This window comes from Dendrobates tinctorius, unplaced genomic scaffold, assembly GCF_039654945.1.
Source record: "Dendrobates tinctorius isolate UK_male_01 unplaced genomic scaffold, ASM3965494v1 ptg000162l, whole genome shotgun sequence".
In the NCBI taxonomy this organism is placed as follows: domain Eukaryota; kingdom Metazoa; phylum Chordata; class Amphibia; order Anura; family Dendrobatidae; genus Dendrobates; species Dendrobates tinctorius.
This window is the reverse complement of record NW_027361829.1, coordinates 73,630,211-74,206,926: the sequence shown is the minus strand read 5'-3', so window position 1 is coordinate 74,206,926 and position 576,716 is coordinate 73,630,211. Positions and strand designations below refer to the sequence as shown.

At 43.9% G+C, this 576,716-nt stretch overlaps 1 protein-coding gene across 1 annotated transcript; it reads right to left on the bottom strand.

The window, feature by feature from the left end:
* Positions 1–133,259: 133,259 nt before the first annotated feature.
* On the bottom strand, positions 133,260–495,349 carry LOC141052558 (transmembrane channel-like protein 2). Its single transcript, XM_073549810.1, has 20 exons — positions 495,304–495,349; positions 493,345–493,392; positions 455,560–455,890; positions 385,513–385,665; positions 363,526–363,616; positions 335,219–335,300; positions 333,210–333,316; positions 331,437–331,535; positions 326,336–326,478; positions 297,068–297,215; positions 288,895–289,083; positions 258,100–258,279; positions 238,653–238,808; positions 236,921–237,049; positions 223,371–223,438; positions 183,578–183,817; positions 180,276–180,401; positions 158,389–158,467; positions 133,516–133,633; positions 133,260–133,303 (listed from the first exon to the last, which is right to left on the bottom strand). Exons 1-20 carry the CDS (start codon positions 495,347–495,349, stop codon positions 133,260–133,262), a joined length of 2,577 nt encoding a protein of 858 aa, XP_073405911.1.
* Between the last annotated feature and the right edge of the window lie 81,367 nt (positions 495,350–576,716).

Sequence of the window (576,716 nt, the reverse complement as noted above, 5' to 3'; positions counted from 1 at the left end):
TTTTACTTTTCTGTCGACATAGACATACAGGTGCTTCTCACAAAATTTGAATATCATCAAAAAGTTAATTTATTTTAGTTCTTCAGTACAAAAAGTGAAACTCATATTATATAGAGTCATTACAAACAGAGTCATCTATTTCAAGTGTTTATTTCTGTTAATCTTGATGATTATGGCTTGCAGCAAATGAAAACCCAAAAGTCATTATCTCCATAAATTAGAATACTTTATAACACCAACTTGAAAAATGATTTTAAAATCCGAAATGATGGCCTTCTGAAATGTATGCTCAGCAAATGCGCTCAATACTTGGTCGCGGCTCCTTTTGCATCAAACTGCATCAATGGTGCGTGGCATAGAGGTGATCAGCCTGTGGCACTGCTGAGGTGTTATGGAAGCCCAGGTTGCTTCGATAGCAGCCTTCAGCTCGTCTGTATTGTTGGGTCTGGTGTCTCTCATCTTCCTCTTGACAATACCCCATAGATTTTCTATGGGGTTAAGGTCAGGCGAGTTTGCTGGCCAATGAAGCACAGTAATTCTGTTATTTGTAAACCAGGTAATTTGGCAGTGTGGACAGGTGCCAAGTCCTGCTGGAGAATGAAATTTCTATCTCCAATAAGCTTGTAGGGAAGCATGAAGTGCTCTTAAATTTCCTGGTAGACAGCTGCACTGACTTTGGTCTTGATAAAATACAGTGGACCTACACCAGCAGATGACATGGCTCCCCAAACCATCACTGATTGTGGATACTTCACACTAGACCTCAAACAGCTTGGATTGTGTGCCTCTCCACTCTTCCTCCAGACTCTGGGACCTTGATTTCCAAATGAAATGCAAAATTTACTTTCTTCTGAAAGCATCACCTTGGACCATTGAGCAACAGTCCAGTTTTTTTTCTCCTTGGCCCAGGTATGACACTTCTGGCATTGTCTATTAGGCTGGTTTCACATTAGCGTTTTTTAGAGCAGCACATTGTGCACGTCCATGCTCATGCACCATGCGCCCCTATGTTTAACATGGCGGGTGCATGGTCTAGCGTTTGCACGCGATTGCATGCGTTTTGTGCTCATGCGTTTCTCTGTAGTGTGCGCCTAGGCGCGCCCGACGCAACTTGTTGCATTTTTGGGTCCGTCCAACAGCATTAAAAAAAACACATGCGCACGCTTGCGCACGGCATGCGCCAAAATAGCACATTACAGTCTATGGGAACGCAGGCGTGGGCATGGACATGCGCACGCCTGCGTTTGAAATCGCATGCATTTTAAGAGTTAACATGGCTAGAAACTGGTTAAAACGCATGCGCCTAAAAAACGCAAATGTATGCAAAACGCATGATGCATTTTTTGCATGCGTTTTTATTGCGAACGAAGCGCAGCGCTAAAAAACGCTTACGTGAAAGTAGCCTTAGCTTGACACAAGGAATATGTCACTTGTAGCCCATGTCCTGGATACGTCTGTGTGTGGTGGCTCTTGAAGCAATGACTCCAGCAGCAGTCCACTCCTTGTGAATCTCTCCAAAATTTTTGAATGACCTTTTCTTAACAATCATTTCAAGGCTGCGGTTATCCCGGTTGCTTGTGCACCTTTTTCTACCACACTTTTTCCTTCCACTCAACTTTCCATTAGTATGCTTGGATACAGCACTCGGCTTCTTTAGCAATGACCTTTTGTGGCTTACCCTCCTTGTGGAGTGTGTCAATGAATGCCATCTGGACATCTGCCAAGTCAGCAGTCTTCCCCATGATGATTGTGGAGCCTACTGAAACAAACTAAGGGACCTTTTTAAATACTTGGGAAGCCTTTGCAGGTGTTTTTTGTTAATTATTCTAACTTACGGAGATAATGACTTTTGGGTTTTCACTGGCTGTAAGACATAATCATCAACATTAGCAGAAATAAACACTTGAAATAGATCACTCTGTTTGTAATGACTATATAATATGAGTTTCACTTTTTGTATTGAAGAACTGAAATAAATTAACTTTTTGGTGATATTATAATTTTGTGAGAAGCACCTGTATGAGGGCTTGAGTTTTTGAATAAGCTGTATTTTTGAATGATATCATTGAATTTGCTATACAATGTATTGAAACATGGAAACAAAATGCAGGTGTGATGAAATTGTGAAAAAAAAGCAATTCAGCCACTGTTTTTTGTTTTTTTTTCACTGGTTTCATAAGCGCAAAAGCTTTCATGATTACATTGGTAACAATTGACTTCCTACACGTGATACCTGCAGCCAATCATTGGTCTCAGTGATTTTGTGTGGACTGTGCTACCATCACTGCGGAGGTCAAGGTCAATAATCATCTGCAGTGTTCATGTCCAGGTATTTGGAACATCATTACCGCAGGAAAGTTAATAAAGATTAACAGGACCACCATTTTTTGGGGAAGCTGGGGTTTGTTTTAAGATATGTTATTTTATCATAGGCCCTGCTTTTTAGACATTCACATCAATCCCAAATAATTCTAAAATGATGTTAGGTGAAATCTTAATTAATTAAAAATTCCTCTTTTGACCACTTGATGGAGCTGTTGGAAAAAGAAAAAAACATAGTCCTGCAGTCTGTTATTGTAGGCTTGCAGTTTGGAAATATACAGTGGGTACGGAAAGTATTCAGACCCCTTTACATTTTTCACTCTTTGTTTCATTGCAGCCATTTGGTAAATTCGAAAAAGTTCATTTTTTTCTCATTAATGTACACTCTGCACCCCATCTTGACAAAAAACAGAAATGTAGAAATTTTTGCAAATTTATTAAAAAAGAAAAACTGAAATATCACATGGTCATAAGTATTCAGACCCTTTGCTCAGACACTCATATTTAAGTCACATGCTGTAAATTTCCTTGTGATCCTCCTTGAGATGGTTCTACTCTTTCATTGTAGTTCAGCTGTGTTTAACCCCTTTCTGCCATATTACATACTATCCCGTCCATATGACCTGGGACTTAATTCCCAAGGACGGGATAGTACATCAGAGCCGATCAGCGGCGCTCAAGGTGGGGAGCGCCGCTGATCGTGGCCAGGTGTCAGCTGATTATCACAGGTGACACCCGGCACTATGTGCCAGGGGCGGTCACAGACTGCCCCCAGCACATTAACCCCTGACACACTGCGATCAAACATGATCGCAATGTATCGGGGGCATAGGGAAGAATTGCGCAGGGAGCTCCCTCCCTGCGCGCTTCCCTAAGACCCTAGGAGCAGCGCGATGTGCTCGCGCTGTACCGAGGGTCTCCTCCATGCAGGCCTCCAGATCCAATATGGCCGCGGGGGCCTTCAGGGTCCTGCAGGGAGGCGGCTTTCTCAGTGCCTGCTGAGAACAGGCGCTGAGAAAGCCTGCTGCAGTGCCTGTCAGATCAGTTTTCTGACACTTTATAGTAATGTTTCACATTGAGACAATATAATAAAGTGTAAAAAAAATCATGTATAAAAATAATTTATAACAAATTCCTAAATAAATAAAAAAAATTCCCTAATAAATTTTTTTTGTAAATAAAAAAAACAATAAAAGTACACATATTTAGTATCACCGCATCCGTAATGACCTGCCCTATAAAACTGTCCCACTAGTTAACCCCTTTAGTGAGCCACTTAAAAAAAAACCAAGGCAAAAAACAATACTTTATCATCATACCGCCAAAGAAAAAGTGCAATAACATGCGATCCAAAAGACATATATAAACAAACATGGTACCGCTGAAAACGTCATCTTGTCCCGCAAAAAACGAGCCACCATACAGCATCATCAGCAAAAAAATTAAGTTATAGCTCACAGAATAAAGCGATGCAAAAATAATTATTTTTTATATAAAATTGTTTTTATTGTATAAAAGCGCCAAAACATAATAAAAGATATAAATGAGGTATCGCTGTAATTGTACTGACCTGAAGAATAAAACCACTTTAACAATTTTGCACCCCCCAAGAGAAATTCATGAAATGCTGGTTTTTGTTCATTCTGCGTCCCAAAAATTGGAATAAAAAGCGATCACAAAATGTCACGTGCCCGAATATGGTACCAATAAAAATGTCAACTCGTCCCGCAAAAAATAAGACCTCACATGACTCTGTGGGTCAAAATATGGAAAAATTATAGCTCTCAAAATGTGGTGATCCAAAAACTGTTTTTACAATAAAAAGTGTCTTTTAGCATGACAGCTGCCAAACATAAAAACTCGCTATAAATAGGAAATCAAACCACCCCTTTATCACCCCCTTAGTTAGGGAAAAATAATAAAATTAAGAAGAAAGGATTTATTTCCATTTTCCCATTAGGGCTAGGGTTAGGGCTAGGGTTAGGGTTAGAGCTAGAGTTAGGGTTAGTGCTAGGGTTAGGGCTGAGATTAGGGCTAGGGGTGTGTTGGGGTTAGGGGTTGGAGTTTGAATTGTGGGTTTCTATTGTTTAAGCACATCAGGGGCTCTCCAAATGCAGCATGGCGTCTGATCTCAATTCCAGCCAATTCTGTGTTTAAAAAGTCAAACTGCTCCTTCCTTTCCAAGCTCTGCCATGCGCCCAAACAGTGGTTTACCCCCACATATGGGGTATCAGCCTAATCAGGACAAATTACACAACTTTTGGGGTCCAATTTCTCATGTTACCATTAGGAAAATAAAAAATTGGGGGCAAAAATATCATTTTTGTGGAATAAAAATATGATTTTTTTTATTTTTATGGCTCTACGTTATAAACTTCTGTGAAGCCCTTGGGGGTTTAAAGTGCTCACCACACATCTAGATAAGTTCCTTTGGGGGTCTAGTTCCAAAATGGGGTCACTTGTGGGGGGTTTCCACAGTTTAGGCACATCAGGGGCTCTCGAAAGGCAACATGACACCTGCAGACCATTCCATCAAAGTTTGCATTCCAAAGCATCACTACTTCCCTTCCGAGCCCCAACGTGTGCCCATACAGTAGTTTTCTCCCACATATGGGATATCAGCGTACTCAGGACAAATTGGATAACAACTTTTGGGGTCCAATTTCTCCTGTTACCCTTGGGAAAATAAAAAAATTGGGGACTAAAAGATCTTTTTTGTGGAAAAAATACGATTTTTTCATTTTCACGCGCATGCATTATAAACTTCTGTGAAGCAATTGGGAGTTCAAAGTGCTCACCACTTAGCTAGATAAGTTTCTTGGGGGTCTAGTTTCCAAAATGGTGTCATTTCTTTGGGGTTTCCACTGTTTAGGCACATCAGGGGCTCTCCAAATGCGACATGGCATCCGATCTCTATTCCAGCCAAAAAAATCAAATGGCGCTGCTTCCCTTCCAAGCTCTGCCATGCACCCAAATAGTGGTTTACCCCCACATATGTGGTATCAGCGTACTCAGGACAAATTGCACAATAACTTTTGCATCCTGTTACCCTTGGGAAAATAAAAATTGGGGGTGAAAAGATCATATTTGTGGAAAAAATATGATTTTTTTATTTTACGGCTGTACGTTATAAAGTTATGTGAAGCTCATGGGGGTTGTAAGTTCTCACCACACATCTAGATAAGTACCTTGGGGGTCTAGTTTCCAAAATGGTGTCATTTGTGGGGGGCTTCCACTGTTTAGGCACATCAGGGACTTTCCAAACGCGACATAGTGTCCGATCTGAATTCCAGCTAAAAACGTCAAATGGCGCTGCTTCCCTTCCGAGCTCTGCCATGCACCCAAATAGTCGTTTACCCCCACATAAGGGGTATCAGCATACTCAGGTGTTATGAATGAGTCACCGTAGGAGGCAAAAACAGAAATACTAGCTAAGTCCAGAAAACCAGAGAAGTTGGCAGCTATCGGATTGCAGACCCCTGAACCTATCAACAACAACTAGCAGTAGCCGTGGGGGGTTCCTACGGTGCCCTACACCCCTCGATCACAGCCGGAGAACTACATAGCCTAAAGACAGAAAGGGAAATCTAAACTGCCCCAGAGCAGACCCCAAAGCAGTAGGCAGCCCCCAACATATAATGACGGTGAAGCAAGATGAAAAAACACTCACACAGATAGAAAGATAGGCTGAGCAAATGATGGGGCCCAAGCTAACTAAATAGGACAGGATAGGAAAGCTGCTGTCTGCAATCCCCCAAAACCCTATCAAAACAAGGGCCAACAGGCTGATAGGGAAAAAGGCCCTGAAGACGCTAGGCTTCAAAAAGACTATATCAGCACTCAGGTATTTTCTGAAGACAGAGCAAAAAGGAATTCAACTCACCCCAGCAGGGAATGGCAGAAATTCAGAAAAACAAGGCAAAACAAAACACAAATGCAAAAAGCAGTGCAGAAAACTTAGCTTTTGAGGAGCAGGAATCAGACTGGTCTCCTAGAATCCCTCAGAGAGATCACCAGCAAGGCAGAAGGGCATCGGCTGCCTTATATCCAGTCAGCAATTCCCGTCACCCAGTCATCATCATCATACCCAGGTGCTTGGTAATCAGCCTCACTAACTTCCTTCACCAGAAGAGGGAGTTCATCAGACCTCAATGGTGAAGGGGAAAATGAACTCACAACACTCAGGAAAAATTGCACAATAACTTTTGGGGTCCTGTTACCCTTGGGAAAATAAAAATTGGGGGAGAAAAGATCATTTTTGTGGAAAAATATGATTTTTTAAATGTACGGCTGTACATTATAAACGTCTGTGAAGCCCTTGGGGGTTCAAAGCTCTCACCACATCTAGATAAGTTCCTTGGGGGGTCTAGTTTCCAAAATGGGGTCACTTGTTGGGGTTTCCACTGTTTAGGCACATCAGGGGTTCTCCAAACGTGACATGGCGTCCAATCTCAATTCCAGCCAATTTTGCATTGAAAAAGTCAAACGGCGCTCCTTCCCTTCTGAGCTCTGCCATGCGCCGAAACAGTGGTTCCCCCACATATCAGGTATCAGCGTACTCAGGGCAAATTGCACAATAACTTTTACAGTCCTATTTCTCCTGTTACCCTTGGTAAAATAAGAAAATTGGACCTGAAGTAATTTTTTTGTGAAAAAAAGTTAAATGTTCATTTTTTTTAAACATTCAAAAAATTCATGTGAAGCACCTGAAGGGTTAATAAACTTCTTGAATGTGGTTTTGAGCACCTTGAGGGGTGCAGTTTTTAGAATGGTGTCACTTTTGGGTATTTTCTATCCATAGACCCCTCAAAGTGACTTCAAATGTGATGTGGTCCCTAAAAAAAAATGGTGTTTTAAAAATGAGAAACCGCTGTTCAAATTTTAACCCTTATAACTTCCTAAAAAAAACTTTTTGTTCCAAAATTGTGCTGATGTAAAGTAAACATGTGGGAAATGTTACTTATTAAGTTTTTTGTGTGCCATATCTCTGTGATTTAAGGGCATAAAAATTCAAAGTTGGAAAATTGCGAAATTTTCAAACTTTTTGCCAAATTTCCTTTGTTTCTCAAATAAACACAAGTTATAGGAATGAAATTTTACCCCTATCATGAAGTACAATATGTCACGAGAAAAACAATGTCAGAATCACCAGGATACATGAAAGCATTGCAGAGTTATTACCTCATAAGGGTACGTGCACACGCTGCGGATTCTGCTGCGGATTGATCCGCACGGATTTTGCAAAATCCGCAGGTCAAAAGACCTACGGATTAGCCTGCGGTTTATCACCTCTACAATGGAGGAGATGGTAAACTGCAGCGGAATCCGCAGAAAGAATTGACATGTCAATTCTTTCTGCAGATTAGAAACTGCAGCAAATCCGCGCGGAAAAATCCGCACCATCTGCACAGGGGATTCCATTTCCCATAGGATATAATGGTTCTGTACACCGCAGCAGAAAATGCTGCTGATCTGCAGGACCAAAACCGCTCCGGGTCCGCAGCAGAATCCGCAGCGTGTGCACACACCCTTAAGGGACAGTGGTCAGAATTGTAAAAATTGGCCCGGTCATTAACGTGCAAACCCCCCTTGGGTGTAAAGGGGGTCTTGTTTTTTGCAGGACGAGTTGACATTTTTATTGGTACCATTTTCGGGCACATTACATTTTTTGATCGCTTTTTATTGTTATTTTTGGGAGTCAAAATGAACAAAACCCAGCAATTCATGAATTTCTTCGGGGGGTGGGCGTTTATACCATTCCACGTGTGGTAAAATTGATTAACAAGTTTTATTCTTCTGGTCAGTACGATGACAATGATACCTCATTTATATCATTTTTATGTTTTGGCGCTTTTATACAATAAAAACTATTTTATATAAAAAATAATTATTTTTGTATCCCTTTATTCTAAGAGGTGTAACTTTTTTATTTTTCCGGTGATGGAGCTATATGGTGGCTTGTTTTTTGCGGGACAAGATGACGTTTTCAATAGTACCACATTTATTTATAGCCGTATTTTTGATCGCGTGTTATTCCACTTTTTGTTCGGCGGTATGGTGATAAAGCATTGTTTTGTTTTTTTAATGGTGTTCACTAAAGGGGTTAACTAGTGGGACAGTTTTATAGGTCGGGTCATTACGGATGTGGCGATACTAAATATGCGTACTTTTATTGTTTAGATTTTTTTTAATTTAACCCCTTAACGACCGCCGATACGCCTTTTAACGGCGGTAATTAAGGGTACTAAAACCACAGCGCCGTGAATTCACGGCGCTGTGATTTAAGTGAATAGCGCCACCCAGTGTCGGATTTTCTCCGGGGTCTCGGCTGCCAGGGGTAGCCGAGACCCCAGAGAACATGAATCGGTCGGTTTTTACCGACCCCCGCTTTTGCGATCGCTGTTATTAACCCTATAACGGCGACCGCAAAAAAAAAAAGCCGCGATTTTACATTTAATTTCTCTCTCCTCTGATGTGATCGCATATCAGAGGAGAGAGAAATAGGGTCCCCGATCCCCCCCGGTACCTCTCCGTGGCCCTCCGTCCCCTCCCGGTGGTCCCACGTCCCGCCAGCATCCTCCGATGGGCGCCGCCATCTTGAAAATGGCGGGCGCATGCGCAGTGTGCCCGCCGGGAATCTGCCGGCTCCGACTGGCAGATTCCATTCATTATTTTGATCACTATGATAAACGATCATAGTGATCAAAATAAAAAAAATAGTACATAACCCCCCCGTTTATCACTCCCTTATATAGGCCAATATAATGAAATAAAGAAAATATTTTTTTTTTCAGTTTTCCGGTAGGGTTAGGGCTAGGGTTAGGGTTAGGGTAGGGTTAGGGCTAAGGCTAGGGTTAGGGCTAGGGTTAGGGTTGGGCTAGGGTTAGGGTTGGGCTAGGGTTAGGGTTAGGCTAGGGTTAGGGTTAGGGTTGTGCTAGGGCTGGGCTAGGGTTAGGGCTCGGGTCACGACTAGGGTTAGAATTAGGGTTAGGGCGAACTAGAATTAGGGTTAGAATTAGGATTAGGGATTAGGGTTGGGATTAGGGTTAGGGTTGGGATTAGGGTTAGGGGTGTGCTGGGGTTAGGGTTGGAGCAAGAATTGAGGGGTTTCCACTATTTGCCAACTTTGGGGGTCTAAAAATTGGGGTCTAAAAAATTACTTTTGTGGAAATAAAAAAAGACTTTTTATTTTCACGGCTCTGCGTTTATAAACTTTTGTGAAGCGCTTGGGGGTTCAAAGTGCTCACCACACATCTAGATAAGTTCCTTAGGGGGTCTAATTTCCAAAATGGGGTCACTTGTGGGGGGTTTCCACTGTTTAGGCCCATCAGGGGCTCTGCAAGCGCAACATGATGCCCGCAGACCATTCCATCAAAGTCTGCATTCCAAAATGGCACTCCTTCCCTTCCGAGCTCTCCCATGCGCCCAAACAGTGGTTCCCCCCCACATATGGGGTATCGGCGTACTCAGGACAAATCGCATAACAACTGTGCGGGTATGATTTCTCCCTGTTACCCTTGTAAAAATAAAAATTTGGGGGCAAAAAGATCATTTTTGTGGAAAAAAAAATGGATTTTTTATTTTCACGGCTCTGCGTTATAAACTTCTGTGAAGCACTTGAAGGTTCAAAGTGCTCACCACACATCTAGATAAGTTCCTTAATGGGTCTAGTTTCCAAAATGGGGTCACTTGTGGGGGGTTTCCACTGTTTAGGCCCATCAGGGGCTCTGCAAACGCAACATTATGCCCGCAGACCATTCCATCAAAGTCTGCATTCCAAAATGGCACTCCTTCCCTTCCGAGCTCTCCCATGCGCCCAAACAGTGGTTCCCCCCCACATATGGGGTATCGGCCTACTCAGGACAAATCGCATAACAACTGTGCAGGTATGATTTCCCCTGTTACCCTTGTAAAAAATAAAAATTTGGGGGCGAAAAGATCATTTTTGTGGAAAAAATAGATTTCTTATTTTCACGGCTCTACGTTATAAACTTCTGTGAAGCCCTTGGGGGTTCAAACTGCTCACCACACATCTAGATAAGTTCCTTAATGGGTCTAGTTTCCAAAATGGGGTCACTTGTTGGAGGTTTCAACTGTTTAGGCACATTAAGGGCTCTCCAAACGCAACATGGCATCCGATCTCAATTCCAGCCAATTCTGCGTTGAAAAAGTCAAACGGCGCTCCATCCCTTGCGAGCGCTGCCGTGTGCTGAAAAAGTGGTTTACCCCCACATATAGGGTATCAGCGTATTCAGGAGAAATTGTACAACAAATTTTGTGGTTGATTTTCTCTTTTAACACTTGTGAAAATAAAAAAAATTGGTTCTGAAGTAAATTTTTTGCAAAAAAAAGTTAAATGTTAATTTTTTCCTTCCACATTGCTTTAGTTCCTGTGAAGCACTTAAAGGGTTAATAAACTTCTTGAATGTGGTTTTGAGCACCTTGAGGGGTCTAGTGTTTAGAATGGTGCCACTTTTGGGTATTTTCTGTCATGTACACCCTTCAAAATGACTTTAAATATGATGTGGTCCCTAAAAAAAATGGTTTTGTAAATTTTGTTATAAAAATGAGAAATCGCTGGTCAACTTTTAACCCTTATAACTTCCTAACAAAAAAAAATTTTACTTCCAAAATTGTGCTGATGTAAAGTAGACATGTGGGAAATGTTATTTATTAAGAAATTTGTGTGACACATCTCTCTGATTTGAGGGCATAAAAATTTAAAGTTTTAAAATTGCAACATTTTCAAAATTTTCGCCATATTTCTGTTTTTTTCATAAATAAACACAAGACTTATCGAAGAAATTTTACCACTAACATGAAGTACAATATGTCACGAAAAAACAATCTTAGAATCAGCGGGATCCATTAAAGCGTTCCAGAGTTATAACCTCATAAAGGACAGTGGTCAGAATTGTAAAAATTGGCCTGGTCATTAAGCTGCAAACTGGCTCTGTCGCTAAGGGGTTAAATATTTATTGATGGAATAAATATTGATTTTTTATTATTATTTTTTAAATATTTTTACAGTTATTTAAACTTTTTTTTATTTAATTCTTGCTTTTACACTGTGTCCCACTATGGGACACTCATTTTGTGCAGTCTGATTGCTTCTATAGCATGCAGTTCTGCATACTATAGATGCTGTCAACGCTGCAGCTTCTATAACACGAACCTGAGACTTCCTGACATGCACTGCGCATGACAGGAAGTCTCTCAGCTCTGGAGACTCGGATGTCATGACAACATCGGGTCTCCCTGGCAGCGATTGGGACTCCGCGTCATGACGCGGAGCTGACAGCCCCTCTAACTGCTCCTGGAACAATGTGATCATGTTTGATTGCAGCGTTCCAGGGGTTAAAGTGCCGGGAGCGGTCAGCTGACACCCGGCCGCGATCATCCGCGCTCCCCACCGTGAGCGCGCCTGATCACACATGACGTACTATACTGTCCATGGGCATTAAGGTTCAGGGCACTTGGATGGTATAGTACGTCAAATGTCATGAAGGGGTTAATTAAACTGATGAGACTTGATTTATAAAGGCACACACCTGTCCATATAAGACCTCACAGCTCACAGTACATGTCAGACCAAATGAGAACCATGAGGTCAAAGGAACTGGCCAAGGGGCTCAGAGATAGAATTGTGGCAAGGCACAGATCTGACCAAGGTTACAAAAGAATTTCTGCAGTAACCAAGAGCACAGTGGCCTCCATAATCCTTAAATCGATGAAGTTTGGGACCACCAGAAGTCTTCCTAGACCTGGTCGTCCAGCTAAATTGAGTAATTGTGGAAGAAGAGCCTTAGTGAAAGAGGTAAAGAAGAACCCCATGATCACTGTGGCTGAGCTCCACAGATGCAGTAGGGAGATGGGATAAAGTTTTACAAAGTCAACTTTCACTGCAGCCCTCCACCAGTCGGGCCTTTATGGCAGAGTGGCCCAACAGAAGCCTCTCCTAAGTGCCAGACATATGAAAGCCCGCATAGAGATTGCTAAAAAACACATGAAGAACTCCCAGACTATGAGAAATAAAATTCTCTGGTCTGATGAGGTGAAGGTAGAACTTTTTGGTGATAATTCTATGCGGTATGTGTGGAGAAAACCAGGCACTGCTCATCACCTGCCCAATACAATCACAACAGTGAAACATGATGGTGGCAGCATCATGCTATGGGGGTGTTTTTCAGCTGCAAGGACAGGACAACTGGTTGCCATTGAAGGAAACATGAATGCAGCCAAGTACAGAGATATCCTGGATGAAAACCTCTTCCAGAGTGCTCTGGACCTCAGACTTGGCTGAGGGTTCACCTTCCAACAAGACAATGACCCTAAGCACACAGCTAAAATAACAAAGGAGTGGCTTCAGAACAACTTTGTGACCATTTTTGACTGGCCCAGCCAGAGCCCTGACCTAAACCCAATTGAGCATCTCTGGAGAGACCTAAAAATGGCTGTCCACCAACGTTCACCATCCAACCTGACAGAACTGGAGAGGATCTGCAACTAAGAATGGCAGAGGATCCCCAAATCCAGGTGTGAAAAACTTGTTGCATCATTCCCAAGAAGATTCATGGCTGTACTAGCTCAAAAGGGTGCTGCTACTCAATACTGAGCAAAGAGTCTGAATACTTATGACCATGTGATTTTTCAGTTTTTCTTTTTTAATAAATTTGTAAAAATTTCTACATTTCTGGGTTTTTTTTCAGTCAAGATGGGGTGCAGAGAGTACATTAATGAGAAAAAATTAACTTTTTTGAATTTACCAAATGGCTGCAATGAAACAAAGAGTGAAAATTTAAAGAGGTCTGAATACTTTCCATACCCACTGTATATATCTAATCTTTCATGTTATACCTTGAATGTAGATTAGCATAATGCAACTAATTAAAAGCAGTTACACAAAATGTAGCATAATCCTAATGAATTAATATGGTTCATTATTATATGGAAGGGAAACCACTTGGTGAAACTATCATATGTGCCTATTTTTCTGTATATACTGTATTTACAAACACTTTCTGCTAATAAATTGGTGGTTTTTCTCCCAGCAGGAAAATTGAACAGCATGTGCAATAATAGGGCCTTGAAGTACTGTTCATAACCATAATTGGGTGCTGGGTACAAATAGAGAGCAATTTAGAAAAAAGTAAGAGGAAGCAATTATAGATATGTATAGATCAGGAAAATGTAATGTTTCCTCCATATGAGTGTCTGCCAAATGGTGACAGCTAGAACAATCCCACAGGATAATTACTATCAGTGGAGGAAAATATAATGTGGCGACAATAAGACATATAATACACATTCTGAAATATAATACAGGTACCTATAGTGTATCAAAACCGAAGATAAAGATAAGATAAAAAACAAAATGAGCATATACAATGTAGTAAGTAAATAGTAATAGTACATGTAAATAACATGGGGTACTTACTTAGCACTATTTTGATCAAAAAGGTGTAAAAGCAGTCCCACCGCAACAAGGAGCATCCAATTGGGATAGTCCTATTAAAACCTCACCTTGTGTCAACCAAACTCAATATAGAATAATCCATAAAGAAGAAAAAAGGAGTGCAATACATATAAAAAAGTGCACGACAATGTGATGAAGTGAAAATAATATTTATTAATTATAAATAAATGCGTACAAAGTTTTTTTTATTAAAATTGAGTATATCATTCAACCCTAATTAGTATATGTACCCATTGCAAACCAGAGCAAAGAAACTCTTTAGTGGAATATAATAAAATTATTATACACAAAAGTGTTAGAATGACCATAGAAAAGTGGTACTGTTACATATATACAGGTAAAAAGCTTGAATGGCCCATAATAAATTCATTTTACACCAAATGTTATAATAACCATAAAAACCAATAACGCTACATGTATATAAGAGCCAACCCACAGAAAACTGGCAATAAAAATCCAAAAAAGAGCCAAATAAAGTCACAGCTTTTTAGCGCTTACCCATATAGTATGGTGCCTGGTTGCTCTGGAGCCACGTGTCACCCTTGACGCGTGTTTCGCCCTTAGCTTTATCAAAAGGGATACGCCATTTTCACATTTATCCGGTCTTTTATAGTGAACAAGATGGGGTGGAACATCCCTATTGCGCATGCGTCCTGACGTCATCGCCAGAGGACACCCACCATCACCCAGCATTCACCGAGAGTGCACGTCATGGGGAAATCTCCTTTTGACGTCATGTGGACATGCGCGCTAAGTATAATGAAGCCGGGGGTGGTGTTTCCCTGAAGAGCTCAGGGCGCATGCGTCGGAGAACCACTACACCGCACAGACAGGAGAATATAAGTCATGTGGCATTTCTAGAGTACATCACAGAGAGATTCATAATTAAAGAAAACTCCATATAATAATCAATAGATATCACATGGCCACATATCAAGAGTAGATTTATATATATAAAAAAACATATATCTCAGCGACTCATTACCCCCAATTATTTATATCTCATAAAGAACTATTTTGGTGAAGATAAATATATAATATACTAATATCAATATAGTGTACGACAAAAATAATGTGAAAAAAAATTAAGTGAAAAATAATAACGTGCCATATGACACTATAACACTACAATTAAATATGCAAAGTGCAAAAATATATAATATATATAAAACTCAATATAGATAAGGGCAGAGCAGGACCCAGACTCAACTTTTCAGACACCTGCCCATGTGAAGCTACAGTATAGAGATGAAATGCTTGACTCACAAATGTTCCTGTTTGTACAAATTACAAGAAATTACAGCAAAACCAAAGAAATTACCTAGAAAAAAAGTTTGTTTCAGTGCAATGTGTAGGAGTACGTTCACACTGTGGCCATTTCAAAGACAGAACCCAAGAAAAAAAACAAATTGGGCATATACCCTAAAGCAGTGTCCCCCACCTCCAGTCCTCAAGAGCCACCAACAGGTCAGGTTTTTAGGATTTCCTTAGTATCGTCCAGGTGGTGGAATTATTGCCTGTGCAGGTGAGCAGATCTCATCTGTGCAATTTTAAGAGAAATCTTGAAAACATGACCTGTTGGTGGCTCTTAAGGACTGGAGTTGGGGAGCACTGCCTTATAGTAAGTAATTAGTACCTGTAAATAACAGAGTATTTAGTTAACACTAATTTGTTCAAAAGGGGTAAAAGCCATCCCACCATGACAAGGTGTACCCAATTGGGATGATCCTACCTCTAGCGTTAAAACCCTACCTTGTATCTGCTGACCTCAATATAGATAAGGGCAGAACAGGACCTATAGTGTATCAGCCTGAATCAAGCATTGCAGGCAACACAGAAGACATATCCATCAACTGTATTGTTGAGCTGGCCCAGTAAACTAACAGGGAATGTTTAATAATTTTTTGTTTACAATGTCTGGACTTTGCAGACATTGACCCTTCATTGAAAGTAATGTGAGCACCAGCAGTTTAAGGCAGTGGTCATCCTGTGTAATGTGATTAACTTAATTTAAGTAAATAAATAAATAATACATATTTAGTATAGGAAAATGTTAATCTTTTTTGATGCTGACATTTATATATGTTATTTTGGTATGGTGGCTATTCAGGCTGATTTGGGGGCACAGGGGATATGGTTATAATAGTTTCGCAGAGTCCAGAAAAATGTAAATCTCAAATTTTGTGCACACCAAACATATGGAAAAATATTTCAAGCTATATTTTGTATTTTACATAAACTACACAAATAACCTCATAATAGATGATAAAAACATTAAAAATATTATTAAATAACCATTAACAGTCACATATAGACAGTGTGAAACAAACCTATTGGCCTAAGTGATCCCTGACAATAAAGGGTAACCCACCACTAAGTATACAACACAAAATATAGTTACAAACAGAAGGAAGGTCTGCTGACATAAGCCCTGCTGCCAACCAGCACCCACTGCTGCACTCTTACTTCCCTTGGACCAACTAACCAACTTCTCTGTTTCCATAGTTCCACCTTCTGTTGTCAGAGCCTGGATGCTATTGCTGTCTCAGCCATAAAAGACTGACATGGGAATAACCCTTTAAGCAATTGACTATACCATTCTGCCTGTCTTAAAACCCAGAGAGACAGAGATTAGCTATTGTCTTAAAGCTATGTGCCTTTGTGGTCTAAATGTGAGGAGCTGTGCCTTGTGATGACAAGCTCTACTGTGGCCTTAAGGGTATGTGCACACGCTGCGGATTGGGGTGCGGATTTGGCTGCGCGGATTTTGTAAAATCCGCAGGTCAAAAGACCTGTGGTTTTACCTGCGGATTGGCCTGCGGTTTTTCATCTCCACAATGGAGGAGATGGCAAACCGCAGCGGAATCCGGAGAAAGAATTGACATGTCAATTCTTTCTGCGGTTTTGAAACCACAGCAAAATCCGCGCGGAAAAATCTGCACCGTCTGCATTGCGTTTTTTTTCCATAGGTTATAAAGCTACTGTACACCGCAGCAAAAACTGTTGTGGATCCGCAGCGGCCAAATCCGCTGTGGAACCGCAGCAGAATCCTGATTAAAATGATACCTTGGTCGATGAAATCCGTCTTGTGGTTGTTATTTAATCTTTATTTTCAGTTTTGAGTTAATAATATGCTCGTGCTCTGGGGAGACCTGTGGGGGGACTTCATATGGTGCTCTGATTACGTATTCACCAGTATAGCTTCTGACAGGTCACTGATCCCTCAGTGACATGCCCCCCTATTTTACATAATGAATATTATATATATTTAAAAAAATTAAAAATCACTTTCTGCAGGCAGGTGGCAGTGGCACTGCAGCATGATCGCATCTATAATGTGTATTTAATAATTGTTTTTGATGGTATACATAAATTAAAAAATATATATACAGTGGGGAAAAAAAGTATTTAGTCAGTCAGCAATAGTGCAAGTTCCACCACTTAAAAAGATGAGAGGCGTCTGTAATTTACATCATAGGTAGACCTCAACTATGGGAGACAAACTGAGAAAAAAAAATCCAGAAAATCACATTGTCTGTTTTTTTTTTCATTTTATTTGCATATTATGGTGGAAAATAAGTATTTGGTCAGAAACAAAATTTCATCTCAATACTTTGTGATATATCCTTTGTTGGCAATGACAGAGGTCAAACGTTTTCTGTAAGTCTTCACAAGGTTGCCACACACTGTTGCTGGTATGTTGGCCCATTCCTCCATGCAGATCTCCTCTAGAGCAGTGATGTTTTTGGCTTTTCGCTTGGCAACACGGACTTTCAACTCCCTCCAAAGGTTTTCTATAGGGTTGAGATCTGGAGACTGGCTAGGCCACTCCAGGACCTTGAAATGCTTCTTACGAAGCCACTCCTTCGTTGCCCTGGCGGTGTGCTTTGGATCATTGTCATGTTGAAAGACCCAGCCACGTTTCATCTTCAATGCCCTTGCTGATGGAAGGAGGTTTGCACTCAAAATCTCACGATACATGGCCCCATTCATTCTTTCATGTACCCGGATCAGTCGTCCTGGCCCCTTTGCAGAGAAACGGCCCCAAAGCATGATGTTTCCACCACCATGCTTTACAGTAGGTATGGTGTTTGATGGATGCAACTCAGTATTCTTTTTCCTCCAAACACGACAAGTTGTGTTTCTACCAAACAGTTCCAGTTTGGTTTCATCAGACCATAGGACATTCTCCCAAAACTCCTCTGGATCATCCAAATGCTCTCTAGCAAACTTCAGACGGGCCCGGACATGTACAGGCTTAAGCAGTGGGACACGTCTGGCACTGCAGGATCTGAGTCCATGGTGGCGTAGTGTGTTACTTATGGTAGGCCTTGTTACATTGGTCCCAGCTCTCTGCAGTTCATTCACTAGGTCCCCCCGCGTGGTTCTGGGATTTTTGCTCACCGTTCTTGTGATCATTCTGACCCCACGGGGTGGGATTTTGCGTGGAGCACCAGATCGAGGGAGATTATCAGTGGTCTTGTATGTCTTCCATTTTCTAATTATTGCTCCCACATTTGATGTCTTCACTCCTAGCTGGTTGGTTATTGCAGATTCAGTCTTCCCAGCCCGGTGCAGGGCTACAATTTTGTTTCTGGTGTCCTTTGACAGCTCTTTGGTCTTCACCATAGTGGAGTTTGGAGTCAGACTGTTTGAGGGTGTGCACAGGTGTCTTTTTATACTGATAACAAGTTTAAACAGGTGCCATTACTACAGGTAATGAGTGGAGGAAAGAGGAGACTCTTAAAGAAGAAGTTACAGGTCTGTGAGAGCCAGAAATCTTGATTGCTTGTTTCTGACCAAATATTTATTTTCCACCATAATATGCAAATAAAATGAAAAAAAACCAGACAATGTGATTTTCTGGATTTTTTTTTCTCAGTTTGTCTCCCATAGTTGAGGTCTACCTATGATGTAAATTACAGACGCCTCTCATCTTTTTAAGTGGTGGAACTTGCACTATTGCTGACTGACTAAATACTTTTTTTCCCCACTGTATCTGTCTGAAAATGGTGCAGGCCACCGCTGCGCAGTAGCAGCTATTGGTGATCCGATAGCTGCTACTGCGCAGGTGCCGACAGCGCCATCTTGCTAGAGAAGAAAAAAATTGCCCCCACCAAGATGGTGGCACCTGTGCAGTAGCACCTATCGGATTGTCCATAGCTGCTACTGCGCAGGCGCCGTTGGCATCATCTTGCTAGAGAAAAAAAATTGTCTCCACTAAGATGGTGCCGGCTGCGCCTGCGCAGTAGCATCTATCGGCGATCCGATAGATGCTAAAATGCAAGCTCCGGTGGCGCCATCTTGGAGGAGGCAATTTTTTTTCTCTAGCAAGATGATGCCAGTAGCAGATATCAGATCACCAATTGTTTGTGTAAGGTTTCAAGAAAAATTCAGTGGTCTGTTCAAGCATTTAGATATTCTATTAGAGGAGTCTAAAAATTTTGTTGGATTTGCTGGATTCAACTATGATGAGCAATTCCATCAAATATTATCAGTTCATAAGAATGTAAAGTGGGGAATGAAGGATGCTGGCCTTTGGTTGAATCCTATGCCTCCTCAAAGGCCTTAAATGTGAACAGTATATGAAAAGGAGAGTGATTTGCATTTAGCGATTCAAGCAGGTAGAAGCACGAGTGTTCTTTTTGTTATGTAACCAATCGGTATTTCATTGTTTTAAAAGGGTTAACAGTACCAATCAACTGCAGCCAGGTACCAAGGAATTTGTTCTTAAAAGTGCAGATGTTGGTGAAGTGGGAAATAATTTTATATTTATTAGCAGCATTCTCAGACAGGGAGAAGTCAGAAATAGTGTTTAAAAGGTTGCATTACAAGGCTCTTTTCATAAAGAAATGTTAGCAGCAACGATCATATTGATCCCTAAACCAAATGGGGAACCCGACAAAGTCAACAATTATAGACCTATCTCCCTAATTAATTTGGATATAAACATTTATTCTAAGATCCTGGCCAACAGAATGAAAAACATCCTGCCTTATCTAATGAATAACGATCAGATTGGTTTTGTAGTAGAGCGACAATCCACAGATGGCACGAGAAGACTTATCAACATTGTCAAGATAATCAACTCTTTGAAACTCCCCTCAATTTTTCTTACTATAGATGTTGAAAAAGCATTTGATAGATTGAATTGGAAATACCTACAAATGACAAACCAGAGCTCACTGGCGCTCGACACTAAAATTGGATCTCAGCCACCTTATTTGGTTGACAACTACCACCTGCTTTCAAAAAGATAAATATATAAATACTATAAAATATAAACCAAACGGCACTTAGAACCAATAAATTATGAGTACACTTGTCCCAGTAGAACTGATGTAGATAAACATACACTACATGCCTCTACCTTGTGCCAGTCATTACACTGGATACCCATCCACTCCAGAATTCAGTATAAACTTATTACCCTCGCCCACAAAGCCCTCCATGGCTCAGCACCACCCTACATCTCCTCCCTTGTTTCAGTATACCACCCTACCCGCGCCCTCCGCTCTGCTGATGACCTGAGGTCAGCATCCTCAATAATCAGAACCTCCCACTCCCGTCTCATAGACTTTACACGTGCTGTGCCAATTCTTTGGAATGCACTTCCCAGGTCAATACGATTAGTCCCCAATCCCCACAATTTTAAGCGTACCCTGAAAACGCATTTATTCAGACTGGCCTATCGCCTCAACACATTAAACTAATATATCCCTGTGTGGCACAGCCAAAAGTTTTACCATGACCAGGTTCCCCGCATCATGTTCCCACATGCTTTATGCATCCATTAGCCCTCTGTGTCTGTACTGTTACACACTTACATTATGGCTGGCCCATACAATCAGGGCAACTGTTACCACCCACCTTTCGTGTCTACCTCTTTCCTCATAGACTGTAAGCTTGCGAGCAGGGCCCTCATTCCTCTTGGTATTTGTTATAATCTATGTGATTATTGTTATGCTGTAATGTCTATTGTCTGTACAAATCCCCTCTGAAATGTAAAGTGCTGCGGAATATGTCGGCGCTATAGAAATAAAATGTATTATTATTATTATTATTATACACTAATCCTGATGTATGTAAAATCCTTTCCTGGGATAGTTGGAATAGCCGTTGATGCACGCGGTATAGGTAGATATGTCCAAGTTGTAAGCATGCTTGTGCAAGCTGTTATGGAGCAGCAGACACGGAGAGACAGGGAGAGGTGGACAGTGAATCCTGCTGGAGCCTCGCGCTGGAGGTAGAAGGCAGTTGCGATCTGTGTATAGGGTGTCAGGATGGCTGCAGGGATGCCAAGGTAAGTAAATCCTGGGTGGTAAAGCCCACTAGCCCACAGATGTGTGGAGAGGTAACAAAGTTCAAAATTCAAAGATGGACTGTTTAGGGCAGTGATTCTAATTTGCAAACACTGTCCCTGCTGGTGGTAAGTGTATTGGGAATCAATGGCGGTTGACCCGAGCGGTGAACACTGCTTTCAAATCAGGGTTAGTGACGTCAGTCCTGTACTTATGGTCGAGTGGGTAAAGGGTAGCAGTATAGGGTCTTAATCCAATGCTTTACCACCCAGGATTTACTTACCACGGTATCCCTGCAGCCATCCTGACACGCTATACACAGATTGCAACTGCCTTCTACCTTCCGCGCGAGGACACACCTACCTATAACGCATGCATCAACAGCTATTCCAACTGTCCCAGGAATGGAGTCACAGCAATTCACACATCCCTCCCACAGGGCCGATCGCTACAGCCAGAGGTGTACCTAGGGTTTTGGTTCAGGGAGGGCGAAGCTTCTGAGTGGGCCCCTAACCAGGTAACCTTGACTACAACTGGGTGATGCACCCTAATAGTGGAGGATAACCTCAGCAGATGACCACGCTGTTGCTGAAAATAATCTCTATACAAAGACCAACATTGATATTACTGCCACATGGTCAGTCGTAAATACCAGTCCTACAGAACATATAAGTGATTACAGCACAGTTACAGATGGTGACTTACAGCTGACGTTCTTTCTGATGGAGTTGTTCACTTTTCCGGTCTTTTCCATCTGGCCCAGACCAACACATCTTCTTCCACCCAGGACTTGGCTGCAGAGAATACAACAAAGACACATTTCACGTCTCATATTTTCACCACCATCCCCATCTATTCCCAACCTGCACAAACTCCTCATCCTCCTGGTACTCCAATACAGAGCCACTGCTGCCGTATGTGTCCTTATTACTGCACCTACTGTGAAGTTCCTTGTGCCCTCTAAATTCTAAAGCAACTCTCTAGAATATAGTAATGCCAGGCACAAGTGCCCTAGTAAACAATGCCCACATTTTGCCCCTAGAAAGTAATAGTGCCTGTAACGAATGGAAGCGGAGGCAGAGATGGTGAAGTTCACATTCATTTTTATTTTTTAAGTGGAACCTCGGGACCATGGTCCGGGGGGCTCCGAAGGGGGCGTGACTAGTAAGCCCCGGGTACCCGTAGTAAAGCCCCTCAGGCAGGGCCAGAATGGAATACCCGGAGGACACAGGTGCTACCTCCAGTTAGACCCCGAACATGTGGCAGCTGTCCCAGCGGGGCCAAAAGGGATATCAAAAGTTACAGCAGAGTCCGTAATGCGCTGGGTCCTGGATCCGGTTAGTTGGTAAGGAGTCAGTTCCAGTGACCTTCACACAGTCCTTGGACTCGGATGGCTGTAGGCGGAACGGGATGGCTTGGGCCCAGATGGTTGCTGATATAACCAGGTAACACAGGATACTGATATGCTGTGGAAACAGAGAGCATTAGACAATGCACAGAGACTGCAGATGCAGTGCAGACAGGTTAGCATGAGAACCGGATGTAGCAATGATAGATACTCGTTGCTCCGGCGCTCTCCCTATGGAGGAGAGGCCAGAAATAGCAGCTAGTAAGCTGCCATTGGTTGATTGCATTTTTGAATAATGCACGCAGCCCCTTTAAGAAGGCAAGAGAGTGGGCGTGCGTGCCCTATTAGCCTTAGCTACAGATCTCCTCATAGGGTGCCAGGAGGAGGAGGCAGGAGGGAGGACAGAACGCTGAGCAGCAGCATGAGATACTCGAGGTGAGTGCCCAGAACGGAGAGCAGCGGCAGGCATGGATGCAGCACCAGGACGGGGGCCAGGTGTAACAGTGGCAGACCTGGGCGCAGCACCAGGACGGGGACTGGGTGTAACAGTATCCCCTCTTTACACCCCCTCTTCTTCAAGCCTGCGTAGAACCGTTTAAGGAGAAGAGGAGCCTGGATGTTCTCCCTAGACTCCCAAGATCTCTCCTCAGGACCAAAACCCTTCCAGTCCACCAGGTAGTAGGTCTTACCCCTTACTTTTTTTATGGCCAGGATATGTTTTACCTCAAAAACATCATTCTCCGAGACAGGGTCAGGAGTGGTACCCGGATCCTTAAAGAAGGAACTCAAAACTACTGATTTGAGGAGAGAAACATGAAAGGAGTTAGGCACACGTAGGGAAGTGGGCAACTTCAGCTTGTACGAGACTGGATTGATCTGTCTCAAGATCTCAAATGGTCCGATCAACCGGGGACCCAATTTCTAGGATGGCATCTTTAATCGGATGTACTTAGAAGAGAGCCATACCTTGTCTCCGGTGTGAAAGATAGGTGCATCCAAACGTCTCTTGTCCGCATGCCTTTTCATACGCTGGGAGGCTTTCTCCAGAGCAGTTTTGGTATCCCTCCAGACCTTAGAAAAATCTTCGGAGAAAGTATCGGCAGCTGGAACGCCAGATGATCCGGAGATGGGAAGAGGTATTCCGGGTTGCAATCCGAAGACAATCTGAAAGGGAGACTTTCCAGAAGAATCACTTACTTGATTGTTGTAAGAAAATTCGGCCCAAGACAGTAAGTCTACCCAGTCGTCATGATGGGCGTTGACAAAGTGACGCAGGAATCCAGCCAGGATTTGATTTGTCCTCTCCACTTGTCCATTGGACTGGGGATGGTACGCTGAGGAAAAATCCAGTTCAATTCTTACCAGTTTACAAACTGCTCTCCAGAATCTTGAGGTGAACTGGACTGCTCTGTCGGACACGATGTGGAGAGGGAAACCATGGAGACGGAAGATGTGCCAGATGAACAGGTCCGACAACTCAGGAGCGGGTAGAGGAACGAAGTGAGCCATTTTAGAGAAGCGATCCACTACTACCCACACCACAGAACAGCCAGATGAGATCGGGAGATCTATGATGAATTCCATCGTGATATGTTGCCAGGGAGCAGACAGAATTGGAAGAGGCTGAAGCCTACCTGTGGGTAGATGCTTGGCCGTCTTGTTACGAGCACAGGAAGGACAGGCTGTGACATACTCCAGAATGTCCTTAGCCATGGCAGGCCACCAGTAGTACCGGGAGATGAGTTGCAGAGTCTTTCTCTGGCCGGCGTGACCAGCCAACTTGGACGAGTGACCCCACCGAAGGACACGAGTACACTCAGAAGCTGACACAAAAGTCTTCCCGGGAAGCAGCCGGGCAAGATCAGTAGAATTGACCGCGACTACCCTTGATCGTTCAATGATGTGCTGCGGTTCTTCTTCTTGATCAGGAGGTAGAAAGGCTCTGGAAAGTGCGTCTGCTTTGACATTTTTGTCAGCTGGGTGAAAATGAAGAACAAAGTTAAAACGAGCAAAAAACAAAGCCCAGCAGGCTTGACGAGGATTCAGCCTTTGTGCAGTTTGTAGGTAGGCAAGGTTTTTGTGATCGGTGTATATGACTAACTGATGAAGAGCTCCTTCTAGAAGATGCCTCCACTCCTGCAGAGCCAATTTGATAGCCAACAATTCCAGATCTCCAACAGAATAATTCCTCTCTGCGGAAGAAAAAACCTTGGAGAAAAAACCACAGGAATGCTTTCGCTCGGAGGACGATTTCTGGGTTAGTACAGCTCCCGCACCTACTGAAGAGGCATCGACCTCAAGAAAAAATTGTTCGGTGGAGTTAGGACGATGAAGAACAGGTGCGACAGCAAAGGCCTTTTTGAGAGAAACAACAGCCTCCTCAGCCTCAGGAGGCCAATCCTTCGGATTTGTACCTTTCCGGGTTAGAGCTGAGATGGGCGCCACTCGGGTGGACAAGTTAGGAATGAATTGCCTGTAGTAGTTGGCGAAGCCCAGGAATCGCTGTATGGTCTTCAACCCAGACGGACGAGGCCACTTGAGTACAGCCGATAACTTCTCTGGATCCATTTTTAATCCTGTGGAGGAAACAATGTAACCGAGGAAAGGCAAAGAGGATTGTTCAAAGAGGCACTTTTCAAACTTGGCGTACAGTCTGTTCTCCCTGAGCCTCTGTAAGACCAGGAGCACTTGTCTGCGATGCGAGACCAAGTCAGTAGAAAAAATCAGAATGTCGTCTAGGTAGACAACAAAACAGGTGTAAAGCAGATCCCTGAAAATGTCATTGACGAACTCTTGGAAAACAGCGGGAGCATTGCTTAGACCAAACGGCATTACCAGGTACTCGTAGTGGCCATCATGGGTGTTGAAGGCTGTTTTCCATTCGTCTCCATCTCTGATTCGGATCAAATTGTAAGCCCCTCTGCGATCCAGCTTGGTGAAGATCCTGGCTCCTCAGAGACTGTCAAACAGTTCTGAAACTAGAGGCAAAGGGTACCTGTTTTTTACCGTGATCTGGTTCAGTCCTCGGTAGTCGATACAGGGCGGCAGGGATCTGTCCTTTTTCCTCACGAAGAAGAAGCCTGCTCCTGCTGGTGACGATGATTTTTGAATAAACCCTCTGGCTAAGTTCTCCTGGATGTAGTCCGACATAGCCTGAGTCTCTGCCTGGGAAAGAGGGTAAACTCTCCCACGGGGAGGAGATGTTCCAGGAAGAAGGTGTATTGGACAGTCATACGACTTGTGGGGAGGCAGTTTTTCAGCCTCCTTTTTCCCGAAGACATACGAGAAGGACCAGTAAGCGGATGGTAATCCAGGCAGGGTAGCAGGTTGGACCGGGGGTGAAGCTGGTTCAAACAGGGTTAAACAACGGTCCGAGCAGGAATCTCCCCAACGTAGAATTTCGCCTGTTCTCCAATTAAGGACTGGTTCATGTTTCTGAAATCAAGGCAAACCTAGAAGCAAGGGGTGAGACAAACCAGGGTATACATAAAAACGGATTCTTTAAGAATGCATAAAACCTACCCAGAGTTCCACTGGCTCAGTCTGGAACTGGACGGGTTCGGTCAGAGGCTGGCCATCGACAGTGGTTACCCACAACGGGTTGGGAAGAGCCTGAACTGGTAAGTGGTAGCGATTCACAAGCATCTGCTGGATAAAACTTCCGGCGGCTCCGGAGTCCAACAGACAGTCCAGAAAATTTTATTGCTCTGCAGGTCACGGAGACTGAGATCTGCAACGAAGTTCTCTACCTAGGGTGGCCTCTCCTACCGAGCCTAGGCACAGGAGTTTTCCAACTTCTTTGGACAGGAGCAGATCAGGTGTTCGGAACTACCACAGTACAGACAGCTTCCATTTTTGCGACACGCCTCCTGGCGGCGGCTGGCCAGACTTACTCGATCTACCTCCATAGCTTCGGCAGAAGAGGATGAGGTAGACGTCCTGGAAGAATTAGAGTCCAAGTGGTAGGACCTCCTGTCACGCTTAATCTCCATGGAACGCTCCTGAAAACGCAGGTCAATCCGGGTCGCCAAGGAAATCAGGTCATCCAAGATGGTAGGCTTGTCCTGTCCCACCAGCTCATCCTTAATTTTTCCAGATAGGCCCTCCCAGAAGGTAGCCAGCAAGGCCTCATTGTTCCAGGATAACTCAGACGAGAGGGTGTGGAACTGAACAGCATGCTGAGCCACCGTGAGGGTTCCTTGGCGTAAGCGAAGCAGGACAGAAGCGGTCGTCGTGACCTGGCCAGGTTCAGTAAAGGTCCTGCGAAAAGTTTCTAGGAAAGATTGAAGATCATTAACCAGGGGGTCTCTTCTCTCCCATAACGGATTCAGCCAGGCGAGAGCCTCTCCTGCTAGATGTGACTTAATGAAGCCCACTTTGGCACAGTCAGAAGCAAGCATATGCCCCAAGATTTCGAAATATAGGGTACACTCATTGAGAAAACCCTGACACTGAGTGGGATCACCATGGAAGCAGGTAGGAGCCGCCAGGCGGGGGCCCTTGCTTGTCATGACAGCAGGTACCTGGGTGTTGCTAGGTGAATCAGGAGCAGCCGGGTTCTGCAGAGAATCCATGCGGGTGGACAGGTTACGTAGATACGTCATGATCTTATCCTGTTGATCTCTTAAACGGGTCACCTCTTGGCACAACTCCAACGTCGGAGGCCTTTGGGGTTCAGCAGATTCCATGGCCGGAGCAATCTGTCACGAATGGAAGCGGAGGCAGAGATGGTGAAGTTCACATTCGTTTTTATTTTTTAAGTGGAACCTCTGAACCACAGTCCGGGGGGCTCCGAAGGGGACATGACTAGTGAGCCCCGGGTACCCGTAGTAAAACCCCTCAGGCAGAGCCAGAATGGAATGCCCGGAGGACACAGGTGCTACCTCCAGTTAGACCCCGAACACGTGGCAGCTGTCCCAGCGGGGCCAAAAGGGATAACAAAAGTTACAGCAGAGTCCGTAATGCGCTGGGTCCTGGATCCGGTTAGTTGGTAAGGAGTCGGTTCCAGTGACCTTCACACAGTCCTTGGACTCGGATGGCTGTAGGCGGAACGGGATGGCTTAGGCCCAGATGGTTGCTGATATTACCAGGTAACACAGGATACTGTTATGCTGTGGAAACAGAGAGCATTAGACAATGCACAGAGACTGCAGATGCAGTGCAGACAGGTTAGCATGAGAACCGGATGTAGCAATGATAGATACCCGTTGCTCCGGCGCTCTCCCTATGGAGGAGAGGCCAGAAATAGCAGCCAGTGCGCTGCCATTGGTTGATTGCATTTTTGAATAATGCACGCCGCCCCTTTAAGAAGGCAAGAGAGTGGGCGGGCGGGCCCTAGTAGCCTTAGCTACAGATCTCCTCATAGGGTGTTGGGAGGAGGAGGCAGGAGGGAGGACAGAACGCTGAGCAGCAGCATGAGAGACTCGAGGTGAGTGCCCAGAACGGAGAGCAGCGGCAGGCCTGGACGCAGCGCCAGGACGGGGGCCAGGTGTAACAGCGGCAGACCTGGGGGCAGCGTCAGGACGGGGTTCGGGTGTAACAGTGCCCTGTGTGCCCCTTTGATTGTCACAGTAAACTGAGCTCCCCTATAGCAATAATTGCCTGTATTGTATAATGCATCCCCATAGGCAGCCTGTATGGTATAATGCACCCAGATAAAAAAAATTAATCCAATACTCACCTCTCTTCCTCCTTGTTGTTCCCACAGTGCTCTGAGTGCCCGCACATCTCCGGACCGTGGGCACCGAGTACTGATGTCAGATGCTGAGAGGGGGATGATGGGAGAGGGAGCATTACGCTCCCTCTCTCATCAATACGATCAGCTGTATCGGCATCTAGCCAATACATTTGACCCAGCGATGACGAGCAGGGGACCCACTGCTGGCACAGGGCCCCCCTCCGCTTCCTCAGGTGCTCCATAGCGGCTGGGTGGCAGAGCAGGGAGATTAATTCTCCCTGCTCTGCCGCAGAATGTAACTGTATCCGTACAATGTGCTCGCTTAAACAGTTACATAGCGTCGCTCTGGGTGGGCCCTCTCAGAGCACGGGGCCCGGTATCCACCAGGCATCCACCAATCATGCAGCAATACAGGTATTACCTCTGTATAATTCTACCTGCGGCATAGTTTGTTATTGTAACACTAACTCGTACCCTAACTGCCCCTTCTTACAGCAAAGTGTTGCATGATTAACACTATCAGTGCACGTTTCCCTACACCAGTTATACGGGGACAAGTGTATCCATAATTTATTGGCTTTGAGGTTTATATTTTACAGTATTTATCTTCCATAATTGCGTTATACTATAACGTACTATAATGTTCACCTTCTGTTTTTAATTGGTATGTCTGCTGAACCAGCTTCTTAATCCAAAATACTCACTGAACCCCTGAACTCTCATGCATTGTTCACCCTGTTTTTAATTGGTATGTCTGCTGAACCCACTTCTTAATCCAGAATACTCACTGAACCCCTGAACCCTCATGCATTGTTCACCCTCTGTTTTTAATTGGTATGTCTGCTGAACCCGCTTCTTAATCCAGAATACTCACTGAACCCCTGAACCCTCATGCATTGTTCACCCTCTGTTTTAATTGGTATGTCTGTACTCTGTTTTCCCCCTGACTTTAATTCCATGTATCATACTTCAAATTGACTGTATGCATATTGATATACCCATGCTCTTCACACCTTCCATCCTTCCATCTTATCCCACCTCTTTCTTCAACTTTGATGCTAGTCAAATGTCCCATTAACTGCAATCTGTTAATTGCCCCCTGCTGTGAACAGTCCTCCAGCCCCCTCTCCTCCTTCCTCACTCACTCACCTGGCTTCATTTCATGGACATTTGAATGGTATAAGTTGAACAGAGCAGGTCAGATATGACATCATTTGAAGTGACATATTTAAAGTGATACGTGAGAAATATGCCAGAAATAGTCCAGAAATCGGTCAGACAGTAAGACTAACCACTGGTTTCTAAACTTTACTTGCTTTTTATTCTCTGCTCTTTAACCATGCTCACATTTGCCATCACCGTTTTTGCTCCACTAATCTTCACTCTCCTTCGCTATCCCCAAATCCCTGCACCCTCGAACCAAATAACTATCTCCCCCTCTCTCTTACCCCCCTTCCTCGCTTTATCTGCAGACATACTCCTTAACCTCAGACCTCTCCTACTAAAATACAATACAAGATGATCACTCTCCTTCTCCCACCTGCTTTCCCTTTCTCTGCTTCTTCTCACTGCTGGTGACATATCCCCCAATCCTGCCCCCCCGCCTCATACATTCCACCCCTATCTTTCTCACACTAAGAGAAACTACCGCAATCCCTCACACTTAAAACCTGTGCAACTGTGCAACTGTCCCTCTCCCTCCCGCACCCTCTTTCTGGAGCACTCTGGAATGCTCGCTCCATCTGCAACAAGCTCCACGTGATCCACGACCTCTTTACCTCCCGCAACCTTTCCTTCCTGGCCCTCACTGAGACCTGACTGACACCCCCTGACACGGCCTCCCCGGCCGCACTGAGTTATGGCGGCCTCCACTTTGCCCACACTCCTCGCCCTGGCAACAGACAAGGTGGAGGAGTGGGTTTCCTCCTTTCTAAAAACTGCTCCTTCAACCATATCCAACCCCCACCCTCCCTTATCCTCCCTTCTTTCGAGGTTCACTCTGTCCGTATTTACTCTCCCTCTAATCTCCAAATGGCTGTCATATACCGACCACCGGGCTCAGCCACTGCCTTCATCGACCAATTCTCCACTTGGCTCCTCCACTTTCTCTCTTCTGACATCCCCACTATCATCATAGGGGACTTCAACATCCCCATTGACACCCACCAGCCAGCAGCCTCCAAACTCCTGTCACTTACCTCATCCTTTGGACTTACTCAGTGGTTCTCCAGAGCCACCCACACAGATGGACATACATTAGACCTCATCTTCACCCGCCTCTGTTCCCTATCTAATCTCAAAACCTCTCCATTCCCCCTATCTGACTACCATCTACTCACCTTCTCATCCTTGTCCTTCTCACCTGACCCCCATGTCCAGCCACTAGCACATCCTCGCAGAAATCTTGCACACCTAGACATCCACAGACTCTCAGATTCTCTTCTACCTCTGTCCTCCATATCTTCACTCCACAACATGGACAGTGCCACCGCTTTCTACAACGCCAACCTCACGTCAGCCATAGACTCAGTCGCTCCTCTCATGCATTGCAAAGTGCGACAAACCAATAGGCAACCCTTTCACAACAACCTCACCAAAAAATTTCGACAACCATCCAGGGTCGCAGAGCGGCGTTGGAAGAAAACACGCCTTCCAGACGTCTTCACTGCTTTCAAACAAGCTACACTTGCCTTTAAATCAGCCCTCACCTCTGCTAAACAGACCTATTTCACAAACCTTGTATCTTCATTATCACACAACCCAAAACAACTGTTCAGCACATTCAACTCTCTCCTCCGCCCAACACTGCCACCTCCAACTCCCCTCATCTCTGCTGAGGACTTTACCACCTACTTCAAAAACAAGATTGACCAAACAAGGCAAACCTTTACAGTTCCACCACCCCAACCAATCCACATACCAGACCTCTGCCCTTCCCTAATAACCTCCCTCTCCAACATCACTGAAGGAGAGCTTACTCATCTCCTTTCCAAATCACGCCTCACCACCTGTGCTCTTGACTCCATCCCTTCCCACCTGCTCCCCAACCTCACTAACATGATCATTCCAGCCCTAACCCATCTCTTCAACCTATCCCTAACTTCTGGCACCTTCCCCTCTGCCTTCAAACATGCCACCATAACACCCATCCTCAAAAAATCAAACTTTGACCCAACTGCTATGCCCAGCTATCGCCCCATATCACTGCTCCCATTTGCTTCCAAATTCCTTGAACAGCATGTCCATGCTCAACTTTCCTCCCATCTCTCATCTAACTCTCTCCTTGGCATCTGGCTTCTGCCCCCACCACTCCACTGAAACTGCCCTGACCAAAATTACTAATGTCTTACTCACAGCCAAAGCTAACAGACAGTTCTCCATCCTCCTCCTTCTTGACCTGTCCTCTGCCTTTGACACAGTTGTCCACTGCCTACTGCTACAGATTCGTTCTTCCCTTGGCATCAAAGACCTTGCCCTGTCCTGGATTTCCTCATACCTTTCTGACCGCACATTCAGCGTTTCCCACTCCCACACTACCTCCTCATCCCGCCCTCTCTCTGTTGGAGTCCACCAAGGCTCTGTCCTGGGGCCCCTACTTTTTTCCATCTATACTCTTGGCCTAGGACAACTCATAATGTCCCATGGCTTCCAGTACCACCTGTATGCAGATGACACTCAGATCTACCTCTCTGGCCCAGATGTCACCTCTCTGCTGTCCAGAATCCCGGAGTGTCTATCAGCCATATCCTCCTTTTTCACCTCTCACTTCCTAAAACTCAACATAGACAAAACTGAACTCATTATCTTTCCTCCATCTCACGTATCTTCCCTACCCGATCTATCTATTATGGTAAATGGCATCACGCTCTCTCCAGCACGTGAAATCCGCTGCCTCGGAGTAACTCTCGACTCTGCCCTGTCCTTCAAACCACACGTCCATTCTCTTGCCACCTCCTGTCGCCTCCAATTCAAAAATATTTCCAGAATCCGTCCCCTCCTCAGTCCTCAATCTGCTAAAACTCTTGTACATGCCCTCATCATCTCCCACCTTGACTACTGCAACACTCTCCTCTGTGGTCTCCCTGCTAACTCTCTTGCACCACTCCAGTCTGTCCTCAATTCTGCTGCCCCACTAATCCACCTCTCTCCTCGCTACTCCCCTGTCTCCCCCTCTGCAAATCACTCCATTGGCTCCCAATTCCTCAACGAATCCAGTTCAAACTACTAACAGTGACCTACAAAGCCATCCACAACCTTTTCCCTCCCTATATCTCTGAACTAATCTCCCAATATCTTCCCTCGCCTAATCTTTGATCCTCGTAAGACCTCCTACTCTCCTCCACACTTATTCGTTCCTCACACAACCGCCTCCAAGATTTCTCCCGAATATCCCCTATCCTCTGGAATGCCGTGCTTCAACATGTCCGATTATCCACCACCATCGGATCCTTCAAACGGAACCTGAAAACCCATCTTTTCAGGAAAGCTTACAGCCTGCAATGACCATTCTGCCGCCTCACCACCGCCTGAGCTGCTGCCTCATCACCACCAGAGCTGCTGCACCCCGACCTTCTGTCTCTTCCCCACTATCCCGTAGAATGTAAGTCCGCAAGGACAGGGTCCCCTCCCCTCTGTACCAGTCTGTCATTGTAAATTTGTTTACTGTTAACGATATCTATAACTTTGTATGTAACCCCCTTCTCATGTACAGCACCATGGAATTAATGGTGCTATATAAATAAATAATACTATTAATAACCCCAGTACTAAAATGTATGTTAACAATCATCCATCAAAACCTATCCTAATCTCAAACAGATCTAGACAGGGATGTCTTTTATCCTCCATTTTTTGTTTTGGCTATGGAACCTTTCGTCTAAAAAATCAGAGATAACACTATGACTATAAAAGGATTCCAGACTATGTCACTGCATTTTAAGATTAGTTTATTGGCTGATGATTTATTAATGACATTGTCTGATCCCCTCAATTCTATCAGAGAACTTTCAAAGATATTGGAATCTTTCTCTAAGATTTCATACTTTAAAATTAACAATGATAAAGGCATTGCATTTCAATTTGGAAGATTCTCTGATAGAATAAAAGAAATAACTTCTTTTAGCTGAGAAGAAAAAGAATTACCCTACCTAGGCATTGCTATTACAAAAATTAACATTAAATCTATGATTTCTGTTTACTTAGAAATTATGATAAACACCAACACTGGTTTCGACAACTCAGACCTCTCATGGATTGGAAACATTTTGATAACAAACGCATGACAACATCAAACTATGTAGGATATTAAAATCTGACCTTTACATTACAATATTGCAAAATGATCTGGATAAGATGACTGAATGGGCAAACACTTGGCAAATGAGGTTTAATGTAGATAAATGTAGAGTAATACACCTAGGACTGAGTAATCCTATTTGTCACGGTCCTGTTAAGGTCGGCGTGCAGCCACCGCTGAGCAAGGACTCACCCACACTGCAGCGGGGCCCGGGGTCAGACACGGCCAGATAGTTCAAGAAAACAGGACCTGGAGAAGCTAAAGTCAGTGAGCAGTGAAGGACCTATGGTCATGTGACCACAGGGGGCGGGGCTCAGCATCCTGCTGTCAGAGATAGGCAGAACAATAATACAGGAATTCTCAAAGTCAGACAAACCGGGTCATACACAGAGATAACAGTAAAGTACCAGGGATGAGACAGAACGGAGAGTAGGGGCCAAGCAGAGGTCAAAACCAAACAGACATAGAAGGTACCAAGCAGAATCCAACAAGCAATATCCAGAGAACAGACCGAGTCGTACACAGAGTATCAGATAAACAAGAACACAGCACAAACACACTCAGGGGTCACCAAACTATGCCAAGGGCGAAAGTATAACTGACAGGGATAGGAGCGTCCTGAGGCTATAAGAAGCCTCTCCCAGAACCAGGGAGAGGCCACAATCATAAGCCCCAGGTGTGCAGATAAGCCTGCACTGGGATCACAACCTTTAACCCCAGAAATGCCAGTCATCAGCACTGGTTCCAGACATTAACCCTACGTGTGCGAGTCAAACCGCACTGAGATCATGACACTATTGCTGCACATACATTAAATGGGAGTGCACTCGGGCCTACAGAACAGGAGAAGGACTTGTGTATTTTGGTTACAAGAAAGATGAGCAGCAGTACTCAATGTCAGGCAGCAGCCGCAAAAGCAAACAAGATTTTAGGATGTATAAAAAGAGAGAAAATCCCGCGATCCCAACGTATTATTACCCCTTTATAAATCACTGCTGAGGCCAAATCTAGAATATGGGATCCAGTTTTGGGCTCCACATTTTAAAAAGGATATTAAGAAGTTAGATTCAGTTCAAAGACCATCAACTAGATTATTACAAAGGATGGAAGGCCTCACATATGATGAGAGGTTGCAAAAGTTGGGCTTGTTTAGTTTAGAAAAAAGACACCTCAGAGGAAATCCCATTTACATGTATAAATATATGTGTGGCCAGTACAAAACACTGGCGCATGACTTATTCCTTCCAAAGACCATACTGAAGACTAGGCGGCACTCATTACGGGTGGAAGAAAGGTGATTCCGGCAGCTAAATAGGAAAGGGCTCTTTACAGTTAGAGCAGTCAGATTGTGGAATGACCTACCACAAGAAATAGTAATGGCAGACACTATAACAGCTTTTAAAAAAGGACTGGATGATTTCCTTGATACACATAACATTGCTGGTTATAGTTAAATTAGTTAAATTAGTGAAGAAATGTACAATTGGTTAAGAAAGGTTGAACTTCATGAACCTAGGTCTTTTTTCAACCTATGTAACTATGTAACAAATAACACAGTAACCCACGGCCAAGTGGTTTGTGCAGTCCTTCATATATGTACAGATGACATTTCTCTGCAATAGCCAGGTTTAGAGATAATCCATTCCCTGCATTTATGCCATAGGCTGGTTTCACATTAGCGCTTTTTAAGCGCACGCACGGCCGGGGGTAGCTCCGCCCCTGAGCCGGCTCTCTGCCCGGCTTGCCCGCCCCTTGCTTGTAGCGCCGCCTCCTAGCGCACAGCGGCGCCTGCGATCGGCGCACCCTATCTTTAGCATAGGGTGCGCAGATCGTGCGCAGGCCGTGCGCTAGTTGCGCTTTGACCTGCGCTGCGCACTTTTGACGGTGCGCCGTGCGCGCCAAAATCCGAAAAGTTTGATTTTGGCGCGCACGGCGCACCGTCAAAAGTGCGCAGCGCAGGTCAAAGCGCAACTAGCGCACGGCCTGCGCACGATCTGCGCACCCTATGCTAAAGATAGGGTGCGCCGATTTCAGGCGCCGCTGTGCGCTAGGAGGCGGCGCTACAAGCAAGGGGTGGGCACGCCGGGCAGAGAGCTGGCTCGGGGGCAGAGCTACCCCCGGCCGTGCGTGCGCTTAAAAAGCGCTAATGTGAAACCAGCCATAAATGCCACAGTCAATAGTAATCATAATAGAAGTGTTGCATTTTGTTATATGAGCAATTAAACACACACATGGTTGAGATTAAAATTTGTAAAAAAAGTTTAAAAAGTTTAATTAAAAATAAGAAAAACAACAGACATTTTCCTAAGTAATCATCTTTTATTATGAAAATATCTAAAGAAAAAAGTAAGCATGCATACGACAAACAACAAAGACAACAAATCACTTTTCTGGATAGTTATTAGCTACTATGTTCAAGTCCTGAGTTTACACATCACAATTGCAATTTAAAGATCAATCGATTTTTCATGTGAATGAACTAATCCATAGGTCATCGTAACTCAATACGAACATGAATACATAGATATAGGCAGGGCCGGTTTTAGACAAAGTGGGGCCCTGGGCAAAATTTTAAAGTGGGGCCCCAAATGCCCACATATTGCACCATCACATAGAAACATTTTGGTTGTATTTACATGCTCTGTGTTCAGGCTGTTAAACTAGCGTGATTGACAATATTGAAGTCGCTTGACGCTTGTTCCTGAGTTTCTTTACACCGGCTGAGGAAGAATGATGGGGACAGATAGTCCTCAATACAGTATTATGCAGGTTCCATAGAGTACATATAGTATAAAGCACTCCCCATGGTCCTTGATAGAGTATAATGCAGCTCCCCTCAGAGTATACTGCAGCGCCCTTATAGAGTGTATGCAGCCCCCTCAAATAGTTCAATGCAGCCCCCCACAGTTTAATGCAGCCCCCACACATAGTATAATGCAGAGACACACACACGCACACACATTATAACGCAACCCACACACAGTATAATGCAGCCCACACAATACACACAAGGAATTGCGAATAGATGACTAACCTTCAGAGGAGAGGAAAGAATGCAGTGCTGATCTTCCAGGCGGCTGCACTGTGATGATCAAAAATATACGTATGCAAATTGCATGCAAAGAGAATCAATATATAAAGAGTTACTTATAAAAATAAAAAGGATACAAAACAAATTGTAATACAGCCCTGAGTGCCATTCTCAGGTCCAGGATGGTCACCTCCAGTGACCACCAATGACCAGTGACCCATAAACCATCAGTGAGTTACTGAGGATCCCTGCAATCAGCATTGTTTATGGCATGTAAAACAGTGATAATCTCAAATTTATCAGGGCTATCCCTATTTTTTGGACACAATGATGGTAAATTTGGATCTTTTGGCCAGTTTGGAAGCATTTGTGAGCGAGACTGGTGGTCAAACGTAACCATTGCGACACTCACAGGAAAATAGTGTCAAGAACTAGGGTAACACAGCAAAAACAGTTGAATGGAAACCTCAAATGCAACAATTTGTAGCCCACAGATAGATGAGGTGTGTGACGGAGATACCACACTGTAAAACATGAGGCCTGTATCTTTATTTTTTTACAGGAAATAGTGTCAAGACCTAGGGAAGCACACAGCAAAAACAGTTGAATGGTGGCCTCAAATGCCACAATTTGTAGCCCACAGATAGATTAGGTGTGTGACAGAGATACCACACTGTAAAATATGTGGCCTGTATTTTTATTTTTTTTTTACAGGAAAATAGTATCAAGAGCTAGGGTAACACACAGAAAAAACAGTTGAATGGTGGCCTCAAATGCCACAATTTTTAGCCCACAGATAGATGTGGTGTGTGATGGAGATACCACGCTGTAAAATATGTGGCCTGTATTTTTTTTTACAGCTAAACAGTGTTAATTGGAGTAGCACACAGAAAAAACAGTTGAATGGAGGCCTCAAATGCGACAATTTGTAGCCCATAGATAGATGAGGAGTGTGACAGAAATACTACACTGTAAAATGTGGCCTGTATTTTTATTTTTTTACAGGAAAATAGTGTCAAGTACTAGAGTAACACACAGCAAAAACAGTTGAATGGTGGCCTCAAATGCCACAATTTTTAGCCCACAGATAGATGAGGTGTGTGACGGAGATACCACACTGTAAAATATGTGGCCTGTATTTTTTTTTTTACAGGAAAACAGTGTTAATTGGAGTAGCACACAGCAAAAACAGTTGAATGGAAACCTCAAATGCAACAATTTGTAGCCCACAGATAGATGAGGTGTGTGACGGAGATACCACACTGTAAAATATGTGGCCTGTATTTTTATTTTTTTTACAGGAAATAGTGTCAAGACCTAGGGAAGCACACAGCAAAAACAGTTGAACGGAGTCCTCAAATGCCACAATTTTTAGCCCACAGATAGATAAGGCGTGTGATGGAGATACCACACTGTAAAATATGTGGCCTGTATTTTTTATTTACAGGAAAACAGTGTTAATAATTGGAGTAACACACAGCAAAAACAGTTGAATGGAGGCCTCAAATGCCACAATTTGTAGCCCGCAGATAGATGAAGTGTGTGATGGAGATACCACACTGTAAAATGTGGCCTGTATTTTTATTTTTTTTTTACAGGAAAATAGTGTCAAGAACTAGGGTAACACACAGCAAAACAGTTGAATGGTGGCCTCAAATGCCACAATTATTAGCCCACAGATAGATGAGGTGTGTGATGGAGATACCACACTGTAAAATATGTGGCCTGTATTTTTTTTTACAGCTAAACAGTGTTAATTGGAGTAGCACACAGCAAAAACAGTTGAATGGAAGCCTCAAATGCCACAATTTGTAGCCCATAGATAGATGAGGCGTGTGACAGAAATACTACACTGTAAAATGTGGCCTGTGTTTTTATTTTTTTTACTGGAAAATAGTGTCAAGTACTAGTGTAACACACAGCAAAAACAGTTGATTGGAGGACTCAAATGCCACAATTTTTAGACCACAGATAGATGAGGGGTTTGATGAAGATATCACACATTCAAATATCTGGCTTGTATTTTTTTTTTTTGGCCAGTAAAATTGTGTCAACAAGTAGGCTAAGACACAAAAAAGAAACTCTATGGAGGCCTAAAATGGCGCAATTTTGACAGCAATGATATGCGATCTGTGTGGTGGACAAAACCCCTTGGAAAATATCTGCCCTGTAGCTAAATATTTTTTTGGCTACTAAATGTTTTTTGTCGGCAAAATGGTGTCAAGAAATTGTATGTGACACTACAAAATTTTTTTTACATCAAAACAAAAACGGCAGCATTTTCTGCGCACTCAGATGTGATCACTGGGATGGGCAAACGCGTTTATGTGGTGCCCCCAGGAGTATGATCGCCACAGTGGCATTACCTTCCTCCTAAGGAGTGTGATGTCTTGCTTGGAAGCAATAAAGGGTCTCTCTGGCAGGTAAATCAGCACACAGCACAGTTCCCACTCCAGGCCAGCAGAGGGAGCTCTGAACCAAAACAGGGGGAGGAGCTGCTCTCTTGGGGCCAGGAAGGGGAAATTAGTTCAGTTCGTGTGAAGAGTTAAGCGTGTGTGGACATGAGGAGAGGAGCTGGAATATTGAGCAGAGTTCAGGCTCACTTCTAGCTGTAGCGCATGGTCTGGAGTCCGGTCTCCAAGGTTGTACGGATACTGATGTTCCTGCAGCAGAAACCGGAGGAATAGGAAGCTGTAAATGCTCTGTTCCCATATAAGACTCGGAGGCACAACAGCAACATGTGAGCCAGAAGAAGAAGGCTACAGCTGTCTGCCATACGAGTGAGTTCTAAAAGAGAACAAGCAAGTGGAACTTCAGTGTAACACAGTACTGCAAGTACCTCAGATAAGCGCTAGAAAGGAGACTACACAACCCATCTGCATAGAAATATTCCTAAGTTGCTTCCAAGCCAGCCAGCCTCTGTTCCATCTGTAATCTGGACCCTGGACTGCATTTACAAAGCACAGTAAAGGTAATAGAAACTGCACCCTGTTGTGTCATTGCATTCTTCCTGCAAACCCTCCAGCACTGCTACATCTCTGTGCCAGAAACTACATGCTCTTTCTCAACACCTATTACCACTGCCCTGGGATCACAGCTCCACCTGTGGGGAGCTATTACATCTTGCTGCCTTATACCATCTGTTCCAGAGGTCTGCAGGGTCGGCTTAACCCCTTCATTGCCGATCACCACAGGTGGCGTCACGTATTATCCACTTATAAACTTTAATCAGCCACTCTCGACCCATTTTACATGGACGCCCAGGGCCACTGACCGGGTCACCGCTGCTGTGACACTTCAATCTGAGATACCGGCCCGGTACCGAGTACCCCACGGCCCTGGTGGGCGATCCATTTTGGCATCACAAACAGGATTTACGGAGCCCGGTGCCCCCGGGTCCTGTGTGCCAGAGACTGTGTTGTGTGCCATAGACTATCTGTGCAATTGCCGCCATTACCCCGCCGCTTGGCGTGCACGGGAAGCCAAAGGGGTGGGCAGTCGTGGGCGGAGTCAGCCGAAGAGCGCGAGAAAGTGAAGTGCTGTGTGGGAAGAAGCTAGCGCGCGGGAAGTGAGGAGCAGAGGCCTGCAGCCCCGGCGCCCCCCGATCATCCAGCCTGCAGAGCAGCAACCGGTAAGCCAGCACAACCCAGGGCCTGGCCAACGTTAACTAGGGGGGAGGAGAATGTCCGAGGCAAGAGCAGATGCAGCGGTGGACGCCACCGCACCCTCCATAGTGCCGCAAGATACAGGGGCCAGCACAGCTGTGAATCCAGCAGCCAGCGCTGCCTCCAGAGTACCGCAAGAATCAGCACCCACTGCAGCAGTCCCCATAATGCCGCTGTCCATGCCCTATATACCGGGAGCGGCCTGGTTACCGCAGTACTCAGGGGAGTCACATACCCTGAGTGAATTTAAAGAGAGCCTGTGCAGTTTGTTTGAAGTGTATCCTCTGTCTGAAAACCAAAAAGTGAACATCCTTATTGGGCAGCTAACTGGAAGGGAAGTAAAAGCATGGCAGGACACTGATAAAGAGACTGTTAAAAAGATTCTGGCTAAGCTAAGAAGCACCTTTGACACCCGCACTGCAGCTGAAATAAAAATGAGATTCTTTAGGTGTAAGCAGAGAGTGCAGGACAGTATACAGGACTATGCTCTTAACCTGCAGGAGGCGCTGCGAGCCATAAAGCAGATTGACCCAGACAGTGTGAAAGATGGAGATAGACTGTTAAAGGAGCAATTTGTTGAGGGACTCCTATCCAGTACCCACAGAGCACAGCTGCGCATCATAGCCCTACAAAACCCTGGCCTAGACTTTGCAGACTTCAAAGACAGGGCTATTCGGGTACTGCATGAACTAAATGTCAGCCATCCAGCGCCCCCTAGGCGCCCAGCGATCACATACCACCAAGAAGCAACAGCTTTCCCTCCCAGCCCTGTGGGGGCTCATGCACAGACTCTGGATAATGATCCATCTACAGAACTGCGCCTTCCGGTCCAAGACCTGGCCAAAAGTATGGCTGCACTTGCCAAAACTGTGCAGTCCATGCAGGTATCATCAAAGGAGAAGATCCAGCTGGCCTCCAGTCCAGAGGATATCCCATGGCTATGGAAGAAGAGGATCCCGCCACGCCGAGGGAGAGACAACGATAGCTATGACCAGGACGGACGTCCCATCTGTCGTCACTGCCGCAAGGCAGGCCACATCGCAAGATTCTGTTATTTAAACTAGCAACTCCTGGGGCAGAGGGCCAACCCCAAGGAGTAGGACCACAAGGCCCAACGAACTGGCAAGCCAAGTATGTTGGAGGGCGACCGGTCCTCCCAGTGGTGATTGACGGCATCCCCATGAACGCTTTGCTGGACACTGGCTCTCAGGTCACAACTATGCCATATATCCTTTACAAGCTATATCGGGCTGACTCTGAACTTACTCGTGGCCCAAGTGATGAACTGACAGTAGTTGCCAGCAATGGTCAGTCTTTGCCGCAAGTAGGATGTAAAGAGATTACCATTAAAGTGGGGCGAGTAGAGTTAAAATCTCAAGGTCTGATAGTTGTAGACATTGATCGACGAGAATGTAACCCAATGATGACCTTAGGTACTAATGTGATTGAAAACTGTCTTGCCGAGGTTATTGTTTTGTTGCAACAGGTAGCCGAGACAGCTGGTTCCAGTGAACGAGTCCTGCAGAAGGAGATCAAGGCCCCAATGCAAAGACTGCAGGTAGAACTGTCTGGCGGAGAAATTGGCAGCGTCAGAGTGAGTGATTCTTTCCCCATTGCCATATCCCCCAGATGTGAAATGTTAATTTGGTGTCGGGCAGCCAAAAGATTACCAAGCATTGGTAGAGCCAGTGTACTCTGATAGCCGGCCCACTGTCCTGACAGCCAGAGGGGAAGTTGATGTTCGCAAAGGGAGAGTACCTGTACACCTTTTGAATTGTGGGGAAGTGGAGGCCACAATACCTCGGTATGCCACAGTTGCTAAGCTACTTACTATCAGTAACAACGCAATACAGGCAGCAGAGCCTTGGTCTCATCCGACCAGGTGGGGGACAATGGCTCTGTAAAGCAGCTGGAGGAGTGGTGTCAGCAACTGCAGGTGGGGACTGACTTCAGCCCTTCGAACCAAAAGAGTGGGGTTTACCGAGTGACTCAGGAGTATGAGCGGGTATTCAGTAACCACCCCCTAGACTTTGGGAAGGCAAAAGGGGTTCAACACCATATCCACACTGGAGATCATCCCCCTATTAAAGAAAGGTACCGGCTTATACCCCCAACACAATACCAATGTGCCAAAAGTATGTTGTGGGAAATGAAGGAGGCTGGGGTGATCAGAGACAGTTGTAGCCCCTGGGCAGCTCCAATAGTCTTTGTGAAAAAGAAAGATGGTACCATGAGAATGTGTGTTGATTACAGAAAAATTAACAGCATTACACATAAGGATGCCTACCCATTACCCAGAATTGAAGAGTCATTAGCTGCACTTAAAACTGCTAACTATTTTTCCACCTTGGATCTCACTAGTGGGTATTGGCAGGTTCCCGTAGCAGAGACTGACAAGGAGAAAACAGCGTTTATCACCCCAATGGGTCTCTGCGAGTTCAACTACATGCCGTTCAGGCTCTGCACCGCCCCAGGGCCATTTCAACGGCTAATGGAGTGCTGTCTTGGACACAAGAACTTCGAGATAGTCCTGTTGTACCTTGATGATGACATTGTTTTCTCCAAGACTTATGAAGACCATCTGAAGCACCTGGCTGAGGTGTTTGAAGCCTTGTCCAACTTTGGCCTGAAAGTGAAGTGGTCGCCCTCCCAGGGCTGTGGGGTACTCGGTACCGGGCCGGTGTCGGCGGGATGTGTCACAGCAGCGGTGACCCGGTCCGTGGCCCTGGGCGCCCAATTAATGGGGGAAATTGAATGGTAGAATGTAGTGAATGGAATAGTTGTGACGCCACCTGTGGTGTTCGGCAAGTGAGATGTTAGGCCGACGCTGCATGCAGATCCTCTGGGGCTAGTGGTGTGTTGCAGCCAAGATGGTGAAGCTCCCCACAGATGGAGCTGTAGCCCCAGGGCAGTGTAGATGTAGAGGAAGAGGAGAGGCACAAGTGGTGTAGAAGCTCGTACCCAGATGTAGCGGTGCTGGGTGCATTGGCGCAAGAATGAATGGAGGACACCAGGGCTTGTAGTTCCAAAGCTTTACTCACAGTATGTAGTACACACAGGTGCCTGCCTCCATGCCGTGTCCTCCGGGTCAGGGACTCAGTCAACCTCCAGGCAAGATGGAATGCTCCCTTTCAATGCTCCGCCAACATGTACCTTTCTGAACGTCTCCTCTTATAGCGCCTTTAAGTGTGAAGATCTCCTAGTACTGAGTTACACTGGAGATCCTGACAGATGTTCCCAAGAACTCTACTTGTACGGCAGACAGCTGTAGCCTGCTTCGGGGACTCCTCACTCCTGAGTCCCGGCTCACTATCCAAGTTGCTGTTGTGCCCCAAGTCTTAGATGGGAGTAGTGCATTTACAGCCCACTACTCCACTGGTGTCTGCTGCAGGACCATTAGCATCCATACAACCTCGGGGACCGGGCCCCGGCCTTGCGCTTAGAACTTCTACGCAGGGTTCTCTCCTAACCCACATCCTCTGTTCCCTTTTCTCCTTCGTTCCGTACTAATCTCTCTCTCTTATGGAAGATCAGGTTTCAGTTCAATGTCTTTCTCCTTCTTTCCTTTCCTGTGCCAGCAGACCCAGGTCACTGATGTCTGCTGCAGCACCTCCTTCCTCCATCCCTCTCTCAAGGATCTTCTTTCCTCACTCCTCTCTGAGTGGCTTCCTCTCCCAGACTGACCTGTAATCCTAAACATTCCTGCTCTTTTATGTATTCTCAACTCCACCCGCCTCCCAGCATGTTTAGTGTTCCAAGCAGGGAACCACGAAAGGTGCTCTGCTACTCTCTAAGCAAGGAGCCGCAATGTGGTTTTGCTGAACTACTCTGTTGTGTGGGGTGCGATTGTTGGAGCGTGGTCAGGAGCCTCCAACTTACCTGGATGGTGGGGCACCCCACCTCAGGAGGAGGTGCAGTACCTCTGTGGCGACTGAGCCTCAGGGGTGCCACATAAGCCATCCAAATGCCACCTCCTGAAGCCCAAGGTACAGTACCTCGGTCATGTAATGAGTGCAGAAAGTGTGGCACCGGATCCTGACAAAGTCACTGTCATCCGGGACTGGCAGAAGCCCAGCAACCTCCATGAGGTACGTCAATTCCTCGGGTTGGTAGGCTACTACCGAAGGTTCATCAAAGGCTTCACTGAGATAGCCACGCCTATGCAAAATCTTCTGGTGGGCCAGCCCAAGAAAGCCAGGAAGAAGAGTCCTACTTCTACATTTGAATGGAATGAGGAACTGGAGAGGTCCTTCACTCGACTGAAGATGGCTCTCACAGGAGATGAAGTTCTGGCTTACCCAGATTATGACCAACCATTTGTTTTGTATACTGATGCCAGCAATGTGGGACTGGGAGCAGTACTGTCACAGGTACAGAATGGCAAAGAAAGAGTGATCTCCTACGCCAGCAGGAAACTTTGTCCCACTGAAAGGAACCCTGACAACTACAGTTCCTTCAAACTGGAGTTCCTCGCCATAGTCTGGGCTGTGACTGAACGATTCAAGCATTAACTAGCTTCAGCCAAGTTTACCATCTTCACGGACAACAACCCGTTGACTCACTTGCAAACTGCCAAACTAGGTGCACTGGAGCAGCGATGGATGGCCCGGCTGTCTAACTATGAATTCACCATCAAGTACTGAGTGGGGCACAAGAATGCCAATGCTGATGCACTGTCCACAATGCCTAATCTGCCAGATGCAGGAGAAGACCCTGAGGCCCTCGAAGAAATAGAGTTACCTGCCTTCCACCTGCCAATTGCGGCCCAACATACCCAAGGAGTGAGAAACAGACGGTCTATCGTGAAAGAGGCCACCCTAAATTCATTGCCTCATCATGACTGGGCAGAAACGCAGGATAATGACCCCGCAGTCCGCCTGGTAAAGGTGCTACTGTCACAAGCTGACTCACGCCCAGGTCCAGATGCTCCTGAAGAAACCCAGCAGTTGTGGAAGGAAAGAGGCAGGCTGTTCCTCTATGAGGGAAAGCTGTGCATGAGTTGGTCTGGCAAGTGGTAGTCCCAAAGAGGAAGGCATCAATGGTCTGGGAAGCATACCACAATGGAGCTGGACACTTCAAATGGAAGAAGTTGGAGGCCTTGCTCCGGGAGAGATTCTACTGGGCTGGTATGAGGAAGGCCATTGAAAATTGGTGCCGGGAGTGTGGACAATGTAACCTGCGCAGGAAGGACCGTAACAGCCAGCGAGCTACTTTGCAGCCAATAATAACCAAACAGCCACTTGAGATGGTTGCCCTGGACCATGTGAAGCTGGTCCCAAGTCGTTCAGGCTACGTTTATGCTCTTACCATCGTGGACCACTACTCGAGATTCCTGGTAGTCATGCCTGTCAAGGATCAAACAGCCAGGACAGCAGCCAGAGCATTCCAACAGCACTTTTGTCGACCACATGGATATCCCGAGCGAGTGCTTACAGATCAAGGCCCAGCCTTTGAGGCAGAAGTGTTCCAGGAATTCTGTAACTTGTACGGTTGCAAGAAAATCAGGACAACACCGTACCATCCACAGACCAATGGCATGTGTGAAAAGATGAATCAAGTGGTGATTGACCTACTGAAGACCTTGCCTTTGGAAGAGAGGAATCTGTGGCTAGAGAAGTTGCCAGATCTGGTAGACCTCTACAATCACATTCCTGTGAATTCCACCAACTGCACTCCAGCCTACCTAATGAGAGCGAGGCCTGGCAAGCTGCCTATTGATTTGGATATGGGAGTCCTGACACCTGAGGTAACATCACCAGATGCTGACTGGGATACAAAACGGCAGCAACAGTACCGTAGAGTACAAGAGTGTGTAGAAAAGAGTCTAGCTCAGGCGAGACAAAAACAGGAGAAGAACTACAATCAACATGCACCTGCAGTTCCCTTGTCACCAGGAGAACAAGTCCTAAAGAGGAAAAGGAGGATGCATAAATTGGATGACCAATGGGAAGCTGAACCATCAAACTTCGACAACACCAAAGTGTGCCTTATCAGTAAGGATGGAAGAGAAACCTCATCAGCAGTATCGAGGGATCAACTGAAACTGTGCCCTGACCAGCTAAAGGAAAGAATGGGAGAACAAAACAATCTTCAACCCACAGAAGAGGAAGAAAAGGTCAACACTGTACTCAGAGAAATTCCTGCAAACTGGACAAGAATGGATCAAGCCATCGTAGTTCCTGCCCTAATCTTTCCCAGCCTACTGCAACTGAAATAGCAGAGACTCAAGACAACTCTGAAAATCAGGAAGTTCAGGCAGCAGATGCCACACCAGCAGTGGAGCCAGAGAATCCTTGCCCTGCCAGTGGTGAATCTGTTATGCCCACAGTGAGTCTAAGAGTTCGTAGACGGCTACTACCCAGTTTACCAACAGCAGTAACAGGTCCACTAAACCTAAATAGGCCATTAGAAGTGCCCATGCTACGCAGATCTACCCGTAGTACAAAAGGTGAGATCCCAGTTAGATATAGAGATTGAAGTGCAAATAGAAAATGTAAACTGTACATGTAAACATGCAACTTTTCAAGTTAATGTGCCTACAGAGACTCTGTAAGAACTTTTGAACAATCTCAGTTTGTTTTTGATGGACAACTGGACAACAGGACTATGTGTGGTCAAAACTCTACTTTTACATAGTTACCAACTGCTCAGGAAATGGACCATGGACATTGACGCATGGACTAATCATCTTCAGGACTATTTTTGAGCTTTGGTTTTTGTAATTTTTCATTTTTAAAATCTTGTTACATTTACAATTGTTCATTTGTTAATATGTTCTGCATGTTTTCTTCAGTCCGGGAGTACTGAATTGCACTAGGGGGAATGTGGCGCCCCCTGGAGTATGGTCGCCACAGTGGAATTACCTTCCTCCTAAGGAGTGTGATGTCATGCTTGGAAGCAATAAAGGGTCTCTCTGGCAGGTAAATCAACACACAGCACAGTTCCCACTCCAGACCAGCAGAGGAAGCTCTGAACCAAAACTGGGGGAGGAGCTGCTCTCTGGGGGCCAGGAAGGGGAAATTAGTTCCGTTCATGTGAAGAGGGGAACGTGTGTGGACGTGAGGAGAGGAGCTGGAAGACTGAGCAGAGTTCAGGCTCACTTCTAGCTGTAGTGCATGGTCTGGAGTCCGGTCTCCAAGGTTGTACGGATACTGATGTTACTGCAGCAGAAACCAGAGGAATAGGAAGCTGTAAATGCTCTGTTCCCATATAAGACTCGGAGGCACAACAGCAACGTGTGAGCCAGAAGAAGAAGGCTACAGCTGTCTGCCATACGAGGGAGTTCTAAAAGAGAAAAAGCAAGTGGAACTTCAGTGTAACACAGTACTGCAAGTACCTCAGATAAGCCCTAGAAAGGAGACTACACAACCCAACTGCATAGAGAGATTCCTAAGTTGCTTCCAAGCCGGCCAGCCTCTGTTCCATCTGTAATCTGGACCCTGGACTGCATTTACAAAGCACAGTAAAGGTAACGGAAACTGCACCCTGTTGTATCATTGCATTCTTCCTGCAAACCCTCCAGCACTGCTACATCTCTGTGCCAGACACTACACCCTCTTCCTCAACACCTATTACCACTGCCCTGGGACCACAGCTCCACCTGTGGGGAGCTATTACATCTTGCTGCCTTATGCCATCTGTCCCAGAGGTCTGCAGCGTCGGCTTAACCCCTTCATTGCCGATCACCACAGGTGGCGTCACGTATTATCCACTTATAAACGTTAATCAGCCACTCTCGACCCCTTTTACATGGACGCCCAGGGCCACGGACCGGGTCACCGCTACTGTGACACTTCCCTCTGAGATAACGGCCCGGTACCGAGTACCCCACGGCCCTGGCGGGTGATACATTTAAAATAGCTGGATTTTTACGCTGTACTATGAAAAGAATCTGGCTATATTCTGCATTGTCAACAAGCAAATGGAGAAGAAAATGTGTGCTCTGGATTGCTTTTGAATAAAATAATCAGGATTAAGATGCCCAAAAATTATTCCTGGCCACTGATACCTGGGGCTATATATATGGTCAAAATATGTAATATAACTGTCCACAAATTGAGAAAATAGATATCCGGCACCGTTGTGTGGAAAAATACCCTGGATGTCTGCACATATATTTTTCACATTAATAAAAAAACACCTTAATCCCACTTGGAACAGGTGCTCAATCCCATGTTGAAAAAACAGAACATTTCATTTTGAAGAGAAAGAAAAAATAGGATGGCACTCACCGTTCATGTGAATCAAATCACTTTATTTCACATACACAAGGCATCGGCATAGGCACGGGAGCAATGTGCTGGAAGACGGACTTCCAGCACATTGCTCCCGTGCCTATGCCGATGCCTTGTGTATGTGAAATAAAGTGATTTGATTCACATGAACGGTGAGTGCCATCCTATTTTTTCTTTCTCTTCACAACAAAATATGTAATAGGTAGCAGCAGCAGACAGTAATGGAATGGACCCTCTTGATGTATGCAATGAGGTATGCCACATACAATGCCTGCCTGACTAGCACTGATATCTATATACCCACATACAGTGCCTGCATATCTTGCACTGATATGTATATACCCACATACACTCCCTGCCTACCTAGCACTGCAATCTATATACCCCATAATTAGTCCTTAGCAGGACTGTTGATTTAGCTGGATATGTGGATTCAATTATGGTATACCCACAGTAACTGTATACCCAACCTATTCTGTCCCTATCGCTGCAGCAACTCTCCCTACACTGGTGATTCCGGAACTGACTGTGCCAAGCAGGGTGGTGCCAGGTCTGATATAGACCTGATGACGCTGTGCGGCCAGCCAATCACTGTAATGCCACAACCAACAAGGCCACGGCATTACAGTGCGTGGAAGACAATCCCTGCATGTTGACTGATAATCTAAAGAGCGTCAAACATGCAAGGCGGGGACACAAACTGCCGCTGAATAATCCCGGAAATGCTCGGCGATCGCCAAACATTGCGAGTACAGTGATGCTCGGGTGAGTACCGAGCATTACCGAGTATGCTCGCTCATCACTATTCTCCAGCCAATCATCTGGTAACGGATGAGGCGTTTTTTCCTGAGTATACAGTATTTCCATGTACCTTCTCTTATGAGCAGCATCTTCACCTTGAATTTCCAGGACTGATAGTTCTTTTTAGTAAGGCTTGGCACTGAGAACTTGACAGGATTGCTGCTAGTGGACATCTTCTCTGTTGCTCTGGGCTTCTGTTGCTGTGTTTCTCTGGGGTTCTGTGTCACTCTGGGCCCATAACCTGTTGGCAACGGATTATTCAGGATTCTCTCTAAGTGTGTGACAACAAAGCTTCTTTATTCAGGAACAATCAGGAACAATATATGATAAGCTTAATAAATCAGAAATAAATCATTTGTGTGTCTCTATCTGTGCAGCATCTACAGCAGGCTGCTTCTCACAGACACAGGAAAAACAGGAATTATAGTCACATGCTCTCCCTGTGTGAGCCTCTGCGAGTTTTTTTTGTTCTAACTTTATGAACAGCATACAAATCTAGCAACTAAACACTCATACACAAGAATGGAGTTGTTGCACCAAACATATTCCAACAGCATCCTTATAGGTGATGTAGGTACAGATAGAACTGCATTAGTGATGAGCGAGCATACTCATTGCTCGGGTTTCCCCGAACATACTTGGGTGGCCTTTGAGTATTTTGGTGTGCTCAGAGATTTAGTTTCTGTCAATGCAGCTGCATGATTTGTGGCTGCTGGACAGGCTGAATACATGTGAGGAATGCCTGCTTGTTAGGGAATTCCCACGTGTATTCAGGCTGTCCAGCAGCCATAAATCATGCAGCTGAGGCGACAGAAACTAAATCTCCGAGCACGCCAAAATACTCGGAGGCCACCCGGGCATGCTCAGGGAAACCCAAGCAACAAGTACAGTATACTCGCTCATCACTAAACTGCATCTTTAAATATAATAGACACAAACAGCACTGCCTCTCTTTTTCCTTGTAAAGGACGTAAACACAGATAGTAGAACCTACCTGAATGTCCCTGTAAGTTATATAGACATTGATACTACTGCCTCCCTATTTCTTTCTCTAAATTATGATAGATTTGCTTTCCTGCATATTAGCTTGTGTGGCGCCCTTGAGGGTCCAGTCGCCACAGAGGTACTGAACCTCATCCAGAGGTGTGGTATCCCACCTTCAAGTAAGGAGGGAGCACCACCCAAGACTCCTACCACTCGCACCCAACACACACCAGGTTAGTCAGGGCATTTGGGTGTACACTTGGGGAGGATGGCCTCATCCCCGTCTGGCTAGGAAAAGGTGTTGGGGAATTAGTGGGGAAAGGTAGGTAGAGAAGGGGTGGAGCTTAGGAGGTGGTGTGAGAGAGGGTATCCAATCAGTGACAGTTGGTGGGAGGAGTTAGTGTGAGGTAAAAGGATTTTTCTTGAAAGCGTCAGTTGGTGACGGGACAGTGGAGGAGCAGGACTGACGTGGGGAGAGTAAGGGTCGGAGAGACACATCTAGAAGGAAGGAAGCTCCTAGGAGAATAGAAGGGGTCTTTGGGGCATGGGTAGTGTGGAAAGCCACCCGTGGGGCCCGTATCCAGATGTGGAAGGACCAGGCCACAGTGGGGGAGCCGGCCCCTAAGTCTAGTGGAGAATAACAAACGAGGCTCAGCTAGCAAGCTTGAGGCTGAGGTAACTTCAAGTTCCTCAGATGCAACCACAATTATTCCCCAAAAAGGCAGCCCAATAGGAGCAAGGGGACTGTGAGAACGTTACCCGACAGGGTCCGCGGCTGCTGGCTCGGGGACATTGCTTGTGAAGGCGCAGGGCAGAAAAGAACGTGATCAGCGCAGAGAGGTGGCCTAGAAAGGTGAACATAAAGAGGAGTCCTGAAAAGGTGTCCCCAATCTACCTGGGAGTTGGCTGGACCCCTCACCCGGAGGACACAGTACCAAGTGGGTCACTGTATACATGGGAATTGTGAGTAAAAACCCTGAAACTGCACCCAACTGTGCTCCTCGTGTCATTTAGCGTCTCGCCTGCCCTGCACCGCACGCACCATCACAGTCACCGGCTCAACTGATAACACCTTAACTGCCCTGGGACATAGCTCTGCCCGTGGAGAGCTTCACCATCTCTGCTGCTCTAACACCGTCCCGGAGGATCTGCATTGCAGCGTCGGCTATCATTGCCGAATACCACGGGTGGCGTCACGACAAACTCCCCATCTCCCTACCATCTCTCCATCATTTTCCCTATTATCATCCTTCATAAAACTTCCATCTTTTCTGGACGCCTAGGGCCACAGACCGGGTCACTGCCGCCGTGACACATCTCCTTTAAAGAACCTGACCGGCCCGGTGCCGAGTAACCTAAGGCCTTGCGGGCGCTCCACTTGTAGTAACTAAAGCTTTTCCTTCAAATAACTTTGTAAGATCTTTATTTTCATTGGATGCCCGATAATAAAAAAATCTGGGAATGTGAATGAAGGCAAAAGTCTGAGAATCTGCAAATTAAATAGGTAAGTGAATGCATCACCATAATAAATGTCATCAAATAAGCTAAATACTATATTAATATAATTACTGTTGCAGTTTGATTAGTTATACTCTGTATCGGTCCTGTGCCTTTTCTGTATTATGGATGTGATGGTGACATGTGTCTGACTGATACAGCTGTGATAAATAATAATCACCAGAATATATTACTCAGTGTAATGGAGTAAAGCTGGATAGGAATTAATATTCTTTACTTGCTATCAGTATATATTAAATTTGTAATCATAATGCGGTTAGTCATATAAATCAGTCTTAGGCTAGTTTCACACTAGCGTTTATTCGACGCAGCGCACGGCACCGCTAAGCCCCGCCCCCTGCCGGCTCCCTGCCCGCCCCATCCAGTCATCACCGCCTACTATCGCACATGGACGCTTGCTATCTTTAGCATTGGGTGCGCAGATCGTGCGCTGGCCGTGCGCTAGTAGGATTTTGGCATGTGCTGCGCACTTTTGAAGGTGCACCCGTGCGCGCCGAACGCAGCATGTCGCATTTCGGCGCGCCGGGCGCACATTCAAAAGTGCGCAGCGCACGCCAAAATCCTACTAGCGCACGGCCAGCGCACGATCTGCGCACCCTATGCTAAAGATAGGGTGCGCAGATCGCAAGCGTCCATGTGCGATAGTAGGCGGCGATGACCGGATGGGGCGGGAAGGGAGCCGGCAGGGGGCGGGGCTTAGCGGTGCCGTGCACTGCGTCGAATAAACGCTAGTGTGAAACTAGCCTTAGGGTTGCTCCTGGGCCTGCAGAGTAGACATACCGTAGGTCTTGATTTATTTTACTAAGTTTTCCTGTAGGCAAAAAGTTTATATTTCACTCCACCAGTTCTGAAACGTGCCGACAAATGCAACCTAATATTGCATAAAATTCAGATTTATTTATTTAGCCTCCAACACTGCAAAGGGGAAAATCAAAGCTTTATCATTTAATTTGGTATAGATAAATAGTATGCAATGATCCTATCTTGTAAATATGATGAATTCAGTATTAAAATTCAATTTATTGATATCCTTTCATTTCAACAAATTTACATTAGGGATGAGCGAGTACTGAAGTATTCGGACTCACTATACTCATTCCGAGTATACCGTAAGACTCGGGTATTCGGTACGAATAGCGAGTCCAATGATAGTCAATGGAAAATGTGAGTAATTGTCTGCTGGACCCTACAAAGCAGTCTGGGGGCTAAGGAAAAGGCAAAAAAATGTTAAAAAAGTATGCTGTAAACAAATGTATATAACATGGGGGCACCTGGTCAGGCGCTGCACGAGAGGTTTTACACCACTGCTTCACCAGAATGTACAAACACTATTTGAAGTCCTGTGTTTTTTTGCCGGAAGAACAGGACACGTACCCCACTTACGCAGTGCCAGTGTTATATCAGGAGTGTCGTAAGAGCGAGTGATGATGAAGGCGATCTTCTGACAGCTACTGTAGGTGTGTAAGTGGTGTATGATGGTTAACGCAGGAAGAAGCCACCCATCATCATCATCACAAGGGATTCACAATTCTAACGCTTGGACTACTGTCCTTGTTGTTCCACTGCCCAATGTGTAGGCATAGACTTAGTGTCTTCAAAACATTAGCCCTAGGGGCTCTCTCGTGGTTGACGCAGGAAGGAGGCCTCAAGAGCCAGACAATTCTGAAAGTAGACTACTAGCATGGTAGTTCCAGTGCCCAATGTGCAGGCATAGACATAGTGTCGTCAAAACAATAGTCCTAGGGGCTGTCTCATGGATGATGAAGAAAGCAGGGCAGGTCTGAAGGACCAAACAATTACGATGAAGCTAGGACTACTAGCACAGTAGTTGCAGTGCCCAGTGTCCAGGCATAGCTATAGTGTCTCCAAAAATTAGCCCAAGGGGCTGTATCATGGTTGATGAAGGAAGCAAGACAGGTCTGAAGGGCCAAAAAATTATGACGTAGCTAGGACAACTAGCATAGAGGTTGCAGTGCCCAGTGTCCAGGCATAGCTATAGTGTCTCCAAAAATTAGCCCAAGGGGCTGTCTCATAGTTGATGAAGGAAGCAAGACAGGTCTGAAGAGCCAAGCAATGATGATGAAGCTAGGGCTACTAGCATAGAAATGGCTGTGCCCAGTGTCCAGGCATAGCCATAGTGTCTCCAAAAATTAGCCGAAGGGGCATGATACCATGGTTGATGAAGGAAGAAGGGTCTCACTCTCATCACAAGTGCCTCCGATGGGAAAAATTAATTAACGTATCATTGTTTTTTAGCTTATTGACCACGAGGTACATGAGTCAGAAGCAGGTTTTGAAAACGTGTAAGAAGAAGAAAATGGGCTTGTATGGGAAGGGATTGACGTTATCAACAATTTAAAAAAAAATAAAGTTTTGGGTGACTTTAGGCTGGGATACTGTCATCTGGAGGGCTTAAATACTGTGGCGAAATCCTGTCCTTGTTAAATTTTATCAGAGTCAGCCTGTCTGCATTCTCTGTAGTCAACCGTGTGCGTGTGTCGTGTAGACTTGTCATGTGTGACGCGACCCGCAGGTCGGTAACTAAAACGACAAGACAAACAAGGGAACACCGGGGACACAGTTACAACGGTGGGCCCTGCAATAGGGAACAGGGACATGGAGACCTCCTGCACTCCCCTGAGGCAGTGTCCCTGAACACTCCTAACGTTCCCTATACAGGCTCTTCACCTGTCGCCAACCAGGATACCTGAATCCCTCACTAGCCCTACACCTGTCCCTTACTAGGGAACTGGCTAATGCGGACACTGGTCCCACCACTTTACTAATACAAGGGGAAACAACAAACAGGGAAAACACACAACTTAGCTTTCTCTGTTTCCCATGCTCCTGAGGCAACAGAGTACGGCAGCCGGATACAGCTTCCACCTGAACAGCTGATACACCAAAGCTCTGGATGAGCTGCAAAGCACTGCTCCCAAGAGCTCCTCTCTCCTTCAAGGTTGGCTGGGGAATGAACAATATCACCAACAGTGATTCAGAGCACCTGACACCTTTTTATAGGAAGGAGGGGAGGGTTAACACCTGCTGGCTAATTTACACATGTAGTAACCCCAGCGGCCACTAGGGGCAAAACTAATATTAAGCCACACGCTTGAAGAAAAAAAGGTTATATGTGAGCCAGATCTGCCACAATCCAAACATGGATTGTGACAGTACCCCCCCTCGATGAGGGGCCTCTGGACCCTCAAGACCGCACCTCACCGGAAAACCACCTACAGTGAGGACGCCCAGATCCAGAGTTCACCTCAGCAACTACCCGACTTTCAGGGTTATGGCAAACGTGGGCAGATCGACAAGACGGTAAACTCTTTATGGAACTGACAACAGAGGCGTCCCCCTTGTGTCACCACACTCACACCCCCGCAATTCACAGAGGGAACCATCACCCTCTGACCCCTCCTACTACGAGGCCTGCGCCTCTCAGGGTTGGCTAATGGCGAGGGTTGAGACTTGCCCCTACTTCCTGGCAGCACCTCTGCTGCACCCACTGGAGAGGAAGGGGACGGTTGTAGAGAGACAGCAGAGACAGTAGTCCCCAAGCAGCAGCCCTCACACGACTGATCCCAGCTGACTATTTCCCTAAACCGCCAATCTATTACCAGGTTGTGCTTTTTCAACCAAGGGAGGCCTAAATGACAGGTACTGGCATTCCCTCCAAGATGTATCATGACAGGGACTCTTCATGATGTCCTATACGCAGAGGTGTTGTGAGTTCATTTTCCCCTTCACCGTCGATGTCTGATGAACTCCCTCTTCTGGTGAAGGAAGATAGTGAGGCTGATTACCAAACACCTGATCTGGTAGATGATGACTGGGTAGCAGGAACTTCTGACTGGATATAAGGCAGCCGACGCCCTTCTGAGTCGCTGGTGATTTCTCTGCTGGATTCTTGGAAACCAGTCTGATTCCTGCTTCCCAAAGATAAGTTTTTGCTTTGCTATTGAACTTATTAGTTTTGTTTTGTTTACCTTGTTTTTTGGAGTTCTGCCATCCCCGGTCGGGGGTGTGCTGAGTTCCATTTTTGTCTCTGATCAGTTTGTCTCTTTGCTCTGTCTTCAGAATTTACCTGAGTGCTGATATAGTCATTTTGAAGTCCTAGCGACTTCAGGGCCTGTTTTTCCTATCAGACGGTTGGGACATTTTTTGGTAGGGTTTTTTAAGGATTGCAGACAGCAGCTTTTCTATCCTGTCCTTTTTAGTTAGCTTGGGCCCCATCGTTTGCTCAACCTATCTTTCTATCTGTGTTAGTGTTTTCATCTTGCTTCACCGTCATTATATGTTGGGGGCTGCCTATTGCTTTGGGGTCTGCTCTGGGGCAGTTTAGATTTCCCCTTTCTTTCTTTAGGCCTATTTAGTTCTCCAGCTGTGATTGAGGGGTCTAGGGCATCGTAGGAACCCCCCATGGCTACTGTTAGTTGTTGTGGATAGGATCAGGGGTCTGCAATCCGATAGCTACCAACCTCTCCGGTTTTCTGGACTTAGCTTGTATTTTTGTTTTTTCATCCTTCGGTGACTCATTCATAACACAGAGGTATGTTATTCACGACTTGGGTCAACCTCCCCTGGCTCAGTGGGACAGAGTCAATGGCCTGGATACTTAGGGAATTGACTAGCGTCCTACACCTCAGGCCATGAGTCTGGACAAAGCGAGCATCCACCAGGCTGACTTCTGCTCCACTGTCCACAAGCACCGGTATGCCCTCAGGTACCCCGCCAACCACCACTTCTGCTGACATAGTACCCTTAGAGGGCAATATGGAGGAAAAATACACTCCCTGGTCGTCTCCTGCTACACAACCAGGGAAACGCGGCTTCATGGCTGGAATAGATAATTTGGCAGGCGTTGGGCATGCCTTTAGGACATGATCAGTCTGCCCACAGTAAAAACATGCCCCCACCACTCCACAAACCGTAGGCAACACTGTATGAAAACTAACTCCTCCTACTTGTATGGGTTCATCTGGAGGTTTGGCACGCACTGGGCAGGCTCCTATGAAATGGCCAGGCTTCCCACAGGTAAAACATACGCCCACCCCACGGCGAACCGCAGGCAACCCCTTTTTAGCACCAACTACTCCAAGCTGCATGGGTTCCTCAGTCGCACTGGTGTGTCCTCCTCCCTAGCGAGGACTATAGGGGGTACATTTGGTGTATGTCTCTCCCTGAGGCGTCTATCCACCTGGATGGCAAGGAACATGGCAGCCTCCAGCGACCTGGGGGCGGCATACTGCACCAGAGTATCCTGCAACTTTGGAGACAGACCCTGCACAAAATGACTCCTAAGTGCAGAATCATTCCACTGCGTGTCAGTGGCCCACCTCCTAAACTCTGAGCAGTACTCCTCAGCAAGCCGGGCTTCCTGCTTGATCCTACGGAGTCGGGTTTCCGCCAGGGAGACGCCATCAGGATCCCCATACAATAGCGCCAATGCCGCAAAGAACTCGTCCACAGATCGTAAGGATGGTGAATCGACCAGCAGGGAGAAGGCCCAGGATTGGGGATCCCCCTTAAGAAGGGACATAATGATTCCCACCCGTTGTTCCTCACTCCCTGATGAATGAGGACGAAGCTTGAAGTATAACTTGCAGGCCTCCTGGAAAACCAAGAATTTATCTCTCCCTCCAGATAACCTGTCAGGGAGGGATATCTTGGGTTCTGGCCGAGCCTGCTCCTGAACCAAGCCCCCAAAGCCCACAAACATCTGCAGTTGCTGCACCACCTCACCACGCAGCTCCCTAAGCTCATCAGTGAGGGGCTGAAGCAGTTGGGCAAAGGCCTGTATTTGGATCATGGCTCACCAGGAAAAATTGGTAAGGGTTGGTGATATTGTCGTGTAGACTTGTCCTGTGTGACGCGACCCGCAGGGTCGGTAACTAAAACGACAAGACAAACAAGGGAACACTGGGGACACTGTTACAACGGTGGGCCCTGCAATAGGGGATGGGGACATGGAGACCTCCTGAACTCCCCTGAGGCAGTGTCCCTGAACACTCCTAACGTTCCCCATACAGGCTCTTCACTGGTCGCCAACAAGGATACCTGAATCCATCACTAGCCCTACACCTGTCCCTTACTAGCTAGTACGAACACTGGTCCCACCGCTGTACTAATATAACATTAGGGAAAACAACAAACAGGGACAACACACAACTTAGCTTTCTCTGTTGCCCATGCTCCTGAGGCAACAGAGTACGGCACGCAGATACAGCTTCCACCTGAACATCTGATACACCAAAGCGCTGGATGAGCTGCAAAGCACTGCTCCCAATAGCTCCTCTCTCCTTCAAGGTTGGTTGGGAAATGAACAATATCACCAACAGTGATTCAGAGCACCTGACACCTTTTTATAGGAAGGAGGGGAGGGTTAACACCTGCTGGCTAATTTACACATGTAGTAACCCCAGCAGCCACCGGGGGCAAAACTAACATTAAGCCAGGGGCTTAAAGAAAAAAAAGGTTATATGTGAGCCAGATCTGCCACAATCCAAACATGGATTGTGACAGCGTGTATCTGTGATGATTGCCCCAGTGGCACTGAAAACACGCTCTGACATCACACTAGCAGCAGGGCAGGCCAGCACGTCCAAGTAGAGTTGAGCGACTTTGGTCGGATCGGGTTTCGTGAAACCCGAATGAAACAAAATAAGTTTCAGATGAAACTCGTCCGACTAGAGCAAAACAAAGTCGGAGTTTCGTCCGACTTTTATTTCCCATTGACTTGCATTGGGGTCGGGTTTCGGACGAAACTCCGACTTTGTTTTGCTCTAGTCGGACGAGTTTCATCTGAAACTTATTTTGTTTCATTCGGGTTTCACGAAACCCGATCCGACCAAAGTCGCTCAACTCTACGTCCAAGGCATAGAAGGAGAGGTCGGGCCAACTATGCAGCTTGGATTCCCAGTAATTTAGCGGTACAGAAACATCAACAAGGACGCAGGTATGGTCACTTAGATAGTCGTTCTCCCTCCTTGACATTGCTACTGTTTCAGCTAGTCCTTGGTGATGAGCCGGTTTATTGAAAATGGCTCAGTTTGTGGACATTTTACCACCACCTCTTTTGGACCTGCTTGGCGTATCTCTCCCCATTAATGCATACTGTTGCACAGAGCTGATATCTCTGCTAGCAGTGGTGTCTGAGGGTGCTGACAAATGATCGCCAACGGCCTTCTTAAAGGATTCCAATGTGAAACCCCTTGGTGACTGCAACAGTAGCAAAGGAAATTTGTCCTTGTACCGTGGGTCTAGAAAGGTGGCCAACCAGTGTAGGTTGCTATTGAAAATGTGGATTGCGCGAGGGTCTTGGCACAGACAGTCAGATATTAAGTGTGCCATGTGTGCCAATCTGCAAAGAGGCAAATTTTCTGTGACCCCTGAAGGAGGAACAATACCCATCCTCTCCTCACACTGACTCTCCTCCTCCACCTCCTCCTCTTCAGCCCACCCATGCTGGACAGACATGAAGCTGGGGTTGGGATTCCCCTCTGTAGCCTGAGGTGTCCCTTCGGTACCACTGAAAAAGAAGTCCTCTCCCTCCTCATTTTCTTCATCATCTTCATCCCCCAATGTTACCTGATGATATTGGCTGGGCAGGGTAGGATCACCCATTGTGAAATCTTGCTCCGTACCCAGCTGCTGGGCACACAAAGATTCCATTTTTTGATTCTGCAGCGATTTTTTTCAGCAGACATAGCATAGGGATGGTTACGCTGATAATAGTCTGATCACCGCTCACAAGCTTGGTGCAGTACTCAAAGTTATCAAGCACCTCACAAACATCAGCGATCCACACCCACTCGACAGTTGTTATGTGTCTTGGCTGAGTCTCAGTGTGACGGGCATGTTTAAGTTGGTATTCAGAAAGTGCCCTCTGATGCTCACTTACCCTTGCCAACATGATATGTTGAGTTCCACCGTGTTGGCAGGACGCAAATGAGTCTGTGGTTTGGAAAATTAAATTGCTTTTGAAGCGCTGCAAGACAGGCAACAGCGGTTGAGGAGTGGCGGAAATGGGCGCAAATACGGAGCACCTTCTCAAGCAGGTACAGCAAGTCAGGGTATATTTTTATAAATTTCTGCACCACTAGGTTCAGCACGTGAGCCATGCATGGCACGTGTACCAGCTTCCCGAGCTTTAAAGCTGCCACCAGGTTACGCCCATTGTCGCAGACAACCGGACCAGGTTGGAGTTGCAGTGGGGAGACCCACTAATCGGTCTGTTTTATTCCTTGCCACAGCTCTGCTGCAGTGTGTGGTGTTTCACCTAAGCAGATCAGCTTCATCAGAGCATTTTGCCGCTTTGCCGATGTGCTGCTGCACAGCTCCCAACTTGGGAGTGATGTGGAGGGTAAATCAGCATAGGATGACGAGGCGAAGGAGGAGGAAGCAGGGAGACAGGACATATATGGTGAGATGGAAACCCTGATTGAGGTTAGGCCCGCTATTCGTGGCGTGGGTAATATATGTGTTGGATGGTCCAGTTTGAGACTTTGTCCCACCCTCCACCAGGTTGAGCCAGTGTGCCGTGACAGAGATGTATCGTCCCTGGCCACAAGTACTTGTCCTCGTGTCTGTTGTAAGATGGACCTTCCCGGTTACGGCATTGGTGAGAGCATGCTTTAGATTGTTTAAGACGTGCTGGTGTAACGCGGGGACGGCACAACGTGAAAAATAGTGCCGGCTGGGAACCGAGTATCATGGGGCAGCCACAGCCAAAAGATCATGGAAAGACTGAGTCCCCACAAGCCTAAATGGCAGCATCTCCATGACTAGCAACTTGGCAATGTGCGCGTTCAGTATTTGTGCTTGTGGGTGCGTGGCTTAGTATTTATTCGTCCTTTCATACATCTAGGGCATGGACAATTGGACGCTTTCCTTGGACAAACGAGTGGATGAGCTTGTTGTGGCCTGTGTCTGTGCAACCGCAGCTTGTGAGCAATAGGTATGATGATCACCTGCTTCCTGCCCAGCAGATTGGAAAGGTCATATCACAGGTGACATGGCAGTGGTTTGACCCACAGTCGCAGACACTGATTTGGTACCCTATTGTTCAGCCCACCGACTAGGGTGCTTGGCTGCCATGTATTTCCTCATACTGGTGGTGCTTTGGTTGCTACAGATGACAACATTTGGTTCAGAAGGACTATCAGAAAAAAATTTCCAGACAGTGGCTGAACGCACCCTTGCCTTGACTTGGGGCACAGAGGGATTGCTTTTGGCAACAGTTGACACACTTAGCACTCTGATCAAACCAGTAGTCCTTGGTGCCTTTGTTGGTGCTACGTATCCACCTTCATCCTCTGTGCTGCTGTGCTGGCTATGTGTGCCAAAGGTCCAGGTCGGATCGGTGGTCTCATCATCGACCACCTCGTCGTCCATGTCATCCTCCTTCTGTGTTGATATTGGCGACTGGCCAGATGGCAACTGTGTGTCATCACCATCAGCCTCCACCTCTTCACCCGGTATATCACATGAATGAAAGTGGCTTTCTTCTGGCTGTGGGGTTTCAAATATTTGGCCATCATCAAAAGATGATACCCCCTCGTGTTCCTCTTCAATGTCGTGCGGTGAGAGGCCAGAGGCAATGCAAGGAAATGGATCAAACAGATCCTCGGAGTGACCAAGGTTGGGGTCAAATGTTTCCTGTGACTCCTGACCGGGTGATGAACTAGGAAGAGGTTGAGAATAGGATGACCCAGCGTTATCTGTATGGACAGTAGACTGTTTTGTCAAGGACGATTGGGTGCTGCTAGAACATTTCGTTGAGGCCTTATCAGTCATCCAAGAGAGTATCTGCTCTTGTTCTTCTGGCTTCCGGGCCTGTTTATGTTCCAGACAGGGAAATTTTGCCAGGAAACTAGATGCATCAACCTTCTTCGATCTCCAAGACTCTGTGCCTTGTTGGGCACCAACGACCCCACGTCCACGTCCACGTTCCTGTCCCTTCACAACAGCCTTTTTAGGAATTTTGGATTTTTCTGCCATAGTTGCAGATGTTCAGATGCAGATATTGGGGAACAAGGAGCAGTTAGTGCTTTGTGGAAGGTAGCACTACAGCCTAGTACTGCTTTGTGTTTTACAAACAGCACCGCAGCAGCAGAAATTACCCTGAGGTTTAAGGCAAGAATACGCACCCCAGACATCACACAAGACAGCGGTGCTGGCTGCGTGTCAGTTGTGCAGTAGCGTGCGTACTATTTGCTGTCAACAGAGCACCGCAACAGCACAAAAACACTGCCTTGAGTTTAAAGCAAGAATAGGCAACCCAGACACCACACAAGACAGCGGTGCTGGCTGCATGTCAGTAGTGCAGTGGCGTGCGTGCATACTATTCACTGTGAACACAGCACCGCAACAGCACTAAAAAACTGCCCTGAGGTTTAAGGCAAGAATACGCACCCCAGACACCACACAAGACAGCGGTGCTGGCTGCGTGTCAGTTGTGCAGTAGCGTGCGTGCATACTATTCGCTGTGAACAGAGCACCGCAACAGCACAAAAAAAACTGCCCTGAGGTTTATGGCAAGAATGCGCACCCCAGACACCACACAAGACAGCGGTGCTAACTGCGTGTCAGTTGTGCAGTACCGTGCGTGCGTACTATTTGCTGTGAACACAGCACCGCAACAGCACAAAAAAACTGCCCTGAGGTTTAAGGCAAGAATACGCACCCCAGACACCACACTAGACAGCGGTGCTGGCTGCGTGTCAGTTGTGCAGTAGTGTGCGTGCGTACTATTTGCTGTGAACATAGCACCGCAACAGCACAAAAAAACTGCCTTGAGGTTTAATGCAAGAATACGCACCCCAGACACCACACAAGACAGCGGTGCTGGCTGCTTGTCATTTGTGCAGTGAACACAGTACCGCAATAGCACAAAAAAACTGCCCTGCAGGGCTAAATACGACCCCGAAAAATTCTGGGAAAACGGTCACTACTCAATCCCTGAGGACCCTGACCTTATACTTCAGCTCTGAAAAGAGCTTTTGGGTTTCACAGAGGATTTCTGGATGATTTGCACCAACAACAAACACAACTCTCCCTAGCAGCTGCTCACACTCTCCCTACACTAGCTGTGTTCTGCATGCAATGTGCAGAAAATGGCGGTGCCAGGGCTTAGATAGAGCCAGGCTATGATGACTCATAGCCTATGATGCTGCACGGCCAGCCAATCAGAGTAATGCCGCCCACAACCAAGAAGGGTGCGGAATTAATGTGATTGGCAACTGCTGGGCGAGAGAACCGAATAGTGCGAGGCGAGTAGTGAAATACTCGCTATGTACCGAGTACCTCGAGTACCATATTACTGGCCGAGTACCGAATACCCACGAATAGAGTCCGAAACCCAACCTCAATACAAGTCAATGGGAAATAAAAGTCGGCATTGAGCGGATGACATTCATCCACTCAATGCCGACTTTTATTCCCCATTGAATTGCATAGGGGTCAGGTTTCGGACGAAACTCCAACTTTTTTTTGCCCTAGTCGGACCAGTTTCATCCGACTCAAATTTTGTTTCATGAAACCCGATCCGACCAAAGTCGCTCAACTCTACCCACAAATATGCTCTCTCATCCCTAATTTACATATATTCATCACACCCTAGAATATCTGCGTATAGATATAGTAGTGCAGAATGTTTCATTTGACATTGTGTGTACGATATGAGAACGTGTACTGCAGACCTAAATTTATCATTAGTCAGTTTTTTTATGAGCATCTTAAAGGGGTCGAAAAGCCCTGTGTGTGCAAGAGTGAAATCTCCATTTAGTTTTGTCTCTTGTTTTTTCCTACCCTCTTACAGGAGCTTTTTTGTAGGACAAGATCTAATTTCGAACAAAACCATTTGCAACTGGTGAAAAAAAAAATTCAAATTTTTTGGGGGGGTTTCATTTTTATGACTTTAACTGGGTAAGTTGATTCTGTAAGTCTGTAAGTACGGTGTTTCTTAAATAAGTTACTTTTCATGTTTAACAAAAATTTTGAGATAACGTTCTTAGCTTTCCTTCGATTGGCATGGGTGAGCAATAGTTTTTTATGTAGTGTGTTGGGGATTTTATTGGTATTATTTTGGGGACCATACAAATTTTTTGCTGATTTCTAGTCAATTTTTTGGGAAAGCAAAATGGCAATTCTGGTGTACCACATCCTCATACGGACCCATACTTTACCTTTTTGTGCCTTGAAGAGGAATTACAGCATAATATGTTATGTCAGTATTTTACCATAAGGCCGGGGTCACACTAACCGACGGCTACGTCGATGGTGCCGTCAGCAACGATTTGCATTTCTGGATCACGGAGTGAACTACTTATACGATGGACTACTTGCTACAGATGGGGTGCACCTTACGAAGACTGGAAAGCAGGTATTTGGAAGTCGCCTTGCTACACTTGTAAGGAGAGCTTTAAACTAGAACAACATGGGAAGGGAAGCAAAAGACCAGAAAAAGCCATACACCTGACAAATGCTACTGAGAACTCTGCTATTAGAAGTGGAAAGGAAGAACAAAGACGAAAGAATCTAATTAAAAAAAATATTGGAGAAGGAGAAACCAATCACAAACTAAAATGTTTCTATACTAATGCACAAAGCATGGGCAACAAACAAGGAGAATTGGAACTACTAACACAGGAAAAGAAATATGATGTCATTGGAATCACTGAAACTTGGTGGGACAATACACATGATTGGAATACAAGACTAGAAGGATACAACTTATTTGCAAGAAACAGACTTGATAAACGAGGAGGGGGTGTCGCATTGTATGTTAGAAATGCGTATATCTGCACAGAGATTGAAGCTTCAGAGACTGGGAGTTCTGTGGAAACTGTTTGGGTAAGAATACAAGGACAGAACAATGGAAAGGACACCATTGTAGGCATTTACTACAGGCCGCCTGTGCAAGCTGAAGATATGGATGAACTCTTTATGCATCAAATGGCCAAGTTCTCCAAAAAATATGACATAGTTGTCATGGGAGATTTCAACTATCCAGACATTTGTTGGGAATCTCTCTCAGGCAAAACTAACAGGTCAAGGAAATTCTTATCCTCTCTTGCTGACAACTTTATCTTCCAAAAGGTAAAGGAGAAAACAAGGGGAACTGCTACCTTGGATCTAATCCTTATAAACAGGGAGGAAATGGTTGAGGAGGTAAAAGTGGCTGGGACCCTAGGAGGTAGCGACCATGCTATTTTAGAATTTTGGATAACTAGAGGCGGAAGACCTGTGAAGACTCAGACGTCAAGGTTAGATTTCAGAAAGGCAGATTTTAAGGGATTCAGAAAGAGAATTCGAGGGATCCAATGGCTGGATATCCTTAAAGACAAAAATGTCCAGGAAGGATGGGAAATCTTGAAAAATGAAATTCTCAAAGCACAGTTGTTAACAATTCCGAAAAGAGGGAAGAATAGGAAGCATTTAAGGAAACCAGGATGGATGAACACAGAACTTAAGCACATGCTAAAAAGGAAGCAAAAAATGTTTATAAAATGGAAAGAAGGAGGCATATCTAAAGAAGAATATAATGCTGTCTGCAGAACCTGCAAGGCACAAATCAGATTATCTAAAGCTGAAAATGAATTGAGGCTTGCAAGAGATGTCAAAAGCAATAATAAAGGATTTTGGGGATATGTCAAAAGTAAAAGAAAAGTCAAAGATGCTATAGGATTTTTACAGGATGAAAATGATGAAATGGTAAGACAGGATGTTGAGAAGGCTGAACTTTTAAATTCCTATTTTGCATCTGTTTTCTCTCAGAAAGGAAATGTAACATCAACTGTTATTCACTGTCCTATTAAGGGAATAGAAGAATCCAGGATATCTATAAACAGAAAGATAGTGAGGAAACACTTAGCTAACCTAAATGTATTCAAGTCTCCAGGTCCAGATGAATTACACCCCAGAGTACTGAAGGAGATAGCAGAAGAAATTTTTGAACCCCTCTCCATAATCTTTGAAAATTCTTGGAGAACAGGAGAAGTGCCAGAAGACTGGAGAAGAGCAAATGTTGTTCCTATCTTCAAAAAGGGGAAGAAGGTGGACCCAGGCAACTATAGGCCGGTGAGTCTGACTTCTATACCAGGAAAGATCTTTGAACAAATTATTAAACAACATGTATGTCAATACCTGGATAAGAATGAAGTGATTAAACAGAGTCAGCATGGGTTTGTAACTAATAAGTCATGTCAGACTAATTTAATTTCCTTCTATGATGGTATTACTGATTGGGTGGATCAAGGAAATGCTGTAGATATAGTATATCTTGACTTCAGCAAAGCATTTGACAAAGTCTCTCATACAATCCTTATTGAAAAAATGACTAAGTATGGAATGGACAAGGCAACTGTTAGGTGGATTCATAACTGGCTTAGTGATCGGACCCAAAGAGTGGTCGTAAATGGCTGCACATCCAGTTGGAAGAATGTCTCAAGTGGGGTACCACAGGGCTCTGTCCTGGGCCCTGTATTGTTCAACATCTTTATCAACGATTTAGATGAAGGAATTGAGGGTAAACTGATTAAATTTGCTGATGACACAAAGCTAGGAGGGATAGCTAATACTAGAGAAGAGAGAGAGAGGATTCAAAAAGATTTAAATAAACTGGAGAAGTGGGCAGCAACTAACAGAATGGTTTTTAACAGGGAGAAATGCAAAGTACTACATCTGGGCAATAAAAATGAAAAAAGCATATATAGAATGGGAGGAATAGGGCTAAGTGACAGCACATGTGAAAAAGACTTGGGTATACTAATAGATCACAGACTGAATATGAGTCAACAGTGTGATGCAGCAGCAAAAAAGGCAAATGCAATTCTAGGATGTATTAACAGAAGCATACAGTCTAGATCACGTGAAGTAATTATTTCCCTCTACTCCTCTTTGGTCAGACCTCATCTGGAATATTGTGTCCAATTTTGGGCACCACATTTTAAAAAAGACATCAACAAACTGGAGCAAGTTCAGAAAAGAGCGACCAGAATGGTGACCGGTCTGCAAACCCTGTCTTATGAGGAAAGGTTGCAGGATTTGGGAATGTTTAGTTTGCAAAAGAGAAGACTGAGAGGAGACTTAATAGCTGTCTACAAATATCTAAAGGGCTGTCACATTGTAGAAGGATCAACTTTATTCTCATTTGCACAAGGAAAGACTAGAAGCAATGGGATGAAGCTGAATGGGAGGAGACACAGATTAGATATTAGAAAAAACTTTTTGACAGTTAGAGTGATCAATGAGTGGAACAGGCTGCCACGAGAAGTGGTGAGTTCTCCTTCAATGGAAGTCTTCAAACAGAGGCTGGACAGACATCTAACTGGGATGATTTAGCGAATCCTGCTTTGAGCAGGGGGTTGGACCAGATGGCCCAGGAGGTCCCTTCCAACTCTACGATTCTATGATTCTATGATTCTATGAAAATACGGTCCGTAGTTTACAGGCATAATACGGATGAATGACCCCTAAATAGTGCTCCGTATGTCATCCGTAAGCAAGGTGTGGTCGCGTATTTTGCGCATGTAAGCATCCGTATGTAATCCGTATGGCATCCGTATGCAATCCGTATGGCGAGATTTTCTCGCCGCCTTGCAAAATGGACATATAATGGAGCCCTATGACAGGGTTTCTAACAGAAACGAAATAATAGATATAGACACATAGAATGCATATATATATATACAGTGGGGCAAAAAAGTATTTAGTCAGTCAGCAATAGTGCAAGTTCCACCACTTAAAAAGATGAGAGGCGTCTGTAATTTACATCATAGGTAGACCTCAACTATGGGAGACAAACTGAGAAAAAAAAATCCAGAAAATCACATTGTCTGTTTTTTTTTCATTTTATTTGCATATTATGGTGGAAAATAAGTATTTGGTCAGAAGCAAGCAATCAAGATTTCTGGCTCTCACAGACCTGTAACTTCTTCTTTAAGAGTCTTCTCTTTCCTCCACTCATTACCTGTAGTAATGGTACCTGTTTAAACTTGTTATCAGTATAAAAAGACACCTGTGCACACCCTCAAACAGTCTGACTCCAAACTCCACTATGGTGAAGACCAAAGAGGTGTCAAAGGACACCAGAAACAAAATTGTAGCCCTGCACCAGGCTGGGAAGACTGAATCTGCAATAGCCAACCAGCTTGGAGTGAAGAAATCAACTGTGGGAGCAATAATTAGAAAATGGAAGACATACAAGACCACTGATAATCTCCCTCGATCTGGTGCTCCACGCAAAATCCCACCCCGTGGGGTCAGAATGATCACAAGAACGGTGAGCAAAAATCCCAGAACCACGCGGGGGGACCTAGTGAATGAACTGCAGAGAGCTGGGACCAATGTAACAAGGCCTACCATAAGTAACACACTACGCCACCATGGACTCAGATCCTGCAGTGCCAGACGTGTCCCACTGCTTAAGCCTGTACATGTCCGGGCCCGTCTGAAGTTTGCTAGAGAGCATTTGGATGATCCAGAGGAGTTTTGGGAGAATGTCCTATGGTCTGATGAAACCAAACTGGAACTGTTTGGTAGAAACACAACTTGTCGTGTTTGGAGGAAAAAGAATACTGAGTTGCATCCATCAAACACCATACCTACTGTAAAGCATGGTGGTGGAAACATCATGCTTTGGGGCAGTTTCTCTGCAAAGGGGCCAGGATGACTGATCCGGGTACATGAAAGAATGAATGGGGCCATGTATCGTGAGATTTTGAGTGCAAACCTCCTTCCATCAGCAAGGGCATTGAAGATGAAACGTGGCTGGGTCTTTCAACATGACAATGATCCAAAGCACACTGCCAGGGCAACGAAGGAGTGGCTTCGTAAGAAGCATTTCAAGGTCCTGGAGTGGCCTAGCCAGTCTCCAGATCTCAACCCTATAGAAAACCTTTGGAGGGAGTTGAAAGTCCGTGTTGCCAAGCGAAAAGCCAAAAACATCACTGCTCTAGAGGAGATCTGCATGGAGGAATTGGCCAACATACCAACAACAGTGTGTGGCAACCTTGTGAAGACTTACAGAAAACGTTTGACCTCTGTCATTGTCAACAAAGGATATATCACAAAGTATTGAGATGAAATTTTGTTTCTGACCAAATACTTATTTTCCACCATAATATGCAAATAAAATGAAAAAAAAAACAGACAATGTGATTTTCTGGATTTTTTTTTCTCAGTTTGTCTCCCATAGTTGAGGTCTACCTATGATGTAAATTACAGACGCCTCTCATCTTTTTAAGTGGTGGAACTTGCACTATTGCTGACTGACTAAATACTTTTTTGCCCCACTGTATATATATATATATATATATATATATATATACACACACAAGTCATTGAGACAAACATATATATATATATATATATATATATATATTTATATTTCACAGAGTTCTTCATAGCAGAATAGCCGCTAATTAAATTGCCGGCTTCTATCAAATCCTTCCCCAACCCGACATGAGATGACACATGGTTTACATTCAGTAAAGCATTTAATTTCATGTTTTTTTTATATGTCCATGACTAATAGCGTTGGCGAATGGGTTAATCTAACAAAGGCTTAATGTCACCTTACAATCGAATGGTGATATTAACCCTTTGTTAGGTTAACCCACTCGCCACCACTATAGGGCAATGGGAAGCCCACGCATTTTTTAACAATGAATTAACCCCTTAAAATAACAACTACAACTCCCAAATTTTGCACACAAACCCTCATCTAATTATTAGTCAGGGATACATTAAAAAATATGAAATGAAATGCTTTACTGAATGTAAACCATGTGTCATTTCATGTCAGGTTGGGGAAGGATTTGATAGAAGCCGGCAATTTAATTAGCGTCTATTCTGCTATGAAGAACTCTGTGAAATATACATATATATATATATATGTTTGTCACAATGACATGTACTGTATGTATATATATATATGTATTCTATGTGTATATATCTATTCTTTCTTTCTTTATTAAACCTGTCAGTGTGAGTTTACTGTATAGCGCACTGAATTGCCGGCTTTTCTAAAAGACATCGGGTGCGTATTTTTCGCAAGTCACATGTGTGGTCCGTGTGTAATCCGTATTTTTTGCGCACCCATAGACTTGCATTGGAGTATTACGGGCGTAGTACGCTGACAATTGCAGCATGCTGCGATTGGCACGGACCGTAGAATACGCCCGAGAAATATACGGCTATTGGGAGCAAACCCATAGAGAAAAATTTGTCCGTGTGTAATGGGTGCTTTTAACGCCTCTCACTGTCCGTATTCCTCGCCAGTGTGACCCCGGCCTAAAAGCGCTCCTTAAAATGCAATATAAAGTTTCAAACTAGTGGAAACAAATGAACAGCTAGGAAGAGAGTTGACTCCAAACTAAATAAATTAGGAATAATGGCTCCCTGAGTTACCTATCAGGCCATTAAAACTGGATCATTATAATATTTGCAAAATATATTGGTTAAGATCAGTTGTGTGCCTGTTAGAGTTGAGCGATACCGTCCGATACTTCAAAGTATCGTATCGGATGGTATCGGCCGATCTTTAAAAAAAGTATCGGTATCGCCGATTCCGATACCGGAAGTCCCATTCAAGTCTATGGGACTTCCGGTATCGGAATAAGAAAAACCCTTTCCTGCCCTTGTACAGCCTCTCTGGGGTCTGTACGGGCCTTTCGGGGGGCTGTGCCGGCCTGCCAGGGGGTCTGTGCAGGCTCCGGTGGTCTGTGCCGGCCTGCCGGTGGTCTGTGCAGGCTCCGGGGGGCTGTGCCGGCCTGCCGGGGGGCTGTGCCGGCCTGCCGGGGGGCTGTGCAGGCTCCGGGGGGCTGTGCCGGCCTGCCGGGGGGCTGTGCCGGCCTGCCGGGGGGCTGTGCAGGCTCCGGGGGGCTGTGCCGGCCTGCCGGGGGGCTGTGCCGGCCTGCCGGTGGTCTGTGCAGGCTCCGGGGGTCTGTGCAGGCATCGTCCGATGGGACTACAAGTCCCATCGGGCGATGCCTGCTACCATGACAGTGATTGACACATTAGCCAATGATGGGACAGTAGTAGTCCCATCATCCGGCTAATGTGTTAAATGTAAAAAAAAAATAAAAAAAAAAATTACATGCTACATACATACAACATGCATACTACATACATGCTACATTCATACTACATACTACATACATGCTACATTCATACTACATAAATACTACATGCAACATACATACTACATATATACTACATGCATGCTACATACATACTGCATGCTACATACATACCACATATATACTACATACATACTACATGCATGCTACATGCTACATACATAACACATATATACTACATGCATGCTACATACATACTACATGCTACATACTACATATATACTACATGCATGCTACATACTACATGCTACATACATACTACATGCATGCTACATACATACTACATACATACTACATATATACTACATGCATGCTACATACATACTACATGCTACATACTACATGCATGCTACATACATACTACATGCTACATACTACATATATACTACATGCATGCTACATACATACTACATACATACTACATATATACTACATGCATGCTACATACTACATGCTACATACATACTACATATATACTACATTCATACTACATACTACATATATACTACATACATACTACATACATACTACATACATACTACATGCATGCTACATACATACTACATGCATGCTACATACATACCACATACATACTACATGCTACATACATACCACATATATACTACATACATACAATACATTCATACAATACATACATAGACATACAGTACATATAACATAGAGTAACATACTTACCAATACTTGTCACATTGTTCCCCGAAGCCATTGTCTATTCCGGGATAAATATTAACATAACAAACCACAAAAATACTCACCCACGATCCGAAGCAGTCCACGAGTGTGTCCCACGACGATCTTGGGTAGAGAACTGCAGCATCAGATGATGCTGCCGTTCTCTACGGGCTGCAGGAATCCAATGACGGAAGGTAGGTATCCTTCCGCACTGTATTCCTCCGCCACTTAAAAAAAAAAAAGTCCCTAGTCTCACTTTATGCCATTGCTGTGTGGGAAATTCCCACACAGCAATGGCATAAAGTGAGACTAGGGACTTTTTTTTTTAAGTGGCGGAGGAATACAGTGCGGAAGGATACCTACCTTCCGTCATTGGATTCCTACAGCCCGTAGAGAACGGCAGCATCATCTGATGCTGCAGTTCTCTACCCAAGATCGTCGTGGGACACACTCGTGGACTGCTTCGGATCGTGGGTGAGTATTTTTGTGGTTTGTTATGTTAATATTTATCCCGGAATAGACAATGGCTTCGGGGAACAATGTGACAAGTATTGGTAAGTATGTTACTCTATGTTATATGTACTGTATGTCTATGTATGTATTGTATGAATGTATTGTATGTATGTAGTATATATGTGGTATGTATGTAGCATGTAGTATGTATGTGGTATGTATGTAGCATGCATGTAGTATGTATGTAGCATGCATGTAGCATGCATGTAGCATGCATGTAGTATGTATGTAGTATGTATGTAGTATGTATGTAGCATGTATGTAGCATGCAGTATGTATGTAGTATATATGTAGTATGTATGTAGTATATATGTAGTATGTAGTATGTATGTAGCATGCATGTAGTATATATGTAGTATGTATGTAGCATGCATGTAGTATGTATGTAGCATGTAGTATATATGTAGCATGCAGCATGTATGTAGTATGTATGTAGTATATATGTAGTATGCATGTAGTATGTATGTAGTATGTATGTAGCATGCAGTATGTATGTAGCATGTATGTAGTATGTATGTAGTATATATGTAGTATGTATGTAGCATGCATGTAGTATGTATGTAGTATGTATGTAGCATGCAGTATGTAGCATGTATGTAGTATGTATGTAGTATGTATGTATGTAGTATGTATGTAGCATGCAGTATGTATGTAGCATGTATGTAGTATGTATGTAGTATGTATGTATGTAGTATGTATGTAGCATGCAGTATGTATGTAGCATGTATGTAGTATGTATGTAGTATATATGTAGTATGTATGTAGTATGTATGTAGTATGTATGTAGCATGCAGTATGTATGTAGCATGTATGTAGTATGTATGTAGTATATATGTAGCATGCATGTAGTATGTATGTAGCATGCATGTAGTATTTTTTTTTTTTTTTTTTTTTTTTAACATTTAACACATTAGCCGGATGATGGGACTACTACTGTCCCATCATTGGCTAATGTGTCAATCACTGTCATGGTAGCAGGCATCGCCCGATGGGACTTGTAGTCCCATCGGACGATGCTTGCACAGACCCCCGGACATCAGCACAGCCCCCCGGCAGGCCGGCACAGCCCCCCGGCAGGCCGGTACAGACCCCCACAGGGTGCACAGACCACCGGCAGGCCGGCACAGCCCCCCGGCAGGCCGGTACAGACCCCGGGCAGTCCACACAGCCCCCCGGCAGGCCGGCACAGCCCCCCGGCAGGCCGGCAGAGACCCCCGGAAGGCCCGAAATGACGGCGCATCATGATGCGCACACACCGCGCATCATGATGACGTCAGGCCGTCAATCAACTGAACTTCCGATTCCGATGCCGAATTCCGATATTGAAAAAATATCGGAAGTCGGTATCGGAATTCCGATACAGCAAGTATCGGCCGATACCCGATACTTGCGGTATCGGAATGCTCAACACTAGTGCCTGTATATACTGTCTGTATGTCAAATTATTTAAATAATATGAACTGGAGCAAATGGATCTCAGATTGCATAAACCAGCTAGTATATTGAAATACCAAGAATAGACCCAGAGAGACTGATTAAGCAAATATTTTAAATTGGTGTAAAAGTTTTGAAAAGTGGCTCAATTTTGTGGAGCTGAGCAAAACTGTTGTGGCATTTGGCATTTTCATAGCACTTTGGATCGCTGAAATATGCTGAGCTGGCAAGGAACCATGTCTGGATGGAGTCATAGCAACGTCCCCAATCAAATTAATTAAATATTCTGGAGTTCTCTAAGCCAGAAATGCTACTCCAAAGGTGCACACCACTTAGAGGTGACAAATTCATAAAGTGGCGTGTGTCTCTTAATGAATTTGGCACTGTACACTCTATTAAGATTAGCACGAGCATGTTGACAGAAACAAATAGTCTGTAATAGCCAAATCACGCAACATTTTTAATGAAACACAATTGCAAAAATGATTTTTAGCCCAGATGCATGCATTCAAGTTAGCCCCTTTTCGACAACGTGGGTACATTTACGCTGAAGTCAGACTCACTACCTTTGAAGTGGGCTCCGGCTGTGAACCCACATCTCTCCCGGGACATGTTAGCTGTTTTGAACAGCTGACATGTGCCCGTAATAGCCACGAGTGGAATCGCGATCCACCCGCGGCTATTAACCAGTTAAATGCCTTTGTCAAACACTGACAGCGGCATTTAAATGACGCTTCCGGCAATCGCGCCTGAAATATGCACACCGGTGACCCCCGTCACGTGATCGCAGGTCATCCATGTGTTGGCATGACAATCAGAGGTCTCCTGGAGACCTCTATCGTTGTCAGTGCCTGCTTGCTGTGAGCGCCACCCAGTGGTCAGCGCTCATAGCAAGTGAGTAAACCTGCTACATAGAGGCGAACTGATCATCGCCTCTATGTAGCAGTGCCGATGGGGTTGTGGCAGCTTCTAGTCTCCCATGGAGACTATTGAAGCATGCCAAAAGTAAATGTTTTTAAAAATATGAAAAGAATAAAAAAAACATAATGGTTCAAATCACCCTCCTTTCGTCTCATTCAAAATAAAACAATAAAAATAAAATCAAATATACACATATTTGGTATCGCCGTGTTCAGAATCGCCCGATCTATCAATAAAAAAAGGATTAACCCAATCACTAAATGGCGTAACGAGAAAAAATAAAGACGCCAGAATTACGTTTTTTTGGTCACCGCGACATTGCATTAAAATGCAATAACGGGCGATGAAAAGATCGAATCTGCACCAAAATGGTATCATTAAAAATGTCAGCTCGGCACACAAAAAATAAGCCCCCACCCAACATAAGATCACGAAAAATGGAGACGCTACGGGTATCGGAAAATGGTGCAATTTTTTTAACTATATTTGCAATTTTTTTCACCACTTAGATAAAAAAGAACCTAAACTTGTTTGGTGTCTATGAACTCAGAATGACCTGGAGAATCATAATGACAGGTCAGTTTTAGCATTTAGTGAACCTAACAAAAAAGTGGGATTTCAATTTTTTTGCTATTTCACCGCACTTGGAATTTTTTTTTTTGTTTTCTATTACACAGCATGGTAAAACCAATGGTGTCTTTCAAGAGTACAACTTGTTCCACAAAAAACAAGCCCTCACGTTGCCATATTGACAGAAAAATAAAAAAGTTATGGCTCTGGGAATAAGGGGAGCGAAAAATGAAAACGCAAAACCGAAAAAAGCTCCGGGAGTTAAGGGGTTAAAAAAATGTTTAAAAAGATGGCCAACCACTTTCATTGAAAAAAATAAGTATATATAATAGGGGCGTACATAGATTGATGAAGCCCCATCGCAAAAACTTTAATTGGGGCCCTCCAGAAAAAAAATAAAATTAAAATATTCAGCAGAGTAGGCAGGGTCATATCACTCAACTTTTTTAAACAGGAAGAGAGACTTGTATTGCAGCACATACAAAGTAACGTCTCACCCATGAAATCCACTTTCATGGCTGTTATAGCGTATGATGCTCCCAAAAATGTCCCCTCTCACACATACAGTATAATATGCTTACACCTGTCAGTATGATGCCCCCCACAACCATTACTCAGTATGATGGCCCCCACTCATTATGATTCCCTGATTCCCCCACAGCCATCACTATTTTTGGTGCCCATGTAAGGGAGCACTGTGGCTTAGTGTTGCTTTAGTGGCCCTAACCACCATTTCAAGGGTTACCTGGACAGGTCTGTGTATATAATCCTTTCTAATGAACACAATTACTGACCACATGCTGCTGAATAACATGTCAGGCCAGGACCCAATGACTTCAAGATGAATGAGAGAGGTAGGAATAAGAAAATAAACTTTGCTTTACTAAATAAACTCGTAACACTTATATACAGCTGGTAGCAGGAAAGACACTTTGGTAAGATAGTTTCTGTACAATACAAAGGTACAATCTTGACATTATAAGTGGTGACATCTAACTTGATGTACATGTTATACTGAAAGAGTAAACTTCAATGGGTGACTCCACCTTCCCTTGTGAGGGCTACAGTGATCGATTTGTGTTGCTGCAGTTCCTATCTTGCAATTCATAAAAGCCACATGGGTCAAGGTGTGCTGCTACTCTTTATCAGATACCTGCCACTGAATGGCCAGTTTAGTCTTCATTCACCTCTGGGGAATACTTGACCTTGTAATACAAATAACACTTTCTATAGACATCCCACCTGCCTACTATACGTAGGAACTAGGGATGAGTGAGTAGTGAAATACTCGGACTCGCTGTACTCGTTACGAGTAGAGTTGAGCGATACCGTCCGATACTTCAAAGTATCGGATCGGAATGGATCGGCCGATCTTAAAAAAAAGTATCGGTATCGCCGATTCCGATACCGGAAGTCCCATTCAAGTCTATGGGACTTCCGGTATCGGAATAAGAAAAATCCTGTTTTTCCCTTGTACAGCCTCTCTGGGGTCTGTACGGGCCTTTCGGGGGGCTGTGCCGGCCTGCCAGGGGGTCTGTGCAGGCTCCGGTGGTCTGTGCCGGCCTGCCGGGGGGCTGTGCCGGCCTGCCAGGGGGGCTGTGCAGGCTCCGGTGGGCTGTGCCGGCCTGCCGGGGGGCTGTGCAGGCTCCGGGGGGCTGTGCCGGCCTGCCGGGGGGCTGTGCAGGCTTCGGGGGTCTGTGCAGGCATCGTCCGATGGGACTACAAGTCCCATCGGGCGATGCCTGCTACCATGACAGTGATTGACACATTAGCCAATGATGGGACAGTAGTAGTCCCATCATCCGGCTAATGTGTTGAATGTAAAAAAAAAAAAAAAAAAAAAAATTACATGCTACATACATACAACATGCATACTACATACATGCTACATTCATACTACATACTACATACATGCTACATTCATACTACATATATACTACATGCAACATACATACTACATACATACTACATGCAACATACATACTACATATATACTACATGCATGCAACATGCATACTACATATATACTACATGCTACATACATACTACATATATGCTACATACATACTACATATATACTACATGCATGCTACATACATACTACATACATACTACATATATGCTACATACATACTACATGCTACATACATACTACATATATACTACATGCATGCTACATACATACTACATGCTACATACATACTACATATATACTACATGCATGCTACATACATACTACATGCTACATACATACTACATATATACTACATACATACTACATACATACTACATGCTACATACATACTACATATATACTACATGCATGCTACATACATACTACATGCTACATACATACTACATATATACTACATGCATGCTACATACATACTGCATGCTACATGCATGCTACATACATACTACATACATACTACATGCTACATACATACCACATATATACTACATACATACTACATACAATACATTCATACAATACATACATAGACATACAGTACATATAACATAGAGTAACATACTTACCAATACTTGTCACATTGTTCCCCGAAGCCATTGTCTTTTACGGAATAAATATTAACATAACAAACCACAAAAATACTCACCCACGATCCGAAGCAGTCCACGAGTGTGTCCCACGATGATCTTGGGTAGAGAACTGCAGCATCAGCTGTTGCTGCCGTTCTCTACGGGCTGCAGGAATCCAATGACGGAAGGTAGGTATCCTTCCGCACTGTATTCCTCCGCCACTTAAAAAAAAAAAGTCCCTAGTCTCACTTTATGCCATTGCTGTGTGGGAAATTCCCACGCAGCAATGGCATAAAGTGAGACTAGGGACTTTTTTTTTTTTAAGTGGCGGAGGAATACAGTGCGGAAGGATACCTACCTTCCGTCATTGGATTCCTGCAGCCCGTAGAGAATGGCAGCAACAGCTGATGCTGCAGTTCTCTACCCAAGATCGTCGTGGGACACACTCGTGGACTGCTTCGGATCGTGGGTGAGTATTTTTGTGGTTTGTTATGTTAATATTTATTCCGTAAAAGACAATGGCTTCGGGGAACAATGTGACAAGTATTGGTAAGTATGTTACTCTATGTTATATGTACTGTATGTCTATGTATGTATTGTATGAATGTATTGTATGTAGTATGTATGTAGTATATATGTGGTATGTATGTAGCATGTAGTATGTATGTAGTATGTATGTAGCATGCATGTAGCATGCAGTATGTATGTAGCATGCATGTAGTATATATGTAGTATGTATGTAGCATGTAGTATGTATGTAGCATGCATGTAGTATATATGTAGTATGTATGTAGTATGTATGTAGTATGTATGTAGTATATATGTAGTATGTATGTAGCATGTAGTATGTATGTAGCATGCATGTAGTGTATATGTAGTATGTATGTAGCATGTAGTATGTATGTAGCATGCATGTAGTATGTATGTAGTATGTATGTAGTATATATGTAGTATGTATGTAGCATGTAGTATGTATGTAGCATGCATGTAGTATATATGTAGTATGTATGTAGCATGTAGTATGTATGTAGCATGCATGTAGTATGTATGTAGTATATATGTAGTATGTATGTAGCATGTAGTATGTATGTAGCATGCATGTAGTATATATGTAGTATGTATGTAGCATGTAGTATGTATGTAGCATGTAGTATGTATGTAGCATGCATGTAGTATGTATGTAGTATGTATGTAGTATATATGTAGTATGTATGTAGCATGTAGTATGTATGTAGCATGCATGTAGTATATATGTAGTATGTATGTAGCATGTAGTATGTATGTAGCATGCATGTAGTATGTATGTAGTATGTATGTAGCATGTAGTATGTATGTAGCATGCATGTAGTATATATGTAGTATGTATGTAGTATGTATGTAGTATGTATGTAGTATATATGTGTTATGTATGTAGTATGTATGTAGTATATATGTGGTATGTATGTAGTATGTATGTAGTATGTATGTAGTATGTATGTAGCATGTAGTATGTATGTAGCATGCATGTAGTATGTATGTAGTATTTTTTTTTTTTTTTTTTAACATTTAACACATTAGCCGGATGATGGGACTACTACTGTCCCATCATTGGCTAATGTGTCAATCACTGTCATGGTAGCAGGCATCGCCAGATGGGACTTGTAGTCCCATCGTACGATGCTTGCACAGACCCCCGGACATCAGCACAGCCCCCCGGCAGGCCGGCACAGCCCCCCGGCAGGCCGGTACAGATCCCCACAGGGTGCACAGACCACCGGCAGGCCGGCACAGCCCCCCGGCAGGCCGGTACAGACCCCCACAGGGTGCACAGACCACCGGCAGGCCGGCACAGCCCCCCGGCAGGCCGGTACAGACCCCGGGCAGTCCACACAGCCCCCCGGCAGGCCGGCACAGCCCCCCGGCAGGCCGGCAGAGACCCCCGGAAGGCCCGAAATGACGGCGCATCATGATGAGCACACACCGCGCATCATGATGACGTCAGGCTGTCAATCAACTTTGAACTTCCGATTCCGATGCCGATTTCCGATATTGAAAAAATATCGGAAGTCGGTATCGGAATTCCGATACAGCAAGTATCGGCCGATACCCGATACTTGCGGTATCGGAATGCTCAACACTAGTTACGAGTACCTCCTAATATTCGGGTACTCGTAACAGGTAGCGAGTCCAATGTAAGTCTATGGGAAATTCGAGTAATGGGCTGTGAGGGACTGTGCTGGGCTGTGCGGGACTGTGCTGGGCTATGCGGGACTGTGCTGGACTGTACAGGAATGTGCTGAGCTGTGTGGGGACTGTGCGGGGGCTGTGCCAGGCTGTGCGGACTGTGCCAGTCTGTACGGGACTGTGCCAGGCTGTGCGGGACTGTGCGGGACTGTCCTGGGCTGTGTGGGGACTGTGCAGGGACTGTGCCAGGCTGTGCGGGACTGTGCTGGGCTGTGCGGGACTGTGCTGGGCTGTGTGGGGACTGTGCGGGGACCGTGCCAGGCTGGGCTGGACTGTGCCAGGCTGGGCTGGACTGTGCCAGGCTGTGTGGGACTGTGCTGGGCTGTGCAGGACTGTGCTGGGCTGTGTGGGGACTGTGCAGGAACTGTGCTGGGCTGTGCTGGGCTGTGCGGGGACTGTGCTGGGCTGTGCGGGACTGTGCGGGGACTGTGCGGGGACTGTGCTGGGCTCTGCGGGGACTGTGCGGGCTGTGCCGAATATTGTAAGGCGAGTAGTGAAATACTCGCCAGGACTCGAGTACCGCGAGTACCGCATTACTGCCAAGTACCTAATCCTAACGAGTATACTCGCTCATCCCTAGTAGGAACTACTACCAATCTTAGGTTGGTTACTTTCAGCACTTGCTACCTGAGTACTCCAGAATGCTCTTTCTCGTCCACACACACAACCCAGAACTGTGCTGGTCTTTAAATTGGGGTTCCTTACCCTTCAGAACTTTTTTACTAACTGCTTAGAAAAAGGATCTCTGTTCCTTATGTAGTAATCGCAGGTACGTGGGATGCAGTGACGAAACGGGAGACGGGATGAACTTAGGATGTAGCTTTTATATATAGGTGCCTATGGGGGCTATCTCAAGCAACCAAACAAGCTAACAATAGTTATGCTCGCAGAGATCAAACAAGAATACACTGGTAACACGAACACGACTAACCCGGCAAAGACCGGTCACTATAGGGCTGCGGTATGGCCGACTACGGGTCCTGAGCATTAACTACATGTCACTTATCCTCTCTGACATTCGGCAGAGTGGTGGTCGGTGATGCTTCGGCGCTTCAGCTGCTGGGCCCAGCCAACGAGGATCCGGCGGAGACTTCGGGCGTTCCTACGCCCAGGTGAAGTGGGGGCACAGCAGGCCCCTGAAGAGTTCCTCTGCGTTGCGCCTCCCGGTGGAGGCGGTACGACGCTGCCCGGAGACTGGGAGGTATAGGCCGCAGCCACAAGCTGGGGACGGGCAGCGGTGGTGGCAGGTGGTGGCAAACAGGCCACAGCCGCGGTCCGGAGCCAAGCCGCGGGGTCCGCGGGCGGCAGCAGACAGGCCGCAGCCACGGGCTGGGGTGAGGCAGCGATGGCAGCGGGCAGGCCGCGACCGCAGGCTGAAGTGGAGCGGCGGCGGCTGTGGACGGCAGCGGACAGGCCGTGGCCGCGGGCTGGATTTGGTCAGTGGCAGCCGCGGGCGGCAGCGGACAGGCCGCTACTGAGGGCTGGAGTGGAGCGGGGGCCGCTAGGAGCGCGTACGGACGGACAGTGTCTCTCTCCTTGACGGCTCGGTGCCGTCTCCCTACTGTCTGCAGTGAGTTGACCTTCAGTCTCTCCAGTCGCTGCTCTCCTTTCTTTGCTCTGGCTCTGGCTCTCTGGCGCTCTCTGGCGCCTTCTAGCTTCCTTGCTCCTTCTCTCCTGCTCTGTCGACTGACTCCTGCTGGCGTCCTCAGCCCCTTTTATACTGGCTCCACCCCCAACCTTTCTAGAACTCTCTGTGTTCCGTCCCCTAATTATGTCCCCCGGACAGGGCACACAGCAGGGATTCCTCCTCCTACACTTATGCCCACTTAACTCCTTCCAAAACATAGGCTGACCAAACTGTTAGCCCGGTCAGCACCAGGCTAAAACTAAAGCCACATAGGAGGTAAAACACATAGATACACAGGTCAATGCATTAAGCTAATCCAAAGTCTTCAGAAGCTTTCCATTCCTTTACATAGTGTCATTGCTTCTATAGTCCCCTATACAGTATGATGGCTCCCTCAGCATGATGTTCTCACAAACCTGACTTAGTATGATGGTCCCCACTCAGTATGAAGCCCCCCACACAGTATCATTGCCCATACAGCTACCAACACAGCATTATGGTCCCTCAGTACAATCCTCCCACAGCCCTTCAGTCTGATGTTCCCACAATTCTACTCTGTGTTATGGCCCCACTCAGTATGATCATTCCCCTCAGTATGATACCCCACACGCTACACAGTATCATAGTTCTCATAGCTCCTTACACAGTCTAATGGCCCATCTTTATGATGCTCACACAGCCCCCGACTCAGTATGATGGTCCCAAATGCTAGCTCCCCCACTCAGTATGGTGGGGCCCAATTCCAACCCCCCTCAGTATGATGGCCCTCAATGCCATTCTCGCCAATCAGTTTGATGGTGTCCAATGTCAGCTCCCCAATCAGTATCATATCCTCTAATTACAGCCACAAATCAGGATGAGGGTTCCCCACACCCTCCACTAAGTATGATGAGTTCCCTTAGCCCCCAATCAGTATAAGGATCTCCACATCTCACACTGATTATGAGGGTCCTCACATCCCGCTTTTAGTATAATGGGACCGAAATTAGTGCTACTCCAGTCTGTGCAGCATGAGTACTGATGCTCTGAAACGCAAGTGCAGTGTAGTGAGGTCATCAGGCCTGCAGTGCACGGAATCTCAGATTCAGAGACGCAGGCTGAATGATGGATCAGGTATCTGCATGCTGAGGATGCGGATAATTCTGATGACGGGCTGAGGGAGAGGTCCAGGGCTGAAAGGACCATGGTGGTCTGCTACTATGGGTGGTATGTTCCTGTGTATAGGTACAAAAGTTTCATTAATCACTACTTTTCTGCCAATGCTGTAGAAAAAGACATGGACCGCACATACAAAAATCTTCCTCTGGTCAATGTCATAGACAAAAATTTTAAAGACTAAACATGAGGTTCTTAGTTTAACATTCTGATCAGACTGTATGAAACCCACTGCCACATTACGGCGAACCTTTCAGTGGGTCCCTAACTTTTCTAGCCTTAAAGTTGTGGCGCTGTGTGGCAACGACCGCTGCAGTGATAGTGCACAAGCAAGGTGGGCGACCTGGTGCCTCACCGCACCATGCTTCAAGGCTGAGCCCCCATGGCTTCAAGCCACACCTTCCCACCGACACAACACCTCAACAACAGTGGCCGTCACACAGCACCAACACCAAATGAGAGGAGTAGAAAACTCACCTTCTACATGCTCTCAGACTTTGAACTGAGAGCAAAATTAGGCAGAACCCCTCTTGCAGTCTTTTGCTAATTAAAAGTTAATTTGCCAAATGGGAAGAGTATTAGTCCAAATAAAAAAAAGAGTGCACAGACAATTCAATATACAAATCCTGTAAAGAAGACATTGAAAGCCAAAAATCATGCGTTGATCTAATGCTGCTTAGCAAAAATTAAAAAAAAAATGAACATGAGGTTCTTAGCTCTTCAGTCTACTTTTCTACTTTTTATTACTTACGGTACTTTTTTGAATATGTTTTAACCCCTTCCTGACATCCGACGTACTATCCCGTCCATGGGACCCGGGCCCCTATGCCCATGGACGGGATAGTACGTCTATCGTGATCAGCGGCGCCCACGTGGTGAGCGCCGCTGATCGCGGCCGGGTGTCAGCTGATTATCACAGCTGACACCCGGCACAATGTGTCAGGGGCGGTCACGGACCGCCCCCGACACGTTAACCCCTTGCACACCGCGATCAAACATGATCGCGATGTACCGGGGGTTAAAGGGAAGCATCGGCAGGGAGGGGGCTCCCTCCGTGCTTCCCTGAGCCCCACACGGCAGCGCAATGTGCAGCGCTGCTGCGGGGGGGCTCCTTTCCTGCAGGCCCCCAAATCCAAGATGGCGACGGGGACCTTCGGGGGCCTGCAGGAAGCTGGCTTCCTCAGTGCCTGCAAAGCGCAGGCATGAGGAAGCCTTCTGCACTGCCTGTGACAGATCGCTGATCTGTCACAGTGATCTGTGATGTGACAGATCAGCGATCGGTCACAGGACAGTGATGTTCCACCTGGGACTATTTAATAAAGTGAAAAAAATAAAAAAAAGTGTTAAAATAATTTAAAAAAAATCGCCAAATAAATTAGAAAAAAAAAAAAAAATTCCCCCAATAAATCCATTTTTTGGAAATAAAAATAAAAAAACAATAAAAGTACACATATTAGGTATTGCCGCGTCCGTAACGACCCGCCCTATAAAACTGTCCCATTAGTTAACCCCTTTAGTGAACCCCTTAAAAAATAAAAATAAAAAACGAAGCAAAAAATAATGATTTATTATCATACCGCCAAACAAAAAGTGTAATAACGCGTGATCAAAAAGACACATATAAATATCCATGGTACCGCTGAAAACATCATCTTGTCCCGCAAAAAACGAGCCACCATACAGCATCATCAGCGAAAAAATTAAAAAGTTATAGCTCGCAGAATAAAGCGATGCAAAAATAATTATTTTTTATATAAAATAGTTTTCATTGCATAAAACCGATAAAACATAAAAAAATGACCTAAATGAGGTATCGCTGTAACCGTACTGACCCGAAGAATAAAACCGCTTTATCAATTTTACCGCACGCGGAACGGTGTAAACGCACCCCCCCAAAAGAAATTCATGAAACGCTGGTTTTTGTTCATTCTGCGTCCCAAAAATCGGAATAAAAAGCGATCAAAAAATGTCACGTGCCCGAAAATGGTACCAATAAAAACGTCAACTCGTCCTGCAAAAAATAAGACCTCACATGACTCAGTGGGTCAAAATACGGAAAAATTATAGCTCTCAATATGTGGTGATGCAAAAACTATTTTTACAATAAAAAGCGTCTTTTAGCGTGCGACAGCTGCCAAATATAAAAACCGCCATAAATAGTAAATCAAACCCCCCATTATCACCCCCCTGGTTAGGGAAAAATAATAAAATAAAAAAAATGTATTTATTTCCATTTTTCCATTAGGGCTAGGGTTAGGGCTAGGGTTAGGGTTAGGGTAGGGTTAGGGCTAGGGTTAGGATTAGGGCTAGGGTTAGGGCTAGGGTTAGGGCTAGGGTTAGGGTTAGGGTTAGGGCTGAGATTAGGGTTAGGGGTGTGTTGGGGTTCGGGTTGGAGTTAGAATTGGGGGTTTCCACTGTTTGGGCACATCAGGGGCTCTCCAAATGCAACATGGCGTCTGATCTCAATTCCAGCCAATTCTGAGTTGAAAAAGTCAAATGGTGCTCCTTCCCTTCCAAGCTCTGCTATGCGCCCAAACAGTGTTTTACCCCCACATGTAGGGTATCAGCCTACTCAGGACAAATTGCAAAACAATTTTTGGGGTCCAATTTCTCCTGTTACCCTTAGGAAAATAAAAAATTGGGTGCAAAAATATCATTTTTGTGGAAAAAAATGATTTTTTTATTTTCACGTCCGAGCGTTATAAACTTCTGTGAAGCACTTGGGGGTTCAAAGTGCTCACCACACATCTAGATAAGTTCCGTGGGGGGGTCTAGTGTCCAAAATGGGGTCACTTGTGGGGAGTTTCAATAGTTTAGGTACATCAGGGGCTCTCCAAACGCACATGACACCCGCAGACCATTCCATCAAAGTCTGCATTCCAAAACGTCACTACTTCCCTTCCGAGCCCCGACGTGTGTCCATACAGTAGTTTTCTCCCACATATAGGGTGTCAGCGTACTCAGGACAAATTGGACAACAACTTTTGGGGTCCAATTTCAACTGTTACCCTTGGGAAAATGAAAAAATTGGGGACTAATTGATCATGTTCGTGGAAAAAATACGATTTTTTTATTTTCATGCCCGGGCATTATAAACTTCTGTGAAGCCCTTGGGGGTTCAAAGTGCTCAGCACACATCTATATAAGTTCCTTAGGGGGTCTCGTTTCCAAAATGGGGTCATTTGTGGGGGTTTCCACTGTTTAGGTACATTAGGGGCTCTCCAAAGGCAACATGACACCCGCAGACCATTCCATCAAAGTCTGCATTCCAAAACGTCACTACTTCCCTTCCGAGCCCTGACGTGTGTCCATACAGTAGTTTTATCCCACATATGGGGTGTCAGCGTACTCAGGACAAATTGGACAACAACTTTTGGGGTTCAATTTCTCCTGTTACCCTTGGGAAAATAAAAAAATTGGGGACTAATTGATCATGTTTGTGGAAAAAATACGATTTTTTTATTTTTTATGCCCTGGCATTATAAACTTCTGTGAAGCCCTTGGGGGTTCAAAGTGCTCACTGTTATGATTGAGTCACCGTAGGAGGCAGACACAAAAATAGAAGCTACGTCCAGAAAACCAGAGAAGTTGGCAACTATCAGATTGCAGACCCCTGAACCTATCAACACAACTAGCAGTAGCTGTGGGGGGTTCCTACGGTGCCCTAGACCCCTCGATCACAGCCGGAGAGCTAAATAGCCTAAAGACAGAAAAGGAAATCTAAACTGCCCCAGAGCAGACCCCAAAGTAAAAGACAGCCCCCAACATATAATGACGGTGAAGCAAGATGAAAAAACACTCACACAGATAGAAAGATAGGCTGAGCAAACGATGGGGCCCAAGCTAACTAAACAGAACAGGAAGGGAAGGTTGCTGTCTGCAATCTGCCAAAACCCTATCAAAAACATAAGCCAACAAGCTGATATGGAAAAAGACCCTGAAGCAGCTAGGCTTCAAAAACTAAATCAGCACTCAGGTATTTTCAGAAGACAGAGCTAAAGGAATTCAGCTCACCCCAGCAGGGAATGGCAGAAATCCAGAAAAACAAAGCAAAACAAAGTCAAAGCACAAATGCAAAAAGCCGAGCAGAAAACTTAGCTTTAGAAGAGCAGGAATTCAGACTGGTCTCCAAGGATCCCACAGAGAAATCACCCGCAGGGCAGAAGGGTGTCGGCGGCCTTATATCCAGTCAGTAACTCCACTCAGCCAGTCATCATCATTAGGCTCAGGTGTTTGATAATCAGGCTCACTACCTTACTTTACCAGAAGAGGGAGTTCATCGGGCCTCAGTAGTGAAGGGGAAAATGAACTCACAACAGTACCTCCCCCTTGAGGAGGGGTCACCGAACCCTCATCCATGCCACCAGGGCGATCCGGGTGAGCCCGATGAAAGGCACGCACCAATCTTTTGGCATGAATATCAGAGGCAGAGACCCAGGAATTATCCTCCTGACCATAACCCTTCCACTTAACCAAATACTGGAGTCTCCGTCTAGCCAGACGGGAATCCAGTACTTTCTCTACCTCATATTCCATGTTACCTTCAACCAATACAGGGTCTGGAGGTGCCACCCCCGGAACAACAGGTTCAACAAACCTCTTCAACAAAGATTTATGGAACACATTATGGATTTTAAATGTGACAGGAAGAGCCAAACGAAAAGAGACCGGATTAATAATCTCCAAAATCTTGTTAGGTCCAATAAATCTAGGCTTAAACTTAGGAGAAGCCACCTTCATAGCAATATTTTTTGATGATAACCACACCATATCACCAACCTTAAACTGGGGACCAATGGTCCTATGTCGGTTGGAAAACCGCTGGGCCTTTTCCTGGGAGAGAGATAACTTATCCACCACTTGGTCCCAGATCTGGTGCATTCTCTCCACCACAGTGTCAACACCTGGGCAGGCAGAGGGCTCCACCTGCCCTGAAGAAAATCGAGGATGAAACCCAAAGTTACAAAAAAAAGGTGACATCAAAGTGGCAGAACTAGCTCTATTATTTAAAGCAAATTTGGCTAAGGGCAAAAATGAAACCCAATCATCCTGATCAGCAGAAATAAAACATCTCAAATATGACTCCAAAGTCTGGTTTGTTCTCTCTGTCTGCCCATTGGTCTGAGGGTGAAAAGCAGAGGAGAAGGACAACTGAATTCCCAGCTTGGAACAGAAAGTTCTCCAAAATCTAGACACAAACTGAACTCCTCTGTCAGATACAATGTTCTCAGGAATCCCGTGCAAGCGAACCACCTGTTGCAAAAACAGGGGCACCAACTCAGAGGAAGACGGCAACTTAGGGAGTGGTACAAGATGAACTATCTTAGAGAACCTATCACAATTCACCCAAATAACAGTCATCCTTTGAGAGACAGGCATATCAGAGATGAAATCCATTGAAATATGGGTCCATGGCCTCTTGGGGACAGGCAAAGGCATCAACAACCCACTAGAGCGAGAACACGATTTAGACCGGGAGCACGTCCCACAGGACTGCACAAAATTCCTGACATCACGAGACAAGGAGGGCCAACAAAAAGACCGACTCACCAGATCTCTAGTACCAAAAATACCTGGATGACCAGTCAAAGCAGAGCAATGAACTTCAGACGTCACTCTCTTCTTCCACTGGTCAGGAACATACAACTTTCCACTGGGACAACGCTCAGGTTTGTCCTCCTGGAACTCTTCCAGAGCACGTCTCAAATCGGGCGAGATGGCAGAAGAACTACCCCTTCGCCTAAGATGGTAGCAGGCTTGGTCACCACAGGAGAATCAGCAAAGAAGCTCCTAGAGAGGGCGTCTGCCTTGTCATTCTTAGTTCCAGGAAGAAAAGAAACCACAAAATCAAAACGTGTAAAAAACAAGGCCCACCTAGCCTGTCTAGGGTTCAAGCGCTTAGCCGACTCTAGGTAAATCAAATTCTTGTGGTCAGTGAGGACCACGACTTGATGCTTAGCTCCCTCCAACCAATGTCTCCACTCCTCAAATGCCCATTTCATGGCTAACAGTTCCCGATTCCCCACATCATAGTTACGTTCAGATGGAGAGAACTTTCGGGAAAAGAAAGCACAGGGATTCATTTTAGATGTTACAGGATCCTTTTGGGACAAAACAGCTCCTGCACCAATCTCAGAAGCATCCACCTCTACTGGAACGGAAGTGAGACATCAGGTTGCCGCAAAACCGGGACAGAGGTGAATCTTTGCTTCAGCTCCTGAAAGGAAGAAACAGCCTCCGGAGACCAATTTAACACATCAGCACCCTTCTTAGTCAAATCAGTCAATGGCTTGGCAATACTAGAAAATTTTGCTATAAATTTCCGATAAAAATTAGCAAAACCCAAAAACTTCTGGAGGGTCTTCAAAGAAGTGGGCTGAACCCAATCGTAAATGGCCTGTACCTTGGCCGGGTCCATTTCAATAGTTGACGGGGACAAAATAAATCCCAAAAATGAAATCCTCTGTACTCCAAAAAGGCATTTAGATCCTTTGACATACAGGGAATTCTCCCTCAAGATCCGGAACACAGTCCGAATATGTTCCACATGAGAATCCCAATCCTTGGAGAAGATCCAAATATCATCCAGATAGATAATCAAAAATTTATCGACAAAATCTCGGAAAATATCGTTCATTAAGCACTGGAAGACAGAAGGGGCATTAGTGAGCCCAAAAGGCATCACCAGGTACTCAAAATGTCCCTCCGGAGTATTAAACGCCGTCTTCCATTCATCCCCATGCTTAATGCGAATATGATTATACGCCCCCCTGAGGTCAAGCTTGGTAAACTAGCAAGCACCTTTAACTCTGTAGAATAGATCAGAAATCGGGGTAACGGATACTGATATTTAACAGTAATTTTGTTGAGGGCACGATAATCAATACAAGGTCTTAATGATCCATCCTTTTTGGCTACAAAAAAAAAAACAGCACCTAAGGGTGACGAGGATGGTCTAATATGACCCTTCTCCAATGCCTCCTTAATATAGGATCGCATAGCCTCGTGCTCGGGTACAGATAAATTGAAGAGCCGACCCTTGGGAAATTTACACCCCGGGCTCAGTTCAATTGCACAGTCATAACTCCTATGAGGAGGCAGAGACGCAGACTCATTCTCACTAAATACATCATAAAAGTCCGCCAAATAATCAGGAACATCATGCGACTGAGAAGAGGTGGAAAACACCGGAGCCTCACTAAAGGCACACCGACAACCCCAACTCACCACAGACACAGATTTCCAATCCAAAACTGGATTATGAATTTGTAACCAGGGAAACCCCAGGACAATAGTATCATGCAGATTATGCAACACCAAAAATCTGCAATTTTCTTGATGGTCTGGGGCGACCCACATTACCACCTGGGTCCAAAACTGAGGTTTATTTTTAGCCAAAGGAGTAGCATCAATCCCCCTCAAAGGGATAGGCATCTGCAGAGGTGTCATCGGAAATCCACAACGTTTAGCAAAATCCAAGTCCATTAGGTTTAGGGCTGCTCCCAAATCCACAAAAGCCTTGGCGGAAAATGTGGACAGGGAGCAGATCAGAGTAATAGCCAGAAGAAACTTAGGTTGAACACTACCAACAGAAAACGTGTGTGCAAAGCGTTTCTCTCGTTTAGGACAGACAGAAATAATATGCGAGGCATCTCCACAGAGAAAACACAACTTATTACGCCTTCTGAACTCCTGACGCTGCTCTCTGGAAAAAACTCTATCACATTGCATAGGTTCAGACATTTGTTCAACAGGTGGCAACACCTCTCGTGCAGTTTTGCGTTCGCGCAAACGCCGATCAACCTGAATAGCTAATGACATAGAATCGTCAAGACCAGAGGGAACAGGAAATCCCACCATAGTATCTTTTACGGCTTCTGACAACCCCTTCCGAAAGAGAGCAGCCAAGGCATTATCATTCCAGGTAGTAAGTACTGGCCATTTTCGGAATTTTTGACAGTACAATTCTGCAGAATCTCGACCCTGGTTCAATGCCAGCAGGGTCTTTTCAGCCTGATCAATGGCATTAGGTTCGTCATACAACAACCCCAAGGCTTGAAAAAATGCGTTCACATTAGTCAGAATAGGATCATCTGGTTTCAAAGAAAACGCCCAATCCTGGGGATCGCCACGCAGCAAAGAGATTACAATTTTAACCTGCTGCGCGGAGCTCCCTGACGAGTTGGGCTTCAAGGCAAAAAATAATTTACAATTATTTTTGAAATTCAAAAATTTAGACCGATCAACCAAAAAATACATCAGGTGTAGGAATCTTTGGTTCAGCAGCATGTGAATGAGCAAGGTAGGCGGAAATTCCCCGCACTTCTGCAGCGAGCTGCTCCACACGATCAGAGAATTGCTTTATCTCCATTGAGAGAAAAAAAAATTCCCCCTACGAACTCAGAGATATAGAGGAAAAAATATACACACACTTTTTTTGTTTTTTTGTTTTACAATTCTTTCCTGCTATTGAGTACCCTAGGATCTGCGGTATGGTGGGTGATTCTGTTATGATTGAGTCACCGTAGGAGGCAGACACAAAAATAGAAGCTACGTCCAGAAAACCAGAGAAGTTGGCAACTATCAGATTGCAGACCCCTGAACCTATCAACACAACTAGCAGTAGCCGTGGGGGGTTCCTACGGTGCCCTAGACCCCTCGATCACAGACGGAGAGCTAAATAGCCTAAAGACAGAAAAGGAAATCTAAACTGCCCCAGAGCAGACCCCAAAGTAAAAGACAGCCCCCAACATATAATGACGGTGAAGCAAGATGAAAAAACACTCACACAGATAGAAAGATAGGCTGAGCAAACGTTGGGGCCCAAGCTAACTAAACAGAACAGGAAAGGAAGGTTGCTGTCTGCAATCTGCCAAAACCCTATCAAAAACATAAGCCAACAAGCTGATATGGAAAAACACCCTGAAGCAGCTAGACTTCAAAAACTAAATCAGCACTCAGGTATTTTCAGAAGACAGAGCTAAAGGAATTCAGCTCACCCCAGCAGGGAATGGCAGAAATCCAGAAAAACAAAGCAAAACAAAGTCAAAGCACAAATGCAAAAAGCCGAGCAGAAAACTTAGCTTTAGAAGAGCAGGAATTCAGACTGGTCTCCAAGGATCCCACAGAGAAATCACCCGCAGGGCAGAAGGGCGTCGGCGGCCTTATATCCAGTCAGTAACTCCACTCAGCCAGTCATCATCATTAGGCTCAGGTGTTTGATAATCAGGCTCACTACCTTTCTTTACCAGAAGAGGGAGTTCATCGGGCCTCAGTAGTGAAGGGGAAAATGAACTCACAACAGCTCACCTCACATCTAGATAAGTTCCTTGGGGGGTCTAGTTTTCAAAATGGGGTCATTTGTGGGGGGTTTCCACTGTTTAGGTACATTAGGGGCTCTCCAAAGGCAACATGACACCCGCAGACCATTCCATCAAAGTCTGCATTCCAAAACGTCACTACTTCCCTTCCGAGCCCTGACGTGTGCCCATACAGTAGTTTTCTCCCACATATGGAATATCAGCATACTCAGGACAAATTGGACAACTTTGTGGAAAAAATACGATTTTTTTATTTTCACACCCGGGCGTTATAATCTTCTGTGAAGCACTGGGGGGGGTTCAAAGTGCTCACCACACATCTAGATAAGCTCCTTGGGGGGTCTAGTTTACAAAATGGTGTCATTTGTGGGGGGTTCCACTGTTTAGGTACATCAGGGGTTTTCCAATCGCGACATGGTGTCCGATCTCAATTCCAGCCAAAAACGTCAAATGGCGCTACTTCCCTTCCGAGCTCTGCCATGCGCCCAAATAGTGGTTTACCCCCACATGTGGGGTATCAGCGTACTCAGGACAAATTGCACAATAACTTTTAGGGTCCTGTTACCCTTGGGAAAATAAAAATTGGGGTGAAAAGATCATTTTTGTGAAAAAAATATGATTTTTTAATTGTACCGCTGTACGTTATAAACTTCTGTAAAGCCCTTGTGGGTTCAAAGTTCTCAACACATATCTAGATAAGTTCCTTGGGGGGTGTAGTTTCCAAAATGGGGTCACTTGTAGGGGGTTTCCACTGTTTAGGTACATCAGGGACTCTCCAAACGTGACATGGTGTCCAATCTGAATTCCAGCCAATTTTGCATTGAAAAAGTCAAACGGCGCTCCTTCCATTCTGAGCTCTGCCATGCGCCGAAACAGTCGTTCCCCCCACATATCAGGTATCAGCGTACTCAGGACAAATTGCACAATAACTTTTGCTGTCCAATTTCTCCTGTTACCCTTGGTAAAATAAAAAAAATTGAACCTGAAATATTTTTTTTATGAAAAAAAGTTAGATGTTCATTTTTTTTTAAATATTCAAAAAAATTCCTGTGACGCACCTAAAGGGTTAATAAACTTCTTGAATGTGGTTTTGAGCACCTTAAGGGGTGCAGTTTTTAGAATGGTGTCACTTTTGGGTATTTTCTATCATATAGATCCCTCAAAGTGGCTTCAAATGTGATGTGGTCCTAAAAATAAAATGGTGTTGTAAAAATGAGAAATCGCTGGTCAACTTTTAACCCTTATAACTTCCTAACAAAAAAAATTTTGGTTCCAAAATTGTGCTGATGTAAAGTAAACATGTGGGAAATGTTAGTTATCAAGTTTATTGTGTGCCGTATCTCTGTGATTTAAGGGCATAAAAATTCAAAGTTGGAAAATTGCGAAATTTTCAAAATTTTTGCCAAATTTCCATTTTTCTCACAAATAAACGCAAGTTATTTGAATGAAATTTTACCACTACCATGAAGTACAATATGTCACGAGAAAACAATGTCAGAATCACCGGGATCCATGGAAGCGTTCCAGAGTTATGACCTCATAAAGGTACAGTGGTCAGAATTGTAAAAATTGGCCCGGTCATGAACGTGCAAACCACCTTTGGGGGTGAAGGGGTTAATATGTGTAAATAAATGCTGCTTTTTGTGGCCTGATAAAGAAAGGTTCGGTCACCAGTGAGGCCATTGTCTCTTTCAGTGTCAGATTGGGGTGCCAAGGGCCATCAAGTAACAATGACTTTGGGGGACCAATTTTCACTTGCATACTAATATTACACTACCCTCGTTCACAAATTTACCTATATATCTATATAATAATAAATTGGGTAGTTTGGTTAATGAATGATGAGATGCTGCTTTTTTCTTTATAGAGTAAATCATGTGAATTATGCCAAGTACTGCCCATACAGTGGGGTTGAGGGCCCATGTCTGCACAGGGGCCCTCCGGGGGATTCCCCTTTTCTCTTATGGGCCAGTCCGAGAATGGTCCCTTTTATTAATGTAAGTTTAAGACACTATATTGTGTCTAATGGAGGGACCATAGACAGGGCACATAAAGTGCATAATGGCCTGAAACACAGTCTTTCAGTTGTACAATATTAAGGTACTGTCACACTTAGCGATGCACCAGTGATCCAGACAACAATATGACCCAGTCAGGATCGCTGGTGCATCGCTAAATGGTCGCTAGTGAGCTGCCAAACAGGCAGATCTCACCAGGGACATAGCAGAGGTCGGAGGTCGCTCTTACCTTTCAGACGCGGCGATGAAGACGTCCTGCCGCCCGCGTCCACGTGTCGCTTGTCACCACAGCAGGAAGCCCAGCAGGAAGCTGACGACGAGAAGCGGCCCAGGACGTTCTCGTGTGATCAGCGATAACCAGCGGGGGAGCGGTCGGAGGTAAGTATCACACCTAGCGATATCGCTAGCAATATCGCTGCTGCGTCACAAAACCAGTGACGTTATAGCGATATTGCTAGCGATATTGCTTAGTGTGACGGGGCCTTTAGGCATGCAGTCTGAAAATCACTGTCAACTAGCTAATTAAATTACCTGCAATTAGACTGCGAGGTTAATTGTGGCATGTTGCACCATTAACTTTAATAGATTTGTCTGTAGACAGCCATTAAGCAAATAGTCAATTTAAATGTAGGACCTTCAGCCAACTGATATGAGCAGAATATTGATTATTGCGGGTCAGCTGATTTTCAAATGGGTCTTCAGCTTATCTTATGTATGAATATCAGGTGTCTACTACATCTGAGCACAGTGGCTCACATTTCATCAAAATAGTGTAAAGCCTCCAAATACATTAGACTTATGTCATCCCCACCCTGCTGATATCTATGGGCTCGGTCACCACTCTAGTGTGTATGATGGTGCAGGCCACTGATTATCTGGGAAGATGTCGATCGATCATTTACATTTTTTAAATTTTTATATTGTTTAAAGGAAAATCAAACAGTAATCTATTCAGATGTGTTTTTAAATATTAGCACCTTATTTATTCCATGGGCTGTATGTTGAGTACAAACAGTTAAAGGGCAACCTTCATTTTAATTTTAATTCTATAAATCAATAGTACACATGAAAATAAGCAACGTTATAATATTTTTCTGATTATAAGATGCTCCAGATTATAAGACGCACCCCAAATTTTGAGAAAAATAGGAATTTTTTTTTAATAAAATGGTGGTGCTTCTTATAATCCATGCGTCTTATTGCTTACCGGGGGATGGTGGCTGTGGCGAAGCGGGGTCCCAGGGTCACTGCTGGAGGAGGCAGGAGTGGGGTGATGCTGCAGGCTGCAGGCTGTGATGAGGGGGGTCCGATATGCAGTCCGCCGCTACTGGTGTCCGGAGCTGCGGGTGCCTGGCGGTGCTGCTGGGGTGTCCGGCGGTGCTGCTGGGATGTCCGGCGGTGCTGCTGGGGTCCCTGATGCTGCTACGGGGGTCTCCAGTGCTGCGGGGGGCTCTGCCAACAATTTGTGAAAGGCAAGAGCCCCCTGCAGTTCCGTGGTTTCCTGTTCATGGTTTGCAGCCCTGAAATCTCATCTCCTAAGATCTTGATGCCGAGATCTACATCTGTGCATGCGCTGCCCCCCGGAGGCTATTTTCCCGGAGTCCACCGCACAGGAAACCACGGAACTGCAGGGGGTTCTGGGCTTTCACAAAATGTCGACAGAGACCCTCGCAGCACCGGAAACCCCAAAGCAGCACTGGAGACCCTAGCAGCACCGTTGGACTCCCCAGCAGAACTGCCGGGCACCCCCTCATCCCAGCCTACAGCAGCAGTACCGGTAAGATATATATGCATTATAAGATGCACCGCCATTTCCCCCATAAATTTTGGGGAAAAAAATGCATCTTGTAATACACAAAATACGGTATATCTTATTAGAGTCATTATTAAAATTCTCAATTCTGATGTAAAATCTGTATTCAGTGAAGACTTTCCCATTACTGACATGGGAGGGAGCAGTTGCTATGGATACAATTCTATGTAGACAGGAGGGGGAGGAGTTACAGACAGCGCTCCACCCTCCTCCTCCCCTTTCTATCTACATAGAATCTTATGTAGATAGAAAGGGGAGGAGGAAGCTGGAGTTCTGCCTCTAGCTCCTCCCTCCTCCCATCTATGTAGAACTTTATCCATACCAATTTCCCCCTCCTATCTCAGTAATGGGACAGTCTGTCTTCACTGAATACAGATTTTAGCTCAAAATTGAGAATTTTGATTAAGACTGATCAATTTTGTCAGAGAAAGAGCAGATTTCAATGATAAGATCTATATATATATAAAGCTGAGTGTATGTGTGTGTATGTTTCAAGCCACACCCACTCCACATAGCCCCACCCACTCTGCATAGCCACACTAACTCCACACGCAAAGCCCCATCCACACGGCCCACGTTGTTAGTGCACACGGGCGGAGACACATTCACCTCAAAAGCCACCCTGCAAAACTCACTGGCTGCGATGTCCCAGCCACTGTGAGCTATAGTCAGGGTGGCCACCTTCAGAGTATGAGTGAGCGACAGGTACAGGCCACATCTAGCTCCGTCGTGTCTAGAATGGAGTTGCTCCTATGAGGCATGATGTCAAGAGAAAGGGAGGCGCCTCATGGATTACAACCTGTGCTCATAACAGGAAGTTGCTCAGCATGTGTGAAGGGAAGAGAGGAGTGAGATGAAAATGAGAGGAGTGATGGGAAAATGAGAGGAGTGAGGAGAAAATGAGAGGAGTGAGGGGAAAATAGTGGATTGAGGGGAAAATGAGAGGTGTGAGGTGAAAATGAGAGGAGTGAGGGTAAAATAGTGGATTGAGGGGAAAATGAGAGGTGTGAGGTGAAAATGAAGAGGTGTGAGTGGAAAATGAGAGGAGTGAGGGGAAAATAGTGGAGTGATCAGAAAATTACAGGTGTGAGGTCAAAATGACAGGTGTGAGGGGGAAAAATGAGAGGAGTGTGGGGGAAAATGAGAGGTGTGAGGGGAAAATGAGAGGTGTGAGGGGAAAATGAGAGGAGTGAGGGGAAAATGAGAAATATGAGGGGAAAATGAGAGGCATGATGAGAAAATGAGAGAAGTGAAGTGCTGTTGCAGTATGAGGCTGTGTATAGAGAAGAGTGAGGTGCTGCAGGTGGAGGCTATGTATAAGGCCACATTCACATGTTCAGTATTTGGTCACTATTTTACCTCAGTATTTATAAGCCAAAACCACAAGTGGGAGAAAAATACAGAAGTGGTGACGTGTTTCTAATATACTTTTCCTGTGATTGTTTTCCTTCAAGTTTTAGCTTATAAATACTGAGGTAAAAATACTGACCAAATAACTTTTGAGTGACATGTAAAGGAGAAAAGTGGTGCTGCACAAGAAGTAGGCTGTGTATACGATACACTTTATTGCAATTAGTGCAATTTCTCTCGGGATCAAGTGTTTCCAAACGTATATGGAAAAGGAGTGTGAGGTGCTGCCGGAGGAGGCGACTATAAAGGAGAAAAGCTGTGCTGCAGAAAAATGCTGTGTATAAAGGAGTAAGGTGAGGTGCAGGAGGAGGCTGTGTAAAAAGAATGAGCATGAGGTGCAGGAGGAATAAGGCCTCTTAACTGCCGCCATTAAAAGTCATATCAACAGTCGTTAAGGGGTTAATATTGTGTTAAATTATGTCAAATTAGTTAATTTGTGTTGCAAATCTGTAGTGTTGAATATATGATGTGAAATGTTTTTATGTGCAATATAATCATTATATTTGGTTACAACTAACCACAGTTAGTTACTATGCCCAGGCAACGCCGGGCTCTTCAGCTAGTATATTATAAAGTTGCTTATTTTCATGTGTACTATTGATTTATGAAATAAAAATGAAGGTTACTCTTTAAACAGAACACAGGACTCGCTCACACATTTTAATTTTGCTCACTGTGTTTATCAGAATACTAATTGCACAGACCACAAGAACAGAGGCTGCAATTTTTATGTCTAGCTACAAGCAACCTAGATTATGGATCCATATAGGGTTTTCTCTATTGTTGAAGTTTAATAATATTATTCCCAGAAAAAATACATATGCATAAATAAATAAATATACCAGCCCATGTATACCTATAAATATTTAGTCTATGTGCAGTGATCAGTGTATTTTTGGTGTTAGTTATACTTTTGTACGCCTGCCACATTCTGCACAGAAGTTAATGGTATTTAAATTTTGACAGTGCGGAAAACAAAATAATTCACATTAAAAAATAAATTTTCCTTCCTATGTAGCATGAGTAGACTCTAACACATTAGCTGAATGCAACCCCAGGCAACTAAGGATGAAAGTCTGTGCTATTGATTGTAGTGGAAAAAGCAACAATGGAGCTTGGAGGGTAAAGCAAAGTGTTTTCTTAGAAATATGGATGCTGAAGTAATAAAGGTCATTGAACCAGAACAGTTTGTTATTGGCCTATAATTACGCAACTGCTACAATATGTGAGGTTTTTAGTATAGTAAAAGGTAATTTTGTTATATTCCTATTATTTAATTAAAATATATTTAATAGGAACCATAATGAATGTCTTCCGTTCAGGAGGTACGGTCCTTTTAAATTTTTTCATCTTTCTTTACCAAGGTTGCGTTTCTCACAAGGTAATAATGCAGAGTAGCCCACATATCTTTGGTAAAAACCATAAAACATGGCACTAAACCAAAAGGTCTATATCTCTAGAATCATATGTCAATTTTTTATTTTTTTGAATGACTCGCAGGACTAAAATAAAAGCAAAGTAAGACACTTTATTCCCAGCAACAAGTCTTCTGTAAATTAGAGCATCAGTGTGATATTCAGAGTTAAGGCTCATGCAGACACTTGATTTTCATGTATAAGTTCCTTGTTTTTCAGCAATAGAATTTGTACCCATTACAGTGTATGGGGATATTCACATTTCCCTGCTGTTCGCAAACCAAGTCTTGTGCACATGGAGACATGTCCGATTTTGTTTCAAATCCACAATCAAACTCACCAGTGCAAGTCTATGAGGCAGATACATTAAAGTGTTTTACTGCTTTATGCCAGAAAACTGGCATAAAGCAGTTTGAAAAGTTGCAATTTTTTATGAAATGCAGAGTTTTCACAACAATTTCAAGTAGAGCTGTCAAATTGGACACAACTTAAGAAGAGCCATGACAGAATGGGTATTGGCTACACCTGCCCAGGAAATTCATGGGAAAGGGCAGCATTTCTTACACCAGATGCATTAGTCCAGTCACTGACTGGAGTAACATTTCTGGCAAAATGCACAGAGACTCATGCCACTGATGAGATCCACAGCATTTATCAAGTGATGTATGTTTTTAATAAATTAGGCACATTTTACTTCTACACTAAGACTGATATTCAAAATGCTAGCCTTAAAGAGTCAGGACTAGAATGTCTGTAAGAAATTGGTCTCTATACAAAGACCAACACTGGTATTACTGCCATCTAGTAATCTTACAGTGTTAGATACCAGTGCTGCAGAACATGTAGGAGATTACAGAATAGTTACAGACATTAACTTACAGTAAGCTGACGTTCTTACTGGTGGATATAGCTTATAAAACAAAGCTTTAAAATAACCTGTCACCGGATTTTTTGCTACCCCATCTGAGAACAATACAATGTAGAGCCATAGACCCTGTTATGAGCGGTGGAACGCACTAAATAAAATTAAAATAAAGTGCGTTCACCGCTCGGGGTCCACCGTGCGGTAGATGACAAAACCGCTGCTGAAAGAGGCAGGGCACTCAGGCGGTGATGTGCAGAGGACTTTAGCTGCAGTCAGTGCACCAAAGCAGACTCTGTTATATGCACAGAGCTGCTAACAAAACATAAATACCGCTGAATCTGTTTAGGGTCACAGACTTCAGCGATGTGGACACGGTATTAAAGGTCACATAAATAGCCTTAAACACCAGGACTATCCCCTCTAGACCTACCGTAAAACTTAAGGTACGAGGTGTCGCAACTGCGAACACCCGGGAGGCTGCAACCGCAGCGCGGCGTGAACAGAGCCGCAAGCAAGGCGCTGCAAGGATGCTGGCGCAATGCAGGATGCTTAGCTGCTGCAAAAGGTATGGCTGGAGCGCGCTGGCGCTAGCGCTGCTACTGGCGGCTGCCCAATCACTCACACAATCGTAATATCAGAGGGAAGGGGTTTCATAATAAGTCATCCACCAGTCCAAGCATCCATCACCATACACACAGCAGCAGTATGAAAAATACTAGCGCATGGCGGAACCGCCATGCGGACTTTTTATAGCGTACGGGACCTGCCGGAAATCTCCAGAGCCCTGAGCATAACCAATGGAATCAGGAGCAGGACCTGAGCACCTGACTCCTGAAGTCCAATGGGAGCTCATCCCATGAGCATGCACAGAAGAAGGGACGAAGGACTTAGCCTCTGGAGACAAATGTGAGGATCTGTGTTCCTGCATAGGTATTGTAGACACCAGATTCCTAACAGACCCTGTATCACTTCCAGAGCTGCTTGCTGCAGTTTAGATAAAACCATTGTTTCATCTGTTCGAGTTTTACCAGTTCTCTGAACGCTGAGCTCTGTATAACTCCGCCCACATCACTGATTGGCAGCCTTCTGTGTACATTGTGCAGAAAACTCACCACCATTGACCATCATTAGATGGGATCTTGCACTGTGACACCATAATCTTTATTATTTGCAATACAAGCCTTGTACACCTAGCTTAGGGTTTTTCACACTGGTAATGATATAATTACATTTAGAGAAAATTTAACACTATACTCTACTAGACTTTTCAGGTAAATATAAATTCATTAGGAATAATGTGATTTTTGTACTGTACTTGTATGTCATTGTGCTTTAAAATTAGTAGTCTAAACCTCCTAATATCCCCAACTTGACATAACACGTTGGCAATGCATTAATGGTCATAATTTCTGGAGAAACTGCATATTCCTTCGGTTTGACCATGCAGTTAAAACTACAGAAGTGTAAAATGATTCTCAGTATTTCAAGTTCGTATGAAAAAGGAACTTGAAGGAAGGTAATTTATGGTCTCCAGCTTCTATGGGGAATTAAAGTATATCAACCATGACTATAGTTATTGATTAAAATATGGTCACAACAGAATTTAGGCTTAAAATATTGATTTACAAAATAGGTTCATATTGTAGGCAATAAATAACTGATGAAATACAGCATGGTAAGAGCTGGATTAAAGGGTGAGCAAATGAGGCAATTGCAACTGAATGTTGTATTATTAATATAAACAGTTTATCCCCTTTAGCCCCAAGGGTGGGTTGCACGTTAGTGACAGGGCCAATTTTTACAATTCTGACCAATTTTTACAATTCTGACCACTGTCCCTTTATGAGGTAATAATTCTGGAACGCTTCCATGGATCCTGGTGATTCTGACCCTGTTTTCTCATGACATATTGTACTTCATGATAGTGGTACAATTTCTTTGATATGACTTGTGTTTATTTGTGAAAAAAAATGGAAATTTGGTGAAAATTTTGAAAATGTCGCAATTTTCCAACTTTGAATTTTCATGCCCTTAAATCACAGAGATATGGCACACAAAATACTTCATAAGTAACATTTCCCACATGAGGGTCTATATGATAGAAAATACCCAAAAGTAACACCATTCTAAAAACTACACCCCTTAAGGTGCACAAAACCACATTACATTCAAAAAGTTTATAACCCTTCAGGTGCTTCACAGGAAATTTTGAATGATTAAAAAAAATGAACATTTAACTTTTTTCCCCAAAAAATTACTTCAGGTCCATTATTTTTTATTTTCCCAAGGGTAACAGGAGAAAGTGGACACCAAAAGTTATTGTGCAATTTGTCCTGAGTACGCTGATACCCCATATGTGGGGGTAAACCACTGTTTGAGTGCATGGCAGAGCTCTGAAGAGAAGTAGCCCCTTTTGACTTTTTCAACTCAAAATTGGCTGGAATTGAGATAGGACGCCATGTCGCATTTGGAGAGCCCCATGATGTGCCTAAACAGTGGAAACCCCCCAAATGTGACCCTATTTTGGAAAATAGACCCCCCAAGGAACTTATCTAGATGTACGGTGAGAACTTTGAACCCCCAAGGGCTTCATAGAAGTTTATAACGTACAGCCGTAAAATTAAAAAGTCATATTTTTTCCACAAAAATGATCTTTTCACCCACAATTTTTATTTTCCCAAGGGTAACAAGATGCAAAAAGTTATTGTGCAATTTGTCCTGAGTATGCTGATACTCCATATGTTGGGGTAAACCACTGTTTGGGTGCATAGCAGAGTTGGAAGGGAAGGAGCACCGTTTCACTTTCTCAATGCAGAATTGGCTGGAATTGAGAGCAGATGCCATGTTGTGTTTGGAAAGCCCCTGTTGTGCCTAAACAGTGGAAACCCCCAAATTCTAACTCCAACGCTAACCCCAACACAGCCCTAACCATAACCCTAACCACAAACCTATCCCTAACACACCCCTATCCCTAATCCCAACCCTAACCCTAATCCTAACTTTAGCCTCAGCCCTAACCCTAACTTTAGCCCCAACCCTAACCCTAACTTTAGCCCCAAGCATAACCCTAGCCCCAACCCTAACCCTAACTTCAGCCCCAACCCTAACCCTAACTTTAGCCCGAACTCTAACCCTAACTTTAGCCCCAGCCCTAAATGTAGCCCCAACCCTAGCTGTTATGAATAAGTCACCGAAGGAGGAAAAAACAAAAATACAAGCTAAGTCCAGAAAACCGGAGAGGTTGGTAGCTATCAGATTGCAGACCCCTGATCCTATTCACCACAACTAACAGTAGCCGTGGGGGGTTCCTACGGTGCCCTAGACCCCTCGTTCACAGCCGGAGAACTAAATAAGCCTAAAGAAAGAAAGGGGAAATCTAAACTGCCCCAGAGCAGACCCCAAAGCAATAGACAGCCCCCAACATGTATTGTCGGTGAAAAGCAGATGAAAACACAAACACAGACAGAAAGACAGTTTGAGCAAATGATGGGGCCCAACTAACTAAATAGGAAAGGACAGAAAAGATGCTGGCTGCAATGCGCACAAAACCCTACCAAAAATGTCCCGACCGTCTGATAGGAAAAAAGGCCCTGAAGTTGCTAGACTTCAAAATCACTATATCAGCACTCAGGTATATTCTGAAAACAGAGCAAAGAGATAAACTGATCAGGGACAAAAATGGAGCTCAGCCCGTCCCAACAAAGGCAGGCTGAACACAAAACACTAAGCAAACAGACAAAATCTCTTGGAAAAATAAGAGAGCAAAAACTTAGCTTTCAGTAGACAGGACTAACTGGTTGCAAGAGCTCAGAGCAGAAAGGATCACCAGCACCCCTGTAGGGCGTCGGCTGCCTTATATCCACTCAGTGATTCCGGGTGTCCAATCAGGCTCCACCTGTTCAGATGACAGGTTCTTCTCAACCCAATCAATTTCACTACCTCTCTTCACCAGCAGAGGGAGTTCATCAGACATCAATGGTGAAGGGGAAAATGAACTCACAACAGTACCTCCCCCTTGAGGAGGGGTCACCGAACCCTCATCCACGCCACCAGGGCGATCGGGATGGGCCCGATAAAAAGCACGAACCAATCTTTCAGCATGAATATCGGATGCAGGGACCCAAGAATTATCCTCCTGGCCATAACCCTTCCATTTAACCAAATACTGGAGTCTCCGTCTAGCCAGGCGAGAATCCAGTGTCTTCTCAACCTCATATTCCACATTACCTTCCACCAATACAGGGTCAGGAGTTGCCACCAAAGGAACTACTGGCTCAACAAACCAGAGACTTATGAAACACGTTATGGATCTTAAATGTAACAGGAAGAGCCAATCGAAAAGAGACAGGATTAAGAATCTCCAAAATCTTGTAAAGTCCAATAAATCTAGGTTTAAACTTTGGAGAAGCCACCTTCATAGAGATATTCTTTGATGACAACCAAACCATATCACCCACCTTAAACTAGGGACCAATGGTCCTATGACGGTTGAAAAACCGCTGGGCCTTTTCCTGGGAGAGAGACAACCTATCCACCACTTGGTCCCAGATCTGGTGCATTCTCTTCACCACAGTGTCAACACCTGGGCAGGCAGAAGACTCCACCTGCCCTGAAGAGAATTGAGGATGAAACCCAAAGTTACAAAAAAAAGGTGAGATCAAAGTGGCAGAACTAGCTCTATTATTTAAAGCAAATTTGGCCAAGGGCAAAAATGAAACCCAATCATCCTGATCAGCAGAAATAAAACATCTCAAATACGACTCCAAAGTCTGGTTTGTTCTCTCCGTCTGCCCATTGGTCTGAGGGTGAAACGCAGAGGAGAAGGACAACTGAATTCCCAGCTTGGAACAGAAAGTCCTCCAAAATTTAGAAATAAACTGAACTCCTCTGTCAGATACAATGTTCTCAGGAATCCCGTGCAAGCGAACCACCTGTTGCAAAAACAAGGGCACCAACTCTGAGGAAGATGGCAACTTAGGGAGCGGTACAAGATGGACCATCTTAGAGAATCTATCACAAATCACCCAAATAACAGTCATTCTCTGAGATACAGGCATATCAGAGATAAAATCCATTGAAATATGGGTCCATGGCCTCCTGGGCACCGGCAAAGGCATCAACAACCCACTAGAGCGAGAACAAGGTTTAGACCGGGAGCAAGTTCCACAGGACTGCACAAAACTCCTGACATCACGAGACAAGGCGGGCCACCAAAAAGACCAACTCACCAAATCTCTAGTATCAAAAATACCTGGATGACCAGCCAATGCAGAGCAAAGAACTTCAGACATCACTCTCTTCCTCCACTGGTCAGGAACATACAATTTTCCAATGGGACAATGCTCAGGCTTGTCCTCCTGAAACTCTTCCAGAGCACGGCTCAAATCGGGCGAGATGGCAGAAAGAACTACCCCCTCACCTAAGATGGTAGCAGGCTTGGTCACAACAGGAGAATCAGCAAAGAAACTCCTAGAGAGGGCGTCTGCCTTGACATTCTTTGTGCCTGGAAGAAAAGAGACCACAAAATCAAAACGTGGGAAAAACAAGGCCCACCTAGCCTGTCTAGGATTCAAGTGTTTGGCCGACTCCTGGTAAATCAAATTATTGTTGTCAGTAAGGACCACGACTTGATGTCTAGCTCCCTCCAACCAATGTCTCCACTCCTCAAATGCCCATTTAATGGCTAACAGTTCCCGATTCCCCACATCATAGTTACGTTCAGATGGGGAGAACTTTCGGGAAAACAAAGCACAGGGATTCATTTTAGATGTTACCGGATCTTTTTGGGACAAAACAGCTCCTGCACCAATCTCAGAAGCGTCCACCTCCACCTGAAACGGGAGTGAGACATCAGGTTGCCGCAAAACCGGAGCAGAAGTGAACCTTCGCTTCAGCTCCTGAAAGGAAGAAACAGCCTCCGGAGACCAATTCAGCACATCAGCACCTTTCTTAGTCAAATTAGTCAATGGTTTGGCAATACCAGAAAAATTAGCTATAAATTTACGATAAAAATTAGCAAAACCCAAAAACTTCTGGAGGGCCTTCAAAGAAGTGGGCTGAACCCAATGATAAATGGCCTGTACCTTGGCTGGGTCCATTTCAATAGTTGATGGAGACAAAATAAATCCCAAAAATGAAATCCTCTGTACCCCAAAAAGGCATTTAGATCCCTTGACATACAGGGAATTCTCCCTCAAAATCCGGAACACAGTCCGAACATGTTCCACATGAGAGTCCCAATCCTTGGAAAAGATCAAAATATCATCCAGATAGATGATCACAAATTTATCCACAAAGTCTCGGAAAATATCATTCATGAGGCACTGGAAAACAGAAGGGGCATTAGTGAGCCCAAAAGGCATCACCAGGTACTCGAAATGTCCCTCTGGAGTATTAAACGCCGTCTTCCATTCATCCCCATGCTTAATGCGAATAAGATTATACGCCCCCCTGAGGTCAAGCTTGGTAAACCAGCAAGCACCTTTAACTCTGGAGAATAGATCAGAAATCAGGGGTAATGGATACTGATATTTAACAGTAATTTTGTTGAGGGAACAATAGTCAATACAAGGCCTTAATGAACCATCTTTCTTGGCCACGAAAAAAAACCCAGCACCTAAGGGTGAAGAGGATGGTCTAATATGACCCTTCTCCAATGACTCCTTAATATAGGATCGCATAGCCTCGTGCTCGGGTACAGATAAATTGATAAGTCAACCCTTGGGAAATTTACACCCAGGGCTCAGCTCAATTGCACAGTCATAACTCCTATGATGAGGCAAAGACGCGGACTCATTCTCACTAAATACATCATAAAAATCAGCCAAATAGTCAGGAACATCATGCGACTGGGGAGAGGTGGAGAAAACAGGAGTGTGACTAAGGGCACACCGACAACCCCAACTCACCACAGACACAGATTTCCAATCCAAAACTGGATTATGGATTTGCAACCAGGGAAACCCCAGAACAATGGTATCATGCAGATTATGCAACACCAAAAATCTGCAATTTTCTTGATGGTCTGGGGCGACCCACATTACCACCTGGGTCCAAAACTGAGGTTTATTCTTCGCCAAAGGAGTAGCATCAATACCCCTCAAAGGGATAGGCGTCCGCAGAGGTGTCATAGGAAATCCACAATGTTTAGCAAAATCCAAGTCCATCAGGTTCAGAGCTGCTCCCAAATCCACAAAAGCCTTAGCGGAAAATGTGGACAGGGAGCAGATCAGAGTAATTGCCAGAAGAAACTTAGGTTGAACACCACCTACAGCAAATGTGTGTGCAAAACGTTTCTCTCGTTTAGGGCAGACAGAAATAATATGCGAGGCATCTCCACAGAAAAAACACAGCTTATTACGCCTTCTGAACTCCTGACGTTGCGCCCTAGACCAAACTCTATCACATTGCATAGGTTCAGACATTTGTTCAACAGGTGGCAACATTTCTCGTGTAATTTTGATCAACCTGAATGGCTAATGACATAAAATCGTCAAGACCAGAGGGAACAGGAAATCCCACCATAGTATCTTTTACGGTTTCTGACAAACCCTTCCGAAAGAGAGCTGCAAAGGCACCATCATTCCAGGTAGTAAGGACCGCCCACTTTTGGAATTTTTGACAGTACAACTCTACAGAATCCTGACCCTGGCTCAATGCCAACAGGGCCTTTTCAGCCTGATCAATAGCATTAGGTTCATCGTACAACAGCCCCAAGGCTTGAAAAAATGTGTTCACATTAGTTAGAATAGGATCATCAGGTTTCAAAGAAAACGCCCAATCCTGAGGATCGCCGCGCAGCAAGGAGATGACAATTTTAGCCTGCTGTGTGGAGCTCCATGATGAGTTAGCCTTCAAGGCAAAAAATAATTTACAATTATTCTTAAAATTCAAAAATGTAGACTGATCCCCAAAAAACACATCAGGAGTAGGGATCTTTGGCTCAGTAACATGTGAATGAGCAAGATAGGCGGAAATTCCCTGCACTTCAGCAGCGAGCTGCTCCACATGATCAGACAATTGCTTCTTCTCCATTGAGAAGAACAAATTCCCCCTACGGCCTCAAAGACAGAGGAAAAAATATACACACAAAAAAGAAAAAAAAAATTTCTGACACTTTTTTTTTTCTTTCCCCCTTTTTTTTTCTTTTTTTTTTTTTTTTTACAATTCTTTCCTGCTATTGAGTACCCTAGAATCTGCGGTATGGCGGGTGATTCTGTTATGAATGAGTCACCGAAGGAGGAAAAAACAAAGATACAAGCTAAGTCCAGAAAACCGGAGAGGTTGGTAGCTAGCGGATTGCAGATCCCTGATCCTATTCTCCACAACTAACAGTAGCCGTGGGGGGTTCCTACGGTGCCCTAGACCCCTCGTTCACAGCCGGAGAACTAAATAAGCCTAAAGAAAGAAAGGGGAAATCTAAACTGCCCCAAAGCAGACCCCAAAGCAATAGACAGCCCCAAACATGTATTGTCGGTGAAAAGCAGATGAAAACACAAACACAGACAGAAAGACAGGTTGAGCAAACGATGGGGCCCAGCTAACTAAATAGGAAAGGACAGAAAAGATGCTGGCTGCACTCCGCAAAAAACCCTACCAAAAATGTCCCAACCGTCTGATAGGGAAAAAGGCCCTGAAGTTGCTAGACTTCAAAATCACTATATCAGCACTCAGGTATATTCTGAAAACAGAGCAAAGAGATAAACTGATCAGAGACAAAAATGGAGCTCAGCCCGTCCCAAAAAAGGCAGGCTGAGCACAAAACACTAAGCAAACAAACAAAATCTCATGGAAAAATAAGAGAGCAAAAACTTAGCTTTCAGTAGACAGGACTAACTGGTTGCAAGAGCTCAGAGCAGAAAGGATCACCAGCACCCCTGTAGGGCGTCGGCTGCCTTATATCCACTCAGTGATTCCGGGTGTCCAATCAGGCTCCACCTGTTCAGATGACAGGTTCTTCTCAACCCAATCAATTTCACTACCTCTCTTCACCATCAGAGGGAGTTCATCAGACATCAACGGTGAAGGGGAAAATGAACTCACAACACCTAACCCTAACTTTAGCCCTAATCCTAACTTTAGCCCTAACCCTAATGGGAAAATGGAAATAAATACAATTTTACTTTATTATTTTCCCCTAACTAAGGGGGTGATAAAGGGGGTATGATTTATATTTCTAACGGGTTTTTATGTTTGGCAGCTGTCACACGCTAAAAGATGCTTTTTGTTGCAAAGAATAGTTTTCGCACCACCACATTTTGAGAGCTATAATTTTTCCATATTTTGTCCCACAGAGTCATGTGAGGTCTTATTTTTTGCTGGACGAGTTGTTGTTTTTATTGATAGCATTTTCGGGCACATGACATTTTTTGATTGCTTTTTATTATGATTTTTGTGAGGCAGAATGAACAAAAACCAGCATCTCATGAATTTATTTGAGGGGGGGCGTTTATACCATTTCGCGTGAGGTAAAATTGTTAAAGCAGTTTTATTCTTTGGGTTAGTATAATTACAGTGATACCTCATTTATATCTTTTTTATGTTTTGGCGCTTTTGTACAATAAAAACAATTTTATATAAAAATATTTATTTTTGCATCGCTTTATTATGCGAGCTATAACTTTTTTAATTTTTCGCTGATGACGCTGTATGGCAGCTCATTTTTTGCGGGACAAGATGACGTTTTCAGCGGTACCATATTTATTTATATCTGTCTTTTGATCTCGTGTTATTGCACTTTTTGTTCGGCGGTATGATGAGAAAGCATTGTTTTGTTGCCTTGTTTTATTTTTTAAAGGGGTTCAGTAAAGGGGTTAACTAGTGAGACAGTTTTATAGGGCGGGTCGTTACGGACTCGGCGATACTAAATATGTGTACTTTTATTGTTTTTTTATTTACATAAAGAAATGTATTTTTTGGAACAATATTTATTTATTTTTTTATTTATTTAGGAATTTTTTACAAATTATTTTTACACATGTTAATTTTTTTTTTCCTTTTTTCCTTTGTCCCAGGGTGGGACATCACTATATAGTGTCAGATCGCTGATCTGACACTTTGCACAGCACTGTGTCAGATCAGCGATCTGACAGGTAGTGCAGGAGGCTTGCCGGTGCCTGCTCTCAGGCACTGACAAGCCACCTCCCTACAGGACCTCGAAGGACCCCACAGCCATTTAGGATCCAGGAGCCTTCAGGGCCGAGGCTCTCAGAACAACACGATCACATTGCGTTGTTCTGAGGGTCTCAGGGAAGCATGCAGTGAGCCCCCTCCCTGGCGATGCTTCTCTATGCCACCGGAATGCTGCGATCATGTTTGATCGCAGTGTGCCGGGGGTTAAAGTGCCGGGAGCTGTCCAAGCTGACACTTGGCCGCGAGCAGCCGCGCTCCCCCATGAGCGCGGCTGATCACATATGACGTACTATTCCATCCATGGGAATTAAGTACGAGGTCACATGGACGGAATAGTATGTCATATTGGCAGAAAGGGGTTAATAACTTTGACTATTAAGCTGCCTAAAATGATGTCTCGGTTACGTTTTGTCTTTCCTCCAAAAGCCAAATGCTGCCACCTGTTCTATCCAGTATGCTCTATAAGAAAAACCCTTCTTCACGGCTGCAAAAACAAACTGAGCTTTACTTTTCATCCCCAGGTCCAGCGATGAGTCTTCTCTGCTGCTCTAGGTGTGGGTTATTGTCTGCGGCACTGACATTTCATCCACAGAGCTGCGCGGCTGAGCTAAGTTTTTGGCAGCAGTACAGTCGATTTGTATTGTCATCGCCGCAGATAATAACAGACACCGAGACTCAGCATTGGACTTGGAGAGCTTGAGTAAAGCACAGTTGTTATTTTTTAAAAAACAAACTGCGGCTGGGGAACAATGGTTTTCTAAAACATGGAAAGCCCTTTAAGATATAATAAAACAAGAAAATGCAAAGGATCTCTATGATAAAAATGGCCAACAGGTCACAGTGTTTACAGCAGATTGTGGGCAGACCAATATAGCAGTTGCAACAGCAGACTAAGCAAACTGATGTGTTTGGCGCATGATCAGAAGGGCAGATAACATGCTTATTAGGACTACTAGTCTGGGGACACTAACGCCCTCTCGACTAGTCAAAGCTCTCATTTACATATCAGGAATGAAGTTTAGAAATACTTTTGTTTATGTATGTAATATAATACAGGCATTGGTAGGCAGTGTGTCAATATATGCAGACGCAAATGCTGGTGGTTCTGGGCACTCGGTGGACATGACGGATTTCCTTTAATGTGCATAGCAATAATGAAGTTCATGCATTCATTAGTCACAGTGTGCTAATGCATTATATACAGTGGGTATGGAAAGTATTCAGACCCCTTTGTCATGCCCGCCATGTCTGATTTGCGCATGACCCCTGGAGCGATGTGCACGCGCACCTCATGTCTGCTATGCTGCAAGATCTCTAGAGCAGTGTGCACACTCACCTCGTGACTGTTGTGCTGCAAGATGCCTGGAGCAGTGTGCACACGCACCTCATCTCATGGCTGTTCGTCATTGCCTGTGTGCATGTGTGCTTTACCTCATGGCTGCACGCCGTTGCTAGGTAACCATCCATCTCTGCTCTGCCCCCTGTGATCATCTCTGTATTCCTGGAGCCCCTGATCATGTGACCTTTCCTATGTTCCAGGACTGTCTTACCCAGCTAACCTCTCAGTGTTTCTGGAGCCCCTGATCATGTGACCTTCTCTATAGTCCAGCCCAGTCTGATCTAGCAATGCTCTCTATGATCCTGGAGGATCTGAACCGGAAGTCCTTCCCTGGTCCTGACCCGGAAGTGCAGGTGATAATGCCCTATATCAGACCGCCCCTTTCTATGGTTGGGGCCTGAGTATCGTGTTGCTTCCCTGCATGGCTGCTTGGTCTGCTCGGTCACTGCCTGTTTCTGTGCCCCTGCTCTTTGCCCTGTCGTGCATCTCTGCCTCTTGTCCTGTGCCATGTCTTGTGTTGTCCTTTGTGCCATGTTTTGTCTCTGTCATGCTTGGACTTGTAGTCCTTCCTGCGTTCTCTGCCTTTGCCTGCTTTACCATGTTTTGTCTATGCTATGCTTTCCTTGTACTGCTTCCGCTTCCCTGTTTCTGCCTTGTCTTCCTTGTTCTGACCTAGGGTGCTCTGTTGTGCCTCCTGGCACACGCACCATTCCTCCTCTCTTACCTATGGTGCTCTGTTGTGCCTCCTGGCACATGCACCATTCCTCTGCTCTCTGACCCATGGTGCTCTGTTGTGCCTCCTGGCACACGCACCATTCCTGCTCCCTGACCTATGGTGCTCTGTTGTGCCTCCTGGCACACGCACCATTCCTCCTCTCTGACCTATGGTGCTCTCTTGCACATTTCCATGGCTAGTCTCAAGGTTCTCCCTTGACCCGACTCTGGGCTTCGGCCTACCCTCCGCTGCTAGTCCTTTTCTCTCTCTGACCCAGCTCTGTGCTTCTGCCTACGTTCCGCTCCTTGTTCCGTACCTTGTCCAGCTTTGCCTTGTTTCTTCATGTGCCCTTTGCATGTGTCTGGCCTTCCTAGCCTCCTGTCTGTGCCTCAGCCATGCCCGCCCTAGCCGTGCCCGCCTGCTTGTGCCTCAGCCGTGCTTGTCAACCAGTGACAGCTGTGTTGCCTGTTATGCCTCAGCCGGGTTCGCTGAAGTCTTGCCCGTCTGTCTGTGTCACAGCCCGACCAGCTAGCCAGTGCCCCAGCCGTGCTCTATGTGCTTCCTTGCACCCACGCTGTCTCTGCACTGTGCTTTGTGTGTTTCTCTAATAGCATGCACAGGTCCTAACCTGCTCCTTGGCATACCTCCCCCGTGCTTCTGTAAAAGTACACGCAGGTCTTGCCATGTAACCTGTCGTGCCCTCTAGCACACACAGGCCCTAACCTATACCCTGTCGTGCCCTCTTGCATGCACAGGCCCTAGCTTGAACCCTAGCGTGTCTCTTAGCATGCACCCTGACTTGACCCTGACCCTGGCGTGTCCCTCGGCACACGCAGGACCTTGCCTTGAACCTGACCCTGGCGTGCCCCTCTGCACGCGCAGGACTCTGCCTTGAACCCTGTCCCTGGCGTGTCCCTCGGCACGCGCAGGACCTTGCCTTGGACCCTGGCGTGTCCCTACACACACACCTTGTCTTGTATCTTGGACCTTGAACCTGGCGTGTCCCCTACACGTGCACCATGTCTTGTACTTTGCACTTTGAACCTGGCGTGTCCCCTACACACGCACCTTGCCTTGCAACTTGCCCTGGACCCTGGTGTGCCCCTAGCACACACCCTGCCTGGAATCTTGCCTTGGACCTCGGCGTGTTCCCTAACACGCACCATGTCTGGAGATCTGTCGTTCCTCCTTGCCTGAACCCTGGTTTGCCTTCCGGATGCCTGGAACCTGCTATCACTGCCAAGAGATCGTAAGCATGAAGACTTCGGCCTGATGTCCGGAGCTGGTGTCCGCAGCCTAATGCCCTGATCCTTGCCAGCTGTCCGGAGTCCGATGCCATCTGTCACGCTTACCGCTGCTCCTGCTGGTCCCGCACCCACCGCCTCCTCCACGCTCACGGCTCCTGCCACTGCTTCCATTCTCGGGTCTGCGCTGCCCACAACCTCCGGGCGCGTCCGCCGCTCCCGGCGCGCTCCTGCAGCTGGCGCGCGCCCGCCGTCTCTCCTGCTTCTGGCTCCGCGGTCAGCCTCTGTGCACAGATCTCTGCACTGACTGCTCCTTCCATCTCTCTTCCCCCGTGACCCTGGAGGCCTGACCTGGAAATCCTGCTCCTATAAAAGGGAGCTGCACCTCCTGTTCTGTGCCTGGTTATCTATTGCGTCCCACGACAGACTCTCGGACCCACCGTCTTTTACGTTTCTTCCGCTTAGCGCCCTGCCGCGTGCCTGTAACCCGCCTTGTCTCTTCAACTGATATCTCACCTCCTGTGTGTTTCCTTCCAGAGCCCGCCATTCCAGCCTGTTCCTGCCTTCACCCGTGTGTGCCTTCCTGATCTGTTCCTGCCTGCTCTGGTCCTTCCTGCCCTTCTCTCCATCCAGTCCTGCAGTCGTCCCTCCTGTGTTCGCCAGCCTGCCCTGTCTGCCTTCCAGCCCGGTGTCCACCTATTTACTCCTCCAGTTGTCCCCCAGGTATCAGCTTCCGCGGCGATAGTCTCCTCCGGGCCTGCCCCTAACACTCCCTGTATAGGGGGTGGTATACCTGGCCCGCTCGCCCGGGGGCAGGTTCGTCGTCGCGGACCTGTGGGTTCACCCTTGGAATCTTCCCAGCCTCACACCATCATGTCCTTGCTGGTAACTGGGCTTACCTTCTGGCACGTACCATGCCATGGACCTTGGCGTGCCACGCACGCACCTTGCTGTGTTTGCCTGTTATCACTTTTTGCACTTAATGTTATCCTGAATTTGCCTTAATGAAGGTACCTTGAATTCACGTATTGTCTTGTCTTGTTCCCTGCACGTCCTTTGCAGTCAGACACTCGTACTTAGTGTCTGCTTCAGCCGGCCGTCTGGTTCTAGCAGTCGTGGTGGCTCACCCCCTTGGTCTTGTCCCTGACACTCCCTGTATAGGGGGTGGTTCCTCACAAGGTCAGCTCACCCTAGGTGGGTGGGTGCCACGACCCAGAGGGTCCACTCTAAAGAAATCGACTCAGCGTAAGCTGACTCCATCACACCCTTTAAATTTTTCACTCTTTGTTTTATTGCAGCCATTTGGTAAGTTCAAAAAAGCTCATTTTTTTCTCATTAGTGTACACTCTGCACACCCCTTCACTGAAAAAAACAGAAATGTAGAAATTTTTGCAAATTTATTAACAAAGAAAAACTGAAATATCACATGGTCATAAGTATTCAGATCCTTTGTTAAGTATGGAGTAGAAGTACCCTTTTGAGCTAGTACAGCCATGAGTCTTCTTGGGAATGATGCAACAAGTTTTTCACAACTGAACTTGGGGATCCTCTGCCATTCTTCCTGTCTGAATACTTTCCGTACCCACTGTATGTATACCTCTCTATATATTGGCCACATAACATATTTGTGCACTACTGTACATTAATTTAATACTAACTTCTTGATTGTGTATATATAAAATTTATGTATTGCAGAGTATTATCAATTTGCCTTACAATTTACATTTGTAAATTTTACAATTATCTATGAAGCTCTCATAGGAGCACAATGGTGGCAGACATTTCGGTAGGCTTCCAGTTGTCTTTGTGAACCATTTAGATGCTGCGGTTGCCAGAGACCACAGCATTTACTGTGTTAAACTGAAGTATGGTAGTCAGAGCTCATTTGAATTGCTGAACTTACAGGCAGGTGGAATCACTATAATACATTGACAGGTACACTCTATACAACCCCCAGTGTCATTTTCGTAGATTTTTCCTTGGTGATGCATTTATGCTAAAGACACTGAAGACAAAGAAGAAAAATTCCAAGACAATAGTGCTTATCCTAATTGAATATATTACTTATAGTAAACCAATTTATGCACACCGAATGGACAAATATAGGATAATTCGGAAAACTAAACTAAACAAACTGCGAGAAACCGAACTGATATCCAAAAATATTTTATTATTAAAACATGTAATGTATATATGTACACATGTATATATAAAAGAAAGGGTGGTAATCCCAATACCCAAATGGAGGAATACCGGGAAACAATATGACATTAATTATAATAATAAAGTGTCCCCAAATAAAGTAATGTACTATAATTTAACTAAAATGTGTACAACATAGCATAATTAAATCGAATGGTGTAACCACCAATAATGTGTAACAGGTAACAGTACCCACAAATATGGGCATGTATTATATTGCAAGCTAGTGCTAACATGAAAAATGTATTTAAATATATGAACAAACAGTTACATGCTACACATTTATATATTATAAACAACTCGATAAGCACCAATGTGCTACAGGCTAGATAGCCCTGCCATATTGCGCACACCTGAGTAAAATGTAAATTAAATGGAAAACACTGGCGTATACAATGCCACAATGCACTTAAATATATTTAAAACTAGTGCCACTTTAATGTACCAATACCCCACAAGTAAGATAGCCGTGCCATAATGCCTACAATTATGATAGACACATGTCCAACAAAGGGCTATAGATACCTTGTAACTGTTAATGCCAAGTTCCCAGTATATGTCCGACCCCGACGCGCGTTTCGGCATCTGCCTTCATCAGGGGGTGGCGTCAAACACATAAGGGTAGGTTTTTATGTGATATAGAGCCAATGAGAGAGGGAGCGGGGGGGTGTGACGCGCATAGGCATCAGACGTCACCAGGAAATCCCGCCCCTCCGCCCCACGTGATCCCCGCGGCTGCGAATGAAACTCGCAGACACAGGGGATGTGGACGCGGTAGGCTGGGATACCCGGGACGCCGACGTCAATGCGCGTTCTGTCCGGCCCTCTGTCATTGGTAAACGGGAGTCATGTGACTGGAAGGTCCTTTGACCTACAGAGAACGAAGAAAGGGAAGAACATGCCAAAACTATACACTACAATCATGTATGCAATATGGATAAAAAGCAATTCCCTATATTAAATTATATTAGTATCATTAGTGTAAAAAATAGTGAAAAATGACAAAGAATTGCCCTCTTTCATAAATGATAAGAGAGTCATGTGACCAAAAGGTCCTAAAAAATAAGACCAAAAAATAAAATAAAATAAATACCGAATACACCGTGATATATGCCATAATTTGGTACACACCACAATGATATCTAATAATCAGGCATATATTACAGTGATTAAAATAACACTAATAAACCACACATCAACAGATGTTATAGTGGTAGTGACCGTGATAAATGCTGAAAATATGCAATGCATATAACATCACTATGAAAAATGTATACAGTGCAAAAACAGAAAAGAAATAAAAATAAGTGTAAATAAGATGTGAATATAGTGCCCATGGCACACAAATAGATATGCATACCATAAATATTACATATATGATAGTGTTATTTATTGAACATGACAAATTAACAAATTATCAAATTCCTCCTCTTCACTCTTCTCCCCTCTTGCATGTAGATATATGAGGATGAAGGACCCAAGACAAAAGAACTCCGCCGAAAGTTGAAGGTATGATCATACACACAAAAAAGATTTCACCCAACCAAGATAGAATAACTAAAAAATGAATAAAACACACAAATAATTAAAAACCTTATATCAAATATATAAGCACAAAAAACCTACAAAATTATGAATAAAAACAATAAAATCAGGTATTCAAATATACATAACACCAAATGACAAGGGTGGTCATAGAAACGGAACAAAGCTCATGTTTTCATTTAAACCAAGGGGATGGATAGTGTTTAACGTCCAGATCCATCTGGTTTCTATCTGGGCCAATCTCTGACTAATATTACCTCCTCGTATATTAGATGGAATTTTATCAATGCCTCTAATCCTCAAAAGTGAGGGATCACAATTGTGATACTGCTTGAAATGCTTAGGGATTGTTTTTAGGAACATCGGTTCCTCCTCATTCTTTGTGGCCAGAATACCATTAACATGTTCCCGTGTCCTGATTTTCAATTGACGGGTTGTTAACCCTATATAAATTTTTGGACATGGGCATACTGCATAATAAATCACTGCCTTTGTCTCGCAATTAATATGATGGTTTATTGAAAATGTTTTCTGGCCTGTGGAATCTACAAATTTGTTGGTCCTATCAATATTAGATCAGGCCACACAGTGACCACATTGGAAAGATCCCTTTCTCTGTTCAAAATTAGATAGGAAGGTCTTAGGTCCATTTTCATAGTGGATCCTGACGAGTTGGTCACGTATATTTTTTGGTCGACGATAAGTGATACTAGGTTCATCTGCAAGGTATTTGGATAATGTATTATCCACCATGAGGATTGGCCACGCCTTGGCCAGAGCATTACGCATTCTCTGATCTTCAGAATGATAGGTAGAAATGAATCGAACTTTCGATGTTTTCTCGGGTTTAGGGGATGAATATAGTAGGTCATTCCTAAGAGAATGTTTTGCCCTATTATATGCCCTTTTGATACTGCGTCGACTGTATCCCCTCTCAATAAACCTCAATTTCATTTCTTCAGCTCTCGTTTCAAAGTCCCTATCAGTAGAACAAAGGCGTCTTAATCTCAAAAATTGGCTCACCGGAATGGATCTTATCAATGATGCAGGATGAGCCGATGAAGCATGTAATATTGAATTCGTGGACGTACTTTTTCTAAAAATGTCAGTTTGTAAAATATTATTGCTGTCACGTTTAATCAAAACATCCAAAAATTCAATTGAATTTCTGTCATAACGACAGGTCAATTGAATATTTAATTCGTTCAGATTCAATTCAGTGATGAATAAATCAAGAGCCTCAGCTGAGCCCTGCCAAATGAAAAATATATCATCAATGTACCGTGTCCAGAAGAGGACACGGCACATTGACGACAATTGATCAGAATGAAAAAGGTCCCTCTCCCACAGCCCCAGGAACAGATTGGCATACGCAGGTGCGTAAGAAGCGCCCATTGCTGTACCCTGGAGCTGTAGGTAGAAGGACCCTTTGAAAGTAAAGAAGTTGTGAGTTAAACTAAATCCCAAGATCTCAATGACAAATTCCCTCATACTGGGACACAAATTTGACATAGACAAAAAATATTTAACTGCTTTGATCCCATCCACATGTCTAATGTTTGAATATAGAGACTCGACATCACATGTAACAAGTAGTGTGTCGGTCTCAATATGGAGGCCATCAATTTTCTTCAAAAATTCCATCGTATCCTTTGTGAAGGAGGGAAGACATTCGACCATAGGTTGTAATTTATGATCAATAAATTTACCCACATTCTCCAAAAAATTTCCATTGCCAGATACAATTGGTCTACCTGGTGGTAAATCGATACTCTTATGTATCTTTGGCAAAAGGTAGAATGTGGGTATACAAGGTTCCTTCACAGTCAATGCTTGTTGAAGTTCCTTCGAAATGACCCCTTCAACAGTAGCCCTATTGAAGATATCATGTAGTTTGGAACAGAAAGATATTAGGGGATTATAAGTAAGTTTTTGATAACATACTTTATTCCTAAGTTGTTTGAAAGCTTCTGTCTCATACATCTTGGATGGCCAAAAAACGATGTTGCCCCCTTTATCTGATGGTTTAATAACCACATCTGTCAGATCCCAATACCCAATACCATTTGGGTATTGGGATTACCACCCTTTCTTTTATATATACATGTGTACATATATACATTACATGTTTTAATAATAAAATATTTTTGGATATCAGTTCGGTTTCTCGCAGTTTGTTTAAAGACACTGAAGGTCTGATAAGCATTTGTGTGTACGTGCACACATTTTTTACTGTTTCAACAGAATTAAGTAGATTCATTGCAAATATTCATATAATATATATTGGTTACTTTCTTTTTGTTTCCAAAAAGATTTACAATATTGTGCTTAAAAGAAAAACAGGAGAATATTATGAATACTCTAAGTTTTCTGAAAATTATACTATTAATTTGTAACACCTCAAAATAGTAGGCTAAAATTTATGATGCATACATTAAAGCCGTACAAGTATCCTTTGGAGTCAGCTAAATATACAGTATAAATAATAAACTTTAAAGCAAGTCTCCAAGACTTCAAGCTACATAACAATCAACTAATTTTGACCTGGAAAACTGTTTCTATTACTATGTTGTTCGTATAATTTAATAGTTTCTGAAAACATGTACATATGTATAATCCTGAGATTTTGAAACAGAATACTGCTTTTAAAAATACAGTAAATGTGCAGCTACAGTGGCATGTAAAAGTTTGGGCTCTCTTGGTCAAAATTACTGTTATTGTGAACAGTTAAGCAAGTTGAAGATGAAATAATCTCTAAAAGGTCTAAAGTTAAAGATGAGAAATTTCCTTTGTATTTTATTTCCCCCCAAAATTTATTTTTTTTATTATAAAAATTGCAAAAAGGGAAATGGGCTGATGCAAGAGTTTGGCCTTGGAGATTTGTGTGCTCAGATAACTTTAACCAATGTTTCAGATATTAATTAGCCTGTTAGGGTTATGGCTTATCCACTATCATCGTTAGGAAAGCCCAAGTGATGCAAATTTTCCAGCTTTATAAAAACTCAGCCTCCACTAACCTTGTGCCAAAAAACAACAGCCATGTGTTCTTCTAAGCAGCTGCCTAGCACTCTGAAAATGAAAATGGTGGAGGCCCACAAAGCAGGAGAAGGCTAAAAGAAGATAGCAAAGCTGCCCTTTCCTCAGTTCAAAATGTAATTAAGAAATGGCAGTGAACAGGAACAATGGAGGTCAAGATAAGGTCTGGAAGAGCTTCAGTGAGAGCTGATTGTAGGCTTGCTAGAGAGGCAAATCAGAACCCCCGCTTATTTGCAAAACAACTTCAGAGAGATTTAGCAGACTCTGGATTTGTGGTACATTTTCTACTGTTCAGAGACACCTGCACAAATTTGGCCTTCATGGAAGAGTCATCAGAAGAAAACCTCTGCTGCGTCCTCACCATAAAATTCAGTGTCAGAAGTATGCAAAAGAACATCTAAACAAGCCTGATGCATTTTGGAAACAAGTTCTGTGGATTGATGAGGTTAAAATAGAACTCTTTGGCCACAATGATTAAAAGTATATGTGGAGAAAATGAGCACAGAATTTCAGGAAGAGAACATCTTGCCAACCATTAAGCATGAAGGTGGATCAATCATGCTTTGTTGTTGTGTTGCAGTCAATGGCACAGGGGAACATTTCCCGGGTAGGGGGAAGAATGGATTCAATAACATTTCAGCAAATTCTTGATGCAAACAATATCATCTGTAAAAAAGCTGAAGTTGAAAAGAGGATGGCTTCTAAAAATTGATAATGATCCTAAACACACATCAAAATCGAAAATAGACTACCCCAAAAGGTACAAGCTGAAAGTTTTACAATGGCCCTCACAGTCCCCTGATCTGAACATCATTGAAAATCTGTGGATAGACCTCAAAATAGCAGTGCATGCAAGACAACCCAGGAATCTCACAGGACTGGAAGAATTATCCAAGGAAGAATGAATGAAAATCCCTCAAACGAGAATTGAATGACTTTTGGCTGCCTAGAAAAAGCGTTTATAAGCTGTGATACTTTCAAAACGGCATGCTACTAGGTACTAACCATGCTGGGTGCTCAAACGTTTCCAACGGTCTATTTTCCTTTTTATAACTTATAAAATTTAAAAGATGAAAATCTATATACAGCTCTGGCAAAAAACAAGAGACCACTGCAAAATTTTCAGTTTGTCTGATTTTTCTCTTTCTAGGTATATTTTTGAGTAAAATGTAAATTGCTCTTTTATTCTATAAACTACTGACAACATGTATTTGAATTTCCAAGCACTAAATTTTGTATTTATTTTCAGAAAATGAGAAATGGTCAAAAGAACAAAAAAATGCAGTGCTTGCAGACCTCAAATAATGCTAAGAAAACAAATTCATAGTCATTTAGAAACAACAATACTAATGTTTTAACTCAAGAAGAGTTCAGAAATCAATATTTTGTGGAATAACCATGATTTTTAATCACAGCTTTCATGTGTCTTGGCATGATTTCCACCAGTATTTCACACTGCTTCTGGGTGACCTTATGCCACTCCTGGTACAAAAATGTAAGCAGTTCTTCTTTGTTTGATGGCTTATGACTATCCACCTTCCTCCTGATTACATTCCAGTGGTTTTCAGTGGGGTTCAGGTCTGGAGATTTGGCCGTCCATGACATGGATTTGATGTGGTGGTCCTTCATCCACACATTGATTGACTTAGTTGTGTGACATGGAACATTGTCCTGCTGGAAAAACTAGTCATCAGAGTTGGGGAACATTGCCTGAGCAGAAGGAATCAACTGTTTTTCCAGGATAACCTTGTATGCATCTTGATTTATACGTCTTTCGCAAAGATTAACCTGCCCAATTTCAGCCTTTCTTTAGCATCCCCAGATCATCACCAATCCTCCACCAAATTTCACAGTGGGTGCAAGACACTGTGGTTTGTACGCCTTTCTAGATCTCCGTCTAACCATTAGATGACCAGATGTTGGGCAAAGCTGAAAATTAGATTAATCAGAGATTACCTTACTCCAGTCCTCTATAGTCCAATTCGTATGGTCTTTGGCAGATTTCAGCCTGGCTCTCCTTTGCTACTCATTGATAAAAAGCTTTTTTTCTAGCTTTACATGACTTGAGCCCTGCCTCTAGGAGCCTGTTATGAACTGTTCTTGCCGTGCACCTCACCCCAGCTTCCATTGCTTTTGTAGGTCACTTGATGTCATCCTGCGGTTGCTGACTGACATTCGAATAAGATGATGGTCATCCCGGTCAGTGGAGAGTCGTTTCGCCCTCTGACGGTCTGTAGCTTTGTTGGCCCCAATGTCTGCTGCTTGACCTTATTGTAATGGACTGCCGTCTTAGAAATTTTAAGGATGGAGACAACATGACGCTCACTGTATCCCTCTGCTAGTAAAGCCAGAATTGAGCCCTTCTTTTCCTCACTCAAGACTTTTCTTTTCAACTCCTTTGGCATGGTTAAAAGTTATTTTTTCATTCCTATTACTTTTGGGATATTACTAGCACTTGTTTTGCCATCCAGCTTGTCCAGGATAGGACTAGATACACGGCTCAGCAGACTGTATCACACAGGATAGGATACGATACACGATTCAGCAGTCAGTATCACAAAGGATAGGATTAGATACACAGGTTAGCAGTCAGTATCCCACAGGATGGGATTAGATACACAGCTCAGCAGTTAGTATCACACACGATAGGATTAGATACATGGTCAGCACACAGTATCACACAGGATAGGATTAGATTCATGGCTCAGCAGACAGTATGACACAGGATAGGATTAGATACACAATTCAGCAGTCAGTATCACACAGGATAGGATTAGATACACAGCTCAGCAGACAGTAACACACAGGATAGGATTAGATACACAGCTCAGCAGACAGTGTCACAGGATAGGATTAGATACACAGCTCAGCAGACTGTATCACACAGAATAGGATTAGATACACGGCTCAGCAGACTGTATCACACAGGATAGGATTAGATACATGGCTCAGCAGACAGTAACACACAGGATAGGATTAGATACACGGCTCAGCAGACAGAATCGCATAGGAAAGGATTAGATACATGGCTCAGCAGACTGTATCACACATGATAGGATTAGATACACGGCTCAGCAGGCAGTAACACACAGGACAGGATTAGATACATGGCTCAGCAGACAGTATCACCCAGGATAGGATTAGATACACAGCTCAGCAGTCAGTATCACGCAGGATAGGATTAGATACACAGCTCAGCAGACAGTGTCACACAGGATAGGATTAGATACACAGCTCAGGAGACAGTATCCCACAGGACAGGATCAGATACACACAGTGCCGGCGTTATGGGCAGGCAGACCAGGCAGCTGCCTAGGGCCCCCGCTCCTCCAGGGGCCCTCAGCCAGCGGCACATCACACAGCAGCTATGGGGCCCCTGAGAGGCAGGGGGACCGCCTGCCCCCAGTGCCGACTCCCGCCGCCACACTAAAGGAGGCAGTGATGGAGGAGAGAGTATCAGCTGACGCTCCCTCTTACATCATTCACCGCTCTGCCTCTGACACAGCGGGGGTGCGATGATGTCATCGCGCTCTCACTGTGTGCTAGACAGAGCAGGAGGAGACAGGAGCAGCCAGCAGCGTGGGCACGAGGGGAAGGTGAGGAGTGTTTTTTTTTTTTTTTTTAAATCAGTGTGAGTACTGGACTGTGGGGCCACTCTGGGGGGCTATATACCATGCTGGACTGTATCATACCATAATGGGGGGGCTATATACCATGCTGGGCCATATTATACCATTCTGGGGGGGCTATATACCATGCTGGGCTGTATTACACCCTTCTGGGGGGCTATATACCATGCTGGGCTGTATTATACCATGCTGGGTTGTATTATACCATTCTGGGGGGCTATATACCATGCTGGGCTGTATTATACCGTGCTGTGCTGTATTATACCATTCTGGGGGGGCTATATACCATGCTGGGCTGTATGATACTGTGCTGAGCTGTATTATACCATTCTGGGAGGCTATATACCAGGCAGGGCTGTATTATACCATGCTGGGCTGTATTATGCCATGCTGGGATGTATTATACCATTCTAGGGGGGCTATATACCATGCTGGGCTGTATTATACCATGCTGGGCTGTATTATATCATTCTGGGGGGCTATATACCATGCTGGGCTGTATTACACCCTTCTGGGGGGCTATATACCATGCTGGGCTGTATTATACCATGCTGGGTTGTATTATACCATTCTGGGGGGCTATATACCATGCTGGGCTGTATTATACCGTGCTGTGCTGTATTATACCATTCTGGGGGGGCTATATACCATGCTGGGCTGTATGATACTGTGCTGAGCTGTATTATACCATTCTTGGAGGCTATATACCAGGTAGGGCTGTATTATACCATGCTGGGCTGTATTATGCCATGCTGGGATGTATTATAGCATTCTAGGGGGGCTATATACCATGCTGGGCTGTATTATACCATGCTGGGCTGTATTATACCATTCTAGGGGGGCTATATACCATGCTGGGCTGTACTATACCGTGCTGGGCTGTATTATACCATTTTTGGGGGCTATATACCATGCTGGGCTGTATTATACTATTCTGGGGGGGCTATATACCATGCTGGGCTGTATTATACCGTGCTGTGCTGTATTATACCATTCTGGGGGGGCTATATACCATGCTGGGCTGTATGATACTGTGCTGAGCTGTATTATACCATTCTTGGAGGCTATATACCAGGTAGGGCTGTATTATACCATGCTGGGCTGTATTATGCCATGCTGGGATGTATTATAGCATTCTAGGGGGGCTATATACCATGCTGGGCTGTATTATACCATGCTGGGCTGTATTATACCATTCTAGGGGGGCTATATACCATGCTGGGCTGTACTATACCGTGCTGGGCTGTATTATACCATTTTTGGGGGCTATATACCATGCTGGGCTGTATTATACTATTCTGGGGGGGCTATATACCATGCTGGGCTGTATTATACCATGCTGGACTGTATTATACCATGCTGGGGGGGCTATATACCATACTGGGCTGTATTATACCATTCTGGGGTGCTATATACCATCCTGGGCTGTATTATACCATTCTGGGGCGGCTAGATACCATGTTGGGCTGTATTATACCATACTGGGCTGTATTATTCCATTCTGGGGGGCTATATACCATACTGGGCTGTATTATACCATGCTGGGCTGTATTATACCATTCTGGGGGGGCTATATACCATGCTGGGCAGTATTATACCATTCTGGGGGGGCTATATACCATGCTAGGCTGTATTATACCATGGTGGGCCGTATACCATGGTGGGCTGTATTATACCATGGTGGGTTATATACCATGCTGTGCTGTATACCATGGTGGGCTGTGCTGTATACCATGGTGGACTGTGCTGTATACCATGGTGGGCTGGGCTGTATACCATGTGGTGCTGGGCTATATACCATGTGGTACTGGGTTATATACTATGCCGCTGGGTTATTTACCATGGGGGTACATTTTGCATTATATTCTATAAGGGGAGGCTGTGTTATATAATATGGGGGGCTACATTATATTCTATGGGGGGCTGTATTATATTTATTATATTCGATAGGGGCTGCATTAGACTATATGAGGATGGCTACATTGTATTCTATGGAGGGGCTACATTACACTATATAAGGGGCTGCATTATATCCTATGAGGGGGTTGCCATATATTCTATGGAGGGGCTGCATTATACTATATGGGGGGTGGGGCTGCATTATATTCTATGGGGGTTACATTATATTGTGTGGAGTGTCTGCATTATTCTCTGGGGTAGCTGCATTATATTATATATATAGTCATTATTATGACTGCATTATACTATAAGAGGGGGGCTGCATTATATTCTATGGGGGTACATTATATTGTATGGCGGGGCTGCATTATACTCTGTGGGGTGGCTGCATTATGCTCTATTGGGTGGCTGCATTATACTATATGTCGGCTGCATTATACTGTATCGAGGACTATGGGGAATACATTATATGAAGAACTATGGGGTGCATTATGCTATGGGAAGTGAATTGTACTACATGGGTGACTATGGCGGTGCATTATACTATATGGAGAACTATGAGGAGTGTATTATACTATATGGAGGACTGCGCAGTGTATTTTAATATATGGAGGGCTATGAGGAGTGTATTATACTATATGGAGAACTGAGGAGTGTATTATACTATATGGAGGACTATGGGGCAGATTATATTATATGGAGGACTATGGGGTGTAAACTGTAGATGTGCTGCTGATGACATGATACTGTATGGTGATCTGTTAGGGTGTGTGCACACGTTGCGGATTAGTCTGTGGCTTTTTCTGCAGAGAATCCATATCTCTTGGCAGAAACCGAAGGGTAAAACACATGCATTTTTCTTGCGGATTCCTAGCATGTGTACAACGGATTTGATGCAGGTTCTAGTGAGGTTTGGCAGTGCGGATGAGAGAGAGATTGATTGATTTGTATGTCCCGGAACGTACACTGCAGCTGCAGTTCCGCAAAAAAGAAGTAACATGCTACGGAAAATAAACAGCAGCAAATCTGCGCAGAATTTTCCGCAGCATGTGCACGGCAGATTTGGTTCTCCATAGGATTACATGGTACTATAAGCCGCATGGAAACTGCTGTGGATCCACCGGACCAAATCCGCTGCGGATCCGCAGCAAAAACCGCATCGTGTGCACACACTCTTAGTGATCCATTAGTGATCGTTCTGTCCCCATCATTCTTTCTCAGACGGTGGAAAGAGGTTGGGAAACAAGTATTGAATGACTTCTTCAATTTTGTCGATCATTTAGCGGCCTGAACTCAGCGCATGTAAATACAATCGAAATGCTTCTGTGTGATATGCATTATGTTAGCATTTGGGGCCCCATTTTAAACTTTGCCTAGGGCCCCAATTTGCCTAAAACCGGCTCTGGATACACAGCTCAGCAGATGGTATCACACAGGATAGGATTAGATACACAGCTCAGCAACAGGATGTGCCAAAGGAGAGGACATTTTCATTCCAAGAATTCCAATCATGCCATCTGATTTGCCTTTTGATTTTAAACGCCTCCAGTTTCCACTTCAACTGGCATTTTCAATGTTCATTAACAATGCTCAGGGACAGTCCTTGAAAGTAGTAGGGATCGATTTGCAATCTCCATGCTTTTCTCATGGTCAACTTTACGTGATTTGTTCAAGAGTTGAAACTGCCAAAAATCTGTTCATCTTTGCACCGAAAGGAAAAACCAAAAATGTTGTTTATCAAAAGGCTCTTGAATGAGTTGAAAATAAAATACTATCAATACTTGGGTAATCGTTTAGTTAATCTGTAGTATTGAATATATGATGTGAAATGTTTTTATGTGCATTATAATCATTATAATTTGTTAGAACTAACCACAGTTAGTTACTATGCCCAGGCAACACTGGGTTCTTCAGCTAGTATATAATTATATAATATTTTTTTCCGTAAAATACAAACGAGATGTGTGATCTTAATCTTTATTCCTTTTAGAGATCACTTCATCTTTAACTTGCTTAATTATTTGCAATCACAGTAATTTTGACCAGGGGTGCCCAAACGTTTACATGCCACTATATAATTTAATTGATTTTTGTTTGGAAAAGTATCTAAAATCTCTAAGGAAGGCAAAATAAGTACATTTATTTTTTAATTGAAAAACCCAGTGACTATAAGTGTAATTTAAAAACAATCTTATTAACATTTTTATTTGACAATTACAATTTAAAGATTCTTCAAGAATATAATAAAATGTCCTCCATCACATAATTCAAATGGCAGCCTTGTCATGGGTTGCAGTCTGAATAAACACATCTTCCAAGACCTACTTAGCTAAAAGAGAGGAACTGTATCGCACTGTATCATAAGAAAACATACCAGAGAGCTAACAGAGAAGGGGTGAGACAGGAGAAGAAATAAATCTTCTCCTTAGCTTATTGTGCATGGAAGACTGAGCCTGGATAAAAAACATGCTTTGCATTCAGTCAGCCAAGGAAAAGATTTATTTGTTATCCTGTCCCAGCCCTTCGACATGGCTCACTGAGGTACAGTATGTGTGCTTATAATACAGCTGTGTTTCTTCATATTGCAGTACATACTGATACTTGACTTTCTGGCCTCCCCTCTAGCGCTCTGGCTCCGCTCCAGTCCATCCTACACTCTGCTGCCTGACTAATCCACCTGTCTCTCCCCGCTATTCCCCAGCCTCCCCCCTATGCCAGGCCCTTCACTGGCTTCCTATTGCCCAGATTCTCCAATTCAAAACCCTAACCATGACATACAAAGCCATCCACAACCTGTCTCCTTCATACATCTGTGACATGGTCTCTAGGTACCTACCCGCACGCAACCTTCGATCATCTCAAGATCTCCTTCTCTACTCCCCCTTTATCTCTTCTTCCCACAACCGCATACAAGACTTCTTCCGTGCTTCCCCCATACTCTGGAACTCCGCAGCACATGAGACTCTCACCATCAACGGAAACCTTCAAGAAGAACCTGAAGACCCACCTGTTCCGACAAGCCTACAGCCTGCAATGATCCTCGGTCTACTGAACCACCGCACGACCTGCTCTACCCTCTCCTACTGTATCCTCACCCATCCCTGTAGACTGTGAGCCCTCGCGGGCAGGGTCCCCTCTCCTTATGTACTTGTGTGTCCCTTGTCTTACACATGTTTAATGTACCTGTCTATATTTCCCCTTTTCACATGTAAAGCGCCATGGAATAAATGGCGCTATATAAATGCATAATAATAATTATAATAATGGGCTATCTTTTGCATTATGTAATGGGGCAATTTTACTACATTCTTCAAGAGTCCCTTTAAGTCATTCTGTGACTTTTGAACACCAAATATGCCTTGTGTGTGATGTTTATGTGGCTAATTTAATATTTTTTTTCTATGATGAAAAAATGTGATAAACTTAAAATGGATAAAGAGGAGTTTTCAATAGCAATATTTCAAGGATGTCTCCTAAACAAAAACTTTAGCTGCTGTTTGTGGCAAAACTGCATTTATTGCCCATCAATTAGCCATGTTTTTCAAGTTTCTTCGTTGCAGTTGTGGTGCTGCAATAAAGTGTAAATCTTTAATATCTTGGATGTAGGCCTTGTGGGTGAGGGAAACGTGGCGATCCTCCCATATGTGGTCCCATAGGTCTTGGCACAGGTGGACTTGTGACAGCAATATGTGGTGTTGGCATCATCAAACCATCTCTTCTTGGGGCTGCGTTGCTTTGTGAGGCTCCATTAACAGGATGCAAGGTTGTATGTTGTACATTAGGTTGACTCTCTTAGAAGAAAGAAAAAAATATTTTGTTGACATAGAGCACCTATAAAACATATGTTTGATATTTTAGTATTGTCTTATGCGGCAATCATGCTCTTTTGTCCCATTATTATTGCTAACCTGATAATTTGCAATATACAGTATGATTGCTATGGAGCATAATGACCAAAAATACATATCAGCGCATGTCCTAGGACTCTTTACATTTTGTGGTATCATATTTTTCAGTTTAAAGTTTAATGACATATATATAGTAGATGACTGCTAAAAGTCAACCAATTTTGTAATTTCCAGCAATTTACTTTATATGATAGATCAACATCAATGATTTAACTGTATTGCTTCAAATGTATTGTTAAATTAACTTATATTCTGAATTGTATGAACACCATGATAATATTTAGATTGTCTAAAAAAGGTTTTCTTGCAGTTTCATAATGACCTATACTTAAGCTTGCCAGATACATCAGATAGCTGTCATATTCTGAATGTTGACTGGTGATGACATAAAGGGGGGATGTGCGGGATTTTTTCATTAAAAAAGTACATTTTACTCAATAGATCTTTTAATAATAATAAGTTCCACAATTATATATGCAATAAAATAATTGTGTGAGTGTTCCTGCTCATCTCCAGATCTCTGATGTCATGTTAAACCAAGTCAGTGATATAGGACATCTCATAATGATGACCTCTTTAAATGTTTATTGTCAACTCCTTTAAATCGCTTTCAGATTGTCAGAAACCTCTTCAGTGCTATCAAAAGACTAATATGCCCTGTGTGCAATTCTTGGGATATGTCTTAAGATTTGATGCAGCTCATTCTCTTTTCATTTGAGACTCTCCTTGAATCTAACTAGAAGTTTCTTAATTTAATTTGCTGTTACCACCACAAAACAGGTGGGGGCATTGAAATCATGGTCATGTAGAGAACCATTCCTCAAGTTTTGTGCTGATTGCCTTATTTTAAGAACCGTCAAAAGTTTGTATTGTCTATTAATATCAGTCATGAGGTCGTTTTGCATAATCGGACAGATGATTTGGAATATGGCATTCAACAATATTACTGCTTTAAAGGGGTTATCCAGGACTATGTACTTTTTTTTACTACAGGCCTAAGAACTAACAGGCAGTTAGTCACTAACTACCTGCGTGTAGTGCCCGGTGGTGATTTCTGCCAGCATAGAATGGTCAAAGACCACTCCTGCCAGCAATTCAGGGGTTTCTGAAGCACGGTGGCTCAGTGGTTAGCACTGCAGCCTTGCAGTGCTGGAGTCCTGGGTTCAAATCCCACCAAGGACAACATCTGCAAGGAGTTTGCATGTTCTCCCCGTGTTTGCATGGGTTTCCTCTAGGTACTTTGGTTTCCTCCCACACTCCAGAGACATACTGATAGGGAATTTAGATTGTGAGCCCCATCAGGGACAGCAATGATAATGTGTGCAAACTGTAAAGCGCTGCGGAATATGTTAGCGCTATATAAAAATAAAGATTATTAGTATTATTATTATTCTCTTCCACTCTGCTCTGTTGGTGGGGCGTTACTCCTGATATCATGCATAACTTTGGGAAGTTGGCTGTCAATCAGCATGTCAACAGTCACACTCCATCAACAGAGTAGTCCGGAATAAAAAGAGCAGCTCTGTTGACTTAGAGAAGCTGAATATCGGGCAGGAGCGGTCAGTGACTGTTCTGAACCGGCACATGGTAACATAGTAACATAGTTATTAAGGTTGAAGGAAGACTTTAAGTCCATCTAGTTCAACCCATATCCTATCCTAACTTGCCCTAACATGTTGATCCAGAGGAAGGCAAAAAAAACCCATGTGGCAAACAGTAAGCTTCACATTGAGGAAAAAAATTCCTTCCCAACTTCACATACGGCAATCAGACTAGCTCCCTAGATCAATGCAACATTAAGGAAACTAGTGTATATACCCTGTAATGTTATACTTTTCAAGAAAGGCATCCAGTCCTGATATGAGCTCATTTTCTGCTCCACCAGCTGGGAGTTCTCCTTCCGTTCTCCCTCTGGTAGTGACAGGAGGTAGTGAGGTTAGTTTAATTGGTAATGGTCTGCCACCTGACGAGGAGGATAGTGATTGGATCTCTGGAGTATCAGACTGGATATAAGACAGCCAATGCCCTATCCTGTTGCTTGTGATTCAGTCTGTTTCTCAGGTCTTGGACTTCAGCTCTGCTCCAGTCATCTCAAGTTAAGTTTGTTTTTTGCTAATGTTCACACTTGCTCTTGTTGGTTAACTCAGTTTTTGTGTGGTCAGCCAGCCCGGCTGGGCTGTGCTGAATTTCCACTCTTATTTATCTGTATTTGCCAATTTGCCTTTTTGTCCTTTATTAGATTGGCCTCTTTTTGCTCTGTCTCAGAATATTCCAGAGTGCTGATATAGTGGGAGAAGTCTAGTGACTTCAGGGTTAATTTTGTTATCAGAAGCGTTGGACATTATTTTTGGTAGGTTTTTTGGCAGATTGCAGACAGTATCTTTCCTTTCCTGTCCTTTCAAGTTAGTTTGGCCCCATCGTTTGCTCAGCCTATTTTTCTGCCTTTGTTTGTGTTTTCATCTTGCTTCACCGTCAATACATGTGGGGGTTGTCTTTCCTTTGGGGTCTGCTCTGGGGAGTTAGTTTTCCTCTTTTCTTACTTTAGGCTTATTTAGCTCTCCGGTTGTGACGAGGCATCCAGGACCACCGTATGCATGCTCCACGACTGCATCTAGCTGTGTGTTAAGATCAGGGCTCTGCAGTCTGCATAGTTACCAACCTCTCTGGTTTTCTGAGACTTAGCGTGTGTTGCTTTTTTCCTCCTCGGTGACCCATTCATAACACAGTCCCTTCTTAAATTTTAGTAGTGAATCACTCACTACAACATCATATGGCAGAGAGTTCCATAGTCTCACTGCTCTTACAGGCAAAGCAGGCGAGTAATTGCCACTGTTAGGAACTGCCTACCTGTTTGATTTAACATGCAAAACACAAGCCGGGGAGACTCCATCACATGTTTCTCAACGCAAGCAATGACTAGCCAGGTCTTTCCCCGGGAAGGAACAACCACGGGAAGGGCAGTCTCCAATGAAGGAAACCACCTATGCCAAAACATGGTATCCATCCACAGACAGCTGTTTTGGGTTATTGCCCCTCATCAGTGTGGAGTAGGAAACTGGCCAGTAGGAGCAATGCCTAGTAAAAGACTGTGAAAAATGAGGATGAATGAACTCATGGAGATCAACATCCAACACTGCGGAGACACCATCACATGTTTGTCAACACAGTGATTCTAGAGCAATGCCCCCATCCCTTATGGGAAATATGTAAAAACATGCAAAACACAAGCCACGGAGACACCATCACATGTTTCTCAATGCAAGCAATGACTAGCCAGGTCTTTCCCCGGGAAGGAGCAACCACGGGAAGGGCAGTCTCCAATGAAGGAAGCCACATATGCCAAAACATGGTATCCATCCACAGACAGCTGTTTCGGGGTATTGCCCCTCATCAGTGTGGAGTAGGAAACTGGCCAGTAGGAGCAATGCCTAGTAAAAGACTGTGAAAAATGAGGATGAATGAACTCATGGAGATCAACATCCAACACTGCGGAGACACCATCATACGTTTCTCAACGCAGTGATTCCAGAGCAATGCCCCCATCCCTTACGGGAAATATGTAAGAACATGCAAAACACAAGCCGCGGAGACACCATGACATGTTTCTCAATGCAAGCAATGACTAGCCAGGTCTTTCCCCGGGAAGGAACAACCACGGGAAGGGCAGTCTCCAATGAAGGAAACCACCTATGCCAAAACATGGTATCCATATACAGACAGCTGTTTCGGGGTATTGCCCCTTATCAGTGTGGAGTAGGAAACTGGCCAGTAGGAGCAATGCCTAGTAAAAGACTGTGAAAAACGAGGATGAATGAACTCATGGAGATCAACATTCAGCACTGCGGAGACACCATCACATGTTTCACAATGCAGTGATTCTAGAACAAAACACAAGCCGCAGAGACACCATCACATGTTTCTCAACGCAAGCAATGACTAGCTAGGTCTTTCCCTGGGAAGGAACAACCACGGGCAGGGCAGTCTCCAATGAAGGAAACCACCTATGCCAAAACATGGTATCCATCCACAGACAGCCATGTTTTTACATATTTCCCATAAGGGATGGGGGCATTGCTCTAGAATCACTGCGTTGAGAAACGTATGATGGTGTCTCCGCAGTGTTGGATGTTGATCTCCATGAGTTCATTCATCCTCATTTTTCACTGCCTGTTTGTTTTAGGCCCTTAGTAAAAGATAATAGTCCAGGACAACCACTTTAATATCAGGAGAGCAAATCAAATATATGCTGAAAGTTATCAACAATTTAGAAATGCATACGTTTCATTCATATAGTTTCAGGGCTCACGCAAAGGGAAGAATGCTTGAAATTCAACTATAACTAATTGGAATAGAGACACTATTACTTTTTGTGATAAGAATGATCTCTTTATACCTCAGGAATTAAAAGCTCACTCAACTAAAGTGATTCCCTTATTTTAGGAAAAAAGAAATTACATGCTACATTTAACTCAGAAGATGTATCAAGTCTATAATACTTCACGAATATAGGACCATGTGGTTGTTTGATCTTCTCTGATCTTTTTTTCATACCTGCATTTTGTAGCCTGAGGGCATTTCTTGCACTTGGAGGAAGTAATTCTTCTAGATCTCTCATAACAGAATTAGCTTGTGTATTATTATTTCGCTTATTTTTTTCTTCTTCCCTTTGCTGGGGAAATAAATCACGGTTAGTTCTCCATGCAATCAGATGATAACAGGATTACAGATCAGCCCAATGACAAGCAGAAGTTATGATCTTTTCTTATTAACGCTATGTGAAAATCTAATACATCTAAATTGAGCACATGCTAAATATTTAAGCTCAATTGACTTTGGCAGACCTTGTGTAATGTATAGTAAAATAACAAGTACTTCACTAATTACTCAATTGGAGGGAAAAAATATCCAGATTTTTTATCCTTCCAAATTGTCTTGATTTAGTTTGTTAAAATTAGCAAAATCTCCCATTGGTGGTATTTGTCATAAAATAAAATAATATCAATGCTCTGCTAACTAACAAAACTAGACAAGCTTTAAAATGGACCCAAGCCACTTTTTATAGACAAGCCAGTAAGGATGGTTTCACATTAGCATTTTTTAGCGCAGCGCATCGTGCTCATGGTCTAGCGTTTGCACGCGTTCGTGTTCGTTTTCGTGCGCATGCAGTTTTTTGTAGTGTGCGTCTAGGCGCGCCAGACGCAACCTGTTGCATTTTTGGGTCCGTCCAACGGCGTAAAAAAAATGCATGCGCACGGAATGCACAAAAATAACATATTACAGTCTATGGGAGCGCAGGCGTTTGAAATTGCATGCGTTTTAAGAGTTCACATGGCTAGAAACTGGTTAAAATGCATGCGCCTAAAAAACGCAAATGCATGCAAAACGCATGATGCATTTTTTGCATGCGTTTCTATTGCGCTCGAAGCGCAGCGCTAAAAAACGCTAATTTGAAACTAGCCTAAGCCTAACAGAATGCACGCCAGAAAACTCAGACAACAGAGGTCTTTAATTTAACTTCTCACCTGGATAAAATTTATAGCACCTTCCATACATACTACCAAAAATTATATTCATAATCACAAAACCCCCCTCAAATTTGATACAGGCCTTTTTTCAGGACCTTCATCCAAACAAAATATCTGATCCAGAGGCTCAATGACTCCAATCTCCCATAACTACCGAGGCGTTAACCCATACAGTTAACCATCACAAAAGCGAAAAAGCCCAGGGTCCCAATGGTCTATCTGCAATATGCTATAAAAAGCACATTGTACCTAGAAGGAATATAGAGGTCACATAGGGTCTTATCTGAGATAAAAGGAATATTTGTGAGGGATAATCCAATTCACTCACCTATTAGGCTGTGTGCCCACGTTAGTGTTTTTTTCATGTTTTTTAAGTGTTTTTTGCTTAAAAATCACTCAAAAGAAGCATCCCATTCATTTTAATGAATTTTGCACTTTTTTTTTCAGTGAAAAAACGCTTCGCGGTAAAAAACGCAGCATGCTCATTTTTGTGGAAAAGTCCACGTTTTTGGCTATTTTCTATGTATCTGGGGACGCGCGGAAAAAAAACGCATCAAAAACGCGCGTTTTTTGCTCAATATAATAATGCAGTGATCACTTATAACACTTTAATATCAAAAGCTGATAGACAGAATATTCTGAACAAATCAGAGAAAAATTTCCTGAGAGTTGTAAATCCCCCAATTGCCTTTTTCTATCACCTCCCCAAAATCCACAAGGATGCTAAAAGACCCCCTTATGGAACTAATTTTTGGACTTCCATGCGCTGCTTGGTAAAATACAGGATTCCAATTATAGTTGAAGATTAATCATTTATTCCCAACGCGTTTCAAAGTAAGAACTACTTCTTCCTCAGGGGATGACACATATCATGTTATTTGTCATCCCCTTAGGAAGAAGTAGTTCTTACTTCGAAACGCGTTGGGAATAAATGATTAATCTTCAACTATAATTGGAATCCTGTATTTTGTCAAGCAGCGCATGGAAGTCCAAAAATTAGTTCCATAAGAATTGATATATTAGCGGTCACTTGTCTGGCCACTGGACGTGCAGCAGCTGAATACGAATTGTATATGCCTGATCTCTCCTATAATAGGTGAGTAGATTTCTTTTATAATTTTAACATTAACCCAGATAAGACCCTATTGCGCTTTTTCCTGTTCCTATAGTGTACTATAAAAAAGACCCCTTGGGAGACCCATAATTTCAGGGATAGGGTCCCTGACATCGAACCTTGCAAATTATGTGGATGTAGTGATGCACAGACTCGTAGACCAACTACACAGTTATTTGAGGGACTCCAGTCATCTAATCTGACTTACGAAGGACATCTCATGGAAGAACACTTGTTTTCATCTCCATAGATGTATCCGCCCTCTATTCCAGCATCCCGCATGATTTGGGACTGGTGTGTTTTAAAACATTCATAGACATTGATCCACGGTTGACACCCACACAAAAAGAATTTTTGTATGAAAGCATGCAGTTCATACTCCATAATAATTTTTTTACCATTCAAGATACCCTATACCATCAGATACTTGGTACTGCGATGGGCTTGAAGGTGGCACCTACTTATGCAAATTTGTTCATGGCCATCTTCGAGTCCATCTTCATATACAGCAGTTCACATGCCCCCAATATCATCATTTACAAACGTTACATAGATAACTTATTCTTCATTTATGATAATTTTAAGGATGATGTGGGCTCCTTCCTCAGGAACATTGAAGATAATACCTGGGGTTTGAGTTTCACCCCTGTTGTAAACCCTGACACAGTCCACTTCCTTGACCTAACTTTCTTTCATGTTAATACAAAAATCCACACAAGAACCTACTTCAAACCTGTGGATGCGAACAGTTATGTCCATTATCAAAGTGGGCACTACACCAAATTGCTGAGGAATATCCCACTTAACCAATACAAAAGAATCAAGAGGAACTGTAGTATGGACATAGATTTCATTAACCAATCAAAAGTCTTATCACATAGATTTCTTGAAAGAAGTTACCCCAAAAAACTGATCCATAGAGCCTTCTCTGAAAGCAAAACAATAGAACAGACAGACTTAATCTTCAATAAAACAAAAAAAATTAGCATCTGATACTAAATTTAATTTCAATTTTATTACCACTTTTTCAGCTCAGAACAGAAAAATTCGTCTGGTTCTGAAAAAACATTGGGGTATACTTCTTAATGACCCCATATTGGGGAAGCTTCTTCCCAACAATCCCCTGATAACCTTCCGAAGGGCCCCGACATTAAAAAACATGTTGGCTCCAAGATGGCTAAAGAAAAAAGAGGACTTCAATTACTCTGCAAAAAATGCTCGAACAAGGCTCCTATAGATGTGGCATCCTGAGATGCCTATGCTCCTCTAGCATCATTCATGATGCAAAAACTTTTTCATCAGACAGTGGAAATTCAGATGCGTTTCAAATCAAATACCATTTGACCTGCCAATCCAGTTTCGTCATCTACGTCATCATATGCGAATGTAAGAAATTATATGTGGGCAGGACAACGCCACAGCTACGTAATAAAAGAATAAACTCACATAGGCATAAAATAAAAGAAGGATTTCTACAGCATGGCCTTTCCAGGCATTATGTGGGTCGCCCTCCCAGGGCTGTGGGGTACTCGATACCAGGCCGGTGTCAGGGGAATGTGTCACAGCAGCGGTGACCCAATCCGTGGCCCTGGGCACCCAATATCTATGGCAGTGGTGTTAAAGGTGTTAGAGTTTATTGGTATAGTTCGTGACGCCACCCGTGGTATTTGGCAAGTGAGGTGTTAGCCAACGCTGCATACAGATCCTCTGGGACTGATGGTGTGGTGCAGCAGAGATGGTATAGCTCCCCAAAGGTGGAGCTGTAGTCCCAGGGCAGTGTAGGTGCAATGGATGAGGAGAGGCACAGGATGTTGTAGATGTTGTTACCCAGGTATAGCGATGCGGGAATAACTGGAGGACACCAGAGTATGAGGTTCCAAAGCTTTACTCACTGTTTGCAGTTCACACCACTGCCTGCCTCTGTACTGTGTTCTCCAGGTCAGGGCTCCAGCCAACCTCCAGGAAGGACAGGACTCTCCCTTCCACACTCCGCCAATATGTACCTTCACTGAACGACTCCTCAAATGCGCCTTTAGGTGCGAAGCACTCCAGTACTTAGTTACCCTGGAATGCCTCTCTCTAGATGTTCCTAGTCTTTACTTGTATGACAGACAGCTGTAGCCTGCTTCGGGGACTCCTCTCCTGAGTCCCGGCTCTCTATCTGTCTCGCTGTTGTGTCCCAAGTCTATGGTGGGAGTAAGGCGTTAGCGGCTCACTACTCCTCCGGTGTCTGTTGCCGGATATAAAGATCCAATCAACCTCGGGGACCGGGCCCCGGCCTTTGCACTGAGAACCTATAGGCAGGGTTCCTATCCAACCCACTGCTCCTCTCTGTTCTCCTTCTCCTTCATTCCGATCTGTTCTATCTCTCTCTTATGGAATCTGTAGTCTTTGGTCTACGTCTCTTTCTCCTTCTCTTCCTTCCCTGAGAAGCTCGTTCCATTAAGACCAGTCCTCAGCCTCTCCTGTCTGACTGCCTTCCTCCGCCTTGAGCTCTTCTCAGGCTGACCTGCTGTCAGCCTGCTCTCTTCTTTGGGTCTCTCCCCTGACTGACCCCTTCTGGGTCTCTCCCAGACTGACCCCTTCTGGGTCTCTCCCAGACTGACTCCTTCTGGGTCCCTCCCAGACTGACCTCAAATCCTACACTTTCCCTCTCTTTTATATCATCTAACTCCACCCGCCTCTCAGCACATCTCGTGTTACGAAGCAGGGTTCCACGAGGGGTGCTCTGCTAACCCCCAGCCTGTAGCTGTTAGGTGGCCCCACTGAACTATCCTGTGTGTGGAATGCAGGTGTGGAGCGTGGTCAGGAGTTCCCACCTTACCTGGATGGTGGGGCACTACACCTTAGGAGAAGATGCAGTACATCTGTGGTGACTGAAGCCTCAGGGGTGCCACATACCCCCCGTTAAACACAGCACGTCCGCGGGCTGCAAGACAACAAAAGGTACAATACAGGAACACACAAAAAATTTTAAATGCTGTTTAACAATACTTATCTAATCTTCCTAGTATAGGAGGCGCATTTCTTAAACGTTACAAACAGGCTAACTTCCTATCTTAGTATCAAAGTTTACTTAAGTGCAATTCTCAACTCAAAGTGCTATACTCAACACATTCTCTTTATTACATTTTCTATCAATTATTCTCTTTTTCTTTTTCTCTACTACTACTGCTATTGCTGGATGCAAGACACTGACCATCTACTCTTTGCCTGTCACCTGTCACTTGCAATTCTTCAATCTTTATTCAATTCTCACATTCTATCTCAAAATTTTACTAATTCTCTGTAACAAAATATTCTATAAAAGACATTTACTTTTCATGAGACACAATATTATCAAATATGTTATCAATAAAACATTCAAAATTCTTGTAAGGTGCTGAACACTGCTCCCAGCCGGGATTTCTTGCAGTGTCCCTTGAGGTCGACATCATTCTTCGAAAAGTGTCCATGCAAAAACCTTTATCTTCGCAAAGAGTCTTTGTATGTAAAACCAAGAAAGGGCACCTAAAGAGGTGCAACTATTTACAATAAAAGTTTTTGGATCATACAGCGTTCATGATCTTCACAGTTCCATTTCAAAACAAGGCTGCCAATCAAAAACTGGGAAACATGATGAGCAAAATAGGCAAAGGCACAACTGGTGCAAACAAAACCCTCCTGGGTACGAGATTTAGAAAGTAATTGTATTTAATTGTGGTCCCCTCCTGGGGTTCTGGTAGCTGAACTGGAACCATCACCTAATGTAACACTTTGGGTATCTTCATCTTGGGGTAGAGGTGACATACTGGTTGGGGTTGGCTGTTCTGCCACCATGAAGTTGAGTTCTTCCTGATCCCGCTGAATTCTTGCCAAGCGCATGTACTCAACTTCCCATAGAGAGGGATAGGGATTGGTGGGGCCCAGGGAAAGGGCCATTGAAATTTCTACTGTTTGCGGGGATATGGGTCCTTTCAGTTCCATAGGAAGTTCAGGGGATGGTGCTGCAGCCCGAGGCTGCCAGCCAGGAACAACTTTATCATCTCCCCGCATAGGCACTACAGCCGGGGATCGTCGGCAAAGGTCAATGGGCCCGTTCCTATCTGCGGGTTCCGCTCCCAAAACCAGGGTCAGACCAGGGGTAGCGATCATACCTGGCGCTTCCAGCCGCGGTTCCGGCTCCGGTTCCTGGTGGTAAATGGCAGCAGCCGCAACTCCCGGAGTGACCGGTGGAGTAGGCCGTAGTTGGATCCGTGCCGGGACCAGGCCGGTCTCAGCTGAGGTTGACGGCGGAGGCCGGTGCCACCGTGCCCGGTCCAGGCAGAGACATGGTCCCGGTCCTCCATTCTGTTCCAGAGCCCTCATGTATCTCTTATAGACGGGGCTCACCCAATGACAATATCTGTTGTGAGGCGGTGGCGGACGCAGCTGAGGATGAATCAGCGGTCTCAGCCTCCGTGTAGGCGGCCTAGGGACGGGTGACTTCTCCCCCCTTGTTCTTCTGTCTTCTCATCTGTTTTCATCATGGCGTTCTGGTGTTCGTCTTCTTGCTCCGCCCTTCTGCTCACCACTGGCTTTCTCTGCCCCTCCTTCCGGGGGCGACGTCTTCTTCCCACGCCTCCATACCAAGCCAGTATATGAACACCTCGGGGGGTGGGCCATGCATCTGTCACATAGTAATTCAGGCAGGGACTGCCCAAGACTCTTCGCGGTCTTTTCTTAGGACCTCCCATCTCTTCACGCCCTTCTTCTCCGCGCCAGCGGCCATTTCTAAAGTCCATTTTACAGTCTATTAAATTTGGTCTTCTGCACATTTTCAAAAATTGTAAATCCAAGGCACATAGAACCCGATGGCATCGGGCTTCGTCATCCTGTTCGTGACGCCAAGTTGGGTTGCCCTCCCAGGGCTGTGGGGTACTCGGTACCGGGCCGGTGTCAGGGGAATGTGTCACAGCAGCGGTGACCCGGTCCATGGCACTGGGCGCCCAATATCAATGGCGGTGGTGTTAAAGGTGTTAGAGTTTATTGGTATAGTTCGTGACGCCACCCGTGGTATTTGGCAAGTGAGGTGTTAGCCAACGCTGCATACAGATCCTCTGGGACTGATGGTGTGGTGCAGCAGAGATGATATAGCTCCCCACAGGTGGAGCTGTAGTCCCAGGGCAGTGTAGGTGCAATGGATGAGGAGAGGCACAGGATGGTGTAGATGTTGTTACCCAGGTATAGCGATGCGGGAATAACTGGAGAACACCAGAGTATGCGGTTCCAAAGCTTTACTCACTGTTTGCAGTTCACACCACTGCCTGCCTCTGTACTGTGTTCTCCAGGTCAGGGCTCCAGCCAACCTCCAGGCAGGACAGGACTCTCCCTTCCACACTCCGCCAATATGTACCTTCACTGAACGACTCCTCAAATGCGCCTTTAGGTGTGAAGCACTCCAGTACTTAGTTACCCTGGAATGCCTCTCTCTAGATGTTCCTAGTCTTTACTTGTATGACAGACAGCTGTAGCCTGCTTCGGGGACTCCTCTCCTGAGTCCCGGCTCTCTATCCGTCTCGCTGTTGTGTCCCAAGTCTATGGTGGGAGTAAGGCGTTAGCGGCTCACTACTCCTCCGGTGTCTGTAAAGATCCAATCAACCTTGGGGACCGGGCCCCGGCCTTTGCGCTGAGAACCTATAGGCAGGGTTCCTATCCAACCCACTCTTCCTCTCTGTTCTCCTTCTCCTTCGTTCCGATCTGTTCTATCTCTCTCTTATGGAATCTGTAGTCTTTGGTCTACGTCTCTTTCTCCTTCTCTTCCTTCCCTGAGAAGCTCATTCCACTAAGACCAGTCCTTAGCCTCTCCTGTCTGACTGCCTTCCTCCACCTTGAGCTCCTCTCAGGCTGACCTGCTGTCAGCCTGCTCTCTTCTCTGGGTCTCTCCCCCTTCTGACCCCTTCTTGGTCTCTCCCAGACTGACCCCTTCTGGGTCTCTCCCAGACTGACTCCTTCTGGGTCTCTCCCAGACTGACTCCTTCTGGGTCCCTCCCAGACTGACCTCAAATCCTACACTTTCCCTCTCTTTTATATCATCTAACTCCACCCGCCTCCCAGCACATCTCGTGTTACGAAGCAGGGTTCCACGAGGAGTGCTCTGCTAACCCCAGCCTGTAGCTGTTAGGTGGCACCACTGAACTATCCTGCGTGTGGAATGCAGGTGTGGAGCGTGGTCAGGAGTTCCCACCTTACCTGGATGGTGGGGCACTACACCTTAGGAGAAGGTGCAGTACCTCTGTGGCGACTGAAGCCTCAGGGACGCCACATATGCGTTATATCATAACAAAAGGATCTCCTTCAGAGTGATCCCCATTGATCATGTTCCCCTTGATAACCCCAACCGAGTCCAGACTCTTAACAGGAAAGAGATCTTCTGGATTCACAAGCTGAACACTATAAATCCCCACAGACTCAATGAAACAACTGATTTGTTCAACTGATTTATTTATGGAGTGTGCACTGTTCCCCTGTACAACCCACCTCAATTTTCCTCTGTATTTTGTGATACAGATCTGACAAACATCTGATCCTTGTTATGAAGGGGTTCATCCCTTCATGGTTTTTTTTAATTAAATTATTTTTTATTTTCATTTTATTTTTTTATTTATTTTGTTGTTTTTTTACTTTTTATTTTTTACTCTTTATTTTTATTATATAATTTTTTTTCTCAAATTTTTTTTTGTTTTTCTTCTTCCAGAGTTTTTTTTTTAATGCACTGTCATCTATTTGATTTCAACTACCACCAAATAAAGAGATCCAGTCAAATCCTTCTGTGGCTCAATGGTTTAAAACACAGTTAGCAGGGTCCTGTTAAAGAATATATGGGTTAATACCATAGGTTCAAGCACTCCCCCAGCTTGCAAAGTTTCATTTATTTATTGAATTGCTTTTTTATTGTGGTTTATTGTGTTTCTCTATATGTAGATTTTTAAATGTATGAACAATGGTTTTAAGTGCTATACTCCATTATATTTTATGATTGTTTGTTGTGTTTATGATGCTTAAGTCTGATTCCCCGCCCATTGGGTGTGGCCTTTTTTTTTTTAAAGGAAGCGTCTCCATCTGCCTCTTTTGCTATAAGTAGCAGACCCTGTATGTGTATGTGTATAGACTGTCCTGAGGAAGTGGTGTGATCACCACGAAACGCATAGAAATAAAGTCTATTTTCTATTACATCCACTTGGACTCCTCTGGTACATCATCCTGACAGGCGAGCAGCGCAGTCTGATGCCCCATTCTCTTCACCTAGCGAAGGACAAAAAATACATTGAAATTCTCCTCCCATATATTAGCAAATTTTGCAACTCTTTACTGCAGGGTAATCAGATGCCACCTGAATTCTATACCGCTCAAATAACGGTCATACCGAAGCATAAAAAGTATCTACACTTAAGTAAAAATTATAGACCAATCTCTCTGCTAAATTTAGATTTAAATTTTTTTACATCCATAATAACACAAAGAATTAATGCATGCTTATCCTCCCTCATTCATCTGGGCCAATTAAGATTCATTCCTCATAGGCAAGCCCAAGACAACACAAGGCGTAATTTAGATATTATTCACTCAGCAAACCAAAACAAAACACCTCTAATACACCTAGCCCTTTTCATAGAGAAAGCTTTTGATTCCGTCTCATGTCCCTTCTTATTTGAAACTCTTTCGGTTTCTGGTTTTCCACCTGACCTGTTTAAATCTTTACAACTATTATATGCCTCCTACTTAAAACTACCCACCACAAAAACCTCAAGCCATTATTCTACAGAGGGGAACGAGACAGGGATGTCCCTTATCTCCTGCCTTTTTCACACTAGTGATGGAGCCCCTGGCCAAAGCTATTAGCACACACCCTGATATTAAGGGATATGGATTAGCTAATGATAAACTCACTATAAGGTGAGATTGTATGCAGACTATCTTTTGCTGACTATCTCACAACCCATCATATCTTTACCTAATCTCTTCAAGGTTCTCTGTTCCTTTGAAAAGATTTCTGGTCTTAAGGCCCCGATACACATAAAGATGTACCAGCGATCCCACCAACGATCCGACATGGATGGGATCGCTGGGACATAGTTAGGCTGATCACTGGTGAGCTCACATAGACAGACCCACCAGCGATCAGGACCAGCGAGCAAGCTGGTATCCAACATAAACATCGGGTTTCTAAGAGCCGCGCGGCTCTTAGAAACCCGCTGTTTACGTTGGATACCAGCGTGACACTGGTTTCCAAGGTAAAGAGCAGGTTTCTATGAGCCGCGCAGCTCTTAGAAACCCGATGTTTACGTTGGATACCAGCATGCAGCGTCGCTGATCGCTGGCTCCCGCTGCCACACGCAGCGATGCGTGCTGGCCAGTGGGAGACCAGCGATGAAAAAACGGCTCAGGACGATCCAGCACGATCAGCAATACCCAGCAGGGGGGCCGGTCACTGCTGGATGTCACACACAGCGATATCGCTGGAGAGATCGCTGATGTGTCACAAAATCAGCGATCTCGTCAGCGATATCGCTCTATGTAACGGGGCCTTAAGAATGAATGTGGAAGTCAGAAGCAATGTTCATTAACACACCTACATTGGTACAAGACCACATTATTTCCTAATTTAACTTTATCAAAAAAGAACATTGTCTAACTTACTTAGGCATCAACCTCACTGTTAATAGATCATCCTGGTATAAGTGGAATTATACCCTGATGATTCAAAAGCTTCATACGGATCTCTCTAAATGGTCCAAGCTATCGCTGTCATGGCTGTTACTTATTCACTCTATAAAAATGGTAACACAACCGCAATTTTTCTACCTAGTCAGATCATTACCAATACCGATATCTAGCACAGTATTTGCAAAAACTCAATCATTGATTTCCATATTCATTTGCAAAGGAAAATGCTCTAGAATACCTATGTGTACCATGTTATTATTATATATTATGCTTTTGGTTATATAGCACTATCTAATTCCACAGTGCTTTAAAAACATTATGATAACTGTCCCCAATGAGGCTCACAATCTAAATTCCCTATCAGTATGTCTTTGGAGTGTGGGAGGAAACTGGAGTACCGGAAGAAACCCGCGCAAACACAGGAAGAACATACAAACTCCTTGCAGATGTTGTCTTTGGTGGGATTTAAACGCAGGACCCCAGCACCGCAAAGCTACAGTGCTAACCACTGAGCCACTATGCTATTTAAACTACAGTAGAAATCTGAGAACAATGGGAGAGTTCTAAAGAGTAAGTTTCACTCTATAACAAAAGCATTCATAGAACCATGGGAGACTTCTAGATAGTCATTTAAATAACAAAAACATTCCGAGAACAGTGGGATAGTTCTACATATTAATCTAAATAATAGTAACAGTGCAAGAACAATGGGAGAGTTCTACAGGATATTTAAACTACAGTAGAATTTCAAGAACAATAGGAGAGTTCTAAAGAGTAATTTAAATAACAATAACATTCTGAGAACAATGGGAGCGTTCTCCAAAGTATTTATTTCTTAATTATTATGCTTTGCTGATATAGCTCCATCTTAGTCCACAACACTTTACATACTTTATCATCACTGTCCCCAATGGGGCTCACAATCTAAATTCCCAATCAATATGTTTATTCATAGAATACTTGAGGGCCTATCCCTTCCCAATTTCTCCCTATGTTATAAAGTAGCCAAATTAGCTCAACTAACAACAGTCTCCACTGTCTCTAACTTGCCAAGATGGGTAAACTTAGAATCTTCCCTAATAGCACCATTTTCTATTACAGGGCTCATGTGGTCAGCAAACCCGACATATTCTAACATGTCGACGGTAGCCCCATATACCCACCATTCCTTATCTTTATGGAAAAAATGAGGTTTCGATTGCAGTGACAATCAAAAGCCTCTCCACTATTGTCTCTATTCTACAATCCTATGTTTATTGCTGGTTGAGAAGCTAATTCCTTCAAATGGTGGTTATGCAACAAGATTATTATCTTGAAACATCTCTGGCCACAAACTAATACTGTTATAACTAGGTCAGAATTTATTCAGAAATGCAACTAACACTTAACAAAAGAGATGCACATGTACAAAGTTTTACATTTCGCTAGATAAAACTCGGGTACCTCGAATTCGCATATCCCTACAACCTTTTAACATAAATGCCTCTATGACCCGTTTTGGGTGTGGGACTATTTCCTTACTTTATTCTATATGTCACACCACCTAGGAATAAAAAAAAATAGAATGGAATATATGACGCAATAGGAAGAAGATTTGAGTTTTGTGTTACGTAATGAAGCTTGGTCACGCTACTGTGAAAACTTGTTGAGAGGCAGTGATCAAACTTCTTTAACCAACACATCTCTCAAATTGTTACATAGTATGTTCTATGTCCCCACGCAACTGCATAAGATATACCCTAACACGTTGGATAGGTGCTTTAGGGGTTGTGATATACCAGGTGATATAGAGCATATTTTGTGGTCCTGTCCACTTGTGAAACCATTTTGGCAGAATATCATTACCCTAGTTAATAATACATTCAATGAATCACTGCAACTTCATCCTGCAGTCTTACTTTTTGGGAATACTCCAAAGGGCACCAATAGTAAAGCTAATAGGCTAATTAACTGTATAACTATGGAATCACAGGTACATATTTCTTCTAATTGGAAGACTTCAATCATATCCTTTCCTAAGGTTATAAGTAGAATAAATGCATTGATGTTGTATGAATGCATAGAAGCTACAAGAAACAATATTTTTGAACAAGTCTTTAACATATGGTACCCTTGGATAGACCGCCAGTGTAACCCCTCAGTCTGTGTGGCACTAAATATTTCACCTTGATTGAATTAGAAACTTTGTTATAGTATCACTAGATGTTTGCTGGGAGGGTATAAATGATAACAAGGGATTGCTATTGTAAACATATTGTCATGTCTGCCATGTCTGTCATGTCTGTTTTGTCTCAAGAACTCCTGGAGCGATGTGCATGAGCATATCTTGTCTGCTATCCTGCTTGCTCCCTAGAGCAGTGTGCACACTCACCTCATGTTTGCTGAGCTGCAAGATGCCTGCGTTTCTGCTTTGCTCTCTGTGATCTTCTCGTCATGTCTAGAATCCCTGATCATGTGTCTTTCCTAGGATCCTGCACTGTCTGGTTCTGCAATCATCTTGTCATGTCTAGAAACCTTGATCATGTGATGTTTCCTAAGATCCTGCACTGTCTGGTTTTGCAATCATCTCGTCATGTCTGAAACTCTGATCATGTGACCTTTCCTAGGATCCTGCACTGTCTGGTTCTGCAATCATCTCGTCATGTCTGAAACCTTGATCATGTGACGTTTCCTAAGATCCTGCACTGTTTGGTTCTGCAATCATCTCGTCATGTCTAGAATCCCCGATCATGTGTCCTTCCTAGGATCCTGCACTGTCTGGTTCTGTGATCATCTCATCATGTCTGAAACCCTGATCATGTGACTGCACTCTGTGATCCTGGAGCGTCTGAACTAGGAAGTTCTTCCCTGGTCCTGACCCGGAAGAGGAGGTGCTATGCCCTATATTAGACCGCCCCTTCCTATGCTCAGGGCCTGAGTATTGTGTGGTGTCCCTGCATGGCTGCTTGGTCTGTGGGGCGCTCCCTCTATTCTGTGACCTTGCACTCTGCTCTGTCGTGCGTCTCTGCACACGCTCCGTGCTCATACTCCGTCTCTTGTCCCGTGCCTTGTCTTATGTTTGTCCGTTGTGCCATGTTCGTCCTTGTCCTGCTTGGACTTGTAGTCCTTCTGTTATTCTCTGCCTTGCCTGTTTTCGCTATGCCTTGTTTCGTACCTTGCCTTGCTCTGCCTTGTTCCTCCCTAAGGTCTCAGTCTTTGCTTGCTCTGCCTCGCTCTCTCCTATGGTGCTCTGTAGTGCTCCCTGGCACACGCACCATCCCTCCTTTCTTTCAGTTTGTGCTCTTTTCCATGTCTAGTTCCAAGGCTCTGCCTTGGCCCGGCTCTGGGCTTCGGCCGACGCGCCGCTGCTAGACTCTTTCCTATTATGCTCTCTTGCATGTTTCTAGGCTAGTCCCAAGGTTCTCCCTTGGCCCGGCTCTGGGCTTCGGCCTACGCTCCGCTGCTAGCTCTGTTCTTGCTCTGACCTGATTCCGTGTTTCTGCCTATGCTTCCGTCCCTGGTTCCGTACACTGCCTAAGCCCTGCCTGGTTTCTTGTCTTGTCTTCCCTTGCTGCTTCGTATGCTCTTTGCATGCGCCTGGCCTTCCTAGCCTCCTGTTTGTGCCTCAGCCGTGCCCGCCCTAGCCGTGCCCTCCTGCTTGTGCCTCAGCCGTGCTCGTCGGTCAGTGACAGCTGTGTCGCCTGCCATGCCTCAGCCGGGTTCGCTGGAGTCTTGCCCATCTGTGAGTGCCGCAGCCCAATCAGCTAGCCAGTGCCCCAGCCGTGGCCTCTGTGCTCCCTTGCACTTCACGCTGTTTCTGCACTGTGCTCTGCGTGCTCTCTTAAGCACGCGCAGGCCCTCGCCTGCCCATGGCATACCTCCCCGTGCTTCTGTAAAAGTACGCGCAGGCTTTGCCATGTCCGCTGTCGTGCCCTCTTGCACGCACAGGCCCTAACCCTCTCCTGGAACCCTGACCCTGACGTGCCTCTCTGCACGCACAGGACTCTGCCTCCCCTGACCCTGGCGTGCCCCTTTGCACGCGCAGGACTCTGTCTAGTATCTTGTGCCTTGGCGTGTCTCTACACACGCACTCTGTCTTACCTTGTGCTTTGGCGTGTCTCCAAGCACGCACCCTGTCTTGAACCCTGGCGTGGCTCCAAGCACGCACCCTGCCTTGAACCCTGGCATGCCCCTTGGCATGCGCAGGCCTCCATCCTGGGAACCTGATCCTGGCGTGTCTCCAAGCATGCACCCTGCCTTGAACTCTGGCGTGTCTCCAAGCACGCACCCTGCCTTGAACCCTGGTGTGTCTCCAAGCACGCACCCTGCCTTGAACCCTGGCGTGTCTCCAAGCACGCACCCTGCCTTGAACCCTGGCGTGTCTCCAAGCACGCACCCTGCCTTGAACCCTGGCGTGGCTCCAAGCACGCACCCTGCCTTGAACCCTGGCGTGGCTCCAAGCACGCACCCTGCCTTGAACCCTGGCGTGGCTCCAAGCACGCACCCTGCCTTGAACCCTGGCGTGGCTCCAAGCACGCACCCTGCCTTGAACCTTGGCTTGCCTGCCGGATTCCCGAAACCTGCCGACCGTTGCCAGAGGTCCGGAACCAGATGACTGCGGCCTGATGTCTGGAGCTGATGTCTGCAGCCTGATGCCTGGACCCTGTCTGTCATTGCCAGTAGTCCGGAGTCCGATGCCATCGCACCCCGTCTTGGATCCTGGCGTGTCCTAGCAAGCATCCCTTCTAGGAACTCTTGTGTGATCCCTATCAAGTATCCTGTCCTGGACCCTGGTATGTTTTCATGCACGTACTATGCCTGGAACATTTGGCGTGCCCTTGCACGCATCCTGCCGTGTTTCACTGTTTGTGCCCTGCACCTGATTCCCTATTATGCCTTGCACCTGAATAAAGTGTGAATCCACGTTTGAGGAAGAAACTGTGTGACTTCGCTTTATGTTTGGTATCCTGTCCGTCCTGTTGTCAGACACTTAATAGTGTCTCCTTGAGCCGGCCGTCTGGTCCAACTGCTGTGGTGGCTCACCCCCTTGGTCTTGCCCCTGACACTCCCTGTACAGGGGGTGGGTTCTCACTAGGTCAGCTCGCCCTAGGTGGGTGGGTGCCATAGCCCAGAGGGTCCACTCTAAAAAGGAAAATTACTCAGTGTAAGCTGACGTTCGTCACAGAATACTCAGGCCATGGACTCCGCTGGTACCTCGGACACCCGTCTGATGAAGGATCTACTCTGTCTCCTGAACTCGCTTGAAAATGGCAGTACCCCGGCCACTCTTCTGATGTATATCAGACCCGGCCCTTGACCTCTGAACTTGTTTGGAAATGATGGCAGCCAGAGTAAGAAGACTTGCTTGTCTACCCGCAGTCCTCCCCACTTAATCCCCGTGTCTCATCCACGGCCCCTGTGTCTTGACCGGTGCAGGTGTCTGTTTCAGATGTCGGATCACCGTTGTTGGTGTGGTTTGTACTAAACTCTGGTTTCTGGCGAAGAATTTTTTTTTTTTTCTTCTTTCCAGCCCTGGTAAGAGAGGGCTTAAGGAGGGGGATACTGTCATGTCCGCCATGTCTGTCTTGTCTGTTTTGTCTCAAGAACTCCTGGAGCGATGTGCATGCGCATATCTTGTCTGCTATCCTGCTTGTTCCCTAGAGCAGTGTGCACACTCACCTCATGTTTGCTGAGCTGCAAGATGCCTGCGTTTCTGCTTTGCCTTCTGTGATCTTCTCGTCATATCTAGAATCCCTGATCATGTGTCTTTCCTAGGATCCTGCACTGTCTGATTCTGCAATCATCTTGTCATGTCTGAAACCTTGATTATGTGACGCTTCCTAAGATCCTGCACTGTCTGGTTCTGCAATCATCTCGCCATGTCTAGAATCCACAATCATGTGTCCTTCCTAGGATCCTCCACTGTCTGGTTCTGTGATCATCTCGTCATGTCTGAAACCCTGATCATGTGACTGCACTCTGTGATCCTGGAGCATCTGAACTAGGAATAGGAAGTTCTCCCCTGGTCCTGACCAGGAAGAGGAGGTGCTATGCCCTATATTAGACCGCCCTTTCCTATGCTCAGGGCCTGAGTATTGTGTGGTGTCTCTGCATGGCTGATTGGTCTGTGGGGCGCTCCCTCTATTCTGTGCCCTTGCACTCTGCTCTGTCGTGCGTCTCTGCACACGCTCCGTGCTCGTACTCCGTCTCTTGTCCCGTGCCTTGTCTTATGTTTGTCCGTTGTGCCATGTTCGTCCTTGTCCTGCTTGGACTTGTAGTCCTTCTGTTATTCTCTGCCTTGCCTGTTTTCGCTATGCCTTGTTTCGTACCTTGCCTTGCTCTGCCTTGTTCCTCCCTATGGTCTCAGTCTTTGTTTGCTCTGCCTCGCTCTCTCCTATGGTGCTCTGTAGTGCTCCCTGGCACACGCACCATCCCTCCTTTCTTTTAGTTTGTGCTCTTTTCCATGTCTAGTCCCAAGGCTCTGCCTTGGCCCGGCTCTGGGCTTCGGCCGACGCTCCGCTGCTAGACTCTTTCCTATTATGCTCTCTTGCATGTTTCTAGGCTAGTCCCAAGGTTCTCCCTTGGCCCGGCTCTGGGCTTCGGCCTACGCTCCGCTGCTAGCTCTGTTCTTGCTCTGACCTGATTCCGTGTTTCTGCCTATGCTTCCGTCCCTGGTTCCGTACACTGCCTAAGCCCTGCCTGGTTTCTTGTCTTGTCTTCCCTTGCTGCTTCGTCCTAGCCGTGCCCTCCTGCTTGTGCCACAGCCATGCTCGTCGGTCAGTGACAGCTGTGTCGCCTGCCATGCCTCAGCCGGGTTCGCTGGAGTCTTGCCCGTCTGTCAGTGCCGCAGCCCAATCAGCTAGCCAGTGCCCCAGCCGTGCCCTCTGTGCTCCCTTGCACTTCACGCTGTTTCTGCACTGTGCTCTGCGTGCTCTCTTAAGCACGCGCAGGCCCTCGCCTGCCCATGGCATACCTCCCCGTGCTTCTGTAAAAGTACGCGCAGGCTTTGCCATGTCCCCTGTCATGCCCTCTTGCATGCACAGGCCCTAACCCTCTCCTGGAACCCTGACCCTGACATGCCTCTCTGCACGCACAGGACTCTGCCTCGCCTGACCCTGGCGTGCCCCTTTGCACGCGCAGGACTCTGTCTAGTATCTTGTGCCTTGGCGTGTCTCTACACACGCACTCTGTCTTACCTTGTGCTTTATCGTGTCTCCCAGCATGCACCCTGCTTTGAACCCTGGCGTGGCTCCAAGCACGCACCCTGCCTTGAACCCTGGCATGCCCCTTGGCATGCGCAGGCTTCCGTCCTGGGAACCTAATCCTGGCGTGTCTCCAAGCACGCACCCTGCCTTGAACCCTGGCGTGGCTCCAAGCACGCACCCTGCCTTGAACCCGGGCGTGGCTCCAAGCACGCACCCTGCCTTGAACCTTGGCTTGCCTGCCGGATTCCCGAAACCTGCCGACCGTTGCCAGAGGTCCGGAACCAGATGACTGCGGCCTGATGTCTGGAGCTGATGTCCGCAACCTGATGCCTGGACCCTGTCGGTCGTTGCCAGTAGTCCGGAGTCTGATGCCATCGCACCCCGTCTTGGATCCTGGCATGTCCTAGCATGCATCCCTTCTAGGAACTCTTGTGTGATCCCTATCACGTATCCTGTCCTGGACCCTGGTATGTTTTCGTGCACGTACTATGCCTGTTTGTGCCCTGCACCTGATTCCCTGTTATGCCTTGCACCTGAATAAAGTGTGAATCCACGTTTGAGGAAGAAACTGTGACTTCGCTTTATGTTTGGTATCCTGTCCATCCTGTTGTCAGACACTTAATAGTGTCTCCTTGAGCCGACCGTCTGGTCCAGCTGCCGTGGTGGCTCACCCCCTTGGTCTTGCCCCTGACACTCCCTGTACTGGGGGTGGGTTCTCACTAGGTCAGCTCGCCCTAGGTGGGTGGGTGCCACGGCCCAGAGGGTCCACTCTAAAAAGGAAAACGACTCAGCGTAAGCTGACTTTCATCACACATATAACCCTTAAAATATATGTTTATTAGAAAATACATTTATAAAATAACACTTATAGAAAACCTTAGTGCACAAGTTAAGTGATGGACTAACATAATTAAACAATATACTTCATTAATGACTGTTTCGATAAACCATTTCTTTGTGACAGTCAAATGTATTCCAATAGAGAGCCACTATAATGTCTACACCAAACCATAATTGTAAGGGTTAAAAGGTAGCAGGAGGGAGAAATGGGCTAGATGAGTTCTAATGGAAATATCCTAAGTAGAACCACACATGGCCTAGGAAGCCCTACGTGTCCTCTTAACATCCCCACCAGCCAGCAGAGGTTGGCACCGTAAAATACAATATTTGGCTCCCCCACTCCACGGTGGCTGACCCTCACTTACCCTGCAGGCCCTGTGCTGATATATATACAGGGAACCTAGACTAGACAGTAAAGAACTAGGCTAAAAGTGGAGCTCATCTAACCTATTTGTCCCTCCTGCCTACGCTTCAACCCTTCTACTTATGGTTTGGTGTAAGTAGGAGGAGACATTATAGTGGCTCTCTATTGGAATACATTTAACTGTCTCAACGAAATGGTTTATCGAAGTAGTCATTAATGAAGTATGAAATAGTAAAGAAGAAAGGATCTGCAGCACTCACCCAATACTTTTTCAACTTGTGGTTTTAATCCATTATAAAAACAGCCTAGTTACATGCGGAGGTGCAGGTGTCAGGGGAGTCTTTCATAAGAACAGAAGACCTGACAGACTACGGCCGCTTAACACCTTTCTGGCGCTTCTACGGGTCTTCTTTATTATTTCATACCATGCACTGTATTCTTTTCCACCACCCAGAAGAGATCCTATGAGGAAAATTACGAGGAGTAGCTTGTGTGTGCTCAGGTGCCTGAAATAACCCTCTATTTTTGTGAAACATTTTTATTAATGAAGTACATTGGTTAATTATCTGTTAGTTCATCACTTAATCTGTGCACTAAGGTTTTCTTCAGGTGTCAATTTATAAATTATGTGGTGTAGTTACCACTATGTCAGCTAGGGGGCGCTGCGTGGGTGTCCCAGGACGGGTGTACAGGCACATTCAGTGTGGTAACAGGAGCAGGGTCCTAAATGACCATTATGGGTCTCAAGGTGGGTGGCCTTGGGATGCAGGCTCCAGGGTGTACTGATCAGCAGAGGTACTGCTGATCTTTCTGTTACACTGTGTCAGGGAAGCCTGTGTGTGTCTATACAACCTTTAGTGATGTCATAGTCATGTGATCACCTTTGGGTGTGGTTACAGGGCTATGTAATTGAGGTGTTTGGCACATGTGAGAGTGTGAGGGAGTCTGTCTGAGTGTGGACAGACTTCCATGTGTCCAGGTGGGACACTACAGAGAGTGTATATGGGGAGGACTACAGCTCCCAGCATGTGCTGAGACTCTCAGTCCGAGTCTGAAGCCACGGACATTTCTGTTCCTTTGCCTGAAGTGAAGGTTACATTTCAGTGTTATGCTGTCTATGGTTTATGGAGTAATAAACCTGGTGAAATTTTAAAGGAACGTGCCTCATGTTTGTCTCCCGCTACACCTAAGCGAGTCGAATCCCTACAATTGGTGACAGACTGCGGGCAGCGATTCCCAGAAGCACGTGTGGCAGCGCTGGCGATTCTGAGCCAGGAGAGCAGACGGTCTGACAACCGTGAGTAATACTGACCGAGGTCAGAGAAAGTGACTGTATTAATATTTGTGGGATACCTCTGAGGAGAAGAGGCGTCCAGGAACCTGTGTGGCCGACACAGGTAACAGACAGGAGTCTGTGTTGCACTGACCTGGGTCAGTGAGAGACTGTGTTCCTGGAGGGTTCAGTGAGCAAGGTCCTGGAGGGGTCAGTGTTGGGAGGTTCTGGGAGAGGAATCGGATCCCTGGAACACGTGATATGACCTTGGACCTGGTGAGGCGTAAGTGTTGGGCAGTCTCAGGCGGAGACGGATGTCCTGAAGAGCACCCGCTGAGCCCCTGGACCTGGTGAGGCTGGTGTGTTGGGAGACCCTGGGAGGAGGGTCGGCTCCCTGAATAGCACCCGGTGTGCCCTGTGTGTTGGACGGTCTCAGGTGGAGACGGTACGTCCTGAGTGGCACACGAACAGGACATGTGAGAGACTGTGCATGTGTTTTTTTTCTTTTTTTTTTTCTTTTCCTCTGCAAAACCTGAAGGTGCTTGCTGTGGCTCAGTGGGGTCACGAAGGTCTCGCAGCACAGGGACCTGGTGTTTTCTTTAAGGGATCTGCCCTGGGAGCATTGGTAGCAGACGCTGTCTGTCTACGCCATCCTGCTGCAGCTTTATGGCATGTGCCTAAGCGGATACAGTAGTTGTGGCTTTACACAACTATTAAGGGTGAGTACCCTGTATTATTGCTGCATAACCCATTATACCTGCCCTGGTAAGGCCCTATGGGCGCACTTTTGTGGCTTTTTTATCTTTGAGGGTGACAAGCGGCTTCCAGTAACCCGGCGGGGTTACGAAGGTGACAAGCGGCTTCCGGTGGATCGGCGCGTCCACGAAGACGGAGCAGCAGGGACTGCAGTGACACCAGCCGCTGTGTGTGTGTGAACAGCAGCCGGAGGTGCTGGTGGTTTGTGACAGCAGAAGCTGTGGTGGTGCCAGCAAGGACTTGTCTGGTATCGTGAGAGAAAAACTGTACTGTGTGAACTGTGGCATAAGAAGTTCTGCAGAACGGACATGGGGAAATCCCAAAAGGGGGCGGTGACCCAAAAGGGAGTGGTAACCAAAAAAGGGGTGGAGTCCCAAAAGGGGGCGGTGACCCAAATTAGAGTGGTAACCCCAAAAGGGGTGGAGTCACAAAAGGGGGATGTGACCCAAATTGGAGTGGTAACCCAAAAGGGGGTGGAGTCCCAAAAGGGGGCGGTGACCCAAATTGGAGTGGCAACCCAAAGCGGGGTGGTGGTCCAGAAAGGGGCCAAGTTTGAAGAAGTGACAGCACTAGGTGACTCAGTAGGTACGTCTGGAGTACCGCAGTGTATGTGCAGGTCTTTTTCAGAATGTGGAATATCATTTCCAGGTAGTAATGACGGGCCACAGATGTGTACAGTGATGCTGCACCGGGAAGGAGCCTTTGGTCGGCTGGACTCAGAGAGTCAGGTGACTCTGACAGGAACGCCTCTCGTTTTCTCTCTGACCGAGAAAAACGTCAGGGTTCGCTGTAAACACGGGGTCACGGTGAACTACGCAGTAGACACAGTAGTGTTTGAGGGGACCAAAGGTGGTGAGTGCCAAGGTAGAGGAATACCACGGGACTTAGTCTATGCCTGGGAGAGGGGCCGGGACTTTCTTTTGTTTGATGACGTTTGGTCTGACGATGGAGATGCTTCGACTGTGGGACAAGCAGACACTGAGACAGTGACGGCTCCTGACATGGACAGGTCAGAGGTAGAACTGACCAGAGCAAGAAGTACATCTGCCCAACTGACGGACCTGACGTCTCGTGATAAGACAGATGGTGGGCTGGGAGATGAGACTACTGGACTAGACACATTGGTGCTGGACGGTAACTGGAGGGTTCACTCGACTGGGGTGACTGACCCAGTGGTACCCTTTAACGATATAATTAAAGAGGTAGTGGTGCGACACGTGATGGACAAAAGAGAACAAGATCGTGAGATACAGCTGATAAAGGAGACTGTAACAGAACATGTCGAACGGGAAAGAGTCCTAAGGCAAGCAGCTGAGCACAGAGTGGATGAGCTGGAGAAGGAAGTCTCTGAGCTCAGAGGTCACCTGTCAGCATGTAAAACCATGAACAAGACCCTGTTGGAAGATATGGAGGTGCTCAGAGAGGCCCAAGAGAAGCATCAACAGGAGATTCTCAGGAGAGAGGATCAGCGTCGCTACCTGGCAGAGGAGCGAGATAAAGTTCTGCAAGAACTCAGTGGAGTAGTAAAAGGTCTTCTGCAGAAGAAGTGGATGGGTGAAGACGTACAGCGGCCGTGCCCGACTGATAGCAAGGCAGAACTGCCAAAGCCCATCTTGGAAAAGGGTCCTGAAGACTGTAAATCTCAGGAAGATTGTGAACCAAGAGCTGCACAAGACAGTCACCCGGTCTTGGCAGATACCTTGAGGGAAGTGTCCGTGGGGAACCCAGAGCCATCTGTCCAGGATGAGAGCAAGTCCATGACCTTCAAGTGCGTGATGGAGGTACCCAAAGACGTGCGAGAAGCGTGTGCCAGCGAAAGTGTGCATGAGACCTTTAAAAAGGCAGTAAAGGCCTATAGTGTGAGCTGGGCACCAGAAACAGACCAGTTGGTGATACTGGCAGAAACGGAAGACACAGAGAGAAGGGTGGCTGTCCTGAAGGAGATGCACGAAACAGATGCTCGTGGAGCGTAATAGGAAAGCCGCTCAACGTCTGGAGCTTGCAAGGGAAGCACAAAGTCGGCTGGGCTTTGTGGAAGACATAATTCCGGTACCCAGAAATCTGGTGGGGAAAGTCATTGGCAGACTTGGAAAGGTGATGCAGGAGATGGTGAATCGATCCTGTGTGAAGAGAGTGAGGATCCCACCTGCTGGTGAAATCCAAGTCGTTATTGAAGATGACATGGTTCCTGTCATTGTGGTTGGTTCGGTGGAAAGCATTGGGAAGCTTCGCATGCTCCTGGAATATCGGGTAGCGTACCTGAAGGAGATTGAGCAGCTAAGACAGGATCGACTGCAGATGAATGAGCAGATAGAGAACGTCAGGTGGCGTCCACCTCCAACCCAAGGTGTAAGGACCCGAAGGGATCCTCCAAGGAATGAAAGGACAGGTAGTCGAAGGCAAGAATGTCGAGAGTCCGCAAGTGGCAGTTCTAATCTTAGTAGCATAGGCACGAGACCCGGTGGTGGACGTAGCGACAGAGGGTCAGACTCAGACCAGCCAGTTAGCCCAACTGGACGTGGGACTCATGACCATATGAACCGGGAGAGTCAGCTAGTGAGAGAAAAGTCGGGTGACGGAATGCACTGCAGACAGGTGGAGACTAAAGAGTGTCTGGTCACACTGATGGACATTCACGGGAAGGCCAAAGCCCAAGGCCGAGATACTGACCACTGGGGGCAGGGGAGGCCTAATGTAAATATGCAGTATGACTACCGAAACAGACGGAGATGGTCCTCCCGACTGGTAGGGCAAGGTGACATGGGTGCCAGGTCTCAAGATCCCTGGGTGATGTCATGTGTTCAACCCCACAAGTTTGAACAGAGGGGGGAGGTATGTGGTGTAGTTACCACTATGTCAGCTAGGGGGCGCTGCGTGGGTGTCCCAGGACGGGTGTACAGGCACATTCAGTGTGGTAACAGGAGCAGGGTCCTAAATGACCATTATGGGTCTCAAGGTGGGTGGCCTTGGGATGCAGGCTCCAGGGTGTATTGATCAGCAGAGGTACTGCTGATCTTTCTGTTACACTGTGTCAGGGAAGCCTGTGTGTGTCTATACAACCTTTAGTGATGTCATAGTCATGTGATTACCTTTGGGTGTGGTTACAGGGCTATGTAATTGAGGTGTTTGGCACATGTGAGAGTGTGAGGGAGTCTGTCTGAGTGTGGACAGACTTCCATGTGTCCAGGTGGGACACTACAGAGAGTGTATATGGGGAGGACTACAGCTCCCAGCATGTGCTGAGACTCTCAGTCCGAGTCTGAAGCCACGGACATTTCTGTTCCTTTGCCTGAAGTGAAGGTTACATTTCAGTGTTATGCTGTCTATGGTTTATGGAGTAATAAACCTGGTGAAATTTTAAAGGAACGTGCCTCATGTTTGTCTCCCGCTGCACCTAAGCGAGTCGAATCCCTACAATATATTTTCTAATAAACATATATTTTAAGGGTTATATGGTCACTAGATGTTTGTATAGACTATCTCTTTTCTTCTTAAATGTAATGATTTGTTGAAAGTGTTTACATTGTGGAATATTATGCATGGAAGTATTGATGCCATTCCCCTTTTCCTCCCATGTACCCCACCCCCTATCCCCTTTTTATTTCTCTACTCCTGAACCTTTTAAACTGTTTAAATAAAAACTTAATACAAATCTTTGAAACAAAAATAAAACAATATCTTACCATCTGCATTTTCTTCTTCAAATCTATGTTTGCTTGCTGATAGGCTTTTGATACAGCATTCAGGTAATAAATTGCTAATCTGAAAGACATATTTGTGAAAAGCAGTGATTAGTGACATTATTTAAATAATTAAATTTAAAAAATGTGGACCCGTGGAAGTGCACGCAGCTCGAAATAGCTGTAGTCCAGTTTTGTCTCTGTACATTTCTCCCCCCGCCATAATTTTGAATAAAGGACTGCCTCAGGAATGGTGAGTGCTACTCATTCTTTCCCTCTGGACATTTTGTTGCACCATTTTTCTTGGTAAGCACCCAAGTTCCTTTTTCCTCCGGAGTTTCATGGAGCTGATTAGAAAGGCACACCTGTACTTTCCTCGGCTTAGTTATTATTACATTCAGTATACAATGGCTACAGAACTGTAAGACTATCCTTGAGGCTTCTATACAGTTGAAACCAGAAGTTTAAATACACTATATAGAACGACACATATGCATGTTTTTCTCAATATCTGAAATGAAATCAGAATAAACCTTTCCCGTTTTAGGTCAGTTAGGATTACCATAATTATTAATAATTGCCAAATGCCAGAATAATGAGAGAGAATGCTTTAAGGTATTTTTATTACTTACTGCAAAGTCAAAAGTTTACATACATTTCATTAGTATTTGGTACCATTGCCCTTAACCTGAATGACTTGGGTCAAACATTTGAGATATCCTTCCACAAGCTTCTCACAATAGTTGATCGGAATTTGGGCCCATTCCTCCTGACAAATCTGATGTGACTGATCCAGGTTTGTAGGTTGCCTTGCTCGCACCTGTTTTTTCAGCTTTGCACATACATTTTAAATAGGATTGAGATCAGGGCTTTGTGCCACTCCAAAACATTGATGTTGTTATCCTTAAGTCACTATGTTACCATTTTGGCAGTATGTCCATTTGGAAGGCCAATTTCCACCCAAGCTTTAACTTCCTGGCTGTTGTCTTGAGATGTTGCTTCAGTATTGCCACATTATCTACTTTTCTCATGATGCCATCTATTTTATGAAGTGCACCAGTTGCCCTGAAGCAATGCTGCCACCCCCATGTTTCACAGTTGGGATGGTGTTCTTAGGCTTCTAAGCTTCTCCCTTTTTCCTCCAAATGTAGCGATGGCCATTATGCCCAAAAAGTTGACTTTTAGTTTCATTTGCATTTGCAAACAGTAATCTGGCTTTTTTATGTTTCTTTTGGAGTAATGACTTCTTCCTGGCAGAGAGGCTTTTTAGCCCATTTTGATACAGTTCTCATTTCACTGTAAATATTGACACCATCTTACCAGCTTTTGCCATCATCTTCACAAGGTCTTTTGCTTTTGTCCTTGGGTTAATATGCACATGGAGGACAAAAGCATGTTGATCTCTGGGACACAGAACCCGTCTCTTTCCTGAGTGGTATGATGGCTGAACATCGCCATCTTGTTTGCAATTGCGTATAATTGTTTGTACAGATGAACAAGGCAACTTCAGGTATCTTGAAATTGTACCCAAGAATGAGCCAGACTTGTGCATGTTCACAATTCTCTTTGTGGTGTCTTGGATGATTTATTTAGACTTTCCCATGATGCTACAAAAAGAATCAGTGTGTTTCAGGTGTGCATTAAAATACATCCACAGGTGTGTCTCTAATTAACTCCTTCTGTTGTGAACACTCTTGATCTGACTTCTGAGTTTGGGCTCCCTCTGGTGGTTGCTGCACGTACTGGAGCTGGTCGGGTTGACAGAAGTCCATCACCTGAAGACGAGTGGAAGTCAGGTGTTATAGACTGGGAAGATTTAAGTGAACAAGCTTCCCTCAGTTGCTGCTGGTGATTTGGTTTTCTTCCTGTGCATCTTGAAGTCCGCTTGTCCCCTGCTTGGTCCTGCATCATTCAGATAAGTTATTTGTTTGCTGGAATCTTTTGCATTTGATCCAGTTTTGCCTTTCTCTGCTTTCTGCTTTGCTGTGTGGGTTCAGCATTTTTCCCTGCTGGGACAGGTGCTGGACCCCGTTCCATATGCCACAGCCTATGTCAGTCTGTTCAGTATTGCTAATCCCCTGTTATAGCAGTATCTTTGGTTTTGCTTCCAGTTTACACCAGAATGCTGATCTAGTGGGGGAGGTGGTGTGGCCTCAGTATTTTTGCATATCAGACATGTTGGATTTTTTAGGGTTTTTGCATAATTGCAGACAGTATCTTTCCTATTCTGTGCTATCTAAACAGTTTGGGGCCCCATCATTTGTTTACTCTATTTTCTGCCTGTTTGTGCCTCATCTTATCTCACCCGCATTATATGATTGGGGGCTAGCTATACCTTTGGGGTTCTGCTCCGGGGCAGTTTATCTTTCCTCTTTCTTGCTTTAGGCTTAGTTAACTCTTTGGCTGTGCCGAAGCATCTAGGGCATCGCACGTACGTCCCATGGCTAATTCTAGTTGTGTTGTTAGGTTTAGGGGTTTGTAATTCGCTACTTTACCAACCTTTCTGGTGTTCTGGTTGCCTAGTTTATTTCCAGGCTATCCTCCTCGGTGACCTAATCATAACAGAATCACCAGCCTAAACTGTAGATTCTAGGGTACTCTAAAGAAGGAAAAAATTGTAAAAAAAAAAAATAAAGTGTCAGAATTTTTTATATATTTTTTCCTCTTTTTCACTGGGGGCCATAGGAGGATTTTTTCTTTAATGGAGACTAAGAAATTGTCCGATCGTGTTGAACAGCTCGCTGCTGAAGTTCGGGGAATTTCTGCCTATCTCGCTCAATCGTCAGCTGTAGAACCAAAAATACCTATTCTAGAAGTATTTTCTGGGGATCAGTCTAAATTTTTGAACTTTAAGAATAATTGTAAACTGTTTTTTGCCTTGAAACCTAATTCCTCGGGGAACTCGGTGCAGCAGGTTAAAATTGTCATCTCCCTGTTGCGTGGCGACCCCCAGGACTGGGCTTTTTCTCCGAACATAACTATGATATGGGGAATCGGGAATTGTTGGCTATGAAGTGGGCATTTGAAGAGTGGAGACATTGGTTGGAGGGAGGTAGACATCAAGTTGTGGTCCTCACCGACCACAACTACTTGATCTATCTCGAATCAGCCAAGCGATTGAATTCTAGACAGGCTAGGTGGGCCTTGTTTTTCACACGTTTTCATTTTGTGGTCTCCTTTCTTCCAGGCACCAAGAATGTTAAGGCGGATGCCCTCTCTAGGAGTTTCTTTGCGGATTCTCTTGATGTGACCGAGCCTACTACCATTATAAATGAGGGTGTGGTTCTTTCCACCATTTCTCCCGATTTGAGACTAGCCCTGGAGGAATTTCAGGAAGACAAACCTGAAAGATGTCCTATGGGGAAATTGTATGTCCCTGACTAGTGGAGGAGAAGAGTACTGTCTGAAATTCATTGCTCCGTGTTAGCAGGTCATTCTGGTATTTTTGGTACCAGAGATTTGGTGAGTCTGTCTTTTTGGTGGCCTGCCTTATCTCATGATGTCAGGAATGTTGTGGAGTCCTGTGGGACTTGTTTTCAGTTCAAACACTGTTCTCGTTCTAGTGGTTTGTTAATGCCACTGCTGGTGCCCAGGATGCCATGGACCCATATCTCAATGGATTTTATTTCTGATCTCCCTGTCTCTCAGAGAATGACAGTTATCTGGGTGATCTGTGATAGATTTTCTAAGATGGTCCATCTTGTACCACTCTCAAAGTTGCCATCTTCTTCTGAGTTGTTGCCCTTGTTTTTACAACAGGTGGTTCGCTTAGACGGTATTCCTGAGAAAATTGTGTCTGACAGAGGAGTCCAGTTTGTTTCCAGGTTTTGGAGAGCTTTTTGTTCTAAACTGGGAATTCAGTTGTCTTTCTCCTCTGCATTTCACCCTCAGACCAATGGGCAAACTGAGAGAACAAACCAGACTTTGGAAACCTATTTGAGATGTTTTATATCTGCTGATCAGGATGACTGGGTCTCAATTTTGCCCTTGGCCGAATTTGCTCTAAATAATAGGGCTAGTTCTGCCACTTTGATGTCTCCTTTTTTCTGCAACTTTGGGTTTCAGCCTCGATTTTCTTTAGGGCTGGTGGAGGCTTCGGCCTGCCCAGGTGTGGATTCTGTGGTAGAGAGAATGCAGCAGATTTGGGATCAAGTAGTGGATAAGTTGTCTCACTCTCAGGAGAAGGCCAACGGTTTGCCAACCGGTATAGGACCATTGGTCCCCGGTTTAAAGTGGGTGACATGGTTTGGTTGTCCTCAAAAAATATTCCTATGAAAGTTGCGTCTCCAAAATTCAAGCCAAGGTTCATTGAACCTTATAAGATTTTGGAAATCCTTAATCCCGTTTCTTTCCGTTTGGCTCTTCCAGGAACGTTTAAGATTCACAACGTTTTTCATAAATCTTTGTTGAAAAGGTTTGTGGAGCAAGTAGTTTCCATGGCTGCGTCCCCTGATCCTGTATTGGTTAAGGGTAATCTGGAGTATGAGGTAGAGAAGGTATTGGATTCTCGTCTGGCTAGACAGAGACTCCAATACTTGGTCAAGTGGGAAGGCTATGGTCAGGGGGATAATTCTTGGGTGTCTGCTTCTGACATTCATGCCAAGAGATTGGTTTGCGCCTTTCACTGGGCACATCCTGATTGGCCTGGTGGCTTGGAAGAGGGTTTGGTGACCCCTACTCAAGGGGAGGTACTGTTGTGAACACTCTTGATCTGACTTCTGAGTTTGGGCTCCCTCTGGTGGTTGCTGCACATAGTGGAGCTGGTCAGGTTGACAGAAGTCCATCACCTGAAGACGATGAGTGGAAGTCAGGTGTTACAGACTGGGAAGATTGAAGTGAACAAGCTTCCCTCAGTTGCTGCTGGTGATTTGGTTTTCTTCCTGTGCATCTTGAAGTCCGCTTGTCCCCTGCTTGGTCCTGCATCGTTCAGATAAGTTATTTGTTTACTGGAATTTTTTGCATTTGATCCAGTTTTGCCTTTCTCTGCTTTCTGCTTTGCTGTGTTGGTTCAGCATTTTTCCCTGCTGGGACAGGTGCTGGACCCCGTTCCATATGCCACAGCCTATGTCAGTCTGTTCAGTATTGCTAATCCCGTTATAGCAGTATCTTAGGTTTTGCTTCCAGTTCATACCAGAATGCTGATCTAGTGGGGAAGAGGTCGTGTGGCCTCAGTATTTTCAGTATTTTTGCATATCAGACATGTTGGATTTTTTTAGGGTTTTTGCGTGATTGCAGACAGTATCTATCCTATCCTGTGCTATCTAGACAGTTTGGGCTCCATCATTTGCTTACTCTATTTTCTGCCTGAGTTTGTGCCTCATCTTATCTCATCAGCAATATATGTTTGGGGGCTATCTATTCCTTTGGGGTTCTTCTCCGGGGCAGTTTATCTTTCCTCTTTCTTGCTTTAGGCTTAGTTAACTCTTTGGCTGTGCTGAGGTGTCTAGGGCATCGTAGGTACATCCCACGGCTAATTCTAGTTGTGTTGTTAGGTTTAGGGGTCTGCAATCTGCTAAGTTACCAACCTTTCTGGTGTTCTGGTTGCCTAGCTTATTTCCCGGCTATCCTCCTCGGTGACGTAATCATAGCACCCTTCCTTACCGATGACGGAATAGTACGTCATCAGTAAGTATCCCCCACTTTATGGTGGGCTCTGGCGGTGAGCCACGACATGTTAGCTGTTATAAACAGCTGACATGTGCCCGCAATAGGCGCGAGTAGAATCGTGATCCGCTCGCTCCTATTAACTAGTTAAATCCCTCTGTCAAAGCTGACAGCGGGCATTTAACTAGCGCTTCCGGCCACCGGGCCGGAAGTGAGCGCATCGCTGACCCCTGTCACGTGATCGGGGGTCGGCGACGCATTGCTTAGACAACCAGAGGTCTCTCGCATCAACACCCGTCACTGATGTCGGCACTCAGGACCGGAGCTGCGGCTGCTTGTATTTCTATTGGTGCGAGAGACTCGTGTGAGTTTCACGCATCACACATGGTAGTGTGATCCCAGCCTATGTTTAAATATAGGGCAGCCTAGCTTACATTAATGGGAACATGTCAGGTGATTCATGCTGATCAAAACGCAGACAGCATGACTTGTAGACTGGCTGATCAATTGCAGCCAAGTATATTTTTCTCTGAAATGCTCTGGTACTCCTCAGAAAGTATAGTTAGGAGTGTGAAGCTGAGTCACAAATGTGATGCTGAGGCACTACTCACAGACAAGTTATGAGACAGGGTAGTCAAGAGGTCCAGGGTCATATACCAAGAGAGTTTGTCATAAACAGAGGGGTAAGACAAAGGCATATTCACATCACAGTCTAAGATCAGACTTCCAGAAAGGTAGCAATTGAAGACAAAGGTGCTAGGCAAACGGATGGTAAAAGGCAAGGCCCAAGGTTGGGTAGCAAAAGATCATAAACAAGGCTACACATCACTGAGCTAAGGCTATGATTGACAATACTCAGTTACTAATAGCAAGGTAAAGAGCCAGGTAATCACAAAGAATGAGAGACACCTGGAAGAATCTCAGCACACCCCTGCCCTGATTGGTGATTGGACTGACTCCCAATACTGACAGCTGAGTAAGCTCCTGGCTCAGATTGGATGGCTGAGTCAACACTCACAATACTGACAGCTCAGCACACCCCTGCCCCACAGTGGATGGCTGAGCTGTCACTCAAAATACTGTACTGACAGCTCAGCACAACCCTGGGGACTCTAACTGAAGAAGAGACTAGTGCGGCTCCACCCCGTCTGGTTTTTCCCATCTCTATTTAAGGATATTGACAGGTCTCTCCCTCATGTGTGCAATGGGGGCACTGTTTGTGGTCACCTGGCAGCTCTAAAGATGGCTAACACGAACAGGCTTTGCGACAGTTACTCCATTTTCCATATCTTAGGAGTTGCTGTAGCCTTCGCCCTTTAGCTCCTGTAACAGGTATCTGGACTCACATAGAGCCCCCTAGGGATTTTCATTGTAAAGAAGAAAGACGTCAGGTAACACCCCTGCCTAGATTTCCGCAACCACAATCAGATTACGGTCTGGGATCCGTATCAGCTCCCTCTTATCCTTATCCCTCTTTAATCAGATCATAGGACCAAATTCGTTTTCTAAACTGGATATCAGGGTGGTATATAATTTTATTCAAATTAAATTGGGGAATGAGTGAAAAACAGCCTTCAATACACACGCCGTCTTTCTGCACTTTGTAAATGGCATCTTTATTCACCTGGTATGTAGATTAATTGTGGATTTATCTTGATGACATATTAATTTACTCACCTGACCTTAAGTCACATCAGATACATGTCAGGCAGGTCTTACAGATACTCAGAGACAATAAATATTGCGAGGCGAGTAGTGAAATACTCGCCAGGATTCGAGTACCGAGAGTACCGCATTACTCGCCGAGTACCGAATCCTAACGAGTATACTTGCTCATCCCTAGTCATGGATGTTTCAGAGGGTGCTGAGCGTTGTACTGCATCTGTCTGCAGAAGGTCTCAGTTGTTTGCTTTGAAGACTAGCGGCCACCTCCCCTGGTGCTAATGGCCACACATGGACGTGGGTGTTTGTAACTCCCAACTTCCTGTTGGGAGTAGCAGGTGTTATTTCCTATTTGCACTTCTCTGTTGAGGCTTGGAGCTGCAGCAGTCTGCTAGTGTCCTTTGGAGTTTGGAGAGCGTCAACGGTTTCTCTCTGAGTCAACTCAAGCTAAGTGTTCCCTTGTCCATTTTTGTTGCTCTTAGTCTGTCCTACACTGCACGTAACATTATCACCCACCGTTCACATTTGTAAAAGCAAAAAAAAACATGGTTTTCTTTTGGTGTGTTTTTTCTGTGTGGTATTTTTTCCTTTTGCTGGGTCCATGGATCCAGTTGCTGTGCTGATAAAGCAGCTGCAGAGGTTGTCACTGGAGGTTACTGACATTTATTCTGAGGTTCAGCAGCAACGACAGTGGCTGCAGGCTCCTATTGTGGGGGATGTTGCAGGTAGGCGGGTCCAGCTTGAACCCAATATTGCTCTCCAGGACAGGTTTGCTGGGGGTAGGGACAAGTTATTTGTGTTTAAAGAGGCATGCAAATTGTACTTTAAACTGCGTCCTTACTCCTCTAGGCATGAGGAGCAATGAGTAGGAATTGTTATTTCACTGTGGCAGGGGGAATCTCAGTCCTGGGCGTTTTCTCTAGCACTGGATTCTATGTGTCTGCGGTCTATGGAAGAGTTTTTCAGGGACTTTGCCTTGATCTATGATGATCCTGACTGTATTTCCTTGGCTGAAACCAGGCTGCATCACATTCAGCAAGGAAATCGTCCCGTAGAGTCATATAGCTCTGAATTCCATAGGTGGTCAACTGGCACCAAATGGAATTACCTGGCTCTCAGAAGCCAATTCCTTCAGGGATTCACTGAAAGGGTAAAGGACGCATTAGCAGTGTATGAAACTCTTGTGTCACTGGAGGCTGCCATGTCCTTCGCTATTCGGATGGACATCGCCTGAGGGACAGGTGGGTAAGACCACTTGTTTCTGAACCCTCTTTCTGGGACAAGATGCCGATGTTGGTGGAAAGGTCCTGGGGTGAACCTGTACTTGCGGAGTTGGGAGGCACATACAAGTCGCATGTTTTCCCCGATATTTGCAAGAAAAAGGGTATGAGTTTTTTTTGGGAGGAAGGTACATTTTATTGGGGCATGTCCTGCAATCCCAAAGCAAAAAGAGACTAAATTAATCCTTGGGAGCCTTGAGTTTGATAATCAACGGTGTGTTTATCTTCAATCTGCAATTCTCATTTTGTCCTGATGGCAGAGGTGGTACTAGAGAGCATGTCTTAAAAAATGTCTGTGTTTGTAGACAGTGGAGCTGGAGTTTGCTAGAACTCATGGTTTTGTCTGCTCTAACTTTGCTAAACCTCTACCTATTTACTCCATCGACTCAGCACCACTTACACAGAGAACACTGACATAAATTGTTCATAACATAAGACTAAAGGTCGGGTCTTCGCATTATGAAATAATCCCTTGCTATGTCCTGAAGGGTCTCCACACTCCAATGGTTGTGGGTTTTCCCTGGTTGGTGAAGCATAATCCAACTGTGGATTGGCAATCCAGAGAGATTGTAAAGTGGGGAGATTACTATCATGGTAATTGCCTAAACGTTTCCCCTTCTGCTGTATCTACAGGGTCCTTATCGGCATTTTTGTCTGACTTGGAGGACCCTGACCCAGTTTTGTGGAAGGGGGTAGGCATCTTGGCCTTGTACACTGATCTGTAGGGTAAAGTGTTGGATGCTCAGGGGGATGGGGGATGTTATTTGTGCCATCTAAATTGCGCCACAAAGTAATTAGAGCATTTCATAACTCTGCACTTGCTGGTGACCCAGGTGGTAAGGCAACTGTGGACCTCCTTTCTTGTCGTTTTTGGTGGCCGGGGTTGAATCGGGATGTGGTTGAACAAGTGTCTGGCTGCAATGTTTGCACATATTCTAAAGTACCGCATACCCGTCTATGTGGTCCTGTTTCACCACTACCTGTTCAAAACAGCATTAGGAGAGACAGGTATAAACGTATGACTGTCAGTAAATGCGTGCCAGATCCGGACCTGAATGTGGATGACTTTGTGTGGTTGTATACCATGAATTTCAGGTTGAGGGTTCCTTCCTGGAAGTTGGGACATAGATTCATTGGTACAGCAGAGTTTCGTCTTGAGCTACTTTAGGCTCTTAAGGTCTACAACATATTTCACAGGTCTTAGCTCCAGAGATATGTGGAACCTCTTGAGCTCTCACCCCTACCGCCTCCCCCAATTATGGTTGATGGAAACCTAGAGTTTCAAATTTTAAGGATTGTAGATTCTTGCCTCTGACATCATTCCCTACAATATTTGGTGAATTGGTGGGGTTATGGCCCAGAGGAAAGGATGTGGATTTCTGCATCAGAGGTGAATGCCCCCAGGCTGGTTCATTTGTTCCACACCTCTTATCCTGAGAAACCTGGTCTTGAGTGTCTGGAGGCCATTCGTAGAAGGGGGGTTCTGTCACGGATATGTCAGAGGGTGCAGACCATTGTACTGCATCTGTCTGCAGAAGGTCTTAGTTGTTTGTTTTGCAGACTAGTGGCCACCTCCCCCGGTGCTAATGGCCTCACCTAGACCTGGGTGTTTATAACTCCCAATTTCCTGTTGGGAGTTGCAGGTGATATTTCCTATTTGCACTTGGAGCTATAGCAGTCTGCTATCATTCTCTTGGAGTTTGGAGGGCGTGGGCATTTCTCTCTGAGTCTACTCAAGCTAAAGCCCCCGTTACACACTCGATATCGCTAGCAATATCGCTGTAAAGTCACCGATTTTGTGATGTTGCAGCGATATTGCTAGCGATATCGCTGCATATGATACTTACCTCCGACCGGCTCCCCCGCTGGTTATTGCTGATCGCGCGAGAAGCTGCTGGATCATTTCTCGTCGGTCACTTCCTGCTGGGCTTCCTGTGGCGCCGACAAGCGATGCGTGGAGCCGGGCGGGAGGACGCAGGATCGCCGCGTCTGACAGGTAAGTAGCGATCCCCGTCCCCAGCGATGTCGCTAGTGAGATCTGCCTGTGTGGCAGCTCACTAGCGACCACCTAGCGATGCACTAGCGATCCTAACCGCGTCATATCGCTGGTCGGGATCGCTGGTGCATCGCTAGGTGTAACGGTGCCCTAAGTGTCCCCCTTGTTTCAGTTATCCTTGCTGTCTTTAGTGTTAATGGGATTAACTAGCGCTCATCCTGACCTTCCAGGAGCAGGGCTTATTGCCAGGGACACTCAGGGATTAGATATCCTGCTCAGCGAGAGGTGCGGGACCTACATAGGGACAGTAGGACAGACATCAAACCTTTGATGACGCTGCGATAATGTTGTGGTCTCATGAGGAATAGGGACTGCTACATTATCGTGAGACCGCGACGTCAAAGGTCTCGCAAGGCATTACTGGGAATGGAAGCATCGCTGAGGCCCGGGAAGGCTGCGCGGGACGCTGGAAGGTGAATATAACACCATTTTTTATTTTTTATTCTATTTTTTACAGGGATATGGTACACACAGCCTGGAGGACAGTCTCCTCTCCTCCTGACCGTGGGTACCATCCGCAAATGTTCTGCTTACTTTTCGTATGGTGGGCACAGCCACATGCGGGAAGTAAGCGGAACAATGCAATCCTATCGCCGCGATAATGAGCATGCTGCGTATTTTTCCACAATGCGATTCCACCGCAGGAAAATCCGCAGCATTAGCACAGCATTGCAGAATCCCATAGGATTGCATGGGATGCTGTTTTTTTGTGTTTTTGTGGCAAAATCACGCGTTAAAAAACGCTGCGAAAATGCAAAAAACGCGACGTGTGAACGCAGCCTAATGGGCAAACTGAATGTGTTAGCCAGAATATTGAGACTTATCTTAGGCTACTTTCACATTAGCGTTTGGAGGCGCAGTGGACACTTGCTGTGAAGCTCTGCCCCCTGCTGCACCTCCTCCGGTCAGCTCCGCCCATGGGTGCATGCCGCTGCATGCGGCCTGCATACCCTACCTTTAGCATTGGGTACGCAGGATGTGCACAGTTATGCTTTTTGCCGCCGCATGCGTCCTTTTGACGGTGCGGCGAGTGCTCCAAAATGCAACATGTTGCATTTGACACAGCGGCATGCGCCCATAGGCGAAGCTGACTGAAGGAGGCGCGGCAGGGGGCGGAGCTTCACGGTGAGTGTTCGCTGCACCTCCAAACGCTAATGTGAAAGTAGCCTTAGGTCCCCGTCACACATAGCGACTCACCAGTGATCCCGACAACGATATCAATGTGTCAGGATCGCTGGTGAGTCGCTACATGATCGCTGGTGAGCTGTCAAACAGACAGCTTCACCAGCGATGCCGAGCGTGCAGCGTCGCTGTGTACTTTAGTTACCAGCGCGCTGATGCAGGGAGCTGGTAACTAAGGTACACATCGGGTTTCTAAGGGGCGTGCATTACTTAGAAACCCGATGTGTACCTTGGTTACCAGCTCCCTGCAACAGCGCGCTACTTACTAAGGTACACATCAGGTTTCTAGGCACAGCGCGCCCCCTTAGAAACGCGATGTATACCTTAGTTACCAGCTCCTGCTCGCCGGTCGCTGGTCTCCCGCCTGTCACACGCGATGCGTGCTGACCAGCGGGAGACAAGTGACCCCAAAAATGTCCAGGGCTTCCCATCAACGATCAGCGATACAGGCAGGGGGGCCGATCGCTGTCACACACAGCGATCTCGCTGGTGAGATCGCTGTTGCGTCACAAAACTAGTGACTCAGCAGTGATCTCGCTAGTGAGAACACTATGTGTGACGGGGCCCTTAGATTTTTTTTATCTGCAAATCAGGATGATTAGATTGCCTACTTTCTTCAAGGTGAATTTTCGGTAAATAATAGTTGAGTCTACTGGTAAGTCCCTGTTCTTCAAGGCATACGGGTTTCATCTTCAATTCAGCTCATTTAATAGGAATCATTCTTCAGGAATACCTGAAGAATGTTTTTCATCATCAAATATGTCTGTGTGCTAAGGGGTTCTTGATAATTTTAGGAAGATGGGGTCCAAATATAAGAGTGTGGTTGATCGAAGATGTTTGGTGGGTCAGGACCTGTGTGTTGGTGACTTGGTGTGGTTGTCCTCATGGAACATTAAGTTGAAGGTTCCCTCTTGGAAACTGGGTCCCAGGATTATCGGTCCTTATTATATTGTGACTGTCGTCAATCCCATAGCATTCCACCTTGCCTTGCCGCCTACCTTTAGGATTCATAATGTGTTTCATTGACCTCTACTCAAGAAATATGTTGCACCCTCTGTACTATCATCACTACCACCATCTCCGGTCATTGTGGATGGAAATTTGGAATTTCAAATAGCTAAGATTGTTGATTCTCACTTAGTTCATTTGTTGCTTCAGTATCTAGTACTCTGGAAGGTATACGATCCTGAAGAGAGGATGCAGGGACCAGCATCCAACATCAATGTGGCCTGGTTAATCCAGTCTTTTTATGTGGCACACCCTGATAAATCCGGATCTGAGGTTCTGGAAGTCTCTCGTAGAAGGGGGATACTGTCAGGGGCGTAGCATGACAGAGAGGAGCAAGAACACCACAGCATCTGATTTCTCCTACTCCTGCACTGTTTAGAAGCACTTCACCTTAAAATTAAATGGAGCAGATTTCTTTTAGCAGTGCCATCATTAATCTGCTCAGTTGAGAGCTCTTGGAATCTTTCCTGCATTAAGGTTCTCTGCTGTTCACTGTTAGCCACTCCCCTCTCCTGTATATTCTGGGCCCTGGCAAACACTCATTGCCAGAGCTGGCTTCATGCTTCATGGTTAAGAGATGATGGTTTGTTGTTGTTTGAGAAGGTGTTTGGTGCTTTCACCTGAGTCTGTTGCTAGGCTTTGGTTGTGTGCCAATTCCCTTCCTTCTCCTACTTTGGTATTACCCCATCCTCCATTCCCTGGTGTTTACCTTTGCTGTTTGTTTGAGTATATTTGTATGATTGGGATTTTCCTTTATCCCCGTTTGTATTACTTTGTTAGTCTGATTGGTGCATTACGGTACACTACTACTCCCCTCTTCCCTGGGTGAGGGAAGGGTACAGACTGAGGGCAGATTCAGGAGCTAAGTAAAGGCACATGGCCCCGGCTTGTTCACCATCAGAAGTAATCCGGGGAACAGGGCAAGCTAGGGCGCCCCTAGCGTTAGGGACAGGGAAGGAGCCCCTGGTCCCGAGACACCCGACAAGAGAATCATGGCAAATATTTTCTCTGAAATGCTGGGGTGTTTCAAAGAATAATATATCAATCATTCAGCCAGACGTCGATTACTGTCATCTAGACTTGGGCAATGGATTGACAGGTTCAGTTTAACTCCTGTATTTCCAGCCAATTAGATCAGTACACAAGGGACACATTTTAACAGTCTACATAACTAGAGTCACCTTTTTATCCACAATGGAAAGAAAAAATTCTGTAGCACTCTCACCACAATCTTTTTATGCCTTTATTATATCCAATTTAGAATGCAGGTACAACATTTTTAGCCTAGTAATAATAAATATTGATCCCATTAGCAGGGTCGGACTGGCCCACTGGGATACCGGTGAAATGCCCGGTAGGCCTCTGGGCCCCAGAGAGGAGGAAGACGAAAAAAAAATTTAAGGACGCGGGCCCTTTAAAACGGAAAGAGGCAGAGGCGCGCGCGGGTGCATGGACGCTGTTCCGACCCATCGCTAGGACCAGGGCCGGCGGCACCACCACCCGATGAACCCAGGTAGGCGCTGGGGGCCCTTGGCGAACGGGGAGTGGGACAGACAGCATGGGGTTCATCTGTGAGTCGGGGGAGCCCGGTGCCAGCTCTGGCATCAGGGCCCCCCTCTAATACTCACCTCTCCTCGTTCAGGCAGCTGCAGTGTCTTCAGTGCCCTCTGACTCTGTGACGTCTCACTGCAGAGGGAGCTATGATGTCATCATTGCGCACTCAGCCTCTCTGTCCTGAGCGCTGCAGAGTCGGGAGAGACACTGAGTGTACAGGACCTGCGGTGGCAACGGGAGAGGTGAGTACTTGATTTTTTTTTTCTTCATGTATGCAGCATTACATGGGCCCCATAATGAGCTGCAGGGAGGAGCAGGGGGGAACATAGTATGCTGCATGGGGGGGCCATAGTATGCTGCAGGGGTGAAGGCCATAGTATGCTGCATGGTGGAGCAGGGGGGCTGAGGGCCCATAATGTGCTGCATGGAGGAGCAGGGGGGGCCCATAGTATGATGCAGGGGGGCATATAGTAGGCTGCAGGGTGGCCCATAGTATGCTGCAGGGGGGCAAAGTATGCTGCATGGAGGAGCAGGGGGGGCCATAGTATGCTGCAGGGGGGCCCATAGTATGCTGCAGGGGGTAAGGCCATAGTATGCTGCATGGAGGAACAGGGAGGGCTGGGGGCCCATAATGTGCTGCAGGGGGGCCCATAGTATGCTGCAGGGGGGCCCCATAGTATGCTGCAGGGGGGCCCCATAGTATGCTGCAGGGGGGCCCATAGTATGCTGCAGGGGGGCCCATAGTATGCTGCAGGGGGCCCATACTATGCTGCAGGGGGGCCCATACTATGCTGCAGGGGGGCCCATACTATGCTGCAGGGGGGCCCATACTATGCTACAGGGGGCCCATACTATGCTGCATGGTGGAGCAGGGGGGGCCATAGCATGCTGCAGGGGGGCCATAGCATGCTGCAGGGGGGCCATAGTATGCTCAATGGAGGAGCAGGGGGGCCCGGGGGCCCATAATGTGCTGCATAGAGATGAAGGGGGGCCATAGTATGCTGCATGGAGGAGCAGGGGGGCCAGGGGGCCCATAATGTGCTACATGGAGGAGCAGGGGGGGCCGGGGGCCCATAATGTGCTGCATGGTGGAGCAGGGGGGCCATAGTATGCTGTATGGAAGAGTAGGGGAGGCCATAATGTGCTGCATGGAGGAGCAGGGGAGGCCATAGTATGCTGCATGGAGGAGCAGGGGGGGCCGGGGGCCCACAATGTGCTGCATGGAAGAGCAGGGGAGGTGATAGTATGCTGCATGGAGGAGCATGGGAGGCCATAATGTGCTGCATGGAGGAGCAGGGGAGGCCATAATGTGCAGCATGGAGGAGCAGGGGGGCCATAATGTGCTGCATGGAGGAGCAGGGGAGGCCATAATTTGCTGCATGGAGGAGCAGGGGAGGCCATAATGTGCTGCATGGAGGAGCAGAGGAGGCCATAATGTGCTGCATGGAGGAGCAGGGGGGCCATAATGTGCTGCATGGAGGAGCAGGGGAGGCTATAGTATGCTGCATGGAGGAGCAGGGGGGGCCGGGGGCCCACAATGTGCTGCATGGAAGAGCAGGGGAGGTGATAGTATGCTGCATGGAGGAGCAGGGGAGGCCATAATGTGCTGCATGGAGGAGCAGGGGGGCCATAATGTGCTGCATGGAGGAGCAGGGGAGGCCATAATGTGCTGCATGGAGGAGCAGGGGGGCCATAATGTGCTGCATGAAGGAGCAGGGGAGGCCATAATGTGCTGCATGGAGGAGCAGGGGAGGCCATAATGTGCTGCATGGAGGAGCAGTGAAGGCCATAATGTGCTGCATGGAGGAACAGGGGAGGCCATAATGTGCTGCATGGAGGAGCAGAAGGCCCATAATACTGTATGAAGGAGCAGGTGCCCCATAATACTGTATAGAGGAGCATTATATGGGGCCCATAATACTCTATGGTGGACTATGAGATGCCCTTAACACTGTATGGTGGACTATGTGGTTGCCCATAATACTGTATGGCGGACAATGTGGTTGCCCATAATACTGTATGGTGGACTATGAGGTGCCCATAATACTGTATGGCGGACTATGAGGTGCCCATAATACTGTATGGCGGACTATGTGGGTGCTCATAATACTGTATGGTGGACAATATGGTTGCCCATAATACTGTATGGCGGACTATGTGGTGCCCATAATATTGTATGGTGGACTATGTGGTTGCCCATAATACTGTATGGCAGACTATATAGTTGCTTATAATACTGTATGGAAGACGATGTGCCCATATATTGTATTACATCTGTATTTTTTTATCTGTGCATCAGGAATCGTGGCATGTGTTAAAGGACCCCATTGACACGCTGTCGCCCAAAGCCCACGAAAACCTGCAGCTGACCCTGGTGACAACGCACATCAAGATGAATGCCGACTGCAGCTGTGACAGGGCGCTCTGCTCTGTGACAGGCCATTCGTCGATGTCACATAGCAGTTTTGTTAAATGACTCCTGCAACTTTTGATATGCCGGCAGCCTTTCAATGTTACTGGTATGTGACATCAGCACGCGGCCTGTCACAGAGTAGAGCGCCCTGTCACAGCTCCATTCGGCAGTCATTTTAAACAACCACGGTGAATATGAAGCCAAAAGAGGATGCCAGGAAGCGCAAGAAGGTGAGAAGAATCCCCCCCTCTGTGATTGGGCTAGGTAGTGGCCATAAAGGCGGACATAGGGGCCTAGGAATGGGACGTTATTAAAGTGGACACGGGCCCAGGATGAGGACATTATTACTGGATAGGGACCTTATTAAAGTGGACAATGGGGTCCAGGATGGGGACATTAAATAAAGGTGTGACATAATTACTGTATAGAGGTCAGGATGAGGAATATACATAATTGGTTTATGGTGGCAAGTGGGGACATAATTACTGTAGGGGCCAATCAGGGGACATTATTACTGCTGTACTTTACTTTTCAGGTTACTGTCATGGGGAGAACAAAAGGGGGTCCTGCTACTTTGCCAGGCGGCACTATGTCTTTTTTTTCTTCATCTGACATAGTGTAGAAGTCGGAGAAAATAGTGGGGAATGTGCTCTGGAAGCGATCATCTATAGATAACTATTATTTTCTGCAGAGACGAGTTCTTGCTGGAATAAGTAATGGCAGTCTGCACTGGATGAAGATGAAAGACTTCAACTACAAACGTCACCGGTGAGTCAGTGTGTTACTCGTACACTTACACTATATACTGTACACTGTGTACAGAGTTCCTGTGTATAATGTCACTGCTGGTAATTACAGTGTTGTTAGTATTGTGGTTTGTATTCATAATCAGAATTGTAGTATTCGGTCACTATGTGGTGGTAATTTGTGGTCTGGTCACGGTGTGGCAGTATTTCTCCTTGTATGTGGTATTATTTGGTCCCTATATGCTGGTACTATGTTATATTATTCGGTTACTGTGGTGGTAATATGGTAATATGTGGTCTGGTCATTGTGTAGTGGTATTTGTCTCTTGTATGTGGTATTATTCAGTCACTATGTGATCTGTTCATGGTATGGTGGTATTTGTCCCTGTGATGTATTATTACTTGGTCACTATGTGGTCTTGTAATGGTGTGGCGAAATTGTCCCTTGTATGTAGTATTATTCGGTCACTATGTGGTCTGGTCATGGTGTGGTGGTATTTCTTCCCTGTATGTGGTAGTATTGGTCTTGGTATAGGGGACTGTGTTGTGTATGGTGGTCATTTGTTCTCTCTGATATTATGAGAAGATTCTTTATTTCCATTAGAGATTAAATACTTTGTACACAGCAGCAGAGATGCACTTACAGGGGGCTTCCTGTGGAATAAAGAATAATCACCTATCCACAGGACAAGTGATAACATATTTATTGGTGAGGGTTTAACTACTTGGACCCAATTGGCAGAATGTGGAGCTTTTATCCCCATTAGACTGGAGTGGCATGTCTGACTTGATCACTGATCCATTCATTCCCTCAGTGGCTGCACTTATTTTTTTTATAGAAGCCCCAAAGAGAATGAATGGAGCTTTGGTCAGATATCACACCTGCCACTCCATTTTAAAATGGGGATAAGTGTCCTATCAGGGATAAAACTTCCTCATTCTTCCAATCAGTGCAGTTTCTAATGGTCGGATCTAAGTGATCACCTATCCTGTGGAGCCCATGGACCAGTGATAACTTGTTTTAACCAAAGAACCCCATTAATGTAAGTTACTGTAATTATACATCCCGGTTATGGGGGCGCACAGTAGATGTGCAGGAGCCGCCTGTGTTTTACAGCCGATGCTCCACTATAATGGGGATAACGACTGAGAGATATTTGCATATAACTGTAGGGTGGGCCCCTAGAGTCCATTCCCCTGGTGGGCCCCAGACACCCCAGTCCGATCCTGCCCATTAGAATAATGTAATTTAACTGAAATAGTTCATCCCAGGGGCATTTATCATATTTATCATATATTCTTTGCACAGGATATGTGACAAATTGTGATCAGAGGTAGTCCAACCTTTGAGACCCTACCAATGCTGAGAATGGGGGTTTAAAATTCATAAATAAATAGATCAGTAACGCATGTGACTGATTCCTTCTATTCATTTCCTTGGGTAAAAGGAAGCTGTAGAGCACATCCATGATATCTACTCCCAAAGACAGTATATGAAATTGTGGGCATGGTTGCTTACTGCAGCTGCAATTACACAGGATCCACAAGACTGCTGACATCCTTGTGTTCCGCAGGGCTGTGATCAGTTGACCCCCACAGATTGTACTTTTTTTCTCTATCATGTTGATAAGTAATAAATGTTGGTTGAATAACCCCTTTAACCCCTTTACCCCGAGGGTGGTTTGCACGTTAAAGACCGGTACAAATTTTACAATTCTGACCACTGTCCCTTTATGAGGTAATAACACTGGAACGCTTCCATGGATCTCGGTGATTCTGAGATTGTTTTATTCGTGACATATTGTACTTCATGATAGTAGTACAATTTATTGGAAATTTGGCGAAAATTTAGCATTTTTCCAACTTTGAATTTTCATGCCCTAAAATCACAGAGATATGTCACATAAAATGCTTAATCAATAACATTTCCAACATTTACATCAGCACAATTTTGGAACCAAACTTTTTTTTGTTAGGACGTTATAAGGGTTAAAAGTTAAACAGTTTTAAACAGTTTATCATTTTTACAACATAATTTTTTTAGGGACCACATCACATTTGAAGTTACTTTGAGGGATCTATATGGTAGAAAATACCCAAAAGTGACACCATTCTAAAAACTGCACTCCTCAAGGTGCTCAAAGTCACATTCAAGACATTTATTAACCCTTCAGGTGCTTCGCAGGAATTTTTGGAATGTTTTAAAAAAATGAAGTTACCTTTTTTTTTACAAAAAAACTACTTCAAATCCAATTTTTTTTATTTTACCAAGGGTAACAGGAGAAATTAGACCCCAAAAGTTTTTATGCAATTTGTCCTGAGTACGCTGATACCCCATATATGGGGGTAAACCACTGTTTGAGTGCACGGCAGAGCTCGGAAGGGAAGGAGTGCCGTTTGACTTTTTCAAAGCAAAATTGGCTGGAATTAAGATCGGATGCAATGTTGCGTTTGGAGAGCCCCTGATGTGCTTAAACAGTGGAAACCCCCCACAAGTGACACCATTTTGAAAACTAGACCCCCTAAGGAACTTATCTAGATGTGTGGTGAGCTCTTTGAACCCCCAAGTTCTTCACAGAAGTTTCTATAGGGCCATACAAATACAAAATCATATTTTTCCCACAAAAATGATATAATGACGTAGTCTCGCGTGACTCTAGCGGTCTCGCGAGATCGCTATAGCAACGCGAGACTACGTCATCACAGGTCTTGCAAGGCATTACTGGGAACGCTGTGGCCCGGGATGGCAGCGCGGGACGCCGGAAGGTAAATATACCCCAATTTTTTTATTTTTTTTTAGCATTTTAACATCCTATCTTTTACTATTGACGCCGCATAGGCGGCGTCCATAGTAAAAACCTGGTCACACTTGTCAAACACTATGTTTGACGAGTGTGACCAATCTGTCAATCACTTTCCAAGCGATGCTTCAAATCGCTTGGAAAGTGCTTGAATATCGCACTCAAAAATCGCGGCAAAATCGCGATCATAATCGCGGTAAAATCGCGCGGAAAAAAACGCGCGATTTCTGGGAAGGAGTCCGGTTTTTAGTGAGCGTTTTAAAACGCTACGTGGGCACATAGCCTAAAAGACGCTTTTTATTGCAAAAACAGTTTTTGCATCACCGTATTTTGAGAGTTATAATTTTCCCATATTTTGGACCACAGAGTCATGTGAGGTCTTGATTTTTGTAGGACGAGTTGACTTTTCATTGGTACCATTTTTGGGCACATTTCAGTACTACCTAATGAAGATAGTATAGAACTATTGAAATGTGTTGTGGAGATTGAAAGGTAATAAAGGTTTGTTAACCAGATTGCTGTCTCTACATTTGTCCCTTATCTCAGCACTCCACAGAACGCTACAATTTTTTTTCCTTCACCATTCCATATCCCTCCTCCTGAGGGTTTGTGGCAGGAGCAGCTACGAGCCTAGTCAATTCCATTGAGAAGCTTAAGGACCTGAGGTGTCCGGGCAATGCTGGATCCACACTTCCCAGGGGTGCACAACCCTATTAGATGAGCGGCCACTTGGTCCCTGATTGATAATACATTTAATCACCAGGTTTCACACATTTTGTGCTCCTTGCTTTTGTTCTCATTACACTTAGCTTGAGTAGACTCAGAGAGAAACGTCGACGCCCTTCAAACTCCAAGAGGACACTAGCAGACTCAACCAAGCCTCAGAGAAGTGCAAATAGGAGTTGCAGGTGATGTTTCCTAACAGGAAGTTGGAAGTTATGAATACCCAGGTCCAGGTGTGGCCATTAGCACCAGGGGAGGTGGCCACTAGTCTGCAAAGCAAACAACTGAGACCTTCTGCAGACAGATGCAGTACAACGGTCTGCACCATCTGACATCCGTGACACAGGGTTTGCGTCCGAACCTCAGTAAAATGGGTGTCAGGCATATTTACTGTAATGATGTCGACAGAGTCAATGTGAGCTCTGACGTGCATCATTCTTGGGTGAATGCGCCTATTGCATGCAGACTCTCAGATGTGGTCTCCGATGTCTGGGTGTCCACCTCCAGTAGGTGTATACACCCAAAAATGATGCACAACGGAGCAAACGTTTACTCTGTCGGCATCGTTATAGTCAATGGCCCTGTCGCTGCATAGGCTCGAAACCCTCTTTGCTGGGCATTGGGGACCAGGCCCTGATGGGATCACTGAACGTAAGCAAGAAAGTAATGTGAAAGGGGCCTAAGGGGTTCTGCTCTGTATTTCAGATTGTTACGGGCGAATAATCAAATCTCTTTAAACATAATTTTACTAACAGTGCCCTTGAATCTTTGTTACTTACAAGCCACGGGCTTAATATTAATTAAAGCTGATATAATTTAGAATCCTGTCATTAACATATAAGGTTTTCACACAGTACTCACATCATAAGGAGAATGGCTGGTATGATTAATCCAGGATTTGCAATGGAACTAAGAATTTTGGCAACAAAAGGTGGGAAGTCCATTTCCATAGTTTCTTGGATTACATCAAACATTTTCTTCTTCCCACTGGGAGTAAAAAAGTGTTACTTTTCTTATACAGAGAAACATTATAATATATAACCTATACGTAATATGCTGATAATATCATTTATTGTAATAACTTGAGCAGGTTAACAAATGTGGTCAGGATTAATAATTCCTAGACAAAGGATCAAATCAAATTGCTCAGAATTAAGAAAAAACAGATAAAATGATTGTTTCCATTTGGCACCTCGGCCTACATGTCATTTATCAAGGCATATGTAATGTTAACCAGTCAGTTTACTTGCATGTGTTTGACAACAAGTACTGAAAATTAGCAACTTGATACTGTACTGTATATTAGAATTAGTCTTAAATATTACTATATATTATGTACCATTTGTTTAATATTTGATTGTCTATTTTATTTAATGCAAAGTCTGACATGACAAAAATTGCAACATACATGGTTACCTATATACAGTACTTAAAGTGGCTGCCTGTTTTAGAAAATGAATTTTCAAATACCCATATTAGAGAATTCAGAGTCAAAGTCCCTGTTGATGACCCTAAATGGAGACTGACTATGTTGCGCATCACTCACTTTGGAGAATCTGACATGTCTGAGCCTTACATAGAGAAATTGAGAAATGTGTGTTGCTTCAGTCACTCTGTGGTGCCACTGCTGCAATATGAAACACGTGGCGCTGGAATGCTAAAACACAAAGATATTTTTGCACCTCCAATAAAAAAAAATTGAGTCACTGACCAATAAAATATTATTTTCTTTATTTCAAGAGCGTAAGCGGGACAAATAACATCAACAAACAGCAGGCAGCCTGTGGCCATTTCACGAAGTGTCTGACGCTTCCTCAGGGCCTCATATTTTTGAAAGCCACCAAAACTTTTTTTTTTGTAAATATTAAAAGTAACTGCCTATTTTCTGGCTGTAACTTATAAACTTTTGAGACTGAACATTGCAGTTTTAACCCCTTCACTCCTCATTCCTGTTTTCACCTTCCTGAACAGGCCAATTTTTTCAATTTTAACCACTGTCACTTTATGAGGTAATGACTCTGGAACGCTTCATTAATTCCCACTGATTATGGGAATGTTTTTTTGTGACATATTGTACTTCATGATAGTGGTAAAATTTCTTTGATATGACTTACATTTATTTGTGAAAAAATTGGAAATTTGGTGAAATATTGATTATTTTGCAATTTTTAAACTTTTAGTTTTTATGCCCTTAAATCAGAGAGTCATGTCACACAAAATAGTTAATAAATAACATATCACACATGTCTAATTTACATCAGCACATTTTTTGAAACATAAGGCTTTTTTAATGAAGTTATAAGGGTTAAAACTTCATCTTTAATTTCTTATTTTTACAGCAAAATTTCCAAAACCACCTTTTTAGCCACCACATCACATTTGAAGTGAATTTGAGGGGCCTATATGACAGAAAATACCCAAAAGTGACACCATTCTAAAAACTGCAAGTCTCAAGGTGCTCAAAACCACATTCATGGAGTTTATTAATTCTTCAGGTGCTTAATAGGAATTAATGAAATGTGTAAGGAAAAATAAATCATTTCACTTTTTTTAACAGAAAATTTCCGTTACACCAATTTTTTTTTACTTTCACAAGGGTAGCAGGAGAAAATGTAGGATACAATCTGTTGTGCAATTTCTGCTGAGCACACTGATACCTCATATGTGTGGGAAAACCACTGTTTGGGTGCACAGCAGGGCTCAGAAGAGAAGCCATTTGACTTTTTGAATATAAAATTTGCTAGCATAATTAGCAAACACCATGTTGTGTTTTGAGAGCCACTGATGTGTCCAAACAGTGGAAACCCCCAACAAGTGACACCATTTTGGAAACTAGCCCCTTCAGGGAAGTTATCTAGATGTGTGGTGAGGACTTGAAACCTCAGGTGTTTCACTGAAGTTTATAATGTTATGCCGTGAAAATAAATAAAATCACATTTTTCCCACAAAAATGTTTTTTAGACAAAAATTTAGCATTTTCTTAAGGGTAACAGGAGAAATTGCACCATACAATTTGTTGTACAATTTCTCCTGAGTCCGCCGATACCCAATATGTGGAGGAAAAGTACTGTTTGTGTGCACCACAGGTCTTGGAAGGGAAGGAGCGCCATTTGACTTTTTGAATGCAAAATTTGCCTGAGCAATTAGCAGACGCCATGTGCATTTGGAAAGCCCCTGAAGTTTATAACGTTGAGCCATGAAAATAAAAAAAATAAAATTTTTCCCAATTTTACATTTTCACAAGGGTAACAGGAGAAAATAAACCCCAACATTTATTGTGCAATTTCTCCTGAGTACATCGATACCCCATATATGGTCAAAAACTTCTTTTGAGGCACATGCAAGGCTCAGAAGGGAAGGAGTGCCATATTACAGTGCAGAATTTGCTGCACTGGATTGTGTGTGCCATATTACATTAGCAGAGCCCCTGAGGTGCCAGAACAGCAGAAACCCCCATAAGTGACCCCATTTTACAAACTACCCCTCCCAATGAATTCATCTAAGAGTTCAGTGATCATATTAACACAACCGGTGGGTCACAGATTTTTATACCATTGGGCAGTGAAGAAAAAATCTTTTACAGTGCTAGCACTGATCACGGGCGTTGCTGCAGGGTGTCTGCTCTCACATAATTGCGGCGGCACTCAGAGTGAGGAGCAGTGTACATATATGGCAGTTTTTGGGAACACAGCTCCCGCGGAGCTGTATATATGCGGCGCAGGTCAGGAAGGGCTTAAACTTAATACTAATAAAATAACTAAATAAATATTGTGTCTTATAACTGCAGCATAATTGACAGTAGCAGGTCAGAGATGCAGCCAGCAATTCCCTCCAGAAATCGCATATCCATGTTTCAGCAGAAAGCAGAGATCATAAGCGGAGGGTACCAGAGAGGTGAATATTACTTTTTTTAACTTATTTTTTTACATACTATGAGTATTTTGTAAAAACATTTTTACTCATCAGACAACCATTTTAAGTTCAGCTGAATATGCATGTGTGCTCAATAGTGAAAGCAGATTACACAGCGGCCATACAAAGTAATTGAAAAGGAAACAATATACAGATAATTCTAGTTGGTCAAAAAACACGAACAGTTCACTGCAGCTTGAATTACAGCACATACTTAACAAAAGCAATAAAACATCTGATTTTTATTGTACCTGAAAGGCCCACAGTCAAATGAGGGCGGAAGAGACATGATTGTGTAGGCTACTGGCAGTAGACTCAAGAAAAGGATGAGCAGAAGAAGTCCCATATAAAAGTTGTTTGATTTAGATGCTTTAAATACACGTTCATGGGGGACGTTACTACTCATAACAGCCCAACATTGGAAGTACATAGAGGTCAGTAACCTAAGGACATTGATTCCTATCAATCCAGGAGCATAAAAAGAGCCCATCCTGCAATGAACAAAGATAAAACATAGGTACTCAGTTAATACCAGCAAACATTTAGATGATTGCACAAATTATGAACTAGTCACTTATTTGATTGTAAGCCAAAGTGGAGGATGAATAAACATGAAAGAATTGTGAATGTACAGCAACATTAGGAACTGGTGATTTGCTTTCGTTTGAGGATATCATGTATGCTAATGTGGCGCCCCTGATGCTCAGTCGCCACAGAAGTACTGCACCTTCTCCTAATGTGTAGGGCCCCACCGCCTAGGTAAGCTGGGAACGCCTTTCCACACTCCAACACCTGCATCCCATACACAGGATAGTTCAGCACTGATCACATTGCGGCTCATGCTTAGAGGGTAGCAGAGCACCTCTGGTGATTCCTTGCTTCGTAACACGAGATGTGCTGGGAGGTGGGTGGAGTTAGATATAAAAGAGTGGGAAGGTTTAGAATTGGAGTTCAGTTCAGTCTGAGAGCAGGCTGACATGAGGTCAGCCTGAGGGGAGCTCAAGGCGGAGGAAGGCAGTCAGTCAGGAGAGGCTGAGGACTGGTCTTAGTGGAACGAGCTCCCTAGGAGAGGAAGAGAGGAATGAGTGCTGCAGCTGTCTCTGTGATCTGAGTCAGCTGGCACGGGAAAGAGTACAGAAGGAGAAAGACGAAGAACTGCAACCTAAGCTTTCATAAGAGAGAGAAGGAACAGCGCGGAACGAAGGAGTAGGAGAACAGAGAGGAGTTGTGGGTTGGAAGAGGAACCCTGCCTATAGGTTCTCAGCGCAAGGCCAGGGCCCGGTCCCCGAGGTTGTATGGACACTTATGGTTCTGCAGCAGACACCGGTGGAGTAGGAGGCTGTAAATGCACTACTCCCATCTAAGACTTGGGACACAACAGCAACACGGATAGAGAGCTGGGATCCAGGAGGTCCCTGATCAGGCTACAGCTGTCTGTCATACAAGTAGCGTTGTTAGGAACATCTGACAGGAGGAACTTCAGAGTAACCATGGTACTGGAGCTCTTCACACTAAAAGGCGCACTAGAGGAGTCGTTCAGGAAAGGTACATGTTGGCGGAGTGTTGGAGAAGAGAAGCCTAACTTGCCCAGGAGGTTGATTGAGTCTCTGCCCCGGAGGACACGGCATGGAAGCGGGCACCAGTGGTTACCAAGAACTGTGAGTAAAGCGTTGAAACTGTAAGCCCTGGTGTCTTCCAGTCATTGTGCGCCAACACCGTCAGCACCGCTACATCTGGGTACCATCCTTTACACTACCTGCGCCTACACACTGCCCTGGGGCTACAGCTTCACCTGTGGGGAGCTATACCATCTATGCTGCAACACACCATCAGCCCCAGAGGATCTGCACGCAGCGTTGGCTTAACATCTTGCTTGCCAAACACCACAGGTGGTATCACGAACTATTCAATTCCATTAACTACAAACCACCATAGTGGCACTATGTGTTTCATGTCATGGACTATGAGGTCCTTTTCTATGTTGTGGACTATGAATGTGCTCTTCCATGTTGTGGACTGTGAGTGTGCTCTTCCATGTTTCAGATGAATGCAAAAGCTGCCTGCTATTACATGCATTAGTCTGGTCCAAAAAAATGGACCAGGCTAATGTTAGCTGCGACTTTTTTCTCTGCAAGATCAGATGGTGATCATTTTAAATTATGCAAGTTACCATTTAGCACTGAGCATTGTATATTTTAGTTTTATAAACAACAGAAATTACATTTGATTTTAAGGCTTTTGTATAATTTTGGTTACATTTAGATTTTCTACTTTTTTCTGATGCTAAATAATAAATTGATGTTAAGGAATGTAAAACATATATATACAGCTCTGGCAAAAATTAAGAGACCACTGCACAGTTTTATAAAAATATACTTCTCTACATGTCTGACAGCCATTCTACTCCAGTGTCAGTTGAATTCCAACCAGAGTACACCTTATTCTACTTATTGTGCTTCTGATTAGGTGATCACCTGATCCAAATCTTATTTAATGAAGGAAAGTATTAAAAACTCTGCTGTGGTGTTCACAATCCTCTTGCAATAGGACAAGATGAATAGCAAAACAATGCTAGTAACATCCCACAAGTATTAGGAATGAGAAAATAACTTTTAACCATGCCAAAGAAGTTGAAAAGAAAAGTCTTGAGTGAGGAAAAGAAGGGCTCAATTCTGGCTTTACTAGCAGAGGGATACAGTGAGCGTCATGTTGCCTCCATCCTTAAAATTTCTACGATGGCAGTCCAATACAACAAGGCCAAGCAGCAGACATTGGGGACAACAAAGCTACAGACTGGCAGAGGGCAAAAACAACTCTCCACTGACCAGGAAGACCGTCATCTTAATTGAATGCCACTCAGCAACCGCAGGATGACATCAAGTGACCTACTAAAGGAATGGCAAATGGCAGCTGGGGTGAAGTGTATGGCAGTAACATTTTGTAACAGGCTCCTAGAGACAGGGCTCAAGTCATGTAAAGGTAGAAAAAAAGCCTTTCATCAATGAGAAGCAAAGGAGAGCCAGGCTGAAGTTTGCCAAAGACCATAAGGATTGGACCATAGAGGACTGGAGTAAGGTAATCTTCTCTGATGATATATGCAAAAGAAAAGGAGTACACATCTATTATATAAAGCTCAAGTGTGTGTATGTCCAGGATAGGCATCCGCACCGTCGCTGCTACAGCCACAAAATTTGGCACAGTCACACGTCTGGACCCCGAGAGTGTCATAAGCTATGTTGTGAGGCGAAATTTTAACCCTGCGTGTTCCAATTCACCAAACAATTTTACCCTATCTACATACTGGGGAAAAAGTGTGCGCGTATCAAGCCCCGCCCCTCATTATGTCACAATGGTTGCCATGGCGACGCTGATGTCATCATAGGTTGCAAGCCCCACCGCTCATTATGATGTCATAATGGTTGACTGTGGGATAGAGGATGTGTGATGGGTATATGGGCACTGGACTATGGGATGGAGGATATGTATGACAGGTATATGGGCACAGGACTATGGGATGGAGGATGTGTGATGGGTATATGGGCACTGGACTATGGGATGGAGGATATGTATGATGGGTATATGGGCATGGGACTATGAGATGAAGGATGTGTGATGGATATATTGGCACTTGACTATGGGATGGCGAATATGTATGATGGGTATATGGGCATGGGACTATGGGATGGAGAATATGTATGATGGGTATATGGGCATGCGACTATGGGATGGAGGATGTGTGATGGGCATATGGGCACTCGACTATGGGATGGAGGATATGTGTGATGGGTATATGGGCATGGGCCTATGGGATGGCGGATATGTGTGATGGGTATATAGGCACGGGACTATGGGATGGAGGATAATTATAATTTGTTGTAACTAACCACAGTTAGTTACTATGCCCAGGCAACGCCGGGCTCTTCAGCTAGTTACCCATAAAATTGTAACCAATTTATTAATTTATCACAATGGACAAATCATCAAAATAGAAGATTGGTAAAATTACATTGAGAAATTTAACAATGTGAAGGACACATGGCAATAGGTCTGACACATTTACATAATTATGGGACTGGGATTCAGAGATCATAGAAATTATATCATGATGATAAAATATCCCATATCTATATCTATTATAACACTATCTAAATGCCAGAAAGTCACCAAAAAGATAGCTATGGGTATAACAGACTCAAATAAGACTCACCATAAATATGGCCCCATAGAAATCCTATAAATACAAAAGCCACATCCAGCATTAAAATGGAATCTCACCCAGATCGGTCCCAGTAAATGGTCAGATCGTGCAGCCCAACGCACGTTTTGAGTGGGCTTCCTCAGGGGGCTGCACGATCTGACCATTTACTGGGACAGATCTGGGTGAGATTCCATTTTAATGCTGGATGTGGCTTTTGCATTTATAGGATTTCTATGAGGCCATATTTATGGTGAGATAGTCTTATTTGAGTCTGTTATACTAATAGCTATCTTGTTGGTGACTTTCTGGCATTTTGATACTGTTATAATAGATATAGATATGGGATATTTTATCATCATGATATAATTTCTATGATCTCTGAATCCCAGTCCCATAATTATGTAAATGTGTCAGACCTATTGTCATGTGTCCTTCACTTTGTTAAATGTCTCAATGTAATAATTTTAACAATCTTCTATTTTGATGATATGTCTATTGTGATAAATTAATAAATTGGTTATAATTTTATGGATAATGTGTACGCCTTTTCTTTTGCATATGTAGTCCTATTTGGAGTATACCCTTTTAGTTGTTAATTTTTCTGATTTAACCCCTTCTTTCTGGATTTTATTTATAATCTTCTCTGATGAGTCTAATTTTCAGCTTTGCCCAATACCTGGTCATCTAATGGTTAGACAGAGACCTGGAGAGGCATACAAGCCACAGTGTCTTGCACCCACTGTAAAATGTGGTGGAGGATTGGTGATGATCTGAGGATGCTTTGTCAAGGCTGGAATTGGGCAGGTTAATCTTTGCGAAAAAGAAGAAAGAAGCCAGCGCTGCTTGTGGTTAGAACGCATAACATGAGGTGCATATGCACATATTAACATCTAACTGTATTCAAAATGAGACATTTGGTAAAATATTGATCAATAAATTGAGCCACCCCGCCGCGCCAAGGCAATCTCATGTGGGGGGTCCTACTCTACATTATTATTATTCACTGTGCCATTACGGCCTCCTAAATATTTTAAAAGCAAGACCATATCAAATGCAATCTGTACCTGAAGCATATCTGCATCACTCCCGTGCAGCCAGATGAAGCAAGTGCAGATAAAGGCCAACCAGGTCTGAACATAGACATCTCAGGTTTGACCTCCACACATTGCCTGACCAGCAAACACAGATGAAGGGCGATGCAGGCTCAGACACAGGTGCACAAATTAAATAAAGCCTGGGGCAGGGCGGGGCTGCTGTGTGTGTACACAGCAGCCAAGATCCATCACAATGAACACAGCAAAAATGGCAAACATAACCCAGCGCGCACGCAACAGTGGTGGTCAACCACAAACCAATATGCAAAAAAGAAGAAAGAAGCCAGCGCTGCTTGTGGTTAGAACGCATAACATGAGGTGCATATGCACATATTAACATCTAACTGTATTCAAATGAGACATTTGGCAAAATATTGATCAATAAATTGAGCCACCCTGCCGCGCCAAGGCAATCTCATGTGGGGGGTCCTACTCTACATTATTATTATTCACTGTGCCATTACGGCCTCCTAAATATTTTAAAATTTTAATCTTTGCGAAGGACGTATTAATCAAGCCACATTCAAGGTTATCCTGGAAAAACAGTTGATTCCTTCTGCTCAGGCAATGTTTCCCAACTCTGAGGACTGTTTTTTCCAGCAGGGCAATACGCCATACCACACAGCTAGGTCAATCAATGTGTGGATGAAGGACCACCACATCAAATCCCTGTCATGGCCAACCCAATTTCCAGACCTGAACCCCATTGAAAACCTCTGGAATGTAATCAAGAGGAATATGGATAGTCACAAGCCATCAAACAAAGAAGAACTGCTTAAATTTTTGTACCAGGAGTGGCATAAAGTCACCCAAAAGCAGTGTGAAAGACTGGTGGAAAGCATGCCAAGACGCATGAAAGCTGTCATTAAAAATCATGGCTGTTCCACAAAGTACAGTCATGGCCAAAAGTTTTGAGAATGACAAAAATATTATATTTTCACATGATCTGCTGGCCTCTGGTTTTTATGTGTGTTTGTCAGATGTTTTTATCACATACAGAAATATAATTGCAATCATATTATGAGTAGCAAAAGGTTATATTGACAGTTAGAATGAGTTAATGCAGCAAGTCAATATTTGCAGTGTTGACCCTTCTTCTTCAGGACCTCAGCAATTCTCCCTGGCATGCTCTCAATCAACTTCTGGATCAAATCCTGACTGATAGCAGTCCATTCTTGCAAAATCAATGCTTTTATTTTGTCTGAATTTGAAGGTTTTTGTTTGTCCACCCATCTCATGATGATTGACCACAAGTTCTCAATGGGATTAAGATCTGGGGAGTTTCCAGGCCATGGTCCCAAAATCTCTATATTTTGTTCCCTGAGCCATTTAGTTATCACCTTTGCTTTATGGCAAGGTGCTCCATCATGTTGAAAAAGGCATTGTTGATCACCAAACTGCTCTTGGACGGTTGGGAGAAGTTGTTCTTGGAGGACATTCTGGTACCATTCTTTATTCATGGCTGTGTTTTTAGGCAAGACTGAGAGAGAGCCCATTCCCTTGGCTGAGAAGCAACCCACACATGAATGGTTTCAGGATGCTTGACAGTTGGCATGAGACAAGATTGGTGGTAGCGCTCACCTGGTCTTCTCCGAATAAGCTGTTTTCCAGATGTCCCTAACAATCGAAAAGGGGATTCATCAGAGAAAATGACTTTACCCCAGTCCTCAGCAGTCCACTCCCTGTACCTCTTGCAGAATATCAGTCTGTCCATGATGTTTTTTCTGGAGAGAAATGGCTTCTTTGCTGCCCTCCTTGAGACAAGGCCTTGCTCCAAGAGTCTCCGCCTCACAGTGCGTGCAGATGCACTCACACCTGCCTGCTGCCATTCCTGAGCAAGCTCTGCACTGCTGGTAGCCCGATCCCGCAGCTGAAACACTTTTAAGAGATGGTCCTGGCGCTTGCTGGTCTTTCTTGGGCGCCCTGGAGCCTTTTTGGCAACAAGGCAACCTCTCTCCTTGAAGTTCTTAATGATGCGATAGATTGTTGACTGAGGTGCAATCTTTCTAGCTGCGATACTCTTCCCTGTAAGGCCATTTTTGTGCAGTGCAATGATGACTGCACGTGTTTCTTTAGAGATAACCATGGTTAACAGAAGAGAAACAATGATGCCAAGCACCAGCCTCCTTTTAAAGTGTCCAGTGGTGTCATTCTTACTTAATCATGACAGATTGATCTCCAGCCCTGTCCTCATCAACACCCACACCTGTGTTAATGGAGCAATCACTGAAACGATGTTAGCTGGTCCTTTTAAGGCAGGGCTGCAATGATGTTGAAATGTGTTTTGGGGGATAAAGTTCATTTTCTAGGCAAATATTGACTTTGCAAGTAATTGCTGTTAAGCTGATCACTCTTTATAACATTCTGGAGTATATGCAAATTGCCATTAGAAAAAATGAAGCAGTAGACTTTGTAAAAATTAATATTTGTGTCATTCTCAAAACTTTTGGCCATGACTGTACTGATTTCTGAACGCTTTCTGAATTAAAACATTAGTATTGTTGTTTCTAAATGATTATGAACTTGTTTTCTTAGCATTATTTGAGGTCTGCAAGCACTGCACTTTTTTGTTATTTTGACCATTTCTCATTTTCTGAAAATAAATACAAAGTTTAGTGCTTGGAAATTCGAAGACATGTTGTCAGTAGTTTATAGAATAAAAGAGCAATTTACATTTTACTAAAAAATATACCTATAAAGAGAAAAATCAGACAAAATAAAAAAAATTTGCAGTGGTCTCTTAATTTTTTTCCAGAGCTGTATATAGTATAAAACACGTGCACTCAGCGTTGTTGCATGGGGGGTGACGGCTGAACTGGAGAATCCAAAGAGTCAGTATAGATGATCAGCCGCACTCACAAATACAGTTGGGGAAAAAGTATTTAGTCAGCCACCAATTGTGCAAGTTCTCCCACTTAAAAAGATGAGAGAGGCCTTTAATTGACATCATAGGTAGACCACAACTATGAGAGTGAAAATGAGAAAACAAATCCAGAAAATCACCTTGTCTGATGTGGCAAGATTTATTTTTCAAATAATGGTGGAAAATAAGTATTTGGTCATTAACAAAAGTTCATCTCAATATTTTGTTATATATCCTTTGTTGGCAATGACAGAGGTCAAACATTTTCTGTAAGTCTTCACAAGGTTGGCACACACTGTTGGTAGTATGTGGGCCCATTCTTCCATGCAGGTCTCCTCTAGAGCAGTGATGTTTTGGGTCTGCCACTGGGCAACATGGACTTTCAAATCATCCAAACGTTTTCTATGGGTTTGAGATCTGAAAACTGGCTAGGGCACTCCAAGACCTTCATATGCTTCTTATGAAGCCACTACTTCCTTGCCCTAGCGGTGTGCTTGGGATCATTATCATGCTGAAAGACCCATCCATGTTTCATCTTTAATGCCCTTGCTGATGGAGGAAGTTTGCACTCAAAATCTCACGATACATGGCCCCATTCATTCTTTCATGTACATGGATCAGTCGTTCTGGTTCCTTTGCAGAGAAACAGCCCCAAAGCATGATGTTGTCACCCCCATGCTTCACAGTAGGTAGGGTGTTCTTAGGATGCACCTCAGCATTCTGTCTCATTCAAACACGATGAGTTTTGTTTCTATCAAACAGTTCTACTTTGGTTTCATCGGACCATATAACATTCTCCCAATACTCTCCTGGATAATGCAAATGTTCTCCAGAAAACTTCAGATGGGCCTGGACATGTACTGACTTAAGCAGGGGGACACGTCTGGCACTGCAGGATCTGAGTCCCTGGTGGCGTAGTGTGATACTGATGGTAGCCTTTGTTACCTTGGTCCAAGCTCTATGTAGGTCATTCACTAGGTCCCACCGTGTGGTTCTGGGATTTTTGCGCACCGTTCTTGTTATCATTTTGACCCTATAGGGTGACATCTTGCGTGGAGCCCCAGATCGAGGGAGATTATCAGTAGTCTTATATGTCTTCCATTTTCTTATTATTATTACTCCCACAGTTGATTTCATCACACCAAGCTGCTTTTCTACTGCAGCTTCAATCTTCCAGCCTGATTCAGGGCTACAATTTTGTTTCTGGTGTCCTTCGACAGCTTTTTGGTCTTCACCATAGTGGACTTTGGAGTGAGACTGTTTGAGGTTGTGGACAGGTGTCTTTTATATTGATAACAAGTTCAAACAGGTGCCATTTTTACAGGTAATGAGTGGAGGACAGAGGAGCCTCTTAAAGATGAAGTTACAGGTCTGTGAGAGCCAGAAATCTTACATGTTTTTATGATGTCAATTACAGGCCTCTCTCATCTTTTTAAGTGGGAGAACTTGCACGATTGGTGGCTGACTAAATACTTTTTTCCCCACTGTATGTTTCAAATTATGCATTTTTTTTACAAAATTATTTGTTAAGCCACTTGCACATTTGTACTGGACATTTATTTATGTACATCTTTATTTTAGCGATGTTTGAAAAAGACCTGGGCTGGTTCAAAATGTAACCTACCGTTATACCTATCCCTATTTTTCAACACCACAGTGAATTAATTTTGTAATAAAAATAAGCATAAATTGAAACATATTTGGGAGTTTTGCCAATAATTTATACTATATACATATATATATACAGTTGTGGCCAAAAGTATTGACACCCCTGCAATTCTGTCAGATAATACTCAGTTTCTTCCTGAAAATGATTGCAAACACAAATTCTTTGGTATTATTATCTTCATTTAATTTGTCTTAAATGAAAAAACACAAAAAGAATTGTCCTAAAGCCAAATTGGATATAATTCCACACCAAACATAAAAAAGAGGGTGGACAAAAGTATTGGCACTGTTCGAAAAATCATGTGATGCTTCTCTAATTTGTGTAATTAACAGCACCTGTAACTTACCTGTGGCACCTAACAGGTGTTGGCAATAGCTAAATCACTTTTGCAGCCAGTGGACATGGATTAAAGTTGCCTCAACCTCTGTTCTGTGTCCTTGTGTGTACCACATTGAGCATGGAGAAAAGAAAGAAGACCAAAGAACTGTCTGAGGACTTGAGAAACCAAATTGTGAGGAAGCATGAGCAATCTCAAGGCTACAAGTCCATCTCCAAAGACCTGAATGTTCCTGTGTCTACCATGCGCAGTGTCATCAAGAAGTTTAAAGCCCATGGCACTGTGGCTAACCTCCCTAGATGTGGACGGAAAAGAAAAATTGACAAGAGATTTCAACGCAAGATTGTGCGGATGTTGGATAAAGAACCTCGACTAACATCCAAACAAGTTCAAGCTGCCCTGCAGTCCGAGGGTACAACAGTGTCAACCCGTACTATCCGTCGGCGTCTGAATGAAAAGGGACTGTATGGTAGGAGACCCAGGAAGACCCCACTTCCGAGACATAAAAAAGACAGGCTGGAGTTTGCCAAAACTTACCTGAAAAAGCCTAAAACGTTTTGGAAGAATGTTCTCTGGTCAGATGAGACAAAAGTAGAGCTTTTTGGGCAAAGGCATCAACATAGAGCTTATAGGAGAAAAAAGAGGCATTCAAAGAAAAAAACATGGTCCCTACAGTCAAACATGGCAGAGGTTCGCTGATGTTTTGGGGTTGCTTTGCTGCCTCTGGCACTGGACTGCTTGATCGTGTGCATGGCATTATGAAGTCTGAAGACTACCAACAAATTTTGCAGCATAATGTAGGGCCCAGTGTGAGAAAGCTGGGTCTCCCTCAGAGGTCATGGGTCTTCCAGCAGGACAATGACCCAAAACACACTTAAAACGCACTAGAAAATGGTTTGAGAGAAAGCACTGGAGACTTCTAAGGTGGCCAGCAATGAGTCCAGACCTGAATCCCATAGAACACCTGTGGAGAGATCTAAAAATGGCAGTTTGGAGAAGACACCCTTCAAATATCAGGGACCTGGAGCACTTTGCCAAAGAAGAATGGTCTAAAATTCCAGCAGAGCATTGTAAGAAACTCATTGATGGTTACCGGAAGCGATTGGTAACAGTTATTTTGGCTAAAGGTTGTGCAACCAAGTATTAGGCTGAGGGTGCCAATACTTTTGTCTGGCCCATTTTTGGAGTTTTGTGTGAAATGATCAATGTTTTGCTTTTTGCTTCATTCTCTTTTGTGTTATTTCACTTAAGACAAATTAAATGAAGATAATAATGCCAAAGAATTTGTGTTTGCAATCATTTTCAGGAAGAAACTGATAATTATCTGACAGAATTGCAGGGGTGTAATACTTTTGGCCACAACTGTATATATATATACTAGCTGAAGAGCCCGGCGCTGTGGTTAGTTACAACAAATTATAATTATCCTCCATCCCATAGCCCCGTGCCCAAATACCCAGCATACAGATCCACCATCCCATAGGCCCGTGCCCATATACCCATCATACATATCCTCCATCTCATAGTCGAGTGCCCATATACCCATCACACAAACTCCATCCAGTAGTCCCATGCCCATATACCCATCATACATATTCTCCATCCCATAGTCCCATGCCCATATACCCATCATACATATTTGCCATCCCATAGTCGAGTGCCAATATACCCATCACACATCCTTCATCTCATAGTCCCATGCCCATATACACATCATACATATCCTCCATCCCATAGTCCAGTGCCCATATACCCATCACACATCCTCCATCCCATAGTCCCGTGCCCATATACCCGTCATACATATCCTCCATCCCATAGTCCAGTGCCCATATACCCATCACACATCCTCCATCCCATAGTCAACCATTATGACATCATAATGAGCGGTGGGGCTTGCAACCTATGATGACATCAGCTTCGCCATGGCAACCATTGTGACATCATAATGAGGGGCGGGGCTTGATACGTACACACTTTTTTCCCAGTATGTAGATAGGGGCAAAATTGTTTGGTGAATTGGAACGCGCGGGGTTAAAATTTCACCTCACAACATAGCTTATGACACTCTCGGGGTCCAGACGTGTGACTGTGCCAAATTTTGTGGCTGTAGCTGCGACGGTGCGGATGCTTATCCTGGACATACACACATACACACACTTGAGCTTTATATAATAGATATACTGCTCAAAAAAATAAAGAGAACCCTATTCCATTTGCAACAGGCTGTTTGTGTTCCCTTTTTATTTTGATAAGTATATATATACACACACATACACAATCATGGCCGAAAGTGTTGGCACCCTTGAAATTGTTCCAGAAAATTAGGTATTTCTCCCAGAAAATTATTGCTATTGCATATGTTTTGTTGCACAAGTTTATTTACTTTGTCTTTAATGGAACAATGCAAAAAAAAATTAAAAGAAAATTGGATATAATTTCAAACAAAACCCCAAAAATGTGCAGGACAAAATTGTTTGCACTTTCAACTTAAAATTTGGTTGCACACCCTTTGAAATAAATAACTGCAATCAAATCTCTTCCTGTACCATTAACAAGCTTCTTACACCTGTCAACTGGAATTTTGGACCACTCTCTTTTGCAAACTGCTCCAGGTCTCTCATATTTGAAGATGTGTGTGTTTTCACAACAGCAATTTTAAGATCTATTCACAGGTATTCAATGGGATATAGATCAGGAATCATTGCAGGCCTCTTCACAACTCTCCAGAGCTTTGTTTGCATCCATTTTTGGGTGCTTCTTGAAGCATTTTTTGGGTCATTGTCCTGCTCGAAGACCCATGACCTAGAACATAAAACCAGCTTTCTGACACTGGGAACTACACTGCAACCCAAAATCCTTTGGTAATCTACAGATTTTGTGATGCTGTGCACACAGTCAAGGCACCCAGTTCCAGAGGCAGCAAAACAACCCTAAGACATCTTTGAATCTCCACCATATTTAACTGTAGGTACTGTATTCTTTTCTTTGTAGGCCTCATTCCTTTTCGGTAAACAGTAGAATGATGTGCTTTACCAATAAGCTCTATCTTCGTCTCATTTGTCCACCAGATGCTTTCTCAGAAGAAGATTTTGGCTTACTCATGTACATTTTGGTAAACTGCAGTCTCTTTTATGTCTCTGTGTCAGCAGGGGGTCCTCATGGGTCTCCTGCCTTAGAGTTTCATTTCATTCAAATGTTGACAGATAGTTTGCACTGACACAGATGCACCTTGAGACTGCAGGACAACTTGAATTTCTTTGTAACTTGATTGGGACTGCTTATTCACCATCCGGACTATACTGCGTTGCAACCTGTCGTTATTTTTTCCCTGCCACCAGGGAAGTTTACAACCCATGGAGATTATCTACAGTGCCATGGGTTGTAAACTTCTTGATTATGTTGAGCAATATCCACAAAGGAACATCAAGATCTCTGGAGATGGACCTGAAACAGTTCTCTTCTTTTTCTGTTCTCCATGCTTAGTGTGGCACTCACAGACACAATGAAAAGAATGAGTCAACTTCTACCAATTTTATCTGGTCTCAGGTGTGATTTTCATATTGCGCACAATTATTACTTGCCACAGCTGAATTTAAAAGAGCATCACATGCTTGATACAAGGTTGTGTACCTACATTTTTGGAAAGGTGGCAATAATTTTATTTTTGTGTGTTTTGGACGAAATTATGTTCAAATATCTTTTTTTTTCTCTTTTTTTCTGCTGTTTCAATACATGCAAAGGAAATAAACATGTATAATCAAACATGTGTAATTACAATAATTTTCTGGAATAATTTCAATTTCGGCTATGACTAATATACAGTTGAAACCAGAAGTTTACATACACTATATAAAAAGACACATATGCATGTTTTTCTCAATATCTAACATAAAATCAGAATAAACCTTTCCCGTTTTAGGTCAATTAGGATTACCATAATTGTTATTTGCCAAATGCCAGAATAATGAAAGAGAGAATATTTTAAGGCATTTTTATTACATACTACATACACTAAGAATACTATACCTTTTAACAATTCTGGACTGGCCATATGTTGATGTCATGTGTTTGGAAGCTTCTGTTTTTTGACAACATCTGAGTTTATTAGAAACACACCTGTGGATGTATACTAGTGCACACCTGAAATACACTGCTTCTTTGTATAGCATCATGGGAAAGTCTCAAGGTATCAGGAAGATGTTAGAGTGGATGGTCTGGAGCCGGAAACTCCAGGAGTGGACCCTCTGGACCGTGGCACCGAGGGGCCCCGGGTGAGCTGCCAGGTGGAACCGACCCCTATACAGGGACCGTTAGGAGCAGGCCCAGGGGTTCGAGTACCACGGTAGCCGGTACCGAGAGGGACGGCTCACAGGAGACACGGGTGGGTATGACTGAGGGATGGTACTGGATACTAGGAACACCAGGTGTGTACACGGAAGTGCGCTAACTGCAGGATAGTGCGAGACAGGTACACGTGAGCACGTATGGCGTGTGGCGAGTAATACGTCCAGAGGTAAACCAAGCAAGACGCATGCAAGGAGCACGACAGAGTACAGAATGGAGCAGCAGTCATACCAGGAGGAGTATTAGAGCATAGGGACAGAGAGAGTGCCCGGAGGCACAGCGGAGCAAGAGACAGAGCACAAGATCCGAGTGGATGCCAGAGGGCATGACTGAGCAAAGACAGAGCGGAATGGAAGTTCAGAAAGGGTGCCCTGGAGCACTAATAACACAAGGCGGAACAGAGGACCTGAGTACAGCGAACAGCCTGGCAGAGACACAGATGTCCCAGCCAGGAAGCACAACAATAATCAGGCACCTCCCATAGGGGAAGGTAGCCTGATATAGCACATGACCATGACAGGTTCTGGGTCAGATCCTAGCCAGAAAGCACATGACCACTACAGCTTCCGGGTCAGGTCCTCCGTTACCATAGAGAGGACCGACCCGGAGACAGCACTGACAGGAGCGCGCAAGCGCAAACATGACATGGAGGCGGAGCTCCGGGGACGAAAGCTGCGCGTGCACACCCGACGGGAGCCCCCGAGGGACCGCCGTACCGGAGGGAGTGACGTCGGGACTGAAGCCCCGCCTCCTGGTGAGCGCGCCATAACAGAAGAGAATTGTGGACTTGCACAAGTCTGGCTCATCCTTGGGTACAATTTCAAGATACGTGAAGCTGCCTCGCTCATCTGTACAAACAATTATATGCAAGTACAATCAAGATGAGAATGTCCAGCCATCATAACGCTCAGGAAGGAGATGGGCTCTGTGTCCCAGAGATTAACGTGGATTGATTCGACACGTGCATATCAACCCAAGGACAAAAGCAAAAGACCTTGTAAAGATGATGGCGGAAGCTGGTGAGATTGTGTCAATATCCACAGTGAAACGAGTACTGTATCAACATGTGCTGAAAAGCCACTCTGCCAGGAAGAAGCCATTACTCCAAAATAAACATTAAAAAGCCAGACTAATGTTTGCAAATGCACACAGGAACACAGACCTTGATTTTTGGAGACATGTACTGTGGTCTGATGACACAAAAATTCAACTTTTTGGGCATAATGACCATCATTACATTTGGAGGAAAAATGAAAAAGCTTGGAGGCCTAAGAACACCATCCCAATTATGAAACACGGGGGTGGCAGCATCATGTTGTGGAGTTGTTTTGCTTCAGCAGAGACTGGTCCACTTTATAAAATAGATGTCGTCATCAGAAAAGAAGATTATGTGGCAATACTGAAGCAACATCTCAAGACATCAGCCAGAAAAAAATGTCTTAAAACATTCTCTCTCTCTCATTATTGCATTTGGCAAATCTTAATAATTATGGTAATCCTAATTGATTTCCTGTCAGATATTGAGAAAAACATGTATGTGTCTTTTTATATAGTGTATGTAAATGTCTGGTTTCAACTGTATATATAAAATAACTGATGCATTACTCTTAAAAGAAAAACAAGGAAACTGTTATCATGGTAAAAAAAATAATTAAAATTAACGTCACTTGGCACTTTTTTAATATCTAAATGCAATACACCAAAATACTGGAATTCTCTGACCCAGTAGTCAAGTGTGGGTAGATAGTGTCTGGACTCAGAGCAAGGCAAGCATTTTGATCTTTTTAACCTGTGGACTGCACTGCAGTAGAGATCTTAATCTTTAGGGGTATAGAATGGGGGTAAAATTTTGCACCCCCCGTAGAATTTGGTGCCGTTAATTTGATTGAGTAAGTGAAAAAAAAACCTTAATGCTGAACACATAAATACTGTTTTGAAATACAGTTTTCGATTAAAAAAATCATAGTTTTTTTTCTTTGAGGCATTAATTCTTTATGGTAATTTTTGGAGTTAATAATGTGGCAGTGTAAGTGGAAAAACATCACTTCAATTATAATTAGAAATGAAAAAAAGAGCTAAATAAAATCTTTAGAAATTATATGATGGAAATGATATAGATAGATAGAATGCAAGTTATCAGTATTAATTCTGTCCTTTGAAATAACCTAGAATAAAAATATGACAAGCAGGAAATTTTTCAGACAGTAGTTTTGCCCTTTAAAATCGTTTGGCTTTTGTCTTCTAAGGTTACCACTTGATATTGAGTATGAGAGATAGAAAGCATGGCAATTATTATAATGAGAATACTATGTGTTTCTGTTGTTTGTGAGTTCAGCTGAAAGTGATAAATTGCTGTTTTTTATACTGCAGATAATAAGTATATAACAAGAAATGCTTTATAATAAGTATTTATAAATAGAGACTTCAGAGTACTTTATAACAGTATATACATGTGTGCTGTGCACTTGTTATTGTATCCTCAGGATTATAGCTGGTTGTGTTTTTTTAAAGTCTTTTATATTTTTATTGAAAAAAATGTTTTATAAATGAAAGAGAAAAATACCATTTTATTAATTTCTTTTTTTCCCATTAGATGTAAAACATTCAAAGTAGCTCATATCTTTTTCATCTCGTTACTGGGGTCTCACAAACTGGAATATGATCCTACATGGTTTTCCTGGTAGTTAGACCCCCCTACAAATCTACAAGTAGATGCTGATCTGTTTAGAAACAAGTGATGCAACTAAAACCAAAATGAATGAAAGTATAGCAAGCATGGTAACAGTACAGCAGTTAGCCAATATGCTGCTTTTAGAAAAAAAACAACCATGAAAACATGATACAATTCTATATCAATTTTCTAAAATTACAAGAAGAAAGTTAACCCCTTAATGTCCAATGATGGACAGAGTCCATCATTGGACACCTCCCGCTGTTTGGTGCAGGCTCAGACGATGAGCCTGCACCTTTTCTGGCACAGGACAGCTGATCTGATCAGCTGACATGTGCCCAGAACAGCCGCAGGTGGAATCAGGATTCATCCGTGGCTGTTAACATGTTAAATGCCAAACTCTGACAGTGGCATTTAACATGTACGCACAGGAAGACCGTCATTACCTCCTCCCATCAGCGCCCATATCACATGACCGCAGGTCGCTGATGGTTTGGCATGACAACCCATCATCACCAGGAGACCCCTGTGGTTGTCATAGCCGGATAGCCTTGAGTGCCCCCAGCAGTCAGCTCTCATAGCAAGTGAGCATATCTGCTACATAGAGCAAGGCTGCAACCCTGCTCTATGTAGCACAAGCGATCGGATGATCGCTGCTTCTAGTCTCCCATGGAGACTATTGAAGCAAGTAAAAAGTAAAAAAAAATGTTTTAAAAAAAATAAAAATATATAAAAGTTCAAACCAACCCCCTTTTGCCTCATTCAAAATAAAACAATTAAAGAAAATCAAATATACACATATTTGGTATCGCCGCATTCGGAATCACCCGATCTATAAAAATGTAAAAAGAATAAATCCAATTGGTGAATGGTGTAGGGGGAAAAAATAGAAACATCAGAATGATGTTTTTTTTAGTCATTGCAACATTGCAATAAAATGCAATAACGGGCAATCAAAAGATCGTATACACACCAAAATGGTATCAATAAAAATGTCAGATCAGTGCGCAAAAATAAGCTCTAACTCAGCCCCAGATCCTGAAAAATGGAGATGCTATGGATCTCGGAAAATGGCATTTTTTTTTCTTTTTTTACAAACTTTGGAATTTGTTTTCACCACTTAAATAAAATGTTTGGTGTCTGTGATCTAGTAATGACTGGAGAATCAAAATATCAGGTCAGTTTTAGCATTTAGTGAACATTGAAAAAAAAAATCCAAGACACAATTGTGGAATTGCACTTATTTTGCAGTTTCACCGCATTTGGATTTTTTTTTCCCCATTTTCAAGTACATGATATGGTAAAATAAATGGTGGTACATCTCATCCTTCAAAAAACAAGCCCTCACATGACCATATTGACAGATAAATAAAAAAGTTATGGCCGTGGGAAGAAAGGTAGCAAAAAATGGGAACGCAAAAAGGAAATACCCCTGGTCCTTAACCCCTTTACCCTCAAGGGTGGTTTGCATATTAACCCCTTTCTGACAGCTGATGTACTATCCCATCCATGAGGCCTGGCACAATTAGGCCATGGATGGGATAGTATGTCATGGCGATCGGCCACGCTCACGGGGGGAAGTGCGGCCGATCGCAGGCGGGTGTCAGCTGATTCTCACAGCTGACACCTGGCACTAAGTGCCAACTGCTCCCAGAACTTTAACCCCTGGAACACTGCGATCAATCAAGATCACAGCGTTCCGGTGCCGGCAGGGGGGCTCACATCCCCTCTGCCTTTGGATAGGAGAACCAGCGGCATGACGTGGGGTCCCAATCACTCCCATGGTAACCCGATGTTGTCATGATGACATCCAGGTCACAAAAGCTGAGAAACTTCCTGTCAGAAAGTCACTCAGATCAGTGTGCACAGAGTGTAGCGCTGGCAGCTTCTGTAGCATGCAGATGCTGCTTCATCTGCATGCTTTAGAAGCAATCAGCATGCACAAAATGAACGTCCCATAGTGGGACTAAGTGTAAAAGCTAGAATTAAGCAACAATTTTTTTTAAATAATTGTAAAAATATAAAAAATAATAGAATAAATATTTTTTATTATTATTATCATTAAATCAATATTTGAATTAAAAAAAATCTGAACAATAAAGGTACACATATTTGGCATCAACGTGTCCGTAACGACCCGACCTATAAACCTGTCCCACTAGTTAACCCCCTTAGGGAACACCATAAAAACAGGGCAAAAAACCATGCTTTATTATCATACCACTGAACAAAACGAGGAATAACACATGATTAAAAAGACAGATATAAATAAACATGGTACCACTGGAAACGTCATCTTGTCCCGCAAAAAACAAGCCACCATACAGCTCTATCACTGGAAAAATAAAAAAAAATCATAGCTCTCAGAATAAAGGGATGCAAAAATAATTATTTTTTTCTATGAAATAGAATTTATTGTATAAAAGCGGCAAAACATAAAAATATATAAATGAGGTATCTCTGTAATCATATTGACCCAAAGAATAAAACTGCCTTATCAATTTTACCACACACGGAACGGCATAACGCCCCCCCTCCAAAAAAAGAAACTAATGAATTGCTGGTTTTTGCTCATTCTGCCTCCCAAAAATCATGGTACCGCTGAAAACGTCATCTTGTCCCGCAAAAAAATGAGCCAGACTTAGCATCATCAGCTAAAAAATAAAAAAGTTATAGCTGTCAGAATAAAGTGATGCAAAAATAATTATTTTTTCTACAAAATAGTTTTTATTACACTGTATAAAAGCACCAAAACAAAAAAAAAGAAATAAATGAGGTATCACTGTCATCATACTGACCCGAAGAATAAACCTGCCTTATCAATTTTACCACACTTGAAACTGTGTGTACGCCCACCCCCAAAGAAATTCATGAATTGCATTCTGTCTCCCAAAAATTAGAATAGGAAGTGTTCAAAAAATGTCATGTGCCCGAAAATGGTACCAATAAAAATGGCAGCTCGTCCAACAAAAAACAAGACCTCACATGACTCTGTAGGCCAAAATATGGGGAGGGAGAGTGTTGAGAGTTACTTTTAACGTCCATGTAGCAAGTAGAAAAAGAGTGGCACTCACTGTCCTTAAAATTTCACTTTATTTTGGCAATTTTTAAAACATCCAGTTCAGGAGAGTTGTTGGAGGACCTGTTGAATCGCGCTAGGGCGAAACGATCATCGTCCCAGCTTTCTGTTCCACCAAAAACTCTCCTGACCTGGATGTTTTAAAAATTGCCGAAATAAAGTGAAATTTTAAGGACGGTGAGTGCCACTCTTTTTCTACTTGCTTCATGGACTGCATTGTTGTCTTTTTCATGAGTGGGCTCCCAGGAGTCTGATTTGCGCAGCCAATATAGTGGATTGGATTTTTCACAATTAATCTAGCATATGTGCTGCAGTGGTGTGGATCATTTTGTCTTGCTTGGCATTTCAAGAGTTATATTTAACCCCTTAATGACAGCCGATAAGCCTTTTAATGGCAGAAGTAAAAGGGTACTTAAACCACAGTGCCGCTTTTTAACGGCGCTGAGGTTTAAGGTTATAGCGCCCCCCGAGTCGTAATTTTCTCTGGGTCTCAGTTGCCGGGGGTAGCCGAGACCCCAGAGAACATGATTTGGGCCATTTTTTACCGACCCCGATGTTATGATCACCGTTATTAAAGGTATAACGGCGACCACAAAAAAAGTCCAATTTTCCATTGGATTTCTCTCTCCTCTGAGGTGATCACACATCAGAGGATAGAGAAATAGGGTTCCCCAGTCACTCGATCACCCCCCGCACCTCCATTGATCCTGCAGGTCCCTTGGGCCGCCGGTTTCTTCCGGGAGAAAATGTCGGGTGCATGCGCAGCGCGCCCGCTAAGATCTGCTGGCCGGCACACAGCAACAATAGGACATTTTTTCCTATTGGTTCATTTTCACCACTGTGATAGACCCTACCACATTGATCAAAATAGAAAAAAATAGTAAATCAAACCCCCCTTTATCATCCCCTTAGTTAGGGAAAAATAAGGAAAAATAATAAAATAAAAAAATGTATTTATTTCAATTTTCCCATTAGGGTTAGAGTTGGTCTAAAATTAGGGTTAGGGTTGGGGCTAAAGTTATAAAGTTAGGGTTGGGGCTAAAGTTAGGGTTGGGGATAAAGTTAGGGTTAGGGTTAGATTTGGGGTTAAAGTTAGGGTTAGAGTTGGGGCTAAAGTTACTGTTAGGGTCAGGGTTGGGGCTAGAATTGGGGCTTGGGTTTGGAATAGGGTTAGGGATGGGATTGGGTTGAGGGTGTATTAGGGTTAGATTTGTGGTTACGGTTATGGTTAGGGCTGGGATTAGGGTTAGGGGTGTGTAGGGGTTAGGGTTGGAATTAGAATTGGGGGGTTTCCACTGTTTAGGCACATCAGGGGCCCTCCAAACGTGACCTGGTATCCGAACTCAATTCCAGCCAAAACTGCGTTGAAAAAGTCAAACGGTGCTCCTTCCCTTCCGAGCTCTGCTGTGCGCTCAAATAGTGATTTACCCCCACATATAAGGTATCGGCGAACTCAGGACAAATTGGACAGCAACTTTTGGGGTCTAATTTCTCCTGTTACTTTTGTGAATATAAAAAGTTGGGGGCAAAAATATCACTTTTTATTTTTACGGCTCTAAGTTATAAACTTCTGTGAAGCATTAGGGGGTTCAAAGTGCTCACCACTCATCTAGATAAGTTCCTTAGAGGGTCTAGTTTCCAAAATGGTGTCACTTGTGGGGGTTTCCACTCTTTCGCTTCCGAGCTCTGCCGTGTGCCCAAATAGTGGTTCCCCCCCACATATGGGGTATTAGCGTACTCAGGACAAATTGGACAACTTTTGAGGTCCAATTTCTCCTGTTACCCTTGGTAAAATAAAAAAATTGGATCTGAAGTAAATTTGTGAAAAAAGTTAAATGTTCATTTTTTTTAAACATTACACTAATTGCTGTGAAGCACCTGAAGGGTTAATAAACTTCTTGAATGTGGTTTTGAGCATATTCAGGGGTGCAGTTTTTAGAATCTGTCACTTTTGGGTATTTTCTATCATATAGACCCCTCAAAGTGACTTGAAATACGATATGGTCCCCAAAAAAATGGTGTTGTAAAAATGAGAAACTTTTAACCCTTATAACTTCCTAACAAAAAAAATTTGGTTCCAAAATTGTGGTGATGTAAAGTAAACATGTGGGAAATGTTAATTATTAAGTATTTTGTGTGACATATCTCTGTGATTTAAGGGCATGAAAATTCAAAGTTGGAAAATTGCAAAATTTTCAAAATTTTCACTTTTTTTAACAAATAAATGCAAGTCATATCAAAGAAATTTTACCATTATCATGAAGTACAATATGTCACGAGAAAACAATGTCAAAATCACTGGGATCCATGGAAATATTCCAGAGTTATTACCTCATAAAGGGACAGTGGTCAGAATTGTAAAAATTGTCCCGGTCATTAACATGCAAACCACCCTTGGGGGTAAAGAAGTTAATGACAGGGCCAATTTTTACAATTCTGATCATTTTTTTATGTGACTTGATATGACTTTTTGATGAGTTGCAATTTTCCAACTTTGAATTTTCATGCCCTTAAATCACAGAGATACAGTATGTTACACAAAATACTTAATAAGTAACATTTCCCACATGTCTACTTTACATAAGCACAATTTTGGAACCAAATTTTATTTTTGTTAGGAAGTTATAAGGGTTAAAAATTAAACAGTGATTTCTCATTTTTACACCATTTTTTTAGGGACCACATCACATATGAAGTCACTTTGAGGGATCTATATGAAGAAAATACCCAAAAGTGATACCATTCTAAAAACTGCACCCCTCAAGGTGCTCAAAACCACATTCGAGACGTTTATTAACCCTTCAGGTGCTTCACAGGAATTTTTGGAATGTTTTAAAAAAATGAACATTTAACTTTTTCACAAAAAATTTACTTCAGATACAATTTTTTTATTTTACCAAGGGTAACAGGAGAAATTGGACCCCAAATCTTGTGCAATTTGTCCTGAGTATGCTGATACCCCATGTGTGGGAGTAAACCACTGTTTGGGTGCATGGCAGAGCTCGGAAGGGAAGGAGCGCCGTTAGACTTTTTCAATACAAAGTTGGTTGGAATTGAGATCGGACGCCATGTCGCGTTTGGAGAGCCCCTGATGTGCCTAAACAGTGGAAACCCCCCACAAGTGACACCATTTTGGAAACTAGACCCCCAAGGAACTTATCTAGATGTGTGGTGAGCACTTTTAACCCCCAAGTGCTTCACAGAAGTTTATAACCTAGAGCCGCAAAAATAAAAAATAATTTTTTCCACAAAAATAATCTTTTCACCCCCAATTTTTTATTTTACCAAGGGTAACAGGAGAAATTGAACCCAAAAGCTGTTGTGCAATTTCTCTTGAGTACACCGATACCCCATATGTAGGGGAATACTACTTTTGAGGCACAGTACAAAGCTCAGAAGGGAAGAGGCAGCATATTGGAGTTCAGAATTTGCTGGAATGGTTTGAGGGTGCCATATCACAATGGCAGAGCCCCTGAGGTCCCAGAACAACAAAAGTGAACTCATTTTACAAACTACACTCCCAAATGAATTCATATAGGGGTACAGTGATCATATTAACACCACATGTGCCTCACAGAATTTTATACCATTGAGAGATGAAGAAAGAATAAATTACATTATCTCCTTCGCCTCATTGGGGGACACAGATACTGTGGGTGTATGCTTCTGCCGCTAGGAGGTTGACACTAAGTGAAAAAAAGAGGTTAGCTCCTCCGTCGTATACACCCTCGCCCCTATTGCGGGCGGAAATTAGTTTTTTGCTTAGGGACCTTTGGAGGCACACGTGTCTGGATGTCTCCAGACTATTTTTTTCCCTTCTTTTCTTCCCATGAAGATGAGACAGGGCCGACGGATCCTATTGAAAGGGTCCGATCTCCCCAAACCATCAACGGGGGAGCACGGGTTGAGTATCGTCTCCGCGTATCCTTTCCCGCACCGTGGGACGTATCTGGGTCTTTTTCCCCAGACTTCTATTTTTCTTTTTTATTTTATGAAGATAAGACAGGAGCAACGCATCCTATTGAAAGGATCAGATTTCCCCAAACCATCAACGGGCGAGCACGTGCGAGTATCCCTCCACTTATCCTCTCCCGCGACGTGGGACATAATACCGGACTTAGCCCTGTCCACCCCTAGGTATTGAAACCATGGGCTTGCACAGAGGCTCAAGACTAGTCTGTGCAGCCCCCACTGCTCCACCAACGCTAGACGGTGGTGCTGCATGGCGGCGGACGGTCCCTCTCCTCACCCCCTGAAGGGGTTAGATGGAGCTAGGGTGCCTGCACTGTCCTATTTTTATCGAGGCCCCCCTCACATACCTGCGCTCAGGCTGAAGAGGATCATCGGTGAGGAAAGGGTCTGGGAGGGCTCCTGCAAAGATCCGAGGGCTGGAGCCCCCAGCCGGTGGAAGCCACCGGTCATGCAAGGCGGGAGTGGCAGGATCTGTCAGGCGGCGCCACGACGGTTAGTAGCGCATGTTTTGTCAGCGTCTTGGAACCGCGCCCCCCCAGTCGGGTAGGGGAAAAAATGAGGCCGCGGCTTTAGCCGGAGCTAGGCCGCGGCCGGAAGTCCCGCCTCCGGGCCACGCATCACTTCCGGTGGCCCGCCCCGCACTGGGCGGCGGCTAAGAAATTTGGGCCCCAGTTTCAGAGTGTGGCTAGGCTGCAGAATGGAAGTACCGCCCCTAGAGCGATTTTTACATGCTGGTGGCCCAGGAGGTCCCTTCCAACTCTCCGATTCTATGATTCTATGAGGCTGAACAGACATCTGACTGGGATGATTTAGCGAATCCTGCTTTGAGCAGGGGGTTGGACCAGATGGCCCAGGAGGTCCCTTCCAACTCTACGATTCTATGATTCTATGATTCTATGACTCATTCCCACAGCTGGTGGTGCGCGATTTCAATGTGGAAGCATCCAGGACGGGGGGGGCGCAGGACTGGGGTAAGTGCTGCCTGAGAGGCCATGCTATAGGGAGACTGAGGTGCTACCTCCTCCCCCCTCCCCAGCGGCGGATAGATACAGCATGTCTGAAAAAGCAAAGACGCAAGGCATCTCTTGTTGGGCTGCGTTTCCGCAGGCGCAGAGCAAGCGATTATGCGAAGCCTGCGAATCTGAACGCGCTCAGGAGCCCTCCCCTGCGACCGTGACCAATGTGTCGAATCCCCCGGAGTGGGCCCTATCTCTGTCACAGTCCATGGTGTCGCTTACAAGAGCAATAGAGTCCCTTCAAGCCCCAGATAGGGGCAGGGACCATGGCTCGCTGGCCTTAGAGGGAACCTCCACCTCACAGGAGCCTCCGGCCTGCAGGGGCCACTTGCACTCCAGGCAGACCCGGAGGACGCAAATCCACACGGTGTCGCCCAGTCCATCCGGTGCCTTGGCATCTGTAACTTCTGCTTCTCGCTCCCAGTCACCAGTGGTTGATGGTGAGCAGACCTCAGATTGCAACCCAGATGAGCCCCGTGACCTGGATACTCCAGAGTCATGTGAAAAAGTGGACAGCCTCATTGAAGCCGTCAAGCAGACCCTGGGGATTGAGGATCCCCCAGCGGCAATGTGGCATAAAGTGGCATTTAAGCGAGTGAAGCGCCCGCACAGAATTTTTTCCTCTCACCCGGAGTTTGAGGACATAGTGCAGTGGCACAGAGAACATCCAGTCAGGCGTTTCTTGGGTCAAAAGGCACTCGAAACAAGGTATCCGTTTGCTCCGGACCTCCGTAAAAAATGGATAGAATCCCCGATGGTGGATCCTCCGGTTTCGCGCCTAGCCACTAAGACCCTGCTATCTGTCCCTAGTGTTTCCTTAATTAAGGATACCATGGATTGCCTTATAGAGAGCTTAGCTCACTCAGTAAATGAGGCATCAGGGTCAGCGTTCACTCCCTCATTCGCAGCAACTAGGCTAGTCAAGGCTTTGTTATCATTGTCAGAAATATTAAACAGGGTCGCGCAGGAGCAGGATCTACCTGCAGAGATTTCGGAGGTCGCAGGTCAGATGGCGATGGCTGGAGACTATGTAATCAATGCGTCTTTGGATGTGGACAATTGCTTGGCACTTGCTGTCGCTAATGCAGTTTCAGAAGAGCCCTATGGTTAAGGACATGGCGAGCCGATTCTACTTCTAAGAAGTCCTTGACTTCCCTGCCTTATCAGTGCAGCCACCTATTTGGGGAGAAGTTGGATCAACTTATCTCCGACTCCACAGGAGGAAAGAGTGGGTTTCTCCCTCAACAAAAGGACAAAACGCTTTTTTGTCACCCGTTTTCAGGCACATTTTCGGGCCTTTTGCAACCCCGGGTTGACTACAGCGGCCAATCCCACCGCCTCAAGCCGCCCCAACCAGGATAGGGAGTGGCAGTTCTCATATAGAGCCAAACCATTGGGGAGAATACGTATTCAGCAGCCCAGATTGGGGGGATCCAGATCCCAAAGATCGTCGGCCAAATGACTCGAGGCCTTTACCAGACGACACCGGCAAGGTGGGTGGCCGCCTACTCTGGTTTCACCACGTCAGGGTCAATGTCGCTCACGACGCATGGGTAAAGGAATGGGTGGCCCCAGGTTACAAAATAGAATTTGTCAGATACCCTCCAAGACGGTTTTTTCTTTCCCGGCTTCCCAGGGTGTATACCCAGGCAAGGGCTCTATTGGGAGACATCAAATTGCTCCAGCACAACGGAGTCATTGTTCCAGTGCCGGAACACGAAAAAGGGTAAGGGGTTTTATTCCAACCTTTTTTACGGTTCCCAAAAAGGACTGGTCTGTCAGGCCTGTTTTGGACCTGAAACTTCTAAACAAATTCATCAGGATCAGACATTTCCGGATGGAGTCTCTCCGTTCAGTCATATCGGCCATGGAGCAGTGAGAATACTTGGCCTCAATAGACATCCAGGACGCATATCTGCATATTTCCATTTTTCCTCCTCATCAAAGGTTTCTACGCTTCGCCATCTGTGATCAACATTTTCAGTTTCGTAGCGCTACCCTTCGGGCTAGCCACGGCTCCCGGAGTGTTCACAAAGGTTATGGAAGTTGTCATGGCCATGCTGCATTCTCAAGGCATAGTCGTCTTGCCTTATCTGGATGACCTCTTGGTCGAGGGCCTGTCAATATGGGCATGCGAGGAAAATGTCAACATCACGCTAGATACTCTTGCCCGCTTAGGATGGTTGGTCAATGCAAAGAAGTCATCCCTTGTGCCAGCTCAGAGGATCTCCTACCTAGGAATGATCTTCGACACTTGCCGAGGGTTGGTAATTCTCCCTCAGGAAAGGGCACTAGCTCTCCGGCAGGGAGTCCGGACACTTCGCAAACCAGTCCCTCAAACCATCCCATCCGGGATGAGCATTCTAGGTAAAATGGTGGCAGCAATGGAAGCGATACCTTTCGCCTAGTTCCATCTTCGCCCCCTGCAGCACTCCCTCTTGTCAGCCTGGGACAAGAATCCTGTCAAGCTCGACCGGCGGTGCCGACTGTCCTCTCAAGTCAGGCAGTCTCTCGGATGGTGGATAACCAGTTCCTCTCTGGCCCAGGGGAAACCTTTCCCCCAGGTCGTTGGCTGGTAATGACAACCGACGCCAGTCTCCTCGGTTGGGGAGTGGTGTTTTTTGCCACTACACAACCCAGGAACGGTGGTCGCCACAGGAGGCACGCCTCCCAATCAGCTTATTGGAGATACGAGCAATTTGTCTGGTTCTGCAGAAGTTTCATCACTTTCTAGCAGGCCGCCCTGTTCGGATTCAATTGGACAACACCACGGTGGTGGCTTACATAAATCATCAAGGGGGCACCCGCAGCAGAGCAACCATGCGCGAGGTGGGGCAAGTTCTTCAGTGGGCCGAAGCAAACCACTCGGTGATTTCGGCTGTCCACATCCCGGGTGTGAAAAATTGGGCAGCAGACTTTCTCAGCCGGCAGGGTCTTGCATCCAGAGAGTGGTCTCTACATCCCGAAGTTTTTCAGCAGATTTGTCAACTGTGGGGAGCTCCAGATGTGGACCTGATGGCTTCCATAGTGAATGCCAAGGTGCCCACATATGTCGCTCGGGCCAGGGACCCGCAGGCATTCGCGGTGAACGCGTTGGTTCTGCCATGGAACCAGTTTCACCTCCCATATCTATTTCCCCCACTACCACTAGTTCCAATAGTCAGCAAAAAGATCAAGATGGAAGGGGTGCCGGCGATTCTGCTGGCCCCGTCCAGCGTGGTACGCAGATCTAATGCAGCTGCTCGCCGACGTTCCTTGGCGCTTGCCAGAGCACCCAGATCTAATGTCTCAAGGGCCAATTTGCCACCCGAACTCAGGGACCCTGTGTTTGACGGCACGGCTGTTGAATCTTGGATTCTAACCAAGGCAGGGTTCGGGAGCGAGGTGGTCGCTACAATGATTAGCGCCCGGAAGTCTGCTTCAGCACGAATTTACCACCACACCTGAATGGTGTTCTTTGCTTGGTGTCGAGGCCACTGTGTTTCTCCGCTGAGATTCTCAATCCCCAAAATCTTGGCTTTTCTCCAGTCGGGCTTAGAGAGCCCAGATAGCTCAGTCGGTAAAGCATTAGACTCGGGCTTTGCCCCAAGTTCCCTCAGGAGACAAATATTGGCCTTATCCATCTTGTTCCAGCGCAGAATTGCTACTAATTGGCAGGTGAAGACTTTTCATTCAGGGAGTCTCCCACGTGGTACCTCCCTATAAGGCGCCTATGGATGCCTGGGTCCTTAACATGGTCCTAAGTGTTCTGCAGGTATCTCCATTTGAACCACTTCAGGATATCTCTTTGAGGTACCTTTCTCTTGGAAAGTGGTGTTCCTAGTGGCCATCACTTCCATCAGGCGAGTTTCAGAGCTGGCGGTTCTATCCTGCCGAGCTCCGTTCCTCACTTTCCATAAGGATAAGGTGGTCCTCAGACCAGCCCCTCCTTTTCTGCTGAAAGTCTTGTCCTCTTTTTACATTAATGAAGATGTTGTTTTGCCTTCATTTTTGTCCAGCACCGGTGCACCGTGTGGAAAAGGCTCTTCACACTTTAGACCTTGTAAGAGCCCTCCGGAGGTACGTGTCGCGGACGGCATCCTTTCGTCAGACGGACACACGGTTCTTGCTCCTCGAAGGGCGCAGGAAGGGACTCGCTGCCTCAGTCGACCATAGCCAGATGGATTAGTTTGACTATTCAGGAGTCCTACCGCATTAGAGGCACGCTGATTCCTGCAGGGATCAGAGTGCACTCTACCCGGGCAGTGGGCGCCTCTTGGACGCTTCGGCGCCAAGCTTCGATGGAACAGGTTTGCAAGGCAGCAACCTGGTCCAGCCTGCAAACATTTGCCAAACATTATAATATCCATGCTCAGGCCTCGGCGGATGCGAGCCTGGGTAGAAGGAATCTCCAAGCAGCGGTGGTGCACCTTTAAACAAGAGGTGCATGTAGCTTGGATCGGTGAGTCAATCTTCCACCCAGGGACTGCTTTAGGACATCCCACAGTATCTGTGCCCCCCAATGAGGCGAAGGAGAAACATGGATTTTTGTGATAACTCATCGTAAAATCCTTTTCTCCGATATGCTCATTGGGGGACACAGCACCCACCCTGTTGTGAGTTCATTCTCACCAGTTGTGATTTCCCCTTCTGGACTCCCTCTGGTGGTGATGGGAGGTTGTGCAGCTGGTTTGATCGGTGGAGATCTGCCACCTGAGAATGAGGATGATGATTGGATCTCAGGATTCTCAGATTGGATTTAAGACAGCCGACGCCCTATTCAGTTGCTGGTGATTTCTTCTGGCTTGTCAGCTCTTGGTTTTCAGCTCTGTTCCAGTCGTCTAAAGGTAAGTTTTTCTGCTAATGTTCACACTTGATTTTGTTGGTCTATTCAGCCCCGGCTGGGGGCTGAGCTTAATTTCCACTCTTATTTATCAGTATTTTGCCTATTGGCTTTTTGTCCCTTACTAGTTCGGTCTCTTTTTGCTCTGTCTCAGAATATTCCAGTGCTGATATAGTGGGAGAAGTCTAGTGACTTCAGGGTTAATTTTGCTATCAGAAGTGTTGGACATTATTTTTGCTTTTGCAGGTTGCAGACAGTGACTTGCCTTTCCTTTCCTGTCTAGTTAGTTTGAGCCCCATCATTTGCTCAGCCTATTTTCCTGGCTGTGTTTGTGCCTTAATCTTGTTTCACCGTCAATACATGTGTGGGGGCTATCTATTCCTTTGGGGTCTGCTCTGGGGCAGTTAGTTTTCCCTTTTCTTGCTTTAGGCTTATGTAGTCCTCCGGCCGTGACGAGGCGTCTAGGAACATCAGCTACTGCTAGTTGTGTGGTAAGATCAGGGATATGCAATCTGCATAGTTACCAACTTCTCTGGTTTTCTGTGGCTTAACTTGTTTTGTTTTTTCTCTCCTCTGTGACCCATTCATAACACCACACTATTAGCCAGTTGGGTCTTGTTTGTCGAAATGTATATGCATTTACTAATTTGATATAAGAGTGGTGTTTTTGGACATGTTGTAACTGTATTAAGGCTGATTTTGTTGTCCTCCTACTGCTTTGGCACCAAACTGATTTCCGCCCGCAATAGGGGCGAGGGTGTATACGGTGGAGGAGGAGCTAACCTCTTTTTTTCACTTAGTGTCAGCCTCCTAGCAGCAGAAGCATACACCCACAGTATCTGTGTCCCCCAATGAGCGTCTCGGAGAAAAGGATTTTACGGTGAGTTATCACAAAAATCCATGTTTTACCACTAAAAAGTTGTTTTAGCCCCAAGTTTTTAATTTTTGTAAGAACTAATAGGACATTTTTTACAACAAACTGAGGTCCATTTTTTCCTGAGTGTGCCAATACCCTACATGCAATCAAAAAATATTTTTCAGGCACAATGCAGAGCTCAGAAAACAAGGAGTGCCAGATTTTACTGTTACGGTTTGCAAGTGCCATGACCCACTGACAGAGTCCATGAGGTGCCAGAACAGCAGAACGCCCCCATAGGTCACCCTATTTTATGAACTACACCTTTCAATTAATTCATCTATGGGTGCTGTGATCATATTGCACCATGGGTGTGTCACAGAATTTTATACCATTTGGCAATGAAGACAAAATAACTACATTTTTACCACCAAAATTTGTTTTAGCCAAAGATTTTATATTTTTACAGAAGAAGTGGGTAAAAATGGCACCAAAATTTGTCCCACAATTTCTACTGAATATGGCAATACCCCATATGTGGCTGTATGGCACTTAGCCATGCGGAGAGACTCAGGAGGAATGGAGAGCTGTTTGCCTATTCAAGTGAATAGGTCTGTGCACGTCAATGTGTTTTCACAGATGTGGGCAAAACACGCTGACATGTCCGTTTTTTAATGTCAGCACAGGCGACAAAACGTCCCGCACAAGTGCATAGGCATAGCACACATGGATGTCATCCATGTGACATGCATCAACGCCAGGGAAGAAACATTGCAGTAAGTGCTGTTCCCAGGCATGGGTGCTGAACACGACTCTCATCATTCGCCCCTGCTCTGCCGGCGATCGGCGCAAGAAGGGGATAATGATGAGAGTTATACTTAAGTATTAAAAGAGACAGCAGGCGGTGGCTGATGGGACTATTACACGGCTCACGGTGCTAGTGGGGATCTCTCTGCAACTCAGCCCGGCTGGGAACAGAGCCCAGTGACCGGAGGTAACTTCTATGATGTCACCCCGGTCACTGACGCTGTGTTCCCAGCATCTCATTCACCAATGGTTCTCAGCCTGGACAATCTGTTAGGAACGTCGGAACGCACTAAATAAAAATAAATAATAAAGTGCGTTCGCCACTCGGGGTCCACCATGCAGTAGGTGTTACACCGCTGCTAGGTAATGGCAAACGCATAATATGGCGGTATATCGCGCACGGGTTGAACGTCACCCAAGTGCGGTAAGCAATCTCTGTTTGCTCACAGAGATATCAGCAGAGGTAAACACAAAAGGCTGAGCCTATTAGTGTCACAGGACTCAGGTAAATGTACACACGGTATCAGGTCACAGGAGCAGGACCCAAGACAGAGGAGCTGCGTCCATCTAAACCTACCGTGCGTGCGGCGTCGCTACTGCGGATGCCAAAGAGGACTGCAACTGCAGCGCGGCGTAGAACACTGCCGCTAGTCGACAAAGCAAGGAAGCAGGTGCAATGTCAGACGCTAGCACTGTGGATGATGATGTAGTGGCTTGAGGCTTGCCACACGCTGGCGCTGACTCTAATCTAAGTCCCTGTACACATTCGTAATATCAAAGGAAGGGGATCTTAATGAGTCATTCGCAGGTTCATACATCCATCATCATTCACACAGTAGCAACTAGAGACTATACTAGCACATGGCTGAACGATCATGCACGCTTTTTATAGCCGGGACCTTCCGGAAGCTTCCAGATCTCCGAGATGGACCAATGAGATCTGGAGCAGGACCTGGGCACATGACTCCTGATCTCCAATGGGAGATCGTCTCGTGAGCATGCCCAGTAGGAGAACAGAGGGACTTAGTCTCTGGAGCGATCTGCTGCAAAGCAATCTCCTCTGCGGTAGATAGACAGCAGGAGACCACAGAATGTGATGCTCTGGATTCCTGTAGAGCAGATGCAGAAACCTGATGCCGAACACAGTCATATCTTGCACCATCCATGTTGAAAACTAATTATCCCCCAGACATGGATTACGGCGTGTGACACAACGACAGACAGGTATGGTATATTGTTGTTTATTTACTTTAGTTTTATTACAGGAGATCAAGGGCTTCAGTGGAATTAGGCAAGGTCGTAAGTATGGTTTAATTGAGATTATTAATGGAGTCTGTGTCATTTTTTCAATTAAAGGACTTTATTCTGGCTATGTCTTTATTTACCATATAACTATAGGATTAGAAATGGAGAGGTGTCTAATAGACATACACCTCTCCATTACTAAGTCGTGGGCTTGATGTCACCTGACAATACAAAGGTGACATCAACCCCACAAATATGAACCCCATTTGCCACCGCTACAGGACAAGTGGGAAGAGTCAGGCAAAGCGCCAGAATTGGCGCATCTAATACATGTGCCTTTTCTGGGCAGCTGCGGGCTGCTATTTTTAGGCAGCCTGAGAATACCAGCCCCCAGCTGTGAGCTTTAGCAAGGTTGGTTGTCAAAAATGGGGGGAACCCTATGTCATTTTTTAAAATTATTTATTTAAATAATTTAAAAAAACAGCGTGGAGACCCGTCTATTCTTGATAAGTAGCATTGCTGACAGCTGAGGGTTGCAGCCCCCAGCTGTGAGTTTTGCCTGGCTGGTTACAGAAAATACAGGGGAACCCACAACATTTTTCTTCATTTATTTATTTATTTATAGCGCAGGTGGCGGCTGATGAACACCCCAATCAGCTGCTCCTGCTGTTACTGTTATTAGCAGCAGCAGGGGTAGACTGATGGGAGTAATAGTCCCATCAGCCACCACCTGCTGTCTCTTTTATTACTTAAATAGAATTCTAATAACTCTCCCCTGCTTGCACTGATCACCGGCAGAGCAAGGGAGAATGATGTGAGCCGTGTTCGGCACCCGGCGCCGGGGAACAGCGCTTACTGTAATGCTTCTTCCCTGGCACCTGTCCGTGTGGTACTGATGTCGCACACATGTTCCACACGTATAACAAACATGGACACTGACATCTCCTGTAACGGAAATATCAGGACATGTGAAAGAGGCCTTATAGCAGATTTTTATGTTTGGCTGCTGTCACACACTAAAAGAAGCTTTTTATTGCAAAAAATAGTTTTTGCATCACCACATTTTGAGAGCTATAGTTTTTCCATATTTAGGCCCACAGAGTCATGTGAGGTCTTGTTTTTTGCGAGACGAGCTGACAATTTTATTGGTTCCATTTACGAGCGCATGACCTTTTTTGATTGGTTTCTATTCTGATTTTTGGGAGGCAGAATGAACAAAAACCAGCAATTCATGAATTTCTTTTTCTTTGGGGGGGGCTTATGCCGCTCCGTGTGGGTAAAATTGATAATGCAGTTTTATTCTTTGGATCAGTATGATTACAGAGATACCTCATTTATATATTTTTTATGTTTTGCGGCTTTTATATAATAAAATCTATTTCATAGAAAAAGTGATTATTTTTGCATTCCTTTATTTGAGAGCTATAACTTTTTTATTTTTCCAGAGATAGAGCTGTATGGTGTCTTTTTTTTTGGGAGGGCAAGATGATGTTTTCAGCGTTACTATGCTTATTTATATTCGTCTTTTTGATCGCGTGTTATTCCATTTTTTGTTCAGCACTATGATGATAAAGCATTATTTTTTGTCTTTCTTTATTTATTTTTTATGCTGTTCCCTAAAGGGGTTAACTAGTGGGACAGTTTAATAGGTTGGGTCGTTGTGGGTGCGGCGATGCCAAATATGGGTACTTTTATTGTTTATAGTTTTTTATTATTCAAATATTTATCTAGAGATATAATACATTGATTTTTTAAAAAATATTTTTGAAATTTTATTTTTTTTTAATCTTTTTTCTAACTTTTTTACTTAGTCCCAATACGGTACAATCATTTTTTGCAGGTTGATCGCTTCTATAGCATGCAGATGAAGCAGCATCTGCTTGCCATAGAAGCTGTCAATGCTGCACTGACAGAGAGACTTGCTGATCATGCACTGCGCATGATCAACAAGTTTCCTAGCTCTTGTGACCCGGATGTCGCCATGACGACATCTGCTCACCATGGCAATGATCGGGACCCCACTGCATGCCACGGGGTTTCCTATCCGAAGGCAGATGGCCTGTCAGCCCTGTGCTGCCTTCCAGAATGCTGCTACCGTGTTCAAACACATTGTTTCGCGGGTTAAAGTGTCGGGAGCGGTCTGTGACTGCTCCTGGCACCTAGTGCCAGGTGTCAGCTGTCAGAATTAGCTGACACCCGGCGGTGAACGTCCACGCACCCCCCGTGGACGATTGTGATGACATAATGATCCATCCATGGTCAAATTGGCCCCGGTCACATGGACAGATCATTACATCCGATGTCAGAAAGGAGTTAAGGGGTTAAAGCAGAACCATATACACACGCATAAAAATGTTACATCAAACATTGCAATAAACTGTTAAAATAAAATAAAATTGAGATTTTAAATCTTAATATTGGTGTTACCTTTTGGAAGTTTGTGTATCTCTAAAGTACAAAGCCACTGGGCTTCCCTATAAAGCAATTTACAATGATAATTGCTGCCATATAAATAAGTATTGACTCTTTTGATGTTATATTCTCATTTATTCAGTCCCCCAAATGCATTTCTATGTCTGTTGGGCTGATATTGTCATTACATTGATGACCCCTAGCTTAATTTAAACATTTTAAGATTGTATTTGCAGTTCACAAAATGGGAAACTTGCCTGGTACCATTTCCCACGCTGATGAAGAATCAGATATCGGGTAAATGCAATTTTGTATTGCCACGTGGGCCTCCCCATAAAGCCAAGCAGCAAGAAATCAAACTGATTAGCATACATTGCACAATGGTGGTCAGTACCTGAGTAATCACAATGGAGCATAGTTTGTACGGCAGAGTCATTTTCCACTTCCAGAGTCACTGGGTAAGTCTCTCTCCTATAACATGCAAGCTCTTATGGTCAGTGGGGTACACTATCTCCTATAGTGTGTAAGCTCTCATAATCAACGAGGTCCTATCATTCTCTTTCTCCTGCAGTGTGTAAGCTCTTATGGTTAGTGGGGTCCGCTCTCTCTCTCTTTTGTAGGCTGTAAGCTATTATGATCAGCTGGTTCCTCTCGCCCCTATAGTGTGTAAGCTCTTATATTCAGTGGTGTCCTCTCAGACCCTCACTTGTAGAGTGTAAGCTGTCATGGTCAGCGGGGTCTCTCTCTCTCTCTCTTGTAGTGTATAAGGTCTCATGATTAATGAGGTCCTCTCTCTCCTGTAGTGTGTAAGCTCTTATGATCAGCAGGGTTCTTTCTCTCTTCTGTAATGTGTAAACTCTTAAAGTTAGAGGGGGTCCTTTCTCTATCTCATGTAGTGTATAAGCTCTTATGGTCAGTGGGGTCCTTTCTCTCTTGCAGGGTGTAAGCTCTTATGGTCAGCAGGGTTCTCTCACTCTTCTCTAGTATGAAAGCTCCTATGGTCAGTGGGGCAACTTTCTCTCCTCTCTCTCTTTCTACTGAAGTGTGCAAATTTTTATGATCAAGAAGGTCCACCTTTTCTCTCTCTCTTCTCTAGTGTGCAAGCTCTTATGGACAGCAGGGTTTTCTCTCTTTTGCAGGGTGTAAGCTCTTACAGTAAATGGGGTCCTCTTTCTTTTGTAGGGTTTAAACTGTCATGATCAACAGGGTCCTCTTTCTCTCTTATAGAGTGTAAACTCTTATGATCAGCATGGTCCTCTCTCTTATAAAGTGTAAGATTTTATGAATGGCAGGGTTAGCTCTCTATTCTGTAGCATGTAAGCTCCTATAGTTGGCGGAGTAATTTATCTCTTTCTTCTGTATTGTGTAAGCTCTTATGATCAACAAGGTCCTCTCTCTCTCCTGTAGTGTAAGCTTTTGTGGTCAGCTGGTTCCTCTCCTATAGCGTTAAGCTCTTATGATCAGTGGTGTTTTTCTCTCTCTATTGTAGAGTGTGAGCTATTATGGTCAGGGAGGTCCTGTCATGCTGGGTGAGGGAGAAGTAAGGTGCACAACAATGGGCAAAGGGTGGGGGAAGCCCAAAAACTGTGGAAGGGGGGAGTGGAGATCCGTAAGCATATCTAACAACACTCTGACTGCCCTAAACATCCCTGAATAGGTTCTGCACCTATCGCAGAGCCGGAACCTAATCCCTGCCTGACCCTAGCGATAGGCACTGGATAGGGAGGGGACGGGGTAAGCACTAGTCAACCTCCACTACAACTAACGCCAGCACCAGTTGTATTTAAACTTTCAGCAAAGGTGAGTTGATTAGCAGCAGAAGGTGGAGGTAATTGTTGGGTCCTAGAGGGGGAAGGATATCACTCCATAACAGATGCAAAAATCAAGCAGGTCCTTGTAGCGTTAATCAAAAAGACCTTCTACAGCTGGATCCAGAATGACTGTCTGTCACACCTGACACACTCGTGACAGGTCCTCTCTGTCTTATATAATGTAATCACTTTTTATCAACAGGGTCCTCTCTTTTATATAGTGTAAGCTCTAATGGTCAGAGAGGTCCTCTCTCTCCTCTCCTCCATGAATATTTCAGAAGCAATTACATGCTTTCCAATGTTAAATTTCGCTCTACCTTATTCACTACAAATGGAACTTTTTGGGAAAACTCAGCAAAGTAGGTGAATTCCAATTTCAAAAGATCTGCTCATTTATATTTACAACTTAAAGGAGATAACAATAAGGGAAAATTGGAAACAAATGTGCATAGCCACAAGGTGACTGTGCAAAATACAATATTTTATACCACTTATTGTGGCATAACTTGAAGCGCATTGGCCTCAAAGAAAAATCTCCAACAGGACCCCTGAATAAGAATAGGTCTAAAGTAAGGTTGTTTTTCTAATATGGGCCAAAGGAACCTTTTGGGTCCTGTAGGTGAGACTGCAAACCCCACATCTATTACAGTTGAGCCCCTGCTTGTCACTCCATTTAAAAAGTATCCCAGTGGAGAAAGTATTGTGAGCAAAACACAACTTTTCATCACAGGAACAATATGAACATGAAACTAAAATACATAGGGTTTAAACTCCCTGTAGCAAGCATTGAAAATTGTAGAAAAGAAAAACAAAATGGCCAATATAATATGAAAAGCAAGCACAAACATAACCAACCCCTTTGTTTTCCACAAAATTTTCTGCAAATTACATGGCCATGTAGCATTGTAAAAAAATTATTCCAGTATAATACCAGAATTCTGCACTACAACATGTCCTTGATTGAGACATTAGGTGTGCTTCATCTAAACTACAAGCACTTGAACAACATCTGTCTATTGTTTTACAGCTTGAACACAAATGGACACACAAAATGAGGCACTTAAAATGTAAGTGTTACAATGTTATACAAACTTTAAAACAATTCAAATCCCTGTCTAATGCCTCATACTACAGGGTGGACCATTTAGGCTATGTACCCACGTATGCAGAAAATTCCTGACTAAAAATCGGACTCCTTCCCAGGAAACGCGTGTTGTTTCAGCGCGTTTTTTATACATTTTTTTTCCAGAGCATTCCCAGTCTCATAAAATATAGTTAGAAATGCGTATTTTTCTGCAAAATTAATGAGCATGCTGCGTTTTTTACCACAATGCATTTTTGTTGCAGAAAAAAATGCATCAATATGCACAAAAAGTGCAGAATTCATTAAAATGAATGGGACGCTTCTTGTAAGCATTTTTTAAGCGCTTTTGCTGGTAAAAACGCTTAAAAAACACAAAAAAACGCTTTTGTGTGCACACACCGTTATAATGGATAGACCTGGGTCGGCCATTTATAAAGTTGGATCCAAAATGGCCACCATGGTCACACCCATCTTGAAAAGTTTTGCCCCTCCCATATACTAATTTTGCCACACACAGGAAGTTGATATCACCAACCATTCCCATTGTATTTAGGTGTATCCATATACATGGCCCACCCAGGTGTATCCATATAAATGGCCCATCCTGTACAGTAATCATCAGTACATTATCTGCCTCAAACTTCTCATCTAATCTATTTAATAACCTGAAACCTTTAGTCTCTATTATGTTGGCTGCTTAATGTAACATCTAAAAGTTTGGATCCAGCGACATCTTTCAGATGTCTCCAATACCAATGCCAATAATATTTTATCCATGTCAAGTCAGCACTGGGGTCCTGGGTTCAAATCCTACCAAGGACAACATCTGCAAGGAGTTTGTATGTTCTCCCGGTGTTTGGGTGGGTTTCCTCCGGGTTCTCCGGCTTCCTCCCACATTTTAAAGACATACTGATAGAGATTCTAGATTGTGAGCCCCATCGAAGACAGTGCCAATAATGTCTGTAAAGCACTGTGGCATTAATGGCGCTATATTAATGAGTAAAATAAATATATAAGTCATCCATCTTGGGACAGTTGTGACACTACAAGGCATCAAAAGAGTCAATCATCCTTTAACTGGTGTGGATTCTTGCCATGAACTAATATGGAAGCCAATTGGATCTTTACCCCAGATACATGTAGCCCAAATGGATAAACCCATATCAAGATTTCATGCTTCATTATTGATGTGACATTTTTCAATGGTAAGCAACAGCTAATAATTGTCTATGTAACTTTTTCTTGTAGATTAGATCCTATGTTATCGCTATTGTTACAAAATTGTTCCAGATTTGTATCATGTGCTTTAATGGTCTTTTTTTTTTAAAAGGAGGCTTATTATCTAGCTACAGCATTTTCCACCACATAGGTGAAATTCTCCTGTGTATTATGACTAAGGCCAATAATATGGCCTAAAATACGTAAGACATTGATCGTTTGTCTGAATTTTAAAAGTGGATCTACTGTGAATCAAAACTTGAAATCTTTATGGTATACTGGACAGATTTCTTTTTTTTCTCTACAAGTTGCCAGAGTAGTCTCACTTATCCAAGGAACCTGACTGTGAATCGAGGTTAGCTGAGTTTCTATTCTAAACTATTTATGTTCTGCCATGTAACAATCAGTTACTGACCAGTTATTGATTCTTCAAATGGAAAATAAATGCGGGATGGCAGTAAAGTTGTCACTCAAGTCTTTTTGCATGATGTAAGAACTGTGGCACACAGAAAAAAACATTTTAGTATATTCTAATAAAATTACCAAATCATTCCTTGATTGAAGACCAGACCCAACACATTACCGCTGATATCAAATTCTGCATAGGAAGGCTGTAGGAGAAATGAAGATATTAGAGATTAACACCCAGGGATAACAGTCATTTCAAATTCTATGCTTTCTAGAGCCAGCTGGCTATGAATATCCAGTTCTGATGGCAAACATATGTATGTAGTTGGAAGCTGAGATGAAAGATGCTAGGCTGGAATTAAACAGGGTATCTCTATCGCATACTGCTGAAAGCCAAAGTGGTGAGTCTTGGCACAACAGTACTGTATACAAAAGCTGATTACAATATGAGATTGTCTAGATCTGTTTTCAAGGCGCAATCATTAACTTCAATGCCTTCCTGTGAAAATGAATGCTATATGTACAGTGGGATCTCAACGAACATGCGCTCCAGCTAAAATTCATCTTGATGTTTATCTCTGCATTAATATTGCCGAACATATGCTATAGACAGATTTGTTCAGAATAACCATGTTCATTTCTAGAAAAGACATTGGGTTTTGTTCAATCACACATTTTGGCACACCATTTTCAAGTTGGCATGTGCCATTTTAAATAATGGAATTTAATTTTTATTTTTTTAAACATTTTCAATCTCCCATTAAAATGAGTTAAAGGGAGTTTCTGAACATCGGAACCCCATGGACTACTAAAATATGGCTGGCAAGTCCCCACTTCCTGCACATTGCATTATTAGCATCTTGAATGGAACGGAGGTCAAGCATGCTCCCCTCATTTTAATTCAATGATTCAATGAGGCACAGAGAAAAGGACGAGTACTGTTGTGGTACTAGCAGGTACGCAGGATGCAGTGACGAGTCACGAGACGTTTTGGTGTTTTTATAATAACGTTTATGGGCCTAGAGGTGACTTTCCTCAGGCTCGGCCTGACCGGCAAAAAGGGGGAACACGGGTTGCCCTCGCAAGGGCTCAATACAAATAAACACAAACGGTAGAACACGACTACTTCCGGCAAGAGCCGGTTACTATAAGGCCGCGGTATGGCCGACTATGGGTCCTTAATCATAAAGTCAACTTAGCTGTTCAGATGTCCCTCGCCGTTCGGGTTGGTGGTCTTTTGGTGTAGTAGTTGCTAGGCCCAGTTGCTGAGACGATGGCGAAGTCTTCACACGCTCCGGCGCACTGATGACACTGGAGCCCCACAGGCTCCGGCGGGGTCCTTGGACGATTGGGCTGCAGCCCCCGGCTTGGGGCAAGTGGCAGCGATGGGTGGTGGCGGGTGACAGGCCACCTGCGCAGCTAACGGCTGCGATGGGGAGTCCGCGGTCAGCAGAGGCCCGGCCCTTGCCGGGGACCGGAGCTGGACAGTGATGGCCGCCGGCGGTGCTGTACTTGCCGCGGCCACTCGTGAGGACAGGACGGCAGCCGGCGGCGGGGAACAGACCGCCGACGCGGGCTCAGGCGGGTGACTGCGAGCAGGCCGCAGCCGCGGGCTGAGGGGAAGCGGCAGCGGCCGTGGGTTGGACTGGGGCCACAGTGGCCGGGGGCTGGACTGGGGCAGCAAGTCCCAGATAGTCGCCTCGGTACCGTCCCTCTGGAGTCCTCGGTGAGCGTCCTCCCTGGCACTGGTGAGTCGCTCTCCCTTGCAGCAGCTTCCACTGTCTCCTGCTCTCTCTGTGTCGGTCTGCTGACTCATCGCCCCGGGAATTCCCCACCTTCTTTATATTGGTCCCTCCACAGCCCATCTGTCTGTCACAGTGGTCCGTCCCTGAATCCTGTCCCCTGGGGACAGTTTCCCCCAGAACCCAGATGACGGCTCCCATGGTTCCGTCCGGGCACTCGATGGGGCCCGTTCCTCCCACACTCCCCCGCCCTGTATGCTCGCCAGTCCTCGGGCGAGGGTTTTTGTAGACTCGGGCTAGTCTTTTGGGATGCCAATCCTTGTCGCCATATGAACTGGTCCTGTTCGTAACGTTTAGGGGGTTTGCCAGCTGTTGACCGCCTGGAGCGTCGAAGCTTGGGTATCGTGGAGTCTTCTGGGGTGGTGGAGGGTGGTCGCATAGTGGATTCTGGTGGGATGTCCGGGTCTACTGGAGTGCCACTACTGGGGCGACCCGCAGATGTGACGGGGGAGTCCTCTTCGTCATCCAGGTCCCAGACTGTGGGTAGGGGGTCGGGGACCTGGAGGGTCGGTTCGAGCTGCGGGGGATCGGTAGACGTACAAGGTCGTAACATATTGCGGTGCACAACTCGAGTGAGAGGCACGTTGTCTCCTTCTGATTGTATTTTGTACACAGGCCCATCGGGGCTTATTCGGCGCAAAACTCGGTACGGATTCACCTCCCACCATGGCTCTAACTTGTTTTGGGGACGTTGATCAAGTACGAGGATCCGATCCCCAGTCTGAAATTCAATGGGTGGGGGCAGTGCTCCCCCCTGGTGTTCTAGATCCTGAACTTTCGTGTGGACGATACGGTGAAGGGTCTGTAGGCGGTGCCGGTGGTTTCGGACCCACGAGGAGACCCCGGTCCAGGGTAGGGGTTCCTCCGGGTTCAACGCCACCTCCGTAATTCCTTTGCCTTCCCGTCTGAACAACAATGAGTAGGGGGTGTAACCAGTCATTCGATGCACCCGATTGTTGTATACCCACACCAGCTCGGGGACATATTGAGGCCAGCTGGCCTTGCGGTCGCTCTCTAGAGTACGCAGCATTTGGATTAGTGTGCGATTGAATCGTTCGCAGGCTCCGTTTCCCTGCGGGTGGTATGGCGTAGTCTGCGACTTATCGATGCCGTAAAGATGGTGTAGCTCTTCCATGACTTTTCCTAGGAAGCATGCTCCTTGGTCCGAATGTATCCATTGTGGACAGCAGTACACTTGAATAAAGTTCTTACAAATCGCATAGGCGGCCGACTCCGCTGTTTGGTCTCGAGTGGGGGTGACCACAGCGAATTTGGTGAAATGGTCCACCATAACGAGACAATGTTCCTACCCTTGATAGGCCGGACCTATAGTCAGATAGTCCACTGTAAGAAGCTCCAGAGGGGCTGATGTTATGATAGTTTGCACCGGGGCTCGTTGCGCGGGGGGTTTAGCGAGCTCACACGGGCGGCAGGTTCGACAAACTTCTTCTACAGCAGCGTGCAAGCGTGGGTGGTATGCTATCTGCTGCAACCATTGTAAAGTCTTTTGAACCCCAAAATGAGCTCCCTTCTCGTGGGCTTCCTGGGCCAGTTGGTTGAAATGGGCTCCCGGCACGATCACCTGCCATATCGTAGCCGACGTGGTTCGTGACACGGCTTTTCGATACAAAAGTCCCTTTTTGATGATTAGTCTTTCCCACTGGTGCAACATTAGCAACATATCTTGGGTTAAAGCCTGTCTCTGTGAGCCCGTGGGCAATTTACCGGTGGCCACCCATCGGCGCAGGAGTCCAACTTCTGTATCTTCCTGTTGCTGCTGAATCCATTTGTCATGGGGCTGTTCCACCATCCCTCCTAGGAGCCCTGGATGAGGCACTTCCTGCATGTTGACTGTAGGCACAGCAGGGGTGAGGGTGAACGGCGTCTCGTCTGTTTCTAATTCGTCGTCTCAACTTCGCCCTGGGGTGGTGTGTCGGATTCTAGAGAGCGCGTCGGCTTGTACGTTTTCAGCATTTGTAGATGATCTTATACTTGAATTTGGCCATCTGAGCCACCCACCGCTGCTCCAGGGCCCCCAGTTTGGCATTCTCCAAATGGGCTAACGGGTTGTTATCGGTCCGCACTACTACTTTGGAGCCCGCCAGGTACTCTGCGAATCGCTCCGTCATTGCCCACACTACTGCAAGGAGCTCGAGCTTAAAGGAGCTGTAATTGTCCAGGTTACATTCTGAGTCCTGCAGTGACCAGCTACCATAGGCGATCACTTTCTCCCGGCTGTCCTGCACCTGTGACAACACAGCTCCTAGTCCCTGAAGGCTCCTGTCGGTATGTAGGATGAACGGTTGCGAGAAATCCACATATGCCAATACTGGGGCGTCCGAGATACTGCCCAAGGATTTTCGGGCTGCACCTTCAACTGGACCACGGGGTCCGGCAGCATCTCCTCCAATGGTCGTACTAGTTTGGTCATTTCGGCCCGGGGCTTCAGAGCGATATCCTGATCTTCCAGGTTGACACAACATACCAAAACAGTCCCCTCCCACACTGTGGCCAGGGAACGGGCCACCAGGATGCCAGGGTGCAGGCGCTCCGCGTAACATGGTTCCACCTGCACCTCCATGCCCTCCAGTGGTATCGGAGCGCGGATCGGAAGAGCTACCACCGTCTGCCCCGGAGGAAGCATGAGCGGGGGGCTCACCGGCGCGATGACCTTGCCCAGCGCCTCACCCTCCTGACACTCCTGGAGCACTCGCGCCTCCTGTACCAACCGCTGGAAGACCTGCCCCTGGGCCGTGTGAGAACCCCAGTGGCTCAGAGTCTCTTGTGTGGGTTCATTGAGGAGGAGGTGGCCGAACTCTCGTAGTACGTTCATACCCAGAATAACCGGATGTTTGCTGTTTGTGTCTTCCTGGGTCAGGACCACTCCCCGGCGGCCGAGTGATTTGCCGCTTATTGAAATCTGCATCCAGGCTACTCCGATGACAGGAACTGGTAGCTGGTTGGTGGCTACCAACTTTATCACTGTCCCCCACTGAGGTCTCACTGCTTCAGGAAAATGTTGCCGGAAATAAGTCTCTGGCATGGTCGTAACTTGCGATCCCGTATCTTCTAGGCATCGCACGGCACGGCCTTCGATCTCTGCCCATACCACTGGGCACCGTGCGACCAGGTCTTTGTGACTTCCTCCACCCCGTGTGATGAGCTCCAGCTCCGGGCGGCATCCCCCCGGCTCGGGCTCCTCTGCTCCTCTTGGCCCCCTGGAACGTGGGTACTCTCAGGCAGAGCGTCCCAATTTTCCACTATCGCAACAGGCAAATGGTCATGGGGACTGACTTGGGTGGGGGCTACGATGGTTCATGCCTCCTTCACCCGGCCCTGGCCGACTCCATGTGGCCGCTCTTTTGGCTTCGGCCAATTCACCCTTAATATATTGCATCTCTAGCTTCAGCTCTCGTACCCAGTGGGGTTCGCTCAGGGCGTTTACGGATGCTTCGATCCTCTGAGCCATCCCCACGGGAACCGTCACCTCTTGCTCCTGCTCCCGAACTCGTGCCTCCTTCCCTATCTCTGAAAATGTCAGATGTGGGTCCACTCGCACCCGCTCTCGCAAAGCCTGTCTTGTCAGGGTGTCTCGTAACCCAGTCACTAACAGGTCACGTAATGTTATGTCCACGTTCCCCACGCCGACTCCGTCCTTGCTTTAATTGGCTAAAAACAGTTCCTACAAAACATTCATATACTGGGTCACTGTTTCCCCGTCTTTCTGCATGCGTCTAAACATCTGGGTTCTCAGTTCCCCCACATCGGTCGGGTCCCCATAGGCCTCTGCTAAGATCAGTAACACCCGGATGAAGGTGTTGAGCTGCCCTCGGGGCCTCAACATTACGGTATCCCGGGCTTCCCCGTCCAACGCCATCAGGGCCTCTTCTGCCTCTAGGTCAGGGGTAAGCTGATGCATCCTAAATAACCCACACATTCGCTCCGTCCAGTTCCACAGCATAGTATTGCTGCCGGAGAACCTGGGTAGATTGCTTAGCATGGCCCCCAAAGAAATGCTGGGCCAGGGGCCCTCGTCGTCCGCGCTCGGAGACTGCATACTGCCGACTGCGCCAAAAGTGGTACTAGCAGGTAAGCAGGATGCAGTGACGAATCACGAGACGGTTTGGTGTTTTTATAATGTTTATGGGCCTAGAGGTGACTTTCCTCAGGCTCGGCCTGACCGGCAAAAAGGGGGAACACGGGTTGCCCTTGCAGGGGCTCAATGCAAATAAACACAAACGATAGAACATGACTACTTCCGGCAACAGCCGGTCACTATAGGGCCGCGGTATGGCTGATTACGGGTCCTTAATCATAAAGTCAACTTAGCCGTTCAGATGTCCCTCGCTGTTCGGGTTGGTGGTCTTTCGGCGTAGTAGTTGCTGGGTCCAGTTGCTGAGACGATGGCGAAGTCTTTGCGCGCTCTGGCGCACTGATGACACTGGAGCCCCACAGGCTCCGGCGGGGTCCTTGGACGATTGGGCCGCAGCCCCCGGCTTGGGGCAAGCGGCAGCGATGGGTGGTGGCGGATGACAGGCCACATGCGCAGCTAATGGCTGCGACGGGGAGTCCGCAGTCAGTAGAGGCCCGGCCCTTGCCGCGGACCAGAGCTGGACAGTAATGGCCGCCAGCGGTGCTGTACTTGCCGCGGCCACTCGTGAGGACAGGGTGGCTGCTGGCAGTGGGGAACAGGCCGCCGACGCGGGCTCAGGTGGGACGGCAGCGGCCGCGGGTGATCGCGAGCAGGCCGCAGCCGCGGGCTGAGGGGAAGCGGCAGCGGCCGCGGGTTGAACTGGGGCCGCAGTGGCCGCGGGCTGGAGCGGGGCAGCAAGTCTTAAATAGTCACCTCGGTACCATCCCTCTGGAGTCCTCGGTGAGCGTCCTCCCTGGCACTAGTGAGTCGCTCTCCCTTGCAGCAGCTTCCACTGTCTCCGGCTCTCTCTGTGCCGGTCTGCTGACTCATCGCCCCTGGAATTCCCCACCTTCTTTATATTGGTCCCTCCACAGCCCATCTGTCTGTCACAGTGGTCCGTCCCTGAATCCTGTCCCCCGGGGACAGTTTCCCCCGGAACCCAGATGACGGCTCCCATGGTTCCGGCCCGGGCACTCGACGGGGGCCGTTCCTCCCACACTGTACTATACTGCCTCTATTGATTGTGAATAGAGGGGCACCACATATGCTCTGCTGGAATTTTATTTAACGCACAACTCACTGTGGTGTAGTGATTAGAAACAGGGAGCTTCATATGTCTGTTCTAGTGATCGGTTGGAAGTCCCAGCAGTGTTGCCCCCGGTGTTGTTAGGTGATAAATGTCTAATCTGAGCTTACTACAGACATAATTTTATATTGGCATATTTTAGCTGAAAAAAATATTGAATTTCTAACATTTTAAACTGTGCTTTTTTTCTAAGAATTTTAGAAAAGTTTTTTTATTTATGAAAATCAAACTTGGAGCTTTTACTATTCTGTGTAAAAGTCCTATAGCAAAAAAAAAAAAAAGACGAAAATAAACCAAACTTCACATGTGCAACCCACAACTAATGCTAGATTCAGACATCTGCTTTCATTTTTTACAATTAAAATGGCCCCTTTTTCTTTTACGTGCCATCCGCTTTACCACTATTTTGCATCAATGTTGCATCTATTTGTTTTCTCATTAATTTTTAAAAACTGAAAAAAGTTGACTTTTTTTATCCATTGATGCTTAGCAATCAATGGACAAATTTTTATTTTTTTATTTTTTTTAACTACAAGACATACTTTTTAGCAAGATAAAATCTTGCTAAAAATATGTATGCATTATATTTTGAAGGCATGATATGATAGAGAATGCTGACACAGCATCCTTCTCAATCACTGAGAGAACTGCTCTCTCTCCTCATGCCAGACTTTGCTCTACATGATCAGTTAAGGGCAGGAGAGGAAGTTCCAAGGACCTGTACATTACTAAATGTGTGCATTGATGTAGCTGAATTGTATGTTGATGTAGCTGAGCTGTGTGTATTCACCTGAAGCAGAGCTGTGTGTGTTGCAGAACTGTGTGTATGTAAGAGAACCTAGACAAAGACTGTATAGCTGCCTGCAAATAGTGGTAATGAACATAATTTTATTAGTATATCAAATTAAATATAAAAAAATTTAAAAACATGTGAGAGACAAGGGAGGGCTCAGACTTGGCAGGAGGAGATGAGATGGATTATGAATAAATATATGCTATCTAAATGAAGTGTTAAAAATGATAAAGGTCATAGTGATATTTGGTATGAACATCACATAACAGGAAACTAGTGGCATTGCATGATAATACAAATAACAGTGTAGAGTCAGAATATTAAAAGCTGAAAAAATAGCTTAAAGGAGAAAATAGTAGATGTAGATAGTACCCATATAGATCACTTTCTGCTAGAAAGGCACCATTCTATTTTTAGCTTTTAATTTTCTGACTCTAGAGCCATCATTTACTAACTGTTCATATTGTGATGCCATTATACTTGATCTTTACAATGATATACAACGATACATTTAGAACAACTCTGGCTGAAATTTTGTGTAGAAATTGTGTGCGTATGCAGCAGAACTCTGCGTGCATGTTCATGTAGCAGAGCTGTGTGTATGTACCAGAACTGTGTATGTGCATACACAGCAGAGCTAAGTGTGCATGTTTTGTTCAATGTTGTGTAAATTTGTGTCTTTCAGAAAGTGTACATAATGTACATCCTGTAAGGCTATATGTGTATAAAGGTACTGTCACACTCAGCGATGCACCAGCGATCCCGATGACGATATGGATCGCTGGTGCATCGCTAAGTGATCGCTAGTGAGCTGCCACACAGGCAGATCTCACCAGCGACATAGCAGGGGTCGGAGGTAAGTATTACACATAGCGATATGGCTAGCAATATCGCTGCTACGTCACAAAACAGTGACGTTACAGCGATATTGCTAGCGATATTGCTTAGTGTGGCGGGGCCTTAATACACATGCTGCAGAGAAACACTAACAGTAGATCTATTACCCCCTTATTCCATCCTAGTTTATTAAAATTAGTGATATTGACCCCTCCACATCTTTACACTAACATGGATGTTTTATTTAGTTGGTGACATAATTTTCCTAATTACTGCTGTCTAACCTGGGGTGCATATAATAATAAGGTGTGCCCTATAATCTGAAAAATTATGTATATGCTTTATCTCTATATCCCTGTCTAGCACTCTGCAATGAAAAATGACGTGAACCAAATTAAATATATAATAATTATTGGTAGCACATCACTTTGTGCAAATGGGCAAGGTGCTGCTCATAACATTTTGGCAGAGAATGATTGTATTAATAATAATGCACAAAAGCTCAAATCAGGGCTTCATCATTCCCTATTGTCTGCCTGCCAAAATCTGGCCATTTTATATTTGATGAAAAAACACCAGGAAAAAAACAAAGCAAAAATATGGTGTTTCTACTTCAAATGCTCCCTGTGAAATAACCCGTCGCATTTCATGGATAGGTAGTACATGTTTTATTTCTGATACTAAACTTTTCTATTCAAGATATTATGCTTTTGGTAACAGTATTGAGTGTGCCATTACAGGGACATGTGCCTATTGTTAATTGTCTTAATTCATTAATGTATCATATATAGATCTGATGATTACAGTGTGTTGTTCTTTACGGCCATCTACTGGCCATTGTTATTATATGCTTTCATGTTCTGAAGCTGTAATTTCCACAATGCCTCTCTCTATATAACTCCTCCTATCTTTTTCCCCACATCCTTTCTTGCTGGTCAGAGCCATCTTGGCAGAAATGTACATCAGGCCTGAAGAGAGAATTCTCCTGTTACCTCTTATCATGCACCATTCTAGCTCATCTTCATTCCTTCATATTCCCTGACATCTCACCTAGTATCACTGAGGTACTGTGAATAAAATATGTTTCAGTTCACCACTGCATAGTCCTTCCCGGATTTACCATATGTAGCTGTTTGAGCATAGGAGGAAAGGGTAGCGAGTAACATTGTCTGCCACTGCTTGTACAGAGATCCATGCTCACAGCTCGCGGAGACATCTCACATATGTGCATTGGTACTGTATTCAAAGGGAATTCGTAGTTAAAATTCCGCGCTGCCGCTGGGATGAATTCCAGGAGAATGTTGTAGATTCACAGTGGTTTTACTAACGCGTTTCAGGGGTCTCATGCCCCCTTCATCAGGAAATACTACACAGTATATACAGGCATTCCAGCAGCAGCGCAGAATTTTAACTACGAATTCCCTTTGAATACAGTACTTCTTCTGGTCGTTGAAGACCTGTGGATCTGCAGCAGCCGCTATATATATGCTCTTATCTCATCCTAACCAGGTGAGCAAATTTTGTGGTATATTCTATCCTTTGTAATGTGGATAAGACCCTATTGCGCTTTTTGTCTCCCCATTCTTTTGCAATATATGTGCATTGGTGGCAGATGATGAGTGCTTTACTATATTTCTTTCTGATCGTACATTCATAGATTTTCTACCTGTGTTCTATACAAAGTACAATAATTGAGTTGCATAGTGAAAAGACTGTTCTGTTACATTAGCTTGTGGATGCACTATGACAAATGAGAACATTGGTAATGTTCTGGCCTACAACCGCTATACTGATGATATTTTAATCATCTGGACGGCGTCTGAGCAACACCTAAAGACGTTCCACGAACAGTTTAATCAATTTCATTCCACCATCAACTTAGCACTCAACTACTCCAGCACTGAGATTAACTTTTTAGACACCATCATTAAGCTAAAGAACAATGAAATAGAGACATCCCTTTCTCCGAAGCCAATCGACCGTCCAACATACCTTAAATGGGACAGTTTCCATCCAAAACACATAAAAAAACTCTATTGTTTACAGCCAAGCCACCAGATGCAATCGTATATGTTCCAACCCCATGGACAGAGACAAACACCTTGGTAGCCTCAGAAAGACCTTTTTGAATCAGGGCTACCATCCAAGAACAGTTGAAAACCAAATTACAAGAGCTACCAGAATATCAAGAAATCACCTGCTACATTACAAAGTTAAAGAAGAAAATAACCGGGTGCCTCTAGTGGTCACCTACAATCCAAATCTGGAAGTGCTACGGGGAGCTGCACGGAAATTGCAACTTTTACTACAAAAGATGCCCGATTACAATCCATATTTCCAGACCCCCACTGCTGTGCTTTAGGCAGCCCCCAAATTTAAGAAGCATCATTGTCAGAAGCTCCCTGTCCTCCTCAACAGCTGCAGGAACCTTTACTTGCAACCAGAAAAAATGTAAAACCTGTCCATTAATGACCACGGACAAGATAAAGATCCCCAATTCACATCAGGACTACAAGATCCCAGGTACTTTCAGCAGCATCACATCTAATGTGGTGTACTTAATTATTTGTACTAAAGGTCCAACTGGGGGGGTCTGTATGTGGGGGAGACAGGGAAAAAACTGAGAACATGGATGAATTCTCATCGTCACACTAAGAGAAAAAAGAATGAATCAACCTGTGGCAAAACATTTTTGTATCCCAGGTCATAGCATGATGGACATTAAATTACTTGTATTAAAAGGTAACTTCAAGTCTCAGAGAGACAGATGAGTCTCGGAGTACAAATTTATGAAAACTTTTCACACACTCAGTGCAGGAATGAATGTGTCGCATGGATTTATGTCCTTTTACATCAATTAAGCAATTTGCTCTTCAGACCTTCTGGGGTCATCACAACACAGAACCAGACCCCAATCAGAGGACAATAAAACTTTCACGCTCCTTATCTATGAACTGTTCCAATATTTATGTTTATCCCTCTCCCATAATGACAATTCTGCTTCACCTCACTTGCCTTATCTATTGCGTTATTTCTGTGCTGTGTTGTGTATAAATATGTGATTCTTCAGATTTTGTATTAGTCTATGCCTGATGAAGAGACCTGAGTAATCTCGAAAGCTTGCAATGTGTTACCATCTTTTCAGTTAACCATTAAAAGGTATCAACCACTGAGGACTCTCAATTCTAAGTATTTATTATATCTACTGGCTAACACGGTACAAAGATATACAGTGGGGCAAAAAAGTATTTAGTCAGTCAGCAATAGTGCAAGTTCCACCACTTAAAAAGATGAGAGGCGTCTGTAATTTACATCATAGGTAGACCTCAACTATGGGAGACAAACTGAGAAAAAAAAATCCAGAAAATCACATTGTCTGTTTTTTTTTCCTTTTATTTGCATATTATGGTGGAAAATAAGTATTTGGTCAGAAACAAGCAATCAAGATTTCTGGCTCTCACAGACCTGTAACTTCTTCTTTAAGAGTCTCCTCTTTCCTCCACTCATTACCTGTAGTAATGGCACCTGTTTAAACTTGTTATCAGTATAAAAAGACACCTGTGCACACCCTCAAACAGTCTGACTCCAAACTCCACTATGGTGAAGACCAAAGAGCTGTCAAAGGACACCAGAAACAAAATTGTAGCCCTGCACCAGGCTGGGAAGACTGAATCTGCAATAGCCAACCAGCTTGGAGTGAAGAAATCAACTGTGGGAGCAATAATTAGAAAATGGAAGACATACAAGACCACTGATAATCTCCCTCGATCTGGTGCTCCACGCAAAATCCCACCCCGTGGGGTCAGAATGATCACAAGAACGGTGACCAAAAATCCCAGAACCACGTGGGGGGACCTAGTGAATGAACTGCAGAGAGCTGGGACCAATGTAACAAGGCCTACCATAAGTAACACACTACGCCACCATGGACGCAGATCCTGCAGTGCCAGACGTGTCCCACTGCTTAAGCCTGTACATGTCCGGGCTCGTCTGAAGTTTGCTAGAGAGCATTTGGATGATCCAGAGGAGTTTTGGGAGAATGTCCTATGGTCTGATGAAACCAAACTGGAACTGTTTGGTAGAAACACAACTTGTCGTGTTTGGAGGAAAAAGAATACTGAGTTGCATCCATCAAACACCATACCTACTGTAAAGCATGGTGGTGGAAACATCATGCTTTGTGGCTGTTTCTCTGCAAAGGGGCCAGGACGACTGATCCGGGTACATGAAAGAATGAATGGGGCCATGTATCGTGAGATTTTGAGTGCAAACCTCCTTCCATCAGCAAGGGCATTGAAGATGAAACGTGGCTGGGTCTTTCAACATGACAATGATCCAAAGCACACCGCCAGGGCAACGAAGGAGTGGCTTCATAAGAAGCATTTCAAGGTCCTGGAGTGGCCTAGCCAGTCTCCAGATCTCAACCCTATAGAAAACCTTTGGAGGGAGTTGAAAGTCCGTGTTGCCAAGCGAAAAGCCAAAAACATCACTGCTCTAGAGGAGATCTGCATGGAGGAATGGGCCAACATACCAACAACAGTGTGTGGCAACCTTGTGAAGACTTACAGAAAACGTTTGACCTCTGTCATTGCCAACAAAGGATATATCACAAAGTATTGAGATGAAATTTTGTTTCTGACCAAATACTTATTTTCCACCATAATATGCAAATAAAATGAAAAAAAAACAGACAATGTGATTTTCTGGATTTTTTTTTCTCAGTTTGTCTCCCATAGTTGAGGTCTACCTATGATGTAAATTACAGACGCCTCTCATCTTTTTAAGTGGTGGAACTTGCACTATTGCTGACTGACTAAATACTTTTTTGCCCCACTGTATCTCTTTCCTGTATCAACATTGGTAATGAACACATACAGTACCTAGTTAATGGCATGCTTGTGGGTTTTCTGCAAAAAATTAATTAAGCAATATACAATGAGCAAGAAAGAAATCGGAAGCACACAAGTCAAATGCATAAAATCCTAACATGCAATACGAATATATATGAATATTGTGAAGTGTAAAATTACTTACAAATCCAGCTTCCAAGTCCCAGCACCAACAGTAGTTCATGAATCTCACAAAGCAGGCACGAAGGAAATCTCCAACTAGGATAGTGACATATGTCACTAGAATGTCAGATACTGTCAGTCTAACAAATTCCTAATTGGGATACAAGCAGTAAAAAACAAAGTAGAATATGGGACATTGGCTGATATGGATAAAATTGTATTGAGCAGCTAAAATAATATATAGACAGTAACAATTTTACCTTTTGTTACAAATTTAATGAATTTTCTCATAAAAGAGAATGTAACATTACAGACAAACTTTTTCTTACAATAGCAAAAACTTTCACCTCCAGAACCACATTTTTCCCTCAAAATTTTAAACCTGAAAACATGTAAATGTAGAGATACTGACTATATTTTTATAAAGTGTCTTTATGTGCAGTTTTAAGCCTACTATGCTAAGCATAATACTATTTTAAACATAGACATACTGTAAGCTATGATTAAGAGCTTATTACTTGAAATGCGTTAGTTCACTTATCTGTTATTACCTGATTATTGCAGACAGTGTTTGGAGTATCAAGATTCTAATCATAGGCACAATCCTGGTTTAGGGTACCGTTACATGTAGCGACGCATCAACGATTCCGACAATGATACGATCTGGCTAAGATCGTTTGAGCATCGCTAGTAAGCAGTCATACAGGCCGATCTTCATAACGACGCATCAGCGATCAGCGATGTCACTAACCACCACGGCGATCGTTGGTACCGTGTCACACACTGTCTATAATAGCGATTCAGACTTTGAATAGGCGTCCTTCAGCGCTATCTATATGAGTTCGGAGTCGCCAAAGAGGTCGTTCGTCGTTGATAAGGGGCGTCAAACACAGCGATGCATGCTGGTCAGCGTGACGCCAGCAATCAAAAAATGATCCTGAATGTTCGCGCACGATCAGCGACATCACAGCAGGGAGCCGGTCGTTTCCGCGTGTCACACTTAGCGAGATCGCTAGCGATGTCGCTGTTGCGTCACAAAATCGTTGTCGCTTCAGCGATATCGCTAGCGATCTCGCCGTGTGTAACGGGGGCTTAAGAGCTTGCTACAAACGCATAACCTGTCTACGATAAAGAAATATGGATTTCTTCTATTTTAGTTTGAGCTCTACTTTGTCGTTGTGCTATGCTCTCCTGATCAGTAACATCAGAAACACCGTTTCCTAATTAAAAGTTCTGTTTTTTTTTACTGTATATTCTCATTCTTTAGTAACGGTGTGAGAATCCTGTAGGCCCAGTTTGTACTTTTATTTATTGCTCTATACAGCCCTGAATACACGTTAGACTATCGTTGGCCAAACCTACCAATATGTATGGGGGCCATTGGTAGATGATTGTCGAGGGGAATTAAGGGTTTGGCTCATTCAATTTTAGGCAGCCTATCCTTTTGTTCTCCCTAAAATAAGCCGCCAAAAGAGATGTCTGGCAATGGCGCACTTGTGGACATCACAGGAGCACTCAGCAGAGTGAGTGCTCATATGTTTGGGAGAGATGACCAAAACAGCTGCCAGCACAGCGAAAACATTATTTGTCCTATGGCCATCAACAGTATATGGAGGGCTAAAATGCAGTCCCACTTCAAAATTTTAGATTTGCGTTCGGCCATTATTCAGTTTAAACCAGAAATGATAACTGATTTGCTCCCACATAAACAGAATATAGTTTTATATATTAGATAATGTAGTAACTGTTCTTACAACTCCAACATTGGTTTCCCAGCATGGACCCCTGGGGACATCAGCAGGATGTAGTGGTGGCGGTGTGGTGTCAGTTCCATTCATGAAGGTGCTTGAATTGTAGTAATTGTATAAGGTCCAGTAAGTGATATTCTTTATCGAGTCTTCTTGAGCTAGCTGTTACAAATGAAAAATATAATTTTACACACCGATGTATACATAAATGCATCTTACCATTGTTTGAAACTGCTGTTGTACTGTATCAGTATGCATCTTTTTCTGTGAATTTAAGAAAATTTGCTGTACTTTTCTGTGCTTTATTTTCAATGTTAGCGTAGGAACTTGCAAATTTTTATAATTTGGCAAAATATTACCCAATACTGTATCATTTTACAAGATGCAGTTTGGCAGTGTGATGCTGCATGGAAGAGGGTTGTCAGTATTTTGTGTTGGATTAACATGGTGCCCACATGATATAATTGTATGAGCATAAGTGACTTTGTGACTGGCTGGCAATGCTTCCAGACTTGTATGTGTGAAAAACAGCATAAGATAGGCAAAGAAAAAACATTTCTAATAGCCAGTGATTTTTGAAAGGTTATATGCTATTTTACAGGTTATCAATCTAAAAATTACAGTAACATATCAAAGAGCATATTGTCATTCACCACATAGTATGATAAAACAGCTGTTTATTTTGTTTTCATGCTTGAGAGATATACAAATACATTTGATGACAATATACAGCAGATCAATAGTCATAGTATGTGGTGAATGCCAATCTAGATTTTAGGATTTCTGCTTCCAACAGGTGGCGCTATAGAGTTTATGTACTCTTCCTCTCAGAAAAGGCAATTTGCATATTAAATTTCCCAGAGGAGCATTGCACTGCAAATAAGCCTCCTCACCTTGGAATGCTAAACCCATTACGTCACTCTCCACAAGGAGAAACGTTACCCCTTAACCCTCAATCTAGTTTTTGATATGTTACATTTGAACAAAATAAACTGTAGTTTTTGAGATGACATATGAAGCAGGCTTTGGTCCATAATTTTAGTCTAAGATTATTTTTAATTAATGTAATTCCATCTAATGTCAAACCTGGCAGTACTCCCAATGATAGGAGATCTCTGTTATAGCAAGCATCTAGGCCAAAAGAAACTAAGTCTAAGGCTGGTTTCACACTTGCGTTTTTTTGCGCTGTTTTTTTAGCGCAAAAAAACGCATGCGTTTTTTCCCTATACTTTAATATGGGTGTGCATAGGTGTGCATACATATGCGTTTGTACGCGTTTGTATGCACATACGTTTTTTGCAGTGTGCGCTCGGGCGCACAAAATGCATTCTGTTGCATTTTTTGTGCGTCTGACTTGCCCCCCAAAAAACGCATGCGCACGCAATGCGTTTTTTTACAGCAAACCACCCATTATAGTCTATGGGTGCGCATACGTGTGCATTGTAATGCGCAAAAAAATGCACCAAAACCAGCAAAAAACCACACACAAACGCATGATGTGTTTTTTTCATGCATTTGTGTGCGCAAAAAATGCGCAGCAAAAAAACGCAAGTGTGAAAGTAGCCTCAAGCTGCGAACTGCTTAGCCACAGTCTTATTCCATATTTCAGCCAGTGTGTAATACTTACACAATACATTCCTGAACTTCTTCACCATGTCAAGGGGATGAAGGAAATATTAAGGTAAAAGGAACGCACACGATGGCAAACTGCCATCACCCCCAATGTCACTGTAGTGATAACTCACATAAAAAAACATACAATATTTTTCCGTGCATTGATTGTAATTATCTGAAACAGATTACATTGCTGTTCTCTGTTTGTACTGAATACAATGAGATTAGGTACTTCACGTGTTTTCTTTTTTTATGATTTGATGCAATTTCCAAATATTTTGTGAGTAAACAAGACCTGACCAAAAATGTTCTTTGTATTCCAATTAGGAATTCCATTATCTCAAAGATTTGCGCTTTCTTTCATACCCGGCGTCATATTCAGAATTAGGGATGAGCGAGTATACTCGTTAGGATTCGGTACTCGGCGAGTAATGCGGTACTCGAATCCTGGCGAGTGTTTCTCTACTCGCCTCGCAATATTCAGCACAGCCCACACAGCCCAGCACAGCCCTGCACAGTCCCCGCACAGCCCAGCACAGTCGCGCACAGCCCGGCACAGTACCTGCACAGCCCAGCACAGTACCTGCACAGCCACAGCCCAGCACAGTCCCCGCACAGCCCAGCACAGTCCCCGCACAGCCCAGCACAGTCCCGCACAGCCCAGCAGTCCCGCACAGCCCGTCACAGTCCCCACACAGTACCTGTACAGCCCGGCACAGTCCCCACACAGTATCTGCACAGCCCAGCACAGGGCCAGCACAGTCCCCACACAGCCCACCACAGTCTCGCACAGCCCACCACAGTCCCCACACAGTACCTGCACAACCCAGCACAGTCTCGCACAGGCCAGCACAGCCCAGCACAGTCCTGCACAGCCCAGCAGTCCCGCCCAGCCCGGCACAGTCCCCACACAGTACCTGCACAGCCCAGCACAGTCCCGCACAGGCCAGCACAGTCCCGCACAGGCCGGCACAGTCTTCGCATAGTCCCCGCCCAGCCCAGCACACACACACAACCCATTACTCGCATTTCCCATAGACTTACTTTGGACTTGCTACTGGTTATGAGTACCTGAGTATTAGGAGGTACTCGTAACGAGTACAGCGAGTCCGAGTATTTCGCTACTCGCTCATCCCTATTCAGAATGTTACTCAAAAAATGTTATATATATATATATATATATATATATATATATATATATATATATATATTACATACAGCCCTGGCAAAAATTAAGAGACCAATTTCAAATGTTCAGTTTGTCTGATTTTTCTCTTTATAGGTATATTTTTGAGTAAAATGTAAATTGTTCTTTTAGTCTATAAACTTCTGACATGTTTCCGAATTTCCAAGCAATACATTTTGTAATTTTTTTTTTACAAAGAAATTTGGTCAAAATTAAAAAAACAAACAGTGCTTTCAGACCTCAAATAATGCAAGGAAAACAAGTTCATAATCATTAAGAAATAACAATGCTAATGTTTTAACTCAGGATGAGTTGTGAAATCAATGATTTGTGGAAGAACCATGATTTTTAATCACAGCTTTCATGCGTCTTGGCAAGCTTGCCCCCAGTCTTTCACACTGCTTCTGGTGCAACAATTTAAGCAGTTCTTTGTTTGATGACTTGTGACTATCCATCATCCTCTTGATTACATTCCAGAGGTTTTCAATGGGGTTCAGGTCTGGAGAATGGGCTGCCCATGACAGAGCTTTGATGTGGTGGTCTCTTAAATTAAGAGACCACTGCAAAATTTTCAGTTTGTCTGATTTTTCTCTTTATAGGTATATTTTTTAAGTCAAATGTAAATAGCTCTTTTATTCTATAAACTACTGACAATATGTTTTTGAGTTTCCAAGCACTAAATTTTGTATTTATTTTCAGAAAATGGGAAATGGTCAAAATAACAAGAAAATGCAGTGCTTGAAGACCTCAAATAATGCTAAGAAAACAAGTTCATAATTATTTAAAACAACAATACTAATGTTTTAACTCAGGAAGAGTTCAGAAATCAATATTTTGTGGAATAACCATGATTTTTAATCACAGCTTTCATGCATCTTGGCATGCTTTCCACCAGTCTTTCCTATGGCCTTTGGGTGACATTATGCTACTCCTGGTACAAAAATGTAAGCAGTTCTTCTTTGATTGATGGCTTGTGACTATCCATCTTCCTCTTGATTACATTCCAGAGGTTTTCAATGGGGTTGAGGTCTGGAGATTGGGCTGGCCATGACAGGGATTTTGTCAGAGACACCGCACTGCACTTGCTCATAGAGTCAGTGCGCGTGTCCTGAGTACAGAAGCAGTGCTCAAAGATACCTGTGGAGAAGGGCAGCAGAGGTGACCATGCGTGCTTCAGGCTAATAGTGTCAGGGTCCAGTCAGCGCTGGAAGGTAAAGAGGCATAGGACCTGCGGACACTGAAACTGAATAATCTGTCACGGGACCTATGGTCATGTGACTGCAAGGGGGCGGGGCTTAGCATCCTGTTTTCAGATAAGACAGGACACCATACAACAACTCAGAGTCAGGCAAAACAGAGGTCACAGCAGTACGGGCAAACGAGGTACAGGAGGGACAAACAGACGGGTAGTCAGACAAAGCCAAAGGTCATACACAAGAGGGTGACATGGTACCAAGGGGACAAGCAGAGAGAAGTCGGGTCACAAGCAGAGAGTCATACACAAGAGGTAGCACAGTACAAGAGGGTCAGGCAGAACTCGTAACAGGGACAGAACCAGATCACAACTGAACAAGCAAGCAAGATATCAGGCACAAGGCACACGTATACAAGAGGTCACTTAACTCAGCCGAGGGCAGGAGTATAACTGACACCGGACCCAGGTCCAGTGAGCACTAAATAGCCTCCTTCTGCCAGAGAGAGGCAGCATGATTAACCCATAGTCTAACCAGGACGGGTCAAAGCGAAATCCTGTCCTGGATCATGACAGTACCCTCCTCTCAATGGGGGGGCCACCGGACCCCCAGGTCTCTCAGGGTACTTGGCGTGAAAGGCTCGGATCAACCGATCTGCATGAACTGATCGAGCAGGAACCCACGAGCGTTCCTCAGGACCGTAGCCCTTCCAATGTATCAGATACTGAAGGGCGCGACGGACCAACCTGGAGTCGACAATTCATTCCACCTCGTACTCAGCCTGCCCATCTACCAAAACCGGTGTCGGGGAAGATGATGATCCCTCCCCACCGGACCTCACAGGTTTCAAAAGGGCCTTATGGAAAACATTAGGGATCCTTAGAGATGGCGGAAGACTCAACCGAAAAGCCACCGGGTTAACTGCTTCGATAATTACATAGGGACCTATAAACTTGGGTCCAAGCTTCGCAGAGGGGACCTTGAGCCTTATATTTTTGGTGGATAACCATACCTTATCTCCGACCTGAAACACTGGACCCACAGATTGTTTTTTGTCCGCAAAAAATTTAAATTTGTCCTGGGCCTTCGTAATGTTATTCTGGACCTCCCACCATAACTCCCCCAACCGCTGGATCATCTCATCCGCCCCAGGACACCCAGAATTCAAGAGGGAAAATTCTCCAAAATGAGGATGAAACCCATAATTGCAAAAAAATGGAGATGTACCCGTAGACTGGTTAGTGCGGTTGTTAAATGCAAACTCAGCCAATGGTAACACAGAACACCAATCATCCTGTCGGGCTGAGGTCAAACAACGCAGAATTTGCTCCAGAGACTGATTGGTCCGCTCAGTCTGCCCATTAGTCTCTGGATGGTAGGCGGATGAAAAGGACAGACCAATACCCAACCTCCTACAAAAAGCTCTCCAAAATCTGGACACAAATTGCACTCCCCTATCAGACACCACATTCAGGGGTACCCCATGCAACCGCACCACATGCTCCACAAACAATCTGGACAATGTTTCCGCATTAGGTAGAGCTGCCAAAGGTACAAAATGTGCCTGCTTACTAAACCTGTCCACTACGACCCAGACCACGGTATTACCCTTGGAAGGGGGAAGGTTGTTGATGAAATCCATGGACAGATGAGTCCATGGTCTCTCAGGAATTGGCAGTGGTACCAATTCCCCGGCCGGCCGGTTATGGGGAGTTTTCGCACGGGCACAAACCTCACACGTAGACACATACTCCCCAACATCAGAGGCTAAAGAAGACCACCAGAATATTCTAGAAATGGCCTTCCGGGTTGCTGAGATCCCTGGATGTCCACCCAGAACTGAGTCATGGAACTCCTGGAGGACCTTGAGATGAAACTGAGCTGGCACAAAAAGTTTATCCACCGGCTTAGCTGGAGGTGCAAGAGCCTGGGCTTCTCGAATCTCCTGTTCCAACACATTAGAAACCTCTGCCACCACCACCCCAGGCTGAAGAATGGAGGATGGAGGTTCCGGGGGGGACACCGGATCTAGACTGCGTGACAACGCATACGCTCTGATATTCTTGGATCCTGGTCGAAAAGTGATCGAGAAGTTGAATCGGGAAAAAAAAAGTGACCATCTAGCCTGTCTGGGAGTCAACCTTTTAGCTGACTCAATGTAAGCTAGGTTTTTGTGGTCCGTGATTACCGTTATAGGATGAACAGCCCCCTCCAAAAAATGCCTCCATTCTGCAAATCCAATTTTACGGCCAGAAGTTCCCGATTCCCCACATCATAGTTTCTCTCCGCAGGGGAGAACTTCTTTGAGAAAAAGGCGCAAGGTCTTAAATTGGTCAAAGTGGCGGGTCCCTGGGACAATACCGCCCCCACCCCCACCTCTGAGGCGTCTACCTCAACAATAAATGGTTCAGAGGGGTCCGGTTGAATAAGAACCGGGGCCGACATGAAACATTTTTTCAAAAACTGAAATGCCGCTACCGCTGTGGTTGACCAATTCTTGATATTGGCCCCCTTTTGAGTCATGTCTGTGAGGGGTTTGACCACCTGTGAGAACCCCCTTATAAATTTCCGATAATAATTAGCGAACCCTAGGAAACGTTGCAGACCCTTCAAATCACACGGTTAAACCCACTCGAGAATGGCCTGCACCTTATTAGGATCCATGCGATACCCTTCTGCAGACACGATGAACCCCAGAAAGGACAGTTCCTGAACAAAAAATAAACATTTTTCAAGTTTAGCAAAAAGACCTGAGCCTTTGGAGAACTACCCGAACATGACCAATGTGAGCCTGTTTATCAGGCGAGTAGATTAAAATGTCATCCAAATACACCACCATAAAACGTCCAATCAAATCGGAGAACACATGATTTATGAAATTTTGGAAGACCGCTGGAGCGTTGGTCAGGCCAAAGGGCATGACCAAATTTTCAAACAACCCTTCAGTAGTGAGAAAAGCGGTCTTCCACTCATCTCCGTCCCGGACTCGGATAAGGTTATACTCTCCCCGTAGATCTAATTTCGAAAACCACTTAGCTCCGGACAACTGATTGTATAAATCAGGAATAAGTGGAAGGGGATAAGTATTCCTCACAGTTATTTTATTTAACTCACGAAAATCGAGGCATGGGCGCAAACCACCGTCTTTTTTTTTTTACAAAAAAGAACCCTGCCGCCACAGGAGAAACAGAAGGACGAATATGTCCCTTACGGAGGCTCTCGGAAATATATTCCTTCATCGCAGCCCGTTCATGACCCTAGAGGTTATACAGGTGGGCTTTGGGCAATTTAGCAACTGGAACCAGGTCAATGGCACAATCAAATGGGCGGTGTGGTGGTAAAACCTCAGCCTCTTTTTCGGAGAAAACGTCTGTATAATCTATCAGGCACTCCGGAATGCCTTCTAGACCCACGGACAACACAGACACAGAAACAAGACATTTCTCAGAGCAATAGGGACCCCATTTAACAATATCCCGAGATTCACAATTAATCACAGGATTATGCAGACGTAACCAGGGGAACCCCAACACCAGACCCGCAGGCAGGTTGTTCATTACAAAACATGAAATACGTTCCTGGTGTAAGGAACAAACTTTAAGGAGAAACTCTTCAGTACAAAACACAATGTCATTCTTAACCAGTGGTGTTTTGTCAATAGCAACAAGGTGAATCGGAGTCTCCAACCTAACTGTTCCTAACTTACACCTGGCCACCAAGTCAGAGTCAATAAAGTTCAATGATGAACCGCAATCCACGAAGGCAGAAGTGGATGTGGAGACACTCCCACAACAAAGTTCCACTTGAAATGACATTTTAGAAAATGCAGAAAAGGGTACCTGAGAGCCTGGGTGACCTCCACGATAATCACCCGGGCTCAGTCACTTGTTGGTTAGTGGCCGGGAGGGGCAATCCTTTTTCCAATGTCCAGACTCGCCACTGTGAACACAGCATTTTCTCACGTGCTGTTGTCTCCTTTCTTCCTCCTTAAGGTTGATGGGTCCCATCTCTGGGATTTTCAATGAAGAACTGGCTCCCCTTCCTTGGGAGAATAATGATGTCTCGGTTTGTATCACTCCCCTTGCCCGTAACCTGCGATCCATTCGGACGGCCTGTGTCATAGCTTCCTCCAGGGCATCAGGTGGGGGGTGGAGAGCCAAGGCGTCTTTCAGATGCTCAGACAGGCCTCTACGGAACAACCCCTGGAGGGCGGCGTTGTTCCAGCAGACCTCAGCAGCCCAGCGTCTGAACTCTGAGCAAAACCACTCGGCTGAGTGCTTCCCCTGGCAAACATTCATCAGCCTGTCTTCAGCCATACGCACCCGATCAGGCTCATCATAAATATGCCCCAGGGCCTCAAAAAATGCATCCACAGTCATACGCTCAGGGGCCGTGGTAGGAAGGGAGAAAGCCCAAGCTTGGGGGGCTCCCCTTAACAGAGACATAATGACCCCAACTCTCTGACTTTCATCCCCAGAAGAGTGTGGTCTTAAGGAAAAAAAAAAAGCTTACAGCCCTCCTTGAAAACTCGGAAGTCATTTTTATCTCCAGAAAAGGTATCTGGTAACTTCACTGGAGACTCAGGGGAAATTAATGTAACATCCCGAGCCCCCAATGAAAGAACCCCCTGCACAGTGTCGGCGATCAGCTGCTGAGACTGAGCCAGGACTCTTTGTTCTCCAAAGAGTTTCTGAGACATCTGCGTCAGATGCTTAACCTGCAGGGGTGGCATTTATGCACATGTAATCGAAGTACATGTATCAAAGTACTTCTGGCAGTTATAACATGGATGAATGTGACACGCATCTCTATTCTCTTCATACAGGTAACCAGCTTTTCCAATCTCTGCTCTGAATCCACTCCTGTGTCTCCATTCAATGTCAGCAAGCAGTTAATCCTGAATGCTATCTATGTGTTTTCAACTCTGCAAACTTATATCTGGTAACCAGCTTTTCCAATCTCTGCTCTGAATCCACTCCTGTGTCTCCATTCAATGTCAGCAAGCAGTTAATCCTGAATGCTATCTATGTGTTTTCAACTCTGCAAACTTATATCTGGTATATAGTTTTTTTCAACTTACTCTGCTTGTCCCCTTATGTTGTGAGGTCAAGAAACTTTTCAAAGTGCTTTATGATCCATGTAGTGCTGGACATGTGTTTATTTGACCACAACATTTTATTGGGTCCTGGTGTCTCAATTTAGTGTGATTGATTAACGAGAAGAGAGAGAGGCCAAAAAAAAAAAACTTAGCCTTAACCTCCTATATATTCAGACATAGCTAGGGGGAGCATTTATGCAGGGGTGGCATTTATGCACATGTAATCGAAGTACATGTATCAAAGTACTTCTGGCAGTTATAACATGGCAGTTAGACAGGGCAGGAGACAGGTAAGACATTTATATACATCTACTCCCTGTACATTTGGAGTACAACAAATATATACCATATGCATTTGTGTAATGTATATCCTTGCCGCTGCATTCACACACATCCACCGCCCTGGCATTAACTCTCCACACTCCATCCATATTGGCCCCTCACTTCTTTCCTCTCCTATGTATAGCACTCACGCTCTTTTCACATTGTTAAATTGCACAGATCCAGGCAGTCCCACCATTCAACACCAGAGACGCTCTCACAAATCACTTAACCATCTGCTCACTCTTTCTATCCTCCTTCTCCTAGTCGCAGGAGACATTGCTCCCAACCCTGGTCCCCCATGTTATAGAAAGTCAAACCCCCCCACTGCTACACTCAGAAACCCCTCTAATCTTATTAATATTCCCTGCATGCCATCTGTCTCTCTTAATTGTGCACTTTGGAATTCTCGCTCAGTGTGTAACAAACTCTCCTTCATTCATGACTTCTTCCTTTCTAATTCTCTTAACCTCCTGGCTCTTACTGAAACCTGGATCCAGCAGTCAGATACTACCGCTGCTGCTGCTCTTTCATACGGGGGGCTACACTTCTCTCATACCCCAAGATCAGACAATAGAGCTGGTGGAGGCGTTGGTCTGCTCCTATCACCAAAATGTACCTTTCAGGTTATCCCTCAAGTACCCTCACTTGTCTTCCCTTCTTTTGAGGTCCATGCCGTCAGACTCTACACCCCTTTCTCCATGCGAGTGGCGGTGGTGTATCGTCCTCCCGGCCCCTCCCATCAGTTCCTGGATCATTTTGCCACTTGGCTTCCACATTTTCTCTCCTGTGACATCCCTACCCTCATCATGGGAGATTTCAACATCCCCATTGCTCTTCCCCTCTCCCCATCTGCTACTCACCTTTTATCTCTAACATCCTCATTTGGCCTTTCGCAGCTTACTAATTCTCCAACGCATGAAGACGGAAACTCCCTCGACTTGGTCTTCTCTCGGCTTTGTGCAGTGGATGATTTTGCAAACTCCCCTCTCCCGCTCTCTGACCACAATCTTCTTTCATTCTCTATAAAGAACTGCCAGGCTGCTCAGGTCACCCCCCCTGTCCAGACTTATAGAAACATACAGGCCATTAACACCCAGAAACTTCTGAAGAACTTGCAGTCTTCATTGGCCCCTATCTCCCTCTCATGTCCTGATTCTGCATTGAAGCATTACAATGAAACACTTCAAAGTGCCCTGGATGAATTTGCACCCCCTATAAATAGAACACCACAACACAGACGGCGACAACCCTGGCACACGGTGCAAACACGTTTCCTGCAGCGGTGCTCCAGGTGCGCCGAACGTCTGTGGAGAAAATCCAATCTACACAAAGATTTCATCCATTTTAAGTTTATGCTTAGAACATACAACACTGCCCTTCACCTCTCAAAACAAACCTATTTCAACACCCTCATCACCTCACTGTCCAACAACCCGAAACATCTCTTTGACACTTTTCATTCTCTACTCAATCCAAGAGTACAGGCCCCAACCACGGAGCTCCGAGCTGACAATCTGGCCAATTACTTCAAAGAAAAAATTGACCAGCTCCGACAGGAAATTATCTCCAAATCCCCTCATACCATGCACTGTCCTCCCTCCCCACTGCATCTAACTCACTCTCTGATTTTGAACCAGTCACAGAAGAAGAAGTAAGCAGGCTCCTTGCATCTTCTCGCCCAACTACTTGCACCAGTGACCCATTTCCGTCACATCTCCTCCAGTCCCTTTCCCCTGCTGTCACCCCTCACCTAACTAAAATATTTAACCTCTCTCTCTCTTCTGGTATTTTTCCCTCCTCATTTAAGCATGCCATCATACATCCACTACTTAAAATACCATCCCTCGACCAAAACTGTGCCGCTAACTATAGACCTGTCTCTAATCTTCCCTTCATCTCTAAACTCCTGGAACGCCTGGTCCACTCCCGTCTTATCCGCTATCTCTCAGAAAACTCTGTTCTTGACCCTCTCCAATCCGGTTTCCGCTCTTTACACTCCACCGAAACTGACCTCACTAAAGTCTCTAATGATCTGCTAACAGCTAAATCAAATGGTCATTACTCCATGCTATTTCTCTTGGATCTCTCTGCAGCATTCGACACTGTGGATCATCAGCTCCTCCTCACTATGCTCCGTTCCATTGGCCTCAAGGACACCGTTCTCTCCTGGTTCTCCTCCTATCTCTCCGACCGCTCCTTTACTGTTTCTTTTGCCGGTTCCTCCTCCTCTCACCTTCCCCTTACTGTTGGGGTTCCTCAAGGATCGGTTCTAGGCCCCCTCCTCTTCTCCTTGTACACTGCCCCTATTGGTCAAACAATCAGTAGATTTGGTTTCCAGTACCATCTCTATGCTGATGACACCCAATTATACGCTTCTTCTCCTGACATCACGCCAGCCTTTCTAGAAAACACTGGCGATTGTCTAAACGCTGTGTCTAATATCATGTCCTCACTATATCTGAAACTGAACCTGTCAAAGACTGAACTCCTGGTGTTTCCTCCCGCTACTAATGTACCTATACCCGACATTGCTATTTCTGTGTGTGGTTCCACTATTACTCCCCAGCAACATGCCCGCTGTCTTGGGGTCATACTTGATTCCGAGCTTTCCTTTGCCCCCCACATTCGATCACTGGCTCGCTCTTGTCATCTGCACCTCAAAAACATTTCTAGAATTCGACCTTTTCTTACTTTTGACTCTGCAAAAACTCTTACTGTTTCTCTAATTCATTCTCGTCTCGACTATTGCAACTCTCTTCTAATCGGTCTCCCTCTTACCAAACTCTCCCCTCTCCAATCTGTCTTGAATGCTGCAGCCAGGATCATATTCCTCACCAATCGTTACACCGATGCCTCTACCTTGTGCCAGTCATTACACTGGCTACCCATCCACTCCAGAATTCAGTATAAACTTATTACCCTCACCCACAAAGCCCTCCATGGCTCAGCACCACCCTACATCTCCTCCCTTGTTTCAGTATACCACCCAACCCGCGCCCTCCGTTCTGCTGATGACCTGAGGTTAGTATCCTCAATAGTCAGAACCTCACACTCCCGTCTCCAAGACTTTACACGTGCCGCGCCAATTCTTTGGAATGCACTTCCCAGGTCAATACGATTAATCCCCAATCCCCACAATTTTAAGCGTGTCCTGAAAACGCATTTATTCAGACTGGCCTATCGCCTCAACACATTAACCTAACCTATCCCTGTGTGGCAGAGCCAAAAGTTTTACCATAACCAGGTTCCCAGCATCATGTTCCCACATGCTTTATGCATCCATTAGCCCTCTGTGTCTGTACTGTTACACACTTAACATTATGGCTGGTCCATACAATCAGAGCAACTGTTACCACCCACCTTTCGTGTCTACCTCTTTCCTCATAGACTGTAAGCTTGCGAGCAGGGCCCTCACTCCTCTTGTTATTTGTTATAATCTACTGTATGTGATTATTGTTATGCTGTAATGTCTATTGTCTGTACAAATCCCCTCTGAAATGTAAAGTGCTGCGGAATATGTCGGCGCTATAAAAATAAAATTTATTATAAAATTTATTATTAACCTGTTCAGAAAGAGTGTGCATAGGATCCATCACACACACACAGGTGAATGGGAGCAGAGAAAAAAAAATGGTATGGGTCAGTTATAATGTCAGAGACACCGCACTGCACTTGCTCATAGAGCCAGTGCGCATGTCCTGAATACAGAAGCAGTGCTCAAAGATACCTGTGGAGAAGGGCAGCAGAGGTGACCATGCGTGCTTCAGGCTAATAGTGTCAGGGTCCAGTCAGAGCTGGAAGGTAAAGAGGCATAGGACCTGCGGACACTGAAACTGAATAATCTGGCATGGGACCTATGGTCATGTGACTGCAAGGGGGCGGGGCTTAGCGTCCTGTTTTCAGATAGGACAGGACACCATACAACAACTCAGAGTCAGGCAAAACAGAGGTCACAGCAGTACGGGCAAACGAGGTACAGGAGGGACAAACAGACGGGTAGTCAGACAAAGCCAAAGGTCATACACAAGAGAGCGATGTGGTACCAAGGGGACAAGCAGAGAGAAGTCGGGTCACAAGCAGAGAGTCATACACGAGAGGTAGCGCAGTACAAGAGGGTCAGGCAGAACTCGTAACAGGGACAGAACCAGATCACAACCGAACAAGCAAGCAAGATATCAGGCACACGTATACAATCAATCAATCAATCAATCAAATTTATTATCGCCAAGTACATATTACATATATACAAGGAATTCTTTGTGGCAAAGAGGCAACATAATATATAACAACAGATACAACAAGTAACATCTAACAAGACAGATACAGTATACAAGAGGTCACTTAACTCAGCCGAGGGCAGGAGTATAACTGACACCGGACCCAGGTCCAGTGAGCACTAAATAGCCTCCTTCTGCCAGAGAGAGGCAGCACAATTAACCCATAGTCTAACCAGGACGGGTCAAAGTGAAATCCCATCCTGGATCATGACAGATTTGATGTGGTGGTCCTTCATCCACACATTGATTGACCTAGTTGTGTGGCATGGCACATTGTCCTGCTGGAAAAAAACAGTCCTTAGAGTTGGGGAACATTGCCTGAGCAGAAGGAATCAACTGTTTTTTCCTGGATAACCTTGTATGCGGCGTGATTCATACGTCCGTCGTAAAGAATATCCTGCTCAATTCCAGCCTTGCTGAAGCATCCCCAAATTATCACCGATCCTCCAACAAATTTCACAGTGGGTGCAAGACACTGTGGCTTGTACGCCTCTCCAGGTCTCCATCTAACCATTAGATGACCAGGTGTTGGGCAAACTTGAAAATTAGACTCATCAGAGAAGATTACCTTACTCCAGTCCTCTATTGTCCAATCCTTATGGTCTTTGGCAAACTTCATCCTGGCTCTCCTTTGCATCTCATTGATTAAAGGCTTTTTTCTAGCTTTACATGACTTGAGCCCTGCCTCTAGGGGCCTGTTATGAAGTGTTCTTGACATGCACTTCATCCCAGCTGCCGTTTGCTATTGCTTTTGTAGGTCACTTGATGTCATCCTGCGGTTGCTGAGTGACAATCGAATAAGATGATGGTCATCCCAGTCAGTGGAGAGTCGTTTTCGCCCTCTGCTTTGTAGCTTTGCTGTCCCCAATGTCTGCGGCTTGACCTTGTTGTAATGGACTGCTGTCTTAGAAATTTTAAGGATGGAGGCAACATGATGCTCACTGTATCCCTCTGCTAGTAAAGCCAGAATTGAGCCCTTCTTTTCATCACTCAAGACTTTTCTTTTCAACTTCTTTGGCATGGTTAAAAGTTGTTTTTTTTTTTATTCCTATTACTTTTGGGATATTACTAGCGCTTGTTTTGCCATCCAGCTTGTCCTATTATAAGAGGATTGTGAACACCACAGCAGAGTTTTTTTATGTTTTCATTCGTTAAATAAGATTTGGTTCAGGTGATCACCTAATAATAAGCAAATTAAGGCCTCTTTCACACATCAGGTTTTCGCCGTCAGGCGTGATCCGGCGCTTTTGACAGAAACCGGATCCGGCGAAATGCAATGCCGGATCCGGTTTCCCCCCATTGACTTGCATTTGCGCCGGATCGCGCCGGATGGCCATGCGTTTCATCCGGTTTTCGCCGGATCCGGCAATGTGTCGCGATCCGGCGTCTGGAAAAAACGGCTACTGTAACGTTTTTTGTCTCCGGCGAAAAAGCCGGACCCGCCGGATCCGGCGCGTCCGGCTTTTTCACACAATGAAAGCCTATGAGCGCCGCATTGCGCCTGATCCGGCGAAAGCCGGATCCGGTGGCCGGATCCGTTTTTTTTGGTCTGAGCATGCTCAGTAGCTCTGCCCACAAGACATATATAAAAGCAAGACAGTGGGACCCACAGCCACACCCAACATGCCACCCAAGAAAGCAACCAAGCGCAGCAGGAGAAGGCAGGAGACCACTGCAGCACCATCAGCACCACCACCACCCCAAATGGAGCAGCAAATGGAACATGCTGAGGAGGGGAGTCCAGCAGCAGATGAGAGACGGTAATTATCAAATCCCCCATTCCTCCAAACTAGGGCCATGGAATATCAAGATATTCATTGGCCCTTTGTTTCTCTTTATTCAACAGCCGCCCAAGAGATGCAGCAGCAGCAGCAGAAATGGCATCACTGGCAGCAGCAACAGCAGCAGCAATACCCACAGCCATGGAGTCTGGCCATCAACAGGACAGCACATCTTCTTCTGGGAGCCCTCCCTCGCATCGTCAGCGTTTGACGGTAAGTTTTTATTTCCAAAATCCATCATCTCTGTAATATATGTCTATTCATTGCCTTTTATTTCAAAACAGGAATCACAAGATGAAGAGGAGCTCCCAGAAGAAGAAGGAAGGGGTGGACAGACACCTGGAGTGGGCTCACAATTGGTAAGTTTTTTGCATCAAACGCAGAAACACAACATCACACTACACACAACACATAGAAAACAATGTTCTGCAGACCACACACAGCAAACAAATGCCTACATCCAAAGACATAACATTTTTTGTTTTCTTCTCTAGTCTTCCCAATCTGGTGCTCGGCCAAGAGGTCCTCGCAGTGCCTCCCAGGGTCGTCGGCGACAGCAACGCGGCGGTCACCAGCGTGTAAGTATAAATATTTTTGCTTTGTTTTTTTGCACTTTTTATTTCATTTCTTTTGTGGAGGCTAATTATGTTATTTTTGTCTTTTTCTTTAACAGCCTTCACAGCGTGCTCCCGACTCTGACGGTGAGGATGGAGGACTCGATGTGGACCACCTCATCGATCTCGTCAGAGAAAGGGAGCCACTCTGGAATATGGCTGACCGCCGCCACGCTGACCTTATCGTTACCCGACGACTCTGGGAGGAAATCTGTTCGCTCCTTGTGGGCCGCTGGGAAGACCTCGATGTTCGGGCCCAGATTAAAGAGCGTAAGTATATACAGTACCGGTTGCTTGATGTAAACCAGTGTTTCCCGAACTCCAGTCCTCGTGGTCCCCACGGATCATGTGTTCAGGATTTCTATTTACTATGGAAATCCTGAAAACATGACCCCTGGGGACCATGAGGACTGGAGTTTGTGAAACACTGATGTTGTATACTAACCACTCCTTTCTCGTTTCAGGGAACAGAATTGTGAATCGGTGGCGGTCTGTGAGGGATCGTTTCAAGAAGGAGTTCAATAAAGAGATGCGGGCCCCGAGTGGATCTGGAGGACGCAGGAGCAAGTACAAGTACGCACAAGCCCTGTCGTTCCTCCGGGAAACAATGGTCACTAGAAGGTAAATATTACACACCACATGTGAAAAAAAATGTTAGATGTAACTTTTTTTTTTCAGCCAGGGCCATACCATGTCAGTATTTTAATTGTTTTTTTTTCTCTTTATTCCACAGCACGGTGAGCAGCACTCGGGAGCCTGCCCGATTGGACCCTTCTGAGGCGATCCCTGAGGAGACCGGCACCGAGGGACACTTCGACCGCCCCGGTACATCTGCACCTTCCCAGCCTTCCCACACATTCGACCCATCTGTCCCATCCACCAGCACAGGAGCATCGTGGCCGCCTACATTACATGAAGCTGCTGGTGAGGAGATCACTTTCCCTTTACCCCACCCTTCTGCCCCTGCCACCTCTAGTACACCTGCGGGTACTGGGCGACAGCGGCAGAGGGGTCAGGAAAAGAGTTATGCGCAAGAGTTCTTGCATCTGAATGCATCTTTCCAGAACTGTCTAAAAGTCTTGTCAGAGCAAATCTCCGCAGGCTTTCAGCAGATCAACTCCAGCATTCTGGAGGTGAAGACACTTCTGCAAACCATGCATTCAGAAGCAAGATCTTCGCCAAACCACACCTTTTTCAGGTCTGTTGTGGAGCGCATGGCAACACTATCTCCTGCCCAGCAGATGCATATAATGCATTCGTGCCACGGTGCTCTACAGCAGGTTACCTCCCAACCTCCACCTCCCACCACTGTAGTTCCTCCACCTGCACCCCCTCCAGCCACTTTCCATCCTCCCCCTCCTATTACATCTGCACCCCCTCCAGCCACTTTCCATCCTCCCCCTCCTATTACATCTGCACCCCCTCCAGCCACTTTCCATCCTCCCCCTCCTATTACATACCAGCAACCTCACCAGTACCAGCAACCTCCCCAGTACCAGACATCTCCCCACTTCCAGCAACCTGCCCCGTACCAAACTCCTTCCCCGTACCAAACTCCTTCCCCGTACCAAACTCCTTCCCCATACAACTTTCCATCAACATCATCTGCTCCTACAGTCCCTGCCCAACCCTCCACTCCACCGCCCACCACCTCTTCTGCCTCCCACATGTCCACCCATTCTGTAGCTTTTTCCACACCTTCACCTCTAACTGTTCCTTCCCCACCACGATCCCAGTCCTCTCTCCACACACCCAGTGTCGAAGTGTCCCGCAGCCCCTCCAGCAGTATTTCCACCCCACACTACACAGATTTGTAATGTGTGTTTTTTAATAAAAATGCCCATTGGGTTTAAAACCTTTATTAAAAAAGTTTTTTGCACTTTAAAAACAGTTTACAAAAAAAAAAAATTTTTAAATAAAAGTTAAATTATCGTTTCACAATGGTTGTCTGTCATTTCTTTCTGCGGCGAACTATGTTTAAAAAAAAGGTTAAATACAGGGTATTTCAAAGGTAAAAAGGTATTCAAAACCAGGTATATAACTGTGGGTAAATTTTAGCTTTTTGCCACAGTTGTGTTCCTGGTTGTGTTTGAAGCAAAGTATTTCACCTAAAAAGTTGTGTTTATTGTTGGTGATTTCCTAACAATGTACACAACTTTTGTTAAAAGGTGAAATACTTTGCATAAAACACAACCAGGTACACACCTGTGGCCTAAAGCTAAAAATAGTAAGACCATGACAAGATAGCCAACTTTGGTTGGCAAAGGTATATACTGTTGGTCCAGAAGGTACACAAGTTTGGTTAGGGCACAAATCTTTCACACTCTGTCATCCTGCCAGTGTACTCTGCCTTGAGGTGACATAAAGTATAGTGCAAAATTGTCCCTCATTACTGAAACCGTCACAGAACTTCTAGTGGTAATATTTCCAATGACAACATCCATCTTCACCAGTAACTTGCTCTTCTCTCCAACCTGCACTTTCTTCTCTACAACCTGTCAAAGAAGGGCTGTAGGAACATGCTATATATAGTTTTCCAGTAGCCAATCCCGTTCGGAAGGCCACAAGGGTCAATTTTAAAAACCGGATCCGGCGTAATCCGTCGAAAAACGGATAGAAAAACGGATGAACCGGATGAGACGGATCCGGTTTTGTCTGTCAAGAACAAGACGGATCCGGCAGAAAACCGGATCCGGCACATCAGGTTTTACAAAACATTTGCCGGATCCGGCATTCCGGCACGACGCCGGATCGCGCCTGACGCCGAAAACCTGATGTGTGAAAGTAGCCTAAGAAGAATGAGGTGTACTCTCTGGTTGGAATTCAACTGACACAGGAACGGAATGGCTGTCAGACATGTAGAGAAGCTGATTGTTATAAAACTGCACAGTGGTCTCTTAATTTTTGCCAGACCTGTTTGTGTGTGTGTGTGTGTGTGTGTGTGTGTGTATATATATATATATATATATATATATATATACAGTATATATAATTAGCATTAACATTGACTAGAGATGAGCATATAGGGCAAAGTTTGAATATGCCTGTTCAAGCTGATTTCCTCAGGAAATTTGATTTGCAGAGAAGTTATTCTCCTTGAAATGAATGTTAAAATCAAGCAAATTTTCTAATCTCTAATGTTGATTTTAGTTAGCAGCCACCCCTTCATGGATGATAGATGTGTGTGTGCTTGTTCATTGGTATTTTGCATTTCTACAATCTTCCCCTTAAAACCTTGTGACTTTTCTGTATGCTGCCAAGAGGCATTTTAGTCTGCTATTGTATCAGTAAGCATGATTTTTAACTGTGATTTTAAATAATTGCATATTAACCATAGCTTAAGCAATGGGTTTATTCAGGTCTTACTTTCTCATTCACATCATCCATCAAAGCCAGTAAGAAGGTGTAAAGATTGCCAAGGAACAAAGCAAAGATTCTTCCCAGCTGCCACTTTAATGCCACTCGAGGATGGTAATCTTCTAAGTTTGCAATTGTTTCGAAAAGTGGAGGACAAAACATTCCAAGTAATGACATCACTATCTCAACCTGCAAAATTATCATATGACAGAATTACATTGAAAAAAATCAATATACAAAATTTCACAGAAGACTTATCAGTAATTAATCTGTAAAAGAAACTCTTTCGGACCTGATTCATCAAGCAGTTCCTCAGTTTTCTGACATAAAAATGCTTTAAAAGACGCAAAATTGCCCAAGCCTCTTTAAAAATATGATGCATCTTACTCTATTCCCCTATCCATCAAGACTCGTGTACAAAATGATAGTCTTGATGAATCGGGTCCTTAGTTTTCCAGTAAATATTATACAATTCAAACATATATAATATCCTTGTAACTAACTAAAAGAAAGCTTCAGAAAAAATACTCAGAAATGCAGAAATTAAAGAGACAATACTTGAATTATAATAATAATAATAATAATAATGATAATTTTATTTCTATAGCGCCGACATATTCCGCAGCATTTTAGAGGGACATGTACAGACAATAGACATTACAGCATAACAATCACATAGATCAAAACAGATATAAAAGAGGAATGAGGGTGCTGGGAATTATGGGAATTAAGCCTTGTCAAGCCCAGTACCAAGTATGACTCAGTATATACATTTTACTCAGTGTTGCGATAACACAATTGAATATATAGATATTTAGAAGGTAATATAGCCCCTGTCCACTCTGTGCCATAATAATCTGTCATGGAAAGCGTCTCATGTGCACCAGAGAGAGTGTACAAAAGTCAATCATATTTTACTGATTATAAGACGCACAAATTTTTCCTATCCACAAATTTTGGATAGGAAAAACATTTTTTTAATAAAATTGTGGTGCGTCTTATAATCATGGCCACTGCACTCTGTAAACCTACTCTTATGATTTCAAGGGACGATTTATTATTCTGGAATCATCCGCAATTTCTCATGGACTCCCCTTCTTGGAGCATGATTGCTAATTCAACAATTGAGTACATAAAATCCATTACTTCTGTGAAACCTGTGGAGGTGTACTGCAAGAGAGGTAGGAGAGGAGGCGTCCTGGCATGCCTTCGGAGGAGAGGGTTCAGAACAGCTCTTCCTTCACTCCACTTGGCTAATGTCCGCTCCTTATCTAACAAAATGGAGGATCTGAGCTTACTTTGTAACATGAGATCTGATATGGCCAATTCAGCTGCTCTTTGTTTTACTGAGACCTGGTTGAATGAGACCATCCCTGATTGTAGTCTGGATCTACCTGGTTTTGTTATCTACAGAGCTGACCGTGATTGTGTAGCTTCAGGTAAACAAAGGGGGGGTGGGGTATGTCTCTACATCAACACTAGCTGGTGCTGTGATGTTAACATACTGGGAAAAGGTTGCTCTCCAGATCTAGAGTACCTTGCACTCAATTGTAGACCATTTTACTCTCCAAGAGAGTTTTCATCTATGGTTCTGGTTGCAGTATATATTCCCCCTCAAGCATCTGTTAAAGCTGCTATTGGTGAATTAGCTTGCAAAATATCAGAATGGGAGAAAGGATCTCCAGAAGCATTTGTGATCGTAATGGGGGACTTTAACAAAGGAAAACTCAACCTGGATCTCCCAAATTTACTCAACATATAAACTGCTTCACGAGAGAGAACAATACGCTTGATCACTGCTATACAGTCATAAAAGGGGCCTACAGGGCAGTGAGGAGAGCAGCAGTGGGCTTTTCAGATCATTGTCTAATTCATTTAATTCCAGCCTACAGGCAAAGGTTGAAAACATCCAAACCTACAGTTTATACAAAGAAGACATGGTCTGAGGAGGCAAAATTGCAACTACAAGCATGCTTTGAATGCACGGACTGGGAGGTATTTCAGGAAACATGCTCGGGTCTGGATGAATGGGTTGATGCAGTGTCCTCATATATCCGTTTTTGTGAAGACACGTTTATTCCATCCAAATCTGTCCACTTTCGGGGAAACAACAAGCCGTGGTTTTCAAATAAAGTCAGGTTGATCCGTAAGAGAAAAGAGGAGGCTTATAAAGCAGGCGATATTACTGAATTCAAGAAACTTAGGAACTCGCTATCTAAAGAGATCAAGTTAGCCAAACACGAGTATGCAAAGATTCTGGAGGAAAGGTTCTCATCAAAAGATACTAGATCTGTATGCAGAGGATTAAGAGAGGTCACCAATTATAAAAGCCACCCCACTATAGTGAACCCCAGCAGAAGTCTGGCAGCAGAGTTAAATGAATTCTACTGCAGATTTGAGGCAAGCTCTACACACAGTGGCTATTCATCTCTAAGCTCCACAGTCTGTTCATATAAAGATCATTCATTGTGCAACACCCAAGTAGTGATCTCCGAGGCAGAGGTGATACGCATCCTAAAGGGACTTAAGGTCAAAAAGGCACCTGGCCCTGATGGTGTATCTCCAATGTGTCTGAAAGTATGTGCTACCCAGCTTGCCCCTATACTGACAAATATATACAATGTGTCACTGAAAGAGTGTGTTGTACATCAGTGTTGGAAAAATTCCACAATTATCCCTGTCCCCAAGAAAGTGGGTCCTCTGAGTTGAACGACTATAGACCAGTAGCACTCACATCTGTAGCTATGTAAGTCTTCGAAAGAATTATGATGTCCCACCTGATAAAATTCACGCAGAAGCTATGGGATCGGCTTCAGTTTGCCTATAAGGAGAATTGTTTGGCAAACGACACTGTCAATCTAGCACTGAAGTACATTTTGGATCATACAGATGAACTGCACTCATATGTCCGGATTCTTTTCATGGACTTTAGCTCAGCGTTCAATACCATTGATCCGAATTTACTTCATAAGAAAATGGTAGCTCTTGGAGTCCCTCTCAACTTATGCTTGTGGATTTATAACTTCCTGACAGCCAGGATACAGAGTGTAAAAGTTGGACCATTCACTTCGGATACCTTGGTCACAAACATCGGGGCACCTCAGGGGTGTGTTTTGTCCCCGTTACTGTTTTCTCTCTATAAGAATGATTGCATCTCTTCAGCAGACTCAGTAAAAATCTTGAAATTTGCCGATGATATGACACTGATTGGTCTCATCAGGGGAAATGCTGAAGACTTGTATCGGAGTGAGGTGGGAAGAATATGTGACTGGTGTAAAGCCAATAATCTTGTACTCAACACTAAAAAAACTGCTGAGATGGTTGTGGATTTTAGGAAAGATCAACATGAGATACTTCCAATCTACATCCATGACGAAGTGGTTCTTAGGGTCACAGAGACCAAATTCCTTGGTGTTATCATCTCTCATGATCTTAAATGGGGGAAAAACGTGGATGCTGTTATAAGAAAAGCACAACAGAGGATGTTCTTCCTGCGTCAGCTGAAAAGATATGGTTTGTCTAAGAATCTGCTGATCTTATTCTTTAATGCTGTCATCAGATCTGTGATTTGTTCCTCTCTGATAGTCTGCTATGGGGGGAGCCACTGCGCATGACAAACTCCGCTTACAAAGGACTTTCAGAACAGCAGAGAGAATTATAGGTTCCCCCTGCCTAAAATCCAGGACCTTTATGATAAGTGTATTCGATCCCATGCATTGAAAATTTCATCCGATCCCTCTCACCCGGGACACTCCTCATTCCAACTACTCCCTTCAGGACGTCGCTTCAGAGTCCCCAAATGCAGCACCAACCGCCATATGAACAGCTTCTATCCACTCTCTGTTCAACAATTAAATCGTCATGTGTAGACTATATACTGTATCTGTCTTGTTAGATGTTACTTGTATCTGTTGTTATATATTATGTTGCCTCTTTGCCACAAAGAATTCCTTGTATATATGTAATATGTACTTGGCGATAATAAATTTGATGATTGATGATTGGTTGATGATGATGATTGATATGAAAGCTTAGTGATTAATCGCCTCACAACAAGTTGCCATAGAAACAGCTCAGGGCTTACACACTTCCTGAGGTAGCTTCCAGTTCTGGGTGATTCAGGCTGCCTGAGGGAGCAAACACTACTGTTCCCAGCATAGTTTTCCATGCGGGTCCACGCTGAGGGGGCATCTTTCTCTACATAATCTCCTCCACAAAGGAGTGAAGCCTCATCCTGTCAAGAGAGATAAAGCTGCACATGTGTTCTCCTGCATGCTGGTTATCCTGTGTGCTTCTAGCCAGGACAAGATCCACGTGGCTGCCATGCCACTGACTTTGCTTATCCTACCCACTGCGAAAGGGAACCGTAGGCTCAAAACTGTGAGTACTTCCACACTTTAATGTGTTTCCATCGAGAGCCAGTCTGTGAAGGTCCCCCCATCAGTGTAATATTTCTTGGACTGTGCATAGCACTTTCTCTAATAGCAAGTGAAGAGAACTCTGCTACAGCTGCCCTGAGAGACCATAACCTTGCTTGTCTCATGAGAAGTGAATCATTACTTTCATATGCACAATATACTGTGAACTTTGCCTTTAAGTGAGAGACTGTAGCCCATTACAACTTTCAGTAAAATTGTTATGTTTACAAGTTCACCTGTGAGTCTGGCTGCTTGAGATTGCCCAAACACCATGGGTGCTCCTAAACCTGTGCCCAGACACCACCGCTACAGGAATGCCTCCTGGGGGGTCCTACAGTATATCACCCACAAGTGCCACCTCTTGCTATTGGCAATTGTTGTGGGCACAAGGGAAGTGTTGAGGGGTCCAGTGACCCACTTCAGCTACCGTGACATCATTATCTGCTGCCAGTGGGAGTACATGCCTCAGCTGGCCCTTCTGCAACATCTGGCGCCTTCCCAGTGGCCTGCCACATCCATCCTGACCTACCGCTTCATTAATCCACCAGGTAAGTCTAACCAAACACTCAGGTTATAGATTCCGAAGGTGCAGAGGAAACTAAACTATTGCTGTTGGAATAGAAGATTTACCTGGAAAAGTTTTGCAACTTCATGTGAGCTGATAGGAACTTGTTCAGGCTGTGCAAGACATTGATTTCAGCCCACATGGGTGCACAGTTTTGTACTTCTGTGGTTTCACCACTGGCTGCTCAACACCAGACAAAGCCTAATTATCTGGGTGATATTCTGCTTGGAGAAAATCTACACAGTTACTCTAGTTTATCTACTGGCCACCAGAATTTTGCAGATGTCCTCTCATAGAAAAAGGCATAGACACTACCTTTTTCCAGGTACTGAACCACTCAGAGAAATAGTTGATATCCTATCTCAACCAAAGACTTATGTCATAGCAGGTAAGAAATGCAGCTGGCTGATGCCCTAATCAGATCCTTTTGACAATGCAATGCCTCTGAAGATGTACCTTCACACGCAATTGAACATGAACATATCCTTACTATCATCTCTGCTCCTTCCAATTCACCACCTAAAGTTGTTTTTTTGGTCTGAAAAGCGTTCCACTAGAAAATCTTATCTTTGGCCTATTTTTTGTTTGTTTTCTCTGGTTATCTAGGACTTCATCACACTACTGAACTGTTTTCTCATTGCTATTGGCTGACGAAATGGAGGTAATTGATCAAAGAATTTGCTGCATCTTACTATAAGGTTTTGTAATTTAAACCCTCAAGTCAAGCACCTCTCAGTCTTCTCAGTCTCTTTCTATACCAAAGACCCCTGGGCCAAGATTTCCATGGATTTTGTTACAGATCTTCCTGAGGTTCACTACTATGTAGGTTAAAGAGGACCCTTTCTCCAAGTTGTCTTGTTTGGTTCTAAAATTATCAGGACTTCCATCTGATCCACAATTAGCTCTAGTATTTTGAGGAATAAACAATTTCTAGGTCCACGGTCTCCCAGCTCTTATAGTCTCTGACTGTGGTGTGCAATTTGTTCCCAGATTCTGGATGTCACACCAGAAGACTTTGAAAATCTTTTAGGACACAGAGCAATATTTACAAATATTCTTTAAATCAAATCAAGATAATTGTTCAGTTTTATTTCCTTGTGCTGAATACACACACAAAAATTCAATTTCAGATTCTTGTTGGAAATCTCCATTTCAGTGTATGGTCGAGAACATTTTATTTCTTTGTCCATTGCACCTTAAAGTCTACTTCCATCTGTGGACAACATCTCTAAGGATACTCATAACATCTGAACTGTGGTGCAATCCAATTTTTTGCATCTACAGTTAAAGCAAAAAACGTTTGCTGTCCCCAACATCACGTCTGGAGAAAAGGTTTGGCTGTCCGCCAAAAACATTTGTTTAAAGACTCATTCCAAAAAGTTTTAAATTCTTCAGCCCATTACAAATTATTCAGCAAATTAATAGTATAATTTTCTGTCTAACACAACCTCCTATGCTAAAAATCACTAATACCTTTCACATCTCTACCATACTCTCTGGTCCTAAACAAATTCTCTCCTAACGTCATCACATTTCCTGATTCTGCCTCTGATCTAGACACAGAGTATGAAATCAACAAATATCTGGATTGCAAGAAGGTTCCTGGAAATCTCTTCTACTCTAAAGATAAAAGAAGTGCACTGGGCATCTCATCTGGGCTGGCCTCTGCTCCCTTACCCAATACTGTGCTCTACATCAGGTTTTATAGTTTGTACAGCATGTCTCAGTGATCTCATCTCCCTAGGCTTCTTAATGCCAGTGTCTGTGTTTAGGCAGCACTGCTTTCAGTTTAATTCCATTGAGACTCTGACTCAGCTTCTTCTGTTACTACTAACTCTTCATACTTCTGGGATTCAGCAACTGTCACCTGCAGCTCTACAAGACCATCTTGTTAACCCTATGTTTGCAATAAGCACTACGAACTAACATTAGAGACTGTTCTCACTGCATTATAATCAGCTATGAATTCCATTACTTGCATCTGCTGTTCATTTACCCATTGAGTGCTGCTAACATCAGATACTGTTCTTGGCATCAATTCACATTGCAGTGATACATGTGGAGCGCCCGCCAGGGCAGTGGGGTACTTCGGTACCGGGCCGCTCCTTGAAGAGGAAGTGTCACAGTGGCGGTGACCCGGTCCGTGGCCCTGGGCATCCAATAAAAGGGGAATATTTACAGGGGAGAAATAAAGAGTTTGCAATGAAGTGTTTGTGAAGCCACCTGTGGTGTCTGGTCAGAGGTGACCAGCGCTGCAGTGCAGATCCTCTGGGACTGATAGTGTGATGCAGCAGATTTGGAATAGCTCTCCACAGGCAGAGCTGTTGTCCCAGGGCAGTGGTTGGAATACAGATGTAGTAGGTGATGATGATGTTAGATGTAGCAGTGCTGAGTGAGCGTTGCAGGAAGAATTCAGAGGACACAGCTGGGTGCAGTTCCAAAGCTTTACTCACAGTTCTGGTGCACACAGATGCCTGCTTGGTGCTGCATCCTCCAGGTGAGGGGTTCAGCAACCTTCCAGGCAGATGGAGAACACCCTTCCAGCACTCCCTTCAGTATGTGCCTTTCCTGGATGTCTCTCTGTGTTGCTTTCTCACCTCTTCCTACACAACACCTCACAATCAGTGTCCCAGGCCAGCAGCCGCGGACCCTGTCAGGTAACGTCCTCTCTGAGTTCCCTTACTCCATTATGGCTGCCTTTCCAGAGAAGATAACTGTGGCTAATGGCTGAGGTACCTAAAGGTGAAACAACTGTCGGCTTTCCAGCTGAGTCTGTTGCCCACTTCACTGGGCTAGGTGCCGATACCCTTCTGCGACCTGATCCCTACACAAGATGTCCGTCAGCATGGAACAAGCCCTGCGGGCAGGATGTCCACTGCTCTGTGCCTATAGGATCCCTTCCCTCTTACAGGGAGCTTCCTTCAGTCTTTTGTATCCTTTCCAGCAACTCCTCCCAACCAGGAGCTGCTCCACATGTCTTAACACCCCTTCTCCTATGGGAAGACTGTCTGTGCACGTCCTTCCACTTCTTCCCCTACAGGAAGATTCTTCTAACTTCCTTCTATTCTCCTGCTCTAAACCCTCAAGCTCCACCCACCTCCCAACACCCTTTCCTACCCAGAAGGGATGAGATCATCCTCCTGTAGGGTCCATCTAGGGTGTCCCACTGCTATAGTGTGTGTTGGGTGGAGGTGTTAGAGTGCTGTTAGGTGCCCCCACCTTACCTGGGAAGTGGGATACCAAACCTCTGGTTGAGGTGCAGTACCTCTGTGGCAACTGAACCCTCAGGGGTGCCACACATGCATTGGACTTGCTACCTACATCTCTGTGCACTTCAGACCAGGCATTTTCTTTTGCATAGGCCCTCCTGTCTTAATGGCTTCAGGCATGTAATGCTTCACCTGTTTGTCTGCTGTGCAGCATAGTCTGTTACACATGTCCTCGCTGTCCCATGTGCCTTCAGCCTGCTGCACCATCTCCCTGGGTCCATGTATCCACCCTGAACTGCAACATTTTGAATCCATCTCACCAGGTGAGGTTAGCACAAGTGCAGGATACAATTGGAATTTTTTCCCTCTGGCATGCATACTGGTGGGAGGAAGTAGAGGGCTCAGTCGTAGCAGGATGATGTTATCTATGACAGTAACACAGTCAGCTTAGTCTGTGTGCTACAAAAAATGGTCTGCTCCATCATAAATGACTAAGATGGATAATTTTAGTACCGTTTTATAGCAACAAAAAAGTCTGTAGGTGCGCAGTGTTGAAAAGGGTTAGATATTACACAGAGCAATTGGAAACTGCAATATTTCAATTTGCGGCAAATAGATTAACTACTAATCAATTTTATTTAAATGTAATAAAATCTGGTGAATTTGGATTACAGAAGCGTCAATGAGTTCTATTGGCTTCCCAGTTTTAGAATTTACTAACATTTGTATATATTTATATAAACATTGACTATTATCTGAGCTGCAGTGATGTAAAATATTTCAGCACTAATTCTCTTCCTTCAACTTAAAGTTTATTGCACTACAATAAATTCAGAATAATAGATACTGTGCACAGCAATGCTTTTTTGGTGTTTCTTGAATTTCTACATAAGGCGCCATTAAAGCAAATTTAAAACAGACAGCTTTGCATGATGCACGAGAACATGGGCAAAATAGTACTTTATACACTATTTTCAATCAACAACATATTTTTAACAAGTCTATTATAGATTTCCAAAGAGTACACTCATTATGCATAGTGCATAAAACGTGCCAACATTCTTCTTCTCAATAACTGCAGGGATCCAAACTCATCTTACAGTGACATCAGTACAAACGGTATATAACCAGGCACAATGAGACCAGTTGGATAGAGTGGTGTAAAGTACACAACCACTGGATACTCTAACATTGGAAACATGTTAAGTAAAATGACCAATCAAGCTTCTGTATCTGACAATCTGATGAATGAGTCTGGGTTTGGCAAATACCTGGATAATTTTACTCACCTGACTGCATTGTACCAACTGTAAAGTTTGATGAAGGAGGAATAATGTTGTTGGGATGTTTTTAAAGGGTTGCGTGGGCCATTTAGTTCTAGGAAAGGGAAATCTTAATGCTTGTGCACGCCAAGATGTTTTAGACAATTCTATAATTCCAAGTTTGCAGAAACCATTTTGGAGAGGCCCTTTTCTGTTCAAGCATAATAAGGCCCCTGTTCATAAAGCATTGCACATAAAGGCATGGTTGGGTGAGATAGATGCGAAAAACTTGAGTGGCCCCCACAGCACTAACATCAACGTCAATGGAGATTGTGAGTCAGTCCTCTCATCCTACATCGGTATTTGACCTCAAAAAGAGTCTCCTGAATAAATGGGCAACAAAAATATCATAGACAAGTTTCAAACTATTGTAGAAAGCCTTCACTGAAGCGGTTTTAGCTGGAAAGGGGACCAACTCTACATAAATGCCTAATGATTTAGAAAAGCTCATCATATAAGCTTCTGGTTTATATCTAGGTGTCTAAATACTTTTCTCTGTACATTGTATGTATCTATAAGTCAAAGTACAAACACAAATGATTCATGCACTAGAAAACAACAATCAAGTAAACAGCATTTTTCCTCCACTAACTCGAAGGAGGACAGCTACAGGTAATTTGATTTCCATGCTCTGCCATATTAGTGTAATCACTCCTTCTTCTAAAGTGTGTTATCGCCTAGTAGATGTGTATTAAGAAAATACCATTAAAATGTATACTCTTCCATCATTCACAATCATTAGGAAAGCAATTAAAAGCAAAATGCTCAAGACAGCATAAAGACAAAAGTATCGAACAAATATAGTTTTAATGAAAGAGTTATTAGGTTTCCAGACTGCATCTGAATGATATCCTTTAGACCTAAGAGACCAAGGTGTAGATTTTTAATCATAATGTAGAGCGCCATGCTATGTGAAAACCAAATCCACACCTCACACAATTGTCAAGCATAGTGATAAGGGGGTGAAGATTAAGATTTCTTTTGAAGCCTCAAGATCTTGCAAACTTGCTGTCATTGGTACAACGATCAACAGTACAGTATTGGGGGATTTATCAAGGCTTTTTCACCAGATTTATGAAGAAAAAAATAGTATTTTTTTTGCGCAATGGGAGGTTATGCTAAACATTTCAATTTGTTGCATTTTCATGACATTATAGGCTCAGCTCTGACAAAGTGGACTGAGCTAGGGCCAGGGGTGCCTGATGGGGCATGGCGACTCCTGCTTATCAAAGTCATTACAAAGACAGGTGTTTGCTGTGCCACAAAGCAGAGGCTGGCATAAGATTTTTGGCGAGACAAACATAGCGTTGCGTGCCACTATGCATGTCACCTTATTCATTAAGAAGCTCGCTGGTCTTGATGAATCGCCCCCAAAGTCTATATTGAGATGACTTGGTATCTTTAAGTCTAACCATCATTTTCATTTTTTTCATCATAAATTAATAGTACATTTGAAAATTAGCAAATTGTAATATATGTTATTAGAGAAATATGCTTCTTTCTCATCCTGGACTTATCATTCATTCTCAAAATTCTCAACTAATGAGTAAATTCTGTGTTCAACGAATACAGATTTTCACATTACTGAGACAGGAGATGACAGCTGATGCTCATAAAATTTTGTAGATAGCCAAAATGTGTTGTTTCAGTACTTGCAACAGAATGCCTGTGTTTGCCTTTAGATCATCGCTCTTCATTCCCACTCCTCTATCCATATTGTTATGCTTTACTTATATAGCATAACCATATTCCATAGCACTTTACATATACTATAATTGCTCTTCCCATTTGGGGCTTACAATGTAAATTCCCTATCAATATGTCTTTGGAGTGTGGGAGGAAACTGAAGTACCTGAAGGGAACCCATGTAGATACGGGGAGAACATATGAACTCCTTGCAGATGTTGTACTTGGTAGGATTTGAACCCAGCGCTGCAAAGCAACAGCACTAACTACTAAGCCATCCTGCTGCTCATATAAGCAACAACTTTCATCATCATCGAATGCAGATTGTACCTGTAAATTGAAAGTAAAAGCTCAATCCATAAGGAGAAAGAAGCAGATTTCCCTAAGATATATTACAAAGTTACTTATTTTCATGTGCACTATTTTTTTTTTTTTTTACAAAATTCAAATTAAAATGACAGTTACTCTTTTATGACTGTAATAGCACCTGTGCTGTGCTGTCTGGAGGACTACAAATTCCAGTGAGTCTAAGAGACACTGTTGAGTAGAACGGAGGTAGCCTTAAAGTGCAGTGGTGGAAGAGAAGTACATAGTTAAACGTAATATTATAGTTTAACACGAGCATAGTTTGGTGTTTCTCTTGCTAGGTTTCCATCTACTTATACAGTGGGGAAATTAAGTATTTGATACACTGACGATTTTGCAAGTTTTCCCACCTACAAAAAGCAGATATCTGTAATTTTTATCATAGGTACACTTCAACTGTGAGAAACAGAATCTAAAAATAAAAATCAGAAAGCCACATTGTATGATTTTTAAGTAATTAAATTGAGTTTCATTGCATGAAATAAGTATTTGATTGCCTATCAACAAGCAAGAGTCCTGGCTCTCACAGTCCTGTTAGTTTTTCTTTAGGAAGCCCTAATACTCTGCACCCATTACCTGGAATATTTGCACGTGTAACCTGTATAAAAGACACCTGTCCACACACTCAATCAATCACACTCCAACCTCTCCACCATAGCCAAGACCAAAGATCTGTCTAAAGGCCCCTTTACATTTAGCGATGCACCAGCGATCCCGACAACGATACGACCCGGTCAGGATCGCTGGTGCATCGCTAAATGGTCGCTAGTGAGCTGCCACACAGGCAGATCTCACAGCGACGTAGCGAAGCAGCGGTCGTTACTTACCTTTCAGACGCAGCGATCCTGACGTCCTCCCGCCCGCGTCCACGCGTCGCTCGTGGGCGCCAGCAGGAAGCCCAGCAAGAAGCGCCCAATGAGAAATGGAGCTGCACAATCTCGCGCGATCAGCGACAGACAGCGGGGGAGCCGGTCGGAGGTAAGTATCACACATAGCGATATTGCTAGCGATATCGCTGCTGCGTCACAAAATCGGTGACGCTTTAGCGATGTCACTAGTGATATTGCTTTGTGTAAAAGCCCCTTAAGGATACCAGGGACAAAATTGTAGACCTGCACAAGGCTGGGATGGGCTACAGGACAATAGGTGAGCAGTTTGGTGAGATGCCTTTTCACTGTTGACACAATTGTTAGAAAATGGAGGAAACACAAGGTGACTGTCAATCTTCCTAAGTTTAGGGCTCCATGCAATATCTCACCTTGTGGAGTAAGAGTGATTCTAAGAAAGGTCAGGTATCAGCCTAGAACTACACGAGAGGACCTGGTCAATGACCTGAAGAGAGCTAGGACCACGGTCTCAGACATTACTGTTAGTAACACACTACGCCGTCCTGAATTAAAATCCTGCAGGGTACACAGGGTTCCCCTTCTCACATCAGCACATGTTTAGGCCCATTTGAAGTTCACCAATGACCATCTGAATGATACAGAGGAGGCATGGGAGAAGGTCATGTCTTCAGATGAGACCAAAATTGAACTTTTTGGTATGAACTCCACTTGCCGTGTCTGGAGGAAGAAGGATCAGTACAAACCCCAGAACACCATCCCAACTGTGAAGCATAGCGGGGGAAACATCATACTTTGGGGGTTCTTTTCAGAAAAGGGACAACTGCACCGTATTGAAGGGAGGATGGATGAGTTCATATATCATGAGATTTTGGCCAACAACCTCCTCCCCTCAGTAAGAGCATTGTAGATGGGTCATGGCTGTGCATGCCATTCATCCAAAACACACTGCCAGGGCAACTAAGGAGTGGCCCCATAAGAAGCATTTCAAGGTCCTGGAGTAGCCTCATCTGCCTCCAAATCAGGACCCAATAGAAAATCTTTGGAGGGAACTGAAACTCAATGTTTCCCAGCGGTAGTCCCGAAACCTGAAAAAACTGTATGGAGCAGTGGGCCAAAATACCTTCTGCAGTGTGTGCAAAGTTGATCAAGAACTTCATGAAATGTCTGACCTCTGTAACTGCAAATAAAGGTTTTTGCACCAAATGTTAAGTTTTGTTTTTTCTATTGTATCAAATACTTATTTCATGCAATAAAATGCAAACTAAGTTTGTAAAAATCATACAATGTGATTTTCTGGACTTTTTTAAAAGATTTTGTCTCTCACAGTTGAAGTACATCTAGGATATAAATAACAGACCTCTCAATTCTTTGTAGGTGAGAAAACTTGCAAAATCAGTAGTCTGTGAATTACTTATTTTCCCCACTGTATGTGTATTGCTTATGTCCATTTAATATGTGCTCCATGGACAATACTACCAAGTGTGCATCTTGTGAGATATATGCATGCCTTGAACAGCCATTTGACGGTGAATATATTTGCGCTTCATGTCAGGTAGTTACATGTTTGGAAGACCAGATAATGGATCTAAATATGAAGCTTGCAACACTCGGGAGCATTGCAAACCTGAAGAGGCGTTTAGAGCTCACTGAGCATGAGCTGGCTGGGGCAAGAGATATAGATGAGTTTGGAGGTGGGGAAGATGAGGACACAGAAGTGTGTAACTGGGTGAGAGTTACAAGAAGGAGTAGGGAGAAAAGTGCCAGGGAGCTCAGTCCTGATCTGGCAGAACCTAGTAAATATGCCTGTTTGGCTGATATTAAGAATACAGGCTCAGGATTGCGATCTCACCTTGCTTCTGTAAGGTTTGGCCAGGACTGTAGTCATAGCTGAGGACACCTGACCTTTAGTGTCCTGGCCTCCCCTCACAGAGAAGGTCCGGCTCCTTCAGGATCTTCCCTACACCGCGGGGGACCCTCTCCAGGCAGATTTCCATTAATTGAGACACAGTCCAAATCAACTTCAACAATAACATCTTTACTGGTTCCGTTAAACAGCACTTCCAAAGCCTTCACATTCTTTACAACAGGCTTTACAAAGAAATGTTCCTTTTCTTTCTCTGCATTACCCTTGTGATAACAAAGCGCGGGCCTGGGTCGGACCGTCCTTGATGGGTCCTCAGTGTTTTCTCTGCACAGCTCTACCACAGGTATGCTTCCCTTGGTCTGTTTCACCCCAGACTCAAGATCATTAATCTCCGGAGTATAAAGCCACTGAAAGAGAGTACTGCCCTTCTGTTCTGCCTTCTGCTCTTGTACCACGCTGTTACTATACATTCTCACTGCTTCCGTGGGGTCCCTTGACCGTTTAGCCCCAGTTTTAATTGTTTTTGCCCAGACAATGAGTTGCCACATTCTGGCCTCTCCAAACTGTACTAGCCTGCTGCTTTCTTGTAACATAACTGTGGATAGCTGAGGTTCCCTCGTCTTCTAGTTGCGTGGCTGCTGTGACGTCCTGGGCCTATAGCCCGTGTGGACGGTTTGGGGGTCCCTAGCCCTCTGACTCTTCCTTTCACTACGCACTACCTTACCACACAGCAGCCCCTCCTACAATTAACCATATACTTACATTATGCCTTACCTAAGAACTTTGGGCACTAAAATGTCCCCCATCTAGTGGTCAATCCTAAAAACTACACTTTCCCTGACTTTCTACATAACAGCACAGGGATATATATTACACTTTTATCTCTTAACGTAATACACAAAATAGTGTAGCAGTACCTACGTGACACACAAAAATAGTAATACACATGAACGTGTAGCAGTACCAGTACTAAACGAGAAAGAAGAAACAATAACATTTTCCATTCCCTTACACTTCTTACTGCCAGGAAAATGACTGATGTAAGAAGGAGGGAAATAGGAGTGTAGCAAAGGCCAAACAGATGTTAGTGATAGGAGACTCTATAATTAGGTGCACAGACAGGGTCATCTGCTGTCACGACCTTAAATCCTTAAAGGTACTGTCACACTTAGCGATGCACCAGCGATCCCGACAACGATATGGATCGCTGGTGCATCGCTAAGTGGTCGCTAGTGAGCTGCCACACAGGCAGATCTCACCAGCGACATAGCAGCGGTCGGGGGTCGCTACTTATCTGTTAGACGAGGCGATCCTGATGTCCTCCCGCCCGCGTCCACGCGTCGCTTGTCTGCGCCACAGGAAGCCCAGCAGGAAGCTGATGACGAGAAACGGCCCAGGACGTTCTCGCGCGATCAGCGATAACCAGCGGGGGAGCCGGTCGAAGGTAAATATCACACATAGCGATATCGCTAGCGATATCGCTGCTGCATCACAAAACCAGTGACATTACAGCGATATTGCTAGCGATATCGCTTAGTGTGATGGGGCCTTAATAGTGTGTTGTCTGTCGGGTTTCACATATTGCAGTTCGGATAGACAGAATACTGGGTGGGGCTGGGATAAACCCAGCAGTCATGGTACACATCAGTACCAATAGCAACGTTAGAGGGAGTTGGAAGGTCCTTAATAGTGATTACAGAGAAATAGGAAAGAAGCTGAAGGCTAGGACCTCCATGCTGATGTCTTCAAAAAAACTGCTGTTGCCACGAGCATCACTAGAAAGACAGCGGGAGCTTAGGGAGATAAATAAGTGGCTTAGAAATTGGTGCAGGAAGGAAGGGTTTTGTCTAATGGAGAACTGGGCTGACTTCTTTGTCGGCTACAGGCTGTACGGTAGATTCAGACTGCACCTCAATGGGGAGGGTTCAGCTGTGCTTGGGGAAAAAATGATCAGACGGATGGAGGAGCTTTTAAACTAGGATCTGGGGGAGGGAGGGTAGTTGTGCTATTAAGTGGATGGATAGAGTAGACAAAGCGAATGAGACAGTAGGGGCTAATGAGAATTTATGGGGCTGGGAGATGCAAGGAAAGTGAAGGGAGCCGAGTAGGAGTAGCAAATGTGCTAACAGTATTAAATGTCTGCTAGCAAATGCACTGAGACTCCCAAACCAAATAAATGAACTGGAGACTCTTATGTTGGACACAGAATGTTGGTAGGCATCATGTAAACATGGCTGGATAAAAGCTATGACTGGATACCAAACTTAGATGGTTACACTACAGTTAGAAAGGACAAGAAAGACAAAAACTGTTGAGTGGTCTGTATTTTCATAAATATCCAACTTAAAACCTGTGCTCAATGACGACATTGGGGAGAGCTACGACAATGTAGAGTCAGTATGGGGATATGTACATGGGGATGGCAATAATAGAAAGCTGCTAATTGTACTCTGCTACAAGCATCTTATTAGAGTTCAACAGGTAAAGGATGAAATGCTGCAACAAATTAAAATTAATAATAATAAGGTCCTTATTATGGGGGATTTTAACTATCCAGACATTCAATGGAACATAGAATCTTCTAGTTGTGCTAAAAGCTGCACATTCTTATCCACAGTGCAGGACGTTTATATCTCTCAGCTGGTGGATGAAGCAACTAGGGGAGGTAATCTGCTGGATCTGGTTCTGTCAAATAAACCAGATACAATTAAGATCTACAGGTCAGGGAGCATTTGGGAAGCATTTACGATAATATGGTAAGTTTCAATGTAATTTTCAATCAAACATTCAAAAGGGTAAATGCAGAAATCTGGAACTTTGGGAAAGCTGATTTCAACAAATTAAGGGAAGAGCTTAATCGAGTAGACTGGGACCATGTCATGGTAACTGGGGATACTGAACATAAATGAGGCATGTTTAAAGGGAATCTGTCACCCTCTTTTTGACCTATTAGCTGCCGGCATAGACATCGGGGGCTGTAACCTGAAAGATAAGAAAAAAGAGTTATATTATACTCACCGAGGTGGGCGGTCCAGTCCGATCGGTGTTGCGGTCCGGTCCGGCGCCTCCCTTCCTCATGCGCTGACGTCCTCTTCTCCCGTCCTGAAATGGCTCCGGCTCAGGCGCATTGCTCTGCCCTGTTGAGGGCAGAGCAGAATTCTGCAGTGCGCAGGTGCCAGACCTCTTCCAACACTGCGCACTGCAGGACTCTGCTCTGCCCTCAACAGGGCAGAGCAGTGCACTTGCGCCGGAGCCATTACAGGACGGGAGAAGAGGACGTCATCACATGATGAAGGGAGGCGCCGGACGGGACGGTGACACCCATCGGACCGGACCGCCCAGCTCCGTGAGTATAATGTAACGTATTTTTCTTCTCTTTCAGGTTACATCGGAGGCTTATCTACAGCATTACAGAATGCTGTAGATAAGAAATGTAGAAAGCCTATACCCTCTTGTAATAAAATGTCAAGGAATAAAAAGAAACCATTGTGGATAAAAAAAGACAGTACAAAGTTTAATAAGACAAAAACAAAGGGCATTCAAAAACCTGAAGGCCGACAACACAGAAATAGCATTTCAGGAGTATAAAGATATAAATAAGAAAGGTAAAAAAGAAATCAAGCTAGCCAAGTTGTCTACAGAGAAACAAATCGCCAGCGACATCAATAAAACAGATGGCAATGGCCCTTTAACCCCTTAGTGACAGAGCCAATTTGACCTTAACCCCTTACCTACAATTGACGTAATATTCCGTCCATGTGACCATGGACCTAATTACCATGGACGGAATATTACGTCATCGCGATCAGCGGCGCCCACGTGGTGAGCGCCGCTGATCGCGGCCGAGTGTCAGCTAATTATCATAGCTGACACCCGGCACAATGTGTCAGGGGCGGTCACGGACCGCCCCCGACACGTTAACCCCTTGCACACCGCGATCAAACGCGATCGCGGTGTACCGGGGGTTAAATGGAAGCATCGGCAGGGAGGGGGCTCCCTCCGTGCTTCCCTGAGCCCCCCACGGCAGCGCAATGTGCAGCGCTGCTGCGGGGGGCTCTTTCCCTACAGGCCCCCGGATCCAAGATGGCGACGGGGGCCTGCAGGGAACTGACTTCCTCACTGCCTGCAAAGCGCAGGCATGAGGAAGTCTGCAGCAGTGCCTGTGACAGATCACTGATCTGTCACAGTGATCTGTGATGTGACAGATCAGCGATCTGTCACAGGACAGTGATGTCCCACCTGGGACAAGGTAATAAAGTAAAAAAAAAAAAAAAAAAGTGTTAAAAATAATAAAAAAAAAATCGCTAAATAAATTAGTAAAAAAAAAAAAAATATTCCCCAATAAATCCATTTTTTCAAAATAAAAAAAAACAAAAACAATAAAAGTACACATATTTGGTATCGCCGCGTCCGTAATGACCTGCCCTATAAAACTGTCCCATTAATTAACCCCTTTAGCGAACCCCTTAAAAAATAAAAATAAAAAACAAAGCAAAAAATAATGATTTATTATCATACCACCGAACAAAAAGTGTAATAACGCGCAATCAAAAAGACGCATATAAATATCCATGGTACCGCTGAAAACGTCATCTTGTCCCGCAAAAAACGAGCTGCCATACAGCATCATCTGCAAAAAAATAAAAAAGTTATAGCTCGCAGAATAAAGCGATACAAAAATAATTATTTTTTATATAAAATTGTTTTCATTGCAAAAAACCGACAAAACATAAAAAAACGACCTAAATGAGGTATCGCTGTAACCGTACTGACCCGAAGAATAAAAACGCGTTATCAATTTTACCGCACGCGGAACGGTGTAAACGCACCCCCCAAAAGAAATTCATGAAACGCTGGTTTTTGTTCATTCTGCGTCCCAAAAATCGGAATAAAAAGCGATCAAAAAATGTCACGTGCCCGAAAATGGTACCAATAAAAACGTCAACTCGTCCCACAAAAAATAAGACCTCACATGACTCGGTGGGTCAAAATACGGAAAAATTATCGCTCACAATATGTGGTGATGCAAAAACTATTTTTACAATAAAAAGCGTCTTTTAGCGTGCGACAGCCGGCAAACATAAAAACCGCCATAAATCGTAAATCAAACCCCCCGTTATCACCCCCTTAGTTAGGGAAAAATAATAAAACTAAAAGAAATGTATTTATTTCCATTTTCCCGCTAGGGTTAGGGTAGGGCTAGGGTTAGGGCTAGGGTTAGGGCTAGGGTTAGGGCTAGGGCTCAGATTAGGGTTAGGGGTGTGTTGAGGTTAGGGTTGGAGTTATAATTGGGGGTTTCCACTGTTTGGGCACATCAGGTGCTCTCCAAAGGCAACATGGCGTCTGATCTCAATTCCAGCCAATTCTGCGTTGAAAAAGTCAAATGGTGCTCCTTCCCTTCCAAGCTCTGCCATGCGCCCAAACAGTGTTTTACCCCCACATGTAGGGTATCAGCCTACTCAGGACAAATTATAAAACAACTTTTGGGGTCCAATTTCTCCTGTTACCCTTAGGAAAATAAAAAATTGGGGGCAAAAATATAATTTTGCGGAAAAAAATGTTTTTTTTATTTTCACGCTCAGGCGTTATAAACTTCTGTGAAGCACTTGGGGGTTCAAAGTGCTCTCCACACATCTAGATAAGCTCCGTGGGGGGGTCTAGTTTCCAAAATGGGGTCACTTGTGGGGAGTTTCAATAGTTTAGGTACATCAGGGGCTCTCCAAACGCACATGACACCCGCATACCAATCCATCAAAGTCTGCATTCCAAAACGTCACTACTTCCCTTCCGAGCCCCGACGTGTGCCCATACAGTAGTTTTCTCCCACATATGAGGTATCAGCGTACTCAGGACAAATTGGACAACAACTTTTGGGGTCCAATTTCTCCTGTTACCCTTGGGAAAATAAAAAAAATGGGGACTAAAAGATGATGTTTGTTGAAAAAATACGATATTTTTATTTTCACGCCCGGTCGTTATAAACTTCTGTGAAGCACTGGGGGGTTCAAAGTTCTCACCACATATCTAGATAAGTTCCTTGGGGGGTCTAGTTTCCAAAATGGGGTCACTTGGGGGGTTTCCACTGTTTAGGTACATCAGGGGCTCTCCAAACGCGACATGGCGTCCGATCTGAATTCCAGCCAATTTTGCATTGAAAAAGTCAAACGGCGCTCCTTCCCTACTGAGGTCTGCCATGCGCCGAAACAGTGGTTCCCCCCCACATATCAGGTATCAGCGTACTCAGGACAAATTGCACAATAACTTTTGCAGTCCAATTTCTCCTGTTACCCTTGGTAAAATAAAGAAAATTGAACCTGAAGTATTTTTTTTGTGAAAAAAAGTTAAATGTTCATTTTTTTTTTAATATTCAAAAAATTCCTGTGACGCACCTAAAGGGTTAATAAACTTCTTGAATGTGGTTTTAAGCACCTTAAGGGGTGCAGTTTTTAGAATGGTGTCACTTTTGGGTATTTTCTATCATATAGACCCCTCAAAGTGGCTTCAAATGTGAAGTGGTCCCTAAAAATAAAATGGTGTTGCAAAAATGAGAAATCGCTGGTCAATTTTTAACCCTTATAACTTCCTAACAAAAAAAAATTTTGGTTCCAAAATTGTGCTGATGTAAAGTAAACATGTGGGAAATGTTATGTATTAAGTTTTTTGTGTGCCGTATCGCTGTGATTTAAGGGCATAAAAATTCAAAGTTGGAAAATTGCGAAATTTTCACAATTTTCGCCAAATTTCCGTTTTTTTCACAAATAAACGCAAGTTATTTGAATGCAATTTTACCACTAACATGAAGTACAATATGTCACGAGAAAACAATGTCAGAATCACCGGGATCCATGAAAGCGTTCCAGAGTTATGACCTCATAAAGGTACAGTGGTCAGAATTGTAAAAATTGGCCCGGGAGTTAACGTGCAAACCACCCTTGGTAGTGAAGGGGTTAATGACCAAGCCAAATTTTACAATTCTGACCAGTGTCACTTTATGTGGTTACAATAACTCTGTAACACTTCAACGTATCCCATTGATCTTGAGATTGTTTTTTCGTGACATATTGTACTTCATGAAAGTGATAAAATTTCTTTGATATGACTTGCGTCTACTTATGCAAAAAATGAAATTTGGCAAAAATTTGCAATTTTCTAACTTTAAAATTTTTGTGCCCTTAATGAGAGAGTTATGTCACACAAAATCTATATATATATATATATATATATATATATATATAAACGCCTTATCGTGTCTGTCTGTAACCAAAATCGCGGGCCGCTGACTGGTCGCGGCCGCCAGGCCCCCGCCAGGCCGCAACCAATCAGCGACAGGCGCAGCTGTTTGTAACCGTAAGCTGCGCCTGCCGCTGACTGGTCGCGGCTTCCAGGCCACGACCAATCAGCGGCAGGCGCAGGCCTTAATCTGTAAAAAAGAGAATTAAAATAAAAAAAGTTATTCTCACCTTCCGACGGCCTCCTGTCTTCTTTCCATGCGGCCGGCCTCGCGTTCTCAGTAATGCTTTGCGGCTTAGACCGCTGATGACGTCACTCTCGCGAGAGCGAGAAAGAAGACTGACGTCACTCTCGCGAGAGCAAGAAAGAAGACCGACGTCATCAGCGGTCTAAGCCGCAAAGCATTACTGGGAACGCAAGGTCAGGCGTGTGGAAAGAAGGCAGGAGGCTGTCGGAAGGTGAGAATAACTTTTTTTATTTTGTAATATTATTTTTGTACAGGGCCGCGTTGCTGATTGGTCGCGGACAGACGGCCGTGACGATGATTGGTCGCAGCTACACGGAAAGGGGGGTGAGGGGACCATGCATACCAGGAAAGGAGGGTGAGTGGACCATATATTCCAGGAAAGGGGGTGAGGGAACCATGCATACCAGGATTGGGGGGTGAGGGGACCATGCATACCAGGATTGGGGGGTGAGGGGACCATGCATACCAGGATTGGGGGGTGAGGGGACCATGCATACCACGAAAGGGGGGTGAGGGGACCATGCATACCAAGAAAGGGGGGTGAGGGGACCATGCATACCGGGAAAGGGGGGTGAGGGGACCATGAATATCAGAATTGGGGGTGAGGGGACCATGCATACCAGGATTGGGGGGTGAGGGGGCCATGCATACCAGGACTGGGGGGTGAGGGGACCATGCATACCCCAAATGGGGGGTGAGAGGACCATGCATACCAGGATTGGGGGGTGAGGGGACCATGCATATCAGGAAAGGGGGGTGAGGGGACCATGCATACCAGGAAAGAGGGGTGAGGGGACCATGCATACCAGGATTGGGGGGTGAGGGGACCATGCATACCAAGGAAAGGTGGGTGACGGTGAGCATACATACCAGGATTGGGGTGTGAGAGGACCATGAATACCAAGAAAGGGGGTGAGGGGACCATGCATACCAGGATAGGGGGGTGAGGAGACCATGCATACCAGGATTGGGGGTGAGGGGACCATGCATTCCCCAAAAGGAGGGTAAGAGGACCATGCATACCAGGATTGGGGGGGTGAGGGGACCATGCATATCAGGAAAGGGGGGTGAGGGGACCATGCATACCTCAAAAGGAGGGTAAGAGGACCATGCATACCAGGATTGGGGGGTGAGGGGACCATGCATATCAGGAAAAGGGGGTGAGGGGACCATGCATATCAGGAAAGGGGGTGAGGGGACCATGCATACCAGGAAAGGGAGGTGTGGATACCATGCATACCAGGATTGGGGGTGAGGGGACCATACATACCAGAAAAGGAGGGTGACAGTGAGCATACATACCAGGATTGGGGTGTGAGAGGACCATGCATACCAGCAAAGGGCGGTGAGGGGACCATGCATACCAAGAAAGGGGGGTGAGGGGACCATGCATACCAGGATAGGGGGTGAGGGGACCATGCATACCAGGATAGGGGGTGAGGGGACCATGCATACCAGGATTGGGGGGTGAGGGGACCATGCATACCAAGAAAGGGGGGTGAGGGGACCATGCATACCAGGAAAGGGGGTGAGGGGACCATGAATATCAGGAATGGGGGTGAGGGGACCATGCATACCAGGATTGGGGGGTGAGTGGACCATGCATACCAGGACTGGGGGGTGAGGGGACCATGCATACCCCAAAAGGGGGGTGAGAGGACCATGCATACCAGGATTGGGGGGTGAGGGGACCATGCATATTAGGAAAGGGGGGTGAGGGGACCATACATACCAGGAAAGAGGGGTGAGGATATCATGCATACCAGGATTGGGGGGTGAGGGGACCATACATACCAAGGAAAGGGGGGTGACGGTGAGCATACATACCAGGATTGGGGTGTGAGAGGGCCATGCATACCAAGAAAGGGGGGTAAGAGGACCATGCATACCAGGACTGGGGGGTGAGGGGACCATGCATACCCTAAAAGGAGGGTAAGAGGACCATGCATACCAGGATTGGGGGTGAGAGGACCATGCATACCAGGACTGGGGGGTGAGGGGACCATGCATACCCTAAAAGGAGGGTAAGAGGACCATGCATACCAGGATTGGGGGGGTGAGGGGACCATGCATATCAGGAAAGGGGGGTGAGGGGACCATGCATATCAGGAAAGGGGGGGAGGGGACCATGCATACCAGGAAAGGGGGGTGAGGATACCATGCATACCAGGATTGGGGGGTGAGGGGACCATACATACCAGAAAAGGGGGGTGACGGTGAGCATTCATACCAGGATTGGGGTGTGAGAGGACCATGCAAACCAGCAAAGGGGGGTGAGGGGACCATGCATACCAGGATAGGGGGGTGAGGGGACCATGCATACCAGGATTGGGGGGTGAGAGGACCATGCATACCAGGATTGGGGGGTGAGGGGACCATGCATACCCCGAAAGGGGGGTAAGAGGACCATGCATACCAGGAAAGAGAGGTGAGAGGACCATGCATACCAGGATTGGGGGGTGAAAGGACCATGCATACCAGGATTGGGGGGTCAGAGGACCATGCATACCAGGATAAGGGGTTGAGGGGTAGCATGCATATCAGGATTGGGGGTGAGAGAACCATACATATCAGGATTGGGGTGAGAGAACCATACATATCAGGATTGGGGGGGTGCAGTATTGCATTATTATTAAATCTTCAAAAATAAACCGCATATATATTCTAGAATTCCCGATGCGTTAGAATCGGGCCACCATCTAGTAGTTCATAATTAACATTTCTCACATGTCTACATTACATCAGCACAATTTTGGAAACCCTTTTTTTGTTAGGACATTATAAGGGTTAAAAGTTGACCAGCGATTTCTAATTTCTCCAACACAATTTAGAAAACCATTTTTCTAGGGACCACATTACATTTGAAGTGACTTTGAGGGGCCTATATGACAGAAAATACCCAAAAGTGACACTGTTCTAAAAACTACACCCCTCAGGGTACTCAATACCACATTTAAGAAGTGTATTAACCCTTCAGTTGCTTCACAAGAACTAAAGAAATGTTGAAGGAAAAAATACAAATTTTAATTTTTTTCACAAAAAATGACTTCAGACCCAAACTTTTTTATTTTCACAACAGCAACAAGAGAAAATGGACACATAATTTGTTGTGAAATTTCTTCTGAGTATGCCGATACCCCATATGTGGGGAAAATTCACTGTTTGGGCACATGGCAGGGCTCGGAAGGAAAGGAGCACCATTTGACTATTTGAACGCAAAATTGGCTAGAATCGAGAGCAGATGCCATGTTGCTTTTGGAGAGACCGTCATGTGCCTAAACAGCAGAACCCCCCCCACAAGTGACCCCATTTTGGAAACCACACCCCTCATTGATTTTATCCATGGGTATAGTGAGCATTTTGAACCCACAGGTACGACACAGAATTTGATAACATTAGGTCAACATATTGAATACTTTGTCATTTGTGTTGAGTGAAAGTGCTCACTACTTCAGTTTGCATTAGGTGCTCGGGTATTCACCAAGTATAACGGGTGCTCGAGTGTCATGCTCGCGTCCCTGTCCTGCACGTTCGCAACTGTCAGACACCCAAAAAAACATTAGAGTACCAAACAAAAGGGAGGCAATGGAAATATAATAAAAATAATATATATAACTATACAAATTATATAACCGTATAAAATGTTAAAAATAAAATAAATACTCCATACATGCCAAAGAGATAGAGTGAAAAAAAAATGTCAAAAATTAATTAAACCTAAACCTTGGATAGGATCAAAGAAATAGAAACAAATATAAGCATTGTAAAATAAAAAATCAATAAAAGGGACAGTAATATTAAAAGTTAAGCCCTTATTAAAGATATTGGGCAACAAAATGGCACTATAAGCAAAGGTGCCCGCACACATAAAATAGAATAAAACAAAACAAAATACACAAATAAGGATCTATGAAAAATGCAAAAAATAGGACCACCCACAAATTCATGTGTGTATGGGGACTGAATGGTATAAAATAATAAAGATCAATTATATAGAAAAAAAATCAATTTAGTCCCACATAAATATATAGTTGAAAGCCACACTAAAATCAATAATATATAAGAGAATAAAAAGTACTAGGAGTATAAAAATATAAATAAATATGTATCACCCAATGGGACTGAAAATATAGCACATATATATCACCACATATACCAGATAGCACAATAAGTAATATAAATAAATCAGGAGAGAAAAAAAAGATCCAACACAAAGTGTTGCATACTGATTGTGTGATATATTAGCAGTGTATGAAGGGTATACATCCTACACCGCAATAGCTCTCAGCATTGTACTAAACAAAGGGTGAAATAATAAGGAAACATCCAACATAAGAGTGATACATATGGAGTTACCGCATAAAAATTGTGACGGTGGTCCTGGTGAGGTGCGGAGCATGCCCCGATGTGCATTTCAGAAGATTCTTCATCAGAGTTGATTGAATATCTTTGGGTAGGTGCTTATCCGAATAGCTATAGTCCTTCCTGAATAGCTGCCTCGGGAACCCGGATACCTGGATCGCAGCTGCATGTGTCATGGCTGTATGACAGTCATAACACCTGTATGGATAGCGTGTTTGCTGAGACTGTCACACAGCCATGACACATGCAGCTGCAGCACTGAACAGCTGATTATCGGGAGCGCTATTATTATTATTTATTTATATAGCACCATTGATTCCATGGTGGTGTACATAAGAAGGGGTTACATATAAATTACAGATATCACTTACAGTAAACAAACTAACAATGACAGACTGATACAGAGGAGAGAGAGGACTCTGCCCTTTCGGGCTTACATGCTACAGGATGGTGGGGAAGGAGACAGTAAGTTGATGGGTTGCAGCAGTTTCGGTGTTGGTTGAGGTGATAACTCCGGTAGTGGTGAGGAGGCAGCGGGTCATTGGCTGTAGGCTCTCTTGAAGAGGTGGGTTTTCAGGTTCCTTCTGAAGGATCCGAATGTAGTTGATAGTCGGACATGTTGGGGCAAAGAATTCCAGAGAATGGGGGCTATTCGGGAGAAGTGTTGGAGGCGGTTGGGTGAGGAACGAATAAGTGTGGAGGAGAGAAGGAAGTCTTGGGATGACCGGAGATTATATGAGGGAAGGTATTGGGAGATTAGTTCAGAGACATATGGGGGAGACAGGTTATAGATGGCCTTGTAGGTCAGTATAAGTAATTTGAACTGGATACGCTGAGGGAATGGGAGCCAGTGAAGAGATTTGCAGAGGGGAGAAGCGGAGGAGTAGCGAGGAGGGAGATGAATTAGTCAGGCAGCAGAGTTAAGGATGGACTGGAGAGGTGCGAGGGTGTTAGCAGGGAGACCACAGAAAAAGATGTTGCAGTAGTTGAGGCGGGAGATGATGAGGACGTTTTAGTAGATTGAGGGTTGAGGAAAGGACAGATGAGCGAATAGCTATCAAAAGCTATTCGCTCATCCCTAATTACAATATTACAAAATGATTTGGATAAGATGTCTGAATGATCAAACACATAGCAAATGAGGTTTAATGTTCATAAGTTTAAAGTAATGTGCCTAGTAATTGCTGCATATACATTAACTCTGACTGATTTTGAACTTTAATATTTTTTAAAATATTCAAGATGCGGTTCTGAAACTTGTGGTTGATTGACTTTTCCTCATTTGAGGGGTTCTTACTATGGGTACTATTTTTTTTGTTTGTTTACTTTTTGCTCCACAATTTTTTATACGCTTGTACTGTTTGGTAAAAAATGACCGATAGCTTTTTATAGTGATCTCCAGCCATTTTATGAGTAAAATAAAGGAGCTATAATCTCATTTTGGACTATATATTACATCTACTACTATTTATCAATTTATTTAGGTCCTTTTGATCCATGCAGATTTACACATACATAGATTTTCTCATTACAATACTGCTGATGGATTACCTTCCAGTATAGTTATGTGCCAAATATTTTTACCCTGCTGTTCATGTAAAATAGTTCAATTCAGTTCTCACCATTTCATATTGTAAATGAACATATTCTCTTTTTTTATTTGTGCTCCCTGATCTAATTTCTGTGAAATGCTGACCTGAAAGAGTACTAATAAATTCTGTCTGAAAAGTGTGTTTGCTTTACTCTGAGCTCTTATCCTAAAGGGTCGGGGGTGTTTTATTTTATCCTATCAGTAGACAATTGCCATAGTAGTCTATCCAGTTTCATTTTCAGTCCAGCTGGAGAGAGCAGAGAGGACATATGCAGACAACAGAGTTCTGAAGGATCTTCGTTACAGGTATGTAGCAGATAAACTATGTTTTTATTGTCAAAGTATTCAATTCTTTTTGATTCTTTTGATGGTATAGTGTAAAGCAGCAATTGATAGAATGAATGCATGCTTATATGGATGGTCTTGTTTGCAACGCTCCAACATCACAATCGCAGTGGATTTCTCAATATGTGATGGGGCCCTGATTGTGCTTATTGTTGTAAAACTGGTAATAGCGTGTTCTCTCATTGTATTATTATTGTTTATGTATATATTTTATTTTTTTCATTCCAGAGTGTTGTCTCTTTGCATAACGTATATTGACTGAAGCAGAGTTGGAGGACCTTGCAAACGCAACTAATTCTGATGATGATGCACCATCACACATTTTTGTTTTTTTTTGTTGGAAAATAATATAATTACATTTAGTTTATTGTTATTAGTTATAGTTTACAGTTGGATAAATAATTATTTTTGTATGTGCAAATATGCATAAATATTACAATAAAGCCATGTTAAATGTTTTGACACAAAAAAATAAAAAGTAAGTTTCTCTTTCCATTCTTCATTTGTTTATAAACAACCAGGTTCACATACAATATAATACTGCAAAAATTATTCAATTAAAACAATTAAATTAGCTTAAAAGCAAGACTTTATTAGGTCCGGTCAAAAATGACCGGAACATAACAAGTTTATAGTGGTAACGAACAGAATAGCAGGGTTAAATGAGAGTATGCTCAGGACTACAGAAAAGAAGGACTTGGGTATTCTGGTTACAAGTAAGTTGAGCAGCAGTACTCAATGTCAAGCAGCAGCCGCAAAATCAAACAAGATTTTAGGGTGTATGAAAAGAGATTTAAAATCGCGCAAGATTTTAGGATGTATGAAAAGAGAGATAAAATCTCACAATCCCAACGTATTGTTACCCCTTTATAAATCACTGATCAAGCCACATCTAGAATATGGGATCCAGTTTTGAACTCCACATTTTAAAAAGGATATACAGAAGTTAGAGTCAGTTGAAATGCGTGCATTTAGAGCATTACAAGAGATGGAAGGCCTCTCATTTGATGAAAGGTAGGAAAAGTTGGGCTTGTTTAGCTTTTAAAAAAGACACTTCAGAGGAGATCTCATTTACATGTATAAATACATGTGTGGTCAGTACAAAAGGACTTGCACATGACTTATTCCTTCCAAAGACCATACTGATGATTAGGGGGCACTCATTACAGGTAGAAGAAAGGCGATTACAGCAGCTAAATAGGAAAGGGTTCTTCACAGTTAGAGCAGTCAGACTGTGGAATGCCCTATCACAAGAGGTAGTAATGGTAAACACTATAACAGCTTCTAAAAAAGGGCTGGATGATTTCCTTGATACACAAAACGTTGTGATTTATAGTTAAATTAGTGACAAAATGTACAATTGATGGAGAAAGGTCGAACTTAATGGAACTAGGTCTTTTTTCAACCTATGTAGTCATGTAACTATGAAACTTTATTGCCAGACCATAACTTTTTAACATTTTTTCCAACATTAGCTGGGCGAAAGCTTGTTTGTTTGCCTGATAAGTTGCATTTGTTTATGATACTACTCAGTTTAGATAAATCTTCTGACTCTAAGATGACATTCAAAATTCTGTTTATAAGGCTGGAGTCACACACAACGATTAAAAAAATCGGTCCAATTTTTACGGTACGAAATCGCACAAAGGTTTCTTGTCCAGAGATCCGTCTGTCATCCCATTTTCCGGCGATGAACCGATTTTATTCGCATCTAAGCATCAAATTGACATCCAATGCCAATGCCTGATGCTCTTTCCTGTTGACCAGGAGAAGTCTTGCGATTTAATCGCAAGTCACACGTGTGGTGCGTTTTCAATGCGATTTTTTATCGCATCCATAGACTTGCATTGGCGAATCCGATCCGAAAATCGGTGACAATCGCAGCATGCTGCGATTGTCTCGGTCCGAGGAACGGATCCGATTAAAAAACGCATGATGAGAGCAGCACCATAGAATAACATTGGGACGAATGCAATGCGATTTTTTATCGCATTGCATTCGTCCGATTTAATCGCTAGTGTGACTCCGGCCTAAGGGACAAAATCTGGATACGTTAATTGCACAGTGTAATTTTGGGTGCACAGAATCACCACTGAGGAGGGAAGTAATTTCATATACAGTTGTGGCCAAAAGTATTGACACCCCTGCAATTTTGTCAGATAATACTCAGTTTCTTCCTGAAAATGATTGCAAACACAAATTCTTTGCTATTATTATCTTCATTTAATTTGTCTTAAATGAAAAAACACAAAAGAGAATGAAGCAAGAAGCAAAAAGCAAAACATTGATCATTTCACACAAAACTACAAAAATGGGCCAGACAAAAGTATTGGCACCCTCAGCCTAACACTTGGTTGCACAACCTTTAGCCAAAATAACTGCGACCAACCGCTTCCGGTAACCATCAATGAGTTTCTTACAATGCTCTGCTGGAATTTTAGACCATTTTTCTTTGGCAAACTGCTCCATGTCCCTGATATTTGAAGGGTGTCTTCTCCAAACTGCCATTTTTAGATCTCTCCACAGGTGTTCTAAATTTACACAGCTGGTATCGAACTTCATAGTAGCTGTATAATTTTATACGCCGTGAACTCCTCCAAAAAGTGTCTGAAGGTAGTAGTTTGCCTCACTGTGTACCATGTTTCTCTTGTAGCAATTCTCTCTCTCTAAGAATCAGCATTAAACAGAAGTAATGGAGACTTTATATGATAATCATTCAAGCTTTTTGTACAAATCCTCATCTCATTTTACCTCATTTCTTTCATACCAGCCGACATTCTGCATCTTGGAAAATGTCTGTGAGCGCTTAACAACAAAGTAGATAAGATAACCACTCCCGCACAAGCAGCATATTATCATTACATTGGCCAAGACCCGGAGGAATCTAGTAAGATGAATGTTTTCATCCTTATGGCTTTCCTCTTCATCTACAATAGATTCCTAAAGGAAAGAACACAAAGTACAGAATGTCATTAGCTCTTGCAGAGAAAATGAACAAACATACACCATGTCAACAAAGCTCAAGAAAAATATCCCTATAAAAGGATTCCGCACAATGCTTGGATAAAATCAGCATCTTAGTTGAATAGTATAATATCTTAAGGGCCTGCCACACTAAGTGATATCGCTAGCAATATCGCTATAACGTCACTGGTTTTTGTGATGTTAAAGCAATATTGCTAGCGATATCGCTATGTCTGATACTTACCTCCGACCGGCTCCCCCGCTGGTTATCGCTGATCGCGCGAGAACGTCTTGGATCATTTCTCGTCGTCAGCTTCCTGCTGGGCTTCCTGCGGCGCCGACGAGCGACACGTGGACACGGGCGGGAGGCCGTCAGGATTGCCTCGTCTGACAGGTAAGTAGCGACCCCCGACCCCTGCTATGTCGCTGGTGAGATCTGCCTGTGTGGCAGCTCACTAGCGACCACTTTGCAATGTACCAGCGATCCTGACCGTGTCATATCGCTGGTCGGGATCGCTGGTGCATCGCTAAGTGTGACAGTACCTTTACTCTGCCTAAAAATGAATATATCGCAAAGTAGCAAGACTTCTAAATTATGCAATCAAAATAAATAGGTTATTTGTTGTGAGTTCATTTTCCCCTTCACTACTGAGGCCCGAGGAACTCCCTCTTTTGGTGAAGAAAGGTAGTGAGCCTGATTGTCAAACACCTGGGGCTGATGATGATGACTGGCTGAGTGGAGTTAATGACTGGATATAAGGCTGCCGATGCCCTTCTGGCCTGCGGGTGATTTCTCTGTGGACTTCTAGGAAACCAGTCTGATTCCTGCTCATCTAAAGCTAAGATTTCTGCTTTGCCTTTTTGCATTAGTTTTTTGTTTTCCTTGCTTTTCTGGATTCTGCCATTCCCTGCTGGGGTGAGCTGAATCTCCTTTTGCCTGTTGCTCTGTCTTCAGAATATTCCTGAGTACTGACATAGCTTTTTTGAAGCCTAGCGTCTTCAGGGCCTTTTTACTGTCAGTTTGTTGGCTCTTATTTTCATAGGGTTTTTCACGGATTGCAGACAGCAGCCTTCCTGTCCTTTCCTATCTAAGCTAGCGTGGGCCCCATCTTTGCTCAGTCTATCTTTCTGTCTGTGTTTTGTTCTTTCTTCTTGCTTCACCGTCATTATATGTGGGGGGCTGCCTTTTGCTTTGGGGTCTGCTCTGGGGCAGTTTAGATTTCCCTTTCTGTCTTTAGGCTATGTAGTCCTCCGGCTGTGATCGAGGGGCCTACGGCATCGTAGGAGCCCCCCACGGCTACTGCTAGTTGTGTTGATAGGTTCATGGGTCTGCAATCCGATAGCTGCCAACTTCTCTGGTTTTCTGGACTTAGCTAGCATTTCTATTTTTGCCTCCTACGGTGACTCAATCATAACAGTTATTGAAAAGTGAGTTTAACAGGTCAAAGAAAAGAAAAGTGACATTAACAGACCGTGAATCAAAGCCTTAGCGCTCTACAAAATATTGCAATTTTTGCAATGAAGCAGGTTGTATTGTTTTTTTTATCAGTTTGTATAGACTCAGGCAGAAAAAAAACTGTAGGGAAGTTTATTAAAGGGGTTGCAAGATATAGATGTATAAAAATTTTTTAGGCATGTATGCCCCTAAAATAACAAATGATAGCATATTCACCTCCCGGCACTACTATGGATCCAGTGAAGGATACGGCAGAGAAATGTACCAGATCCAAAAGCGATGTCTACTGCAATCGGAAGTCAAGGTAGTCGCCTGAGATTATTAGAAAGGTACGTCATCAGAGAAATATCTGCTGGTGTGCTGTTGTACTGCAGCCAATCACAGTCTGTAGTGGTCTTTTGACTTCTGAATGAAGCAAGCATCGCTTTGGAGCTGACGTAGCCCTCTGGAGCAAACTGGTCTAGATCTGCAGGGGTGCTGAAAAGTGAGTATGAATTTTTTTGTATATTAAGCACATAGAAACTTGAAAAAAAAACAGTATATCGAGCAACTCCGATAAGACTGTGATATGTTACGTTGGTCTTAATAAAAAAGCAGGTCTAAGATGATCCTGATTTATTAAGAGATGGAGTCATTATACACACTCATGTATCTTAATAAATTAGGCACATTGCATGCTGTGCATGAGCCAGAGATATAAAATATGATTTGAACTATAGTTTCTGCAATTTTTTAAAATAAATTAGAGTAAAGTCCTGATGCCTTTTGCTTAGCTCCGTTCACTTTTTAGAAAAATTGTGTGAGTGGCAAAGAAAGTTATAAATGATGGCAGACTTATTGCATGAGCCATAATTTCTGAGTTTTTTTTTACACTAGTTTCTATCTTAGGTGCAATGTCCCTTCTGTCTCTATATTAAATGGGAGTTATAAAGAGATACAATAAGGCCTCATGTATAAACAGAGTCATAATTCAGTATTTAAATAATGACTAGAGATGAATGGATAATTTGACATTTTAATCCGTCGGCTTCGCTGAATTTTTCCAAAACATTGCAATTCATGGTAAATAAATTTGCAGTTAATCTAAATACTGAAAAGCCTTTTAGTGCCCGGAAAAAAATATGTAAAGCACTCTGCTGTCTCCTAGTAATGTATAGAATTCCTTTTAAACTTTTTAACGCAAATACAGAATTATTAATGTCCAAGTGAACTAAATCTTTCTGACTAGTGGAAACCAAATTGTAAACCACACACAGCAGTATCAGACTTTTTAGGCTATTTATATTGTAAAATTTGCCCAAAAATAATCCCTTTATGGGAGCAAATGACTATTATACTGGTGGCTTGTATGGGTCTAGTATTCCAGTATTTCAACAAGGAAGTCTGCAAACCCCCCTCCACCCACAATATTTAATTGTTTACAACTAGAGTTGAGCGATACCGTCCGATACTTCAAAGTATCGGATCGGAATGGATCGGCCGATCTTAAAAAAAAGTATCGGTATCGCCGATTCCGATACCGGAAGTCCCATTCAAGTCTATGGGACTTCCGGTATCGGAATAAGAAAAACCCTGTTTTTGCCTTGTACAGCCTCTCTGGGGTCTGTACGGGCCTTTCGGGGGGCTGTGCTGGCCTGCCAGGGGGTCTGTGCAGGCTCCGGTGGTCTGTGCCGGCCTGCCGGGGGGCTGTGCCGGCCTGCCGGTGGTCTGTGCAGGCTCCGGTGTGCTGTGCCGGCCTGCCGGGGGGCTGTGCCGGCCTGCCGGTGGTCTGTGCAGGCTCCGGTGGGCTGTGCCGGCCCGCCGGGGGGCTGTGCCGGCCTGCCGGTGGTCTGTGCAGGCTCCGGTGGGCTGTGCCGGCCTGCCGGGGGGCTGTGCCGGCCTGCCGGTGGTCTGTGCAGGCTTCGGGGGTCTGTGCAGGCATCGTCCGATGGGACTACAAGTCCCATCGGGCGATGCCTGCTACCATGACAGTGATTGACACATTAGCCAATGATGGGACAGTAGTAGTCCCATCATCCGGCTAATGTGTTGAATGTAAAAAAAAAAAAAAAAAAAAAAAAATTACATGCTACATACATGCTACATACATACAACATGCATACTACATACATGCTACATTCATACTACATACTACATACATGCTACATTCATACTACATATATACTACATGCAACATACATACTACATATATACTACATGCAACATACATACTACATATATACTACATGCATGCAACATGCATACTACATATATACTACATGCAACATACATACTACATATATACTACATGCATGCAACATGCATACTACATATATACTACATGCTACATACATACTACATATATGCTACATACATACTACATATATACTACATGCATGCTACATACATACTGCATGCTACATACATACTACATGCTACATACATACTACATATATGCTACATACATACTACATATATACTACATGCATGCTACATACATACTGCATGCTACATACATACTACATGCTACATACATACCACATATATACTACATACATACTACATGCATGCTACATGCTACATACATACCACATACATACTACATACATACTACATACATACTACATGCATGCTACATGCATGCTACATGCTACATACATAACACATATATACTACATGCATGCTACATACATACTACATGCTACATACATACCACATACATACTACATGCATGCTACATACATACTACATGCTACATACATACTACATATATACTACATGCATGCTACATACATACTACATGCTACATACATACTACATACATACTACATGCATGCTACATGCTACATGCATGCTACATACATACTACATGCTACATACATACTACATATATACTACATACATACTACATGCATGCTACATACATACTGCATGCTACATACATACTACATGCTACATACATACTACATATATGCTACATACATACTACATATATACTACATGCATGCTACATACATACTGCATGCTACATACATACTACATGCTACATACATACCACATATATACTACATACATACTACATGCATGCTACATGCTACATACATACCACATACATACTACATACATACTACATACATACTACATGCATGCTACATGCATGCTACATGCTACATACATAACACATATATACTACATGCATGCTACATACATACTACATGCTACATACATACCACATACATACTACATGCATGCTACATACATACTACATGCTACATACATACTACATATATACTACATGCATGCTACATACATACTACATGCTACATACATACTACATACATACTACATGCATGCTACATGCTACATGCATGCTACATACATACTATATGCTACATACATACTACATATATACTACATACATACTACATACATACTACATGCATGCTACATACATACTATATGCTACATACATACCACATACATACTACATATATACTACATGCATGCTACATACATACTGCATGCTACATGCATGCTACATACATACTACATACATACTACATGCTACATACATACCACATATATACTACATACATACTACATACAATACATTCATACAATACATACATAGACATACAGTACATATAACAGAGTAACATACTTACCAATACTTGTCACATTGTTCCCCGAAGCCATTGTCTTTTACGGAATAAATATTAACATAACAAACCACAAAAATACTCACCCACGATCCGAAGCAGTCCACGAGTGTGTCCCATGACGATCTTGGGTAGAGAACGGCAGCATCAGCTGATGCTGCCGTTCTCTACGGGCTGCAGGAATCCAATGACGGAAGGTAGGTATCCTTCCGCACTGTATTCCTCCGCCACTTAAAAAAAAAAAGTCCCTAGTCTCACTTTATGCCATTGCTGTGTGGGAATTTCCCACGCAGCAATGGCATAAAGTGAGACTAGGGACTTTTTTTTTTTTTAAGTGGCGGAGGAATACAGTGCGGAAGGATACCTACCTTCCGTCATTGGATTCCTGCAGCCCGTAGAGAACGGCAGCATCAGCTGATGCTGCCGTTCTCTACCCAAGATCGTCATGGGACACACTCGTGGACTGCTTCGGATCGTGGGTGAGTATTTTTGTGGTTTGTTATGTTAATATTTATTCCGTACAAGACAATGGCTTCGGGGAACAATGTGACAAGTATTGGTAAGTATGTTACTCTATGTTATATGTACTGTATGTCTATGTATGTATTGTATGAATGTATTGTATGTAGTATGTATGTAGTATATATGTGGTATGTATGTAGCATGTAGTATGTATGTAGTATGTATGTAGCATGCATGTAGCATGCAGTATGCATGTAGCATGCATGTAGTATGTATGTAGTATGTATGTAGTATATATGTAGTATGTAGCATGTAGTATGTATGTAGCATGCATGTAGTATATATGTAGTATGTATGTAGCATGCATGTAGTATGTATGTAGTATGTATGTGGTATGTATGTAGCATGTAGTATGTATGTAACATGCATGTAGTATATATGTGTTATGTATGTAGCATGCATGTAGTATGTATGTAGTATGTATGTAGTATGTATGTGGTATGTATGTAGCATGCATGTAGTATGTATGTAGTATATATGTGGTGTGTATGTAGTATGTATGTAGTATGTATGTAGCATGCAGTATGTATGTAGCATGTATGTAGTATGCATGTAGTATGTATGTAGTATATATGTAGTATGTATGTAGCATGTAGCATGCATGTAGTATATATGTAGTATGTATGTAGCATGTAGTATGTATGTAGCATGCATGTAGTATGTATGTAGTATGTATGTAGTATATATGTAGTATGTATGTAGCATGTAGTATGTATGTAGCATGCATGTAGTATATATGTAGTATGTATGTAGCATGTAGTATGTATGTAGCATGCATGTAGTATGTATGTAGTATGTATGTAGTATATATGTAGTATGTATGTAGCATGTAGTATGTATGTAGCATGCATGTAGTATATATGTGTTATGTATGTAGCATGCATGTAGTATGTATGTAGTATGTATGTAGCATGCATGTAGTGTATGTAGTATATATGTGGTATGTATGTAGTATGTATGTGGTATGTATGTAGCATGCATGTAGTATGTATGTAGTATATATGTGGTATGTATGTAGTATGTATGTAGTATGTATGTAGCATGCAGTATGTATGTAGCATGCATGTAGTATATATGTAGTATGTATGTAGCATGTAGTATGTATGTAGCATGCATGTAGTATATATGTAGTATGTATGTAGCATGTAGTATGTATGTAGCATGCATGTAGTATGTATGTAGTATTTTTTTTTTTTTTTTTTTTAACATTTAACACATTAGCCGGATGATGGGACTACTACTGTCCCATCATTGGCTAATGTGTCAATCACTGTCATGGTAGCAGGCATCGCCAGATGGGACTTATAGTCCCATCGGACGATGCTTGCACAGACCCCCGGACATCAGCACAGCCACCCGGCAGGCCGGCACAGCCCCCCGGCAGGCCGGTACAGACCCCCACAGGGTGCACAGACCACCGGCAGGCCGGCACAGCCCCCCGGCAGGCCAGTACAGACCCCCACAGGGTGCACAGACCACCGGCAGGCCGGCACAGCCCCCCAGCAGGCCGGTACAGACCCCGGGCAGTCCACACAGCCCCTCGGCAGGCCGGCAGAGACCCCCGGAAGGCCCGAAATGACGGCGCATCATGATGCGCACACACCGCGCATCATGATGACGTCATTTGGGCTGTCAATCAACTTTGAACTTCCGATTCCGATGCCGACTTCCGATATTGAAAAAATATCGGAAGTCGGTATCGGAATTCTGATACAGCAAGTATCGGCCGATACCCGATACTTGCGGTATCGGAATGCTCAACACTATTTACAACACATACACTTTGTGAGATAGAGATTTAACTTAAAATTTCTGGAATGTGGAGATTTTTCTTTTGTCTTTAAAAAGTAAAAAAAACAAAAAGGGAAAAGAAATATATAAAATATAGCTTATGGCTTATCCAGCTCACAAGCCAGGAAGCACAGTTTCTCTGACATACAGGATTTTTCTTCAGTAGTAAAAATAGGACAGAAAAATACTAATATGAAGGTTCTGTACTACAGTATATTAAGGATGAATCATTTCATTGTTGCTTTGACTATGCAGGTCCAGCACCTCCCTATTTCTTTAATATTTGTTTTATTATTATTAGCAGACCAAAATTTCTACTTTATAATGATCTTTATAATGATTTTAGACCTGAGACGGGGACAAGGGGGCATCCTCTACGTCTGGAGGAAAGAAGGTTTAATCATAATCAAAGACGTGGATTCTTTACTGTAAGAGCAGTGAGATTATGGAACTCTGCCATATTTACATTAATGAAGAAAAGTGAATTATGCTCTGTATTGATGTCAAGTAATCCTGCCACTAGGCATCAATAGTAATGGGATTCTGATTTTACCTTAAAGCTGGTAGTTATGGATGCAAATTTATTATCTGCTGTCTCTGGATTTCCTATTAAGTAATCCCAACTTGTGAACATTTTAAAGCTGAAATTATAATTTCCATCATCTCCATCACCAGTACTTTCATTGGCATTACTTGCCATCCTGGAAGACAAAACATCAAATAAGAGATGTAAGAATAATAAATGTATTATAAGATTGTGCATTGTGAAAATCAAAGATCTGGTCCCTGAAATGCCACTGCATCTATCTGCCACCAGTCCACCACTAGTTTCATCTGTCCAGTTGGTTCCTAAAATACTTCATCTGTCTCACTAGTGGACAGAAAAGGATCCCTGTGGAAGAACAAGATATGAGGCCTTTGAAGTCCAATAATTCATCATAATGTACAATTTATCTTCCAATGGAGATGGAAGTAGCCTCCTTACTTCTTGGGCTCATGTGTGGTTGACCAGGTGGCATCAATGGTGTGACCACCCCTGATCTGTCTGCCACTGTAAGGAGGAAGACCAGGCTGCAGGTGCCTGCATCATGCTGGGTCCGGAACTGCTGAGGCTGCTTCCCATCTTGCCAGGGGGAAAGAATAGGGGACAGGACAGGCCACATGACCCAGGAAGAGGGGGTGTGGCTAAGCCAGGCATTGAGGAGAAAGTGTGCGAAGAAAGAGTCAGTTCTATGCCGGCAGATAATGCGGAGGCAGGTGTGCGGTGCGCTCTGCAGCAAGAGAGGCAATGCAGAGCCTTGCTCCAGCAGAACTTCAGCGGGCACTCTGGTGAGACAGTATGTGTGCAGAGCGCCGTGTGCCCAGCTGTGCAGAGTGCAGTGCTCGTGCGGAGGAGCGGGGGCCAGGTGCAGGATCCTGAGGTGTGTGTCCCCAACACTGCTAGACATGCAGCAGCACCTGTATTGGTCAGAGTAATCCGAGCGAAAGTTGGTTGGGAAAAGCTCCCGGCTGCAGAGCACAGATCTGGGACAGCTGTGTGAGAGACTTGCTGCATTAGAGATTTACTGGTATCGGTGGATGCGCAGAGCAGTGCAAACCTGGTGGAGCTGTGCGGAGCAGCGATTCAGGTGACGGCTGCTGCTCAGAAAGGGACCCATGTGCTCTGTGACTGTGAATACAGTGCACGTGCCACATAGAGAAAGTCGAGTACTGGACAGACATTTGCAGCCTACCTTGCCAGTTGACACTTGCCTGTCAACATTCATCTCCCTGCGAGGAGTTAACCCCCTGTTAAATTAAAACTGTTAAATTTGTTAACCCTTGCTCTGCCTTCTGTCTGTCACTGCATCCCGCAATCTGCTTTCACTTGGCGTAGTCGGCAGGATGCAGTCCACAGGCGCAGAGGTAGCAGACCAAGCGGTCATGGGTGCCCCAAGGGCCAGCTTGCTGTTGGGGGCAATGCTTAGTTATCTCCCAAAGTTCACGGGGAGCAACATGATTTTGTGGGACTGGACTGAAAGAGTTAGGAGCATGCTGTGGATGTACCCCATGGCCCCTGCACTGCAAGCAGAGATAGTGTTAATGTCCCTAGACATTAATGCCCTAGAGGCCCGGTATTCTGTATGTTCCACCCCCTCATGAGTGCGACACGTTGACCAAGGTATTCCAGATCCTTGAGGAAATGCATAGAGATCCCACTGATGTTGGGGAATTGTGGATGCGCTTGTTCAGCCATGTCCAAAGGGAGGGGGAGTCCATGACCCAATTTATGAACACTTTGCAAGAGATCCATGTGGCGATTGCTAAGCAGGATGATGTGGGTGTGGGGCCTCCTGATGTAATTTTGAGAGACTAGCTTGTAGCAGGCTTTAGAGATGTGCTGCTAAATCTGGCCTTGTGTGAGCGCCTGCGGGTCAATCCACGCATGTCTTTCCTGGAAATCGGGGATGGAAGCACGTGCGCATGAGCAGGAGCAGGGGACCACAGCCTTGGCAGGGATGGTCCGGAGCCTTGAAGTACCTACCCCGAATGCGGCAGAGCTGGAGTGGTTCTGCAGATTATGGCAGGAAATGTGGAAAATGAGGGCAGAAATAGGGAGCCTAAAGGAAGCCCTTGCTGCTACCTTGGAGTCCAATCCCATGCCCTGGGGTCTTACGGAAATAGATAAGAGAATTTAGAGGAGAGATATGGAGTGTAGGAGAAACTCCAGCAGCAGCCCCATAATTTAATCCCATATCCTGGGATGAAGAGCGATTACAGAGAGGGTATGCCTCTCTTGGAGGATGGAGATCCAGACGAAAGCGCCCACCAGACAGGTGCAGAAGTGAGTGTTGTACTTGTGGAAAAATGGGACAGCTGTCAAGGAGTTGCCCTACATGAGACAGCCGACGGCAGAGATTCGCTCACCCCCAAAGGTCCTGCTCACTGGAGAGAATGCTGCACCTGAAGGAGATGGTCCTTGGACAGAGAAACTCACCCCCTGAGGAACAGAGTGGAAAGAAATATTCCACCCGTTGCAAAGTGACCATGGAGAACGGATGCCTGGAACAAATAGTATGGTAAGTGGAGGGGAGTCTCACCCAGAGCAAGACAGAGCCTCGACGTTGGATGCCGAGAAATGAGGGAGAAGGCGTCATCTGCCTACAGCGAGATGTCTGTATTACTTAGGAGCATGGAGATGAATCAGGTGGAGGCGAAGTGCGTGAAGAAAGTCGAAGATGACAACAACCCCAGTGAAGAGGTGGAGGTAGGGCTCACACCAGTTGGATGACTTAGTGGAGGAGGACATTGAATGCCATGGAGAAGAAATCGAATCGACGCTCTGCATGAGATACCTAAAGTTCTGAGTACAACAGATGCGAAAATTCAAGAGGTGCCTCAAAGTACTCAGTGTGGCCACGCTGGTGTTCCACCCATGCAATATACGCAGAACCATTCTCTTTGGCAAAAAGAAGGGCAAGAGAGGCAGAAATGGGTGCGAAAACTGTGGGCATCTGACCCAACTCCAAAAAACTTAAAGGGGCAAAAAGAGTCCTCGACCGTGGAATGGCAAGCTAAAGGAGAAGGGGAGTGTAAGGAGAAAGACCAGGCTGCAGGTGCTTGCATCATTCCGGGTCCGGAACTGCTGAGGCTGCATCCCATGTTGCCGGGGGGAAAGAATAGTGGACATGACAGGCCCCATGACCCAGGAAGAGGGGGTGTGGCTAAGCCAGGCAGTGAGGAGAAAGCGAGCGAAGAGTCAGTTCCCCGCCGGCAGTGAGAACGGAGGCAGGAGTGCGGCGCACTCCGCTGCGAGAGAGGCAGTGCGGAGCCATGCTCCAGCAGAACCTCAGTGGCTGCTCTGGTGAGACAGTGTGTGTGCAGAGCGCCATATGCCTGGCTGTGCAGAGTGCGGTGCTCACGCGGAGGAACGGCAGGCAGGTGCAGGATCCTGAGATGTGTTCCCCAAGACTGATGGTTGCGCAGCAGCACCTGTGTTGGTCAGAGTACTCCAAGCTATCGTTGGTTGGGAAAAGTTCCACAGATCTGGGACAGCTGTGTGAGAGACTTACTGCATGAGAGATTTACTGGTACTGGTATCGGTGGACACGCAGAGCAGTGCAAACCGGGCGGAGCCGGCTGCTCAGAGAGAGACACGTGCGCTCCTTGACTTTGAGTACAGCTCTCATGCCGCATAGAGAAAGACAAGTATTGGACAGACATTTGTGGCCTACCTTGCCAGTTGGCACTTGCCAGTCCACGTTGGACTCTGTCAGTGCTGCGACCCTGTTTTCTTTGGCCGCACCAACTTATGGACTAACGGCTCAGTGGAAGGTGCTGGAGACCGACCGCTGCCCCCAGAAGACAGACCGACCGTTGTTGGCGCCACTGCCTTCAAAGCTTCAGTTGTGGACTGGGAAGGCACTGACACGATAAGTGATTTAAAGAACTGCCATTATCTTGTTTATTGCTCATTAATTTTGCCTATTGCTTGCCATTGAACTGTTTAACCCTCATTTAACCATTTATCTCCCTGCGAGGAGTTAACGCCCCTGTTAAATTAAAACTGTTAAATTTGTTAACCCTTGCTTTGCTTTTTGTCTGTCACTGCATCCCGCCACCTGCTTTCTCCATCACCACTAAATCCCTAAAATGCTTCATCTGTCTTTTACCGCAACTATCAATAAGATCCCCATGCAGCACTCTTTAGAAAGCACTTCTCACTGGCAACAGGAAGCTAGAAAATCATACTGTAGTTTACATTTCTTATGTATTTTTCCCATAAAAACTTATGTTTTGTGCCTCGTGTTATTCTATTAAAATATAATTATATCTAATAAATAATTATATCCAATAATTAATCAATTGTATTTTATTGAATTAAGTTGCACATTAAGTTGCACAAAACACATATAGCTTCTTGTTTATAGGCATAGAGTTTGAACATTGCTGGAGACCTATATATTATGCTTTCTGTCTGCATGCAGATATCTACAATTGCTGCAATTAGACTGCCATGGATTCACCGCATACTATTATCTGTAAACAAATAATTCACATCTTGCAGCAGACACTTTACTCTCCGATTCTATTAAAATATTCATAGACAAACTCAACAATTGGAGAAAATGACAAACAAAATATATTTGCTACACTTGAAGATATTGCTAAACAGGTTTTCTTCTTCTTAGGAATGAGCAAACCAGTTAATAAAAGCTGCAGGAAAAAAAATGTTCTCTGGTATGCTACAATAAGACAACAGGTTAATGAGAACTCCGAAACTAAGCCGAATGTTTAGAAAAATTCACAAGAGGCACACAACTTTAAAAGTCACTTGCATTGATTTCCCTGTCTAGTTTCCACCCACACTCCAAAATATATACTCAGTCATTTGGTAATTTGGGTGCCTGTGATAAGTAATTTACATTCTTAGTTTAGTTTCTGCAAAATATTTTGGAGTTGGAGGTATAAAAATATGAAATTACTTACCGGTAATAATTTTTTACAGAGCCCATGAATGACACCACTACCTGAGAGAGGATCATCCCCTCAAGGACAGGAAACCTACTGAAACAAAAAGGCAGTACCTCTCCCCCGAATCAGTTGGGTTACAGAGCATAAGAGGACCTCTGAGACAATTACATGTACATACCATCACCAGACTTAAACTATGTACTTAATTCCATAGTGTACACCAAACCGAGTGACAGGGGGAAATGTAAGGGTGTTGTCATGGGCTCTGGAAAACACGATTACCAGTAAGTAATTTAGTATTTTCCTTTCACCCATAACAGCACCACCTGTGAGATTTATAGAGAAACCAATCCACCTTAGGAAGGGAGCACCACTTGTAGAACCCTTCTACTAAAGTACAGGTCATAAGAGGAGGATAGATCCAATCTATAATGTTTAGAAAAGGTGGAAGGTGAGGACCAAGTAGCGGTTTTACATATTTGGTCAATGGAAACGACTTCTCTGTCCAAGAGGTTGTGCCAGCTCTAGGGGAATGAGCTCTTATACCCTGTGGAACTGGAATATCAATAGCGGGACAACCTAGTCTAATGGCATCTCTAATCCATCTTGCTAGAGTACACTTTGATACCTTCAACCCTTTCCTAGAGCCCTGGAAGGTGACAAATAATGACTGGCTCTTCCTCCACTGACTTGTTGCTGATATATATTCTTCTAGGGTGCTCCTGACATCTAGCTTGTGGAACTTTTCTCCTTTTGGGTTTTCTTAGGATTATTTACAGAGATGAGCAAGCACTAAAATGCTCGAATGCTCGTTACTCAAACTGAGGAATTTCAGGAGTCAATAGGATATCACAGCATTTTTTTTCTCCAGACTCTACAAAGAGTCATTCCCTGATGAAGCAATGTGTGAAACACACGTTGGAGCATGGGGCAGCAGTGGCAGCGCATGCAGGATGGATCCTGGTTAGTATACTTACCGTATATACTTGTGTATAAGCCGAGATTTTCAGCCCATTTTTTGGGCTGAAAGTCCCCTTTTCGGCTTATACGTGAGTCATATACCAGGGGGGTGGGCGGGGGAGGGGGAGCGGGGGTGTCAGAGACCATACTCACCTCTCCTGGCACTTCTCTGCAGCCCTTGCATCTCCCTCTGCCATCTGTTTCCTGCATTCAGCGGTCACGTGGTACCGCTCATTATACTGAATATGTGCATATTTAATTAGTGGTACCACGTGACCATCTAAATGCAGGAAGCAGACGACAGAGGGAGACGCAGGGGCTCCCGCTGCAGAGAAGACCTTGTGCTAGGAGGGGTGAGTATGATGGGGCAGAGTGATATTCACCTGTCCCCGTTCCAAGCCGTGCACCGCTGTGTCTCCGGGTCTTCCTGGTGTGATGGCAGAGGGCGCGATGATGTAGTCGGTGCACTCCCTCTGCTGTCAATGCAGAGATCCGTGGGACACAGTGGTACATGGCTTGGAACGGGGACAGGTGAATATCGCCACTGCCAGGGGCTCAGGACACCGGCACCTGGCCACCAGCGACGGAGAGGTGAGTATGTCATTTTTTTTAATTGCAGCAGTAGCAGCAAATAAGGGCTATTTATGGAGCATCTTATGGGGCAGCATTAACCCTTGTGGAGCAGCATATGGGGGTATTTATGGGGCAGCATTAACCCTTGTGGAGCAGCATATGGGGGTATTTATGGGGCAGCATTAACCCTTGTGGAGCAGCATGTGGGGGGTATTTATGGCGCAGCATTAACCCTTGTGGAGCAGCATATGGGGGGTATTTATGGAGCATCTTATGGGGCAGCATTAACCCTTGTGCATCAGCATATGGGGGGTATTTATGGAGCTTCTTCTTGGGCCAGCATTAACCCTTGTGCAGCAGCATATGGGGGGTTTATCTATGGAGTATCTTCTTGGACCACCATTAACCCTCGGCTTATACGCGAGTCAATAAGTTTTCCCAGTTTTTTGTGGCAAAATTAGGGGGGTCGGCTTATACATGGGTCGGCTTATACACGAGTATATACGGTACCTTACTTTCACTTTCATGGAGATTTTCTTACACCAATATACTAATTGAGACACTCTGCGGTGTTTATATATATACAGCTCTAGCAAAAATTAAGAGACCACTTTCAAATGTCTAGTTTGTCTGATTTGTATTCTTTATAGGTATATTTTTGAGTAAAAAGTAAATTGTTTGTTTAGTCTATAAACTTCTGACATGTTTCCACGAATTTCCAGCATTAACTTTGTATTTTTTTTCTGACAAAGAAAAATGGTGAAAATAAAAAAAAAAACTGTGCTTTCAGACCTCAAATAATGCAAAGAAAACAAGTTCATAATAATTTAAAAATGACAATACTAATGTTTTAACTCAGGAAGAGGTCTGAAATCAATATTTTGTGGAATAACCATGATTTTTAAAAACATCTTTCATGCGTCTTGGCATGCTTTTCACCAGTCTTTCACACTACTTGTGGTGCAAAAATGTAAGCAGTTCTTTGTTTGATGACTTGTAACTATCCATTATCCTCTTGATTACATTCCAAAGGTTTTCAATGGAGTTCAGGTCTGGAGAATGGGCTGCCCGTGGCAGGGTTTTGATGTGGTGGTCTCATAATTTTTTTCCAGAGCTGTATAGACACCACTATACGTGAACTATATGTTAATATATTTCTTCTTATAATTTTCCAGTAACATTTAGATCATTATTATGCACAGCGTATTGCTGATTTTGTAAGTTTGTCCACTGGCAAAGACACTAGCAGTCTATAATTTTAAGGGTAGGTTAATTTTAACATTTAGAGATAGAATATCAAAAATAAAATCCAGAAAATCACATTGTATAAAATATATACATTTATTTGCATTTTGCAGTGAGAAATAAGTATGTGATCCCTCTGGTAAGCAAGACTTAATACTTGGTGGCAAAACCCTTGTTGGCAAGCACAGCAGTCAGATGTTTTTTGTAGTTGATGATGAGATTTGTGCACATGTCAGGAGGAATTTTGGTCCACTCCTCTTTGCAGATCATCTCTAAATCATTAAGATCTTGAAGCTGTTGCTTGGAAACTCAGAGCTTCATCTTCCTCCATAAGTTTTCTATGGGATTAAGGTCTGGAGACTGGCTAGGCCACTCCATGACCTTAATGTGCTTCTCTTTGAGCCACTCCTTTGTTGCCTGGGATGTATGTTTTGGGTCATTGTCTTGTTGGAAGACCCAGCCATAACCCATTTTTAATATCCTGGAGGAGGGAAGGAGGTTGTCACTCAGGATTTTACAGTACATGGCTGCATCCATTCTTCCATTGATATAGTGAAGTAGTACTGTGCCTTTAGCAGAGAAACACCCCCAAAACATAATGTTTTCACCTCCATGCTTGACAGTGGGGATGGTGGTCTTTGGGTTATAGGCAGCATTTCTCTTCTTCCTAACACTGCGAGTTGAGTTAAAGCAAAATACCTCAATTTTTGCCTCATCTGACCACAGCACCTTCTCCCAATCATTCACAGAATCATCCAGGTGTTCATTGGCTGACTTCAGATGGGCGTGCACATGTGCCTTCTTGAACAGGTGGAACTTGTGGGCACTGCAGGATTTTAAACCTTTACAGCGTAATGTGTAACCAATGGTCTTCTTGGTTTTCTTGTTGACTGTGGTCCCAGCTGCCTTGAGATCATTAACAAGTTCCCCCTGTGTTATTTTAGGCTGATCTCTCACCTTCCTCATGATCAAGGAAACCCCCTGAGGTGAGATTTTGCATGTTTCCCAGATTGATGTCGATTGACAGTAATTTTGTATTTCTTCCATTTTCTTACTATTGCACCAACAGTCTATTTCTCACCCAGCATCTTACTTATGGTTTTGTAGCCCATTCCAGCTTTGTGCACGTCTATGATTTTGTCCCGGATATCCTTAGAAAGCTCTTTGGTCTTGCCTATGTTGTAGAGGCTAGAGTCTGACTGATTGAGTATGTGGACAGGAGTCTTTTATAAAGGTGACTATGTCAGACAGCTGTCTTTAATGCAGGTAATGAGTTGATTAGGAGCGTCTACCTGGTCTGTAGGAGCCAGAACTCTTAATGGTTGGTAGGGGATCAGATGCTTATTTCTCACTGCAAAATGCAAATCATTTTTTATAATTTATACAATGTGATTTTCTGGATTTTATTTTTGATATTCTATCTCTCAATGTTAAAATGAACCTATCCTTAAAATTATAGACTGTTCATGTCTTTGTCAGTGGGCAAACTTAGAAAATCAGCTTAGAAAATCAGTAAGAGATCGAATATTCATTTTCCCCACTGTAGGTTGATATTATGGTCATAAAATTCTCCTTTTTGTATTTGTTATATACCCCTTGATCATGTTTACATTGCGTGTGGTGCTCTGCTCCTCCAGTTTTTAATTGTACAGTATATTATACCCTTTTTATCATGCTTTGTCTTTTTCCATTATAATCTGGTGTCTCTAATAAAAACGTTGTTATTTTGATACATATTTTTTGTATTTAGATTTTTTTGCTTATCTTAGTGCTCAAGTAGATTTTTTTTATGTATAGACTCTACAAAGAGTTGTGGGGGACAGTGAAAATGTTGAAATAAACAGAAAAAGTGCTGAATGGAAGGAGAACAGCATGGGGAAGACCCCTGCAGGCATCTCTGACTCCCAGTTGACTGCTGAAAACAATGGTGTCACACTTTTACTCCACTTTAAGGAGTGACAATAAAACAGTCAAAGTCGACGAGAAATTAAAGAAAAAAATGTTAAGAAACCCTTTTTCCTGTACAATGCCTTGTATATGAAAATACATTTAAAAAGGATTTTTTTAAATTATAATTTAGGTAAACCAAAATTGAATTGTTTATTAAAAAATGGAAGTTTCAGTGTAATTAATGAAGGAAGCAAGAAGTGCCAAAAAATATGGATGATAAACCCTTGTATTAGACATAAAGGAGAACCTCATACACATCCTGTTCAAATTGTCATGTAGTGGTACTCCTAGACTGACAAAGGCTATTTCTGCCCAAAATTAGAAGCAGGGTCATCCATACACCCTTGAATGCACCAACTGTAGTACCTCATTCAATTATTGTGAACAAAGTATAGTTGTGGTACTCTTACAATCCTAAAAGTTATGCAGAGTGCAAAGCCTTCCAAAACTTACAAGAAGAGTCGTCAATACACCCTTGAAGGCATCAACTGTAGTGCCTCATTCCAATATTGTGATCAAGGTGTAGTTGTGGTAGTCCTACACTCATAAAAGTTGTGCACAGTGCAAAGCCTGCAAAAAATTACAAGCAGAGGCATCTATACACCCTTGAAGGCAACAACTGGACGGTCTCATTTTAAAAATTTTAACCCACCGTAATTTTACACAAAGTGCGTTAAACTGTATGGATGAATCATTAAATCCATAAATAGTTTTGGAAACCTTCTTTTGTAGTTTAGCATACCAGGTAAATGTAACAGAAAGCACATCATGCTCTATGGATGACTAATTGAATCCATAAAAATTTTTGGCAGCCTGTTTTCACATTCCTGACAGGTCAATTTTGACAATTGTGACCAGTGTCACTTTGTGAGGTAATAACTCTAGAAAGTTTTAAAGGAACCGATTCTGAGATTGTTTTCTCATGACATATAGTACTTCATGATAGTAGTAAAATTGTTTCAATATGACTTGAATTTAGTTGTAAAAATATCAGAAATGTTATGAAAGTTTGGAAAATTTTGTAATTTTCAAACTTTACATTTTTATGCACTTAAATCAAAGTTATGCCACACAAAATAGGTAATAAATAATATTCCACACATGTCTACTTAACATCAGCACAATTTTTGACACATATTTACAAAATTTGAGGGGCCTCTATGACTGAAAATAACCAAATGTGACACCATTCTAAAACCTGCACCCCTCAAGGTGTTGAAAACCACATTAAATAAGTTTATTAACCCTTTAGGTGCTTCACAGGAATTAATGGAATGTTGAAGGAAAAAATGAACATTTAACTATTTTTCACAAAAATGTGACTTTTTATTTTTGCAAATGTAACAGGAAAAAATGGACCCCAAAATGTGCTTGCACTTTGAACCCCCAGGTGATTCACAGAAGTTTATAATGTTGAGACATAGAAATAAAAAAAATCACATTTTCCCACAAAAAAGTTCTTTTAGCCTTTTTTTTATTTTCACAAGGGTTACAGTAGAAAATGCACCATACAATTTGTTGTGCAATTTCTCCTGAGTACACCAATACATCATACAGTGGGGGAAAAAGTATTATGTCATCCAACAATTGCGCAAGTTCTCCCACTTAAAAAGATGAGAGGAGCCTGTAATTGATATCATAGGTAGACCAAAACTATGTGAGTAAAAATGAAAAATCAAATCCAGAAAATCACCTTGTCTGGTTTGGCAAGATTTATTTTTGAAATTATGGTGGAAAATAGGTATTTGGTCATTAACAAAAGTTCATCTCAATATTTTGTTATATATCTTTTGTTGGCAATGACGGAGGTCAAATGTTTTCTGTAAGTCTTCACAAGGTTGCCATACACTGTTCGTGGTATGTCGGCCCATTCCTCCATGCAGATCTCCTCTAGAGCAGTAATGTTTTGGGCCTGTCGCTGGGCAACACAGATTTTCAAATCCCTCCAAAAGTTTTCTATGGGGTTGAGATCTGGAGACTGGCTAGCCTACCCCATGACCTTCATATGCTTCTCATGAAGTCACTCCTTGGTTGCACTGGCAGTGTGCTTGGGATCATTTTCATGCTGAAAGACCCATCTATGTTTCATCTTCAATGCCCTTGCTGATGAAAGGAGGTTTGCACTCAAAATCTCACGATACATGGCCCCATTCATTCTTTCATGTACACAGATCAGTCTTCCTGGTCCCTCTGGAGATAAATAACCCCAAAGCATGATGTTGCCACCCCCATGCTTCACAGTAGGTATGGTGTTCTTTGGATGCAACTCAGCATTCTGTCTCCTCCAAACACTACCAGTTTTGTTTGTACCAAACAGTTCTACTTTGGTTTTATCAGACCATATGGCATTCTCCCAATACTCTTCTGGATAATCCAAATGCTCTCTGGCAAACTTCAGATGGGCCCGCACATGTACTGGCTTAAGCAGGGGGACACGTGTGGCACTGCAGGATCTGAGTCCCTAGCGTAGTATGTTACTGATGGTAGCCTTTGTTACGGTGTTCCCAGCTCTATGCAGGTGATTCACTAGATCCCCTCATGTGGTTCTGCGATTTTTGATCACTGTTCTTGTGATCATTTTGACGGCACAGGGTGAGATCTTGCATGGAGCCCCAGATCGAGGGAGATTATCAGTGGTCTTGTAAGTCTTCTATTTTCTTATTATTGCTCCCATAGTTGATTTTATCACACCAAGCTGCTTGCCTATTGCAGATTCAGTCTTTCCAGCCTGGTGCAGGGCTACAATTTTGTTTCTGGTGTCCTTCGACAGCTCTTTGGTCTTCTCCATAGTGGAGTTTGGAGTGTGACCGCTTGAGGTTGTGGACAGGTGTCTTTTATACGGATAACAAGTTCAAACAGGTGCCATTACTACAGGTCATGAGTGGAGGACAGAGGATCCTCTTAAATAAGAAGTTACAGGTCTGTGAGAGCCAGAAATCTTGCATGTTTTTAGGTGACCAAATACTTATTTTTCCACCATAATTTGAAAAATAAATCTTGCCAAATCAGACAAGGTGATTTTCTGGATTTGTTTTCTCATTTTGACTCTCATAGTTGTTGTCTATCTATGATTTCAATTACAGGCCTCTCTCATCTTTTTAAGTGGGAGAACTTGCACAATTGGTGGCTGACTAAATACTTTTTTCCTCACTGTATGTAGTTGAAAATTACTTTTGAGGTACAGTGCAAATCTCAGAAGTGGAAAAGCGCCAAAATTGATTTAGGGATGCAAGAGCTTCAGCCTGAGGGCACCATAGTTTTTTATTGCAGCTGTCACACACTAAGGCTGGTTTCACATTAGCGCATTTTCAGCGCGCGCACGGCCGGGGGTAGCTCCGCCCCCGATCCGGCTCTCTGCCCGGCGTGCCCGCCCCTTCCTTGTAGCGCCGCCTCCTAGCGGACAGCGGCGCCTGCGATCGGCGCACCCTATCTTTAGCATAGGGTGCGCCGATCGTGCGCAGGCCATGCGCTAGTTGCGCTTTGACCTGCGCTGCGCACTTTTGACGGTGCGCCGTGCGCGCCAAAATCCGAAAAGTTTGATTTTGGCGCGCACGGCGCACCGTCAAAAGTGCACAGCACAGGTCAAAGCGCAACTAGCGCACGGCCTGCGCACGATCTGCGCACCCTATGCTAAAGATAGGGTGCGCCGATCGCAGGCGCCGCTGTCCGCTAGTAGGCGGCGCTACAAGCAAGGGGCGGGCACGCCGGGCAGAGAGCCGGCTCGGGGGCGGAGCTACCCCCGGCCGTGCGCGCGCTGAAAATGCGCTAATGTGAAACCAGCCTAAAAGACGCTTTTTATAGCAAAAAATAGTTTTTGCATCACCACATTTTGAGAGCTATAATTTTTCCATATTTTGGCCCACAGAGTTATGTGGGTCTTGTTTTTTGCGGGACAAGTTGATGCTTTTATTGGCACCATTTTCGGGCACATGACATTTTTTGATCGCTTTTTTATTCCGGTTTTTGGGAGAAAGAATGAGCAAAATCCAGCAATTCATGAATTTCTTTTGGGGGGTGCGTTTACACCGTTCCGCATGTGGTAAAATTGATAAGGCAGTTTTTTTTTCTTCGAGTCAGTACAATTACAGCGATACCTCATTTATATTTTTTTGTTTTGGCGCTTTTATATAATAAACGTTATTTTTAAGAAAAAATAACTGCTTTTGCCTTGCTTTATTCTGACAGCTATAATTTTTCTATTTTTTCGCTGATGATGCTGTACGTTGTCTTGTTTTTTGTGGGACAAGATGACGTTTCAGCGGTACCATGTTTATTTATATCTGTCTTTTTGATCGTGTGTTATTCCACTTTTTGTTTGGTGGTATGATGATAAAGCATTGTTTTTTGTCTTTTCTTTATGGGGTTCACTAAAGGGGCTAACTAGTTGGACAGTTTTATAGGTCGGGTCATTACAGACGCGGCGATACCAAATATGTTACTTTTATTGTTTAGATTTTTTTCATTCAAATATTTATTTAGTCATCAGATACCTATTGATTTATTATTATTATTTTATATTTTTACAATTATTTGAAAACTTTTTTTTATTTCATTCTAAGTTTTACACTTTGTCACACTATGGGACACTCATTTTGTGCAGGCGGATTGCTTTCTATACACCAACCTGAGAGAGTTCCTGATATGCACTGTGCATGACAGATAGTTTCTCAGCTCTGGAGACCCGGATGTTGTCATGACGACATTGGTTCTCCATGGCAACGATTGGGACGCGGGGTCTCCAATTCAAAGGCAGAGGGGCTACTAGCCCCTCTGCCAGCTCCGGAACGCTTCAATCTTGTTTGATCGCATTTTTCCCGTGTCAGTTGTGAGAATCAACTGACACCCGGCCGCGATCGGCGGCGCTCCCCTCGTGAGCGCGGTCGATTGGCTATTACGCACTATCCCGCCCATGGGAATTAAGCCCCAGGTCACTTGGATGGGATTGTACGTCTAATGGCAGAAAGGGGTTAATATTGTCATAATTAAATGTTATATTTTATTTTCAAAAAATGTCTTTTTTTTCTTACTCCAATTGGAATAGTCAATGAATATCTGTGACACATCTGTGGTGTCAATATAATTGCTGCACCCCTAGATGAATTCATTGAGAGGTTTTGTTTTTAAAATGGGGTCACTTATGGGGGGTTCTGCTGTGTTGGCACCTTAGGGGCTCTGCCAATGTAACATGGCAGTCTCAAACAAGTGCAACAAAATCTGCACTATAATATGACGTTTCTTCCCTTCTGAGCTTTGCACTGTGCCTCAAAAGTAGTTTCCGATGACATATGGGGTATAGATAAACTCAGGAGAAGTTGCACAACAAATATTGGGATCCATTTTCTCCTGTCTCCCTTGTGAAAATACAAAATTTGGAGCTAAAAAAAGATTTACCTCGGGAAAATGTGATTTTTTTTTTATTTTCACGGCTCTACGTTATAAACTTTTGTGAAGCACCTGTGGGTTCAAGGTGCTCAATACACATCTAGATAAGTTCCTTAAAGGGTCTAATTTCCAAACTAGTGTCACTTGTTGGGGGTTTCCACTGTTTAGGCACATCAGGGGCTCTCCAAATGTGACATGGCATCCGCTAATTATTCCAGCAAATTTTACATTCAAAAAGTGAACTCCTGCTCTTTCCCTCCAAGCCCTGCCGTGCGCCCTAAGGCTGGAGACATACTATCGATTTTAAAATCTGTCTGATTTTGATGCAGAAGAGTCGGACAAATGTAATGCAAGTGTCATGCAAGTGTCATGCAAGATTTTTTCTGCAAGCACAATCCGATTTTTCACACCTAGCATCCGATTTACATAAGAATGCAGTGCGATTGCTATCTGATTGCAATGCGATTTTAAAATGACATACATGTTGCTGTATGTTAATTGTTAATTAACATTTAACATACAGCAATTCTGTCATTTATACATCGTTTTCAAACAAAATATTCTTCAAAACACACACGCACACAAATATACTGTATATACTGTGTATATATAGTATATATATATATTTATAATAGATAGATTAAAAGCAGGAAAATGATCTGTTGTGTACAGTATAATCACAGAGTGACAGGTTAGAATAGAACAGATAGAATAGATAGAATTCAAATTCAATATATACTGTACACATAGAATAGATGTGTATATATATTGTATATATGTATTTATATTGCATAGAGAGATAGATACAAGAAAAGCCGGTAATTCATTTGTCAGCTTCTGTAAAATCATTGCAGAACCCGATAGGATAGGAGACATGGTTTACATACAGTAAACCATCACATGTCAGTTATATTTATATATGTTAGTCACTAATAATGTTAGTAGTGTCTGTGTGTAAAATTTTGTAGCTATAGGTGTTTAATAAAAGAATGTATTCATGGGACAAATTTGGCGTGGGCTCCCGCACAATTTTCTGCGCCAGAGAGGGAAAGCCAGTGACTGAGGGCAGATATTAATAGCCTAGAGCGGGACCACGGTTATTGCCCCCCCCGGCTAAAAACATGAAATATAAACATATCTATATTCTATTTTAACCTGTCAGTGTGAGTTTTACATTACTGAATTGCCGGCTTTTCTAAAGGACACAGGTGCGTATTTCTCACAAGTCACACATATGGTCCATGTGTAATCCATTTTTTTCTCGCACCCATAGAGTTGCATTGCAATTTGCATTGCAATTTCTCTCGCACGTATAATACGGCCGAGAGAGAAACAGATGATGGGAGCTGCCCCATAGATTAACATTGGTCCAAGTGCTATGTGATGTTTTTATCGCATAGCACTCGTCCATATTTCTCTCTAGTGTGACGCCGGCCTAAGGGGTCTAGTTTCCAAACTGGTGTTGCTTGTTGGGGGTTTCCACTATTTAGGCACATCAGTAGCTCTTCAAAAGCGACAAAGCATCCACTAATTATACCAGCATCTTTTACATTCAAAAAATAAAATGGCGCTCCTTCCCTTCCAAGCCCTTCCGTGTGCCCAAACAGTAGATTTCCCCAACATATGGATTATCGGCATGCTCAGGAGAAATTGCACAACAAATTGTATGGTCAATTTTCTCCTGTTATCCTTGCGAAAGTATAAAAAAAATTAGGTCTAAATGAAAATTTTAGTGAAAGAAAAGTAAATAGGTGTCACTTTAGGGTATTTTCTGTCATATAGGCCCCTCAAAGTCACTTCAATTGTGAGATGGTCCCTAAAAAAATGGTTTTGCAAATTTTGTTGTAAAAATGAGAAATCGCTGGTCAACTTTAAACCCGTATAACATCCTAGCAAAAAAAATTATGCTTCATAAATTCTGCTGATGTAAAGTAGACATATGGGACATGTTATTTATTAACTTTTTTATGCGATATGACTGATTTAACCCCTTCCTAACCTTCATGGTATAAATCGCATTCCTGCGGGTCGGGTGACCGGGGTCACTAAAAGATCACCCGAACCGCAGATACAGGAGGCTTTGTGCTTCACCCCGGGGGGGTGGCTTTGCCCTCCCATGGCTACGATCACTCTGATTGGCTGTTGAAAGTGAAACAGCCAATCAGAGCGATAGCAATATTTCATCAATGAAATTTGATGAAATATTACAATCCAGCCATGGCCGATGCTGAAATACCAGGGGGTCTCCAAATGCAAAATTGCGCCACCATTGATTCCAGCCAATTTTGCATTCAAAAAGTCAAACGGTGCTCCCTCCCTTCCAAGCCCTGACGTGTGCCCAAACAGTGGTTTACCCCAACGTATGGGGTGTCAGCGTACTCAGGAAAAACTGCAACAACTTTGGGGGTCTAATTTCTCCTGTTACCCTTGGGAAAATAAAAAATTGATTACTGCACTCATCAAAGTGACCAATGACCTTTTGACAGCAAAACGTAATGGTGACCACTCTCTGCTCATTCTTCTTGACCTATCTGCAGCTTTCAACACTGTTGACCACCATCTCCTACTCTCTAGGCTCCAGTCACTAGGCATTAAGGACACTGCTCTCTCCTGGTTCTCTTCCTATCTTTATGACTGCTCCTTCAGTGTTTTGTTCTCTGGCTCCATGTCATCTCCTCTTCTTCTCGCTGCTGGGGTACCTCAGGGCTCAGTCCTTGGCCCCCTTCTCTTCTCTCTCTACACGGCCCCAATTGGACAGACCATCAGCAGATTTGGCTTTCAGTACCATCTTTATGTTGATGACACACAACTATATACGTCATTCCCCGACCTTACCCTCGCTGTACTAGAGAACGCCAGTGACTGTCTGTCCGCAGTCTCCAACATCATGTCCGCTCTCTATCTGAAACTCAACCTCTCCAAAACTGAACTTCATCTGCTCCCGCCGTCTACTAACCTCCGTAAGTCTGATATTTCCCTCTCTGTGGGTTGCACCACAATAACACCCCGGAAGCAGGTGCGCTGTCTGGGTGTTATGTTTGACACCAATCTCTCCTTCACATCCCATATACAATCTCTTGCCCGCTTTTCCCACTTAGACCTAAAGAACATCTCTAGAATCCGCCCTTTTCTCACCATGGAAACAACAAAAACCCTCACTGTAGCATTGATCCACTCCCACCTGGATTACTGCAATGCTCTATTAATTGGCCACCCCATTACTCGACTATCCCCTCTCCAATCCATACTTAATGCAGCAGCCAGGGCCATCTATCTGGCTAATCGGTACTCTGACATGTCTGCTCTTTGCCAGTCCTTACATTAGCTGCCCATTCATTATAGCATCCAATTCAAAGTACTCGTTCTCACCCACAAAAGCTCTCCACAGTGCAGCACCCCCCTAAATCTCCTCCCTCATTTCTGTCATCGGCCTAACCGACCGTTGCGCTCTGCAAACGACTTTCGACTAACCTCTTCACTAATCCATACCTCCCACTCCCGACTCCAAGACTTCTCCCGCGCTGCACCAATCCTCTGGAATGCTCTACCCCAAGAAATTAGGACTATCCACAATTTACATAGTTTCAAGCGCTCCCTCAAAACACATTTGTTCAGAGCGGCCTATCACGTTCACTAATCAAAGTCATTCTATGTGTAAGTGTGCATGTGTAGCCCATTCACTATCTCCATCCATCCCTCACTCCCTCAAGATGACTGGACCATCATTGTAAATACACCATTGTAAATACACACCTGTACTTTGTATCTCCCCCACCTCATTGTAGATTGTAAGCTCTCACGAGCAGGGTCATCTTATTTTGCTTTAATTATTGTATTGTTAATGTTGTTACTTATGACTTGTGTTTTGAAACTGTTATACTGTAAACTGCGGAATATGTTGGCACTTATTATTTTTGTGAAAAAAAATGATTTTTTATTTTCACGGCTCTGTGTTATATACTTCTGTGAAGCACTTGGGGGTTCAAAGTGCTCACCAGACATCTAGATAAGTTCCTTGGGGGGGTCTAGTTTCTAAAATGGGGTCACTTGTGGAGGGGTTTCTACTTTTTAGGCACATCAGGGGCTCTCCATACGCGACATGGAGTCCGCTAATGATTGGAGCTAATTTTCCTTTCAAAAAGTCAAATGGCGCTCCTTTCCTTCTGGGCCGTGCCGTGTGCCCAAACAGTGGTTTATGACCACATATGAGGCATGGGTGTACTCAGGAGAAATTGCCCAACAAATTTTAGGATCCATTTTATCCTGTTGCCCATGTGAAAATGAAAAAAACTGAGGCTAAAAGAAAGGTTTTGTGAAAAAAAAGGACTTTTTTTTATACAGATCAATTTGTGAAGCACCTGAGGGTTCAAAGTGCTCACTATGCATCTAGATTAGTTCCTTGGGAGGTCTAGTTTCCAAAATGGGGTCATTTGTTGGGGAGCTCCAATGTTTATGCACACAGGAGCTCTCAAAATGCGACATGGCAACCGCTAAATATTCGAGCATATTTTCCATTCAAAAAGTCAAATGGCGCTCCTTCCCTTCTGAGCCCTGCCGTGCGCCCAAACAATGGTTTATGACCACATATGAGGTATCGGTGTACTCAGGAGAAATTTCCCAACAAAGTTTAGGATCCATTTATCCTGTTGCCCATGTGAAAATGAAAAAATTGATGCTAAAATAAATTTTTTGTTGGAAAAATTAAAATGTCCATTTTTTCCTTCCATGTTGCTTTAGTTCCTGTGAAGCACCTGAAGGGTTAATAATCTTCTTGAATGTAGTTTTGAGTAGCTTGAGGGGTGCAGTTTTTAGAATGGTGTTACGTTTGGGCATTTTCTGCCATATAGACCCCTCAAAGTGACTTCAAATGTGAGGTGGTCCTTAAAAAAATTGTTTTGTAAATATTGTCATAAAAATGAGAAACTTTTAACCCGTATAACTTCCTAACAAAAAGAAATTTTGTTTCCAAAATTGTGCTGATGTAAAGTAGACATGTGGGAAATGTTATTTATTAACTATTTTGTGTCACATAACTCTCTAGCTTAACAGAATAAAAATTCAAAATTTGAAAATTGCAAAATTTTAAAAATTTTCGCCAAATTTCCATTTTTTTCACAAATAAACGCAAAAATTATTGACCTAAATTTACCACTAACACGAATCCCAATATGTCATGAAAAAACATTCTCAGAATCGCTAGGATCTGTTGAAGTGTTCCTGAGTTATTACCTCATAAAGGGACACTGGTCAGAATTGCAAAAAAAATAGCCAGGTCATTAAGGTCAAAATAGGCTGGGTCGAGAAGGGGTTAAGGGCATAAAAATTAAAATTTTGAAAATTGCAAAATTTTTGCCAAAGTTCCATTTTATTTCACAAATAAATGCAAGTCAAATTGAAGAAATTTTACCACTATTATGAAGTACAATATGTCATGAGAAAACAGTCTCAGAATCAGTGGAATCTATTGAAGCATTCAAGAGTTATGACTTCACAAAGTGACAGTGGTTAGAATGGTAAAAATTGACCTGGTCAGTAAGATAAAAACAGGCTTCGGGTTGAAGGGGTTCAGGGGATTCTCATACTATATAGAGGGGATTATGGGTGGGGACCATCATACTATATATAGGGGGTTGTGGTTGTGGAGACATAATATAAGTAGGGAGCTGTGGGCACCATCATACTATATATAGGAAACGGTAGGATCTCATATTACATAGAGAAAGGCTGTGGGGACATCATATTGTACATACAGGGGCTCTGTAGCCATTATACTATATATAAGAAGCTTTTGGGCCCTCAATGTATACCAAAGAACTTTGGGTGCAATCATATAGTATATAAACAACTGTAGTACCATCAAACTGTGTATACAAAACTGTCTGGCTACTTAGAGGACATTATTTGCTGTAAATGGGCTATTATTAGTTTAGATTGCGGCAGTCAGGTGGCATTATTATTTTTTTGGGGGTGAGGGCATTGTTACTTTAAGGGGACACTTTAGAGTATTTGTTGCTGGAAAGGGATACCTGGGATAATGTAACTTACAAAAGGAGCATAGGGGATCTTACAGCCCAGTAGGGACTTTAATACTTTCTAAGGGACACCATTTCATTTTTAAAGGGAGGGGTAATCATAGTAATGACACAATTTTTAAAATATTGGGGTCGCTGTTCCACGCAGCAGGTGCCATCAGAATAAGAAATTTTTTGTACATTGGGAATAGATGGTGACGGTGCAGGAACTGAGAAGTCAAATGCATCTTTGTAGTAATCTCTGTAGGCAAGTCATGGCTGGAAGAAGTTGTCATGTTGGTCTCGGCCAGAAGGAAAAGTCGGGAGAAATGAATGACTCCATCACAATGAATGTAAACTGTAAGTTACCATCTATAACTGTACTGTATAACTTGATTGGTATCTACCATTACTTGGTTACTGTATAATGTTAATATTTCTTTTTTTAATAGCATTTTATTTTTTTTATTTCATAACAGTTTAATGTATTTCACTCATTATGTAGTAGAAGGTGTATGGTGGTATCATTGGTCTTTGTATAGAGTGTTTTGTTATGTAGAGGTAATGGTCATATTTTTATACGCACTCAGTGTGAAGTGCTAACATTAGTGGATATCTTGTAGCAGTATTATTTTGCTTTTTTATAGTAGTCATTTTGGTAATATTTGTGTTTGTATAGTGTATTTTAGGTTAGCAACAGTGGTATATTGTAAATATATATGTATAGATCCTCTATGAAATGGCAGAGGGAGGGTTGTGTGGGGAGACATGCACTTTGGACTTGGGCCCTTGATCTTTTAGGACCCCAGCAACACCTCTGATGACCAGTGTAAAAATAGCAAGATTTCTGTGTGGTTGTTTTCTTAATATAAATGTTCTGAAAAATTAAAAAGAAACAACATAATTTTTATATATAATGGGGAAAATAAGTATTTGATAGAAAAAGGTAGAATAAATGCAGCACTCACCCATAAGCTGTAATAAATGAAGTCCTTTATTCAACCATACAAGGTATTTAGACACAGTTCATGCGACAAGCAGGTGCAGGAGGTTAGCAGGGATAGTGTCCGGCTCTATTTATTACAGCTTATGAGTGAGTGCTGCATTTATTCTACCTTTTTCTAATTTTGGATGTTTTTTCAATGCTGTGCACCAATAACCCTAAGCGAGCATACTGCTGTTCACTCTATGCCGTTTTCTCCAGTACTGCAAGCCTGAAGATTTGGTCTTAGTGCCATTCACTTTCCTCTCATTTTTTTGCTATAAATATTTGATACACTGAAGATTTTGCAAGTTTTCTCACCTACAAAGAATGGAGAGGTCTAATCTTTATTGAAGATACTCTTCAACTGTGAGAGATAAAATCTAAGAATGAAAAACAGAAAATCACATTGGATGATTTTTAAATAATTAAATTGCATTTTATTGTATGAAATAAGTAATTGGGCACTTATCAACCAGCAAGAATTCTAGCTCTCACAGACCTGTTAGTTTTTCTTTATGAAGCTATCCTACTCTACACTCATTACCTGTATTAATTGCACCAGTTTGACCTAATTACCTGTATAAAAGACACTTGTCCACACACTCAATCAATCACACTCCAACTTCACCACCATGGCCAAGACAAAGAGCCATCGAAGAATACCAGAGACAAAATTGTAGACCTGCACAAGGTTGGGATGGACTACAGGACAGTAGGCAAGCAACTTGGTGAGAAGGCAACAACTGTTGGCACAATTATTAGAAAATTGAAAAAACATAAGATGACTGTCAATCTTCCTCGGTCTGGGGCTCCATGCAAGATCTCACCTCGTTGCGTAAGTACCTTCTGAGAAAGGTCAGGAGTCAGCCCAGAACTATATGGGAGGACCTGGTCAATGGCCTGAAGAGAACTGGGATATGTGAAATTTGAATAGCAATATGGCTTTGGAATATTAGAAAAAAATTTGAGATGCTTAGCATAAAATTTGGCCAAATATTATCTTCCCACCAGCCATCGTCAAGGCGGTCTCAAAGTCTGATGGGTCCATGACCTGTGTGAATACCTCTCTAAGGCTGATGTCTGAATTCCTGGGTGAATGTGGACACCTCTGTCAGCAGTGCCTGTATTTATGGGTAAGTAGGGATCTGCTGTAATTAAAATCACCACCTGGTGGAGGGCAGAGTGATCGGTCAGTAAGTTAACATACAAAAGACATATATTGTATATGTCGGTAGCTCCTCTTGGTATGCACCTATTCACACTAGTCTGGATGTGCCAGTCAGTTTTTTTGTCTTCTGAAGAGAACTGGGACCACAGTCTTAAACATTACCATTAGTAACACACTATGCCGTCATGGACTAAAATCTTTCAGGGCACGCAAGGTCCCCCTGCTCACTCCAGCACATGTCCAGCCCCATTTAAAGTTCGCCAATGACCATCTTGATAATCCAGAGGCAATATGGGAGAAAGTCATGTGGTCAGATGAGACCAAAATAGAAATTTTTACTACCGACTCCACTCCGTGTTTTAAGGAAGAAGGATGAGTACAACCCCAAGAATACCTTCCCAACCATGAAGCATGGTGAGGGAAACATCCTACTTTGGTGATGCTTTTCTGCAAAGGGGACAGGACAACTATACCGTATTGAAGAGAGAATGGATGGGGTTATATATAGTGAGATTTTGGCCAACAACCTCCTTCCCTCAGTAAGAGTATTGAAGATGGGTCATGGCTGGGTCTTCCAGCATGACAATGACCCAAAACACACAGCCAGGGCAACTAAAGAGTGGCTCCATAAGAAGCATGTGAAGGTCCTGGAGTGAGCTAACCAGTCTTCAGATCTGAACCCAATAGAAAATCTCTGGAAGGAACTGAAGCTCAATATTGGCCAGCCAAAGCCTCGAAACCTGAATGATCTGGAGAAAATCTGTATGGAAGAGAGGTCCAAACTCCCTGCTGCAGTGTGTGCAAACTTGATCAAGAACTACAGGAAACGTCTGACCTCTGTAATTACAAACAAGGGTTTCTGTATCAAATATTGTTATTTTTCTTCTATTGTATCAAATACTTATTTCTTGCAATAAAATGTTAATTAATTATGTCAAAATATTCCAATGTGATTTTCTGGATTTTTTTTAAAGATTCTGTCTCTCACTGTTGAAGTGTAAAATTGCAGACCTCTCCATTCTTCGTAGGTGGGAAAAATTGCAAAATCGGCAGTATATCAAATGCTTATTTTCCAAACTTGTTTTAAAGAGTCGTCCATTTTTGAATGATAAATCACCTTTGAATGGAGATTAGATGTAAATGAATGTCTTTTAGGAGTCTATTGTCTAATTCACTAAACTCAGTCATTTTATTCAGGTATATGTACATCACAAAATAGACTTTCATCATGATGCACATACAGTATGAATAAAAAAGCAAGTAATAGCTGGCCATTACTGATTTTTCCTTAGAGAACGCATTTGCCCTTTTACATAAGCTAAATGCTGATAAGTTAGGATAACAGAAAACAATTACATAGCAGCCAGAAAATATCATTATGTGCAGTTATAAATAATTCATATCTGAATGGCATTTACGCTGGCTATGCTGTCACTATAAATAGGGGCTTTGGGGAATAATGTGAGAATGTTAGAAGAGAAATTGCTGCTTTTCTAATTATAGTTCATTTGTTTATAGCTAGATAATTGGTAGATGACACAAGATATAAGTGTAAAACAAATAACATTTACTCCTGTTCCATATTGCAGTTAATCATTCAAAGTTGTAGAGAAAGACACCCATACACATGCCCCCTAAGTAGAGATGAACAAATCTTTAGAACTTTGAATTCACCAGTTTCTGTAAATTCTCAAACTTTTTTTAGATTTGCTGCAAATTGTTTTGGTGTATTCTAATTGCCCTGAAAAGAAATGCATAACACTCTCAATTATCCTAGGACTGTATTGGTCAAGTGTTGTGGAATAAGAAGATGCTATATAAGGCCCCCATCACACATCCATTTTTTGTGTACGTATGCAGTTCATATTTTAAGGATCACAAAAAGGTAGAACTTTAGATATAATTTTCTCATGCCGTTAGCGGTGACATCAGTTAGGTGAATGGAGTTCACCGGTTATGAACTCCGTCACCGCGAGACACTGAGCTGCACTATTATGTGCAGCTCAGTTCCTCTGCTGGATTCCAGGCTGAACATTCACATCATGCCAACATTTAGCATGGCATCTAGATGTAGGAGAGCTAGACTCGTCCAGGGAGCAATGGATTATCTTATCATCGGACAGGTGTGGAATATGCTTTTTTAATTATTTTTTGTCTTTAAAGGGGACATGGACATCAGTGGATTATCTCCTCATCGGACAGGTGAGGAATTTGTTTTTTAATTTTTTTTTGTCTTTTACAGGGGGTATTGGTATTGATGGATTACTGTATATGCCTTAAGGTGAGTATAACTTTTTTAATAAATGTGTAAAAGAGGGTGTTGAATTGTATTTCAAATGAAGGACTTTATCCTAGCTGTGTGTTTATTTGAAAACTTACTATGGGATTAGTAATGGGGTGTCTTATAGATGCCTCTCCATTGCTAACTCCTGGACGTGATGTAAGCTGACAATGCAAAGCTGACATCAACCCCAACCCTATTACCTCACTTGCTCCTGCCACAGGACAAGTGGCAAGAGTGAGACTAAGAGCAATATATGGCGAGTCTTATGGATGCCCCATTTCTGGGGTGGCTGAGGGCTGATGTTGGTAGCCTGGGAGGGGGGTAAATATCTCTGGCCCCTTCCCAGACTATTAATTTAAACTCATAGCTGTCTGTTTTGTCTTTGCTGGTTTGAATTTATAGGGGGACCCTACGTAGTTTTTTTTCTGTAAGCTCACCAGTAAGTCTAATCAAACAGTGGTGAGTTGTTATTAATGGCCTGGGAACCTTATGGGAAATTGTTTCTTTTCCCAGATAATTAACATCAGCCCCCAGCAGTGGGATTTCTCTGCTGGTTATGACAATTGCGTGGGAGCCCACACTTTTTTTTATTCAACTCTTAATTTTACTTAGGATTTACACAATGGGTGTTAAATACAACTCCCATCATTGTCACCTGGCTGTGCTAAACTAAGGAAGAAGAACAGGCAACAATAAGGAGTGCTGCCATCAGCAGCCGGCGCCTGGGAACAGCTAACTGTACTGCTTTTCCCAGGTGCCAGTACGTGACACACGAACACACAGACATGACAGACGGACAGCTTACGGATATATGGATGTCACACGGATGTCACATACGTACATACGGATGGCACACGGACACGGATGTCACCAGTACTAGTTTTTCCTGTACAGGAATCACCAGGTCAAGTGAAGGAGGCCTAAGTAAGCATAATAAATAATAGAATAAATATCCAAGCCCTTTCAAGATCTTTAACGAAAACACAGCATTAGTAATATCAAAGTGGCCACCGATTGAGATACTGTTGCATGACCTTAAAAAGGCGGTTCATGCTTGGAAGCCTCCAATGTGGCTGAATTACAAGAATTCTGCACTGATGAGTGGGCCAAAATTCCTCCAGAGCATTATAAAAGACTCATTGCCAGTTATCACAGATGCTTGATTGCAGTTGTTGCTGTTAAGGGTGGCCCAACCAGTTATTAGGTTTAGGGGCAATCACTTATTCACAAAAGACCCTGACGTTTTAGATTTCTTTTTTCCTTAATAATAAAGACCTTCATTTAAAACGGCATTTTGTGTTTACTTGTGTTATCTTTGTCTAATATTTAAATATGTTTGGTGATCTGAAACATTTAAGTGTGACAAACATGCAAAAGAATAGGAAATCAGGAAGGGGGCAAACACTTGTTCACACAACTGTTTATGGTTATGGGCAAACAGATGGCAACCGATCTTCACTGCTGTTTTGCCACACACTATCTGTACAGTACATTCAGAGGTTTTTGCATTTTCTTCCTATCTCTATTGATAAGCTGTGGGCTGTTACATCCTCTCACTAAAACATATTTGCTCCAAAATGGTTGCTGAACCACATTCCTTACATCTGCTGTTATACAGGCTACATGAGACTGTGTTATATGATGTGATAGCTACAAGGCTTTGTTTGAAAGCCTGCCTACTCTTGTGCCTTCTCTGGCTGATGAATTCTTCTGCATTGTTTAGAATAGCTGCAGGTGTGGCAAGGTCCAGCAAATTTCATATAATTCTACACAAATTTGATTTGCATCAAATTGATTTGCTCATCTCTACTTGATTTTGATTTGCTCAAATTTTGTTCAGATGGTTGTGTTTTTGTCAGCGTGCCATCCATGTGCGCAACAGACAGCACATCACAGTGAGCAATGTTAGGCTGTGGGCACATGTAGCGTTTTAAAACGCTCACTAAAAACCGGACTCCTTCCCAGAAATCGCGCGTTTTTTTCCCGCACGATTTCACCGCGATTTTACCGCGATTATGATCGCGATTTTGCCGCGATTTTGGCTTGCGATATTCAAGCACTTTCCAAGCGATTTGAAGCATCGCTTGGAAAGTGATTGACAGGTTGGTCACACTCGTCAAACATAGTGTTTGACAAGTGTGACCAGGTTTTTACTATTGAGGCCGCCTATGCGGCATCAATAGTAAAAGATAGAATGTTAAAAATGCTAAAAAAATCGGGGTATATTTACCTTCCGGCGTCCCGCGATGCATTCCCGGGCCTCAGCGTTCCCAGTAATGCCTTGCGAGACCTGTGATGACGTAGTCTCGCGTTGCTATAGTCATCTCGTGAGACCGCTAGAGTCACGCGAGACTACGTCATTACAGGGCCTTGCCGCAAGGCATTAATGGGAACGCTAGGCCGGGAATTCAGCGCGGGACATCGGAAGGTAAATATACCCCGATTTTTTTATTTTTTATTCTTTTTTTTACAGGGGGATGGTACCCAGGGCCTGGAGGACAGTCTCCTCTCCTCCACACCGTGGGTACCAACCGCACATGAGACGCTTAACTTCCCGCATGGTGGGCATAGCCACATGCGGGAAGTAAGTGATTCTCATGCATTCCTATGGGTGCGGAATCGCGGCAATTCTTTGCGATTCCGCACAAAAGAATGAGCATGCTGCGATTTTTTCCGCGATGCGATTCCGCCGCGGAAAAAAGCGCAGCATTAGCACAGCATGTGCGGAATACCATAGGAATGCATGGGGTTCGTTCTGTACACGATTTTTAAGCATTTTCGCGCCGAAAATCGCTGCAAAAACGCTTAAAAATCGCTACGTGTGCACATAGCCTTAGCCTATTTGCAAATGCTTTAGTCCATTTATAAAAAAAGTGAAGCATGCTCTTTTCTGGTTCACTATTCTGAAGAGAACTGAAAATGTAATAGCAGGATGCCACTGCACACATCCATGATGCAAATGAGATGACTATGCAAATGAGAACGCGGTACCTATCTTATCCCCAATTTGACAAAGTGTAAATTTTACTTCTACGTCTGAACTCAGCATAAAACTCTAAACAAAATGGCATATACTTATAACTACGTAAAAATTAATGTCCCCCGCCCCACCTCCGTATCCTAGAAGGGACTTACTTCCACTTGCAAAGCAGCAAGCTGCTTCTGTCACAGACACACACTGTAAAAGTGTGAACTATGATGAAATATTAACCCCTTCACGACCTTTGATGTATATTTACATCAAAGGTCTTGTCCCTGCCTTTGATGTAGAATCAAACATGGAGCACACATCTTTGTTCACACATAATATGACTCATTTAATCCTGATGGTGTTTTGTGCTTTTGTCCCCATACAGCTTTGACTAGTCTTAGCACATGAAAAGTAAAAAAGCCAAAGAAAGCAGATGTCCAAGAAATAGGCATCCATATCCTAAAGCTTAGTGTAACCTACAGTCAGAGCTATGCAGTACCCTATAGCAGACCCTTCCTAAAACTTCTGTTAGTGTTGAAATGCTCAGCTGGACCCAGGCCTTAGTGGTTAATTCTCTGCATAGTGCTTAGCAGGTAAATAATTTATTTTCTATATTTCTATTGTATGGAAAGCACCAACATATTCAAAGTCAAATTTGAAACCAGGACCCCAGTTCTGCAAGATAACGGTGCTAAACATGAGCCACCATGCTGCCTCCTGACAATCTAAGAGTATTAGTAGATATGATTGCTTTGGGCAATAAAACATATGAATGTATTATATCAAGAAACATACACAAAAGATGAATAAAGCTCCTGTGACAAGTCATACTACTTACGTTCTGATAACTACCATCAGGCTGTATCCAAAGACACCAACCCCAACCATGAAATAGGAAAGTGGGAGTCTGAACTTTAGCCACCCGATTGTGCGTTGGTTGTTGTAGAAACCATAGAACAAAACAGAATATTTGGCATATCCCTGTAACATAAAATGTGAAGAGCTGATCACACACAACACTCCTAATATTATTTCAGAGTAACGTTTATGGCTTCTTTACAATAGTACTTAACATTTTTAAGGTTTTATTTTATGCTGCATTTGTCAGAGACAAAAAGAAACTAATCTGTAATAATTTTTAGCTATTGGAAGTCATATTGTATCTGTCACAGGTGATACTGGGACAGACAGAGGCCAGAAAATCGTGGCATCTGGCTACACGAACTCCTGCACTGATTAGAACTGCTTCACTATCTTGTTATACAGTGAGGTTTTCCTTGCTCTGTCATTGCAAGGTTTTATCAGTTTAGTTTATCTCCTGGAGCTCTCCATCCTGAATTGACTCAGCTGTTCTGTGTTGGTCACTCCCCCCCTCTGGTATAGATGCTCACCAATAGCACTTGAGAGTTGCCAGTGATAGTTGTTCTATTTCCTGGTTAGGTGTTGAAGGAGAAGTTCAGTGTTTGGAGTAGGCAGTTGGAGAGTTTTTCAGGAGATTTCTGCATGGAATTGGTTTGTGTGTTTATTCTTATAATCTCCCATTTGGTTGCACCTCCTCTTCCTCCCCTCTTTCCCACTCTGTTGTTTTGCCAGTGCATTTGTATGATTGTAGTTTTATTTTATCCATGTCTGTTAACCCTTGTCTGTCTGGTTAGTGTTTTCCAATACACTTCAGCCTCATACTTTTCTGGGTGGGGTCGGGAACAGATAAGGGTTAAGATAGGAGCATAGCAAGCTACAAGACTCCGACATCTTCACCATCCAAGGTAATCTGTGGGACAGGGATATCCTAGGGTGCTGCTTGTTCGAGGGATCGGGTAGGTGCCCACAGTCCCTTGTCACTATGTGACATTATCGTCTACAATTCATAATATTTTACTTTTTTATTTTGGGTTGTAAAGTAAAACACAAAGGAATGTTGCCACATTTAAAGGGAACCTTTCACCATGTTTTCTAATGTCCCTACATCCCCTCTGTAAGAAAAACGATCCCAGTTTGTATAGAAATGAGCACCGAGCTGTCTGATGGACATCTCCAGACCTCACCTGTACCTACCTCCTAACTGAAAATGAAGTTTCTCACATCAGCAAAATCTCACACCTGTGTCATTATAAGAGCCAGTATAAGCGAAAAAAGGACTCATTTTGACTGCAATTTCTTTTATACTCACTATTATCAACCAGCCTAGTGCCATGTTATTTTAGCTTATTTAAATAAAATGTAGCTAATTTTTATAGGGAGCTGGATCTATTTTTGTTTCTTTCTATTTGCCAACGTGAGATCAGAATTGACATCCGTGCACCTGAACCAATTTACAAGTCGTGAGCAGAGATGGACGAACCCGAGCACGGACACCAAACTTCATCAGGAAGTCCATGTTAATGTTCGAGTTTGGCCCCCCAAACACTGGGTGTTTGTCACGCTGTCCTGTATATGACAGCACAGCAAACACTGCTTCTGATTGGTGGTAAAATTATTACCACAGGTGAGACAGTCACGGTTCCCATGCTGTCAAATGATAGCGTGAACCCTCAGCTGTGATTGGAGGTAAGAAGTTTACCTCCAGTCACTGGTGTCAGCAAATGGGACTGCCGCTAATAACAATGAGAGCAGGTGGCAGCTGATGAGACTATTCACCAGCCAGCATCTGCGTGCTAAATAAATAATTTTTTAAAGAAAGGCGTGGGTTCCCTTGTATTTTTGAAAACCAATGGAGAGGTGTCTTACCAGCCTGAGAATACCAGTCCCCAGCTATCTGCATTAGCAAGACTGGTTGTTAAACATGGGGGGGACCTACACCATTTTTTAAAATTATTTATTTAAATAATTTAAAAAAACAGCGTGGAGACCCCTCTATTCTTGATAACAAACCGTACTAAAGTTGAGAGCTGAGGGTGCAGCCCCTAGCTGTCAGTTTTGCCTGAAAGGTTATTACAAATACAGGGGAACCCACGCAGTTTTTTCTTCTCTTTTATTTATTTAGAGCGCAGGCGCCGGGTGATGAATGCTCCCATCAGCCGCTGCCTGCTCTCACTGTTATTAGTGGCAGCAAGCGTCGGCTGACGGGAGCAGTAATCCTATTAGCTGAAGCATCCGATCACAGCTGGAGATACTGACCATAAATGGGGCGTGCTTAAGGGTATACTACAAGAATCTTGTAAAAAACTTATACCCTCCAGTAATAAAATGTCCAGGAATGAAAACAAACCTTTAATGATGAATAAGACACTACAAAGTTTAATCAGACAAAAACAAAATGCATTCAAAATCCTGAAGGCCAAGAATACAGAAATAGCATTTCAGGAGTATAAAGATCTAAGTAAGAAATGTAAAAAAGAAATAAAGCTGGAAACGTTATCCACAAAGAAACAAATTGGCAATGACATTAAAATAAATCCCCAAAAAATTATTAACACATCAATGCCAAAAAGGAAAAAAAGATGGTATCAGTCCCATAAAAGACTATAATGACAAGATAATAATAGAGGACAAAGAAAAGGCTGAGATATTAAACAGCCAGTTTTTATCCGGGTTCACCAATGAACTAACTGTTCCAGGGATCATTCAACAAGGCAAAAATAAAAGTTAACCATCTGGTATAATTAGTTTAACACAAGAAGAAGTACGACTATGTCTGAGCAAATTAAACATTGTCAAATCTCCTGGCCCAGATGGCATTCATCCACAGATACTGAGGGAATAGAGCTCAGTAATTGACAGACCGCAGTATCTTATATTCTTAGACTCTCTTGTAACAGGGGTTGTGCCACAGGATGGAAGGATGGCTGATGTATCTCAGAGCTGAGATCTCATCTCCCAAGATCTTGGTGCCGAGATCTCCATCTCCGCATGCGCCGCCCCTGGCAGACATTTTCCCAGAGTCCACTGCATAGGAAACCATAGAAGCAGCATGGATTTTAAGAAGCACCACTATTTTATTAAAAAAAAGTTTTCCTCCTATTTTTGTCCTCAAAATTTGGGGTGCGCTATATAATCCTGACCGTTTTAAAATCCAAAAACTACTGTAGTCAGGAGTGGGGTCCGCAGGGATCTGTGCTAGGACCGATTCTTTTAACCTCTTTAATAATGACCTTGTGGATGGGATTGAGAGTAAATTGTCAGTCTTTGCTGATGACACCAAACTATGTAGGATAATAAAATCTGGCCTTAATGGTACAAATATGCAAAACGATCTGGATAAGATGTCTGAATGGGCAAACATTTGGCAAATGTGGAATAATGTAGATAAATGTAGAGTAATGCATCAATGACGGAGTAATCCTATTGCTGCACATACATCAGATGGGACCATTCTTGAGACTACAGAACAGGAGAAGGACTTGGATATTCTGGTTATAAGTAAGCTGAGCAGTAGTACTCAATGTCAAGTAGCAGCCGCAAAAGCAAACAAGATTTTAGGGTGCATAAAAAGAGATATAAAATCCCGCGAGATTATCACAAGGGATGGAAAGCCTCTCATATGATGAGAGGTTGAAAAAGTTGGGCTTGTTTAGCTTAGAAAAAGACACCTCAGAGGGGATCTCATTTATATGTATAAATATATGTGAGGTCAGTACAATGGACAGGAGCATGACTTATTTCTTCCTAGGACCATACTAAGGACAAGGGGTCACTCATTACTGGTGGAAGAAAAGCGGTTTCAACAAATAGGAAAGGGTTCTTTAGAGCAGGCAGACTGTAGAATGCCCTAGCACAAGAGTTACCAAAGGCTGGAAGGAGAGGTTTGTGGATGGTTTTTGCGCTTGCTGACAGTTAATAAGACATATATCCCAGGATATAAAAGGAAATGGTGATTTATTTGATGCGTTTCAAAGTACAAATGACTTCTTCATGTGATATGCATAAATAAAAGTAAAAGAATCGTCAAAGTGTGTTAGTATATATTATAATATAACTCATGTAAGACATCTTTTTTAATTGTAGGATATACATTTAAGAAAATGAGGAAAAAAGGTTAAAAATAAGAAAAAATGAAAAAAGAAAGGATATGGAAAATAACTCATCCCAACATGAATCCCCCAAAAAGCTGAGTGTTTAGATGGTCCCTGTATTCAGAGGACCGTCTCATCAGAGGGAAAAGAGATTACTAATTGATTGAATACTGCTTATTTAGTTGCTGCGGAAAGAGTTAAAAAAAGAAATTATTTTCAATTCTTAATAATTTTATAGTATGTATCGAAAACCACCTTTAATTATTTTGCTTAAATATGTGGTGATAAAAAATATGTATGTATGGGAAAAAAGTATATATGTGTGTGACCATTAATAAAAATTGAGCTAAAGACGAAAAAATGAAAAGGGTGTTGTATTAAATCCAATGGCAATGAAAAAAAATCAATAAAAGAACCAGAAAAAAAAATGTGTCTTTCGTTTAAGTGATAAAATAAATAAGTAGATATTTTTTTGTAGCTGGGATTGGATGTGGGAGAAAGAAATTGCCAAACTAATGTGGCAAAGTGGGGGGAATTCTATCAAAGTGCAAGATATCTGTGAGCCGAGGCTCAGAAGGAACATGTAGTTTTTATTCAAATATTTTTTAAAAGTCAGGCAAAGTCTTTTTAGAGTGGGAGATACTTGATAAATGGTATTAGTGCTAATACTCACTTGTGAGAGACTGGCACGATTCCCGTGCGAGTCTCTCGCATGAAAACCTGGCACTGCTGCCGGCACTCAGGACCGGAGCTGCGGCTGCATAGAAATACCTGTAGCTGCACGTTCCGGTCCCAGTGCCAGCAGCAGTGCCAGCTTTTCATGCGAGAGACTCGCACGAGAATCGTGCGAGTCTCTCGCAAGTGAGTATGAGCCCTTAGAGACTAGAACTTGGGTGTGCGGAGCACTCCCACGGTGTCATGTGTCTGAAAAAAAGAATAACCTTTTGATATGTTAGATAAAAACGATATGTTTACGGTATTTTGTACCTCAAAGTCCCAAAGAACAGAGAAATCCATGGCATGATTTTCTTCATTTCTAGGCACTGTTTTTCTTGGTATGCTGCCATATGGTAAACCCATTAAAATCTGTTAATATAAGAGCAATCATGGATTGGGCTTCAAGTTCATTGTGAGAACAGTGCAATAAAATTGTCTAATTTTGTTGCTTAATTATTTAACCGTAAAATTATTTTAATCCACCGTTGCGTGGTAATATCTTTTTTTTAAATATTCTCTATTATCAGGTGTCATAGAAAAGTTTATAATACTCAGTTTTAAAAATTGAGACATTGACAAATACAATGAAAGAAAAAATAATGATTTAAAGGCTGGAGTCACACACAATGATTAAAAAATCGGTCCGATTTTTACAGTACGAAATTGCACAAAGGTTTCTTGTCCAGGGATCCGTCTGTCATCTGAATTTCCGGCGATGAACCGATTTTATTCGCATCTAAGCATCCAATTGACATCCAATGCCAATGCCTGATGCTCTTTCCTGTTGACCTGGAGAAGTCTTCTGATTTTATCGCAAGTCACACTTGTGGTCCGTTTGTAATCCGATTTTTAATCGCACCCATAGACTTGCATTGGCGAGTCCGATCCGAAAATCGGTGACAATCGCAGCATGCTGCGATTGTCTCGGTCAGAGGAAACGTTCCGAAAAAAATTGGATGATGGGAGTTGCACCATAGAATAACATTGGGACGAATGCAATGCGATTTTTTATCGCATTGCATTCGTCCGATTTATTCGCTAGTGTGACTCCAGCCAAAGGGGTTGCCTGGGTCGGGCACAACATATTGTTGACCCATCTATTAGTTGTGACTTGCGGAAGCCGGATGTAAACACCTTGAATGGAGCTGCAAAGTGGAGAATCTATCAAAAGAACTGCTGTTTGGTACCCAATACCAGGCACTATATGCAGAATAGGGCAGCGCTTTGCAGCTCTGTTAAAACTGCTTCCATCTGGCCGACACCAAAAATGTCACCATCATTAAATTTTAGCACTGAATTTTAAATTACAGAAGCAGTACTCAAATACAGCTATGATAGGAGACCATTATTACAAATATGCTGGCTTACTTAAGGAAAAGAAATGCGTAAATTAGAAGACTCTTAGTCTATGTTCACATGTTGCGTTTTTGCAGTGTTTTTTATGCAAAGTTTCAGCTGCTTACAAAAAGCAGGTTTTGCTGTATTGCTTGCTTAGTTTTCACTGTGTTGTTTGCTTAGTTTTTGCTGTGTTTTTGTTAGGGTACATTTGTGTCTTGAACATGCTGATCAAGTTTAGTGTAAACGCAGCAAAACCTGATACCTGCACTTTTTTTCAGCGTTTTTTCCACCACCCAAAAAATTAACGCTGAAAAAACACTGAAACTCGTGACATGTTGCGTTTTGCAAAAGCACAGCTCTTTGACAAAACAGTCAGGAAAAGAAAACAAGCTGTGTGCTTGAGATTCCTGAAATCACAAAGACTTTGCTGGTACTGTAAAACGCAGCTGAAAATTTGCATAAAAAAATGCAGCAAAAACACAACATGTGAACATAGCCTTAGATTTTATTTTCAGGCACTCATCATGTTAACCTCGCATCAGTCTAATTTTGTCTATAAAAATGTCTCTTTTGCTGTCGCTAGTAAAATGCAGATGACGGTAATTTTATTTACTGCAAATCTAGTTTTAGTCTACTAAAATTTACTATTACATATTAGTGCAAATATTTATTTATTTTTGAAAATACTTATGCAAAGTTACATACCTCTGGAATTACTACAAGACCAAATATAAGACCGAAGAGCACCAAATTTACTCCATACATCCACCTCAGGAATATAAAGTAGGAGGCAACTGAAGACCCAAAATGACCTTAGAAGAAGAAAAACAAGAAAGCAAATTAATCACAGTCTCTATTCAAATTAAAGAAGCACTCTCATGAAATGTTTTATTACCTAAACCTGTGTAAATGTGCATGGAATGTTGTGTATGTTGTGAATGTTTCCAGCACAGCTCCGGTCCTTTTCTCACCCGCGTGACTGCAATTCCGACTCATTAAATGGCACAGTGCTTTGTGCGTGAGCCAGAAGTTGCATTTACAATGTAAGCCTATCAAGCCTTGTACTGATGCTTCAGAGACTTGTACAGTAAACCAGAATTCTGGCTCACACAAACATCAGTGTGACTGGGCGAGGGATTATTTTTTGTGTCTTGAGCTGATGTTTTTACTGATACCATTTTGGGGTGGATACAATGTTTTGATCACCTCTTATTGCATTCTACTGCAATCTTGCAGTGACCAAAGAAAACGTAATTCTGGTGTTTCGATTCTTTTTCTCGTCATGCTATTTACCGATCAGATTAATTTACTTCATATTTTGATAGATCGTATGTTTCTGAACACAGCGATACCAAATATTGGTATTTTTTTAATTATTTTATTTTCAATGGGGCATTATGAGTGATTTGACCTTTTTTGTGTTTTTTTTAATTTTTTGGATTTTTAAAAACTTTTTTTTCCTCACTTTTTATTGTATTGAATAATCCTCTTAGGAGACTTGAAGCTGCGATCGTGAGATCGCTTGTGCTACATGTAGCAGAGCTTCAGCCCTATGTGTAGCATAAATCTTGATTTTCTATGGAATAGGAATTTCATAATTACAGGCACTGTGTAACCCCCGTTTGTCATGACAACACATCAACACCCCCCCAATCATGTGGCAGGGGTGCTGTTGGGCGGGATTTGTGACACACTTCTGGCTGGCGCATGTTAAATCCCTCTGTCAGCAATTGACTGCGGGATTTAACTGGTTACTGGTTAACAGCCGTGAGTGAAACTCTGCTGCACCTGGGGCTGTTAAAGGCACATGACAGCTGATTAAATCAGTTGTCATGTGCAGGGAAAGATGCGGGCTCAGCGCCGGAGACCTCATCACAGTTGGGAACACAACATACTTGTACAATGCAACTATAAGTCATGTGTTGTGAACAGGCTAAATACATGTGCATTTGGGAACCTAAGGTTTCACACAATGACTTTTAGATGCCGGTGTACCCATCGAGTTTCTGTGCATGAAAATGCTTCAGGAAAACTCCATATGTGATTTTCCTGCAGTGTCTTCTTTAACATCTTGTAGCCATTTTTACAGCAGCATTGCCACCGGCAACTTTTTTTTTTAAACTTGTACGTATAAACAGTGTTTTCCAAGCAGAAGTTGCCTGAAGAATGGACTGGTCACTTATTATAACTGCTTTGTGACTTTGGAAACCTGAAGTGATTGGCTGAACATATGCACAGCAAGTCCCTTTGACATTGCAGTTCAAATGCTCATTCTTTTTTTATATTATTTATTATTTTATTTATATAGTACTTTTAAAACAAGGTCAGGCACCTAAAAAAGATGCTGTAATGGTATTTGCAAAATAATTTTTTGAGCAGAGCTAAGCAAAAACTCTCCAAAACTTTCTCTAAAAACAAAAACTTCTCAATAATTTGGAGTCTCTGTTCAATGGCTATGTGAACATGGAGTTTTAAGAAGAGTTGTTAGTGTGAAATTGAGCAGAACCTCTCCGAATCTCAAAATTCCTCAAAACAATTAATGTTCTGCTTAGCCTCTGCCCCGAACACACTACAAAAAGACTTCACATAGCCAGCTTATGCTCCATAAACTCTGGAACAAGACTGTTTGTAAGAAATATAAATACCTGATATACTGTATAGTCATAAAGAGAACATAAAGACTAAAATGTGATTTTGAGCAGAATGTCACATACTTTCCACCTCTTTGATCTTCATTTCCCATGGTATGCAGGCCGTTTTAAAGTTTTCAAAATCTCTTTTAAATTTGATCCATTTCTGAAAATTAAGAAATATCACTTGTAATAACCATTGTGTTAAAATAAAATGAATATAATAGCTGTATTGGGTTGGCACACACTCGTTAACGAACAGTTTACAATAAACACATTTTAGTTGACTACGCTAGGCCCTTTTAGAATTTTAGCTTTTGTGACTCATTACCACTGTATTTCATCTTATCTGCATGACAACATTAAAAAAAGAGTTGCAAGCAATACTGCGGCTAAGTATCTTTAAAAGCTTCTGAAAAATTGGGTGAATGAGCATGTGAGTAGTTTTCTTCTATGTTTGGACTGTTTTAGGGCAGCATAGTGGTTCAGTAGTTAGTACTGCGGCCTTGCGGTGCTTGGGTCCTAAGTTCAAATGCCACCAATGACAACATCTGAACGGAGTTTATATGTTCTCCTTGTGTTTGCTTGGATTTCCTCTGGGTTCTCTGGCTTCCCCCCACACTCCAAAGACAAACTAATAGAGAATTTAGATTGCAATCCTGAATGGGTAAAGCAATGATATGCGCTATAAGTGAGTAAAATAAATAAATGTGTGACTTGTGATTCACGGTTTATATGCACATGTCTATATTCCTGTTTTGTCCTATCCCCATTAGTAAAATGTGCTCCATTATCAACAATCTCACTCATTGTACTTAATGTTGCATGCAATCCTTGAATAAATTTTTGGGATGCATACTGCTGTGCTAGATTTTGAGAATTTTGAAGCTCAGATAATAGATCTAAATGAAGAATTTGGAACACTGAGATCCATTGACAACATGGAAAGTAGTTTGCTGCTCAGTGAGCAAGTGCTTACTGTGGTAGATGTGGGGGAGTATCTATTGTGGAGCTGCAGGACAGAGAGGCAGCTAGCTGGGTGACAGAAGGGGGATAGAAGGAAGAATGCCAGAGAGACTTTTAAATATCTGGCATACTCCAACAAGTTGACAGAGTTGACAGAGTTTCTTCTCTAGACTCCAGAGAGAGTGGACGTGCCTGTCTGCTCTTTGCAAGACAGAGGGATAGAGGAGATAATACTGGCGCCATGCTACTGGCAGCCCATTGCAGCAGCAGCTACTCGGTTTGTTTGTTTCTGCTGGACTTTCTTTTGGACTTTCTTTGGACTTTTGGACCTTGGGAACTTTGATGGACCCCTAACTTTAACCTTGGATTTATGGATGTATTGCACCCAGTTGATCGCACTGCGGACATTTTACACTGTTCCTGCATGACGGACCATTGTGGGAAGGTGCCCTTGGACATGCAGCTCTGGATCAGCACCCGGATCTGACACTACTGCATACATCACCCACAGGTACATGCAACTCCTAAATGGATACATGTGATGCGCAGTTATTAGTACCCTTGGACATGAATCTAATACAGCTTCTGCCAGCTATAGTTCCGTAATACACACAGCTTCTACCTTGATGGTTACTGAAGTAGCCATCTGTGTACAGAGGTGGACATTGGACACAATCAGTCATGGTGAGAACTGGAGCGAAGGACAGGGTCACTGATCTGCTGGCAGTCACAAAGCCCGTCACTAAACGCGTAGTGTATTCAAGAGATCGACTTCTTGAGCTGAGGAGGTTGAAGCCCTCTCCAGCTGTGGCCATACCACAGGTTCCTCGTGAAGTGTGGAGACCTTTTAGAGGCTGCAGAGCAGGAAAAAAGTTGAAGTCCAGGAGAAGAAGGTTTAAACCATCAGTACCATCAATCATCATGGGCAATGTGCGCTCGCTTGGGAGATAAGACGGATGAACTGCTAGCTCTGTGTAAAACCCAGACAGAGTTCAAGGCATGCAGTCTTATGTGCTTTACAGAAACCTGGTTACATGGGGATATTCCTGATCCAAGTGTCTCATTTCCAGGGTTTCAAATGGTTCGGGCTGATAGACACAAAGCCAATTGTGGTAAGAAGAAGGGTTGGGGGTTATACTATACATTAATAACAGATGGTGTAATCAGCGGCACATAACTGTTAAGGAAAGTCACTGCTGTCAAAACATTGAACTTGTAGCAGTTGGCCTTAGGCTTTACTATCTACCTAGAGAATTCTCCATTTGCATTGCAATAGTCATGTACAGTACAGACCAAAAGTTTGGACACTCCTTCTCATTCAAAGAGTTTTCTTTATTTTCATGACTATGAAAATTATAGATTCACTCTGAAGGCATCAAAACTATGAATTAACACATGTGGAATTATATAATTAGCAAAAAGTGTGAAACAACTGACGATATGTCTTATATTCTAGGTTCTTCAAAGTAGCCACCTTTTGCTTTGATTACTGCATTGCACACTCTTGGCATTCTCTTGATGAGCTTCAAGAGGTAGTCTCCAGAAACGGTCTTCCAACAGTCTTGAAAGAATTCCCAGAGATGCTTAGCACTTGTTGGCCCTTTTGCCTTCACTCTGCAGTCTAGCTCACCCCAAACCATCTCGATTGGGTTCAGGTCTGGTGACTGTGGAGGCCAGGTCATCTGGCGTAGCACCCCATCACTCTCCTTCTTGGTCAAATAGCCCTTACACAGCTTGGAGGTGTGTTTGGGGTCATTGTCCTGTTGAAAAATAAATGATGGTCCAACTAAATGCAAACTGGATGGAATAGCATGCTGCTGCAAGATGCTGTGGTAGCCATGGTGGTTCAGTATGCCTTCAATTTTGAATAAATCCCCAACAGTGTCACCAGCAAAGCACCCCCACACCATCACACCTCCTCCTCCATGCTTCATGGTGGGAACCAGGCATGTAGAGTCCATCTGTTCACCTTTTCTGCATCGCACAAAGACACGGTGGTTGGAAATAAAGATCTCAAATTTGGACTCATCAGACCAAAGCACAGATTTCCACTGGTCTAATGTCCATTCCTTGTGTTCTTTAGCCTAAACAAGTCTCTTCTGCTTGCTGCCTGTCCTTAGCATTGGTTTCCTAGCAGCTATTTTACCATGAAGGCCTGCTGCACAAAGTCTCCTCTTAACAGTTGTTGTAGAGATGTGTCTGCTGCTAGAACTCTGTGTGGCATTAACCTGGTCTCTAAACTGAGCTCCTGTTAACCTGTGATTTCTGAGGCTGGTGACTCGGATGAACTTATCTTCCGCAGCAGAGGTGACTTTTGGTCTTCCTTTCCTGAAGCGGTCCTCATGTGAGCCAGTTTCTTTGTAGCGCTTGATGGTTTTTGCCACTGCACTTGGGGACACGTTCAAAGTTTTCCCAATTTTTCGGACTGACCTTCATTTCTTAAAGTAATGATGGCCACTCCTTTTTCTTTACTTAGCTGCTTTTTTATTGCCATAATACAAATTCTAACAGTCTATTCAGTAGGACAATCAGCTGTGTATCCGCCAGACTTCTGCACAACACAACTGATTGTCCCAACCCCATTTATAAGGCAAGAAATCCCACTTATTAAACCTGACAGGGCACACCTGTGACATGAAAACCATTTCCTGTGACTACCTCTTGGAGCTCATCAAGAGAATGCCAAGAGTGTGCAAAGCAGTAATCAAAGCAAAAGGTGGCTACTTTGAAGAACCTAGAATATAAGACATATTATCAGTTGTTTCACACTTTTTTGTTAATTATATAATTTCACATGCGTTAATTCATAGTTTTGATGTCTTCAGAGTGAATCTACAATTTTCATAGTCATGAAAATAAAGAAAACTCTTTGAATGAGAAGGTGTGTCCAAACTTTCGGTCTGTACTGTATATACCTCCATCTGCTAGGGAAGTGCTGTTGGGGGTGTTGGCTCTCCTTCAGACCAAGCACCCAAACTCGTTAACATTAATCTCTGGGGATTTTAACAGAGTCATGATCTCAAAGGCTCTTCCAAAGTTCTATCAATATGTTAAATGTGCAACAAGGGACAGCAGTATATTGAATCTCCTCTATGCAAATGTTAAAGACGCCTATTCATCATCTGCATTACCCCCCCCAGGGAAATCTCAGTTAGGCCATAAGTCGAAAGCAAGGACCTCAAAGGTAGTATTCTCTGTATTACCACCTGTACTATGAGCCACGTCAGAGAGGCAGTAGAAGATTAGGAAGGTGAATAACTGGCTCCGGAATTGGTGTAGGAAGGATAGTTTCAGGTTCCTAAAGAACTGGTACAACTTCTTTTTTGGCTATAGTTTCTACGGTAGATAAACAGGTGCTGCCAACACAAACTGTAATGGTCGCCCAAGTGTGGTTTTGCAACGGCCGGTATGTCGGTAGTTGTTCGAGATTAGAATACAGTGCCGCTATGAACGACTCAGAGCACAATATGAAATTAAACCAATTTTTCTTTATAACTGGTGCAAAGATTAACAGGATGTTACCTCCCCAAAAAATGGGCCACAACAGCCACAGATCGCATTAAACAAATTATGCAGCCCAAGAGATCCCAAGTGCCAGATTCATGGAGAGGAATCAGACTACCCCAAGACTATGCCACTCCTTCCCTTATTTGGTAACGTGCCTTATACAGGGTTCTACTGCAACTGTGACTAGTTCTCTCAGGTATACAATCTTACACCTACCTCCCGTCTTAATTACATTAGGTCATGAGTACCCTGTTTCCCCTTAAAATATGCATATATATCTACCCAATAAATCACTTAAACCAGCACAGCATGTACACAGTGCTCTTTCTTATTAGTGAGCACCCAGAGCGTACGCCTTCACAGAATATACTCAAGAGTAAACAACTGAACTTGTTATACAGACATCCAGCCACTGGATTAAAACAGCTTTCCTGGTCACCAAATCTTCTGATACAGTTGTAGATGGAGTTCCCGATCAGTTCCAGTAATATTTCAAGGCCAGAATCTTGATACACAGAAATTCACACAGTCTCTATTTGTTCATATGCAATTCTTAGTAACAAGAGTGTCCTTGAATATGCTGCGACTTCTATCTAGCTATCTCTAACTAACTACACAGTCACACATCTCAGTTTATTCACAGGAGCCACTGTCTTTGAATCACACTGTCCAAACAAGAATACTTCAGGCGCTGGATTCCTCTCAGTCTCTCAAACAGGCTCCTTCTTCTCATCAACCCGGGAAAGTCTCTCCATCCTCATTTACTGTTTCCAGAGTTCTCTGTCTGTTAATCAAAGGTGACCTCTGGTGGCTAAACTAAATTACAGCATCAACATTGTTTATAATAGAAAACACCAACATACAGTTTTCCTTCAGTGGATTAAACCAACATAAGCAAGGTGAATATATAGAACTTTGTGCTTTATTAAGATAAAAGTGCAGCACAACTTGCATTGCACTGAAGGGGGAAAATGCCAGTGAAACATGCCAGAGATTAGATGGTTCATATTTAGAATCAAAGAGATGTGTTTTTATGCCTGAAGAAGATTCCTGAGTTTGGAATAGAAATGCATTGTATTTTATACCAATAAAGCACCAGTTCAAAATACTCCCCTTACTTATGATGGTTTACTCCTCCAGACAAACATCACTCTTTATCTGTTTTTTTCATGAACCACCCGTTGTGAGACTGGGAATCCATGCCAGTTGGGAAGCCTAACCAGCAAAGTGGAGAAATTAGAATTAATTTTGTTGGATGTAAATTATGATATGGTGGGGATAATGGATACATGGCTGGTTGAGAGCTATGACTGGGCTATTAATTTATAGGGAATAACCATGCAAAAATGTGAGGGGTTCTCTTATATGCAAAATCTTCACTAAAACCCATACTGCGTGACAATAGTGTCATGTGAGAAAAATAAAAATATACAGTCCCTATGGTTGGGGATAAAGGGAGAGAGAAAAAATAATAAAACATTGATAGAGGTTTGTGATAAGTCTCCAAATACAGTATAATGAAAGTATAATGGAAGCAGCGGAAAATATCCTCATAAAGCAAAGATGTGAGACAGCTAATCAAGGAGAAGTCATTATTATTGGGATTTCAACTACGGTACCCTGGTATAAACTGGGGAACAGAAACATGCAGGTCCCAGCAAAGGTTTTTGCTAATAATGAAAGAGTATAACCTCTCACAACTGGTGCAGGACCCAACAAGCGGGAAGGGCACTTCTAGACATAATTTCAATCAATAGGCCAGACAATATCAAATGTATGGGATGGGAGTCACTTAGGAAATGGTGATTAAAAAACAAACACAATATATACCCGTATGGGAATAAAGTTTGAAATAAGAGAAAATCACTATGACTAAATAGAAGAGTAAGAGAAGAAATAAAAAAAAAAGCATTTAGAGAATTAAAGCAAGAGGGTAGTGGTGAGTTACTAAAAAAATATAAAGAGAAAAATATTAACCAATACTTCTTATTTATCTCTATATATAAATCTGAATGTGAGTGTGTGTGTGTGTGTGTGTGTAAAATCACCAACCAATCACAAAGTATCTTTCATTTCACCAGAGCTGTGTAAAAGAAGATGAGCTGTGATTGGTTGCTATGACAAACAGCATGTGTGTGTATCAGCCACGCCCACTCCACATAGCCCCAACCAATCACTAAGCATGTGTGTGTGTGTGTGTATCAGCCAAGCTCACTCCACATAACCCCAACCAATCACTAAGCATCTTTCATTTCACCACAGCTGTTTAAAAGATACTGAGCTGTGATTGGTTGCTACAAGCAACAGTTGTACTTGTAGTCAGTTGTGGTAACTGAGGCCTATGCTATGGTGTTATTGTCCTTCTGTAAAGCTGGAAATTACACAATTTATTACTGTGCCAACACAGACCACCCTCTGTCACAAACTGCAGGGGAAGCCCAGATTTCTCTTTGTCTGGCATGAAGCATCTCATTAACTTAAAAATTCAAACACAGATTTTAAAAAAAACACAAGACGGATTTCTCCAACCCAGGTATCATTTTAATCATTTTAACAGTGCCATCCTGACAATGTTGGCTCTGACAGGATAATGTGGGATATTAGGAGCAGTAGTCCAGTGGCTCTGGCTGATGGGATGATGTGGGATATTAGGGGTAGTAGTCCGGTGGCTCTGGCTCATGAGAGGACGTGGGATATTAGGGGTAGTAGTCCTGTGGCTATGGCTGATGGGATGATGTGGGATATTAGGGGTAGTAGTCTGGTGGCTCTAACAGGATGATGTGGGATATTAGCGGTAGTTGTTCGGTGCCTCTGGCTGACAGGATGATGTGGAATATTAGGGGTAGTAGTCAGGTGGCTTTGACGGAATGATGTGGGATATTAGTAGTCCGGTGGCTCTGGCTGACAGGATGATGTAGGATATTAGGGGTAGTAGTCCGGTGACTCTAGCTGACAGGATGATGTGGGATATTATAGTGAATGTGGCTATGTGGAGTGGGCGGGGCTATACACTCAGCTATATATATATATATATATATATAATTTGTTATAACTAACCGTAGTTAGTTACTAAGCCCGGGCAGCGCCGGGCTCTTCAGCTAGTATTATATATTTTTCTGCACATTTTATTTATTTTTTTCCAGGGTGCAGGCATGCCCATCAGTGGTGACCTTATAGGCTAAGGGCCTGTACTTCTGTGGTGCACTGAGAGTGCTGAGCAGCCTGCCTAATCCAATAGTAGGGATGTGTAATAGGTTGTTGGCTAGGCACTGCGCTTCACATGTGTGTGACTTGCGCCCTATTGTAAGCCTCCTCTATATGCAATTCTAAATCTGGGCAATAACCCTCTCGATACACTGTTAGGTTGAGAGTAGTTGTTTCATCATGATTTTGCACCTGTGATGCCAACTTTATTAAGGCGGTCTGTTGCATCCTGTATAGGCATTTGCTTTTGTGACTTTGGTTGGTAAATACCAGTGCATATTTTAAAATTGAGTTATTTGGGATTTGTTTTGAAAGTTCATTTATTTTTTTGACTATATTTTTTATTTTACAATAGGAGAGATAGTATCAAATGTATGAATTGGAGGTCACTTAGGCAATAGTGATATCAAAATAATCACAATATATACTGTATTTAGGATCCCATCAATTCTCCACTAATTGTCAATTGCATAACCCAGCAAGAATGGCGCCACCTCAAAAACACTTAAATAGACAAATCACTTAGCATACACCCCCTGAGTACTGCAGGAATTAAGTACTGTGATAGACATACTATTTCTAGTATTGCTAATACTATTTCTAGTATGAAACAATTCCAAAATAACAGGGTCTGTACGAGAGGACTGAATTTTTAAAGACATTTGATACGATGCCGCATGAAAGCTTGGTTCATAAAATGAGAACAATGCAATATCAGAAATATGTGTAACTGTATTAACAACTAGTTCAGTGATAAGAAATGTGTTAGGAATGGCGGAACGCACTAAATAAAAATAATAATAAAGTGCGTTCCCCGCTCGGCGTCCACCGTGCAGTAGGTGATATAACCGCTGCTAAGTGGTGGCAGGAGCAATATGGCGGAAATGCGCACAGGGTTAAACTTCACCCAGGTGCGCAGAGCAATCAAAGTTAATTCACAGAGATGCCAAATAATTACAAACACAAAAGACTGAGCCTGTTGAGGTCACAGCACTCAGTAAAATCGCACACACAGTATCAGGTCACAGGAGTAGCCCAAGACGGCGGCACTACGTCCGTCTAGACCTACCGTGTGCGGAGCGTCGCAACTGCGGATGCAAAGGGGCTGCTACTGCAGCGCGGCGTGGACACTGCCGCTAAACGACAAGGCTAAGGCGCAAGCGCAATGTCGGACGCTAGCAGCTGTGGATGTTGCAGCAGAGGAGCGCTGGCTCTAACTCAGTCCCTAACCACATACGTAATATCAGAGGGAAGGGGTTTTACTAATGAGTCATTCACCAGAATCATACATCCGTCCTCATACACACAGCAGCAAGTAAGTCTATACTAGCGCATGGCGGAACAGCCATACGTGCCTTTAATAGCAGCCGGGACCTTCCGCAAGCCTCCACATCTCTGAGATGGACCAATGGGATCTGGAGCGGGACCTGAGCACATTACTCCTGATCTCCAATGGGAGATCGTCCTATGAGCATGATCAGTAGGAGGACAGAAGGACTTAGCCTTAGGAGAGATTTGCTGCAAGGCAATCTCCTCCGCAATCTCCTCTGCAGTAGATAAACAGCAGGAGACTGCAGAATGTGAGGGTCTGGATCCCTGCGGAGTAAATGCAGAAATCCAATGCCTAACATTCCCCCCCCCCTCCTAGGGCCCCCTTCTCCCTGAGCCTTCTGATCCACCAACTTGTGCCCATCAGAGATATAGGCCTCAGACTCGTCCGAAGGCAAGTCTGATGTCCCGGTAGATGACAGGGAGGCCTGGGACAAATGGAAGGCATCAGGGGCGGCAAGATCGCCAGGTTTGAGAAGGGACCCTTGGGAGACAACAGGAGCAGAAGTTAAAGTGGAACGCCACCGTGTGTCGGCAGGCGTCTCCACCCTTCGTTTAAGGAGGCTATTCCAAGCACAAAAGGCGCTGGCCCGAATATAGTTTTTAACATCCCGAGCCCTGTGCGGCCACCAGTAAGACCCTGCCAGGAGTTTTGTGGTCTGCATATAGTCACAGTGACCACCCTTCCTGGACGTGTGTGCCCACGTGAGAACCTTTGGCCGAAGGCGGGGAGGAGCAAGGGTCTTGCCCGGTGGCACAGAATTTGGCCGTTGCGGGGCACTGTTGTTCTGAGAACCAGCGTGTTGACAAATATAACAGCAACTGGGGTCTTGTGCTGGACACGCCTGGAGAATGGCGCGGGACACCTCCATAGGCTCTGGGGGTGGAACCTCTGGCTCGGGTAGTTCCAGAGGCTCAAAAAAATTGAGAGCCGAGGTAACCTTCCGTTTGGATTGAGCACGCTCCATACCGCGCTCCGAAAAACGGAGGTCAATGCGGGTGGAAATGGCAATCAGCTCTTCCAAACTAGCAGGAACCTCTCTGGTAGAGAGAGTATCTTTTACATGCTCCGCCAAACCTCTCCAAAACACAGGGATGAGGGCTTTATCGGACCACTCCAGCTCGGAAGCCAGTGTCCGAAAACGGACGGCATACTGACTAATCGAGAGAGAACCCTGAGTTAAAGCAAGAAGCTGAAAAGAGGTGTCGTGCGTGACCCGTGGACTGAGAAAGACCTGCTTAATAGCTGTTAGAAACTGAGCAGCAGTTCGAACCTCTGGGTCACCACGCTCCCATAATGGCGTAGCCCACTCCAACGCCTTGCCCGACAGAAGGGAAACAATGAACCCCACCTTGGCCCACTCCATAGGGAATCGCGCAGCCAGTAGCTCCAGCTGAATAGAGCACTGGCTGATGAAACCCCTACAGGAGGCGCCATCACCAGAAAATTTATCGGGCAACGGGAGGCAGGTAACTGTCGGCACGAGGGAGGACGTGGACATACGGGAAACCACGTCTGTGATTGCCTTTACAGCAGCTTCGGTGTATTGTGCAGCTGAGAGAGCCCTCTCAAGAGTGGCCAACCGGCCCTCAAACTGCAGAATACACTGTAACAGTTGCTGCTGTTGTGCCATCACTAGCCAGACCCTGGCGCTAGTATAATGTTAGGAACGGCGGAGTGCACTAAATAAAAATAATAATAAAGTGCGTTCGCCGCTCGGAGTCCACCGTGCAGTATGTGATATAACCGCTGCTAAGTGGTGGCAGGAGCAATATGGCGGAAATGCGCACAGGGTTAAACTTCACCCAGGTGCACAGAGCAATCTCAGTTAATTCACAGAGATGCCAAATAATTACAAACACAAAAGACTGAGCCTGTTGAGGTCACAGTACTCAGTAAAATCGCACACATGGTATCAGGTCACAGGAGTAGCCCAAGACGGCGGCACTACGTCCGTCTAGACCTACCGTGTGTGGAGCGTCACAACTGCGGATGCAAAGGGGCTGCTACTACAGCGCGGCTTGGACACTGCCGCTAAACGACAAGGCTAAGGCGCAAGCGCAATGTCAGACGCTAGCAGCTGTGGATGTTGTAGGAGAGGAGCGCTGGCTCTAACTCAGTCCCAAACCACATATGTAATATCAGAGGGAAGGGGTTTTTTAATGAGTCATTCACCAGAATCATACATCCATCCTCATACACACAGCAGCAAGTAAGTCTATACTAGCGCATGGCGGAACAGCCATGCGCACCTTTTATAGCAGCCGGGACCTTCCGCAAGCCTCCAGATCTCTGAGATGGACCAATGAGATCTGGAGCGGGTCCTGAGCACATGACTCCTGATCTCCAATGGGAGATCGTCCCATGAGCATGATCAGTAGGAGGAGAGAAGGATTTAGCCTCAGGAGAGATTTGCTGCAAGGCAATCTCCTCTACAATCTCCTCTGCAGTAGATAAACAGCAGGAGACTGCAGAATGTGAGGGTCTGGATCCCTGCGGAGTAAATGCAGAAATCTGACGCCTAACAAAATGATAAGAGTGGTTATTAATAGAGCAGACTGATTGGGTCACAATCAACACTAGGAAACCCTCAGGGGTCAGTATTGGCCCTCTTCTTTTTAAAGTCATTATTAATGATCTTGCCGAGGGCATACAGAATAAAATGAAATTATTTAAATATGATAATAATCTGTACTAGATAATGAATACACAGGAAGAAAATTTAATACTACTGTCACTATCCATTTTTGGATCTGTGGCATATTAAAACTTTTTTGCTTTCAGGCCATCGGAGGTTACTGTCAGTTTTTCCCCCCTCTGGCCTGCTGGTGTAATTGCATTGCTGCTAGTTCTGCTGATGTGGGTGTTGACCACTCCCACAATCTTTATAAGGTCACCTGATGCATCAGCTGACTGTTGGTTATACAGGTCCTTGTGGAGACCAACCGAGCTTGGGACAGGAGCTTTCGGGTGCAGTGGTGCTTCAGCTGAATGCTGAGATCTGGTGCCTTACTCTGCTGTGCAGTGCATTGCAGCAGAGAAAGCTAAGTGTTGTACTCTTGTTCCCCATTTCCCTGTTGTGTCTGTCTTTCCTTTCCTTTTTGCTGGATTATTGCAGCTGTGGGACCAGTGTGCTCACCTGCCAGTTCCTCACTTAGGGATAGGAGCAGGGCAAGTGAGGGATTAGGTATCCTGGTTGGCAACGGGGTGAAAGAACCTGCATAGAGACAATAGGGAGATCAGGGCACATCCTTAGGTGAGTGCAGGAGGTGTTGATTCCCCCATTCCCAGTCGACAGGGCCTACCGCTGTTATTGTGTCCCTGGTGTTCCCTTCTGTGTTTTGCTGTTCAGTTGCTGTTTTCCGCGGCTCCTGGATACCCGACGTTTACATTAGCAACCAGCGTCCAGCGTCGCTGATCGCTGGTCTCTCGCTGCCACACGCAGCGATGCGCGCTGGGCAGTGGGAGACCAGCGATCGAAAAACGGCACAGGCTGCTCGAGCACGATCAGCGATAACCGGCAGGGGTCGTTGATCCGCTGATCCCCATTACACACAGCGATCTCGCTGGTGAGATCGCTGATGTGCCACAAAATCAGCGATCTCGCTAGTGAGATCGCTTAGTGTGACGGGGCCTTTAGACTTGCAAATGGGACCAGGGGGCATCCTTTACATCTAGATGAAAGAATGTTTAATCATAATCTCAAATTCTTTACAGTACGAGCAGTGAGATTATAAACTCTTTGCCACATGTTGCTGTAATGGTTGATTCAGGAATGTTCATGAAATTTCTAAATGCCTTTCTTGAAAAAATATAATATTGCAGGTTATGGAAACTAGATTCTATGATGGGACATTGTTTCAGGGAATTAGTCTGGTTTCCATAAGTGGAGTGGGGAAGGACTTTCAGCATCTGCCTCACGGACTCCTTGACTTCCTTCTGAATCAGCATGTTGGAATATAGTTTGAACACAATGGACTTGTTTTTTGTTTCAACCTTAAAATTATGATACTATGAAAATGTTATTAGGACTGTAATAAAACTGAGCTACAGTCGCCCACTACCATTATGGTGGTGTAATACCCAATAACAGGAGCATTTTTCCTATTCTCTTGACTACGATTTGCTATATGTTGCATGTGATGATCGTGAAACATTCAATGTATTTGGAAAATTTGCTACAGCCTTGAGATTGTTTGCAAAGTTTCTTTACCATAGAGATACAGTAAGGTGACAGTTTTCTCCAAATTTTACTGTGGTTCATGAGCAATACTAGGTTTCTGTGGAAATTGAGCCTTAGTGAAAATCTGACCAGCTTTAGCCTTTATTCACACAGTGTTCCTAACATAAAATTAATATTCTGAAATGTTATTTCTAGTGGAGCAATTGTTGAATCTTTCTACTTTTTAAATAGTCCAACATGTTGTAAGTTTAGGCTCTGTTCAAGTGTCCATGCAGATATTCCATTTGTCGGTTCCATTTTGGAACAAACCGAATAATGATCTGTTGCCTCAGTTATGTAAATAAACCTAGACGTGCCGGACTTTTTGTGCTTTCGAAAAAAAACACACATGACATGGACGCCATAAAAATCGATGAGGCCCCTCGATTTGCAAAACTAATGCAACAGATCACTTACTCCATTTGTCTGTTTCTAAAACAGAATGTCTGAACAGTCATGTGAATGGAGCCTTACACTAGTGAATGCCAATGAAATACGTAGACTAGTTACAACTAGTTACATAATTCATATATTTTCAGGATGTGGCTTACTGTGAGCAGTGAGCCATGCCTTACTTCGGTTGCATTTTCCATTACTCAAGGAATAACATTGAGCTATGAATACACTTAACAGAGCTCCAAAGTATAGTCTCCTTCATGAATCCATAATAATTCAATGCTCTTAGCAAGAAGTAATTCCCCACTTTCAAAAAACCAAACACAATCAAACAATTTATATATAATAGGATGCATTTAAATTATACATAAACCTCTCTTTTCTTGACAGCTCAAATAACAAGAATTTTTTAGCAGTTTAATTTTTATCACTACCTAGCAAAAATCGTTGACATTGTCAAAGCTTGGATAGCATTTGAAATGTTTAGTGTGGTTTGTCATGTTGGAGGCGTACAGTTTGTTTAGCCTATTATTTGTAGGGCCAGAGTAATATTAGGCCGGTTTCACATTAGCGCATTTTATGCGCGCGCACGGCCGGGGGTAGCTCCGCCCCCGAGCCGGCTCTCTGCCCGGCGTGCCCGCCCCTTGCCTGTAGCGCCGCCTCCTAGCGGACAGCGGCGCCTGCGATCGGCGCACCTTATCTTTAGCATAGGGTGCGCCGATCGTGCGCAGGTCGTGCGCTAGTTGCGCTTTGACCTGCGCTGCGCACTTATGACGGTGCGCCGTGCGCGCCAAAATCCGAAAAGTTTGATTTTGGCGCGCACGGCGCACCGTCAAAAGTGCGCAGCGCAGGTCAAAGCGCAACTAGCGCACGGCCTGCGCACGATCGGCGCACCCTATGCTAAAGATAGGGTGCGCCGATCGCAGGCGCCGCTGTCCGCTAGGAGGCGGCGCTACAAGGAAGGGGCGGGCACGCCGGGCAGAGAGCCGGATAGGGGGCGGAGCTACCCCCGGCCGTGCGCGCGCTGAAAATGCGCTAGTGTGAAACCGGCCTTAGGCTGGCAGATTTTATCCATACCACTGCAGAGATTTACATCCATCAATAAACTGACTTCTGTTCTCAGACTGCACATGACGTCGTTTAAACACTGGCATAGGGGACGATGAGTTTGGCCAGGGGACGATGCTTCAGTAAATGCTGATCGCTTTTCTTGTGCATTTTCGGTGGTGGCGTCTTTTTTGACATCTTGATAGAAATTATTGATCAGCAAGTAGCTTGAAGAATGGTGAGATCACCTGAAGTGGTCAGAAGAAGTTCAAATAACCTTACATATGAACAAGTCAACTTGACATTGTAATGCATATGTTCATTCTTTTGATGATTTCTTTAGCACTTTTTCAGGAAGGTTCCTAAGTGGTTCCACCTAAAAAAAATGTTGTGTGCACATACAATATGGATAAGTTTTTGAAGCAGAAACTCCAAGGATTTGAAGTGTTTCCATTCATTTTTTGCTCAACAAAAAAAATTGTTTTGGATTATATGAGTCCAACATAACTTATAAAAAAATAGGAAACCAATAGACAGTGTTAAAATAAATTAATTTATCTTTCAAAATACAAATAAAAAACATTTGAAATACTATTTGATGTGGATTTTAAACAGAACATCTTAAATAATCCAAATAAAAAGATTGTATGTGTACATACCCTTCCGCTTTTGCTAGAAATACGGTAAAATGGCTGTAAAATCATATTGAATGCAAATTATTCAATAAAGAATACAGAAGTGTGATTTAAAAAAAGGCAACCTGTTTTTCCAGAAACAGCACCATTCTTGTTTATAGGCTATGTTTATTGCTGCAACTTAAAGTTGTGCTCAAAAGTTTACATACCTTGGCAGAATTTTTGCTGTCTTGGCCTTTTTTCAGAGAATATGAATAATAACACCAAAACTTTTTCTCCACTCATGGTTAGTGGTTGAGTGAAGCCATTTATTGTCAAACTACTGTGTTTTATCTTTTTAAATCATAATGACATCCTAAAACATCCAAATGACCCTGATCAAAAGTTTACATACCCTATTTCTTCAATAACAGCTTGAAGTCTTTTGTGGTAGTTGTGGATGAGGTTCTTTATTTTCTCAGAGGGTAAAGCTGCCAACTCTTCTTGGCAAAAAGCCTCCAGTTCCTGTAAATTCCTGGGCTGTCTAGCAAGAACTGCATCCTTGAGATCTCCTCAGAATGGCTCAATGATATTGAGGTCAGGAGACTGAGATGGCCACTACAGAACCTTCACTTCTCTGCTGTAGCCAAAGACAGGTCAACTTGGCCTTGTGTTTTGGATCATTGTCATGTTGGAACGTCCAAGTACGTCCCATGTGCAGCAGTATTAGCTGATAACGTGCTGCATTCATCTTTCATTCAACTTTGACCAAGTTTCCTGTGTCTTTGTAGCTCACAAATGCCCAAAACATCAGTGAATCACCTCCATGCTTTACAGTAGGAATGGTTTTCCTTTCATCATAGGCCTTGTTGACCTCTCTCCAAATGTAACATTTATGGTTGTGGCCAAAAAGTTCAATTTTGGTCTCATCACTCCAAATTACCTTGTTTCAGAAGTTTTTAGGCTTGTCTCTGTGCTGTTTTGCCTATTGTAGGCAATATACTTTGTGGCATTTGTGCAGTAATGGCTTTCTTCAGGCGAATTGACCATGCAGCCCATTTTTCTTCAAGTGCCTCCTTATTGTGCATCTTGACAGCCACACCGCTAATTTTCAGAGAGTCCAGTATTTCAGTGGATGTTATTTTTGGGTTTTTCTTTGCATCCCGAACAATTTTCCTTGCAGTTGTGGACACAACTTTTGTTGGTCTACCGAACCGTGGTTTTGTTTTTACAGAGTCCCTGATTTTCCATTTGTTAATCACAGTTTGAATGCTCCGCAGGGTGACAGACAGTGTGGAGACGTACTATGGCTGAAATCTGAGCGCTCGAGTGGGACAGTAAGTGAGAACTGCGCTGTGAGCAGTGACAGGCCATGCAGCAGAGATAAGGGCTGCAGAGCACAGATCTGGGATGGCTGCGTGAGAGTATTACTGCATGAGAGACTTTCTGGTATCGTGGGTGTCATCTAGGACACAGAGAAGTGTGTACTCCATCCGAGGACCCTACATCAGCCATTGCCGGTACTACTACTCTCATCGGACTGTGGACTAATGACCCCACCAGGAGCTACGATAAGTGTTGTTTGAAACTTAGACTGTTGCACTCGTTTTGCTTATTTCATTTAACCCTTGTTTTTCCAATAGATCTTTGCTACTGCCTATTAACTCCCTGTAAGGAGAAGATTACTTTAACGCTTACTGATAAAAGAATGACTAGCATTGTTATACCGTACTGCTCTGCAATCTCTGCGTACTGCATCCGTTTAACCTGCAAACATTTGGCATAGTCTGCAGGATGCAGTCCACGAACGCAGAGGCAGCAGACCAGATGGTTATGGGTGCCCCAAGGACCAGCTTACCCCTGGGGGCAATGCTTAGTTATCTCCCAAAGTTCACGGGGAGCAACATGATGTTGTGGGACTGGAATGAAAGAGTTAAGAACATACTGCAGTTGTACCCCATGGCCCCTGCACTGCAGGCAGAGATAGCGTTAATGTCCCTAGACAATGAGGTCCGGTATTCTGCAATCTTCCGCCCCCCTCATGAACGGGACACATTAGATAAGGTATTCCAGATCCTAGAGGAAATGCATGAGGTCCCACTGATGTTAGGGAACTGCAGATGTGTTTATTCTGCCGTGTCCAAAGGGAGGGGGAGTCCGTGATGCAGTACTTTGATGCGCTACAGGAGATACAAGTGCATATCGCCCACCCGGATGATGTGGGGGTAATTGGAGTGGGGTCCCCTGATGTGACATTGAGAGACCAGTTCGTGGCGGGCCTCAGGGACATGCCACTTAAACAAGCTTTGTGGGAGTGCCTGCGTACTAGGCCGTGTATGACTTTCTTAAAAATTGGGGCCAAAGCGCGCATAAGTGAAAAGGAGCAGGGAACCACAGCCTTGGCAGGGATGATCCGGAGCTGCAAAGTACCTACCCCGCACACGGTCCCGCGAATTACGGCAGGAAATGTGAAAAATGAATGCAGAAATAGGGAGCCTAAAGGAAGCCCTTGCTGCTGCTTTGGAGTCCAATCCCATACCCCGAAGTATCTCATGACAAGAGATAAGAGAAATTAGAGGAGAGATATGGAGCATAAGAGAAACTCCAGCAGCAGCCCCAGAATCAAATCCTATATCCAAGGATGATGAGCGATTACGGAGGTGGTATTCCTCTCCTGGAGGATGGCAATCCAGACCGAAGCGTCCACCAGACAGGCTCAGAAGTGAGTCTTGGACTTGTGGAAAAATGGGACACATGTCAAGGAGTTGCCATACATGAGACAGGTTATGGCGAAGAATCGCTCACCCCTCCAAAGGTCATGCTCACTGGAGAGAACGCTGCACCTGGAAGAAATGGTACAGTGAGCGAAGGGAAACCTCACCCAGAGCAAGGCAAAACCATGGCATTGGATGCTGAGAAGAGAGGGAGAAGGCGTCATCTGCCTGCAGCGAGATGTCTGCGTTACTCAGGAGTATGGAGGTGAATCGGGTGGAGCTGCAGTGCGCCCAGAAAGCTGAAGATGATGGCAGCCCCAGTGAAGAGGCGGAGGTAGGGCTCGCGCCTAGTGTGCAGTCAGATGACTAGTGGAGGAAGACATTGAATGCCATGGAGAAGAGCCCGATGTCGAAATTCTGTATGAGATACCTGAAGTTCTGAGTACTCCTGATGAGAAAATTCAAGAGGTGCCTCAAAGCTACCAGAACAATTTTCTTTGGAAAAACTTAGTGCGAGAGGCAGAGAAGTGGACATCTTTCCCACCTCCGAAGGACATAAAGAGGCACAAAAAGTCCTCGCCCGTGGAATGGCGAGCTAAAGGAGAGGAGGAGTGTAAGGAGGAAGACCCGGCTGCAGGTGCCTGCAGCTTGCTGGGTCTGGGACTGCTGAGGCTGCATCCCATGTTGCCCGGGAGAAAGAATAGGGGACAGGACAGGCCCCATGACCTGGGAAAAGGGAGGCGTGACTAAGCCAGCTAGTGAGGAGAAAGAAGAAACAGGGAGTTTCCCACCGGCAGTACGAGCAGAAGCAGGCGTGCGGCGCACTTCACAGGGTGACAGACTGTGGAGACGTACTATAGCCGAGATCTCCTGAACGCTCGAGTAAGACAGTGAGTGAGGACCTGCGCCGTAAGCAGTGACAGGCCGCACAGCAGAGATAAGGGCCACAGAGCACAGATCCAGGACAGCTGCGTAAGTGAGACTTACTACATGAGAGACTTTCTGGTATCGGGGGAAGCACAGAGCAGCACGTGCCGAGCAGAGCATTACAGCGCAGGCATCCGGATATCGTCTGGCACACAGAGGAGCGTACAACATGTAGAGCTGTGCAGAGCAGCCATTTAGTTGACAGCAGCTGCTCAGAGAGACACGTGCCACAAGGTACCTTGCGGAGAGCTTTACTCTTTTGCTTTGCAGTTAAATGGACTAGGGGGCTCATCGGGCAAACCCGGTGACCACCCGCTGCCACCAGAAGATGGATTGTTAACTTTGCACTCCATCTGAGCACCCTACATCAGCCATTGCCGGTACTACTACTCTCATCATACTGTGGACTAAGGACCCCACCAGGAGCTACAATAAGCATTGTTTGAAACTTAGACTTTCGCACTCGTTTTACTTATTTTATTTAACCCTTGTTCCAATAGCTCTTTGCTACTGCCTATTAACAAGGAGATTACTTTAACTCTTACTGTTAAAAGAATAAATAGTATTGTTATACCGTACTGCTCTGCAATCCCTGTGTACTGCATCCATTTAACCTGCTTACAGATTTGTTGACAATTCTTTTGCTTTCCCCATGACTCACAATCAAGAAACATCAGTGGCTGGATGAAAGATGCAAGAGTCTGTCTGGAGCATAGACACTCACCCAGCTCTTATGCACACACACTGATTACAAGCAAACAGGTCACAAGTAAGGATGTTACCTTTAGTGGCCATTCAACCCCATTTATGTCAACTTCTGTGCATGTTATCAGACCAAAATCACCAGGGTATGAAAACTTTTGATCAGGATCATTTAGATGTTTTGGGTTGTCATAATGATTTAAAAAGAGAAAACACAGTAGTTTGACAATAAATGGCTTCACCCAAACACTAACCAAGAGTAGAGAAAAAGTTTTGGTGTTATCATTCATTTTCTCTGAAAAAAGGCCAAGAAAGCAAAAATTCTGCAGGGGTATGTAAACTTTTGAGCACAATTGTAATATAGAAACAAAGGCCGATACATCTCTTGTTAGACCATCCACATAAAAACATTTGAGTGAAAAGTAATCCATCATCATACATATTCAAAAAATTAAGATGAAGAAACATGATTTCCAGGGCAGTCTTAAGCGCTTCGAACTCCAACGCCCTTGTGCTTAGTCATAACTTGTTGTTTCCAAGGTGCTATGGTTAAAAAAGTTCTTTCAGAAGGGGTGAGTCTATTAACCCCTTCACGACCTTTGACGCCACGTAGGCGTCATGAAAAGTCGTGCCAGAACGACCCATGACGCCTATGTGGCGTCATGACTTTAAAGCCCCCCTGCGGGTCGGGTGACCTAGGTCACTGAAAGGTCACCCGACCCGCAGATACAGGGGGCTTTGCTCTTCGCCACAGGGGGCGTGGCTTAGCCCCCACGTGGCTACGATCGCTCTGATTGGCTGTTAAAAGTGAAACAGCCAATCAGAGCGATAGTAATATTTCATCAATGAAAATTGATGAAATATTACAATCCAGCCATGGCCGATGCTGCTGTAGCATCGGACATGGCTGGAGACACCGATTCCACCCCCCCGGCGATCGCCCCCCCGCAACTGAATGCCGCCGCTGTCATCATCTGCCCCCCTCCCATTCCCTCTGCTCCCCACCAGATTCCGATCCCCCCTCACCCCCTCTCACCTCCCCCGGCACCTTCTAAGTCCCCCTGTCGCTCCCGGTGTCCGGCGGGTCCGGTTCATGGGCGCCGCCATCTTAGAAAATGGCGGGCGCATGCGCAGTGCGCCCGCCCGAATCTGCTGGCTGCAGATTCTATTCTTTCATTTTGATCACTCTCACAGTGATCAAAATGAAAGAAAAAGTAAATAAACCCCCCGATTATCACCCCCATAGGTAGGCACAACTAATAAAATAAAGAAAATATTTTTATTTTTATTTTTCCATTAGGGTTAGGGTTAGGGTTGAAAAGAGGGTTAGGGTTAGGGTTAGGGTTGAAAAGAGGGTTAGGGTTAGGGTTGGAAAGAGGGTTAGGGTTGGAAAGAGGGTTAGGGTTAGGGTTGGAAAGAGGGTTAGGGTTAGGGTTGGAAAGAGGGTTAGGGTTGGAAAGAGGGTTAGGGTTAGGGTTGGAAAGAGGGTTAGGGTTGGAAAGAGGGTTAGGGTTAGGGTTGGAATGAGGGTTAGGGTTGGAATTAGGGTTAGAATTAGGGTTAGGGTTGGAATTAGCGTTAGGGTTGGAATTAGGGTTAGAATTAGGGTTGGAATTAGGGTTAGGGTTGGAATTAGGGTTAGGCTTGTGGTTAGGGGTGTGTTGGGGTTAGGGTTGGAGTTAGAATTGAGGGGTTTCCACTGTTTAGGCACATCAGGGGGTCGCCAAACGCGACATGGTGCAACCATTGATTCCAGCCAATTTTGCGTTCAAAAAGTCAAACGGTGCTCCCTCCCTTCCAAGCCCTGCCGTGTGCCCAAACAGTGGTTTACCCCAACATATGAGGTATCAGCGTACTCAGGAAAAATTGCACAACAACTTTTGGGGACTAATTTCTCGTGTTACCCTTGGGAAAATAAAAAATTGGGGGCTAAAAAATTATTTTTGTGGAAAAAAATGATTTTTTCATTTTCACGTCTCTGCATTATAAACTTCTGTGAAGCACTTGGGGGTTCAAAGTGCTCACAACACATCTTACATACGTTCCTTGGAAGGTCTAGTTTCCAAAACGGGGTCACTTGTGGGGGGTTTCCACTGTTTAGGCACATCAGGTGCTCTGCAAACGTAATGACGACCGCAGACTATTCCATCAAAACGTCACTACTTCCATTCCGAGCCTTGACGTGTGCCCAAACAATGGTTCCCCCCCACATATGGGGTACCAGCGTACTCAGGACAAACTGGACAACAACTTTTGGGGTTCAATTTCTCCTGTTACCCTTGTGAAGATAAAAAATTGCGGGCTAAAAAATCATTTTTTGAGGAAAAAAAATATTTTTTATTTTCACGGTTCTGCGTTATAAACTTCTGTGAAGCACTTGGGGGTTCAAAGTGCTGCTCACCACACATCTAGATAAGTTCCTTGGGGGGTCTAATTTCCAAAATGGGGTCACTTGTGGGGGGTTTCCACAGTTTAGGTACATCAAGGGCTCTGCAAATGAAACATGATGCCCGCAGACCATTCCATCAAAGTCTGCATACCAAAACGTCACTACTTCCCTTCCGAGCCCTGACGTGTGCCCATACAGTGGTCATCCCCCACATATGGGGTATCAGCGTACTCAGGACAAACTGGACAACAACTTTTGGGGTCCAATTTCTCCTGTTACCCTTGTGAAAAAAAAATTGCGTGCTAAAATTCATTTTTTTTGAGGGAAAAAAAATGATTTTTTATTTTCACGGCTCTGCATTATAAACTTCTGTGAAGCACTTGGGGGTTCAAGGTGCTCACCACACATCTAGATAAGTTCCTTGGGGGGTCTAGTTTCCAAAATGGGGTCACTTGTGGGGGGTTTCTACTGTTTAGGCACACAGGGGCTCAGCAAATGTAACATGACGCCAGCAGACCATTCCATCAAAGTCAGCATTTCAAAATGTCACTACTTCCCTGCTGAGCCCCAACGTGTGCCCAAACAGTGGTTCCCCCCCACATATGGGGTACCAGCGTACTCAGGACAAACTGGACAACAACTTTTGGGGTCCAATTTATCCTAGTACCCTTGTGAAAATAAAAAATTGCCAACTAAAAAATTTTTTTTTAGGAAAAAAAAGATTTTTTATTTTCACTGCTCTGCATTATAAACTTCTGTGAATCACCTGGGGGTTCAAAGTGCTCACTATGCATCTAGATAAGTTCCTTAGGGGGTCTAGTTTCCAAAATGGGGTCACTTGTGGGGGAGCGCCAGTGTTTAGGCACACAGCGACTCTCCAAACGCGACATGGCAAGCGTTAAATATTCCAGCATATTTTCCATTCAAAAAGTCAAATGGCGCTCCTTCCCTTCTGAGCCCTGCCGTGTGCCCAAACAGTGGTTTTTGACCACATATGAGGTATCGGTGTACTCAGGGGAAATTGCCCAACAAATTTTAGGATCCATTTTATCGTGTTGCCCATGTGAAAATGAAAAAATTGATGCTGAAAGAAAATTTTTGTTGGAGAAATTAAAATGTCCTTTTTTTCCTTCCATGTTGCTTTAGTTCCTGTGAAACACCTAAAGGGTTAATAATCTTCTTGAATGTAGTTTTGAGTAGCTTGAGGGGTGCAGTTTTTAGAATGGTGTCACTTTTGGGTATTTTCTGCCATATAGACCCCTCAAAGTGACTTCAAATGTGAGGTGGTCCCTAAAAAAAATGGTTTTGTAAATTTTGTTGTAAAAATGAGAAATCACTGGTCAACTTTTAACCCTTATAACTTCCTAACAAAAAAATATTTTGCTTCCAAAATTGTGCTGATGTAAAGTAGACATGTGGGAAATGTTATTTAGTAACTATTTTGTGTCACATAACTCTCTAGTTTAACAGAATAAAAATTCAAAATTTGAAAATTGTGAAATTTTCAAAATTTTTGCCAAATTTCTGATTTTTTCACAAATAAACGCAAAAATTATCGATCTAAATTTACCACTAACATGAAGCCCAATATGTCATGAAAAAACAATCTCAGAATCGCTAGGATGCGTTGAAGCGTTCCAGAGTTATTACCTCATAAAGGGACACTGGTCAGAATTGCAAAAAATGGCCAGGTCATTAAGGTCAAAATAGGCTGGGTCATGAAGGGGTTAAATGTTCACATTATGTTCTGCAGTTCAGTCTGATATAAGACAGTAATGACTTGGGATTTCATTAGTTATCTTTTAATAAGGCTTAATAGGCTAGTCAATTGATGCTTGCTGGCACATAGAGAGGTTTTACATCTTGTCGTGTTGGGAAGGCTTTTACACTCTTTTGATCAAAATAATGTCAACTAAGTACCCCATTTTTTACATGTACTAATATTATTCATTTATTTATAACAGGGTATTTGCTCATTTTCTTTTTATCCTATGTTCTGTCTCTTAATGAAACAGTGTGAATATGCACCTTCATATTGCAATTATACCAACATGTGTTTAGGCTCATTTTTTTGGTATTGCTTTAGTTTTTAGGTAGATTTTTAAACAGTCAGGTCTGAGATCTGCTCTTCCTCATCTATTTTGAGGCCTACTGTCTTATAGGGAGGTGAACTACAAGAGATAAGGACTATCCTGATTGGGTATACCTTTTTGTGGTGGGATGATTTTAAAACTCTTTTGATCAAAATAATGTCAATTAAGTACCCCATTTTTTACATGTACTAATATTATTCATTTATTTATAACAGGGTATTTGCTCATTTTCTTTTTATCCTATGTTCTGTCTGTTAGTGAAACAATGTGAATGTGTACCTACATATTGCAATTATACCAACATGTGTTCAGGCTCATTTCTTTGGTATTGCTTTAGTTTTTTGGTAGATTTTTAAACAGTCAGGTCTGAGATCTGCTCTTCCTCGTCTATTTTGAGGCCTACTGTCTTATAGGGAGGTGAACTACAAGAGATAAGGACTATCCTGATTGGGTATACCTTTTTGTGGTGGGATGATTTTAAAACTCTTTTGATCAAAATAATGTCAATTGAGTACCCCATTTTTTACATGTACTAATATTATTCATTTATTTATAACAGGGTATTTGCTCATTTTCTTTTTATCCTATGTTCTGTCTGTTAGTGAAACAATGTGAATGTGTACCTACATATTGCAATTATACCAACATGTGTTCAGGCTCATTTCTTTGGTATTGCTTTAGTTTTTTGGTAGATTTTTAAACAGTCAGGTCTGAGATCTGCTCTTCCTCGTCTATTTTGAGGCCTACTGTCTTATAGGGAGGTGAACTACAAGAGTTAAGGACTACCCTGATTGGGTATACCTTTTTGTGGTGGGATGATTTTAAAACTCTTTTGATCAAAATAATGTCAATTAAGTACCTTATGTTGTTTACATGTACCATTTCTGTTTACTTATTTATTCATTTGTTTTTATCCTCGTGTAGCCTGGTGCAGGTCAGTAACCGCAGGTGAGGCACTCATTTTCTCCTGACACACCACAGCGCACTGCATGAAAGAGTGGGTAATGGCTGGGTGTTGATGTTGATTTGGTGATGGCCTTGCGCCCGTGCTGGTCACCTGCAGCCAATGGTGTGGCCAGCCAGGACCATAGGTTTCAGTGTTCAATAAAGGAGACTTCTGTTCTAAAACACAGTCTTTACTGAACTGTACCATGGCCAGGGTTGTGTACAAGGGATAGAGGTTACAAAGTTTTATGGATGTTTCTTTCACAGTGTAAAGCATTTTCACACACATTGTTTCCTTACACTGTAGTTTACTCCAGGGCCAGTGAAGCCCCTATTTCATCACAGAGTAGCTTGTCCCCACAGTCCTGTTCAGGAAGTCTTTTCCAGCTCAGTGGCTCCCCATCCTATTGCTTCCACTCCTGGCTCCCTAGATCTACTGCTAGGGATCCCTTCTAGTTCCATAAACTCACTTCTGTTTAGGTTTGTTACTTTTGGAGTTTATCAAACTCACAGTTTCTTGAGACACATCGTCTTATCCAAGGACCACTTTAAGATGGAAGACCACTCTGCCTCTTTGGTCACTTCAAGGTCACGCTACTCCCTTGTCCCTTAGTCTCCTTTGCTGTAGTTCACCCACAATGGCAGCACTTCTCACAGACATTTCCAACTTGAACTCGAACTTGTTCCTATCTCACTAACTACAGGAAGCAGTCACTTGCCCTAACGCTAAGCCCCTGCCACTATGGGCTACTCCGGAACATTAACATTATCCTTACCCTAATTTTGTTACCTAACTATAGTTACTATCTTATCCTACCTATCTTGCGTCATAAGTCCTAACCTATGTCTTACTGTCTTACCCTATACTAGTCTATTCTGTACACTACCAACATTACTTATCTTACGTTATCACATCCTACATTATACATTACTACACATTACATAGGCAAACATCACATGACACAACATATATACAAAAGACACAAGACATAATACACACAACGCAATTGGTGTCTTCAGGGGTGGATATGTGACAGTCCAGTCCCCACCTCTTACACTAGGAAAAGCCTAAAGATCAATGCTTTCCTAGAACTTGCCATGAAGACCTTCAGGCAATTTATAATGCATCAATATAAACTTTATGGGTATCAGCACTTTATATTTTCTTTTAGAGCTATGTTAATCAATGAGTCAGACTAACAATAAAGGTCAATAAATTTAGTGCTGTATTGGTTAGCCGTAACTTTTCAAAAATACAGTAACTTCATGATGTACTACTATACTTTCCTTGTATATCATGTCACCATTGACCCTCACTACATTTAGCCTATAAGGAGCATATGGGAAATTATGAGAACATAGAGTTGCAGTTAGAATGGCACCACAACCCAAATCATTTTTTCTTTTATGCCCACACCTGCAAATACAGCCAGAAACATCTACTAATGATAAGCCTTTTTTTATTTCAACGTTTCTTTTCAACTGTAGCAGAAAGGAAAGCTAGAGTGTGCTGATGGAACGTTTGAACAATAAGTATTGATCACTGCTAGCAGACCATGGTTGGCTTTAGCACTGAGGCTGGCAAATGGGGCATTTTCTCTCAAGATGAATGGATATAGCGGCTGTCACCACTGTGAGCAAGCAATATATGGGTGGAGATCCTCAAGTGGGCAGTCTTATACTTACCCTCCAAAAGATGAGGCAGACCCTGAAGAAGCTGCAATTCATTGTACAGTAATAGATATGAAACATATGCTTCCTAATCATACAGTACGTCTGTAACATATTAGGTGTAGATATAAAGTAATGATAAACCCACTGTTATAAATTCTACGGAATATTAGAACCTATGATATCGGTAAAAGTCTATGGCCTGTGAACTCATGGTTTTATATAGATGTGGCACTCCCTACTGACTCCTGTTATAGTACTGTAAACATGACTTTATTGCACATGCTATTTCTTATAAAAGTGGATACATTTTGAGATGAATTTAAATACATGTCATCAAACTAGCCTGGGTTTCTTCTGACAAGTTTTTATATTTGTTTATTGTCACTCTCCTTAACACTTGTGGTTGACATTAAATTATCAATATCATTAATACATTTAAACACACATAGAAGTTACTTAATGGGAATCTGTCAGTAGGATTAGCCCTTCTAAGCCATCTATGTGGACATGGAGGTCATAGGAAGCTGATTAAAATTATTCCTTGGTATCTGCTATCCGATGTCCTATTCCAATTCCAAAGAAATTAATACTTTTCATCTATGTAAATGACCTATTGAAGACTATGGGGAGGATGTTGCCTGGAAGATAACTCTCCCTCCAGAGATTATTTGAAATAAAAAGGAGAGTTACCAATGTAATGTGTAATGGCCACTCTCTTCTGTCTGATGATCTCACTGCAGAGCTGTGTGTGATTAGAACTGACACATCCACAGGTTCCTCTCAGCTTCAGCCTCTATCTCACAGGCAGTGTTGCAATACAGCAGAGCTGTAAGAGCTGCACCAAATGTGTTTGTAAGAAAACAAAGTTCAGTTCTACTATTCTGTGTTAGTTACGTGTCTCACACCTGTAATGCCACCTTTCATTTATACTAAACTCTGGTGGCAGGTTCTCATGTAGATCAATGTTCAGACTATAGTCCTGAACAGTTTATTTACATATAAGAAAAAAGTGAAATTCTATGAAATAAGAAATTGGATCACAGATCTCAAGGTATCATTATATTTAGGCTTTTATTATCTACATTACCATACAGATGGTGTAAGAGAGTTGGTCTGACAGATACCCTTTAAAGTATTATTCCCATCTTCATACATTGATATTGTCAGATAGTGTTTGGAAAAACAAACACTTTTGCAATTTACTGCTTACTTAAATTTGCAGCTGTTCTTTGGATTAACATTTTCTTTTGTTTATAATTTGTTGCCTAGGAGACCGACCATCACTGCTGTCTAGTTTATAAGCACTGTGGTGAAGAAGAGCAAGATTTGGAGGTAACAGCTTTGAAACAGTGCTTACAAGCTCAATAGAATAGAGCTTGTAAGTACGATGTGTGGTCAGGAAAGCTAGCTGCAGCAATGGTTGATGTCCAAGGCAACAAGCTGTAAACAAAAGGTTAATATATTGGCAGCTGTAAATTTTAATAAGCAGTAAATTGCTAAATATCTTGAAGTTATAAGTACTATCCAATAATATCCATTTAATAAGATGGTAATAAACCTTTTATTCTACTAAGAAAAACTACTAAATAATACATACTGTACAAACAAGCCCATTGCAGGACCATATTGATTTCAGGACAATGTCAATGAGTCAGGCATACCTTGAGCATCATGACTTTGTAGGCATAAAATTTCTTTCCTTTTCCCTTTCCCAGAGCACCTTCAAATTTCTCCACAAATTTCTGAGCATCTCTATGAAAAAAGAGATTATAATAAAAGTCCTCTTGATTTTACTTAGTGTGATAAATATAATTACGACTTTACTAATTATATGATTATTTTCTATGCAGTTAAACTATAGGTTTTTCTCACAAAATAAGAATATCATCAAAAAGTTAATTTATTTCAGTTCCTTCTTCAATACAAAAAGTGAAACTCATTTATTATATAGAGTCATTACAAACAGAGGGTTTACTTCTGTTAATCTGTTAATGTTGATGATTATGGCTTACTGTCAATGAAAACCCAAAAGTCATTATCTTAGAAAATTAGAATAAATAACAAAAACACCTGCAAAGGCTTCCTATGCATTTAAAAAGGTTCCTTAGTCTGCTTCAGTAGGCTCCACAATCATGGGGAAGACTGCTGATTTGACAGATGTCCAGAAGGTTGTCACTGACACACTCCACAAGGAGGTTAACCACCACAGGTCATTGCTAAAGAAGCTGGCTGGTCACAGAGTGCTGTACCCAAGCATATTAATGAAATGTTGAGTGGAAGGAAAAAGTATGCTAGAAAAAGGTACACAAGCAATCGGGATAACCGCAGACTTGAGAGAATTGTTAAGAAAAGGACATTCAAAATTTGTGGGAGATTCACAAGGAGTGGCCGAGTGGCCTGCTGCTGGAGTCATTGCTTCAAGAGCCACCACACACAGACGTATCCAGGACATGGGCTACAAGTGTTGCATTCCTTGTGTCAAGCCACTCATGACCAATAGACAACGCCAGAAGCGTCTTACCTGGGCAAAGGAGAAAAAGAACTGGACTGTTGCTCAGTGGTCTAGGTGTTGTTTTAAGAAGAAAGTAAATTTTGATTTCATTTGCAAATCAAGGTCCCAGAGTCTGGAGGAAGAATGGATAGGCACACAATCCAAGCTGCTAGAGGTCTTGTGTGAAGTATGCACAATCAGTGATGGTTTGGATCTGCTACTTTAGGTCCACAGTATTATATCAAGATCAAAGTCAGCATAGCCGTCTACCAGGAAATTTTAGAGCACTTCATGCTTCCCTCTGCTGACAAGCTTTTTGGAGATGGAAATTTCATTCTCCAGCAGGACTTGGCACATGTCCACACTGCCAAAAGTACTAATACCTGGTTTAAAAGCAACAGTATCACTGTGCTTGATTAGGCAGCAAACTCGCCTGACCTTAGCCTCATAGAGAATCTATGGGTTATTGTCAAGAGGAGCGCACATAAGGAAAAAATTCCCAAAAATTAAAAAAAAAAAATTGTCAAGAGGAAGATGAGAGACACCAGACACAACAATACAGATGAGCCGAAGGCTGCTATCAAAGCAACCAGGGTTTCCATAACACCTCAGCAGTGCCACAGGCTGATCACCTCCATTTCACACTGCATTGATGCAGTAATTGATGCAAAAGAAGCCCCGACCAGGTATTAAGTGCATTTACTGAACATACATTTCAGTAGGCCAACATTTCAGAATTTAAAATCATTTTTCAAGCTGCTGTAATAAAGTATTCTAATTTACTGAGATAATGACTTTCGGGTTTTCATTGGCTGTAAGCCATAATCATCAACATTAACAGAAATAAACACTTGAAATAGAACATGACTTTTGGATATGGGACGGTTCCCCACTCCATCTTAAAACAACCATGACTACAGTAAACCTAGGCACTAGAATAAATACACAAAACACACTATTTTTGGCTGTCAAACTGGCCACAGCTTTATTTAAATCACAAGATTAAAACAACCACAGTAGGAGTCAGGTGAAGTGCTTGTACATTGGGATTCACAATTACTGTAATACAACCAGCTGTCTGACATACAGCACCAGGACAGACAGCCATAAAAGGGGGCAGCACACCCTGGCTTGCCATTCAAGCATAGCCAGTAAACTTTCAGTAAACTTTCAGGGCACCAATGACCCTATTATCCTCACTCCTGTGCTTAACCACTGTGCCCATCCCTGATTGACGTTACCATTACACGTTCTTGATGCTGGCCACTAAAGCCTAGCCACCTTGAGGTTTTTACCTCCTCTATTAGTTAAAATGAGTCCAACCGCAAAGCTGTGACAGGTTATAAATTCCAAGTCACATTTTTTTTTACATTTTTTTTATAAATCACTTTTGTAAACTTATTGTCATGATCCAGGTTGGATTATGACAGATTTTGCACTAGTAACCTTTTTTTTCCTTAAGCTGTGTGCTTAAAGATAGTTTTGCCCCTGGTGGCCATTAGGGTCATTGTAATGTGGTGGTTTCAGTTCTAGTTTTGCCCCCAGTGGCCGTTAGGGTCATTGCACTCGGTTACTTTAGTTTAGTGCAAGTGATTATGAAGCAGGTGTGATTGCTGGCTCTTACCTAGAAAATAGTGTCAGGTGGTTGCAATCACGGTTGGTGATATTGGTCATTTCAATCATCCTTGGTGGAGGAGCTAGAGAGAGTTCCTGGCAGCTCAATCAGAGTGCTGGTGTGGAAGGAGCTAGAGAGAGTTCCTTGCAGCTCTGACAAAGCTTGGTGAAGTAGCAGCGATTCTGGAGGAAAGCTGCATTCTGGTGGTGGACTCTGTTGCTGGGAGCAAGAGCAACAGAGCAAAGCTAAGTGGTGTTATCCCTGTTTTTGACTTCCCTTATGTGTGTTTCAGTGCAGTGGTGGGATTAGTTTCTGCACCGTCCATTTCACTAGAGAGGGCTAGGTGCAGGGCGAGCTAGGGTTCTTAGGTTCCAGCTCGGCGACAGGTGCGGAGCCTGTATAGGGACTGTTAGGAGTGTAGAGACTGGCTCAGGGGAGTGCAGGAGGTCTCCACGTCCCCATTCCCTATCGCAGGGCCCTCCATTGTATCAGTTTCCCTGGTGTTTCCCCTTATTATTTAAATTCGCCCTGTTGGAGGCTGTGTATCCAGATACACGTGTAATTCTGAAATTCGCCCCGCTGGAGGCGGTGTGTCCAGTCACATGTAATCATCACATTATCACCAACCGTAACATTTTTTTTTCTCTCTGGTGAGCCATGGGTCAAGTGCAGACCAGTGAGCAGTTGCTGCTGGCCCTCACTGAGGTTAGTGAGGAGCTGAATGATGTGTTTCAGCAGCACCTGCAGCGGAATTATGGGTCTGAGGCCTATCCTCTGCCTCAACTAGAGGGTCCATATACGGCTTTGGCGAGGATGTGCCGTGGAGTCCCTGCTGGGGAGCAGGACTTGCTTATACAGGCGGACGTACCCAAGCAGGTGGGTGGAGTCGGTGTCCCCATGGTGTTGCCTGGTGTTCCCCAAGGTGAAGCTGTAGTGAGCAGACTAATGATTTAGTCCTTGGCACTGACGCCGAAACTTCTGTACTGTCAGAGAAACCGTGTCCCCCTGGTCGTGTGGAGGAAGATGATCTGGGAGTGTATATTTCCTCCTCGCCCTCAGAAGGTACTATGATAACAGAGGTGATGGTTGACGAGATACCTGAGGGCATACCGGTGCTTGTGGACAGTGGAGCAGAAGTCAGTCTGGTGGATGCTCAGGTTGTCCAGACTCATAGTCTGAGGTGTAAGACGCTGGACAAACCCATGAGCGTCGAGACCATTCACTCTGTGCCACTGAGCCAGGGGGGGTTAAACCAAGTCGTAGAAGACATTGAGCTGCATAGCGGACATCAGATGTGTCCCAGCCATACTATGTCTTGGAGGGAAATCCAGCACCTATCGTTGTGGGCCCCCTTGGTCTAAAAAACACAACCCGGTCTTAGATTGGCGGACTAGGGAAGTAGTCAGCTGGGAGCAGTTGTGTGAGGGCTGCTGCCTAGGGGCTACTGTCTCTGCCGTCTCTCTACAAACATTCCATTCCTCTCCAGTGATTGCAGCTGAGGTACTGCAGGAGAGTAGGGGCAAGTCTCAACCCTCGCCATTAGCCAATCCTGGGAGGCGCAGACCTCGTAGTAGGAGGGGTTGGAGGGTGGTGTTTCCCTTCGTGAATTGCAGGGGTGTGAGTGTGGTGACACAGGGGGACGTGTTGTGAGTTCATTCTCTGGTTCACCAGTTGTGAGTTCTCCTTCCAGACTCCCTCTGGTGGTAACAGGAGGTAGTGAGGCTGATTTGATCGGTGGAGATCTGCCACCTGAGAATGAGGATGACGATTGGATCTCAGGAGTCTCAGATTGGATTTAAGACAGCCGATGCCCTATTCAGTTGCTGTTGATTCCTTCTGGCTTGTCAGCTCTTGGTTTTCAGCTCTGTTCCAGTCATCTAAAGCTAAGTTTTTCTGCTAATGCTCACACTTGATTTTGTTGGTCTATTCAGTTTTTTGTGTGGTCAGCCAGCCCCGGCTGGGGGCTGTGCTGAATTTCCACTCTTAGTTATCAGTATTTTGCCAATTTGCTTTTTGTCCCTTACTAGTTTGGTCTCTTTTTGCTCTGTCTCAGAATATTTCAGAGTGCTGATATAGTGGGAGAAGTCTAGTGACTTCAGGGTTAATTTTTGCTATCAGAAGTGTTGGACATTATTTTTGTAGGGTTTTTTGCAGGTTGCAGACAGTGTCTTTCCTTTCCTTTCTAGCTAGTTTGGGCCCTATCATTTGCTCAGCCTATTTTCCTGCCTGTGTTTGTGCCTTCATCTTGTTTCACCGTCAATACATGTGTGGGGGCTATCTATTCCTTTGGGTCTGCTCTGGGGCAGTTAGTTTTCCCCTTTTCATGCTTCAGGCTTATTTAGTCCTCTGGCTGTGATGAAGCGTCTAGGAACATTGTAGGTACGCTCCACGGCTGCTGCTAGTTGTGTGGTAGGATCAGGGATCTGCAATCTGCATAGTTACCAACCTCTCTGGTTTTCTGTGACTTAGCTTGTTTTGCTTTTTTCTCCTCGGTGACCTATTCATAACAGAATCACCAGCCATACCGCAGATTCTAGGGTACTCAAAAGCAGGAAAAAGTTGTTAAAAAAAAAAGTGTCAGAATTTTTTTTTATATTTTTTCCTCTTTTTTCTCTGGGGCCGTAGGAGGATTTTTTTTTCTTTCTCCTAATGGAGATTAAGCAATTGTCTGATCGTGTGGAGCAGCTGGCTGCTGAAGTGCAGGGAATTTCCACCTACCTCATTCAGTCACATGCTGCTGAACCTAAGATCCCTACTCCTTATGTGTTTTCTGGGGATCGGTCTAAATTTCTGAATTTTAAGAATAATTGTAAATTATTTCTGGGCTTGAAGCCTAACTCATCGGGGAGCTCTGTGCAGCAGGTTAAAATTGTCATCTCCTTGCTGCGCTGCGATCCCCAGAATTGGGCTTTTCTCTGTCACCTGAAAATCCTATTCTGACTAATGTGGATGCATTTTTTCAAGCCTTGGGGTTGTTTTATGATGAACCTAATGCTGTTGATCAAGCTGAGAGAACCCTGTTAGCATTAAACCAGGGTCAGAATTCTGCAGAGTTATACTGTCAAAAATTCCAAAATGGGAGGTCCTTACTACATGGAATGATAGTGCTTTGGCAGCTCTCTTTCGGAAGGGTTTATCAGAGACCGTAAAAGATGTTATGGTGGGATTTCCTGTTCCCTCTGGTCTGGATGATTCTATGTCATTAGCCATTCAAGTTGATCGGTGTTTACATGAACGTAAAACTACATGGGAGGCGCTGCCACCTTTTGAACAAACGTCTGAACCTATGCAATGTGATGGGGTTTTGTCTAGGGCGCAACGTCAGGAGTTTAGAAGGTGTAATAAGTTGTGTTTTTTCTGTGGAGACGTCTCTCATACTATTTCTGTCTGCCCAAAATGAGAGAAACGTTTTGCACACACATTTGCTGTGGGCAGTATACAACCTAAGTTTATTTTGGCAATTACTCTGATCTGCTCCTTATCCACATTTTCCACGAAGGCTTTTGTGGATTCAGGAGCAGCGTTGAATCTGATGGATTTGGACTTTGCTAAACGTTGTGGTTTTTCCATGACGCCTATGCGGACGCCTATTCCTTTGAGGGGTATTGATGCTACTCCTTTGGCGGAGAATAAAGCTTAGTTTTGGACCCAGGTGACAATGCGAGTTGCCCCAGACCACCAAGAAAATTGTAAATTTTTGGTGCTGCATAATTTGCATGATACTATTGTTCTGGGTTTTCCTTGGTTGCAAACTCATTATCCAGTTTTGGACCCAGGTGACAATGCGAGTTGCCCCAGACCACCAAGAAAATTGTAAATTTTTGGTGCTGCATAATTTGCATGATACTATTGTTCTGGGTTTTCCTTGGTTGCAAACTCATTATCCAGTTTTGGATTGGAAATCTGGGTCTGTGGTGAGTTGGGGTTGTCAGTTTGTTCTTAGGGACGCTCCTGTTTTCTTCAACTCTCCTCAGTCTCATGATATTCCTGATTATCTAGCCGATTTTTCTGATGTATTTAGTGATAGCAAGTCTGCGTCTTTGCCTCCTCATAGGAGTTATGGCTGTGCAATTGACTTGATGCCTGGGTGTAAATTTCCCAAGGGTCGGCTTTTCAACTTATCAGTACCCGAACATGATGCTATGCGATCCTATATTAAGGAGTAGTGTTGAGCATTCCGATACCGCAAGTATCGGGTATCGGCCGATACTTGCTGTATCGGAATTCCGATACCGACTTCCGATATTTTTTCAATATCGGAATTCGGCATCGGAATCGGAAGTTCAGTTGATTGACAGCCTGACGTCATCATGATGCGCGGTGTGTGCGCATCATGATGCGCCGTCATTTCGGGCCTTCCGGGGGTCTCTGCCGGCCTGCTGGGGGCTGTGCCAGCCTGCCGGGGGGCTGTGTGGACTGCCCGGGGTCTGTACCGGCCTGCCGGGGGGCTGTGCCGGCCTGCCGGTGGTCTGTGCACCCTGTGGGGGTCTGTACCGGCCTGCCGGGGGGCTGTGCCGGCCTGCCGGTGGTCTGTGGACCCTGGGGGGGTCTGTACCGGCCTGCCGGGGGGCTGTGCCGGCCTGCCGGGGGGCTGTGCTGATGTCCGGGGGTCTGTGCAAGCATCGTCCGATGGGACTACAAGTCCCATCTGGCGATGCCTGCTACCATGACAGTGATTGACACATTAGCCAATGATGGGACAGTAGTAGTCCCATCATCCGGCTAATGTGTTAAATGTTAAAAAAAAAAAATACTACATACATACTACATGCATGCTACATACATACTACATGCTACATACATACTACATATATACTACATACATACTACATACATGCTACATACATGCTACATACATGCTGCATGCTACATACATACTACATACATACTACATACATACTACATGCATGCTACATGCATGCTACATGCATACATGCATGCTACATACATACTACATGCATGCTACATACATACTACATGCATGCTACATACATACTACATGCTACATACATACCACATACATACTACATACATACTACATACTACATATATACTACATGCATGCTACATACATACTACATGCTACATACATACCACATACATACTACATACATACTACATGCATACTACATGCATACTACATGCATACTACATGCATACTACATACATACTACATGCATGCTACATACATACTACATGCATGCTACATACATACTACATGCTACATACATACCACATACTACATACATACTACATACTACATGCATGCTACATACATACATACTACATACATACTACATACATACTACATACATACTACATGCATACTACATGCATACTACATGCATGCTACATACATACTACATGCTACATACATACCACATACATACTACATACATACTACATACATACTACATGCTACATGCATACTACATATATACTACATGCATGCTACATACATACTACATGCTACATACATACCACATACATACTACATACATGCTACATACATACTACATATATACTACATGCATGCTACATACATACTACATATATACTACATGCATGCTACATACATACTGCATGCTACATGCATGCTACATACATACTACATACATACTACATGCTACATACATACCACATATATACTACATGCATACAATACATTCATACAATACATACATAGACATACAGTACATATAACATAGAGTAACATACTTACCAATACTTGTCACATTGTTCCCCGAAGCCATTGTCTTTTCCGGAATAAATATTAACATAACAAACCACAAAAATACTCACCCACGATCCGAAGCAGTCCACGAGTGTGTCCCACGACGATCTTGGGTAGAGAACGGCAGCATCAGATGATGCTGCCGTTCTCTACGGGCTGCAGGAATCCAATGACGGAAGGTAGGTATCCTTCCGCACTGTATTCCTCCGCCACTTAAAAAAAAAAAAGTCCCTAGTCTCACTTTATGCCATTGCTGTGTGGGAATTTCCCACACAGCAATGGCATAAAGTGAGACTAGGGACTTTTTTTTTTTTAAGTGGCGGAGGAATACAGTGCGGAAGGATACCTACCTTCCGTCATTGGATTCCTGCAGCCCGTAGAGAACGGCAGCATCAGCTGATGCTGCAGTTCTCTACCCAAGATCGTCGTGGGACACACTCGTGGACTGCTTCGGATCGTGGGTGAGTATTTTTGTGGTTTGTTATGTTAATATTTATTCCGGAAAAGACAATGGCTTCGGGGAACAATGTGACAAGTATTGGTAAGTATGTTACTCTATGTTATATGTACTGTATGTCTATGTATGTATTGTATGAATGTATTGTATGTATGTAGTATATATGTGGTATGTATGTAGCATGTAGTATGTATGTAGTATGTATGTAGCATGCATGTAGCATGCAGTATGTATGTAGCATGCATGTACTATATATGTAGTATGTATGTAGCATGCATGTAGTATATATGTATGAATGCATGTAGTATGTATGTAGTATGTATGTGGTATGTATGTAGCATGTAGTATGTATGTAGTATGTATGTAGCATGCATGTAGTATGTATGTAGTATGTATGTAGTATATATGTAGTATGTATGTAGCATGTAGTATGTATGTAGCATGCATGTAGTATATATGTAGTATATATGTAGCATGTAGCATGTATGTAGTATGTATGTGGTATGTATGTAGCATGTAGTATGTATGTAGCATGCATGTAGTATATACGTAGTATGTATGTAGCATGTAGTATGTATGTAGCATGCATGTAGTATATATGTAGTATGTATGTAGCATGTAGTATGTATGTAGCATGCATGTAGTATATATGTAGTATGTAGCATGTAGTATGTATGTAGCATGCATGTAGTATATATGTAGTATGTAGCATGTAGTATGTATGTAGCATGCATGTAGCATGTACTATGTATGTAGCATGCATGTAGTATATATGTGTTATGTATGTAGCATGTAGCATGCATGTAGCATGCATGTAGTATGTATGCAGTATGTATGTAGTATATATGTAGTATGTATGTAGCATGTAGTATGTATGTAGCATGTAGTATGTATGTAGCATGCAGTATGTATGTAGCATGCATGTAGTATATATGTAGTATGTATGTAGTATATATGTAGTATGTATGTTGCATGTAGTATTTATGTAGTATGAATGTAGCATGTATGTAGTATGTAGTATGAATGTAGCATGTATGTAGTATGCATGTTGTATGTATGTAGCATGTAATTTTTTTTTTTTTTTTTTTACATTCAACACATTAGCCGGATGATAGGACTATTGCTGTCCCATCATTGGCTAATGTGTCAATCACTGTCATGGTAGCAGGCATCGCCCGATGGGACTTGTAGTCCCATCGGACGATGCCTGCACAGACCCCCGAAGCCTGCACAGACCACCGGCAGGCCGGCACAGCCCCCCGGCAGGCCGGCACAGCCCCCCGGAGCCTGCACAGACCACCGGCAGGCCGGCACAGCCCCCCGGAGCCTGCACAGACCCCCGGCAGGCCGGCACAGCCCCCCGGCAGGCGGGCACAGCCCACCGGAGCCTGCACAGACCACCGGCAGGCCGGCACAGCCCCCCGGCAGGCCGGCACAGACCACCGGAGCCTGCACAGACCCCCTGGCAGGCCGGCACAGCCCCCCGAAAGGCCCGTACAGACCCCAGAGAGGCTGTACAAGGGCAGGAAAGGGTTTTTCTTATTCCGATACCGGAAGTCCCATAGACTTGAATGGGACTTCCGGTATCGGAATCGGCGATACCGATACTTTTTTTAAAGATCGGCCGATACCATCCGATACGATACTTTGAAGTATCGGACGGTATCGCTCAACTCTATTAAGGAGTCATTGGAGAAGGGTCATATTAGACCATCCTCGTCACCTTTAGGTGCTGGGTTTTTTTTGTGGCCGAGAAAGATGGTTCATTAAGACCGTGTATTGATTATCGTTCCCTTAACAAGATGACGGTTAAATATCAGTACCCGTTACCTCTGATGTCTGATTTATTCTCCAGAGTTAAGAGTGCCTGCTGGTTTACTAAGCTTGACCTCAGGGGGCGTATAATCTTATTCGCACCAAGCACGGGGATGAATGGAAGATGGCGTTTAATACTCTGGAGGGACATTTTGAGTACCTGGTGATGCCTTTTCCGTGACTATGTGGATAAGTTTTTGATCATCTATCTGGATGATATTTTGATCTTTTCTAGTGATTGGGATTCTCATGTGGAACATATCCGGACTGTGTTCCGGATTTTGAGGGAGAATTCCCTGTTTGTTAAGGGATCGAAATGCCTCTTTGGTGTACATAGGATTTCAATTTTGGGATTTATCTTATCTCCATCGACTATTGAAATGGACCCGGCCAAGGTACAGGCCATTTATGATTGGGTTCAGCCTACTTCTTTGAAGGCCCTCCAGAAGTTTTTGGGTTTTGTTAATTTCTATCGTAAATTTATAGGTAATTTTTCTAGTATTGTCAAACCACTGACTGATCTGACCAAGAAGGGCGCTGATGTGCTGAATTGGTCTCCTGAGGCTATCTCAGCATTTCAGGAGCTTATGCAGAGATTTACTTCAGCTCCAGTTTTACGGCAACCTGATGTCTCACTTCCATTTCAGGTGGAGGTAGATGCTTCTGAGATTGGTGCAGGAGCTGTTTTGTCCCAAAAAGACCCTGTGACTTCTAAGATGAATCCCTGTGCCTTCTTTTCTCGAAAGTTCTCCCCATCTGAATGCAACTATGACGTGGGGAATTGGGAATTGTTGGCCATGAAGTGGGCATTTGAGGAGTGGAGACATTAGTTGGAGGGAGCTAGATATCAAGTTGTGGTCCTCACCGATCACAAGAATTTGATTTATCTGGAGTCGGCCAAACGCTTGAATCCTAGACAGGCTAGATGGGCCTTGTTTTTCATGCGTTTTAATTTTGTGGTCTCTTTTTTTCCAGGCACTAAGAATGTTAAGGCAGACGCCCTTTCTAGGAGTTTCTTTGCTGATTCTCTTAGTGTGACCGAGCCTACTACCATCCTAGGTGAGGGGGTAGTTCTTTCTGCCATTTCGCCCGATTTGAGACGCGCCCTGGAGGAATTTCAGGAGGATAAACCTGAGCGTTGCCCTATGGGAAAATTGTATGTTCCTGACCAGTGGAGAAAGAGAGTGATGTCTGAAATTCATTGCTCCGCATTGGCTGGTCATCCAGCTATTTTTGGTACCAGAGATTTGGTGAGTCGGTCCTTTTGGTGGCCTGCCTTGTCTCGTGACGTCAGGAATTTTGTACTGTCCTGTGGGACTTGTTCTCGGTCTAAACCCTGTTCTCGTTCTAGTGGGTTGCTGATGCCCTTGCCTGTGCCCAAGAGGCCATGGACCCATATCTCAATTGATTTTATTTCTGATCTTCCTGTCTCTCAGAGAATGACTGTTATCTGGGTGATTTGTGATAGATTTTCGAAGATGGTCCATCTTGTACCACTCCCAAAGTTGCCATCTTCCGCTGAGTTGGTGCCCTTGTTTTTACAACAGGTGGTTCGGTTACATGGGATTCCTGAGAACATTGTGTCCGATAGAGGAGTCCAGTTTGTTTCCAGTTTCTGGAAAGCCTTTTGTTCCAATCTGGGAATTCAGTTATCCTTCTCCTCTGCGTTTCATCCCCAGACCAATGGACAGACTGAGAGAACAAACCAGACCTTGGAGCCTTATTTGAGATGTTTTATATCTGCTGATCAGGATGATTGGGTCTCATTTTTGCCCTTGACCGAATTCGCACTGAACAATAGAGCTAGTTCTGCCACTTGGATGTCACCTTTTTTCTGTAATTTTGGGTTTCATCCTCGATTCTCTTCAGGGCAAGTGGAATCTGCGTCCTGCCCTGGTGTGGACACTGTTGGTTGAGAGAATGCAGCAGATATGGGACCAAGTGGTGGATAAGTTGTCACTCTCTCAGGAAAAGGCCCAGCGATTTTACAACCGGCATAGGACCATTGGTCCCCAGTTTAAAGTGGGTGATATGGTTTGGTTGTCATCTAAGAATATTCCTAAGAAGGTTGCATCTCCTAAATTTAAGCCAAGATTTATTGGTCCTTATTAGATTTTGGAAATTCTTAATCCTGTTTCGTTTCGATTGGCTCTTCCAATTACGTTCAAGATCCATAACGTATTTCACAAATCTCTGTTGAAGAGGTTTGTTGAGCCAGTGGTTCTTATGGCAGCACCTCCTGACCCTGTGTTGGTTGAAGGCAATGTGGAATTTGAGGTAGAGAAAATATTGGATTCTCGTTTGGTTAGACGGAGACTCCAGTATTTGGTCAAATGGAAGGGTTATGGTCAGGAGGATAATTCTTCGGTCTCTGCCTCCGATATTCATGTCAATAGATTGGTTCGTGCTTTTCATCGGGCCCATCCTGATCGGCCTGGTGGCATGGATGAGGGTTCGGTGACCCCTCCTCAAGGGGGGTACTGTTGTGAGTTCATTCTATGGTTCACCAGTTGTGAGTTCTCCTTCCAGACTCCCTCTGGTGGTAACAGGAGGTAGTGAGGCTGATTTGATCAGTGGAGATCTGCCACCTGAGAATGAGGATGATGATTGGACCTCAGGAGTCTCAGATTGGATTTATGACAGCCGACGACCTATTCAGTTGCTGGTGATTCCTTCTGGCTTGTCAGCTCTTGGTTTTCAGCTCTGTTCCAGTCATCTAAAGCTAAGTTTTTCTGCTAATGTTCACACTTGATTTTGTTGGTCTATTCAGTTTTTTGTGTGGTCAGCCAGCCCCGGCTGGGGGCTGTGCTGAATTTTCACTCTTATTTATCAGTATTTTTCCAATTTGCTTTTTGTCCCTTACTAGTTTGGTCTCTTTTTGCTCTGTCTCAGAATATTTTAGAGTGCTGATATAGTGGGAGAAGTCTAGTGACTTCAGGGTTAATTTTTGCTATCAGAAGTGTTGGACATTATTTTTGAAGGGTTTTTTGCAGGTTGCAGACAGTGTCTTTCCTTTCCTTTCTAGTTAGTTTGGGCCCCATTGTTTGCTCAGCCTATTTTCCTGCCTGTGTTTGTGCCTTCATCTTGTTTCACCGTCAATACATGTGTGGGGGCTATCTATTCCTTTGGGGTCTGCTCTGGGGCAGTTAGTTTTCCCCTTTTCATGCTTCAGGCTTATTTAGTCCTCTGGCTGTGATGAAGCGTCTAGGAACATCGTAGGTACGCTCCACGGCTGCTGCTAGTTGTGTGGTAGGATCAGGGATCTGCAATCTGCATAGTTACCAACCTCTCTGGTTTTCTGTGACTTAGCTTGTTTTGCTTTTTTCTCCTTGGTGACCCATTCACAACAGGGATGTTGTCAGTTCCAGAATGAGTTCACCAAATTTTGACAAACTAATGTGTGGCAATAAACGTTCATGTCCGGACCTGTGTGTGAACAAGCATGTATGGGTGGCCACCAAAAACATCCAGTGGAAGTGTGTTGCGGGGGTCTGGAATTCTCAAGTGATCGGGCCGTATCTGGTATCAGCTGACCAGGGCCCGGAGACTTACCAGCTGGAGTTACCCACATACTTGCCCATACACCTCTCATTCCCCAGATCGGCGCTTTGGAGATGTGTGGTGCCTCCTGAACATACTTTGCCAATACCAGCTGTGCTCGTTTGTAATCAACCTGACGTGCAGGTAGTTGCAGGGGTGAACTCTGGATCTGGGTGTCCCCGCTGTAGGTGGTTCCCTGATGAGGAGCGGTCTTGAGGGTCCAGAGGCCCCTCATTGAGGGAGGGTACTGTCATGATCCAGGTTGGATTATGACAGATTTTGCACTAGTAACCTTTTTTTTCCTTAAGCTGTGTGCTTAAAGATAGTTTTGCCCCGATGGCAATTAGGGTCATTGCACTGTGGTGGTTTCAGTTCTAGTTTTGCCCCCGGTGGCAGTTAGGGTCATTGCACTCTGGTTACTTTAGTTTAGTGCACATGATTATGAAGCAGGTGTGATTGCTGGCTCTTACCTATAAAAGAGTGTCAGGTGGTTGCAATCACGGTTGGTGATATTGGTCATTTCAACCATCCTTGGTGGAGGAGCTAGAGAGAGTTCCTGCCAGCTCAGTCAGAGTGCTGGTGTGGAAGGAGCTAGAGAGAGTTCCTTGCAGCTCTGACAAAGCTTGGTGAAGTAGCAGCAATTCTGGAGGAAAGCTGCATTCTGGTGGTGGACTCTGTTGCTGGGAGCAAGAGCAACAGAGCAAAGCTAAGTGGTGTTATCCCTGTTTTTGACTTCCCTTAAGTGTGTTTCAGTGCAATGGTGGGATTAGTTTCTGCACCGTCCATTTCACTAGAGAGGGCTAGGTGCAGGGCGAGCTAGGGTTCTTAGGTTCCAGCTCGGCGACAGGTGCGGAGCCTGTATAGGGACTGTTAGGAGTGTAGAGATTGGCTCAGGGGAGTGCAGGAGGTCTCCACGTCCCCGTTCCCTATCGCAGGGCCCTCCACGGTATCGGTTTCCCTGGTGTTTCCCCTTATTATTTAAATTCGCCCTGCTGGAGGCGGTGTATCCAGATACACGTGTAATTCTGAAATTCGCCTGCTGGAGGGGTGTATCCGGCTGCACGTTATATTTAAATTCGCCCTACTGGAGGCGGTGTATCCTGGGTCACGTGTGTCAGAGAAATTTGCCCCGCTGGAGGCGGTGTGTCCAGTCACACGTAACCATCACACTTATTAACTAAAAGTCCCTGCAAAAGCATTAAGGGAAGTAAACTTGGCAAACCTCTGACTCACAAACAGTCATCCTACAGTGCTCATGAGAGGAAAAAAACCCTGTGGAGGAAACCTCTAGGGAACCATGGCTGAAGGATTGCCCTTCCTTTGGGCTGAGAAAGTAAATGCCAATGTTAACTCTTTATAATCATGATAAAACTGGACCTGGCAAAAGATATACAATATCAAATTCAAAACTAGAAATACAATAAAGCATTCATTATTATATAAGTAATAATTAAAACATTTTAGGACCGTGATTATAACAGAGCGGGAGGGCGGTTGATGTCTTCTCCATTTCTTCTGGTGAAAGAAAGAGGTAGAAAGACAAATTTACCTCCTCTATATAAACCCCTACCCCCTCACAGAGAGAGACTAGCCCCCACCATCCTCCTAAATGAGACAGAGTCGCCTCACCTAAATAAGTCCTACCCTCCCCATAGTGGCACACCAGGCACAAACATATTCTTCAGTCTTAAAGCAACATCACTCTTGATTAAAATCTACACCGCAATAAACCCATTCAACAATGATCAGAATAATACCTAAACTTGTCAGCACATAATAGCTTTTCATTTCTTGTAGTTTAAGATACTACCTCAAAAACCCTTTATAATGTCAGCTGACAGGTTTATTACTAAAATCTAGTCCCTCTACTGTATGTAATATTGTCTCATATTTAGGAACGTCTTTTGGCAACATTGTTATGTGAATGTCTATGATGCTGACACATTTTCAGTTCTACTTGTCCCTTTACCCTTTTTCAGTTTTGGGTTTTGTATTTATAAGTCTAGATCCCCTCAAAGCTTCTATGTTAGTCTAATGCTCAATCAGCCAATAAACTATCTCTTCCAACTTCCCCATACACATGAATATTTGCTTTGGTGTGCGTTCTGGTGCTTCTACTTTGGAAATGAATAAGAAGCCATTCCCAGATGACATCTCTGGCAGTGGATACTATGCTGGAAAACAACTGAGTAGGGGGTTTGAAGTCAACCCAATTTGGCAGAGGCACAGATAAATCAGTAAGTTCGCTCGATTAAATCCTAATCTATATAGGATCCTTTAGATTTTTATACACGTTTTTTCTCACATTACACAGAAATGTTGAATTTGTTGGGTCTGTAGACATAAAAGAACATAAAGTAACAAAAATATTTAGAACATTCAAAAACACAAATGGACACAAAGAGAGAACAAGTATTATTAGTCATTTATATTTATTACCGATTAATATATTTACCGCTTTATTAAGGTATGCTCATAGCTGTACACATATGCTACATACTACAGGTATCCCGTATAGGGAAATATAATGCTCAAAACATTAAAGCCAGAATAAAATGAAGTTATTTGAGCTTTTAAAACAATTTATTTTATTATGGGAGTTACTTTCCAACTTACACTTTAAAATAGTTTTCCTATAGCACTAAATGTACAGTGGAATGGATTGTCGGGCTATTCACACTTTTTTCGAATTTCAAAGCTGCTAAAATAAAGGCTTTTGCTCTTTCTGTCATTTACATGGCAGGCTTTAAAAGGTTCTACAACTTCAGGTGATCACAGTATTACTTTCCTATGTGCCTTTAATTAAAACAGTAAATGCGATTGGTGTCTAGATAGGAGTAAGAGGACCTCATTGGATGTCACATCTCTGGTTTCACAGATCCGGCCACATATATTTAATCTCTTGGCTTCTACTGTTGTTGTTTAATCTTTGTGACTTCAACACAATGCAACAACCATCACAATATATCTCTAGGAAAGGAGCAGCACAGATATTTCTATCAGCCCCAGTGAGGTCAATAGGAATCAAAGGTAAAAGATATACGGCACTCCTCTGAACGTGATGCTCAAGAAGGGTTCCACTACATTGATAATGTATAAAAAGTACTTGGCACTCAAGAGAGAACGGATATGGCGATTAGAGCTTTATTATAGGCAATGCAGAAATTCGTAACGTTTCGATCCTAAAGTCAAACCTTCTTCAGATACAGATTGTCATGAGTTATATAAAGGAGCAGCAGTGATAAGTGCAGAAGAAATAAAACCGCAGTCACCAGCAGAAAACCACATTTGCTTTCACAAATTTTTTACAGCTTTGTCAAGAGGAATGGGCCCAAATTCCGACCAACTATTGTGAGAAGCTTGTGGAAGGATAGCCCAAATGTTTGACCCAAATAATTCAGTTTAAGGGCAATGGTTCAAAATTTGTATGTACACTTTTGACCTTGCAGTACGTAATAAAAATGACTTTAAACATTCTCTCTCATTAGTCTGGGATTTGGCCAATATTAATAATTATGGTAATCCTAATTGACCTGAAACAGGAAAGGTTTATTCTGATTTCATGTCGGATATTGAGAAAAACATGCAGATGTGTCTTTTTATATAGTGTATGTAAACTTCTGGTTTCAACTGTATGTGGTATCGCTGCATATAGATCTATCAAGATTTAGATCTATCAAGATATAAAGTGCATTAATCTGATCTTATCTACCACAAACTGGTGTCAATAATGCTGTCAACTCTGAGCACAAAAAATAAGTACTCACCCAGCCCCAAAATCATGATAAATGGAGACACTACGGGTCTTGGAAAATGGCCACTTTTTTTTGTTTCTTACAAACTTTGGATTTTTTTACCACTTAAATAAAAAAGAACCTAGACATGTTTAGTATCTGCATACTCATACTGACATGGAGAAACTTATTGGCAAGTCAGTTTTAGCATTTAGTGAACATGGTAACTAAAAAAAAAAAAACTATTTTGGAATTCACTGTTTTTGCAATTTTACCACATTTTGAATTTTTCCTCTTTTGCAGTACACTATATGGTAAAATCAATGGTGTCATTCATAAGTGAAAGTCGTCCCACGAAAAACAAGGCCTCATACAGCTATATTGAGGGAAACATAAAAAAGTTATGGCTCTGGGAAGAAGGGGAGCTAAAAACACAAAAACAGAAAATCTAAAGTTGGTGAAGGGGTTAAAAGGTTTAGATGGGTTATACAGCAAGTACACTACCGTTCAAAAGTTTAGGGTCAGTTAGAAATGTCCTTATTTTTGAAAGAAAAGCACAGTTTTTTCCAATGAAGCTAACATTAAATGATTCAGAAATACAGTCTATACATTGTTACCGTGGTAAATGACTATTCTAGCTGCAAACGTCTGGTTTATAATGCAATATCTTCATAGGTGTATAGAGGCCCATTTCCAACAACCATCACTCCAGTGTTCTTATGGTACTTTGTGCTTGCTACCTGTGTAAGAAGGCTAATGGATTGTTAGAATACTCTTGAAATCCCTTGCGCAAGTATGTTAGCACAGCTGAAAACAGTTTGGCTGATTAGAAAAGCTATAAACCTGACCTTCCTTTGAGCTAGGTGAGAATCTGGAGCATTACATTTGTTGGTTCCATTAAACTCTCAAAATGGCCAGAAAGAAAGAATTTTCATGTGAAACTCCAAAGTCTATTTTTGTTCTTACATCAGATTTCGGAATAAATTCTTGGACTTTTGTGCGCTACCAGATAAATTCACTAATCCAGTGTTTAGGAGAAAGATTAATCCATTTATTTCCCAACACGTTTCGAAATGTATACCATTTCTTCGATGTGTAGGGTCAGCACGTGACTCCCGTCCTTGTGTCCTAAATCTAGTCAGGTGTGGAGGAGGCCTCATACAGCTATATTGAGGGAAACATACTGACTCACACCTCCACACCTGACTAGATTTAGGACACAAGGACGGGAGTCACGTGCTGACCCTACACATCGAAGAAATGGTATACATTTCGAAACGCGTTGGGAAATAAATGGATTAATCTTTCTCCTAAACACTGGATTAGTGATTTTATCTGGTAGCGCACAAAAGTCCAAGAATTTATTCCGAAATCTGATGTTTGAAGCGGTCGCAGAGTTGACCTTTGGACGTGCAGCAAGCAGATTACTGATCCCACATGCTTTAATCTCTCCTAAAAAGGGTGAGTAAATTCTAATCTATTTTTCCAGCAATAACCCGGATAAGACCCTATTGCGCTTTTTTGTTCCTTTAGTTTTATTATATTTTTGTTCTTAGAAATGAAGGCTATTCCATGCAATAAATTGCAAAGAAACTGAAGATTTCCTACAACGGTGTGTACTACTCCCTTCAGAGGAGAGCACAAACAGGCTCTAGCAGAGTGGAAAGAGAAGTGGGAGGCCCCGCTGCACAACTGAGCAACAAGACAAGTACATTAGAGGTTGTAGTTTGAGAAATCGATACCTCACAGGTCCTCAACTTGCAGCTTCATTAAATAGCACACGCAAAACGCCAGTGTCAACATCTACAGTAAAGAGGCGACCCTGGGATGCTGGCTTACAGGGCAGAGTGGCAAAGAAAAAGCCACATCTGAGACTGGCTAATAAAAGGAAAAGATTAATATGGGGAAAAGAGCACAGACATTGGACACAGGAAGATTGGAAAAAAGTGTTATGGACAGACGAATCCAAGTTTGAGGTGTTTGGATCACAGAGAAGAACATTTGTGAAATGCAGAACAACTGAAAAGATGCTGGAAGAGTGCCTGACGCCATCTATCAAGCATGGTGGAGGTAATGTGATGGTCTGGGTTGCTTTGGTGCTGGTAAAGTGGGAGATTTGTTCAAGGCAAAAGGGATTTTGAATAAGGAAGGCTATCACTCCATTTTGCAACGCCATGCCATACCCTGTGGACAGCGCTTGATTGGAACCAATTTCATCCTACAACAGGACAATGACCCAAAGCACACCTCCAAATTATGCAAGAACTATTTAGGGAAGAAGCAGGCGCTGGTATTCTATCTGTAATGGAGAGGCCAGCACAGTCACCAGATCTCAACCACATTGAGCTGTTGTGGGAGCAGCTTGACCGTATGGTGCGCAAAAAGTGCCCATCAAGCTAAACCAACTTGTAGGAAGGGCTTCTGGGAGCATGGGGCGAAATTTCTCCAGATTACCTCAGCAAATTAACTGCTAAAATGCCAAAGGTCTGCAATGCTGTATTTGCTGCAAAGGGAGCATTCTTTGACGAAAGCAAAGTTTGAAGGAGAAAATTATTATTTCAAATAAAAATCTTTTTTTTTAACCTTGTCAATGTCTGGACTAGATTTTAAATTCATTTGGCAACTCATTTGATTAATAAAAGTATGAGTTTTCATGGAAAGCACAAAATTGTCTGGGTGACCCCAAATTTTTGAACAGTAGTATATGAGAAGTACAGCACATGGGAGATATCTTAAAGCTTTGAAGTTTGCAGGTGTTGATCATATACCTAGACTGCTGGGAGGTGACGACATAGATTGCTATTAAGATGAGATGCAGGTTGGATTACACTTACCAATGGCTTAAATGCTTTATGATTAAATGAGAAGAATGCCCTCAGTGACTTTTTATAGTAAAATAAAATGCTGTTGTAAATAGCCGTGTCTGTACATTATGATGCTAAAATATGAAAGCAGAATTTGTTTATTGGTTACAGCGATGATCTGTTAAGTAGCGCTCTTAAAAGGAATCCAACACCAGAGTGAGAGCAGGATGATGTAGGGGCAGAGACCATGATTCTAGAGATGTGTCACTTACTGAGTTGCTTGCTTTAGTTTTGATAAAATCACTGTTTTCTTTTCTGCAGATCTACCAGTTCTCTGAATGCTGAGCTGTGTATAACCCAGCCCACACCAGTGATGCGTAATTTTCTGTGTACACTGTGCATAGGCAGAAAACTGCTAATCAGTGGAGGCAGGGTAATACAGAGCTCATGAATATGGAGGACTACACGGCAGCAGGTATAATGATAACACAGGTATGCAAAATTTGGGTTTATGAAAATTGTTTCAAATCCATTGACTCATACTTAAGTTTTCTTAAGATAGGGGACTTTCTTTAGATAGGGGACTACTGCTGGATGCTGCACAGAGAAGATCTGCAGGCCTTCTATAAGAGAAAAGGTATCAAGTTATTTTTAAGGTTGAATCCTTCCACTTTGCACGTACAAAAGTAGGTCATTACTATTAGTCTACGGTTCCCTCCAGATCATAGGCACACCAAAATGACAGCTCTCTTTCTTATAGACCACTGTCGTAGTTCTTCTACACAAACAGAACACACTCCATGTGAAGACCACGACTTGTCCTGATCACCTAGTTTTACACCACAGTACATATAATACACTTTCTAACAAAGTCTATAATGTTCCTTTGTTGTTTCTCCACTACAAAACAACCACAAATGTAGCAAACATTGTCACAACACCCCCTTGTAGCCATTTTCATCACGTTGTTAGAAACAGAAGCTTAATCCACCACAAAAACTACATACCGAAAGGAATCATGGTAAGCACATCGCCACACTATTATGAACTCTGTCAAAAAGAAAATCTGCCTTTGCTCCCCATAGCAACCAATCACAGTGCAGCTTTGATTTCTTAGACTGCTGAGGTAAAATGAAAGATGTGCTATGATTGGTTGCTATGGACACTACCACACTCTTTGGAAGCTGGGTTAAGAAAATCTTTACCCACAGGCTGCCCCAAAGCACAACCATGTTCCTCATCATAGAGACAGACTGTGCTTTGGGGGCAGGTCTTTCCTTGGTTTCTCTGCCTTAGAGCACCCCGGGGTATCATTTTAATCAGTATAACAGTGCTAACCTGACAATGTCTGTAGTTTACTAAGCAAAATGATGCTGATAGGTTTGCTTTAAGAGTCATTTAGAAAGTCCCTCTTTGACTATTAGTGTGATGGAACTTGTGATTTGCATAGTATAGTACCTTAAAATGGAAAGTTTTTTCTTCATGCGCCATGGTTTATTCCTAATGGTAGAGATCAACTTCTTCTTTTCCTCAACCTGCTCCATCAATTTTGCCATCTCTTCTTCATTCAATGATTCTTCATCCGAGGAGGAAGCTGAAGATTGAGAATCGCTGTACAATAAAAAAAAATTTAGGCTTATCATCATTGTAGTGATTCACATACACAGCATTCAAAGGTGTACACACAATGGATACTCTTTGTGTTTTTATGGTATATTAATGGTTAATGATGATTCATGCTCTTCACAGTTCTTTTCTGCACAACAGACTAATCCTTAGGCTGTGTGCACACGTAGCTTTTTTTTGCTGCGATTTTCTGCTGCGGAAAAATGCATCCCATGCAATCCTATGGGATTCTGCAATGCTGTGCTAATGCTGCGGATTTTACCGCTGCAGAATTGCATTGTGGTAAAATCCGCGGCATGCTCATTCTTTGTGCGAAATTGCGTCAATTCCGCACCCATAGGAGTGCATTGAAAAGCTTATTTTACGCATGTGGCTATGCCCACCATGCGTAAAATGAGCGCTCAATGTACGGGTGGTACCCAGGGTCTGGAGGAGAGGAGACTGTCCTCCAGGCCCTTTGTACCATAATCCTGTAAAAAATAGAATGAAAATAAAAAATAGTGATATACTCACCTTCTGATGGCCCCGGGACTCCCGCCTCTCACCACACGCCCGGCGCTTTCCGGTCCCAGTAATGCTTTGCGCGAAATACCATTGATGACGTCGCGCTATTGTGAGCGTGACGTCATCTCCGGTCCTTCTCGCTAAGCATTACTGAGACTGGAAAATGGCAGTAGCGCCATGGAGGAGATTGGGCCATCGGAAGGTGAGAATAACCTTTTTTTTTATTTTTTTTTATTATTTTTTACATTCGATCTTTTACTATTGAGGCTGCATAGGCAGCCTCAATAGTAAAAAGTTGGTCACACTTGTCAAACACTATGTGACCAACCTGTCAATCACATTCCAAGCAATGCTTCAAATCGCTTTGAATGTGCTTGAATTCCGCACGCGAAAAACACGTGAAAAACGCTTGTTTTCACATGCGTTTTTCCTGCGGTGGGAGTTGCGGAAATGCTGAGGATATTTTCACAACATTTTTGCAACGTGGGCACATAGCCTTACAGTCAATCTTTGTGGTCATAAGCAAAAGAAAAAAGGTAAAATCATGCCAAAACAGTAATAAAAACAATAATATAGTGTACCCATTTTCTGTTATTTCCTATTAATATATCATTTCTGCGTTATCCTTCCTACATTTATTTTAAACATTTATAATAAATCAAATTCCTTACACATTTTCAGGAAATTGTCCTACAGATATGAACGGCCGTGTAAGGCTGAACTTGATGGCCCTAAGTCTTTTTTAAACCTATGTAACTATATAAGATTGCTCTACTAAAAACAAGAACTCACAAAGCTATAGTAAAAAAATAAAACTGCATGACCAACTAAAAAAAAGTAAGTAGGGACATAATTAATGGGTTATATGCATTAAAACATGGATTCGGATTATTTTAAGAATGGGGGTATGTGGACACGCTGCGGATTGGGGTGCGGATTTGGCCACGTGGATTTTGAAAAATCCGCAGGTAAATCTGCAGGTCAAAAGACCTCCGGTTTTACCTGCGGATTGCTCTGCGGTTTTGCCCTGCGGTTTTTCATCTCCACAATGGAGGAGATGGCAAACCGCAGCGGAATCCACAGAAAGAATTGACATGTCAATTCTTTCTGCAGTTTCAAAACAGCAGGAAAACCACGCGGAAAAATCCGCACCGTCTGCACTGTGGTTTTTTATTCCCATAGGGAATAATGGTACTGTACACCGCAGCAAAAACTGCTGCGGACCCGCAGCGGCCGAAACCGCTGTGGAACCGCAGCAGAGTCCGCAGCATGAGCACACACCCTGAGCCTTCAGACATACATGAAATGTCTAGAATAAAAAGTGATTGGTAAGCTACAGTGGCATGTAAAAGTTTGGGCACCTGTGGTCAAAATTACTGTTATTGTGAACAGTTAACTAAGTTGAAGACGAAATGATCTCTACAAAGCCTAAAGTTAAAGATGATACATTTTCTTTGTATTTTCGACAAAACAAACATATATATTTTCATATTTTACATTTTACACAATACAAAAAGGAAAATAGGCAGGTGTAAAAGTTTGGGCACCCTGCATGGTTAGTACCTAGTAGAACCCCCTTTTGAAAATATCACAGCTTGTAAACACTTCTTGTAGCCAGCCAAGAGTCCTTCAACTCTTGTTTGAGGGATTTTCATCCATTCTTTCTTGGAACATTCTTCCAGTTCTGTGAGATTCCTGGGTCATCTTGCATACACTGCTTTTCTGAGATCTAGCCACAGATTTTCAATGATATTCAGATCCTGGGACTGTGTGGGTCATTGTAAAACCTTCAGCTTGTGTCTTTTGAGGCAGTCTATTGTGGATTTTGATGAGTGTTTAGGATCATTATCCATTTGTAGAAGCCATCCTCTTTTCAACTTCAGCTTTTTTACAGATGGTTTATGCTTGTATCAAGAGTTTGTTGAAATTTCATTGAATCCAAGCTTCACCCTACCAGTGAAATGTTCCACATGTCTTTCACTGTAACACAACCCCAAAGTGTGATTGATCCACCCCCATATTTAATGTTTGGCAAGGTGTTCTTTTCCTGAAATTCTGTGCCCTTTTTTTCAACACATACACCCTTGATCATTGTGGACAAAATATTTTATTTTAACTTCCTCGTTACACAGGATTTGTTTCCAAAATGCATCAGGTTTGTTTAGATGTTTTTTTCCATACTTCTCATGCTGAGTTTTATGGTAAGAATGCAGGAGAGGTTTTCTTTTGATGACTCTTCCATAAAGGCCATATTTGTGCATGTGTCTCTGAACAGTAGAACAATGTACCACAACTGTGTCTGCTAAATCATCCTGAAGGAGTTTTGCAGTCAAGCGGGGGTTTCGATTTGCCTTGCTAGCAATCCTACAAGCACCTCTAACTGAAATTTTGTTTGGTCTTCCAGACCTTATCTTGACCTCTACTGATCCTGTTAACTGCCATTTCTTAATTACGTTTTGAACTGAGGAAAGGGCAAGTTAAAAATGTTTTGATATCTTTTCATGCTTTGTGGGCCTCCACCATTTTTATTTTCAGAGTGCTAGGCAGCTTCTTAGAAGAACCCATGGCTGCTGTTTTTTAAGCATAAGGTTAGAGGAGGTTGGATTTTTATAAAGCTGGGAAATTTGCATCATCTGGCCTTTGCTAAAGATGATGGTGAACAAGCCATAACCCCAACACGCTAATTAAAGTCTGAAACCTTGGTCAAAGTTATCTGAGCCCACAAATCTCCAAGACTGCCCAAACTTCTGCATTGGCACACTTTTACTATTTGCAATTTTTAAAATGTAAAAAAAGACATTTTTTGTGTAAAATATAAAGAAAATGTGTAATTTTAAACTTTAGGCCTTTCACAGATCATTTCCTCTTCAACTAGCTTAACTGTTCACAATAACAAACCCAAAACAAACAAAAAGACCTGCACTAAAAGGATTAAATAGAGGCTGCAAAAGTGGACAAATGATGTACAAAGGCACCACCTAAGTTAACATGTATCAATTCAATAAAGGTACAAACTACAAATACCATAGATAATCGCACATAAAACAATAGCACTAAATACTCATCCTCAAGGAAACCAGCATGCACTCACCAGAAAAAAAGGGGATGATGATGAGAGCTGCAGAGGATCAATCACACAGACGCGGTAACAATGCTGGTTTGTGCATGAAGCGACGTTGTGGAAAAAAAGGTGAGTGTGTCCCGGAATAAACAAGGACATAAATTGCAGAGACAGCAGCGGTTACATTCCAGGCAAAAGTAGCTGGAGCACAGTACAGGGCAATAATGACTTAGGAAGTCCGTGCACAGATGGCGTGAGGATGAGTATTTAGTGCTATTGTTTTATGTGCGATTATCTATGGTATTTGTAGTTTGTACCTTTATTGAATTGATACATGTTAACTTAGGTGGTGCCTTTGTACATCATTTGTCCACTTTTGCAGCCTCTATTTAATCCTTTTAGCGCAGGTCTTTTTGTTTGTTTTGGATTTGTTTTAAAACTGTGGGCTGACACCGACCTAGACTAGACCTAGCAGCTGGGGAACTATTAGTGTTTATTGCTTGGTAAGCGCTTGTGTGATCTGTTGTTTATGTTCACAATAACAGTAATTTGACCAGTGGTGCCCAAACTTTTACATGTCACTGTATATGTGGTATTTTCCTGAGGAAGGGGTGGTATTCACCCTGAAACACATAGATTAAACCACTTCTTAACTTTTACTACGTCATGGAAATCTATTATTTGGGCAGCGCGGACTGGAATCCACATTTTCTCTGCAGTGTATTGTATTGTCGGGTTGTTGACCGACCTGTGGATCTGCGGCAGCCTCTCCTACATGCGCTTAAACCACCTAATACCAGGTGAGCAACTTCCTACTTAATAAGTGCTAACTTACTATCGGATAAGACCCTATTGCGCTTTGTGTCTCCCTTGCTTTATCCTAAAAAGTTCAAATTGCATCTTCAGAGAGGAAGAGAACTTGAACTATATAGCGCCACCTGTTGGAAGCAGCAATCCTATAAGCCACTAATCAATCCTTTAATGGGCCTTGAAATGTGACTTAGGATAAACGCCTTTTATCCTAAGTCATATTTCAAGGCCACTGTGTCTCCTGACCTGCTCACTCACCAGGTGGACAAGACACACATCATTATATACAAGTTTACCTGGGACTTACCCTCCCACGAACACTACTTCTATTTCCCTCTTCAAAAGTGAGGTTTTGAGAAAGACCAATCCTGGTCAAAACATTAACTCCTCGTTTGCAAGCCCTTTATGTCACTGTCCTGATGCACCTGGTGATGCTTGTACTAAACAATAAAGTAATACTTATTTTTGCACGGTCATCAGCATCAATGCCTGTCGCACCCGGTCTGAATATTTGAGCACAATCCATGTGTCACGGATGTGTCAAATCAATTTAGGGAATGTGTACATATTCAGTATCTGCAGTGCTAGCAGGAAAAATGCTGAATAAAATATGTACTTTTTTCCACATTTTTGAGTGTGTTCTTTTGCCATTCATTTGAATTGATGAAAAAACTGTACAAAAACACTGAAAGAAATGACAAGGTGCAGATTTGAAAAAACGCTTTAAAAGTTGAAACCAGCGAGCAAAAAACATAAGTAGCCTGTGCAGGAAATTTCAGAAATCTCATTCTCTTTGCTGATCCCGTAAAATGCTGGAAAAATGTAACAAAAACGCATCATGTGAACAAGCAATTAGAATGGTTTCACAGAGCTTATTTAGCAAAAAAAAACTTTAAATCATTTTTTGCTACAATTTTGTTGCCTCTGAGTTAAAATTAAAATTATGAAACACACTTCAAACATTCCATAGGTTGTTTTGTTTTAAAAACATTTTTCCATGATTTTTGAGCTTCTCCCAATTTTTTTGTGAATATAACATGCTCTAGGTGTAGTATTTGTTCTTGCATTTTCCTCAGAAAAACAGCATGAATAAAAAGAAGTGTAAAAAAACCGCTAGCTATAAATTAAGGCCGGGATCACACAGTGAGATACGGCCGAGTCTCGCAGGTTAAAACCAAGCTCTGGCGCCGGCACTCCAGAGTGGAGCGTGCAGCCGCACAGCAATACATGGAGCTCCACGCTCCGCTCCGGAGTGCTGATGCTAGAGCTTGGTTTTAACCTGCAAGACTCGGCCGTATCTCGCAGGTTAAAACCTGTATGAATGTAGTATATATGTAGTATGTATGTAGTATGTTTGTATGTATGTATGTTGTATGAATGTAGTATATGTATAGTATGTATATAGTATGTATGTATGTTGTATGAATGTAGTATATATGAAGTATGTATGTAGTATGTATGTATGCTGCATGAACGTTGTATGTATGTAGTATGTATGTAGTATGTATGTATGTATGTTGTATGAATGTAGCATATATTAAGTATGTATGTATGCTGTATGAATGTTGTATATATGTAGTATGGTGGAGGTTCCCTGATGTTTTGGGGTTGCTTTGCTGCCTCTGGCACTGGACTGCTTGACCGTGTGCATGGCATTATGAAGTCTGAAGACTACCAACAAATTTTGCAGCATAATGTAGGGCCCAGTGTGAGAAAGCTGGGACTCCCTCAGAGGTCATGGGTCTTCCAGCAGGACAATGACCCAAAACACACTTCAAAAAGCACTAGAAAATGGTTTGAGAGAAAGCACTGGAGACTTCTAAGGTGGCCAGCAATGAGTCCAGACCTGAATCCCATAGAACACCTGTGGAGAGATCAAAAAATGGCAGTTTGGAGAAGGCACCCTTCAAATATCAGGGACCTGGAGCAGTTTGACAAAGAAGAATGGTCTAAAATTCCAGCAGAGCATTGTAAGAAACTCATTGATGGTTACCGGAAGCGGTTGGTCACAGTTATTTTGGCTAAAGGTTGTGCAACCAAGTATTAGGCTGAGGGTGCCAATACTTTTGTCTGGCCCATTTTTGGAGTTTTGTGTGAAATGATCAATGTTTTGCTTTTTGCTTCATTCTCTTTTGTGTTTTTTCATTTAAGACAAATTAAATGAAGATAATAATACCAAAGAATTTGTGTTTGCAATCATTTTCAGGAAGAAACTGAGTATTATCTGACAGAATTGCAGGGGAGTCAATACTTTTGGCCACAACTGTACATACATACTACATACAATACATTCATACAATACATACATATAGACATACAGTACATATAACATAGAGTACATACTCACCATCACTTGTCACTTTGCTCCCCGAAGCCAGTGTCATCTATAAAAAAAATATGAAAATAACAAGCAAATTGCCTCTTCAGAAAGAAAGAGGACTTTTACTCTACAGCGCCACCTATTGGTAGTAGCGATCCTACAAGTCACAATCAACCCTTTAACGAGTCTTGTAATATGACTTAGGATACAAGCCAAATCAGAATCTCAATTTGCAGACACAGTGTTTCGAGCTATTGGCTCTCATCAGTGCAAAGTATGAGCTCTGATTTGGCTAGGTGAGAGGCTCTGGACTAGGGTCTAAGAGGTAAGGTTTCTCCTTGCGGAGAGTGACATGCCAGCTGTGGCTTGTCAAGGTAAGGAGGCTTATTCGCCATGCAATGCTCCTCTGGGAAAATAATATGCAAATTGCCTCTTCAGAAAGAAATAGTACTTTTACTCTACAGCGCCACCTATTGGTAGTAGCGATCCTACAAGTCACAATCAACCCTTTAACGAGTCTTGTAATATGACTTAGGATACAAGCCAAATCAGAATCTCAATTTGCAGACACGGTGTTTCGAGCTATTGGCTCTCGTCAGTGCAAAGTTTGAGATGTGATTTGGCTAGGTGAGAGGCTCTGGACTAGGGTCACAGCTGGCATGTCACTCTCTGCAAGGAGAAACCTTACCTCTTAGACCCTAGTCCAGAGCCTCTCACCTAGCCAAATCAGATCTCATACTTTGCACTGACGAGAGCCAATAGCTCGAAACACCGTGTCTGCAAATTGAGATTCTGATTTGGCTTGTATCCTAAATCATATTACAAGACTCGTTAAAGGGTTGATTGTGACTTGTAGGATCGCTACTACCAATAGGTGGCGCTGTAGAGTAATAGTCCTCTTTCTTTCTGAAGAGGCAATTTGCATATTATTTTCCCAGAGGAGCATTGCATGGCGAATAAGCCTCCTTACCTTGACAAGCCACAGCTGGCATGTCACTCTCCGCAAGGAGAAACCTTACCTCTTAGACCCTAGTCCAGAGCCTCTCACCTAGCCAAATCAGATCTCATACTTTGCACTGACGAGAGCCAATAGCGCAAAACACCGTGTCTGCAAATTGAGATTCTGATTTGGCTTGTATCCTAAGTCATATTACAAGACTCGTTAAAGGGTTGATTGTGACTTGTAGGATCGCTACTACCAATAGGTGGCGCTGTAGAGTAAAAATCCTCTTTCTTTCTGAAGAGGCAATTTGCATGGCGAATAAGCCTCCTTACCTTGACAAGCCACAGCTGGCATGTCACTCTCCGCAAGGAGAAACCTTACCTCTTAGACCCTAGTCCAGAGCATCTCACCTAGCCAAATCAGATCTCATACTTTGCACTGACGAGAGCCAATAGCTCGAAACACCGTGTCTGCAAATTGAGATTCTGATTTGGCTTGTATCCTAAGTCATATTACAAGACTCGTTAAAGGGTTGATTGTGACTTGTAGGATCGTTACTACCAATAGGTGGCGCTGTAGAGTAAAAGTCCTCTTTCTTTCTGAAGAGGCAATTTGCATATTATTTTCCCAGAGGAGCATTGCATGGCGAATAAGCCTCCTTACCTTGACAAGCCACAGCTGGCATGTCACTCTCCGCAAGGAGAAACCTTACCTCTTAGACCCTAGTCCAGAGCCTCTCACCTAGCCAAATCAGATCTCATACTTTGCACTGATGAGAGCCAATAGCTCGAAACACCGTGTCTGCAAATTGAGATTCTGATTTGGCTTGAATCCTAAGTCATATTACAAGACTCGTTAAAGGGTTGATTGTGACTTGTAGGATCGCTACTACCAATAGGTGGCGCTGTAGAGTAAAAGTCCTCTTTCTTTCTGAAGAGGCAATTTGCATATTATTTTCCCAGAGGAGCATTGCATAGCGAATAAGCCTCCTTACCTTGACAAGCCACAGCTGGCATGTCACTCTCCGCAAGGAGAAACCTTACCTCTTAGACCCTAGTCCAGAGCCTCTCACCTAGCCAAATCAGATCTCATACTTTGCACTGATGAGAGCCAATAGCTCGAAACACCGTGTCTGCAAATTGAGATTCTGATTTGGCTTGTATCCTAAGTCATATTACAAGACTCGTTAAAGGGTTGATTGTGACTTGTAGGATCGCTACTACCAATAGGTGGCGCTGTAAAGTAAAAGTCCTCTTTCTTTCTGAAGAGGCAATTTGCATATTATTTTCCCAGAGGAGCATTGCATGGCGAATAAGCCTCCTTACCTTGACAAGCCACAGCTGGCATGTCACTCTCCGCAAGGAGAAACCTTACCTCTGAAAATAACAATCAAGTGATATAATCCCTGATCTGCAGAAATCCACGAGAGTCCCACGACGATCTCCCATGGAGAACAGCAGCATCAGCTGATGCGACCGCTCTCTAGGGGGCTCCAGGAATACAATGACGGGAGTTAGGTATCCTTCCACACTGTATTCCTCCGCCACTGTAAAAAAATAGTCCCTAGTCTCACTTTTGGCATTACTGTGTGAGAAAGTTCCCACGCAGCTTTTGCCATAAAGTGAGACCAGTGAACCATAGTAACCTCTCAGTGATACAGTGCAGGAGATCGTCGTGGGACACTCGAGGATTTCTGTGGATCAGGGAGTATATTGCTTGTTTGTTATTTTCTATAGATGACACTGGCTTCGGGGAACAAAGTGACAAGTGATGGTGAGTATTTACTCTATGTTATATGTATTGTATGTCTATATGTATGCATTGTATGAATGTATGAATGTATTGTATGTAGTGTGTATGTAGTATGAATGTAGTATGTATTTTGTATGTCTGTAGCATGTTGTATGTACGTTGTATGTATAGTAAGTATGTAGTATGTATTTTGTATGTCTGTAGCATGTTGTATGTATGTATGTTGTATGTATGTTGTATTTATGTAGTATGTACTATGTATGTATGTTGTATGAATGTAGTATATATGTAGTATGTACTTAGTATGTAGTATGCATGTATGTATGTTATATGTATGTAGTAAGTATGTAGTATGTATTTTGTATGTCTGTAGCATGTTGTATGTATGTTGTATGTATTTAGTAAGTATGTAGTATGTATTTTGTATGTCTGTAGCATGTTGTATGTATGTTGTATGTAGTTGTATGCATGTAGTATGTACTATGTATGTATGTTGTATGAATGTAGTATATATGTAGTATGTATGTAGTATGCATGTATGTATGTTGTATGTATGTAGTAAGTATGTAGTATGTATTGTGTATGTCTGTAGCATGTTGTATGTATGTTGTATGTATGTAGTATGTAGTATGCATGTATGTATGTTGTATGAATGTAGTATATATGTAGTATGTATGTAGTATGCATGTATGTATGTTGTATGAATGTAGTATATATGTAGTATGTATGTAGTATGTATGTATGTTGTATGAATGTAGTATATATGTAGTATGTATGTAGTATGTATGTATGTTGTGTGAATGTAGTATATACAGTATGTAGTATGTATGCAGTATGTATGTATGTTGTATGAATGTTGTATATATGTAGTATGTATGTAGTATGTATGTTGTATGAATGTAGTATATATGTAGTATGTATGTATGTATGTTGTATGAATGTAGTATATATGAAGTATGTATGTAGTATGTATGTATGTTGTATGAATGTTGTATATATGTAGTATGTATGTAGTATGTATGTATGTTGTATGAATGTTGCATATATGTAGTATGTATGTAGTATGTATGTAGTATTTTTTTTTTTTACATTCAACACATTAGCCGGATGATGGGACTTCTACTGTCCCATCATTGGCTAATGTGTCAATCACTACAAGTCCCATCGGGCTATGCCTGCACACACACACAACCCCCGGCAGGCCCGCACAGACCCCCGGCAAGCCCGCACAGACCCCCGGCAAGCCCGCACAGACCCCCGGCAGCCCGCACAGACCCCCGGCAGGTCCGCATAGACCCCTGGCAGGCCCGCACAGACCCCCGGCAGCCGGCACAGACCCCCGGCAGGCCCGCACAAACCCCCGGCAGGCCCGCACAGACCCCCGGCAGTCCGCACAGACCCCCGGCAGCCGGCACAGACCCCCGGCAGGCCCCTACAGACCCCCAGCAGTCCGCACAGACCCCTGGCAGCCAGCACAGACCCCCGGCAGTCTGCACAGACCCCTGGCAGGCCCATACAGACCCTCGGCAGGCCCGCACAGACCTCCGGCAGGCCTGCACAGACCCCGCCCACACACACAGACATGCACAGTGTCCGTCCACGCACCGCCCACACTCTTCCCCCCTCCCAAACAGGATGTGCAAGTACAGAAAGGGTTTTTTTTAATTCCGATATTTCTGTTCCATTGACTTGAATGGGACTTCCGGTATCAGAATCGGCGATACCCGATATTTTTTTAGGTATCGGATGGTATCGCTCAACACTACAGGTGAATATTGCATATACTTACCCCCTCCTGTTGCGGTCTTTGCAGCCCCGCTTCTCCCACGGTCTCCCTTAAGGCCCGTTTACATTTGGCGATGCACCAGTGATCCGACCAGCGATACGACCCGGTCAGGATCGCTGGTGCATCACTAAATGATCACTAGTGAGCTTTCACACAGGCAGATCTCACAGCGATGCAGCAGCGACGCAGCGCACAATACTCACCTTTCACACACAGCGATCCTGACGTCCTCCCGCCCGCCTCCACGCATCGCTCGTCGGCGCCAGCAGGAAGCCCAGCAGGAAGCGGCCGACGAGAAATGGAGCCGGACATTCTCGCGCGATCAGCGACGGACAGCGGGGGAGCTGGTCGGAGGCCAGTATCACACATAGAGATATCGCTAGCAATATCGCTATAATGTCACAAAATCGGTGACGTTATAGCGATATTGCTAGCGATATCGCTATGTGTAAAACCCCCTTAACTCTTCTGAGACCGGGAGAAGCAGGGGGGCTGCAGAGACGCGCCGGGGGGTAAGTATGATCTGACACCCCCGCTCCCCCTCCCCCCTGATGTATATGACTCGCGTATAAGCCAAGAGTGGGACTTTCAGCCCCAAAAAATGGGCTGAAAATCTCAGCTTATACGCGAGTGTATACGGTTGTATTTTAAAAAGTACATGGTCAAGTAGATGTTCCTAGGTTAATAACGGCAATGATTTGTTTTTCTTGCACCTTCTTAGATTTGAATGGGTATGTCTCATCCAGGACTCGGAAAAGAATAGTGCATACTGTGATTTTTCTCTCAAAGAGGCTAGTCGCATGGCTCTGAGTGGCACCAGATTTCTTTTTCGTTCCCATAGACTTTAATGGGGGTGAGTCTCATCAGATTTCAGAGTCAAATCGCAGTATGCTGCAATTTTTTTCACAATTCTATCAGTGAAAAAAACGGCAGTCTGCTGTGTCTCATTGAATAATATAGGTAAGTCCGATAAAAAAATTAGTTAGTCCTCGCCCGCTTTATAAGGTGGTGTGAATGAGGCCAGACACTGAGTCTGTATATTAGGCCGGGATCACACATACGAGAAACTCGGACGAGTCTCACATCTTAATAACCGACACTGCTTCTGTCACTCGGGATCGAAGTGCCCGGCTGCATGTATTTCTATGCAGCCGCACGCATCGCTCCCGAGTGTCGGGTATTAAAATGTGAGACTCGTCCGAGTTTCTTGCATGTGTGATCCCGGCTTTATGCTCATCTAAACAATCCCTAAAGTGGGATCTGAAGGCTATGATAAGAGAATTCTGAACAGTGTTTCATATGTATGTTTTATTCATAAATATATTTGAGTGATACTTGCTGTATATTTACATAGAAAATTCCATTTTCACAATAAATAGTTTTGGTTCAGATATGCAGAACATCGCATTCGTAGCTCAACTTAATGGGGTTTTTAGTGCACATTTGTCATCTTTGTTCTCATACATTTTCATCCTTATTATACTCTTGTGTTGACGATTTTGTTATATTTATGCTCCATTAAAGATTATTATTGCTGCTATAAAAAATGACTAAAAATTTTATCTTCTGTTTTGCTTTATAAAAATCCTACCGATAAAGGAGAAATGTAAGCTATGGAGTAAATATGTTGTGATATTCAGAAACAGAAGAAAATCCTGCAGATTTTAGTTAATGACCTTTGGAATGAAGTGATTATAAGATTGCAGAAAGGATTGCACAGTAGGGATAGTAATTAGAAAACAAGGAACAACTGATTGTGAAGGAGAATAAAGCCCCCGTTACATTAAACGATGTCCCAGCGATCCCACCAGCGATCCGACATGATGGGAACGCTGGGACATCGTTAGGCTGATCGCTGGTGAGCTGTCACATAGACAGCCCCAGTGATCAGGACCAGTGTCACTGGACGCTGGTTACTAATGTAAACATCGGGTATTCAGGAGCAGCGCAACTCCTGGATACCCGACGTTTACCTTGGAAACCAGCGTGTACGCTCGTTTCCAAGGTAAACAGCGGGTATCCAGGAGCCGTGGCTCCTGGATAAACCGACGTTTACATTAGCAACCAGCGTCCAGCGTCGCTGATCGCTGGTCTCTCGCTGACACACGCAGCGATGCGCGCTGGGCAGCGGGAGACAAGTGATCGAAAAATGGCCCAGGCCGCTCGAGCACGATCAGTGATAACCGGCAGGGGGGCCGGTCGCTGATCCCCGTCACACACAGTGATCTCGCTAGCGAGATCGCTTAGTGTGACGGGGCCTTAACTCTGTACAGTCTAATTTAGAAAAATTTAGAATACGCTTACGCTGCATGGCATGTGTAATGTGGCAAGGGACGATAGTCATGGGCGAAGTAATCATGCTTCACACCCCGGCACGCCACATGAATATGGGGGTCCTGGCTGGGTGTCTGGACTTTGGCTATGGGAGCGCTACTTCCTTGCAGAATGCATGATGCCGGAGAATTCGGCTGGCTAGGACCAGATATTGTAGAGTTCAATGGGAGAGACCACCACTCAAAAATAAACTGTCTTTTACTTAACAATAACGTAGGAAGAAGTATGTACAGTGGATAGTGAATGTAAAACTTTGTGGAAGTTTCTCTTAGAACATACACACATGGTCAAAATTGTTGGTACCCCTCGTTTAATGACAGAAAAACCCATAATGGTGACATAAATAACTTGAATCTGACAAAAATAATAATTAGAGATGAGCGACTTTGCCTTTTTTCGGGTCGAGTCGGGTTTCATGAAACCCGACTTTCTCAAAAGTCGGGTCGAACGAAATGGGCCGATTATCATGAAAAGTCGAAGGCCGACTGAAACACAAAACCCAGTGCAAGTCAATGGGGAACCAAGGTCGGCAGGGAGTGGAGGACAGGAAACACACCTACAGTGCCCATTTTAATGCCAAAAACATCAATTCTTATTATTTAAGCTTGTCAACCTTAATTTACTTTATAATAATAGTTAGGCATTGAAAACTGGGGGTTATTTGGCTAAAGTTGTGGGAGGGGTAGGACTGGCTTAAGATTTTTGTGAGATATGGGCCAAAGAGTGTCACTGGGTTCTTTTAACACATGCCACAATTCATGATCCTCTGATACGGCAGAGAAATAGCGGTATAGTACAATGAAAAATACTTCACTTCTTACATCTCATGACTGATATCCATTTTAAATTCTCCAATAGCTCCAAAAACGGACAGTATATTACTCCATACAGTATTATGGCCACTGCATAGTGCACTGTACAGAGTAATGAGGCCCATATATTTCTCCATACAGAATCAATGGTCCCATATAATGTTTGAAACAGTATATGATGAGCTCCACATAATGCTACAGTATATGTTGGTCCCCATGGATGAAGCTCCACTGTGTTATGGGCCCAAATAATGCTCCATATATAATGGGCCCCATTTCTAATGCTCCAGTGCATAATGGGCCCTATAAATGCTGCTCCAGTGCCTGATGTCCACCTTTGGAATGCTCCAGTGTATGGTAGGCCTCATATGTCATTCTCCAAAGTATAGTGCTCCCCAAAAATAGCTGTCACAACATTGAAAACAATTAAATAAGTCTCCTCGCTAGGGAATCCCTGTACTAGTTTGGACTCCTCGTCGTTCCCATCTTCCATCTCACTGCACTTGGACTGTTTAGGCAGAGGGCGTACAGATGTGATGTCATCACACTCTCTGACCAGAATGTCACTGTCAGAAAACGCGGAAGATGTCACGGCGGTGGAGCAGGGAGAGGTAAGTATTTCAACTTTGCCAGTGCTGTGATCCTGAGCAAACAGGGGGGGCCCACTCGTTGGCGACGGCACTGGCACAGGGCCCCTCATAGTACAGCGGTGTGTCTGACGGCGGGTGGGGGTGGGCCCTCCCCCTCCCACCGGCAGAGACACTTTTGCATACTAAGAGGGGCCCTGTGCCAGTGCCGTTGCCCATGAGTATGCCCCCCCACCTGCTCAAGGAACCTGCACTTTCATCTGCACCTTCCTCTTTGTCACCGTGTAAGGTGGTATAGTATGCGGGACGGGGAACCTGAGTTTCATCAGGGTCAGATTCTGCCTGTGTAGAGTGCGAGGGGAATGTAGTGGTCTGGGTCAATGTACCAGCAGAATTATCTAGCAGTGGCTGGGCATCAGTGCACTTGTGGCGCCCCCAGGAGTACAGTCGCCACAGTGGCATTACCTTCCTCCTAGGAAGTGTGATGTCATGCTTGGGAGCAACAAAGGATCTCTCTAGCAGTTAAACCAACACACAACACAGTTCCCTCTCCAGGCCAGCAGGGAGAACTCTGAACCTGACTGCTGAGGAGCTGCTCTCTATGGTCGGGAGGAGGTAAGTTAGGGCAGTGTGTGAAGGGAAGGGGAAGTGTGTGGATGTGAGAAGGGGAGCTGGAGGATGAGCAGAGTTAAGGCTCACTCCTAGCTGGAGCGCATGGTCGGGATTCCGGTCTCCGAGTTTGTAGGGACACTGACGGTCCTGCATCAGAAACCGGAGGAAGTAGCAGCTGTAAATGCTCTGTTCCCAACTAAGGCTCGGAGGCCCCAGCAGCGACGTGTGTGAGCCAGAGGGAAAAGGCTATGGCTGCCTGCCATATGAGAAAGTTCCAAAAGAGAGTCAACAGGGGGAACTTCAGTGAACTCAGTACTGCGAGTACCTCAGATAAGCGCTAGAACGGAGGCCACACTACCTATCTGCAGAGAGAGAATTCCAAATTTGCTTCCAGGCTGACCAACTCCTTCTCTATCTGTACTCTGGGTCCTGGATGGCACTTACCAAGTACAGGTAAAGGAACTGCACGACTGTGTCTGTCATCTTTCTCCTGCACCTGGTGCATGGCTCTGCTACATCCTGCACTGCACACCATCTACCAACTCTTTCATCTGCCCTGCGACTACGGCCCTACCTGTGCAGGGCTTCTACTTCTTACCTGCACCACAACATCTGTCCCAGAGAAGCAACACTGCAGCGCGGGTCAATCTGATCACCACAGGTGGCGTCACGTATCATTCACCTATAAATGTTATTCACCCCTTTGCATGGACACCCAGGGCCACGGAATGGGTCATCACCACCAACGTGACAAATCCCTCTGAGACACCGGCCCGGTACCGATTAACCCCACTACCCTGGCTGGCCACCCACACTCCATGTCAGATTCATCTTGGACTGGGGAATTCACGATTTGACTTGATAACCCAGGCATGGTATGATAGAAAGAGCTACATGGACTAATGTGAAGTGTGGCCTGCTGCATCATTCACTTTTGGTGGGGCTGAAGGACACAAGGAAAGGGGTTCTTCCTGACCAGGAGCCAGCACTTGACGACTGCATTTTTTGAAACTTCAGAAGAGGAGGGCATAATTGCAGGAGTCTGTTTCGGCAATGTAAGCCAAAACCAGTTCCTGATGCTCCGGCTTTAAAAGCGGTTAACCTACTCCCAGAAAAGGTAGCCTTCCAGGCGTTCCGGAGCCAGAACACGATGCAGGCTCAACACCTCCTGCCTTAGCTGCTATTGTACTTTTGCCACTACCAGCAGATGCACCACCACCATCAGCACCAGCTGGCCCCCCCACGCCCACGTCCACGGCCTCTTCCACCAAACTTCAAAATGTTGCAGAACATGAACCCAAAATAACATCAGATATATGGTACTGTATCAGAAGGGTACAGCTCTATACAGTCAAAGGATGATTGTCAATCTCCCTATATATACCATCAGTCCACAGAGACACTCACAGGCTCAGTATGGATTAGACAAGAATATAAAAAGTAGAAAAAGTGTACAGTATCATCAGATAGCAGTTATATATAGTATAGTTTAAACATTCTAAATCTCCGTAGATATTTCAGGAGGCAGACACAGACGCTCTCAGGCTCAGTATGGATTACAACACAATATAAAAAGCCATAAAACGGTAATGGATCTGAAGAGTACAGCTGTACACAGTGTAGGGGTCATTGTTTTCAATCTCAGTATTTATTTCCACAGTCAGAAAATAACTCTCACTTGGTCAGTTTGGATTAGACCAGAATATAAAAAGCAGTAAATGGGTAATGTATCACAAGCGTAGAGCTGTATACACTAGTTTTGAGGTAATTTTTAAATGTACATCTAAATTGCAGGAGTAACCCACAGACTGTCACATGCTCAGGATGGATCACACCACAATATAACAAGAAGATCCTCAAGAAATAATCACACATGTGAGACAATGTTCCAGGTGTCAATTATACACTTAGAGTGGTGGGTGGAGGAGGACTTCCTGGCAGAAAGGGTACAGTATCACCAGATACCTGGTATATATAGCATAGTTTAAACATTAAAAGTGTACGTCTATATATTCAGGAGTAGTGTTGAGCCACCCCGCTAGTGTTCCAGTTCGTTTTGGTTCGTCGAACACAAGGCAAGTTAGTCGAATGTTTGTCGAACGTTCAACGAACAACCTCGAACACCATTGAAAACAATGGCGGGCAAACACAAACACATACAATCACATAGAAAACAATTACAAAACACCTTAAAAGGTGTCCCAAAGCAGACAAAATGCTCAGAATACAAAAATAACATATGGAAAACGGCAACTACATATAGAAAAGAGGTGGAGGAGTAAAAGGAGGAGGAGGAGACAAAGATATAGGCATGTCATGCCCTTATGAAGTCAAGAAAGGCTGGAATAAAAATGTAAAATACCAATAAACAGTAAAAATCTGAAATCGAAGACGATCATATACCGTCGGACTTCCCACCATAAATTAGGCCAACTGCTGATCGGGCGGCGTTATTCCCAAGAACCTCCGAACAGCATCCATGAAGGCAAAGTGTTTGGTTTCCGGGGTAGTATGGTTGCAAAGCTGAACCTTAAAGGAATGTCCAGAAGGGCACCACCAGGAGTGTAGCCTGCAGCTTAATTCGACTCCACCCGGGAAACCTCAACCATGCCAGCTACAGAAAAGATTGACAGATTGCAAGCTTTGTTGATTCTGTGGGTGGTGGTGGATGTCCGTTTTTAGTTGTGCTAGCGATATTTGTCAGCTTAATTCCGTTAACGAACGAGACTCCGGCATGCCCCCGCAGTACGTGTCAAGCTTACTAGAGGGACACACGAGGCTCTGGCACACGAGATCGATCAATAACAGGTCTGTCATGCCCTTACATGTCCGGGGCTGCAAGCGCGCTACACTGAAAGGTCCAGCGTGTGTCGCTTACAGGTGCACATAACCCGCTGAACCCTGTTAGTGATGGGGATCTGGGAATACAATTCTTCCCCGCAAACGAGGATTTCCCAGTAAGTGCAGGTCAACCGGAATTCCGGAATTAGGCCTAACCGGCATTCCAGAAAAAATGAAAAAATTAAGTGTCCAAACCACAGGTGCTGTAGCTTGCTTAACAGCTGGGCTCCTATGCTGAGTAGCATGTAGTTCTTACATAAACAGGCGGCATAGCTTGGTTCACTGGTGGGCTCCTCTGCTGAGTAGCAGACAGTGCTACAAGGCCCAAAAGGATTTTCTGGACAAGATGCGGTAAAAAATAATTAGAAACATACACGGTGTAGCTCCTTGACAGGTGTACTACACCGCTTGCTACCACACCCGCTACTATGCCATGAAACAGTCTATTAACATTGAAAACCATTATTAATGTGAAAATGAAGTTACGCTTTTGGTGAACGAACAGTTCTCGAACGGAACCTCGAACAACCGAGTTTTAAGCAAAGTGTTCGAGTTCGACGAACGGCTCGAACACCACCCAAAACAGCTGGAATTTTAACTTGGCAAACAGGTCGACTCGAACACCGCTCATCTCTAATCAGGAGGCAGACTCAGACGTTCTCAAGCTCAGTATGGATTCGACAAGATTGTAGAAAGTTGAGAAAGGGTACAGTATCACCCGATAACAGGTATATATAGCATAGTTTACACATGAAAAACCTATGTCTATATATCAGGAGGCAGACTTAGAGGGTCTCAGGCCCAGTATGGATTTGACGTCATTGTACAAAGTTGAGAAAGGGTACAGTATCACTAGATAACAGGTATATATAGCATAGTTTAAGCATTAAAAACCTATGTCTATATATCAGGAGGCAGACTCAGAGGGTCTCAGGCCCAGTATGGATTCGACTTGATTGTAGAAAGTTGAGTAAGGGTACAGTATCACTGGATAGCAGTGACGCCCCCTGACGAAGGACGAGCATCCGAAACGCGCGTCGGGGCAGACGCTCGGACCCCCCTGGGACTCCTATATCTACCGCCCCACTCTGGTAAGGTTTACCGCTACTGATTTCTGTCATCACATTGTCCTTTTGGATAGATAGGACGCTGTTTATAGAAATAGTAACCACATGTTAGAACTGAATTGAGACTGGCAATTGCCAGAGTTAACTCTGCAGCCATCTTGGTGTGGTGACATAGGCGTCTATATTCAAGTATCATCAGAGTCGCTTTGTTTGACACAACAGCGGAGGCAACTAGGTGTTTATTATTATGCCAGGAAAATGTCCTCTAAGTCTGATTGTGTTTATGAGCATCTCTTTTGATAGATAGCAGGTATATATAGAAATCTGCGTGTATATTTCCGGAGTCGGACAAAGACACTCACAGCCTCAGTATGGATTAGACAAGAATCTAAAAAGTAGAAAAAGGGTTATGTATTAAAAGCGTACACCAGTATACACTGTTGGGGTATTTTTCAATCTTCATATATATTTCAGTCTTAGCAAGACAGTCCAGACTCTCCGCAAGAGGAAACGAGATGGATACAAGTACAGACGGAAAGTCGACTGATTGCAGAAATTTTAGAATTACTAATCACGGTAAAAACTCCCGGGAGAATTCTCAGAGGCGATGCTGACCCTCAATTACTTTGTCTGTGGAGACAGCGAAAACAGTTCTTGTGAAGAAAGGTTTGCTATATCGCAGTACTGTGGAACCCATCACCGTTACTCATCTCCATCAAATTGTGATCACAGGGACAGATGTAGACATTCTCTTCACTGCCTATCATGATCTGTCAGGTAACTTTGTAGTGCAAAAGACACAAGCCACAGGCCGTAGGCGATTTTATTGGATTGGCATGAGAGGACACATTTAAAAATGTGGGCAGGAATGTCACACGTCTTTGAGTCGGAAAACCGTGAAAGCTGATGATAAACCACCACTGCATCTCATTGTGAGTCGACGTCCATAACAAATGGAAGCCATTGATCATCTGAAGATAGAACCCAGCAGGACAGGGCATAGCTACGTCTTAACCATCATCTATCATTTCACCCAATTTGTATTGGCAGTCCCAGTGAAGTATTTAACAGGCCAGACTACACAGTGGTGGAGCAGGGAGAGGTAAGTATTGCAAGTGCTGGTGCTCTGAGCAAGCAGGGGGGGCCCACTCATGGGCGGTGGTACTGGCACAGGGCCCCTCATAGTACGCCGGTGTGTCTGACGGCGGGTGTGCACCCCCACCATCAAAGACACTTGATTCTACTATGAGGGACCTTGTGCCACTGCCGTTGCCAAAGAGTGTGCCCACCCACCTGTCCAGGGCAACAGCACTCGCACGGGTGCGTGGGCCAGGGGGTGACCTCGGCCCTGTGGGGGGAGGCAGCCCAGTTAGGGAGGTGGAAAAAATGGCATATGTTGATGTTGGACATTCAGCAGCTGCAAATGGAGTAATTGGAGAAGTCCACGGAAGAGGATGACAAAAGCAAGCCATTTTTCTGGCAACCTACGTGTCAGCAGGGGAGGGTGGGACAAAATCCTTTGAAACCCATGCATGGTTCATTTTAATGAAGGTTACATCATCAACATTTTGGGTCGACAGACGGGTCCTTTTTTCTGTCAGGATTGAACCAGCAGCACTGAAGACTCATTCAGATAACACACTAGCAGCAGGCCAAGCGAGCTCCTGTAAGGCATATTGTGCCAATTCAGGCCAGGTGTCAAGTTTACTGGCCCAATAGTCAAAGGGGAATGACCAGTGAGGGAGAACATTGATATGGGAGGATAAGTAGTTTCTTACCATAGTTGACAACTGCTGTCTCCTGTCACTTTCGATCGATGCATTATTACCAGTCGTGTGAGCGGTACTTGAAAAATCAGTCCACAACATGGTCATGAAACCCCTGTGTCCAACGCCACTTCGGCTGTGTGCACCATGAACACCTCTTCAATGTTGCCCCCTACGGTTCGTTGGAAAAACATCACCGCCGCTGTGTACTGGGAATGCCTCAAACAAACGGTTTACCAGAGTTGCTTGTTTTTTAGCCAGTATTAGCTGTAGGTTCTCCTGTGGCATGATGTTTTGGAATTTGCCTTTATAGCGTGGATCCAGGATGCTGGCCAGCCAGTAGTCGTCATCGTTCATCATTTTGGCAATGCGGGGGTCCCTTTTTAGGATCTACAAGGCATAATCAGACTTGTGGGCCAATGTTCCAGGTGTCAAAGATGCACTGCGAGTGCTGGGTGGAGGAGCACTTTCTGGCAAATCAACATCCCTCCAGTCACGCACAAACCCTGTACCTGACCTTGCCACGCCAACATTTTTTCTTGCCCCCTGAGAAGCATCCTCCTCCCCAACATAATCATCCCCATCATCCTCCTCCTCCTCCTCTTCACCTTCTTCCTCCACCTCGTCCACGAGACTTCCCTGAGCAGACAATGGCCGACTGTCATCAAGGCTTCCCTCCTCCTCTTCCTCCTGGGCTGCAGACACCTGCTCCTTAATGTGTCAAAGTTTGCATGAACAGACGCATAAGAGGGATGCTCATGCTTATGATGGCATCGTCTGTGCTTATCAGCCATTATCAGGTCTCCTGTCCGCACTTTAGGTAAATATGCTGTAGCAACTACTTTGCATTTAATGCCTGGGTATATGCTGGGTTTATATCCACACTGTTATTAGTGCTCATACTTGTTATGTCACCCAGTATCCCCAGCTTGGCTAATATTTGCCTCTCCATATGCCTCATTGTATTTAGCGCTTTCATATATTATCTTTCTTGTATTTTTTCATATAATAAAATTTGCGCATTCCCGTGGCTTTATTGTTAGCCTGGGAAATCATGAGACTGTTTTGTACACAGCATTTCTATTTACCCTACGTGCGGGTTTTTGTGTGTCTGTTCCCCCATAATCATGTCTATTAATGGATTTTGTGACAATTTATAACGTTTCTAATAAAGCATTGTAATTTTAGGCTTTGCTTCTTTTTCTTTGTTGGATGATCCTTCACTTTTGGTAGGGGTGAAGGACACAAGGAAAGGTGTTGTTCCTGACCCGGAGCCTCCACTGACGACTCAGTGCTTTTATTTTTTGAAACTTCAGAAGAGGAGGCGAGAGAGCTGGAGGCTGTGTCAGCAATGTAAGCCAAAACTTGTTCCTGAAGCTCCGGCTTTAATAGTGGTTTACCTACTCCCAGAAAAGAGAGCCTTCGAGGCCTTGTAGAGCCAGACAATGACGTAGGCTCAACACCTCCTGCCTTAGGTGCTATTGTGGTTTTGCTACTACCAACAGATGCAACACCACCACCACCACCATCGGGACCAGCTGGCAACCCCCGCCCACTTCCATGGCATCTTCCAACATAATTCCTCATTTTTGTGAAAATATACCCAAAATACCACCAGCTATATGGTACTGTAAAACAAGGTAGAAAGTGTATCTACTAGAGTTGAGCGAAACGGGTCGAAAAAATTCAAAAGTCGCCGACTTTTGGCAAAGTCGGGTTTCATGAAACGAAACCCGACCCTAGGATGAGGTCGGCCACGAGGTCGGCGACTTACGCGCCAAAGTCGCGTTTCAAAAGTTTGTTTTGCGCTCTTTTTCAGCCAATCAGGATCCACGGACACTGTGGGCAACGTGATGACATAGGCAGGGGTCACCACCATCTTTCAGAAGGGCATGCAAGTGATTGGCTTGCTTTGGTGGGCGTCACAGGGGGTATAAAAGGGCGTGCACGCCGACCGCCATCTTACTTCTGCCGATCTCAGTATAGGGAGAGGTTGCTGATTCTGTAGGGAGAGCGTTAGGCAGGGAAGAAGACAAAAAAACTGCTTCTGCTGCTAGCGATTTGGCCTGCACAACACACCAGTCACTGTGTGTGCAGTGCAAGGGGAGGCTATATAGTGGTGTATCAGTGGTGTTGGTTGTTGGGCTGCCTTCTAAGGCTTCCTGACATTCCTGCATTGCTGTTTACCCACTGCTCCGCAAACTGCTTTTTTAAAAGCAATCCAATCTCCCTTATCCTCTAGTCACTTTTGTCACAGCTGTGCCATCGAGCCTGTGACATAGCACTCAGATATCAGTGGGCCTCACACAATCCAAAAGTGTCCAGTGTCCAAAAGTGTGTGCAGAGATTCAAAATCTCCCTTATCCTCTAGTCACTTTGGTCACAGCTGTGCCATCGAGCCTGTCACATAGCGCTCAGATATCAGTGGGCCTCACACAATCCAAAAGTGTCCAGTGTCCAAAAGTGTGTGCAGAGATTCAAAATCTCCCTTATCCTCTAGTCACTTTGGTCACAGCTGTGCCATCGAGCCTGTCACATAGCGCTCAGATATTCATTGGGCCTCACACAATCCAAAAGTGTCCAGTGTCCAAAAGTGTGTGCAGAGATTCAATATCTCCCTTATCCTCTAGTCACTTTGGTCACAGCTGTGCCATCGAGCCTGTGACATAGCGCTCAGATATCAGTGGGCCTCACACAATCCAAAAGTGTCCAGTGTCCAAAAGTGTGTGCAGAGATTCAAAATCTCCCTTATCCTCTAGTCACTTTGGTCACAGCTGTGCCATCGAGCCTGTCACATAGCGCTCAGATATTCATTGGGCCTCACACAATCCAAAAGTGTCCAGTGTCCAAAAGTGTGTGCAGAGATTCAAAATCTCCCTTATTCTCTAGTCACTTTGGTCACAGCTGTGCCATCCAGCCTGTCACATAGCGCTCAGATATTCATTGGGCCTCACACAATCCAAAAGTGTGTGCAGAGATTCAAAATCTCCCTTATCCTCTAGTCACTTTGGTCACAGCTGTGCCATCGAGCCTGTCACATAGCGCTCAGATATTCATTGGGCCTCACACAATCCAAAAGTGTCCAGTGTCCAAAAGTGTGTGCAGAGATTCAAAATCTCCCTTATCCTCTAGTCACTTTGGTCACAGCTGTGCCATCGAGCCTGTCACATAGCGCTCAGATATTCATTGGGCCTCACACAATCCAAAAGTGTCCAGTGTCCAAAAGTGTGTGCAGAGATTCAAAATCTCCCTTATCCTCTAGTCACTTTGGTCACAGCTGTGCCATCGAGCCTGTCACATAGCGCTCAGATATTCATTGGGCCTCACACAATCCAAAAGTGTCCAGTGTCCAAAAGTGTGTGCAGAGATTCAAAATCTCCCTTATCCTCTAGTCACTTTGGTCACAGCTGTGCCATCGAGCCTGTCACATAGCGCTCAGATATTCATTGGGCCTCACACAATCCAAAAGTGTCCAGTGTCCAAAAGTGTGTGCAGAGATTCAAAATCTCCCTTATCCTCTAGTCACTTTGGTCACAGCTGTGCCATCGAGCCTGTCACATAGCGCTCAGATATTCATTGGGCCTCACACAATCCAAAAGTGTCCAGTGTCCAAAAGTGTGTGCAGAGATTCAAAATCTCCCTTATCCTCTAGTCACTTTGGTCACAGCTGTGCCATCGAGCCTGTCACATAGCGCTCAGATATTCATTGGGCCTCACACAATCCAAAAGTGTCCAGTGTCCAAAAGTGTGTGCAGAGATTCAAAATCTCCCTTATTCTCTAGTCACTTTGGTCACAGCTTTGCCATCGAGCCTGTCACATAGCGCTCAGATATTCATTGGGCCTCACAAAATCCAAAAGTGTCCAGTGTCCAAAAGTGTGTGCAGAGATTCAATATCTCCCTTATCCTCTAGTCACTTTGGTCACAGCTGTGCCATCGAGCCTGTCACATAGCGCTCAGATATTCATTGGGCCTCACACAATCCAAAAGTGTCCAGTGTCCAAAAGTGTGTGCAGAGATTCAAAATCTCCCTTATCCTCTAGTCACTTTGGTCACAGCTGTGCCATCGAGCCTGTCACATAGCGCTCAGATATTCATTGGGCCTCACACAATCCAAAAGTGTCCAGTGTCCAAAAGTGTGTGCAGAGATTCAAAATCTCCCTTATCCTCTAGTCACTTTGGTCACAGCTGTGCCATCGAGCCTGTCACATAGCGCTCAGATATCAGTGGGCCTCACACAATCCAAAAGTGTCCATTGTCCATAAGTGTCTGCAGAAATTCAAAATCTCCCCTGTCCTATAGACACCTTGTACCTTGTTTTACATTACTATATAGTTTGTTGGATTTTGTCTACATTTCTACCAAAAATGAGGAAGGCTGGTGGAAGAGGCCGTGGAATTGGGCGGGGGTTGGCAGCTGGTAATGATGGTGTTGGTGGTGGATCTGATGGTAGTGGCAAGAGCAAAATAGGACCGAATGCAGGAGGTGTTGAGCCTGCGTCATCGTCTGGCTACATAAGGCCTCGAACGCTTAGTTTTCTAGGAGTTGGCAAACCGCTTTTAAAGCCAGAGCATCAGGAAAAAGTTTTGTCTTACATTGCTGACTCAGCCTCCAGCTCTATCGCCTCCTCTTCTTCAGTTGTAAAAAGTAAAAGCAATGAGTCGTCATTGGAGGCTCATGTTCATGAACCACACCTTTCCTTGTGTCCTTCACCCCAACCAAGATTGAAGGATGACGCAGGCCATACTACTGATTACTCCATGGAGCTGTTTTCACATACCATGCCTGGATTATCAAGTCAAATGGTGAATTACCCAGGCCAAGATGAATCTGACATGGAGTGCACTGATGCACAGCCGCTGATGGATGATTCTGCTGGTACATTCACTCAGAGCACTACATTGTCCTCGCAGTGTACAGAGCCAGATTCTGACCCTGATGAGACTCAGGTGCCCCTTCCCGCACACTATACCACCATACACGGTGACACAGAGGAAGGTGCACATGACATAGAAGAGGAGGTGATGGATGACCCAGTTGTTGACCCAGATTGGCATCCATTGGGGGAAGAGGGTGCTGCTTCCAATAGCTCAGATGAGGAGCATCCACAGCAGACATCGACATCGCAACAGCTGTTATCTGGCAGGCCCGTAGCACTCCAAAGACAGGTTCCAAACATCAAAAGAGTTGCTGGACAGCTTGTCCAGAGGGTCAAAAGATCACAGCATGCTAGGCCGCAAAATGTCTGCCAAAGTAGGAAGAGTGCAGTGTGGCACTTTTTTGAACAAAATCCTCATGATCAGGCCAAGGTTATCTGTAAGAAGTGCGCAAAGACCTTTAGCCGAGGGAAAAATCTGAAAAATTTGAATACCAGTTGCATGCTTAGACATTTAACCAGCATGCACTTGCAAGCGTGGACACAACACCAAACCTCAAGTGCCACATGTGCAACTGATCACAACGAAGGTAGTCAGCAACGCTACATTGTTTCCCCCACTGTAAGCCCACCGGTTAGCACAGCAGCAAATGTTGAGGTGTCGTTGCAAGGCCACAGCAGTCAGGGAATCCCACTGTTATATCAACGAAAGACTGATTCTAGGCCATCAGAAAGAACACCAACTCCATCACCATCATCAACCCTCTCTCTCATTCCACCCTGTCCACCGCTACTTCCACCATATGCAGCTCTCAAGTCCAGCTCACCCTCCCAGACACTATGAGTAGGTCAAGAAAGTACTCAGTCTCTCATCCACGTACACTGGGTTTGAACGCCCACATTGCCAAACTAATCTCGTTTGAGATGATGCCCTTTCGGTTGGTGGAAAGCACAGCTTTTCGCGAACTCATGGCCTATGCAGTACCACGCTATGACCTACCCAGTCGCCACTTCTTCTCTCGCAAAGCCATCCCAGCCCTCCACCATCATGTGAAAGACCGCATTGTTCATGCACTCAAGCAGTCAGTGAGCGGAAAGGTGCACCTCACAACTGATGCATGGTCCAGTCGGCATGGCCAGGGCCGTTACGTGTCCATCACTGCGCACTGGGTTAATGTGGTGGATGCAGGGTCCACAGGGGACAGCGGTGGTGGGACAGTTCTGCCTAGCCCACGGTATAGGAAACAGTTGGCTGTAGGCGTTCGACCCTCCTCCTCCTCCTCCTCCTCCTCCAGAAGCGAAAGCTCGTCCACAGAGCGCAGTCGTACGAGCACTCCATCTGCAGCTGCCACTGTTGCACACGATGTGTCCCCCTATCGAGCAGCTAGTGGAAAGCGTCAGCAGGCTGTGTTGCAGATGATGTGTTTGGGCAACAGACACACCGCCGAGGTGCTGGCCGAGTACTTGAAGCGACAAACTGAGTCATGGCTGTGCAGTGTACATCTTGAGGCAGGCAAGGTAGTTAGTGATAACGGCCGTAATTTTGTGGCAGCCGTAGCCCTTTCAAAACTCAGCCACATACCTTGCTTGGCTCACACCTTGAACCTGGTGGTGCAGTGCTTCCTCAAAAATTATCCGGAGTTAACAGCCCTGCTCCAGAAGGTGCGAAGACTGTGCGCGCACATCCGCCGGTCGCCTGTACACTCCGTTCGTATGCAGAAGCTGCAGCGATTGCTCCACCTTCCCAACCACCGCCTCATTATCGACATTGCAACAAGGTGGAACTCCACCCTGCACATGGTGGAGCGGCTGTGCGAGCAGAGGCAGGCCATAATGCATTTGTGGGAGGATACATGGCCAGGCACTTTGAGAGCAGACATGGAGTTGACAAGTGTGCAGTGGTCGAAGCTGAAAGACCTCTGTAAAGTCCTTCAGTGTTTTGATGTATGCACACGGCTGGTAAACGAAGACGACGCCATCCTAAGCATGAGCATCCCACTTATGCGTCTGCTCATGCAAACTTTGACGCACCTTAAGGAGCAGGCGTCTGCAGCCAATGTTGATGAGGAGGAAGAGGAGGAGGGAATTCTTGATGACATTCAGCCATTGTCTGCTCAGGGACCTCTCCTGGACGAGGTGGAGGAAGAAGAGTAGGAGGAGGATGATGATGGGGATGATTACATAGGGGAGGAGGATGCATCTCATGGGGCAAGTGAAAATGTTGGCGTGGCAAGGTCTGGTACAGGGTTTGTGCGTGACTGGAGGGATGTGGATTTGCCAGAAAGTGCTCCTCCACCCAGCACTCGCAGTGCATCATTGACACCGGGAACATTGGCCCACATGTCAGATTATGCCTTGCAGATCCTAAAAAGGGACCCCCGCATTGCCAAAATGATGAACGATGACGACTACTGGTTGGCCAGCATCCTGGATCCACGCTATAAAGGCAAATTACAAAACATCATGCCACAGGAGAACCTTGACCTAATATTGGCTAATAAACAAGCAACTCTGGTAAATCGGTTGCTTGAGGCATTCCCAGCACACAGCAGCGGTGATGGTTCTCACACGAGCCGTACGGGCCGGGGGCAGCTTGGCAGAGGTGTTCGTGGTGCACACAGCAGAAGTGGCGTTGGAGACAGGGGTTTCATGACAATGTTGTGGACTGATTTTTCAAATACCGCTCACACAACTGGTAATACTGCATCGATGGAAAGTGACAGGAGACAGCAGTTGTCAACTATGGTTACAAACTACTTTTCCTCCCATATCGATGTTCTCCCACACAGGTCATTCCCCTTTGACTATTGGGCCGCTAAACTGGACACCTGGCCTGAATTGGCACAATATGCCTTACAGGAGCTCGCTTGCCCAGCTGCAAGTGTGCTATCGGAAAGAGTCTTCAGTGCAGCTGGATCAATCCTGACAGAAAAAAGGACCCGTCTGTCAACCCAAAATGTGGATGATCTAACCTTCATTAAAATGAACCATGCATGGGTTTCCAAGGATTTTGTCCCACCTTCCCCTGCTGACACGTAGGGTGACAGAAAAATGGCTTGCTTTGGTCCACCTCTTCCTGGGACTTCACCTATTTCGCCTTTTGCATCAGCTGAATGTCCAACATCAACATATGCCACTTTCTAAAACTCCCTAACTGTGCTGCCTCCCCCCCATGGCCGGGGTCACCACCTAGCGCACGACACCGTGCGAGTGCCGTTGCCCTGGACAGGTGGGTAGGCCGACTCTTGGGCACGGGCACTCGCACAGGGTCCCTCATAGTGCAATCAAGTGTCTCTGACGGTGGTGGTGCACACCCGCCGTCAGACACACCGCTGTACTATGAGGGGCCCAGTGCCAGTACCGACGCCCACGAGTGGGCCCCCCTTGCTTGGGCAGGGCCCCAGCATTTGCAATCTTTACCTCTCCCTGCTCCTCCGCTGTGTAATCTGGGCCGTCAAATCCATACTGTGCCTGACACCATCTGAGCCTGCCTCCTGATGTATAGACATATTTTGAATGTGTACGCTATCCATACATGTTATCCGGGGATACGGTACCCTTTCTAACCTTTGTGCAATCACGTGCAATCCATACTGGGCCTGACACCGTCTGAGCCTGCCTCCTGATGTATAGACATATATTTTGAATGTGTACGCTATCCATACATGTTATCTGGGGATACGGTACCCTTTCTAACCTTTGTGCAATCACGTGCAATCCATACTGGGCCTAACACTGTCTGAGCCTGCCTCCTGAGACATATATTTTGAATGTGTACGCTATCCATACATGTTATCCGGGGATACGGTACCCTTTCTAACCTTTGTGCAATCACGTGCAATCCATCCTGGGTCTAACACCGTCTGAGCCTGCCTCCTGAGACATATATTTTGAATGTGTACGCTATCCATACATGTTATCCGGGGAAACGGAACCCTTTCTAACCTTTGTGCAATCACGTGCAATCCATACTGGGCCTAACACCGTCTGAGCTTGCCTCCTGATGTATAGACATATATTTTGAATGTGTACGCTATCCATACATGTTATCTGGGGATACGGTACCCTTTCTAACCTTTGTGCAATCACGTGCAATCCATACTGGGCCTAACACCGTCTGAGCCTGCCTCCTGAGACATATATTTTGAATGTGTACGCTATCCATACATGTTATCTGGGGAAACGGTACCCTTTCTAACCTTTGTGCAATCACGTGCAATCCATACTGGGCCTAACACCGTCTGAGCCTGCCTCCTGATGTATAGACATATATTTTGAATGTGTACGCTATCCATACATGTTATCCGGGGATACGGTACCCTTTCTAACCTTTGTGCAATCACGTGCAATCCATACTGGGCCTAACACCGTCTGAGCCTGCCTCCTGAGACATATATTTTGAATGTGTACGCTATCCATACATGTTATCCGGGGAAACGGTACCCTTTCTAACCTTTGTGCAATCACATGCAATCCATACTGGGCCTAACACCGTCTGAGCCTGCCTCCTGCTGTATAGACATATATTTTGAATGTGTACGCTATCCATACATGTTATCCGGGGATACGGTACCCTTTCTAACCTTTGTGCAATCACGTGCAATCCATACTGGGCCTAACACCGTCTGAGCCTGCCTCCTGATGTATAGACATATATTTTGAATGTGTACGCTATCCATACATGTTATCTGGGGATACGGTACCCTTTCTAACCTTTGTGCAATCACGTGCAATCCATACTGGGCCTAACACCGTCTGAGCCTGCCTCCTGATGTATAGACATATATTTTGAATGTGTACGCTATCCATACATGTTATCTGGGGATACGGTACCCTTTCTCACCTTTGTGCAATCACGTGTAATCCATACTGGGCGTGAGAACGGCTGGCGAGCTGTTAAGCAAGCTACAGCACCTGTGGTTTGCACACGTAAGTTTTTCATTTTTTCAGGAATGACGGTTAGGCCTAATTCCGGAACTGCGGTTGACCTGCACTTACTGGGAAATCATTGTTCGCGGGTAATAATTGTAATCAGTGATCCCCATCACTAACGTTGTTCAGCGGGTTATCTGCACCTGTAAGCGACAAACGCTGGCCTTTTCAGTGTAGCGCACATGCAGCCATGGACATGTAAGGGCATGACACACCAGTTATTGGCCAATCTCATGTGCCAGAGCCTCACGTGTCCCTCTAGTAAGCCGGACTCGGACCGCGGGGCATGACGGAGTCTCGTTCGTTAACGGAATTAAGCTTGCAATGTGTGCATCTGTTCTGTAGCTGGCATGGTTGAGGTTTCCCAGGTGGAGTCGAATTTAACCGTAGGCTCCACTCCTGGTGGTGCCCTTCTGGACATTCCTTTAAGGTTCAGCTTTGCAACCATACTGCCCACGTAAAACAAACACTTTGCCTTCATGAATGCTGTTTGGAGGGTCATGACTCGTGGGAATAACGCCGCCCAATCAGTTAACCTGCTAGAGAGATCCTTCGTTGCTCCCAAGCATGACATCACACTCCCTAGGAAGAAGGTAATGCCACTGTGGCGACCGTACTCCTGGGGGCGACACAAGTGCACTGATGCCCAGCCACTGCTCGATGAATCTGCTGGTACATTGACCCAGACCACTACATTCCCCTCGCACGCTACCCGGCCTGAATCTGACCCTGATGAAACTCAGGTTACCCTTCCCATATACAGTTCCATCTTACACGGTGACAAAGAGGAAGCTGCAGATGAAAGTGCAGGTTCGACCCACCCGCCATCAGACACACCACCGTACTATCAGGGGCCCTGTGCCAGTGCCGTCGCCAACGAGTGGGCCCCCCCTGCTTGCCCAGGATCACAGCACTTGCAAAGTTGAAATACTGTGCAGTGAGATGGAAGATGGGGACGACGAGGAGTCTAGACTAGTACAGGGATTACCTAGCGAGGAGACTTATTTGATTGTTTTCAATGTTGGGACAGCAATTTTTGGGGAGCACTATACTCTGGAGAATGATAGATGGGGCCCACCATACACTGGAACATTCCAAAGGTGGACATCAGACACTGGAGCAGCATTTACAGGGCCCATTATACACTAGAGCATTAGAAATGGGGCCCATTATGTTTGGAGCATTATTTGGGCCCATAAGACAGTGGAGCTTCATCCATGGGGACCAACATATACTGTAGCATTATGTGGAGCTCATCATATACTGTTTCAAACATTATATGGGACCAATGATTCTGTATGGAGAAATAGATGGGCCTCGTCATGAGATGTAAAAAGTGAGGTATTTTTCATTGTACTATACCGCTATTTCTCTGCCGTATCGGAGCATGATGAGTTGTGGTATGTGTTAAAGGGGCGCTCTTTCGCCCAGGGCACATGAAAACCTGCAGCCAGCCCTCCCACCCCACAACTTTAGCCAAATAACCCCCATTTTTCAGTGCGTAACTTGTATTATGAAGTTAATTAAGGTTGACAAGCTTAAGTAAGAAGAATTGATGCTTTTGGCATTCAAATGGGCACTGTAGGTGTGTTTCCTGTCCTCCTCTCACTGCCGTCTTTTATTCCCCATTGACTTACATTGGGTTTCGTGTTTCGGGAGCTGATGCACAAAAATAGAGCCTCCCCTGTCACCGCACACAAAGTGTTGTGTTGTAAGTGGAAATCGCTAACAGCAGAAGCAGTTCTTTGGTTCTTCTTCCCTGCCTAACCCTCTCCCTTATTCTGAATCAGCAGCAGCAACCTCTCCCTAATGCTAATTTCGGCAGAAGTAAGATGGTGGTCAGCGTTCACGCCCTTGTATAGCCCCTGTGACGCCACACAAAGCCAGCCAATCACTTGCATGCCCTTCTCAAAGATGGTGGTGACCGATGCCTATGTCATCGCGCTGCCCACAGTGTGCGTCCTCCATCATTGGCTGAAAAAGGGCGTTGGAAGCATCTTTTGAAACGCGACTTTGGCACTCTGGTCGCCGACCTCACGCTATGGTCGGGTTTCGCCGACTTTTGAATATGACCGACCCGTTTCGCTCAACTCTAAGTAATAATAAATCAAAAATCTATGAAAATGAACAAATGAAAGTCAGATATTGCTTTTTAGCCAAATTTCCGCAGAATTTTAAAAAAAGTGAAACTCATGAAATAGGCCTGGACAGAAATGATGGTACCCTTAACTTAATATTTTGTTGCACAACCTTTTGAGGAAATCATTGCACTCAAACGATTCCTGTAACTGTCAATTAGACTTCTGCACCTCTGGACAGGTATTTTGGCCTACTCCTCATGAGCAAACTGCTCCAGTTGTCTCGTGTTTGAAGGTTGCCTTTTCCAGACGGCATGTTTCAGCTCTTTCCAAAGAACCTCAATAGGATTTAGGTCAGGGCTCATAGAAGGCCACTTCAGAATAGTCCAATGTTTTCCACTTAGCCATTCTTGTAACAATACACATGTCTTCAAGGGGGAAAGTGGGCAACACCCCCACCTCCTCACACATGCCAGGGAGTATATGCTAAAATTCCAATGAAAGGCACTGCACAATCTTCATTACTACAATGTAAGCAGCAAACAGAACAAATCTGGGTAGCCATCAATTCAGAGTCAGTAACTTAAAGAATTCTAAATATTTTAAATGACTTTCCCACCAGTCAAAACGGGTTCACCCATCAGCTGACACAAGCCCATAAACTGGACCCATGGCAATCAGCTGTTCTCACCATCTGGGTCCTTGGCAGACTACCTGTCAAATGTGAAATTATATTGAACTATGAGTATTACCTCACTAAGATTAGCATTCAGTGCTTAATTTTTCACTATTAAACAGGAGTCATATAAATCGGATGTAGATCCGACCACAAAGCACAGACTGGTGGCTCTTCCGACCGGAGCATGACAGTGTCATATATTTCTCATCTAAGCAATGTGGTCTGATCTCGGTTAGATTTATATGGCCAGCTGACTGTGCCTTTAAGCATAAATATGATAGTTCTACACTTAGGGATCACTTACACTGCTGTATAACATGGCCGAGTGCTATCTGATGTTTTATCGGATAGCAATTGGCCCAATGTTATACTATGGAGCAGTGCAAATCTGCAATTTTTTTTCTCATGATGATTTGGCATGAGTAGTGTTGAGCATTCCGATACCGCAAGTATCGGGTATCGGCCGATACTTGCTGTATCGGAATTCCGATACCGACTTCCGATATTTTTTCAATATCGGAATTCGGCATCGGAATCGGAAGTTCAAAGTTGATTGACAGACTGACGTCATCATGATGCGCGGTGTGTGCGCATCATGATGCGCCGTCATTTCGGGCCTTCCGGGGGTCTCTGCCGGCCTGCCGGGGGGCTGTGCCGGCCTGCCGGGGGGCTGTGTTGACTGCCTGGGGTCTGTACCGGCCTGCCGGGGGGCTCTGCCGGCCTGCCGGTGGTCTGTGCACCCTGTGGGGGTCTGTACCGGCCTGCCGGGGGGCTGTGCCGGCCTGCCGGTGGTCTGTGCACCCTGTGGGGGTCTGTACCGGCCTGCCGGGGGGCTGTGCCGGCCTGCCGGTGGTCTGTGCACCCTGTGGGGGTCTGTACCGGCCTGCCGGGGGGCTGTGCCGGCCTGCCGGGGGGCTGTGCTGATGTCCGGGGGTCTGTGCAAGCATCGTCCGATGGGACTACAAGTCCCATCGGGCGATGCCTGCTACCATGACAGTGATTGACACATTAGCCAATGATGGGACAGTAGTAGTCCCATCATCCGGCTAATGTGTTAAATGTTAAAAAAAAAAAAAAAATACTACATACATACTACATGCATGCTACATACATACTACATGCTACATACATACTACATATATACTACATACATACTACATACATGCTACATACATACTACATACATGCTACATACATACTACATGCATGCTACATACATACTACATGCTACATACATACATACTACATGCATGCTACATACATACTACATGCTACATACATACTACATACATACTACATATATACTACATACATACTACATACATGCTACATACATACTGCATGCTACATACATACTACATACATACTACATATATACTACATACATACTACATGCATGCTACATACATACTGCATGCTACATACATACTACATACATACTACATACATGCTACATACATACTACATGCATGCTACATACATACTACATGCTACATACATACTACATACATACTACATATATACTACATACATACTACATACATGCTACATACATACTACATGCTACATACATACTACATACATACTACATATATACTACATACATACTACATGCATGATACATACATACTACATGCTACATACATACCACATACATACTACATACATACTACATGCATGCTACATACATACTACATGCCACATACATACCACATACATACTACATACATACTACATGCATGCTACATACATACTACATGCTACATACATACCACATACATACTACATACATGCTACATATATACTACATGCATGCTACATACATACTACATATATACTACATGCATGCTATATACATACTACATGCTACATGCATGCTACATACATACTACATACATACTACATGCTACATACATACCACATATATACTACATACATACAATACATTCATACAATACATACATAGACATACAGTACATATAACATAGAGTAACATACTTACCAATACTTGTCACATTGTTCCCCGAAGCCATTGTCTTTTCCGGAATAAATATTTACATAACAAACCACAAAAATACTCACCCACGATCCGAAGCAGTCCACGAGTGTGTCCCACGACGATCTTGGGTAGAGAACGGCAGCATCAGATGATGCTGCCGTTCTCTACGGGCTGCAGGAATCCAATGACGGAAGGTAGGTATCCTTCCGCACTGTATTCCTCCGCCACTTAAAAAAAAAAAAGTCCCTGGTCTCACTTTATGCCATTGCTGCGTGGGAAATTCCCACACAGCAATGGCATAAAGTGAGACTAGGGACTTTTTTTTTTTTTAAGTGGCGGAGGAATACAGTGCGGAAGGATACCTACCTTCCGTCATTGGATTCCTGCAGCCCGTAGAGAACGGCAGCAACAGCTGATGCTGCAGTTCTCTACCCAAGATCGTCGTGGGACACACTCGTGGACTGCTTCGGATCGTGGGTGAGTATTTTTGTGGTTTGTTATGTTAATATTTATTCCGGAAAAGACAATGGCTTCGGGGAACAATGTGACAAGTATTGGTAAGTATGTTACTCTATGTTATATGTACTGTATGTCTATGTATGTATTGTATGAATGTATTGTATGTATGTAGTATATATGTGGTATGTATGTAGCATGTAGTATGTATGTAGTATGTATGTAGCATGCATGTAGCATGTAGTATGTATGTAGCATGTAGTATATATGTAGTATGTATGTAGTATATATGTAGTATGTATGTAGCATGCAGTATGTATGTAGCATGCATGTAGTATATATGTAGTATGTATGTGGTATGTATGTAGCATGTAGTATGTATGTAGCATGCATGTAGTATGTATGTAGCATGCATGTAGTATGTATGTAGCATGCATGTAGTATGTATGTAGTATGTATGTAGTATGTATGTAGCATGCATGTAGTATGTATGTAGTATGTATGTAGCATGTAGCATGTATGTAGTATGTATGTGGTATGTATGTAGCATGTAGTATGTATGTAGCATGCATGTAGTATATATGTAGTATGTATGTAGCATGTAGTATGTAGCATGCATGTAGTATATATGTAGTATGTATGTAGCATGTAGTATGTATGTAGCATGTAGTATGTATGTAGTATGTATGTAGTATATATGTAGTATGTATGTAGCATGTAGTATGTATGTAGCATGCATGTAGTATATATGTGTTATGTATGTAGCATGCATGTAGTATGTATGTAGTATATATGTGGTATGTATGTAGCATGCAGTATGTATGTAGCATGCATGTAGTATATATGTAGTATGTATGTTGCATGTAGTATTTATGTAGTATGAATGTAGCATGTATGTAGTATGTAGTATGAATGTAGCATGTATGTAGTATGCATGTTGTATGTATGTAGCATGTAATTTTTTTTTTTTTTTTTACATTTAACACATTAGCCGGATGATGGGACTACTACTGTCCCATCATTGGCTAATGTGTCAATCACTGTCATGGTAGCAGGCATCGCCCGATGGGACTTGTAGTCCCATCGGACGATGCCTGCACAGACCCCCGGAGCCTGCACAGACCACCGGCAGGCCGGCACAGCCCCCCGGCAGGCCGGCACAGCCCCCCGGAGCCTGCACAGCCCCCCGGCAGGCCGGCACAGCCCCCCGGCAGGCCGGCACAGCCCCCCGGCAGGCCGGCACAGCCCCCCGGAGCCTGCACAGACCACCGGCAGGCCGGCACAGACCACCGGAGCCTGCACAGACCCCCTGGCAGGCCGGCACAGCCCCCCGAAAGGCCCGTACAGACCCCAGAGAGGCTGTACAAGGGCAGGAAAGGGTTTTTCTTATTCCGATACCGGAAGTCCCATAGACTTGAATGGGACTTCCGGTATCGGAATCGGCGATACCGATACTTTTTTTAAAGATCGGCCGATACCATCCGATACGATACTTTGAAGTATCGGACGGTATCGCTCAACTCTAGGCATGAGAAAACAAACGCAGTATGCTGAGGTGCATCCAATGATCAAGTTATGTACACCCATACAAGAATATGGCTGCGTGTGAAACATTTGACTGCATTTAGATAAAGAAGATGGAGAAATTACGTTCTCCGTCTTCTCTGCACCTGTGATACGATTCTCTCATGCTAGAAAATTCTATCACACTATGACACTTGGATCAAATTCTGACAGAGTTAGATCTTAACAGACGTTAACATTAACATTAATAGACATTAACATTTTTGTCGGATTCTCTCGCATAAGAGAATCGATGGCAATGTGACCCCAGCCATAGTCAGGAAACATTCATATTGGGAAAAACTGACCTCACATGGTCAACACAATGAAGCCCTATTGTTATACAGAAGGGCTGTTGAGATTGCTATTTTATCACAAGTACTGAATGTCCGCATAAAAAAAATTGCAGCGTACCCTAGTCTCTTCTGTATTTCAGATGAGATTTGACTATTCCAGTCTATCGGTGTGACAAGAAAACAAAAAACGGATCCCATATGAATCATCTGTATAGCATCTGATTTTTATTTTTACATTGCAGTTCTTAACATAGTAAATTGTTTTTGGTGTAATAAATTCCCTGCTGTTCTGTTCAGACCGAATTTGAAATTTGATTTTTTTCTTAAATATTCATTATGCGGTTCTGAAACTTGAGGCTAATTGACTTTTCTTCATTTGAGGGGTTCTTACAATGGGTATTTTTTATTTGTTTTTTGTTTAATTTTGGCTCCACTTTTTTTTTACACTTCTACTGTTTGGTCAAAAATGACTGATAGCATTTTATACTAATCTCCAGCCATTTTTTGAGCAAAGTAAAGGAGTTATAATCTCATTTTGGACTATATATTGCATGTATTACTATTTATCAATTTATCTAGGTCCTTTTGGTCTGTGCAGATTTACACATACATATATTTTCAAATTACGATACTCCAGATGGATTCGCTTTCAGTATAGTTATGTGCAAATATTTTTCGCTGCATCTTATTTACCCTGCTGTTCATATGGAAATAGTTCAACTCAGTTGTCAAGATTTCACGTTGTAAATTAAAATATTTTCTTAAGGTCCTGTTTCACATAGCGACGCACCAGCGATCACGACAACGATACGAACTGGTAAGGATCTCTGGTGCATTGTCACATAGCAGCTATTCTGAACGATTCCAGCCTGCATCCCTGAGTTCTGCGTCGCCGACGAGGTCGCTCGTCGACGTCAAACACAGTGATGCATGCTGGCCAGCGGGACGCCGACGATGAAAAAATGGCCCAGGACATTTGAGCACGATCAACGATATCTAGCGGGGGGGGAAGTCGCGTCACAAAATCGGCGATGCATCAGCAATCTCGCTAGCGATCTCGCTATGTGAGACGGGGCCTTTATTTTCCTTGTATTAGCTGGTTCTATTACTGTGTAATGCTGACCTGAAAAGAGCACTAATAAATTCTGTCTGACAAATGTGTTTGTTTTACTGTGGGTTATCTTATGCTAAAGGGTGGAGTTTTCTCTGATCTTATCAGTAGACAATTACCATACTAGTTAATAAATTTACTTCACTTTCAGTACAGCTGGAGAGAACAAACAGAGATGCACACAATGCATTCGTGTTATGGTGTGAAATAGACCAAAATTGGAACAAAAATAAACTATATAAAAGAATAATTTTTATAGAGGAGTTGGTAAAATCATTGGTTAGCCCTTATATCAAAGAAAGAAAAGTAACATCCAGAGATGATGGAATGGCAGCCATTGTCAACAGGATCCAACATCATGCTAAAGAAAGTGAACCAATGGCTTCCACCAGCACTGGTACGATACCCATGGCCTCCAACAGCAACTCAACAAGCCTAAAATGGAAACGATGCACCTTCTGTGCAATATCAAGTAATCACAAAACAAATGTGATATGTTGCAGTTGTGCAAAGTACTTATGCAAAAGATGTGTAAATTATACTTGTGACAAATGCAAACAGTAAATTTAGCACCATGAACATTATTTACCATTTTATATAGAAAAAAATTAACTTCTTATTTTTTTGTTAATTTTAAAAAAAATAAAAATATTTACATTCAGTTTGATGTTATATAAAGAATTTTTTTTTATCTGCAAATGTGCAATATGCATGAATATTGCAATAAGGCCATGTAACATTTTTTGACCAAAAAAAAAAAGCTTTTTATTTCATTTTTCATCTGTTTATAAACAACCATGTTCACATGCAGTATAATAATGCAACAGGTATTCAAATAAAACACTTAAATTAGCTAAAAATCAAGACTTTAATAGGTCCGGTAAAAAATGACCAGAACATTATACGTGTATAGCAGACCCGAACAGAACAGCAGGGTTAAAGTGCTGATGTATATAAATTAATGTCATATGGATGACAATACAGATGAAAAATGGTGTGTTTTTATACGGTTGTGTGAACTTAGCATGAGGCCTCATTCAGACGTCCGTGTTGCACATGCATGTGGTATCCGTTTTTTTTTTCATGGATAGAACATGTACACAATATAATCTTTGGTGCTATTCAAATGTCCGTTTTTTCTGGCAACACAGATGATAAGCGTCAAAACAAGTCTATTGGTCTGTGAAAAACAAGTACAGCACATGGACGGCATGCGTTGTCAATTCTCCAGGATTTCAGCTACTGTTTAGCATTGGAAAGTATAGGAGATGTATTCTCATTTATTTTCTTCTGTATCCATCCATGAAAAACACTGATGACTGATGGTAGAAATGGACACATGGACCATACACTGATGACACACTGATGCATAACACTGATGGCACCAGTACCAATTTTTCATGTACATTTTAAACCACTTCATGACAGTGGGTACTCATTAAAATGATGGACATTAAAGGGCCTTATTCCCTCATTACCATTTTAAAACGACGATTGGGAATAGGGGTTTAGTGCCAACGAGCGTTGGAAATTCTCCGGGATTTCAGCTACTGTAGGTAGCTGAGACCCTGGAGAACATGAGCAGGGCTGGTTATTCTGGTCTCCGATCACATGGTCGCTGTTATTCAATGAATAACGGCTATCACGTTAAAAAAAATGTGTCCGTTAGTAAAAACTTTTCTCTCTCTTCTGACATGATATACATGTCAGAGGAGAGAGAAATGGGGTCCACAAGCCCACCCAGTACCTTCGCCATACCCCAATCCCTCCAGCTCTATCCCCCACAAACTCTACCTGGAAAAAAATGGCACGCACATGCAATTTTTAACATTAATAACATGCGCCATGTTAATAAACTTTTTGAATGTGATTTTGAGGACTTTGAGGGAGCAATTTTTAGAATGGTGTGACTTTTGGGTATTTTCATATAGGCCCCTCTAAGTCCCTTCAAATGTGAATGTGGTCCCTAAAAAAAAGTTTTGTAAATGTTGGAAAATTGAGAAATTACTGGTCAACTTTTATCCCTTCTAACGTCCCAACAAAAAAATATGTTTCAAAAATTGTGCTGATGTAAAGTAGACATGTGAGAAACGCTATATTTGTGGTATAACTCTGATTTAAGGGCATAAAAATTTGAAGTTTGAAAATTGCAAAATTTTCAATTTTTTTGTCACCTTCTTGATATTTTTATAAATATACGCAAATCATATCGAGCAAAATGTATCACTAACATGAACTACAATATGTCACAAAAAAAAACTTTCTTGGAATCAGTGGCATCCGTTGAAGTGTTCCAGCGTTATTACAACATAGGACTGAGTCAGACGGCCGTATAACTCGTGCGAGAATCACATCGCACTGCACGGACTGGCCCAGCACCTTGCTCAACCTGAGCAAGACAGCGTGATGGATTACTATGCAGCTGTCAAGCTCAGGTCAGGAGAGCCGACGAGAGCCAGAACGAGGTTTACCATGCGATTCTCGCACGAGAAATACGGCAGTCTGTCTCTGCCCATAAAGTAACACTGGTCAGGTTTAAAAAATTTAGTCTGGTCATTAAGATCAAAATTAGTTCCGTCAGTAAGGGGTTGAACACAGATGTGTGAATGAGGCCTCATACTTTAAAATTCTGGCAGTCGCTTGCCCTTATTAATACAAATCTGTATGCAAGTCAACTCAAACTAAATTGTTGCAATAAACAACTTCATACAGAGTACAATCACTAATCAGTAATCCCAACCTTTAGTTTCCAGCAAAACTACAACTCTCGTCATACCATCATGACCTAAGGCTTAATACTTCTTACATCAGTTCTTTTCTGTAAAAACTACACAGTCCATGACTACGGACCAGTGATAACGGAGCTCACGTAGAAAGGAATATTTCTCATTGTAAACGCTATTGCCATAAATACTGTAAAGAACAGCAATATCAATAGAAAACTACTGCTAAATCAATAAGAAATCAATAAGCTTTTTAGAGCAAATAACTCACGCTCATCCCTGAGAAGGCACCTGCTGTTCAGTATTTCAGTAGGAGCTGGAAGTGACCTAACACAATAAATCCATATGAAAAAGAACAATAATGTTTCTTAGCACATGAAGGATAAATCATGTGGAAAATAAGCGTGAATCTACTATAATCTAACGTAGCTAAGATAATGATAATTTTCTTTTAAGGAGGCAACGAGGCATATCATAAGCATCACATGATTTGGCCTGGCATTTCCAAAAACCACAGATGACAAGAAATAGAAATTAATTTTGTAACAACTTTTAGGCTAGATTAACATATAGGTGTTTTGCAGTCTCCTGATCAGAACTCAACAGCCTCACATAAGCACATTCGGTGCCCACGTATGTGTGAAACTGGCCTGATAGATTTCATTAGAGCAAGTAGATATGGGTACATCTAGATGCTGTTCATTGTACTTTGGTTTGCAGCTGTTGGACAGACCATCAAACATCAGTCAGACGGCCGTATTTCTAGAGTGAGGATCGCATCACAATCATTGGACTGGTCATTGGCTCTCCTGACCTGAACATGACAGCATGTACTTCTATGCAGCTTTCATGCTCAGCTCAGGAGAGCTGATAACCAGTCCGAGGATTGTGATGGGATCATCATGCAAATAATACAGCCATTTGACTGCACCCTGAAAGGGGTTTCTCCATGAACAATATTTAACACCAATCCATAGGATCATCATTAACCACTACGGGCATCATCAATCATAAGAAAGTGTGACCCATGTCCCCTATGTGACTTAGGGTTAGGGCATACGTGAGACCACTTCTCTTTTTTTATTGTTACTGCCTCAAAATAACTTCCTAACATCTGACTGTCATTTATTTGCTTCATGCCTGTTACTAAATAAAAAATTGCAGTATTTTTAGGCTGGCAACACACCAGATTTTCCAAAATAGTTAAGTGGTTGCCATGTTATAGATAAGCATTCAGTATGATTTTTTTTTACCAAGAATTTAATCTCATAAATCTTACTTTTTTTTGCTCACAATGTAAAGGAATGATCTAGCCACTTACAAATTTTCAAGAAATATTTTTCCAATGAACCATCAGTAGTTCTGATCTTTTCTATACTGGATAAAAAAAATTATTCTACAGGTCAAACAAGTAAGATTTTTTTATTGCAATGATCATTTGTGCTTTTTGAGTATAAAGAATATATTAAATACTAATAAAACATCACTGGCAATGTCTGTTTCATTATTTGGCCTCCAGTTAATTCAGAGACAGGTTTAATACACAGACGCAAGTTTAATATACATAAGTGGCAGTGATTAAAAAAATAATGAAGTCTCTGATGATGCATTGAAATGTTAGTAAAATGTCTGCTAATAGACCAACCAATCCAAACTAGTGGAAGTACTAAGTAGTTTTCATTAAAAGACCGCTGCTGGATGCCAGTAATTTCAGTGAAGTATAGCACATTAGAGGCATTACTGGCAATCTGGAGTCCCAGTCTGCAAGCAGGTAAAAACAGAGCATGCTGGTTGAAGCTGATTTTGCTAAATTATTTTTTCCATTGGGCATGTACACTATTGCAAATTACATATTGGTACACTCAGGACTCCAAATGAAGAATGTCCAGCTCAACGGCGTATTGAAAAGCAGAGTTTTTGATCATGATTAAGGGAGCTTGGTCTCCAGAAACGCGTCCATCCGATCATGTGTAAGGTCTCATGCTGATGTTTTATTCTCTCTATGGAATGTGTTTGCAGTGAATAAAAAACTCTGCTTCTCACTACGCCGTTGAGCTGGACATTCCTCATTTGGATTTCCCATGCCCGGACACAGTGGGTCCGTGCTCCAGGCATTACCAAGATGCAGAAGCGGTGAGCTGGAAACCTTTTTTTTTTACACTCAGGACTGCAGCAGGGAATTACTGCCCTTACTGTTGTATGGGTAGCCCTCTATTTTCTTCTGCTCACTGGGTCCCAGAAGCAGCATTCTGCCTGTTCAGTATCTGAATGTTCGTCCTCGGTAATGTAAGGCTAAACATGATTATTATAGGTAACTTACATAGTGCTGCAACAAAGAACCTGGTTGCTGGTTGCAGCCCTGGCACTCCAACACGTCTTTCACCCAGCTTTTCCAAGGGGAGTGTTTTTGGGTCTTTTTTAAACTTGTCTTGTCATCATTTTTTTAACCACTTTACCTATGTGGCGCCCCTGAGGCTCAGTCGCCACAGAGGTACTGCACCTCCTCCTGACGTGTGGTGCCCCACCATCCAGGTAAGTTGGAGGCTCCTGACCACGCTCCAACACTTGCACCCCACACAACAGAGTAGTTCAGCAAAGCCATATTGCGGCTCCCTGCTTGGAGTGTAGCAGAGCACCTTTGGTGGCTCCCTGCTTGGAACACGAAACGTGCTGGGAGGCGGGTGGAGTTGAAAATACATAAAAGAGCGGGAATGTTTAGAATTTCAGTCAGTCAGGAGGTCAGTCGGAGAGAGGAAGCCACTCAGAGAGAAGTGAGGAAAGAAGATCCCTGAGAGAGGGATGGAGGAAGGAGGTGCTGCAGCAGACCTCAGTGACCTGGGTCTGCTGGCATGGGAAAGGAAAGAAGAAGAAAGACATTGAACTGAAACCTGATCTTCCATAAGAAAGAAAGACAAGTACGGTACGTAGGAGTAAAAGGGAACACAGAGGACGTGGGTTAGAGGAAGAACCCTGCCTAGATGTTCTAAGCGCAAGGCTGGGGCCTGGTCCCCGAGGTTATACGGACACTAATGGTTCTGCAGCAGACACCGGTGGAGTAGTGGGCTGTAAATGCACTACTCCCATCTAAGACTTGGGGGCACAACACCAACTTGGATAGAGAGCCGGGACTCAGGAGTAAGGAGTCCCCGAAGCAGGCTACAGCTGTCTACCGTACAAGTAGAGTTCTTGGGAACATCTGTCAGGAGGCACTCCAGTGTAAATCAGTACTAGGAGTGCTTCACACTTAAAGGCGCTATAGAGAAGACGTTCAGAAAGGCACATGTTGGCGGAGTGTTGGAAGGGAGCATTCCATCTTGCCTGGAGGTTGACTGAGTCCCTGACCCGGAGGACACGACACGGAGGCAGGCACCTGTGTGTACTACAGACTGTGTGTAAAGCTTTGGAGCTACAAGCCCTGGTGTCCTCCATTCATTCTTGCGCCAACGCACCCAGCACCGCGACATCTGGGTACCAGCTTCTACACCGCTTGTGCCTTTCATCTTCCCCTACATCTACACTGCCCTGGGACTACAGCTCCACCTGTGGGGAGCTTCACCATATTGGCTGCAACACACCACCAGCCCCAGAGGATCTGCATGCAGCATTGGCCTAACATCTCACTTGCCGAACACCACAGGTGGCGTCACAAACTATTCCATTCACTACATTCTACCATTCAATTTCCCCCATTAATTGGGCAGCCAGGGCCACAGACCGGGTCACCGCTGCTGTGACACGTCCCGCCCACACCGGCCCGGTACCGAGTACCCCGCAGCCCTGGGAGGGCGACCCACCTACCCATCCCAAACCTATTTGCACCTTCATGACTAGGCCAAATTTTATAATTCTGACCACTGTCACTTTTTGTGGTAATAACTCTAGAACATTTCAACGGATCCCTCTGATTCTGAGACTGTTTTTCATGACATATTGTACTTCATGATAGTGGTAAAATTTCTACAATATGACTTGCATTTATTTGTGAAAAAAAACAGAAATGTGGCAAATTTTATAGTTTTCAAAATTTTTATTCTTATGCCCTTAAATCAGAGAGTAATGTCACACAAATTAGTTAATAAATAACATTACCAACATGTCTACTTTACATCAGCACAATTTTTGAAACTTTAAAAAAAAATTTTTTGTTAGGAAGTTATAAGAGTTAAAAATTGGCCGGCGATTTTAAATATTTCCAACAAAATTTGCAAAACCATTTTTTTAGGGACCACATTACATGTGAAGTGACTTTGAAGGGCCTATATGACAGAAAATATCCACAAGTAACACCATTCTAAAAACTGCATCTCACATGGTAATCACAGCCACAATCAAGAAGTTTATTAACCCTTGCGGTGCTTCACAGGCATTTTTGGAATGTGGATGGAAAAAATGAACATTTAACTTTTTTTCACAAATTTTTTATCAAGACCAAATATTTTTTTATTTTTGCAATGATCACAGTTAAAAATGGACCCCAAAATTTATTGTGCAATTTCTCCTGAGCATGCTGATACCCCATATGTGGAGGAAAACCACTGTTTGTGGGCATGGCAGGGCTCAAAAGGGAAGGAGCGCCATTTGACTTTTGAATGTAAAATTTGCTGAAAAAATTAGCGGGCGCCATGTCACATTTCAAAAGTCCCTGATTTGCCTAAACAGTGAAGACTGCCCACAAATGGCACAATTTTGAAAAATGAACCCCTTAGGGAACTTATCTGGATGTGTCATGAGCACCTTGAACCCCCAGGTGCTTCACAGAAGTTTATAATGTTAAGCCTTGAAAATAAAATTAATCAAATATTTCCCACAAAACATGTTTTTAGCCCCAAATTTTGCATTTTAACAAGTTTAACTTGAGAATTTGCACCATAAAATATGCTGTGCAATTTCTGAGTATGCCGTTACCCATATGTGAGGGAAAGCTATTGTTTGGAGACATGCCAGGGCTTGGAAGGCAAGGATCACCATTTGATATTTTGAATGCAAACTTTCCTGGAATAGTTAGCGGACGCCTTGTCGAATTCTCAGGGGGTTTTAATCACGGCGGGAGTGTGGAAATGTTGCGGAAATTTCCGCAGCATTTCTGCAAGGTGTGCACATAGCCTTAAAGAGAAACTGTCAATAAGAGTAAAACCGCATAATTGGAAATGCAGGTATTTAAAAGCTAAATAAAATTATACCTTTATATATTCTATATGTTGCTGCATTCCCCAAAAATCAGCTTTTAAATTCATATTCAAATGGAGCATAAACCCCTTCATGACCGGACCTTTTTCAGTTTTGCGTTTTTGTTTTTTGCTCCCCTTCTTCTCAGAGCCATAACTTTTTTATTTTTCCGTAAATATGGCCGTTTGAGGGCTTGTTTTTTGCAGGACGAGTTGCACTTTTGAACGATACCATTGGTTTTACCATGTCTTGTACTAGAAAACGGGAAAAAAATTCCAAGTGCGGTGAAATTGCAAAAAAAAAGTGAAAACCCGCATTGTTTTTTTGCTTGGCTTTTTTACTAGGTTCACTAAATGCTAAAACTAACCTGTCATTATGATTCTCCAGGTAATTACGAGTTCATTGACACCAAGCATGTTCTTTTTTATATAAGTGGTAAAAAAAATTTTAAACTTTGTTTAAAAAAATTGTGCCATTTTCCGATACCCGTAGCATCTCCATTTTTCGTGATCTCAGATTTGGTGAGGGCTTATTTTTTGTGCGCCGAGCTGATGTATTTAATGATACCATTTTGGTGGAGATACAATCTTTTGATGTCACAGAGACCAAAAAAACGTAATTCTGGCGTTTTGACTTTTTTTCGCTACACCATTTAGCATTCAGATTAATCCTTTTTTTATTGATAGATCGTGCAATTCTGAATGTGGCCATACCAAATATGTGTATGGGTTTTTTTATTGTTTTATTTTGAATGGGGTGAAAAGGGGGTGATTTGAACATTTATATTTTTTTATTTTTTATATTTTTAAAAACTTTTTTTTTTACTTTTGGCATGCTTCAATAGTCTTCATGGGAGACTAGAAGCTGCCATAACCCAATTGGCTCTGCTACATACAGGCGATGATCACATCACTTCTATGTAGTAGAATTACTTACTTGCTATGAGCGCCGACCACCGGGCAGCACTCATAGCAATCCGGCAGTGACAACCATAAAGGTCTCCAGGAGACCTCTGGTTGTCATGCCTACAAACTAGTGACTTGCGATCAAGTGATGGGGGTCACCGGTGGGCGGATTTCTGGCCCAATGGCCGGAAGTGCGAGTTAAATGCGCTGTCAGTGTTTGACAGCGGCATTTAACTGGTTAATAGTAGCGGATAGATCACAATTCCACCCGCAGCTATTTCGGACACATGTCAGCTGTTCAAAACAGCTGACATGTCCCGGGAAAGATGTGGTCTCAGCGCCGGAGCCCATATCAAAGGGAGGGAGCCCGATGTCGGCATACTATTACACCTGACTTTGGAAAGGGGTTAAGTTCTCGGGGTATGACAGAGCCTTACCCTTTCAATTTTGTTTCCAAGCCTAGCACTAATCACTTTTGCTTCATTGAGAGCTCACCATTAGAGATGAGCGAACCCGAACTTCGGGGTTCATACCAGACAGTTAGTGTCCAATGCTAAATGCCAACTATGGACTTTTGCAATGTTCGGCATTCCCGAGCAGTCGGGAAGGAGAGAGAGAATTTCCAGCTCAAAAATTTGGGGCTGAATGCTTTTCAATGGGGTTCAGATTCTTGTTCAATTTCAGGTACAGTTCTGGTTCCACAACGGAACTTACTTTGCAATAAAGCTTGGGTTAGGTATCAGCACCTGAATTTCCATGGGTCCATCATCCCTACTCTTCATCTGATATCATTCTCTGGTGCCAGATGTCATATAGACAGTGAGCTATCCATAAAGTTGAACGGCCTGGAGGTGGATGAGAAAGCAACCATGGGAGGCAGTGGTTCTTTAAATGTTCTGCCATACCTAGAACACTTAACCCATTATTGACATGTGAATTAAACACTGATTTCTCTGGAATGTAGCAGCACATAGTAGGCATAAAGTTGTCAATGCAGTTAGATTTCAAAAACCTGCATGCCCTCATATGAAGTTTGGGATGTTGGTGGCCCAATGGTCTTAAATGTAAATGAAATAAAGTAAAATATTGGGTAAATACAATTGCTATTACTAAATTAGAGATTTAATCTATGTCTTCTCCTTCCCTATGCTCACTAGTGATCAGAAATCGTATCTATGGTACCAGTGATGGACTTTTAATGATTGACAACACAGTTGATGAGTAAGGCTAGTTTCACACTTGCTTTTTTTTGCAGCGCGTTTTTCCCGCAAAAAAACGCATTGAAAAAATGCATACAAAAGCATACAACTGCTGCGTTTTTTTCAAGCATTTTTATGAGCATGCATGAAAAAAACGCAGCGTTTTTATGCGTTTGTATGCGTTTTTAGTGCGTTTTTACCGCGTTTGCGTTTTTTTCCAACATTAGGTGGCCCCTCACACTAACCCAAACCATGACTTTACTAACCCTAACCCTGACCCTAACCCTAACCCTGACCCTAACCCTTAACCAAACCATACTTAACCCTAACCCTGACCCTAACCCTAACCCTAACCCTGACCCTAACCCTAACCCTAACCCTGACCCTAACCCTTAACCAAACCATACTTAACCCTAACCCTGACCCTAACCCTAACCCTAACCCTGACCCTAACCCTTAACCAAACCATACTTAACCCTAACCCTGACCCTAACCCCAGCCCTAACCCTGACCCTGACCCTAACCCTAACCCTAAACCCCCTTAACTAACCCTAACTCTAACCCAAACCCCTAAATTCCATGGTTAACAAAAAAAACGCATGTGCAAAAAAACGCATACATGAGCATGCCAGTGCGCACGTATGCGCATCCATAGGCTATAATGGCCATTTTTAGCGCAAAACGTGCGCATACGTGCGCATGCGCTTTTTTGCAGGGCCAAAAAATGCAACATGCTGCGTCTGGAAAATACAAACGCACACCCCAAAAAAACGCAGCGCATGAAAATCGCATACGTGCGCTTACCAGCGCGCAGGTATGCGCACCCATGTTAAATATAGGGGAAAAAACGCATGCGCACGTATGCGTTTTTTTTTTGCAGCGCAAAAAAACGCAAATGTGAAACCAGCCTCACAGTATATTTTAACAGCAAATTAAATGTTTCATGGACCTCCTTCGATTTTTCTGGACAAGAGTCAAGTTTAAATTTTTATGTCCAACATAAAAAAAATGAAACTATTATAAGTGATACCCACATTTAGCTGTTAAGCCTTACGTGAAGACTCTAGCAGGATTTTTTGTTAACTGTAGATTAATGATAATTACAAAATGCACCATCACTTTCGCCTAAAAAGTAACATACGTAGTTATTTTTTATTTACACTTGAAAGTCTTTTACAAATTGTGAAATTTTAGGTAGTTTTCAATCATGCACCAGCTCTACAGATCTACCTTTGCCCCAAGACCATACCAGACCATGTGAGGCAATACCTTATAGCCATAGGGCAACACAGTGATAGTTATCATAAGCAGCAAGAAGAATCAAGAAAACTAAAAGTTATGAGTATTCAGGCTTTATTTTCCCATTTAACATTCACAGTAAGTTCTGGTCACTAAACACAAATCCTTATGAAGGAATATTTTAATTTAACACTTTTGGGAAAAAAAGGAAACATCTAACTTTTTCTGGTGCTTTTTCAAGGAGTAATTTAGCAATATATAATGCCAGTTAACACCAGACTGTTTTCTATGTCTTGTCTCTACCCTTGTCTCTACTCTTCTTCAACAGGCATGGATTTGTTGAGTAGAACACTACTATTTCTTACTAGTATACTGTTTAGTGGTACACCATGAAGATGGAAAAAAATGGGCTGCCAATGTGTCACTAGAACAATCATCTTAGGACACCACAGTGTCCAATTCATTAAACATTCCTCACAAGACATGTTGGAATTTTTCTTGATGTCTTTTATGCTGTAAAAAATATTTTTTTTTACGTTTTCTCGGTAAATATGTTAATCATGTTAACCCCTTCCTGACCTGTGACGCCACGTAGGCGTCATGAAACTGTGTGCCTTCCCGACCTGTGACGCCACATAGGCATCATGGCGGGATCTCGTTCCTGTGGGTCGGGTGAACGGGGACGCTGAAATGTCACTCGACCTGCAGGTACGCCAGGACCTGTACTTGAACCCAGGGGGGTGGCTTTGCCCCCCCGTGGCTACGATCACTCTGGTGACCTCTGTGTCATCCCCCAGATCTGATTGGAGCTAGCGTCCATGTGACGCTATCCCTCCAATCAGATGTGGAGGGGTGGAGTGAACTATGGCTGCCCTCACTCTTCAGCCTCATCCCATCTGTGGAAGCTGAAGAGTGAGGTCCCTGCCTGCTGCCCTGCCGCCTGACCATGATCTGCCATCTGTTACTCCCCTCTGCTGCCCTCCGCTCCCCCGCTGTCTGATTCCACCCCCCGACCTCTGCTTCCTCCCCCCGCCCTGGTGATCACCCCCCTGTCCCCCCTGCTCCAGTGATTATCCCCCTGCTGCTGGCTGCCTGCATCTCCTCAGCCCCCTCCTGTCCCCCATGCCTGACAGTCCCCTTCTGCCCCGGTGATCACTCCCTGCCCCAGTGATCACCTCCCGCCCTGGTGTTCACCCCTCTGCCCCAGTGATCACCCCCCTGCTGCTGCCTGCTTCTGCATCTTGTCAGCCCCCTCCTGCCCCTGCGCCTGACAACCCTCTCCTACCTTCCCACGCCTGACAGCCCCCCGCGCCTGACAGGCCCCTCCTGCCCCCCTGAACCTGACAGCCCCCTCCTTCCTCCCAAGCCTGACAGGCCCCCCTGCCCCCTGAACCTGACAGCCCCCTCCTGCCCCCCTGTGCCTGACAGCCCCCTCCTGCCCCCCTGAACCTGACAGCCCTCTCCTGCTCCTGTGCCTGACAGCCCCCTCCTGCCCCCCATGCCTGACAGTCCCCTCTTGCAGTAGAAAGTAGAAAGTTTCACCAAACACTCGCACATACACACACACACTATAATAAAGTTTAGCTTTTTTTTTTTACACACGCACACACACCACACACACAATGTTCCACTTATCCCACTCATCCCAGTCATCCCAGTCACAAAGGGTGTACTCAGCTGAGGAGGCACATGAGGGAGAGGACCCCACTTTTCACTTTTCCTCCCCCTCTTCCTCCTCTAGTGACACAGACTCGTTATCACAAAGACGTCTCAGGACAAGAAATTGTCCGGAGCCCAGGGAAGAAGAGCCGGAAGGCGGGGGAGAAGACCCACAGCCAAGTGTGAGTAACCCCCAACCTAGTGCTAATCACGCCCAACCTAGCACTAGTGCCCCCTTCTGGAAAATTTTGCTCCACGGATTCCTGATTTTGTTCCCCAATCAGGAATCCAGTTTGAGACTGCCAACCTCAGGGAAATATACTTTTTCAAAGTCTATTTCTCTGAGCCAATTGTCAGTCTTATGGTGGAGCAAACCATCTTGTATGCCCTGCAATTTTTTGCTGAAAACCCTTATTCATCATTTTCTACTTGGAGTCCTGTTGACTCAGTAGAAATGATGAAGTATTGGGGACTGGTCCTTCACATGGGGATTGTGAAGAACCAGAAATTCGCCAATACTGGAGTACTGATATTTTATATCAAATTCCAATATTTGGCATGGTTATGTTTGGCAAACGTTTTGAGGTGATTCATAAGTTTCTCCATTTTAGGGACAATATTGACAGCCTTCCCCGCGATGACCCAAATTTTGATAGACTGTTCAAAATCGACAAGTTTGCTGAAGTGTACATTCTCCAAAGGGAAATTTGTGTGGATGAATCCCTCATCCATTTCAAAGGGAGGCTTCAATTCCATCAGTACCTGCCCAGTAAGAGGGCGAGGTATGGGATAAAACTCTATACACTGTGTGAGAGTACCTCAGGGTACACTCACAGCTTTAGAGTTTACCAAAGGAAGGATAGCAAGATCCAGCCCCCAGAATGCCCACCTGCTCTGGGGGTGAGTGGGAAAATAGTGTGGGATTTGGTCCACGCACTGTTGCTAAAGGTTACTATCTGTACTTTGATAACTTTTATACAAGCATCCCACTCTTTCAATCCCTCTCTGCCAGACCTACCGCAGCTTGTGGTACTGTGCCCAGAAACCAGAGGGGTCTCCCTTTGTCACTAATTGAGCAGCCTGTCCCAAAGGGTGAGAGCCCAATGTAGCGGCAACTTGGTTGTGGTCAAGTTCTTGACATCAATCTATGGTACCAGCACCACAGCCACCACCATTAGCGGTACCCCAGCACAGGTCCACAAACCGGACTGTGCCCTGGGGTGCAACAAACACATTGGGGGAGTTGATCTTTCTGATCAAGTCCTCCAGCCCTATAGTACCATGCGGAAGGCGAAGGTGTGGTATAAAAAACTGGCTGTGCACATCGTAGAAATGGCACTGTATAATGCATACGCGCTATCATGATGTGCAGGCCAGACCAACAACACCTTCCTTCAGTTCCAGGAGGCGGTGATAAAGGCCCTGATGTTTGGAGATGAGGAAGGAGCGGGCCCCAGCACTCTTGGAACTCAAGTTTCCCATATGGTACCAGGGCAACATTTTCACCGTGAGAGGAGAGCAAAAAAATGTGCCCGGTATGCGATAAAAGGGGGATAAGAAAGGAAACTCGCTTCAAGTGTGAAACATGTCCTGACAAACCTGGACTGTTTTTGAATGAATGCTTCAGAATTCAGCACACGTCCATGGACAAAACACATCCTGACATTCCCCTACAGAACTCACCCACACCAGTCTGACATACATAACACCACACACACACACCAACATAACGTACACTAAACCACAAACACCAACCTGATGTACACTACACCACAGCAACCTGACATAAACTACATCAGGTTGGTGAGTGGTGTGGTATAGTGTACGTCAGGTTGGTGTGTGTGTTATAGTGTACGTCAGGTTGTTGTGTGTGTGGTGTATACTACACCACACACACCAACCTGACGAACACTACACCCCACCACACCACACGCCAACCTAACGTACACTACACCACACCACACACTAATCTGATGTACACTACACCACACACACCAACCTGATGTAGTGTGTCAGGTTGGTGTGTGTGGCGTAGTGTACGTCAGGTTGGTGTGTGGTGTAGTGTTCATGTGGTGTAGTACACATCAAGTTGGTGTACGTGTGGTGTAGTATACACCACATACACTAACCTGACATGTACTACACCACAGGTACACTACACCACACACACCAACCTGACATACAGTACGTCAGATTGGTGTGTGGTGTGGTATAGTGTACGTCAGGTTGCTGTGTGTGTGTTGTAGTATATGTCAGGTTGTTGTGTGTGTGGTGTATACTACACCACACACACCAACCTGACGAACACTACACCCCACCACACCACACGCCAACCTAACGTACACTACACCACACACACCAACCTGATGTAGTGTGTCAGGTTGGTGTGTGTGGCGTAGTATACGTCAGGTTGGTGTGTGGTGTAACGTACATGTGGTGTAGTACACATCAAGTTGGTGTACGTGTGGTGTAGTATACACCGCACACACCAACTTGACATGTACTACACCACACGTACACTACACCACACACACCAACCTGACATACAGTAGGTCAGGTTGGTGTGTGGTATGGTATAGTGTACATCAGGTTGGTGTGTGTGTTGTAGTTTATGTCAGGTTGTTGTGTGTGGTGTATACTACACCACACATCAACCTGATGTACACTACACCACACCACACACCGATCTGACATACACTACACTATACCACATCACACACCAACCTGATGTACAGTAAACCACACACCAACCTGACCTACTGTATGTCAGGTTGGTGTGTGGTATATGTCATGATGGTGTGTGTGGTGCATACTACACTACACATACCAACCTGACGTACACTATGCCACACCATACACCAACCTGACATACACTACATACTTTCCATATGCGACATGGTGTCCGCTAAAGATTGGAGCTAATTTTCCATTCAAAAAGTTAAATGGCGCTCCTTCCCTTCTGAGCCCTGCCGTGCACCTTAACAGTGGTTTATGACCACATATGAGGTATCAGTGTACTCAGGAGAAATTGCCCAACAAATTTTATCCTGTTGCCCATGTTAAAATAAAAAAATTGAGGTTAAAAGAAAATGTTTTTTGTACAAAAAAAGTACTTTTTCATTTTTATGGATCAATTTGTGAAGCACCTGGGGGTTCAAAGTGCTCACTATGAATCTAGATAAGTTCCTTGGGGGGTCTAGTTTCCAAAATGGGGTCACTTGTGGGGGAGCTCCAATGTATAGGCACACAGGGGCTCTCCATATGCGACATGGTGTCCGCTAACAATTGCAGCTAATTTTCCATTCAAAAAGTCAAATGGCGCTTCTTCCCTTCCGAGCCCTGCCATGCACCCAAACAGTGGCTTATGACCACATATGAGGTATCGGTGTACTCAGGAAAAAATTGCCCAACAAATTTTAGGATCTATTTTATCCTGTTGCCCATGTGAAAATGAAAAAATTGAGGCTAAAATAACATTTTTGTTGGAAAAATTAAAATGTACATTTTTTCCTTCCACGTTGCTTTAGTTCCTGTGATGCACCTGAAGGGTTAATAATCTTCTTGAATGTAGTTTTGAGTAACTTGAGGGGTGCAGTTTTTGGAATGGTGTCACTTTTGGGTGTTTTCTGTCATGTAGGCCCCTCAAAGGGACTTCAAATGTGATGTGGTCACTAAAAAAATGGTTTTGTAAATTTTGCTGGAAAAATGAGAGATTGTTGATAAACTTTGAACTCTTATAACTTCCTAAGTAGAGTTGAGCGACTTTGGTCGGATCGGGTTTCGTAAAACCCGAATGAAACAAAATAAGTTTCAGATGAAACTCGTCCGACTAGAGCAAAAAAAGTCGGAGTTTCATCTGACTTTTATTTCCCATTGACTTGCATTGGGGTCGGGTTTCGGACGAAACTCCGACTTTGTTTTGCTCTAGTTGGACGAGTTTCATCTGAAACTTATTTTGTTTCATTCGGGTTTCACGAAACCCGATCCGACCAAAGTCGCTCAACTCTATTCCTAACTATTTTTTTTCCTAAAATTGTGCTGATGTAAAATAGACATGTGGGAAATGTTATTTATTAACTATTTTGTGCCACATAACTCTCTGGTTTAACAGAATAAAAATTCAAAATTTGAAAATTGCAAAATTTTCAAAATTTTCACCAAATATCTGATTTTTTCACAAATAAACGCAAAAATTGTCGTCTTAAATTTACTACTAACATGAAGCCCAAAATGTCATGAAAAAACATTCTCAGAATCGCTAAGATCAGTTGAAGCGTTCCTTAGTTATTACCTCATAAAGGGACACTGGTCAGAATTGGAAAAAAAATGGCCAGGTCACAATAGGCTGGGTGGTGAAGGTGTTAATGGCGGTGATTTAGTTGCTTGGACTTCATCAATATCAAGTTTCATTTCCTCTCTTTGCTCTTAGTACTGTGATTAACAGCCAAGGCCTTCCTGAAGTCTGGAAAAATCTGCCATATATAATGTACCCATTTGCAGAGTTAACTTTGATTAATATGGCAGAAGATAGGTTGTATCATTTTTATTTTTCTGTCCACATAGACTTATAAGTGCTTATTGCTTGCTGAACGAGTTATAATTTTGAATGGCAGCATTGATTTTACCACATAGTGTACTGAAAACAAAAAACAAATTCCAAGTATGCTGAAATTGTGAAAAAAATGCAATTCTGACATTTATTTTTGGGAATTATTTTTACAACGTACATTGTGGGGAAAAATGATTCTCCTCATTAGGCTGGAGTCACACACAACGTATAACAATATGGTCCATTTTACACGGACAAGAATCACAGAAATGTTCCCTGAACAGTGAGCCATTTGTCATCTGTGTGCAATACGAGGATGCAATTTTTTCGTATCTAAACATCCGTGTGACATTCGTATGGCATCTCTACGAAGTCTTGCCGGCTTGCAAAATTGACATATAATGGATTCATGGCCTCAAATATTCGTGAAAATATATATACAGTCTATATATTGTGGTGTAGTTACCACTGTGTCGGCTAGGGGGCGCTGTGTGGGTGTCCCAGGACGGGTGTACAGACACATTCAGTGTGGTAACAGGAGCAGGGTCCTAAATGACCATTGTGGGTCTCAAGGTGGGTGGCCTTGGGATGCAGGCTCCAGGGTGTATTGATCAGCAGAGGTACTGCTGATCTTTCTGTTACACTGTATCAGGAAAGCCTGTGTGTCTATACAACCTTTGGTGATGTCATAGCCATGTGATCCCCTTTGGGTGTGGTTACAGGGCTATGTAATTGAGGTGTTTGGCACATGTGAGAGTGGAGGGAGTCTGTCAGAGTGTGGACAGACTTCCATGTGTCCAGGTGGGACACTACAGAGAGTGTATATGGGGAGGACTACAGCTCCCAGCATGTGCTGAGACTCTCAGTCCGAGTCTGAAGCCACGGACATTTCTGTTCCTTTGCCTGAAGTGAAGGTTACATTTCAGTGTTATGCTGTCTATGGTTTATGGAGCAAATAAACCTTATGAACTTTGGGAAGAACCTGCCTCATGATTGTCTCCCGCTGCACCTGAGCGAGTCACATCCCTACAATTGGTGACAGACTGCGGGCAGCGACTCCCAGAAGCACGTGTGGCAGCGCTGGCGATTCTGAGCCAGGAGAGCAGACGGTCTGACAACCGTGAGTAATACTGACTGAGGTCAGAGAAAGTGACTGTATTAAAATTTGTGGGATACCTCTGAGGAGAAGAGGCGTCCAGGAACCTGTGTGGCCGACACAGGTAACAGACAGGAGTCTGTGTTGCACTGACCTGGGTCAGTGAGAGACTGTGTTCCTGGAGGGGTCAGTGAGCAAGGTCCTGGAGGGTCAGTGTTGGGAGGTTCTGGGAGAGGAATCGGATCCCTGGAACACGTGCTATGACCTTGGACCTGGTGAGGCGTGTGTTGGGCAGTCTCAGGTGGAGACGGATGTCCTGAAGAGCACCCGCTGAGCCCCTGGACCTGGTGAGGCTGGTGTGTTGGGAGACCCTGGGAGGAGGGTCGGCTCCCTGAATAGCACCCGGCGTGCCCTGTGTGTTGGACGTTCTCAGGCGGAGACGGTACGTCCTGAGTGGCACACGAACAGGACACGTGAGAGACTGTGCATGTGTTTTTTTTCTTTTTTTTTTCTTTTCCTCTGCAAAACCTGAAGGTGCTTGCTGTGGCTCAGTGGGGTCACGAAGGTCTCGCAGCACAGGGACCTGGTGTTTTCTTTAAGGGATCTGCCCTGGGAGCATTGGTAGCAGACGCTGTCTGTCTACACCATCCTGCTGCAGCTTTATTGCATGTGACTAAGCGGATACAGTAGTTGTGGCTTTACACAACTATTAAGGGTGAGTACCCTGTATTATTGCTGCATAACCCATTATACCTGCACTGGTAAGGCCCTATGGGCGCACTTTTGTGGCTTTTTTATCTTTGAAGGTGACAAGCGGCTTCCGGTGGATCGGCGGGTCCACGAAGATGGCGCAGCAGGAGCTGCAGTGACACCAGCCGCTGTGTATGTGTGTGAACAGCAGCCGGAGGTGCCGGTGATCAGTGACAGCAGGAGCTGTGGTGGTGCCAGCAAAGACTTGTGTGGTATCGTGAGAGACAAACTGTACTGTGTGAACTGTGGCATAAGAAGTTCTGCAGAACGGACATGGGGAAATCCCAAAAGGGGGCGGTGACCCAAAAGGGGGCGGTGACCCAAAAGGGGGCGGTGACCCAAAAGGGGGCGGTGACCCAAAAGGGAGTGGTAACCAAAAAAGGGGTGGAGTCCCAAAAGGGGGCGGTGACCCAAATTAGAGTGGTAACCCAAAAAGGGGTGGAGTCACAAAAGGGGGAGGTGACCCAAATTGGAGTGGTAACCCAAAAAGGGGTGGAAACCCAAAAGGGGGCAGTGACCCAAATTGGAGTGGTAACCCAAAAAGGGGTGGAGTCCCAAAAGGGGGAGGTGACCCAAATTGGAGTGGTAACCCAAAAGGGGGTGGAGTCCCAAAAGGGGGCGGTGACCCAAATTGGAGTGGCAACCCAAAGCGGGGTGGTGGTCCAGAAAGGGGCCAAGTGTGAAGAAGTGACAGCACTGGGTGTCTCAGTAGGTATGTCTGGAGTACCGCAGTGTATGTGCAGGTCTTTTTCAGAATGTGGAATATCCTTTCCGGGTAGTAATGACGGGCCACAGATGTGTACAGTGATGCTGCACCGGGAAGGAGCCTTTGGTCGGCTGGACTCAGAGAGTCAGGTGACTCTGACAGGAACGCCTCTCGTTTTCTCTCTGACCGAGAAAAACGTCAGGGTTCGCTGTAAACACGGGGTCACGGTGAACTACGCAGTAGACACAGTAGTGTTTGAGGGGACCAAAGGTGGTGAGTGCCAAGGTAGAGGGATACCACGGGACTTAGTCTATGCCTGGGAGAGGGGCCGGGACTTTCTTTTGTTTGATGACATTTGGTCGGATGATGGAGATGCTTCGACTGTGGGGCCAGCGGACACTGAGACAGTGACGGCTCCTGACATGGACAGGTCAGAGGTAGAACTGACCAGAGGAAGAAGTACATCTGCCCAACTGACGGACCTGACGTCTCGTGATAAGACAGATGGTGGGCTGGGAGATGAGACTACTGGACTAGACACATTGGTGCTGGACGGTAACTGGAGGGTTCACTCGACTGGTGTGACTGACCCAGTGGTACCCTTTGATGATATAATTAAAGAGGTAGTGGTGAGACACGTGCTGGCCAAAAGAGAACAAGATCATGAGATACAGCTGATAAAGGAGACTGTAACAGAACATGTCGAACGGGAAAGAGTCCTAAGGCAAGCAGCTGAGCACAGAGTGGATGAGCTGGAGAAGGAAGTCTCTGAGCTCAGAGGTCACCTGTCAGCGTGTAAAACCATGAACAAGACCCTGTTGGAAGATATGGAGGTGCTCAGAGAGGCCCAAGAGAAGCATCAACAGGAGATTCTCAGGAGAGAGGATCAGCATCGCTACCTGGCAGAGGAGCGAGATAAAGTTCTGCAAGAACTCAGTGGAGTAGTAAAAGGTCTTCTGCAGAAGAAGTGGATGGGCGAAGACGTACAGCGGCCGTGCCCGACTGATAGCAAGGCAGAACTGCCAAAGCCCATCTTGGAAAAGGGTCCTGAAGACTGTAAATCTCAGGAAGATTGTGAACCAAGAGCTGCACAAGACAGTCACCCGGTCTTGGCAGATACCTTGAGGGAAGTGTCCGTGGGGAACCCAGAGCCATCTGTCCAGGATGAGAGCAAGTCCATGACCTTCAAGTGCGTGATGGAGGTACCCGAAGACGTGCGAGAAGCGTGTGCCAGCGAAGGTGTGCATGAGACCTTTAAAAAGGCAGTAAAGGCCTAGAGTGTGAGCTGGGCACCAGAAACAGACCAGTTGGTGATACTGGCAGAAACGGAAGACTCAGAGAGAAGGGTGGCTGTCCTGAAGGAGATGCACCTACAATGTCTCCGCACGAAACAGATGCTCGTGGAGCGTAATAGGAAAGCCGCTCGACGTCTGGAGCTTGCAAGGGAAGCACAAAGTCGGCTGGGCTTTGTGGAAGACATAATTCCGGTACCCAGAAATCTGGTGGGGAAAGTCGTTGGCAGACTTGGAAAGGTGATGCAGGAGATGGTGAATCGATCCTGTGTGAAGAGAGTGAGGATCCCACCTGCTGGTGAAATCCAAGTCGTTATTGAAGATGACATGGTTCCTGTCATTGTGGTTGGTTCGGTGGAAAGCATTGGGAAGCTTCGCATGCTCCTGGAATATCGGGTAGCGTACCTGAAGGAGATTGAGCAGCTAAGACAGGATCGACTGCAGATGAATGAGCAGATAGAGAACGTCAGGTGGCGTCCACCTCCAACCCAAGGTGTAAGGACCCGAAGGGATCCTCCAAGGAATGAAAGGACAGGTAGTCGAAGGCAAGAACGTCGAGAGTCCGCAAGTGGCCGTTCTAATCGTAGTAACATAGGCACGAGACCCGGTGGTGGACATAGTGACAGAGGGTCAGACTCAGACCAGCCAGTTGGCCCAGCTGGACGTGGGACTCATGACAGTGTGAACTGGGAGAGCCGGCCGGTGAGAGAAAGGTCGGGTGTCGGAGCGCACTGCAAACAGGTGGAGACTAAAGAGTGTCTGATCACACTGACGGACGTTGACGGGAAGGCCAAAGCCCAAGGCCGAGATACTGACCGCTGGGGGCGGGGGAGGCCTAACGTGAATGAGGCAGTTTGACTACCGAAACAGACGGAGATGGTCCTCTCGACTTGTAGGGCAAGGTGACATGGGTGCCAGGTCTCAAGATACCTGGGTGATGTCATGTGTTCAACCCCACAAGTTTGAACAGAGGGGGGAGGTATGTGGTGTAGTTACCACTGTGTCGGCTAGGGGGCGCTGTGTGGGTGTCCCAGGACGGGTGTACAGGCACATTCAGTGTGGTAACAGGAGCAGGGTCCTAAATGACCATTGTGGGTCTCAAGGTGGGTGGCCTTGGGATGCAGGCTCCAGGGTGTATTGATCAGCAGAGGTACTGCTGATCTTTCTGTTACACTGTATCAGGGAAGCCTGTGTGTCTATACAACCTTTGGTGATGTCATAGCCATGTGATCCCCTTTGGGTGTGGTTACAGGGCTATGTAATTGAGGTGTTTGGCACATGTGAGAGTGGAGGGAGTCTGTCAGAGTGTGGACAGACTTCCATGTGTCCAGGTGGGACACTACAGAGAGTGTATATGGGGAGGACTACAGCTCCCAGCATGTGCTGAGACTCTCAGTCCGAGTCTGAAGCCACGGACATTTCTGTTCCTTTGCCTGAAGTGAAGGTTACATTTCAGTGTTATGCTGTCTATGGTTTATGGAGCAAATAAACCTTATGAACTTTGGGAAGAACCTGCCTCATGATTGTCTCCTGCTGCACCTGAGCGAGTCACATCCCTACAATATATATATATATATATATATATATATATATATATATATATATATATATATTATGTGTGTGTATATATATATATATATATATATATATATATATATATATATATATATATATATACAGTCATATGTTAAAGTTTGGGCACCCCTATTAATGTTAACCTTTTTTCTTTATAACAATTTTGGTTTTTGCAACAGGTATTTCAGTTTCATATATCTAATAACTGATGGACTCAGTTATATTTCTGGATTCAAATGAGGTTTATTGTACTAACAGAAAATGTGCAATCTGCATTTAAACAAAATTTGACTGGTGCAAAAGTATGGGCACCCTTATCATTTTCTTGATTTCAACACTCCTAACTACTTTTTACTGACTTCCTGAAGCACTAAATTGGTTTTGTAACCTCATTGAGCTTTGAACTTCATAGCCAGGTGTATCAAATCATGAGAAAAGGTATTTAAAGTGGCCACTTGCAAGTAGTTCTCCTATTTGATTCTCCTATGAAGAGTGGCATCATGGGCTCCTCAAAACAACTCTCAAATGATCTGAAAACAAAGATTATTCAACATAGCTTTTCAGGGGAAGGATACAAAAAGTTGTCTCAGAGATTTAACCTGTCAGTTTCCACTGTGAGGAACATAGTAAGGAAATGGAAGAACACAGGTACAGTTCTTGTTAAGCCCAGAAGTGGCAGGCCAAGAAAAATATCAGAAAGGCAGAGAAGAAGAATGGTGAGAACAGTCAAGGACAATCCACAGACCACCTCCAAAGACCTGCAGCATCATCTTGCTGCAGATGGTGTCACTGTGCATCGGTCAACAATACAGTGCACTTTGCACAAGGAGAAGCTGTATGGGAGAGTGATGCGAAAGAAGCCATTTCTGCAAGCACGCCACAAACAGACTCGCCTGAGGTATGCAAAAGCACATTAGGACAAGCCAGTTACATTTTGGAAGAAGGTCCTGTGGACTGATGAAACAAAGATTGAGTTGTTTGGTCATACAAAAAGGCGTTATGCATGCGCTGTATTGTTGACCGATGCACAGTGACACCATCTGCAGCAAGATGATGCTGCAGGTCTTTGGAGGTGGTCTGTGGATTGTCCTTGACTGTTCTCACCATTCTTCTTCTCTGCCTTTCTGATATTTTTCTTGGCCTGCCACTTCTGGGCTTAACAAGAACTGTACCTGTGTTCTTCCATTTCCTTACTATGTTCCTCACAGTGGAAACTGACAGGTTAAATCTCTGAGACAACTTTTTGTATCCTTCCCCTGAAAAGCTATGTTGAATAATCTTTGTTTTCAGATCATTTGAGAGTTGTTTTGAGGAGCCCATGATGCCACTCTTCATAGGAGAATCAAATAGGAGAACTACTTGCAAGTGGCCACTTTAAATACCTTTTCTCATGATTTGATACACCTGGCTATGAAGTTCAAAGCTCAATGAGGTTACAAAACCAATTTAGTGCTTCAGGAAGTCAGTAAAAAGTAGTTAGGAGTGTTGAAATCAAGAAAATGATAAGGGTGCCCATACTTTTGCACCGGTCAAATTTTGTTTAAATGTAGATTGCAAATTTTCTGTTAGTACAATAAACCTCATTTGAATCCAGAAATATAACTGAGTCCATCAGTTATTAGATATATGAAACTGAAATAGCTGTTGCAAAAACCAAAATTGTTATAAAGAAAAAAGGTTAACATTAATAGGGGTGCCCAAACTTTTACATATGACTGTATATATATATATATATATATATATATATATATATATATATATACATACATATGTGTCAGTGAGACATATATATTTATGTTTCATACAGAGGTAGATAGCATAATAGCCGATAATTCAATTGTCAGCTTCTGTAAAATCATTACAGAACTCGACAGGATATGAGATATGGTTTACATACAGTAAACCATTGCATATTCATTAGATTTATACATGTCCCTCACTAATAATGTTAGTAGTGTGTGTGTAATATTATGGAGCAGTAGGTGTTAAATTAAAGGATTAATTCACGGAAAAAACTGGCATGGGCTCCCGCACAATTTTCTCCGCCAGAGAGGGAAAGCCAGTGACTGAGGGCTGATATTAATAGCCTAGAGAGGGACCATGGCTATTGCCCCACCAGCTAAAAAAAATCTGCCCCCAGCCACCCCAGAAAAGGCGCATCTGTAAGATGTGCCAATTCCAGCACTTAGCATCTCTCATCCCACTGCCGTGTAGCGGTGAAATATGTGGTAATAAAGGGTTAATGTCACCTTGCTAATGTAAGGTGACATTAAGCCTAATTAATAATGTAGAGGTGTCAATAAGACACCTATCCATTATTAATCCAATAGTCTAAAAGGGTTAAAAAAAACACACACACATTAAGAATAAAGAGTTTTAATGTAATAAATAAACACACATTTTTGCCATCTTTGTTTAACTCCCAATCCAATCGAAGCCATTGTTCTCCTGTAAAAAATCCAAAATAAAAAAGCAACAATATCCCACACCTGTCCGCCGTACAGTCAAGTCCCACACTGCAATCCATCTCAAGGGGTTAAATAGTTTGCAACCAGGAGAGGTGCTAATGCGACCGGCCCTGTTGTAAACCACGGAGGAATGAATGAAAAGCTGCCTGCGCAACCTCCGTGCTTGACCGGACATGAACTTATTAGCATGGGAAAGTTTCTGAACATTTTCCCACGCTGTCAGTTCACCTCAGGTCTAACGGGGAGTCTGAGTATATACGGTATGTGTGTCAATGACATATATACACTCACTGGCCACTTTATTAGGTACACCATGCTAGTAACGGGTAGGACCCCCTTTTGCCTTCAGAACTGCCTCAATTCTTCGTGGCAGAGATTCAACAAGGTGCTGGAAGCATTCCTCAGAGATTTTGGACCATATTGACATGATGGCATCACACAGTTGGCGCAGATTTGTCGGCTGCACATCCCTGATGCGAATCTCCCGTTCCACCACATCCCAAAGATGCTCTATTGGATTGAGATCTGGTGACTGAGGAGGCCATTTGAGTACAGTGAACTCATTGTCATGTTCAAGAAACCAATCTGAGATGATTCGAGCTTTATGACATGGCGCATTATCCTGCTGAAAGTAGCCATCAGATGTTGGGTACATTGTGGTCATAAAGGGATGGACATGGTCAGCAACAATACTCAGGTAGGCTGTGGCGTTGCAACGATGCTCAATTGGTACCAAGGGGCCCAAAGAGTGCCAAGAAAAAATTCCCCACACCATGACACCACCACCACCAGCCTGAACCGTTGATACAAGGCAGGATGGATCCATGCTTTCATGTTGTTTACGCCAAATTCTGACCCTACCATCCGAATGTCGCAGCAGAAATCGAGACTCATCAGACCAGGCAACGTTTTTCCAATCTTCTACTGTCCAATTTCGATGAGCTTGTGCAAATTGTAGCCTCAGTTTCCTGTTCTTAGCTGAGAGGAGTGGTACCCGGTGTGGTCTTCTGCTGCTGTAGCCCATCTGCCTCAAAGTTCGACGCACTGTGCGTTCAGAGATGCTCTTCTGCCTACCTTGGTTGTAACGGGTGGCAATTTGAGTCACTGTTGCCTTTCTATCAGCTCGAACCAGTCTGCCCATTCTCCTCTGACCTCTGGCATCAACAAGGCATTTCCGGCCACAGAACTGCCGCTCACTGGATTTTTTTTTTTCTTTTTCGGACCATTCTCTGTAAACCCTAGAGATGGTTGTGCGTGAAAATCCCAGTAGATCAGCAGTTTCTGAAATACTCAGACCAGCCCTTCTGGCACCAACAATCATGCCACGTTCAAAGGCACTCAAATCACCTTTCTTCCCCATACTGATGCTCGGTTTGAACTGCAGGAGATTGTCTTGACCATGTCTACATGCCTAAATGCACTGAGTTGCCGCCATGTGATTGGCAGATTAGAAATTAAGTCTTAACACACAGTTGGACAGGTGTACCTAATAAAGTGGCCAGTGAGTGTATATCTATGCTATGTGTATACATGTATTCTATCTATTCTATTTTTACCTGTCAGTGTGATTTTTACAGTAAAGCACACTGAATTGCTAGCTTTTCTAAAGGACACCGGTGCGTATTTCTCGCAAGTCACATGCATGGTCCATGTGTAATCCGTTTTTTTTCTCGCACCCATAGACTTGCATTGGCGAGTCTCGAGTGTAATATGGTGCAAATTGCAGCATGCTGAGATTTCACCTGCACGTATAATACGGGGGAGAAAAAAACAGATGATGGGAGCTGCCCCATAGATTAACATTGGTCCGAGTGCTATGCGATTTTTTTTTTCTCGCATAGCACTCGTCCGTATTTCTCTCTAGTGTGACTACGGCCTTAGTATGGTTTTGGCAATATCAAACTTGTTCAGCTTTGTTTATTATTTTAGTGATTTTTACCAATCAGGTTAATTATATTTAGAGTTTGATAGATTAGATTTTTATGAATGTGGCAATACATGTGTGTATTTTTTACATTTTTTATATTTATTGTTAATGCAAGAAAAGGGGGTGATTTGAATGTTTTTAATTGTCTTTTTGACTTTTCACTGGATTCATTAGTACCCTAGGGCACTTGAACCTGTGATTGTGTGATTAGTTTTGCTATATACAGTACTACCACAGCATTGCTGCATATAGTACAATTTACGGTCTACTTTGAAGCCGAGCCACAAGCTTAGTTTCAAAGGAACTCTGTAATGACAAGCACAGAGATCTTCAACAGACACCCAGCTGACATAGCAACCCATTGGCACCCCACAATCGCATCATGGGGCTGTCAATGTGTGCAAAAAATGACAAGTTCCCGTGCCAGCACATTGATAATGCATCTGTCAGAGTTTGATAGCAGCATTTAAAAAGTTAACAGTCAGAGGCTGTGCTCCGTTCCACCCATGACTGTTAGGGGCAGGTTTTGGCTGTGTATCACAACCAATTTCTGCTGGGTATAGTGAGGACTCACCCCATGAACCTGATCTAAAGTTGTAGAAGATGGCATAACACCCCTCTGAACACTCCTGTTGTTTTATTGTGTGAAAAATGTATTTTGTTACATGTTTTTATCTTCCTGGAGGCTGCAGTTCCTGCTAGTGAGGGTTGACAGGGTTAACTGTAGGGACAGCCCATAGTTGGGGAGCAGTATTAGGGACCAGTGTGTTAGTTCCTGAATATAGTTAGTTATTAGTGAGCAAGAGAAAAGAAAGGACATCCTCAAAGGAAGGCTATCATCATCGTGTGTGTGTGAGAAAAGACAAGAAAAGATAGCAAGTTTCAGGAAGAATTTTACAGTGGAGGAAGTCCTCATATCAGGTAATATGGGGCACTTGTGAATAGGAAAATCTAAAGGAAGTGGTGGTGTTAGCCAGACCTGGAGATCAGCCTTGAAGGAATTTGGGGTCAGCCAGGCTGAGGCACGTCCGCATGGTGGCAGATAGTGACAGCTCCCTTACACCATTCATAAGAGTGAAGATAGGGTGCAGTGGTCATAGTGAAACACATTGACCTGTGTAGTCATGTACCAGGAAGAAGGAGTTATCCAATTTGTCCTGTTGTTTCTCAGTAACATTTATCACAAATAATGTGCCTCCAGCCATACCACCAAGAATGTGCCTCTATACTGTGCAGAGGAAAAACAGCAAGCTTTATTTCTGCTACTCTCTGTACATAAGTTGTATTGTCAGTAAAATGGACCTAATGTTTGAATACTTGTCTTTTTTTTTCACCATGAGTTTAAAGGGGTCCCGTGATACACAACTGGTGCTAGAATTAAGCCTGAAGGTTTCCACTGCAGAACCTCAACCACCCGCACTGCTGACTTGTGTCTAAAACATACAGCAGATGTTGATAAAGGGTTAAAAACACATAGTTTCATAGTTTTCAATGTTGAAGGTAGACATAAGTTCATCAAGTTCAACCTACAGCCTAACATGTTGATCCACAGGAAGTGAAAACCCTATGGGTCAGATATTAATTACCTCACATTAGGGGAAAAATTCCTTACCAACTCCACATACAGTGATCAGACAAGTTCCCTGTATCAATATCTCATTACAGATATCTGTACACAAATTTTTCAAGGGTTTTGTGGACTGATGAGATGAGAGTGACTCTTGGTGGACCAGATGAATGGGTATGCAGCTAGATCAGTAACCAACACAGATTTCCACTTCGAGCAAGGTGGAGGTGGGATACTGCTATGGTCTGGTGTGATTAAAGATGAGCTAGTTGGACCTTTTCGGCTATAACATGGACTCAAAATCTCTCAAACCTACTGATAGATATTAAAAGACACTTTCTTCAAGCAGTGGTAAGTAAAAGTCTGCATCTTTTAAGAAAACATTGATTTTTATGCAGGACAATGCATAGATAGTAAATTAAAGCCTTAAAGGAGTAAGAATAACGGAATGACCCCTTCCTCACCTGACCTGAAGCCTACTGAGAATTTACAGTGTAGAAAAACTGTACACCTCTCTGAACAGTGTCTGGGAGGCTGTGTTTGGTGCTGCCCAAAAGGTTGATTGTCCACATATTAAGAAACTGACAGACTCCATGGCCATGGAGGGATGTCTTATGATTGTAAAGGAAAAGAAGGAGGGCTATACTAGTCACTCATATTTTTTCTTTTTTTAAAATGTCAGAAATGTATTTTTGACCATTTTCAGTTGTTTGGTTATTATTTTCACCTTAACAGAGGAAAATAAACAATAGGGACGAGAAAATTTTCATTTTTCATTTAGTTGCATAATAATTCTGCACACTTATATTTCCCCAATAATTATGCATAGATATTCTCCTAAGAAAGACAAAACCTCACTTTAACTTTCTTAGATATTCAGGTTTAAGGTTTATTAACCTTTTAGATTGACCAACAGCAATGTAGTTGTTCAATAATAAAATTGAGCATAAAAAATACAAATTAACTAATAATTGTGCACTCAGTGTGATGTAACTTGGTTAGTTGATATGCTTATGGTCAGCATAGAATATACTCTATGAAAGCTGAAAACTATTTGGTTGCCCATATTTTTCACAATTAATAATTTAGTGAGACATAGCATTTTCTTAGGACATAGTCTTTACTTTGTTTTCATCTTTCATCTCTGCATACTGTGAAAAAAATCTCATATGACTATTAATGTGTATTGAGATTTTTTTCTTTTGCATCAGTTTTACTGAAAAAATAAAGTAGACATCATAGGGTGAACACATTTTAGGTCTAAGGCTGGTTTCACACTTGCGTTTTTTTGCGCTGCGTTTTTTGCGCAAACATGTGCATGCGTTTTTCCTATATTTAACATGGGTGCGCGTTGTCATGCGTTTGTACGCGTTTGTATGCGCATGCGTTTTTTTGTAGTGTGCGCCCAGGCACACAAAATGCAACCTGTTGCATTTTTGTGCGTCCGACCAGTCTCAAAAAAACGCAGGCGCGCGCAATGCGCAAGGAAATCACCCAAAAACACATTAAAGTCTATGGGAGCGCTGACGTGCGCATGGTTATGTTCACGTCAGCGTTTAAAAACGCATGCGTTTTTAGGTAAAAACCATGCGCAAAAAACAAGAAAACGCATTAAAAACACATGATGCGTTTTTTATGCGCGTTTGCACTGCGCACGCAGCACAAAAAAACGCAAGTGTGAAAGTAGCCTTAGTGTTAGCCTGGTGTTAAAGTACAACAGTCTGTCAATCCATACAGTAGCTACAAATGGCTGATTATAAGCAACAATACATTGTAATGAACTGCGACAAATAGAGATAGGACAGTTTATAGGTTTAATGCCCCTTCAAGAGAATAGCAGTACACTTTATAGTGTCTACAGTACACAACAATACCTGCCATTTTTCTTCTTTTGTTCATCTTTCTGATGTTCACCCTTCTTTCCCTTCTTTTCACTATTTGGTTCCTCTTTGACCCTTCTGTTAGCGTTCGCTCTGCCTCTGTTCCTATAGCCTGTCTTCCTACTGGCTCCATTGTCTTCATCTTCCCCTTCATCGTCATCATCATCATTTCGTCTTGACTTAGCTCTGCTTCTGGTCTTCCTGTTCATTCTTGGTGACTCATCTTCACTACTGTCTTCTTCACTTTCATTTTTCCTTTGAGGTTCTTTTTGGGGCGACTTTCTGTCAGTTATCTTTCGTCTTGCATTCTCTTCCTCCTCATCATCTGTAATGTAATGTTAAACAACTAATTATAGTGAAAACTTTGGAAACGCTATAGTAATTTCAGTGAAAATAATAATGGGGGAATTCTTTGGTATCTCACTATAACTATATAACTAATTAATTCACACAGAGTTATCAATACTACTGTTAAATAATCATGTTTTAGTGGACTTTAGAAATGAGGTAATATTTTGCTCTATAAGGAGAGTACAGTACTTTAACATTTATTGCAATATGGTGCACAATACCACATTTACCTCTATGTAAATATTTGCAGTCAATTTTGGTCCTACTTTAATACATCTATCTATCTATATATAAAGCTGAGTGTATGTATATGTGTGTATGTATCAAGCCATGCCCACTCCACATAGCCCCGCCCACTCCGCATAGCCACACTCACTCCGAACGGCCCACATTGTTAGCGCACACAGGCAGAGACACATTCACCTCGAAAGCCACCCTACAAAACTCACTGGCTGCGATGTCACAGCCGCTGCGAGCTACAATCTGTGCTGCCGCCTTCAGAATATCAGTGCGCGGCAGGCACAGACCACATCTAGCTCCGTCATGTCTAGAATGGAGTTGCTCCTGTGAGGCATGACATCAAGGGAAAGGGAGGAGCCTCATGGATTACACTGCTGTGCTCATAACAGAAAGTTGCTGAGCAAATGTGGGGGGAAGAGAGGAGTGAGGTAAAAATGAGAGGAGTGAGGGGAAAATGAGAGTAGTGAGAGGAAAATTGTGGAGTGATGGGAAAATAGTAGAGTGAGGTGAAAATGAGAGATTTGAGGTGAAAATGAGAGGTGTGAGGGGAAAAATGAGAGGAGTGAGGGGGAAAATGAGAGGATTGAGGGGAAAATGAGAGGATTGAGGGGAAAATGAGAGGTGTGAGGTGAAAATGAGAGGTGTGAAGTGAAAATAAGAGGTGTAAAGGGGAAAATGAGAGGAGGTGGAAAATGAGAGGAGTGAGGTGCTGTTGCAGTATGAGGCCGTGTATAGAGAAGAGTGAGGTGCTGCAGATGGAGGCTGTGTATAACGCCACATTCATACGTTCAGTATTATTATTATTATTATTATTATTTATTTATATAGCACCATTGATTCCATAGTGCTCTACATGAGAAGGGGTTACATACAAATTACAGATATCACTTACAGTAAACAAACTAACAATGACAGACTGATACAGAGGGGATAGAGGACCCTGCCCTTTCGGGTTTACATGCTACAGCATGGTGGGGGATGGAGACAGCAGGTTGGTAGGTTGCAGCAGTTCCGGTGTTGGTTGAGGTGATATCACCGGTAGTGGTGAGAGAGAAGCAGGTAGCGGGGTCATTGCAGGCTGTAGGCTTTCTTGAAGAGGTGGTTTTCAGGTTCCGTCTGAAGGATCCAAATGTGGTTGATAGTCGGACTTGTGGGGCAAAGAATTCCAGAGAATAGGGGCTTTTCGGGAGAAGTCTTGGAGGTGGTTGGGTGAGGAGCGAATAAGTGTGGAGGAGAGAAGGAGGTCTTGGGAGGACCGGAGATTACGTGAGGGAAGGTATCGGAAGATTAGTTCAGAGACATATGGGGATACAGGTATTTGGTCAGTATTTTACCTCAGTATTTATAAGCCAAAACCACGAGTGGGAGAAAATTACAGAAGTGGTGACGTGTTTCTAATATACTTTTCCTCTGATTGTTTTCCTCCAAGTTTTAGCTGAATATGTGATGTGAAATGTTTTTATGTGCAATATAATCATTATAATTTGTTATAACTACCTACAGTTAATTACTATGCCCGGGAAACGCTGAGCTCTTCAGCTAGTTTAAAATAAAAATGAAGCAACTTTACTCCACACCATTCCCAAACAGAAAGTGAGACAAGAGGGACTTGGAGAGTAACAAATTGTGACAGGATGAGAGTGGATACAGAGTTTGCAAGATTATATTTAGAGACGAGCATATCTTTTGAAATTCAAATTCATGAGCATCGTCAAATTTTCCCCAAAAATCAGATACATAGCTAATTTCTGCAAATTTCAATACTGGAAAGCTTGTAATTGCTTGTAAAATACTCTTAGGGAAGAGGAGAGAGAGAGGGGACCTTGCTGACTTTAAGAGCTTACATTTTACAAGTGAGAGAGAGAAGACCCCACTGACAATAAGTGCTTACACCCTACAAAAGAGATAGACTTATCCACTGACTCTGGAGATGGAAAATGAATCTGCGATGCAAACTTTGTTCCACTTAGAATCACTGGTGGCCAAGGTACTAACCATCCCTATATAAGGTATGATATTCTATAAGATGTGACAACTTCAGGGCACTACGAGCAAGCCCTGAATTAGTAGGTTTGGTTGTTGTCCAACTAGCTCATCTCATATTTAACAATACCAGCCCATAGCATTGCCCCACCCCCACCATCTGACATCCGAATTGAAATGGAGGTCTATGTCCGTTACTGATTCAAGCCACCAGCACATCCATCTGGTCCACCAACAGTCACTTTCATCTCATCAGTCTATCAAACCTTTGAAAATCTGTCTTCAGATATTTCTTGTCCCAGTCTTCACACTTCAACTCCAATAAATAGTATCATAAAGTAGTATAAAGTATAAGGCAGCAAAAGGATATTTAATAATTAGTTAAAATAAAGGTGGATTATGTATAATATGCAATGTAGCAGTAGAATAGTACTATAAATTGTATACATGTTATAAGACTACAAGCATATAATATGCATATTTGAACAGTAGAGTAAATAAATGGTATAAGACCATCTAAAAAAAATAGTACGCCAGTGCTGAGTGAAAGCACCATGAATGTATTCAGTGAGGGAGTTCTAAGTGCTCTTATCAGCACCTGTGTAAAGAATAGGTCAGAATGGAATGGTCGCTATGCAGCAACAGGTAGAGATTGAGAGGATGTCCTAAGCGGAGTCTGACATATGACTGGAGAGAGTTAATGATGTGAGTAGGCCATAAGTGTGTCCCAGTGGATGCCATAAACACATCACTGTGTCAGTGATGCAAAAGGAAATATCGGGCATTAGTCATTATGGCTGAAAATGCATCATAATGGTTGCCATATGTACGTCACTAAGTTAGTCTTGGCTTCGTAGGCAGGAGGAGATAATGAGTACAAGTCATCCTGGAGTATCCAAGGATGAGTAGCTTAGTTCATATGGTAGCATTGCTATGAGAAAAAAGACACTGGATACATGTTGTCTTGGAGCAATTTAGGGTGTATTGGCATTGCTTAGTAGAATATAGATAAAGGTATAGAGATCACAGATATAAATAATATTAGGGGACAGGTGAAAGAAAGGATGTAGGGACTAATACTTCAGATCACTCCTAAGAGAATGTTGGGTGCAGTGACTATTAGTGCAGCAACTTTTATGATAATAGTTTACAAAGCAAGCAGCAGTGGATGACAAGTTGTGAATATAGGCTATACACGATTTTCTAGGCTCAACATCCAAGTGTTTATATCATGCTGGGTTTAGCATACACAGCACTATTCCACAACTGTTTTACAATATTGTAAGAACCACTCAACTAGGTAAAGAGAAATTCCAGTCCATAATTACCATAATTACTTTAAGACGTGAAGGTCAGTCAGTAATATTGCTACAACCTTCAAGGTATCTTCAAATGCAGTAATTAAAGTCAACAATTGGTATGATGAGCTTTGCCCCAGGAAAAGAAGACCAAGAATGACCCCTGCCTCAGAGGTAAGTTAAGCAGAGTTTCTATCCTCAGAAAAAAACAAATTGACAGCACCTCAGATAACAGCCATGATAAATTATGCATAGACAGCAAGTAGCAAACCGTTGTCAGTATAAACTATCCAAAGGGCATTGATAGAGGCAGGTCTTTATAGTTGAATTCCAGCAAAGAAGCTACAGTACCACTGAGGGTCACAAAAAAGAGACTTGCTTGGGCCAAAAAGCACAAAGACTGGAAATTAGATCAATAAAAATCTGTACCTTGGTCTGACGACTCAAAATTTGAGATTTTTTTATACGAACCACCATGTCTTTGTGAAACACAGAAAACTTAAATGGATGGTTCCTATGTGTTTGGTGCCAACTATGAAGAATAGAGGAGTTGTGATAGTATGGGAGAGGTGTGATGGTATGGAAGTGATGGCTGGTGAGACTCTTGGTGAGATATTTCAAATTCAAGGCACACTTACCCAGCATGATTACCACAGCATTTTGGGACTATCATTTGTGTTGCAACAGGACAATGACCCAAAATACACCTCCAGGCTCATAAGGATTATGTGACCAAGAAAAAGAGGGATGTAGTGCTGGCTGCATCAGATGATATGGCCTTCACAATCACCTGACCTTAACCCAATTGAAATGGTTTAATATCAGTTGGACTGTAGAATATTGCCTCCTCTAACATCAATGACAGCTTGAAGTCTTTTGTGGTAGTTGTGTATGAGGTTCTTTATTTTCTCAGATGGTAAAGCTGCCCACTCTTCATGACAAAAAGCCTCCAGTTGCAGTAAATTCCTGGGCTGCCTAGCATGAACTGCACGCATGAGATGTCCCCAGAATGGCTCAATGATATTGAGGTCAGGAAACTGAGATGGCCACTACAGAACCTTCACTTTGCTCTGCTGTCGCCAATAACAGGTCGACTTGACGTTGTGTTTTGGATCGTTTTCATGTTGGAACGTCCAAGTACGTCCCATGCACAGCTTCCAGGCTGATGATTGCAAATTTGCCTCCAGTATTTGCTGATAACATGCTGCATTAATCTTTCCTTCAACTTTGACCAAGTTTCCTGTGCCTTTGCAGCTCACACATCCTCAAAACATCAGCAATCCACCTCCGTGCTTTACAGTAGGAATGGTGTTCCTTTCATCATAGGCCTTGTTGACCTCTCTCCAAATGTAACGTTAATGGTTGTGGCCAAAAAGTTCTATTTTGGTCTCATCACTTCAAATTACCTTGTTCCAGAAGTTTTTAGGCTTGTATCTGGGCTGTTTTGCATATTGTGACAAACATCTCCCCTTGAGAAAGCCGTGGTGAAACGCGCATCAGGGTTGTGTGGGGAACTCCAACTCACTTAGACATGGGCAAGTGGCAGTCTGTATCTTTGTGACATGGTAGAGATTTATTTATTAATAACTATGCAGCTATACAGTACATAGGACTTGATTAGACAGGTGATTTCTTCTGGCACCTTATTTTCCATGCACAAGCACTTTCTCCACATTCATCCAGTTATATTCAAAAAGTTGGTACCTTATAACATTGATCCACACTGGGTGTCTTTTTACCCCATCTACAATTATGGTCTACCCATCCGTTTTGGTTGTTCCTCCTTGCTATCCACATGACGTCTAGAATATATGTATTTGATATTTTTTAATGATGTATAAATAAAATTTGCTTGCCTTTATCTTACTTTGTGGTTTATGGTTACTCCATTTTTTCTTCCTATTTGAAACTCCTTGCAGATGTTGTCCTTGGGGGGATTTGAACCGAGGACTCCAGTGCTGCAACGCTAGCCAATGAGCCATTAACAGTTGTTTGAAAAACTGTTTGCCCCCTTCCTGATTTCCTATTCTTTTGCAAGTTTGTCACACTTAAATTTTTCAGATCACCAAACAAGTTTAAATATTAGACAAAGATAACACAAGTAAGCACAAAATGCAGTTTTTAAATGAATGTCTTTAATATTAAGGGAAAAAATACAAACCTACGCTGGTTGGGCCACCCTTAGCAGCAACAACTGCATTCAAGTATTTGCAATAACTGATAATGAGTCTTTAAAAATGCTCTGGAGATATTTTGGCCTGCTCATCTTTGCAGAATTGTTGTAATTCAGCCACATTGGAGGGTTTTCGAGCATGAACCGCATTTTTGAGATCATGCTATATCATCTCAATGGGATTAAAGTCAGGACTTTGCCTAGGCCACTGCAAAGTATTAATTTTGTTTTTCTTAACCCATTCAGAGGTGTGCTTGTTGGTGTGTTTTGGATCATTGCCCTACTTCATATGCCAAGTCCACTTCAGCTTGAGATCACGAACAGATGGCTGGACATTTTCCTTCAGGATTTTTTGGTAGACCGCATAATTCATGGTTCATTTACCACAGCAAGTCTTCCAGGTCCTGAAGCAGCAAAGCAGCCCAAGACCATTACACTACCACCACCATATTTTACTATTGGTATGATGTTTCTTTTCTGAAATGCTGTGTTACTTGTATGCTGGATGTATTGGGACATATATCTTCCAGAAAGTTCAACTTGTCTCATCAGTCCACAGAGTATTCTTCCAAAAGACTTGGGCATCATCAAGTTGTTTTCTGGCAAAACTGAGATGATACTTTATGTTCTTATTGCTCAGCTGTGGTTTTCTGCTTGGAACTCTGGCATGCTGACCATTTTTGGATGTTGTTGTGTGGGATTGTGTGACTTTTGGATGAGTTGTCGCTGCGCTCTTGAGGTAATTTTGGTTTGCCAGCAATGCCTGGGAATGTGTATAATCGCTCTCACTGTGATTTGCTGGGGTCCCAACACTTTAAAAATAGCTTTATAACCCTTTTCCGGCTTATAAATCTCAATTACTTTGTTTCTCATGTGCTTCAGAATTTCTTTAGATCTCGGCATGATAACTAGCTTTGAGCATTTTTGATTGTCTTCACTTTGTCAGACAGGTCCTACTTAAGTGATTTCTTGATTGAGAACAGGTGTGGCAGTAATCAGGACTGTTTGTGGCTAGGAAATTTGAACTCAGAATCTCAAAGATGTGATAAATCATAGTTAATTTATGGTTTTGGGGGATCACTTTTTCACACAGGCTCCTGTAGATTTGGCTTTCTTTTTCCTTCAATAATCAAGACCTTCATTTAAAAACTGCATTTTGATTTTACTTGTGTTACTGTATCTTTGTCTAATATTTAAATTTGTTTGGTGATCTGAAACATTTAAGTGTGGCAAACATGCAAAACAATAGGAAATCAGGAAATCAGGAAAGGGGCAAACACTTTTTCACACAACTGTATATATGTATAGATGTGTACACATTATATATATATATATATATATATATATACCGTATATACTCGAATATAAGCCGAGATTTTCAGCCCATTTTTTGGGGCTGAAAGTCCCCCTCTCGGCTTATATTCGAGTCATATATGCCAGGGGGTCGGAGGGGGAGCGGGCGTCTCAGGTCATACTTACCCCTCCTGGTGCCATCTCTGCAGTCCCCTGCTTGTCCCACGGTCTCCCTTCCTTCCTTCAGCAGTCACATGGTACAGCTCATTAAACTCATGAATATGCGCATATTCATAAGTTTAATGAGCTGTACCACATGACCTCTGAAGGCAGGAAAGAAAACAGTGGGAGAATGGAGCTGCAGAGTTGACGCCAGGACAGGTAAAGTGTAGGCTATATTCACCTGTTCCTGCTCCATCGCTGCTTGCTGCTGTCTGATGTGTCCTCTGTCAGTGACATTCAGACAGTAGAGGGCGTGGTGATGTGGTTAGTGTGCACTGTGCCCTTTGCTGCTTGAACGTCACTGACAGATGACATGGCAGATAGCGGTGAGCAGCAATGGATGCAGGACAGGTGAGTGACTCAGATGCCGGGTCCTGAGCCAGCAGCGACACCGGCACCTGGCCCTCAGCGACGGAGAGGTGAGTATGTCATTTTTTTATTTTTATTTGCAGCAGCAGTGGCAACATATGGGGGCATAATGTATGGAGCATCTTATGGTGGAAGCATATTGGGGCATGATATATGGAGCATCTTATGGGGGTAGCATATGGGGGCATGATATATGGAGCATCTTATGGGGGTAGCATATGGGGGCATGATATATGGAGCATCTTATGGGGGCAGCATATGGGGCACAATATATGGAGCAGCATATGGGGGCATAATCTATGGAGCAGCATATAGGAATAGCATATGGGGTCATAATATATGGAGCAGCATATGGGGGCATAATCTATGGAGCAGCATATGGGGTTATAATGTATGGAGCATCTTATGGAGCAGCATATGGAGGCATAATATATGGAGCAGCATATGGAGGCATAATCCATGGAGCAGCATATAGGAGCAGCATATGGGGGCATAATATATGGAGCAGCATATGGGGGCATAATATATGGAGTATCTTATGGGGGAATAATCTATGGAGCATCTTATGGGGCCATAACCTTTATGGAGCAGCATATGGGGCATATTATTCTATGGAGCATCTTATGGGGTCATTATTAACCTTTGTGCAGCATTATATGGGGTGTATTTTGTATGGAGCATCTTATGGGGCCCATCATGAACTGTATGGAGCATTATATGGGGCTCCTGATTCAATGTGGCTATTCAAAAACATTTATCCTACTGATGTCTCAATTAATTTTACTTTTATTGGTATCTATTTTTATTTTTGAAATTTACCAGTAGCTGCTGCATTTTCCACCCTAGGCTTATACTCGAGTTAATAAGCTTTCCTAGTTCTTTGTGGCAAAATTAGGGGGGTCGGCTTATACTCGGGTCAACTTATGCTTGAGTATATACGGTATATATACACTAGCTGAAGAGCCCGGCGCTGCCCGGGCATAGTAACTAACTGTGGTTAGTTATAACAAATTATAATTATCCTCCATCCCTTAGTCCCATGCCCATATCCGCCATCCCATACATAATCACCATCCCATAGGCCCGTGACCATATACCCATCATACATATCCTCCATCCCATAGGCCCGTGCCCATATACATATCCACCATCCCATAGTCCCGTGCCCATATACCCGTCATACATATTCGCCATCCCATAGTCCAGTGCCCATATACCCATCACACATCCTCCATCCCATAGTCCCATGCCCATATACCCATCATACATATTCGCCATCCCATAGTCGAGTGCCCATACACCCATCACACATCCTTCATCTCATAGTCCCATGCCCATATACCCATCACACATCCTTCATCTCTTAGTCCCATGCCCATATAACCATCATACATATCCTCCATCCCATAGTCCCGTGCACATATACCCATCATACATATCCGCCATCCCATAGTCCCGTGCCCATATACCCGTCATACATATCCTCCATCCCATAGTCCAGTGCCCATATACCCCTCACACTTCCTCCATCCCATAGTCAACCATTATGACATCATAATGAGCGGCGGGGCTTGCAACCTATGATGAATCAGCATCGCCATGGAAACCATTATGACATGATAATGAGGGGAGGGGCTTGATGCGCACACACTTTTTCCCCATTATGTAGATAGGGGAAAAAATTTTTGGTGAATTGGAACGCACGGGGTTAGAATTTCGCCTCACAGAGGCAGAGACCCAGGAATTATCCTCCTGACCATAACCCTTCCACTTAACCAAATACTGGAGTCTCCGTCTAGACAGACGGGAATCCAGTACTTTCTCTACCTCATATTCCATGTTACCTTCAACCAATACAGGGTCTGGAGGTGCCACCCCCGGAACAACAGGTTCAACAAACCTCTTCAACAAAGATTTATGGAACACATTATGGATTTTAAATGTGACAGGAAGAGCCAAACGAAAAGAGACCGGATTAATAATCTCCAAAATCTTGTAAGGTCCAATAAATCTAGGCTTAAACTTAGGAGAAGCCACCTTCATAGCAATATTTTTTGATGATAACCACACCATATCACCAAACTTAAACTGGGGACCAATGGTCCTATGTCGGTTGGAAAACCGCTGGGCCTTTTCCTGGGAGAGAGATAACTTATCCACCACTTGGTCCCAGATCTGGTGCATTCTCTCCACCACAGTGTCAACACCTGGGCAGGCAGAGGGCTCCACCTGCCCTGAAGAAAATCGAGGATGAAACCCAAAGTTACAAAAAAAAGGTGACATCAAAGTGGCAGAACTAGCTCTATTATTTAAAGCAAATTCGGCCAAGGGCAAAAATGAAACCCAATCATCCTGATCAGCAGAAATAAAACATCTCAAATATGACTCCAAGGTCTGGTTTGTTCTCTCTGTCTGCCCATTGGTCTGAGGGTGAAAAGCAGAGGAGAAGGACAACTGAATTCCCAGCTTGGAACAGAAAGTTCTCCAAAATCTAGACACAAACTGGACTCCTCTGTCAGATACAATGTTCTCAGGAATCCCGTGCAAGCGAACCACCTGTTGTAAAAACAGGGGCACCAACTCAGAGGAAGACGGCAACTTAGGGAGTGGTACAAGATGAACCATCTTAGAGAACCTATCACAAATCACCCAAATAACAGTCATCCTTTCAGAGACAGGCATATCAGAGATGAAATCCATTGAAATATGGGTCCATGGCCTCTTGGGGACAGGCAAAGGCATCAACAACCCACTAGAGCGAGAACACGATTTAGACCGGGAGCACGTCCCACAGGACTGCACAAAATTCCTGACATCACGAGACAAGGAGGGCCACCAAAAAGACCGACTCACCAGATCTCTAGTACCAAAAATACCTGGATGACCAGCCAAAGCAGAGCAATGAACTTCACACATCACTCTCTTCTTCCACTGGTCAGGAACATACAACTTTCCACTGGGACAACGCTCAGGTTTGTCCTCCTGGAACTCTTCCAGAGCACGTCTCAAATCGGGCGAGATGGCAGAAAGAACTACCCCTTCGCCTAAGATGGTAGCAGGCTTGGTCACCACAGGAGAATCAGCAAAGAAGCTCCTAGAGAGGGCGTCTGCCTTGACATTCTTAGTTCCAGGAAGAAAAGAAACCACAAAATCAAAACATGTAAAAAACAAGGCCCACCTAGCCTGTCTAGGGTTCAAGCACTTAGCCGACTCTAGGTAAATCAAGTTCTTGTGGTCAGTGAGGACCACGACTTGATGCTTAGCTCCCTCCAACCAATGTCTCCACTCCTCAAATGCCCATTTCATGGCCAACAGTTCCCGATTCCCGACATCATAGTTACGTTCAGATGGAGAGAACTTTCGGGAAAAGAAAGCACAGGGATTCATTTTAGATATTACAGGATCGTTTTGGGACAAAACAGCTCCTGCACCAATCTCAGAAGCATCCACCTCTACCTGGAACGGAAGTGAGACATCAGGTTGCCGCAAAACCGGGGCGAAGGTGAATCTTCGCTTCAGCTCCTGAAAGGAAGAAACAGCCTCCGGAGACCAATTTAACACATCAGCACCCTTCTTAGTCAAATCAGTCAATGGCTTGGCAATACTAGAAAATTTTGCTATAAATTTCCGATAAAAATTAGCAAAACCCAAAAACTTCTGGAGGGCCTTCAAAGAAGTGGGCTGAACCCAATCGTAAATGGCCTGTACCTTGGCCGGGTCCATTTCAATAGTTGACGGGGACAAAATAAATCCCAAAAAAGAAATCCTCTGTACTCCAAAAAGGCATTTAGATCCTTTGACATACAGGGAATTCTCCCTCAAGATCCAGAACACAGTCCGAATATGTTCCACATGAGAATCCCAATCCTTGGAGAAGATCAAAATATCATCCAGATAGATAATCAAAAATTTATCGACAAAATCTCGGAAAATATAGTTCATGAAGCACTGGAAGACAGAAGGGGCATTAGTGAGCCCAAAAGGCATCACCAGGTACTCAAAATGTCCCTCCGGAGTATTAAACGCCATCTTCCATTCATCCCCATGCTTAATGCGAATAAGATTATATGCCCCCCCCCTACGGCCTCAGAGATATAGAGGAAAAAATATACACACTTTTTTTTTTTTTTTTTTTTTACAATTCTTTCCTGCTATTGAGTACCCTAGGATCTGCGGTATGGTGGGTGATTCTGTTATGATTGAGTCACCGTAGGAGGCAGACACAAAAATAGAAGCTACGTCCAGAAAACCAGAGAAGTTGGCAACTATCAGATTGCAGACCCCTGAACCTATCAACACAACTAGCAGTAGCCGTGGGGGGTTCCTACGATGCCCTAGACCCCTCGATCACAGCCAGAGCGCTAAATAGCCTAAAGACAGAAAAGGACATCTAAACTGCCCCAGAGCAGACCCCAAAGTAAAAGGCAGCCCCCAACATATAATGACGGTGAAGCAAGATGAAAAAACACTCACACAGATAGAAAGATAGGCTGAGCAAACGATGGGGCCCAAGCTAGCTAAACAGAACAGGAAAGGAAGTTTGCTGTCTGCAATCTGCCAAAACCCTATCAAAGACATAAGGCAACAAGCTGATATGAAAAAGACCCTGAAGCAGCTAGGCTTCAAAAACTAAATCAGCACTCAGGTATTTTCAGAAGACAGAGCTAAAGGAATTCAGCACACCCCAGCAGGGAATGGCAGAAATCCAGAAAAACAAAGCAAAACAAAGTCTAAGCACAAATGCAAAAGGCTGAGCAGAAAACTTAGCTTTAGAGGACCAGGAATTCAGACTGGTCTCCAAGGATCCCACAGAGAAATCACCCGCAGGGCAGAAGGGCGTCGGCAGCGTTATATCCAGTCAGTAACTCCACTCAGCCAGTCATCATCATCAGACTCAGGTGTTTGATAATCAGGCTCACTACCTTTCTTTACCAGAAGAGGGAGTTCCTTGGGCCTCAGTAGTGAAGGGGAAAATGAACTCACAACAGTCACCTTTATAAAAGACGCCTGTCCACAGTCTCAATTAATCAGTCAGACTTTGACCTTTACAACATGGGCAAGACCAAAGAGCTTTATAAGAATGTCAGGGACAAGATCATAGACTTGCACAAAACTGAAATGGGCTACAAAACCATATGTAAGGTGCTGGCTGAGAAGGAAACAGCTGTTGATGCAATAATAGGAAGCTACTAAAACTACATGGGGGAACTTGTTAATGATCTCCAGGCAGCTGGGACCTCAGTCACCAAGAAAACCATTGGTAACACATTACACCTTAAAGATTTAAATCCTGCAGCGCCACAAGGTCCTCCTGCTCAAGAAGGAACATGTGCAGGCCCGTCTGAAGTTTGCCAATGAACACCTGGGTGATTCTGTGAGTGACTAGAAGAATGTGCTGTAGTCAGATGAGTCAAAAATTGAGTTCTTTGGCATTAATTCAACTCGCCATGTTTGCAGGAAGAGAAATGCTGCCTATGACCCAAAGAACATTGTCCCCACTGTCAAGCATGGAGGTGGAAACATTATGTTTTGGGGTGTTTTTTCTGCTAAGAGCACATTACTACTTCACATCATTAATGGGAGAATGGATGTAGCCATGTACCGTAAAATCCTGAGTTAGGCTGGTTTCACATTAGCGCTTTTTAAGCGCACGCACGGCCGGGGGTAGCTCCGCCCCCGAGCCGGCTCTCTGCTCGGCGTGCCCGCCCCTTGCTTGTAGTGCCGCCTCCTAGCGCACAGCGGCGCCTGCGATCGGCGCACCCTATCTTTAGCATAGGGTGCACAGATCGTGCGCAGGCCGTGCGCTAGTTGCGCTTTGACCTGCGCTGCGCACTTTTGACGGTGCGCCGTGCGCGCCAAAATCAAACTTTTCGGATTTTGGCGCGCAAGGCGCACCGTCAAAAGTGCGCAGCGCAGGTCAAAGCGCAACTAGCGCACGGCCTGCGCACGATCTGCGCACCCTATGCTAAAGATAGGGTGCGCCGATCGCAGGCGCCGCTGTGCGCTAGGAGGCGGCGCTACAAGCAAGGGGCGGGCACGCCGGGCAGAGAGCCGGCTCGGGGGCGGAGCTACCCCCGGCCGTGCGTGCGCTTAAAAAGCACTAATGTGAAACCAGCCTAACAACCTCCTTTCCTCTGCCAAGACATTAAAAAGGGTTGCTACGCAAAACATACAGCCAAGGCTACAAAGGAGTGGCTCAAAAAGAAGCACATTTATATAATTTATACAATGTGATTTTCTGGATTTTATTTTTGATATTCTATCTCTCAATGTCAAAATTAACCTACCCTTAAAATTATAGGCTGTTCATGTCTTCATCAGTGGGCAAACTTACAAAATCAGCAAGGGATCAATTAGTTATTTCCTTTACTGTGTATATATATTGTGAGGCAGAGACAGGTGTTATCTGCAAGAGTCACTATGTGTCCCCCAGGATGCGCATGGAAGCATATTAAGACCACTGGAGTGCATTGGAGTGCACAGATACAGCTTTGATTGCAGTGCAAAATAAAAGTAAGTTTTGTCTTGGCCAATCTATTTGCACAAGGCAAATTTAAGAAAACCCGACATGGGTGTTAATTTTTGGAGCAATCTACAGAATGGTAGTGGGGCTGATCTTTCCCTCCAGGCCGGGTCTTACACGTGGACCATGGACTCAGATTCCACTTTAAAGACCCTGCAGCAGAGGTTTGGGTGTGTCAGTTTTGGTTTGCAAACTTGCAGAGCAGGTGACTCTGCAAAGCTCAGCCTGTGTGAAGGTAACACAGAGCCAAGCGGAGACAAAAGGCCTGGCACCCTCAGCATGACATGACAGTGCAGTCATCCACGGCAACCGTTCTCGGTTACAGACTGTTTTGTTTCCCGGCTGCAATCCAGAAGATACATTTTGTGTTCTAGTTGTAAGTTTCTTTGGACATTAAAAGACACTTGCTTTGAACTTTTCTGTGGTCACTGCCTGTCACACACTAGATTTTTCAAATTATGAGATGCACTTTTTTCCTGCAAATTTGGGAGGAAAATGGGGGTGCGATTTATAAATCAATGTGAGTTTACCGTGGTGGAGCAGGGTCACAGTAGGCAGGGTCACTGCTACAGGAGGTCGTTAACAACAGGAATGGGGCAATGCTGAGGTGCCTGCGATCTCAGAAAGGGTCAGAGCTGGTGAGCGACGCCAATGAATCTCAATTTGCGCATGGGCCGCCTCCGGCAGCCAATTTACCAAGCCCCAACACAGGGATTAAATTAGGAAAATGGACTCCTTACTGTCGCTGACATCTTCTAAGATCCCAGGCACCGCAGCAAATCCCAGCTTCTGCTGCCACCAGCCTAATGAAGCATCGACCCTGCCTCCTGTTACACTGCTCCACCGCACCCGCTCCCCAGGTAAGTTTTTTCTCCGATTTTGCCCCCCAAAATTTGGGGTGTGTCTTATGCTCCAGTGTGTCTTATAATATCCTATCTATCTATTATAAGGTGGCAGCTGGACAGGTCGTGTATGGGAGGTATGTGTCCCCCAGGTGCCAAACCTCTGTGACGTAGGACCCAGGGAAGCAGGCTCCAGCACATATAGTGCTGAGAGGTGTTTTTCTGAGCCTGGACTATGGGTCCTGGTTTTACAAGCAGCTGGAAGAGCTGGGTGGGATCAGTTGCTCACTTACCTCCAGTCTAGGTCTAGGAAGTTCTGAGTTAAGGCAGCAGGGGCTGTCTTACTCTGTGTGTTTTGCAAGGTAAGGAAGCCTTGCATGTGCTGCTCAGACCCTGATGGAGGATAAGCAAAAAGACTGACATTTAAATGGCTGAGCCTATGCGCTATATATACTTGTTATTTTCTATTTTATTCTGTGATACCTTTGTTTACCTGGAAGAGGCTGCTTTACTTTGTAACCCTGATGGTTTATGAACTTCTTTTAATAAACCACTCATTTGTTGGAACCTGCAAACTAAGTCTCATGTGTGAACCAGCGTCTACTGCATATCTATCAATCTATCAATCTATCTATTTATGTATCTACATATAGTTTGTGAGATTCCTGTCCTAACTTATTATTATTCATATTTCATCTAAATATCATTTTTGAATGCAGAATACATATTTTTAAGCATGATGGAAAATTGAGTGGTCATTGGAGAAAATAATCATCTCCCTAGAAATGATTTTGAAATATTAGTTATTCTGGAAATGTTCTTTCAGAAAGTGGTGAATCCTTATTTTCTTTAATGTCATGCATAGCAGATTCTTTTCTCAAGATATTTTCATGTTTAATGTTCATTCCCCTCCTATTCAATTCCACAGGCTTCTGTAATATAGTGTTCAAATTGCAAAAGTAAGAAAGCTCAGATTAATCTTAAGAAAACTTCTGAATAGAATTCATCTGACAGCAATTCCCTGAGCTATAACTCAGCTTTGTACTATCAAACATGATTTGCAGTTTTATACTGGCTTATTTTTTCTTAAATGGAAGTCTGGTTGTGTTCGAAGTTGTTAGAAGTCGATAGTAGAAAGAACTTGGTAAACAGTATTATTTAGTCACAGCTCAGTTTGACCAGCCAATTCTAAACATCTACTATTACTGCACCTTGGAAATCTTTACTTCTTAAGAAGCCAACATGAAGCATTTTCTCATTTTTATCACTTTGTCACTCTTCAAGTTGAGTTAAAAACTTTTATGCTGAATTTCGGTATTTTATTTTGTAGTTTTATATTTGTGTTGATATAGGAAATAAAAGTACTTTTTAAACTTCCAAAAATAATTATTGACTAGGATAGTGTATCTAATATCCAAAACATTAGCTTGTGGCTTGTAAACTTTTTTTGAACAGTCAATTGATCTAATTCATTTATCTTTGAAGAATCTGCTTCTATTTGATAAGAATTAAAGGAGAACACCTATGGATATGGTGTTCATTGGGTATTTTTAGTTGCTGTGTTCAAGAATTGAAAAATACATATGCTGTAGTGAACAAATCTCAAAATAGTATTGATTATGTTTATTTTGAATGGTATATGAATAATGGTCTACATAATTGTTTTCTGTGCTTTCAAAAAACATAGGAAGGACTAATAACAATTAATCAAATTTGCATAGCTTTATTGAAGCTGATGATGATACATTTCAAAACAAGACCGTTTTTTTAATCAGGAACACCAAGCATAATGTCTGCCTGATGGTAGGTAGAATTCACATTGGAACTATTAGTCTTTGCTTACCGTGTCCTAATTACTGGACAGGCTCAACTTCTTTTCTTTGTCAGCTGCACAGCACAGATGAGGGCCAGAAAGAGCATGTGCTCCAGTGGATGGCAAGATCTGCACCAAGTGGCCTCTCCTCTTCCTGCACCTTAAGATCACACACAGTACGGTACTCAGAAGTGGCACCCCAATACCCTTGTTTCCTCCCCCTTCACAACTCTCCAGCCGCCCAACTGACTGTGGGGAACCTCAAATGGGTGAGTCTGCAGAGCCGTTTGCACATTCTATTCCATGGGCAACAGAGGTCTGCTCCAAAGATTCACAGACTCAAGAGGAGCAAAACATCTGCACCAATGGGCAAAATGTTTTTCAGCTGGATATGGGGTCAGACGAAGCAGAATCCATACCATCATCACCAGATGTTAACCTCCAGGGGTGAAGGTGATCCTGATGAGACTCAGATATCAGAGGCGCACGCAGACTGTACTGTGCTTTTAGGGCAGCAAAAGGAGGAAGGTGACTCTCAGGAGGACGAGTGGGATGACAGTGAGGTTGTAGATCCCACTTGGTGTGAGCCCAGAGGCAGCTGAGTAGCTCATCAGAGGAGGTGGAGGAGGAAGAAGACGAGTAGGTTACTTTGCGGCTTCCACAAACACAATGAGTGATGCAACCTTGAAAAGCATTGGCCTACATCCTCAGCCACAACTCTGGCTGTGGCAAGCAGCGGTTACAGGTCTGCAGTTCACAGGGGCAGCAATGAATGGCTAGCTTGGCCCTTTTCTGACTATTACATGCATGAACCAGCACATGCGTAATCAACATGCGTTAGACTGGGAATCTTACTGCGTTAAAATGCAGCCTAGTGGGCCTCGCCAACCACCGGCCACCCCATCAACTGCATCTGCTGCTTCTTCCTTCTCCATCACTATGGTAAGTGTTCTCACACAGGTCTCTGGTCGCAGCAACTCCACTTGTTTACTTGCTACAGTTGGGGTGAGTGAGAGCCCATCAGCTGTTACGTAAGTCGACATATAGATAGAAGACTTCTGGCACAGGAATCCTTTTTCAATAAAAATTCTTTTATTTAGACATCTTCAGGAATAATAAGCAACATCATGGGGACCCCCAATAGGCCTGACGCTGTTTGGACCCAGTAAAAACAGTCCTTCCTCAAAAGCATACAAATATACAGTGAACAGTTCCTTATATCTATCATAAAGCACATGTAATTAATTAGAAAGGACTACCTCCCCAATTAACCCCATATTGACCAGAGGGAAATTAGTCCTTCAGATACATGAAATTACAATGTCATGAAAATACATTTTATAATAAGTATATATATATTTAACACATGCGTACGTTGTATGAAGACATTTCATATGAATAGGATTAGTTGAAAACCTGTTTTTGCAAATTAGCATAGCGGAGCTTATATTCAAACAAAAAAACAAGAAAAACAAAACCCACATGTTGAAAAAAAATAAAAACACATCGATATTTTTAACCCGAATGATAATGATACACAAAACATTCATCATATGCACAAAAGACAGTAAGATGTTAGCTGAATTCTACAAAGATACGGCAGAGCAACCTAATAAAAATATAGAAGATCACTTTTATAATTAAGGCCTTCTGGAGAACATGCGTTCAAAGCCAACATCCAATATGCCTCCTGACAACAGAGTGCACGTTCCCAGTCACCTCCTCTGATTGATTTAGTTACTCTCTCAATTCCTTTAGGGTAAGTGCACACGTTGCGGATTGTGCTACGGATTTTTTTGTGCGGATTTGGCTAAATCTGCAGGTAAATCCGCAGGTCAAAAGACCTGCATTTTATCTGTGGATTAGCCTGCAGTTTGACACCTGTACAATGGAGCAGGTGTGAAACCGCTGCAGATTCCGCACAAAGAAGTGACATGCTGCAGATTGAAAACCACAGCAAATCCGCACGGAAAAATCTGCAGCATGTGCACTGCGTTTTTCACTTTCCATAGAAAATAAAGGTACTGTACAGAAACTGCTGCGGATCCGCAGGGCTAAAAACGCTGCGGATCCGCAGCAGAATCCGCAACGTGTGCACACACCCTTAAACTTCGTAAATTGCCTTTGTGTGGTTTCCAAAAAAGTCTAGATAACCCTGAAATATTTCTAAGACTTGCAGCAGTTCCAGGATTTGCGGCAGTAATGTGCTCGCTTATCCTTTTCTTAAGACTCCTTGCAGTACAGCATATATAATATTTACTAGCTGAAGAGCCCGGCGTTGCCTGGGCATAGTAACCAACTGTGGTTAGTTATAACAAATTATAATGATTATATTGCACATAAAAACATTTCACATCATATATTCAACACTACAGATTTGCAACACAAATTAACTAAACGATTACCGAAGTATTGATAGTATTTTATTTTTAACTCATTCAAGAGCCTTTTGATAAACAACATTTTTGGTTTTTCCTTTCGGTGCAAAGATGAACAGATTTTTGGCAGTTCCAACTCTTGAACAGACCACGTAAAGTTGACCATGAGAAAAACATGGAGATTGCAAATCGATCCCTACTACTTTCAAGGACTGTCCCTGAGCATTGTTAATGGACATTGCAAATAGCAGTTGAACTGGAAACTGGAGGCATTTAAAATCAAAAAACAAATCAGATGGAATAAGTGGAATTCTTGGAATGAAAATGTCCTCTCCTTTGCACATCCTGTTTCTGAGCTGTGTATCTAACCCTATCCTGTATGATAATGTATGCTGAGCTGTGTACCTAATCCTTTCCTGTGTGATACTTTCTGCTGAGCTGTGTATCTAACCCTATCGTGTGTTACTGACTGCTCAGCCGTGTATCTAATCCTATCCAGTGTGATACTGACTGCTGAGCAGTGTATCTAATTCTATCCTGTGTGATACCATCTGCTGAGCCGTGTATCTAACCCTATCCTGTGTGATACTGACTGCTCAGCCGTGTATCTAATCCTATCCTGTGTGATACTGACTGCTGAGCCGTGTATCTAATCCTGTTCTGTTTGAACTGGAAACTGGAGGCGTTTAAAATCAAAAAACAAATCAGATGGAATGAGTGGAATTCTTGGAATGAAAATGTCCTGTCCTTTGGCACATCCTGTTTCTGAGCTGTGTATCTAACCCTATCCTGTGTGATACTGTCTGCTGAGCTGTGTACCTAATCCTCTCCTGTATGATACTTTCTGCTGAGCTGTGAATCTAATCCTATTGTGTGTTACTGACTGCCCAGCCGTGTATCTAATCCTATACTGTGTGATACCGTCTGCTGAGCCGTGTATCTAACCCTATCCTGTGTGATACTGACAGCTGAGCCGTGTACCTAATCCTTTCATGTGTGTTACTGACTGCTCAGCCGTGTATGTAATCCTATCCTGTGTGATACTGACTGCTGAGCCATGTATCTAATCCTATCCTGTGTGATACTGGGCTCCCCCTGCAGTCTGTGTTAGAGGGTGGTCTGTGTTGGCATGGTAATAAATTGTGTTATTTCTAGCTTTACAGAAGGACGATAACACCATAGAAATGATAAGAATAATAGGCAAAATTGTTTGGTGAAATGGAATGCGCGGGGTTAAAATTTCACTTCACAACATAGCCTATGACGCTCTCGGGTTCCAGACGTGTGACTGCGCAAAATTTTGTGGCTGTAGCTGCAACGGTGCACATGCCAATCCCGGACATCCACACATACATACACTTTTTCTCCATTATGTACCTAGGGGCAAAATTTTTTGGTGAATTGGAACGCGCAGGGTTAAAATTTTGCCACATAGGCGATGGTGCAGATGCCAATCCCGGACATACACACATACATACATACAAACATACACACACACACATTGAGCTTTATATATTAGATTGCATGCCACACTCGTTGCCATATAGACAGCGTGCGTGGTATTGCAGTTAATATAGGTTTTAATCTTATATTCCTTTAAAGTGGTATTGTTAACATATTTATCAGTCCTGTCTATATACTGACACAATCCGCAGGTTCTCTCACCCCTCTTAAAACACCCAGTATATGTTAACCAGGTAGGTTTATGAGAACTGGAAGTATATAGCGATGGAGACAGATAATGCCCCAGATTTTTTGCTTTTCTTGGGACACAGCTATGTCCTGCTGAAAGAATTTTAGACAAACCAGGATCTTGATATTACATTGGCAAATGTTTATGTATTAACTTAACAATAGCCTTATAATTTGAACTATACAAGATTGAGAAAGTAGGAACATTTATTTTGCTTTTATTACCATTACTATTGCCATTGGTTTCAGACAACAGAGAATTTCTAGATCTCATGTCAGCTTTTTTAACATCATCCATTTTTTATAACCTCTTTTGCAAAGTCTGTTTTTAATTACTTCACTTTCCTGACTGTATAATGAAGCATTAGAACATACTCTCTTGGCATGTATAAACTTACCTAATGGGAGATTTTGTATGACATGCGGCGCGTGGCAACTATCCGCATGCAGAATTGCGTTGCCACTTGTTGCCTTTCTGAACAGGGATGTATGGATAACTCCCAAGGAGCTATCACCCATAAGTGTAATATCAAGATATGTAGCAATAGTGCCATGCATCTGATGTGTGAACATTATATTCATGCTGTTATTATTGATATAGTCAACAAAGTCAGGAAAAGAGGCTGGGGAAGACTCACTGACAGAACCGCACCATATAAGGATAACATCGTCGATAAATCTCCCCCACCATAAAACCCTGTCAATGAAAGGGTTACACACTGTGTGGATGTATTTTTTCTCCCAAAAGGACATGTATAAATTTGCCAATGAGAGCACAAATTTCTTCCCCATTGGACATCCCCAAATTTGCGAATGGGCTATATATAAAAAAGACTTTGATTAGGGAATCTGATAAGTCGACTCAAACAAAGTGTGTTTTTAGGGAGTGCCTAAAACTGTAAGTTGTGGTTAGTCCTAGCGGAGAAGAATTGAGTTATCTAGGTAGGAGATTGAACAGAGCTGACCAAAGACCAGATCAAGGGTGTTTGTGGTGCCCCTGAGGGTTCAGTTGCCACAGAGGTACTGCACCTCCTCCTGAGTTGTGGTACCCCACCATTCAGGTAGGGTGGAGACACCTGACCACACACCAACACCTGCATCCCACACAACACAGCAGTTTAGCAAAGCACCCTTTGGTGGCTCCCTGCTTGGAACACGAAGCATGCTGGGAGGTGGGTGGACTTGAGTTGGCACATAAGCGCTGAAGAGTTTAGGATTTAGTCAGTCTGACAGAGTCAGTGGAAGAGTGGAGATCCTCTGAGTGGGATGGCTGAAGGAAGTGCTGCAGCCGACCTCAGCTGGCACAGGAAAGGAACATTGATGGAAAGCCTGACTCTTTCCATAAGAAGGAAGGATAAGTACGAAACGTAAGGAGAGGAGGACTAAGGATTAGGGTTAAAGCAGAGCCCTTCCCAAGTTCACACCGCAAGGCCGGGGCCCGGTCCCCGAGGTTGTATGGATACTAATGGTCCTGCGACAGACACCGGAGGAATAGAAGTTGTCACCACTTTATTCCCATACAAGACTTGGGGGCACAACAGTAATGTGAGTGAGCCGGGACTAGGTAGTAAGGAGTCCCCGAAGCAGGCTACAGCTTTCTGCTGTACAAATAGAGTTCATAGGAACATCTGACAGGAGGAACTCCAGTGTAACTCAGTACTGTGAGTACTTCAGTATAGGCGCAAAAGGGAGACGTTCAGAAAAGGCACATATGTTGGCGGAGTGTTGGAAGGGAGCACTTCATCTTGCCTGGAGGTTGGCTGAGCCCCTGACCCGGAGGACACGGCATGGATGCGGGCACCTGTATGCACAACAGACTGTGAGTAAAGCTTTGGAACTACATGCCCTGGTGTCCTCCGCTTATTCCTGCGCCAATCCATTCAGCACCATTACATCTTTGTGCCGAACACTGCACCATCCACGTCTCCCCTCACCGTCACTTCATCTACTCTGCCCTGGGACTACAGCCCTACCTGTGGAGGGCCACACCATCATTGCTGCACTGCACCATCTGTCCCAGAGGATCTGCTTGCAGTGTCGGCTTAACATCTCCCTTGACAAACACCACAGGTGGCGTCATGAATCATTCACTCACAAACTTTATTCCATCACTTCATCCCTTTTACATGGGCGCCCAGGGCCACGGACTGGGTCACCGCTGCTGTGACATTCCCCTCTGAGAGACCGGCCCGGTACTGAGTACCCCACAGCCCTGGGAGGGAGACCTAACTTAGCGTCATGAACAGGATGATGACACCCGGTGCCACCGGGTTCTGTGTGCCTGAGTTTTATTGGACTTAAACATTGCTGAAAATGTGCAGAATAACCAAATTAATAGACTGTAAAATGGACTCTCAAAATGGCCGCCGGCACGGTGAAGAAGGGCGTGACAACATGGGTGGTCCTAAGAAAAGACCGCAAACTGTCCTGGGCCTCCCCAGCCTGAACTTCTATGCAACTGCAACATGGCCCACCCCCCGAAGGGTTCGGATACTGGCCTGGTATGGAGGAGTAGGAAGAAGATGCTGCCCCCAGAAGGAGGAGCGAGAACCGGTGGCGGGAAAAGAGCCCAGGAAGGAGGAAGAATGCCAGAGCGCCATGATGGAAGAAGGACGGAGGCCAGGAGAACGCAATGGAGAAAAACCACTCGCTCCTAAGCAGCCCCTGTGGGGCATACGGCCGCTGCGATATCATCTACAGCGCCCACCTCCACCTCCAAGCTGATGCTGCCACTGGATGCGGCCTGCCAGGAGGAGGTATATGAGAGTTCCGGAGCAAGTGGCAGAGAAAGGGCTGAGGCCCTACTTGGACTTTGCTCCGCTGTGCAGGTTCATCCCGGAGGCTTTGGCAGGCGCCGATCCGGCAACAGCTTTGACTCAGCTACCGGCCGCTCATCAGGCAGCCCTGGAGGTTGTGGCGGTCATCATCTGCCCCCTTGTGTCTGCGCAAGAGCCCGAACATCACCGGGAATCACCAGGTAGGATCACTGCCCCTGCCATGATCCTAGTGTTGGGGACTGCTCCTATGGACAGAAATGGACCCGTGATTTCTTGGATATCGAGCAGCAGCACCCAAATTGCGCCATGCCAGCAACAACAGGCAGCAGCACTGCTAACTGTGGTACCACCTGAAACTGGGGAACAACATCCACTGGTACCAGCTGCAACCCCTGCAGAATCATTGGCAGTAGAGATACCACCAGCAGCAGCTGAAATCCTATCCTCACAGGCAGCAGTTACTCCCGTTGCCATTCCATCTACACAGGCAGATACCAACCTCACTTCCTGGGAGAAGGATTACCTGCAATTTGTGGACAATCGGCAAGAAGAGGATGTCCTTCGGTTCTCCCCTGGAAGCAGCCCAAGCGACCCGCTTCCACCACCCCAGGAGGGGACCATCTCTAAGCATTAATAACTAACTGTTACCCAGGAGGGTATAGGCACCATTATGCCTTTTCCTTTTTGTTTTGTTTTTCATGTTGTTTTTCTTTTGATTCCAGTTTACCCAATTTCTTAGGCAGCCTTTTATATTTGAACTGTGGAGATCATGGACAATGAATGATCCAGAACTGTCCTGTAAATAGTTGTACCTCTTAAGGTGCCTTCTCTTGCTTTTACATAGACCTGCTTTAATAGGGACATTTCAAGACATCTTGGCTGGATCAACGTCTACTTTACATAATTGCACTTAATAATAATGTTTAGCATTTTGATAGAAAAAGTAAATAGTGGTAGTGTTTAATAAAGAAGTAGAACAGATTTTATATAGGAATAGTGAATGTTTTACAGAGTTTAGACTCATGTTAATGTATGAATAAAGATGAAAAATTTGAATGTTGATTTGAAAATGCAGGTGACGAACCAGGCATCGGCGGTTGACACCTAAGGTCTAGAAGTAATAGTAAAAAGGTGAAAGAAATGTGTTAATGATAATACTTGAACTGGTAGTGAGTTTACTGCCAATAGTACTTTAACTAGGTACTATATTTCGACATAGATAGTTAGTTAAATTGTTTGCAACGTTTAAGAGTCAGTGCCTCCCACAATGGGAAGTTTAGATAAGTATTGTTTATTAAGCATTCAAAAATTTTTGTGTATGTTCCTGATTTTTGTCTAACTTTGTTTCACTTGCAGCCCGCGAACCTGCTGTGTTCAATGGGGGGGTATGTGGTGCCCCTGAGGGTTCAGTCGCCACAGAGGTACTGCACCTCCTCCTGAGGTGTGGTACCCCACCATTCAGGTAGGGTGGATACACCTGACCATACACCAACACCTGCATCCCACACAACACAGTAGTGCAGCAAAGCACCCTTTGGTGGCTCCCTGCTTGGAACACGAAGCATGCTGGGAGGTGGGTGGAGTTGAGTTGGCACAAAAGAGCGGGAAGAGTTTAGGATTTAGTCAGTCTGACAGAGTCAGTGGAAGAGTGAAGATCCCCTGAGTGGGATGGATAAAGGAAGTGCTGCAGCTGACCTCAGTGACCTGGGTCCGCTGGCACAGGAAAGGAACATTGATGGGAAGCCTGACTCTCTCCATAAGAAGGAAGGATTAGTACGGAACGTAAGTAGAGGAGGACTAAGGATTAGGGTTAAAGCAGAGCCCTTCCCAAGTTCACACCGCAAAGCCGGGGCCCGGTCCCCGAGGTTGTATGGATACTAATGGTCCTGCGACAGACACCGGAGGAATAGAAGTTGTCACCACTTTATTCCCACACAAGACTTGGGGGCACAACAGTAACGTGAGTGAGCCGGGACTAGGTAGTAAGGAGTCCCCGAAGCAGGCTACAGCTGTCTGCCGCACAAGTAGAGTTCATAGGAACATCTGACAGGAGGAACTCCAGTGTAACTCAGTACTGTGAGTACTTCAGTATAGGTGCAAAAGGGAGACGTTCAGAAAAGGCACATATGTTGGCGGAGTGTTGGAAGGGAGCACTTCATCTTGCCTGGAGGTTGGCTGAGCCCCTGACCCGGAGGACACGGCACGGATGCGGGCACCTGTATGCACAACAGACTGTGAGTAAAGCTTTGGAACTACATGCCCTGGTGTCCTCCGCTTATTCCTGTGCCAATCCATTCAGCACCATTACATATTTGTGCCTAACACTGCACCATCCACCTCTCCCCTCATCGTCACTTCACCTACTCTACCCTGGGACTACAGCCCTACCTGTGGAGGGCCACACCATCATTTGTGCACTGCACCATCTGTCCCAGAGGATCTGCTTGCAGCGTCAGCTTAACATCTCCCTTGCCGAACACCACAGGTGGCATCACGAATCATTCACTCACAAACTTTATTCCATCACTTCATCCCTTTTACATGGACACCCAGGGCCACGGACAGGGTCACCGCTGCTGTGACATTCCCCTCTGAGAGACCGGCCCGGTACCGAGTACCCCACAGCCCTGGGAGGGCGACCCATGTTACTGTCTTTGTGTCTCAGAGGTTGAAAGCTGTGAAAGGCCAAGAAAAGTGGTTAGAGATAGAAGTTGGGATGCAGATGGAGAGGTGACGCTGTTTATGGGGATGTTGAAGTCTCCAAGGATAAGGACCGTCAATTCTAGGTACATGAAGTGTGGCAACCAGGCAGAAAAGTGGTCAAGAAAGTTGGTGGGTGAGCCTGGGGGATGGTATATGACTGCTACTCTGAGTGAGAGAAGATGGAAGAGCCTGGTGGCATGGACCTTAAAAGAAGAATGGTGTCCAATTGTCCTGTATTTAATTAAAAAAAAGGATTGGAGGTGGCAGCAAGTAGTGTTGGGTTATTATGGAGTTAGCAGTGATCATTCGGGGTATATACACATATTCTATGCATTGTAATCCGGAGGTGTATAAGTCTTACGCTCACTGTTAGTTCTCAGATAACTAATTATTGGGAACAGTCTATGGCCTCCTCGGTTGATCATTGCCCAATCGTGTAATTGCCTGGACAATAGGGGGCAGCTGAGAGCTCTTCACTCCAAAGATTAAGTGGGTGGTTCTGTGTGACTCCCGGCCGGTGATCTCTGTGATAATTAGATGAAATTCTTGACAAATTGGTTGATAAATCCAATCTGTTGGCCACAGAAATGCAGCCTTTCTGACTGGTGGATGCAGATGGTTTCTGAAAGCTGATGGCCATCACAGTCCCCTTGTACCAGTTGCCAGCTTCCATTACTTCTCAAAGAAAGGTGTGCTTGCACTACACCAGCATGTCTCAGACAATATCATCCTTGAAAAAATCAGTGTCTGGCAAGGTGTATTTCAACACTTACACATGGATGAGCAAATATGGCCAGGGGCATTACATCTTACTGTCTTGGCACTGAGTGACTTTGGTGGCTGTGGGGACAGATGAGGAAGGGGCTGCTCCACAAGTCTTGGAATCCCCAAGGCTTGCAGGCTACTTGAGGATGGAGAACTAAACCACTACACACCATAAGATGGAAAATGAAACTACTAAACACCTAGGAATGTAGAACTAAACCACTACACACCAGAAGCTGGAGAACTAAACTACTAGACAAAAGGGGTTGGAGAACTAAACTAATTTGCACCAGGGGATGGATAACTAAACCACTATATACCAAGGGATGGTATACTAAAACACTAGACACCAAGGTGTCACTAGATAGCAAATCTTAGAATCTTAGAATCCCCAAGGCGTGCGGGACAAACCTCTGTATCTATCACTTCCTCCACTCCTTCTTCCTCCTCCACATCCTGTAAGGCCTCCACCTGCAACCTCAACCTCTCCCTTAATTAGATATGCTTTCAAACAGTGCAGAGAGAATCCCCCCACCTCCGTACTGCACAGACAGAGCGCACCTCAATCAGGCAGTGTTTAAATTAAAATGCCTTAGATATAGCAGTCACACTGCTCAAGAGTTGTGGACAGCTATGGCTGTCTCTACTGAACCTGGAGTCAGGGAAGGCCATGTGTGATAACTGTGCGAACACCTGGTGGTGGACCTAACTGGGGCAACCTCACACAAGCATCTTGCATGGCTCACATCCTTAACTTGGTTGTATAGCAATTTCTACGCCACTGTCCCAGCTTGGATGCAGTGCTGAAGAAAGAACAATCATTGTGTGCTCATTTCTGGTGTCTACACCCTGCATGTCGTCGACTTGCATGCATGGCTACATAAGTCTTTTGGGCTACCATTTAACTGATTGAGATGCGCAGTGCTGACATAGTAAAATTCCTCTCTGCCCATGTTGCAGTGACTGTGGCAGCAGCGACGACCACTGGTAAAAGATGACATTTTGCAAAGTCTGGCACACGCAGGATGAATGTATGAAGTATGAATGTGTAGCAAACCACGCTTGTGGAGTGGGCACAGATGAAGTACCTCTGTGCACTGCTGCACAGTTTGAAATTGGCTATTGAGATGGTTAGTGATGATGCAGCAGTCACTATTCCAGTCATCTACATGCTGGAGCACTCTTTGAATAGTCTGTGGGAGGAGGTAGTGGTCCCAGAGGAAGAGGCGGAAGCAGAGGAAGATGCAAAAGTGATAACGATATCTCTATGTTTTGGACTGTCATCGCACAGGCAGGTGCCATTAGAGGATGGATTACAGTGATCGAGGGGGGTTCATGGTACCAAGCAAACTATTAGTGAAGGTGCAGAAGCCGAGGAACAAATGGAGGAGGATGAGGCGTAAGAGGTGATGGGTGCACAATAATAAGGAGATGAAGAGGATAATGATCCTCTCTCTGTTGTCTATTGTTGTCCAGAGGGGATGAAGGAAGCAACCATCACACCATGTACTTGGACCTCATGGAAGTGCACGATACATGAACGACTTCTTGCTGCACTATCTGCAACATGCTTGTTGGTCATATTGTTAGAATTAGAAATAGTTCTGACTATTGGGTTGCCACTCTGTTAGGTCCATGGTATAAGAGTAAATTTTGCCAGTTGCTTCACCCCAGTTGCTGAAGTGGAACCACGGGACGGGAGCACGGACAACAGGACGGAGCAGGGTTCAGAAGACAGGACCGGAGTAGGACTGCGGGACTAGTCCACGGACAGCAGGACTGAGCAGGGACACGGAAGACAGGGCCAGAGTGGGACTGCGGGACTGGACCATGAACAGCAGGACGAAGCAGGGCACAGCAGACAGGACCAGAGTAGGACTGCGGGAGACAAGCGTGGAAAGGTGAGATGCAGGGATAGCAGAACAGAGGGCCTAATGTGTGGTTATAACACAAAGATCAGGTGCCTCCATTACAGGAGGGCGGCCTGATATATCCCTGACTGGCCTCCTATTTCCCTGACCCGGAAGCACCGCCGGATCACAAGAGACAGGAGAGAGGAGCAGCCACGGCCTACGGCGCATGCGCATAGCATGCAGAGATGCCGTCGGCCACCGACCTGTCAGAAGAGGATGCCACAGCTGCCAGGCGGTGAGGGGCTGTGGCGCGGGAGCGGAGGCTGGGTGAGTATGCAGCGGCATGACAATGTGCATCGCAGTTATAGACTTCCATCCCCAGGAACATCAAGTTATCAAAGCAAAAACATTAACAGCAGTGTAAGTGGTAGAGTCAGCATGGTGGCTTATTGGTTACCACTGCAGCCTTGCAGCACTGGGGTCCTGGGTTCAAACCCCACCAAGACCAACATCTGTTCTCCCTGTGTTTGCATGCGCTTCCTCCGAGTACTCCGGTTTCCTCCCACACTCCAAAGAAAAACTGTTAGGAAATTTAGATTGTGAGCTCCAATGGAGACAGTGCCAAATGTCTGTGAAGCACTGTGTAATTAATTGGTGCTATATAAGTGAGCAAAATAAAGAATAAAAAGTAAGCAATTTCTGAGTCATTTCACACATTTTTTAGACCACCTGGTGCATCAGCAGAACAGAGTACAAGTATAGCACATAGTGAACAACTGGAGAAGATGGTGAAGGTGTATCTTGAGCTCAATATCAATGCCATCAGGGGGGTTTGGACCCTTTTGCATTTTGGTCTTCAAAAATGGAAGAATGACCTAAATTTGCCTGTCACGCCTTGGACGTTTTGCCATACACGGCAGCCAGCGTTCAGATCATGTGTTCAGCGCTGCTGCTGGTGTGCTCACGGACACATCCGGCAGTCCCCTGAAAGTGTAGACCGCTTAACTTTCATAAAGATGAACAAATCATGGATTTCCAATTACTTTTGCATCCCAGTCGCAATCTGAACAGACTAGGCGATGGTGTCATTTTTAGTGTGCTGCACTGATCTAGCGTTATTGCAGTCTGTGACACCTTTGTCATAGCTTCTGTGCCTGGTGTTGCTACTGGTGCTGATGTTACTAACAATTTTATGAAATGTGAAGACTCCAAGTTGGGATCTCCATCTGGTGAGCTTCCTGTAGTGAACAGGGTGTCAGAGCCCCATTATATTATTGTTACTGTGGGGAAATTGATAATGTCTGCAATGCGCTGTGGAATTAATGGTGCTATATAAGTGAGTAAAATAAATATAAAAAATAAAATAAATTGATGCCACTTTACTGGTGTCTGTCCCTAATTTTTGGACATATTTTAAGTCCAAGTTGGGTCTTCTTCATTTGTGTTGCCTCATTTTGACTGGGGTCTCAGACCACCAGGCCTACAGCTGTCACTCATCCACCTGTTACTGATCAATATTTAAGCTAGAAATGCTGGTCCAAGCCCTGTCCCAGGCCCTGTCCCATGCTCAAATTTGTGGCCTGCTGGCTGAACCACACAATTATAAAAGGATTTATATACTGAAATGTAACCTGCTTTTTGGAGCAAAATATTTTCATGCAGAAATGTGGTCTTCCTTTAGGCCCACGGTATTGGCACAAAGAATTTATCATTTCAAATGTGAACTCCTGGCTGTCAAAAAATATTACTAGCAAAAATAATTATTTTTCGTAGAAATGTGGACTTGTTTCAGGAACATGCTATTAGCACAAACCATTTGTATTTTCAAATGTGGACTCATGCCTAGTCATACCAGCACCAGATGAAATGTGGCCTTGTTTCTGGACCACGCTATTAGCACAATCATTTATATTTTCAAATGTGGACTCCTGCCTGGACAAAAATATTGCCAGCGCAAAATATTTTTTTGCAGAAATGTGACCTTCTTTCTGGAGAACTTTATTACAACAAACAATTTAAATTCTGAAAAGTGGCCTCCTGGACAGAGCAAAAATATGAGCACAAAATTATTAGATACTGAAATGTGGCCTGCTTTCTGGAGCATAGTATTAGAACAAACAATTTAGATTCTCAAATGTTGCCTCCTGAATGAAGCAAAAATATGAGCAAAAAATGATGATATGCTGAAATGTGGCCTTGTTTCAGGAACATGCTATTAGCACAAACAATATATATTTTTAAATGTGGACTCCTGCCGTGCCAAATATATTACAAGCAAAAAATATTTTTATGTAGAAATGTGGCCTTGTTTCAGGAACATGCTACGAGCACAAACAATTTGTATTTTCAAATGTGCACTCGTGCCTGACCAAATATATTGCCAGCACCAAATATTTTTATGCAGAAATGTGTCCTTGTTTCAGGACCACGGTATTAGCACAAATAATTTATATTTTCAAATGTAGACTCCTGCTTGGCCTGTGGCCTGCTTTCCAGAGCATGCAATTAGAACAAACAATTTAGATTTTCAAATGTAGACTCCTGGCTCAAGCACTGTCACAGGTATGTCAGAGGCTGCAGACCGTCACTCTGCATCTGCCTGCAAAATTTCTCAGCAGTGTATTTTGCAGACTTCTTCCTATGCCTTTTGACTTTAGGACCCAGTGGCAACCTTTCCCCAGCACTAGATGATACACCTGCTGCTGCTGGAAGCTGCGGCTGATATTGCTATTGCCATTTTGCTGTTGAGGCTTAAAGCTTTAGCAGTCAGCTATCTTCCTCCTTAGTGTTGCTGGAGGAAGTCTGTATTTCTCTCTTAGTCTACTCAAGCTAAGTGCTACCCCTTGTTTGTGTATCCTGTAAGCGGGTACAGAAACTCTGCTCATTGTGTATATTTGTATAATTGTGTATAGATGGTTTATTTGCAATAATGTGTACAGAATCTGCCATGTAGATAAGTATATAATTAGGGAAAGTATAGTGTACAAAGTTTGGTCACTAGATAGGGTATTATAGGTGTACTTAGTGTAAGCATACATGTAAATGCTTAACCATAGGAGTGGTTAGCTGGGTTTAAGGCAGGGATAGTTTCTGGTAAAGTCAGTGAGGGATAGGAAGCCCGCAGTGCTCGGGTGGGCTAAATTCCCGAGCTACTCAGCGCCCCGCAATGTTCAAGGGGGAACCCAGCCATCCAAAGTCAGTGGGACAGCATAGACACAGCAAGGGCAAAGACAGCATCTACAGGAACTTGGGACAGAGGAGAAGTCACAGTAGCATCACATGGCAGGTCACTTGCCATGTGGCAGGTCATTGCTTGGGCTGATGCCCTCAGAACTGGGGTGAAACGGCTGAGGGAACACCCATATGCAGTGAGGCTGACCAGGGAGGATGCTGAGGAGCCGCTGGAAACAGTTCGACCCAGGAACATACAGTGTGACAGGGAGACGAGTGCAGGGAAAGATGAAGTAATGTGTAATGTGCAAGCTGTTGAAAATGTTGTAACGGATCTGGATTTGCTGCGAAATCATGAAAGTAAAGCTCTACATTATGAGTTTTGCCTGGACTGTGTCTCTGTTTATTCAGAAGCGGCCGGAGGTGACCCTAAAGGATGGAGTGCAGACCCTGATGACGCAGGGGATAAAAAGGCAAGTAAGCTGCCAGGGTAATGTGATATTCATGTGTTGGGAGGCCAGGGCACACAAAACCTGATGCACTCAGCCACGACTACGGCCCTGGCCGACCTCTACAATCCCATCTGTCATTAGGAGTAGTGAGGATTGACTAGCGCCCATCCTGTCCTTCCCGATGCAGGGCTTATCAAGAGGGTAAGGCAGGGATTAGGTATGCTGCTCAGCGATAGGTGCGGAACCTATATAGTGACGATAGGGCAGACAAGGTGATGCTAGATCTGTCTAAGGGTTTCAACTCCTCCCTTCCCTAGTGTTTGGTTCCCTTTCCCTTATTTCTTCGTGGTGCTCTTAGCCTTTCCTACACTGTGCATGACAAGCACAATATTAGCTGCACAAAAGAGTTATAAACTGAAATGTTCTCTGGTGTCTCTGGACTACACAATTAGCAAAAATTATTGATCTGCTGGAAAGTCGAATTCATAGCCACACAAGATCCTATGTATCTGAACTAGTTGACTGATAATCAACCGCCTACCTAACTATCTGACTATCCAGTTGCAGCAGCAGAAGCAGCCTCTCTGCGCCGCTACACTGACAAAATGGTGCCAAAACCACATGTTCCCACTTTAAAGTATATGGAGAGGTACATGCATGTGACTTTGGCAGCCAATGACACAAGCCTTTGTGTCTGGACGTTGTGAATGGTTTAAATGAGCGTCGGACTGTTATTTTTATTTTTTTTCCTTAATTTAATGTGCTGGAATATCCACACATTAAGTTAACAAGAAACAATTAAGAATAACAGTCTGCCGCTCTTCTAACCTCTTTCCACCCCCTCCGCTCATCAAACACATCCCCGTGCTCATCATACAGCACCACTATCCTAGCCAAACTGATAGGGTTGGCGGATTGCACTAAATAAAATTAATTAATAAAGTGCAATTGCAACCCGGGGTCCACCGTGCAGAGATGTTAACCTGCTACTAGTGTGAACAAATGATGGATAAAAAAGTAGCGAACGAACTGCATTAAAACCACACAGAGTGAACGGGACGAAGAGTACCAAGCTCAACTAACCACCGAGCAGCACTGAAAATATAAGTACCCAACTCAGTTAACCACTGAGAGGCAAAGAAAAAATAAGTACCCAACTCAGCTAACCACCGAGAGGCACAGAAAATATAAGAGCACCAAGCTCAGCTAACCACCAAGCGGCACTAAAAATATTAAATACCAAGCTCAGCAGACCAAGGAGCGGCACCGAAAATATAAGTACCCAACTCAGCTAACCACCTAGCGGCACTGAAATATGAGAAGTGTGCAATACCCTGTTAAACCCACAGGGAATAACCACGTGGGTTGAGCTTGCCCGTCAACTGACCCGTGTTAACTGCACATGTGGCCGAGACAGGTGCTATGTCAAGCAGAAAGGCAAAACTTACACTACCTATTTGAAGCTGATCGGTGCTAACCACACAAAAGCATACAGGCAGAGCGGTAGAGTATCCACCCACACACACCAAAACACAAATGGTCATCTGCTGGTGTAGGTCTACTGTGATTTATCAAGGCCAAAGTCAGCACAGCCATCTACCAGGAAACTTTAAAGCACTTCATTCTTCCATCTGCCGACAAGCTTATTGGAGATGGAAATTTCATTCTCCAGCAGGAATTGCCACTTGTCCACACTGCCAAAAGTACCAATTCTTGGTTTAAAAACAACAGTATCACTGTGCTTGATTGGCCAGCAAACTCGTCTGACCTTAACCCCATAGAGAATCTATGGGCTATTGTCAAGAAGAAGATGAGAGACACCAGACCAAACAATGCAGATGAGCTGAAGGCTGCTATCAAAGCAACCTGTACTTCCATAACAGCTCAGCAGTAATTGATGCCAAAGGAGCCTTCACCAAGTATTGAGTGCATTTACTGAACATACAAATCCGTAGGCCAACATTTCGGATTTTAAAATAATTTTTCAAGCTAGTGCTATAAAGTGAATACATACCAAAAAAGATTAATAATCACCGCGATAATAGGAAAAGAGGGGTCGAATACTAACACTACTGATGCCCCTTGACAGGCAACCAATCGGTTACTGTGAACAACCGATATCAAAAAGTGAATATCAGAATTTAGGAGTGCACTTAATGTCAAATGGTTACTCAGTACTCAGTATGTGATAATCCTGGGATGTTAAGCCATTATTGTAGAACTATTAGATTGGTAAAGCGGCACTTACTTGTGCTTCCTTATGCTGTGAAATTTTGTGGGTTCTCCGATGGCAAACTAGCACAAAGATGTGACTGTGGTGAGGTGCATGAGGGGCGGGGCTTTGCGTGATGTCACGAGATGGGGCGGGTGCGTGAAGGGATAAAAAAACAACATGTTTCGAAGGATAAGCTCCTTCTTCATCAGGCCCTCGTGAAGAAGGAGAGTATCCTTCAAAACATGTTGCACCTCTCCCTCTCATGCACGTCGCCACAGTCTCGGCGGTGCTTCCGGCCGGAACACGTCGGCAGCTGCTATCTACACGCCAGCTTTTTTCCGTGCACCTCTGCTCCTCAGGAGGGTCACTACCACGGGAAAATGCTCCCATAGCCATCAACTCTTAGTAGATTGTTACTTTGCTATCGGAGAACCCACAGAATTTCACAGCATAATGAAGCACAAGTAAGTTCCACTTTACCAATCAACTTTCCTCTTGGTGTTATATAGTATTCTAATTTACTGAGATACTGACTTTTAGGTTTTCATTGGCTGTAAGTCACAATCATCAACATTAACAGAAATAAACACTTGAAATAGATCACTCTGTAATGACTCTATATAATATGAGTTTATCTTTTTGTATTGAAGAACTGAAATAAATTAACTTTTTGATGATATTCTAATTTTGTGACATGCACCTGTATTTATTTGTCTAATATTGTGGTCTATTCTGTCTATCACAAAGATTAATGCTGATATTCTGCAAAGTCACTTTTTGACAGGTTTAAGTTTTGCTGAACCACTTAGGATCTTCCTTTAAATCTAGGACACTGTTCATACAACAAATTGCTTCTGTCATATACTGGCTAAATACTTACATTCAGTTTACTCTATCTATACCCTATGATATTATATGAATATTAGTTTTTTATGACTGTGCAACTATATGGTATACTTGATGGAAATTGTTTACAATGTATATGTCATTTGCCATCAGCCCTTGCAATGATTGATTTGATTTTGGGGAATCCTATATACCACTGGTGATGATGCACTCATTTGACACCTCTCCTGTTTTTAGATTTATTTTATATTTGTAGTTCTCAATAAACAAAATGTTAAAAAAATGTGTATGCTTTATGATTACATTTTTGTTTGGATATAATATTATTGGAATTGCGTACTATAGTTGACTGCTCCATTTTGGATACCTGGGTTTGTAGATAGTTGTGAGCTCAAACATTCACTACTGTACATACTAAAACTAACAATTAAGTCTTACTATCTTGCAATAGAACTGTTATCCTGTTGTGGCCATAAGATCCTTATAAAATACTCAAGTATTAAGTGAATAATAAATAAAATTTAAAAGGTTTGGGCACAAAAATTGGCTGCTGATACAGGAGCATGTGACCAGACCTGTCCATCAGTCTCCTCTAATAGAAAAGCAGCTTTCTTGTTTGAGGAGATATACAACTGGAGGAGGCTGATGGACAAGTCTGGTCACATGCGCCTCCACCAGCAGTCTTTTTACAAACCAAAGTGTGGTTATAATTTATAAAGGAATCTGGACCAAGAAGAGTGAGTGACTAATCTTTTTAAGTTTTGCTGCATTTGACTTTTTGGTGTCCACTTGCCATTATTTTATATCATCCCACACCTGAACTATTCACAATTAGGCCCCTTTCACACTTCAGTTTTTTTGTATCAGTCGCAATCCGTTGGCTCGACGAATCGACGGATCTGTAGCAGAATGTGAAAAACGGATGAGTCACATCCGTTTTTTCATCCGTTGCTTCCGTTTTTTGATGGATCCGTTTTTTAAAAGCGCCCAATGGGAGGCTCCCAAATGTTATTGCCTACTGGAAACCATATACAGTGTTTTTACACCCCATCTTTGACAGGTTGTAGAGCAATTGGCGAAAATGGAGCTGTGATTGCGAATATTGTGAAGATCCATGTGGATTTTACTTTTGAGGTGAATCGTTCGGAAGTGATTGTTCTTTAAAAGAAGAGACAAAGACAGCGAGTCATGTGTCTGCGCCGGCGTAGTTTTTGGATCCACCCAATCACAGCACAGACACTTGTCTGCTATTTTCTTTTTTCCCCTTAGTAGGATCTTTATAACTTAATGGGTTCTTCTCATCTCTTGTACAGAAGTGCACTGCCACAGCAAGCAGAAAACAAGGAATCAGGGAAGCACTAAGCTCATAAATAAGAAGATTGCTAAAATGACAGTTGGCCAAGTGGAAGAGCGCAGTTGGAGGTGCAGGTGCTCTGACTCTGGCCCACTTGGGAGCTAACAGCTAACTTGAGCAATCCTGGCAACTTCTGGTCGGAGCTGACAAGTCTATTTGCAAAAGAGCAGCAGCATGGGTTAGCAACACAGGCAACAAGAAGTAGACAACAAAATTAAAAATCTCTATGTTCTTGAGAATGGAGATGATGTTAAACAAAAATTGAAATGTAAAGTGTCTTCTTTTTACAAGCTCTTTGCAATTTTGCCCATGAAAGAACATGAGGCAACCCTTTAAATAAGCATATTTCAATTATTACAATCTTTGTATTAATTCTTTATTATATCAGTGTGCATTATGTGCTCTTTCATACATTTGAAGAACACCAAGGGAAGAACAGTCACACAATTTCTCTTTGAATACTCACCATCAGTATCTGAATCAGTATCCAAATGTCCATCAATTTCAATGCCAGCTGCCAAAAAAGATGAAAAGCATGTAAATATTATGTCTCTTTTGTGCTTGTAAAAGCTTTTCAGTCTCTGTTCCTTTCATTTGTAATTCTACGGATCTCTCTTTTAATGTTTATAGGCATTCTATAATTATAAGTCAGACATAACAAAGCATAACGGAGCATTAACCATGTTCTAACTGAATGACAATCAACACTCTGAATTTATGTCCCTAAATATGTGTATCTGGGCCCCAGCTGAGACATCTACAGTCAGATTTTCAGTTCTATAATATACAATGTGTACTGATCATCTTCTAAAATATTTTTATCAAATACAATTTTGGATAGTCTTAATTATGTGATATTTGATTATTTTCCTCAATAAAAAATGACAAAGCCTAATATTTTTGACTCATTTTATTCTCTTTCCCTATTTTTAGGACTCATGTGAAAATCTGATTTAGTTTTAGGTCAAACTTATGCAGAAATATGAAAAATTCAGAATAGTTCAAACTTTGAAGCACAACTGAGTACTATAATGTAATTCATGGCTATATAAAAGAAAAGTGTAAAGATTGCTATGCTGATTTAAAAAAAAGAAAAATTACTTTTCTATGACACCCAAAATCCAAATATGGTACTGAATTTCCATTTATTTCTACTAAAACTTTGGAATATATAAATGTTTGGATATAGAACTTTAGGTGGTAAATGAATATAGATTAATATGCAAATTGATGACTAGAACTCTAGTGCCACCTATTGGAAGTAGCAATCCTAAAAGTCAATGTCGACCCTTTAACGAGCCTTGTCACATGACTAAGGAGAAAAGCCAATCCAGAATTTCAATTTGCAGACACCGTGTTTTGGGGTACTGCCCCTCGTCAGTGCAAAGTGTGAGATCTGGTTTAGCTGTGTCTGACCGATATCCAATAAATATTGTTTCTCCTTGCGGAGATTGGCATGCTAAGAATGCCAATATACAGGGTGGGCCATTTATATGGATACACCTGGGTGGGCCATGCTAAGAATGCCAATATACAGGGTGGGCCATTTATATGGATACACCTGGGTGGGCCATGTATACACCTAAATAAAATGGGAATGGTTGGAGATATCAACTTCCTGTTTGTGGCACATTAGTATATGAGAGAGGGAAAACTTTTCAAGATGGGTGGTGACCATGGTGGCCATTTTGAAGTTGGCCATTATGGATCCAACTTTTTAAATGGCCCACCCAGGTGTATCCATATAAATGGCCCACTCTGTAGATTAATAGCCACTCACACGTATTGGCCCTGAGTTATCAAAGCTGTTACACTAGAAAATTGTTTAAAAAAGGTTTGAAAAGTTGCAATATTTTTGTACAAAACAAGGCTGTGCAAATATTTTTCTGCTTTTAGCATTTCAGCGCCATTTTCATCCAACTCCGTCAAAGTGGGTAACGCTCGTTTGGGATGTGAGTGTGATGAGGCATGGCTACCTCTCTTTGTAAAATCCATGGCGAGCTGTGGCATGACTGGAGAAAGATTTGTGATGAGTTGCACACGGTGGCGCACACCACTTTGTGCCTCACTTGATTCATTTAGAGGTGTGTACCTCTAAAATTGTCCCCTCCTCCTCATCAAGACCAGCATGAAAAACACCATTCTTGATGAATCAGAGTCATTGTCTCCTTCCCTCTTGATGGTGGATTATTAGCCCTTGAGGTCCTCTGTCCCTATGTCAGTCACTCTTTTAGTCATGTTTCTTGTACTTATTTTCTACTTTATGTCTTTATGCCTTAAACTGTTTGCATTCTTTTCATATATACAATGCCATGGAATAAAATAAATAAATAATACGTGAAATACATATGGACATTCACATGCACTAAGTATCTGAATTGAATACCACATACAGAAGTACAGCAAACAATTCTTCTGTACTCACCATCCTCCATTATAATCGCTAATCGACTCTTCTTTTTCTTCCCCATGACTAATGTCTCAGGACGTCTTCTGATTCACCCTATACAAACGGTCTGTTTCTCCACCAACTGTGGTTAAAATAATTGGATTTCCTTAGTGTTTTGTTGGCAAAGCATATTACAACTTTCTCTTTCTCAGTCTGGTTCCTGCACTCAGCCGCAGCCTCATATATCTACTGATCTTCTTTTCAGTGCAACCTGTGCTGCACCTGGGCTATTAGATTACATAGGATATCACTTAAACATGAAGGAAAAGACTGGAGATCAGATGGAGGAATGCAGAATTCATGACTTTTGTCTTTGACTATAATCTAAAATTCTCTGGTATCACTATACTAATAAACCACAGATAAGGAATAGGGTGACAAGAACAGATTTACTAGCACAGAACATTATATGTAGTGATACCTTGAGATTATTAGCTGTCTACACTCATGTCTATAATTAATGTTAATTGCATTTCTCCATGGTTAATATGCAATGCAAGATTTATTTCCTTTATTTTGTACTTACACTAATGTTCAAAAGTTTGGGGTCACCCAGACAATTTTGTGTTTTCCATGAAAACTTATACTTTTATTAATCAAATGAGTTGCCAAATGAATTTAAAATCTAGTCAAGACATTGACAAGGTTCGAAAAAAAGATTTTTATTTGTAATAATAATTTTCTCCTTCAAACTTTGCTTTCGTCAAAGAATGCGCACTTTGCAGCAATTACAGCATTGCAGACCTTTGGCATTCTAGCATTTAATTTGCTGAGGTAATCTGGAGACATTTCACCCCATGCTACCAGAAGCCCCTCCCAAAAGTTGGTTTGGCTTGATGGACACTTTTTGCTTACCATACGGTCAAGCTGCTCCCACAACAGCTCAATGGGGTCAAGAGCTGCTGACTGTGCTGGCCACTCCATTACATATAGAATACCAGCTGCCTGCTTCTTCTCTAAATAGTTCTTGCATAATTTGGAGGTGTGCTTTGGGTCATTGTCGTGTTGTAGGATGAAACTGGCTCCAACCAAGCGCTGTCCACAGAATATAACATGGCATTGCAAAATGGAGTAATAGCCTTCCTTATTCAAAATCCATTTTACCTTGTACAAATCTCCCACTTTATCAGCACCAAAGCAACTCCAGACCATCACATTACCTCCACCATGCTTGAAAGATGGCATCAGGCTCTCTTCCAGCATCTTTTCAGTTGTTCTGCATCTCATAAATGTTCTTCTGTGTGATCCAAACACCTCAAACTTGGATTTGTCTGTCCATAACACTTTTTTCCAATCTTCCTCTGTCCAATGTCTGTCTTCTTTTGCCCATATTAATCTTTTCCGTTTATTAGCTAGTCTCAAATATGGCTTTTTCTTTGCCACTATGCCCTGATGGCCAGCATCCCAGAGTCAGCTTTTCACTGTAGATGTTGACACTGGCGTTTTGCATGTACTATTTAATGAAGCTGCAGTTGAGGACCTGTGAGATGTCGATTTCTCAAACTACAGACTCTAATGTACTTGTCTTATTGCTCAGCTGTGCAGCGGGTCTTCCCTCTTCTCTTTCTATTCTGGTTAGAGCCTGTTTGTGCTCTCCTCTGAAGGGAGTAGTACACACCATTGAAGGAAATAGTCAGTTTCTTGGCAATTTCTCGCATGGAATAGCCTTCATTTCTAAGAACAAGAATGAACTGTCGAGTTTCACATGAAAGTTCATTTTTTCTGGCCATTTTGAGAGTTCAATGGAACAAACAAATGTAGTGCTCCAGATTCTCAACTAGCTCAAAGGAAGGTCAGGTTTATACCTTCTCTAATCAGCCAAACTGTTTTCAGCTGTGCTAACATACTTGCTCAAGGGTTCTCAAGGGTATTCTAACCATCCATTAGCCTTCTTACACAGTTAGCAAACACAAAGTACCATAAGAACACTGGAGTGATGGTTGTTGGAAATGTGCCTCTATACACCTATGAAGATATTGCATTACAAACCAGACGTTTGCAGCTAGAATAGTCATTTACCAGATTAACAATGTATAGAGAGTGTATATCTGAATTATTTAATGTTAGCTTCATTGGAAAAAACTGTGCTTTTCTTTCAAAAATAAGGACATTTCTAAGTGACCCTAAACTTTTGAACGGTAGTGTATGTAGCGCCATTAATTTCCATGGTGCTTTACATCTATCACCATCACTGTCCCCACTGGGGTCCATAATCTAAATTCCCTACCAGTATGTCTCTGGAGTGTGGAAGATAACTAGAGTATGAGGTGGAAACCCATGCAAACACGGGGAGAATATGCAAACTCCTTGCAGATGTTGACCCTGTGTTGCTCCTGAGATTTTAACCCAGGACTGCTATGTTACAAGGCACAATACTAACCACTGAGTCACTATGCTACCCTAAAATGCATCCTTCTCACAGGAAGACATTGTATTCACATCCTGGAATAAGATTCTATGTAGAGGCGAGGGGGCAGTGGAGATGGGAGCCCTGTCTCTAGCGCCTCCTCCTTCCCCTCTACATAGAATTTTATCAGCAGCAACTTTCATCTTCTATCTCAGTAATGTAAAAATTTGTCTTCACTAAATACAGACGTTACTCATGAATTGAGAATTTTTGCAGTGAATGAACAGTCAGGGCAAGCAAAAAAGTTGATTTCTTTAATAAGATATATTGCAAAGTATCTTATTTTCATGTGCATTACCGATTTCGGAAAAGAAAATTAAAACTAGTATTTAACCCCTTAACCCCTTTCTGTACTATTCCGTTCATGTGCCCTGGGTCTTAGTTCCCATGGAGGGAACAGTACGTCATCACCGATCAGCCGCGCTCATGGGGGGAGTGCGGCTGATCACGGCCGGGTGTCAACTAATTATCACAGCTGGCACCTGGCACTATACCGCTCTCGGCACTTTAATCCCCGGCACACTGCAATCAAACATGGTCTCAGTGTTCTGGTGGCATAGGGAAGCATCGCGCAGGGAGGGGGCTCCCTGCATGCTTTCCTGAGACCCTAAAAACAACGCGATGTGATTGCATTGTTCTGAGGGCCTCCTCCCTGCAGGATCCAAAATGGCTGTGGGGTCCTTCCGGGTCCAGCAAGGAGGTGGCTTGTCAATGCCTGCTGAGAGCAGGCGCTGAGAAGCCTCCTACACTGCCTGTCAGATTGCTGATCTGATACAGTGTTGTACAGAGTGTCAGATCAGCGATCTGACACTATATAGTGATGTCCCACCCTGAGACAAAGTAAAAAAAACATTATACTGTGTAAAAATATATTTTTTTAAATTCCTGAATAGATAAAATAAATAAATATTGTTCCAAAAAATACATTATTATTATTATATAAATAAAAAACAATAAAAGTACACGTATTTAGTATTGCTGCGTCCGTAACAACCCACCCTATAAAACTGTCCCACTAGTTAACCCCTTTAAAAAAAAAAGGCAAAAAAACAATGCTTTATCATCATAACACCGAACAAAAAGTGGAATAATACGCGATCAAAAAGACAGATATAAATAAACATGGTACAGCTGAAAACTGCCATACAGCATCATCAGCGAACAAATAAAAAAGTTATAGCTCGCAGAATAAAGTGATGCAAAAATTATTATTTTTTTATATAAAATTGTTTTTATTGTATAAAAGCGCCAAAACATAAAAAATGTTATAAATGAGGTATCGCTGTCATCGTACTGACCTGAAGAATAAAACTCCTTTATCAATTTTACCACACACGGGACGGTATAAACGCCACCCCCAAAAGAAATTCATGAATTGATGGTTTTTGTTAATTCTGCCTCCCAAAAATAGGAATAAAAAGCGATCAAAAAATGTCATGTGCCCGAAAATTATATCAATAAAAATTTCAACTCGTCCCACAAAAAATAGGACTTCACATGACTCTGTGGGCCAAAATATGGAAATATTATAGCTTTAAAATGTGGTGATGCAAAAACTATTTTTTGCAATAAAAAGCGTCTTTTAGCGTGTGACAGCTGCCAAACAGAAAAAACCACTATAAATAGTAAATCAAAACCCCCTTTATCACCCCCTTAGTTAGGAAAAAATAAAAAAAGTATTTATTTCCATTTTCCCATTAGGGTTAGGGCTAAAGTTAGGGTTAGGGTTTGGGTTGGGATTAGGGTTAGGGGTGTGTTAGCGTTAGGTTTGTGGTTAAGGTTATGGTTAGGGTTGGGATTAGGGTTAGGGGTGTGTTGGGGGTTAGGGTTGGAGTTAGAATTGGGGGTTTCCACTGTTTAGGCACATCAGGGGCTCTCCAAACGTGACATGGCGTCTGATCTCAATTCCAGCCAATTCTACGTTGAATTAGTCAAACGGCGCTCCTTCCCTTCCGAGCTCTGCCATGCGTCAAAACAGTGGTTTATCCTCACATATGGGGTATCAGCGTATTCAGGACAAATTGCACAATAACTTTTGGGGTCTATTTACCCTTGGGAAAATAAAAACTGGGGGTGAAAAGATCATTTTTGTGGAAAAAATATGATTTTTAAATTTTACGGCTGTACCTTATAAACTTCTGTGAAGCCCTTGGGGGTTCAAAAGTGTCTTCAAATGTGATGTGGTCCCTAAAAAGAAATGGTGTTGTAAAAATGAGAAATCACTGCTCAACTTTTAACCCTTATATAACTTCCTAACAAAAAAATTTTGGTTCCAAAATTGTGCTGATGTAAAGTAAACATGTGGGAAATGTTACTTATTAAGTAATTTGCGTGACATATCTCTGTAATTTAAGACCATGAAAATTCAAAGATGGAAAATTGCAAAATTTTCTAAATTTTTGCCAAATTTCCGTTTTTTTCACAAATAAACAAAAGTCATACCAAAGAAATTTTACCACTATCACAGAGTACAATATGTCATGAGTAGTGTTGAGCATTCCGATACCGCAAGTATCGGGTATCGGCCGATATTAGCTGTATCGGAATTCCGATACTTAGTTCCGATACTTTTTTCATATCGAATACCGGAATCGGAAGTTCCCATAATGCTAGGAGCCCGCTCGATTTGATTCAGTCAATGGGGATCCTCAGAAGTGTGGGCATATCCTGTTAGGCATGTAGGCATGTTAACTACTGGCATGGCTGTGATTGGCTGCTGAAATGATGTCATGATGCACTATAAAAAGCGCTGCAGCCGCCATTTCTGGTCACTCTGCTGTGAATTCAGTTAGGGACAGGCTGCTGTTGAAGACTGTGAGGGACAGTTAGAAATAGCGATTCCACAAAACATATAGTGCTTAACCCAGGCTACATAAACCACCACTGTAGCTTGCTTTTCCCTAGCAGCGCTGTTTTCACAGCTGTCTGCAAGGGCTGTGTGAGTGCAGACCCACGCTGTGTAGTGTGTCCTGCAGGCACGTCTGCTTGTAGGACGGCCAGCGTGTGTCTCTGCCTCATACACATTTTTCTTTTATTGCTGCTTTTTTTTTCTCCTGTATAGTGTGCTTCCATATACGTTGGTTGCAAACACTAAAGGAGTGGACAGCGGAGCCTTTCAGCAGTCTTTCAGTGCTATAGCCCATTTCTCTGCACTGTTTTTTGGCTGTCTGATAGGTCTCTCTGTGTGTGAGTGCAGCTCACGTTGCAGTGTGTTCTACAGCCACCGCTAGCTGTAGTCCGCTCAGCGTGCGTCACTGCCTCATACATAGTCCTTTTTTGCAGCAAATTTAGCCAGATTTTTGCTCCTATATTAGTGTGCTTCCAACCGCATCCATTGTCATTGGTTGGTTGCAAACACTATATAGGATTAGATAGAGGAGCCTTTTTGCTGGCTTGTGCCCTTCAGGGCCAGCCAGGCTAGTATCACCCTATTTTTTGGAGCCTCATCAATTGCATTGTAGGTTAGCTTCCTGCATTGTAATCGCTCCAAAAAGTTTGTGATACTATAGCTTTCAAACTTTGGTCACATCCTTTCCTTTCCCCCCACCCAAAAAAAAAAAGGAAATAAAGTTCACCAAACACTCCACTTTACAGTTGTCTAGGCCACATTAGATCATATCAAAGTGTAGTACACACACTCTTAGCCAAATTAGTGTTTCTTATACTGGTTAGCAGGTGTTCAGGAATAAGAACACTAAGCCACCCCTTTTTTACTTTTCTGCCTATCTTTATCAGTCTACCAAGATGAAGAAGGCAGGGAGTAAGGCACGTGGTCGTGGCCGTGGAGTTTCAGCAGGGAGAGGGCGGGGGGATTCAGCAGGGAGAGGACGTGGGGATTCGGTATCTGCTGCGGCCACCAGTGACCCGGCATCCCCCACTTTTACCAGGCAACAGTCCTTCATGCGCAGCTTTGTAGGACCTCGCCGTACCCCACTGCTGTGTGACGAACAAATTGAAGCCGTTGTCGGATGGATGGCAGCTAACGCATCCACTTCAATGACTTCCGCATCCTCCCAAGGCCAGAGCACTGAAGAGCAACCATCTGTCTCTTCACCACCTGCCAAATTGCCCAGGCAGTCTGAGAGCCCTGGACAGGAGCCATCTCAATCTTTACTTCTGTTCTCAGAATCTGTTGGCTTGGAAAGAGGTGGCCAGCCAAGCAGCATTCTAGAGCGTGAAGAAGAAGGAGTATGCAGTGATGCGCAACTGCTTTGTCCCTCTGAATCTGAAGAGGCGGGTGGGCCAGTGCCTATGGTCAGCACACCTCAGTATGCATCAGATGATGATGAGACTCAGTTGCCAATTTCTGGTGCGTACGGTGCTGGCGAGACAACCCAGGACCAGCCGGTGCTTGAAGAGGGGAGTGGAGATGATGAGGTCCTTGACCCATCATGGCGTCTGCCACAGGAAGGTGGTGGGAGCAGCTCTGAGGAAGAGATTCCCCGAACGGCCAAAAGAGGAGGGAGAGGGCGGGGGCAGACTTGGTTGCCTGTAGCCTCCACTTTGGCACCCGTGAGGAGCAATCCTCTTCCAAAACACAAAACGAGCGCTCCCAGGACTTACAGTGCGTGGTCTTTTTTGACACAGTTGCAGATGACATTTGCTTTGTCAAATGCAAGCTGTGTCATCAGAAAGTGAAACGAGGGAAAAATGTGAGCAACCTCAATACCACAAATATATGGAAACATGTGCGTACCAAGCACGAGGTGGAGTTACACAGACACACTGAAGATGTAGGCCAACCTTCAGCAGCACCTACCACCTCTTCAGCTCATGGTGGGGCCTCTTCCTCCAGCTCACACACAGCTGGTTCGGCATCCTCACTGGAACGCCATGGAAGAACCACTGCCACTGTTGTCCAGAGACCCAGTGAAATTCCACCCACTGAACCACGTTCGCAGTCATCAGCACCCTCCCAAGCCACTCACCAGCAATCGGTAGCACAGGCATGGGAGAAAAAGCGGCCATACTCGGCAAACCATCCCCGTGCACTGGCTCTGAATGCCGGCATTGCCAAACTACTGGCCCTTGAGATGCTGTCATTCAGGCTGGTGGAGACTGACACATTCCGGAACTTTATGTCATTGGCAGTTCCACAATACAATGTGCCCAGCCGCTTTTATTTCAGCAGACAAGCTGTCCCTGCAAAAGCATGTGGAGGGAAAAATTAAAAATGCGCTACTAAATGCCGTCAGTAGCAATGTCCACCTGACCACCGATGCGTGGACCAGTAGCCATGGACAGGGACGATACCTTTCCCTCACTGCCCATTGGGTCAATGTTGTGGAGCCGGGTACAGATCTGGAGAGTGGCTCTGTACGTATTCTGCCAACTCCAAGGATTGCAGGAATGCAGTCTGTACATATTGAGTCCTCCTCCTACTCTATTTCCTCGGAATCAGCACTGCGTGAGCCTGTTAGGCCAGATATGAGCACAGGTGTGGCCAAACGTCCACAGGCCGTCCTTAAATTAATTTCTTTGGGGAATCGGAGCCACACAGCACAGGAGCTCTGGAATGCCATCAAGCAGGAGAGCGATGTGTGGTTTGTGCCAGCGAATCTCCAGCCAGGTTTGGTAGTGAGTGACAATGGCCGAAATCTAGTGGCAGCTCTGGGCCTAGGCAACCTCACTCACATACCATGTCTGGCACACGTGCTCAATTTGGTCGTGCAGAGCTTTCTGAGGGACTATCTGGATCTTGATGCACTGCTGCACAAGGTTCGCCTAGAGTGTGCTCACTTGCGGCGTTCCAGCATGGCAAGATCGCGCATTGCATCTCTGCAACGCCGATTCTGCCTGCCAGAACATCGCATCATATGTGACCTCCCCACCAGGTGGAATTCAACGTTACATATGTTGGAGCGGTTGTGTGAGCAGCAGGCAGCAGTAATGGAGTACCAGCTGCATCAGGCGCAAACAAGTCGCACTGTACGCCGGACACACTTCACCACCACTGAGTGGGCCACTATGAGGGACATCTGCCAAGTTTTGCGTGCCTTCGATGACTCCACGCGGATGGCCAGTGCAGATGATGCACTAATCATGTCCCCCTCATCTGTCTGCTTCAAAAAACCTTACAAGCACTAAGTGAGGAGGTTTTTGAAGAGGTCGAGGATGAGCAGTCAGAAATGCCATCTGCTTCTGGCAAGTCTGCGCAACGTGCTTCCACACAAAGGCCCAGGCAGGGGACACTTAGTGAGGAGGATGACGAGGAGTCAATGGAGGAGGAGGAACACATCTCTCCAGAGGAGGGAGGTACACAAGGCTCTAGTAGTCAGTGTGTACAGCGAGGGTGGGGTGATGCTGAGCAGGCAGAGATGCTGCCTCAAGCTGGGGACAGCGTTTCCGGTCCAGTTGGCAGTCTGCAGCACATGGTTGATTTCATGCTGCAGGGCTTGTTAAATGACCGCCGCATCGCCAACATTCTCCACACGGCTGATTATTGGGTGTACACCCTCCTAGATCCTCGCTACCGGGACAACTTACAAAGCCTCATACCACAGTTGAACCGGGAGCGAAAAATGCGGTAGTACCAAGAAACACTTGTGCAGGCCATCATGTTCTCCATTCCCCCCACAAGTGTTGCTGGTAGTGCTTTTCAAAGCAGCCATGTGGGTAGAGGCAGTGGAGGAAGCTCTGCACAAAGAGGTAGCAGAGGCAGTGCCGCAGGACAAGGCAAGGCCAATATGGCCCAAATGTGGAAAAGTTTTGTGGGACCGCCACAAATGGCTACACCATCACAGACGGCTCCAGTCAGCAGGAGGCAACATTTCCGTCAGATGGTGACAGACTACTTGTCGTGCCCTGTTAGTGTTCTCCCAGACGGCTCTTCCCCGTTCAAGTATTGGGTCTCTAAGCTGGATACATGGCCAGAGCTTAGCCAGTATGCATTGGAGGTGCTGGCTTGCCCTGCTGCCAGTGTATTATCGGAACGTGTCTTTAGTGCTGCAGGTGGTGTGGTAACAGACCGTCGCACGCGACTATCCGCCGATAATGTTGACCGGCTTACTTTTGTGAAAATGAACAAGGCCTGGATCTCACCTGAATTTGCCAGTCCTCTTCCAGAATAAATAATTGGCTGGCAACAGGATCCAGGTCTCCTGTTGTGTTCATGTTTCTATGACCTGAACTTTATTTCCTGGGCTACAGCAACGCCCGTTGTTGCTCAGAAGTGCTGTCCGCACAGACAAAACACTCGCTCATGTGTAAGTGGGGTTCGGTAACGTCAGCTGATCCCCTGCTGTGTGTACGGCAAACTCTCCTGCTGCCTACAACTTCTGACTACCTCTGATTTAATATGTTCTCTGATTTGCCCTCTGTCTCCACTCTGTTTTGAGTATTTCCTCCGGCCTACAACACCGCCTGTTTCTGCTCTCAAGTGCCGTCTGCACAATCCACACTTGTTCCTGTGGTACCTGGGTCCTGTAACATCAGCTCATCTCCAGAGTTGAGCACGGCAATGTCTCCTGCTTTGTCTACATTCCCACTACTTGTAGTGGAAATGTGGACAGAGCAGGAGACATTGCCTGACTCACCTCTAGGGAGAAGCTGCTGTTACAGAACCCCAGTAACACAGGAACAAGTGTGGGTTGTGCAGACGGCATTTCAGAGCAGCAACTGGCGTGGTTGGAAGCCAGCGGAAATACTCGAAACAGAGTGAAGACAGAGGCCTAATTGGAGTACGTTGACAGTTAGTAGTAGTCTAGAAACAATCGCAAACTGCCACCAAGTAGGCCTCGGCCTACTACCTGATTTTCCCTGGGCTCCGACACCGCCAGTTGGTGCTCAGAAGTGCTGTCCGCACAGACAAAACACTCGCTCATGTGTCAGTGGGGTTCGGTAACGTCAGCTGATCCCCTGCTGTGTGTATGGCAAAGTGTCCTGCTCCCTCCACAGTCAAACAACCTCAGATTTACACCTGGCTCCAAGTAGGCCTCGGCCTACTACCTCATATTCCCTGGGCTCCGACAATGCCAGTTGGTGCTCGGAAGTGCTGTCCGCACAGACAAAACACTCGCTCATGTGTAAGTGGGGTTTGGTAACGTCAGCTGATCCCCTGCTGTGTGTACGGCAAACTCTCCTGCTGCCTACAACTTCTGACTACCTCTGATTTAATATGTTCTCTGATTTGCCCTCTGTCTCCACTCTGTTTTGAGTATTTCCTCCGGCCTACAACACCGCCTGTTTCTGCTCTCAAGTGCCGTCTGCACAATCCACACTTGTTCCTGTGGTACCTGGGTCCTGTAACATCTGCTCATCTCCAGAGTTGATCACGGCAATGTCTCCTGCTTTGTCTACATTCCCACTACTTGTAGTGGAAATGTGGACAGAGCAGGAGACATTGCCTGACTCACCTCTAGGGAGAAACTGCTGTTACAGAACCCCAGTAACACAGGAACAAGTGTGGGTTGTGCAGACGGCATTTCAGAGCAGCAACTGGCGTGGTTGGAAGCCAGCGGAAATACTCGAAACAGAGTGAAGACAGAGGCCTAGATGGAGTATGTTGACAGTTAGTAGTAGTCTAGAAACAATCGCAAACTGCCACCAAGTAGGCCTCGGCCTACTACCTGATTTTCCCTGGGCTCCGACACCGACAGTTGGTGCTCAGAAGTGCTGTCCGCACAGACAAAACACTCGCTCATGTGTAAGTGGGGTTCGGTAACGTCAGCTGATCCCCTGCTGTGTGTATGGCAAAGTGTCCTGCTCCCTCCACAGTCAAACAACCTCAGATTTACACCTGGCTCCTAGTAGGCCTAGGCCTACTACCTCATTTTCCCTGGGCTCCGACAACGCCAGTTGGTGCTCAGAAGTGCTGTCCACACAGAAAAACACACTCGTTCATGTGAAAGTGGGGTTTGGTAACGTCAGCTGATCCCCTGCTGTGTGGCGGGCAAACTGCTGCTGCCTCCAAATTTTAGCTACTTCAGATTTAAACATTCTCTGATTTGGCCTCTGTCTCCACTCTGTCTCTAGTATTTCCCCTGACCTCCAACACTGCCAGTTCCTGCTCACAGTTGCCGTCCACGCATTCCACACGTGTTCCTGTGTTACTGGGGTTCTGTTACGTCAGCAGATCCCCCAATGTGTCCGCCACTGTCTCCTGCGCTGTCCACCTTCCCACTGCAAGTGGTGGGAATGTGGACAGAGCAGGAGACATTGGCAGACAAACATCAGGGGATCTGCTGACATTACAGAACACCAGTAACACAGGAACACGTGTGGATTGGGCAGACGGCTACTGTACGCATAAACTGGCGGTGTTGGTAGTCACGTGAAATCCTGGAAACAGAGTGGAGACAGATGCCTAATTGGAGCACGTTGACAGTCTGTTGTAGCCTACAAACAAAGTAAAACTGCCACCAAGTAGGCCTCGGCCTGCACCCTGGTTCTCCCTGGGCTCCAACAACGCTAGTTGGTGCTCAGAAGTGCTGTCCACACAGAAAAACACACTCGTTCATGTGAAAGTGGGGGTCAGTAACGTCAGCTGATCCCCTGCTGTGTGGAGGGCAAACTGTCCTGCTCCCTCCAAAGTCAAAATACCTCAGCTTTACACCTGGCTCCTAGTAGGCCTCGGCCTGCACCATGATTGTCCCTGGGTTCCAACAACGCTAGTTGGTGCTCGGAAGTGCTGTCCACACAGAAAAACACACTCGTTCATGTGAAAGTGGGGTTCAGTAACGTCAGCTGATCCCTTGCTGTGTGGAGGGCAAACTGCTGCTGCCTCCAAATTGTAACTACTTCAGATTTAAACATTCTCTGATTTGGCCTCTGTCTCCACTCTGTCTCTAGTATTTCCCCTGACCTCCAACACCGCCAGTTCCTGCTCACAGTTGCCGTCCACGCATTCCACACTTGTTCCTGTGTTCCTGGTGTTCTGTAACGTGAGCTGATCCCCCAATGTGTGTCCGGCACTGTCTCCTGCGCTGTCCACCTTCCCACTGCAAGTGGTGGGAAGGTGGACAGAGCAGGAGACATTGGCAGACAAACATCAGGGGATCTGCTGACATTACAGAACACCAGTAACACAGGAACACGTGTGGATTGGGCAGACGGCTACTGTACGCATAAACTGGCGGTGTTGGTAGTCACGTGAAATCCTGGAAACAGAGTGGAGACAGATGCCTAATTGGAGCACGTTGACAGCCTGTTGTAGCCTACAAACAATGTAAAACTGCCACCAAGTAGGCCTCGGCCTGCACCCTGGTTCTCCCTGGGCTCCAACAACGCTAGTTGGTGCTCAGAAGTGCTGTCCACACAGAAAAACACACTCGTTCATGTGAAAGTGGGGGGCAGTAACGTCAGCTGATCCCCTTCTGTGTGGAGGGCAAAGTGTCCTGCTCCCTCCAAAGTCAAAATACCTCTGCTTTACACCTCGCTCCTAGTAGGCCTCGGCCTGCACCATGATTGTCCCTGGGTTCCAACAACGCTAGTTGGTGCTCGGAAGTGCTGTCCACACAGAAAAACACACTCGTTCATGTGAAAGTGGGGTTCAGTAACGTCAGCTGATCCCCTGCTGTGTGGAGGGCAAACTGCTGCTGCCTCCAAATTGTAACTACTTCAGATTTAAACATTCTCTGATTTGGCCTCTGTCTCCACTCTGTCTCTAGTATTTCCCCTGACCTCCAACACCGCCAGTTCCTGCTCACAGTTGCCGTCCACGCATTCCACACGTGTTCCTGTGTTACTGGGGTTCTGTAACGTCAGCAGATCCCCCAATATGTGTCCGCCACTGTCTCCTGCGCTGTCCACCTTCCCACTGCAAGCGGTGGGAATGTGGACAGAGCAGGAGACAGTGGCAGACACATCAGGGGATCTGCTGACATTACAGAATCCCAGTAACACAGCAACACGTGTGGATTGGGCAGACGGCTGCTGTACGCATAAACTGGTGGTGTTGTTGGTCTTGGTCACGTGAAATCCTGGAAACAGAGTGGAGACAGATGCCTAATTGGAGCACGTTGACAGTCTGTTGTAGCCTACAAACAATCTAAAACTACCACCAAGTAGGCCTCGGCCTACACCATGATTGTCCCTGGGCTCCAACAACGCCAGTTGGTGCTCGGCAGTGTCTTTGGCACGGGGACTCCCTGTTGCCCAGCCTGGTTCCAGCACGCCTGCTGTTTCCGGGTAGTGTCAAGGTCACTATGCCACCAATCCGTTGTCCTGTCGTCTTGCGGCCGGGTTAGCCGACTCTACGGTGCCTGCAGTTTAGGTGACTCCTATGTGGGCTGCGGGAACTGGCACTGAAGGCTGGATCCGTAGTGCCAATGGGACATGGACCCCCTGTAGGACTGTGGGTTTCGGTAACTGCGGCCGGCTTGCGGCCTGGCTACTTTGCTTTGAATGTGTACCTTCTGCTACCCACCCGGGTTCCAGCACTGTCTGCTGGTTCTCGCCACAGCCTTTGGCCTAGGTGCCTCCATCTTGGTATCCGAGGTCCAGCACCGTCAGCTGGTCCTTGGTAGTGCTTTTTAGCACAGGTACCTTCTGCTTAGTAAACGTGGTCCATCACCGTCAGTTGATCCTCGGTAGTGCCATTGGCTCTTGTTCCTTCTGCTACCCATCCGGTTGCCAGCACTGTCTGCTGGTTCTCGCCACAGCCTTTGGCCTAGGTGCCTCCATCTCGGTATCCGAGGTCCAGCACCGTCAGCTGGTCCTTGGTAGTGCTTTTTAGCACAGGTACCTTCTGCTTAGTAACCGTTGTCCAGCACCGTCAGTTGGTTCTCGGTAGTGCCAATGGCTCTTGTTCCTTCTGCTACCCATCCGGGTGCCAGCACTGTCTGCTGGTTCTCGCCAGTTTCTCAGCCTTCTTGTACCTTCTGCTACATTTCCAAGATCAAGCTTTTTGAAATTGTCTTTGGTAATCCTTATTGATCTCCATGACGATGACCCTGATGATGACGACCCTGAAGACCACACCAAAGAAGACCAGAAATATGACCCTAAATAATAAGACCAAGAGGACAAAGAACATGAAGACAACCACCAAGATACAGAACAAAAGACAGAAGAACAAGAAGCAGAAGAAGCAAAAGCAGAAGAACAGAAAGCAGAAGAACATTAAGCATAAGACAAAAAATCAGCATAGAAGAAATCAAAATTATAAGCAGAAGAAGACTAAGCAGTAAATGGGGGTGAGTCCGTTCCTCCTCGTGGTGCCCCTGGAAAATGCCTGCTGCTGCAGGCCAAACTGAACGCGGACAAATCCTGTTGTAAATCTTTTGTGACAGGCAGAACGTAAGGTGTAATCTTATAACTTTTATAGATAAGCACTACAGGAATGCCTGTCACCATAAGAAAATGAAGAAAAAGAAGAATAGGAAGAAGATGAAGAAATAGCATATGAAAATTAATAATAGCTGAATAAGAAGAATATGAAGAATGGAAAAAAAAAATTAATGGGAAGAAGGTGAAGAAGAAGAAGATGAATAAGGTGAAGAAAAAGTTGATGAAAAAAATGCTACTGCTGCGGATCATGAAGGAGAAAGTGTGGGAGAAGTACAAAAGAAGGTGAAGAGCATGGAAGTTGCGAAACATACATATCTGACTAAATATAAAAAAGTTAACATAGTCAATATCTTTTTAACTCCGAACGTCTTGAAAAAAAAAATTGGAATTAATGCTATGCCATGTGATTTGAATAAACCACTATGCTTTTAATGTCTCCTCCACCTCCCACAAAAAATTCTACATGATTCTTATTTGTTTTCAATTATGTAGAATTAGCCAACAAGGAAATAAAGGCCTTTTTTTAATTCCGATACCGGAAGTCCCATTGACTTGAATGGGACTTCCGGTATCGGAATCGGCGATACCCGATATTTTTTTCGTATCGGGCGATACCATCCGATACGATATTTTTGGGTATCGAACGGTATCGCTCAACACTAGTCATGAGAAAACAATGTCAGAATCACCAATATCCATGGAAGTGTTCCAGAGTTATTACCTCATAAAGGGACAGTGGTCAGAATTGTAAAAATTGGCCCTGTCATTAACATGCAAACCACCCCTGGGGGTAAAGGGGTTAACGACCGCTGATATGCCTTTTAACGGTGGCAGTTAAGGGTACTTATTGTTCAGCGCCGCTTTTTAACAGTGCTGAGAGATAAGTGTATAGCGCCCCCCAGCGTCGGAATTTCTCTGGAGTCTCAGCTACCGGGGGGGTAGCTGAGACCCCGGGAGCATGATTTGGGTCGGTTTTTACCAATTCCAGTGTTGCGATTGTCGATATTCACAGAATAAGGATGACCGCAAAAAAAATAAGTCAGATTTCCCATTTTTTTCTCTATCATCTGATGTGATCTAGCACATCAGAGGAAAGAGAAATCAGGTCCTCCAAACCCCCCCCCGGTACCAGCAATGATAGACTCTTTCACAGTAATCAAAATAAAAAAATAGTAAATAAAACTCCCCTTTATCACCCCCTTAGGTAAAAATACCGTAGTTAGGTAAAAATAATACTGTAAAATAAAAAAAGTATTTATTTCCATTTTTTCCATTAGGGTTAGGGTTGTAATTGGGCTTATAGTAGGTGTTATAGCTAGAGTTAGGGTTGGGGCTAGGGTTAAGGTTATGGTTGGGGTTATAGTTGGGGTTATAGCTACGGTTAGGATTGGGCTAGGGTTAGGGCTAAAGTTGGGGTTATAGATGGGGTAATAGCTAGGATTAGGATGGGCAAGTGTTAGGGTTGGGGTTAGGGATAATAGTTGGAGTTATAGCTAGGGTTAGGGTTGGGCTAGGGTTAGGGTTGGGGTAATGATTGGGGTGACAGCTAGGGTTCGGGTAGGGTTATGGTTAGGGTTGGGTTAGCGTTGGGGCTAAGGTTAGGGTTGTGTTGGGGTTAGGGTGGGGTAAGTGTTAGGGTGGTGATGGGTTAGGGTTAATAGCAGCACACCAGTGGGAATAGAAACATAAAGATAATATACTTTATTTCAACCATTAAAAAGGAATCTTCTTCCTATTAAAAGTGCACGTGGAACAAAAGACGAACAACAAAAACACAACCACACAAAGGACCGCACTAGTACGCTGACCATGCAATATCCAAGAGACACCAATTAGATTCTATGCAAAAAATGATATTGTTTCATAGAGAAAAATTTTTTTTTACATCTTTTCATCCAATATCAAAACAGTATCTATCAAGCTTTCATATAGGTGACATTATTTAAGGATGACCCTTAAGCAACTCTCTAATAAATATGTCACCAAAACAAAATGGTGTCTCTATAGTACTCATGTTATGTGGGTGATGTAACCCTAGAGAATACTGTGTAGGTCTATGAGTCAAGAGTATCCATCCTTCTGTTTAATGGACACAAATATTGCACTTAGCCACTTACATGTAAACAAATAGTGATTTCATAGACCTTAAGGCAGAAGCCGGATCTCAATGATCCAAAATGGGCAACGTAAAAAAAGCAAACTAGGGTTACTTTTACACTAATGCATCGCATAACATCATTTGCATACACTTTAACCATGCACCCCTTTCTTGAAGTTTGCAAGATTACATCTAATGGGCGTCACATCCATGCGAACAGGGATATCCAATTATAATGTGTATCTCATGATAAAGAGAATTTGCCACCAATCAAATGTTCGCATATACTAACAGCAGCAGATATAATGGAAGGTTCTCACCCATTCACAATTCATGGTGGATCCCTGTATGGCACATCACTCCCTACTCCCGACACGTTTCGCTCTGGTGAAGTTCATCAGGGGAGTCTCCTAGTATGAAATCAAGCCTGCATAATCGGATGCCCTCAAAGAGGCTGCTTACCCGCCCATCTTTTATAACACGCGCCACTACCGACACTTCCTCTCGTCACAGGAGGCAGGGTCATCAGCGCTGACAGTTTCCTGAGTGTGCGGCGCAAGGAAACGCACCGCTCACCCACTGCGCTTGCGCCATACGATCACAAAAAGTGTCCTAGCAACCAGGCGCTTATCAAAAGCGACGCATGCGCGTAAGACCTGTCAGCGAGCAGCCGACCCACAGCAAAGCTTAAATCTAATCCACCGCTGTGCACGGGTCTTATCGGGACAAAAAGCATCACAAATACTGTGGGTCAAGACTTCATTAGGCCTTTTCTTACAATGATTGCTGTATTCAACCAAAACCTTTTTTCTTTTTAACCCTATCAAAGGTCAATAATCATCATCTCCAACATAAAGGCATATTTTATATTAACCCTTGGAGGTCACAGCAGACTATATATAGTATTGACCATAGCAAAAGACACAACAACTAGAAAATCCAGCGTTATTAGAGGGGTTTCAGAGTGAAAATTAAGGAACATTTAGTCAGGGGAAAGAAATAGTCAGGGGAAAGAGGGAAAATCTAATCAAAAATGAAAAACAAATAATGTCATCCAGGAGGGAAAATTCATCTATAAAAAGAGGGAAAAAGATAGCTGGTCATTTAGACCCGTAGGATGGACAGTCTTAAGCCAGAAAATCCATTTGCACTCCTTCTGTAGAATTCGTTTATCCGAATTCCCCACTCTAATGGGGGGAGGGATCCTATCAATCCCCATGAAATTTACCACTCTTTGATCACCTTGATGAACTAAATTGACATGATTCGGTATTGCTGTATCCTTATGATTAATGATATCCCTAATATTTTCTCCGATCCTCTTCCTAAATTCCCTCCTTCTTTTCCCGACATATTCCAAACCACAGGCACATGTTGCCTTATAAACTATCCCCGTTGTGCGACAGTTAATGAATTGTCTTATGGTGAATTCTTCACCTGTATTGTTACTCTTAAATGTCTTCCCCTGTACCACACTGGCAGGCCTTACAGTTTCCACATCTCAGGCATCATTTTATTCCTCTATCCAACCATGTTTTTGCCGGTACTTCACTAAAATGGCTGTGTACCAATCTGTCTTTCAAGGACAGATTCTATTTGAATGTGAACTTGTGGTCGGTCTATGGCCTACTGCTTCCTTAATGTCTGCATCCATTAAGAGTATAGACCAGTGGCGTTTTAGAATTTCCCTGACTTTCTCCGAGCCGTTTGAGAACTTAGTAATAAAGTGTGTTAGTGCAGCCCCCATGGCTTTATCTTCATTATTTAAAAGCTGTTTACGTTCTTTTTTGAGGGATTCTTTGTACGCTTGTTTTAGTACATGATCGGGATAACCCCTTTCATGGAAGCGCCCCCTTAGATCATCCGCCTGCTCTTTAAATTTTGCAACATTTGAGCAATTTCAGCGTATTCTACAATATTGCCCCTTCGGTATACCCTTCTTTTGAGGGAGGGGGTGATAGCTAGGGTTAGGGTTGGGCTAGGGTTAGGGTTGGGGTAATGATTGGGGTGACAGCTAGGGTTAGGGTTGGGTTATGGTTAGGGTTGGGTTAGGGTGGTGTTGGTGTTAGGGTGGTGTTGGGTTAGGGTTGTGGTTAGGGTTATGGTTAGGGTTGAGATTAGGGTTAGGGGTGTGTTGGGTTTAGGGTTGGGGTTAGGGCTGTTTTAGGGTTGGTGTTAAAATTGGGGGCTTTCTACTCTTTAGGTACATCAAGGGGTCTCCAATCGCGACATGGCGCCCGCCATTGATACCAGCCAATTTTGGGTTCAGAAAGTCAAACAATGCTCCTTTCCTTCTGAGCCCAAAATTAAAAATTCTAAGTACACAGTGCTATATAACATGATGATTGCAATATCTTAAGAGGATAAAAACTTTGATGGGAGTGCTTCTTTAACACCTACACTTAGAGGCCATCTTACAGCTCCAAAACGCATTTAAACCTTTTCAATTCTAAGTCAGAGGAATATACCAACACTGTCCTTTTCTAAGGAGAGGTACTCACTAATGACCTTCTGTTCATCACTGAGTATGTCTAAAGAGAGAAAAGCATAGAGGAAGGGCTTAAGCTTCTCTTTGTCCATTTTACCTACATCACTAGGACATGACTTCTGCAGGCCATTGCTAATTCGTCAGGTGGGAAATCATCTGCCAGGCCATCTACTCCAAATCCAGTAGTCCTCCTCACATTTATCCTCTGATAGGTAACCTCCTTCTCTTTTGCTCATCCACTCTCAGCTTCTAGGCCTTGGGAAGAACACCAAGTCAACAGATTTGATTTCAACCTTTATGATCTCATGTTTTCCTAAGAAAAGTGGCACAAAATGCATCTGTCAGTTACATATTCACATACCGCATATTAAACTGAAAATAATATTAAGAAATACACTTTTTTGACTGAGCCAAGCATGCAAATCAGAAGATTCACATTATGATAGCATAGAATAAGTGTCATTTGAAAGGAAGTAAAGGACAAATATCAATTGAGGCCTCATGCATCCAACTATTTGTAATCTTCATTTTCCAAAAAGAAAAAAAACACAAAACTCATGCAATAATTTCTTCTTATTTTTTGTTTTAAAAAATCTCTACCAACAAGATCTTGATTGTATTAATTAAAATATAGTTCAGTACTTTATGCAGAACATTATAACAGGCATACAAGAAAGGCCTGGAGATTCAGTTTTACTTCAGGGTCAAATTAGGGTACCAGTAGTATTAAAGAAACTATCCATTCATGTTCCTTGTAGCATTGTATTTTGTGTACACAATTATACTTTATTTTAACTGATTGATTAAGTTGGTTAAAATGAAGGAGATGGAATAAGGACATGAAATAACCAAGTGCAAGTGGTTTGTGGGATCATTTTTCCCAAGTGTTCTTTCTTGAAGCTGTAATTTGTATGGTACATTGTTTCAAAAGAAATGCATCCATTGTGTGGACATTGATATTTTACTTTTCCTTTGCTACTTGACAATTTCTTTTATGCATCATTCTTCACCTGAAAGGTTGCTGCTGAAGGGAATCCATTATTAATGATGAGAGATAACACAAATTAATCATCTGTGTCAAGTGTTTGTAAAGACGGTTAGCCAACAAACTTTCATAATGCTTCTCTGCCCATAAATGAAGCAACTTCTACAATCAATTCATAAATTCCTATGTTCAATATTAGATAAGACTTAAATAAAATGAATTGCATCCAGAGAAAAGTGTAACCTAATGAGACAAAAACAAGCAACATGGGTTTTAATTATTGATGCCATATTGTGTTGCCTCCTCTTGTATTTGTTTAACACAAGTCCATTCGATGTAATCTGGAGGTTATCTTCCTTTCACTATTCTCCGAAGTGTCATGATGATGTCTTTAATGCCACTAATTTAGATTTCAAGTGAATTCTATTTTAAGTTTTAAGTAAAGGTATCATGAAACATTAGAAAAAAAAGCTTCTGGAAACAAATTCTCAATTTTTTAATGATCAATGTAAGAATATATGGGGGATCATTTTCAACTAACTGTATGCTAACACTAAAGCGAACCATAGTGTATCTTATTTTCGAAACTTTTGGTCATCATAATATTTTATTATCATTTTGCTAGATTTGTGAAATTAGGTCGGACTCACACTACCGTAGAATACGGCTGAGTACTATGCGGGAAAACATTGCATAGCACTCAGCCCAGTGTTAATCTATGGGGCAGCTCACAGCAGCATTTATTTTCTCAGTCGTATTCGGCGTACGTGTAAAATGGCAGCATGCTGCCATTGTCACCGAGGCTCGGCCCGAGACTCGTCAATGCAAGCATATGGGTGTGAGAAAAAAAACGCACTGCACTCGGACCATGGAAGTGTTGTCCAATTTTTACGCACTGGTGTCCTTTGAAAAGCTGGCAATTGACGTGCCTCATACAGAAAAATCACAGAGTGACAGGTTAGAATAGAACAGATAGAATATATATATATATATATATACACATAGAATACATAAATATATAGCTGACAGTGACACACACACACACGTACTGTATGTATATACTGTATGTACATATTACATAGATAGATAGCTAGATAGATAGATAGATAGATAGATAGATAGATAGATAGAAGAAAAGCAGGCAATTCAGCAGCCATATAGTGTAAAATCACAGCAGGAGCCGACAGCATAGAATAGATGGATTACATACAGTAAATACAAATAGAATATGTAGATATACAGATGACTGTGACATACAATTAGCACAGTGTGTGTGCAGCTTACCGTACATGTATTTAATTAATAAAAGATAATTTGTCTGAAAAAAATGGCATGGGCTCCCTTGTAATTTTCATAACCAGTAGAGGAAAACCGACGGCTGGGGCCGATGTTTATAGCCTGGGAAAGGGGTAATACCCATGGAACTTCCCAGGGAATAAATGGCGCTAAAACAATAATAATAATAATAAGACGCCCCCCTTACTAACCCCTGAGTCACATTGTGTGAAAACACAGACACCAGAATAAAGTTCTTTAATTGAAAGAATGACACAGACTCCTTTAATTAATCTTAGTTAAACCATATTTACGACCTCGCCCATTCCACTGGTGCCCTTGTCATCTGCAAAAGAGTTAAAAGTAAAAAACAACAATATTCCTCACCTTTCCACAGAGATGTTTCTAATCAATTTGTCCCAGGACGAGTCTAGCACTGCTACATTTAGATTGAAGGCTGCATTTCATGATGTGACCATACAGTCTGTCATCCAGCCGAGACACTGAGCAGCATGTGCTCAGTATCTCCCTGTAAACTCCTACTCCCTGTTTGTGGGCACCATGAGCGTGAGAAAGTTCTCCTGCTCATGGTGCCATCAGACATGTCCTGTGAGTTCACAGTCAATGAACTCTCTTAACTTTTCTGACGTCAGTGCAAGCGCTGTGGGAAATTTTAATGCTGCTTGGTTGTTTTATCACAAAATGAATACTGTAAATAATGGAGCACAAAAAATGATGTTTTTTTCACCATTTCACCCACTTGGATTTTTTTTCACCATTTTTACCATTTTTCAGTAAATTACATTACTGTAAATATGGTTATTCAAAACTACAACTTGTCTCATAAAACAACAAGCCCTCAAATCGCTATGTGTAAATAAAAATAAAAAAATCATGGATTTTGTAAGAAAAGGAAGAAAAAATAAAAGGGCAATAACAAATATGGGCCAGTCTTGAAATGGTTGAGGAATACATAATCATGTTAAAATACTAAAAGAAGAAAGACAAGTACAAGTGGCACCTCTTAAATTAAAACAATATAAGTGTTTATTAAGTGACAAGCACAGAATCCCAGACAAGACAAAAACATTTAAAATTTGGCGTATTGCACCAGAACTTGTTTCCCAGGCCAAAATTAGCACTGGGATAATAGATCCATGTAAATGTGGTGGATATCCGAGCTAAGTATTAATGAACACTATCCCCAAAGTGATGTCAAGTAGTATTCAGCATCTTTCAAAACGTTTCCCTTCTTGTCAGAGTACCCTACACATCATGGGAGGGCCTGAAAAAACTGTCTCAGACCTTTGAGAACGTTCTCCTGACTCTGCTGCATCTGGTCTGTGTTTCCCTAGCCTTCACTCCTTGGTTGTCCAAGGAACTGTGCCCCCTGCCACCAGCTTGTCAGAATAGGGAATCTTTAAAATAAATCTTCAACTAGGGCATTCTAGTACTGCAACATTTTATTAGACCTCTCTGCCACAGGAAGGAGAGATGTAAAGTTCTCCTTGTATTGTGGATCTAGAAGGGTTACCAACCAGTAATTGGTATTGGCCAAAATACATACAACGTGAGGGTCATGGGAAAGGCAGTTCCTCCTCCTCATTATCACCCAATCCATGTTGAGAAGATGAGATGAGGCTGAGATGTGTAGTATCACCCAATATAGTTTCTTGCTCCATCTCAACTTGCTCTGCCTTCAAAGCCTCCGCTTTAATTGTGAGCAGCAAGCATTTCAGTAGACAGAGAAGCGGGATGGTTACACTGATTATGGCATCATCACCGCTCACCATCTTGGTCGAGTCCTCAAAGTTTTGGAGAACCGTACAGATGTCAGACATCAATGCCCACTCTTCAACTCTTATATGCAAAGGCTGACCGGAATACTGATGTGCATGGTGTAGCTGGCATTCAACCACTGCCCTCTGCTGCTCACAAAGCCTTGCCAACATATGTAACGTTGAGTTACAACGCATGATGACATCGCACACCAGAAGAAAAGATGAGTTGGAAGTTGCAAATGCTACTGCGGAACTGCCAGGGTGGTGACAGCTGTAGCCAACTTTTGGAAATGGGCACATGCACATCATACTTTCCCAAGACGCTCAGGCAGTTTTTGGAAGGTTTTGAAAAACCATTGAACCACTAGGTTGAACACGCGGACCAGGCATGGATGATAAGCTTCAGAGCTGCCACGAGGTTACAGCCATTGTCACATACGACCATGTCTGGTTGTAGATTCAGGAATGAGAGCCACAGATCACTCTGGTCTGTTACACCTTTCAACAACGCCATGGCAGTGTGCGGTTTCTCACCTAAGTAGATTAGCATCAGCAGAGCTTGTTGATGCTTAGCCAAGCCAGTGCTGCAGTGCTTCCAACTTGTAACTGATCTTGAAGTTTCTGAGATGGAGGGTGAGGAGGAGAGATGCAGGAACTCCTGTAGAAGGTGGAGGCAACCATGATTGAACCAGGGCCTGCAATTCTTGGTGTCAGTAGCATGCATTCCGTCCCACGATCCAACTGGGCCCTGGCTTCCACAATGTAACCCAGTGTGTCATTCGGGAAATGTAGTGTCCTTGTCACCTTGAGACAGTAATTGCATTTTCCTATCGTCACCTTCTTGTGAGCATGGCAGCTCAAATATTTGGGCATCACTAAATGTGATCTCTTCATGTCCCACTTGAAGTTGACAGGGTGAGAGGCCAGAATCTGTGAACAGGTCTTCGGAGTGTCCAAGCGTCACTTGTATCCGGGCACTCGGCATGGTGGGAGGAAGGAGGATGAGGGAGAGGATTATGTCGACCAGAATTTCGGCTACTTTTATGTTTTGAGGCACAACTCAAATATTACTGCAGAGAAAATTAGCAGCATTACAATGGACACAAAAGACTGCAGTATCAATAGAGCAATGCTATTTGTAACCAAACAATTTTTATGTTTGTTTTAAGGCCCAACTCTAGCACGATAAATGTCATATAAAATGTAACTGCTGAAAAAAATTGCAGTGTTACAATACCAGCAAGATTTGCCCACTTCAGATGGACATATAACACTGTAATATCAATATAGCAATGCTTTTTGTAACCAAATAATTTTTTTGTGCATTTTGAGGCCCAACTCTAGCATGATAAATGCTGTGTAAAATCACCCCACTTCAGATGGATATATAAGACTGCGTTATAAATATAACAATGCTATTTGTAACCATTTATGGGGGGGTTTGAGGCAGAACTTAATCACAATAAATGCTGTATAAAATGTCACTGCTGAAAACAATTGCAGTATTACAATGCCAGGAAAATTTACCAACTTCAGATGGAAGTATAAGACTGCAGTATCAATATAGCAAAGCTATTTGTAACCAAACAATTTTTTTGTGTTTTGATGCCCAACTTCAGCACAATAAATGCTGTATAAAATATCACTGATGAAAAGACTTGCAGTATTACAATGACAGCAAAATGTGGCCACTTCAGATGGACGTATAAGACTGCAGTATCAATATAGCAATGCTATTTATAACCAAATAATTTTTTAGAGGTGTTTTGAGACCAAACTCTAGCATGATAAATGCCATATAAAATGTCGCTGCTGAAAAAATAGCAGTATTACAATGCCAGCAAAATTTGCTTTTAAGTGCCAAAAGAGCAGAATCCCTCCCACAAGTCACCCAATCTTAAAAATTTCACCCCGCTGAGTATTTATCTACAGGTGTTGCGATGATTTTGAAAATTGCAAATTTGACACTGCAGTGTCCGTACATTGTAGTGCCTAAACATTGTAGTACCCAGTACATTGTGCCAAACTTGTGCTTCTCGAGACACTCTCCTTGTAAATTAAATGCGCTCTCATCCCTATAGTACAGGTAATCATGTAGACGCTAGCAGCGGTTTAGGCACACTGTTGGGCTCAGAAGAGAGGGGGGCATTTGGATTTGGGAGCAAAGAATATTCTGGATTCCTTTTTTTTGGGGGGGCGAGGAGCCATTTAGCTTTTCCAGAGCCCTGTAAATCTCCCAGCCTTCTAAATCCTGCGATCATTATTGATTGCTTCATTTAGAGAATTAAACAATCGGGGGTAGCACTACTGTGCCCGCATGATCGCCATGTCAGCAAGTCACTGCCCAACATGACATATGTGCATTATATGTCAGGAAAGGGTTAATAGAGACTATTGTTCACTTAAGTCCACAATGATGTGTGGCAGTTAACTGATTTTATTTTTTACAGATTTTGTATATTTTTGACCAGTTCTTTTTTGTTCCTAGGTAATAAATAATATTGTTGCCCATACATTTTTAAAAAAGGGGTTATGCAGTAATTTAACATAAAAGTCTTTAGATATGTACACAATCCAGTACATAAACTGACAAAGTCTAAGCTGAGGTATGTGTCTAAATCCTCACATGACTTAAAAAAACAGTAAAAAGCAGTAGCACTTTTCTAAAAGTATGAACCACAGTACACAAATTTTAAAAACTGATATTTTGGAAATTGCACAAGAGGATTCAGAAGCCATAAAGCAAAATCAGTGTGCTAATATGGAAGTATGCAGGAGTCAGTGTTGAGACCAATAATTAAAACCAATGTAAAAAACACCAATGAACAATGCTGCCAGGAACAAGAATCAGACAGATTAAACAGTCGACCTTCTACTAACGTTAAAATATCTGCCAGTTTCCAAGGCAACCCTAAACAGTGATGAAGAATGTTGAATTATTGCTAAGACACAAGAAGGGAAAAGATGATACAGTTTATATGCACTCACATTTTTTTGGGAACAAGGGAAAACCTGCCCAAATGCAACAGAACCACAGAGCACTTCTATTCCATATTTAGTCTTGAATTTCCTTAAAGTGATAAGGCTGGTTTCACACTTGCATTTTCTTCGCGGTATTTTAGCGCTAAATAGCGCATGCGTTTTTTTCCCTATACTTTGCATGGGATGCGCTTATGTGCGCATACACATGCGTTTGTACGCGTTTTACCGCGCATGCGTTTTTTTGCGGTATGCGCTCGGGCGCACAAAATGCATCCTGTTGCATTTTTTGGTGCGTCCGACTTGCCTCAAAAAAACGCATGCACGCGCAATGCGTTTTTTTACAGCAAGACACCCATTATAGTCTATGGGTGCGCATATGTGCGCATTGGCATGCTTATGTAAGCGTTTTTTTGCACATGCGTTTTTTTTGTTAACCATGGAATTTAGGGGTTTGGGTTAGAGTTAGGGTTAGTTAAGGGGGTTTAGGGTTAGGGTTAGGGTCAGGGTCAGGGTTAGGGTTAGGTTTAGGGTCAGGGTTAGGGTTAGTTAGGGTTTAGGGGTTGGGTTAGGGTTAAGTATGGTTTGGTTAAGGGTTAGGGTCAGGGTTAGGGTTAGGGTCAGGGTTAGGGTTAGGGTTAGGTTTAGGGTCAGGGTTAGGGTTAGTTAGGGTTTAGGGTTTGGGTTAGGGTTAAGTATGGTTTGGTTAAGGGTTAGGGTCAGGGTTAGGGTTAGGGTCAGGGTTAGTTAGGGTTTAGGGTTTGAGTTAGGGTTAAGTATGGTTTGGTTAAGGGTTAGGGTCAGGGTTAGGGTTAGGGTTAGGGTCAGGGTTAGGGTTAGGGTTAGGGTCAGGGTTAGGGATAGTTAGGGTTTAGGGTTTGGGTTAGGGTTAAGTATGGTTTGGTTAAGGGTTAGGGTCAGGGTTAGGGTTAGGGTCAGGGTTAGGGTTAGGGTTAGGGTCAGGGTTAGGGTTAGGGTTAGGTTTAGGGTCAGGGTTAGGGTTAGTTAGGGTTTAGGGTTTGGGTTAGGGTTAAGTATGGTTTGGTTAAGGGTTAGGGTCAGGGTTAGGGTTAGGGTTAGGGTTAGGGTCAGGGTTAGGGTTAGTAAAGTCATGGTTTGGGTTAGTGTGAGGGGCCACCTAATGTTTGGAAAAAACGCAAACGCGGTAAAAACGCACTAAAAACGCATACAAACGCATAAAAACGCTGCGTTTTTTTCATGCATGCTCATAAAAATGCTTGAAAAAAACGCAGCAGTTGTATGCTTTTGTATGCGTTTTTTCAATGCGTTTTTTTGCGGGAAAAACGCGCTGCAAAAAAAAGCAAGTGTGAAACCAGCCTAACAAACATTTAAATAATGTTTTATATACTTTATTCCCTGTTAAGTTCTTTTGATTGTGTCCCTCAAACCAATGGGAAAAAAGCTCTCAGCTAATGCTAAAGAACACTCAAAGAGGTATATAGCCCAATAGAGGGTTTAGGGGTCCACGCACTGCTAAATGTGCACCTAAATCATTCATTGGTAGAACCCTCAGTACCTGGACTTGCTGTGATCAACAGTAGTTAAGGGGGCCTACAACATATCAAAAAAGTTTTGTTACATTTTTACATGCCCCTAAAATAGCAATTTTGGAGCATCATTTCATACAATTCTGTATTATTTCTCTGTTATTCCTCCTAAATATTTATGAATAAATTGACAATTGGGTGTTACTACTTTTCTTGTAGGGGAATGTGACCCTATATTATCTGACTCTGGAAGCAGTGATTGGACAGTACCAGAGTGTGCAGCAATATACCCCTAACTCATAACATCCAGCTGTCCATTCACACAGGCTTCGAGGAGGAATAACAGAGGAACTGCAGAATATGAAGTTATAGGAAAAGTTCTTTATTAGCAGACATGTCAGGGGAGATGAAATGTCTCTTTTAAAGGAATTACCAATTTCCAATAATCACTGTTTTCCAGATAAGCAGATCAGGGGATGTCCCACAGCTGGAATCCCTTAAGATCTATTAGTCATTTTTGGGGAACCCTGAAATAAGTGTACAATTTCCATCAGCACCACAGGAAAAGTAAAGGTCAATATAGTGGTTATTGAAATGTCCTAGTCTATCGAACTAGAGCACTGATGTGCTAGGTCCTCTAGAGCTAGGTCTGTTCTTTATAGCTGTTCTTTACTCCAGGTAGTAGAGAAGGTCCTGAATGGGGTAAATGTTAATAATGATGTTAATTATGCTAACCATATTGTTGTTTATGGATTGTGAGAGGGTCACTGGCACAGTGTACGGGGGAAATATGTGTCACTACGCATGTTAGTGTCAGTGAAATGAAACCAGGATATTTTTGCTCCAGCACACTAATTGTTGGGAGTAGAGTTGAGCGAAACGGGTTGGTCATATTCAAAAGTCGTTTTTAAACAGCAGAAAAAAAGGCAGCAACACTTACCTGCCCAGGTCTAAGAACAAATGCACTGCAGGGTGCAGCCAGCCCATAAAGTAAGATGTTAGCAACACAGGTGCAAAATACCAGATTAACAGCCCCTCTCCACATACCCATTCCTGGAGGGGGTGACTGCCTAGTATAAAATTGCACAACAAAGGCCCGCATAGGGCGCTGTTCACACAAGGGAACTACACAGTGTCTCACAGCCTATTAGTCACGCCCCTATTATTCGACTAGGCGGGCTGGCTTGCACACCCTCAATGCATCCCAGTGTGAACACCCCTCATACGAGACCAAACGTGTTTGGGCTCGGCTGCACCCTGAAAATTAATATAGTGCAAAAAGTACACAATTAGTGAGGTATTAGCTGATATTTTGGCCAAAATACTTGAGCCCGTAAACTGCGCCAAAGTTCCTCACGCTTACGGGTCCCTACACTAAACTAAATAGCAAAGCCACTAAGGAAGACTCAACACTTACCTGCCCAGGTCTAAGAACAAATGCACTGCAGGGCGCAGCCAGCCCATAAAGTAAGATGTTAGCAACACAGGTGCAAAATACCAGATTAACAGCCACTCTCCACATTAAACAGCAGCTGTTTAAAAATGAATTTTTGGAGACCTTGAGTCTTCCTTAGTGGCTTTGCTATTTAGTTTAGTGTAGGGACCCGTAAGTGTGAGGAACTTTGGCGCTTATATCGTATATACCTGTTATCGGGTGATACTGTACCCTTTCTCAACTTTCTACAATCTTGTCGAATCCATACTGGGCCTGAGAATGTCTGAGTCTGCCTCCTGATTAGAGATGAGCGGTGTTCGAGTCGACCTGCTCGCCAAGTTAAAATTCCAGCTGTTTTGGGCGGTGTTCGAGCCGTTCGTCGAACTCGAACACTTTGCTTAAAATTCGGCTGTTCGAGGTTCCGTTCGAGAACGGTTCGTTCACCAAAAGCGTAACTTCATTTTCACATTAATAATGGTTTTCAATGTTAATAGACTGTTTCATGGCATAGTAGTGGTGTGTGGTAGCAAGCGGTGTAGTACACCTGTCAAGGAGCTACACCGTGTGTGTTTCTAATTATTTTATACCGCATCTTGTCCAGAAAATCCTTTTGGGCGTTGTAGCACTGTCTGCTACTCAGCAGAGGAGCCCAGCAGTGAACCAAGCTATGCCACCTGTTTATGTAAGAACTGCGTGCTGAGCCCAGCTGTTAAGCAAGCTACAGCACCTGTGGTTTGGACACTTAATTTTTTCATTTTTCCTGGAATGCCGGTTAGGCCTAATTCCGGAATTCTGGTTGACCTGCACTTACTGGCAAAACCTTGTTCGCGGGGAAGAATTGTAATCCCAGATCTCCATCACTAACGGGGTTCAGCGGGTTATCTGCACCTGTAAGCGACACAAGCTGGACCTTTCAGTGTAGCGCGCATGCAGCCCCGGATATGTAAGGGCATGACAGACCTGTTATTGATCGATCTCGCGTACCAGAGCCTCACGTGTCCCTCTAGTAAGCTTGACGCGTACCGCGGGGGCATGCCAGAGTCTCGTTCGTTAATGGAATTAAGCTGACAAATCGCTAGCACAACTAAAAACGGACATCCACCACCACCCACAGAATCAACAAAGCTTGCAATCTGTCAATATTTTCTGTAGCTGGCATGGTTGAGGTTTCCCGGGTGGAGTCGAATTAAGCCGCAGGCTACACTCTTGGTGGTGCCCTTCTGGACATTCCTTTAAGGTTCAGCTTTGCAACCATACTGTCCCCGGAAACCAAACACTTTGCCTTCATGGACGCTGTTCGGAGGTTCGTGGGAATAACGCCGCCCGATCAGCAGTTGGCCTAATTTATGGTGGGAAGTCCGACGGTATATGATCGTCTTCGATTTCAGATATTTACTGTTTTTTGGTATTTTACATTTTTTTCCAGCCTTTCTTGACTTCATAAGAGCATGACATGCCTATATATGTGTCTCCTCCTCCTCCTTTTACTCCTCCACCTCTTTTCTATATGTAGTTGCCATTTTCCATATGTTACTTTTGTATTCTGAGCATTTTGTCTGCTTTGGGGCACCATTTAAGGTGTTTTTTAATTGTTTTCTATGTGTTTGTATGTGTTTGTGTTTGCCTGCCGTTGTTTTCAATGGTGTTCAACGTTTTTCGTTGAACGTTCGATAAACATTCGACGAACTTGCCTCGTGTTCGATGAACCAAAACGAACTGGAACACTAGCGGGGTGGCTCAACACTACTCCTGAATATATAGATGTACATTTTTAAAGTTTAAACTATGCTATATATACCTGGTATCTGGTGATACTGTACCCTTTCTGCCAGGAAGTCCTCCTCCACCCACCACTCTAAGTGTATCATTGACACCTGGAACATTGTCCCACATGTGTGATTATTTCTTGCAGATCTTCTTGTTATATTATGGTGTGATCCATCCTGAGCGTGTGACAGTCTGTGGGTTCCTCCTGCAATTTAGATGTACATTTAAAAATTACCCCAACACTAGTGTATACAGCTCTACGCTTGTGATACATTACCCATTTCCTGCTTTTTATATTCTGGACTAATCCAAACTGACCAAGTGAGAGTTATTTTCTGACTGTGAAAATAAATACTGAGATCGACAACAATGACCCCTACACTGTGTACAGCTGTACTCTTCAGATCCATTACCGTTTTACGGCTTTTTATATTGTGTTGTAATCCATACTGAGCCTGAGAGCATCTGTGTCTGCCTCCTGAAATATCTATGGAGATTTAAAATGTTTAAACTATACTATATATACCTGCTATCTGATGATACTGTACACTTTTTCTACTTTTTATATTCTTGTCTAATCCATACTGAGCCTGTGAGCGTCTCTGTGTGACTGATGGTATATATAGGGAGATTGACAATCATCCTTTGACTGTATAGAGCTGTACGCTTCTGATACAGTACCATATATCTGATGTTATTTTGGGTTCATGTTCTGCAACATTTTGAAGTTTGGTGGAAGAGGCCACGGACGTGGGCATGGGGGGGCAGCTGGTGCTGATGGTGGTGGTGCATCTGCTGGTAGTGGCAAAAGCACAATAGCAGGTAAGGCAGTAGGTGTTGAGCCTGCGTCATGGTCTGACTCCAGAACGCCTGGAAGGCTACCTTTTCTGGGAGTAGGTTTACCGCTTTTAAAGCCGGAGCATCAGGAACTGGTTTTGGCTTACATTGCCGAAACAGACTCCTGCAAATATGCCCTCCTCTTCTGAAGTTTCAAAAAATGCAAGCACTGAGTCGTCAAGTGCTGGCTCCTGGTCAGGAAGAACCCCTTTCCTTGTGTACTTCACCCCCACCAAAAGTGAATGATGCAGCAGGCCACACTTCACATTAGCCCATGTAGCTCTTTCTATCATACCATGCCTGGGTTATCAAGTCAAATCGTGAATTCCCCAGTCCAAGATGAATCTGACATGGAGTGTGGGTGGCCAGCCAGGGCAGTGGGGTTAATCGGTACTGGGTCTGTGTCTCAGAGGGATGTGTCACGTTGGTGTTGGGTGTCCATGCAAAGGGGTGAATAACGTTTATAGGTGAATGATATGAGATGCCACCTGTGGTTTCTGATCAGATTGACCCACGCTGCAGTGTCACTTCTCTGGGACAGATGTTGTGGTGCAGCTAAGATGTAGAAGCCCTGCACAGGCAGGGCCATAGTCACAGGGCAGATGAAAGAGTTGGTAGATGGTGTGCAGTGCAGGATGTAGCATAGCCGTGTGCCAGGCGCAGGAGAAAGATGACAGACACAGTCGTGCAGTTCCTTTACCTGTACTTGGTAAGTGCCGTCCAGGACCCAGAGTAGAGATGGAGAAGGAGTTGGTCAGCCTGGAAGCAAATTTGGAATTCTCTCTCTGCAGATAGGTAGTGTGGCCTCCGTTCTAGCGCTTATCTGAGGTACTCGCAGTACTGAGTTCACTGAAGTTCCCCCTGTTGACTCTCTTTTGGAACTTTCTTGTATGGCAGGCAGCCATAGCCTTTTCCTTCTGGCTCACACACGTCGCTGCTGGGGCCTCCAAGCCTTAGTTGGGAACAGAGCATTTACAGCTGCTACTTCCTTCGGTTTCTGCTGCAGGACCGTCAGTGTCCCTACAAACTTGGAGACAGGAATCCCGACCATGCGCTCCAGCTAGGAGTGAGCCTTAACTCTGCTCATCCTCCAGCTCCCCTTCTCACGTCCACACACTTCCCCTTCCCTTCACAGACTGCCCTAACTTACCTCCTCCTGACCACAGTGAGCAGCTCCTCAGCAGTCAGGTTCAGAGCTCTCCCTGCTGGCATGTTGTGTGTTGGTTTAACTGCTAGAGAGAGCCTTCATTGCTCCCAAGCATGACATCACACTCCCTAGGAGGAAGGTAATGCCACTGTGGTGACCGTACTCCTGGGGGCGCCACAAGTGCACTGATGCCCAGCCACTGCTAGATGATTCTGCTGGTACATTGACCCAGACCACTACATTCCCCTCGTACTCTACACAGCCAGAATATGACCCTGATGAAACTCTGGTTCCCCTTCCCGCATACTATACCACCTTACACAGTGACAAAGATTAAGGTGTAGATGAAAGTGCAGGTTCCTTGAGCAGGTGGAGGGCATACTCATCGGCAGCGGCACTGGCACAGGGCCCCTCATAGTACGCAAAAGTGTCTCTGTCGGTGGGAGCAAAAGTGTCTCTGTCGGTGGGAGCAAAAGTGTCTCTGTCGGTGGGAGGGCCCACCCGCCGTCAGACACACCGCCGTACTAAGAGGGACCCTGTGCCAGTGCCGTCGCCAACGAGTGGGCCCCTCTGCTTGCTCAGGATCACAGCACTTGCAAAGTTGAAATACTTACCTCTCCCTGCTCCACCGCCATGACGTCTTCCGCATTTCCTGACAGTGACATTCTGGTCAGAGAGCATGATGCCATCACGTCTGTACGCCCTCTGCCTAAACAGTCCAAGTGCAGTGAGATGGAAGATGGGGACGACGAGAAGTCCTGACTAGTACAGGGATTCCCTAGCGAGGAGACTTATTTAATTGTTTTCAATGTTGGGACAGCTATTTTTGGGGAGCACTATACTCTGGAGAATGATATGAGGCCCACCATACACTGGAGCATTCCAAAGGTGGACATCAGACACTGGAGCAGCATTTACAGGGCCCATTATGCACTGGAGCATTAGAAATGGGGCCCATTATATATGGAGCATTATTTGGGCCCATAACACAGTGGAGCTTCATCCATGGGGACCAACATATACTGTAGCATTATGTGGAGCTCATCATATACTGTTTCAAACATTATATGGGACCAATGATTCTGTATGGAGATATATATGGGCCTCATTACTCTGTATAGCGCACTATGCGGTGGCCATAATACTGTATGGAGTAATATACTGTCCGTTTTTGGAGCTATTGGAGAATTTAAAATGGATATCAGTCATGAGATGTAAGAAGTGAAGTATTTTTCATTGTACTATACCGCTATTTCTCTGCCGTATTACAGGATCATGAATTGTGGCATGTGTTAAAAGAGCCAAGCAACACTCTTTGGCCCAGGGCCCACGAAAATCTCGAGCCAGCCCTGCCCCCCCCCCACAACTTTAGCCAAATAACCCCCAGTTTTCAATGCCTAACAATTATTATAAAGTAAATTAAGGTTGACAAGCTTAAGTAATAAGAATTGATGTTTTTGGCATTAAAATGGGCACTGTAGGTGTGTTTCCTGTCCTCCACTCCCTACCAACCTTGGTTCCCCATTGACTTGCATTGGGTTTCGTGTTTCAGTTGGCCTTCGACATTTCACGATAATTGGCCGATTTCGTTCGACCCGACTTTTGAGAAAGTCGGGTTTCATGAAACCCAACTCGACCTGAAAAAAGGCAAAGTCGCTCATCTCTAGTTGGGAGGGTTAAAGAAAGAGCTCACAGACACAAAAAGAGGCCTTATAAATTCCCTAAAAAATTTTTAGAAATCAAAGAAAAAAGGTAGAGATGCTTACCTGCCCAGGCCTCCAAACAAATGCACTATCAGAGTGCAGTGGGCCCGATTAAAGATGGCAGCAACAAAGGTGCAGCAATACCGATGAAACAATCACTCTCAACCTACCAATCCATGGAGGGGGTGATTGTTTGTTATATTAGTGCACAAAAGATAATAATCTGTATGCGGTGTTATTCACATACAGGTGATGCAGAGGATCTGGCTTACAGCCTATTAGTAGCGCCCATACTTTTAGATCAGGCGGGCTGCCCAATGCTAACCAAAATGCATCCTGTGTGAACAGATGCCACAGTTTACAGAGCCATCTGGCCCAACTGCACCCTGAAAAATAGATAAAGTGCAAAAAAACTTTTAATACAGTTAGGTCCATATATATTTGGACAGAGACAACATTTTTCTAATTTTGGTTCTAGACATTTCCACAATGAATTTTAAACAAAACAATTCAGATGCAGTTGAAGTTCAGACTTTCAGCTTTCATTTGAGGGTATCCACATTAAAATTGGATGAAGGGTTTAGGGGAAAGCGGGATTGACCATAAATCCCAAGAAGTGTGCCATAGGGAAGGAAGAGGCCAAATACTTAGGCTACATCATAGGGAGAGGTAAGATCAAGCCTCAGATAAATAAGATAGAGGACATTTAGGGTACCGTTACACCTAGCGATGCACCAGCGATCCCGACCAGCGATATGACGCAGTCAGGATCGCTGGTGCATCGCTAGGTGGTCGCTAGTGAGCTGCCACTCAGGCAGATCTCACCAGCGACATCGCTGGGGACGGGGATCGCTACTTACCTGTCAGACGCGGCGATCCTGCATCCTCCCGCCCGGCTCCACGCGTCGCTCGTCGTCACAGCAGGAAGCGCCGCAGGAAGCTGACGACGAGAAATGGTCCAGCAGCTTCTCGCGCGATCAGCGGTAACCAGCGGGGGAGCCGGTCGGAGGTAAGTATCAGACACAGCGATATCGCTAGCAATATCGCTGCAACGTCACAAAATCGGTGACTTTGCAGCAATATTGCTAGCGATATCGCAGTGTGTAACGGGGGCTTAAGAAGTGGCCGCAACCGCTCTCCAAGAAGCAAGTAAGGGTGTTTCTTGGGATTGTGGGGTATTACCAGCATTTCATCCCAAACGTCACCATAACTGCCATACCATTAACTGATCTCCTTGTGGGCACCAAGTCAACAATGGTGAAATGGACTCCTGACACAGAGATGGCATTTCAAGAGCTGAAGCGGGCATCTGTGCAAGCATCTGGTTCTGTTCACACCCTACGTTAGTAAAGAATTCATGGTCCAGACTGATGCTTCAGAAGTTGGGTTGGAAGCCATGCTGTCACAGGAAATCAATAGAGAACAGCATCCCATCCTGTATTTGAGCCAGAAACTCTCATCTTGCCAGAAGAACTATGTAATAGTTGAGAAAGAATGCTTAGTCATAAAGTGGGCCGTCGACACTCTGAAACACCAACTGCTAGTCCGTAGGTTTAAGTTAGAGTCGGACCATGCCCGTCTGAGATTGTTAAGAGAGAAGGGTAGGAACGCCAGGGTGACTAGGTGGTTCTCAGCCCCTCAAGACTTCACTTTCCACATAAAGCATAGGCCAGGGAAGTTGTGCTCTCTCCCAAATTCTCTGTTTAGTGTCTGAAAGTGCCAAAAACCCACAGTTTTGGGCAGAAGGGTGGAATATGTGACAGGGTCACTGGCACAGTGTACTAGGGGAGATATGTATCAGTGGGCATGTTGGCATCAGTGGTATGAAACCAAGATATTTTTCCTCCAACACACTAATTGTTGGGAGGGTTAAAGAAAGCTGCATACATGGGCTGGTTTAATGTGAGCACTCACAGAGTGGGGGAGAGTGCTTACCATATCTCTTCCTGCAGAGCCAACACTGGCATGTGTGTTAGCAGGACCTGTGATGCTGTCATGAACTGGTGATCATCCCATTGTCTGGGCTAAAAAGCCTGTCTGGAGAGTCAGTGTGCATCTTAGGAGAGGAAGTACTCCCACGGAGCTCCAAGGAGGAGCGGAGGACATTGCCAGGTGTCAGCAGGTTGAAACCTGCAGAGGAAAGGACTCTGTTATACCTTATTTGTTTTGTTTTCCATTAAGCCAGGATTGCTGTATGTGGAGTCAGGAAGGAATTTTTTCCCCAATGTGAAGCTTACTGTTTGCCACATGGGTTTTTTTTGCCTTCCTCTGGATCAACATGTTAGGGCAGGTTAGGACAGGATATGGGTTGAACTAGATGGACTTAAAGTCTCCCTTCAACCTTAATAACTCTGTTACTATGTAGGAAGGCTCTGCTTTTGTTTTCTGAACCATGCCTTGGTGTATGCTGACTTCAATAAACCAGCAGGTGTTTCACTACCAAAGTGTTCCTGTGTCTACCTGAGGAGGCAGCTAAGCGTGGCAACCCCTCACAGCATATTAAAGAGAACCTGTCTGCAGGATTTTGTAATTTAAAGTAGAGACTTGGCGGTAATGGCGCTGTAATAAAGATTAAATTGTTACATTTGGTGAAGAAATCCGCTTTGTTGCTTTTCTAAAGTCACCATTTGATGTTTTCTGCTAATTATATTTTGGCCCACAGGGGCCAGACTGTGCACTGGGTCTTCTTCTCCCTATATTTGATTTTCCAACCCCTATGCCTGTTGATCATCCCCAGGGCAAGTGGGGTTCTTATTTGGTACTGGGCCGGTGTCTCAAAGGGGATGTGTCGCGGTGGCAGTGAGACGGTCTGTGGCCCTGAGTGTCCATGTAAATTAAGTGGAATAAAGTTTATGTGTAGATAGGTTTGTGATGCCACCTGTGGTATCTGGTCAGAGGTGACCAGCGCTGAAGTGCAGATCCTCTGGAACAGATGGTATGATGCAGCAGAGGTGAAATAGCTCTCCACAGGCAGAGCTGTAGTCCCAGGGCAGTTGTAATGGAAGATGTTGAGGTAGATGGTGTAGTGTTTAGGCACAGAGCTGTAGCAGTGCTGAAAGGTGACGCAGGAAGAAAGCAGAGACACAGCTGAATGCAGTTCCAAAGCTTTACTCACGTTTCTAGCATACACAGGTGCCCGCTTCAGTGCCGTGTCCTCTGGGTGAGGGGCTCAGCCAACTCCCAGGCAGATGGAGCACACCCTTCCAGCACTCCCTTCCGTATGTGCCTTTACTGAACATCTCCTTACTAGCGCTGATCTGAAGTACTTGCAGTTATGAATTACACTCAAGTTCCTCTTTCTTGCTGTTACTTAGAATTCCACTTGCACGACAGGCAGCTGTAGCCTTCTTCGGGGACTTCTTACAATCATGTCCCACCTCACACACGTTGCTACTGTGTCGTCTAGTCTTAGGTGGGAATAAAGTGGTCACTACTTCTATTCCTCCGGTTTCTGCTGTAAAACCATTACGGCCTTTGGCTCATAAACTTAGGGATGAGCTCTGCTCTATCTCCAATCCCCAGCTCTCCTCCTCACATTCGGTCCTTTCCTTTCTATCCTTCTGAAGAACTGATCTTTCTCTTCCTTTCTTTGCCAGCAGCTCCAGCTCACAGGAGGCTGCTGCATACACGTCCTCTCTCTGCTTCCCCCTCTGGGGAACTGCTCTAACTTCCTGTCAGTTTTCCCCCTTTCTAGTGCAAACTAAGCTCCACCCACCTCCCAGCACCCTTTATGAACCAAGCAGGGGCCATAGAGGGTGCTCTGCTGTTCTAAGGTTTCAGTGCTGGGTGCAGGTGCTGGAGTCTGGTCAGGTGTACCCATCTTACCTGCGGAGAGGGGTACCACACCTCAGGAGAAGGTCCAGTACCTCTGTAGCGACTGAACCCTCAGGGACGCCACACCTGTCTGACTCCTTTGTTTGAAATCTCTTCTTTAATCAAAGGAGGCAGGTCACTGAAAAAGCAAGCAAAGGACCAAAGACAAGCGCAGAAGTCCGAGAAGGGGGATAAGATCCAGTGAACAATCTAGCCCCTGTGCACTGAAATCTAATTAGAAGAAAATGTCAAATCAATGTAATTAGTATTACAGCCATGGATTCACTTCACATTCCAAAATCATGCCGACACGTTTTCTTTAAATATTTTCATAACCTTTTATCACTTAGTCCAAGCCCACTTATATGCCAGGACATGCAACAATTTGTTTGCAGCGTTGTATAGGTTTATTTGACCATGTTTTTTGCATCAGTATTTCCTTTACTGATAATGAATGTTTGTGAATAGGACATTACTTTAAATAAAAATGTAAATTTAAGTTTATTAATGGACTTTCAAACAGAAACCATACAAATTCTCTAAAAATGCTAATTGTGAGTAATTATCTACAGTGTTTCACAAGCTTTATTTCCTGTCATTTAGCCTAGTACACTTTTCTTACAACTTCCCATATTGTGAACACATCCTTGGGTTTTGTTCAGTGATTATGAAAAGAAAATGGTTTTCTTCCCTTTATCTGCTTGAACAGCTTCCTGTACGTATTTATGCTTTCAAATCCGCCATAGAATCACTGCTGCAATCCATTATCCAAAAAGCAAAAAGGCAGAGTCCAACTTATTATTATTATTATTATTTATTGTTATAGCGCCATTTATTCCATGGCGCTTTACATGTGAGGGGGGTATACATAAAAACAAGTACAATAATCTTAAACAATACAAGTCATAACTGGTACAGGAGGAGAGAGGACCCTGCCCGCGAGGGCTCACAATCTTCAAGGGATGGGTGATAATACAGTAGGCGAGGGTAGAGCTGGTCGTGCAGCGGTTTGGTCGATCGGTGGTTACTGCAGGTTATAGGCTTGTCGGAAGAGGTGGGTCTTCAGGCTCTTTTTGAAGGTTTCGATGGTAGGTGAGAGTCTGATATGTTGTGGTAGAGAGTTCCAGAGTAGGGGTGATGCGCGAGAGAAATCTTGTATGCGATTGTGGGAAGAGGAGATAAGAGGGGAGTAGAGAAGGAGATCTTGTGAGGATCGGAGGTTGCGTGCAGGAAAGTACCGGGAGACGAGGTCACAGATGTATGGAGGAGACAAGTTGTGGATGGCTTTGTATGTCATGGTTAGGGTTTTGTAATGGAGTCTCTGGGCAATTGGGAGCCAGTGAAGGGATTGACAGAGGGGAGAAGCTGGGGAATAGCGGGGGGACAGGTGGATTAGTCGGGCAGCAGAGTTTAGAATAGATTGGAGGGGTGCGAGAGTGTTTGAGGGGAGGCCGCAGAGCATGAGGTTGCAGTAGTCAAGGCGAGAGATGATGAGGGCATGGACTAGGGTTTTTGCAGATTCTTGGGTGAGGAATGAACGGATGCGTGAAATATTTTTGAGTTGAAGTCGGCAGGAAGTGGAAAGGGTTTGAATATGTGGTTTGAAGGAGAGATCAGCATCAAGGATTACTCCGAGGCAGCGAGCTTGTGGGACTGGGGAGAGTGGGCAGTCATTTACTGTAATTGATAGGTTCGTAGGGGGGGTCACGTGAGATGGGGGAAAGATGATGAATTCTGTTTTGTCCATGTTGAGTTTCAGATATCTAGTGGAGAAGAAGGATGAAATAGTGGACAGACATTGAGGGATTCTGGTTAGTAGGGAGGTGATATCTGGTCCGGAGATGTAGATCTGTGTGTCATCAGCATAAAGATGATACTGAAAGCCATGAGATTCTATGAGCTGTCCCAGGCCAAAGGTGTAAATAGAGAACAGCAGGGGCCCTAGGACTGAACCTTGTGGGACTCCGACAGATAGGGGGCGAGGTGAGGAGGTGGTGTGTGAGTGGGAGACGCTGAATGTCCGGTCTGTTAGGTATGATGAGATCCAGGAGAGGGCCAAGTCTGTGATGCCGAGGGATGAGAGGGTCTGTAATAATAGGGAATGGTCCACTGTGTCAAAGGCAGCCGACAGGTCCAGGAGGAGGAGGACAGAGTAGTGTCGCTTGCTCTTGGCAGTTAAGAGGTCATTGGTGACCTTAGTAAGGGCAGTTTCAGTGGAGTGGTGTGACCGGAAGCCAGATTGTAAGCGGTCGAAGAGGGAGCAAGAAGAGAGATGGGAGGACAGTTCAAGGTAGACGTGTTGTTCCAGTAGCTTGGAGGCGTATGGGAGAAGTGATATAGGGCGATAGCTAGATACAGAGGATGGGTCAAGAGAGGGCTTTTTGAGGATAGGTGTGATGGAGGCATGTTTAAAGCTTGAGGGGAAAACACCAGTTGTTAGTGATAGGTTGAAGAGATGGGTTAGGGTTGGGATGAAGACTGTGGTGAGGTTTGGGATGAAGTGGGATGGGATCGGGTCGAGTGCACAGGTGGTGAGATGTGATCTTGAGAGTAGAGTGGAGAGTCGATCTTCTGTAATGGTGGAGAAGTTGGTTTTGAAGGTGGAGGGCTGGGAAGTCGGGAGGAAGGGCTCTGGGGGTTGTTGACCAAAACTGTCCCTGATGTTATCAATTTTCTGCTTGAAAAATGAGGCAAAGTCTTCAGCTGAGATGAGTGGGGAGGGAGGAGGTGCTGGGGGGCGGAGGAGAGAATTGAAGGTGTTGAATAACTGTTTAGGGTTGTGAGACAGGGAGGATATGAGAGATGAGAAGTAGGTTTGTTTAGCTGTGGCGAGTGTGGTCTTGAAAGTAGTGAGGGACTGTTTGAATGCGATGAAATGCTCGTTGGAGTGGGATCTTTTCCATCTGCGCTCAGCAGCCCTGGAAGCTCGCCTCAGCTCTTTGGTCAGGCTGGTGTGCCAGGGCTGTCTGTTGATTTTGCGAGTTTTGGTATGTGTAAGTGGGGCAGCGGATTCCAAAGCTACAGCTATTGTGGTGTTATATAGAGCGGCAGCGTCATCCGCATTGTGTAAGGAACTTATATCTGTAAGAGGGAGGAGGGATTCGGAGAATGAGTGTAGGTCAAGGTGTTTAAGATTCCTGCGAGGGTGTGAAAGTTTGTGGGGTGGGGATTGTAGACATGGAGTGAAGAGGGAGGAGAATGTGAGCAGGTTGTGGTCAGAGAGAGGAAGAGGTGAGTTAGAGAGGTTAGATAGGGAGCAGAGGCGGGTGAAGATGAGGTCCAGTGTGTGGCCATCTTTGTGGGTGGCTGTAGAAGACCGTTGAGTGAGGCCGAAGGAGGAAGTGAGAGATAGAAGTTTAGTGGCAGCTGAGAGGGAAGTGTCAATGGGGATGTTGAAGTCGCCCATGATGATAGTAGGGATGTCCGCGGAAAGGAAATGAAGTAACCAGGTGGTGAAGTGGTCAAAGAAGGTGGTGGCTGGCCCTGGGGGGCGGTAGATGACAGCCAGTTGGAGGTTGGAGGGGGAGTAGATGCGCACAGAGTGCACCTCAAAGGAAGGGAGGGTAACAGAGGGTGGCAGTGGGATTGGGGTGAAGGAGCAGGTATCTGACAGGAGAAAACCAACTCCTCCACCATGTTTGCTGCTGGGGCGGGGGGTGTGAGAAAGGTGGAAGCCGCCATACGAAAGTGCAGCAGGAGAGGCTGTGTCAGAAGGGGTGAGCCAGGTTTCGGTGATGGCGAGGAAGGAGAGTTTGGTAGTAACAAAAAGATCATGGATGTAGGAAAGCTTGTTGCAGACAGAGCGAGCGTTCCACAGAGCTCCTGTTAGTGGGACTGGGGAAGCGGGGGCTGGGTGAATGGGTATAAGGTTGGAGAGGTTACGGAAGGTTGTGATAGAGCGTGGATGGGAGGTAGAAATGACTGTGGGAATGTGGTGAGGAGGACCAGGATTTGGAGAGATATCACCAGCAGTGAGAAGGAGCAGAGAAAGTGTTACCAGGTGGGAGCAGGAGAGGGCATGAGGGGGCTGTCTGTGTTTGGAGACAGAGGATTGTATGTTAAGGAACAGTTTTGAGGCGGAGGTGAGGTGGATGGGGAGGATTGAAGAAGAGATGAACAGTTCCTTACTAGGAGTAGGGATTAGGGGAATTAGCAGAAAGTGAAGGATTATTGGGGTGAAAGTGAAAACAAACAGAAACATTGTTTACAGTGACTGTGTCCAGTTCCCTTCAGTTCCCTTCTGGTTCAATTCTGGTTTTAATTCTTAAATTAATCTTCACACTTCTAGCACACACTTATAGCAATCACAATGCAGACTGAAGTCTATGCAGACTTGTACTCTGCAATATATGTACAACTAAGTGCAGTCAGGTGTGAAGCAGAGAGGAGTGGTCTCTGCTCATCTTGGCCAGACAATTAAGAGTGGACCAGATGTATATGATCAAGCCAGAGTAAACAAGGTCATAAATAACACTGGGGTAAGCTGGGGTTAGCTGAAAGGCATACCATGTGAATGCTAGGTGCAGAGGCAAGTCTATGTGCAAAGCTGGGTGACGCACTGTGTGTCCTTCATAGACAGACAGCAGGAGAGCTGGGTGGATGGACATACCATGTGAATGCTAGGTGCAGAGGCAAGTCTATGTGCAAAGCTGGGTGACGCACTGTGTGTCCTTCATAGACAGACAGCAGGAGAGCAGGAGAGCTGGGTGGATGGACATACCATGTGAATGCTAGGTGCAGAGGCAAGTCTATGTGCAAAGCTGGGTGACGCACTGTGTGTCCTTCATAGACAGACAGCAGGAGAGCAGGAGAGCTGGGTGGATGGACATACCATGTGAATGCTAGGTGCAGAGGCAAGTCTATGTGCAAAGCTGGGTGACGCACTGTGTGTCCTTCATAGACAGACAGCAGGAGAGCAGGAGAGCTGGGTGGATGGACATACCATGTGAATGCTAGGTGCAGAGGCAAGTCTAAGTGCAAAGCTGGGTGACGCACTGTGTGTCCTTCATAGACAGACAGCAGGAGAGCAGGAGAGCTGGGTGGATGGACATACCATGTGAATGCTAGGTGCAGAGGCAAGTCTATGTGCAAAGCTGGGTGACGCACTGTGTGTCCTTCATAGACAGACAGCAGGAGAGCAGGAGAGCTGGGTGGATGGACATACCATGTGAATGCTAGGTGCAGAGGCAAGTCTATGTGCAAAGCTGGGTGACGCACTGTGTGTCCTTCATAGACAGACAGCAGGAGAGCAGGAGAGCTGGGTGGATGGACATACCTGTCGGAAGAATAGAGATGCTTGTTAGAGTGCGATGGTGGCAGGTAGCAGGGCACAGTCTGTATACATCCTTCTGGTTTTAATTCTTAAATTAATCTTCACACTTCTAGCACACACTTATAGCAATCACAATGCAGACTTGCATAGTAATGTTATGGTATGAACAAAACATAAAATAAAATGACAAGAGAATAGACAGATTCAATTTATTCTACTTTTCCTCAATACGTTTTCCACTATATTGGCAGATTTAATCTATTCTGAAATTATCATTTTAACGTTGATTTTTTTTATATCAAAGACAAAATGTTGAAACCAAAGAAAACAAGGGGAATAGTTCTGTGTTGCAATTCCCTATACAGTGGGTGACTCTTTGTGTCAGTGTGAGGGCTAAAATTGAGAAGGAGTTACACCAATTAACTGCCACAAAAGAACACTAAAGGGCCCGTAACACCAAGCGATATCGCTAGCTATATCGCTATAACGTCACTGGTTTTGTGACGTAGCAGCGATATTGCTAGCGATATCGCTATGTGTGATACTTACCTCCGACCGGCTCCCCCGCTGGGTATCGCTGATCGTGCGAGAACGGCCTGTGCTGTTTCTCGTCATCTGCTTCCTGCTGTGGCGATGAGCGACGCGTAGACGCGGGCGGGAGGACGTCTTCATTGCCTCGTCTGACAGGTAAGTAGCGACCACCGACCGCTGCTTTGTCGCTGGTGAGATCTGCCTGTTTGGCAGCTCACTAGTGACCACTTAGCGATGCACCAGCGATCCTGACCGGGTCATATTGTTTGTCGGGATCGCTGGTGCATTGCTAAGTGTGACAGTACCTTAAGGACCCAATTCATCAAGACTGGTATTTTCCACACCATTCTTGATGAGGAGGCATGCTGAAGTCAGACACTTCTGATTCATTTAGAGGTACATGTCTCTTAATAAATCAGGACCATCTGAAAAGTGACATGTGCCTCCGTGTGAGCCTCAACACAAATCTTACGAGGAAGATTTGTGGTGTAAAAGTATGTCACACCCATCAAATTCATGATGAGTCGGGGTTGCCATATCACTGTCCTGCCCAAGCTCCACCTACTTTGTCAGAGCTGGCCAAAAATATTGTGTAAATGCCAAAAGTCGCTAAATTTTAGCGCAGTCTCATGTCATATCAAAATTTTGTGTTTTTGAATGCTTTTTAACTATAAAAATTATCTGGCACTCAAATGATTGCTGCAGATCAAAAAAAAAATTATTTCAAGATCATAGTCCAAATTATAACGTTTCGGTCTATTCAGCGACCTTCATCAGACTGGAATAAGCAAACAAAATAGAATCATAAATTCAGTACATGTCCTATATCAAAAACAAGTCAGTTGAGAACATGACAAACTAGAAAAAGAATCACATGAATATTGTTAGGAGTCAGATTTCTGCTCCTACTATGCAGGAATCTAGACCTTCACATTCTGCAGTCTCCTGATCATTTTCTACTACAGAAGAGACTGCAGAGGAGAGTGCTTTGCAGCAACTCTCTCCGGAGGCTAAGTCCTTCTTTCCGTCTTCTGAGCATGCTCGTGGGACGATCTCACATTGGTGTTTGGCAGTCAGGTACTCAGGTCCTGCTCCTAATTCCAGTGGTCCAGCTCAGAGTTCTGGAGACTTCCGGAAGGTCCCGTTTGCTATTAAAAGCATGCACGGCTGTTCCGCCATGCGCTAGAATAGTCATAGTTGCTGCTGTGTGTATGTTGATGGATGCATGTTCTGGTGAATGACTCATTTGAAACCCCATTCCTTTGATATTACGATTGTGTGAGGGATTGAGTTTAACCTGTACCAGCGCCAGCGCCAGCGTGCTATTGCTCCACAGGCACACCTGCTAGCGTCTAACATCGCGCCTGCGTTATTGCGGTGTTACTCTGTGGCACCCTACACGCCGCGCTGCTATAGCAGCTGTATTGTGCATTCGCAGTTGCAACGCTATGTGCAGACACAACTACTGTAGGTCTAGTCAGAAGTAGTGCCGCCAGCTAGGGCACTCCTGTGACCTGTTACCGCTTGTCTGTCGCTGAGTTCCTGTGTCTGTAACAGGCTCAGCGTTATTGTATTTTCCTTTTGTGTTTTCTGCTCTCTGAGTTCAACAGAGATTGCTGGTGCACTTGGGTGACTTCTAACCCTGTGCACACTACCGCCTGATTGCTCTGCCACCATCTAGCAGCGGTTTTAACACCTACTGCACGGTGGACCCCAAGTGGCGAATGCACTTTATTTATATTTTTTATTTAGTGCATTCTGCCACTCATAACATTATACTAGCACCAGGGTCTGGCTAGTGATGGCAGAACAGCAGCAACTCCTACAGTGCATTCGCCAGCTAGTGGGTCGCATGGCCACTCTTGAGAGAGCTCTCTCTGCTGTGCAGTCCACTGAAGCTGCTGTAAAGGCACTTACAGATGTGGTTGGTCGCATGTCCATGTTCTCCACCACGCCAACAGTTACCTGCCTCCTATTGCCCGATAAGTTTTCTGGTGATGGCACCTCCTCTAGGGGTTTCATCAGCAAGTGTTCTATCCAGCTGGAGCTGCTAGCTGAGCAGTTCCCTACGGAACGGGCCAAGGTGGCATTTATTGTTTCCCTACTGTCGGGCAAGGCGTTGGAATGGGCTACACCTTTATGGGAGCGTGGTGACCCCGAGATTCGGACCGCAGCTCACCTGCTAACAGCCATCAAGCAGGTCTTCCTCGGTCCACGGGTCACGCATGACACCTCTCTGCAGCAGCTTGCTCTGACCCAGGGATCCCTCTCGGTTAGCCAGTAGTACGCCGTCCGTTTTTGGACACTGGCGTCCGAGCTGGAGTGGTCCGATAGGGCACTTATCCCTGTTTTTTGGAGAGGTTCAGCTGAGCACGTAAAGGATGCTCTCTCTACTAGAGAGATTCCTACCACTTTGGAAGAGTTAATTTCTATTTCCACCCGTATTGACCTCCGTTTTTCGGAGCGCGGTATGGAGCGTGCTCACTCCAAACGGAGAGTTACTCCGGCTCCCAATTTTTTCGAGCCTCTAGAGCTGCCCGAGCCAGAGGTTCCATCCCCAGAGCCCATGGAGGTGTCTCGCGCCATTTTTGAGACATACCCGGCGCAAGATTCCATTTGCGGTTGTCACCGTCTACACGCTGCTCTTCAGGATGATAGCTGTCCGCAAAGGTCAGAGTCTGCGCCAGTCGGTGAGTCGGTTCCTCCTCATCTTAGGCCCAAGATTCTCGCCTGGGCACACGCGTCCGGTGCGGCCGGCCACCGTGGCTACATGCAGACCACAAAACTTCTGGCTGGGTCGTATTGGTGGCCGCACAGGGCTCGGGACTTTAAAAAATTTATTCGGGCATGCACCTCATGTGCTCGGGATAGCCTTCCCAGATGGAGTGTGGCGACGGCAGCCGATACTCGGCGGCATTCCACTGTAACTCCCGCTCACATCGTCTTCCGGGTGTCCCTACTGAAACCTGGCGATCTTGCCTCCTCTCATGCCTTCCGTGTGTCCCGGTTTTCTGTGTCACCTACCAGGACATCAGGCTCGCCTTCGGTGGGTCGGAAGGTTCAGGGAGGAGGGGGCCCTAGGAGGGGGGTAATGTTAGGAGTCAGATTTCTGCTCCTACTATGCAGGAATCTAGACCCTCACATTCTGCAGTCTCCTGATCATTTTCTACTACAGAAGAGACTGCAGAGGAGAGTGCTTTGAAGCAACTCTCTCCGGAGGCTAAGTCCTTCTTTCCGTCTTCTGAGCATGCTCGTGGGACGATCTCACATTGGTGTTTGGCAGTCAGGTGCTCAGGTCCTGCTCCTAATTCCATTGGTCCAGCTCAGAGTTCTGGAGACTTCCGGAAAGTCCCATTTGCTATAAAAAGCGCGCACGGCTGTTCCGCCATGCGCTAGAATAGTCATAGTTGCTGCTGTGTGTTTGTTGATGGATGCATGTTCTGGTGAATGACTCATTTGAAACCCCATTCCTTTGATATAGCGATTGTGTGAGGGATTGAGTTTAACTAGTACCAGCGCCAGCGCGCTATTGCTCCACAGGCACACCTGCTAGCGTCTAACATCGCGCCTGCGTTATTGCGGTGTTACTCTGTGGCACCCTACACGCCGCGCTGCTGTACCAGCTGTATTGTGCGTTCGCAGTTGCAATGCTATGTGCAGACACAACTACTGTAGGTCTAGTCAGAAGTAGTGCCGCCAGCTAGGGCACTCCTGTGACCTGTTACCGCTTGTCTGTCGCTGAGTTCCTGTGTCTGTAACAGGCTCAGCGTTATTGTATTTTCCTTTTGTGTTTTCTGCTCTGTGAGTTCAACAGAGATTGCTGGTGCACTTGGGTGACTTCTAACCCTGTGCACACTACCGCCTGATTGCTCTGCCACCATCTAGCAGCGGTTTTAACACCTAGTGCACGGTGGACCCCAAGTGGCGAACGCACTTTATTTATATTTTTTATTTAGTGCATTCCGCCACTCATAACAAATATAAGTAGACAATATACACAATTGTGGCTGTATACACCAATGTAGTATGAATTTATATACAAATGTACTAAAAAATGAAGAACCAACATCATTCAGATGAGTTAATAATATAATCTTGATATGACCATCATAGAGATTCAGTACATATTAGAATATACAGTAAAAAGGATTACATAAGTACACTATAAATAATGTAAATATCACTGAGATCCTGGTATGTTAAACAAGGATATAAAAGAGATGCAGAAAAATGCAAATGGCCTCGCTTACCGGATTATGCTAATGTGAATAAGCCCCATAGGTATAAAAAGCTGGAGCATCTGAAAACAATAAGACCACCTGGGTAATTACCATAGATTATGGGTGATAAACAATGTAAGGAGTGCATGGAAAGCGTCTTACCAGTGAGGTGTCATAAGAAAGGGACCCAGGAAACGGAGCGCTCTGTGGTATCGGATAGGACCCGGTGAGAAATGCGCCCTAAGAGTACCGGTAGCCGGGACGCTCTGAAATAATAATGTGCCCGGAAGTGTGGTGCTGGAAATCACATGCATAGTTCCAGTGAGACGCATGTAAAGCGCCAAAGAATGAGCAGACAGGAAGTGCGTCACTGGGACCTCTCTGGGCAGAAGTACTCAGTGGAATACACTGGTGGAAGGCAAACAGGAAGAAGATAGTGCAGGAGGCGGTCCAGGAATATCAATGAAAGACGACTCATCGCTGGAGAGTATGTATACAGGTAAGCATCAGAGAAACACAAGGAATATCATGTCGGGACCTAAGAAACATCAAAAGGATCTCATTAAATAAAGTGCATATTAAAATGAAACATTGTTTGATCTGTCTAACAATGGGACAATAAGGATATGGAACAATATCCCTACAGGAGACAATAAGAGAATGTCATATGTGAGAAACATCGTATTATAAAGCAATTACAGATCAAAAATTATTATTTCATGAGAAATACCCACTTATGTGCATTTATTATTACATATATCTCTGGGGTCAAAAAACGATTCAAAATAAACCTGTGACATCGTATTCCCTATTTAGTCCCTTAGGTTCTAGACTCTGTAAATAATGAATCCAATATGGTTCTCTTAATTGAAGCTTTTGAACTAGGTCCCCGCCTCTTCTATTAATATTAACTTGCTCCAACACCAAAAAACGTAACTGTGCTATTGTGTGTCCTGCAGAATTGAAATGATATGGTATCGGAAGGTGATTCCGATTGCAGCGTATGTCCGATTTATGGTGTGATATCCGATCTTTAATTGCCTGGGTAGTTTCCCCTACATAGATTTTGCCACATGGGCATTTTATGGCATATATAACTGATTTTGACTCACAAGTGTGGAAACCCTGTATTGGGATATCTACACCTGTGAGTGGATGGGAAACTTTAGGACCTTTATGTATTCCACTGAGTACTTCCGCCCAGAGAGGTCCCAGTGACACACTTCTGGTCTGCTCATTCTTTGGCGCTTTACATGCGTATCACTGGAACTATGCATGTGATTTCCAGCACCGCACTTCCAGGCACATTACTATTTCAGAGTGTCCCAGTTACCGGTACTCTTAGGGCGCATTTCTCACCGGCTCCTATCTGATACCACAGAGTGCTCCGTTTCCCGGGTCCCTTTCTTATGACACCTCACTGGTAAGACTCTTTCCATGCACTCCTTACATTGTTTATCACCCATAATCTACGGTAATTGCACAGGTGGTCTCATTGTTTTCAGATGCTCCAGCTTTTTATACCCATGGGGCTTATTCACATTAGCATAATCCGGTAAGCGAGGCCATTTGCATTTTTCTGCATCTCTTTTATATCCTTGTTTAAAATACCAGGATCTCAGTGATATTTCCATTATTTATAGTGTACTTATGTAATCGTGTTTACTGTATATTCTAATATGTACTGAATCTCTATGACGGTCATATCAAGATTATATTATTAACTCATCTGAATGATGTTGGTTCTTCATTTTTTAGTACATTTGTATATAAATTCATACTACATTGGCGTATACAGCCACAATTGTGTATGTTGTCTACTTATATTCATGTGGTTCTTTTTCTGTTTTGGCATGTTATCTCCTGACTTGTTTTTGATATAGGACATGTACTGAATTTATGATTCTATTTTGCTTGCTTATTCCAGTCTGATGAAGGTCGCTGAATAGACCGAAACGTTATAATTTGGATTATGATAATTTTTTATAGTTATTATAAGGGAGTGGTAACCTTCATCTGAGCACCTTTAAATAAGCAAGGAATGACATGTCATCCTAACCTATTTGAATGCTTTTTACTCCAGAATTATGGTGTAAACACCAGAAGACTTCCAATCATGTGCAGTACTGCTTCAGAGGAACAATGCAGTGATTGAAAGAAGCTGCATGCATGCACGAGGTATGTATAGCTCTGGCGATGATGCCAGGACTTGCAAGTCATGTTATCATGCTCACAGGGCTGTGATAACATGCTAAGTGGGCTTACTAGTCTGGGGAAACTAACGCCTCATCGACTAGCCAAAGGCCTCATTTACATATCATAAACAAAATTTAGAAATTATTTTTCTAAAAATCTGTTTATGTGTGTAATGTAACACAAGGACTGTTAGGCAGGGTATTTACATAAGCAAACACAACTGCTAGTGGTTCTGTGGACATGTGGGACCTGAAAGGTTCTCTAATTTTACACTAACAGGAAGCTTTCTAGACCCTGCTTATGGCAGCCCCTAACAGGCCACCATACCTGACAGACCCAGAACTCATTGTTGAACTCCAGGTGCAATGGCGATCATCGGGACTCCATGATCGTGTTGTGGGAAAGTCGGTGGGGTGAGAAAGGGAGCCCCCTCACTCTCACAAGCTTCTAAATGACCCGTTTGCTTTTGATTGCAGCATCTAAATGGTTAAACATCCAGACACAGTGCTGGCACTGGCCTCAGCTGTTACTGCAGAAGCTTGGCTATCAATTAAGCCAAGCTCCTGGGCATAAGATCCTGTGGCAGCATGATCACCAGAATATGACCACCAGAACTTATAAATCCATTTGCAGAAACACCCTGCAAAATAGGATTTGCTGGTATGTCCATTTTCAGAAAGGGGTTGGTTAGCGAGGAGACTAGCATGGAAAAAGTATAGGTCCAAAGCTTGCATGTCAACACAGTATTCCAATATTATTAGCAAAATCATCAAGACTGTCATTCTTTTCAGAACTACTTCTATGTACAGCAGCTTATACTTCAAGCTGATACCAGTACCGATTATTTTAAATGCCAGGATGTTAGAGACACAACCTTTGCTATTGACATGCGCTCAGGTAGTGGAGAATGTGTTGTTTCTTTTAGGGTCTCTGGTAACACTCTTTCTGCTTTGTGCAGTATCTTCCAAATCATAAAATCAATCCTGGCTGCCTTACTTAATCCATTTTATACTATTATTAAATTCTGAAATATTCATATTCATTTAAAATATTAACTAGACACCACCACTTATGCTGATTGGTTCATAAATATTACAGAAAACATTATTTTCTAATTCTAAATCAACGTTCGCTGTAGTATAGAATTATTGTTTTCCCGCAATTCTGTCTAGAAATATAATTTAGGTTACAGCACGGGTCAGTTCTTCCAATTAAGATAAGCATATTGTAGTTAGTAGATGAAAAGGGGGTTTAATTTAGTTTGTGCATTTGAAATACACTTAGAATAGACCAAATTACTTAAATGTAGAGAAATATATTGCTTGGTGGAATTAGAAAGTTACACACAAATGAGACATTTGGTAAGTTAAGCTTTTTGGGGGATTTCAGCAAAAAAAAAAATTTAAAAACTTAATTTAACCACCCACATCTCAGTCTTAAGGTCCATTTACTAGGGCTGATGATTAGCGGAACAAATGTTTGTACAAAACAAATAAGCATATGACTTGTCGTCATATAGCTGAATCTTCTATGTAGACTTACCGTACGTAAATTATCGTAGGGGAAAATATCACATTAAAGAGATTTTCCCATCTGTAAAACTTATTGGGGCCAATTCCCTGGTGTAGGGCCAGCTTGTGCTATGCTAGTTTTGACAGCGTACACAGCGCCAAGGTCATTAAGAGATGCATGTCACTTAATGATTTCAGTACCTCTGTTAATGTGCTACCCCAAAAATGCTACTCTGTCATAGAAAATTCCGGCAGATTTGATGAATTGGCTGGGCAGGTATGGCCACGTCCTGTCCTGCCCCGGCTCATCCAAAGCTCGGTCTATTTTGGCAGAGCTGATCCAAAGTGGCGTGAAACATCAAGAGTTGCAAAAAATTTTGCGCAACTCCACATTCTTCCACAGAAGAGATTATGCTGTTTTGAAAGTGAAGGCTGGTTACATCGAATAGTTGATTTACGTTTCTCCTTTGTTCATTCACTTTGAATTCTAATTAATTTAAAAAAACTACTAAAGGTACTGTTACACTTATCGATGTACCAGCGATCCCGACCAGCGATATGACGCGGTCAGGATCGCTGGTACATCGCTAAGTGGTCGCTAGTGAGCTGCCACACATGCAGATCTGCAGATCTCACCAGTGACATCGCTGGGGAAGGGGGTCGCTACTTACCTGTCACACTAGGCGATCCTGCGTCCTCCCGCCCGGCTCCACGCTCGTCGCTCGTCTCTCCACAGGAAGCTGACGATGAGAAACAGTCCTGAATGTTCTTGCGCGATCAGCAATAACCAGCGGGGGAGCGGTCAGAGGTAAGTATCAGACATAGTGATATCGCTAGCAATATCGCTATAACGTCACAAGTTATAGCGATATTGCTAGCGATATCGCTTAGTGTGACAGGCCCTTAACACTTCTATTTCTTACTTAACATTTTTTTCCACAGCTAATTAAACGTTTTGCACAGTATAGTAAGTATTGAGATAACTATGGCATTCTCATATCAATTGGGACCAATAATTGTCAATAGATGTCTATCAGCAAATACATTGCAATGATGCCTTGTCATATCATTCATTCAGACTTTGTTAGTTAAACATTGGGTGTTTTTTCACCATTTCCCATTTTTCTAGAGTTAAGGTACTGTCACACTTAACGATGTACCAGCGATCCCGACCAGCGATATGACGCGGTCAGGATCGCTGGTACATCGCTAAGTGGTCGTTAGTGAGCTGCCACACAGGCAGATCTCACCAGTGACATCGCAGGGGTCGGGGGTCGCTACTTACGTGTCAGACGAGGCGATCTTGACGTCCTCCCGCCCGCGTCCACACGTCGCTCATCGTCACAGCAGGAAGCCCCAGCAGGAAGCTGACGACGAGAAACGGTCCAGGACGTTCTCGCACGATCAGCAATAACCAGCAGGGGAGCAGTCGGAGGTAAGTATCAGACATAGCGATATCGCTAGCAATATCGCTTAGTGTGACAGGCCCTTTAGAGTCCGCTATTGCATCTAATTTAAAAGATGGATGCCGCTAGAAAGAATTTCATAGTCGAACATTTCATGTTTTGAACACCATTGACTAATTAAAGTCTATGTGCCATGTTGGGGGCACGTCTGAATACTACTTTTGGGGCAGAGAGAATCCTTTGACGTATTCAACAGAGACTGAAATGTCGAGTGAACTTAGCCTAAGGCTACTCAACAATGATATTCTTTTCTGTATCTACAGTCTTGGCCAAAAGTGTTATCGCCCTTGAAATTGGTCCAGAAAATGAAGTTTTTCTCCCATAAAATGTTTGCAATTACACATGTTTTGTTATGCGCCCATTTTGTCAGGCCCCTTTTTTGGGTGTTTGTAAGAAATTATGTCCAATTTGTCTTTTTTTCTATTTTTTTTGTATTGTTCCAAAACACACAAAGGAAATTTATTTACATTATTTAGGCTGGTTTCACATTTGCGTTTCTTTGCGCTTGAAAAAAACGCATACGTGCGCATGCGTTTTTTCCCCTATATTTAACATGGGTGTGCATACCTGCGCGCTGGCATGCGCACGTATGCGATTTTCATGCGCTGCATTTTTTTGGGGTGTGCGTCTGTATTTCACAGACGCTACATGTTGCATTTTTTGGTCCTGGAAAAAAGCGCATGCGCACGTTTTGCGCTAAAAATGGCCATTATAGCCTATGGATGCGCATACGTGCGCACTGGCATGCGCATGCATGCGTTTTTTTAGCGCTGCGTTTTTTTGGTGGTGTCCACTTGTTGTACTAGTTATAAACTTCTAAAGTAAAAAAAAAAAAGTCTATATAAAGGAGGTGCCTGCCAAAACTCTGCCACTACTACACTGACAGATTGGAGAGCAGACAGTCACCAAGGAACACATCTTCTATCAGCGCAAGAATGTGAGTATATTACATTATATGCCTGTCCTTTTAAATTATGTATGTACTAATGATTTTTATTATTTTTACATGCAGTATGTCTTCAGAATCCGAATATTCCCCATCGCGGCAGGAATTGGCGCAAGCAGACCGTGAGGTGATTATTTTCGTGCATCTGGTAAGTATATCTGCTGCTACTCCAAATCTCTTACGTTTTTTTCAACTTTTTTAAGACATCATCATCATCTTCTGCGGACGGGACTAGTGAGGGCGAAGAGCAGGAGCAGCGAAGCCAAGTCCCGGTGGTGATACGGAATGTATGTATCAAATGATTTGTAATGTTCTTTATTTTTTATCTTCTATTTTTACTCTTTTTTATGTTTCTTTTTTTGTAATTTTTTATTCAATTTAAATTTGATTATTCTAATGAATGTGTTTTGTCTAGGTTCCACAACGGGATGAAGACGTCTACCTGGATAATGAGCAGCTCATCAGCCTGGTCCAGGAGCGTGCGCCGTTGTGGGACAGCCGTGGCCGGCTGTACAAGGACAATGTGGTGACCCGGCGGCTATGGAATGAGGTGGCCGCAGCGTTGATGGATGGCTGGGACAGCGCCACAGCATCCTCCAAAAAGGCGTTTAGTGAGTATTTCCCTGCTCTGTATTGTGCCGCAGTGACTGTTGTCCTTGACGGCACTGTTGGGTTTCATGCTAGGTATATTCTAGCAGGAAACCCAACAGTGTCATCGGGCTCTACAGTGACTGCTTTGAGTATTGTATTGCTATATTGTGCCGCAGTGACTGTTGTCCTTGATGGCACTGTTGGGTTTCGTGCTAGGTATATTCTAGCAGGAAACCCAACAGTGTCATCGGGCTCTACAGTGACTGCTTTGAGTATTGTATTGCTATATTGTGCCACAGTGACTATTGTCCTTGACGGCACTGTTTTTTTTTTCCCAACAGTGGACAAAGTCCGAACACGTTGGCGTTCGATCAAGGACCGCTTCAACAGTGATGTTCGTGCTGAGGGCCAGGTTCGCAGTGGATCTGCGTCAAGGACCAGAACTAGATACCGTCACTATCACGCGTTGCAGTTCCTAAGACCGGTCCTTGCCACGAGATCGTAAGTATTATAAATTTTGGGGTTTTATTTTTATTAATCTGTGTTTTTCTAATCCACAGCTGATGCTTCTTGTAAAGGCATGGTAGTAATGATTTTCCTTTCTTCCACAGCACCTGGAGCAGCACCCTGCAACCTGGCCCTGGAGCGGTCCTTCCTCGGACGTCCTCTGACCCGTCCCAGCCATCCGACAGCCAGGAAGCACCTTGCAGGTCAGCCACACACACAGCTGGTGACCAGGAAGCTGGGCCATCAGGTGTTCCCCTGTCCCAGGTCTCTGCCACTGGTTATGCGGGCACTACCCGCCAGCGGCAGAGGGCCTTGGACAGGAATGTCTTGCCCGAGTTTATGCATTTGAGCGAGGCCTTTAATTCCAGCCTCAAGTCGCTGTCCGACAGAGTTGAAAGCGGTTTTGCACTCATGGAACGTGGTTTTAACCACTTTGAACACCGCTTCAATTCTGTAGAACAGCGCCTTGACCGTCTGGAGGCCGACCTCAACAGACCAGCACACCATTTTTTTAGTAAGATTGAAAAGGGCATGGCAGAACACCTTAGTCCTGAGCAACAGCTGAATGTGCTGCAGGCCTGCAACAATGCTTTCTTGCAGGCTATGCAGCATAATCGGTACGGTCAGCAGTCAGTGGTGTCATTTCCACCTGTGCCACCATTGACTCGCTTCACCTCACTAGCGACTTGTGCTGCATACCACTGCACGGACACCTCTATTCAAAGCCAGGACACCCACCGTTACACCACCACAAGTCTGAGTGCAGCTGGTCACTTCACCGACACCACCATGGCAAGCGCTGCTCCTGTCTGGAGCACCACCGCCACTCCCATGCATGCGTGGAGCTCAGCCACCACTAGGCAAACATGGAACAGCCCTGCCGCTACAACAACATGTAGTAGCCCTGCCACCACCACTCCTCAAACCTGGACCATCACTGCTGCCACCAGTCCTCCTGCAAGGACGAGCACTGCCAATCAAGAGCAGCAGCAGCAGCCACCTCAGCAGCAGCAGCAGCCACCTCAGCAGCAGCCACCTCAGCAGCAGCCACCTCAGCAGCAGCCACCTCAGCAGCAGCAGCAGCCACCTCAGCAGCAGCAGCCACCTCAGCAGCAGCAGCAGCCACCCCAGCAGACGGGGGACCTACACTCAATATTTGCCCCAAGTTCAAGGCGAAATCAGCCACCTCAGCAGCAGCAGCCACCTCAGCAGCAGCAGCAGCCACCCCAGCAGACGGGGGACCTACACTCAATATTTGCCCCAAGTTCAAGGCGAAATCAATCAAGGCGGGCATTGGGCCAAAGTCGGTCCAGGCACACAAGCCTACGGCGACATGCCATTACAACAAATGTACCTGAACAGATTTCCTCTCCTCCAAGTGTTCCTAGTTTAATTCCCTTAACTGGACTACCTTCCCCAACAAGTTTTGTTGCCCCTTCCCCTCAAACACCGTCTTCAACTGCAAGTGTTGCATATTCCCTGCACACCCCCAAATTGAAGCCATCTGCCCCCAAACGCCGGAAAAAATAATTTTTTGGTTTATTTTTGTGATTAAAAATAAATTTACATTTGTGGTTCACCATTACAAAGTTTCATTAATGTTGTTTGCGCCGCTCACACACACTGATGGGTAAATACATGTTAAAAACCAACCCAAGGCCTAGTATAGTCATATGTGAAATAACACGGACTAGTAAAGTCATACCAAGGCCTAATGTAATAACTCGAGTTTTACCAACTTGGATCTGGTTTCATGAAAAACAAACTGTTGAAACTTGTCTAAAAAATAAGTTTCTTTCTTAAAAAGTTTCACCAGTTTGTTTTTTGTGAAACAAGATGCTAGTTGGTAAAAATAGAGTTATTACAGTAGGCCTTGGTATGACTATACTAGGCCGTGGTATTTCACATATGACTATACTAGTAGGCCCAAGGCCTACTATACTCATATTTGAAATACCACGGCCTAGTATAGTCATTCCAAGGCCTAGTGTAATAACTCTAGTTTTACCAACTAGAATCTGGTTTCATGAAAAACAAACTGTTGAAACTTGTCTAAAAAATAAGTTTCTTTCTTAAAAAGTTTCACCAGTTTGTTTTTCGTGAAACAAGCTCCTAGTTGGTAAAAATCGAGTTATTACAGTAGGCCTTGGTATGACTATACTAGGCCGTGGTATTTCACATATGACTATACTAGTAGGCCCAAGGCCTACTATACTCATATTTGAAATACCACGGCCTAGTATAGTCATTCCAAGGCCTAGTGTAATAACTCTAGAAACTTGTCTATTTCTACACTACAAGTTGGAATTGAGCTGATTACATTCATCCACTCAATGCTGACTTGTATTCCCCATTGACTTTCATTGGGGTTGGGTTTTGAGGGTTGGGTTTTGAAAAAATCACATACTTTTTTTTCAACTAGTTGGACAATTTTCTCTTGAAAAAAATTGGTTTACTGATTCATGGCTTGCATCTTTGCGCGTTCCAATATATTTCACGCAGACTAGCAATGCTGCATTTTAACTCATATGTGTATTTACCTGCCCAGGTGTGTGAACATCCAAAAATTCAGTTATATATGGGAAGTTTTTTATTTAATTGGAGTTTAAAAAATATAGTGCACTCAGTAATGGTATCAAATAAGGTTTTTTATTACCATAAACAAACAAAAACATTACACCATTTCATCTTGCCAGTGCACCCGTCCTACATCAGAAATAAAGTAGGCCGCAAATTGGTCCCTCATTTGGCCAACTTCAACGGATGACCTGAGAGTGTGCTGAGTGAATTCAGGCAATGGGTTAGGAGCATCATCGTCCAGTTCAAAGATCGGGTGCTCTTTAGCCATCACAAAGTTATGTAGAACCACACAGGCCTTCACCACCTCATCGACTGTTTCAAGTTTAAGATTAATGGCCGTGCCCAGAATTCGCCATCTGGAGACAAGAATCCCAAAAGCACACTCGACAGTTCTTCTGGCCCTGGTCAGCCTGTAATTAAATATTTTTTTGGTGTGGTCCAAGTCCCGGCTGGAGTAGGGTTTCAGTAAGTTTCTGCACATTTGAAAAGCCTCATCGCCAACCATTACAAAGGGCAGTGGCGGAGCTTCGGTGTGAGGAAGAGGCCGTGGCATAGGGAAATTAAATTGGTTGCCATACAACCTCCGGCCCATGTCTGAGTTTTTAAAAGCCTGTGAGTCATTACCACGGCCAAATGCTCCAATGTCCACTGCTACAAACCTACATCCGGCATTCGCAATGGCCATGAGTACTATTGAAAAGTACTTTTTGTAATTATAGTACTCAGATCCCGTTCTTTTGGGTTTGATGATCCGTATGTGTTTACCATCAACAGCTCCCAAACAGTTGGGAAAATTGCATACTGTCTAGAATTTGTCAGCAATTTCCATCAACTTTTCAGCGGTGGGCAGGGGCATAAATTCTGGACAAAGAACATTCCAGAGAGCCCGGCAGGTGTCAGCAACAATTCCAGACAAGGTAGAGATTCCAATACGGTACTGGAAGTGTAGTGAAGATAGGGTTTCTCCAGTCGCCAGGAATCTGTGAACAGACAAAGAAGTAAAATTAATATTTATGTATATTATTTTAAAAAACTATAAAATAAAATATTAGTACATTCACGAAAACTAATTACCCAAGGTTTTGAATACTAAATTTAAAAAAAAAACATCAGACCGCACCCCTTGGTTTTTAAATATTACATACCGTAATGTCACCAGTAGCCGTTCCTCAGGAGGAATCGCACGACGGAGCTGTGTGTCCTGTCTCCGGATGGATTGTTGGACACGAGCAAGCAAATCCCTGAAACTTTCTTGGGACATCCGGATATAATCTGTAAATTTCTCGGGGTTTGCCTGGAGCTCGCTGTAGAGGGTGTGGTATGCCCCACGGCTCTCCCGGAGTTCAACAATCGGATGTATCCACATACGCCGCCGCTGCCGTCTTCGCTGCCTCTCTCTCTTCCTTTGTTCATGGCAAGCAACTGCATACGCCTGAGCCATCACGATGTCCAAATCCAAGTTGAAGTGAAAACTCTTCCAGCGCAGATCCATGGTCACGAGAAGAATCAAGCAAATGTGAAGAATACTGTAGACAGGGTCTATATATTAACATACCACACCCACAATGAAGTCCCATTGGTCTTGTGTGTTGTTGAATGGTTTTTTTTTCTTTTTTGGGGGGTTTTTCAAAAATCTGTAAAAAAACGCAAACGCACAAAAAACGCATACAAACGCACAAAAACGCTGCGTTTTTTTCCTGCATGCGCATAAAAATGCTTGAAAAAAACGCAGCAGTTGTATGCTTTTGTATGCGTTTTTTCAATGCGTTTTTTTGCGGGAAAAACGCGCTGCAAAAAAAAGCAAGTGTGAAACTAGCCTTACATGTGTATAACAAAACGTGTAATTGCAATAATTTTCTTGGTGGAGTACTTCATTTTATGGAACAATTTCAAGGGGGGCAACACTTTCAGCTAGGGCTGTATATCTGGGACTAGTCAGCAAAAAATAATATAGCCACTATTATAATGCCTTATGTACAGATGCTGTATATATCTAAAATAAGGCTGCCAAAGAGATGCATTTCATATGGAGGCATGCAGAAATTTTATGTCAGATAGTATAAGAATCTGCTTAGAAAATAATCATGACACGTTCTTTTAGATTCTAACAACAATTCCCATGTGCCGCTACATAGGAAAAATGAAGAGAACCCAAATACAAAAAAACATTTTTATTTCATATAGCCAATAAAATACATACAATTAAAAAAGCAAAATGCCATTTAGGAGACGCTATAGCACATAATATAACAAAATAAGACATAAAAATGGATAATGTTGTCACACTATAGGCAGACAAAAAGCGGCATTTCTCACAATATTAGCAAAGTGCACTCATATGCACATATATAATGCTCACAAAAGAGCTAATAATATCAAATGTGACACAAAAATTAAATGCCCACAAGCCCAAGTACAAGTTATTATAAAGCCCAATTTATGTTCAATAAGGAAGTATTGCTACAACGGTAAATATAACACCTGCATAGCAGAGTGCGGCTAAAAAATACCAGACTCCAATATAACGCTGTAATTACCAAAGAATTCCAGTGTATGGTAACACATGGAAACACAAGATTGAATAAAGACCCGTTAAGAACTAATGTGAAGCCCAAAATCAAGCCAGTAACAAAGGTAAGTAATAAGATGTATTTACCGCTGAAGAAGATAGGTGCTCGTGGCGTCCCGAGCACCTATCTTCTTCAGCGGTAAATACATCTTATTACTTACCTTTGTTACTGGCTTGATTTTGGGCTTCACATTAGTTCTTAACGGGTCTTTATTCAATCTTGTGTTTCCATGTGTTACCATACACTGGAATTCTTTGGTAATTACAGCGTTATATTGGAGTCTGGTATTTTTTAGCCGCACTCTGCTATGCAGGTGTTATATTTACCGTTGTAGCAATACTTCCTTATTGAACATAAATTGGGCTTTATAATAACTTGTACTTGGGCTTGTGGGCATTTAATTTTTGTGTCACATTTGATATTATTAGCTCTTTTGTGAGCATTATATATTTGCATATGAATGCACTTTGCTTATATTGTGAGGAATGCCGCTTTTTGTCTGCCTATAGTTTGACAACATTTTCCATTTTTATGTCTTATTTTGTCATATTGTGTGCTGTAGCATCTCCTTAACGGCATTTTGATTTTTTAATTGTATGTATTTTATTGGATATATGAAATAAAAATTGTTTTTTATATTTGAGTTCTCTTCATTTTTCCTATGTAGCGGCACATGGGAATTGTTGTTAGGATATTGTGAGAAGTGCCCTTTGTACTTATTGGGGCAGTTGTTGATGTACGTTCTTTTAGATGCCTTATGTATGAAACTTTTTCCCCTAAAGACATTGATTTGTACATATGGCACATAATTGAAATGGCACCTGATAGATCTCCCTATGCCATCATATCAGATCTCTGCCATGTGCATGAGGCTTAACTTATTGAGCTTGGTTAACTCTAAGAAGCAATATTTTTTTCCTTTATACCATGATTTGCAAGCAGCAATAAAACCATTAAGAAGGCTGAAATTTTACTTATGGGTGTGAGAATATTGTGTGACAAACAGGGATGAACGATCATGCTTGGTGATACTCGGTTATCACTCAAGTGTCACGGTGCTCAGATGTGCTCATTACTCGGCGAGCAATAAGCGGTGTTCAATGTAAAAGTCGAATCCCCACCCCGTATCTTTGGCACCTGTTATACAGCCATTGAGCATGGGGGGATTGCCTGTGAGCTACTGTAATGCTGTAGTCATCTTGGTTGTGGCATTACTGTGATTGTCTGGCCACCTGACATCATCAGGGATAATAAAAGGACAAGCATCGCCCCACTCGGTACCCTGGCAAAATTGCACAGCTCTGTGACACTTTGTATTGGAGGGAGAAAGTGCTTGTCTATGCCTGTGTGAACAGTATAACAAATCAGAGGCATGCAGTGTTGATAGTATGATGGCTCAGCTTCAGCACCACTAATAGCCCTTCTAAGGGCTAATTATTTGCTTTGCTGTTTGCATCACATACAATCTGCATTTGGTCTAGGGAGAGAGAAAGTCGCAGAAGAAGGGAGAGTGACAGAAACTAGTCTGTAAACAGGGACTAGGCCTATGCAGTCTGATGGCAAATATATAGCTGCAGTTTTTTTTGTGGGGGCAGAAGTGTGTAGTACATTTCTGTGATCTATAAAACTGTGAAAAGCTTTTAAAAAATGTGCAGGCTTCCACTTCTCACTTGCAATGTTACGTGGTCTGTGAACATTTCTGTGATCTCTAAAACTGAAAAAAGATTTAAAATATTTTGAAGGTTTCCATTTGTCAGTCATAAAGTGTTATGTGGTCTGTGAAAATTTCTGTGATCTCTAAAACTAAAAAAATTGTTTAAAAATGTTGTAGGCTTACATTTGTTATCCATACAGTGTTGTGTGTTCTGTGAACATTTCTGTGATCTCTAAAATTGTGAAAAAGCTTTTAAAATTTTTTGCAGGCTTCTATTTCTCAGCTAGACACTGTTACGTGGCCTGTGAACATGTCTCTAAAACTGAAAAAAGCATTGAAACATTTTTCTGGATTGAATTTGATTGTCATCCATACACATTTGCGTTCTTTATGTTACATTGTGGTGGAGTAAACGCCTAAAAACTGCTTTAATTGCTGCATGTGATACATTTTTATTTTATTTAAAATAAACTTGGTTTCAAGAGACCTATCAATTACAAAATGTATAAGATGTACTTTAAGCAACGGGGAAGTGGAAGTGCTAATGATGGTGCACGCAGATACCGAGAATGTGGGTGCAACTACGCCTGTTGCTGGAGCACAAGAAACACATCTATCCATGACACATTTGTTCCTGCCCCATTTTGCTTGAAAGCACGGTAATCCACTTCTTAAACCAGAGCAGTGCGAACAGGTGGTTGGTTGGATAGCAGATAATGCTTCCAGTAGACTTGGCAGCACCACTCAGTGCTCCACACAGTCCAGTCTCATCAGCCAAATGTCTGGATCACTCAATCCTCACCCTGATCCTCCTTCCTCCCACTAGGTTGAGTCGCAGGAGACTTGTGATCCCACACTAAAACATTCCGAGGAGCTCTTTACCTCAAAATTTCTTGATTGTGGCCTCTCAACCTGCATGCTCCAAGAGGGAAAGGATGCACAAAACCATGGTCACAAGAACATGATGGGGGAGAACAGCAGATTTGGGATAAGGAGGAGGAAGATGATGATGAGACACAGTTGCTGCTAAGTCTTGTTGTTGTTAAGTCACAAAGTCAGGAGGACCAGGGTGCTGTGGTGGAAGATGAGGTGGTGGATGATGAAGTCACCAACGTGACCTGTGAAGCTGGTATGCATAGCGAAGCCAGCAACGCTGTTCCGCAGATCACCAACACTTCTGAATTTCTCCATCAAAGAGTTATGTGTTCCCCAGTCTGGGACATTTTAAAGGAGAGTTCTGAGACAAACAAAATTGCAATTTGCAACCTGTACCATGCCACTAACCTAACCACTACCAACATGATCAGGCACATGTCATCTAAGCACCCAACTCGGTTGGCCGAACGCCTGGGTCCACAATTGGTACCATCGGGTGACACCACTGCCTTTTCCCCTGTGCTAGGTGATTCCCAATCCCTTGTCCTAAACACTAGGACAGATGCCTCCTGCCCTGCACCTATCCTTGCACATTATGACTTACCATCATCAGGCACTTCCAAATCCTTGTCCAAACACAGCATTCAGCTGTCCCTACCCCAGGCCTTGGAACGATTAGTTCCCAGCCACCTACCCACAAGTCCAAATGATAAACAGGCACATTTCCATGCTGCTTGATGTGAAAATGTTGCTATGTAGACTGGTAGACATGGAGAATTTCTACCGACTCTTGGTACTTGGTCCCCAGCTGCAACTTTTTCTCCCAATGTGGCGTCACCGCCTTCTACCAGCACATGTCCAGAAATATGAGCCATGCCCAACACACTAACTGGCATTGTCCACTTAATGACTAAAACGTTGACAAGCACTAGTGGCCAGGGATGCTACATTTCACTAATATCACGAAACAATCACTGACCTCAGGGAGACCAGTCATAGAAAACACTGCGGCAGCCGGCAAAGGCGCTCAATCACAGTGAAATCCTAGGTACATTGCTCCCTGGGAAATACGAATATGCAAATAAAGTCTGTGGAGCCTCATTTAAGAGTCTCAAACACGGGACTAGCCAGATCTTCCTCCAGGGAAGGACCCAGCCAAGGGGTGGCTCCTTTCGGAAACCACCATTACCACCATATTAAGTGGCCCTTTAAGTCAATATCCAACTCTTTACGAGTTTATCGATATGACAAGGGAAATACCAAGGCCAGGTATCCATCCACAGACAGCTGTTTCGGGGTGTTGCCCCTCATCAGTGTGGAGTACGATTCTGGCTAGGTAGGAGCAATGCCTAGTAGACCAACATCACAAAACAATCACTGACCTCAGGGAGACCAGTCAAAGAAAACACTGCGGCAGCTGGCAAAGGCGCTCAATCACAGTGAAATCCTAGGTGCATTGCTCCCTGGGAAATACGAATATTCAAATAAAGTCTGTGGAGCCTTATTTAAGAGTCTCAAACACGGGACTAGCCAGATCTTCCTCCAGGGAAGGATCCAGCCAAGGTGTGGCTCCTTTCGGAAACCACCATTGCCACCATATTAAGTGGCCCTTTAAGTCAATATCCAGATCTTTACGAGTTTACAGATATGACAAGGGAAATACCAAGGCCAGGTATCCACAGACACCTGTTTTGGGGTGTTACCCCTCATCAGTGTGGAGTAGGATTCTGGCTTGGTGGGAGCAATGCCTAGTAGACCAACATCACGAAAGAATCACTGACCTCAGGGAAACCAGTCAAAGAAAACACTGCGGCAGCTGGCAAAGGCGCTCAATCACAGTGAAATCCTAGGTGCATTGCTCCCTGGGAAATACGAATATTCAAATAAAGTCTGTGGAGCCTCATTTAAGAGTCTCAAATGCGGGACTAGCCAGATCCATTTCACTAATGGCACACAGGGTGTACATTGTGGTGGCTGGGGCTGAGACACACGCTGGCATGGTGCCGGTGCTCCCAATGCCAAGGATTGCTGGCCCTACTTCTATCAGAGTTTCCTCCACCTCCTACAGCAGATCCTGTACCCATTCCTGCTCCTCCTCATCCTCCATCTCCAATGTGGTAACTCAGAGCACATCATCCACATCAGCCGAAAACTAGAAGCCTCAGCGAAGCGGCAACAGGCTCTGCTGAAGCTAATTTTTCTATAAGGCAAACCGCACACCGCTGCAGAGTTACTTAAAAGAATAATAGACCAGACAGATTTATGTTTTTCTCCTCAGAACCTCCAACCAGACATGGTCATGTGCGATAATGGGGCAACCTGGTGGCATCTATGAAGCCTGGCAAGATCACACATGTTCCTTGCTTGGCACATAAGCTCAACTTGGTAGTTCAGCAGTTTCAGAAAACATACGCAGATTTGCCAGAGCTACTGGTCAAGGTCCACCATGTCCGTGTCCATTTCTGCAAGTCGGCTGCAGCTGCCACCACTCTGGCAGTGCTGCAGCAGCACATGAAAGTGCCAACTCACCGACTAGTGGGCAGAGACACGACGCACTCCACAATGCACATGCTGGCAAGCCTTTGTAAGTAGAAGAGGCCAGTGATTGAGTACCAGTTCTGACACGCCCGTCTGTATTTTGGTCATCCTCCGCACATCAAAACTGAAGAGCAGGCATGGATGTCTGACAGTGTCTGTTTGTCAAAGACTTTGAGGACTCCACAAAGATGGTGAGTGGCGATGATGCCATAATCAGTGCAACTATCCCGCTTCTGTGCCTACTTAAATATTTGCTGCTCATAATTAAACATGAAGCTTTGCATGAAGACCAGGTGGGATGGAGGAAGACATAGCACAGAGGGATTGTAGTCAGCTCAGCATCATCTCATCTGCTCAATGCGGATTTGATAACAATGAGGAGGTGGACGCTGAGGAGAAGGGAGAGGAGGAAAAGGAGCTGGTGGCTAGCGCAAAATAGGCCAGTAGCCACACAACCTTCAACCCGTATCTCCTACATGGATGAGCTGAGGCTGGGAATCAGGAGGAAGAGAGAGGGGAGGAGCAGGAGATGGAGTGTCATCATCATAGCGGAGACAGAGAAGTGTTGGCTGTATGGAGCTTGGCACACATGGCTGACTTTATGTATTGCTGCCTTTCTCCGTAACTCTTGCGTTACATTCATCTTGGCCAAAAAAGAGTACTGGTTGTTCACTCTGCTACATCCATGCTACAAGGAGCACTTTGCATCTCATCTTCCTGAGGTGGATGGGACTTCTAAAATGGTGCTATACCAGAAGGCCATTGTGGAAAATATGTTGATAAAATTCACATCAGACAACACTAATGGCAGGAGGCAAACTTCCTTGCCCCACCAAGGAGAAGAGGCCAGGGAGACACACAGCCGAAACAGAGGCACATTGTCAAAGGCGTGGGCCAATTTCATGACACCAGCTAAGGGCCCTGATGACTGGGTATTTTTGACAAGAAGGGAAAAATTTTTAAGGATGGGCAAGCAATACCTGGAAGACCAAACCAGCATAATCCTTAATTCCTCTGTAACCTTCAACTATTGGATCACAAAGCTGGATGCCTGGCATGAGCTGTCCCTCTATGCCTTAGAGGAGTTGTTGTTGTGAGTTCATTTTCCCCTTCACTACTGAGGCCCGAAGAACTCCCTCTTCTGGTGAAGAAAGGTAGTGAGCCTAATTGTCAAACACCTGGGGCTGATGATGATGACTGGCTGAGTGGAGTTAATGACTGGATATAAGGCTGCCGACGCCCTTCTGGCCTGCGGGTGATTTCTCTGTGGACTTTCTCTGTGGACTTCTAGGAAACCAGTCTGATTCCTGCTCATCTAATGCTAAGATTTCTGCTTTGCCTTTTTGCATTAGTGTTTTGTTTTCCTTGCTTTTCTGGATTCTGCCATTCCCTGCTGGGGTGAGCTGAATCTCCTTTTGCCTGTTGCTCTGTTTTCAGAATATTCCTGAGTACTGACATAGCCTTTTTGAAGCCTAGCGTCTTCAGGGCCTTTTTTACTGTCAGTTTGTTGGCTCTTATTTTCATAGGGATTTTCACGGATTGCAGACAGCAGCCTTCCTGTCCTTTCCTATCTAAGCTAGCTTGGGCCCCATCTTTGCTCAGTCTATCTTTCTGTCTGTGTTTTGTTCTTTCTTCTTGCTTCACCGTCATTATATGTGGGGGGCTGCCTTTTGCTTTGGGGTCTGCTCTGGGGCAGTTTAGATTTCCATTTCTGTCTTTAGGCTATGTAGTCCTCCGGCTGTGATCGAGGGGCCTAGGGCATCGTAGGCGCACCCCATGGCTACTGCTAGTTGTGTTGATAGGTTCAGGGGTCTGCAATCCGATAGCTGCCAACTTCTCTGGTTTTCTGGACTTAGCTAGCATTTCTATTTTTGCCTCCTACGGTGACTCAATCATAACAGAATCACCCGCCATACCGCAGATCCTAGGGTACTCAATTGCAGGAAAGAATTGTAAAAAAAAAAAAAAAAAAAAAAGAAAAAAAAAAGGTGTGTATATTTTTTCCTCTATATCTCTGAGGCCGTAGGGGGAATTTTTTTTCTCTCAATGGAGATAAAGCAATTGTCTGATCGTGTGGAGCAGCTCGCTGCGGAAGTGCGGGGAATTTCCGCCTACCTTGCTCATTCACATGCTGCTGAACCAAAGATTCCTACACCTGATGTATTTTTTGGGGATCGGTCTAAATTTTTGAATTTCAAAAATAATTGTAAATTATTTTTGCCTTGAAGCCTAACTCGTCAGGGAGCTCCGCGCAGCAGGTTAAAATTGTCATCTCTTTGCTGTGTGGCGATCCCCAGGATTGGGCGTTTTCTTTGAAACCAGATGATCCTATTCTGACTAATGTGAACGCATTTTTTCAGGCCTTGGGGTTGTTGTATGACGAACCTAATGCCATTGATCAGGCTGAAAAGACCCTGCTGGCATTGAACCAGGGTCGTGATTCTGCAGAATTGTACTGTCAAAAATTCCGAAAGTGGGCAGTACTTACTACCTGGAATGATAATGCCTTGGCTGCTCTCTTTCGGAAGGGGTTGTCAGAAGCCGTAAAAGAGACTATGGTGGGATTTCCTGTTCCCTCTGGTCTTGACGATTCTATGTCTTTAGCCATTCAGGTTGATCGGCGTTTGCGCGAACGCAGAGCTGCACGAGAGGTGTTGCCACCTGTTGAACAGATGTCTGAACCTATGCAATGTGATAGAGTTTTTTCCAGAGAGCAGCGTCAGGAGTTCAGAAGGCGTAATAAGTTGTGTTTTTTCTGTGGAGATGCCTCACATATTATTTCTGTCTGTCCTAAACGCGAGAAACGCCTTGCACACACGTTTTCTGTTGGTGGTGTTCAACCTAAGTTTCTTCTGGCTATTACTCTGATCTGCTCCCTGTCCACATTTTCCGCCAAAGCTTTTGTGGATTCGGGAGCAGCTCTAAACCTAATGGACTTGGATTTTGCTAAACATTGTGGATTTCCGATGACACCTCTGCAGACACCTATCCCATTGAGGGGGATTGATGCTACTCCTTTGGCTAAAAATAAACCTCAGTTTTGGACTCAGGTGGTAATGCGGGTCGCCCCAGACTATCAAGAAAATTGCAGGTTTTTGGTGTTACATAATCTGCATGATACTTTTGTTCTGGGGTTTCCCTGGTTACAAATTCATAATCCAGTTTTGGATTGGAAATCTGTGTCTGTGGTGAGTTGGGGTTGTCGGTGTGCCTTTAGTGAGGCTCCGGTGTTTTCCACCTCTCCTCAGTCGCATGATGTTCCTGATTATTTGGCAGACTTTTATGATGTATTTAGTGAGAATAAGTCTGCGTCTCTGCCTCCTCATAGGAGTTATGACTGTGCAATTGAACTGAGCCCGGGGTGTAAATTTCCCAAGGGTCGGCTCTTCAATTTATCTGTACCCGAGCACGAGGTTATGCGATCCTATATTAAGGAGGCGTTGGAGAAAGGTCATATTAGACCATCCTCGTCACCCTTAGGTGCCGGTTTTTTTTTGTAGCCAAAAAGGATAGATCATTAAGACCTTGTATTGATTATCATGCTCTCAACAAAATTACTGTTAAATATCAGTATCCGTTACCCCTTATTTCTGATCTATTCTCCAGAGTTAAAGGTGCTTGCTGGTTTACCAAGCTTGACCTCAGGGGGGCGTATAATCTTATTCGCATTAAGCATGGGGATGAATGGAAGACGGTGTTTAATACTCCGGAGGGACATTTTGAGTACCTGGTGATGCCTTTTGGGCTCACTAATGCCCCTTCTGTCTTCCAGTGCTTCATGAACGATATTTTCCGAGATTTTGTCGATAAATTTTTGATTATCTATCTGGATGATATTTTGATCTTCTCCAAGGATTGGGATTCTCATGTGGAACATATTCGGACTGTGTTCCAGATCTTGAGGGAGAATTCCCTGTATGTCAAAGGATCTAAATGCCTTTTTGGAGTACAGAGGATTTCTTTTTTGGGATTTATTTTGTCCCCGTCAACTATTGAAATGGACCCGGCCAAGGTACAGGCCATTTACGATTGGGTTCAGCCCACTTCTTTGAAGGCCCTCCAGAAGTTTTTGGGTTTTGCTAATTTTTATCGGAAATTTATAGCAAAATTTTCTAGTATTGCCAAGCCATTGACTGATTTGACTAAGAAGGGTGCTGATGTGTTAAATTGGTCTCCGGAGGCTGTTTCTTCCTTTCAGGAGCTGAAGCGAAGATTCACCTCCGCCCCGGTTTTGCGGCAACCTGATGTCTCACTTCCGTTCCAGGTAGAGGTGGATGCTTCTGAGATTGGTGCAGGAGCTGTTTTGTCCCAAAAGGATCCTGTAACATCTAAAATGAATCCCTGTGCTTTCTTTTCCCGAAAGTTCTCTCCATCTGAACGTAACTATGATGTGGGGAATCGGGAACTGTTAGCCATGAAATGGGCATTTGAGGAGTGGAGACATTGGTCGGAGGGAGCTAAACATCAAGTCGTGGTCCTCACTGACCACAAGAATTTGATTTACCTAGAGTCGGCTAAGCGCTTGAACCCTAGACAGGCTAGGTGGGCCTTGTTTTTTGCACGTTTTGATTTTGTGGTTTCTTTTCTTCCTGGATCTAAGAATGTCAAGGCTGACGCCCTCTCTAGGAGCTTCTTTGCTGATTCTCCTGTGGTGACCAAGCCTGCTACCATCTTAGGCGAAGGGGTAGTTCTTTCTGCCATCTCGCCCGATTTGAGACGTGCTCTGGAAGAGTTCCAGGAGGACAAACCTGAGCGTTGTCCCAGTGGAAAGTTGTATGTTCCTGACCAGTGGAAGAAGAGAGTGATGTCTGAAGTTCATTGCTCTGCTTTGGCTGGTCATCCAGGTATTTTTGGTACTAGAGATCTGGTGAGTCGGTCTTTTTGGTGGCCCTCCTTGTCTCGTGATGTCAGGAATTTTGTGCAGTCCTGTGGGACGTGCTCCCGGTCTAAATCGTGTTCTCGCTCTAGTGGGTTGTTGATGCCTTTGCCTGTCCCCAAGAGGCCAAGGACCCATATTTCAATGGATTTCATCTCTGATATGCCTGTCTCTCAAAGGATGACTGTTATTTGGGTGATTTGTGATAGGTTCTCTAAGATGGTTCATCTTGTACCACTCCCTAAGTTGCCGTCTTCCTCTGAATTGGTGCCCCTGTTTTTACAGCAGGTGATTCGCTTGCACGGGATTCCTGAGAACATTGTATCTGACAGAGGAGTCCAGTTTGTGTCTAGATTTTAGAGAACTTTCTGTTCCAAGCTGGGAATTCAGTTGTCCTTCTCCTCTGCTTTTCACCCTCAGACCAATGGGCAGACAGAGAGAACAAACCAGACCTTGGAGTCATATTTGAGATGTTTTATTTCTGCTGATCAGGATGATTGGGTTTCATTTTTGCCCTTGACCGAATTTGCTTTAAATAATAGAGCTAGTTCTGCCACTTTGATGTCACCTTTTTTTTGTAACTTTGGGTTTCATCCTCGATTTTCTTCAGGGCAGGTGGAGCCCTCTGCCTGCCCAGGTGTTGACACTGTGGTGGAGAGAATGCACCAGATCTGGGACCAAGTGGTGGATAAGTTATCTCTCTCCCAGGAAAAGGCCCAGCGGTTTTCCAACTGACATAGGACCATTGGTCCCCAGTTTAAGGTTGGTGATATGGTGTGGTTATCATCAAAAAATATTGCTATGAAGGTGGCTTCTCCTAAGTTTAAGCCTAGATTTATTGGACCTCACAAGATTTTGGAGATTATTAATCCGGTCTCTTTTCGTTTGGCTCTTCCTGTCACATTTAAAATCCATAATGTGTTCCATAAATCTTTGTTGAAGAGGTTTGTTGAACCTGTTGTTCCGGGGGTTGCACCTCCAGACCCTGTATTGGTTGAAGGTAACATGGAATATGAGGTAGAGAAAGTACTGGATTCCCGTCTGTCTAGACGGAGACTCCAGTATTTGGTTAAGTGGAAGGGTTATGGTCAGGAGGATAATTCCTGGGTCTCTGCCTCTGATATTCATGCCAAAAGATTGGTGCGTGCCTTTCATCGGGCTCACCCTGATCGCCCTGGTGGCGTGGTTGAGGGTTCGGTGACCCCTCCTCAAGGGGGAGGTACTGTTGTGAGTTCATTTTCCCCTTCACTACTGAGGCCCGAGGAACTCCCTCTTCTGGTGAAGAAAGGTAGTGAGCCTGATTGTCAAACACCTGGGGCTGATGATGATGACTGGCTGAGTGGAGTTAATGACTGGATATAAGGCTGCCGACGCCCTTCTGGCCTGCGGGTGATTTCTCTGTCGACTTTCTCTGTGGACTTCTAGGAAACCAGTCTGATTCCTGCTCATCTAAAGCTAAGATTTCTGCTTTGCCTTTTTGCATTAGTGTTTTGTTTTCCTTGCTTTTCTGGATTCTGCCATTCCCTGCTGGGGTGAGCTGAATCTCCTTTTGCCTGTTGCTCTGTTTTCAGAATATTCCTGAGTACTGACATAGCCTTTTTGAAGCCTAGCGTCTTCAGGGCCTTTTTTACTGTCAGTTTGTTGGCTCTTATTTTCATAGGGATTTTCACGGATTGCAGACAGCAGCCTTCCTGTCCTTTCCTATCTAAGCTAGCTTGGGCCCCATCTTTGCTCAGTCTATCTTTCTGTCTGTGTTTTGTTCTTTCTTCTTTCTTCACCGTCATTATATGTGGGGGGCTGCCTTTTGCTTTGGGGTCTGCTCTGGGGCAGTTTAGATTTCCCTTTCTGTCTTTATGCTATGTAGTCCTCCGGCTGTGATCGAGGGGCCTAGGGCATCGTAGGAGCCCCCCACGGCTACTGTTAGTTGTGTTGATAGGTTCAGGGGTCTGCAATCCGATAGCTGCCAACTTCTCTGGTTTTCTGGACTTAGCTAGCATTTCTATTTTTGCCTCCTACGGTGACTCAATCATAACAAGTTGTGCTGTCCTGCAGCTGGGGTCTAGTCTGAGCAGGTTTTCAGTGACATCAGTGGGGTCATAACAGACAGGTGCTTTTGCCTGTCAACAGGCTCACTCTCATTAAAATAAACAAAGCCTGGATTAACCAACACTTTTCCACACCACCAAATAACAGCAGTACATAAAGTGTTTGTAATATTCAATATTTTAATGAAGGACACCCATTGTTGGCTTTCAGGGGTCTATGGATGACCCTCCTCAATTTTTGTCTGGCTTTGCTCTTTCTACAAAGCCTTAATAACTGTATAAGTACACTTTAGAAAACATTTTCATTAAATTTTTTTTATGGATTCTATGACTCATCCATACAGTTGAATAGTGTTATTGTTGCGTTACGATGGTATGTAACACGTACAAAGGTCATAAAATTTTTTTTTCAGGATTAGAATACTCATCCATAGAGTATTACGTGCTTTTTGTCACAAATTGGTGGTATATAACAGTACAAAAAAGTGTTTCAAAATGTTGCTTGTTTGTTCACATTTCTTACCCATATACTATTCCATGTTCTGGGGTCCATTTTTGTCATATATAACACTTAAAAAAAATTTCAATTTGCTGGGTTACATTTCTCAGCCATACAATCTTATGGGTTCTTGGGTACATTTTGCTGGTATATAACGCTCAAAAAAATTGTTCAAGGTTTTATTGTTATTATATTGATCACCCATAGGCTATTCCTTGGTCTGGAGTACATTTCCTTTGTAAAAAACCTTCAAAAAACTTGTTCAAAATGTAGTGAGTAATATATTGCTCATCCATAGGGTATTACATCTTTTTGGGTACAATTCATTGCTATATAAACCTCAAAAAACTTGTTCAAAATTTATCGGCAGTATATTGCTCATCCATAGACTTTTACATATTCTTGGGTAGATTTTAGTAATTTATAAGCCTTAAAAAACATGTTCTAAATGTATCGATATTATATTGGTCATCCATAGGGTATAACATCTTCTTCTTCTACTTCTTGGGTACAATTTGTTGTTATAAAAGTCTTTAAAAACTTTTTAAAAAATGTATCGGTATTACATTACTCACCTAGAGTCTATTCCATGGTCTTTAGTACATTTTGATGGTACATAACCCTCAAAAACCGTGTTCAAAATTTATTAGTATTATATTGCTAACCCATAGGGTATTACATCTTCTTGGGTACATTTTGTTGTGATATAATCCTCAAAAAACTTGTTCAAAATTTATAGGCATTATGTTGTTCACCTATAGACTATTCCATGTTCTGAAGTCCATTTTGTTGGTTTAAAAGCCTCAAAAAACCTGCTCAAAAATTTTATTGGTATTATATTGCTCACCCATAGACCATTCCGTGGTCAGGATTACACTTTGTTGGTATATAGCCCTCAAAAAAGTGTTCCAAATTTATCGCTATTATATTGCTCCCCCATAGTGTATTACATCTCCTTGGGTATTTCTTTGATATAAAAGCCTCAAAAAACTTGTTCAAAATGTATTGGTATTATATCGCTCATGCATGGGGTATTACATCTACTTGAGTACATTTTTTTGATATATAACCCTCAAAAAACTTGTTCAAAATATATTGGTATTATATCCCTCACCCATAGGGTATTATATCTTCTTGGGTACATTTCATTGCTATAAAAGCCTCAAAAACTTGTTTAAAAATATATTGGTATTATATTGCTCACCTGTAGACTACTCTGTGCTCTGGAGTCCATTTCATTGTTTTAAAAGCCTCCACAAAAGTTCAAAAATTTATTGTTATTATATTGCTTACCCATACACTATTCTATTCTGCAGCCTGGACATCATTTCATTGTTATAAAAGCCTAAAAAAACTGGTTAAAAATGTATGCATTTCGTTGTTATAAAAGTTTTCTAGAAGTTGTTCAAAAATGTATCGGTATTATATTGCTCACCCATAGGTTATTATATCTTCTTGAGTACATTTTGTTGCTGTAAACGCCTAAAAAAAACTTGGTTAAAAATGTATTGGTATAATATTGCTCACCCATAGACTATTCCATGCTCTGGAGTCCAATTTGTTGATATAATAGCCTCCAAAAAAAGTTTAAAAATTAAAAATTTCACATGGTGAAGGGTGGAGTGCTCAGTTAGAAAGCTAGCATGCAAACAACAGAAAACTGACTTGCACATTGAGAACTAGTCTGAACAGGTGCATACCAAAAAAACAGCTATTTACATGTACAATATATGAAGATGGTTGCACTCAATCATGTTAAAGCATGTCAATGTTTCTTGAATATTAGGAAAAATACATGAAAAATACATGACACGCTTTGCACAAAATTTGCCCAGCGAATGTCTGCCCATCAACGAACGTCAAGGTGGTCTCATGAGTCTGACGGGTCCCTGACCAGTGTGAACACCCTTCTAAAGCTAATGTCTGAATGCATGAGTGAATGTGGACACCTCCCTTAGTAAAGCCTATTGTCAGAGATGCTTCCAGGGGGCTACCCCTAGCTGTACTTCTTCCATTCAGCACCTTTTTCAACCATTTGAACATTTTCACTGCTCCCCAGATCTCCTTGTAAGGTCTGCCGGAAAAAAGCTAGACTTTCCCATTAACTCCTATTTGTCATGATCCATGCGGGATCAGGACAAATAAAAGCACAGGCAACCTTTTTTTTCTCAAGCTGTTCTTAGAGATGTTTTTGCCCCCGGTGGCCATGTGGATTATTGCACTGTGGTGTCGTTTGTTCTAAGTTTGCCCCCGGTGGTGGTGAGCATCATTGCACTCTGTTTCTTTAGTTAAGTGCACATTTATAATGCAGGTGTGATTGCTGGCTCTGCTATAAAAGAGTCACAGGTGTTGCAATCAGTGTTTGGTGATCGTATTCATTTCCAACCATCCCTGGTGGAGTAAGGAGCTGGAGAGAGCTCCTTGCAGCATGGTCAGAGCCCTGGTGTGGAAGGAGTCAGAGGGAATTTCCTTGCAGCTCTGACAGAGCTTGGTGGCAGAGTTTCAGGAGGAGAGCTGCATTCTGGTAGTGGTCTCTATTGCCAGGAGCAAGAGCAATAGAATAAAGCTAAGTGGTGTTCCTCTGTTTGTGTTTTCCCTTCGTGTGTATTAGTACAGCGGTGGGGTCAGTGCCTGTGCCACCCAGCTCCCTAGCAAGGGATAGGTGTAGGGTGTGCTAGGGCGACAGGTATCCTGAGCGGCGCCCGGTGCAGAACCGGCATAGGGAACGTTAGGAGCGTTAGGGACACTGACTCAGGGGAGTGCAAGAGGTCTCCATGTCCCCTTTCCCTATCACAGGGCCCACCATTGTAACTGTGCTCCCTCCCCCTTGTCTTGTTGTTTACAGTTACCGGCCTGCGGGCCGTGTCACACAGGACAGCTTCACGTGCTGCGTCTTGTTGTCTCAGTTACCGGCCTGCTGGTTGCGTCACACAGGACGGGTCCTCGTGACATTATCATCAACTACAACTTTTTTTTTCTCTGCTGAGCCATGGACCCAGTTCAGACCTTTGCCCAAATCCTGCAGACCCTTACTAATGAGATTAGGGGGCTGTACGGAGGGTTGGTGCAGCAGCTTCGGCTGTTGGTGGGCTCTGGGGGCTTGGTCCAGGAACAGGCTCCGCCAGAACCCAAGATATCCCTCCCTGACAGATTTCCTGGAGGGAGAGATCAATTCTTGGTGTTTCAACAAGCCTGGAAATTGTATTTCAGGCAGCGCCCTCGTTCATCAGGGAGTGAGGAGCAACGGGTGGGAATCATTAAGTCCCTTCTTAAAGGGGATCCCCAGTCCTGGGCCTTCTACCTACCGGACGATTCTCCATCATTAGAGTCCGTGAACAAGTTTTTTGCGGCTTTGGCGCTTGTGTATGGGGATCCTGATGACGTCGCCCTGGCGGAATCTCGGATTCGCAGGTGTAAAGAGGGAGCCCGGGTTGCTGAGGAGTACTGCTCAGAGTTTAGGAGATGGGCCGCTGACACTCAGTGGAATGATCCTGCACTTAGGAGTCAATTTGTGCAGGGTTTGTCTCCAAGGTTGCGGGGTGCTCTGGTGCAGTATGCCGCCCCCAGGTCGCTGGAGGCCGCCATGTCCCTTGCCATCCAGGTGGATAGATGCCTCAGGGAAAGACATATGCAAAAAGTGCCCCCTGATGTCCTCGCTAGGGAGGAGGACCCACCAGTGCGGATGGAGGAACCCAGACAGCCCGGTGTTGTTGAAACAAAAAAGGGGTGTCTGCGGCTCGTCGTGTTGGGGGGTATGCTTTTCCTGTGGGAAGCCTGGCCACTTTATGAGAGCCTGGCCAGTTCCTGCCAGGTCTCCAAATGAACCTATGCAAGTAGGAGGAGCTAGTTTGTGTACGGAGCTGCCTACGGTTGGGGCAGTGGTGTCGGCATGTCTTTACTGTGGGCAGACTGGTCATGTCCTGAAGGCTTGCCCATTGCGCGCCAAATTATCTGTGCCATCTGAGAAGCCGCATTCCCCTGGTCGCTTGGAGGGAGGCGACCAGGGAGTATACATTTCCTCCATTTTGCCCTCCCAAGGTACTATGTCAGCAGAGGTGTTGGCTGGCGGCGTACCGGAGGTGATGGATTGGCGGGCGAGGGAAGTGGTCAGCTGGGGGCACTCGTGTAAGGGCTGCTGCCTAGGAACTACTGTCTCTGCCATCTCTCTTCAAAGGACTCCTTCCTCTCCGGTGAGAGCAGCAGATGTGCTGCAGAAGAGTAGGGGCAAGTCTCAACCATCGCCATTGGCCAACCCTGGGAGGCACAGACCTCGTGATGGAAGGGGTTGGAGGGTGGTGTACCCCTTGGTGAAGTGCGGGGGTGTGAGTGTGGTGACACAGGGGGACGCCTCTGTTGTCAATCCCAGAAAGAGTTCTCCAAATGGTGACAAACGAACGAGTGGCAATAAACGTTCAGGTCCGGACCTGTGTGTGAACGAGCGTGTATGGGTGGCCACCAAAAAACATCCAGTGGAAGAGTGCTGTGGAGTGTTGCCAGCTCATACCAAACATACACATACACAACTCGTTCCCCAGGTCAGCACTTCGGAGATGTGTGGTGCCTCCAGAACAAACGTTGCCAATACCAGCGTGCTCGTTTGTCATCAACCTTACATGCAGGTAGTTGCTGGGGTGAACTCTGGGTCTGGGCGTCCCCGCTGTAGGTGGTTCCCTGATGGGGAGCGGTCTTGAGGGTCCCGAGGCCCCTCAATAAGGGGAGGGTACTGTCATGATCCATGTGGGATCAGGACAGATAAAAGCACAGGTAACTTTTTTTTTCTCAAGCTGTGCTTAGAGATGTTTTTGCCCATTTGGATTATTGCACTGTGGTGTCGTTTGTTCTGTTTGCCCCCGGTGGTGGTGAGCGTCATTGCACTCTGTTTCTTTAGTTAAGTGCACATTTATAATGCAGGTGTGATTGCTGGCTCTGCTATAAAAGAGTCACAGGTGTTGCAATCAGTGTTTGGTGATAGTATTCATTTCCAACCATCCCTGGTGGAGTAAGGAGCTGGAGAGAGCTCCTTGCAGAACGGTCAGAGTCCTGGTGTGGAAGGAGTCAGAGGGGACAGAGCTTGGTGGCAGCATTTCAGGAGGAAAGCTGCATTCTGGTGGTGGTCTCTGTAGCCAGGAGCAAGAGCAATAGAGTAAAGCTAAGTGGTGTTCCCCAGTTTGTGTTTTCCCTTCGTGTGTATTAGTACAGCGGTGGGGTCAGTGCCTGTGCCACCCAGCTCCCTAGCAAGGGAAAGGTGTAGGGTGTGCTAGGGCGACAGGTATCCTGAGCAGCGCCTGGTGCGGGACCGGCATAGGGAACGTTAGGAGCGTTAGGGACACTGACTCAGGGGAGTGCAGGAGGTCTCCACGTCCCCTTTCCCTATCGCAGGGCTCACCATTGTAACTGTGCTCCCTCCCCCTTGTCTTGTTGTTTACAGTTACCGGCCTGCAGGCCGTGTCACACAGGACAGCTTCACGTGCCGCGTCTTGTTGTCTCATTTACCGGCCTGCTGGTCGCGTCACACAGGACGGGTCCACGTGACACTATTATACTCGTTACTCGATACGAGCATGTGAGTATTAGGAATTGCTTGGTTCGAGCAACAAGTACCCGAGTATTTTTGTGCTCGCTCATCCCTAGTGACAAACCCTGTGAGTGCTGGAAAGGCGACCATATCATAACTGACTGCATGAAAGTAGTGATCATTTCAGAGGGAGATATTCTTTAAGATTTTCTGAGATGTAATAAAACTCTTCAACACTGTTTTTGTGTAATTTATAATTTTTTTATTGCTAATATAGAAGAATATGATTTGGGCTTTTTGTTATACTTTTCATGGCTCTCACTTAGTATCTGATCAGATTTTTTTTAGGTTGTTATAGTTGTTTTCATTCATAATAAGTGATGATTTTATGTAACGTGTGCTCAAGAAAATGAATTTTAATCATAATTTGTTTTTTGAGGTGTAGGGGGTATTTTTTATTGCAGTTTCATTACATTTTGTCTTATTTTTAAAATATATTTTTATTTCATAATATGCTCCCAAATAAGTCATACCAGGCCTTTTTTGGGCAGGGGGTATCGTTTTTTTCCCCATAGGAGCCCCAATTAAAGGGGAAAGTAGACTACTATGGTGACATAAGTGTTTGACAATAGTAATCAGGAGCTAGTAAGACCCAGCAGTTTTGCTATGCTGGGGAAACACCAAACAGTCATGCTCACTGTGTCAAATTGAAGCAGCTACATTGCTTTATTGAGCACTGTGTAGGATGAAAAGCGAAGACAGAAACAGGTATAAACTGTTTCTATCCTTTTTTATGGCTTATCGTTGGTTTCTGATATCCAGGGAACAGGACCACTCCTGCTAGATTGGTAATGTAACAATGTAATGTCATGTAGTTGTAGGCTTGGAAGCTGCGTCACTCAACATCAAATGGTAGTGGGTAGTCGCTAAGAGGTCAATGCTATAGTTAATCGCTTTATGCATGGTTTACATTTCCTATTGCAATGCTGTCTATTGTGGCAGCTAAAAAACATTTGAGCAATTCATCATGATAGGCATTTTACACAGAACTGAGAAACAAAAGAAAAGCCTTATATTTTGTTGGCTCGAAATGTGTTGGCGTTACTGCTCAGGTCATTGAGTCGGAACTTGAGTGTAAAGACATGAATGCTAAATAGGCAATTTATTTTCAGCACAACAATTTTATTTTTATTTTCTGAAGTGGAATATTTTGAGATGTTACATGTACTTTTCCCCCGAAATTAGAATATCATCAAAAAGTTAATTTATTTCAGTTTTTCAATACAAAAAGTAAAACTCATATATTATATAGAGTCATTGCAAACAGAGTGATCTATTTCAAGTTTAGCAATCCGGTTCACTGATGGGTTGGTATGACAACTAGAGGTCTCCTGGAGACCTCTATGGTTGTTACTGCCAGCTTGCGGTGAGCGCCGCCCCGGAGGTCTGAGCTCATAGCAAGTGAGGTATTCTGCTACATACAGATGATCTGATCATCGACTGTATGTAGCAGAGCTGGTCGAGTTATGGCAGCTTCTAGTCTCCCATGGAGACAATTGAAGCATGCCAAATGTAAAAAAAAAAAGTTTTTAAAAATATTAAAAAATAAAGAACATTGTCATAGAACATTGGTTAAGTGCTATAGTATGAGGCATCTTATCAGGACATGGACTCAGTTATAAGGCACGCATTGACAATGCAGTTGGGCTCATGTAGATAGGCCAATTTATGTGCTTTGTACCTTCTTTTTACTGTAAATTTTCCTATAGCAATATTGCATTTCCAATTTTCCAAAATTCCACATGTACATAATATAGCACTTAAGCAAAGTTATATGGCAGTAATGCAGTTCCAGCTTTATAGATTTACCATTCCAAACAATCCAGAGTGCAGCTTTGTATTTTCTTAGAATTATGTTAGCTGGCACATATTCACACTAGTTGGGATGTGCTGTTCATTTTTTTCTGTTTGTAACAAACTCATGTGAAATGCACATTCCCATGGCCAATCCCATCAGACTCAGGTTGTTTTAACTAGCTGGTTTCTTCCTGCCCCATATATTGTAGGATTTCAGTCCAAGAGAGGAATCTTATCAGGACAGGGACCCAACTATAAGGTACGTATTGACGTTGCAGTTGGTCTCACATACATTTGCCAATTTATATGCTAAGTAAATTCTTTTTAATGCAAATTTTCCTATGGCAATATTGCATTTCCAGTTTTCCAAAATTCCACATGTACATAATATAGCACTTAACCAATGTTCTATGGCAGTAATGCAGTTCCAAATTTCTAGATTTACCATTATAAAAAATCCAGAGTGCAGCTTTGTTTTTTCTTAAAACTGTTACTGCAGGAGCCGAGGAACAAAATGGAGGACGACAAGGAGGAAGTGGTGATGTGCGCGCAACAGTCAGGAAATGAATAGGGTAATGATCCTCTCTTTGTTGTCCATGGTTGGAGGTAAGGGATGGAGGAAGCAACCTTCAGTGTTACCCAGCCACCAACACACCATGGACTCGGACCTCATGGAAGTGCCAACACA

Excerpts from the sequence above, each read along its gene's own strand:
- LOC141052558 (XM_073549810.1), bottom strand. The coding sequence starts at position 495,349 with ATGGGGAAGAAAAAGAAGAGTCGATTAGCGATTATAATGGAGGATG. Across the intron at positions 493,393-495,303 it reads AGCGATTATAATGGAGGATG|CTGGCATTGAAATTGATGGA; the intron begins GTGAGTACAGAA and ends CTTTTTTGGCAG. Across the intron at positions 258,280-288,894 it reads GCTGGTATGAAAGAAATGAG|GTTGAGATAGTGATGTCATT; the intron begins GTAAAATGAGAT and ends ATAATTTTGCAG.